Here is a 545,370-nt window from a genome sequence, read left to right as displayed (position 1 = left end):
CCGCAAAATATTGCAAAAAAAAAAGCTTATGTGTAAATTACAGATATACAGTATTGGAGGCTCATGTACCTCCGTGACCACCTTAAAATGCATTAATGTGCCAGGGTTTGTGGCTTTATAAAGTTTGCCAAATCTCTGAGTTTAGGCCACAATTTTATGAGTAATCAGCAGGGAGGCGTTACACAATGGTGAGGCGCCTAAAGATGAAACTAGCAAGTCACAAAAAAATCAAACACTGGGTCCAACATTTTGTAGCTGGGCTGTCGCATTTTTTTGCCACATTCACACATCTGATTTTTTTTCTCGTATGAGAAATTTGGACCAATTATTCTGATCAGAGTTCGATCAGAGTGTGGGTGATTGTCATCTGATTTTCTCGTATGTGGAGAAATATTAAAAAACACCATTTCTCCACCTTCTCCCTTCCGTGAAAATAGGACTGTGCTTGGATGTCATTCGAGTGCAGTCCTTTTTTTTTTTTTTTTTACGGACCCGTTGACTTGCATTGACGATTTTGATCCGACCCTCGGATCAAAATTGGACATGACTCCGATATTTGTTGCTGACCTCTCTGTCGGACATGTGAATGGATCCATAGAATATCATGGGTATGAGTTCTGTCCGTGAAAAACCCGGATAGTGCTCATATGCAAAAATCGGATCTGTGAATGAGGTCTCAATGCTCCATTTAGTTGCACTTTGCTGCAATGTAGAGGTGGCACACAGCGTTTTTTTTGGGTGCACAATGTATGCGCCACCTCACAGCGGTCAGTGTGCGCCGTTTTCACCTCCATTCCCATTTCACCATTTTTTTTTGCTTTCCTGCAGAGTTCATATGCGCCTTTGAGCAATCTCTCTAGAAATGAGAATTATGTTTAACATTTTCTTCGCTCGGGGGGGAAATGATGCCGCTGTCAGAGCGGTCAATCACTGATAGACATCGCAGCTCGGTGCATGAGAGTCCCTCCATACTGCGGCGGCCGGCGCTCAGGACTGTCTCGCACCTCTTCTCACCGCTCCTAATTCCATGAGAAGGGTCATCCCCGTGTCAGCATCTACCTCCTGGATAAATGGCTTGGACATGATATAGGTTGTCAGCACATATGTAAATCATTGTCAGCTGTGTCCACATTTCACTGAGATTTGGGATCTCATAGGGGTGTTCAGATCTTAACCAAAAGGGACAGTTGGCGGCATCTGGTTTTAATGCTTTAAGGAGATTGTTGTAAGCGGTTAGAGGATTAGGATGACGCTTCTGTGTTATGGAGACGATATGGGATGAGGAAAGATGAAAACAAAAATGAATATAGCAAATCTAGTATAGCGGAGTCTGGATACAGCAAACTCCAAGCTGTGAGATTTCCATTCACTGAAAAGTTATGGGTATGTTCACACAGGTCAGATTTGCAGTGGATTTCCGGATGTAAAGTTTGCTGTGTGTTTCAGTATTTTATCTGTAGGTAAGATTTTTTTTTTGAAACGCTCCGGAGAAAACATGAAGCTTAAAAGTATTCCACAGATTCACTGCGGATTGCAACGGGTGAAGATGGCGGTAAATCCGCAGCGGAAACCACTGAAAAATCTGCACAGTTTAGAATTCTGGCGCTACGGAAGTTTTTCAGCAAATATGTACCCTGAGGCCGGCCATGCAGGGGGGACAGCGATCTCTCTCCAACCCCCCCATACACACGAGTGCTCGGCTGAGTCAAGTGTTCAAGTCTTTTCAATGGGGAGAGCTTGGAGACCCCCAATACACGTCCAACCATGTGCACTTTCACCTTAGGGGTATATACACACAAAACGGAAAAAAAAAAAACCTATGCATTGAACTTTTTACCGCAAAGTGAAAATAAATCTCATGTAAATGTGCTCATGAGATCCCACTTGGCTTTGGAGGACTATACTAAGTCCTAGTGCACGTACAGACGTACCGCATGTGCAACCCGCCCTGGTCTGGATCTGTCATTACGGCAGTTGCTTCTTCACTTTTGGTGACTTAGGTTCATAGATCTCCCCTTCAAGATGAGTCTTAAATGTTCTTTTTTTATCTCTCAGTAATAAGCGTCCAGGCTCAAAGACTCTGCTCCACTCTGATTTCAGCTCTGAAGTCCCATCTACTTTGTCTAGACCACTGATTTTGGAGCCGCATCTCTTTTTCTCTGTAGAAATAACCTGCCCGTATTGTGACTTCTATCCCATGTGTAGGACCCGCCTGGGATATTTTGGGCTGCTTTGTAGTGACTCACACGTCATGCTGTGTTAGTGTTATGTCTGCGGCACGGTATAGCACATGTGTAGGGCGTGATAGTGTCCTATAGTTTATTACAAGGTGTGCTACTATAATCGTTTGTAGTTTATTACAATATAAATATTTACGAGCTCGTCCGATAGAGCGGCTGATGTCATGTTTATATTACCGTCTACCACAACAAGGGAACCACCGAGCGCAGCCTGTCCCCAGGAGCAAAGCAAAACCACACCGTACTGTTTTCCATTGTATGGCGGTATTATTTCGGTATTGCTTTGTGGTTTTAAGTGGGTACATATTGTTTGGACACTGCATTTTATTTGGGCACTTTATGGTACTGTCATGTGAGCTATGTTCAGCATTGTCTAGGCAATTACTGGCACTATTATGTGGTTTATAATTGCTAGAAAAACTATGTAATGCGAGAGCAGCCTGATGTAGGGACAGAGAGCCTGATTCCAGCGATGTGTCACTTACTGGGCTTCATAGAATTCCTGTTTTCTCTGTTGTATATGTATACTGAGCTGTGTATAACCCCACCCATACCCCTGATTGGCAGCTTCCTGTGTACACTGTGAGTTGTCATCAATCTGCCAATCATAGGTGGGGGCGGAGTTTCATAAACTAGCTGGACTGGTCTGCACCTGAGACTTAGTCAGGCTGTGATGATCTCCTGCTGATAAAACACTGATTGTATTGAAACTACAGCACAGAGCCTAAAAAGTGACTCGTCCCTGGAATTAGGCTCTCTGAAATAGCAAGAAGCCAAATTTTTGACATATATCACCTTATGGGGTAACAGCTTGTGACACATTGTGCTTTATATTAGTAGTAAATTTAAGTGGTTTTTGTTTTACCTTTATTTACGAAAATCTTAGAGGTTTTGACAAATATATTGGAAATTGCAATTTTTGAACTTTGAATGTTTATACAAAAATGTCCTTTTATTTTTTTTAGGATGCTAAAAGATTTAAAAGTTTAGCAGCAACTTTTTTTTTTTTTTTTTTTTTTTATTAGGGTATGAATCTATAATCACTTTCGAGAGAAGATTTGGTAGTCAGGATATGTGGGAATCTGGGAAAAATCCCCAATAGGAGCCGAAAACTGCTGATCAGTATCACCCACTGGTGAGATATCACAGGATCTGGAGAGTCTGTCTACAATGAGGATTTCAGGGATTTACGGAAGTGCATCCATCTAGTAATGCAATACATGATGATGGTTGTAGAGGCCACCTCTGCAGTAGCTCCAATAACATCCAGGCTCATATTTCCCCACAGCAGATATAGATTAAAAAAGTAAGAAAAACTTGATAAACAGCGTTTCCTCTAAAAAAGAGTTTTAAGATGTCTGCCCGCTTTGAACAATCATTAGAAGAGTCCCCTGATGGCAAATTGATCACAGGAACTCACATGAATCAATTGTAATCTGTAGGGAAATCCACCAACAAGTGTGTGATTCTGCTGCAGCACCCCCGCAGGAGGGGTGAAGCATTACAGTCTCCCATTATAATCAATGGGCAATGCATAGTACAGGTGCTCAATACCTGCCCATCATACGTGTAGCCCGGCAAGTACTAATAGGGCGACATGATCGGTGCCGCATCGGGAGGTGAGCAGCGCCTGAAAAACCTCTTTAATTCAGAGCATACTGATAAGTTATATAAAAAAAAAAGTGGAACTTCCCTTTGAATATAAATATTTTTACGATTGGACTGATCTACGGAGATGACCTTTACAATTTTGGTGTCTGCTAAGAGCACATTAAGGGTTCATAAATCCTGGCAGAAAAATTATTTCATAATCTACGCCCAGTGGAGGGTCATCCGGTGGGCCAGTCCGACCAGGAGTCCATTCTCATGTGGTGCTCCAGCATTTATCGAAGGTGGCCACCATTTGGCCAACAGCTATCCCTCCTCACTCCCCCATACACATGCACAAGTTTTTTTCCGGTAGGCGGGGGCGTAACTATAGTGGGTGCAGGGGTTGCAGTCGCATCTGTACTCTGGAGCATGGGGGTCCCTATGGCCCATGAGAAAAGACCAATACTATTAAAGACCTGTGATAGGGGAGTTGTTGGAGATTTTGCATTGGGGCCCCCCCATTGCAATAGGGATAGTGGGACAGTCACTTATCTCCTGCAGGACACTGAAATCCAATGTGCCCTATATTTCTACCTCCAACATATGCTGTCGGGGGGAGTCGGACACCCCCATGCACATCAAATAGTTGGCCCGTAATGGCAGAAAGTGTATCACGAGTCCTGGCGGTCAGACCGAAGCACCTAGTATTGTTAGCTCCTTTAGTAGCAGCCGCCTGACATTTCTCCTAGGTCTTGTTCTCACCTTTTGCGCGTGTAGTTCAAATGTGCTGACACTTTTATTATTGCAGATTACGGGGTTTTACTTCTGCATTTATATTTGGAAAACCAATTATTAAATTACCAAACAACTGCCAGGAATATCATGATCACATGATTGAGCGATTTGATTTTATGACCAGATATGGTGGCATTGTCCAAGTAATACTGATTTATTTTTTTTTTAAGTGTTTTTATTCTGGATGTGATTATAATTAAAGGCATTGGTTTATGGAAGGTGAAAATGATGGAAAGATTTATGTAAAGGTCTCCAATGTCGGAAGCAAAAAGTCAACCAATCGCATGTTTTAACCACTATTTTCTTATATGGATGAACTTTTGGGCGGAAATAGTTTTGATGCTATTGTGCCCCCAAACACATTGGACTAATGTTGGCCAATCTGTATGGGGTCCTCCGACATACAAATGTGTATGGCAGCACTGGCCAAATGATCGTCAGGGAAGATGTAAATTTCGCATGTCCGATTTCGGAGTGCTGATCACATTGGGGGCAAAGATGCCTATCAGCAGCTTCCACATAGAGAACATGGGAGCGCTCCCTTATGGGATAGACCTCCCGACTCCCCAATACATGGGAATATACATACATGTTAGACTGTCGGTCAATCCTGATGATATCGGCGGATTCAGCAGATCCTAGGACCAGTTAGATATTCTTTACAATGTCTGGGAAAAGGGACACCACTTCCCAGAGTTCAAGCTCCGTGCAGACCCTGAACCAGCAGAGGATGCACAGTCACAGGTGCTAAAAACACATAGACACAATAATGGCACAAACTATTTATTTTTTTGGCCAACTCAACGGTCTAAACAACTTACAAGTAGCTTTTTTATGACCTTATTCACACTTATTCACCCCCAGGTCTACTGTACACAGATGTGTGAAGGAGCAGAGGGGAGGCAGCTGTGATCTGGGTCTCTAGATGTGACATGTTGTACACTTAGTATTGATGAGGTGCTAGATCCAAAATTAAGGGGATGTCCATGTTTAGAAAAATATAACTGCTTTCTTCCGCAAACAGCACCACCCCTGTCCATGGGTTGTATCTGGTATTAATGGTCCGCTCTGTTGAGATGTTGACCGGGGCGGTGCTGTTTTTGGACTGAAGCAACCACGTAAAACCCCTTTTAACTTCAGGTTTCAAAAAAACCTTATGAACTGTTCTCCTGAAAGACTGGACTGAAAGTGGTCTGGAAATATTAAAGCTCATATGCCCAACAATAGCCTGGCATACCAAGCATGAGACCTCTACCTATAAGACATCTCAATCCAACCTGGGAAGAACCTAAACACTGCAGATTTTCCTAGTCAGTTTTTGACCTAGGACCCCGGAGCTACAAGACAACAATGCTGCCCACTCAGGCGTCTGTTTCCAAACTCTACTCCTGGTGTGCAACTATTTACGCCCCACACACACACTTCTTTACCCCCTCACAGTCTAATATATTCTTAAAAATCAGAAATAAGCTTCTATGCTCCCATCTGTTTTGGCAATCCTCCCCTCTATTAATGGGGGCTCTCTTGTGTAGGTGGGCTGGTCTCTTCTACCCGGGATGCACCTCAGCTTCTACAGATTTAGCGGAATTGAGTAAGGATAATCCACCACTCATGAGTCCTCTGATACTGTCCTAATCTCCGAATGGTTAGTCCACCTGTACCTTGTGTTTATGCTGCTATTGGACCTTGAGTAGGACCATGGACGGTCATGCAATAACTGAGTACATGTATCTTGTCTTGCACTGAAGAGTCCACATAAGGCTGAAACAGGTCTGTCCGTATCACGGACAATGAACCCAACCGGTCAGATATTATGAAACTTGCAATTTCAGAAGCCTGTGGAGCCTGACTACGTGCAATTTTATGAGACATATTCTGGTTTATATAATTATTGGCATATTGAAGAATATCATTGCCAAGTCATAAGTAATTTACAACTTTTTAATTCCCTATGATTAATTATTAATTAGATTCAATTTGTAGGCAATGGTTTCTGGGGAAGCAAATCATAACAGTCCAAGAAGGAGTGCCAAGATAGCTTGCAGGTCATAAGGTAAAGCTTACCGCATGGAAAAAGTTGGGCTGGGATATGGATCTTAGGTTCAAGAAATAATCCACCAAAAGGTATAAATTAAAAAAAATCTGATTAATAATTACACTTCAAACAGTCAGGGATTCAAAAATGATTTGGTTATAAGGCAGGGGATTCCAAGTAACTAGTAGTATATTTCTCAGGAGTGATCAAGAAAGAATTGACACTAAGCTGAGGGCAAGAAGTCTTAGGAGTACCATCATTTTTACTGCCTCTAGTAATCAGATTTTTGGGTGGAAAACCTTTTCAAGTCTCCGAGAAAGACCATGAGACTCTCATGCAATTCCTGTTTGCTACGGGCGAGATGTGTTAACGTGTGTATCTCCTGGCCGCGTGCACCACGGCTCACGTGGACCATTGGGCTCACTCGGTTCATGTCACAAGGTCATCATGCGGACATCATATGGTGGGCTCTGCTCATCAGGAAAATAACAACTGCACAGGCATCAGGATGACGCGTGATAGGAAAAATATCAGCATCGTCCTCGCCGCTTCCTACCGGCAACTGTAATTGATTGGAATTCTGTAGAGGAATTTCCATAATACAATTAAAGTGACAGAAGCTCTCGACGTCATTGCTGAAACTTGTGATTCATGGTTGTTGTGTGTCCCCCGCAGTGTTGTCAGCCGCGATGCATATTGTCTGGTCTCTGAGATATTAGAAGTATTAACCAAAAATTGTCCAAACATTTAGGAGGGTGATGTGCATCGCACCCCACAAGCCATCCTGGGGCCTAGTGTACGGAAGATCCAACCGCCTGGAATGAAGATAAAATAGCCATGGAGAGCGGAGTATGTAGGTTTGTTTTTTTTTCCATCCATTTCTAATTTAATTGATGCAAATTGACTATTCTCCCAGAATTGACCAAATCTGCCCAGATCCAATTTCTGGAGATATGCTCAACTCTCTTCTATGGAGCAAGGAATTTTCACATTTTCCCATCTTCTGACTTGACATTACACTGGTTACAAAGAGTACCTGTCTGTGGAGGACCCAACTCGTCCATACATTGCTCACGTAGCCCATTGATTTAATTAAGAACTGTTGTAATACTTAATTTCACCTGCGGGGGTGTTGTAGGGAAATGGAGCTCTTCCTGAAAGGTTCCACCATTAATTACAACTCCACTCCTAGGATCAGGAAACCTTGTGACCATCTTCCTTCAACGGATCTGCTTCAAAAAAACTAATTTTGTAATCTCTAATGTTGTGAAAATGCCAATTATTCTATTGATTTGAACAGATTCTTTTTTTTTTTTTAAAGGGGAAGATCCTCTGCACGAGAGAATTGCTTTAATTAAAAAATCTGCTTGCAGTGTGAATTTTTAATTACAAATAAGTCATTTATTAACCATCCAACGCCTGATCCTAAAGTGACCTTCATGACCTTTCCCTTGATCTCAAGTGAACTGCTGATCGCAAGTCGTTCCCCCAAAAAAAACAAAATCACCATCGCTCTCCTCTCAGTGTTATTCTAGAGTTATTTAGTAATCAGCATAATTCACAAAGTTCAAGTCTTATGGTACCCGTGTGCCAAGTCATGGCACCTGAGAAGGTGCTGACACCGTGGAGCGCGTGGTCTCGGCGCAGCCGTTACACAGTTACAGTGTCTCCAAGGGGCGAGAGCTCAGGTGCTATATATTCATGATTAGCTCTTTAATAATTTCTTAGAAGGCCGCATTCCCCGGAGAGGACAAAGGCCACAGGGCTCAGCAATTATATCCCATGTTCAATCGACATCTCGGCCTATCAATCACGCAGCTGACATTAGGCCTTTTAAATGGAGAATTTCAGGTTTCAATAGCTTTCCTGCTTAAGGTGTATACGGCGTGCGCTGTGTATTTAGGGAAAACCGAGCGTGTAACTGTGACACTGCATTTTCTTTGACATAATGGGATGAGAAACCTCAGAGACCTTCATATATTACACAAGTTACAGAAAAAGCTGTCTCTTATTCACTGTGAGAACTTGGTTAAAGAGGTTTTTCCTGGTTCGATGGGTGACCACAAATTTCTATGAAGGTCACTGTGTACATACATTACATTACTGATACTTTACTGATCCTGAGTTACATCCTGTATTATACTCCAGAGCTGCACTCACTATTCTGCTGGTGCAGTCACTGTGTACATACATTACATTACTGATCCTAAGTTATATGCTGTATTATACTCCAGAGCTGCACTCACTATTCTGCTGGTGCAGTCACTATGTACATACATTACATTACTGATACTTTACTGATCCTGAGTTAAATCCTGTATTATACTCCAGAGCTGCACTCACTATTCTGCTGGTGCAGTCACTGTGTATACACATTACATTACTGATCCTGTGTTACATCCTGTATTATACTCCAGAGCTGCACTCACTATTCTGCTGGTGCAGTGACTGTGTACACACATTACATTACTGATCCTGCGTTACATCCTGTATTATACTCCAGAGCTGCACTCACTATTCTGCTGGTGCGGTCACTGTGTACATACATTACATTACTGATCCTGCGTTACATCCTGTATTATACTCCAGAGCTGCACTCACTATTCTGATGGTGCAGTCACTGTGTACATACATTACATTACTGATCCTGAGTTACATCCTGTATTATACCCCAGAGCTGCACTCATTATTCTGCTGGTGCAGTCACTGTGTACATACATTACATTACTTATCCTGTACTGATCCTGAGTTACATCCTGTATTATACTCCAGAGCTGCACTCACTATTCTGCTGGTGCAGTCACTGTGTACACACATTACTGATCCTGAGTTACATCCTGTATTATACCCCAGAGCTGCACTCACTATTCTGCTGGTGCAGTCACTGTGTACATACATTACATTACTGATACTGTACTGATCCTGAGTTACCTCCTGTACTATACTCCAGAGCTGCACTCACTATTCTGATGGTGCAGTCACTGTGTACATACATTACATTACTGATCCTGTACTGATCCTGAGTTACATCCTGTATTATACCCCAGAACTGCACTCATTATTCTGCTGGTGCAGTCACTGTGTACATACATTACATTACTGATCCTGAGTTACATCCTGTATTATACTCCAGAGCTGCACTCACTATTCTGCTGGAGCAGTCACTGTGTACATACATTACATTACTGATCCTGTACTGATCCTGAGTTGCATCCTGTATTATACTCCAGTGCTACACTCACTATTCTGCTAGTGCAGTCACTGTGTACATACATTACATTACTGATCCTGAGTTACATCCTGTATTATACTCCAGAGCTGCACTCACTATTCTGCTGGTGCAGTCACTGTGTACATACATTACATTACTGATCCTGAGTTACATCCTGTATTATACCCCAGAGCTTCACTCTCTATTCTGCTGGTGCAGTCACTGTGTACACACATTACATTACTGATCCTGAGTTACATCCTGTATTATACTCCAGAGCTACACTCACTATTCTGCTAGTGCAGTCACTGTGTACATACATTACGTTACTAATCCTGTACTGATCCTGAGTTACATCCTGTATTATACTCCAGAGCTGCACTCACTATTCTGCTGGTGCAGTCACTGTGTACACACATTACATTACTGATCCTGAGTTACCTCCTGTATTATACCCCAGAGCTTCACTCTCTATTCTGCTGGTGCAGTCACTTTGTACATACATTATATTACTCATTCTGAGTTACATCCTGTATTATATTCCAGAGCTGCCCTCACTATTCTGCTGGTGCAGTCACTGTGTACACACATTACATTACTGATCCTGAGTTACATCCTGTATTTTACTCCAGAGCTGCACTCACTATTCTGCTGGTGCAGTCACTGTGTACACACATTACTAATCCTGTCTTACAGCCTGTATTATACCCCAGAGCTGCACTCACTATTCTGCTGGTGTAGTCACTATGTACATACATTACATTACTGATCCTGTACTGATCCTGAGTTACATCCTGTATTATACCCCAGAGCTGCACTTATTATTCTGCTGGTGCAGTCACTGTGTACATATGTGGTGCCCCTTAGGGTTCAGTCGCCACAGAGGTACTGCACATCACCCAGAGGTGTGGTGTCTCCCTTCTCTCAGGTAAGATGGGAGTACTGCACGGAACCCCAAACACCTGCATCCAACACTACACTGCTCCAGGCCGGCTGGAGGGGCAACATGCAGAGCGCAGCTGCTGAGCCCTGACCCTGGCTGGAGTGGGGGGAACCCAAAGGTAGGGGGAAACTGTAGTGGGTGTGGGTGGAGGAAGTAGTTAGAGGGAGCTCTTTAGTAGGAGTATAAATAGGGAAGCCATCTTAGGGGGTGGTGGTTCAGTTCAGTAGTAGTGTGAGTTCTAGGGAGCTGTACAGAAGAACAGTCCGGGAGCAGAGTCTCCTTAGGAGATCTGCTCCACCAGTAGGGCCAGGTCAGAAGGCCCCGGAGGGGAGCAGGAAGTAGGCTCCGTTCTACAAAAAGGAACCCAGGGGGTACGGCGCGTGCAGGACGGCACCCGTACGACCCGCATCTGTCAGAAGACAGAGGGATCGCTGCGGCATTCTAATCCCCAGGAGGGTCAAGCAGGTCCCAGATCCGACGTACAGGAGGGACTTCAGAGCACCCGAGCAGGATTGAGAGTGGGCAGCGCAGAGCAGGAGGGAGAAGGACCAGAGTAAAGACTGTCAAAATAGGAACACGAGAAAGTGGGGTTCTGCCAGGTGTTCCCAAGTCGCCTGAGGAAGGATTGAACCTCTGCCCAGTGAACACAGCGCGACGCGGGAGGCCTTTACCTTCCCCTTTTTAATGACCGCCCTGAGTCACGTACCGGGCCAGCCACCGTGATATCCCCCGGCAACCGGAGGCCCGGCTGCCGAGTACCCCACGACCCTGGGGGCGCGTCACATACATTACATTATGCGTGATGAAGAGACCTGAGTAGTCTCGAAAGCTTGCAATTTGTTACCATCTTTTCAGTTAGCCATTAAAAGGTATCAACCACTGAGGACTCTCAAATCTAAATATTTTTCTATCTACTGGCTAACACGGTACAAGAATATGTATTTTCCCTATATCATTACTGATCCTGAGTTGCATCCTGTATTATACCCCAGAGCTGCACTCACTATTCTGCTGGTGCAGTCACTGTGTACACACATTACATTACTGATCCTGAGTTACATCCTGTATTATACCTCAGAGCTGCACTCACTATTCTGCTGGTGCAGTCACTGTGTACACACATTACATTACTGATTCTGAGTTACATCCTGTATTATACTCCAGAGCTGCACTCACTATTCTGCTGGTGCAGTCACTGTGTACATACATTACATTACTGATCCTGAGTTACATCCTGTATTATACTCCAGAGCTGCACTCACTATTCTGCTAGTGCAGTCACTGTGTACATACATTACTTTACTGATCCTGTACTGATCCTGAGTTACATCCTGTATTATACCCCAGAGCTGCACTCACTATTCTGCTGGTGCAGTCACTGTGTACATACATTACATTACTGATCCTGTACTGATCCTGAGTTACATCCTGTATTATACTCCAGAGCTGCACTCACTATTCTGCTGGTGCAGTCACTGTGTACACACATTACATTACTGATCCTGAGTTACATCCTATATTATACCCCAGAGCTACACTCACTATTCTGCTGGTGCAGTCACTGTGTACACACATTACATTACTGATCCTGCGTTACATCCTGTATTATACCTCAGAGCTGCACTCACTATTCTGCTGGTGCAGTCACTTTGTACATACATTACATTACTGATTCTGAGTTACATGCTGTATTATACCCCAGAGCTACACTCACTATTCTGCTGGTGCAGTCACTGTGTACATACATTACATTACTGATTCTGAGTTACATGCTGTATTATACCCCAGAGCTACACTCACTATTCTGCTGGTGCAGTCACTGTGTACACACATTACATTACTGATTCTGAGTTACATCCTGTATTATACTCCAGAGCTGCACTCACTATTCTGCTGGTGCAGTCACTGTGTACATACATTACATTACTGATTCTGAGTTACATGCTGTATTATACCCCAGAGCTACACTCACTATTCTGCTGGTGCAGTCACTGTGTACACACATTACATTACTGATCCTGAGTTACATCCTGTATTATACTCCAGAGCTGAACTTACTATTCTGCTGGTGCAGTCACTGTGTACATACAGTGGGTACGGAAAGTATTTAGACTCCTTTTAAATTTTTTACTCTTTGTTTCATTGCAGCCATTTGGTAAATTCTATAAAGTTCATTTTTTTGTCTCATTAATGTACACTCTGCACCCCATCTTGACTGAAAAAAAACAGAAATGAAGACATTTTTGCAAATTTATTAAAAAAGAAAAAATGGTCATAAGTATTCAGACCCTTTGCTCAGACACTCATATTTAAGTCCCATGCTGTCCATTTCCTTGTGATCCTCCTTGAGATGGTTCTACTCCTTCATTGGAGTCCAGCTGTGTTTAATTGAACTGATAGGACTTGATTTGAAAAGGCACACACCTGTCTATTTAAGACCTCACAGCTCACAGTGCATGTCAGACCAAATGAGAATCATGAGCTCAAAGGAACTGCCCAAGGAGCTCAGAGACAGAATTGTGGCAAGGCACAGATCTGCCTAAGGTTACAAAAGAATTTTTGCATTACTCAAGGTTCCTAAGAGCACAGTGGCCTCCATAATCCTTAAATGGAAGAAGTTTGGGACCAACAGAAGTCTTCCTAGACCTGGCTGTCCAGCCAAACTGAGCAATCATGGGAGAAGAGCCTTGGTGAGAGAGGTAAAGAAGAACCCCAAGATCACTGTGGCTGAGCTCCAGAGATGCAGTAGGGAAATGCAGCCATCCGCCAGTCGGGCGTTTATGGCTGAGTGGCCCGACGGAAGCCTCTCCTCAGTGCAAGACATATGAAAGCCTGCATAGAGTTTGCTCAAAAACACATGAAGGACTCCCAGACTATGAGAAATAAGATTCTCAGGTCTGATGAGACGAAGATAGAACTTTTTGGTGATAATTCTAAGCGGTATGTGTGGAGAAAACCAGGCACTGCTCATCACCTGCCCAAAACAATCCCAACAGTGAAACATGGTGGTGGCAGCATCATGCTATGGGGGTGTTTTTCAGCTGCAGGGACAGGACGACTGGTTGCAATTGAAAGAAACATGAATGCGGCCAAGTACAGAGATATCCTGGATGAAAACCTCTTCCAGAGTGCTCTGGACTTCAGACTTGGCCGAAGGTTCACCTTCCAACAAGACAATGACCCTAAGCACACAGCTAAAATAACAAAGGAGTGGCTTCAGAGCAACTCTGTGACCATTCTTGACTGGTCCAGCCAGAGCCCTGACCTAAACCCAATTGAGCATCTCTGGAGAGACCTGAAAATGTCTGTCCACCAATGTTCACCATCCAACCTGATGGAACTGGAGAGGATCTGCAAGGAAGAATGGCAGAGGATCCCCAAATCCAGGGGTGAAAAACTTGTTGCATCATTCCCAAGAAGACTCGTGGCTGTACTAGCTCAAAAGGGGGCTTCTACTCAATAGTGAGCAAAGGGTCTGAATACTTATGACCATGTGATATTTCAGTTTTTCTTTTTTAATAAATTTGCAAAAATTTCTACATTTCTGTTTTTTTTTCAGTCAAGATGGGGTGCAGAGTGTACTTTAATGAAAAAAAAAATTAACTTTTTAGAATTTACCAAATGGCTGCAATGAAACAGAGTGAAAAAATTTAAAGGGGTCTGAAGACTTTCCCTACCCACTGTACATCACTGATCCTCTTGCAGGCCAGGCCCACAGTATTTCAGGGTCGGGTATATCCGTACATTTCACTATGGGAAGATCTGGATCATCTGGAGAATGCTTTGTTCATTCTTCCTTGTTTCCTCTGCCAAGAAGTGATGGGAAAAATGTAATCAATGAAATTAAGACCAGGAGCTGGGGAGGCGGTTAGCTACGCTTCACTGCTGAAGGAAGAGGAAGTAGAAGAAGTAAAAAGGGAATGAAAGAGATGAAAAGTTCAGCTGCCGGAGACCCAGGAACTCTGCGAATGACTCCATTATTGGCCCAGTAATGATAGGATGGCTATGGAGGTTCTCAGACTTCCATCCCATCATCGTCCCTTCCTTTGCATATCATTATTTTCTTTCTTGCATTACAGATAGTTAGCATTTACCATTAAAATATAAAGTTTCCCCTTTTCTGTTTTTGGGAATTCTGTGTAGCAACCAATATGGCTGCCATTATAGCCACCAGCAAATTTGCAGCCCCAGTTCCATTCATAGTGCCAATCTTGAAGACCTGGATTCTGTTCCTTTCCTTAGTCTATTTGTTGGGCAGTATTATATGGGCACAATATGGTAGACCCTGAGGCTTTAGGGTCAGTAGAAGGTCCTGCCCAGGGCACATCAAAACTTATTACACTGCTTGTCCAGGATTAGAAAAACACAGGTTGTGATTGGTATTGTACTTTATGGACTTGAATAGGGCAAAGTTGCAATACCACTCAGAAACTGAAGACTGGGATGGTGCTGTTTTGGATGAAAGAAGACATTTTTTAATCCTGGAGAGCTGCTTTAAGTTCCTTCAGAGCTGTCATCCTGTCTTGTCAAATCTGGGCATTTATGCTGGGGATGGGTCCCAGTATTAAGCATCTTTACCCTTCAGCACCTGGGGCATCCTGGATGGCAAACACTTTGTTTAGATACAGGGCCAGAGCATCAAACCTAAAACCTGCCCCCATGTGAACGGATGCCTAGCTTTCCCTCTCCCATGGGTCCCCAGTTGGAGTGGACACTGGTAATAGAATTTTCTGACATCGGTGAACTTTTGGAAGACGTCCCCTTCTAAACATCTGGATGTGATCTCTCCAGTGTATCTGCTTCACATGTATTATTGTAAGCGTCTGCCGTGGGGAACACGGAGCCACCGAATTTTTGGGTGTGTAATTATAATTAAATCTCTTGACTTCTTAGCAGTTTCGGTCTTTATTCGAGTGACAATGAATCTTAAGTGTCAGATGGTTGATGCACAATTTGCATTCAATTTCTGCATGTTGGGGGGTATCACAGTGAATCGGTCGCGTCATGTGGTCGGATTTTAGAGTGGTATCAGCAACACACATGAGGAAAAAAGGAAACAATCAGCGTGATCAGAATCGCGTGAAATCCGGCGGTAGATTGACCTGATGAGACACAGTTGAGTGAATCACATTCTCCTCGTGGCAGTACTAAATTATGGGGAATGCAAATAGCAAATATCCTTGGGTCTCCACCATCTCTCGTTTTCTCCTTCGAATTAAAACTTTACTACTATATGGTGATATTACTTAGGCACTGTGTTTCGGTATTTCGGTACGGTGATATTTGTTACGGATCCGGGCGGTGGAACCTCTGTGCTGCGGTGCAATGAGGCACCAGAGGGGCGTGACTAAGTACCTACTCGGCCTGACCAAGGTCGCACGGCGGCTCAATCGACTCCGTGAACCAGGGAAGGACCGAGCAGAGGGACCAGGTGCCACTCTGTGACCGACCTTGTATGAGAGCAGGTGACTCCCACGGGTCAGATGGCAGGAACTGACCGGTACAGCGGATGGGCACAGCAAGCAGGCTGACGGGTGGTCCGGGTAGACAAGCAGGCTGATTCGGCTGATAGCCAGACGGGTGCTCCAGGTAGGCAGGCTGCAGGCACAACGGGTACCTGGCCGGAGCTTCCAGGTAAGCAGGCTGGTGGGCACCGCAGGTAACAAGCAGGTTCTTCCAGGTAAGCAGGCTGGCGGGCACGGCAGGTAACAGGCAGGTGCTTCCAGGTAAGCAGGCTGGTGGGCACGGCAGGTACCAAGCAGGTTCTTCCAGGTAAGCAGGCTGGCGGGCACGGCAGGTAACAGGCAGGTGCTTCCAGGTAAGCAGGCGGCCAGAGCCCATAGACAGACTGGCAGACTGGACTGTAGACAGACTGTCACGCTGGATAGTAGTCAGACTGGCGGACTGGACTGAAGAACAGACTGGCGGACAGGACTGACTAGCAGAGGGACCTGAGGGCTGAAGCAACAGTAAGAATCACAGAGCAACAACCTTGCACGGGCACCTCCATATTGGAGGAGATGCTTCAAATGGGGAAAGTCCTCCGGCCATTGGCCGGGGACTTTTTAGGATGGCGCGCGGACCCTTTAAGAGGGAGGGAGCGCACGCGCCCTAAGCACAGTGCCCGGGAAGCTGCGTGCAGCAGCAGCAGCAGCAGTAGTAGGGAGGCCGGAAGACGCCGGACCAGGAGCGCGGCGGTAAGGGGGACGGTGTCTCTCGCCGATGCTATAATATTACTTAGGCACTGTGTTTTGGTATCGTGATATTATTTAGGCACTGTGTTACAGTATTTCTGTATTGTGGTATTATTTAGGCACTGTGGTACGGTATTTCTGTATGATGATATTATTTCAGCACTGTGGTACGGTATTTCTGTATGGTGATATTATTTAGGCACTGTTACAGTATTTCTGTATGGTGATATTATATAGGCACTGTGTTACAGTATTTCTTTGTGGTATTATTTAGGCACTGTGTTACGGTATTTCTGTATGGTGATATTATAATGACACAGTGCCTAAGTAATATATGACACCTCCCCTTGAGAAATCTGACCTCGAAACGCGTGTTGGGGTAGTGCTGACAGTACTCCATCTGATCTCTCCTCTCTCCACTATGGGTAATCATACTTCTTTTTCACACTGATCCTTTGCCTCTACTTACTGGTGGTCACTTCACCTTATATACTTTAAGGTAATTTGGGCATATTGATTCAAGGTATTTCATAAACGTTGTGGTTATAGCAGATTGGATTGATTCAGTGGGTCCATGTGTTTTCCTTATTTATGACGCATTGACACTTCTATTGATTGATTATTGTTTGTTTTTTTAATATAATTGTTAAATAAAAATTTGTACATTTTATTATTCACTATTGGTGGTTTATGGTTACTCCATTTCTTGCTTTTTTATAAATATATGAGAACGGTATAGCGATATTTTTTTAATCTATGTCAAGGTATTGTTTAAGCACTGTATGGTTAATTGGAGCACTATGTGGTGGTATTATTTTAACACTATTATTACTATTTAAGCATTACATTATGGTATTATTTAATCACTATGTTGGAATTGTTTGAGCACTGTTGGGTAGTAATTTTTAAGCACTATATTTTGGAAATATTTGACACTGTCTTATGGCATTATTTGAACACTTGTTTTCACACTGTGTGGCGGCATTATCTGACCACTGTATAATAATCCATTACTCAAGTACTGTATTATTTATCTTGTACCTATGTAGCATCCATATATTCCACAGCACAGACTGCAGACATCATATATCCTCTTTCTCTGCCTTTAAACACACATACTCAGTACTGCCAATATCATATATTATTATTTGAGCACTTAATGGTGGTTTTATTTGAGTGCCATCAGTCATAATTTTTTTGACTATGTTAATTATGTGTGCAGACTTTTTAAATATTATTTGTGTTGTACTTTTTTGCACTGTTGTATTATTTTCTAGCTTTATTGTCATCACCGACCCAAACATTGCACCCTTCCATAGACAATGAGTGATGTCACCATACCTACACGATGACATCACTAGTCCGCTGTGGTGAAATCTAATGACTCGCTATTTACAATGAAGGTATTAACAGAGCAATTGGGCCGGGACAGACACTGAATAGATCTTTCTAACACCCTATCCTCATCACACCTAGCAAAGGCATCAAAGATATGAAGAAAACATGGCTGCAGCTTCCTTGTAACTGTTGGATATTTGACCCATTATTATCTATTTGTTGAATCCAAAGAGAGCATTAAAAAAATTTGGGGGAATTCGGACAATATGAAATATACTTTCTGCTGTTCTCTCTCTCCTCCCTGCTGTTCTCTCTCTCCTCCCTGCTGTTCTCTCTCTCCTCCCTGCTGTTCTCTCTCTCCTCCCTGCTGTACACTGCAGCTCTGCTTGTTTGTACTGGCTACTGTTTGAGCATAAGCCCTTCCAAAATTCAGTGCATGGCTTTAGGTGTGGTGTTTCTTTAATCCCATTTACGGAAAATAATAATGACACCGCTATAGACGCCTACTTTCCAGGTAGTGCTAAAGTTGTAAGGTTGGCATCTCGTCAATGACCTTTTGTATCTGTCCTTACGGCACAGTGTCAGATCACAGCTGTTAATGAATGGCTCAGGTATTTCGAGACACCTGTAATTATATAACTTCTAGGTAGCTGCAAATACTATTTATAAGTCCCTATATGATACAGCGCTATTCTTAGGTGTGAACAGCTCCACCTGTATTTATGGGACGGGACCTAATTCAGTGAGAATAGATCGGAAACGGTCGAATTTTTTTGCATTTCAGTTGTGAACAAACCGGTCGGGAAAATAGTTTTCTTTGACTGCAAGTAAATAATGGCTAGGAACATAAAGGATTTACTGCTTCCTTTGTCTGTAATCGGTTGTCTCTTCCGGTTTCTGTCAAGATGTTTTTAACTATGTGAGATGATAAATGTTTCATGTTGCATCGCTCCAATCTATTTACTATAGTATTATAGACCACAGAGCAAAACATCACCCCTGTTGGTAGTGTTAATTCAGCTAAAGGTCCACAATTGCTCCTCGGGGGCGGTCCTAATCAAGTCTGGGCGTGGCCACTTGTTTTTCTGTTCCAAGTTACTGTTATGTGCGGACCAGAAACAGAAATGAGCTTATAGTGTAATTGAAGTTCAGATTTGGAATGTCACCCCTATGTCATATATGTTTTTTTATATATTATAGGGGCCACATATTTATATTTAATAATTATTAATATTATAAAACCTGTATAACATTTGGATTCTAAATGTACTATAGCTGCTTGCAGGAGAGGCGCATAGTTATTGAATGTCTGTATATTATATAGGCTCCAGCCCTTAAGCATCATATAATAGGAGTCCCAAATCTATATCTATATATATAATCGTCTTATCCCGTCTGTCTGTCTGTCTGTCCAGGAAATCCCGCGTCGCTGATTGGTCCGGCCGCGGCCAATCAGCGACGCGGGATTTCAGAATTAGATGGCGGCCGTTAGCGGCTCATCTGCTGCACGGAGGTCAGCGGCGATGCAGCAGGGAGATGACCGGCGCTCATCTCCCGGCCGCTAGCAGCAGAAGGACCCCGACCGGCGGCAAGTGTCAAGGGAGGACCTGGGAGCGGCGCTGCCAGTCGGGATACTTCAGCTGCGAGCAGCCGCTCATCTCCCGCAGCGCCGCTCCCCAGTCCTCACTAATACAATTCGCTGATTGGTCGCGGCCTCCTCCTGCGACCAATCAGTGATCTTGGCGCAAAATTTAAACACCGCTGTGCTGATTGGTCGCTGCCCGCGACCAATCAGCGATCTTGGCGCCACATTTAAACACTGCTGTGCTGATCGGTCGCGGTTGCCGGCCGCGACCAATCAGCGATTTTACCGAAAAATTTAAACAGCGGCCGCGACCAATCAGCGATCATGGCGCCACATTTAAACATAGAATCATAGAATCATAGAATGGTAGAGTTGGAAGGGACCTCCTGGGTCATCTGGTCCAACCCCTTGCTCGAAGCAGGATTCACTAAATCATCTCAGACAGATGTCTGTCCAGCCTTTGTTTGAAGACGTCCATTGAAGGAGAACTCACCACCTCTCGTGGCAGCCTGTTCCACTCATTAATCACCCTAACTGTCAAAAAGTTTTTTCTAATATCTAATCTGTGTCTCTTCCCGTTCAGTTTCATCCCATTGCTTCTAGTCTTTCCTTGTGCAAATGAGAATAAAGATGATCCTTCTACAATGTGACAGCCCTTGAGATATTTGTAGACAGCTATTAAGTCTCCTCTCAGTCTTCTTTTTTGCAAGCTAAACATTCCCAAATCCTGCAACCGTTCCTCATAGGATATGGTTTGCAGACCGGTCACCATTCTGGTCTCTCTTCTCTGAACTTGCTCCAGTTTGTCTATGTCTTTTTTAAAATGTGGTGCCCAAAACTGTACACAGTATTCCAGATGAGGTCTGACCAAAGAGGAGTAAAGACCGATAATGACTTCACGTGATCTAGACTGTATGCTCTGCTGATTGGTCGCGGTTGCCGGCCACGACCAATCAGCGATTTTGGTGCCAAATTGAAACCCCGCTCTGCTAATTGGTCGCGGACGGCAACCGAGAGCAATCAGCAGTATTGGCGCCAAATTTAAACCTCGCTCTGCTGATTGGTCGCGGTTGCCGGCCGCGACTAATGAGCATTATTGGTGCCAAATTTAAACCCCGCTCTGCTGATTGGTCGCGGTTGCCGGCCGCGAACAATCATCAGTATTGGCGCCAAATTTAAACACCGCTCTGCTGATTGGTCGCGGTCGCCGGCCGCGACCAATCAGCGATTTTGGTGCCAAATTTAAACCCCGCTGTGCTGATTGGTCGCGACCGCCGGCCGCGACCACTCAGCATTATTGGCGTCAAATTTAAACCCCACTCTGCTAATTAGTCGCGACCACCGGCTGTGACCAATCAGCGATATAGGCGCCAAATTTTAACATCGCTTTGCTGATTGGTCGCAGCCGGCAACCGCGACCAATCAGCGATTTTGGCGCCAAATTTAAACACCGCTCTGCTGATTGCGCCCGGTCGGCCGCATACATATTCTAGAATACCCGATGCGTTAGAATCGGGCCACCATCTAGTCTACTATATAATCGGCTTATCCCGTCTGTCTGTCCGTCCAGGAAATCCCGCGTCGCTGATTGGTTCGGCCGCGGCCAATCAGCGGCGCGGGATTTCAGAACAAGATGGCTTCCGTTAGCGACTCATCTGCCGCACGGAGGTCAGCGGCAATGCAGCCGGGAGATGACCGGCGCTAGCCCCGGCTGCTCGCAGCAGATGTACCCCGACCGGCGGCCTAGGCGGCGCCGCTCCCCGGTTCTCCCTTCACACTTGCCGTGTGGTCAGCGATGTTGTCACAAGCAGTATTGACAACATGACGTAATTACAAAATTCATTAGGGGCCCCGGGGGGATACATTGGGGGGTTAATTTAAAGTAGTGCACAACCCATTTAAACACTGCTTCGCTGATTAGTCGCGCCCGGTCGGCCGCATACATATTCTAGAATACCCGATGCGTTAGAATCGGGCCACCACTCGTAATTTATAATAACACCCGCCGTGTCTTATTTACACACCAATATCGACTGCTGTAAATTATATAGGCCTGCAGTTGTAAAGCATCTTCTCCTATATAGTATATAAAATCCTCTTTTAAAATATCACGTACTGTATATGGCATCTGACTGCTCTTTCCCTCCTCATGCTTTACACTGCAGCTTTGACTTATTACTGTAACTTGCTGTGTATAAGCACAAACTGAGCAGAAAGGTAGAACAAACAACCGATCCAATAGTGAGAAGGGAGATGTATAATGATTTAATAGAAGGTCTGCTCCACAAGGGGAGGAGCCTGAAGGTTTGCTCCACAAGGGGAGGAGCCTGAAGGTTTGCTCCACAATGGGAGGAGCCTGAAGGTCTGCTCCACAATGGGAGGAGCCTGAAGGTCTGCTCCACAAGGGGAGGAGCATGAAGGTCTGCTCCACAAGGGGAAGAGGGTGAAGGTTTGCTCCACAAGGCGAGGAGCATGAAGGTTTGCTCCACAAGGGGAGGAGCATGAAGGTTTGCTCCACAAGGGGAGGAGCATGAAGGTTTGCTCCACAAGGGGAGGAGCATGAAGGTTTGCTCCACAAGGGGAGGAGCATGAAGGTTTGCTCCACAAGGGGAGGAGCCTGAAGGTTTGCTCCACAAGGGGAGGAGCCTGAAGGTTTGCTCCACAAGGGGAAGAGCCTGAAGGTTTGCTCCACAAGTGGAGGAGCATGAAGGTCTGCTCCACAAGGGGAAGAGCCTGAAGGTTTGCTCCACAAGGGGAGGAGCATGAAGGTCTGCTCCACAAGGGGAGGAGCCTGAAGGTCTGCTCCACAAGGGGAGGAGCCTGAAGGTTTGCTCCACAAGGGGAGGAGCCTGAAGGTTTGCTCCACAAGGGGAGGAGCATGAAGGTCTGCTCCACAAGGGGAGGAGCCTGAAGGTCTGCTCCACAAGGGGAGGAGCCTGAAGGTTTGCTCCACAAGGGGAGGGGCCTGAAGGTCTGCTCCACAAGGGGAAGAGCCTGAAGGTCTGCTCCACAAGGGGAAGAGCCTGAAGGTTTGCTCCACAAGGGGAGGAGCCTGAAGGTTTGCTCCACAAGGGGAGGAGCCTGAAGGTCTGCTCCACAAGGGGAGGAGCCTGAAGGTCTGCTCCACAAGGGGAGGAGCCTGAAGGTCTGCTCCACAAGGGGAGGAGCCTGAAGGTCTGCTCCACAAGGGGAGGAGCCTGAAGGTCTGCTCCTCAAGGGGAGGAGCCTGAAGGTCCGCTCCACAAGGGGAGGAGCCTGAAGGTCCGCTCCACAAGGGGAGGAGCCTGAAGGTCCGCTCCACAAGGGGAGGAGCTTGAAGGTCCGCTCCACAAGGGGAGGGTTCTGCCTAAAGGTCCCCTCCACAAGGGGAGGGTTCTGCCTAAAGGTCCCCTCCATAAGGGGAGAGGTTTGAAGTTCTTCTTTAATGTTCAGATTATGAGTAATATGACTTTTATGTAATATAAGTTTAAAAAAATTAATGGTCAGCGTCTAACATTGTGCTGCTACAGAACAATATCCGAGGTCTGACGTCACCTTAAAATGCCTTTTTACAGAAGGGAATAAACTCCAGTTGGTTGTAACTCAATGCTGGTAAAAGGGGCATACCTATGGTCATACTGGTGTCATACGGAGCCAACTGGTCCTATCCCTGGTAATATTAATTTACACAAGTCTCAGACCCTCTATGAATCTTTTGGGGATGATGGCAGGTGGCAGCTGTCAAAAATGTATTTATCCACCTGGTCAGGATAGCTAGTACCAGAAGGGGCTCTAACCTCAATTTGTTTTCTGAAACCATAAATATGATCTATCACTCTATATGGGCATGGATTTTACAGCTGTTTTTTTTCTTTCAAATTACCAAACAAGCCTTGACCGGGGTATTTGGAGTATGGGATAGGACAGCAAAGTGAATATTCACCCTCTGTGAAGGAAATTTACAGTCCGCTGGATGGTGAGGAAGATGCCCCTGTCCACTAATCACTCTGCGTTTTGCCCGCCTTTCTTGATGAACAGTGCGCTGAAGTAGGATGCGCCAAATTCATTGAGAGGGTTAATTAATTTAGGGCATCTTTCAGTTCTCATGCTCCACTCCAGGAACTTTTCTAAAAGTTGTTGGACCAGGCTGGGCTAGTGTAAAAGCACCAAAAATTGCAACATTTTTGCACAACGACACAAAGGTTTGCAGCATTTCAAACCGTTTTAGGCCAGAATTCTTGCAAAAAATGATTCAGGTGTACTATTGATATGTATTCAGAACCATTATGATGGCAGGTACGGAAGATACAGCGACAACTTATATGTGATTCTTGCACATATTCGTTCCTGCGTCCATCTTTGATCTGACGTTCGCTGGAATATATTTTTACCATGCTGCTATTTCATTTTATAGTGGGTTTGTCACGTAGGTGTAACTTGGTAGAATGAGTCATTGTGGTATTTACTGGCAGGATCGATGGGCAGAGAAAAATGGAGATTTGCCTTGATTTTATGCCAGGGTGAGGCCGCTTTTAACTACTACTCCTATCATTGTGTGCTAGTCCCCATCCAATCAGATCCTTTGTAGGAGGGGAATGCTCGGACATTAGTGTGAGTAAAGAGTTGACTCCCTTTCTTTGGATTTCTCAGTAAAAAAGAAAAAAAAAATCTGACACTGCCATTTTTATATCGCCCCCCTGAGTGAAGATCTCCTAGGCACAGATGGCCAGATACCGCACCACTTGGAAACTGTGAGTTGGCTTGTCCTGCACACAGTGTTACTGTTACCTTCCCAGCCAAGAGGAGTAGACTCTGCCCAAAAGGAATCCCGCTCTGTCTACAATGGTTTAATTTGTCCCTGCAGAGCCTCCATGTATTATTATTAACCCTCCACATGCCCGGAAGAGATTGATTCCTGCAACAGCATTACACCTGAGGGAAGCAGTAGGCAGCAGAGGCAGCTGCCTAAGGTGCAGCATGTAAGAGGGGGTAAGAGTACAAATGATTCCAGTTCTTTTCTTGAATAACCTCTTTTAAGTAACTCTTCATAAATTTCTGTTATATTCCCCCATTTTTTTTTTACATATTATTTAAAAGGAGATAAATGGCTGCCAGATACCTCTGGAGAACTAATGGTCAGTCAGGTACAGGTTTAACCTGTCGTATCCATTTTCCCCAACAGGAAACATCATGAGATTGTTGGAAGATTCTATGGAAGTCAGAGGGTTCTATTTGTAAACATTTCTTCTTAAAGAGGTAGTCTACTTTTGAAATACTTGTCACTTCTTCCGAGAGGCTCCTGGAAGAAAGAAAGAGACTTCCCAGACTGATGGAAAAGTTGGAAAATCTCCTGGTTTCCTCCAAAGAGTTTCCAGAAGGTTATTTGTGCGTGACATGAGACAGAGGATAAGGGGGCGTGATGGAAGCATCGGAGCATGGTTTTGGAAAAGGCCCCATAACTATCAGGAAACATTTCAACAACCGAAACTGATCTCCCGCCCTGAAACTTCCCAAAAAACTGCAGAGTCTAGAGGTCCAAATGCACATTCAGGTTGGAAACTACTGGGTCATACAGGGGGTGTTCAATTGTTGCAGAAGGAGCATGGTTTGGTAAATGGGCCATGGTTTTGGTAACCTTGCAAATTTTGAAGTTTGCTGGTTTGACTTCTAGGTCTTTCATCCATCCAATGCCCTTGTAGTGATTGGTTACTTAATGGGGTAGAGGTTTCCAAAATCCTCATCAACCTGTGGATCTCCAGCTGTTGCACAACTACTATTACCAGCATTCCAGTCAGGGTGGCTCAGTGGTTAGCAATGTTGCTTTTCAGTGCTGGAGTCCTGGGTAAAAATTCCACCAAGGACAACATCTGCAAGGAGTTTGTATGTTCTCCCCGTGTTTGCGTGGGTTTTCTCTGGGTTCTCTGGTTTCCTCCCACACTCCAAAGACATACTGATAGGGAATTTGGATTGTGAGCCCTGATGGGGACAGTGACGACGTCTGTAAAGTGCTGCAGAATATATAGTGCTATATAAGCAACGCATAATAATAACCCACAGGTTGCAGCGCGCTCATTTGGAGCCCATGGAAACAATAATGTTCCTTTGTTTTGCGTTAATCTTACATATGGGGTGGGGTTCATTTATATTTTCACGCTCTGTATGCATGATCGCTCTGGATAAAGGCTGAACTTAGACCTTGATCAGTAGAAGCAAAAATGAAACCTACTTCTCTGTCAGTGAATAGAAACTATAGACTGTTTGTTTTTCTCTGTGGGCGGCGAGTATAAAAAAAAAAAGGTCTTAATGAGTGAAACCATCATGTTCCCCTTTCCTGGAAAATAAAGCTGAAGTGCAGTGTGTGGTTACTACATCCTAAAATTCCTGTCAAAGAAAAAGTGCTTCAAAAGTGAAAGATGAAACTGAGCTGCAGTACCGGACACAACCTGTGGACAGATGTGGCGCTGTTTTTAGAATAAAGTAAGCAGGGCAATTATCATCTGCCGCATGGGGTAATTCGATCCGGAATATCAAATACATAGGGGGCCCATCCAGTCGCTTCTCCAGGTGCTGAGACCCCTGTTATCCTCATGAGTGAGGGTCTCAGAGGTTATCTATGTCTTTCATAGGAATAGATTTTCTGATTTTATGTAACTAGAGAAACATTGCAACTTAGTTTTAATTCATTTACATCCAGACAAAAAACAGTTTTATTAGGTCCAAATAACAGGTAGAGGCATAGATTGGTGTTGGTAATGGTAGTCGGGGGCATGTGCCCTGAATGTTGGGTGCCAGCTCAAGCAAAGTGACTATTTGAAGGGACACAGAGAGCGATTGTACAATACGATGAGCCCCGGCAGGACATTTTTCAGTCTCCGAATAGCAATAAGAATGTTTTCACCCGCTGACAGCAAGCAGAGATCTTGAAACCTTTGAGGAATGACTGTAAATAGATGCAAAGCTTTTATGAGCAGACTGGGTGGAAATCCCACCGTGACCAGTAACGGCAGCCATATTGGTTGCCATTTAGCTTTTCAGTTTTCTTAAAGGGGGAAATGCTCTTTACCACTTGTCTCTTCTGTCAGGTTTATTCCATTCACTGACAGTTCGTCTCTGTGCTTTGTCCGGCTGCTGACGCACACAAGCACTTTCCGAAGAATTGAAACCACAGGCCCTTGAATCCGAGATAAAACTCGAAAGGAGAAATGCTCTGCAGCTGCAGCCCGTCTTCCACGTAACTCGAATGAGGAAGACTAAGACACCACTCATCATGCAACTATTTCTCAGAAACTGGCCTTCTGTGGAAATGCGCAGATCTCATCTCCCGCTGCAGCTGTGACTCTGCAAGAAGTGGAGAGCGCCGTACCGCCATTTGTGCAAGAGGACGACCCAAAATTACTCTGCAGCCATTAGGGGAATGCATGGACTATTAATGTTCTTTATTAAAGGGACACTCCACATAAAATGCATCAACTGTTACCTCAACCTCAGGGATGCATCTAATAATTCTGCAGCTTTATCATATACTTTGTTTCAATTCTTGTATATAAAAAAAAATTCTGCTTGTTGCCAATGAATGGGGACATTTTTGTTTGCAACCAGGGGCTAAAAACCCCATACAGATCCGGTAGGTCTTGAAGCTGAGTCTAAAGGCCCCGTCACACTTGGCGACGCTGCAGCGATCCTGTCAACGATACGACCTGTCAGGGATCGTTGCTGTGTCGCCATGTGGTCACTAGTGAGCTGTCAAACAGGCAGGCTCACCAACGATCAGGGGAGCAGCGACATCGTGGAATCTTTCCACGATGTCCTGCTCCTGGTTACCAGCCTGCTGAAGCAGGAGCAGGCTGGTAACCATGATAAACATCGGGTTACTAGGGGCACACGAGCACCTAGTAACCCGTTGTTTATCATGGTTACCACTCTGCTACGGTGAGCTGGAGGTTACCGCTCACTTTAGCAGGCTCGTAACCATGATAAACAGTGGGTTACTAGGTGCGCGTGTGCCCCTAGTAACCCGATGTTTATCATGGTTACCAGCCTGATCGCTGCTCCCGCTGGTCACACACAGCGATGTGTGCTGACCAGCGGGAGGGCAATGACCTAAAAAAGGTCCAGGACACTTTGCAGCGATCAGCGACCTCACAGCAGGGGCCTGATCGCTGCAAAGTGTCACACATAGCGACATCGCTGGTGAGGTCGCTGTTGCGTCACCAAAACCTTGACACAGCAGCGATCTCGCTATGTGAGACGGGGGGCTTTAGTCTATTAGCAGATTATCCTATTATTGGAGGGGAGAGGGGAGGACATAAATGAGGGGAGAGGGGAGGACATAAATGTCCCGGCAGCTGCTTCCTGTATGAGCCTCAATACAAAAAAATTATTAATGCCACTACGACACCTCTGTTCTCTTGCTAATGTGGTACCCTATGTCATGCATGTGGCGGCATTGTAGATCACCCCCTTGGGATTATATGGGGCCAGCACTGAACTTGTCTGTGTTTCCGATAGGCCATGCTCATTTACTTTTCATATTTTGGAGATCCTTTTTCCTATAGCATTGATTCTATGAAAAGGCACCATTTGGCCGGCACACACTATGGACCATGGGCACATTTAGTAATCCTGTCCAAAATTTAGACAGTGCAAACTTATGCTGGGCAGTCTATAAATGCTCCAAAAATGATAAAACTCTCTCAATCTGGATAAGAATTTTGGTTCATCATTGGACATTTTTTATTTTATATCTTTTTAAACCACCCCTTGTCTCATTTTTTTTTGCACCAAAATTTTGGTGTGATATGGTGCACATTATTGCATTTTAAACCACACCCAATTTTTCTTTAAACCACACCCCTTCCCTCCAAGCCACTCACAATCCCCCTTTTAAACACACCTTCCCTTCTAAGCTGCATTCCATTTCCCTTTAAACCACGCCTTTCCTTCTAAGCCGCATCCCATTTCCCTTTAAACCACACCTTTCCTTCTAAGCCACATCCCATTTCCCTTTAAACCACACCTTTCCTTATAAGCCGCATCCCATTTCCCTTTAAACTACGCCTTTCCTTCTAAGCCGCATCCCATTTCCCTTTAAACCACACCTTCCCTTTCCTTCTAAACCGCATCCCATTTCCCTTTACACCACACCTTTCCTTCTAAGCCGCATCCCATTTCCCTTTAAACCACACCTTTCCTTCTAAGCCACATCCCATTTCCCTTTAAACCACACCTTTCCTTATAAGCCGCATCCCATTTCCCTTTAAACCACGCCTTTCCTTCTAAGCCGCATCCCATTTCCCTTTAAACCACACCTTCCCTTTCCTTCTAAACCGCATCCCATTTCCCTTTAAACCACACCTTTCCTTCTAAGCCGCATCTCATTTTCCTTTAGACTACCCCTTTTCTCTGAACCATGTTCTACCACACCCCTCCCTGTTAACTAATTCTTTCCCTCTAAGCCACATCCTATTTTCCTTTAACCCACACCCTTTCCCTTTAACCCACACCCTTTCCCTTTAAACCACACCCTTTCACTATAAGCCACACTTCCAGGCAGATAAGACTCAAAAAGCATCTAAAACATGATGACTATGTCTAAAACTTTTATGCGACATTTTACACCAAAATGTGACAAATTTTGTGCGCTTTTCCTCAAGGTCGGTGTGCAGGCACATTAGTAAATCTGATGATGGTCTGTGCAAGAGACCTAAGTTTTCATAGCTGACAACCATCTCAGATTTGTATGGGCTATCCCAATTTTTCACTAACAATCCTTGCAAATTTGGGGCTTTCTGGGGCTAGAAAAAGGGAGATGATTACATAAACGCCACCTGAAAGTGGGAGTTCATAGATGGGTCAGGATCGGTCTGGCCCAGGACTTTACCAGATACTTGTAAACTTTCCAAACTACCCAAATACTCTGAGGGTTGGTAATTTTCCTGATTGCCACTGAAGCCTCCTAGAAAGCTGAGCTCTTGGACGTTTTCTGTGCTGGATGGCAAGATACTATATCATCTAAATGTGCATTTAGGGGGCACAGAAGTGGCAATGGGGTGTGATTTGTAAAAAGGGGCATGGCTTTAGGGAAAGCAATTTTCAAAAACTGTCTCTGCCCTCCTATAGTTACTTTGCTGGAAGTCTGCACATGTGGCTTGGACCTGTAATTTATTCCAATGGTGAGGAACCACAGGTATCACTAGTACAGCCGTGTGAGTTTGTTACCCCAAAGCTCTAGATGGAGGTTCCTTTCTTGCACTCCTCAGATTGTAGAAATGCATTACTGAGCATGGAATACTGGGAATCCGACATCATGGACATCAACGATGTTTACCTTTAAAAATTTGGTGCATTACATTATTTGGTGCCAACTACTTGGTTATTATGGGTCATGATCTCCGTTTACACATAAGAGAAGTGACTATAAGGAAAGTGAGAGGAGAAAGTGACATGAATCATCACTGCTGAGGCCGTTACATGAAGACATTTCCCCCCTCCGAGGGAGGAATGAGATTACAATGGAGACAGATTGTTCCAGGACAATATTTGCTGTTGAGAAAATTCTTCTGTCGAGGGGATGATCGGAAATTCCACTTCCCAGAACACAACTTACTTGTTGGGCAACTTTCTGCTGTCCTGTACATAGTTTCCGATGTAAATTCAGATGCAATCTAAAAAATGTGATAGGAGGAAATAACCGGCAATGTTTGCCATATTGATTCGAACATTCCGGAATCTGCAGATACATGCAAATCAGCTCTAATCTTATATAAACAGGAACTCCGAGGCATGGATACGGGGGAACCACAACAAGCCAATGGGCTGACAGACGACGTGCAGACGTTCTGAAAACACTGAACGAGAAGGTGTCAGTGCGCCAAACTAATGGCCTCTCATGTGCCTGCCCCTTGTGAACTCTCAGCCAATCAGCAAAGCCAGTAGGGGGCACGTGACATTTTTTCCTCATGACCCTGACTCCGGAAAAAACCAAAAGAGTCAGATGGGTGGAGCTCATTTTTTATTCCACCCCCACCCCTATATGTAGGCTACCTAGTAGGTAAAATAGTGGCCATTAACTTGTAATCACTGAAGAATTTGACTTACATTGTCTACCAAATATGGCCGCTTACTCAGGAAGTTTTTCAGCAGTTGCCCAGAAATGAAGGTTAAAGATTGCAAATGAATATATTAAAAGGGACGGTACTATGTAAATAATCTGTCCTTAGGACATATTTGAGGTAAATATCTATATTGATCAGATTTCTCCTTTAAGCTCTTTTAAAAGTGAATATACAGTGCTGCTCACCATTATTGGCATCCCTTCATTTTTTTCATAGACTATACAATATCTTCAGAAATAAATGGAAATGTATTAAAGTTATATCCTCAGGATTTTTTAATTCGTGGTCCAAAGTAATACAACAATAAAACATTGTTTTTCAACTTCCATGTTGCAATTTCAAAGAAGAAACAGAATAAACAGCATGTGTAGCAATAAAGGCACCCCTAATTAATACTTGGTTGCCCCCCTAATTAATACTTGGTTGCACACCCTTTGGCATTGCTGACAGCTTCCAAAAGTTTCTTGTAGACATCTATAAGCTTCTTGCACTTCTCAGCTGGATTTTCTGCCACTTTTCCTTTGCAGTTTGTTCGAGCTCTTGAATGTTTGCAGGGTTCTTTTTCCCAATGGCAGATTTCAGCTCACCCCAAAGATTTTCAATGGGATTCAGGTCAGGGCTCATTGCTGGCCATTTTAAAAAAGTCCAGTTTTTCCTTTTGAACCATACCTGTGTACTTTGGATCATTGTCTGCTGGAGGGCCTATGATCTTCGACTCAAACCAAGTTTTCTTACACTGGGTAGGACATTTCGCTCTAAAATCTCTTGATAATTCTCTAATTTCATGATTCCTGTGATACAGTCAAGACCTCCAGTACCAGATGCACCAAAGCAACTGTGGTGCCCCTGCAGGTCCAGTTGCCACAGAGGTATTGCATCTCAGCCAGAGGTGTGGTACCCCACTCTCAGGTAAGGAGAGAGCACTACCCAGAACCCACACACTCACATCCAACACCACACCACTCCATTAGGGAAGGTCCAGATTGCTCCTAAGGGAGAGCACAGACCCGGTCCCTGTTTGGAACATGGAACTAGGTAGAGGAGGTGGGTGGAGGAAGTAGTTTAGGGGAGCACTGACTGAAGGTAGAGGACACTTGGTGATGTGGGTCACATGACAGAGTATAAAAGGAAGGGTAGAAACGTCTAGAAGGGCTCTTCAGTAAGTGAGGACCGTGCAGGAGTAGGGTCCAGACTGAGTGGGGGCCCAGTAGGAGAGTGAGGAGAGAAGATCGGAGCAGTCAGAAATGCTCCATGGAGAGAGAGGATCCTAGGGGCACGGGAAGTGCGGAGTCCACCTGTTAGCCCGAGTTCACGCCGACCGTGAAGGGATCAGGTCGCAGTTGGGGACCGGCCCCAGACTAGTGAAGGACTGCAAGACTCAGCTAGCAAACTGGAGGTTGCGATATCTTCAAGTGCCGTAGCCAAAAACCACACACATTCACTGAAAAGGTGCCATATAGGACAAAGGGGACAGAAAGGACGTCGTCCAATAAGGCCTGCGGCCACTGGCTCGGGACACTGTGTGTGAGGCGCAGGGTAGGAGGGCGAGAGCCAGCGCAGAGAGACGATCCGGGAAGGTACACAAGAAGGGGTCCTGTTCAAGTGCACCCAAGTTATCTGAGAGTTGGCTGGATCACTTCCCCGGAGGACACAGGACTCGGTGGGCTGTTATAATCTGGCAGTTGTAACCTGGAACACCATAAGAACTGTGAGTAAAAAAAAAACAACTTGAAGACTGCACCCCGTTGTGTCCTTTACTTAATTGCTGCGTCACCTGCCTTGCAATACAACACCAACATCCTAAATCTCTTAATTAACTGCCCTGAGGCCTAGCTCTACCCGTGGAGAGCTGAACCACCTTTGCTGCGTCACCAACAGCCCCAGTGGATCTAAACAGCAGTGGCGGCCACCTATAGCCGCATACCATGGGTGGCGTCACGAAACATTATCCCCAAAACGTTATCCTCCAATTGACTTTTCTTCTTGACAGTCCTGGGCCACGGACCGGGTTACTGCCACCGTGACTACCCCAAAAAAGGACCGGCCCGGTTTCCGAGTACCCCACGGCCCCAGGGGGCGCGTCACATCCCTACAGCATTATGGATCCTCCACCATGCTTAACTGTTGGTAAGGTGTTCTTTTCCTTATGAGCTTCATTGTGCCATATGTAAACAAACTGTTGCTTTGCATTGCCAAAAAGCTCTATTTTTGTTTCATCTGTCCACAGAACATTTTCCCAGAAGGATTGTGGTTTGTCAAGGTACTCTTTGGCAAGGATCAGTTGTTCCTTTTTATGTCTTTTCTTCAGCAATGCTTTCTTCCTTGGACTTTACTCATAAAGTTCTGCTTGGTTTAGTGTGCGGTGTATGGTACTTGTTGAAACCATGACTCCAGACTGTTCCAGGTTGTGTTTCAGGTCTTTTGGATGTTTGACATGGTGTTTTTTTCCACCATTCGCACCAACCTTCGACGACGTCTCTTGTCAAATTTCCTCTTTCCCCCACGTACAGGGAGGTTCTTGACGGTTCTATGCTTGGCAAACTTCTTAATAACATTGCACATTGTTGAAACTGGGATACCAATGTCTTTGGAGATGACCTTATACCATTTGGAAGTCTTGTGTTTGCTAATAATAGCAGTTCTTATGTCCTCAGTCAGCTCCTTTGTCTTCACTATTGTGACAAAGGAACAGGGCCTACCATGTGGTTAATTCATGTCACATGGGCACCGACAATTAATCACAGGTGAATCTCTTTTGTGATTTACCACAGGCGAGTCAAAATGTATTTCCATACTTAATTAATGTAAAGGGTGCCAATACCAGTGACACAGCAAGCTTTAGGTTTTTCCATTTTTCCCTCCCATTGTTTTTTGTTTTACATTATTGTTTCTTTTGTATTTAACACGAGAGCTCTATACAAAAAATCTGTTTTACTTGATTCATTTTTTTCAGGAGTTTATCCACATTATGTACTTTAACTTCATGGGTGCGAATAACGATGAACAGGACTGTATGAATGCTGTCCACTGACAGCATACAAGCTGCCATTAACAGCAGTCAGTACTCTGCTGATGGATATAAAGCTTATACACAGATGAGATAACTGTTAACCACATGTTGGTTTGGCAGACATCTATATCTCTCGACCCCCATCCTCCATACACGAGTGCTCAGCTCAGCACAGTAATCATGTTTTCAATGGGGAGAGAGGAGAAAGCTGCTTACAGGCATCTTTGATAGTCACTTATCTCCCCTGTAAACAAAGGGTTAGAGCGCTGAAATTCCAGCTGCCCTATCCTTCTCCCCCGAGAACATCGGGAGGCCCCCATACCCATCAGATGGTCAACCGGTCCCAACAAAATTGTCAGGTTCAGACAACTTTTATCCAAAAGGGGAAATGCCCTTTTGTGTTTTAATAGTTCAATTAAATGAGAGGCAAGAGCGGCCTTTGTTGTCCCGGAGCTATTGGAAGTAACTATGCTTCCCAAAAATCCCATGGGCAAAATTGTGGCCTGGGCAGAACACTGAACCTCTGCCTTAAAGGGGCCTATCAATTAGGCAGGGTCAACTCTACACAAGTTCTTAGAGTGCACCTCTACCAGTCTGTGCCAATAACATGTCCAATGGCCATGGGAAATCTCCGCAGCAGTGGAAGCTGACACGTACTCAGGCAACTGTAGTCACATTTATTCATGTGGCGGACGCTCTGATGTCAGGGCAAAGACGTCATTCTGGTGACCAAGTCTCCTTGAGCTGTCTGGGTGGCAGTGATCTATGTTAAAAGCGTCACTTGGGAATGACGGAGACGCCCGCTGGACGGCACCATTGTCTCGGAGCCTTTGATGTTCCTAATTGCTCTGTCGTGCCATCGGGGACCCGTGCCACTTTGTCACGTAGCACAGAACTGTAGAATAACTCAGGGATGAATGAGTGGAACTGGTGGCTTTCCTAAAGGGTGATTTAATGGACAGGAGGGCGATCACAGCTCATCACCCCGCGTCGTCTTCTTCTGGCTTTATTCCATCATCTACTGCTGCTATTTTTGACGATTCCTTTAATAACTTCCTGAGGATTTACGGCGGCGTGTAGGCTCATTGTAAACATTTTACTTATTCTGATGCCGATAGAAACGTGAAATTGGCGCTGAAACTGTTTTTTTTTTTTTATTTGCTCTTGTATCACATTGAGATAGAGGAGATGTGCTCTGGTTGATGTAGGGCAGGGATGTCCAACTCCAATACACAGAGGGCAAAAATTAAAAGCTTGGACAAAAACACGGGCCAAACTTAATATTTATATTAAAAATAAAAAAAAGGTCTACAATTAAGAGAGTTTTTCCTTATCAAATATAACGATGAACCTTTTCATAGGAAAACAAATTTAAAGGGTTTTTCCCATGAACAAAGTACATTTTATTAATGGATCTTGGAATAAAATTAGCACATAATCACAAATGGGGAATACTGGAATAATATATGTTTAAGAGCAATAAAAAGCATATGGCCCAATTACCTAATTTCAATATGTAATAACAAAGAATAAAAAACCTTCAATTAATAAATACAGATAATAAAGTATGATGCCTACAAAAGTGCCACCCAAACACCGTATGATAACCCTACAGTGAATTCCTCCACAGTACCCCCTATATGCACTGTACGATGACCTTACTGTACCCCCTAGCAAAATATGGTGACCCATCACAGTATGATGCCCCAACTACAATCCCCACACAAACCAACACAAAGTTTAATGGACCCCACAAGAGACGGAGGCCTCCCATATGATGAGAGGTTGAAAAAGTTGAGCTTGTTTAGCTTAGAAAAACGACGCCTTAGAGGAGATCTCATTTACATGTATAAATATGTGTGTGGTCAGTAGAAAGGACGGCACATGACTTATTCCTTCCAAAGACCATACTAAGGACCAGGGGGCGCTCATTACTGGTGGAAGAAAGGTGATTCCGGCACTTAAACAGGAAAGGGTTCTTTACAGTCAGAGCAGTCGGACTGTGGAATACCGACCACAAGAGGTAGTGGTGATTGACACTATAACAGCTTTACACGAGGGCTGGATGATTTCCTCGATACACATAACATTGTGGGCTACAGTTAAATTAGACAACATGTTCCACCTATAGTAGTATTTTTGATCCAGGGTTCTAGGGCTGATCGCTTTTCTCGGGGTCAAGAAGGAATTTTTCCCCGTGATGTAAATTGGCTGAATGTGTCCTGGGGTTTTTGCCTTCTTCTGGAAGAAAATTATAAACTGGTTTATTTGTAATTGTAATAGTGCAGTAATGCTAAAAATGGTAATTCAATTGTGAGGCCTAGTTCCAGTAAGTTAGTGTAGTGTTGGAATGGGGAGTACAATTGGGGGAGAAACGTTGAACTTGATGGACCTAGGTCTTTATTCAAACTACGTTACTATGTTACATAGTCCTCCATACAGAATATTGGGTCCCACATTGTCCTCCATACAGTACAATGGGCTCCACACAGTCCTCCATACAAAATAATTGGCTTGGCCCCACATAGTCCTCCATACAGTATAATGGGCTCCACGCATTTTAATGGGTCCCACATAATACTCCATACAGTATAATGGGCCCAACATAGTCCTCCATACAGAATAATAGATTCCACATTGTCATCCATACAGTATAATGGGCTCCACACAGTCCCCCATACCAAATAATGGGCCCCACATACTGTAGTTCTCCATACAGTATAATGGGCTCCACACAGACCTCCACATAGTTTAATGGGTCCCACATAATTCTCCATACAGTATAATGGGCCCCACATAGTCCTCCATACAGAATAATGGGTCCCACATTGTCCTCCATACAGTATAATGGGCTCCACACAGTCCTCCATACAGAATAATGGGCTGCACATCGTCCTCCATACAGAATAATGGGCCTCACATAGTCCTCCATACAGAATAATGGGCTCCACATAGTCCTCCATACAGAATAATGGGCCTCACATAGTCCTCCATATAGTATAATGAGCCCCACATAGTCCTCCATATAGTATAATGGGACCCACATAGTCCTCCATACAGTATAATGGGACCCACATAGTCCTCCATACAGTATAATGGGACCCACATAGTCCTCCATACAGAATAATGGGCCTCACATAGTCCTCCATACAGAATAATGGGCCTCACATAGTTCTCCATACAGTATAATGGGCCTCACATAGTCCTCCATACAGAATAATGGGCTCCACATAGTCCTCCATACAGTATAATGGGACCCACATAGTCCTCCATACAGTATAATGGGACCCACATAGTCCTCCATACAGTATAATGGGACCCACATAGTCCTCCATACAGTATAATGGGCCCCACATAGTCCTTCATACAGAATAATGGCCCACATAGTCCTCCATACAGTATAATGGGACCCACATAGTCCTCCATACAGTATAATGGGACCCACATAGTCCTCCATACAGTATAATGGGACCCACATAGTCCTCCATACAGAATAATGGGACCCACATAGTCCTCCATTCAGAATAATGGGACCCACATAGTCCTCCATACAGTATAATGGGACCCACATAGTCCTCCATACAGTATAATGGGACCCACATAGTCCTCCATACAGTATAATGGGCCCCACATAGTCCTCCATACAGAATAATGGGACCCACATAGTCCTCCATTCAGAATAATGGGACCCACATAGTCCTCCATACAGAATAATGGGCTCCACATAGTCCTCCATACAGTATAATGGGACCCACATAGTCCTCCATACAGTATAATGGGACCCACATAGTCCTCCATACAGTATAATGGGACCCACATAGTCCTCCATACAGAATAATGGGACCCACATAGTCCTCCATACAGAATAATGGGCTCCACATAGTCCTCCATACAGAATAATGGGCCTCACATAGTCCTCCATACAGAATAATGGGCTCCACATAGTCCTCCATACAGTATAATGGGACCCACATAGTCCTCCATACATTATAATGGGACCCACAGTCCTCCATACAGTATAATGGGACCCACATAGTCCTCCATACAGTATAATGGGCCCCACATAGTCCTCCATACAGAATAATGGCCCCACATAGTCCTCCATACAGTATAATGGGACCCACATAGTCCTCCATACAGTATAATGGGACCCACATAGTCCTCCATACAGTATAATGGGACCCACATAGTCCTCCATACAGAATAATGGGACCCACATAGTCCTCCATACAGCATAATGGGACCCACATAGTCCTCCATACAGCATAATGGGACCCACATAGTCCTCCATACAGCATAATGGGACCCACATAGTCCTCCATACAGAATAATGGGACCCACATAGTCCTCCATTCAGAATAATGGGACCCACATAGTCCTCCATACAGTTTACTATGCCCCACAAATTCTCCCTACCGAATAAATTTGCCCCGCATAGACCCCAGCGGTTTGAGATGTGTGATGTAGGGCATGAGAGACGCTGCAACACTAAAATCATCAGGTTTATAGGGGGCCATAAAACGCTTCTGGTGGTGGATTCTTAACTCTGGAGGAACCAAAAGGTTCGGTGGTCTATGGGTGGGATTATTTACTGCACATTGTCTTTTCTGCATTGTGAGATATGACATCAACGGCTTGTAAATGAACCCCAGAATAACACTGAATGCTGGGGATGAGAGGAAGCCAGGCGACTGTCCGAGGATGGGTCCCAATTTCATTGCTCCCCCCCCCCCCCCCCCGGTGCAGTTTCCCCTATATCTTTTAAAATAAGGAGTCACAGATGAAAAACAGGAAACCCCTGAACTTCCTGTTGGTGAGAGATGACCTTCTGAAACGCTTCCTCTTGGATGCCCGCCATGCTCACCGCAGGCCTTCTTTACTGGAAGGGCTGCACAACGAGCCGTAAACTGGTCGGTGTTGAAACCGTCCGATCGCTCTATTTAGATTAGAAAGAGAGAAGTGTCACCACGAGCCGCAAGAAAGTCGAAACTTCTCAGAAATGTGTTAGCGGGAATCCTTACACAAGCTCGGGGCGTTTCATCAGCGTGTAGCATGGAAGTGACGGTCCGGAGCATGTGAAAAACAAAAATATTGACACAAAGATTGCAACAATGTATATGATTGGGAGGAGATGTAGAGATGGTCAGGGAGATGGAGAACAATCATATATGAAAACAATCACCAAGTTCATGACCCTACACCGCCAAGTAGTCTGAACCCAGGGGCCGCAAAGGAGCATTTAAGCAAAGGCAAATATTTGGAGCGGCTCTGTGGATGGAGGAGTGCGGCAGGCAGAGGCATTACTGTATAGTGGGTGTAGGGGTTGCAATTGTAACTGGGCCCTAGAGCTTACATTTGCCCAAAAGGTTCCTTTGTCTCATATGACAGAACCAATAATATGAAAGACCCTAGAAAGCTGGGGGCCTTGTTGGAAATTTTGCATTATGGCCTCAAAACATCAAATTACGCTACTGATGGTGGGGGGTCTGTGAGAGGGCAGGAAATATAGGACATCAGGGCTATTTTTAATGACTGGAGACTAAAGTAGGTGGCATGGGCATCTTTTGGGGTTCTGAAGATGCTGGGGTCTCGGGGGCAGAGGATACAAAACGTGGCAGAGGCTGTGTTGAATGGGTACTGAATGTAGTAAGGAAACTGTCAGGAAGCAGGGGACAAGGGTAACCGAAAGTGGCAGGGGCTCCATACGGGACAGAGGACTGGAGGACAAAAGGTGGCAAGGGGGTCTTTTGCAGCAGGGGCACAGCAAGTGGCCGAGGCTCTTTGTGGGGGCACAGAATATGACAGGGAGCAAATAAAAAAGAGGCGGGTGGTAGGCACGGGCAAAATGATTATTGGTCATTTTTAGGATGCGGTTGTTTTGATCAGCCATTGTGCCAGCAGATAACTGGGCGAGGATGATTCAGTCTCCGTGTTACATGGAGAAAAACAAAAACACAGAAACAATCACACAGAAGCGCTGCAGCGGCGGCCGGCGTCACAAGTGTTGTCAGTACATTAGTTCAAAAGTGGTCGCCTGGCTGCCGTCCCAGAGTATTATTATAATAAGTGATGAGTAATCCATCGTGATAAGAAAGAACAGAAAACCACACGAATCACAGGCTGGAAATACCGGGTGCAACAAGTAGCATCTATCTATCTATCTATCTATCTATCTATCTATCTATCTATCTATCTATCTATCTATCTATCTATCTATCTATCTATCTACCTATCTATCTATCTATCCCTCTATCTATCTATCTATCTATCTATCTATCTATCTATCTATCTATCTATCTATCTATCTACCTATCTATCCCTCTATCTATCTATCCCTCTATCTATCTATCTACCTATCTATCTATCTATCTATCTATCTATCTATCTATCTATCTACCTATCTATCTATCTATATATCTATCTATCCCTCTATCTATCTATCTATTATATATCTATCTATCTATCCCTCTATCTATCTATCTATCTATCCCTCTATCTATATATTATCTATCTATCTATCCCTCTATCTATCTATCTATCTATCTATCTATCTATCTATCTATCTATCTATCCCTCTATCTATATATTTATCTATCTATTATATATCTTATCTATCTATCCATCTATCCCTCTATCTATATATTATCTATCCCTCTATCTATCTATTATCTATCTATCTATCCCTCTATCTATCTATCTATCTATCATCTATCTATCCCTCTATCTATATATTATCTATCTATCTATCCCTCTATCTATCTATCTATCTATCTATCTATCTATCTATCCCTCTATCTATATATTTATCTATCTATTATATATCTTATCTATCTATCCATCTATCCCTCTATCTATATATTATCTATCCCTCTATCTATCTATTATCTATCCCTCTATCTATCTATTATCTATCTATCATCTATCTATTATCTATCTACTATCTGTTATCTATCTATTATATATCTTATCTATCTCATACGAGATGTCGTATCTACCCTATGAATTGATCTGATCAGACCTGCGTCCCTCGCTGGCACAGTCCGTTCCTTGGGTGGTCAGATGTCTCTCCGACCATCACGATATCTCTGTCCGTCTTTCTGTCTTGGTTTAGGCCTCTCCATCTTTCCTGGTTTCTTCTTTGGACTTTGTTCTGTTCCGCGCATTAAATCTCTGAGGAAAACAAGCTGGTAATCAGCGTCTCCTATTGTCTATCCGCAGTGACCTACTATACGAGGCCTGTCCATAGCTCCTCGATAATGGCCCGTTCCCCTCCATCACTTATCTCGGTCTCATGCGTGACACATGAATGTCTGCGGCTAATTACCCCTCGCTCACTGCTTCTAAACCCTCAATAATATTTGCTCAGGATCACAATGTGCTGCTCGGACTTTTCCTTTTCCGTGTTTTTTGTTTTTTTTTTAATTTGCTTTGTATGAAAATGATCTATATTTATACTGAGCGGGAGGAAGGACGGAATTAGTATCAGTGATATCCAGGACTGGAGAAGTGCGGCCACCTAGCCGGAGAGAAGCGATCCTGCGCGCTGCTGTTTAGATCCACGCGGGCTTTGTAATTATTACAGAACGTCCTGTTCTCGAACAGCACATCATCTGATGAGCAGGAGAGGTCGTAAAAATGGGGCCTTAAAGGGGAATTCTACCGAGATGTAAAAATTGGCCATATGTTAGTAGAGCAGAAGTTAAGGCAGTAGCCAAAATTTTTCCTTTATATTTAACTTATTTATGAAGATAATGACACTACATTTTGAAAAAAACAATAACAGGAAGTGCAGCCATATTGGTGGTCATTTCTTAATTAGGTTTTTAGAAACATGAAGTCATCTTTTGATTTAGACAATCCCTTGTAAATATGTTTGAGACCGTTTTAGGTCACGTGTCTGACAAAAGAGTGGGGCTAAAAAATTGTTTCTAATGGCGACCAGCGGAAGCTTGAAAGCCGCTATATATATTAAGAGAACGATATAAAAAGTTAAAATTGCTCATCAGAAATGAAGCAAAATATTTACAGACTTACTGGCAGTGCAAAAAGGAAACAGCGCCACCCTTGTCTTCAGGATATATCTGGTATGGCAGCTTAACCCCTTAATGACACTGCCAATTTTTAATTTTTGCACTGATATTTTTTCTTCCCCTTCTTCCAAAAGTTATAACTTTTAAATTTTTTTTCCATCCACATATTTTTTTCCTTTTTTTTAATCGGTTGAATTGTAGTTTTGAAATGGTGAAAAATAAACAAAACGCCCTTCATTGTTTTTTTTTTTTTTGTATTATTTTTACAGCATTCATTGTGCAGTAAAGATGACTTGGGGGAAATAATCATGAAGATACCAAACGTGTGTAGTGTTTTTTAATAATTTATTGACTTAAAAAAAATATGAATTTTATAAAAATAAATAATAATTATAATAGTTTCTATCGTCATTTTCCTATACCCGCAACTTGTTTTAATTTTCAGTTGAGCTTTTCTATGGAGCCTTGTTTTTTTGCATCCTGTGCTGTAACTTGTCTTGATACCATTTTGGAGTATATACGATATTGTTATTGCTTTTTATTGCATATTTTGGGGCAGGTGTGTGACCAAAGTATAGCATTTCTGACATTGTTATTTTTCATTTCTGCCATTCTCCATTTACAGATGCAGCATAATTAATGTTGTTGTTTTTTGCTTTTCAATGGGGAAAAATGGGGGGGGGGGTGATTTAAACTTATATATATGCATATATATTCAAACAGGAGAACAACTTGCAAGTGGCCACTTTAAGTAGCTTTTCTCATGATTGCATACACCTGGCTCTGAAGTTCAGAGCTCAATGAGGTTACAAAACCAAAAAAAGGGCTTTAGTAAGTCAGTAAAAAGTAGGTAGGAGTATTTAAAACAAGAGAATGATAAGGGTGCCTATACTTATGCACCTGTCACATTTTGTTTGAATGCAGATTGCAGATTTTCTGTTAGTACAATAAACCTCATTTCAAGGCAGAAACATTACTGTGTCCAAAAGTTATTACATATATCAAACTGAAATAGCTGTTGCAAAAACACCAATTTTTATAAAACAATAAGCTTAAGATTAATAGGGGTGCCCAAACTTTTTCATATAACTGTATATATATATATATATATATATATATATATATACAGTACAGACCAAAAGTTTGGACACACCTTCTCATTTAAAGATTTTTCTCTATTTTCATGACTATGAAAATTGTACATTCACTCTGAAGGCATCAAAACTATGAATTAACACATGTGGAATTATATACTTAACAAAAAAGTGTGAAACAACTGAAAATATGTCTTATATTCTAGGTTCTTCAAAGTAGCCACCTTTTGCTTTGATGACTGCTTTGCACACTCTTGGCATTCTCTTGATGAGCTTCAAGAGGTAGTCACCGGAAATGGTCTTCCAACAATCTTGAAGGAGTTCCCAGAGATGCTTAGCACTTGTTGGCCCTTTTGCCTTCACTCTGCGGTCCAGCTCACCCCAAACCATCTCGATTGGGTTCAGGTCTGGTGACTGTGGAGGCCAGGTCATCTGGCGTAGCACCCCATCACTCTCCTTCTTGGTCAAATAGCCCTTACACAGCCTGGAGGTGTGTTTGGTGTCATTGTCCTGTTGAAAAATAAATGATGGTCCAACTAAACGCAAACCGGATGGAATAGCATGCCGCTGCAAGATGCTGTGGTAGCCATGCTGGTTCAGTATGCCTTCAATTTTGAATAAATCCCCAACAGTGTCACCAGCAAAGCACCTCCACACCATCACACCTCCTCCTCCATGCTTCACGGTGGGAACCAGGCATGTAGAGTCCATCCGTTCACCTTTTCTGCGTCGCACAAAGACACGGTGGTTGGAACCAAAGATCTCAAATTTGGACTCATCAGACCAAAGCACAGATTTCCACTGGTCTAATGTCCATTCCTTGTGTTCTTTAGCCCAAACCAGTCTCTTCTGCTTGTTGCCTGTCCTTAGCAGTGGTTTCCTAGCAGCTATTTTACCATGAAGGCCTGCTGCACAAAGTTTCCTCTTAACAGTTGTTGAAGAGATGTGTCTGCTGCTAGAACTCTGTGTGGCATTGACCTGGTCTCTAATCTGAGCTGCTGTTAACCTGCGATTTCTGAGGCTGGTGACTCGGATAAACTTATCCTCAGAAGCAGAGGTGACTCTTGGTCTTCCTTTCCTGGGGCGGTCCTCGTGTGAGCCAGTTTCTTTGTAGCGCTTGATGGTTTTTGCAACTGCACTTGGGGACACTTTCAGAGTTTTCCCAATTTTTCGCACTGACTGACCTTCATTTCTTAAAGTAATGATGGCCACTCGTTTTTCTTTACTTAGCTTACACCAGACTTCTGCACAACACAACTGATGGTCCCAACCCCATTTATAAGGCAAGAAATCCCACTTATTAAACCTGACAGGGCACACCTGTGAAGTGATGACCATTTCCGGTGACTACCTCTTGAAGCTCATCTAGAGAATGCCAAGAGTGTGCAAAACTGTCATCAAAGCAAAAGGTGGCTACTTTGAAGAACCTAGAATATAAGACATATTTTCAGTTGTTTCACACTTTTTTGTTAAGTATATAATTCCACATGTGTTAATTTATAGTTTTGATGCCTTCAGTGTGAATGTACAATTTTCACAGTCATGAAAATACAGAAAAATCTTTAAATGAGAAGGTGTGTCCAAACTTTTAACTTTTTAAGTTTAATTTATTACTTTTCACTTTTTTTTTATGTCCCCTTAGGGGACTTGAACTTGTGATGCATTGTTTCCCATTGCTTTGCCAGGGGGATATGCACCACCATGGAAACTCCACCCAGAATTATGCAACTTGAATTTTGCTGTCAAGAGATTTACAGCGGCATTTAAGTGGTTAAACAGCAGTGTTAGGCTATGTGCCCACGTTGCATTTATGAAGCAGAAAATTTCTGCTGCATAAATGCAAGTCCTCTCCCGGAAAAACGCATGCGGAATTCCGCACGCGTTTATCGCGCATTTTTCGCGCGTTTATCACGCGTTTTCCACATGCGGAATTGCCTTGCGTTTTTTATGCATTGGACAAAGGCAATTCCGCTTGCGGAAACGCAAAATTAAATGACATGCTGCGGATTTTTGAACGCGGCATAAACGCTGCGGAAAAATCCGCAGCATGTGCATAGAACTTGTGGAATCCCATTGGGGACCATGGGGTGCGGATATACATGCGTTTTTCAAGCGTTTACGCTGCGGAAATTCCGCAGCATATACGCTTGAAAAATGCTACGTGGGCACACAGCCTTAGGGGCAGATCCTGGCTGTATAACATAGCTGGCATCTGCCCTGCATGGATTGGGCTCATGTCCCGGCTCCGCTCCATATACCTGCACCTGCTTCTGCTCCATGACTTACCATTATATTGTGAGTAAGAAATGTGGGGGTCCAACTATTGAAACACTGCAAAATCAGGGAGTTTTTATCCCAGCAAAATGGCCAGCGGTTTTCATTCAACCTCCTATGGGACAAGCTGATCACTGCTCCATTTACATGGGTGCAGAAATCCCTTGTTCTGGCGATCAGTTGAGGTCCCCACAGAGTTGGTAGTTATTATTTATCCTGTGATAGATGATCACTTGTTATACCTAGAATACTCCCTTAATCTCATTTACTTGAATGATGATGAGCTGCAATACCAGACACAGACACGACTCAGTGTGGCGCTGTTTCCCAGAACTATTTCTACAGAGAACAGTGCTGCACAATCACCCAGGTTCCAGATCCGTCCATCGATGCTGCTACATTAGGTTGCATTGATGTAATCAGTATCTACGTCTTCCTCCACCTCGGTAATACATATGTAACGGGAGGAGAGTGGGAATATGATCTGTGCATGGTTGTGCGCGTATCATCCCTGACTCATTGAGATGCGGCGTATTATGTGGAATATGAATGCAGCAGACCCCGATTGTACGTGCGGCATCCGCTGCTGATGTCAGATGTGATGAGCAAGCACGTGAGATAAGCAGGCGAGGGGCGGCCTGACGTCAGCGCTGTGTATCTCATAGGCACAGGAGACGAGTGGCATCTCATCTCCGCAGCCCCCCCCCCCCCTGTCATTGTAAGACATGTCAATCACGAGGTTAGTCACTCAGCATGAGTCAGCGCTCTACGCTGCTGACTCACGCTTTATTGTTTTGGATTTCTTTTCTTTTTTTTTTTTTTTTTTTTGCGAATGGTCAGTGAAAGGCTTCACCGATCGGGATGAAATGATATGCAAGAATCCCGAGCCACTGAATGTTCAAAGTCATGCTGGATCCGAAAATGGTTTACTGCATCATTCATTTGCACGGACATCGTCTCAGTGGGTTGTTTGTTAAAGGGGAACCCTGCTGTTGTCATCAGTGGTGGTTTACGATCTGGGAAGTGGAAGTCGTCTGTACAAAGGTTTTTAAACTCATCATTAGAGCGGATGTCTCTTTAAAAAGGTGGTTAGAAAAACATGGCTGCCTTCTTCCTACGAGTGCGTTTCTTTTCCATGAGTTGTCAGGTTTGACAGCTTTTGCTCCATTGAAGTGAATGCTGTGAGTAGTTTAGAGGACTTGTCACTCACCATAAATATGTCATTTTTGTTTTACCTGGTGTAAATGCCGCTGTTCTCCTGATTCTGGCGATATTTATCTTTTATTCCTGCTCCTCTCCATTCCTGAGATATGGCCTCCTCTTCCCTGTATGTAAATCTAGTTTTCATTAGAGTGGCACTAAACATCAAGTACACGCCCACTTGGATAACAAGACCTGATTTATATACAGAGAAGAAAGGGCCATATCTCAGGAAAGGAGAGGGTCAGAGACAAAAGAAAAACATCTCCGGATTCAGGAGAACAGCGGCATTTACACCAGGTCAAGCAAAAACACATTTATTGCAAGTAACATGTCCTCTTTAATGATGTTCTTCATCATTTAAAAAAGTTGAAAAAAACCCCAATTTGAATTTCATTGCCAGTGTTGACGCAATTCTGCAAGAAAATCTGTATGATTTTCATGCAGATCTTGTCTCGGATTTCACCACATGCAAGAAAGAACTGACTGTCATAGGTTTAAAATTTGTACCGCACATCAATTTGCCCTCCAGTATTTTTTCGGAGCAGATTTTCCACCTGCAGATCTTCATGAAAAATCTGGAACGTTTCCGCAATCTTAATCTCGCTGCTGATTTTTATTTGTAGGGAAAAAAAGGAAATCAGATTTATTTAGCAATTTTTTTCTTAAGTTCTGAAATGTGAAACACTTCCATCCGCTTGAACTATTAACACCATTTAACTGAGAAATTCTGCACATAGTGTCCACCCTGTTACCCGGCCTATATCTTCAGATCCCTCCAGTTCCTCCAAATATTTAACTTGTCTGAAGAATGTGTCCTTTGGCAAAGTGTCTACAGCGCTCCTAACGCCGTCCCCTGCCAGGATGAATTCTTCACCACCGTCACATCTCGAGCGCTGCCCGTATGTTTGACATCTGAGCGATATCTCACTGATCGGTTCACTAAGTGGGATCTAAACAGCGGCAATCAAAGCCATGCAGAGCGCTGCGCGAGGTGTGGGATTTTTTTTTTCCGCCTTTGTCCTCATTTGGCCTCCTCTCAGAAGAAACGTATTTCACTCCAGCTCTCGAGGATCTTCTTTTTATACATTGCCAGATGAGACAGAGTTTAAAAGTCCACAGTATGGAGGGCGGATATCTGAATCTGGGAGCCGGGTTAACTGTGTAATTTCTAGGTGTTTGCTAAAATGAGAATATTTATTTAGGTACGGATAGGAGCCACAATCCCCTAGAAATTGCCCCAACCCTTCTGCTCACATCAGCCTTCCACGTGGCCTATAGAAGACATTATAGTCCGAGAAACAGAGAGAGGCCCAAAGTGATGATGGGCATGTCAGCACATGGACCAATATTTAATAAGTCCCTCTGTTATAAGTTCACTGATATTTGGGGTAATTGTCAACCTTTTCCTTTACCAAAGTGGACAGTAGAAGGCTGTGTCTTATTAAGCCACTTATGAAAAGTTGCATGTGACTTATGTTGCGTTACGTAATAAATTGATAAAATTTTACCTGCCTGCAGCCACCACTAGGGGGAACTAATTGAAGACATTTTTTTTTTTTTTTTTTTTTTTAAGGGGTTTTCCACTTTTAGGTAAGTGGTCCACAAATGATCAGGTAGTAGTAGTAAGAAAACAAATACCGATAGTGCTTTCCCTTCCCGGTTTTAGTGACTGCTCTCCTCCTCTGCTCCCAGCTGAGTGATTGGCTGCAGTGGTGACATCACGTTGACAGCACACATTACTGAGCTCAGCAGCTGAGTGATTGGCTGCATCAGGAATATGAGCTGTCGACGTGATGTCACCGCTGCAGCTAAAACACACGGCTCTCCTCCTCTGCTCCCAGCTGAGTGATTGGCTGCAGTGGTGACATCACGTTGACAGCACACATTGCTGAGTGATTGGCTGCAATCCCTTTAAGTTCAATGAGTGCTGCATAGTGGTGATTGGAGGTATGCTCGGGGTCCGGCTGCTGTGACCCCCATCTATCACAAGAACACCTATTTGTATGGAGAAGTAGTGAGCATATGCGACCACTGCTGCAATCAGGCGTGGTGGTCACACACGCTCACACCAGCTCCATTCACACAGTGGACTTTGTGCCCATGTTCTCATGATTGATGAGGGTCTCAGTAGCCGGACCCTTGTGGATCGTACATTTAGCATCTATCTTGTGTTTATGGGACTGTCATTTTAACCCTATGACTGTAGGAAAGCAGTAAGTTTGGAGCTCTTTGTTTTTATTCTCGAAATCGATGAAAATCGGGGTGTTCATGATGTCACTGTAGAGCCTAGGGGTCTATGGATGATTTTAGACTCATTTCGCCTCCAAATCTACAGCAGCCGCTCACTATAAAGTGAAACGCACAGATCCGGTTGGCTTATCTCCAAGCCTCAGATAGTATACAGGGAGCCAGTCAATGCCCTGCTGTCCAGCAGCTGACAGACAGGTAAGGGGTCTTGCTGCAGCAACTGTGCCTCTGCTCACGTCCCACCCGGACCATCACCACACCCTCTTATTGTTATTATCTGGCCAGGCATCATCCGAATCCCAGTGCCAACCTTCGTAGGGCAGAAAGCCAAATCGCACTATTGTCCTCGCTGGTGTCACGTCCTAAGTGTGTGACCTCAATGCATTGGCACCAAGAGGAGTGCCAAGAAAAATCTACTTCAGTGGTTAATGATAATTTCTCACTGATGAGCTGCCAAGTGTATGGGCAATGCCAACTCAGAGGAGAGCAAAGAGAAAAAGAATAACCGCGGCTAATGGAGGCAAAGTGACCATAATGAACCATGATTGATTGGCACAACTATAGTGCCATAGAGTGAGAAGCATAGGGGAGGCAGAAATTTAGCATATCGTGCCCACCCTATCATCCTGTTGAGATGTGGGTGTAATAGACATTAACTTCACCCTGCCGAAATTAAGAGTTGTATTTTTGGGGGTAATACAGGAAAGGACAGGTCCTCCAAGGTGAGAGACGCTCTTTGTAAGGATCCTGAACGGAAGAAAATGGGTTTTCTAAGCAGTTGGAGTGATTCGATCAATTTCAAGGGAATTACTCCTTAAGCAATTTCTTGATATATTCTGTATTCTGGGATGTATGTGAGGCTACTCTGTGCCCCGGTGACCCTGCCGGGATTAGGTACACGCTGTGCATGGCATTGCACCTTTAGCACACATAACTGTGCAGGATTAGCGCTCATCTCATTAACCCAATCCCCTGACTGTCCCTTTCATGGTTTACGACTAACGCCTCCGCACCTAATGTTTGTGTGACCTTTCTCCTATGATAGTGGGTAAAGTGCAAATTCCTGTAAATAAGTGTGTAAAAACTGCAGAGTTTGTCCTGTTTTTGTGTTTGTCACCCACATATCTGATCTGCTATTCATTTACCTGCCAGTATCTGTTCCTGAGAAAGTTGGGAGGGAAGCAATATGGCTGCTGTTATTGCTCCCATTAGCTAGTCCATGAGGCCTGAAACCAAATCTGCCCTTTTGCTGGCTTCTGTTTCAGTTCCAAACTAGACAGATTTCCCATTCTGGGCTGTAGGAAAGCTGGGTGCTAGCCAATAGCACCTATTTTTTTTCCAGAGATGTAGAAATGTGCGATTGTAGCAATGATCCAAGTTGTATTAGTGGTATTATAACATATACATGGTGCTCTTCCATATTAGTGGTAGTATAAAGTATAAGTGGTGCTCTTCCGTATTAGTGGTAGTGTAAAGTATACATGGTGCTCTTCCATATTAGTTGTAGTATAAAGAATAAGTGGTGCTATTCTGTATTAGTGGTAGTGTAAAGTATACATGGTGCTCTTCCATATTAGTGGTAGTATAAAGTATAAGTGGTGCTATTCTGTATTAGTGGTAGTGTAAAGTATACATGGTGCTCTTCCATATTAGTGGTAGTGACTCGCCCCCTGGGCCCTGCGTACACGTGTAGTGGGTTACCCGGAACCAGGTCTCTGGGGGATGCTGGGGTTTGTAGTCTCCGTGGCGGCGACCCGGTCCCGTGGCTCAGGGTGGTCAAACCAGTGGCAGTCTATTTTGTGGGGGTTTTAGGTTAATTGTCCGACTACGCCACTCGTGGATTGCGGTCAGCGCGGACCGCCGCTGCAAGGCAGACCGCTGGGGCTGATGGTGTGTGCAGCTGAGGTAGTGTGACTCCCCACGGGAAGAGTGGAGCCCCAGGGCAGTGTAGTTGATGGTGAGGGTGATAGTGCACGGGAGTCCCAGCACTAGTAGTGCTGGTGCGGCGATGAAGCAGGAACGACTCAGAGTCTTTGCAGTGCAGTTCAGGGTCTTTACTGGTGGTATTAAGGCAGACCCTCCCGGAAGTACTGGCTAACATAAGGGGCCTGGTCAGTCTGCGAGCAAACAGGAGTTCCCCTGGCCAGGTGGAGTTGTAGGCCTCCCCGTCTATCTGCACTCTTCCTGGCTACCTTGCTGTAAGCGGGTAGAAGTAGCCCACGTCCCTGAGTATACCGTGTGGTGCTCACCCGTATGGCTGGTGACTTGGGGTCTTCTGTTAGCCTCCGCTCCTGGACGGCGGTGCTTGTCCCTTCCTTGTGACTGAGCCTCCGGGCTTCTATGGCCAGAGGACCTGGAATCCCCTGCCGGCTGGTTTCTGCTGCTGGGTGAATATCAGTCCCCACAGCCTCGGACTCCTGTGTCCGGTTCCTAGATTCTTCTGCCAGGGCGAGCTATATCTCTGCTTAGCTTCCAGCCCCTGGTCTTCTGCTCCTAGCTCCTACAGAGCTCCTTGCTGACACTTTCCCTCTTCAGGCTCTGACTCTACTAATCCCGCCCCAGACCCAGTTTATAAGGGCAGATTCCTCCCCTCCCAGGTCTGGGCGGGCGGTGTTGCATTCTTAGGGCTTCTGACCAGAGAAACCTCCCACTTGCTCTCAGACGTAATATTCCTATTACTGTGGCAACCAGACCCCTGGGGTGCCACAGTAGTATAAAGAATAAGTGGTGCTATTCTGTATTAGTGGTAGTGTAAAGTATACATGGTGCTATTTCATATTAGTGGTAGTATAAAGAATAAGTGGTTCTATTCTGTATTAGTGGTAGTGTAAAGTATACATGGTGCTCTTCCATATTAGTGGTAGCATAAAGTATAAGTGGTGCTATTCTGTATTAGTGGTAGTGTAAAGTATACATGGTGCTCTTCCATATTAGTGGTAGCATAAAGTATAAGTGGTGCTATTCTGTATTAGTGGTAGTGTAAAGTATACATGGTGCTCTTCCATATTAGTGGTAGTGTAAAATAAAAGTGGTGCTTTTCTGTATTACTGGTAGTATAAAGTATTAGTGGTAGTATAACGTATGCATGGTGCTCTTCCATATTAGTGGTAGTATAAAGTTTAAGTGGTGCTATTCTGTATTAGTGGTAGTGTAAAGTATACATGGTGCTCTTCCATATTAGTGGTAGTATAAAGTATAAGTGGTGCTCTTCCGTATTAGTGGTAGTGTGAAGTATACATGGTGCTCTTCCATATTAGTGGTAGTATAAAGTATAAGTGGTGCTATTCTGTATTAGTGGTAATGTAACATATACATGGTGCTCTTCCATATTAGTGGTAGTGTAAAGTATACATGGTGCTCTTCTGTATTAGTGGTAGTATAAAGTATTAGTGGTAGTATAACGTATACATGGTGCTCTTCCATATTAGTGGTAGTATAAAGAATAAGTGGTGCTATTCTGTATTAGTGGTAGTGTAAAGTATACATGGTGCTCTTCCGTATTAATGGTTGTGTAAAGTATAAGTGGTGCTATTCTGTATTAGTCATCTGCACAACACAACTGATGGTCCCAACCCCATTTATAAGGCAAGAAATCCCACTTATTAATCCTGACAGGGCCCACCTGTGAAGTGAAGACCATTTTCGGTGACTACCTCTTGAAGATCATCAAGAGAATGCCAAGAGTGTGCAAAGCAGTCATCAAAGCAAAAGGTGGCTACTTTCAAGAACCTAGAATATAAGACATATATTTTCAGTTGTTTCACACTTTTTTGTTAAGTATGTAATTCCACATGTGTTAATTCATAGTTTTGATGCCTTCAGTGTGAATGTACAATTTTCATAGTCATGAAAATACAGAAAAATCTTTAAATGAGAAGGTGTGTCCAAACTTTTGGTCTGTACTGTATATGTATGTATGCATGTGTGTATGTATGTATGTATGTATATATATATATATGTGTGTATATATATATATATATATATATATATATATATATATATATATATATATATACACAGTACAGACCAAAAGTTTGGACACACCTTCTCATTTAAAGATTTTTCTGTATTTTCATGACTATGAAAATTGTACATTCACACTGAAGGCATCAAAACTATGAATTAACACATGTGGAATTATATACTTAACAAAAAAGTGTGAAACAACTGAAAATATATGTCTTATATTCTAGGTTCTTGAAAGTAGCCACCTTTTGCTTTGATGACTGCTTTGCACACTCTTGGCATTCTCTTGATGAGCTTCAAGAGGTAGTGACCGGAAATGGTCTTCCAACAATCTTGAAGGAGTTCCCAGAGATGCTTAGCACTTGTTGGCCCTTTTGCCTTCACTCTGCGGTCCAGCTCACCCCAACCATCTCGATTGGGTTCAGGTCTGGTGACTGTGGAGGCCAGGTCATCTGGTGTATCACCCCATCACTCTCCTTCTTGGTCAAATAGCCCTTACACAGCCTGGAGGTGTGTTTGGGATCATTATCCTGTTGAAAAATAAATGATGGTCCAACTAAACACAAACCAGATGGAATAGCATGCCGCTGCAAGATGCTGTGGTAGCCATGCTGGTTCAGTATGCCTTCAATTTTGAATAAATCCGCAATAGTGTCACCAGCAAAGCACCCCCACACCATCACACCTCCTCCTCCATGCTTCATGGTGGGAACCAGGCAAGTAGAGTCCATCCGTTCACCTTTTCTGCGTCGCACAAAGACACGGTGGTTGGAACCAAAGATCTCAAATTTGGACTCATCAGACCAAAGCACAGATTTCCACTGGTCTAATGTCCATTCCTTGTGTTCTTTAGCCCAAATAAGTCTCTTCTGCTTGTTGCCTGTCCTTAGCAGTGGTTTCCTAGCAGCTATTTTACCATGAAGGCCTGCTGCACAAAGTCTCCTCTTAACAGTTGTTGTAGAGATGTGTCTGCTGCTAGAACTCTGTGTGGCATTGACCTGGTCTCTAATCTGAGCTGCTGTTAACCTGCAATTTCTGTGGCTGGTGACTCGTATAAACTTATCCTCAGAAGCAGAGGTGACTCTTGGTCTTCCTTTCCTGGGGCGGTCCTCATGTGTGCCAGTTTCTTTGTAGCGCTTGATGGTTTTTGCAACTGCACTTGGGGACACTTTCAAATTTTTGCCAATTTTTTGCACTGACTGACCTTCATTTCTTAAAGTAATGATGGCCACTTGTTTTTCTTTACTTAGCTGCTTTTTTCTTGCCATAATACAAATTCTAAAAGTCTATACAGTAGGACTATCAGCTGTGTATCCACCTGACTTCTGCACAACACAACTGATGGTCCCAACCCCATTTATAAGGCAAGAAATCCCACTTATTAAACCTGACAGGGCACGCCTGTGAAGTGAAAACCATTTCCGGTGACTACCTCTTGAAGCTCATCAAGAGAATGCCAAGAATGTGCAAAGCAGTCATCAAAGCAAAAGGTGGCTACTTTGAAGAACCTAGAATATAAGACATATTTTCAGTTGTTTCACACTTTTTTGTTAAGTATATAATTCCACATGTGTTAATTCATAGTTTTGATGCCTTCAGTGTGAATGTACAATTTTCATAGTCATGAAAATACAGAAAAATCTTTAAATGAGAAGGTGTGTCCAAACTTTTGGTCTGTACTGTATGTATATATATATATATATATATATATATATATATATATATATATATATGTAGTGGTCCAAAAGTAGGTGGACAGAAAGTGTAATAAGGTTATTAAGGGGGAGATTTATCAAACAAAATCCAGTAATTTTAGATAACATTATGTGGAGTGATGAAGCTTCTTTCAAATTATCCGGCCATATTAACAGACATAATTATATTTACTGGTATAATGAGAACATGCATTTAACATTAGAGCAACAACTAAATGAGCCTGGTGTCAATGTTTGGGGTGGTATTTCAAGTTTTGGTGTGTTAGGATCAATATTTTTTGATGGAACAGTCACAGGAGATAAGTATCTCGAAATTCTAATGAATCAAGTTGTTCCCCAGTTACAGCAACAGCCTAATTCAAATGACCTTTATTTCCAACAAGATGGGGCCCCTCCACACTATTCAAGAGTGGTCCGCGAGTATCTTGATGAAACATTTTCTAATAAATGGATTGACCGAAGCGGCCCAATTGATTGGCCGGCGCGTTCATCAGACTTGACCCCAATGGATTTTTTCTTTTGGGGAGCACTCAAGGACAAAGTTTATAGTCGAAAACCAAAAAGTGTCAGTGATTTGAAAAATTACATAAGAGATGCATTTCAAGAAATTAATACCCAAAGAGACTTGTGCAAAAAAGTTTGTCGAAGCGTAAGAGGCCGACTTCAAAGCTGTGCAAATTGTACTGGAAAACAGTTTGATCACCGGCGCTGATAAAAATTTAAGGGCTTTTGTATTATTTTTCAGAATAAAATTTAATTGTCAATGTTATGCTTGTGTTAGTAAATATAATTTTATATATAAATCAAAATAAATGTTATTATTTTCTGGCCACCTACTTTTGGACCACCATATATATACAGTACAGACCAAAAGTTTGGACACACCTTCTCATTTAAAGATTTTTCTTTATTTTCTTGACTGTGAAAATTGTACATTCACACTGAAGGCATCAAAACTATGAATTAACACATGTGGAATTATATACTTAACAAAAAAGTGTGAAACAACTGAAAATATGTCTTATATTCTAGGTTCTTCAAAGTAGCCACCTTTTGCTTTGATGACTGCTTTGCACACTCTTGGCATTCTCTTGATGAGCTTCCAGAGGTAGTCACCGGAAATGGTTTTCACTTCACAGGTGTGCCCTGTCAGGTTTAATAAGTGGGATTTCTTGCCTTATAAATGAGGTTGGGACCATCAGTTGTGTTGTGCAGAAGTCTGGTGGATACACAGCTGATAGTCCTACTGAATAGACTGTTAGATTTTGTATTATGGCAAGAAAAAAAGCAGCTAAGTAAAGAAAAACGAGTGGCCATCATTACTTTAAGAAATGAAGGTCAGTCAGTGCGAAAAATTGGGCAAACTTTGAAAGTGTCCCCAAGTGCAGTTGCAAAAACCATCAAGCGCTACAAAGAAACTGGCTCACATGAGGACCGCCCCAGGAAAGGAAGACCAAGAGTCACCTCTGCTTCTGAGGATAAGTTTATCCGAGTCACCAGCCTCAGAAATCGCAGGTTAACAGCAGCTCAGATTAGAGACCAGGTCAATGCCACACAGAGTTCTAGCAGCAGACACATCTCTACAACAACTGTTAAGAGGAGACTTTGTGCAGCAGGCCTTCATGGTAAAATAGCTGCTAGGAAACCACTGCTAAGGACAGGCAACAAGCAGAAGAGACTTGTTTGGGCTAAAGAACAAAAGGAATGGACATTAGACCAGTGGAAATCTGTGCTTTGGTCTGATGAGTCCAAATTTGAGATCTTTGGTTCCAACCACGGTGTCTTTGTGCGACGCAGAAAAGGTGAACGGATGGACTCTACATGCCTGGTTCCCACCGTGAAGCATGGAGGAGGAGGTGTGATGGTGTGGGGGTGCTTTGCTGGTGACACTGTTGGGGATTTATTCAAAATTGAAGGCATACTGAACCAGCATGGCTACCACAGCATTTTGCAGCAGCATGCTATTCCATCCGGTTTCCATTTAGTTGGACCATCATTTATTTTTCAACAGGACAATGACCCCAAACACACCTCCAGGCTGTGTAAGGGCTATTTGACCAAGAAGGAGAGTGATGGGGTGCTACGCCAGATGACCTGGCCTCCACAGTCACCAGACCTGAACCCAATCGAGATGGTTTGGGGTGAGCTGGACCGCAGAGTGAAGGCAAAAGGGCCAACAAGTGCTAAGCATCTCTGGGAACTCCTTCAAGATTGTTGGAAGACCATTTCCGGTGACTACCTCTTGAAGCTCATCAAGAGAATGCCAAGAGTGTGCAAAGCAGTCATCAAAGCAAAAGGTGGCTACTTTGAAGAACCTAGAATATAAGACATATTTTCAGTTGTTTCACACTTTTTTGTTAAGTATATAATTCCACATGTGTTAATTCATAGTTTTGATGCCTTCAGTGTGAATGTACAATTTTCTTAGTCATGAAAATACAGAAAAATCTTTAAATGAGAAGGTGTGTCCAAACTTTTGGTCTTGTACCGTATATGAGAACTGTATAGCGATATTTTTTAAATTTATGTCAAGGTATTGTTTACGCACTGTATGGTTAATTGGAGCACTATGTGGTGGTATTATTTTAACACTTTTGGTCTGTACTGTATATATACATACATACATATATACATATAAAATGTGTATATAGATAGATGTTTAGTGGTGTAGCTATAATCATTCAAGCCTAAGGCTATGTTTACACACGTTGGCTTTTGCAGCATATTTTGCTGCAGATTTTTATGTAAATTTTCAGCTGCGTTTTGCAGTACTAGTAAAGTCTATGAGAAACCCGAATTCTCTGTTCACGCATGTTGTTGTTTTTTTGTTGTTTTTTTTTTGCGTATTTTGTGATTTGGTTGTGTTTTAGAAAATAGAGTATGTCACTTCTTTCAGCGTTTTTGCAGCAGAAAATGCACTTGCGTTTTTGCAGCGTTTTTTCACCCATAGTAAGTATTGGGTTGTCAAAAAAACGCAACAAAAACGCTTTAAAGATGCACCAAAACCTGCGTTTTTAACGCAGCCGTTTTCCTGCAAGAGAAAAGTTAGCAGCAGAAAAAAAAACAACGTGTGTGAACATAGCCTTATGCTTATAATTGGAGCCGAGACTTTGCTACATTGTATCAAGCCTCTTGTATCTAGCCTCCCTGGGCTAAACAACCTGGAATCATCCAGATTGATACATTGTAACAAACTCTCATGACAGGAGGGGCAGGACTGCTGCTGCTGCTGCTGACCTGTTTAGCTCATTTCCTAGACTGGATACAATTGTAAGAAACTCTAATCTGTCAAAAGTATTATGACTCTGCAGGTAGACAAGAATGATATTGATCACTGACAGCATACGGAGGTCTTGAAAATGGTGAAAAATTGGAAGACCAGGATCCCAGCATTCTCCCCTCCTCTTGGTAAAAGTTGCAGCTCCGTCCCATTAAAATGGTATTCCACCTGTCCACTAAGTGATCCGAACATGCACTCATCAGATATTGGTGGACTAGCCTAAGGATAGTATTAAACCCTCTATAATTTTGTGCCCCCACACCCCTTATGAGCAGAGATGACTCCTACCATCCACAGATAGTCTTTCCACTGTCTGCATTCCTTTGAAGTGACTTTATAGAAGTAGATTTTCTAACCATGGAGGAAGCTAAAGAATGGGGAGTGTGAGGGATTTGTCCAGCGGCATGTAAACCACTTTATCACCCGGGATGATGAGCTCAGGTACGGCGATTTTTTTTTCCATGCCTACAGTCCCAGACATCAATAGTAGCAGCTGTTGCTCTCTTTATTCTGCCACGCAGTGTCTTTCCCATAAAGCCGATGATATCATCACACAGGCCGTGCCCCTTCATGTTGGGGAACGAGGAGAACATCTGGACTTGGATCAAATAAAGGGGGAACCTCAGGTGACATCAGAGAGACCTCTTGTGATTTCAGCTCTACTTTCTGGCCGTAAATTTCTCCTGACAGGTGAGTTGATGAATCCACGGAGTGCACTCACACGGTGGAACTGTCCCGAATAATATACATGCCCGTCATGTCTGCTACATTTGTCAGCTGGAATCTCGTGTGTTGCTAAACAGAAGCCTGAGGGCCTTCGACAGCTGTTAGTCACCAGGTTGACCTTGCTTTGTTGTTTTTGCATCTTCCCAGCTGTTTCGGAAACTACAAGTGTCAGCATGCCCTACAGTTATGAGAGTCAAAACCATAAACGGGTCCTCAATGGTTGATGTTCTGACTCTATAGGGCCTCCTAAGTCTAAACCCTCAAAGCCATGCCTTCTATATATGCCTTCTGGCCGCGAGGAACGATTAGCGCGCCACCAGAAATGTCCTCCATAATCACTCCTTTATTCAGGTCACACCCCTCCATGTTCATTCCACGTCCCCACAGTATTGCTGTTGTTGCTCCATCTAATAACATTGATTTCCAGGGGTTTAGAAATTTGCCAACTCCCTGAAAAAAAAGAAGAGACTTCCTGAACTCCCAGAAGTTGTCAAGTATGGGTAATGTGAATGGGTCACCCTAAATTCTGAATCGTTTGGTCATTCATTCCATGGTACATTCTGGTCACGTGACCAAATTTGCCCTGCAAAGACTAAATATCTCCATTGTTGGTAGAAATGATAAAAAATGATGAGCTAGTACTGCCAAGCCTCATTACCCCTTCTCTTTCCCCATTGTTTCTTGCTTGGTGTAAATGCCGCTGTTCTCCTGAATCCGGCGATCTTTTTCTTTTGTTCATGCGCTTCTCCGTTCCTGAGTTATGGCCCCTTCCTCCCTATATATAAATCTAGTCTTTTTAGCCAAGTGGGCGTGGTCCTCAGTTATTGTGTGCTTCTTTTTAAGGTCACACCCACTTGGACGACAAGACTAGATTTGGATACAAGAAAGAGAGGGCCATATCTCAGGAACGGAGAGGCGCAGAAACAAAAGGGAAACATCGCTGAATTCAGGAGAACAGCGGCATTTACACCAGGTAAAAAATGTCCTATCTAAGGCAACCAAGAGGTCCTGATTAAGTTCTGGGAAGTACTTCATGTCCCCGTGTATTTCATTTGTAACCAAGGACAATCAAGGTTGATTCTGTAATCTGGGATTTTGGCCAAGAAATAATATGAGATTTTCTTCGAGGACCTATTATGCTCATAATGAGTCTAATAACATTTTGGTCCAGGTCTTATAAGACAGGAAACCTCCTAACCTCCCGGCCTGTCTATGGCTTGGGTAGTTTGACGTATTTCATTTGAAAGGTTATGGCCATACCCAAACAATGACTTCAGTCTGGTGACTTTCCTAAATGTTTAGTCTCTTGCGTTTTTCCTATGTAAATAGCTACAATCTGACAAGACGCGGACTGTAGACATCACCAGGACCTGTGTTTTGTCCACAGCAGACTGATCGTTTATTTACTATTTCTCTGGATTCCTTAAACTCCTTTTTTTTGGGTTAAATGTAGAGAATCTCCCATTTGTGATGTAAATTTTTTGGCATCTCAATCTCTGGAGATCTCGGTACATCTGTGCAATAGCAATATATACGGCACTTGCTGCCCATTGCTTTCAATAAGATCCGTCTATTATTTCATATAAGCTGTGGTGGTGCTGCAGAAGAATTGACCACTACTGGTGGCATTTACAAGGAGACCTCCAAAGACTGGGTAGCAAGGAGCAACTTAAAGTGCACCTGTCAGCAAGATTGTGCGCAGTAAACCACATACACTGTCAGGTGGGTGTCGTTACACTGAGGAAAATGATACCTTTGTTGATGAAATCCGTCCTGTGGTTCTTTTATAATCTTTATTTTCATTTCTGACATAATGATATGCTCGTGCTCTGGGGCGGCCCTTGGGGGGAGGGGCTTTATCTGTTGCTCTGCTTATGTATTCCTATCTCTGCCTTCTGACAGGTCACTGTGCCTTCAGTGACCTGCCTCCTATTTTACATACTGCCTGTGTAATTATGTTCCAAACCTGAAATTTGCCTCCACCAAAATGGCCCCGCCGCCCGCGCATGCGCAGTAGCATCTCTCGGTTGCCCGTAGATGCTACTGCGCAAGCGTGGCTGACGGTGCCATATTGCTGCAGGCAAGTTCTTTTTCCTCCAGCAAAATGGTGCCGCTAGCAGCGCATGCACACTAGCATCTATCGGCAACCGAGAGATGCTACTGCGCATGCGTGGGTGGCGGGGGCCATTTTGGTGCAGGCAAATTTCAGGTCTGGAACCCAATTACACAGGCAGTATGTAAAATAGGAGGCAGGTCGCTGAAGGCACAGTGACCTGTCAGAAGCCAGAGATAGGAATACATAAGCAGAGCACCAGATAAAGCCCCTCCCCAAATGCCGCCCCAAAGCACAAGCATATCATTATGACAGAAATGAAAATGAAGATTATAAAAGAACCACAGGATCGATTTCATCAACAAAGGTATCATTTTACTCAGTATAACGGCACCCACCTGACAGTGTATGTGGTTTACTGCGCCCAATCCTTCTGACAGGTGCGCTTTAAGTTATGGACATGAACCTTAAAAGAATTGTCTGACACCAATCACTTCTGCAACTGGAGGTGAGCAGTACTGATGACGTTGCGTCTGCACATACCAGTGTGAATACGTCCTGGCAAATATGTGCAGATGCAACGTCCTCAGTGCTGCTCACCTCCTTATGCGGAAGTGAGCAGCACCAGTTACAACTCACTTCCGCATTGGGAGGTGAGCCACAACCCCTTCTACGCCTTAACCTCTTCACTTTCCTGGACCAATATTTATGACTGGTCTTCATAAATAAGCGATGACCTACACCCAACCGATTTAGCACACATTAACCCTGCCCTCTTCTAGTCATCACCCATCAGAACATTATGATGCTATATTAATGCACCGTTTTTCCAAGTAACATCTCCACAAGGCTTTTCCTGTGGAGAAGACCCTGTGTGTAACCAGGTTCCTACAAAATGATGGGGCATGGCGGTCTGTCATAGAAGAGACGGTGGAGGGGTCATGTGTTTCTCCTTTTTGTTTCTGGAAAATGGTTGTGATGTCATGAATGAGCATCATCTGGGATGTAACATCATGATGACATCACATCACCATCCGGGGAGTATAGTTGGTCACAATTGCACCCAGTTCCTGGTCTCTGGGGGGTCCACAAGGTCTCTTTAGGCCATACGAGAAGACCAAAACTATTGAAAACATGATAGTTGGGGCCCAGTTGGAGATTTTGCATTGGGGCCTATGTTCTACGCCACTGATCGCCATGTATATATTCATTTAGTTTTAGTTTTTGGTAGGGTTTTCCAAGTTATGGCCGAAGTTAACACCAAGTTCTCCCTCCACATTTATATATCCTTGGGGACAATAGTTACGTCTTCGGATCCCCACATTTACCGCATCATATTTCTCCATATTTCTTCTCCAGCTTTTGATGTAGAAAAGAAATAATAAGATAATAATAAACGATGTTGTGAAAGAGGCGACTGTGATAATGTAAAGCAGGTGGCGGGTGTGTATGACGTCCTATACATCACCATGTGTGAACGGTGAAAATCCAAATATTAGTTCTGTATTGTACTGACCAGGAATAATGATTAACATTCCTGAGCATCAAGATGTTGGGAGTGTCCAGAAAACTGGGAGATACAAGGAGAAAACACGTTCCCAGCGGTGATCACAGGGGCTACGAGTTCAGCTCCCAACCAGTAACATCTGCGTGAAGGTCGAATGTTGTCCCAGTGCAGGGGTTTCCTCCCATAAACCCCAAACACACTGCTAACCAATGGCCTTTCCATGGAAAGTGACCACATAGTGTAGGATTCTCAGCTTGGGCAGGGCCGAAAAAAAAAAATCATTCCAGTCCTGGGAATATTCTTTATCGCTTTGTAACAAGGGTGCCAACGCAAACAGAGCTCGCCTTTTAAAGGAGATATGCAAAATTAGCAAAAATAATTGCTTTCTTTCAAAAACAGCGCCACTCCTGTCGACAGGCTGGGTTCGATATTGCAGCTAAGTCCTATTGACTTTAAGGGAGCTGAACTACAATACCAGATATGGCCTAATGACCAGTGTGGTGATGTTTTAGGAAGAAAGTAGCCATTTTTGCTAATCTTGGAAACTCCTATAAGTGGTTGCTGCCAATCCCACAATCTTGAACTTATTAAAAGTCTCTCTTCCTCCCAGAAGGAGTAATCAGAATATACCTACTCGGCTTTGCTGCTAGTGCTGATTACCGTTATATTCTGTGCTTGTAACATAGGGGGCGCCATACTGTGGACGGGCGGACACCTGAGGATCTCGTCACCCTCAGGTGTCAGGCCATCCTCAGTACCCACCCGACAACCAGCTAGCTGGACGAATGAAGCAGCCGTGTCATACGGGCTGATGCCATCAGTTCCTATGCAGATGGCAGCAGTCGAGTTTCTCGGGTAGCAACCAAGATAACGCTCGCCTCTCAGTATAATTAAGTGAGCTTTGTCATCTTAATCGCTTGCTATGCAGAGTGCAGCAGCCGATAACCAACATAGCTACACTGCTGCGCTCTGCATAGGCGGTGACCAACATGAGAGAGGCTGAACAGCTACTAGGGTTATAAAATAGTTAAAAAAAAAATAAAAAAAAATCTAAAAATGTAGTAAAAAGCAAAAAATAAAAGAAAATAATGTATATTTTGTTATTTTTACATTTTATATTGGATTTTAGCATAAGGCAGAAAAATAATGAAAGGGACAAATGGAAAAGTATATGGTAATTACATCAGTATTGTCTTAAAATAAAATACATTTTCCTGGGGATAAGAGGTTCAATATTGGATTGGCGGAAGGGACATGGGGAGTGCTAACGGCCCACAGATTAGTGGGACCCAAGATGCTGGCAATACATGCTATACCACTGACTTAGCGACTGTATAATAGTGTTATATGGACATTATACTACCTAGTGCCTAGAATCAAGCACTGTCTGGTAGGGTATTTTATGTACTATATGACTGCACTTTATGGAGCAGTTGGTGCACATGGCACCATCCAGTATATGGAAGGCACTGGAAGCAATAAAGGGGTTGTGCCAGAAACTACATAAATCACCGCACCACAAGGTGGTAATATAGGATCTCTAGAGGTCTAACCCCTAGGACCCACACTGGGTCTAACCTCCAGGACCCACACTGGGTCTAACCTCTAGGACCCACACTGGGTCTAACCTCTAGGACCCACACTGGGTCTAACCTCTAGGACCCACACTGGGTCTAACCTCTAGGACCAACACTGGGTCTAACCTCTAGGACCCACACTGGGTCTAACCTCTAGGACCCACACTGGGTCTAACCTCTAGGACCCACATTGTACATGGGGTCATATTGTCCCCTGTGTGAATGTAGCAATAGTTAGCATGTAGCATATGTGACCACCGCGCTCATCACTTCTCCAATCTCAGAGAAGACTTTGGGTGGGATCAAATGGGGTATCTGTAGGCAGTCGGACCCATTGTGATCATACAGTTATCATTTGTCCTGTGGATAAGTAATACATGTTTATGGGACAATCCATTAAGGATTTTTTGAAGCAGAAACTCGCTAAATCTCAAAAACATTTGCTTCAAAAACTCAGCAATAAAACTCCGTGAGCACAAAGCCTCACAAATAATAATGATCAGCCCTAGGAAAGTTTGCAAAGATGCTCGTTCCTGACCAATGGCTAGTGCAAACATGGCAGCGATCAGCCACCTGGTGATCAACTGATCGCAATGTTTATGTGATCTCAACATCATTGCAGGATTAAATTACTCGCCAATAAACGTGCGCTAATCAACTTGTTGTGATGCCGATCCGCGCTCGTTATGGGCAGAAATCCATTGGTCTTTAGTCTAATTACCATCTTGGAGAACAAAGGGGAAAGATGATTCCAGATGAAACCTAAATTTTGGGCCCCGTCCTTTTCTCCCCGGTACGGTCACACTGTTGCACTTTGGGAACCTTTCCTTGGAGATCTGCTGATTGATCTCGGTGCCAGAAAGATGCAGCTGTGGTTGCATCCCCGGCTCCTTGTAATTGAACGTTCCTCCCGATCACAAGGCCTTTCACTCCCTCTCACCCTGATAAGCAGGTGTAAGCTTCCCCCATGCAGCCGTGTCGGTGTCACCCTGTGAGAAGATGGGCCGCCACCTCGCCTCTCACAATGCAACAGTTTCCTCACTATTTACATGTTGTGACCTCACGTTTGTTTTGTAGCCTGGTGGATGGAGGGTTTGAGGTAAAGATGGGGGCAGCTGGATCCAAATCTTTGCACATCACATCAGGCCTGTTTTGTATTTGTAGTCGAACCCTGTTGCCCTTTGGTATCAGCAGCCGAAACAGGTGTTTATCAGCACCAGCTGCGATGCGAGACACGTCCAGATGTCAGCGTGCCAAGGGTCTGAGGGTGATGAAAGTCTATGCAAACGGCCCTGATTGTGGCGTCATCATCGGCTGCGAAAATACCAAATATTGAAAGTTCAACAAAAATAACAATAGCATCAAAAATAATCTGTAACCGAGTCAAGATTGTGAGAGGGGCAAATTGGCCCAGAGCATTCACCATCCAGAGGCCCCACCACAATGGCTTCTCTACATGCAGCCTGCACACCGGGTATCTAATTGTTTAAGGGCACCAAAGAATTAGTGCAAGAGGGTCGTTGTGGACTATCATGTAGTCTACAGTCCCTATGCTATAGCCTACGGCTCCTGTGGGCTATGTTATATTTTACAGCCCCTATGGGCTATGTTACATTCTACGGCCCCTATGGGCTATGTTATATTTTACATCCCCTATGGGCTATGTTACATTCTACGGCCCCTATGGGCTATGTTATATTTTACATCCCCTATGGGCTATGTTACATTCTACGGCCCCTATGGGCTATGTTATATTTTACATCCCCTATGGGCTATGTTACATTCTACGGCCCCTATGGGCTATGTTATATTTTACAGCCCCTATGGGCTATGTTACATTCTACAGCCCCTATGGGCTATGTTATATTTTACAGCCCCTATGGGCTATGTTACATTCTACGGCACCTATGGGTTATGTTAGATTTTACAGCCCCTATGGGCTATGTTATATTCCACGGCCCCTATGGGCTATGTTAAATTTTACAGACCTTATGGGCTATGTTATATTCTACGGCCTCTATGGGTTATGTTACATTTTACAGCCCACATGGGCTATGTTACAATCTACGCCCTCTATGGACTGTGTTACATTTTACGGCCCCTATGGGCTATGTTACATTCTACTGCCCCTATAGGCTATGGTACAGTCTACGGCCCCTATGGGCTATGTAATATTCTACGGCCCCTATGGGCTATGTAATATTCTACGGCCCCTATGGGCTATGTAATATTCTACGGCACCTATGGGCTATGTTATATTCTGCAGCCCCTATGGGCTATGTTATATTCTACAGCCCCTATGGGCTATGTTATGTTCTGCTGCCCCTATGGGCTATGTTATATTCTGCTGCCCCTATGGTCTATGTTATATTCTACAGCCCCTATGGGATATGTTATATTCTGCTGCCCCTATGGGCTATGTTATATTCTGCTGCCCCTATGGGCTATGTTATATTCTGCTGCCCCTAGGGGCTATGTTATATTCTGCTGCCCCTATGGGCTATGTTATATTCTGCTGCCCCTATGGGCTATGTTATATTCTGCAGCCCCTATGGGCTATGTTATATTCTGCAGCCCCTATGGGCTATGTAATATTCTACGGCACCTATGGGCTATGTTATATTCTTCTGCCCCTATGGGCTATGTTACATTCTACGGCCCCTATGGGCTATGTTATATTTTACATCCCCTATGGGCTATGTTACATTCTACGGCCCCTATGGGCTATGTTATATTTTACATCCCCTATGGGCTATGTTACATTCTACGGCCCCTATGGGCTATGTTATATTTTACAGCCCCTATGGGCTATGTTATATTCCACGGCCCCTATGGGCTATGTTAAATTTTACAGACCTTATGGGCTATGTTATATTCTACGGCCTCTATGGGTTATGTTACATTTTACAGCCCACATGGGCTATGTTACAATCTACGCCCTCTATGGACTGTGTTACATTTTACGGCCCCTATGGGCTATGTTACATTCTACTGCCCCTATAGGCTATGGTACAGTCTACGGCCCCTATGGGCTATGTTATATTCTGCTGCCCCTATGGGCTATGTTATATTCTGCTGCCCCTATGGGCTATGTTATATTCTGCTGCCCCTATGGGCTATGTTATATTCTGCTGCCCCTATGGGCTATGTTATATTCTGCTGCCCCTATGGGCTATGTTATATTCTGCGGCCCCTATGGGCTATGTAATATTCTACGGCACCTATGGGCTATGTTATATTCTGCTGCCCCTATGGGCTGTGTTACATTCTACTGCCCCTATGGGCTATGTTACATTCTGCTGCCCCTATGGGCTATGTTATATTCTGCAGCCCCTATGGGCTATGTTATATTCTACAGCCCCTATGGGCTATGTTATGTTCTGCTGCCCCTATGGGCTATGTTATATTCTGCTGCCCCTATGGGCTATGTTATATTCTGCTGCCCCTATGGCCTATGTTATATTCTGCTGCCCCTATGGGCTATGTTATATTCTGCTGCCCCTATGGGCTATGTTATATTCTACGGCACCTATGGGCTATGTAATATTCTACGGCACCTATGGGCTATGTTATATTCTGCTGCCCCTATGGGCTGTGTTACATTCTACTGCCCCTATGGGCTATGTTATATTCTGCTGCCCCTATGGGCTATGTTATATTCTGCAGCCCCTATGGGCTATGTTATATTCTACAGCCCCTATGGGCTATGTTATGTTCTGCTGCCCCTATGGGCTATGTTATATTCTGCTGCCCCTATGGGCTATGTTATATTCTGCTGCCCCTATGGGCTATGTTATATTCTGCTGCCCCTATGGGCTATGTTATATTCTGCTGCCCCTATGGGCTATGTTATATTCTGCTGCCCCTATTGGCTATGTTATATTCTGCTGCCCCTATGGGCTATGTTATATTCTGCTGCCCCTATGGGCTATGTTATATTCTGCTGCCCCTATGGGCTATGTAATATTGTACAGCCCCTACGGGCTATGTAATATTGTACAGCCCCTATGGGCTATGTTATATTCTGCTGCCCCTATGGGCTATGTTATATTCTGCTGCCCCTATGGGCTATGTTATATTCTGCTGCCCCTATGGGCTATGTTATATTGTACAGCCCCTATGGCTATGTTACATTCTATGGCCGCCCCTGGGTGTTATGTTGCAGTGTACAGTCAATATGAAACATATATTCCTCCTACACCTGGGATATATATTTATGTTGTGACGCGCCGCCCTCTGTCTCTGACTGGGTCCAGAGGTTTTGGGTGTTCGCTGGCACAGGCCTGTGTGCCCCTCTCTGTCTCTGTGTGGTCTATAGGAATAAATGCTGGCCGTTCTCCTGCAGGACGTGGTCCCCTCAGGAGAGCGGATTCGGCCATGCCTGCACACTGTGCTCTTTGATGGGTTGCTTCATGTCCTGAGAAGAACACTCTGCGGGCGAGGGACATACTGAGTGATATTTCACTGGCGGGGGCCATATCTGAAGAGTCAGGGCTGCTCCCGGGGGTGATTGTTTGGAACGAGTACAGAAGCGATGATCATCCAGTGACATTCTGTTCTGTGGCTACAACCTGGGTATATACATAGCCGTGTGGCACTGCCCAATACTTTCCATGGCCTGATCGCCTGCCCTTACTTAAAGGGGATGGCCCTTTTGGAAAATCAGTTTTTTTATTTTTAAAGGGCTCCTGTAAACCAGGCTCATCACAGGGTGTTCTGCTGCAGTGACCTCTGCGATCAGCTCTGGAGGAACCTGGTAACAAGTGCTCAGGCAATCTTCAGCGCCGCCACAGGTGTGATGAAGTATTACACAGTGCACTATTAAATTCCGATGGTCTGTCTGTTGTGCATGGCTGTGCCAAGTCCTCCAGGGAGAGACCCACTTTCTGTAGTAAGCCTTCATTTCTTTCATTAATATTTTGGTTTATTTTTTACTCCTGACAATATAGAGATGGGAAAATGTCAATTTGACACTTGGAAACTGTCAACAAGATGCTGTTGATGGATCTGATAGTCATAGTTTGTGTCTATTTGATAAATGGGGTATATAATGGTGCTCTGCAGTGATTGAGCTACAACCCCCTCTCCCCCCCATACAGATACACATAACACAGATACACACTTTGAATGCTGATTGTTTCCATCTAGTACAATGCAGGTATGCGGTTTGCAGATCTCAAATTGTTTGGATCTTTTTGTATCTATGAAATCAGATGTCCGAGTGATTAAACAAAAACCCACTAGAATGAAAGTAAATTCCTACCAAAGTAGATCAAGAGCATCTAACCTCCCTGCTTGTTTATGGTTTCCATATAATGCAGTGCAGAGGTTAGTTTTGCAGATCTTTAGTTTAGGTCTGTGTTTATGAGCTCAGATGGCCTAGTTTATTTAAACAAACACTACCTACCATAAAAATACATCCATATTGGATCGCTCAAGAGCATCTAACCTGCTTGTTGACTGGTGCCATGTAATATAATGCAGATATTAAGTTTAGATCTTCTTGAATTTGAGCTCAGATGTCTTAGTTATACAAAAAAAAAAACATTTACTATAATAAAAATAAATCCTTAGCAAGTAGTTCAAGAGCATCTAGCCTACTTGTTCATGGTTTCCATACAATGTCGTTAAGGTATTAGATTTGCATATATTGGGTTTAGATCATCTGGTGTTTGAGAGTAGATACTTCTTTAAGAAAACGCCAGAATGAAAAAAAATAAAATTCAAAGCAAAATGGCTCAAGTCTAGCCTTCTTATTGATGGTTTCCATGTAATTTAATGAAAATATTAGCTTTGCAGATCTCATTTACATTTTCTGGATCTTCTTGGGGTTTTTTTGTTTTTTTTTACGAGATCAGATGTTCTGCTTTAGTGATCAGCAATCTGGGTCATTCCAGCAGTTGTGAAACTATAACTCTCAACATTTCCTTACAGCCAAGGCATGCTGGGAGTTGTAGTTTCAAAACAGCTATTGACTCCCAGGCTGTTTATCTCTTTGCTTGTTTATTTACTAAAAAAGCACTAATTTGAAAAAAATGAACTCATGACAATATCAGCCAGAGCCTGCTTACTGATGGTTTCCATATCTAAAACTTTAAGAGTTTTTTTTTCTTCTATTAAATAATGTCATTTCCTCTTTAGTTTTCCAGCTGGTATTACCTGTTTTATATGATTGTAGGATAAGAGAAGGGCATTGACCGCTTTCGGCACGCCCCATCTTTTCTTTTCACGGTCTTTTATTCTTTCACGCTTCTGCAGAATGCAAGTTTTATATTCCTTTCTGTAATATAAAGCATAACATCCGCATTACAACCTTGCCATGATTTGCATAGGCGATCACACACGCAGGAGCTGATTGGTCTGGATCTGTTTCCCCTTTGACATTGCGGAGAGCTGAAGCCTATAGATAAGGTATCAGAGCGGCTTATGGTTACGACATCAATAATTCTTAGGAATGCAGCAGATCAGTTCACAGACACGAATATATACCTTTCACCTAGTTTTATGTCACATCAATGATTCTCCCCTCTACTTCTATGCTGATACTAGTACTAGGTCAGACCCCAAAGAAGGGTTGTTTTGGGTGGAGTTCCCCTTTAAAATTAAAGGGGTTGTCTGATAGAATCTTTTGCTACGCTCAGGAATCTCCTCTGGTAGAGAGGAGCCACAAGCAGCATCTTTTTCTCTGCGTGGATCCAGCATGTCCATGTATTACATAGCCAGCCCATTCATTTTTATGAAAACAGTGCAATACTCCATTCACCCTGTGGTGGCGCTGCAGGGAATTTGAACACTTTCTACTATGTTCCTGTGTCGATCACAGCTGATCTATAAGGATCAGACTAATCAGCTTCACATGGGGAACCATACAAACAAAAAGGCATCATCCCAAGAGGGACCGATCTTCAAAGTGGGTAAAGACATTTGTTTTGTTTTTTTAGCTTTCCATTAAAGAAGGTAATGCTAAAATCTCGACTGTAGGTGACAGTGATAAAAGCCCCCTGCGGGCCACCTGGGGCCCCTCATTTAGAGAGACAAAAAATATCTATGTGGAAATATCCTGAGACCCCGGGATGAGATTTTGGGCCCCCACAGATTGGAGGCATTTTATGGTCTTTAGATTTTATCTTACTTCCTAAATGCCCAGTTAGGCTATGTTCGCACAAAGCATATTTGTAACCTGCATTTTTAGCTGCTTTTTTTTTTTGGTGTGGATTACACGTGTGATTTATCTACAGGATAATAAAGTTAGTTTTAGGGTATGTGCACACGATGCAGAAATGCTCAGGATTTTTTCCTGAGAGTTTCTGCATCTCCCTGGCAGGAAAAAACACATGCGGATTGTACATGCGGATTGTACATGCGGATTGTACATGCGGATTGTACATGCAGATTGTACATGCGGATTGTACATGCGTTTTTCCTGCCAGGGACATGCGGATGTGAAGCGGTCTTCACATGCATTTCCGCAAGCGGGTTGACAAGCGCTTCCCAAGCGATTTTAGCATCACTTGGAAAGTGCTTGTCAACTTGGTCACACTATATAAATCCATGCAACCGGCATGGATTTATATAGTGTGTGAATATCAAAAAATAAAAAAATAAATATATACTTTACCCTCCGATGGCCCTCGGTGTCCTGCTTCCCTCCGTCCCGGCTGCCGGCAGTGGTACATTGGGGACCTGCCGACGTCAGTGTCACGTGACTCTGACGTCAGCGTAGGTCCTTCATTCAACCGCGAAGTGCCCGGGAAGCCAGGAGGACGCAGCGCGGGATGCCAGAAGGTGAGTGTATATATTTTTTTTATTTTATTCTTTTTTTTTTAATGGTACCTGGGTCTGGATGAGACTCTCCTCCACACCCGGGTACCATCCGCACATTAGAACGCATGGAATGTGCATCTACATATACAGTGATGCGGAATCCATGCGGTCTAATGCAAGTCAATGGCGGCGAAAAAGCAGCGTTTCCACAAAATTAATGGACATGCTGCGGAAAAATCCGCATCATGGGCACAGCACATGCGGATTTCCATTGGGGAACATTGCTGCCCTTCTACCATGCGTTTTTAATGCGTTTCTGCAGCTTTTCCGCAGCTGCAAAAATGCAGCGGAAACGCATTAAAACCGCATCGTGTGCACACAGCCTAATTCACTGAAATCGCTGCAAAAAACACTGAAAGGCTGTGTGCACACGATGCGGTTTTTATGCGTTTCCGCAGCGTTTCTGCAGCTGCGGAAAAGCTGCAGAAACGCATTAAAAACGCATGGTAGAAGGGCAGCAATGTTCCCCAATGATAATCCGCATGTGCTGTGCCCATGCTGCGGATTTTTCCTCAGCGTTTATGCTGCGCTCAAAAATCCGCAGCATGTCCATTAATTTTGCGGAAACGCGGCGTTTTCGCCGCCATTGACTTGCATTAGAACGCGCCAATTCCGCAAGACTGCATCTGTACTTGGGTAATTGGCGCGTTCTAATGTGCGGATGGTACCCGGGTGTAGAAGAGAGGAGAGTCTCTTCCACACCCAGGTACCATTAAAAAGCTGTAAAAAAAGAATAAAATAAAAAATAAATGTATACTTACCTTCTGTCGGCCCGCGCACCGCTCCTGCTTGGTTCCCGGCACTTTGCAGTGAGTTGAAGGACCTGCGCTGACGTCAGTCATGTGACGGGTCACGTGACGCTGACGTCGGCAGGTCTTTCAATTCAATGTTGCCGGCGAGGGAGAACTGAGTGAGCAGGACAGCGCGGGCCATCGGAGGGTAAAGTATACATTTATTTTTTATTTTTACCATTCTTTCGGTCACACTATATAAATCCATGCCGGTTGCATGGATTTATATAGTGTGACCTAGTTGTCAAGCACTTTCCAAGTGATGCTAAAATAGCCTGGAAACGCATGTGAATCCGCATGTATTCTGCAGGAAAAACGCATGTACAATCCGCATGCTTTTTTCTGCCAGGGAGATGCAGAAATTTTCTGCTTCATTTCTGCATCGTGTACTCAAAGAGTTCACATTATTCAGTTTTAAAAAAAGGCTGCAGTTCTCAAATGTGCATGAGATCTCTGAAATCTCAAATCTTTTGCTGGTGCTGTAAAACGCAGCTTCTTTTCTGCAGAAAAAAAATGCTTTGTGTGAACAGATCCTTATACCCCTGCAGCACCTCCGCAGGAGAAATGAAGCATTACACCTCCTGTCATTGTGTCTATATAATGCATGTATGAAGAGCCGGTTGTTTGGAAAACCTTTGGGCTCTTCCAGGTTTGGGTGTGGCTGCTATCTGCACCTGCTGGTGTTACTGCAGAGCTCCGCCGGTATGCCTGCGCAATCCTGCTATCTGAAGACCACTACAAAGCTCCATTCATTTGTAGCTACAATATTTCTTAACGATGAAGGACAGTTCTAAAAATGGCTGAGATCGTTATTCAGAATGTAAGGCAAAGAAACAAAATGATTACATTGTGCAGAATAGGAATTGTTAATAGAAAGGGCAAGTACTTTTCCAAAATTGTTTCTTAAAGGGCAACTCCAACCTTTAAGAATTTGCACTGTCTAATTTGCAAGACAATTTGACGTCTTGCAGATAGAGTAAGGTTGTCATTGTACTCTGAAAAGATGAGTAACTTTCTTATCATTTTCTGCTTGCTGTCAGTAAATGGGAAGATTCTTAGGCCACCGCCCCACTATCAGTATTTGGTCAGTGTTCGGTCAGTATTTTTTCTCAGGAATGGGAGCCAAAACCAGGTGAGGAACAAACAGAGAAAAGGTATAATAGAAACAAGTCACAAATTCTGTATTTATCACCCACTCCTGATTTTGGCTCCCACTCCTGAGAAAAAGTACTGACAGAATGCTGACCAAATACTGATAGTGAAAATGGAAATATCATCCTTCAAATAAATGGAAATTTTAATTACACCACATCGCTGGAGTCTCCTCACTCCCTGGATTTTGGTCTGAAGTTGTGTTAAATACTGATAGTGGGGCCGTGGGCCTAAGACTGACACTTAAAGGGGTTGTCCTAACATCAATAATGGTTAAAATTGCAAGTTGCTTGTAAAACTCAGCAACTCTGCAATTGCAATCTTACTAAAAATGTTCTCCGTTTCCAGTTTGTTTAATGCTTGTTGTCTTGGTTACCGGCCACCTCCACAGTCTGGTCGAGCATGCACAGTGCTTACAAGGTCTTTATGATAGTTTGTAAGCGCTGATCTGAATCTGGCCGGATCGCTGGAGCACATGATGTGACCAGCTTTAGTTTCCCTGTGCTCCCCTGATGCTGTTGTAGTATCGGAGAGTGCAAATTTAAGACCAATGACGCAACTATACCGCTGGTCTTCAGCACAGTGCACTCCTAAAAACAAAACTTTAGAAAAACTCTTTTAAAACTTTTTATAGCTGAGTGTTTGCTACAATTGTATCCAGCCTAAACAATCCTCTATGAGTAAAATGGATTCTTTCTCCTTTTCTGATATTTTGTTTCAATGCATCAGTGCAGGCAAGTGTAGCAAACCCTCAGCTGTGGGATTTTTTTAAACGCGTGGAGCCATTGACAACATTTATTACCAATTGCAGAACGATCATGAGAATGGATTTAAACACAAACTCTATCAGAGAGGTTTTGTTTTTTTTATATATTCTACAGTCATTCATTGGTATTTGCAAGATTTAACCCTTTAGCCACCAATCCTTCATTTGCAATAACGTGTACTCGCCGAGGTAATGTGACCTATTTTGAGTTTTTGCTGCACCGATCACATCTTCACGTTTTTTTTTGCAGCCTGGCTAAGATGAAACCAGCTTCATGTTTCAGTTCTGGAGCCAAATTACAGTTTACAGTAGTGTCAGCCGCTGCAAACGTCAGAATTTACAGCATGGCTTTGTTTTGGATATTGTAGCACAACCTAGTGGTCATTACTGGCAGTTGCAATCTGGTGTAGGACAGTAGCTTTTTTTTTTTTTTTTTTTTTTTTTTTTTTGACTTTCAAGGAAAAAAATTAAACACTAAAACATGCAGAATTTAACCCTTAGTGGGAACATGCCAAACTGTGTGTTTGTTGGGGTAGTGCTGCCATCAGGGTAGTAAAATTGGTACTTTAGTAAGGTGTCCAGGCCCCAATGACCATTCTGTCCACTTTGTGCCCACTAAATATAAATTATGGCCCTGAGATGCTACATACAGGTTACATTACTCCACTTTATTGTATACTACAGGCCCTATACGGTCCATTTTTTTTTGGGGGGGGGATGGAGGGGTGTTGTTTGTTATATGACTGCTTATTACTTTATACTTATTAAAGCTAGTCATATACTACAAGCCCAGAACTCAGAATATTGTCACATTGGTTCTCATGTCTACTCCACCCTTGGTTGGGTAAGGGGATATAGTATGTGCCCCCCAGTCCAGTGGATGCTGGTATTTGCTCAGATTTGCCTGGTGCAGATACGGACCCCTTAGTACTCATCTGGACAATTGTATAGCTGAAAGCGATTATGAAACCAATCTGGCGCCGCTTATCTCCAGCAGAAAAAAAAATAATTTTAACAAGTGCGGCAACAGCGCCCGCCAAACCACATAGACATGTCTGTAACCAGATTTTTTTTTTTTATAAACAGACTGATTATAAAATTATATTTAAAGCTCACTTTCCATAAATATGCACATTCTTCACCTGGTGTAAATGCCGCTGTTCTCCTGAATCCGGCGATGTTTTCCTTTTCTTCCTGCGCCTCTCCGTTCCTGAGATATGGCCCCCTTTTCTCTATATATCAATCTAGGCAGTCAAGTGGGCGTGATCCTTAACTCTTCTCCGTGGGCATCGTCATCGTGACTACACCCACTTGGCTAAAAAGCATAGATTTATATACAGGGAACATGGGGCCATATCTCAGGAACGGTGAGGCTCAGGACGAAAAGGAAAACATCACCGGATTCAGGAGAACAGCGGCATTACAGAAAAGAATGACATATTTATGGCAAGTGCAAGTTCCTCTTTAATATCCCAGATTAAAAGGTTGGAGCCGTCTGTCTGACAAGCGCAGCATTTTCCCGTGTCGTATCAACAGCACAATAGAAGGACGGACATTTCTGGATCAGTAGGATATAATGAGGGTTATGGTCAATGTGTACATAGACGTGTGGCACAATAGTGGTGGCGGCTCTGCGAGGTGTCAGGGCGGGCGCTCCTCATTTTTTTGGCTGATATGTTTTTTCCTTCCTCGCTCTCTTTTTTTGGCATATTTCAGTCTCCCGGGGGATTAACATCCTGAAGCTGTGGCGCCCCATATTCTGGCTTCTACGACAGTCACTTCCCAAAAACAACTCTCCTTTTTCCTTTGTTGTAGTGGATGGAGAGCAGAGATCCAGCTGCCAAAACATCTCGTCCTGCATTGTGCGAGGGGCGACGTATTGTCAGGGATGACTATGAAAACATTGGGGTCTGGAGTAACAAAGGCGGATTGTGTGGAGCGGAGTCTGACCACAGACATCGTAAAAATCAATGTCTGTGGCACTCAAACGGTTAAGTCCACGAAGCACTGGCACACTTTGGGCCTTATTCAGGGAAATTTGCCTTTGTCCTTAGCAACCAATCAGAGCACAGCTTTCATTTCAAATTCTGCTCTGAAAATATGAAACCTGCTCTGTGACTGGTTGCTATGGGCAACGTCGACAGATATTTCTTTTAAACTGTTTTGATAAACCTACCCTAATGTTTTTATGAAAAATGCCAGGTTTTTCATAGAATTGTTTGTACGACTGGATCTTTTAGGCAAATATAATTACACAATGCAATCGGTGTCGGTGTTGCACCTAGCAACCAATGATAGTGCAGCTTTCATTTTACCAGAGTGATATGCGAAAAGAAAGCTACTCTGTGATTGGTTGTTGGGGATGAAAAATATTTTTTTTCTCTAACTTCTGAAATCGCTCCGCTAAGGTTTTTTATGCCTCATTTAGTTGGCTATATAAATATATATGTATATATGTGTGCGTGTATGTACAGTGAAGGAAATAATTATTTGATCCCTTGCTGTTTGCCCACTGACAAAGACATGAACAGTCTATAATTTTAAGGGTAGGTTAATTTTAACATTGAGAGATAGAATATCCCAAAAAATCAAGAAAATCACATTGTATAAATTAGATAAATTTATTTGCATTTTGCAGTGAGAAATAAGTATTTGATCCCTCTGGCAAACAACACTTAATACTTGGTGACAAAACCCTTGTTGGCCGCCCAGCAGTCAGACATTTTTTGTAGCTGATGATGAGGTTTGCGCACATGTCGGGAGGAGTTTTGGTCCACTCCTCTTTGCAGATCATCTCTAAATCATTAAGATTTTGAGGCTGTCGCTTGGCAACTTGGAGCTTCAACTCTCTCCATAAGTTTTCTATGGGATTACGGTCTGGAGACTGGCTAGGCCACTCCATGACCTTAATGTGCTTCTTTTTGAGCCGCTCCTTTGTTGCCTTGGTTCTATGTTTTAGGTCATTGTCTTGCTTGAAGACACAGCCATGACCCATTTTTAATGTCCTGGTGGAGAGAAGGAGGTTGTCACTCAGGATTTTACGGTACATGGCTCCATCCATTCTCCCATTGATGTGGTGAAGTAGTCCTGTGCCCTTAGCAAAGAAACACCCCCAAATCATAATGTTTCCACCTCCATGCTTGACAGTGGGGATGGTGTTATTTGGCTCATGGGCAGCATTTCTCTTCCTCCAAACACGGCGAGTTGAGTTAATGCCAAAGAGCTCATTTTTTGTCTCATCTGACCACATCACCTTGCCCCAAAATCTCACAGAATCATCCAGGTGTTTATTGGCACACTTCAGACGGGCCTGCACATGTGCCTTCTTGAGCAGGGGGACCTTGCGGGCAATGCAGGATTTTAAACCTTTAAGGTGTATTGTGTTACCAATGGTTTTCTTGGTGACTGTGGTCCCAGCTGTCTTGAGATCATTAACAAGTTCCCCCCCGTATAGTTTTAGGCTGATCTCTCACCTTCCTCATGATCAAGGATACCCCACGAGGTGAGATTTTGCATGGTGCCCCAGATCGATGTCCATTGACAGTCATTTTGTATTTCTTTCATTTTCTTACTATTGCACCAACAGTTGTCTCCTTCTCACCCAGCGTCTTACTTATGGTTTTGTAGCCCATTCCAGCTTTGTGAAATTGTGCAGGTCTATGACATCCTTAGAAAGCTCTTTGGTCTTGCCCATGTTGTAGAGGTTAGAGTCTGACTGAGTCTGTGGACAGGAGTCTTTTATACAGGTGACAATGTAAGACAGCTGTCTTTAATCAGGTAGGGAGTTTATTAGGAGCGACTAACTGGTCTGTAGGAGCCAGAACTCATAATGGTTTGTAGGGGATCAAATACATTTATTTGCATTTTGCAGTGAGAAATAAGTATCTCATTTGTACAATGTGATTTTCTTGATCTTTTTTTTGATATTCTATCTCTCAATGTTAAAATTAACCTACCCTTAAAATTATAGACTGTTCATGTCTTTGTCAGTGGGCAAACTTAGAAAATCAGCAAGGGATCAAATAATTATTTCCTTCACTATCTATATCTATATCATTAACTTAGTAATCATGGCAGATTTTACCACTTTTATTTTCCCACCAGTAAAATCAGTGCAGAATCTGCGGGCTGGTCTGCAGCAAAATTTGCATGTAACGATCAGGTTTCGCTGCGGATTTACAGAGGTTCTCCTTTAATTTTCACAGTATCATTCATTATTTCATGACTCTCCCAGAGAAGGTCTGCAGCCGCTTATCTCCGCTGCTCCCATAGGAAATACAATACTTCTATACGGGGTAGAAAAATTTACTGCCAATCTGCTTCAAAATCCATATAATCTGCAGATTTCACCCCTCTATAGTGAACGCCAGGGTGATTATTAGATAATTTACATATACATAGCAGGTATCTATATATATATGCCTCACACCCGTACATAACCTTCCGGTTACACATCCCGGCACTTAGTCACACACGTGTTTGGATGCATTGTGTAAGCATCATGGGGTTATGTGGCTGCAAGTTTCTGACTTCAATAAACCTACGTATGGACGACTGCCCTCAAAATCAATGCAGCTCTACGTTCACTTTCCGCTGCCTTCTCCATCTGGATCGCTTCCGCTTGTAAAACAAGCAAATCCAATAATAGAAGTATATTGGAGAATTGCTATATATGCGACTGCCCAATGTGTAAGATAAAGTGGAATCTGCAACTTTAAGAAGCAGCAAGGGAAGAGTTAATTTAGCGGCTGTAACGGTGAAGAAAAGCTTTAATGACGGCATCTTCCAGGAGTGGCGCCTACGTTAAGTGTCACAATATCTGGGTGCGGAGCAGCGGCGGCCGCTCCCCTGCTCCTCCCCGGCCTGGATCTTCTGCCAACGAAGACGAAGCAGCTATTCCTGTAACAAAGGAAACAAGATAATTGTTTGGCTCGGTGAATCTTTGAACCCGACATTATTTTTAGATTTCTTTTCATGGTTTATTTTTTTTTCTCTCCTAGAAATAACTTTACTCGTGTATATTTAACCCTTTACACACCAGCCATATATAAAGAAGCCTGACCCAGCCAACCCACAACATGGGCATTCCAGTGTCACAGCCGAGGTCTGGTGAGACCGTACAATGCCATAAATGTAAGATATAACCGTATGGAGACGAATTATATGCAATATCTCGAGGTTCTGGTAATCGTCTACCAGCAGTGCCACACCTCTATACAAGGGCTGTCATAAATGCCGCCCTGTGTCGACTGACACAGGTGCCCAATATAGTGATTATTTACAGATGTTCTCATACATTGTGTGCCTTAGATGCCATCATATGTTGTATGCTAAAATTTCTCCATAATTTGACTGTCACAGATGCAACCACACCTTCCTTTCCAAAGATGCCCCTATGCATTGCCAAGTGTAGATGCCATGATGCATTACCTGCTAGAGACGCTACCAGGTATTGTATGTCAGAGATGCCATCATACAGTGGGTGCAGAAAGTATTCAGACCCCTTTAAAGTTTTCACTCTTTGTTTCATTGCAGCCATTTGGTAAATTCTAAAAAGTTAATTTTTTTTCTCATTAAAGTCCACTCTGCACCCCATCTTGACTGAAAAAAAATTGAAATGTAGAAATTTTTGCAAATTTATTTAAAAGGAAAACTGAAATATCACATGGTCATATGGGGGTGTTTTCAGCTGCAGGGACAGGACCACTGGTTGCAATTGAAGGAAATGTGAATACAGCCAAGTACAGAGATATCCTGGATGAAAACCTCTTCCAGAGTGCTCTGGACCTCAGACTTGGCTGAAGGTTCACCTTCCAACAAGACAATGACCCTAAGCACACAGCTAAAATAACAAAGGAGTGGCTTCAGAACAACTCTGTGACCATTCTTGACCGGCCCAGCCAGAGCCCTGACCTAAACCCAATTGAGCATCTCTGGAGAGACCTGAAAATGGCTGTCCACCAACGTTCACCATCCAACCTGACGGAACTGGAGAGGATCTGCAAGGAAGAATGGCAGAGGATCCCCAAATCCAGGTGTGAAAAACTTGTTGCATCATTCCCAAGAAGACTCATGGCTGTACTAGCTCAAAAGGGGGCTTCTACTCAATACTGAGCAAAGGGTCTGAATACTTATGACCATGTGATATTTCCAATTTTTTCTTTTTTAATAAATTTGCAAAAATTTCTACACTCGTTTTTTTTCAGTCAAGATGGGGTGCAGAGTGTACTTTAATGAGAAAAAAATGAACTTTTTAGAATTTACCAAATGGCTGCAATGAAACAGAGTGAAAAATTTAAAGGGGTCTGAAGACTTTCCGTACCCACTGTATATGATCTGACACATGTGCCTAATAAAGTGACTAGCACAAATGCCACCATACTTTGCCTGCCACAAATACTGTATATAGTGACTGCCATAGAAGCCCCTATACATTGCCTACTCTAGATAATACCAGTTATTGCCAATCAGAGATGCCAGCATACATCATTTATATAAAAAGTGCCCCATATAGTGACTATCACAGATATCCCCATTGCCACCAATGACCCCATGGATTGTTTGTCACAAGTGCCTCATATAGTGACTTGTACGTTTGCCCTAATACATTGAGTGCCATAGATGCCACCATGTTCTGCTTACCATGAGAGAGAGTACTGTACCATATGTTGCATGCTACATGTGCCCTACATTGTGACTTTCACAAATGCCTTTATACATTGCCTATCACAAATGCCACCGTGCATTGCCTCCAAGTACTCTATAGAGTGTCTGCCACAGATGTCACTATGCACTGTCTGCTAGAGATGCCACCATACATTGCCCGTCATTGATCCCACTATGGACTGTCTGCTAGAGATGCCACCATACATCGCCCATCATAGATCCCAATATGGACTGTCTGCTAGAGGTGCCACCATACATCGCCTTTCATAGATGCCACCATGGACTGTCTGCTAGAGATGCCCATATACATTGCCTGTCCTAGATGCCACTATGGACTGTCTGCTAGAGATGCCACCATACATCGCCTTTCATAGATGCCACCATGGACTGTCTGCTACAGATGCCCATATACATTGCCTGTCCTTGATGCCACTATGGACTGTCTGCTAGAGATGCCACCATACATCGCCTTTCATAGATGCCACCATGGACTGTCTGCTAGAGATGCCCATATACATTGCCTGTCCTAGATGCCACTATGGACTGTCTGCTAGAGATGCCACCATACATCGCCTTTCATAGATGCCACCATGGACTGTCTGCTAGAGATGCCAATATACATTGCCTGTCCTAGATGCCACTATGGACTGTCTGCTAGAGATGCCACCATACATCGCCCTTCATAGATGCCACCATGTACTATCTGCTACAGATGCCACCATATAGTGCCTGTCCGATACACCAGTATGCATTTTCCGTCTGCGCCTATACACTGTGCCATACATCGGCTGCAACAAATGTCCCATAAAGTGACTTCCACAGATGTCGCCTTACATTGTGTCCAAAAGGTGCTACATATAGTGATTGGCACAGATGCCACAACCTTGCCTGCAACAAGTGCTCCATATTGTGACTGGCATAGATGCCAAAATATCAGAGATGCCACCATGCATTACCTTCCATCGACGATGCCCTAGGATGTGTCCCCTCCAACCACTGACCTCAGCCTTGCACCCGCCAACCTATTATATAAATGGGCTTTGCGTCCTTTAAATTCTGCGCTTCCCTCTGTCTTTTTGTATCAGGATTGGAATTAACGGGTCCAAATATTTTTGTTTAGTTTCAGTTGAGCAGCGCTGCTCCCGCCCTTCGCCGTTACTCCAGTCTGCTGCTTTTTACCGCGCTTTGCGACCGGAGATGACCCCGTTCCTTTGTTCCATGAAATCCCGCCACATAAAAACATGTTATTTAAATTCTTGGCAGCGGATCACACATTCCTGTGCAGTGGGCTCATGCTTATCTTTACTTTATTTTCCCTATTCTTCCTCAGTCTGTGTTTTCTGTAGCCGGCATCCTGTGGAAAGAGAAAGATTATAGTGTAACGCTGTTAACCCCTCGTGCGCAAAAAAACTACGGCGCACTTCGTGGTGGGACTAGCAGCGATTCTGAGAATGTTTTGTCGTGACATATTGTACTTCATGACGGTGGTAAAATTTCTTCGATATGACTGGCGTTTATTTGTGAAAAAAATGGAAATTTGGAGAAAAATGTTTAAAATGTAGCAATTTTCAAACTTTGAATTCTTATGCCCTTAAATCAGAGAGATATGTCACAAAATTAGTTCATAAATAACATTTCCCACATGTCTACTTTACATCAGCACAATTTTTGCAACAACATTTTTTTTTTCTTAGGAAGTTAAAAGGGTTTAAAGTTGACGAGCGATTTCTAATTTTTCCAATAAAATTTACAAAACCATTTTTTTTTTTTTTAGGGACCACATCACAATTCAAGTGACTTTGAGGGGTGACAGAAAATGCACCCCTCAAGGTGCTCAAAATCACATTCAAGAAGTTTATTTACCCTTCACAAGAACTGAAGCAACGTGGAAGGAAAAAATTAACATTTAACTTTTTTCACTAAAAGTTTACTTCAGACCCCAATTTTTTTTATTTTCACAAGTGTAAGAGAAGAAAATGGACCCCAAAAATTGTTGTGCAATTTCTTCAGAGTACGCCGATAACCCATATGTGGGGAAAAACCACTGTTTGGGTGCACGGCATGGCTCAGAAGGAGCATGCGCAAAGCGCCGGTCACATAGAGCGCACTTTGGTTCCTCCCGGCCCATCTTTCAGTGCACTGCACTGCAGGAATCTAATGCGCAGGCGCCGGGAAGTGACAGTGACTCCCGAGCGCCTGCGCAATAGAACACTGCGGCACAGTGCACGGAGAGACGGGGCCGGGATGATGCAAAGCGCTCTCTATGTGAGCTCTATGTGACCGGCGCTTTGCGCGTGACCGGCGCTTTGCGCATGCCCGGTAAGTCAGGGCGCACAATGCACGTCACAGGGCCATGTGACGTGCAGGGGAGGGGGGGGAATAGGGTAACTAAGCATATAGGCGGGGATTTCGGGAATAATAAGCATATAGGCTTATTAAACATTTCGGGAATAATAAACAGATAGGATTTCTTCGCATCCACCGGACGCCAAGCCTGTACATAACGGAGTTTATAAAAACATTTTTCTCTACAATCAAACCTCTACTATGGGCATACAGGTAAGTATAGATTTACTTTTCTATCACCTGTATGCCCATAGTAGAGGTCTGATATCGCCCAGGGGGGTGACAGATTCCCTTTAATAATTTAAATTAACCAATATACTCACCCTAGATCCGACAATCCAAGGGTTAAAGCGATTTCCCACGTTTCTTTTTTCAAATATCTTTATTTAGCTCCAAAAAGCATTCATTGCTGTGCAAAAAACGCTTCAAAAACGCACCAACATCGCGGCAAAATGTGCGTTTTTGCCGCCAAGAGATGCAGAAATTTCTACAATCAAATACTGAACGTGCGCACATAGCCTAAACCTTCCCAGCATAATGTAGTGCTGGATTTAGAAAACTCCTGCACCATATTAAAATGGGTCTCAAGTGTCCACACAAGACCATCCAAGTCTCCTGCTAACCTCAGTCCACTGACTGATATGGATGACGCTTTGACGCTTCTTTTTTTCATCCAGTCCTGTATATGCCCCGATTCTCTTCTGCACTACTGAGGCTTTATTGCAAATTGGTGATGATGTAGAAAGCGGGAAGGGACTGGGGGCTCACGTGGATAATTGGGACCTAGTTTGCATATGGCACATGTGTTTTTGCTGAAGGTGTTTAAAGGAGTTTAAATTAAAGAAATACTTTAAATTAAAGAAATACTGATAGATCTGGAGGAAATGTAGCCCTAATACTGAATAGCTTTTTTGCATGGCCTGGTATTAAAACAACCACCACTAGAGGGAGCTCACCGCAAACAGTGCTTCAAGTATATTTAAAGGGATTGTCCAGAAGTTAGGCTATGTGCGCATGTTCAGGATTTGAAGCAGAAATTTCTGCAGCATTTCTGCATCATCTTGGCAGGAAAAACGCTGTGGAAAAAAATTGCGTTTTGCCTCGATTTTGATGTGGTTTTTAATGCTTTTTTTAAAGCATTTTTGTACATCAATGAATGCTTTTTGGAGCTAAATAAAGTTATTTGAAAAAAGAAATGTGGGACATTGCATAACCCTTGGATTACCATCAGACCTGGAGTGAGTATATTGGTTCATTTAAATGATTAAAGAAAGTGTCTGTTGTATTTCAGATAAAGTGTTTGCTCTGTGTGTTTATTTAACACTTTACTTTACTTTAATTAGGTGTAGTAATGAAAGGGTCTGATTGACACCTTGTCATCACCACACAAAAGGGCTAGGTGTCAGCTAATCCCATAAACCCAATCTTTATTAGCATTTCCATTCATGTAATTTCTGTGGCAGCTGAGAGCTGCTATTTTTAGCCTAGGAAGGTGCCATTAGGCAAACATTTTCCCTGGCTATTAATAACAACTCACAGCTGTTTCGTTAGCTGCTACATTCCCCCGATCAGCACTCAGCAGCGCTTTGGACGCAGCATATTTTTGCTGCGTCCAAAACGCTGTGTTCTAATGCCGCACTTTTGTTGTCAATACTTGCAGATCCACCGTATATAATGACACTTCAATCGGTCAAAATCTGCAGCCAGATGACGCCGTTCTGACGCCAGTCTTCGCTACAGAAATTGACATGCTGCGGGTGAGTTTGGGTATGTGGCCATGGTCAGGAGCTGCTGCTGGTTTTAAGCTGTGTATTTATGCAGCGTCCCATCCGCAGCATCCAGATGTTACAGCATAGTGAATGGGATTTCTAGAAATCCCATGTCCACTATGCGTGCATCTGAGGCTGCCGCACGTCTTTCAGGACTGCAGCATGTCAAATTCTCTTGTGGAGTCGCTAGTCTCCACAACAGAAATTTGACCACTAGAATGTATTGAATGCTGTCACTGCCGTAGAAGACAACAATGTACGCTGACAGGAGTGTAATCACTCCTGTCAGTGTACATGGCTCTGCTGCAGGAGGTCACATGGGTTCATCAGCTGAAGATCAGCTGATTAGCCCCGGTGACCTCAGCATCAGTGGTACATGGGAACATTCTCACGAATGTTCCCACCAGCACTGGCATAGAGTGAGGTCCCGAGCTCATCAGCTGATCTCCAGCTGTGAACTCGCGTGTCACGTCAGGTGTGGTGAAGACTTAGTACAACAGAAAGGGAAAGGGAGCCCAGACACTAGGGAAAGGGGGGAAGTGGAGACCTCCTAGTCTGGTCTAGCGTGACCCTGTCTCAACTATCGTCCCTATATTTTTTCCTCAGCAATCGCCGCACGCGTGCCTCGGCCTACTCTACCTGGCGTATGGCTAGGGAAGGAAGGAGATGAGCACTAGTCAACCTCCACTAAACTCTATAGACAACAAGGGTAGACAAAACAGGGGGAATGGCTTAGCTTTAGATGAACTCCAAATAAGCACATGGCCTCAAGCTCCAGAGAGGACAAAGTACTGCTCCTGCTAAGCTTCACAAGTTGAAATGGATATAGCCGGCCATTCCCTCTCAGACACACCAGGTATATATATACCCAGGCCAAAGAGCTAATTAGCAAGAGAGAGGTAGCCGCTCGGTCCTATAGACTGCCTCTTATCTAAGAAACTGTTTGCAATGCCAAACTTAGAGATCTCCTGCAACCCACTGCAGGGCGACTGTCTGTCACCTCTGACACACCCTTGACAGTACCTCCCCCTCTACGAGTGGCCTCTGGACACTCAGGACCAGGTTTCTCAGGAAAAGAGGTGTGGAATGAGCGAACCAGTCTGGGAGCGTTCACCTCTGACACTGAAACCCACATCTTCTCCTCTGGACCATAGCCTTTCCAGTGCATCAAGTATTGTAGAGAACGAGAATCTACAATCCTCGAAATCTGGAACTCCAGATTACCATCAACCATTACTGGGGGCGGTGATAGAGGTGAGGGCTCAAGAGGTTCTACATACCTTTTGAGTAAGGACCTGTGGAACACATTGTGGACCTTAAGGTTAATGACGGCGGTTATTTTATAGGGACCAATAAACCTAGGTCCCAGCTTCCAAGAAGGAACTTTCAATTTTATATTCCTGGTACACAACCACACAAAGTCATTCACAGTCAGGTCCGGACCTGGCAAGCCTTTTCTGTCAGCCATATGTTTATAGCTGTCTCACATGGTCTTTAAATTACACAGAAAACGCTGCCATACCGAGGAGAGCAACGAAGCAAACCGTTCCTCCTCAGGAACTCCTGAAGCTCCTCCCCCACTGAAGGTACCAAACTGTGGATGATAACTGTATGCACCAAAGAACGGTGACCTTCCGGTGGATTCTTGATGGCAAATTCTGCCAGCAGTAAGTAGGATGCCCAATCCTCCTGATTTTCGGAGACGAAACACCCTGAGGTATGTCTCCAAGTTCTGATTGACACGCTCAGTCTGACCATTCTACTGAGGGTGGAACGCCGAGGAAAAGGACAGCTGCACCCCCCAGTCGACAACAGAATGCCTTCCAGAACTTGGAAACAAACTGGGTCCCCCGATCAGACAGCACATTGGAGGTAACCCTGTGAAGCTTCGCAATCTCATTTATGAACACCTGAGCAAGTGTCTTGGCATTGGAAAGTGCAGGTAATGCGACAAAGTGAACCATTTTACTGAATCTACCTACTACGACCAAAACCACCGTTTTGCCTGCAGAAACCCGTAGGTCAGTAATAAAATCCATGGACAAGTGTGTCCATGTCCTAGTAGGGATAGGTAGCGGAAGAAGAGTACCAGACAGACGGGTATGCGAAACCTTAAAACGTGCGTAAATACTACAAGCAGCTCCATTTTCAATTACATCCCGATGCAACCACGGCCACCAAAAATGACGAGAGAGGAGGTCCGCGGTTGCCTTACCACCTGGATACCCAGCAAGCACAGAGTTATGATGTTCCTTAATTACTTTGCGGCGTAGATCAGATGGTACAAATAACTTTCCTGAAGGGCAGGAGGCAGGGGTGTCCCCCTGAGCCTCCAACACCTCACCCTCCAGTTCAGGATAAAGAGCCGAAATGACTACCCCTTTCTATAGTATCGGGGAAGGGTTCTCATGGTCACCACCACCAGGGAAGCTCCGGGACAAAGCATCAGTCTTGACATTTTTGACCCCTGGACGAAAAGTGACAACAAAATTGAACCTGGTAAAAAAAACAGGGACCATCTGGCTTGCCTAGGGTTGAGACGTTTAGCTGACTGGAGATATGACAGGTTCTTATGGTCAGTAATAACAGTAATAGGATGGACTGCCCCTCCAAGCAATGTTGCCATTCCTCGAACGCCAATTTGATCGCCAAAAGTTCGCTATTACCCACGTCATAATTTCTCTCAGCCGAAGACAATTTTTTAGAAAAGAAGGTGCATGGACGCCATTTACCAGGGAACGAACCGTGAGACAACACAACCCTAACCCCGACATCCGAAGCATCGACCTCCACAATAAAGGGTTGAGAAACATCAGGTTGACTGAGTATAGATGCAGTGGCAAAATGATTCTTTAAAGAAGGAAAAAGCCTGGAGGGAAGCATCCGACCATTTGGAAAAATCAGACCCCTTCTTAGTCGTGTCAGTAAGGGGTTTCACTATAACAGAATAATTTTGGATAAATTTCCTATAAAAATTAGTAAAACCCAGAAAACTTTGTAGAGCCTTCAGGTTCTCGGGACATTCCCAGTCAAGAACTGCACGGATCTTCTCCGAAAACCCAAGGATGACAACAAGTACCCCAAAAACTGTACCTCCTGAACAGCGAAAACACATTTTTCCAGTTTGGCATAAAGTTTGTTATCCCTTAATATCTGGAGCACCTGCTTAACATGCCCCTGATGTGTTTCCAAATCAGTTGAGTAAACCAAAATATCATCCAGATAAACCACCACAAACTTCTCCGCCAAATGATGGAAAATATAATTTATGAAATGCTGGAATACCGCAGGTGCATTGGTCAAACCGAAAAGCATAACCAGACTCTCAAAATGCCCTTCAGGGGTATTGAATTCTGTTTTCCATTCGTCCCCTTCTCTGATTCAAACCAGATTGTAGGCTCCCCTTAAATCCAACATGGAGAATACCTTACCTCCTACAACCTGGCTGAACAAATCAGGAATCAGAGGAAGAGGGTATGGATCATGGATGGTAATTTGATTTTTAATTCCCGGAAATCTAAACAGGAACGTAGACCCCCATCTTTTTTCATCACAAAGAAGAACCCTGCCGCAACGGGCGAAGATGAGGGTCTGATATGTCCCTTCTCCAGACTTTCCACAATGAAATCCTTCATGGCTTGTCTATCAGGGTCAGAAAGATTATATAGTCTGGACTTCGGTAGTTTAGCTCCGGGGGTCAGGTTAATACGACAGTCATATGCACGATGAGGAGGCAAATCCTGACACCCCCTCTCAGAAAAAACGTCCCCAAAACCAGACAGAAAAGCAGGTAATATTTCCGTAGAGACAGTAGCAAGAGAAATATCTAAACAGTTCTCATGGCAGTAATCTCCCCATTCAATAATCTCCCTGGTTTGCCAATCCACCAATGGATTATGTTTAACAAGCCAAGGAATACCCAAAACAATAGGTGTGGGAAGATTGTCAAGGACATAGCAAGGGATTATTTCACAATGAACTGACCCCACCCTAAGTTTTGCATTATGTACAATCTGAGTAAATGCTTTCTGTGCAAGTGGTGCCGAGTCGATGGCAAAGATGGAAATAGGTTTAGCTAAAGTACAGCAAGCAAGACCATGAGTTTTCACAAACTCCGCATCAACCATGCTGCCTCCGGCACAGAAATTAGCACCACCTCTGCTGTCAGGACAAACCGGGAACTGCAGGTTGGCAACAAATGCACCCCTTGTTTATCCAACTCCAGACTGCCAAGAGTTAATAGAGTCTCCTTTTGTTTAGGAATTGAAGGACAGGTCCCAACAAAATGTCCATTTTTCCCACAAAGAAAACATATGCCTTTTTTCTTGCGAATCTCCTGGGAAATGTATGATGCAGAGACACCCCCCCCCCCCCAACTGCATGGGTTCCTCCACCTCCCCGAGTACTGGTTCACCCCCACCCCAGACCACTCCCCCGGCAGAGGTACATAACCCCGATAAGAAGGCCCCGGAGAAGGTGGTCTCACCTGAAGGCGTCTACCGAGACGTATGGCCAATGACATGGCAGCCTCCAAGGACTGAAGGGTTTCGTGTACTGCCAAGGCATCTTTCAACCTTTCAGAAAGACCCTCACAAAATTGTCTTCTAAGGGCTGAGTCATTCCATTTAGAATCCGTTGCCCATCTACGGAATTCCGAACTGTATGTCTCCACTGACCCATTCCCCTGTTGAAGGCGACGTAGCCTAGACTCAGCCAAGGCGACTTGGTCAGGGTCATCATAGATAAGGGCCAGAGCCCCGAAAAAAAACCTTCCACAGACTGGAGAGAAACAGAGTCCTACAGTAAAGAAAATGCTCACGACTGAGGATCTCCCTGCAGTAGAGAGATCAAAATTCCAACCCGTTGCTCCTCAGTTTGCAGGCTTCCTTGAATACAAAAAACTTGTCCCTACCTCCTGAAAACCTGTCCCGGAGGGCAACCTTGGATTCAGGCTGGACAGGCCTACCTGCAGAGACCCCCACATTGGCAACCTGTAGCTGCTGATGCTGCTGCTGTACCTCACTGCGGAGGTCATTCACCTCCTGAGACAGACGGCGGAACTGCTCTGCAACTGAACCCATACCAAGGAGAAAGGGGGAAAAAAACAACCACGTCCAAAAAACACACACACAAAAAAGAAACCAAAGTCTCAGTTTTTTTTTTTTTTTTTCCTTTTCAAAATGTGCTCGGCCGGCTATAATGTCACTCCAAGGTGTTGGAAAGACTTCCTGCAACACAAAGGGAAGAGCGAAAGGGGGAGTGGAGACCTCCTAGGCTGGTCTAGTGTCACCCTTTCTCCACGAACGTCCCTAAATTGGCTCTTCACCAATTTCTGCACGCGAATCTCGCTCTGTCTTTCCTTGGTGTTGGGCCCTGGCTATTGAAGGGAGGCGGATGAGCGCTAGTCGATCCCCACTGACCACTAAAGACAACAAGGGGGAACAATCCAGAGAAAATAGCTTGGCTTTTAATCGACTTCAGAGAGATTAACACCCGTCTTCATAGCTCCAGAGAGGCTGAAGTGATGCACTTGCTCCAAGCCTTCACAAAGGGTAATGTGAGTATCGCCAGCACTTCCCCCCCCCCCCCCCCCAGCAGACAGTGGGTATTTGTACACCCAGGCCAGGGTGTTAATTAGCAAGAGGAAGGTAGCAGCTGGGTCTTAGAGAGACAGCCTCTAAGAAGGTGTCTGCAATGCCAAATATAGAGATCTCCTGCAACCAACTTCAGGGCAACTGTCTGTCACTTCTGACACCCACAATATGTTGTCATTAGTGTTGAGCGCAAGTGCTTGCTACTTGAGTTTGCATCGGGTACTCGGTATGCACCAAGTATCGCCGGTGCTCGAGTGACATGCTCGAGGCCCCGCATGTTTCGCAGCTGTTTGAGACCCCCAAAAAAACATGCCGGGATTGCCCGTGTATGGCAGGCAATCCCCCCGTGTTTTTTATTTATGGCTGCATAACAGCCGCGAAACATGAGGCGGAGACTCGAGCATGTCACTCAAGCACCCGCGATCAGGGCTGTCACCAGGAATTTTGGGGCCCCATACTAGCAAAATTTTCGGGCCTCCTTGAGACTCAGCCCAGGCTCTGCCTCCATCCTTCGAACCTTCTACAGTCCCACTGCCCACTCTTGAAAAAACTCCACTTCTGCACCCCGTCCTCAACAATCACACATTACCAGTTCACAGTGAACACCAGATCACACACATAGCCAGCAGCTTTTGTTTTTGCCAAAAGATTCTTAAAGCCGCCACCACGATAAGGTATACTCTTCTGTCCAGGCCCTACTCTAACCTATTAAAATTTTCTTAAAATATCCAATACTCTTTTTAGGTATATTTTTATTTATTTTTCTTTAAGGGAATGTGTTATATAATTTTTTTTTTAAATGACCACAAATACCACATACAAGGAATACTGCCACACCATGACCAGACCACATATTACCACTACAAAGTGACCGAATAATATTACACAGAAGGGACAAAAACAGCCACACCATGACCAGACCACCCATCACCACCACATTGTCACCGAATACTACAAACTGATCATTAATAAAAGAACACAATACTAATATTACCATAAGTGCCATTATACACGGGAGCTCTGTACGTGGTATACAGTGTATAATGTAAGTGTACAGGTAATCTAGTGATCACCAGTTACGTTATACACAGGAGCTCTGTATATAGTGTACAGGTAATACAGTGATCACCAGTGACATTATACACAGGAGCTCTGTATAGAGTGGACAGGAAATACAGTGATCACCAGTGACATTATACACAGGAGCTCTGTATAGAGTGGACAGGAAATACAGTGATCACCAGTGACATTATGCACAGGAGCCCTGTACATAATATATAGTGTATAGTGTCAGTGTACAGATAACACACTGACTCACCGGTGACGTCTCTAGGTGAAGTCCTTCATCTTCGCTTTTCTTCTTCATCCAGCACAGACCGCCACCACTTCTTCCAGCCAGGACTCGTCTCTGCATAAAATAAGACACAGTTATCTAGAGCACAATCCCCAACTTCTACATTACACAGCTGAATACCGACGTGCACCCACCATTAATATATAATTAGTTATTATGCAACCCACCATTCCAAATATAAATTGTAATCCACCACTGTGCACCCACTAACTGTAAATAGCCACTTTCCCCACCTAATAAATATATAAATTAATTAGAACCTGTATTCTTTCCCCCCAATTTATTACCAGACACACTCCTGCATCCGCAACGCCCCCTACTCTGTACCTCCTGCTCCCCAGATTCATTATATTTACATGCACCCTCTGCCCCAATTCATTATGTCATGTCCGTGGTCTCCCCCACTCCCATCTCCCAATTAACCATGCGTTTATCCTCCCCCCACTCCCAATTCCCCATGTGCAGCTCATTCTCCCCCCCCCCACTCCCAATTCCCCATGTGCAGCTCATTCTCCCCCTCACTCCCAATTCCCCATATGCAGCTCATTCTTTCCCCCCCCACTCCCAATTCCCCATGTGCAGCTCATTCTCCCCCCTACTCCCAATTCCCCATTTGCAGCTCATTCCCCCCCCCCACTCCCAATTCCCCATGTGCAGCTCATTCTCCCCCTCACTCCCAATTCCCCATGTGCAGCTCATTCCCCCCCTACTCCCAATTCCCCATGTGCAGCTCATTCTCCCCCCTACTCCCAATTCCCCTTGTGCAGCTCATTCCCCCCCACTCCAAATTCCCCATGTGCAGCTCATTTTCCCCCCTACTCCCAATTCCCCATGTGTAGCTCATTCTCCCCCCCCACTCCCAATTCCCCATGTGTAGCTCATTCTCCCCCCCAACTCCCAATTCCCCATGTGTAGCTCATACCCCCGCACTTCCAATTCCCCACGTGTAGCTCATTCCCCCCATTCTCCATGTGCAGCTCATTTCCCCCCCATTCCTCATATGCAGCTCATTTCCCCCCATTACCCATGTGCAGCTCATTTCCTCCCCCATTCCCCATGTGCAGCTCCTCCCCCCCCAATTCCCCATGTGCAGCTCATTCTCCCCCCCACTCCCAATTCCCCATGTGTAGCTCATACCCCCGCACTTCCAATTCCCCATGTGTAGCTCATTCCCCCCCATTCTCCATGTGCAGCTCATTTCCCCCCCATTCCTCATATGCAGCTCCTCCCCCCCATTCCCCATGTGCAACTCATTCTCCCCCCCCTCTTCAAATTCCCCATGTGCAGCTCATTTTCCCCCCTACTCCAAATTCCCCATGTGCAGCTTATTTTCCCCCCTACTCCAAATTCCCCATGTGCAGCTCATTCTCCCCCCAACTCCCAATTCCCCATGTGTAGCTCATACCCCCGCACTTCCAATTCCCCATGTGTAGCTCATACCCCCGCACTTCCAATTCCCCATGTGTAGCTCATCCCCCCCATTCTCCATGTGCAGCTCATTTCCCCCCCCATTCCCCATGTGTAGCTCATCCCCCCCCACTCCCAATTCCCCATGTGCAGCTCATTCTCCCCCCAACTCCCAATTCCCCATGTGTAGCTCATACCCCCGCACTTCCAATTCCCCATGTGTAGCTCATTCCCCCCCATTCTCCATGTGCAGCTCATTTCCCCCCCATTCCTCATATGCAGCTCATTTCCCCCCATTACCCATGTGCAGCTCATTTCCCCCCCCATTCCCCATGTGTAGCTCATTCTCCCCCCCCACTCCCAATTCCCCATGTGTAGCTCATTCTCCCCCCAACTCCCAATTCCCCATGTGTAGCTCATACCCCCGCACTTCCAATTCCCCATGTGTAGCTCATTCCCCCCCATTCTCCATGTGCAGCTCATTTCCCCCCCATTCCTCATATGCAGCTCATTTCCCCCCATTACCCATGTGCAGCTCATCCCCCCCCCATTCCCCATGTGTAGCTCATTCTCCCCCCAACTCCCAATTCCCCATGTGTAGCTCATTCTCCCCCCAACTCCCAATTCCCCATGTGTAGCTCATTCTCCCCCCCCACTCCCAATTCCCCATGTGTAGCTCATTCTCCCCCCAACTCCCAATTCCCCATGTGTAGCTCATACCCCCGCACTTCCAATTCCCCACGTGCAGCTCATTTCCCCCCCATTCTCCATGTGCAGCTCATTTCCCCCATTACCCATGTGCAGCTCATTTCCCCCCATTCCCCATGTGCAGCTCCCCCCCCCAATTCCCCATTCTCCCCCCCACTCCAAATTCCCCATGTGCAGCTCATTCTCCCCCCTACTCCCAATTCCCCATGTGTAGCTCATTCCCCCCCCCACTCCCAATTCCCCATGTGTAGCTCATCCCCCCCACTCCCAATTCCCCATGTGTAGCTCATCCCCCCCCACTCCCAATTCCCCATGTGTAGCTCACCCCCCCCCCCCACTCCCAATTCCCCATGTGTAGCTCATCCGCCCCCCACTCCCAATTCCCCACGTGTAGCTCATCCCCCCCCATTCTCCATGTGCAGCTCATTTCCCCCCCATTCCTCATGTGCAGCTCATTTCCCCCCCATTCTCCATGTGCAGCTCATTTCCCCCCATTCCCCATGTGCAGCTCCCCCCCCCATTCCCCATTCTCCCCCCCACTCCAAATTCCCCATGTGCAGCTCATTCTCCCCCCTACTCCCAATTCCCCATGTGTAGCTCATCCCCCCCCACTCCCAATTCCCCATGTGTAGCTCATTCCCCCCCCCCACTCCCAATTCCCCATGTGTAGCTCATCCCCCCCACTCCCAATTCCCCATGTGTAGCTCATCCCCCCCCACTCCCAATTCCCCATGTGTAGCTCATCCGCCCCCCACTCCCAATTCCCCACGTGTAGCTCATCCCCCCCCCATTCTCCATGTGCAGCTCATTTCCCCCCCATTCCTCATATGCAGCTCATTTCCCCCCATTACCCATGTGCAGCTCATTCCCCCCCATTCCCCATGTGCAGCTCCCCCCCCCAATTCCCCATGTGCAGCTCATTCTCCCCCCACTCCCAATTCCCCATGTGTAGCTCATTCCCCCCCCCCACTCCCCCATGTGTAGCTCATACCCCCCCACTACCAATTCACCATGTGTAGCTCACTCCCCCCATTCCCCATGTGCAGCTCCCCCCCATTCCTCATATGCAGCTCCCCCCCCCATTCCCCATGTGTAGCTCATTCTCCCCCCCCACTCCCAATTCCCCATGTGTAGCTCATTCTCCCCCCAACTCCCAATTCCCCATGTGTAGCTCATACCCCCGCACTTCCAATTCCCCATGTGTAGCTCATTCCCCCCCATTCTCCATGTGCAGCTCATTTCCCCCCCATTCCTCATATGCAGCTCATTTCCCCCCATTACCCATGTGCAGCTCATCCCCCCCCCATTCCCCATGTGTAGCTCATTCTCCCCCCAACTCCCAATTCCCCATGTGTAGCTCATTCTCCCCCCAACTCCCAATTCCCCATGTGTAGCTCATTCTCCCCCCCCACTCCCAATTCCCCATGTGTAGCTCATTCTCCCCCCAACTCCCAATTCCCCATGTGTAGCTCATACCCCCGCACTTCCAATTCCCCACGTGCAGCTCATTTCCCCCCCATTCTCCATGTGCAGCTCATTTCCCCCATTACCCATGTGCAGCTCATTTCCCCCCATTCCCCATGTGCAGCTCCCCCCCCCAATTCCCCATTCTCCCCCCCACTCCAAATTCCCCATGTGCAGCTCATTCTCCCCCCTACTCCCAATTCCCCATGTGTAGCTCATTCCCCCCCCCACTCCCAATTCCCCATGTGTAGCTCATCCCCCCCACTCCCAATTCCCCATGTGTAGCTCATCCCCCCCCACTCCCAATTCCCCATGTGTAGCTCACCCCCCCCCCCCACTCCCAATTCCCCATGTGTAGCTCATCCGCCCCCCACTCCCAATTCCCCACGTGTAGCTCATCCCCCCCCATTCTCCATGTGCAGCTCATTTCCCCCCCATTCCTCATGTGCAGCTCATTTCCCCCCCATTCTCCATGTGCAGCTCATTTCCCCCCATTCCCCATGTGCAGCTCCCCCCCCCATTCCCCATTCTCCCCCCCACTCCAAATTCCCCATGTGCAGCTCATTCTCCCCCCTACTCCCAATTCCCCATGTGTAGCTCATCCCCCCCACTCCCAATTCCCCATGTGTAGCTCATCCCCCCCCACTCCCAATTCCCCATGTGTAGCTCATCCGCCCCCCACTCCCAATTCCCCACGTGTAGCTCATCCCCCCCCATTCTCCATGTGCAGCTCATTTCCCCCCCATTCCTCATATGCAGCTCATTTCCCCCCATTACCCATGTGCAGCTCATTCCCCCCCATTCCCCATGTGCAGCTCCCCCCCCCAATTCCCCATGTGCAGCTCATTCTCCCCCCACTCCCAATTCCCCATGTGTAGCTCATTCCCCCCCCCCACTCCCCCATGTGTAGCTCATACCCCCCCACTACCAATTCACCATGTGTAGCTCACTCCCCCCATTCCCCATGTGCAGCTCCCCCCCATTCCTCATATGCAGCTCCCCCCCCCATTCCCCATGTGCAGCTCCCCCCCCATTCCCCATGTGCAGCTCCCCCCCATTCCCCATGTGCAGCTCCCCCCCCCCCATTCCCCATGTGCAGCTCATTCTCCCCCCCCATTCCCCATGTACAGCTTATTTCCCCCCCCCCCCCCCCGCTTATAAGGCGGCGCACACCCCTGCACTCGGCACTTTATTACAGAATGGGGCCACGTGAGCTGAAGCACAAGAGGGGGGGACCCAACTGGGCCCGGGTTCCTCTCTGTACAGCTGCTCACGGGGCCCCATACAGCAGTAAGTGCAGTAATGCTCTGATGGCGGCCTTGCCCGCGATACTCGGTGCATACCCGATGCAAACTCAAGAAGCGAGCACTTGCACTCAACACAAGTCGTCATATCGTCAACCTTTTTTTTTTCTTTACTTTTCAAAAAATCCTAACCCTAACACAACTCTACCCTAACGCTAATCCTAACCTAACCCTAACACAATCCTGACTGCAAAGAATGGGAAAAAATATGTATTTTTTATTTTAGAATTTTTATCCAACTAAGGGGAGGACAAAGGGGGATTTGATTTACTATTTTTTTGCTTTTCATCACTGTGATAGGGTTAATCACTGTGATCAAAAGAAACCAATAGGGAAAATTCCCTGTAGGTTTTTAAAACTTTTGATTTTTATTATTTTTTTTCTTTATTTCTTAGGTCCTTCCATCTATATAGCATCTATAGTCAGGGCCCCCGTCCTGCTCTGCCCTTATTTACATTGAGGTCGGCTGACACAAGGTAACATTTTAATGCTCGGCAGGATAAGACCGTCCCGATGGCGGCACCTTGTCGCAGTGGGATGGTTTTACACTTTTTTGATCAAAATAGTGGTAACTAAGTCCCCTATGTTATTTGTATATACTATTACTGTTTACTTAATACAGGGTATATGCTCATTTTGTTTTTTTTTCTAGGGTTTTGGGCTTTACAGAAATAAAAAGATGGTAGTGATGGAGCCGCCAGCTCCAATGGCAATGACTGGCACCCAGAATGGAGCCGGTACTCCTGAAAGTAGTGGTCTCAGCACCTGAGCCTGCTCCATACTTCTGCACTGTCAGTTGTACAGATTGCATCCTAGAGTGTTAAGGTATTACAGATGATGTCTACCCTAATATTTCTGTATAGAGGGCTTTGTTTTTCCGACTCAATAAATAATATTTTTTTTTTTTCAAACTGCAATCACCACTAGGGGGAGCTACTTGCATATGGATTTATGTAGGTAGCAATAAATGGGTTGTCTGGGACTTTTATACTGATGGCTTATCCTTGGGATAAGCCATCACTATCTGATCAGTGGAGCGCCCACGCTGATCAGCTGTCCTTGTTGCCAGCGGTGGCCAGATGTGTTGAATTGTGGAGCTACATCTGCGCTGCCGGGTATTGTACATTCGAATCAATAAGGGCGGATGTGCAGTACCTGGTCACGGCCACTATGCAGTTGACGTTGCAGCTCACAACTCAGTACATACGGCCGCCACCTCTGGGAACAGATGATTAGCGGGGGTGCCAGGTGTCGCACCCCCACTGATCAGATATTAATGACCTATTCCAGGGATAAGCCATCAATATAAGGTTAAGTGCACACTGTGTGTTTTCGAGGCGTTTTTCCGCGCGGAAATGCCTCAAAAACGCTATGTAATCTGTCTGCCAGCTAATGCAATGACAATCGTGCTGTGCTGTGCACATGATGCGGAAATTTCCGCTCAGGATTGTTATTGCGTTTAAATATGCAGCATGTCTATTCTATGTAGCGTTTCTGCAGCGTTTCCGCCCATTGACTTTAATTGAGCAAACCCGCATGTATAAATATATTTGTGGATTTGCTGAAGTTGTTTGCTGTATAATTGACTAGTCAAAGAATCAAATACGCTGCAAAAATGCACATAGAGTGGTACCCGGGTCAGCTGGGGAAGACTATTTATCCCATCATCCGACCACTGCTCTGGCTGATAACAGTGAGAGCGGCACGGCTGAGGGTCTGAGGTCACGCGAGTTCGCAGCTGGAGATCAGCTGATGAGCTCGGGACCTCACTCTATGCCGGTGCTGCATTCTCACGAATGTTCCCACGTACCACTGATGCTGAGGTCACCGGGGCTGATCAGCTGATCTTCAGCTGATGAACCCATGTGACCTCACTCCTGCAGCAGAGCCATGTACACTAACAGGAGTGATTACACTCCTGTCAGTGTACTTTGCTATCTTCTACAGCAGTGACATCAGTCATTGATATGACTGCTGTAGAAGTAACCCGGATCACCGAGGGACAATCTGGATTACGTCGTGACGGCAGACAGGTGAGCGATATGGTTGTTTTTGATTTTATTATTTTTTTACATAAGATCGAGAGCTTTGGGGACTGGGCGTACAATAAAAAAAAATATTAAAACCGTGTGTCATTTTATTTAAATAAAATACTTTATTCTGGCCGTGTATTTATTGAAAAAGCGTCAATACCCTTTATTACGGGGTTAGTAATGGGGGTGTCTTATAGATGCCTCTCCATTACTAACCTGGGCTTCATTTCAGCCACCAATACAAGGCTGACATGAACCCCAACCCCATTACCCCACTCGTCACCGCTACAGAGCAGTGGGAAGAGCGGAGGCCAAGCGCCAGATTTGAAGCATCTTATGGATGCGCCATTTCTGGAACTGCTCAGGGGTGATATTATTAGCCGTAGAGGGGGCTAGTATCCATGACCCCTTCCCTGGCTATTAATATCATCTCGCAGCTGTCTGTTTAGCCTTTTCTGATTAGATTTTATAGGGGGACCCTACGTCAATTTTTTTCTGAGGTCCCACTGTAATCTAGCCAGTAAAGGCTAAGCAAACAGCTGTAGGCTGTTATTAATAGCCAGGGAACATTGTTGGCTAATGGCCCCTTCGCCGGCTACTAATATCAGCTCCCAGCTGTCGGCTTTCCCTCTGCTGGTTATAAAAATGACACTGGAGCCTACGCCATTTTTTTCCTAATTTTTTAGGCTCTACCCACGATCCGGACGTAACAGAGCTTTGAACACGGCATATTTTTGTAGCGTCCAAAACGCTGCGTTCTATTGAACGCAGGTAAATCCACATGTGTTTGCTGAACCCTGCGGATTTACCACATTCAATACATTCTAGTGGTCAAATTTCTGTTGCGAAGACTAGCGACTCCGTAAGAGAATGTGACATGCTGCGGTCGGTCCTGAAAGACGTGCAGCATGTCAGTGTCTGCGGGTGATCCACAGTCTCAGATGCACGCATAGTGGACATGGGATTTCTAGAAATCCCATCCACTATGCTGTAACATCTGGATGCTGTGGATTGGACGCTGCATAAATACACAGCTTCAAACCAGCAGCGGCTCCTGACCCTGACAACGTGCCCAAACTCACCCGCAGCATGTCAATTTCTGTAGCCCGTCTCCGAAGCAGATTATGACCGATTGAAGTGTCATATGTGGTGGATCCGCAAGTATTGACAACAAAAGTGCGGCATTAGAACACAGAGTTTTGGACTCAGCAAAAATATGCTGTGTCCAAAGCGCTGCTGAGTGCTGATCGGGGGGGATGTAGCGGTTAGTGAAACAGCTGTGAGCTGTTATTACTAGTCAGGGAAAATGTTTGCCTAGTGGCACCTTCCTAGGCTAAAAATAGCAGCTCTCAGCTGCCACAGAAATTACATGAATGGAAATGCTAATAAAGATTGGGTTTATGGGATTAGCTGCCACTTACTGCACCAGTGTTGCGTGTGAAAATTCTCACGCAGCGGTGCAGTAAGTGAGGTCACTGGAGCTCCTCAGCTGATAATCACCTGATTGAACTCCAGTGACCTCACACCCGGCAGCTCAGCGCTATACACTGCCGGGAGTGATCGCGATCCCGATCCCGTCAGTGTATAGAGTACTGCCGGGTTGTCGGATCGCCGTGGCACACTCATGATGACGGTGGTAGGTGAGTATAAGGTGTTTTTTATTTTAATAGCAATTTATTTTATTTATTATTTTTACACGGAGCACAGACGTCAGCTGAAGAGACTACTTCTCCCAACAGCGGGAGCGGCCGTAGGCTGATGGGAGGAGTAGTCTTCTGCGGGCAATTCTTTGTGCGCTTTTGCCACGTTTTTTGACTCATTGACTTGAATTGAGTCAGTCAAATCCACAGCAAAAATCCATAGCAATTGAAGTTAATGGGTGAAAAATGCGGCAGAAATCCACAAAAAATTGACATGCTGCAGATTTAAATGCAATGACAATCCTGTCAGGAAAATTCCTGATCATGTGCACAGCACTTCAGGATTGTCATTGCATTAGCTGGCACAAGGTTTCCCTAGCATTTTTAGCCCATTTCCGCACGGAAAAAGTGCCTTAAAATGCACAGTGTGCACATAGCCTTTATAAGAGTAAAATCTGATGAGAAGTTTGGTTTGGGAATGGGCAACATGGGTTAAATTTTCTGCAGCCTTATCTCCCGGTGTATTACATCTTCATTGACCCTGCGTTCAGACCCTGGTCTGTCAAAAGAGACATCCGAGCAGGCGAGATGGCGATGTGATATAGTAAGAAGGTCCTGGCAGGGCAATACCTAGATATTTCTTATATCTGTAGAAATTATCAGAGTAATGTTCTACCATGGAAATCCTAAAATGCCCAACCCTTCTGCATCTCTGATATCATCTATTGTTGGAAAGTCTGGAAACCTTAACACTAATTTAATAGCAACCAAAGAAAATCCTGAAAAATCACTACATAATTTATACTGTAAAACCACTCTATTGTTCATACGTTCAGTCTTTTAAGGGTTTTTCTCTGTTTTAGGTTGTGGTGGGGAAAAAAGAAAGCGCAGGTCATGTCTATGAAGTGTCTCCTGATAGAAAGTGCTCCAAACAAATCTGCACAATACGCTGCAGAAAAAAAATTCTTTCAAAACCCATGCAGGAAGCGAAAAACTGCTCCAAAAACTCCACAAAGAAGGATCGTTTCCTGAATGGGTTTCCACTGAAAACTTTTCTGAGTTCCTTAAAAAACAACCCAAAACTGTGTGTGTGCATCGCCTGAGACTTCTGATCGCTCTCCATAACTGCTCATTAAAGCAGCAATTTTATCTCTAGAATCCATAGTTTATTGGGTGATTGTTATTTATGCAATTCCCTCCTAAACATGAATACATTCATATATAGTAAACCCTGGGTGAGCGTCTGCCTGGAGAAATAGCACAGGCTCCTCCAGGACTCTGATTTGTGAATTCCCCTCTTAGTCTGTCACTGATTTATGAGGAATTTTTAAGTCCTGACCTGAGTTGACTGTTTTTTTATTTGCACTTTTCAGTTTACTAAGACTGGAGGTAAAATCACTGGAGGTAAAATCACTTAGTCTTTGTAGTCGGGAGATGAGCGGTTGCATCGAATCCCTTCTGTGGCCTCGGACGTCACTTGTTCCACAATCAGATGCTTTATTAAAAAGCTGAATATTCATCTACTTGTCAGCCAATATATGGAGTGTATATAGGTGTGTGTGTACACATATACATATACACATATATATATATATATATATATACAGTACAGACCAAAAGTTTGGACACACCTTCTCATTTAAAGATTTTTCTGTATTTTCATGACTTTGAAAATTGTACATTCACACTGAAGGCATCAAAACTATGAATTAACACATGTGGAATTATATACTTAACAAAAAAGTGTGAAACAACTGAAAATATGTCTTATATTCTAGGTTCTTCAAAGTAGCCACCTTTTGCTTTGATGAATGCTTTGCACACTCTTGGCATTCTCTTGATGAGCTTCAAGAGGTAGTCACCGGAAATGGTTTTCACTTCACAGGTGTGCTCTGTCAGGTTTAATAAGTGGGATTTCTTGCCTTATAAATGGGGTTGGGACCATCAGTTGTGTTGTGCAGAAGTTTGGTGGATACACAGCTGATAGTCCTACTGAATAGACTGTTATAATTTGTATTATGGCAAGAAAAAAGCAGCTAAGTAAAGAAAAACGAGTGGCCATCATTACTTTAAGAAATGAAGGTCAGTCAGTCCGAAAAATTGGGCAAACTTTGAAAGTGTCCCCAAGTGCAGTTGCAAAAACCATCAAGCGCTACAAAGAAACTGGCTCACATGAGGACCGCCCCAGGAAAGGAAGACCAAGAGTCACCTCTGCTTCTGAGGATAAGTTTATACGAGTCACCAGCCTCAGAAATCGCAAGTTAACAGCAACTCAGATTAGAGACCAGGTCAATGCCACACAGAGCTCTAGCAGCAGACACATCTCTACAACAACTGTTAAGAGGAGACTTTGTGCAGCAGGCCTTCATGGTAAAATAGCTGCTAGGAAACCACGGCTAAGGACAGGCAACAAGCAGAAGAGACTTGTTTGGGCTAAAGAACACAAGGAATGGACATTAGACCAGTGGAAATCTGTGCTTTGGTCTGATGAGTCCAAATTTGAGATCTTTGGTTCCAACCACCATGTCTTTGTGCGACGCAGAAAAGGTGAACGGATGGACTCTACATGCCTGGTTCCCACCGTGAAGCATGGTGGAGGAGGTGTGATGGTGTGGAGGTGCTTTACTGGTGACACTGTTGGGGATTTATTCAAAATTGAAGGCATACTGAACCAGCATGGCTACCACAGCATCTTGCAGCGGCATGCTATTCCATCCGGTTTGCGTTTAGTTGGACCATCATTTATTTTTCAACAGGACAATGACCCCAAACACACCTCCAGGCTGTGTAAGGGCTATTTGACCAAGAAGGAGAGTGATGGGGTGCTATGCCAGATGAGCTGGCCTCCACAGTCACCAGACCTGAACCCAATCGAGATGGTTTGGGGTGAGCTGGACCGCAGAGTGAAGGCAAGAGGGCCAACAAGTGCTAAGCATCTCTGGGAACTCCTTCAAGATTGTTGGAAGACCATTTCCGGTGACTACCTCTTGAAGCTCATCAAGAGAATGCCAAGAGTGTGCAAAGCAGTCATCAAAGCAAAAGGTGGCTACTTTGAAGAACCTAGAATATAAGACATATTTTCAGTTGTTTCACACTTTTTTGTTAAGTATATAATTCCACATGTGGTAATTCATAGTTTTGATGCCTTCAGTGTGAATGTACAATTTTCAAAGTCATGAAAATACAGAAAAATCTTTAACCGGTTCAGGACCGCCCACTGTACATAAACGTCGGCGCTACCTGGGCTCTGTGCAGCGCCGACGTTTAAAAACGGTGGGTGGTCCCGCAGCGCTCAGGACCCCCAGGGTCCTGCTAGCGCTGCGGTACCGGTTCAGAGCGATAGCTCTGACATGTGGCATCATGGGGACCTGATTGGATCAGGTCCCCATGATGTTAACCTGTTCCTATCTTCTAGATGCCGCGATCCATAGCGATCGCGGCATTTAAAAGATAGGGACAGCCGGTGGTCGGCGATCGGGACCCCCCACATACCTGTCAGCGGCGGGGATCCCGGTGCTGTGACCTCTGACATCATCGAGACCTGATTGGCTCAGGTCTCGATGATGTCAGCGTCACACCAGCCAATCAGAGAGATCACCAGGGAAGTTTGTTTTAGCAACAAACTTTCCCGGGCGATCTGCCTGATAAATGCAGTTTCTCCTCCGATCTCAGTGAGAGAGCAGAGGAGAAACAGTGTGACAAGAGCTGTCAGCCTTGCCACTGTGAAAGTAAAAAAAAAAAATAATAAAAAAGAAAGTAAGAGTTAGGGTTAGTGAGTCTGTCAGATCAGTCAGTCCTGTCAGATCAGTCCAGTCAGATCTGTCAGTCAGTCAGTCCTGTCAGATCAGTCCAGTCAGATCTGTCAGTCAGTCAGTCCTGTCAGTCAGTCCTGTCAGTCAGTCAGTCCTGTCAGATCAGTCAGTCAGTCCTGTCAGATCTGTCAGTCAGTCCTGTCAGATCTGTCAGTCCTGTCAGATCTGTCAGATCTGTCAGTCCTGTCAGATCAGTCAGTCAGTCCTGTCAGTCAGTCAGTCCTGTCAGTCAGTCAGTCCTGTCAGTCAGTCAGTCCTGTCAGTCCTGTCAGATCTGTCAGTCAGTCAGATCTGTCAGTCAGTCAGATCTGTCAGTCAGTCAGATCTGTCAGTCAGTCAGTCCTGTCAGTCAGTCAGTCCTGTCAGATCTGTCAGTCAGTCAGTCCTGTCAGATCTGTCAGTCAGTCAGTCCTGTCAGTCCTGTCAGATCTGTCAGTCTGTCAGATCTGTCAGTCCTGTCAGTCCTGTCAGATCTGTCAGTCCTGTCAGATCAGTCAGTCAGTCCTGTCAGTCAGTCAGTCCTGTCAGTCAGTCAGTCCTGTCAGATCTGTCAGTCAGTCAGTCCTGTCAGATCTGTCAGTCCTGTCAGATCAGTCAGTCAGTCCTGTCAGTCAGTCAGTCCTGTCAGTCAGTCAGTCCTGTCAGATCTGTCAGTCAGTCAGTCCTGTCAGTCCTGTCAGATCTGTCAGTCCTGTCAGATCTGTCAGTCCTGTCAGATCTGTCAGTCCTGTCAGATCAGTCAGTCAGTCCTGTCAGTCAGTCAGTCCTGTCAGTCAGTCAGTCCTGTCAGTCAGTCAGTCCTGTCAGTCCTGTCAGATCTGTCAGTCAGTCAGATCTGTCAGTCAGTCAGATCTGTCAGTCAGTCAGTCCTGTCAGTCAGTCAGTCCTGTCAGATCTGTCAGTCAGTCAGTCCTGTCAGATCTGTCAGTCAGTCAGTCCTGTCAGTCCTGTCAGATCTGTCAGTCTGTCAGATCTGTCAGTCCTGTCAGATCTGTCAGTCCTGTCAGATCTGTCAGTCCTGTCAGATCTGTCAGATCTGTCAGTCAGTCAGATCTGTCAGTCAGTCAGTCCTGTCAGATCTGTCAGTCAGTCAGTCCTGTCAGATCTGTCAGTCAGTCAGTCCTGTCAGATCTGTCAGATCTGTCAGTCCTGTCAGATCTGTCAGATCTGTCAGTCAGTCAGTCCTGTCAGATCTGTCAGTCAGTCAGTCCTGTCAGATCTGTCAGTCAGTCAGTCCTGTCAGATCTGTCAGTCAGTCCTGTCAGATCTGTCAGTCAGTCAGTCCTGTCAGATCAGTCAGTCAGTCCTGTCAGATCTGTCAGTCAGTCAGTCCTGTCAGATCTGTCAGTCAGTCAGATCTGTCAGTCAGTCCTGTCAGATCTGTCAGTCAGTCAGTCCTGTCAGATCTGTCAGTCAGTCAGTCCTGTCAGATCTGTCAGTCAGTCAGTCCTGTCAGATCTGTCAGTCAGTCAGATCTGTCAGTCAGTCCTGTCAGTCAGTCAGTCCTGTCAGTCAGTCAGTACTGTCAGATCTGTCAGTCCTGTCAGATCTGTCAGTCAGTCAGTCCTGTCAGATCTGTCAGTCAGTCAGTCCTGTCAGATCTGTCAGTCAGTCAGTCCTGTCAGATCTGTCAGTCAGTCAGTCCTGTCAGATCTGTCAGTCCTGTCAGATCTGTCAGTCCTGTCAGATCTGTCAGTCCTGTCAGATCTGTCAGTCCTGTCAGATCTGTCAGTCAGATCTGTCAGTAAGTCAGTCCTGTCAGATCAGTCAGTCAGTCCTGTCACATCAGTCAGTCAGTCCTGTCAGATCAGTCCGGTCCCGTCCTTTTAGTCCGGTCCGTTCAGTCCAGTCAAAAAATATAAAAATAAAATGGCCCGTCAGACTTATACCGCAGAGGAGGTGTATGCCCTGCTGTGTTCTGATAGTGATGACAGTGCAATCTCAGATGGAGATGTGGATTTTGAGGGCTTTAGTAGCGGCGACACTGAGAGCTCAGAAATGAGCAGTGATTCTGTTCCATCCTCAAGCCCAAGGACCAGTACAGCAATAGGGGCAAATAGCGCTACTGGAGAAACGTCTCCAAATCAGGGAACACTGCCCAGTACAAGCGCTGTCCCTGCTACTAGTGAATTGGCGCACGCCAGTGTACAAGGGGCGTTGCCACATGATCTAGCATTTCCCAGATGGGAGGCTTCGGATTCGGCTGCTCCATTCAGCCCTGATTTCAACGCCATTCCTGGTATAAATGTGGAGGTGGAAGATTTTGGACCAATTCATTTTTTTAATTTGTTTTTTACAGACAGCTTGCTAGAGCATATTGTCGTGCAAACAAATTTATACGCGTCCCAATTCATAAGCCAGAATCCCCGATCTTACTATGCTAGGGCAAATTTATGGACACCAACTAATGTCCCGGAAATAAAAAAATTTTTAGGACTTACATTTGCCATGGGGCTTGTTAAAAAACCGAGCATTCGATCCTACTGGTCCAACCACCCTGTTCAAGCCACCCCTATGTTTTCAGTCATTCTGCCTAGGACCCGTTATGAAATGCTCATGCGGTTTTGCCATTTTAACGACAATAGTCAATGCCTGCCCAGAAATGCCCCAGAACATGACAGGTTATATAAAATTAGACCCATCATTGAAAATTTGTCAGAAAAATTCTTAAGCCTCTACACCCCAACACAAAATATTTCTATAGATGAGTCCCTTGTAAAATTCAAAGGAAGACTGCACCTCAAGCAATTTATCCCATCTAAAAGGGCAAGGTTTGGAATAAAGCTCTATAAAATGTGCGAAAGTTCAACCGGATACACATCCGCTTTTCGCATATATGAGGGGAAAGATAGCCAACTAAACCCACCAGGATGCCCTACTTATCTGGGGACATCTGGAAAAATTGTTTGGGAGCTGATAAGTCCATTTTTTCAAAAAGGCTACAATCTATATGTGGACAATTATTACACCAGCATACCCCTATTTAAAAGTCTGGTTGAACACAACATCGGGGCTTGTGGGACCATCCGTAAAAACCGTCAGGGGTTTCCACAACCATTGGTCAACCAAAAGTTTCAAAAGGGGCAGTCAGGGGCTGTACGCAACGGAGAGCTGCTTGCCCTGAAATATAGGGATAAGAGGGATATTTTTGTCCTCAGCTCGATCCACACAGATGCCACAAGGGCCACTGTAGAACTAGGATCCACCACTCCGAAGCAAAAACCTGTGTCAGTCATTGACTACAACAAACACATGGGGGGTGTGGACCTTGCAGACCAGGTTCTACAGCCATACCAGGTATCAAGAAAGTCCTATACCTGGTATAAAAAGTTGGTTATTTATTTGTTTCAGGTGGCCACATACAATTCTTTTGTGTTGTACAAAAAAGCAGGAAATTCAGATCCTTTTCTTGATTATCAAGAAAAGGTAATTGAAAATCTTGTCTTTCAAAGTGTTAGCCCCGCTCATCCATTAGAATCTGAGGATGTGAAAAGACTCACTGAGCGACATTTTATTGCACTTATTCCAGCAACGGAAACAAGAAGGAACCCCCAGAAAAGATGTCGTGTATGTACTAAGAGAGGAATGAGGCGTGATACCCGCTACTATTGCCCACAATGCCCATCATTGCCAGCCTTATGCGTCACTGACTGCTTTAAAATCTTCCACACAGAACCACGTTTTTAAACTGTAAAAATGTATCCCAATTTGTCATTCAAACATTTGGTTCATTTAGTGAATGACACATTCGAGTAGAGCTCACTTAATTTCCAGGGGGGGTTCTCCAGAATCTAAACCTTCCATTGCGTGCTTGTTTCTGGAAATCATCCATTGAGTTAAAATGGTCACTAAACCCATAGATGAATTCCCAGAGGGGTTTCATTTCCAAAATGGGGTCACTTCAGGGGGGATTCTTTAGCTCTGGTACTCTGAAAAGTGCCAGAACAGCATAATCCCCCCTGAAGTGACCCCATTATAGAAATGACACCTCTGTGGGAATTCATCTATGGGTTTAGTGACCATTTACCTATCTACTTATTTTCCCACCACTAGATTAATTTATACAGAGGAGTAGATTGTAAAATTCGGTCACTTGTTGTGGGTTTCCTCTGTTTAGGCACCTCAGGGGCTCTCCAAATGCAACATGGCGTCCGCTATCCATTCCAGTCAAATTTCCATTCCAAAAGTCAAATGGCGCTCCTTACCTTCCAAGCCATGCCGTGCGCCCAAACAGTGGCTTTGCACCACATATGGGGTATCAGCGTGCTCAGGAGAAATTGCACAACACATTTTGGGGTCCATTTTTTCTGGCTGCCCTTGTGAAAATTAAAAATTTGAGGCTAAAGTAGCAGTTTTGTGTTAAAAATGTGTTTTTTTATTTTCACACTTCAACATTATAAAATTCTGTGAAGCCCCTGGGGGTTCAAGGTGCTCACCACACATCTAGATAAGTTCCTTGAGGGGTCTAGTTTCCAAAATGGGGTCACTTGTTGGGGGTTTCCTCTGTTTAGGCACCTCAGGGGCTCTCCAAATGCAACATGGCGTCCGCTATCCATTCCAGTCAAATTTCCATTCCAAAAGTCAAATGGCGCTCCTTACCTTCCAAGCCATGCCGTGCGCCCAAACAGTGGCTTTGCACCACATATGGGGTATCAGCGTGCTCAGGAGAAATTGCACAACACATTTTGGGGTCCATTTTTTCTGGCTGCCCTTGTGAAAATTAAAAATTTGAGGCTAAAGTAGCAGTTTTGGGTTAAAAATGTGTTTTTTTATTTTCACACTTCAACATTATAAAATTCTGTGAAGCCCCTGGGGGTTCAAGGTGCTCACCACACATCTAGATAAGTTCCTTGAGGGGTCTAGTTTCCAAAATAGGGTCACTTGTTGGGGGTTTCCTCTGTTTAGGCACCTCAGGGGCTCTCCAAATGCAACATGGCGTCCGCTATCCATTCCAGTCAAATTTCCATTCCAAAAGTCAAATGGCGCTCCTTACCTTCCAAGCCATGCCGTGCGCCCAAACAGTGGCTTTGCACCACATATGGGGTATCAGCGTGCTCAGGAGAAATTGCACAACACATTTTGGGGTCCATTTTTTCTGGCTGCCCTTGTGAAAATTAAAAATTTGAGGCTAAAGTAGCAGTTTTGTGTTAAAAATGTGTTTTTTTTATTTTCACACTTCAACATTATAAAATTGTGTGAAGCCCCTGGGGGTTCAAGGTGCTCACCACACATCTAGATAAGTTCCTTGAGGGGTCTAGTTTCCAAAATGGGGTCACTTGTTGGGGGTTTCCTCTGTTTAGGCACCTCAGGGGCTCTCCAAATGCAACATGGCGTCCGCTATCCATTCCAGTCAAATTTCCATTCCAAAAGTCAAATGGCGCTCCTTACCTTCCAAGCCATGCCGTGCGCCCAAACAGTGGCTTTGCACCACATATGGGGTATCAGCGTGCTCAGGAGAAATTACACAACACATTTTGGGGTCCATTTTTTTCTGGCTGCCCTTGTGAAAATTAAAAATTTGAGGTTAAAGTAGCAGTTTTGTGAAAAAAAGTTAAATGTTCATTGTTTTCTTCCACATTCCAAAAATTCCTGTGAAGCACCTGAAGGGTTAATAAACTTCTTGAATGTGGTTTTGAGCACCTTGAGGGGTGCAGTTTTTAGAATGGTATCACTTTTGGGTATTTTCTGTCATAAAGGCTCCTCAAAGTCACTTCAAATAAGATGTGGTCCCTAAAAAAAATGTTTTTGTAAATTTTGTTGTAAAAATGAGAAATCGCTGGTCAACTTTTAACCCTTATAGCTTCCTAACAAAAAAAAATTTTGGTTCCAAAATTGTGCTGATGTGAAGTAGACATGTGGGCAATGTTATTTATTAACTATTTTGTGTGACATATCTCTCTGATTAAAGGGCATGAAAATTCAAAGTTTGAAAATTGCAAAATTTTCAAAATTTTCGCCAAGTTTCCGATTTTTTCACAATCAAACGCAAGTGATATCAAAGAAATTTTACCACTATCATGAAGTACAATATGTCACAAAAAAACAATCTCAGAATCAGGGGGATCCGTTGAAGCGTTCCAGAGTAATTACCTCATAAAGTGACAGTGGTCAGAATTGAAAAAATTGGCCCGGTCACGAAGGCAAAAACAGGCTCTGGCGCGAAGTGGTTAAATGAGAAGGTGTGTCCAAACTTTTGGTCTGTACTGTGTATATATGTGTATATATATATATATATATATATATATATATATATATATATATACACACTTACATATGCTTAAATGACGTAGGTACAGATAGTACTGCTTCCCTGTCTCTTTGTAAATTGTGTAAGTACAGATAGTATTGACTCCCTATCGCTTTCTGTAAATTATGTAGGTAAAGATAGTACTGCCTTCTTGTCTCTCTCTATAATGCAGGTACAGATAGTGCTGCCTTCCTGTCTCTCTGTAAATGATGAAGGTACAGATAGAATTGACTCCCTATCACTTTCTGTATTTTATGTATGTACAGATAGTGCTGCCTGACTCTCTCTGTAAATGATGTGGGTTACAGATATCATGGACTCCCTATTGCTTTCTGTAAATTATGTAGGTAAAGATAGTACTGCCTTCTTGTCTCTCTCTCTATATATAATGTGAGTACAGATAGTGCTGCCTGACTCTATTTTTCTTTGTTTCTCTGTAAATGATGTTTGTACAGATACAGTAGCATTGACTTCCTATTGCTTTCTGTAAATAACATAGGTCCTGATAGTACTGCCTCTTTGTGCCCCCCATAAACGATGTAGGTACATTTATTACTGTCTCTTTGTAAATTATGTAGGTACAGATAGTACTGCCTTCCTGTCTCTCTCTGTAAATTATGTAGGTACAGACATTGCTGTCGGCATCTTTCTGTGGATGATGTAAGTACAGATAGTGCTGCCTGACCCTCTCTGTACATGATTTGGGTACAGATAGTACTGCCTTCCAGTGTGTCTCTGTAAATCATGTAGGTACAGATAGCATTGACTCCCTATCACTTTCTGTAAATAGCATATTACTGCCTCTCTGAGTCCTCCCTGCCCATCCCTGTAAACGATGTTGGTTCAGATAGTACTGCCTCCCTGTCTCTATATCTGTAAATTATGTAAATACAGATAGCATTGACTCCCTATTTTCTCTGTTAATGATGTAGGTGCTGATAGTGCTGTCTCCCATAAATATATACAGTTGTATTATCTTTCATTAACGGTGTTCATGATGTCCATTTTATTATTATTATTATTATTATTATTATTATTATTTATATGGCGCCATTGATTCCATGGCGCTGTACATAAGAAGGGGTTACATACAAAATACAGATAATCCTTACAGTAAACAAACTAACAATGATAGACGGGTACAGGGGGAAGAGGACCCTGCCCTTGTGGGCTTACATTTTACAGGAACGGGGACGGAGACAGTAGGTTGGGGGGGTTGCTGTAGTTCCGGTGTTGTTGAGGAGGCAGCGGGGTCATGGCTGGCTGTAAGCTTGTTTGAAGAGATGGGTTTTCAAGTTCCGTTTGAAGGATCCAGGTGTGGTGGATAATCGGACGTGTTGGGGCACAGAATTCCATAGAGCGGGGGATATTCGGGAGAAATCTTGGAGGCGATTGCGAGAGGAGCAAATAAGTGTGGAGGAGAGAAGGAGGTCTTGGGAGGACCAGAGGGTACGTGAGGGAATGTATCGGGAGATTAGTTCAGAGATGTACGGAGGAGAGAGGTTATGGATGGCTTTGTAGGTCAGTGTTAGTAGTTTGAACTGGATACGCTGGGCAATTGGGAGCCAGTGAAGGGATTTGCAAAAGGGGTTAGCAGAGGAGTAGCGAGGCGAGAGATGGACCAGTCGTGCAGCAGAGTTGAGGATGGACTGGAGGGGTGCGAGAGTGTTAGCAGGTAGGCCACAGAGGAGGATGTTGCAATAGTCGAGGCGGGAGATGATGAGGGCATGCACAAGCAGTTTAGTAGATTGAGGGTTGAGGAAAGGACGGATTCTGGAAATATTTTTGAGGTGGAGGTGTCGAGAGCTTGGATGTGGGGTTTGAAGGACAGGGCAGAGTCAAGGGTTACTCCGAGGCAGCGGATTGCCGGCACAGGGGAAAGTGTGATGTAATTTATTGTGATAGAAAGATCAGGTGGGGAAAGATGAGGAGTTCAGTTTTGTCCACATTGAGCTTGAGGAAGCCGGAGGAGAAGGAGGATATGGCTGCTAGACATGCTGGGATTCTGGACAGCAGAGAGGTGACATCTGGGCCAGAGAGGTAGATCTGGGTGTCGTCAGCGTACAGATGGTACTGGAAGCCATGGGATTTTATGAGTTGTCCCAGGCCAAGGGTATAGATTGAGAAGAGTAGGGAGTCCTAGGACAGAGCCTTGAGGGACTCCAACAGAGAGGGGGTGAGGTGAGGAGGTAGTGTGGGAGTGGGAGATGCTAAATGTGCGGTTAGGAAGGTATGAGGAGATCCATTATAGGGCAAGGTCTTTGACGCCAAAGGAAGAGAGGATCTGTAGTAGGAGGCAGTGGTCAACTGTATTGAAAGCAGAGGACAAGTCAAGAAGGAGTACAGAGAATTGTCTGTTAGCTTTGGCTGTAAGTAAGTCATTGGTGATTTTGGTAAGGGCAGTTTCGGTAAAATGGTGGGGGTGGAAACCGGATTGTCGGTTCTCGAAGAGAGAGTTAGATGAGAAGTGAGAGGAAAGTTCAGTGTGGACGTGTTGTTCAAGGAGTTTGGAGGCAAATGGGAGCAGCGATATGGGACGATAGCTGGACAAGGCGGTTGGGTCGAGGGATGGCTTTTTGAGAATGGGCGTGATTGTGGCATGTTTGAAGGCAGCGGGGAAAGTACCAGAAGTTAGTGATAGGTTGAAGAGATGGGTTAGGGATGGGATGAGTGTGGGGGTGAGGTTGGAGAGGAGGTGGGATGGGATGGGGTCGAGTACACATGTTGTGAGGTGTGATTTGGAGAGGAGACGAGTAAGGTCTCTTTCCCTGATGTTGGGAAGGGAGGTTATGGGGGTAGGGAAATGGTGTGGAAAACAAAGGGGTTGTGGTGGTGGGACAGTAAAGACTTGCCGTGTTTGGTCAATCTTGTTTTTGAAGTGTGTGGCAAACTCCTCAGCAGAGATGATGGAGGTCGGAGGGGTCAGTGGAGGGCGGAGGAGAGAGTTAAGATAAGATAAGATAAGATATACTTTATTTTATCCCGGAGGAAATTGCGGTATCACAGCAGCAGAACACAGATCTCGAACATGACACATATAATAACAAAACATTTGGAATGCTTTAGACATTGCTTTTCAGACATTTGTTAAACACCCCCATAGCTGTTGGAACAAACGATCTCCTGTATTTTTCCTTTTTACACCTTAGTTGTATTAGGCGATTGCTGAATGTGCTCTTCTGTTTCGCAAACAGTTCATAAAGCGGGTGTGTGTTATTGCCCATTATAGCTCTGCACTTCTTCTTAATCCTTTCCTCTACCACCTCTTCAAAAGTCCCAAGCTGTAGGCCCACCGTCGCGCTAGCCTTCTTTATAAGTTTGTTGAGCTTGTTGGCGTCAGCAACACGCACACTGTTACCCCAGCAAATTATTGCCGCAAAGGTGGCACTAGCCACAATGGATTGGTAGAACACCTCAAGCATTTTGCCACACACATTAAAAGACCTTAACTTCCTTAGGAAGTACAATCTACTCATCCCCTTCTTGTAGACCTTCTCCATGTGGCACTTCCAGTCTAGCTTGCTATCCAGGTAAACCCCCAAATATTTGAAACTGTCCACCATCTCCACATCCTGACCGTCAATGGTAACAGGTAGGCATACCTTCTTGCACCTTCCATAGCTCATCACCAACTCCCTGGTTTTCTTAACATTTAGTTCTAGATGGTTAGCCTGGCACCATACTACAAAGTCCGCAACCACCCTTCTATATTCCTCTTCGTCCTGGTCCTTCCCAATACCGCCAACTATCACAGAGTCATCCGAGTACTTCTGGAGGTGACAACGGTCTGATTTATACTGAAAGTCAGCTGTGTACAATGTAAAGAGGAATGGCGACAGCACTGTTCCCTGCGGGGCTCCGACACTGCTCAGTACACTATCTGATGTAGCCGTCCCCCACCTAACAAACTGTGGCCTATCCGACAGGTAGTCAATTATCCAATTCACAAGTCCCTCATCCACCGCCATTTTAATCAACTTTCCTCGCAGTAAGAGTGGCTGTAATGTGTTGAACGCACTAGAGAAATCAAAGAACAAAGCACGCACTGTGGTTCCATCATTGTCCAAAAAGGAATGTACTGTTTGTAGCAGAGACGCTACAGCATCGTCCACACCCAGTCCCTGCCGGTACGCAAACTGAAGAGCATCAGTATGCGCCATCACCCTCGGACACAAGTGAGCAAGTACTATTCTCTCCAAGGACTTCATCGCATGCGATGTTAAGGCCACCGGTCTATAGTCCCCCGGGGAAGCCGGGAAGGTAGTCTTGGGAATCGGCACCAGGCAGGAAGTCTTCCATAGCACTGGTACTCTCTTTGATTGTAAGCTCTGGTTAAAGAGATGCTGGAAGACAGTACATAACTCATTTGCACACACTCTGAGGACACGTGGACTGAGACCGTCAGGCCCTGCTGCTTTGCCAATGGCCAGCTTACTAAACTGGTCCCTCACGTCATTTTTGGAGACCGAGAAATGATCTATTTCACCCCCTGTTAATTTAGCTAGTTGTTCCCCGGCCTCCTCCCCCTTCCCTGCTGCTACCGCACCTTTATTGCTGAATCTATTGAAGAACTGATTCATTTCATTAGCCATTGTAAGTCCACCACCCCCCTGCTCCGACCTTGCCTTAAACCCAGTCACTAGCTTCATTCCAGCCCACACCTCTCTGGAGCTTTTTTGTGCAAATTGATTTTCTAATTTAACTCTGAATGCCTCACGGGCAATCTTAATTTTCCCCTTTAGGTCTCGCTGTATAATTTTCAATGCCTCCTTGTCCTTCCTTTTAAAAGCCAGTTTTTTCATGTTTAGTAAATGTTTCAACTCTTTTGTAATCCATGGCTTATTGTTTGCATAACACCGAATCTCTTGAACAGGTACTACAATGTCCATACAGAAGTTGATGTAATCAGTAACTCTGCCAGTAATCTCATTAACATTACATTTCTCTTTCATGGTACACAACACCTCCCAGTCTGTACAGTCAAAGCAGTCTTGTAACGCCTCCTCTGCTGCTGGACACCACTTCCTTATCTTTTTAATTGTCACTGGTTGTTTGCGGACGTCTGGTTGGTAAGCAGGAGACAATAGTATGAGGTTGTGGTCAGATTTCCCCAGGGGGGGTAATGCAGCCGATGAATAAGCATTCTTAACATTAGCAAAGAGGAGATCCAGTGTGATGTTGTCCCGTGTAGGACATTTGACATATTGATAGAACTTTGGTATTGCAGATGAGATCTTTACTCGATTGAAATCCCCAGAAATTACAGTTAGAGAGTTTGGGTGTTTAGTCTGAAGCCGGGCCATCACCCCTGACAACACATCCCCAGCAGCCTCTGGGTTCGCAGATGGTGGTATATACATCACAACTACAATAACAAGAGTGAATTCTCTAGGCAGATAGTAAGGCCTGAGGCCCACTGCTAACAGTTCAATATTTGGACAGCAATGTTTCTCCTTAACAGTTACATGCCCCTGATTGCACCATCTGTTGTTAATGTAGAGTATCACTCCTCCACCTTTTTTCTTGCCGCATCTAACTCTCTATCAGCCCGAACCATTTGAAACCCTGGTACCGAGACACATGAATCTGGGACCTCCTCATGCAGCCAGGTTTCTGTAAAGCACATGAGACTGCATTCCCTAAACTCCTTCTGGGTCTTACTCAGAGCCAGCAGTTCATCCGACTTATTTCCCAGCGATCGTACGTTACCCATGATAATGGATGGGACCACTGGTTTAAACCTTCTCCTCCAGGACTTGATCTTCTTGCCTGCTCTGCAGCCTCTGAAAGGTCTCCTTATTTCCCGTGGAACATTCAGTATTGCCACTGCTGGAGAAGACTTTATCCTGCGCAGTTCCAGAAGACGATCCCTAGAATACACTGCTCGTTTAGCAACAGACCTAGGGTCCACCATCCCGTCATTATTCCCACCCGTCACACCAGTCCTCTCCATGGCAAATCGTATACAGTGACCTCCACCGCTCACATATGGCTGTATCCCTGTCACAGGCTGTGGGTAGCAGCATGCATCCTTCAGTAGCATTAGCTGAGCTGGTCCGTATTGCTTGCCCCAGAGTGTCTGTACCTGCAGGAGACTTGTAAGTGGTGGAAGAAGATCCAGGTGCAGATCTCGTGCTGTGTGCCCAGCAGCAGTTGATAGTGTGGGAAGTGTTGTATCTTCCATCCCCAATAGACGAGTATACAGGAACGTTGCAATCCAGAGAAGGTAATAAAATAAAATAAAATAACTGTAACAAAACTGTAACTAAAATAAAGTAGAAGCTTCTGCTGCTGCAATGGGCTGCCAGTAGTCCGGCGCCGTATTGTCTCCACGTTAAGTGTTGAATAGCTGTTTTGGGATGTAGGATAGGGAGGATATGAAGGTTGTGAAGTAGGCCTGTTTAGCAGAGGTGAGGGCTGATTTGAATGCGAGTGTTGCTTGTTTGAATGCAGTGAAGTCATCTTGAGTATGAGTTTTCTTCCAACGCTGCTCTGCAACCCTTTTATAAAACATATATTATGCCCGGTATCTTCCTTCGCCTATTGTCAGCAGCCATAGAGAAACCAGTGACAGCAGCTTGGTAATAAAGATCTATAATAGACCAGGACCAGGTCAGTGGGCAAATTCCCAGGGAGAATGGACAGCAAAACACCCAGGGAGACACCTGACGTCAGCGCTGACCCTGTATATCATTGGCCCACATTGTTGAATGCACCTTCTGGCCTAGGCTTATATAACATCAAGCGGGACATTATGGGGCGGGGGCATTGCCCTGAATTTGTTTATAACTTATTCTATACTGTAACAAAGACAACACATAGATATGATTATATATATTTACTTCTGATTAGTTGCCAGGAGCAAATAAACAAGTCACTTAGAGCTATATAACCATTAATTTTGAAGTCAGATGTCACTCAATGACCTACTTTATGATAACTTAAATCCATTGATCTAACCGAAGAGTAGCATCAAGCTGAGTGATTAATTGCAGAAATAATGCCACCATTAACGTCACTATTCCTTGCCCAGGGCTCGCCAAGTTATGGCCTCAGGCAAGATATTTTGATTATAAGGCAGTACTCTTTTGTTACCACTTGAGGGCAGCAGAGTTCCATAGTCTCCATTGTGTGCAGCAGTGCTTGCGTTTAGTAGATGACACAAGAAAGCAATTGCACACTATGAATTGAAATTATTCACTTTCTACATAGGAATGGCTGCTTTTTTTAATCCAAAGGACCCTGCAAAGAACATGGAGCGTGCAGACTATTTTGACTATGCTATGTAACATAGGGGAGCCATACTGTAGAAGACCCATAGCAAGGATTAAAGGACAGAAGGACCTGACAATTGCTTCTCTCTCCTTGTCCTTCAGTTCCCCACCTCCAGAGTTACTAACAATAATAAGGAGTCCTACAGAGGTTCTTACCATCCAAAGCCGGTAGGAGCAGCCAGGGATCGACCTCTTCTCTCCAAGGGCCTCATAGCAAATATATCATCTGCACAGCAAGGTTAGCAAGAAGAAAAAGGGGACTGATGGGAGAAACTGTAGGATCAGACTAAGTGGGGTTTGTTTGTAGTCTGTAGCCATGGAAACACATTAGTTTGCATATGAACTGTATACTCAAAACGAGCAGTAAACAACTAGCTGTACTGTTATGTCATGGTCTGGGTGTATGGAGCTGGCTTAGGAGGCAGATGCTGGATGTAAAACTCAGCCTATCAGGCCACACCCGATTGCAAGTTAAAATCCCCAATGGAGACGTAAAAAAATACAATGAAAAGTAGGAAAAAAAAGTTATTTCAAATGTTAGAATTTTTTTTTTTTTTTATTTAATTTTCAACTATATCAACCTTTTCCCCATTAAAAAATAAAAAAAAATCTAAAAAATAAGCATATTCAGTATTGTCGTGTTCGTAAAAGTCCAAGCTATGAAAATAAGATTATTTCACAAATTAGATAAATATCGTAAAGAAAAGAAAAATCAAAATGCCAATACTAAGGTTTATTTGTCGCTTTTACCTCTGTAAAAAAAAAAAAAGTGATCAAAATGTTCTATATATCCCAAATTCAAGTATCATTAAAAACTACAGCTCCGCACGCAAACAACAAAAAAACACACTTTGTGGATTTTGAAAAATGTCAATATAAATCCTAATTATTTTTTTTATCTTACAAAGTTTTGGTTTCTTTAAGCTATTAGAATAATAATAATAATAATAATAATAAAAACTATACAAATTTGATATGGCAATATTTGTACTAACCTAGAGAATACCAGATTATTTTCACCGCATAACAAATGCTGAGAAAACTAAACCACAAAAACGATGGCAGAATTGCTGCTTTTTTAAATTTTTTTTTTTTTAAACAAAATTGGATTTTTTTTCCTGTTTTTCAGCTTATTATATGCTAACATAAGCAGTGTAATTCAAAACTACAACTCGTCCGGCAAAACTAAAAGCCCTCGCCTGTCTATGTCAGCAGAAAAAAAATAGAATAAAAAGCTGTGGTTCTTGGAAGATAAGGAGTTAAGAACAAAACTGCAAAAACAAAAGTTGACCAAAAGTGATATTTTTTCGCCATTATGTAACATTTAATCAATGTATAATAATTCTGCATCTTCCCAATATACTTTAGTTCTTTTTTTCTTCATCATTATAATAGCTCTGCTTGTTGTCAGTGAATTACAATGTAGCACCCCGAGGACTCGGCTGCTACAGGGGTATTGCACCTCAAACCAGAGGTGTGGTATTCCACTCCCGGGTAAGGATGGAGTGTGGGACAGAGCTCAGATAGCTGCATGCACTACACTCACCCCATTTCCGGGGGACAGAACAACGGTACTCCCACCAGATAGATGTGCAGGTACGACAGCGTCTGTCCCTGGCTGGAGTGGGGGGGGGGAGGAACATCCCAGTAGTGTAGGAGCAGATAGGGGAGGGACTCTGGGCAGAGGTAGGAGCCCATTGGGTGCTAGTCACCTGGGCTCGGGTGTCAGAGGGAGTATATAAGGTGGGCACCATCTTTAGACAGGGTCTGTTCAGCCTGGAGGAGTGGAGAGAGGAGCTCAGCCAGAGAGGGCTGAGGGGGAGCTGTGGCTCCGTCTGGGCCCAGCTCCAGAGCCAGGCCTGAAGCAAAGAGAGGGAAGGGAGAAGAGGAACACTAGGAAAGGCCCAGAGACGCAAGCAGAAGGAACCCTGAGATCCCACGAGTGAACTAAAACGGGTGAAGGGTTGGCAGAGAAGGGTACCGGATCCCAAACTGGTGGAGGTCAATCATCCTTAGCCAGGAACCGGAGGTCGTGGTCAAGCTTTGGCACGACCCCTCGCCACATCCACCAGGAAGGCACGCCACATAGGGTCAGGAAAGCCGGAGAGAGGTTTTGCCCCATAAGGCCCGAGGAAGCCGGACATAGGTGGGTCCCTGGTGAGGACGGCCAGTAGGAAGGAAGAGAGGGGAGCTCTGGACCACGCTCTGGAATCGCCTGGGAGTTGGCCGAGTCCCTGACCTGGTGGACGCAGCACGGCTCGGGTGGTCCTACTGTGCACAAGGATCTGATAAAGAACTGTGAGTAAAGCTTTTGAAACTGCACTTCCCGCCTCTGTGTTCCTGCCGTCACACCTGCACCCTCAGCACTGGGACACCCGCACCATCACTCCCATCATCATCTCTAACAGATCTGCCCTGAGGCCATACTCCTCCCGTGGGGAGTCATCTCATTCTCAGCTGCACAAACAACACCGGCCTCAGCGGACTGCCGTGCAGCGGCGGTTCCGTGACCGCAATCCACGGGTGGCGTAGTCGAACATTCTAACATCTACTGCTAAACACTGCCGCTCAGTTTGACACCCTGGGCACGGACCGGGTCAGTGCCACGAGACTACTACCCCCATCTGATCCGGCTCCGGGTAAGCCCCCGTGCGCGCGATGCCGCACGACACAGCAGGCCCAGGGGCGCGTCAACAACATTTTCATTTTACATCCAGATGCTGAACCCTCTCCAGCTGACGTTTTGTTACAATTTCAACCAAATCATCCACCAGTAACAAACCTCTCTCATGGCTAGTTATTCTGCTACAGTGTATCAGCGCAGGAAATATATCAACGTGGACTATTTAACTCACCGGCTGCTCTGCTTTTTTGTGATAGATCTAGTTCTTTACTTTTTCAGTATTTTATATGTGTTTTATAAATATATTAGATGACATTTCTTTTAAAATGCTCCCACGTTTTGTATGTTTCTCCAAGCCTTGATGTATTCTATTGTCCTCTTTTGTCAGCCAGAACAATTTCCATCCAATTTTCCCTGTTATCTCTTCCCCAGTGATGAGAATCTTCTTATTGTTTGCTTTTATGAGAAACCTGAATGAATTGCCGCAGATTTATAGAAGAATCTCCATTTCGATAAGTGGCAGAATGCTAATCCGAGCGTCAACCGCGAAAACCATTTACATGGAAAATAGCCGCAAGGCTTCGATTATAGAATGGAAATTGTAACTTCCTTTGAACAGAAAGGTAAGAAAATGTGGTGTTAACACTTTATATTCCTTATAAGTGAGTGTTCAGTAATTCTCATAATCCAGCACATGTCGAAATAAAAGAAACTAACTGCACGTCGTTTTGTCTTCTGAGTGGCAATTAATTTTGCGGCCATTGGAGCTTTAACCTTTTCACATTGTCGAAAGGTGTGCAGGATGGACCGGGTGCGTAGATGTTGCGAGATGAACTGGTAGAAATAACAGAGGAATGGACCCTGTAGTGGATGGACCACAGGGAAGCTACAGACTCAGAAAAGAAGCAAAGGTTGTATTATGTAACCAAATCCTGCTGAACAACAGAGCTGGATAATAGGGGACTCACTGGTAACGATGTAGCAGAGCTTGGTATATCAAGGGACTCACAAGTGGTGATGCAGCAGAGCCCAGCAACACAACAGAGTTGGATATGCCAGAAGACTCAGAAATAATGATGCATCAGAGCCAGCAAAGTTCTAGAATACAATAGTTGTGACATGCACGACAATTACCTGAATACTCAGGTGGCGTACAACCACCTTAACCGGCCTATAAAGCCTTAGAGTGTGACCATAGTATCAGCAGAAAGAAGGGCCGACTGGAGCAGATGGAGGACAAAGATTTTTGTTGGAACAGGAACCGATGAGCAACACTTTATTTGACTCCTGGATGATAACAAAAGAGGTAGATGTTATGGTTCAAGTTAACCCTTCTCATGTCTGTAATGGCGACCATATTGCTTGTTGTCCAGATTTCCCAGGATATATACCAATGGTCCGCTTAAAAAAGAAGAAAAATAAAACCAAAGACATCCTACTCTCATCTTTTTTTTCTGAACTCACCCATTCAAGTGAATGAATCATTAAATGGAACCTAGCACCAGGTTTTCCCAATATACAGTGAGTGCTGCCACCACCTTTTTACAGTATTCTAGGAAGATGTATGTGAGTCTGCAACCCCCAAAAATATCTTTTATAATGCCACCATATGGCGTGGTCCGGTCCGATGGGCGTCTCTGGTCTTGATGCGGTGCCCTCTCACTGGTGGCAAACGCTGTCCTCCACCTTGCTTCATGCGGATAACGCCGCATCCTATGACATCAACAAAGTGTCCATCAATCGCGCTCTGCATAGGCATATATCGCTCTACCATCAGGAGGGCATAGCAAAGAACTGTACTGAATCGGGAGAGGATAAAGAGCGCTGATGCCCTGGAGGTAAAGCCGGCGCATGCGCATTACAGCACTTTGCTCTGACGCGTCATCTACATGAAGCAAGGAATGAGGACAGGGTTTGCAACTAGAGAGGAGGTGCCGGGTCAAGACCAGAAACCAGACCGCGCCATATGGGAGCATTATAAAAGATATTCTGGGGGCTATGTAGAGGGGGTTGGTGGAGACTCAAATATATTTTCTGAGAATACTGTAAAACAGGATATAGCACTGGTGGAAGTACTTTATATTGAGAAAACTTGGGGACAGGTTCCCTATAAGAAAAGAAATCACTAGAAAAAGCTTCTCTTCTGACATTTTTTTCATACACATACAACCTGGGAACAGGTGAGGTACACATGTAGAGGAGAGCAGATGTTTTTTTCTAAACTAGAATCAGCCGATCATTGATAATCAAGGATCAGGATCAGAATTCTACACTTTTTTTTAATTATGCTAATATCCTCAGAGAAAGTGGAGAAAGTCATAATCTGTGTTTGAAGTTATTGTATTTTTATTCTCATATATTTGGTTTTTTTTTAATCCTCAGTATTTTCACAGACTGCAGAGTTAGGCAGCAGAAGAACTGTCCAGATTTCAAAGCCAAACTCTCAAAATGTCTTCTCTGAAAAAAAATGAACACGGAACATACAATGGTTTATACTAGCCAATCAAATAATAGATCATTACCAGTGATCTGGAACGCCTACATAATGCTCCAGTATGTGGACAGGTAACATTTCAAAACCAGAATATTTCTTTAAAAAAAAAAATCCAATTTACCACCATGTTTGTGCATGGAAGTGCACGTTGGCCTTTGTATTCGTAGCGTATAACAGAACTTATTTCCATCTCTACTTAGAAAACTGATATTTACATATGTACAGTATAAGGAATGCTCATTCTCCATCCCCTCAATAGTGAGTTTGTCACATTGAACACGATTCATTTCATGTTACCGAGCAAAAACTGCCGAGCATATTGATGTGTAATTATTTGAGAAATGATTACTGTAGCTTGTCCTATATCAGTTTAAATGGCTGCTTACTGCTGGCTTATAAGTCCAGGGGGCGGTGCTATGGCTGCTTACTGCTGGCTTATAAGTCCAGGGGGCGGTGCTACGAAATGTTAGTGTATCCGTCAGACCGCCCACTGGACTCATAAGCCCAAAGGGTACAGGGAATTTTTATATCGATTATATGACGAGTTATATATCAAACTGCTCAGCCTCTCCTGCTCTACAACATACTGTGAATGGTTCCCTTTAGGAATAGAATTCTCAAATGTTCTTTCCATTAACAGCAAAGTAATGAGTTATTTACAATAGTTGAGATTTATATATTTTTTTTTATTTCTATGGGTCTTCTCACACTTGGCTGTTTGTAATGACCTTTAAGGCCCCCCAAAAATATGGTTTAAAAGGGTTGTACAGTAAAGATTGGTGTGGGTCCTAGCGGTTATCACCTATCAGCTCCAATCGACAGAACAGGCCATTTTAATCCCGCTAGAATGGAGTAGGAGTGCCTATATGAATTGACTAAATGGAAAAAAATTGTAAAAGCCCACCAGCTCATTCAATGGGTTGACCAGCGCTAAGCTACAGTACCAGGCGAGCGCAGCTGACCCTCTATTCTACTGATCAGTGAGTTCTTGAGGTGCCACCCTTGTGGACCTGGTGCAATCTTATTTTACATGGTTTATATATACTGTTTATAACCTGCTCCCGAAAAGGCAAACAGTGGTGGGTCGGACTCCCACCAATCAGATACTGATGACGTCTCCCAAGGATAGTTCATATCTAAGGGCTCCACAACCTTTTTAATTTACTGAAACTAAATTTTATGGTCGAAAACGTAACATTTGAAATCAAAACCCAACGATCAGGAATGATGTATACAATGCCTTGTGTATTTGAGATTGCACAGGAAAAAAAATCTCTCTTTTTATTAATCTCATTTGCATTTGAATACATATGTGCTTATGAGAAAAATACAGAGTTGTACCACATTATATATATCCCTTTTACAGTCATCATCAGTAAAAGCATCAATCACTGTCTGTATTTTTCCCTATGGCTTTTACCCAATAATTTCATAACTAAAGAAACATCCTTATAGTTAAAGGGGTTGAAAACAGAAAAATTGTGTGTGTGTATTGGGCCAGATTGTGTTTTTCGCAGCTCTCTCTCCATCTATCTCAGCGGGAAGTCCCAGCACAAGCTCAAATATTACAGTGATGATAGGAAAGTAAGCTGCGATTTGGATTGACAGCGGGGTTATATTTCCAAAACACGATCTTGTCCTTTTATATCCAGATATTGGATATTGTCAATTTGCTGTTGACAACCCCTTTAAAAGTATCCCACATCTGCTCCGAGGTGCTGTGATACTGTGTGCAGAAAGGACAGACCTACTCGCTGCCTAGGACGTGCCTTTGATGCATTTTGCTGACATAAAACACACTGGATAAAATAAATAATAAAGCTTTATTTATTTATTTATTTTTTTTCATCACTTGGTTTTAGCTAAGAAATGATTTAGATGGAAACTGTAAATGCTCTATAAAATATGTGCAACCTATGACAGCTGCATAAGTGACAAAAACACTTTACAATTCAGTAATGATAGAGATACCAATAAAAAAAATCCCCGAAAACCCAACTTAGATACAGAGGACCAATGGTTGCTATGGACTCTGCACCTGGTTGCTAGGTTGGCCTTAAATTAAAAGGGCAGGTCCATATTGGGGATAGGTACTCTTTAAAGATCTTCTGTTACCTAGACAGAGGAGACTTCTCTATACCACTGGTTGCTATGGACTCTCCGCATCTGGTTACTAGCTAGGTCTTAAAGAGGACCTCTTACTTAGACACACATCAGACTGTTCTGCACCAATAGTTGCTATGGACTGGTTGCATCTGGTTACTAGGTAGGCTCCTGTTACTTCGACACAGGGGACTGATTTTAACTAGGCAGGCCTTAAAAACATCATTACTTGGACACGGGACTGATCTGAATTAATGGTTTCTGTGCAGTCTCTATCTGGTTACTATACAGGCCTTAAAGATCTCCTGTTGCTTTGACAGAGCAGAGTGATCTAAACCAATGGTTGCTATGGACTCTCTGCATATGGTTACTATAGAGGCCTTAAAGATATCCTGCTACTTAGACAACAATAGCTTGACCTATAAGATTGGTTGCTATGGAGTCTCTGCATTGGTTACTAGGTAGTCCTTGATGAGCTCATGTTACTAAGACACATAGGGTTGCTATGCACACTCTACATCTGGCAAATAGGGAGGCCTTAAACTACTTGTTGCTTAGACACAGCAGACAATCTACGCTAATGGTTGCTATGGACCGTCTGCATCCGGTTACTAAGTAAACCTTAAAAAGCTTCTGTGACATAGACACGGGACTTCTCTAAACCAATTGATTCTGTGGACGTTGCATCTGAAGGTTTGTCCTAAGGAACACACAATGGTGGCAGCCATTTTGTGATCTGAAAAAAAAAGTGACATTACTGAGGCACTCTATGGCAAATATTCACTAGGCTTGACTATTAACACAACACTGGTTACTGATGAGAGGCTGCACCTCCATGGTGACTTTTGGTCTAGCTCATAAAATGGCCGTCCCCGCTGTGCGTGGTGAGACGTCCGCTCAGTATTGAAAATGTCAGAGTCTGAAGCCTTCATCCCCATCAGCTCAAGACTTCGCATTGTTTTGTTTTTTTGCGTTAACTACGATAATCTATTGGCAAAAAAGAAAATCCAATTGTGCTTTAATGATCTGACGAGCCGGACAAACCACATGAATGCAACAGACAGTACCAGCAAACCAAAACCATTCACAATTTTAGAATTTTGCACCTATCGTCCAATTTTTTTCAATGCCTTTATAAAAATGGAAGGTTACGCACATTTATTTTTTGTAAATTTTAGATTTTTTTTTTTTTTTTTTTAAGAAACGTGGAAGAATACATTTTAGTATTTTCTGTGGAGTTAAAACTTGTGCAAACTAACGCACGTCTACTAAAGTGTCCCGAAAGTTTTTTTTGTTTTTGTTTTTTATAGACTGAAATTGTACACCACATCCTACGATTTTTTTTTGAAATCTCAACTTAAAAAAACAACTTTTTTGATTTCTTTTTTTTTTTTTTTTTTATACAATTCTAAAATTTACAATTCATGGCTGTGGTTTATAATGAGTTAAAACCAATAATATTATTATTATTTGTATAAAAATACAGCGTTTTTTTCTCCCTTTTAGATATTTCTATTTTTTTTGTTGTCCTTTATCCATATGGTATAATAGAGCGACTGATAGATATCCGGTAGGATTTATGGAAGGTCAATGCATGCGATGCTACTCACTATCCTCATAAAAACAGTAAGTGGTCCCATTAATGTCATGAAGACCAATGCTAGAATGATGGGAAACTTGCTGTTCCTTGCACCGTCTATAAGGAACAGCTTCACCTGGATTAATCCATCCTGGAACTGGATGGCCTGAATAGACTTGTGGCGAGTCAGCCACCGAGGTAAGATGGCAGTGCTTATATTGGATATAATCAAGGGCGATATTGAATGTGGCTCCAGACAGGCCCTTTTGAGTATATTTTAGAAGTCAATGAAATGCATGTGCTAATATCCCACTGCCATAAGATCCGTCCATATTTGACCAACTCTGATACAAGACGTCAGATCACTCCTTCACAGCGTCAGTCAGACATCGGTCAGTGCCGTCGCTGCACTCTAACTTTGCTTTCCTAGCTTTCTTGGGCTCAATCCAAGAATTATGTATAACAGTCCCACCCGGAGCTGGGTCAACTTGCAACACTGAAACAACCCTCTTCTTCATCTTATTCTTCAAGACATTGCGGAACTTCTGCCGGGTGAAAGCGTACAAGAGAGGATGAAAAATGGTTGTGCCATAGGCCATGGTGATGAAACAGATTCGTAACTTCACCAGTAGGTCACTGGGCCCCACACAGAGGATAAGAAGGTTCACAATAGAAATTGGTGCCCAACAGAGTAAGAAGGTTGTGATGATGATAAGTGACATTCTGAAGACACGCTTTTGGCGTTCTCTGCGGTCCCGGTGTCGTTTAACTGCCCGTCTCAAGGCAATGATGACAGAGACGGACGCCTGGACCCTCATGGGTGGGTTCTGTATCACCGGTGGAGGGGCCAGTCTCTTGGTTTCCGCAATGGTGCTTTGATCCGACGATTTCCTCTTCTTTCTCTTTTTGGTTTTTCGACGTTGGCTTCTCTTAAAATGGTTTCCGATCCTAATGTTGAGGGCTTGGAGGATTTTGGAGTAGGTGACAAGCATAACAGCCACTGCTGCGAAAAAGATGGGAATCTGAATGACCAAGTGATAGTACATGCCCAACTCCGTGTGGTACTCGTTGACGCTGACGCAGAGCAAAGTCCGGTTCTGCCATGTCGCCATGTGATCTGGGTCACCAAAAAATTCCACTTCAAAGAAAGGAATAAAGAAAACCATGAGGGACACAAACCAGACGCAAGAGAGGAGCAGCACCATTCGACTTGGAGTAAGGACCCGGTTTGCTGGTCTCACTGAAATGTCATACCTGTCCAAACTGATCACCAAGACATTGATGGCTGTAGCTATGCTACTAAAAGTGACGCATGCCTCATGGAAGCAACATACCAGAGCAATGTTCTGCTCCAGTGGGATCAGGATGATGACTATAGTCAGCGGGACACAGATTACACAGATGATAATGTCCAGGACATGGAGGTTCATGGTCACCATGTTGCTGACAGAGTCCACCAGGTTTGACTGCATGCAGTAAAGGACAAGTACTGTCAAGTTGCTGCTAAAACCCAACACAATCTCCAGCATGAGGAAGCTGGTAAGGGAAACCTGGAAGCCCAGTGGGTAAGGGAAGTACCATCCGGCATCTGAGCTGGATCCATCGTTAGTTTCCAAGATGGCGTCGTACATATCTGTCTCCTTGGATGACACCATTCTGTTCTCTGCATAGTCCTAGAAATGGGGAATTTCTTCTGTGCTTCTCCCTGCGGAGCAAACAAAAACAAGAGCATATTAAGTCACTACAACACTATAATTCTCACTTATATTTCTACTGAATGGTATCCCTGAACCTGAACATGAGGCGGCCATTTTGTGTTCTGGAGCCTACTAGTTACATTGAACTTATGGATATTAGTAAAGCATGAGACAGCCGTTTCTTGTTCTGGACCACACTCTTTGGTGATAGAACTGATTCCATCAAAACTGTGGATACCAGTTAACCATGAGACAGCCATTTTATGTTCTAGGCTGACCACTCTATATGGTGATGGTGCCTATTAGTTCCATGAAAGCTATGAATATCGGTGAATAATGAGGCCGCCATTTTGTGTACTAGACCCCTTTGGTGATGAATATGGATGAGCCGACCTGTGGAAGTTTGGGTTCTGGTATCCAACCCAAACTTTATTCCAAAGTTCAGTTCAGGTACCAGAACTTCAACCAGAATCCAAACCCCATTGGAAACCATTGTGCCCGAACTTTTGAGCTGCAAAATTTCTCTCCCCCTCGGACTTTCCCCGGAACTCCAAACATTGCAACGGACTTCCGGGAGAAATCCGTGTTCAGCGATTAGCATCGGGCACTCACTGTACGGTACAAGCCCCAAACTTTTACATTCGGGTTTGCTCATCTCTAGTGATAAAGTCTATAAGTGCTATAGTAATTACTGATACCACTGAAGCATGTGGCAGCCATTTGAAAAACAGAACCTAAAAACACCATAAATCTGAAAAAATACTTCAGAAATTCTTTTGATTTGTCCTCCTTTAATCCAGTTAATCTGATAATCTTGCATTTATCAAATAGGATATCCTCTAATAAATGAAACCCCAAAATACAGAATTATAATGAGATCACCCGTAAACTGTTCTTTATGTGACAGTTCAATTATACAGAATTTTTAATGCCAGATTAAGGAAATTTTAATGTATTTTTCATGTCTTAACTAGACGGTGTCTCTGGCGACCTGTTCGGTGACTCTTCAACGGTCGTAAGGGGGGTGATCACAAGTAATGCGCATAAACAATTCACGGAGGGTCTGGAGCCGCGTGTGTGCACACTGGATGTCTTCATTAACAGGGGCCACTTTGGATTCAGGACACGACTGGAGAACTTTGCATCAATATGAGATGAATAGTCAGTAATCCCGGCTCTGACACTGAGTGAATCATCCCACTCTGCCAGTGACTGGCGTGATCCAACCCGCTGTGTGCATTAATGATGGAGCACAAGGGACAAGAGGCCGGCCATGGGCTGGGGACATCAAGCTAAACACCTGCACCCTAAAAGGGACCCTGCAGTCATCACTTATACAGCAAAATACAATAAAACGCCCAATACAACACCATTGCTAATGCTAATAAAGCATATTCATTGTACAATGAAACTTTGCAATAGACATGCTGTTGCACTTATTTCATTTTTTTTAAAACTACTTGCTGTCAGTGAAGAAAAACATTCTTTGATTATAAGACAAGGATGGACAATCCCAATAAAACCACATATGCAAGTGTTAACAGCTCCATGAAATATCCAGTTCTCCTAAGCAGCCGCCATATTCCTCAGCTGTCCCTGTGGTTGCTCTCTGGGGCTTCCAGAACTACATTATTATCCTACTCCAGATCCAGGGTTAGGCGACATCTATAGAATTTGGTAATTAATTTATGAGATAGATTTTCTTTACTAACCTTTGTGCTGTCAGGGGAATTCCTGCTAAATCTGCTTCAATTCACATAATACACGTACCTATGAAAGTGCACAGAGAGGACAATCTAAATATCTATCTAATAACCATCCCTCTATCTACATATTTATTTTTCTATCTGTAGTAATGTCCCCTTTTTGGCAACCACACACATTCTCTGTCTCCTCCATAGCAGTTTCAACCGGGCCCCAGACATTTGCCTTCCTTTCCCGTCCAGGTGGACTCCTCTTTATCCAGGAGTCTTCTGGTCTTCTATCTATCTAAAAAAAAAAAAAATTTCTATGTACTGTAGGTTTTTGGGTTACAACTTGCAGGCTAATAGCAACATATTTTTTCTGAGCAAAAACTGCTTCATTTTTTTCCTATCAAACTAATTGTAATCCTCTGCAGCTCCATCTTCTGCTTTGTGGGCAGCCATCACAGCATTGCAGGTCAGTGGTAGTGTCTATGTAAGGAGATAGACAAGTGAGAAGACACAGTTAATGCCTAACAAGAGTGTCTGCAAGCGAACACCGCTATCTGCTCGTCAAAGATGATAGAGAAAGTGAAAGCAGAAAGAATTGCATTAGCAGGAACTCAAGAGTGAAGTGCATGTTCCCTTGGGGAAGAGATTGGGAGAGACACCAGGTCAGGTGATAGCTGTGGTGCAGTTAGTAATTATAAAAGGCCCAGGAGGGTAGTGAAAGAGAGGAGATGGCACCCAAACCTGTAGCAGGATGGACAAGCGGTACAGCGAGGTGAATTATAGCCACCATTATAAGAGAGCAGCTGCAATTAAAGTATCCGAGAGACCAGATCCGATTAAAGAAGCCGAGAGACCAGATCAGAGTAAAGAAACAGAGAGACCGGATTCGAGTAAAGGAGCACGGAGTGCCTGTACTACCCTCTTCTATTCCCCAGATGGATGGACCCCTCTAAGTTATCCTTACCTAGCCAGGTCATGCCGTCATATGCTGCATTTCAGTGTTCAGATATACTGCGATCTTGTGATAAAGACCCGTGATCGGTCGAAACATCCTTTATTTTTGTCGCTAACCTGTATCAACTGATTCATGCCTTTTTGATGTGTACCAATAAATAAAGTATCTTGAATATATTGATTTTGAGCGCAGTGAATATTCCTTCCTATACACCGGGTCTACGACCCACTCCTCCAACAACTCCATTTTATTTTGAGTGCAGACCAATTATTAACTTTGATTACTACGCTTAGAGAGTGATGACGGTGGCCCCCTTTAAGCTGGGGTATTTGGACTAAGACATCACTGACCATAACAGTTATGTAATGGTAATAATAGAACGATAGTGTGGAAATAGTGTTGTCAGTATCTTGTTTATCTGAAATACTGCATTCTTGTAACATAACTAGTTTAATTTTCACCGTTTGCGCTATCCCCTGATATTGTGCCAAAAGCACCCCTTTGAATGTGTTAATCAAATAAATATTGTTGGTTTAAGTACCTCTGTCTCCTCCTACCTGTTAACATTTGGCGTAGTCGGCAGGATGCAACATTCAAGCGCAGAAATGACGGATCAATCAGTAACACGGGCAGCCTTCCCCTCGGAGCTATGCTCAGCAACATACCTAAAATTACTGGTGACAACTTACAGATGTGTGACTGCGTTGAACGTCTAAAGAGCATACTACGAATGCACCCTATGACACCTGTGTTGCAGGCAGAGATACCGTTGTTGACATTAGACGGAATGGCCCCACAGACGGTCATGTTCAGGCAGCCACGAGACTGTGATACTGTAGATAAGGTGATCAAGATTCTAGTGACGAGACAGATTTAGGTAATTTGCGCATTCGCCTCTTTCGTCTGGTCCAGTAGGAGGACGAGACTGTGGCCCAATATGTGAACGCTCTACAGGAAGTGACGGCTCACATTACGAAGAAAACCAAAAGGTGAATATAGGGGATTAGGCCCCTTGGACGAAGTATTAAGCGACCAGCTGGTTGCAAGCCTAAGAGACTCTTATCTGACACAGGACCTGAAAGAACAACTGCGTTATGACCCCAACATGAGCTTCGTCGAAGCAGAAGCGAGAACAAGTATCCCCGACTGTGGTGGGTATGGTCCAAAGTCATGAAGTAACCGCCTCGGGAGCGTGCAATGTTGAGCCAGACTGGGCCCGTGAGTTATGGCAGGAAATGAGAGAGATCAGGGGGAGGGCTACGGAGCATAAGAAAATCCCATGCAGCCATCCCGAAATCAAATCCTGAACCCCAGTATGAAGACTGACTAGAGAGGGAGTATTCCCCTCCCGGAGAACAGCGATACAAACCTAAGTACCAACCAGACGAGTGCAGAATTGATTGTTGGACTTGTGGCGAGACAGCCAACAACGGGGTCAGCTGTGAAACTAAAGCGGCCCGTGGTCAGGGAGCATACCGCGGGGCTAAGTCCCTCTGTAAGGGGGATTGAAGGATCCAAAGAAGTTATTTCCGAGAGTCCCACTACATGGACTGAGTTGAATGGGCAACTGATTCGTTGCTTAATGGATATGGGGTCTCAGGTGACCACAATGCCAGAAGTATATTTCCAGCAGCGCTTTCCAAACTTTGCCCGGTCAAGAGGGGATCCGACAATTCGACTGATGGCTGCAAATCAGTTACCCATCATAGTAGCGGGGGTGGTATGTATTGAGATATATGTTTGTGAATGGAACCTAGGAAAGAAGGAAATCGTGCTAGTGAAAGGTCCCATCGGGAATGGACCCATCGTGACATTGGGGATGAATTTCCTGAAGGAAGAAAGACAGTTCCTGGCGGGCGGCCGACGAAGTGGCTGGAGGCTCACGACAGTGCACCACCCAAAGAGAAGAATATTCCAAAAGCTAATCCGGGATAGTCAAATCCAGAAGTCACCAGGGGCCTCCCAGGCATTGGAAAAAGTGGTGGTACCCACTACAACTTCCCTGACTTTGCCACACGGTCAGACAGTATTCACTATGCCGGTCTAGGCATATGGAAGCAGATCTATCTCAGTTTTTCTGCAGACAAGTGGAAGATCTGTTGGGGCAATATCAGGAGGCATTCTCCCGGCACGGCGATGACTTTGGGTGTACAGAGGCCATCCAGCATGAAATCCCTATGGCAAATACAACCCCCATACAAGAAAAAAATTGTCAGATTCCACCCCAGATATATCAAGAAGTGAAGGATCTGCTGGCTCACATGCTATAAAACAGCATGTGTTGGTTCGAAAGAAGGACGGGACTCCGAGGTTCTGTGTGGACTATTGGCGGTTGAATGCCTGCATGGTCCGAGATTTGTACCCTCTGCCGAGGATAGAATACTTTTCCTCTCTCTATTTGGTCAGTGGCAAGTCCCCATGGGCGAGCGAGATCGGCCGAAGACTGCTTTCGTCGTCGCTATGGGACTGTTCAAGTTTAATTGAATGCCATTCGAGCTAACTAAGGCCCCTGGGACTTTCAGCAATTGATGGAAAGGTGTCTTAGAGACTTTTAACTTTGAGGCAACGTTTATATACCTTGACAACATTATAATATACTTCACCATGTTTGAGGAGCATCTTGCTAGGCTTGGGCAGGTGCTAGAGCAGCTTCAGAAGCATGGACTGAAGATAAAGCCTCTAAAGCGTCATCTGTTCTAGGAGGAAATAGAATACCTAGGGCATACAATCTCCAGTGAAGGAGTGTACCAGATGAAGGAGAAAGTAGCTGCCGTGCAGAAGTGCCTTACATCCATGATGTTGAGATAATTAAGAGCATTCTTCGGTCTATTGGTTTATTATAGAATATTAATCAAGGATTTCACGAAGACGGCGGCCCCACTGCACGAATTGCTAAGGGGGGGGCGGAAGGAGGTCCCAAGAGTTGGCCGATTCAATGGGGCCCTAGGTAAGAAGAAGCCTTCCAGGCACTAAAGCTCGTCTTGACGAATGCTCCTATCTTTGCCTACATAGACGTCTGTCGACCATTTGTGTTATACACGGACGGGAGTCTCTACGGTCTGGGAGCGGTGCTTGCCCAGGTCCAGGAAGTGAAAGGAGAAAGAATTGCATTAGCAGGAACTCAAGAGCGAAGTGCATGTTCCCTCGGGGAAGAGATTGGGGGAGACACCAGGTCAGGTGATAGCTGTGGCGCAGTTAGTAATTATAAAAGGCCCAGGAGGCAGTGAAGGGAAAGAGTTGGTGCCCGAACCTGTAGCAGGACGGATGTGCGGTACAGCAAGCTGGCTTTCAGCCGCCATTATGAGAGGCAAGCTCCTAGTAAAGGAGTGAAGAGGCCAGATCTGAGTAAAGGAGTGAAGCGACCAGATCCGAGTAAAGGAGCAGAGAGACCAGATCCGAGTAAAGACCTGAGAGAGAACAGAGTCAGGAGAGCTGAGCCAAGTGAGCAGAACCAGGGCAGAGAGAGAGCCGACTAAGCTGCAGGGGTGGGACATTCTTGAGAGCCTTCGCTTCCATTGTAGACATATGGTACAAAATGGGGACCGGGGCCGAGCTTCAGGGAACGAAGGCGGCCAGTGTGACGAGTGTACCAGGTAACAGCTTCGCCCCTCGTTAGGGACTGTGTGACATTTTGTGTTGCCTACAGAGTGATGACTGTGACGAGCCCAGTAGTGACAGTGACGCCCTTTAGGTTGGGGTATTTGGACTAAGACATCACTGACTGTAAGTTATTTAATGGTATTAATAGAACAATAGTGTATAAATAGCATTGTGTCAATATCCTGTACATCTGAAGTGCTGTATTCTTATTGTACCATAACTTGTTTAATTTTCACAGTCTGCGCTATCTCCTGATATTGTGCCGAAGGCACCCCCCCCTTTGATTGTGTTAATCGTATAAACAGTTATTAAGGTTTAAGAACCACTGTCTCCTCATAGGTATGCGGATGCAACAGCGCAGACGGTTAACAGCTATATTTCAAGAAAGACTTGATGAATAACCTCACTGGGCTGAGTAAAGAAATGAGGTTCCGCATGGGAGGGGAGACAGGTTCTCACTGCATGATCCAATTCGCCCCTTTCACTTTGTGAAGTCTCACTGGTCGCGTGTCCCTAGGACAAGCCCCATGTGCACTATTTTTCTTCATTCCTTTTTTACAATAAACATATTTTCTTCATTTTGTAGTATTTTCATAGGGTTTGTTCTGTTTTCATGCTCCAATAAGCACATGCTAGACCTTCTGTGTCCAGCAGATGGCAGTATGCGTCAGGCTCCAGTGAAGCCGTCTATTTCCAGTTCCTAAATCATCTCTAGTGTAAGAAATCTTTGTTCCTGCAGCCTCTGAAAACACTGCAGAAATAAACAATTGGCTCATAATACATTCTGTGGTGGTCCACAGAAATATTGCCCCCATGCATTGGACTCGTCAAGTGCATTATAAATAGGGCACTAGTCTGGGGTTTTCCACCATTAATCCTGAGCTCCGCTCCTTTGCATCAAGGCAATTTCACAATTTACCCCCTCGGGCCTGTCCATATCTAATGCGAGGAAATCCAGCAGGTCTGGAGCAGGCAGTCCTGATAATGACATGAAGGAGAGGAACATCTGCAAAAACCTTCAGCTCATCCCTGAGGCGACTGGAAGTGACAGATGGAGTGGCCTTTATTTCAGCAAAAGAACATGAAGTGGGGCATCCTGGATAAGAGCAGCGACTGCATCCGATCACTATCACTGCATAACGTGACCCCATTACTCCCATCCCAGTAAAAGGATTTCATCGAATGCATGCACTGATATGGACGCCGAGCCTGCCCCCAGTGTACAACGTCCGCCTCCACTGCCCCCAGTGTACAACGTCCGCCCCCACTGCACAACGCCTGCCCCCAGTGTACAACGTCCGCCCCCACTGCACAACGTCCGCCCCCACTGCCCCCAGTGTATAACGTCTGCCACACTGCCCCCAGTGTACAACGTCCTGCCCCAGTATATAACGTCTGCCCCACTGCCCCCAGTGTACAACGTCCGCCCCCAGTGTACAACGTCCGCCCCCACTGCCCCCAGTGTACAACGCCTGCCCCCAGTGTACAACGTCCGCCCCCACTGCCCCCAGTGTACAACGTCCGCCCCCACTGCCCCCAGTGTACAACGTCCGCCCCCACTGCCCCCAGTGTACAACGTCCGCCCCCAGTGTACAACGTCCGCCCCCACTGCCCCCAGTGTACAACGCCTGCCCCCACTGCCCCCAGTGTACAACGCCTGCCCCCACTGCCCCCAGTGTACAACGTCTGCCACACTGCCCCCAGTGTACAACGTCCTGCCCCAGTATATAACGTCTGCCCCACTGCCCCCAGTGTACAACGTCCGCCCCCAGTGCACAACGTCCGCCCCCACTGCCCCCAGTGTACAACGCCTGCCCCCAGTGTACAACGTCCGCCCCCACTGCCCCCAGTGTACAACGTCCGGCCCCAGTATATAATGTCTGGCCCCACTGCCCCCAGTGTATAATGTCTGGCCCCAGTGTATAACGTCTGCCCCAGTGTACAACGTCCGGCCCCAGTGTACAACGTCTGCCCCACTGCCCCCAGTGTACAACGTCCGGCCCCACTGCCCCCAGTGTACAACGTCCGCCCCCACTGCCCCCAGTGTACAACGTCCGCCCCCACTGCCCCCAGTGTACAACGTCCGCCCCCACTGCCCCCAGTGTACAACCTCCGGCTCCACTGCCCCCAGTGTACAACGTCCGGCCCCACTGCCCCCAGTGTACAACGTCCGGCCCCACTGCCCCCAGTGTACAACGTCCGGCCCCACTGCCCCCAGTGAATAACGTCCGGCCCCACTGCCCCCAGTGTACAACCTCCGGCTCCACTGCCCCCAGTGTACAACCTCCGGCCCCACTGCCCCCAGTGTACAACGTCCGGCCCCACTGCCCCCAGTGTACAACGTCCGGCCCCACTGCCCCCAGTGTACAACGTCCGGCCCCACTGCCCCCAGTGTACAACGTCCGCCCCCACTGCCCCCAGTGTATAACGTCCGGCCCCACTGCCCCCAGTGTACAACGTCTGGCCCCAGTGTACAACGTCCGCCCCCACTGCCCCCAGTGTACAACGTCCGCCCCCACTGCCCCCAGTGTATAACGTCCGGCCCCACTGCCCCCAGTGTATAACGTCCGGCCCCACTGCCCCCAGTGTACAACGTCCGGCCCCACTGCCCCCAGTGTATAACGTCCGGCCCCACTGCCCCCAGTGTACAACGTCCGGCCCCACTGCCCCCAGTGAATAACGTCCGGCCCCACTGCCCCCAGTGTATAACCTCCGGCTCCACTGCCCCCAGTGTACAACCTCCGGCCCCACTGCCCCCAGTGTACAACGTCCGGCCCCACTGCCCCCAGTGTACAACGTCCGGCCCCACTGCCCCCAGTGTACAACGTCTGGCCCCAGTGTACAACGTCCGCCCCCACTGCCCCCAGTGTATAACGTCCGCCCCCACTGCCCCCAGTGTATAACGTCCGGCCCCACTGCCCCCAGTGTATAACGTCCGGCCCCACTGCCCCCAGTGTACAACGTCTGGCCCCAGTGTACAACGTCCGCCCCCACTGCCCCCAGTGTATAACGTCCGGCCCCACTGCCCCCAGTGTATAACGTTCGGCCCCACTGCCCCCAGTGTACAACGTCCGGCCCCAGTGTACAAAGTCCGGCCCCAGTGTACAAAGTCCGGCCCCACTGCCCCCAGTGTATAACCTCCGGCCCCACTGCCCCCAGTGTACAACGTCCGCCCCCACTGCCCCCAGTGTACAACGTCCGCTCCCACTGCCCCCAGTGTACAACGTCCGCCACCACTGCCCCCAGTGTACAATGTCCGCCCCCAGTGTACAACGTCCGCCCCCACTGCCCCAGTGTATAACGTCCTGCCCCACTGCCCCCAGTGTACAACGTCCGGCCCCAGTATATAATGTCTGGCCCCACTGCCCCCAGTGTATAATGTCTGGCCCCACTGCCTCCAATGTACAACGTACGGCCCCAGTGTATAACGTCCGGCCCCACTGCCCCCAGTGTATAACGTCCGGCCCCACTGCCCCCAGTGTATAACATCTGCCCCCACTGCCCCCAGTGTATAACATCTGCCCCACTGCCCCCAGTGTACAACGTCCGCCCCCAGTGTACAACGTCCGCCCCCAGTGTACAACGTCCGCCCCCAGTGTACAACGTCCGCCCCCACTGACCCCAGTATACAACGTCCGCCTCCAGTGTACAACGTCCGGCCCCAGTGTACAACGTCCGGCCCCACTGCCCCCAGTGTACAACGTCCACCCCCACTGCCCCCAGTGTACAACGTCCGGCCCCACTGCCCCCAGTGTACAACGTCCGGCCCCACTGCCCCCAGTGTACAACGTCCGCCCCCACTGCCCCCAGTGTACAACGTCCGCCCCCAGTGTACAACGTCCGCCCCCACTGCCCCCAGTGTACAACGTCCGCCCCCACTGCCCCCAGTGTACAACGTCCGCCCCCAGTGTACAACGTCCGGCCCCACTGCCCCCAGTATACAACGTCCGGCCCCAGTGTACAACGTATGCCCCACTGCCCCCAGTGTACAACGTCCTGCCCCACTGCCCCCAGTGTACAACGTCCGGCCCCACTGCCCCCAGTGTACAACGTCCGGCCCCACTGCCCCCAGTGTACAACGTCCGGCCCCACTGCCCCCAGTGTACAACGTCCGGCCCCACTGCCCCCAGTGTATAACGTCCGGCCCCACTGCCCCCAGTGTACAGCATCCGGCCCCAGTGTACAACGTCCGCCCCCACTGCCCCCAGTGTACAACGTCCGCTCCCACTGCCCCCAGTGTACAACGTCCGCCACCACTGCCCCCAGTGTACAACGTCCGCCCCCAGTGTACAACGTCCGCCCCCAGTGTACAACGTCTGCCCCCAGTGTACAACGTCCGGCCCCACTGCCCCCAGTATACAACGTCCGGCCCCACTGCCCCCAGTGTACAACGTCCTGCCCCAGTATATAACGTCTGCCCCACTGCCCCCAGTGTACAACGTCCGGCCCCAGTATATAATGTCTGGCCCCACTGCCCCCAGTGTATAACGTCTGCCCCACTGCCCCCAGTGTACAACGTCCGGCCCCAGTGTATAACCTCCGGCCCCACTGCCCCCAGTGTATAACCTCCGGCCCCACTGCCCCCAGTGTATAACCTCCGGCCCCACTGCCCCCAGTGTACAACGTCCGGCCCCACTGCCCCCAGTGTACAACATCCGGCCCCAGTGTACAACGTCCGCTCCCACTGCCCCCAGTGTACAACATCCGCAACCACTGCCCCCAGTGTACAATGTCCGCCCCCAGTGTACAACGTCCGGCCCCACTGCCCCCAGTGTATAACGTCTGCCCCACTGTACAACGTCCTGCCTCAGTATATAACGACTGCCCCCAGTGTACAACGTCCGGCCCCAGTATATAATGTCTGGCCCCACTGCCCCCAGTGTATAATGTCTGGCCCCAGTGTATAACGTCTGCCCCACTGCCCCCAGTGTACAACGTCTGGCCCCAGTGTACAACGTCCGCCCCCACTGCCCCCAGTGTATAACGTCTGCCACACTGCCCCCAGTGTACAACGTCCTGCCCCAGTATATAACGTCTGCCCCACTGCCCCCAGTGTACAACGTCCGGCCCCAGTATATAATGTCTGGCCCCACTGCCCCCAGTGTATAATGTCTGGCCCCAGTGTATAACGTCTGCCCCAGTGTACAATGTCCGGCCCCAGTGTACAACGTCTGCCCCACTGCCCCCAGTGTACAACGTCTGCCCCACTGCCCCCAGTGTACAACGTCCGGCCCCAGTGTACAACGTCCGGCCCCACTGCCCCCAGTGTACAACGTCCGGCCCCACTGCCCCCAGTGTACAACGTCCGCCCCCACTGCCCCCAGTGTACAACGTCCGGCCCCGCTGCCCCCAGTGTACAACGTCCGGCCCCACTGCCCCCAGTGTACAACGTCAGGCCCCGCTGCCCCCAGTGTACAACGTCCGGCCCCGCTGCCCCCAGTGTATAACCTCCGGCTCCACTGCCCCCAGTGTACAACCTCCGGCCCCACTGCCCCCAGTGTACAACGTCCGGCCCCACTGCCCCCAGTGTACAACGTCTGGCCCCAGTGTACAACGTCCGCCCCCACTGCCCCCAGTGTACAACGTCCGCCCCCACTGCCCCCAGTGTATAACGTCCGGCCCCACTGCCCCCAGTGTATAACGTCCGGCCCCACTGCCCCCAGTGTATAACGTTCGGCCCCACTGCCCCCAGTGTACAACGTCTGGCCCCAGTGTACAACGTCCGCCCCCACTGCCCCCAGTGTACAACGTCCGGCCCCACTGCCCCCAGTGTATAACGTCCGGCCCCACTGCCCCCAGTGTACAACGTCCGGCCCCACTGCCCCCAGTGTACAACGTCCGGCCCCACTGCCCCCAGTGTACAACGTCCGGCCCCACTGCCCCCAGTGTATAACGTCCGGCCCCACTGCCCCCAGTGTATAACGTCCGGCCCCACTGCCCCCAGTGTATAACGTCCGGCCCCACTGCCCCCAGTGTACAACGTCCGGCCCCACTGCCCCCAGTGTACAACGTCCGGCCCCACTGCCCCCAGTGTATAACGTCCGGCCCCACTGCCCCCAGTGTACAACCTCCGGCCCCAGTGTACAACGTCCGGCCCCACTGCCCCCAGTGTACAACGTCTGGCCCCAGTGTACAACGTCCGCCCCCACTGCCCCCAGTGTACAACGTCCGCCCCCACTGCCCCCAGTGTATAACGTCCGGCCCCACTGCCCCCAGTGTATAATGTCCGGCCCCACTGCCCCCAGTGTACAACGTCTGGCCCCAGTGTACAACGTCCGTCCCCACTGCCCCCAGTGTATAACGTTCGGCCCCACTGCCCCCAGTGTACAACGTCCGGCCCCACTGCCCCCAGTGTACAACGTCCGGCCCCAGTGTATAACCTCCGGCCCCACTGCCCCCAGTGTATAACCTCCGGCCCCACTGCCCCCAGTGTATAACCTCCGGCCCCACTGTCCCCAGTGTACAACGTCCGGCCCCAGTGTACAACGTCCGCCCCCACTGCCCCCAGTGTACAACGTCCGCCCCCACTGCCCCCAGTGTACAACGTCCGCTCCCACTGCCCCCAGTGTACAACGTCCGCTCCCACTGCCCCCAGTGTACAACGTCCGCTCCCACTGCCCCCAGTGTACAACGTCCGCCACCACTGCCCCCAGTGTACAATGTCCGCCCCCAGTGTACAACGTCCGCCCCCACTGCCCCCAGTGTATAACGTCCTGCCCCACTGCCCCCAGTGTACAACGTCCGGCCCCAGTATATAATGTCTGGCCCCACTGCCCCCAGTGTATAATGTCTGGCCCCACTGCCTCCAGTGTATAACATCTGCCCCACTGCCCCCAATGTACAACGTACGGCCCCAGTGTATAACGTCTGGCCCCACTGCCCCCAGTGTATAACGTCCGGCCCCACTGCCCCCAGTGTATAACGTCCGGCCCCACTGCCCCCAGTGTACAACGTCCGCCCCCACTGCCCCCAGTATACAACGTCCGCCCCCAGTGTACAACGTCCGGCCCCAGTGTACAACGTCCGGCCCCACTGCCCCCAGTGTACAACGTCCACCCCCACTGCCCCCAGTGTACAACATCCGGCCCCACTGCCCCCAGTGTACAACGTCCGGCCCCACTGCCCCCAGTGTACAACGTCCGGCCCCACTGCCCCCAGTGTACAACGTCCGCCCCCAGTGTATAACGTCCGCCCCCACTGCCCCCAGTGTACAACGTCCGCCCCCACTGCCCCCAGTGTACAACGTCCGCCCCCAGTGTACAACGTCCGCCCCCAGTGTACAACGTCCGGCCCCACTGCCCCCAGTATACAACGTCTGGCCCCAGTGTATAACGTATGCCCCACTGCCCCCAGTGTACAACGTCCTGCCCCACTGCCCCCAGTGTACAACGTCCTGCCCCACTGCCCCCAGTGTACAACATCCGGCCCCACTGCCCCCAGTGTACAACATCCGGCCCCACTGCCCCCAGTGTACAACGTCCGGCCCCACTGCCCCCAGTGTACAACGTCCGGCCCCACTGCCCCCAGTGTATAACGTCCGGCCCCACTGCCCCCAGTGTATAACGTCCGGCCCCACTGCCCCCAGTGTACAGCATCCGGCCCCAGTGTACAACGTCCGCCCCCACTGCCCCCAGTGTACAACGTCCGCTCCCACTGCCCCCAGTGTACAACGTCCGCCACCACTGCCCCCAGTGTACAACGTCCGCCCCCAGTGTACAACGTCTGCCCCCAGTATACAACGTCCGGCCCCACTGCCCCCAGTGTACAACGTCCTGCCCCAGTATATAACGTCTGCCCCACTGCCCCCAGTGTACAACGTCCGGCCCCAGTATATGATGTCTGGCCCCACTGCCCCCAGTGTATAATGTCTGGCCCCACTGCCCCCAGTGTATAATGTCTGGCCCCAGTGTATAACGTCTGCCCCACTGCCCCCAGTGTACAACGTCCGCCCCCAGTGTATAACCTCCGGCCCCACTGCCCCCAGTGTATAACCTCCGGCCCCACTGCCCCCAGTGTATAACCTCCGGCCCCACTGCCCCCAGTGTATAACCTCCGGCCCCACTGCCCCCAGTGTACAACGTCCGGCCCCACTGCCCCCAGTGTACAACATCCGGCCCCAGTGTACAACGTCCGCCCTCACTGCCCCCAGTGTACAACGTCCGCTCCCACTGCCCCCAGTGTACAACATCTGCCACCACTGCCTCCAGTGTACAACGTCCGCCCCCAGTGTACAACGTCCGGCCCCACTGCCCCCAGTGTATAACGTCTGCCCCACTGTACAACGTCCTGCCTCAGTATATAACGTCTGCCCCACTGCCCCCAGTGTACAACGTCCGGCCCCAGTATATAATGTCTGGCCCCACTGCCCCCAGTGTATAATGTCTGGCCCCAGTGTATAACGTCTGCCCCACTGCCCCCAGTGTACAACGTCTGGCCCCAGTGTATAACGTCCGCCCCCACTGCCCCCAGTGTACAACGTCCGCCCCCACTGCCCCCAGTGTATAACATCCAGCCCCACTGCCCCCAGTGTATAACGTCCGGCCCCACTGCCCCCAGTGTATAACCCCATGCAGTCCGCCTTTACTAACGTGTCACAGATCAGCTGGTGATGCAGAGCTCACTGATACCAGAGAGATCCTGTAATAGGAGCCACCAGGATAACAAGTTCGTTCATGACATTTCTTCCTTCCTAAATCTTCCTCCACACCTGTGAGTGATATTATTGAGAAGTGGAAGGAACCGTAGCAACTCAGCCACGAAGTGGAGACCCCGTAACTTTACAGAGCGGGGGGCCGAGTGCTGAGGAGCAGAAGGCAGAAAAGTCACCACTGCTCTGCTGACTCCATAACTGCAGAGTCCAGACCTCCTCTGGTATTAACATAAGCACAAACATTGGGCCCCCGCCAGGAGCTTCATAGCCGAGCAGCTGCATACAGCCTTACATCACCAAGCACAATGGCGAGCGTCGGAGTCAGTGGTGTAAAGCCGCCACCACTGGTCTCTGGAGGAGACATGCTCTGTGCAGTGACGGATCGCACTTCTCTATCTTCGTCTGATGGAGAAGTCTGGGTTTGGTGATTCCAGGAGAGTGTTACCCCCTGACTGCATTGTGTCCCCTGTACAGATGGAGGAGGATAATGCCATGGGCTGTTATCAGGGGTTGGCCACTGCTTCTTAGTTCCAGTGAACGGAAATCTTAATGCTTTAGCACAAGACATTGTGGACAATTTTAGCTCTCAGCTTTGTGGGAACAGTTTGGGGTTCCCCTTTTCGGTTCTCCATGACTGTTTCCAGTGCACAAGGTCCACACAGACACGGAGGGGGAGTTTGGTGGAATCTTTCGCACAGAACCCGGACCCCAAACTCATTCTACAACTAGGGGATAAAGTAGAACCAAGGTTGTGATCCCGGCCTCTCCCAACATCAGTGTCAGACCTCACAAATGCTCTCTTAATGTCTATGTAGGATGGGAAGTCAGAAAACATCCTGTAGGGGACACAATACTGCAGCAGAAAGGGCCACGCACCTGTATGACCTCTCCTATATATGGTAAATTGGTCAGGTGGTCTTCCGGTCCCAGAAGTAGCATGGGGACCCCCACCAACCTTGACTCAGCTCTGGATTTTTATGGCCCTGGTATACTTATAGTTCGAGGGTTCTGAAGCTTCAGATACTCCGCTGGATGTGATCCCGAGCCTTTCTCCATGCACCTTGGCCCCGTTCCTGTATTTTGTGTACAGATAAGCAGAACACGGCCTTTTTACCGTCTGGACTCGGCAGCGGAGGGGTCTGTGGGGATATCAGCTCGATTTCAGACTCCGCTTGTGCTTACAATATGGAAATGTTCGCTGTTTTCACGGTGTCTAAATCTCACGTTGTCAACGACTTGATATTTTCTCTGACAGCCTTTATTACACGCAGGGTTTTTTGGAGACTTGACTAGCCTAAGGCTACCGAAATGAGAGACTCGGCTTCTGAACGGCTTTGTGTCTTGGTGATTATTGATGTCTTCGTATTAAGAAGCCTTGTCTTTTGGCTACAGACTATTCCCCACCAGTTCTGTTATTGAAACCTGTCCTTTGGGCAGCTAGTGAGTCAACGTCTGGGACGAGAGGCCGAACGCATGACAAGGGGAGTGGAGGGGAATCTATGTTTTTTGTCACTTAAAAGGAATTGTCTCATCTTGTTAAATGGGTACATTTGCAAAGTGCTTGTAAAAATTAGCACTTTTGCAATCTACTTCTTATTAAAAATATTTTCCATTTTCAGAAAAATTGAGTGATTTTTATTTCTACAGTTTACAGTTCGTTCCTTAGGTTACCTGCCTCCTCTTCAGACTATTAGCGGTGGCTAGGTTCATAAGCAAGGAATGCAGCACTTACAAGTTCCTTGCTTTAGAGGCTGATGGATCTGGTCAATGTCAGTACCACTGCGCTCCTCCATGGCTGTCAAGGCAAAGCTGTTTCTGTTTGCTACCTGAGAGAGCGCACAGTTCAGACAAGCAGTGCGACCATTCCGCTGATCCAAAAGGTAAATGTTTTGGAAAGCTCCATGCACTGGTAACCAGCAAACTGCGAGGCAAAGGAGCTGTGTGCTCCTGAAGAAACAACTTAAGGATAGCCCTTGAAACGGAGCTCTAAATGGAAATTACAAGTGCATCTCACTAAATTAGAATATCAAAAAGTTAATTTATTTCAGTTCTTCAAAACAAAAAGTGAAACTCCTATATTATATAGAGTCATTACACACAGAGTGATCTATTTCAAGTCTTTATTGCTGTTAATGTTGATGATTATGGCTTACAGCCAATGAAAACACAAAAGTCATTATCTCAGTAAATGAAAATAATTAACAAAAAAACACCTGCAAAGGCTTCCTAAGAGTTTAAAAAGGTCCCTCAGTCTGTTTCAGTAGGCTCCACAATCACGGGGAAGACTGCTGACTTGACAGATGTCCAGAAGGCAGTCATTGACACACTCCACAAGGTCCCAGAGTCCGGAGGAAGAGTGGAGAGGCCACAATCCAAGCTGCTTGAGGTCTAGTGTGAAGTTTCCAGAATCAGTGATGGTTTGGGGAGCCATGTCATCTGCTGGTGTAGGTCCACTGGGTTTTATCAAGACCAAAGTCAGCGCAGCAGTCTACCAGGACATTTTAGAGCACTTCATGCTTCCCTCTGCCGACAAGCTTTTTGGAGATGGAAATGTCATTCTCCAGCAGGACTTGGCCCCTGTCCACACTGCCAAAAGTACCAATACCTGGTTTACACACAACAGTATCACTGTGCTTGATTGGCAGCAAACTCGCCTGACCTTAACCCCATAGAGAATCTATTATAGAGAATCTATGGGGTATTGTCAGGGGGGAGATGAGAGACCCCAGACCCAACAATGCAGACGAGCTGAAGGCTGCTATCAAAGCCACCTGGGCTTCCATAACACCTCAGCAGTGCCACAGGCTGATCCCTCCATGCCACATTGCCGCATTGACGCAGTAATTGATGCAAAAGGAGCCCGACCAAGTATTGAGGGCATTTACTGAACAGACATTGCAGTAGGACAACATTTCGGATTTTAAAAACAGTGAGATGCACCTGTATATGAACCACTTAAAGGAACTATTTTTTTAGTTTAAAGCCTGTATTTTGGATAAAAAAACATTTTTGCAGTTGGGTTTTACTAAATACTTTGCAAAGTTTTGGCTTTTTCTTCCTTTTTCTGGCAGCAGAACAAGTTAACTGAGAATCCGTCTGTGAGCTTTTTCTGACGGTGAGTTTCCTTTATAGAGGCTTCGGGCTGATTTATGGACACATCAAGTTCAACTAAACTTTCATGTGGTCTGTGGCTACAAATCATTACAGAGGAGTTCAGAAAATTATGCAGCCAGCAATGTGCAGGGAAACAAACAGTTTGTAAAGGCCAAACGGTAGCAGTGAGCAAAAAGATTCTAGCATCCGCTCCGGTCCTCAGTGGCAGCTGGACCAGGTTGATCTTCACTTCTGCAGCCGCCATTATAGGATCTTGCGATGTGTTTATGCCAGAGGGTCCATCTGAAAAAGTGATGCCTGCCCTGGCCTGACTGCCACAGAGGACCCGATTAGATGTAGGACCAGGGCAATGCAAATCCTTTAGTTCAATCCTACCAGACTTTGCAACACTGTCTCTTCTCCTCCTCACTGCTGACAATATCTCCCCAAATCCTGTTCATCCTCACCACATCCCCACAGACACTTCTACCTCTCATCCACGATCTATCACAAATTTCCGCAACTTTTATAACCTCATACCCATCCGCCCAGCCCCCGCTTCCCCAATCACTCTATCAGAAGCTTTATGGAAAGCTCGCTCTGTCTGCAACAAACTTTCCTACATCCATGATCTTTTCGTTATTAACAAAATTTTCTTTCCTCGCCATCACTGAAACCTGACTCACCCCCTCAGACACGGCCTCTCCAGCTGCACTTTCGTATGGTGGATTCCACCTCTCCCACACACCTTACCCAAGCGGCAAGCAAGGTGGAGGAGTTGGTTTTCTCCTGTCATATAACTGCTCCATCACCCAAACCCCACTGCCACCCTCTGTTACTCTCCCTTCTTTTGAGGTGCACTGTGTGCGCATCTACTCCCCCTAGAACTGGCTGCCATTTATCGCCCCTCAGGGACAGCCACCACCATCTTCGATGACAACCACCTGGGTGCTTCATTTCCTTTCCAGTGAGATCCCCACTATCATAAGGTGTGACTTCAACATCCCCATTGACACTACCCACTCAGCTGTCTCTAAGCTTCTATCCCTCACTTCCTCCTTCGGCCTCACTCAATGGTCTTCCGCAGCCACTGACAAAGACAGCCACATAGTGGACCTCATCTTCATCCGCTTCTGTTCCCTATCTAACTTCTCTAACTCACCCCTCCGTCTTGCTGAACCCAACTTACTTACATTCTCTTCCCTTTCCTCTCCAGGTCCACAATCCCCACTCCACAAACTGCACACCCTTGCAGAAATCTCAAACAACTTTATCTACATTCACTCTTTGAATCAGTTCTCCCTCTTACAGACATAAGTTTCTTACACAATAAAGATTCTGCTGCCGCTTTATATAACACCACAACAGCTGCAGCTCTCAAATCGGACACCCCCCTTACACATACCAAAGCTCGCACAATCAACACGCAACCCTGACACACCAGCCTGACTAAAGAACTAAGACATGCTTCCAGGGTTGCTGAGTGGAGCTGGAAAAGGTACCATTCCAACGAGCATTTCACCGCATTCAAACAGTCCCTCACTACTTTCAAGTCCACACTCTCTGCAGCAAAGCAAACCTACTTCTCATCTCTCATATCCTCCCTGTCTCACAATCCTAAACAGCTATTCAACACTTTCAATGCACTCCTCCATCCCCCAGCGCCTCCTCCCTCTCCTCATCTCATCTGAAGACTTTGCCTCATTCTTCAAGCAGAAGATTGGCAACATGAGGCAAAGCTTTTGCCTGAAGTCCTCACAGCCCCTCCTCATAACTACTCAATCTTTCTCCTTTAAAATCAGCTTCTCCGCCATTACAGAATATCAACTTTCCTCTTTACTCTCCAAATCGCATCTCGCCACCTGTGAACTTGACCCAATCCCGTCCCACTTCATCCCAAACCTTACCACAGTCTTCATCCCAACCCTAACCCATCTCTTCAACCTGTCACAAACAACTGGTGTCTTCCCCTCAAGCTTCAAAAATGCCTCGGTCACACCATCCTCAAAAAGCCCTCCCTTGACCCATCTTCTCTGTCTAGCTATCGCCCCATATTCCTTTTCCCCTATGCCTCAAAACTACTGGAACAAGACCTTCATCTTGAACTGTCCTCCCACCTCCCCTCATGCTCTCTCTTTGACCACTTACAATTTAGCTTCCGACCGCACCATTCCACTGAAACTGCCATGACTAAAGTCACCAATGACCTACTAACTGCCAAATCCAAGCGACATTACTCTGTCCTCCTTTTCCTGGACCTGTCATCTGCCTTCGACACAGTGGACCATTCCCTCTTATTACAGACTCTCTCATCTCTTGGCATCACAGACTTGACCCTATCTTGGATCTCCTCATACCTAACAGACCGGCATTCAGCATCTGCCACTCACACACCACCTCCTCATCTCGCCCCCTTTCTGTTGGTGTCCCCCAAGGTTCAGTCCTAGGACCCCTGTTCTCCATCTACACGTTTGGCCTGGGACAGCTCATAGAGTCTCATGGCTTTCAGTGTCATCTCTATGCTGATGACACACAGATCTACCTCTCTGGACCTGGTATCACCTCCCTACTAACCAGAATCCCACAACATCTGTCTGCTATTTCATCTTTCTTCTCTGCTAGATTTCTAAAACTTAATATGGACAAAACAGTTTTCATCATCTTTCCACCATCTCACTCAACCCCCCCTTCCAACAGGCCTATCTATCAAAGTCAATGGCTGCCTACTCTCCACTGCCGCGCAAGCTCGCTGCCTTGGGGTAACCCTTGACTCTGATCTCTCCTTCAAACCAAACATCCAAGCCCTTTCCACTTCTTGCCGACTCCAACTTAAATATATCTCTGGGATCCGCACATTCCTCAACCAAGAATATGCAAAAACACTAGTGCATGCCCTCATCATCTCCCGCCTCGACTACTGCAATCTCCTGCTCTGTGACCTCCCTTCTACCACTCTTACACCCTTCCAATCTATCCTAAACTTTGCTGCCCGACTAATCCACCTATCCCTCGGCCTCTCCCCTCTGTCAATCCCTTCACTGACTTCCCATTGTCCAGAGACTCCAGTTCAAAACCCTAACCTTGGCATGCAAAGCCATCAACAACCTGCTTCCTCCATACATCTGTGACCTAGTCTCCCGGTACTTTCCTGCACGCAACCTCCGATTCTCACTGTCAAAGAGAAAAGAAAAAATGCTTCCAGAGATTAGAGAGAAGAGCTTGCACTCTCCTGTGTGCAGCTGACCCTCTCCTTTGGAATTAGCTAACCATAGATACAACAATGGCTAAACAGATGTGAGGTCCTGCTTCAGGAATGTGGAGCAGATTTACGATCGAGTTAAGAGATTTAGAAGCGTAAAGATTTGGGATTTTCTTTGCTGTCTCACCAGAAAAGTAAGAAGGGAGGTTTGCATTCACGGTGTTGATCCAATAGATAGGAAAATCAAATTTTCGGAAACGTGATGAAGTGGCGAATGCAAAGCATAGTTTCAAGTGGCTGCACGATGACCAGAATCATGTCAATTGAATACGAACCTCATAGAAGAGGCTACACCTGGCGTATTTGGTCTCTATGTAAAGATAAAATCATGATACAAAATATGACGTCAATATCGAGCACATGCGACTCTCCAAAGCAAAGATATAGTCAATTTAGGGAATCTCATAATTTTCTCAAACGTCCAGCCCTGTAGGAGTAATGATGGGAGGGGGTGTGGGTGTAACTGAGGAGCTAATCAAAGGCAACTGCCAACTTTTGGGCGTGTCAGTACTTGGAGGCACAGTTCAATGTAGGAGCTGTCCGTTTTTCTGAAGTGCCTCCCTCCATATACCTGAAGCCAGTGCTATGACGACAGGTCTAGTAAGTTTTCTTGTTTTATCATTTTATTTTATGTAACTGTATATTCTGTATTGTTTTGTCCTCTTTGTAAAATCTTTTGTATCTTTTTATAAACACTGCCTATCGTTCTGGATTAAATATAAAATGTAATAGTTCTGTTCCTTTTGTTCTGTAAACTGCGTCTGAAGCCATACACTACCAGAACCAGGCGTCTTGTCAGCCTGTATAAAACCCGACTGGTGGTGGCAGCTAATAATCTTTCTTGGGTTATCGTGAAGTTAGCAGTAATCGTACGGGGTGTGACAAAGTCACTAGCAAAGTACTGGAGGGAAGATGTGTAGCACTGAGATTGTTAGACCCAGTAATATAAAATGGAAAAAGTGTTCCTGCACACGAAGTATAGAAAGGGGTTAATCAGCCATCTTTAGTGCTACGGTGATTAAACACCTGTAGGAAGGGAAGAACTCTGAGGATAAATTCACAACCTTTTAGAGAATTTGGTGTGGGGTGGGCCCCCTTTGTAAAATCTTTTGTATATATTTATAAACACTGCCTATCGTTCTGTTTTTTGTACCTGAAGCAGGCGGCTACCCGTAGAAATAAGGACTGTGCCATGCGTTATGTTTTGTTTTTCCTGTTAGGCTGGGAAGACCATGCTTGTTTTTTCTAAAGTTGCCCTGGTTTTATGCAGTACTTTTAATAAAGCCAGCGGAAGATTTAAAGAGACAGTGTTCCTGTGTCTACCTCTATGTGCAGCCGAGTGACCCGATCTACCACAGGGGGTATATACATATATTCCATGTGTTAGAATCTGGAGGTGTATATATCATACGCGCACTGTTAGTTTTCCAATAACTGGCAGCAGAGAGCTGTTCGCTCAAGAGACCACAGCGGGTGGTTCGGCATGACCTTCCCGGACTGCGATAATCTTGACACTCACAAGATCTTGTTTTCTACTCCCCTCTTATCTTCTCTTCCCACAATCGCATACAAGATTTCTTCCGTGCATCCCCCCCTACTCTGGAATTCTCTACCCCAACATATCAGACTCTCGCCTACCGTGGACATCTTCAAAACGAACCTGAAGGCCTACTTCTTCCGACAAGCCTACAACCTACAGTAACCCTCGTTACTTGTTTTTTGTATGTATACCCGTTTCCACATGCAAAGCGCCATGAAATAAATGGCGCTATAATAATAAATAATAATTGTAAAAATAATTTTTAGCTCAAAAAAATAGTTCCGAAACGCGTTAATATCCTTTCAAGGATTTGTCAAATTAAAAGAACTCATAATGTTACAGAGCATCTAACGCTAGAGGCCCTGCCTAGAATAAAAACAAATCTTAATGTGATATAGTAGGAAATCATTAGATGCGATACTGCGATATAGTCGTACGATATATCGCCTTATAGCCCTGATTACAGATTAATACTTTTTTATGTCATTCTTTGCCACTCAGGTTTTATAATAACTATTGGAGATAATAATAATAGGGATAATCCTTAGACTGTGGCGTAACATTTTCCATTTTGTGATCTCCGTTCTCCGGAGACCTCGTTCTGGTTGCGATACAGTCTCAGCAGACCTCTTGGAGAGTCTTCCAGGAACAGACTGTAACGTTATATCTTAAACATTATAGGATTTCATAAAGCTTTTTCCAGCATTTACAGGAGATTATTTTTGTAGAAGTGAATCAATCTCCGTCATCTCAGACTCCATTCCAGGGTCTGTCATCCATCGAGCGTCACTTTGGAATAAAACTTAATATCATGCTTGCCTTAACGACAGAAATACTCACCCCCCCAATCATTTATCCATGTCTCGTAAGACATGGAGATAATATTACTAACAAGCATTTAAATCACCAAATTATGGCCAATTAAAGAGTTATTCCCAAAATTTTAAGTTGTGCAGAATCGCTGGGAGTCCGACAGAGGCCAGCATTGCCAGTGGTCAGACCGCCTGCGATCAGTAAGCTACCCATTATCCTATGGTTAGGGGAATAAACCTTTAAACCTTCCCCAGAACTTCTCATCAACTCTCTAAAATGTCCTAATTGGGCATGATTTTTTTGCTAATCCTCTACCTTTTTTGCTGTCCAATTTGCAGCAATGCCCCTGTAGAAACTGGGACCGTGGGGAAGTTTATTACCCAATCAATGTGTGCTCCTGGAAAATACCAGACGGTCCATATCCGCCCATAAATATTGGGATACGCCAGTATACCCCCCATCTGAGGAAGACAAGGTGTCATTTGTTCTACTTTCCCACAGTCCCAATTTTGCCTGGATAATTCAGGAACCTGATCAAAAAAGAGCCATACCGAGTCCAACAGTGGGATTGTTTGAGAGGTTAAAGCCATAAATGTCCCAATTTTTGGCTATAAAATATTGGTAAGTATGCCCTCCTCCCTTTTTTTTTTGCAATGGTACAGTTACCAAAAAGGCAGGAAAAGCAACTACTGAATTATCCATGGTGTGAGAGAATCTGGCACTGAACCATGACACTACCTGCAGCCACCACTAGGGAGAGCTCACTATATGCGGATTCATACAGCTCCTATCAAGGTCAATGCAAGCTGTATAAATCTATATGTATCCAGCGCCACCTAGTGGAGGCTGCATTAAGCCAAAATTTTATTATTTATCGAGTAAAAAAATGTATCAGTACAGCAGAATCGGCAAAGGAGAAATACATTTTTTTTTTAGTTCTCAATGGGGGGGAGGGGGGGGGGCTGCACCTCAGAGATTGCTGTGGGCCACTAGGATTCCTGTGTTGGCTAACATTGGGGTACCCACGTGTTAGAAGAGCCCTGTGCAAGTTCATGCCAGTGATGGAAACGGCAATAGTTGCTGCCCATTTCCTTTTTGTAGGTTGATCAGATAAAACTCCATGCATAATTCAGAACGTGCAATGCAATGAATTTACAATGAGAGCGGTGACCCTGAAAATAAACACGGCTCTAATGTTCTGGATTTTCCCTGAGTTACATCACTCTAAAAAAAAAATAAAAAATGTGCAAACCAATGAAAAAAAAAATGTAACACTTGATCTTAGACCCGAGACAGCAGATAGGTCCTTACACATGAAATTTCATTAGTGCAAACATTGGCATGCAGCAGCCGCCATCACGCTGCCATTGAGCAGCACAGTCAATGGAAATAGATGCAGCCATGGAAGTCGAGTTGTGGTCATTGGCTTTTCAGTTGACCTCTATGGAGAGAAAAAGAAAGTCGTATAACCTAAAAATCTCAATGCTGTCACAAAAAGTTGCATCATGTCTCCTTGAGTTGCATTGGTCCATTAGCCTAAAAATGTTTCCCAGTTTTCCCAGAGACATCTATGGAAATGGCGCGGTGGTCTGAAACGTGGTGTGCCCCTCCATTGATTCTAATAGGAGTGCCGAAGATCAGCCGACTGCTGCGCTCCTCAATCTCCGGCGCTCACACTAAACATGAATGGGGCAGCAGTGCACATGATCAACCTTTGCACCTATTAGTTGGGCTCGTTCTCGGGACAGCGGTCGGACTCCAACACCCGAAAGAATATTCCCTATCCATTGTATAGGGGATAACTTTTAAACTTGAGAACACCCCTTTAAATAAGTTTCCTCCCCGAAAATAAACAATTTTCACAAGTTTTTTAACATATCCTTATAATGCTCCAGATCGCCTGCATAGATATAATATTAAAGGGAACCTGTCAAACCTCAAGCAACATGAATCAGTCGGACTTGTCTTGTTTCTAGCTGGATTTTCTAACTATATCTTCTTTGAAACGCCGGAGCATCTCGAAGAGGAATATGCCTGGCTGCAATATCTTGCTATGTTCCCTTTAAATGATATTACGCTTCCTACCTGCAATCACCACTGGAGGGAGCTCACTGCACACTATTCTGTGCCTTAAGCTCTTTAGCCCCCTCTAGTGTCAGCTTCAGGTAGAAAGAATTGTATCATTTAACGTAATATCTTTGAAGGGGATTTGGAGCTGTGTATCAGAAAAACAGAGCATCACCCAATATAAATTATGCGGAACCAAATGGATCACCATCATTCCAGACAATTTCATTTCCATGGACGATGCTTCGTCACGCCTCTGTCTACAGGTCTTCTGTACATATTTGCTTTGTATTAATTTGCAAATGCCTCTACAGTGAGAATATTGGTTCGGCAGCCTGGCTGATTGGTATTCACATGCACAATTCCAGTCTCCGCAGGCTGCCGAGCAGACATTGTGCGCCATGCTAGTAATTTCATTTTTGATGACTTATCCAACAGGATGTCATTGTTGAGAAACTTTTGTTCAGCTACAACTCATAAATCAGTTGCACATGATGTAGCCAAAATAATTGGCATCCTATAGAGCAAATATAATCAGCAAACCGCTGTGCACGTGGGTCAACTGGACATTTGGCTTTTTGATCATAAGGAAGACTGTCGGGGTCACTATGAATGCTTAGCAAGCTACCGGATGGCCTGATATTGGTACCGAACCTAAGGAACTCCATGGATGATCATTTGGTTGTCAACAAGGATGGCTGGTCCCAGGGTCGGCATCACCACCCGGTGTACCCAGGAAAGTGCCAGGGCCCAGAGCAAGCGGAGGGCCCCACCAGCACACTCTAAGGCCCATAAGTCAGGGGGGGCCTGGTGCCAGTGCCCACCAGTGGGCCCCCCGTTTGCTCGGGGCCCCGGCACTTTCAATACTTATCTCTCCACGTTCTTCCTCAGCTCCTGCGTCTTCCGCGTCTTCTGACTCTGACGTCTGAGGGCAGAAGGCAAGATGACATCACTACAGTGCGCCATCTGTACTAAGCAGTCACAGTGCAGAGAGCCGGAAGACACCGAGGAGTCTGGAGCAGCGGGGAACGAGGAGAGGTGAGTATTTGATTATTTTTTTATGTATGGAGCATTATATGGGGCCCATACTGTATGGAGCATTATATGGGGCCCATACTGTATGGAGCATTATATAGAGCCCATTATTCTGTAGGAAGCAATACATGGGGCTCATTATACTGTATGGAGGACTATGTGGTTCCCATAATACTGTATGGAGCACTATACTATCCGGTCTGCACTGTGCGCTGCGAGGATTCGCCGATTTCTGAGCTGTTGTAGGATTTACAATAGATATCACTCATGTAATGTAAGAAGTTAAATCTTTGCATTGTACTATATATATTTCTCTGCCGTATCTGAGCATCATGAATTGTGGTATGTGTTAAACCCGGGGCCCACGAAAACCTGGAGCCGGCCCTGACTGGTCCACTTTATTCATGGTGATACAGTCATGGCCGAAAGTGTTGGCACACTTGAAATTGCTCTAGAAAATAAAGTATTTCTCCCAGTATTTATTGCAATTACACATTGTTATACACATGTTTATTTCCTTTGTGGGTATTGGAACAACACAAAAAAAAATTGAGAAAAAAGGCAAATTGGACATAATTTCACACAAAACCCCAAAAAAAGGCTGGACACAATTGTTGAAACCCTCAACTTAACATTGGGTTGCCCTTTACAATAAATACAGTGGGTACGGAAAGTATTCAGACCCCTTAACTGCTCCAGGTCTCTCATATGTGAAGACGTCTCCTCCCAATAGCAATTTTAAGATCTCTCCACAGGTGTCAATGGGATTTAGATCCGGACTCATTGCAGCCACTTCAAAACTCTCCAGCTCTTTGTTTCCAGCCATTTCTGGGGGCTTCTTGAAGTTTGTTTGGGGTCATTGTCCTGCTGGAAGACTCATGACCTAGGACACAAAACAAGCTTTCTGACACTGGGCAACACATTGCGACCTAATATCTGTTGGTAATCTTCAGATTTCATGATGCCTTGCCCACAGTCAAGGCACCCAGTGCCAGCAGCAGCAAAACAACCCCAAAACATCTTTGAACCTCCACCATATTTGACTGGAGGTACTGTGTTCTTTTCTTTGTAGGCCTCATTCCGTTTTCAGTAAACAGTAGAATGATGTGCTTTACCAAAAATCTATAACTTGGTCTCATCAGTCCACAAGACACTTTCCCTGAAGGATTTTGGCTTACTCATGTACATTTTTGCAAACTGCAGTCTAGCTTTTTTATGTCTTTGTGTCAGCAGTGGGGTCCTCCTGGGTGTCCTGCCATAGTGTTTTATTTAATTCAAATGTCGACGGATAGTTCGTGCCGACACTGATGCACCCTGAGCCTGCAGGACAGCTTGAATTTCTTTGAAACTTGATTGGGGCTGCTTATCCACCAACCTTTCATCAATTTTTCTCTGCCGTCCACGTCCAGGGAGATTAGCTACAGTGCCATGGGTTGTAAACTTCTTGATTATGTTGCGCACCATGGACAAATGAACATCAAGATCTCTGGAGATGGACTTGCAATCTTGAGATTGTTGATATTGTTAAACAATTTTGTTTCTCAAGTCCTCAGACAGTTCTCTTCTCCTCTTTCTGTTCTCCATGCTGACACACACAATGCAAAGACTGAGTCAACTTCTCCACTTTTTATCTGCTTTCAGGTGTGATTTTCATATCACCCACACCTGTTACTTGCCACAGGTGAGTTTGAACAAGCATCACATGCTTGAAACAAAGTTGCTTACCCACAATTTTGGAAAAGTGCCAACAATTTTGTCCAGTCCATTTTGGGGGTTTTGCGTGAAATGATGTCCAATTTGCCTTTTTTTCTCTTTTTTGTGTTTGTTCCAATACACATAAAGGAAATAAGCATTTGTATAACACAACATGTGAAATTGCAATAATTTTCTGGCAGAAATGCTTCATTTTCTGGAAAAAATTGTAAGGGTGCCAAAACCTTCGGCCATGCCTATATAATTGCATATCCCAAGTTTTAATCATTGGATTATGAACCAGTAGACTACCAGAGATGGTTACTTTACCTCTTTATAATTTGAGATATCTAGTAGATCATCAGAAATGGCCAATATGCAATTACGTGACCAAGGGTTGCTATTAAGCTCATTAGATCAGTTTTGATTCCCTAACCACTAGACTACCTGTGTATCACTGGGTCGCTAATTTGGAACAGGGACTTCACCTTGTAATGGTCTTTGGATTATACAGAGACATCGTGTGAGATATTGGGAGTTGTAGTTTTGCACCCGCAGGTGTGTCACAGATGGGAGGCCGCTCGCGTATCCTAATCTGGGTCATTTTACGAGCTCAATGTACAAAGACTTAAAGAGGAAAGTCTGGCAAGTGAAGATAATCAGCGTACATGGTCTCTAGGGAGGAGTGCTAGCTCTTGGGCCCAGTGTGTATTGATTGAATGTGATATTAACCCTATAAAATGTGAAGCAGGCAGCAGTCAGTGATTTTGTAGAAATACCCGGGCATGGAGGATGAATGCCTTCTGTGAACAGGATCAGAAAATAGGTCATCGGATGGCAGCAGCCTTCTAGCTGTTGAGTGTCTGGAATCTGAAGAGCAAGTTAGGACATTTGACAGATCCATTCTGCTCGACCTCTCTCGCAGTTCAGATCCGCATCCTGCTCGGCTTTCTTCAGCATTTCAGGCCGGTTCACTGCTCCGAGATGGATAAACACGATGTCCAACATCACTCAGCAAACACAACTGTAGAAAAGGGGGGAAAACATCCATATACAGTGGTGGTCCTGACCTCAGAGACTCTCACATGTATCCAAGTGATATGTCAGGAGATGATTTCACATCATATAGAATTTATCTGCAACCAAAGCTGGAAACTGCAGAACTGAAATCTCACAGTATCCCCTGCTTTTTTGTGTCTGCACAGAATTTAATGTAGAAATTACCAATCTAATATAGTAATATTTACAAGAATATAACTACTATAATACTGCCCCTATGTACAAGAATATAACTACTATAAGACTGCCCCTATGTACAAGAATATAGCTGCTATAATACTGCTCCTATGTACAAGAATATAACTACTATAATACTGCCCCTATCTACAAGAATATAACTACTATAATACTGCCCCTATCTACAAGAATATAACTACTATAATACTGCTCCTATGTACAAGAATATAACTACTATAATACTGCCCCCTATGTACAAGAATATAACTACTATAATACTGCCCCCTATGTACAAGAATATAACTACTATAATACTGCCCCCTATGTACAAGAATATAACTACTATAATACTGCCCCTATGTACAAGAATATAACTACTATAATACTGCCCCTATCTACAAGAATATAACTACTATAATACTGCCCCTATATACAAGAATATAACTACTATAATACTGCCCCTATATACAAGAATATAACTACTATAATACTGCTCCTATGTACAAGAATATAACTACTATAATACTGCTCCTATGTACAAGAATATAACTACTATAATACTGCTCCTATGTACAAGAATATAACTACTATAATACTGCTCCTATGTATAAGAATATAACTACTATAATACTGCCCCTATCTACAAGAATATAACTACTATAATACTGCCCCTATCTACAAGAATATAACTACTATAATACTGCCCCCTATGTACAAGAGTATAACTACTATAATACTGCCCCTATCTACAAGAATATAACTACTATAATACTGCTCCCTATGTACAAGAATATAACTACTATAATACTGCCCCTATCTACAAGAATATAACTACTATAATACTGCTCCCTATGTACAAGAATATAACTACTATAATACTGCCCCTATCTACAAGAATATAGCTACTATAATACTGCTCCTATGTACAAGAATATAACTACTATAATACTGCTCCTATGTACAAGAATATAACTACTATAATACTGCTCCTATGTACAAGAATATAACTACTATAATACTGCCCCTATCTACAAGAATATAACTACTATAATACTGCTCCCTATGTACAAGAATATAACTACTATAATACTGCCCCTATCTACAAGAATATAGCTACTATAATACTGCCCCTATCTACAAGAATATAACTACTATAATACTGCCCCTATGTACAAGAATATAACTACTATAATACTGCCCCTATCTACAAGAATATAGCTACTATAATACTGCTCCTATGTACAAGAATATAACTACTATAATACTGCCCCTATGTACAAGAATATAACTACTATAATACTGCTCCTATGTACAAGAATATAACTACTATAATACTGCCCCCTATGTATAAGAATTTAACTACTATAATGATCTTTTTATTTAAAACGTACAACCAAATATTACAGAATAATTACATTAAAATCACAAAATAATAAATATTAAAGAAAATAAATACTGTGTTGTTACATCACTTACACAATAATATTAGATAACATTGATAAATCCCGCCACATGAATGTTCCTCCAGTTCACATTACCTGAGTTAATCTTTATGTCCTTCTTATACACTGACTTGAGACTTTCCAGGATCTTATACCTGACACTATCACAGGACAGGACCTCCTTATTGATGAGCAGGCAGCACCGTGCACACCACAGATGATAGATGGTCACCACATTTATTACATACAGTGAGCTTCGGTTATACGCCCTGAGCTCAGGCTGGAAGTCTCCGTACAGCAGCTGACCATACGACTGTCCCACCAGGTGCGGTAACTTTAGGGACAAGAACACACACTCCCATACCTGCATACTGAAGGGACACTCTAGAAGCAGATGCTCCATGGTCTCCTGTATACGGGGACACTCTTCTCTAGGACAGGATCTGTCTGATACATTCCTTCACTTTAGGTTGTCTCTGACGTACATCTTACCATGGAGCCCCAGCCACGCCACATCTCTCATATGAGGGGGAATTCTGGGATCTAGTACGTTTTTTGCAGCCTGTTTTACATCTAGACTTGGGGCGCCCCTCAATTGAACATGGACACTAAAGTGAGATGACAGCACGTTCTTATACAGCTCCTTCCTACTGAACTGCCTGACGTCCTCATACAGGATCCTCCATCTAATAACCTTACTTATTACATGGACACCATACCAAGAAACATTATTCTTTAGTCGGCCTGAGATTCTCTTGATGGGGTCCCCTACCGACCACACGGACACAAACTGCTGGATCTGGCCCTTAAACAAACAAGACCATGGCGTCTTCTCTGAATTCTTACAAAAAGAGAAATTCTTCATAAGAAACATGAGATTAAAGAAGAGCTCAGGACAGGGCATGGAGAGACCACCTTCCTTATGGGGGGAGATAGACAATGTTTCTCCTGACCACATTCACTCTGTTACCCCACAAGAAGTGAAAGAAGACATTGGTAAGTCTGGGGAGTAACACATCGGGCACCGGGAACACCACACTGATATAGAGGAAGAGCGGGAGCAGGAAGGTCTTCAGCAGGCGGACCTTCTCCAGATACGTCAGCTTCCAGTGTCTCCAGCTCTGCACCTTCTGCTCACACACCACCAGCTTCTCCTCCCAGTTCACCTTCCCATCATCTACAGCTCCAAACACTACTCCCAAAATCTTTATCTGATCCTGAACTGTTCTGAAGGGCACAGAGAAGACATCACTCTCACCCCCCAACCACAATGCCTCGCTCTTCTCCATGTTCACAGAGGAGTTAGACACATTGGAGAAGGCTGTCATCTCCTGCTGTAGAGCCGTACAGTCTTCTCTAGAAGACACCACCACCGACACGTCATCCGCATAGGCGCAGAACTTTACATCCTCTACTGTACTCTGCAGGCAACACCTCAGCCCTGTGAAACCTCTATGATCCTGCACTTTTCTGAGGAAAGGATCCAGACTAAAGACATACAACAATGGGCTGAGAGGACAGCCCTGCCTCACCCCTGACATGATCCTGAAGGGCTCAGCCAAGTGACCATTAATCAGCGGCAGGCTTACAGCCTCCTTATACACAACCTGTAGCCACTGCACAAACCGCACCGGGAGGCCATAGTGTAACAACACCTGGTACAAGTAGTCATGATGGACTCTATCAAAGGCTTTACTCTGGTCTAAGCCCACAATATACGCCCCCACATTGTGCTGCTTAATGTACGTCACAGCTTCTCTCACCAGCAGCAATGAGTCCTCTATCGTCCGACCCTTCACACCACACGTCTGGTTGGCGATGATCAGCTCACCCGCCACCTCACTCAGCCGATAATACAAGATCTTGGCCAGGATTTTATAGTCAGTGTTTAGCAAAGACAGTGGACGCCAGTTCTTTACATCTTTTAGATTTCCCTTCTTTGCTAAGAGAACCAGAACAGATCTATACTGGGACTGTAGGAGCTTCCCTGCAGAGAGGCAATCATTATAGACCTGCACCAGGTCCGGAGCCAACAAGTCCCTGAACTCTTTGTAAAACTCGCTGGTCAGGCCGTCCAGTCCTGGGCTCTTGTTGGCCTTTAAGGAGTCAATGCTCCTCTTCACCTCATCCTCAGTTATGGGATCGGCCATACTATCTGCCTGCACCAGGTCTAACGTTGGTAGGGACACCCCCTTCAGATAAGCTTTAATGTCATCCTTATTAATATGAGCCCCTTTATACAGATCTCTATAATAATCCCCAATGATCCTGTGGACTTTCTCCGGCTCTGACTGCTCCACCCCATTCTCATCTAACAAGCCAGTGATCAGCTTCTTACTAACCCTGTTCTTACAGGCAATAAAGGGATCTGGGTTATGGACGCCCCAACTATCAAACTGTCCCTCCGCCTTGAGAGACTTGAGGCGATCGTACTGCAGCTCCCTCATCCGCTGCTTTATATGGCTGACGCTCCGTCCGTCCACCTCCTCACCACCATTCATCCTGCTGTATAGCCGGCTGAGGTGCAGTCTCAGGGCTGTGTATCTCATATAATCCATATTACTACGTCTCCTGGCTGCTCGTATAATAAACTGCTTGATGTCACTCTTCATGATCTCCCACCACTCAGCTGTGTCATCACACATACACTGGGTGGTCCTACGTTCATTATAGAATGTGGTGAAGGCCTCTCTGAACCGAGGATCTTGGACCACGGAGCTGTTCACCTTCCAGTACCCCTTTCCACAGACCACGGCTTGGGCCAGATCCAGCGTCACACTCACCATACAATGGTCCGAATACTCCAGGGGGCTGATCCTGTACTGAGAGCATCTCACCTCCCTCTTTATATACACCCGGTCTATCCTACTGGCATTACCACCCTTATGGTAAGTGTACGTCTTACTGGTATGATGAGACCCATAGGGGTCTACTAGGTGGGCCTGCTGGACTATATTATTAAGGAACGTCTCATCATATCTTAGTTGCTTATGACTGCTGGATCTGTCCACATTACAGGACACATTATTAAAGTCCCCACACAATATAAATACTTTAGATGTAAAGCAATATGGTTTCATGTGGTCAAATAGTTCCCTCCGCTCTTTCCTGGTCTGCGGAGCATAAATGTTTATCGCTCTATAATGGATGGAGTCCAATGTAAAGTCCAGCATCAGACAGCGACCCGGACAGATCTCCAGGACTCTGTCCACCTGGACATTCATGGTATTAAAGAGGACCCCCACACCGTCATTTCTCTCCAGGCCGAAGGACCAGTATGACGGCCCAAGTCTCCAGTCTCTCTTGGCTGCATACACATGAGCATTGCTCTTCAAATACGTCTCCTGCAAGAAGAAGACGTCAGATCTCTCGTCAGACAGACGCTGGTAAATCGCCTGCCGCCGGCTCGCAGTCCTCACACTGTTCACATTAATGGAGTTTATTCTCAGCCGCATCCTGATCACTTAGACTTTTTGGTCTTCTTCCTCCTTCCACTGCTGTCACCTGTAGTGCCCCATCTCTTTGTGGACACGGGAGGGTCAGGATCCCCCTCATCAGAGACGTTTTCGAGGACGCATGAAGGACTTTGCTCCATTTGTGACTCTTCATCTTGGTCTTCTCCCAGCACATTGTAACGTCCAGGACTTATCGCCAGCACTGGAGGCTCAGAGGTTTTCTGTACTGTTGTGACTTTTCTGGTGGGATCCACAGATGCATTTTTTCCCTTCCTCATCCACACTGGACAGTGCAGGCGGACTAACTGCTTCCACAGATGTACTGGGCTGATGTTTGGATGGTTTGGTGGCAGGCTTTCTGGACACCTTAGGCCTCTCTTTAACAACTGGCGTTTTAGGCCCTACTTTAGTGGCTGATCGAAGCTTAGGTCTTATTATATTGGCTGATGGCGGTTTAGGTCTTTCTTTAGTGGCTGGTGGGCCTTTAGGTGGTTCTTCAGTGGCTGGTGGTCCTAGTAGTGCAGCATCCGTTAGTACCTCAGACTCTGGAGCAGGTTCACTGATACTGTGACTTCTGTCCTCATCCATACCAGCTTCTGGGACATCAGAACCTCTGGTGACATCTTCCTGAATAACTTCTGAGGAGGTCTGGCCATTATATTTATTATGTTCTGCATGCCGGCAATCCCGGAACGTATGCCCTGGTTCTGAGCACAGATTACAGATGACGGGTCCTGTGCATTTGTCCTTTGTATGACCTGACTGTCCACATAATGAGCATGTGATACGAGAGCAGTTTATGGCGAGATGCCGGCCCCCACATCTATGGCACAGACGTGGCTGACCAGGGTAGTAGCAGATCCCCCTCTCTGAGCCCAGGTAGAAGGAGTGCGGCAGATGTCTGGTCACACCGCTCTCTTGTATCAGCTGGATTTTCACTGTATATCCTCCATTCCATATCTGCTCCTCATCATAGATCTTGTCAGGATGACTTCTCACTATGCACTGCCGGTTCAGCCAGTGCTGCAGATCCGCCACCGCCACCACCTCAGACTGGAACAGGACAGTGGCCGTTATCTCCTGCGGCTTAGACAGCTGGATACAATGGAGGTGATCCCAGATCTCATCTTCTCTGGTGTCATTATAGATGTTCCAGAACAAATCCAGATCGCACTGGAGCTTAAAGCTGATGTCATAGATCCTGCTGGATGGGATATGGATCAGAGCGTAGACCTCAGACGCATTGAACTTCATGAAGTCTTTTAGGAGAACTTTCCCAATGTAAATTCTGGATGGGATGTTCTCCTCTGGTCCTGTGTATTTTATCCTGACTGCGTTTCTCCTCTGAGGCGGGGGGTTCACTGGTCTGGTGACATTAGAGAACAGTCTCCTGAACTGATGGTCAGCAGATGGGTCAGTGCCGGAGCTTTCACCAGCCGCAGATGGGTCAGTGCCGGAGCTTTCACCAGCCGCAGGTGGATCAGTGCTGGAGATCTCCACCGCTGCTGGAGGATTAGTGCTGGAGATCTCCCTAGCTCCATGATTACTGACACCTGACTGTGCTGCAACAACACCCAGATCTACTACTGATGGTTGCACAGTATTGTCTCTATTCACTGACATGGAGGGTTGAGAGTCCATTACCACTGCAGTGTGGTCTCCATCCGCTGACATACATGACATAGAGTCCATCACCACTGATTGCTGCACAGTATTGTCTCCATTCACTGACATGGAGGGTTCAGAGTCCATTATAATATTTGTATTATCTGTTGCAGACAGACATTCACTAGCACCAGTGAGCGGGGTCTCACTCACAGCGCTGAGGGGGGTCTCACTCACAGTATCAGTACAGGGTGCACTTTCTTTCTCACTCTCAGCAGCTGAGCTCACTTCATTGCTGCATAGAGAGGTCACTGCAGTTAACCCCTCGTTTGCTGGCACACTTTCCTCTGCAGCACTTTCTGGTGTCTCGGACCCCTCACATTGTGCCCCTGATATCAGTGCTGCACTTCTCACTGGGCTTCCTTGCTCCACAATGCTGTACACAGTTTTATATTTAATGTCCTTATTCCCAATAAAGCGTTTTCTGCTCACAGTCTGCGCTCTGGATTCTTTTTCTTTCTCTTTAGCCCAAGTCTCCTTTCTGGACACAGAGTTTAAACCTTTCTCCAGTTTTTCTTTCCTGATCAGCAGCTCTCGGCTGCAATCATCCAGACACTCGCACTTCATCAGCTTTACCTTAGGATCAGTCTCTTTCTTAATTTCTTCTTTTAGTTTGCTGATATGCAATTCCAGCTTAAATATACTCTGCCTTGTAACTTTAGGATTTAATCCTCCAACATAACAAGCAGGTTTAGAAGAGTCACCAGCCACCATCTCCAGCTTTCCATTACCATCAGGTGCATGCTGCAGGCCAGACTCCAGACCAGGGGCTTTCCCTGGATCATCAGCCCAGCTCCCCTCCCCTCCACCTGGGTCAGAAGCCTCCGCCATGCTGAGAGCTCTCAAGCACACGTCTATCCTCTCCTATGGACAAGAATATAACTACTATAATACTGCCCCTATCTACAAGAATATAGCTACTATAATACTGCCCCTATCTACAAGAATATAACTACTATAATACTGCCCCTATCTACAAGAATATAACTACTATAATACTGCCCCCTGTGTACAAGGATATAACTACTATAATACTGCCCCCTATGTACAAGAATATAACTACTATAATACTGCCCCCTATGTACAAGAATATAACTACTATAATACTGCCCCCTATGTACAAGAATATAACTACTATAATACTGCCCCCTATGTACAAGAATATAACTACTATAATACTGCCCCCTATGTACAAGAATATAACTACTATAATACTGCCCCCTATGTACAATAATATAACTACTATAATACTGCCCCTGTGTGCAAGAATATAACTACTATAATACTGCTCCCTATGTACAAGAATATAACTACTATAATACTGCCCCCTATGTACAAGAATATAACTACTATAATACTGCCCCTATCTACAAGAATATAACTACTATAATACTGCCCCAATCTACAAGAATATAACTACTATAATACTGCCCCCTATGTACAAGAATATAGCTACTATAATACTGCCCCTATATACAAGAATATAGCTACTATAATACTGCTCCTAGGTACAGCTCCCATTAACCCCTAGTCCGTCATTGGGGATGTGCTTTTTATCAGCAGATGCCCCCTGAGCACAGCAGGAAAGCTTTACTATTACATAAGGCTTTATGTGCAGCATAGGGCTGTGTATCAAACTGTAAAATATGAACGCTGCAGGCAAGAGTAACATTCTCTGTCTTTGGATGATTTCCATAGAAAGAAAAAGAAAGAAAAAGAATGTAAGTGCTTACAGAAAGAGGACATCGGGGAGCAGCAATGCTCTTCACATCCATTGCAAGGTAAGGAGAGCATTCCGCTCATACACTAAAAGGCAATTTATAAGCGCATCATACAGAAGAGTGGACTAGTAGATGTCTGTATATTGAAAGCTTGTCCTAAGCACCTGAGCCCCAGAATGGTGCCACCTAGTGGTGAAAAATGTTTGTAAATCAATCTGTTTCTTACTCCAAGGACACAGCTACTCAGGACATTGAGGACAGGGTGATTCATTTATTTTAATAACTGCGCAAAAAACTAAAAATCACGTGTTTTATTAAGCCATAATTATTAATTTTTCAGACAACAGAGCTGTATGATGACTCACGATGGGTACACCTTGTTGCGGTGTGATGGTTTTTATGCTTTTTTTTTTTTAAATCAAAATAGCGTTAACTAAATACCCTATGTTATTTACGTGAGCTATTACTATTTAACTGCTGTAGGGTATATGCTCATTTTTGTTTTTTTTTCTTGAGTTTTGTCTGTGAAATGTGAACACGCTCGTATACTTTGCATGTATGCCAGCTTATAGTCTGGCTCATTTATTTGTTTTTTTTTGTAGCAAGGTGGGCTTTTTATTGGTGCCTTTGTGGGGTACATAGAACCTTACTTTTTATTCCTTTGTTTGGGAGCAAAGGTGAGTAACAGCAGGTATTCTTGCATGTTACATAGCTTGTCTTCTTGACGTCTTTTACCTTGCAGGACAAATAATTAGCTGGCTTTATAGAATGATTTTTTTATAGTTGTGGAGATGTCAATCATGCAGACTTTTTATGTAATGAAGCACTTTGTACAGAAAACTGAAGATTTTTTTTTCTTTTTTTCTTTACTTTATTTTTCTATACTTTGAAAAAGATAGTTTAAATGAAGATTATATAATTTTCAAGTCTCAATCAGGGACGTGACCATGTGATTGGTGGTATGACAGATCGCAATATTGTGCATTGCCGCATGCTACATCTATCAATAAGAAGCTGATGAGGCCAGGCCATAAAGATAAAAAAGTAAAAAAACAAAACCTTCAAGCCTTTATTAGGCCCCCCCAGTTCTATTAAAACATAACCTTCAAGCCTTTATTAGGCCCCCCCTCTTCTATCAAACCTATAGGCACCTCATGATTTTAACACCGCAGTGCTTGTGTGGTGGCACAAGGGTTGCCCACCTGCTCAGATGCCATAGGCACTTTAAGGATTGATAGTTATCCCCTATTCCTAGCCTTGGAGACCTCACCAGTCATTGCTGACATTCCAGCTACAGTCAGGTGATCGGCTGCAGCCTCAGCAGTGACGTGCCACCCCTGCTGCCGATCATCAGCTCTGAGGTCACTGATTGGCTTTATCTTTTGCTGTTTAATGCATCTCCTACTTTTTGGACATTTCTTAAAAAAAATTATTGGACAAATCTTTTAATAGCTAAAACTAGGAAATTGCTTTTCATAACATATATATATATAATAAACCTACGTGGATTGACTGCTGTCCTATGGGACCGCTCTTCAGGTGTCACATTTACCTCCGTGCTTTATATTCCGTGTCTCACATCTCACCGTCCTTGTCACTCAGACAAATGAATACTATTTATAGTCCTGCACCAGTAACTGCAGGAGACATGTGTCACTCCAACATGACAAGGTAATAGTTATAACTCTCCTGATCCTTCTCAACCCAATCCATATTTATTGCTAGACAGCAGCAATATACCACCTGATAATCTACACGAGGGATAGGAATATCCATAGTCCTATGGAAGGCAGTGTGAGAATTTGCTATGGCAAAACATTAATCTTTTCTGTACATTATTTTTCTTTTCTCAACGACTGCTTGTGGCAACGAGGAGTCTAACCTACATGTATCATAATAGACAAGGTCGTCTTTAACTACATAATACTGCCCCCTATGTACAAGACTATAACTACTATAATACTGCCCCCTATGTACAAGAATATAACTACTATAATACTGCCCCTATGTACAAGAATATAACTACTATAATACTGCCCCCTATGTGCAAGAATATAACTACTATAATACTGCCCCCTATGTACAAGAATATAACTACTATAATACTGCTCATATGTACAAGAATATAACTACTATAATACTGCCCCCTATGCACAAGAATATAACTACTATAATACTGCTCATATGTACAAGAATATAACTACTATAATACTGCCCCTATGTACAAGACTATAACTACTATAATGCTGCCCCCTATGTACAAGAATATAACTACTATAATACTGCCCCTATGTACAAGAATATAACTACTATAATACTGCTCCTATGTACAAGAATATAACTACTATAATACTGCCCCCTATGTACAAGAATATAACTACTATAATACTGCTCATATGTACAAGAATATAACTACTATAATACTGCCCCCTATGCACAAGAATATAACTACTATAATACTGCCCCCTATGTACAAGAATATAACTACTATAATACTGCTCCTATGTACAAGAATATAACTACTATAATACTGCTCCTATGTACAAGAATATAACTACTATAATACTGCCCCCTATGTACAAGAATATAACTACTATAATACTGCCCCCTATGCACAAGAATATAACTACTATAATACTGCCCCCTATGTACAATAATATAGCTACTATAATACTGCTCCTATGTACAAGAATATAACCACTATAATACTGCCCCCTATGTACAAGAATATAACTACTATAATACTGCCCCCTATGTACAAGAATAAAACTACTCTAATACTGCCCCCTATGTACAATAATATAACTACTATAATACTGTCCACTATGTACAAGAATATAACTACTATAATACTGCCCCCTATGTACAAGAATAAAACTACTCTAATACTGCCCCCTATGTACAATAATATAACTACTATAATACTGTCCACTATGTACAAGAATATAACTACTATAATACTGCCCTCTATGTAACAGCATTAGTGATGAGCGAGCATACTCGCAAGTACTCGGTACTCGCCCGATCATCTTAGTACTCGAGATGTTCAGCGCTCGCCGAGTACTTGCGAGATGCTCAGGCGGGTGCTCGGGTCTCCTCCCTGCATGTTTGGTGCTCTTTAGAGCGCCAATCAACATGCAGGGATTGCCTGCCACTCATTGTAATGTCGCAGCCATGTTGGTTGTGGCATTACAGTGATTGGCTGGCCGCACAGCGTCATCGGGTCTATATCAGACCTGGTGCCGCCATGCTCGTCACAGTCACTCCGGAATCAGACAGTGTAGGGAGAGGTGCTGCTGAGCTAGGGAGAGATTTGCTTGTGTATTAGGTAGTGTAGGGAGAAAACAAGCACATTACACATATCCATCTCAACAAACAGTCCTTCTGAGGACTAATCCGTCTGCAGAGATATCAGACAGGCAGTGTATATAGCAGACTGCAGTGCATATAGCACAAGAGGCTCCATTCCAGTTCTGCCTTCTGCTGCTGTTAGATATTTCTAGAAATAGGCCCAGGTCTCAGGGGTCAAGAATAATTTTTTTGGGATCTTAATCATTATTTGCTTAAAAAGCAATCCAGAGAACACCGTTTTTCTGCGCCATTTGCTTGTTGGCACTGCAGAATACAGCCAGGTCCTTTCCATATTACAGCGCTAAAAATCCAGCTATTTAAAACTGTGGTTTGTCCGTTACATGGATCACATATACTTGCGCTGAAAATACTGCCATTTTTGGCCTCCATTCAAATTTTTTTTCACTGTGTCAGCAAAGTTTTTGACACCGGTTTGCTATTCAAAATAGTTACCTACACGCCAGGTATTTAAAACTCTGTTTTCTCCATCACACGGATCACATATACGTTTTCAGAAAATACTGCCATTTCTGACCTCCATTAAAAATTTGTTGCATTGTGTCAGTGAAGCAATTGACACCAGTTTGCTGTTAAAAATAGTTACCTACAGGCCAGGTATTTAAAACTGTGGTTTCTCCATCACACGGATTACATACAACTTCACTCCAAATTCAGTCATTTGTAGTGAGCGTGGAAGATATTGTCCTCCATTTAAAATGGGCAAGGCGTGTGGCAGGGGATGGGGAACTGTACGTGATGGTGATGGTGCATGCAGAGGCTGAGGCCAAGGCCGTGGGCAAGCTGAAATTGTGCCACAAAAAACACCCACATCTTCTCACCCAACCTTCCTGTCCCAATTCCTAGGGGACCGCAGCACACCACTATTAAACCCAGAGCAGTGTCAAAAGGTTGTTGGCTGGATAGAGGATAATGCTTCCAGTCACTTAGTCACCACCACCACCACCCTGTCTTCCACACGTTCAAGTCTCAGTAGCCGTGAGTCTGGACCACATATTCCTCACCCTGATCCTCCTTCTTCCCACCATGCCGAGTACCCAGAGACAACTGATCCCACACTTGGACACTCTGAAGAGCTGTTCACTTTTCCATTTATAGATTCGGGCCTCTCGCCCGGTTCACTTGAAGCATCGCATAGCGATGCCCAAATATTTGAGCAGCAACGGTCACACGAAGGCAACGGTGGGAAAGTGTCATAAGAGGTGGACGATGATGAGACACAATTGCCAGAAAGTCAGGAGGAGGACCAGGGTGCGGAAGTGGAAGACGAGGCGGTGGATGATATAGTAACTGACCCAACCTGGCCCGAGGACATGCAGAGCGAGGACAGCAGCACACAGGGGGAGGGAGGCAGAGCGCCCCAACAGGCAGGAAGAAGCAGTGTGGTGGCCACAGACAGAAGGCAGGCAACTGTTCCCCGTAACACCAACACGAAGCAAGTTGCCAGAACAACTGTTAGGTCTTCCGGAGTTTGGTTGTTTTTTAAAGACTCTGCCGTTAACCCCAAAAAGGCCATTTGCACCACCTGCCAGGCCAGCATTAGCAGGAGTGGCAAAACTAGCAGCCTGACAACCACCAGCATGATCAGGCACATGGCAGCAAAGCACCCGACTTTGTGGGCCGAACCCCAGGGTCCAGGAACAGTGTCTGAGGGTGGCACCATTGCTTCTTCCGCTGTTTGCATGCAAGCCAATCCCCTGTCCATGGTGCATGCGAAGATGCCTCCTGCCCTGCACCTGTCGTTGCACACTCTCAAGTAGCAGCATCAGGTAGCATGTCCACGTCCTTGTCCCAGTGCAGCGTTCAGTTGTCCATACCCCAGTCCTTGGAACGCAAGCGCAAATATGCAGCCAACGCCCCACAGGCCACACTACTAAATTCTCACAATTCACGACTGCTTGCGCTCGAAATGTTGCCTTTTAGGCTCGTGGCGAGGGAAGCATTCCGCAACCTGATGGCGGCGGCCGTCCCTCGGTACTCTGTCCCCAGCCGCCACTATTTCTCCCGGTGTGCCGTTCCCGCATTATACAAGCACGTGTCTTAAAACATTAGCCGTGCCCTCAACAACGCAGTTAGCGGGAAAGTCCACCTAACCGCGACACGTGGACAAGTGCTTGTGGGCAGGGATGGTACATCTCGCTGACGGCACACTGGGTTAACATAGTGGAAGCCGGGACCCAGTCGGACCTTGGGACGGAACACGTCCCCACGACGCCAAGGATTGTGGGCCCTAGGTCAATCAGGGTTGCCCCCATGGTCTACAGCTCCTGCACCTCATCCTCCTCAGCATCCTCCCCCTCTTCAGCCTCCATCTCCGAAATGACCACATCAGTCACAAGCTGGAAGCACTGCAGCACTGCCTCGGCCAAGCGGCAACAGGCTGTGCTGAAGCGAATATGCTTAGGTGACAAACCACACAATGCTGAAGAGTTGTGGACAGCTCTGAAAGAGCAGGCAGAGATGTGGCTCACACCGCTGAACCTACAGCCAGGCATGGCCGTGTGTGACAATGGCCGGAACCTGGTGGCAGCTCTGAGGTGAGGCGAGCTCGCACACGTACCATGCCTGGCCCATGTGCTTAACCTTGTGGTTCAGCGGTTTCTCAAATCCTACCCGGAGCTGCCGGATCTGCTTGTTAAAGTACGCCGCCTGTGTGCCCATTTTAGAAAGTCAGCTACAGCTTCCGCCGCCCTTGCAATGTTTCAGCAGCGTTTGCAGCTTCGGGCGCACAGACTGGTGTGTGATGTCCCCACGCGTTGGAACTCTACACTGCAGATGTTGGGAAGGATTTGTGAGCAGAAGAGGGCAGTTGTTGAGTACCAGCATCAACAAGGCCATCGGTATTCAGTTCAGACTCCACACATAAGACCTCAGGAGTGGACATGGATGTCAGACATATGTACCATCCTCCAAAACTTTGAGGACTCCACCTAGATGGTGAGCGGCGATGACGCCATAATTATCCCACTTCTCTGTCTTCTGAAATGCTCTCTGCTCACAATCAAAGAGGATGCATTGCAGGCGGAGCACGATGAGATGGAGCAAGGAACCATACAGGGTGATTACACACAGCCAAGCCTCATCTCATCCCAACGTGGATTGGGTGACAATGAGGAAGTGGAGAAGGAGGAGGAAGAACAGGAGCTAATTTCATGCGCTATAGACCGTATTACCTGCACAGCTGTCATACCGTCTGTTCAGCGTGGATGGCCAGCAGACAGAGGAGGAGAGCGTGGTCAGTCATCCTCTCGGTGAGGACACGGAATTCTTGCCTGTTAGCAGTCTGGCACGCATGGCTGAGTTTATGTTACGCTGCCTTTCCCATGACCCTCGCATTCTCAAAATTTTGTGTGACAGTCATTACTGGTTGGTGACACTTCTAGACCCACGCTACAACGAGAACTTTATATCTCTTATTCCCGAGGTGGACAGGTCTACAAAAATCGAGCTGTACCAGAAGGCCCTTGTTGCGGAACTATTAAAAAAAATTCCCATCTGAAAACGCTGTCGGCAGAGGTCAAAGTTCATTGGACAACCAAGGAGTACAGGCGAGAGAGACACAACTTCAATCCAGCAGAGGCAGGAGAACACTGTCAAAGTTCTGGGAGAATTTTCTCAGTCCCTCCCATTGCACAGGCCCTGAGGCGCGGGGTACTCTCACAAGGAGTGCAAAGTTTGGGAAGATGGTGAGGGAGTACCTTGCCGACCGTACCAACGTCCTCCGTGATTCCTCTGTGCCTTATAATTATTGGGTATCCAAGCTGGATACATGGAATGAACTGGCTTTCTATGCCTTGGAGGTCCTGGCCTGACCTGCCGCCAGCGTTTTATCAGAGCGGGTTTTTAGTGCCGCTGGTGGAATTATAACTGATAAGCGCATCCGCCTGTCAACTGAAAATGCTGACCGGCTGACTCTTATAAAAATGAACAAGGGCTGGATTGGGCCGGACTTCTCAACACCACCGAATGATAGCAGCGTAACAAACTCAAATCCAGTGTCTTTTTTTGGGAGGTGTATTCCCATGCACCACCTCACACCCACACATGGGTATACGCTTCCTGATTTTGGCTATTTGCTCTTGTCCTCCTCCTTCTCTTCATCCTCCACCACCATATCACCAGGGTGACCGTGGTCGTGATGCAACACCCACATAATTTTTTTAAAGGGTGTTTATGATGCCCGTAAAAAAAAGAATTATACAGTATGTTCATGTATAACCCCCCCAGGGGTAAATGTTTGTCAGCCCATACACTTAGTGCATGGCCATTACAAGTATAGGAGGCCCGCTCCTTTCTAATGGGAACATTTTTTTATGAGGCCCTCCTCCACGTCTCTTCCAAGGGGCAGTGGAGTGCCTCCCAATTTTTGGCGGCCCTTGCATTCACTGCATAGGCAAGCACAAAGGGAGACCCGCTTCCTAATAATGGGAACATTTTTTTTCAGGAGGCCCTCCTCTACTTCTCTTCCAAGGGGCATTGGAGTGCCTCCAAATTTTTGGCAACCCTTGTATTCACTGCATAGGCAAACACAATGGGAGACCCACTTCCTAATAATGGGAACATTGTTTTCTGGAGGCCCTCTGTCCTCCACGTCTCTTCCAAGGGGCATTGGAGTGCCTCCAAATTTTTCGCAACCCTTGCAGTCACTGCATAGGCAAACACAATGGGAGACCCACTTCCTAATAATGGGAACATTGTTTTCAGGAGGCCCTCCTCTAAGTCTCTTCAATTAGAGGGGTATTGGGGTGCATCCAAATTTTCAAAGTGGTATTGGGGTGCGTCCAAATTTTGGGCAGCCCTGCCACTCACTGCATACGCAATAACAGTATAGGAGACCCACTCTTCAGTAATGGGAACAATAAAACATAGCTGGCTGATGGCTCTCTAAGAAAAGTGAGGGCCGACTGCTGGTCCTTTAAGAATAGTAAAGGCCGCCTGATGGCCCTATAAAAATAGGCTTTGAGACTTTCAGAGTCCCTCCTTCATAAATGAAACACGATGTGCCTGATGATATCTCACACACCACATGGCCAGATAAGGTTGTAAAATGTTAAAATGACATTTCCTGGTGAATGCATTTGTCACGGTTGAAAGCAATGCAAAAGTGGTAAAACGCATCAAAAACGCTACGTGTGAACATAGCCCAAGGTGTGGACGAGCATTTTTGTTTTTGGTTATTTATTTTGCTTTATATACAAGTCATTACCCTGGAAAGGATGTTCCTTAACATATTTCCCAGGAAAATCCTTTTTGGTTTCGTTTTTGTATGTTTTATTGTGAGTCCGTAAAAGTGGCGTAATACTTCTGACAACGTTGTTGACAGAAGTGACCTGCGAGTCAGAAATGCTTCCACGGGTCTTCCCCATGCTGTCCCCATGTCATTTGAGCACTGTTTCCATCGATTTGGGCAACTTTTAGGCCCTCCGCAGACCACCGGGGAGAGCTGCCTGAAAAATGCTCGAGTTTCCCATAGACTTACATTGGGCTTGTTGCTCGGGTTGAGCACCGAGTATTCCAATGTGCTCGACCCGAGCAACGAGCACCCAAGCATTTTAGTGCTCGCTCATCACTAAACAGCATATAACTACTGTAATACTGGTCCTATGTACAAGAATATAACTACTATAATATTGCTCCTATGTACAATAATATAACTACTATAATACTGCCCCCTATGTACAAGAATATAACTACTATAATATTGCCTCCTAGGTATAAGAATATAACTACTATAATACTGGCCCCTATGTACAGGAATATAACTACTATAATACTGCCCCATGTATAAAAATATAACTACTATAATACTGCCCCTATGTACAAGAATATAACTAGTATAATACTGCCCCTATGTACAAGAATATAACTACTATAATACTGCCCCTATGTACAAGAATACAACTACTATAATATTGCCCCCTATGTACAAGAATACAACTACTATAATACTGCCCCTGTATGTACAAGAATACAACTACTATAATATTGCCCCTATGTACAAGAATACTACTATTATAATACTGCCTACTGCTCCCTACTTATAAGAATATAACTACTATAATACTGTTCCTATGTACAAGAATATAACTACTATAATACTGCCCCTGTATGTACGAGAATATAAATACTATAATACTGCCCCTATGTACAAGAATGCAATTACTATAATACTGTCCCTATGTACAAGAATACAACTACTATAACACTGCCCCTATGTACAAGAATACAACTACTATAATACTGCCCCTATGTACAAGAATACAACTACTATAATACTGTCCCTATGTACAAGAATACAACTACTATAATACTGTCCCTATGTACAAGAATACAACTACTATAATACTGCCCCTATGTACAAGAATACAACTTCTATAATACTGCCCCTATGTAGAAGAATACAACTTCTATAATACTGCCCCTATGTACAAGAATACAACTTCTATAATACTGCTCCTATGTACAAGAATATAACTACTATAATACTGCCCCTGTATGTACGAGAATATAAATACTATAATACTGCCCCTATGTACAAGAATGCAATTACTATAATACTGTCCCTATGTACAAGAATACAACTACTATAACACTGCCCCTATGTACAAGAATACAACTACTATAATACTGCCCCTATGTACAAGAATACAACTACTATAATACTGCCCCTATGTACAAGAATACAACTTCTATAATACTGCCCCTATGTAGAAGAATACAACTTCTATATACTGCCCCTATGTACAAGAATACAACTTCTATAATACTGCTCCTATGTACAAGAATACAACTACTATCATACTGCCCCTATGTACAAGAATATAACTACTATCATACTGCTCCTATGTACAAGAATATAACTACTATAATACTGCTCCTATGTACAAGAATATAACTACTATAATACTGCCCTCTATGTACAAGAATATAACTACTATAATACTGCTCCTATGTACAAGAATATAAATACTATAATACTGCTACTATGTACAAGAATATAAACTACTATAATACTGCCCCTATGTACAAGAATATAACTACTATAATACTGCCCCCTATGTATAAGAATATAACTACTATAATACTGCCCCTATGTACAAGAATACAACTACTATAATACTGCCCCCTATGTACAAGAATATAACTACTATCATACTGCTCCTATGTACAAGAATATAACTACTATAATACTGCTCCCTGTGCACAAGAATATAACTACCAGGGGTGGACATGCAGCTGGTATAACTGCACTGGGGCCCGGAGGTGGAGAGGGGCCCTTGCAGGCAGGCGCATACTACATATAGCAGCCGCCCACACAGCCGCTGTGGAGACACTCAGTCAACATTACAGGTGGAAGTGAAAGGGGCCCGGTGTCAAGCAGCACGGGGCCCCTCTCACTCCCACCCGTAATCATTGTGATACCCATTACCTAGAATCGGGGAGAGAGCAGTGCACAGAGTTCAGGTCGTCAAAAAGGGGGGATGTCATGCAGGGAGAGAGACGCTGGCCAATGAACGCTTTTCCCCACCAGACTGGTAAGAGCGCTCACTAGCTGCAGCCTCTGTCACCCTGCATGGCACGTCCCAATGGTTAGTGTTAGGGGGCAGGCCGCACAGCACACAGGGGACAATAGTGGAGGAAGAGCAGGAATTACAGCTCCTCTTCTGCTCCCTCCACTGTTCCTTCCAGCAGCAACTTCTCACAGAGAAGAGTTGGGGGAGGAGGCTCACTGCAGCATGGCTGCAGCAGGGGCTAATATCAGTCCTGTCTGATGTGTCCCCCTCCCCCACAGTGGTTTCTGTAGCCCTCTCCAGCTGATCTCTGCACTATGTGGCCAACCTACTACACAGCTCATCTGAATGCTTGATATAGAAGAGTTGTATTTGTGTATGTATATATGTGTGTTTATGTATGTGTGTGTTTGTGCTTGTATATGTTTTTGTGTGTGTATGTATGTGTGTGTGTGTATCTGTGTATGTATGGTATATGTATGTGTATGTATGGTGTGTGTGTATTTATGTGTATATGTGTGTGTGTATGTATGGTATACAGTTGTGCTCAAAAGTTTACATACCCCGGCAGAATTTTTCCTTTCTTGGCCTTGTTTCAGAGAATATGAACGATAACAAAAAACCTTTTTCTCCACTCATGGTTATTGGTTGGGTGAAGTCATTTATTGTCAAACTCCTGTGTTTTCTCTTTTTAAATTTTAGTATATGTGTGTATGTACGGTATATGTGTGTGTGGCACCCCAGGGGTCTGGTTTTCCACAGTAATGTAATGTTATGTCTGAGAGCAGGTGGGAGGTCCTTTGGTCAGGGATCCTGTGCATGCCACACCTCCTGCCCAGTCTTGGGAGGGGAAGAACTTCCCCTGTATAAACCCGGGGCTGAGGCAGGGTGAGTCAGACAAGGAGAGTGGAGACAAGAAGCAGCATAGGAAACAGCAGAGTTACAAGGAGTCAGGGGCTGGCAGCTGCAGAGCTCGCCCTGACTAAGAAGATTCTTTACCGGACCCGGAGTCCGAGGCTGTGGGGACTAACTCCTACCCAGCAGCAGAATCCGTCAGGCAGGGGATTTCAGGTCCTCTGGCCCAGAAGCCCGAAGGCACGGTCACACGCGTGGGACCAGCACCGCCATCGTGGAGCGGAAGCCATTAGAAGGCCCCGAGTCACCGGCCATACGGGTGAGCACCACACGGTACACTCAGGGACGTGGGCTACTTACATCAGCTTCTAGCAAGGTAGCCAGAAGAGTACAGTCAGTTGGGGAGGCCTACAACTACGCCTGGCCAGGGGAGATCCCATCTGCTCAAAGACTGACCAGGCCCCGTTTGCTAGCAAGTACTCCGGGAGGGTCTGTCGTTGTTACCAGTAAAGACCCTGAACTACACCGTACCGTCTCTGAGTGGTTCCTGCTACCCCCATCATCCACGTCGGCTGCCCTGAGGCCATACCCCTCCCGTTGGGGGTTATACTATCACGCTGCACAATCCTACCACCGGCCTCAGCGGTCTGCCCTGCAGCAGCAGCTTCCTGGCTGCACTCAACGGGTGGCGTAGTCATCAACTATTTACTACTAATAGACTGCCGTCTAGTTTGACTCCCTGGGCACGGACCGGGTCACCGCCACGAGACTACAACCCTCCACTGATCCGGCTCCGGGTAGGCTCCCGCGTGCGCAACGCAGCGCGACACAGGCCCAGGGGCGCGTCAACTTTGGCGTAGTCGGCAGGATTTCGTGCCCGCAACCACCGGGTACTGCGTGCCTGAAAAGCAAAGACTGTTCAAACTTACCAGTGGTGAAGGTTTCCCGCCATCCGGCGCCATCTTCTACCTTCTTCCCGCCATCCGCGAAGTTTTCCCGCCATCTTCGACCTTCTTCCCGCCATCCGTGGAGTTTTCCCGCCATTGGACGCCATCTTGAGGACGCCGCGCGGGAAGAAGAGGGGCGTGGACTCCGAAAGCGCGCGAGAACTGAAGCCCCGCCTCACGTCCGGACGTTGCGTAAGGTCCTGGAAGGAGCCCAGCAGACGCCGACGTCACAGGAGCGCGACGGAAGGTCCTCAACCCTGACGATCCACTGCGGAGCCGCGGCCTACGGAAGAGGATCATCGCAAGGTAGGCCACGGTCCACTAGGGGGGAGGAAGATGTCGGATACGGAAGAGAGCTTCGCTGCCTCAACCCCCGCCAGCGCCACCGCTGCTGCAGTTATGCCCTTCACCATGCCCTATATCCCGGGAGCAGCTTGGCTACCCCAGTACTCAGGGGAGTCACATACCCTGCATGACTTTAGAGAAAAGCTGGATAGCCTCTTCCAGGTGTACCCCCTCACAGAAGAGCAAAAAGTGAGCATCCTGGTGGCCCAACTAACTGGGGCAGCCAAAAGGGAAGTAAAATCCTGGCCACCTGGGAGGAAGACTGTCGCAGGGATACTAACCCGGCTGAAGGACACCTTTGATACCCGCACCTCAGCCGAGATTAAGCTTAGATTCTACGGGTGCAAGCAGCGAGCGCATGAGAGTATAAGGGACTATGCACTAAACCTACAAGAGGCCCTGAGGGCCATTAAGCAGACCGACCCTGATGGGGTGGGAAACGAGGACAGGCTGTTGACTGAACAATTTATAGAGGGTTTATATTGCAATGCCCACCGAACCCAGTTGCGGGCAATGGCCTTACAGGATCCCCATCTGGACTTTGCACAGTTCAAGGACAGAGCCATCCGGGTGCTCCGAGAACCGGCACCAGGTGGCGTTGTGACCCACAGACGCCCCACTACCACTTACTACCAGGAGGCGGCGCCCTTGTCAGCAGGGCCTGTGGGAGCTGATGCGCAGGCTCTGGACAATGACCCGGCTCCAGACCTACACCATCAGGTCCAAGAGCTAGCTAAGAGCGTTGCTGCGTTAACCCGAACTGTGCAGTCTTTACAGGTTTCCACCCCAGGGAAGATCCAGCTGGCATCCGGACCGGAGGACATCCCGTGGCGTCGACCAAGGAGGACCCCACCGGCCAGAGGAAGACCCAGTGACCGATACAGTGAGGACGGACGACCCATCTGCCGCCGCTGCAATCAACCCGGACATGTGGCAAGGTACTGTTCTTTAAACGGGCACAACCTGGGGTAGAGGGCCAACCCCCAGGAAAAAGATCACCAGGCCCATCGAACTGGCGCGACAGATATGTGGGAGGACGTCCAGTCTTGCCTGTGGTACTGGATGGCATTCCCATGAGTGCCCTACTGGACACCGGGTCACAGGTCACCACCATCCCGTACGTGCTCTTCAAGCAGTACTGGAATGACTCGGATATTACCCGCTACCCCGACGACGACTTGAGTATCATCGCCAGCAATGGTCAGCCCGTGCCACAGATCGGATTTAAAGAGGTGACCATCAAAATTGGTAGGGTCGAACTGGCCGCACAGGGACTGATCATTGTAGATATTGATAAACATGAGAGTCACCCAAAAATAACTCTAGGAACTAACGTAATTGAAAATTGTCTTGCAGAGGTGACTTTCCTTTTACAGCAGGTTGCCAAGAACGCCAGCTCCGGCGAGCAGCGGGTGCTCCAGAAAGAGATCCGGGCACTGATGCAACGGCAACAAGTGGAACTCTCCGGCGGTGAGATTGGTAGCGTAAGAATGTGTGACCCTTTTCCTATTGCCATGCCCCCAAAAAGTGAAATGATGATTTGGTGCCGGGCAGCTATTGGTCTGAGAGGTAGAGATTACCAGGCAATGGTAGAACCAGTTTACTCAGACAGTAGGCCCACCATTTTGACAGCACGGGGGGTGGTCAATGTACGCCATGGGAGGGTGCCCATTCGCATAATAAATATCGGGGAGAGGGAAGTGTACCTGCCCCGGTATGCCACGCTAGCCAAATTATATACCACTAATCAAAATTCTATACAATCTGTGGAACCCTTGCCTCCATCTCACCCGGAGGAAGGTAACGGCTCTAAGAAAGACATGGAGGACTGGTGTCAGCAACTACATTTGGGTACTGATTCCACTCCCTCACATCAGAAACAAGGAGTCTATCGGGTGGTTCAAGAGTATGAGAGAGTGTTTAGTAAACACCCGTTAGACTTCGGGCGAGTCAAGGGGGTAGAACACTGCATCCCCACGGGAGATCATCCTCCCATAAAAGAGAGGTATCGACCCGTACCCCCTGCACATTACCAACACGCCAAGGGGATGCTTAGAGACATGAAGGAGGCTGGGGTAATCCGGGATAGCTGTAGCCCCTGGGCAGCCCCACTAGTTTTAGTCAAAAAGAAAGACAACACCATGAGGATGTGTGTAGATTACCGGAAAATCAACCGTATCACACACAAGGATGCGTACCCCTTACCAAGGATAGAGGAGTCATTGGCTGCTTTAAGATCTGCTAACTTCTTCTCTACCTTGGATCTCACTAGCGGGTACTGGCAGGTTCCTGTAGCAGAGGCGGACCGGGAGAAGACCGCATTCACCACCCCGATGGGACTTAGCGAGTTCACCTGCATGCCGTTCGGACTCTGCAACGCCCCAGGAACCTTCCAACGATTAATGGAGTGCTGTCTGGGCCACAGAAACTTCGAGACGGTCCTGTTGTACCTGGACGATGTCATCGTATACTCCAAAACTTATGAGGACCACCTGAAACACCTGGCGGAGGTGTTCGAAGCTCTGGCGAGTTATGGCCTAAAGGTGAAACCCTCCAAGTGTCACCTCCTGAAACCAAAGGTGCAATACCTGGGACACGTGGTGAGCGCTGACGGAGTGGCTCCCGACCCCGATAAGATCACCGCAATTAAGGGATGGCCAAGCCCCTCCAGCGTAAAAGAAGTGCGGCAGTTCCTAGGGTTGGTAGGCTACTACCGAAGGTTTATTCCCGGTTTCACCAAAAAGGCAGCGCCTATGCAGGACCTCCTGATAGGCCAGTCCCGAAAGGCCAAGAACCAGAAGCCGCCCTTCAAATGGGAAGAGCTAGAAGAAGAGTCCTTCCGCCAGCTGAAGATGGCCCTCACGGGGGATGAAATCTTGGCGTACCCGGACTATAGCCAGCCCTTCATCCTCTACACCGACGCCAGTAACATCGGGCTAGGAGCCGTACTGTCCCAGATTCAGCAGGGGAGAGAACGAGTAATCTCCTATGCCAGCCGAAAACTGCGACCCACCGAAAGGAACCCCGAGAATTACAGCTCATTTAAGCTAGAGTTCCTGGCCGTGGTATGGGCAGTCACCGAGCGCTTTAGGCATTACCTCGCTTCTTCCCGGTTCACCATATACACGGATAACAACCCGTTGACACACCTGGACACGGCAAGACTCGGTGCCCTGGAGCAGAGGTGGATGGCCCGTCTGTCCAACTACGAGTTCACAATCAAATACCGGGCAGGACGCTCCAATACTAACGCGGATGCCCTGTCCAGGATGCCCAACCTGCCGGACGAAGGAGAAGATCCGGAGGGACTGGAAGAAGTTGAACTCCCTGCGTTCCACCGTCATGGGACTATCCAGTATTCCCACCGGGTAAGGGGTAAGCAGGCTGCTACGTTGAACCCCTTACCCCACTACAACTGGGCGGAAACGCAAGACAGCGACCCTGCCGTCCGACTGGTGAAGGAGATGCTGACTCGGCCGGAGGCTCGCCTTGAACCAGACGCTCCGGAGGAAGCCAAACAACTATGGGCGGAGAAGAGTCGACTATTCCTTTACAAGGGGAAGTTGTGCCGCAGAATGGTCAACTCCCGGACGCATGAACTACTCTGGCAAGTAGTGGTGCCACGAAGAGACGCAGCCATGGTGATGGAGGCATACCACGACGGAGCTGGACACTTCGGGTGGAAAAAGCTGGAGTTCCTGCTGCGCGAGCGGTTCCACTGGGTAGGCATGAGGGGAACCATCGAGAAGTGGTGCAGAGACTGTGGCCCGTGCAATCTGAGAAGGAAGGACCGGGCCAGCCAGAAGACTCCCCTGCAGTCCATCGTCACCCGGCAACCATTGGAACTGGTAGCCTTGGATCATGTAAAACTGACCCCAAGCAGAAGTGGCTACGTCTACGCGTTAACCATCGTGGATCATTACTCCCGGTTCTTGGTTGTCGTCCCCGTCAAGGACTTAACGGCTCAAACAGCAGCTAGAGCCTTCCAGCAGCACTTCTGCCGTCCACACGGGTACCCGGACCAAGTGCTGACGGACCAGGGACCTGCCTTTGAAGCGGAGGTCTTCCAGGAATTCTGCAATCTGTATGGCTGCCGGAAGATAAGGACGACACCCTACCATCCGCAAACTAATGGACTTTGTGAAAAAATGAACCAGGTGGTAATGGATCTTCTAAAAACATTGCCCCTGGAAGAACGCAGTCTGTGGCCTGAGAAGTTGCCCGATCTGGTGGACCTATACAATCACATCCCGGTAGGTTCCACCAACTGTACCCCGGCTTACCTAATGAGGGCGAGACCTGGTAAGTTACCTGTTGACCTGGAAATGGGAGTCCTGACACCTGAGGACACTTCACCAGAAACAGACTGGGACACAGAGAGGCAGCAGCAGTACCGGAGAGTACAAGAGAGCGTGGAGCGAAGTCTCTGTCAGGCTAGGGAAAGACAAGAGAAGACTTACAACCAGTATGCTCCCGCTGTTCCCCTGGTACCCGGAGAGCAGGTCTTGAAGAGGAAAAGACGGCTCCACAAGTTGGATGACCAGTGGGAGAAGGACCCGTACACCGTACTGCCCTCAAGCCACGAGAACCCGAAGGTCTGTACCATCAGTAAAGACGGAGGGGAAACCACAGCCATTGTATCCCGGGACCACCTGAAGAAGTGTCCCGAACAACTGAGGAACCCTGAAGAGGAACAAGAAGACCATCGACCCGTGGGAGAAAGGGAAGATATGGTTAGTACCGTGCTCGGGGACTTCCCTCGGTCTTGGACTCAAGTCAATGGTGCAGTTGTGGTACCCGTACTCACCTTCCTCCAACCATCATCCCAAGAACCTACGGAGCAACAGGTAGAGCTGGAAGAACAGCCGGTCCAGGAGGCAGAAGACTCCACACGAGTAGAACAGGAGAATCAACCCTCTGCTTATAGTGAGCCTGCCGTACCCCTAGTGAGACAAAGAGCCGGTAGACAGCTGCCCAGTTTACCCTTGACAGTTCCTACACCCTGTAGTTCAGGGCCAGACAGTCAGCTCCGTAGGTCCACTAGGGCCACTAGAGGCCAGTTACCCGCACGCTGGAGGATTTGAAGTGTATAAATTGTTTTATTTATGTTTATCTGTGTATTGTTGCTTGTGTATAATTTTGTGTTTCCAGTTGTTTTTAGGAAACCTTGGTGGATTTACCGGGAATCCTTGTATATAGTTGGAGCGTAACCCAGGATGGACTAGAGACTGTTAAGGACTCGGGGTAGGACAGACCCCTACCTGGTTACGTCTCCCTGTGTTGGTGAAATGGACACCTTTGCTTTTCTTCAAAGACTGCATCCTGTTGCGGACACGCCGTAACCATCTTATGTGTTTTTCTTATAGTATTGGTATTGTTATACTTTGTTATGTTTTTCTAAATGTGTTTAGTCCCGGAGTACTAAATTTCACTAGGGGGGAATGTGGCACCCCAGGGGTCTGGTTTTCCACAGTAATGTAATGTTATGTCTGAGAGCAGGTGGGAGGTCCTTTGGTCAGGGATCCTGTGCATGCCACACCTCCTGCCCAGTCTTGGGAGGGGAAGAACTTCCCCTGTATAAACCCGGGGCTGAGGCAGGGTGAGTCAGACAAGGAGAGTGGAGACAAGAAGCAGCATAGGAAACAGCAGAGTTACAAGGAGTCAGGGGCTGGCAGCTGCAGAGCTCGCCCTGACTAAGAAGATTCTTTACCGGACCCGGAGTCCGAGGCTGTGGGGACTAACTCCTACCCAGCAGCAGAATCCGTCAGGCAGGGGATTTCAGGTCCTCTGGCCCAGAAGCCCGAAGGCACGGTCACACGCGTGGGACCAGCACCGCCATCGTGGAGCGGAAGCCATTAGAAGGCCCCGAGTCACCGGCCATACGGGTGAGCACCACACGGTACACTCAGGGACGTGGGCTACTTACATCAGCTTCTAGCAAGGTAGCCAGAAGAGTACAGTCAGTTGGGGAGGCCTACAACTACGCCTGGCCAGGGGAGATCCCATCTGCTCAAAGACTGACCAGGCCCCGTTTGCTAGCAAGTACTCCGGGAGGGTCTGTCGTTGTTACCAGTAAAGACCCTGAACTACACCGTACCGTCTCTGAGTGGTTCCTGCTACCCCCATCATCCACGTCGGCTGCCCTGAGGCCATACCCCTCCCGTTGGGGGTTATACTATCACGCTGCACAATCCTACCACCGGCCTCAGCGGTCTGCCCTGCAGCAGCAGCTTCCTGGCTGCACTCAATGGGTGGCGTAGTCATCAACTATTTACTACTAATAGACTGCCGTCTAGTTTGACTCCCTGGGCACGGACCGGGTCACCGCCACGAGACTACAACCCTCCACTGATCCGGCTCCGGGTAGGCTCCCGCGTGCGCAACGCAGCGCGACACAGGCCCAGGGGCGCGTCATGTGTATGTACGGTATATGTGTGTATGTACAGTATATGTGTAAGTATGTGAATGTATGTACGGTATATGTGTGTATGTACAGTATGTGTATGTACGGTATGTGTGTATGTACAGTATATGTGTGTATGTACGGTATATGTGTACGTATGTGAATGTATGTACGGTATGTGTGTGTATGTACAGTATGTGTGTATGTACGGTATGTGTGTATGTACGGTATATGTGTACGTATGTGAATGTATGTACGGTATATGTGTGTACCGTAAAGGGCAGGGGAGGAGGGGAATATGGTAATTTAGCACAGAGGCAGCGATTTAGAGGAATAGTAAACAGATAGGAGGGGTTTGCTTGGTGTCTCCGGGACGCCAAGCCTCTGGAAAACAGACTTTATAAAACTAGATTTCTCTGCGATCATACCTCTGCTATGGGCCATACAGGTAAGTATAGATTTACTTTTCTATATGCTGTATGGCCATAGTAGAGGTCTGATATCACCCAGGGGGGTGACAGATTCCCTTTAAAGGGTTATTCACAAAATAATCAAGTTATCCCTGATCCTTCGGCTCATGGATAAGTTGCTGATCATGGGGAATTTGACCACTTGCCCCACTCATGGATTCTGAGAACACGGCTCTGCGGTCTGGTCCTGAATGGAGCAGAGTTGTGCCTGCTTGGCCTCTGCTCTATTCATTATCTATGAGCTGCTGAGCGCGGCGCTCGGCTATTTCCATCAGTTCCACAGACAATGAATAAAGTAGATACCAGATGATACAGATACCAGACATACACACGTGGTCAAAATTGTTGGTACCCCTCGTTTAATGAAAGAAAAACCCACAATGGTCACAGAAATAACTTGAATCTAACAAAAGTAATAATAAATTAAAAATCTATGAAAATGAACAAATGAAAGTCAGACATTGCTTTTCTGCTTCCACGGAATTTTTTTTAAAATTAAACTCATGAAATAGGCCTGGACAGAAATGATGGTACCCCTGAAAATAATGTGACAAAAGGGACATGTTAAATCAAGTTGTGTCCACTGATTAGCATCACAGGTGTCTACAATCTTGTAATCAGTCAGTGGGCCTGTATATAGGGCTACAGATACTCACTGTGCTGTTTGGTGACATGGTGTGTACCACACTCAACATGGACCAGAGGAAGCAAAGGAAAGAGTTGTCTCAGGAGATTAGAAAGAAAATTATAGACAAGCATGTTAAAGGTAAAGGTTATAAGACCATCTCCAAGCAGCTTGATGTTCCTGTGACTACAGTTGCACATATTATTCAGAAATCTAAGATCCATGGGACTGTAGCCAACCTCCCTGGACGTGGCCGCTTGAGGAAAATTGATGACAAATCAAAGAGACGGATAATACGAATGGTAACAAAAGAGCCCAGGATAACTTCTAAAGAGATTAAAGGTGAACTTCAAGCTCAAGGAACATCAGTGTCAGATCGCACCATCCATCGTTGTTTCATCCAAAGTGGACTTCATGGGAGACAATGAAGAAGAACACCATTGTTGAAAAAAAATCATAAAAAAGCCAGACTGGAATTTGCATGTCCTATGGACAGATGAGATAAAAATTGAAGTTTTTGGCAAGGCACATCAGCTCTATGTTCACAGACGGAAAAATGAAGCATATCAAGAAAAGAACATTGTCCCTACTGTGAAACATGGAGGAGGCTCTGTTATGTTCTGGGACTACTTTAATGCGTCTGGCACAGGGTGTCTTGAATCTGTGCAGGGTACAATGAAATCTCAAGACTATCAAGGGATTCTAGAGAGAAATGTGCTGCCCAGTGTCAGAAAGCTTGGTCTCATTCGCAGGTCTTGGGTCTTGCAACAGGATAATGACCCAAAACACACAGCTAAAAACACCCAAGAATGGCGAAGAGGAAAACATTGGACTATTCTGAAGTGGCTTCTATGAGCCCTGACCTAAATCCTATGGAGCATCTTTGGAAAGAGCTGAAACGTCTGGAAAAGGCAACCTTCAACCACGAGACAACTGGAGCAGTTTGCTCATGAGGAGTCGGCCAAAATACCTGAAGAGAGGTGCAGAAGTCTCATTGACAGTTACAGGAATCGTTTGATTGCAGTGATTGCCTCAAAAGGTCGTTCAACAAAATATTAAGTTAAGAAGATCCATTATTTCTGTCCAGGCCGATTTCATGAGGTTAATCTTTTTTAAATTCTGTGGAAGCAGAAAAGCAATGTCTGACTTTCATTTGTTCATTTTCATAGATTTTTAATTTATTATTACTTTTGTCAGATTCAAGTTATTTCTGTGACCATTGTGGGTTTTTCTTTCATTAAATGAGGGGGACCAACAATTTTGACCACGTGTGTATAATGTAATAATAAATATACATGTTTGGGCTCTGCTTGCTGTCGTGCGCCAACTAGAGTGTCTACCACGTCTTGCAGTGTTCTATTCACTGACGTAGCTGACACTCCAGTTGTCACTTGACTGCAAGTATGGCTGCGCTGGAACCAATTCCTAACGGATTTATATTACCGTATTTTTTGGACTATAAGACACACCGGATCATAAGACGCACCTAGGTTTTAGAGGAGGAAAATAGAAATAAAAAAATTTAAGCAAAAAATGTGGTCATGATGCCCCGTTAAGGGGGAGGGGGTCTGCTGCTGACACTGTTATAGGGGTAATGTCCCCTAATTCTGTTAATATTCCCCATCCTGGTATATTTGGCCCCCTCCTTCCTGTTATACGTGGCCCTCATCCCTATCCTGATATGTATGGCCCCCATCCCTATCCTGATATGTATGGCCCCCTCATCCCTCTTCCTGGTATGCATGACCCCCTTCATCCCTGTATGTATGGTATCCTTCATCCTGTTATGTATGGCCCCCATCACACCCATCCTGGTATGTATGGCACCTTCACCCCTCTTCCTGGTATGTATGTCCCCCTTCATCCCTGTATATATGACCCCCTCATCCCTGTATGTATAGCCCCCCTTCATCCTTGTATGCATGGCCCCCTTCATTCCTGTATGTATGCCCCCTCATCCTGGTATGCTTGGCACCCCCTGATCCCCATCACGCTGCACAGAAAAAAAATAAACACTCATACTCACCTCCTCTCTCCTCCAGCGCTGTGTCACGCTCTGTGCCGGAGTAGTCACTGCTCCCCATGCCGGGACTGCGTGCGAGGGGAGCAGTAACCATTCATTCTCCCTAATAGCGTGCACACTTTAGCCGCAGCATGGTTCCTGCTGCGCTCGGCGGTCAGCGTGCCCGCTATTAAAGGCCATGAATATTCACCACACCCATGAGAGTGGTGAATATTCATGGCCTTTAATAGCGGGCACGCTGACCGCCGAGCGCAGCAGGAGCCGCGCTGCGGCTAAAGTGTGCACGCCATTAGGGATAATGAATGGTCACTGCTCCCCACGCACGCAGTACCGGCATGGGGAGCAGTGACTTCCGGCACAGAGCTTGACACAGCGCTGGAGGAGAGAGGAGGTGAGTATGAGTGTTTATTTTTTTTCTGTGCAGCGTGATCGGGATCAGGGGGTGCCAAGCATACCAGGATGAGGGGGCCATACATACAGGGATGAGGGGGGCCATACATACAGGGTGCCATACTTACCAGGAGCCGCGCTGCAGGCACAGTGTGCCTTTTATTAAGGAAAATTAATATTCAGTGCTCCCCACGCCCATGGCCATGGGGAGCAGTGAATATTAATTTTCTTTAGTAGCGGGCAAGTGTTTTCTGCAGCAGGCGGCTGCTGCCTCCTGTGCACCTCTACTTCGCCACTGTCGCTTCCCCCACCACCCACAGCCACAGTATTTTATGTATATCGGACTATAAGACACAACCCCAACTTTCCTCCCAAATTTTGGAGGAAAAAAGTGCATCTTATAGTCCGAAAAATACGGTGTATATATATATACACACAGTATATGTATCGCTGTGTTAGAGAAAAAATACAAATATTTTTTAGAGGTGTGGGGAGGCCCAAATAGAAATTTGCTATGGGGCCTGTGATTTCTATGTTCGCCCCTGCTTGCAGGGCGGTAATAATGAGGGCAACCTGGCCTGTTGCACGTAGCCCAAGGCTCCAGGGGTCCCATTGCTAAATTGCCCTAATCATAAGCGGCGTGCCGGGTAGGGAGTGGGGCCCAGACACATTTCTTGCACAGGGACCCCAAACTGTCAGTGTCCGCCCCTGATAACTACTATAATACTGCTCCTATGTACAAGTATAGACTATGAAAAAATTATACTACTACTAATAATAATACTATTTCCTATAATCTAACACATTACATTTTGCATACCGTGATTTATTTTATGTACGGTAAGTCCTCAGCCCACAGGTTTACTAATATATTCTGATGCTAATAGGTTTATACTGGATTTACGCGCCCGCTCACTCATGTAATCACTTGGGAAATAACCTCTTGTACAGATTATTAGCTCTTTACTTGTCTACATTAAATGAAGGAGAACGCACTTCATGAATGGACCTTGTCTTGTCGGACGGCTTTAAAATATATGGATCCTCTGTGCATGTTAAGTCACATGGGGATAAAGAACTAGTAAAGAGTCGGGGGCCGCTAACCACTCTCTTGGTGCGTCATGTACCTTTCCTATATACCGTCAACAAATCTACTTTGAATTTATATTTCAAGTCTGGATTAGGGCTGACCTACATTTTCCTGGTGTACAAAAATGCAAGGTAAAGACCTGAGTGCATTAGATGGTCTGCACCCCTAGTGTCCCTCCTATGCCTTGCATCTCATACATAAAGCGTCAGCTCACTTCAAAATTGGAGGTGGTTTGCCTCGGTGTCTCAGTGTCATCTGTGGGTGATCATTGGTTTGCTGGAGTTTTTCCATCGAAAGAATCCAAGATTCGTTCTGCACAATATAGTTCCTTCAAGATAAAGACCGTCTCCAAAGGCGCTCAAACATGGTTTACTCATTGGAAATTATTTGAGAGAGAAAAATTTGCAGGGGGCGATAGAAAAGCAATTTAATCTGGAAATGCTGGAGCATTGAAAGGAAACTGCAATCACCATCTATGTAACAATTGCTGCTATGTTTCTGCTTCATTAATGTCACTACAGACAAATCTGTAATGTAGGAGTTAGTGACATCACTGAAGCAGAGTCACATCACTAACTTAGTACCTAGTGAAATTACTGGGGAAAAGTTACTGATTTCTCTCTTTGTGGTGTCACTAACTACTAAGTTATTGATCTGACTCTGCCTCAGTGATGTAATTCGCAACTAATTTATTGATTTCTCTCTGTGATGTCATTAGCTACTAAGTCACTGATTTCTCTGTCTCAGGGAAGTCACACGCTACTAAGTTACTGATTTTTCTCTCTGTTAATGATGTCACCCATTACTAAAATTACTGATTTTGCTTGAACTGATGTTGCCCTCTACTAAGTTACTGATTTCTCTGTCTGTGATGTCTCCCTCTACTAAGTTACTGATTTCTCTGTGAGATCTCCCGCTACTAAGTCACTGATTTCTGTCTGTGATGTCACCCACTACTAAGTCACTGATTTCACTGTCTGTGAGGTCACCCGCTACTAAGTCACTGATTTCTCTGTCTGTGAGGTCACCCGCTACTAAGTTAGTTATTGATTTCTCTGTCTGTGAGGTCACCCGCTACTAAGTTACTGATTTCTCTGTCTGTGATGTCACCCGCTACTAAGTCACTGATTTCTCTGTCTGTGAGGTCACCCGCTACTAAGTCACTGATTTCTCTGTCTGTGAGGTCACCCGCTACTAAGTTACTGATTTCTCTGTCTATGAGGTCACCCGCTACTAAGTTACTGATTTCTCTGTCTATGAGGTCACCCGCTACTAAGTCACTGATTTCTCTGTCTATTAGGTCACCCACTACTAAGTTACTGATTTCTCTGTCTGTGATGTCACTCGCTACTAAGTTACTGATTACTCTGTCTGTGATGTCACTCGCTACTAAGTTAAGGATTTCTCTGTCTGTGATGTCACTCGCTACTAAGTTACTGGTTTCTCTGTCTGTGATGTCACCCGCTACTAAGTTACTGATTTCTCTGTCTGTGATGTCACTCGCTACTAAGTCACTGATTTCTCTGTCTGTGATGTCACCCGCTACTAAGTTACTGATTTCTCTGTCTGTGATGTCACTCGCTACTAAGTTACTGGTTTCTCTGTCTGTGATGTCACCCGCTACTAAGTTACTGATTTCTCTGTCTGTGATGTCACTCGCTACTAAGTCACTGATTTCTCTGTCTGTGATGTCACCCGCTACTCAGTTACTGATTTTGCTCTGTGATATCATTAACTACTAAGTTATTGATTTCTTTCTCTGTCATTTCACTAGCTACTGAGTTATTGATCTGACTCTGCCTCAGTGATGTCACCCACTACCAAGTTACTGATTTCTCTTTGAGGTCACCCGCTGCTAAGTTACTGATTTCTCTGTGAGGTCACCCGCTACTAAGTCACTGATTTCTCTGTCTGTGATGTCACCCGCTACTAAGTTACTGATTTTTCTGTCTGTGAGGTCACCCGCTACTAAGTTACTGATTTCTCTGTGAGGTCACCCGCTACTAAGTTACTGATTTCTCTGTGAGGTCACCCGCGACTAAGCCACTGATTTCTCTGTCTGTGATGTCACCCGCTACTAAGCCACTGATTTCTCTGTCTGTGAGGTCACCCGCTACTAAGTTACTGATTTCTCTGTCTGTGAGGTCACTCGCTACTAACTTACTGATTTCTCTGTCTGTGATGTCACCCACTACTAAGTCACTGATTTCTCTGTCTGTGAGGTCACTCGCTACTCAGTTACTGATTTCTCTGTCTGTGAGGTCACCCGCTACTAAGTTATTGATTTCTCTGTCTGTGATGTCACCAGCTACTAAGTCACTGATTTCTCTGTCTGTGAGGTCACTCGCTACTCAGTTACTGATTTCTCTGTCTGTGAGGTCACCCGCTACTAAGTTATTGATTTCTCTGTCTGTGATTTCACCCGCTACTAAGCTATTGATTTCTCTGTCTGTGAGGTCACCCGCTACTCAGTTACTGATTTCTCTGTCTGTGATGTCACCCGCTACTAAGTCACTGATTTCTCTGTCTGTGATGTCACCCGCTACTAAGTCACTGATTTCTCTGTCTGTGAGGTCACCCGCTACTCAGTTACTGATTTCTCTGTCTGTGATGTCACCCGCTACTAAGTCACTGATTTCTCTGTCTGTGAGGTCACCCGCTATTAAGTTACTGATTTCTCTGTCTGTGATGTCACCCGCTGCTAAGTCACTGATTTCTCTGTCTGTGAGGTCACCCGCTACTAAGTCACTGATTTCTGTCTGTGATGTCACCCGCTACTAAGTCACTGATTTCTCTGTCTGTGAGGTCACCCACTACTAAGTCACTGATTTCTCTGTCTGTGATGTCACCCGCTACTAAGTCACTGATTTCTCTGTCTGTGATGTCACCCGCTACTAAGTTACTGATTTCTCTGTCTGTGAGGTCACCCGCTACTCAGTTACTGATTTCTCTGTCTGTGATGTCACCTGCTACTAAGTCACTGATTTCTCTGTCTGTGATGTCACCCGCTACTAAGTCACTGACTTCTCTGTCTGTGAGGTCACCCGCTATTAAGTTACTGATTTCTCTGTCTGTGATGTCACCCGCTACTAAGTCACTGGTTTCTCTGTCTGTGATGTCACCGGCTACTAAGTCACTGATTTCTCTGTCTGTGATGTCACCGGCTACTCAGTTACTGATTTCTCTGTCTGTGATGTCACCGGCTACTAAGTCACTGATTTCTCTGTCTGTGATGTCACCGGCTACTCAGTTACTGATTTCTCTGTCTGTGATGTCACCGGCTACTAAGTCACTGATTTCTCTGTCTGTGATGTCACCGGCTACTCAGTTACTGATTTCTCTGTCTGTGATGTCACCGGCTACTCAGTTACTGATTTCTCTGTCTGTGATGTCACCAGCTACTAAGTCACTGATTTCTCTGTCTGTGATGTCACCGGCTACTCAGTTACTGATTTCTCTGTCTGTGAGGTCACCCGCTATTAAGTTACTGATTTCTCTGTCTGTGATGTCACCCGCTACTAAGTCACTGATTTCTCTGTCTGTGATGTCACCGGCTACTCAGTTACTGATTTTGCTCTGTGATATCATTAACTACTAAGTTCTTGATTTCTTTCTCTGTGATGTCACTAGCTACTGAGTTATTGATCTAACTCTGCCTCAGTGATGTCACCCACTACCAAGTTACTGATTTCGCTCTCAGTGATGTCACTACTACTAGGTTACTGATGTATCTCAGTCTCACAGAGAAAACTGGTTGTTAGGGAACGGAAAGGACATTTGACTCAGTGATGTCACAAACTGCCTCAGTGACATCACTAGTTCTAGGGGGTATCATCGTGTACCCGCTTGATGTGTGAGCTTGAAAGATATTAACTGTGAATAAAGAAAAATAAAATGTTGCTCAATTTATGGAACATATAAACGCTAACAACTGCAATCTCTTTTTACTTACAAGTGTAGTAAGACAGAGATTAGTTTTTTGGACTTAAAAATTTCCGCAAGTGTATCTGATGGTAAAGTAAAAACATCGACTGTCCGCAAGGAAACCATGGGAAATACGACCCTTAGAGTTGATTCTTGCCATCCAAGGCACGTAAGGGTTAACATTCCAAGAGGTGAGATGTATAGATCTAAAAGAAACTGCAGTGACCAGGAGTGCTATGTCCAGGAGAGAAAGGATATTTGCAATAGACTGAGAGAAAGAGACTATCAGGATTGGTCTCTTATTAGGGCAATCAAATCAGTGGAAAAAATCCCCCGGTCAGATATGATGGGCAAGTGCAAAAAACAGCAGAAACAGAAAAATAAAAAAACAGTATTTGTAGCAACATACAGCAAGGAATATAGTCAGATTGAGTCAATTGTTAAAAAATACTTGCCAATGTTAAAAAGCGACCCAATCCTAGACAATATTCTGAAGGAATGTTGTCTATTTTCAACTAGGAAAGCTCCAATCTTGTCCAATCCTTTATCACCAAGTTTGGTGATGACAGGTTTGGGAAATAGAACATGGCTATCAACAAGGGTTTTTTTAAGTGTGGTAATAATAAGTGTGGAACATGTAGATATGCAGTGAACACTAAACAGTTCCAAAAGGTAGCGAAACCAGAAATGGTTAAAATTCAAAACTTTATTAACGGCAATAGTTCACATTTTATATATATAATTACCTGCAATGTCTGTAATCTCTCATACATAGGCTGCACTACGAGGAAATTGTGACAGCGTATCAATGCGCATCTGCGGGATTCAGTGAACGGTGAAGCCTCTAATCCATCCAATGTATCCAAGCATTTTTTTCAAGTACAGTACAGACCAAAAGTTTGGACACACCTTCTCATTTAAAGATTTTTCTGTATTTTCATGACTATGAAAATTGTACATTCACACTGAAGGCATCAAAACTATGAATTAACACATGTGGAATTATATACTTAACAAAAAAAGTGTGAAACAACTGAAAATATGTCTTATATTCTAGGTTCTTCAAAGTAGCCACCTTTTGCTTTGATGACTGCTTTGCACACTCTTGGCATTCACTTGATGAGTTTCAAGAGGTTGTCACTGGAAATGGTCTTCCAACAATCTTGAAGGAGTTCCCAGAGATGCTTAGCACTTGTTGGCCCTTTTGCCTTCACTCTGCGGTCCAGCTCACCCCAAACCATCTCGATTGGGTTCAGGTCTGGTGACTGTGGAGGCCAGGTCATCTGGCGTAGCACCCCACCACTCTCCTTCTTGGTCAAATAGCCCTTACACAGCCTGGAGGTGTGTTTGGGGTCATTGTCCTATTGAAAAATAAATGATGGTCCAACTAAACGCAAACCGGATGGAATAGCATGCCGATGCAAGATGCTGTGGTAGCCATGCTGGTTCAGTATGCCTTCAATTTTGAATAAATCCCTAACAGTGTCACAAGCAAAGCTCCCCCACACCATCACACCTCCTCCTCCATGCTTCACGGTGGGAACCAGGCAAGTAGAGTCCATCCGTTCACCTTTTCTGCGTCGCACAAAGACACGGTGGTTGGAACCAAAGATCTCAAATTTGGACTCATCAGACCAAAGCACAGATTTCCACTGGTCTAATGTCCATTCCTTGTGTTCTTTAGCCCAAACAAGTCTCTTCTGCTTGTTGCCTGTCCTTAGCAGTGGTTTCCTAGCAGCTATTTTACCATGAAGGCCTGCTGCACAAAGTCTCCTCTTAACAGTTGTTGAAGAGATGTGTCTGCTGCTAGAACTCTGTGTGGCATTGACCTGGTCTCTAATCTCAGCTGCTGTTAACCTGCGATTTCTGAGGCTGGTGACTCGGATAAACTTATCCTCAGAAGCAGAGGTGACTCTTGGTCTTCCTTTCCTGGGGCGGTCCTCATGTGAGCCAGTTTCTTTGTAGCGCTTGATGGTTTTTGCAACTGCACTTGGGGACACTTTCAAAGTTTGCCCAATTTTTCGCACTGACTGACCTTCATTTCTTAAAGTAATGATGGCCAATCGTTTTTCTTTACTTAGAATTTGTATTATGGCAAGAAAAAAGCAGCTAACAGTCTATTCAGTAGGACTATCAGCTGTGTATCCACCAGACTTCTGCACAACACAACTGATGGTCCAAACCCCATTTATAAGGCAAGAAATCCCACTTATTAAACCTGACAGGGCACACCTGTGAAGTGATGACCATTTCCGGTGACTACCTCTTGAAGCTCATCAAGAGAATGCCAAGAGTGTGCAAAGCAGTCATCAAAGCAAAAGGTGGCTACTTTGAAGAACCTAGAATATAAGACATATTTTCAGTTGTTTCACACTTTTTTGTTAAGTATATAATTCCACATGTGTTAATTCATAGTTTTGATGCCTTCAGTGTGAATGTACAATTTTCATAGTCATGAAAATACAGAAAAATCTTTAAATGAGAAGGTGTTTCCAAACTTTTGGTCTGTACTGTACCTGGAGGAGATCTGAGGGTTTTCCAATTCTTTGAGATGGAAAGAGTCAACAAGCCTAGGAGAGGTGGGGCCTGGAGACAGAAACTCCTGAGTGGGGAAACCCACTGGATCCTGATGATGCAGACCGCCCACTCCATCGGCCTAAATAAACGTTCGGACTTGATTCTATTCTATTAGAACCGTTCACTAATCACATTTAGAGCACCTTGTTACAATATTGTAATCTGTTTTTAAACCTGTATATGTGTTTTGTATTGGCATTTTAAAATGTGTTTGATACAGAAGTTTTGTAAGTCATGTGACAAGGGAGGCGAGACATATTTGCCCGACTAGGTTAAATTCCCCATGCCACAGCCATAAAGCTAGGTTATGATTAAGGGGCACATATAGCCCTGAAACGCGTAAACCAGTGTCCGGGGACCTTGCTGTATCAAGCCCTCCACCTCCAAAATGTTTGCCTGTGTTTTTACATCTAAGATTTTTTTGGGAATAAAGCTTTGTAACATATCGCTTTGGTGCCGGATTTTTTCGTATTGAATTGGACTCTTTGGGATTGTGGCCAGGCACAAAGGGACCGGTGAGAGGAGAAAAAAAAACTTTTTTCTTTATTTATGAAAGAAAAGTAAAGTTACATTGTAGTAAATTAAAACCTGGTTGTCACAGGAGAAAAACATTGGCCATGGAAATAACTAGTTCTGTATCTGAGACCTAAACGGAGAACTCGTACGGTGGATCACAGCAAGCCCACCCTATCCGTGACCTGTACCCCTTCATCTTTTCTTGGCAGATTCAATGCCGCAAAGCTGAGGGGGGAGGTATGGAGTGATCTCGTCATAGTTGGAAAATATCCTCTCTTCCTCTCAGCAGGATTTTTTTTAATATAAGGCACCTTGGAAAGTGTCCAGTTCAGCAATATTTGCTATTGAATGTACACGTATATTAGCGGTGGGCAATTATTTTTCCCCGAGAGGCCACATGTGAGACCGTGACCGGAGGGCCAAACCAATACTCTGAAATTAATTTTGTTCAATATTAATATGCAAATTGCCTCTTCGGAGAAAAAGAGGACTTGAACTCTATAGCGCCACCTATTGGAAGTAGGAGAAACGCTACCCCTTAGACCTCAGTCCAGAGCCTCTCACCTAGCCAAATCAGTTCTCGTACTTTGCACTGACGAGGGCCAACAGCCCGAAACGCCGTGTCTGCAAATTGAGATTCTGATTTGGCTTTTATCCTAAGTCATATTGCACGACTCGTTAAAGGGTTGATTGTGACTTGTAGGATTGGCGATATAGAGTACAAGTCCTCTTTTTCTCTGAAGAGGCAATTTGCATATTAATATTAATAATGTTAACATATTACTTTATATTATTATTATCATTAATTTTGAAGCTTCTATTGAGCAGATAAACCCCCCATAATTTACTGATTTTTATGATCTTTATACCGCTACTTTTATTCAGCCCTTGTACTGTGAACAAGAGCTCCCTCAAAAACAGTGTGATGTCCCCACAGGCCCCACACACTGTATGATGCCCCCACAGGCCCCACACACTGTATGATGCCCCCACACACAGTATGATGGACCCACACACAGTATGATGGACCCACAGCCTCCCACACAGTATGCTGGACCCCACAGTCTCTCACACAGTATGCTGGACCCCACAACCTACCACACAGTATGCTGGACCCCACAGCCTCCGACACAGTATGCTGGACCCCACAACACCCCCCCACACACACACATACACACAGTATGATCTCACATAGTTTCCCCACACAGTATGATGGCACCCAAAGCTCCCCAACACTGTACGATTACCCCCTTCACAGCCCCCAAACACAAAATGATGCCCCCCACATTATGATCTCCAACAACCTACCACAGTAAGATCTCGCATAGTTTCCCTACACAGTATGAGGGCACCAAAAGCTCCTCAGCACTGTACAGTTACCCGCTCAGAGCCCCCAAACACAGAATGATGCCCCCCACATTATGATCTTCCACAACCCCCAAACACAGAATGCTGTCCCCATAGCACGCACACACAGCATGCTGGACCACACAGCCCCCTTCCACAGAGTTTGATGGACACCACAGCCCTACACACAGTACGATGGCCCCACAAGTGAATCACAATAAAAAAAATTGACAAACCATATTCCCCTCACCCCCATTACCCCGGTGCGATCTAGTGCTGTCGTTACTCCTGCGGCACCCTCAATCGTACAAGCTAAAAATGGTGGAAGAAGGAGCCGACAGCTCCCTCCGCCACCATTATATCCACCAGTATCTGCATCCTGATGATCTGGATAGCAGTGACATTGAGACAGAGGCAGGGAGGGCAGCCACGGTGTGTGGCCACGGATCCCTATTTCCAGTCCTTTTGTGTCTCAGTCCGCGGGCCGGATGTGGCTTGAAGGCCAATCTATATGATACTTTTAAAAGCAACATTTACCATTTTAAATATTGAGTAACGGTAAGTTCTTTGCTTTCTATATCCATCTATATCTCATGTCTATATATCATCTATGTACAGTATATCTACATACCAAAAATCAAAGCATTACCCTGTATGCACCAAGATATGTACAAACACTGAATACATGAAACAAAAACTGCATTACTGCCATTTAGACTACACTTATAAAACTGATGAACAAATTTGATCAATTTGAGTGTGCCCACCAGCCACAAAAATGCGACCTTTCTGTGATGGGACCCTATGCTTTTGTGTCAGATAAACCTTTTAACAAATTAAAAGGTCAGTTAGGATCAAGCACTAACTAAAAACAGCCAAATATAGAGGCAGTCACCACCTCCAAATGTATGCTACAAAAAAAATCCATACATCCATCTAATACCTCTTTGGCAGAACTTCCCCCCAATTTCCCCTATACTGGAGCTTTGTGTTGACAGTAGTGCATTAAGAAAGGCCGGGAGGGGGGAGGCAGCTGCTGCAGATCCTGGTATCCGGTGAAATACGTTTTCATCACATCACTAGGGATTCCTCCGGCTTTCATGTTCAGATAAAAGGAAGAAAACTGAACCGTTATTAAGCACTAAATCCAGGCGGAGTTGTCCTTTAGGCTACGGTAACAACAGCTTGTAATTAACTCTTTCAATCACCTATGCGTACTTTTATGCAAAACTTATTTAAAAAGGTACTTACTGTATCTGCTGTGGAATTCTTACAGGGGATATTCTACAGCAAATCTTGCACTAATTTACCTCCGTTTTACTGCAGATTTCATTGTTGAAATACAATTTTTCTGGGTTGCTTTGATTTTTCTTAAAGAATTTTTAAACTGGATTTTCATTGTAAACTGAACTTTTCAGAAAAAGTTGTTTTGTGTGTACTTGAGGAATGATGTCATCTCTGCCCTTCATATGACTTGTATCCTGCAATTTTACCAGTTTTCTCCTCTGCGGGCTCTCTCTCTAAATTGCTATCTACTCTGGGCTGAACAAGGGAGGAGACAAGCTGCTTTGATGTCTCCTATACACAGCGATGGATTCTCACTCGTAATTTGTATTTATGTAAGCAGCAGGTTGGAGGAAATTACCTAGCAGTAGTGGTCAGTGTAGATGTGAATCCAGCTCTGCAGTGAGGTGAAAGACTTGTTAGAGAGCTCAGCACCATATTTGTGTGTCTCCTCTGCTTGTTTCCTCACTCTGCTGCTCTCTCCTCCTCTCCATAGAATATAAAGGGCAATCAGTCTTCTCTGAGTAAGATGGATCTGAGATTTCACGCTTCCCCTCCAGAGTGGATGATGAGTTCAGGAGGCAGAGGAGAAGGAAAGAAGTGTCTCATAAGTGGAGAAGGAAGCAGATTTATCTCATAAGATATAGTACATTGTTTAAATTAATATTCCAGGCGAATATAAAAGCTAAGTTTGTTGAACATGCTGCTGCCAAGAGGGTTGCAAAGTAACTCATTCACCTTAGACCTGACAACTGAGCAGAGTATCTGCATCAGCACAGTACCGCCCCCAAGGAACAAAATTATACATCTGCATAAATGTAAGTGTTTATATTTAGCATGAACAGACCTTTCATTACGCTTTGCCTGTGTCTGAGAACCTACCTGAAATATTAGACACATTCATATGAATGAATGCAAAATTCCAGGGAGGAAGATGATGATTGGTGGGATCGGCCATGCAGTTGTAATTGGGTCACACATTGACGGTGCCACTTCCACTAGTACTGTCACCCCACGGGAGAAACATGGAGACAAAAAAGGGGTAATTCCCAAGCGAAACACTAGGGGGACCTGCAAGACACAAAAAAAGATATTGGTTTTATTATTTTCATTTTTCAGGACTTAAAGGGAAAGTCCATCTCTATTGGATATATAGACTGGCACCTATATATATATATATATATATATATATATATATATATATATATATATATATCTATCACGTTTGCCCATAATTACATTCAAATTCAGGAACCTATGGAGCCCGTGATTACTAAAATGCTGCTGTCTTATTGCAGAGAGTGTGTCTGCTATTGCAACTCCGCACCCAACGAGAGGACAGTGGTGGCACCGTTTTTTGGAAAAAAGCAGCCATGTTTTTCTTCTTCTGAACAACCCCCTTTAACGCTGACGAATACCCGTTTATTGGTGTAAACTCTCCCTTTGCTTGTTACAAGAGTGTAACTTTTCCAAATACGCGCCAACTTTGATAAGTGAGCGTAGTTTTACGTTTTAAACTTAATAAGTGGAAAATAGCGCAACTTTTGTTGTAAATCTAGACAATCCCCAACGTGCCAAATTTATTAAGAGGTTGTGCGGCTTTTAATATATTTGGAGCAAAACACTTGATAACTGTCTTAATATTAAGTGTTCTGTATCGGAAAAACTGAACTCCAGTCATATATATCAAGATATTAATCAGCGCAGAATTTCCACCCGTCAAAACGACGGCGCTGAAGTCGGAGTTGTACTTAATGTCCTTTATTTGTGTCAACATCCAGCCGCGCTGCTACAATCCAGCCGTCAGCGTGGGAACCTCTCCGAACCCGGGCTCGATGGAGCAGATTGTTTGATGCATATTGAATTGTAATTAGTAAAGTCTTGGAAGCATTTCCCTAGATAGAAGTACAGAATGAGGCGTTCTTATCTGCGGTTCCCACATTAACCCAGATATCTGTTCCAATTCTGCACTCCCTGTATTGATCCTGCTCCAGCCAGCACTGCTATATCCGCTGTACACAGCCTTCCCTGATGCCAATGCGCTGGGTGATTAATAGATATAACACTTTATTGTCCATCTAGTTTATATAAATCTCTTTCTTCTATCATTTTGGTGCAATATTCTGTGCTGATTAATTTCTTAATATATCTTTATAATGGACAGAGTTCTGTTTTTTTTTCAAAGATAGAACCCCAAATCCCTTGCATTCACATGGAATTAGATTATGAAATCTTGTATACCTACAGCCACCACTACAAGGCGCTCAAGAGCGAGCTGCATACCGTTTTAATATGGAGTGCAATATATAAACTGTATGAAGTCAGCTCCTGAGCTCCCTCTTGTGGTGGCTGCAGGCAAACTGAATTTGAAGTTTTTTTTGCAGGCAATTTGGATCTCTGTATAAGAAAAATGAAGCTGTGATCACTTTAAGAAAAAGATTACCAATCTGAAGGGAGTTTAAGAGCCTAAAAAACGTAAAACTTGTTGTTTTTTGCAAAAGTTTAGTCTTTAAAGCACACCTGTCGTTTCAAGTGACTTTTCAGAATAAGCCGTCATGTGGACTAACGCTATTTCTGGCCATTATATCACTTGTGTCCAGTATTTTTCACCAATTTTCCTCTCTGCTGGTTCTGTTTTTACTTTTCACTTGTCTCTGAGCTAGTGGGTAGAGACTAGCTGCTCTGATGTACAGAGATATGAGGAATTCCTAGTCGTTTGTCTATGCAGCACATAATTCTAGCTATGGGGTGAAATAAAACACTTACTATAATGCAGCTTTCTTACTCTGCTCCTCTCCTACCCCCCCCCACCGGCTGGGGGGGTGAAAGAATGAGAGGATGTGGCTCATAATTGAAGATGTTTCTGATAAGATCTGATGGATTGGACCTGAAAAGCCGAAGTTATGTGTGGATATTGCTGGAAACAGTTATTTAGATTCATACATTGCTGATAGTGCTGAACTCACATGGGGCATGAGAGGAAGTGTTGTCATGGGGACACAGTAACAGAAATCCTGTAAAAATTGGAGCTGTAAACTCCAAAACTTTTTTTCAGCTGTTTCATAAGTACGAAAGTTGCTTCCCTATCATTGCTGCCTCTAGCTATAGTGCTATAGGTCAGACTGGAGGGAAGTAATATATCTTATATTGCGCTGTCCCATCTTCTATAATCATTTCATCTTTATTTTTTTGCGCGCTGAACGCCGGGTCTGCCTCAGTGCACCAGTAACAGAGAGAGATGTCAGGGTAATTCAATTACTAACCAAAATATAACAAATAGAAAAAGCGGAATGAAACCGTTCCACTGGATAATTCCTGCCGGGAACAAATCTCCCATATTAATCAGCCCGAGAGGTGAACGAGGCTTAATACAGACGCCGACGAATATCTGTTTCCATCAATGATATATTATTCAGCCTGTAAAATTATGTATTAAGGAGTATGGCTGGGTCATTGTGCTGGACCTGGTGCCTCAGGGGCCCAAAGATCCCCTCTACCTGTATTATAAATGGCGCATGGCAGGTGGGGCCGGGGGCTGTTTCTGATTTTGAATTGAGGACTAAAAGCTATGATACGTTATCAACATCAGATCAATGGAGGCCCGATACTCGGTGTCAGCACTGGTCGGCGAATACCTGGAGCCGTGAATGCAGCTCAGTCCACATTCAATTCAATGGCAGCTGTGCTGCAGTACCCGAGAACGGCCACTACATACAGTGTGGCACTCTGGTGTTTCCGCTGTGACACCAGGTATCAGCTGATCAGTGGGGGCAACTGTTGTCTTCAATAGCTCAGTCCTGGAAAACCCCTTAACGCAGAAGCGTAGGTCGAAATACAGTGGCCCGAATTGGTGCCGTTAAGTAACCCATTAGGTTCCCTCAATGTTGCCCAATGGAGATGACAGAAGACTCCTCCCATCTAACAACTTGAATGCTGTTTTGAAAAGCGACCACGGCAACTAAGGAGTTAAACTACCATGATCAGAGCTAGCTATAATCACAGCAGTTTCCGGCAGGTATCGGCTGTGTGAAACAGCCATCACCTATCGCAAAGTGAGCCTGTGCCATACATATACAGCGGATGTTGTAATAAGCGGATGCCAGCCAGGCTGCAGGGCTGCTCGTCTATAGCAGATGTGTGCCCTGCCACCATTCGTGGTACTGCATAATATGGAAAGACTGATTAGTTCCTTAAAATGCTACATAACCATACTTAAAGGCAATCTCCCAGCATGACCTGCTTGTTCAGTGTCTGCACCATACTTGACCTAGTGATTTATTCCAGGCATTGGACAGTAATAAGATATCGGTAGAATTACTCTGTAGATCAGTTATTACTAACAGCATTGCTGACTGTTTCTGGTAGCAACCAGCAGAATTGTAAATAGGGCAGCACGGTGGCTCAGTGGTTAGCACTGCAGCCTGGCAGCAATGGGGTCCTGGGTTCAAATCCCACCAAGGACAACATCTGCAAGGAGTTTGTATCTTCTCCCCGTGTTTGCGTGGGTTTCCTCCGGGTTCTCCGGTTTTCTCCCACACTCCAAAGACATACTGATAGGGAATCTAGATTATGAGCCCCAATGGGGACAGCGCCCATAATGCCTGTAAATTGTCAGGATTGCAAAGCGCTGCGGAATATGTTGGCGCTATATAAATTAAATGTAGCTTAAAAATGTTATTTTATTTTATTTTTTTTTAGCACCCAGTTCTCTATTTTTATGTGCGAGGGCTCCAATTCCCCTAATGAATGATAAACTAGCTTCCACTAGAGGGAGCACACTGCATACTTACACACATTAAGCTGTATAATCCCTCTGTATGTGCGGCGCCCCTGAGGGTTCAGTCGCCACAGAGGTACTGCACCTCATAAATGAGGTGTGGTATTTCCTCTCCGAGGTAAGGATGGAGCACCACACAGGACCCCACTACACACTCAACACCACACTACTCCCATTCTGAAGGGGGTGTAAAGCATTATGTGCTGCCCCGGTCCTGAATGGAGGAGTAAGGGGGGAACCAAAGAAAGGGGGAATCTTATACTGAGTGAGGGTGGAGGAAGCACTTTACTAAGCACTTAATAGATTCATATAAATTTGGAGGCCATTTTAATAACTGGGTCTTTGGTCGCAGTTCCCTGGAGTGGTTAGTCAGTACAAGCTGCAGCTGTTCTAGGATTCTGTGATTCCCAGTCTCAGGCCTCGAGACTGGGGATTGGGGCAGAGTTGAGTTATAGCCAGCTCTGTTCTAAATCTTAGTCCATTTCAGAAGGCCCAGGAGGGGAGCAGAGGAGAGAAGCTCCACAGGCGAAAGGATCTCAAGGTGTGCGGACGGAGCGGAGTCGCCACCCGCTACCCTAATTCTGGCCCAGCCAGAGAGCCCCTGCCGCAAGAGGGGGTACCGGTCCCCGATTATCTGACTTCGCACTTCACGTCCCTGTCAGAAAAGTCCGGAGGCTGAAGTGGATCCCAGGGGGATACGGACGGAGCGGCGGTTGTGACGCCTCTACTCAGAAAGCCCGTGTTTTACCCTGGGTGTTGGGGGACTCGGTGTCGGGCCCTGTGTTGAAGAGATGGGATGCAGCCGTGGCCCGGGCCCGACCTGTGCTCAGGGCCGTCACATTAGAAAGAGATGGTGTGGGCTTATCCAGGTTGAGTGGCTGATTAACGACTACGCCACCTGTGGTGCCTGGTGAAGGGTCACCAGCGCCGCTAGCAGTCCGCTGAGGCCCGATGTCATGGCGGCTAAAGTTCTTACTGCTCCCCACAGGCAGAGCAAGGCCTCAGGGCAGGCAAACAGGATGAAGCGGGGTAGCAGTAGCGTGGGAGAGTACGGGCACCGCGTCGTGTGGTATGGCGTGAAATGAACAGTCCGGAGGCCTTAGGGGTGAACTTCCAAAGCTTTACTCACTCAGAGATGTTAGCGGGAAGGCGACTCCCTGCTCCCCGCGGAGTCCTGCGGCCACCAAGGACGGGCGTCCGACTACCTCCGAGGAAGTCCAGTGTTTGGTAGCGACCCTGCACCAGAGTGTTCCTGCACTACAGACTTCACCCTTTCCCATCTGTGCGTGTGTGGATAGGCCGGGTCTCCCTCTGAGCTCCTCTCAGGTGTAGGGCTCGAGTGTCAATTCCTCTCCATCCGAGGCCCGGCTGGATCCTCAGGGCCTAACCGGGCTTTCCCGTCCTGGACGTAGAGTACGAGGTCGGGTGTCGGGGGCCGGTACCCCTCTTGCAGCTGGAATCCCTCTGAATAGATCAGGTAGGCGAGGACAGGTGGCGTACTCCGCTCCGTCTGCATCCTCCCCGGGACCCATTTGCTAGGGAGCCACACTCTAAAGCTCCCGGGCCTTCTTGATCCTGGTCCTCGGCCAGGTTGAGACATTCCTTGTCTGCAACCTCCCTCTCGTCCCGAGTATCGGGGTACGAGGGCTGTGTCCCATGCCGGTGCAGGCCCACACAGGATCTGCGCTCCCGGAGGGAAGTCACTTTACACACAGTATTTTGACAGCACAGTGCAGCCGACTGACTAGCAAAGGCTAGACTGATGAACCAGAGAAGACAGGACAGAAGGACCAGCAGAAGACCAAGATCCAAGATGGCATTCTATTAAATATGAAATCTAAAGTGTCACTATCTAATTGTTCCTCCACCCACACCCACTAACTGGTTCCTACCACTTTGTGTTCCCCAGTCTCCCTGTAACCAGGGGAGCAGCACCTAGTGCATACTAGCTCCCTCTGGTGGAAATGTGGTGTTGGATGCAAAAGGCTAGATCACTACCATCACACTGGCCTTACCTCAGAGGAGGAACACCACACTCCATTGGAGAAGTGCAGCATTCCTGTGGCGGCCGAACCCTCAGGGGCGCCACACATACGCCACCTGTATCTCCTAATCTGCGTTTATCCAGAGGGACCCGGCCTAACGCCAAGTTCACACTACAGTCACCAATAAGGGACCCAGTCGGTCCGGGAGCTACAAGCTATCCTTATAGGACATCGCAGTACCCGTACTGGACTCAGTGGGGGACACAAGGCGGTTCAAGTACAGCTAGAGAGAGGAACACTCTGGTGCGGGGGGTCCTGTCAAGTGCACCTGAACTACCCGGAGTGTGCTGAACCCCTGCCTGGTGGCCGCAGCGCGCTGTGAGAAGCGGAGGGAAGCTTTGCACCTGCTACTACACTACCATGAGTAAAGCTTGGAAGACTGCACCCTTGTCTCTGTAATTCCTTCCTGCGCGGCACTGCACACACTACAAACCTCCAGAATCCTACCCTCTCTCACTGCCCTGAGGCCTGCTCCGCGTGCTGGGAGCCGTCCCATCTTAGCTGTCTGTAACACCGGCCTCAGTGGACTGAAGCAGCGCTGGTGCTCATCACCGGAAACCGTAGGTGGCGTAGTCGGAAAATACCACTCAACCCTGAAAGCCCAATACTTTTATGTGACGGCCCTGGGCACGGACCGGGTCTGGGCCACGACTGCCTCCCCCCACCCCCCTACAACTGATCCGGCTCCGAGTAACCCCATCTCCCAGGGAGGGCTGAGAGCGTCACATATGCAGTGTGCTCCTCCTAGTGGTGGCTGAAGGAAGCTGGAATTCTATTATATACATAACTGGCTTCATCTATGGATCGGCTCATGCGCCACGGATAGGTTTGACTTTTCTTCTTTGGCATCCGTCGCTCATTCTGTACATTCGGACAAAAATACGTAAATGAACAAATATGTGTTAAACGATTAGTGCATGAAAATTCCACATGGCGAGAATCGATCCGGCAGTGTTTTTGGGATACACACCTTGCACATCCCTATAAATGGTTTCCATGCTGCACACATGAAAGCATTTAACAAAACAACCGAGTGACAGGTCTTGTGTATCCATAGCAACCAACGCTATTACCCCTGGCCTTATACTAGCAGAGTCGGCGCGCCGCTGTCAGAAGATGCGCTCCTGCTGGACGTTTGTGGGGTCCAGCTGTGCCGCATTGAAGAGGAGCCCTCATTTCACCACTCTGGTTTCGATTTTGTTTTCTCTCCTCCGCTGCCCTGATCGTTTGGGAAAATGTTCATTTTATTTCTACGTATTGGGGTTGAGTATACAAAATTATTTTTTATTTTTGCTCAAGTTAAAAATTTTTGAGTGACAAAATTGCCGTCATTACCGCTCCCGCAGAGCTAGTCAGTTGGCTTTCCCAGCTTTTGTTAAGTGAACAATCATGGCTGCCATATTAGGGTTTTGGTTTTTTTTGTTTAGAGGCCTCAGCGAGACTTCAGCTGATGACACCTTGTTTATAATGGCTGCCATATTAGTTACACTGAAATGCCGGCCATGTTCGCTTTCACAGACTTTGGTTCCTCTGAAGACCCATCTGCCACTAGTTGACTGGTGACCGATATTATGCGATTCCATTGGTGACCTATTCATCACAAACTAAGTGGGAATCTATCCTCACGGACTTCATATTTAATGGTTAGACCGTAGTCCTTTCCTTCCGGATTCCACTGGTGACCTATCTTCTGTGGTTTCTCTTCAGATCAATCATTCGTTGACGGAGGACTTATTTTTCACATTGCCACTGGAGACCAGTCCTCTATGGTGCAACTGGCAACCTGTCAAAACTTGGCTGGGGACCTATCCTACTAAATTCCACTGGGAACCTTTCATCTGAAGCTCCACTTGGGATCTATCTGATGTGGTTCCTTTGGAGACTGTTCTGTTTGCTGCGGGATGTGCTTGCTGCGTTTCCACTGGTGACCTATCCGCCCCTAACTGACTGGGGATCCATCTTCCATAGTTCCACAAAGGACTTATCCTCCATGGTTTCACCAGAGACCTTTCCTTCCCGATTTCACTAGGGACCTAACTGCTTTGGCTCCACTCAAGGCCCATCCATCAATAATGGGGGAGCTCTTCTTCGCAATACCACTAGTGACAATTCCTCTGATTGCTTATCCATTAAAAACTGACTGGGGATGTATCCTCACTAATGCTGCTGGAAGCCTATCCACCATGGTTTCCCTGAGGACATATCCTCCATGGTTCTATCAGAAACCTTTTCTTCCCAATTCCACTGGCCTCCTATCTGCTGTAGTTCCACATAAGAGTCATCCATCACTAGTTGAATGAGGAGCTGAGCAATGCTGCTCGGGACCATTCCTCTGAGGGTTAATTGGGGACCTGCAGGACTATAAGTAGAACTGTGGAGGGCAGAGTGGTGCAGACAATTTAAGGGGTTGTCAGGTTTAGAAATGCTTTTTGCCAAATACCCCACTTTGAAATTATGAATATATATGGGGTGCGGTACCATTTAAGACCCTTAATCATCACCTAGAGAAACCAGAAAGAACGTCTCTTGCTCTGGAGGACCCAATTCTTCATTTCCTCCATAGTCGGCGCTCCAGGAGGATAGAGCACTTGCTGGTATGTTTTCTGACAGATTACAATTTATGGTTAATGCTTATCAAATTGAGGGGATGGCCCTTGAAGAAACAGATCGTCTCCGTTACATGTCTTCACAACACAGGGAAAGCTTGTGATACGTAAGTGTGAAGTGTGAGATGCATTTCCCTAATCATCCATATCAGAAATAGAAATGTGAAGTAATTAAAGAGGAGATTCCCTCCAAGTAGAAACCGCTACAATGGGGCATAAAACAGCACAGACGTTCTGTATACAGTCGTGAAGTCGCTAATTACTGGGAGATTCCCCCGTGTCGCCCTTCGTCGCAGTGTTACTCTTCCATCTTCTCTGAGATATGAAATCAAGCACTGGGGGAAAACGGGAAATGACTGATGTTCACACCCGTGACTGGGAGGATTTGTGCCAGGGTCGGTTGTCATCTGTGCCGCGGTTTCCATTTATAACAGAACCCAACAGGCGTGGCCAGATCTGTCCATAATATAATGGGGCCTCACTGACTTATAATGGGCCCTAGACAATGAATGGAGCGGTAATGTGCATGTGCGGCCATCCCTCCATTCAAATGGGGAACATGGAACCCTCCTTCTCAGGATCGGAGGGATCCCGGGCGTCGGACCACTAGCGATCATACATATACCACCAATTCTGTAAATGGGGCATAAATGTTTCCTGTGGGCCAACTACTTTCCATTTATATATGTAGGTCAAGGATGGTGCTATTAATGTCTCCAGCACTAACCAACTTGGACGAACCCTCTGACAGTCTAATGTATAGGGGCCTCCTGACTCAGACATTTGGTGCCGGATAAGAGAAGGATATGGCCATTCGTCGATTTTCTTGTTTTCGAGGAAATTAGCCCCCACCAGAAGAGCTGGATCTGTCATAGAGAACAGAGTGTTCCTGTTTATGGATTGAGCGCTGTTGGCCCCAATGGACCGTTCCACTGACAACTGTCTAATGTGTATGGGGCCTTCGTGCTCATGTGGCCGGGCACTGGAGAGATCGTCCGATCCAGGACCAGTATTAGATGATAAATGTATCATCGCTAAGGGTCCGGCTTCTTAGACCCTCACCGATCACCAGGACAGGAACCCAATGTTAATGAAATAATAGGAATCTTGTATGATCGCTAGGTCCCCCCTCCTCCCCGAATTTGAGGGGCCAAATGTGAATGAAGGAATAGGGAGAATAAACTATTTGAGGGATTCATGACTGGGACCCCCAGCAATTATAAGAATGAAGGGCGCTGTGTAAATGGAGAAGCCGTGACCATGTGCAACCCACTACTATATTCACAGTCTATAGTAGTGGTGGTCACACATGGTTATTACCACTCCATTCTCACAGGAGATTTTTGGCCCCTGGGGTCTCAGCAGCCAAACCCCACTTCTGCATCCAGAGTCGCAGCCAGACGATCACTGGGGGCACAGGTTCTGTTTGCTGCCCATGACCTTGTCTCCAATTACTTTGGCTAATGCAAAGGGTCATGATAACTTGATATTCAGCACCTCAGCTGCACCCCAGCCTACCTGTATGGATGCCAAAAATTGTTTCGAATTTCCCATATATTTTTATTTTAATTTGAGGCTCATGGCCAGTGTTAGTTTTTAGCATTACAAAACAAGGTCATCATTATAGAGCAACCAAACACCCCGGCTCAAAAACATCAAAAAGTCCTAAAAATGCAGGTATTATAAGCAAAAAATAATATGTCAATTTGCATAAACCCTGCGCCGCAGTCACTCATGCAGACAGAGGAGAGCGCCTGTGCCGGCTCCCACCCATAATTCATTGCTCACTAATTATACCTCGGCCTGGTTTCATCAGGCCGTGTTCATTAATTTGTTTCCGAATGTCGGCGCGGAGAAGCCAAGGTCAGCGGCTGGAGCGAGGGACTGATTTCGCAGTTTAACACACAAGATGCTAAGTACTGGCCTTTTGTTTCTCGTGATGTTGAGCAGATAAATTATGCAGGAATTGCTGTGATTAGGTTTGTGGAAAAGCTCTGATTAATAGGAATTCTGTCCTTAAAACCAGCGATTAATTCTCCTATTCTTTGCCTTGAAGTAACCTTGTCATTGCCGGAGGAGCGCGGTGTCCACCTTGAGTCTGCGGTAAATCCACAACAGCCCTAGGCCGTACATAAAAAATGGCAACTTTGGCCACAGTCTCTTTTAGTAAAGCCAGTGGTGTATTGTTGGGAGGCCACACGGGTGGTAGCCCTGGGTACCAAATTTTATAGGGGTGCAAAATTTCTCCCTTAGGGTTAGTGTTGGATCTGTGGTGACATCATGGTCACATGCTCGTGGTGTCACCAAAGGTCCTGAAGCAGTCTCCACATTGGAAGCTACACTGATCAAGCTATTATCAGTGTAAAACTTTTTCATGTTTCCTTCAGCACTTCCTGCCGGACTAAGCTCCCAGTCTGGGGAGAGACCGGCTGTGCCACCACCCTGGAGTTCTGGGTGGTAGACTATAGCCTGGAGAGATAGGGTGCCGTAATGTATAGTTGAGGGCTAGGGTTTACATTTTATAATAAAGCTTGTGACCAGTTCTGAATGAGTTTGGAGTAAAAAAAAATTCTTCTGCTAACAATAAAAGCTCCACATTTGGTGGAGGATGCAGGCACAAAATGGGACAACAGCTTATGAACAGGTGACGTTACCCTTTAAAAACTACTTAGCAATATAAAAAAAGTGGAGAAATCTGGGCACATTTATTTATTTTGTAGAAAATTCCTGAATGTGTCAAAGTTCTCTCCTGGCGCTTTTCTTTTGTATATTCTATGACATTCGTCAGCTTTTGTGTGCTCCATTGTACTTCGTTTTCTATGGACTGCTTGACGGAGCGGAGGATCCTATGGGAGCAGGTATACATTCGCGCAGTCCCACAACGCAGCATTAATGCAAAGAGCGGTGACGAGAGCAAAACTGTGGTTAATTAAATTAGCTCATGACTTGCTCCTCTCATCTCACGTGCGATATCCAGACATCTGCAGCTCGAAACTGAAGGATTTCTGCAGAATAATGAACCACAATACTTGAAAAAAGCAGGTGACGGCTCTAACATCAACATCCGTACAGTCTCAGCTTCAATAACAGCCGGAGGAGCCACACTCAATGACCAAACCAACACTTGATCATATAGGGAGATTCAGTATATAAGGATAGTACTAGAACAAAAATCCTAACATGTTAGAGTTGGAAGGGGCCTCCAGGGTCATCTGGTCCATCCCCCTGCTCAATGCAGGATTCACTAAACCATCTCAGACAGATATCTGTCCAGCCTCTGAAGACTTCCATTGAAGGAGAACTCACCACCTCTCGTGGTCGCCTGTTCCACTCATTGATCAGCATCACTGTCAAAAAGTGTCTTCTAATATCTAATATGTATCTTCTCCCTGTCAGTTTCATCCCATTGCTTCTGGTCTTTCTTTGTGCAAATGAGAATAAAGATGATCCCTCTACAATGTGACAGCTCTTCAGATAGTTGTAGACTGCTATTAAGTCTCCTCTCAGTCTTCTTTTTTTGTAAGCTAAAAATTCACAGATCCTTTTACCGTTCCTCGTAATACATAGTTTGCAGTCCGCTCACCATCCTGGTCGCTCTTCTCTCAACTTGCTCAAGTTTTTCTATGTCTTTTTTTAAAATGTGGTGCCCAGAACTGGACACAGTATTCCAGATGAGGTCTGACCAAAGAGGAGTAGAGGGGGATAATTACTTCACGTGATCTAGACTCTATGCTTCTAATACCATCCCAGAACTGTGTGGGTTTGGACCCCCCCCCACCTCTAAAATACATATGTTAAGGCAAGTGAAAAGTGGTCAGTTTTTGCTCTTATATGCTCCCCGGAGTATTCCAATTGTGGTTCTAGAGATATGGATCTTTTACTTAGTTCGCTCAATATACTAATTTCTATGGTCTTTACCAAGGGGGTGTCTCTCACAGGATTCTTTGGAAGTGTGTCTTTAGGCCATCTTGCATAATTTCCCCTTGAGCAATACATCTTTGGTGGAAACCATAAAAAAAACATTAGCACTACATAAAAAGCCCCATATCTTTGGAACTGTACAGTGGATAAAAAAAAATCCTGCTCTTTAAATCAAGAGCTGTACTCCAATCACATACAAAGCTTCAATTAGAATCTTTCTAGTTATTACATCCAATAGTCATGTTGCTTTTACTGTCTGAAATTGTGGAGGTTTTGCCTTTTTCTTTTTTTTTTTGTAATAAAAATTGCTGTAATGACGTGACTGTGATAGACCCAAAATTGAAATCCTATAAGGGAAATTTTAGTGTATGTACACAGAGGTTTATTCTTTTGGAACGGGTCTGTTTCAAAAAAACGCTTTTGGAAATAAAAAAAAAAAAAACTCCTCCAAAAACTCCCCAAAGAAGGAGAGTTTCCTGAAGTGGTTTGCACTTGAAAACTGGTCGGTTTTGATCGCCTCCATTTAAAGTCCTTGTGCACATAACCTTACGGGATCCGTATTTGTACAGGTGAACTCCGTATCAAATTATACCAGGAGGGTTTTGTGGAAATTTTGCATACTAAAACACCAGGGTCACAAAGAGATTTGAATGGAAAGTAGATGAATTTTGAAGGCTGCTCTGGATGTGATAGATGATCCCTGAAACATCAAGGCAGAATTTCCTCTTGTTTGCGCCGAGACTTTGAAGACAAATGTACCAAGATTTGGTGCATTTTGGCACAAAGCACTGATTCCTCATTGCTTTTGCACCTTTTTTTTTTGTAGAGTAAAAAGAGTTCTGGTTGTGACTTTTTTTTAATGTTTACTTGCTTTTGTCTGTGTTGCTTTTTTCGTTCAGCATTATGGACATAGTTTTGTTGTCCAGATGTTTTAGCCATTTACGACTATTTGAAAACAAACCATAAAATGTTGGCACAATTATATTCCAAATAAAGATAATATTTTTTATTTCTATAGCACCAACATATTCCGCAGCACTTTACATTTTAGATCCAAAACACTAGTGGAGTTCAAAATCTGTCTAATATTTTTTTTCATTCAGCTGAAGAATGACGTGCGACATTTTAAAGATTATCGAAAGGATCGAGTGACATTTTAATCTAAAAAGAGTAAGAAAAAAAATATTTTGAATTTGCGTCGTCGTCTAAACTTTTTTGCTCATTTTAATCTGCCAGCCACAAACAGAGAAGATGAAAAAATGACTTAAAGGGACAGTCCCCCCCAAAAATTCAAGGTATGCCCTTATCTGCAGGATAAAAATTAACTTACTGATCGCTGGGGGTCCGACCGCTGGCATCAGGATTCTGCAGCCACATCCTAAATGGCAGAGAAGTGTGCATGTTCCGCCTCCACGCCATTCACTGTCTATAGGAGTGCTCTCATTGCACTCTGCTATTTCTGGCAATCCCATAGACAATGAGTGGAGTGGAGGCCGAATATGGGCACCTCTGCTCCATCCATGACGGGGCTGCAGAGATCCATTCTCGGGGTTCCAAAGATCCGAGTGCGGAATTGTTGGGGGTCACAGCGGTCAGACCTCCAGAGATCTGCAAGTTTACCCTTGATTTTTTTTTTAATTGATCTAACAAAAAAAAACACACACACATGATGCATGTTACATTAAGTATTAGACAATATTGTCTTTCATTTAACAAAAGTGTACAGCTTAGAAAAAAATAAAGACTTGACTCAAAGGGAGGGGTATATGGCTTAAAATGTGACATCCTGCGGTAAAACTTAAGCTGAAAAAGTGCCGCATATTAAGCCGACCAAAAGGTGCTGTAAAAGTAGATAAAAGTGTTGAAAAATGTACCAAATTTACCACCCAGCATGAGCAACTGTGATACATTTGGAGCATATTCGGACTGTCTAGTCTAATTTTGCATTTTCTATATATTGGACAGGATTAGTAAAATTTCCCAACTCTGTTAGGGTGACTGAGTAGCAGAGTTAAAAAGAACCTGTCACTCACAATAAATATGTAATTTTTATTATCCGATGTAAATGTCGCTGTTCTCCTGAATCCGGCGTTGTTTTTCTTTTGTTTCTGCGCCTCTCCGTTCCCGAGATATGACCCCCTCTTCACTGTGTATTAATGTAATCTTTATCAGCCAATTGGGTGTTGCCCCACAAGAACACGCCCATGGAGAAGTGATGAGGACCACGCCCACTCTGATTTACATACAGGGAAGAAGGGGCCATATCTCAGGAATGGAGAGGCCCAGGAACAAAAGAAAAACATCGCCGGATTCAGGAGAACAGAGGCGTTTACACTAGGGGAAAAATATACATATTTACAGCAAGTGACAGGTCCCCTTTAAGTATGGCTACAAGCTGCAGTAATAAAATGAATGAAGTGCATTACAGTAAGGTCGGGGTATTGATTTGCCTATATACTCATGTCTGCTTTATGAAGGACATCGGCTGTAGTCTTAATTATCTAATAATATCCAGTGCTTGACTAAACGAAGCCATAGGATGTGAGCCATAGGATTTCATCTGTACATACGGTATTTAACTCTGCCCAAAGTTCTTAGACCCAATGACATCAATGGGGTCACATACTTATACTGAGAGTAATTGACGTTCGTTGGCCTGGTAATCGTGTGCAGTCAGAACGGATCAATAATGACAATAAATCAAACTAAACTGCATCTCTGAATGTAGAGGCAGCAGTCAGACATGGGCCCTGGTGCTTAATAGGGCCCCCGATGCCGCTCTGCCATAGTCGAAGGCCCAGGATGTGATCATGAGGCACGTTCAGCTCTACTGACATCCTATATTGTTGTATTTCCTGCAAAATAATAATGGAGAGTAAAAAGATGCTGCGGAATTTTTCAGTTCCTCCCTTGTTCCTCTTGGAAATGCATGAATACATTGACAATTGGGCGTTACCATTTCCCTTGTGAATGGGTTGCACCCATACAAAGACTCAAGTGTCAGACATAGCTCTGTGACCTGAGGAATGATGACACCCACTTGTCAATTTATTTATACCTTTCCAGGAGGAATAACAGAGGAGAATAACTAAAATACCTTCTTTACAATTAAAAGTGATGGAAAAATAATCGTATAATCTGCTATAATCTTTGTCGTTGTTTTTTATTAACTTTGTGACTGCAGCTTGAAGAGTTAATAGCAAGCCCTTTCTCGTCAAAGGGTTAAAAATGAACCTCTCTGGTTCCTGATGGTTGTGTAGTTTATAGCATTACTTTCTATTAGCTCAGCTGCTGAGACCCCCACCATGCTTCATGGGGGATGTGAATATATCAGCGCTATATGACAAGGAGTAATAGCACCAAACCGATCCTCTCGGCAGGTGTCGTCACATATGTGAGAAGCGCTCATGAGTGTAACCAGGGTGATGCGGGCGCAGCCGTGAGTCACAGAGATCCTGAGCGGCAGAGGTTAAATATACCTATACATTAGATGAAATTAAAGGGGATGGCCCTTTAACATTTATAATTTTTTCCTGGATAGAAAAACATCTTCCAAAAACAGCGCCACCCCTATCCACAGTTTGTATGCAGTATTGCAATCAACCCCATTCATTTCAATGCAGCTGAGCTGTCATACCACACGCGGCCAGCGACCAGGTGTGGCATGGTTTTTTTTATCAAAGAAAGCAGCCATGTTCTGAACAAGGGTAAGTTCATACAATTTTTGGTGATGATTCCTTGCAAAAAAACCTACAGAAAAAAAAATGCTTCAAATTTGAACTGGGAAATGCATGTCGCTTTTTTCCCGCATTTTAGAAAAAACATCATGTCGATTTTTTTATGCATTTTGCTTCTTTGGATGTGTTGGGTTTTTATTGCAGTGGAAACGCACCAAAAAACAAAACAAAAAAAACACTCAACTGAATCAAAACCTTATTGAGAAAATTCGGTCATTCACACGTCAGTGATTTTTTTTGCAAGCAAATACAAAAAAAAAATAAAAAAATTAATTATCTTCAGTGTTTGGTCCGTGTGTCAGTTTTTACCTTCAGTGATTTTCAGAGTGAACGCAGCCTAAAGAGCTCAGAGTTAAACCTCCCATTGAGCCTATTTTTTCCCCTTTGTTCCTAATGTGGGAGAGTTAGAAATCACTGATTATATAACAGTTTCTGGCTCAGTGGAAAGTGGAGCTGCGAGGAAACAACAATGAAAAGATCGCTGTGATTTGCATCCATTTGTGTTGCTCTCTCGAACGCTCGGCGCTCTATAAAAGACACTTCTCCATTACGGTAAATTGTCAGTCGCTCATGAGCACTTCAGCAATGTAAAGATCCGCGGCCCCCCGTTCTGTGACCCCCTCCCGCCGCACTACACGGGGAATGTTTGTCAATAGCGAGGACGGTGTTGCCACAACGCAATCCTGCGTTTCTGAGCTCTGCAATCACGGCTCTTAGTCTTTATGCAACGCTCCGTTGGCGGTAGATGTGTGTGGGAAGAGGCTGCTGCGGTGTCGTGTCTGATATGTATGCAGACGTCAACTCAAAAGTGTGTGTTATACTAAAGCCGCTTCATCTGTGGTCTAAAGAATCAACAAAATCATCAAAAACACATAAAAAATGCAGTTCAGATCTTTAGGATCAATTAGAGGTCAAGAATCTGCTAACTTTCCTGGAGCCCTGAATGGCAAATCTGGCTATAACTAGTCCAGTGAGGAGGAAGTAGCTAACTTCTTCACCTACTTGAATTAAATATAGTTGGAAAGGCTAAAATGTAGAAATATCCAATAAAGCAGGGATGTTAAACTCAAACACACAGAGAGTCAAAATGAAAAACTTGGGCAAAGTCATGGGCAAACCAGCATACAGTATAATGGGCCCCACAAAGTCCTCCATATAGAATAATGGGCCCCACATAGTCCTCCATACTGAATAATGGGCCCCACATAGTCCTCCATACAGAATAATGGCCCCACATAGTTCTCTATACAGTATAATGGGCCCCACATAGTTCTCTATACAGTATAATGGGCCCCACATAGTCCTCCATACAGAATAATGGGCCCCACATAGTCCTACATGCAGAATAATGGTCCCACATAGTCCTACATGCAGAATAATGGCCCCACATAGTCCTCCATACAGTATAATGGGCCCCACATAGTCCTCCATACAGTATAATGGGCCCCACATAGTCCTCCATACAGTATAATGGGCCCCATATAGTCCTCCATACAGTATAATGGGCCCCACATAGTCCTCCATACAGTATAATGGCCCCACATAGTCCTACATGCAGAATAATGGGCCACACATAGTCCTCCATACAGAATATTTGCCCCACATAGTCCTATATGCAGAATAATGGGCCCCACATAGTCCTCCATGCAGAATAAAGGGCCCCACATAGTCCTCCATGCAGAATAATGGCCCCACATAGTCCTACATGCAGAATACTGGTCCCACATAGTACTCCATACAGTATAATGGGCCCCACATACTCCTCCATACAGTATAATAGTCCCACATAGTCCTCCATACAGTATAATGGGCCCCACATAGTCCTCCATACAGTATAATGGGCCCCACATAGTCCTCCATACAGTATAATGGGCCCCACATAGTCCTCCATACAGTATAATGGGCCCCACATAGTCTTCCATACAGTATAATGGTCCCACATAGTACTCTATACAGAATAATGGCCCCACATAGTCCTCCATACAGAATAATGGGCCCCACATAGTCCTCCATACAGTATAATGGTCCCACATAGTCTTACATGCAGAATAATGGCCCCACATAGTCCTCCATACAGTATAATAGGCCCCACATAGTCCTCCATACAGTATAATGGGCCCCACATAGTACTCCATACAGTATAATGGTCCCACATAGTCCTCCATACAGAATAATGGGCCCCACATAGTCTTCCATGCAGAATAATTGCCCCACATAGTCCTCCATACAGTATAATGGGCTCCACATCTTCCTCCATACAGTATAATGGGCCCCACATAGTCCTCCATACAGTATAATGGGCTCCACATAGTCCTCCATACAGTATAATGGCCCCACATAGTGCTCCATACAGAATAATGGCCCCACATAGTCCTCCATACAGAATAATGGGCCCCACAAGGTCCTCCATACAGAATAATGGGCCTCACATAGTCCTCCATACAGAATAATGGGCCACATATAGTCCTCCATACAGAATAATGGGCCCCACATAGTCCTCCATACAGAATAATGGGCCTCACATAGTCCTCCATACAGAATAATGGGCCTCACATAGTTCTCCATACAGTATAATGGCCCCACATAGCGTCCATACAGTATAATGGCCCCACATAGTCCTCCATACAGTATAATGGCCCCACATAGTCCTCCATACAGAATAATGGCTCCACATAGTCCTCCATACAGAATAATGGGCCTCACATAGTCCTCCATACAGAATAATGGGCCTCACATAGTTCTCCATACAGTATAATGGCCCCACATAGCCCTCCATATAGAATAATGGCTCCACATAGTCCTCCATACAGAATAATGGGCCTCACATAGTTCTCCATACAGAATAATGGGCCCCACATAGTTCTCCATACAGAATAATGGGCCCCACATAGTCCTCCATACAGAATAATGGGCCTCACATAGTTCTCCATACAGTATAATGGCCCCACATAGCCCTCCATATAGAATAATGGCTCCAGATAGTCCTCCATACAGAATAATGGGCCTCACATAGTTCTCCATACAGTATAATGGCCCCACATAGCCCTCCATATAGAATAATGGCTCCACATAGTCCTCCATACAGAATAATGGGCCCCACATAGTCCTCCATACAGGATAATGGGCCTCACATAGTTCTCCATACAGTATAATGGCCCCACATAGCCCTCCATATAGAATAATGGCTCCACATAGTCCTCCATACAGAATAATGGGCCTCACATAGTTCTCCATACAGAATAATGGGCCCCACATAGTTCTCCATACAGAATAATGGGCCCCACATAGTCCTCCATACAGAATAATGGGCCTCACATAGTTCTCCATACAGTATAATGGCCCCACATAGCCCTCCATATAGAATAATGGCTCCAGATAGTCCTCCATACAGAATAATGGGCCTCACATAGTTCTCCATACAGTATAATGGCCCCACATAGCCCTCCATATAGAATAATGGCTCCACATAGTCCTCCATACAGAATAATGGGCCTCACATAGTTCTCCATACAGTATAATGGCCCCACATAGGGGTAGTGGTTCTGGTGTTGCAGGCCAAATAAAACCACCCTGCGGGCAGGATTTCGCCCACGGGTCAGAGTTTGACATGTATGCACTAAAGAGTTTCTCTCATGAAGATAGCCCCTCTTCAGATACTATTGGTGCTAAGGTCTCTCACAGAGCGATATCCTAAAAGCAGTCATGTTTTTTCTTAATCCTCTACAATTCCTTAAATTGTCTTGTAGTTTTCATTAACTGGGATTCATCTTGTAACCATCACAAATATTTCCTTCATCCTTTTTTGTCGCAAAGGGCAAATTTATTTCTGGTGGATTCCCATGACAACAGTTTGTTCTCTTTCCTAATTGTTCCACAGGAAGACGCTGTCCAAATAATCCCTGATATTACTAAGAAATCAGTTCCAAGTATCAGGCTGAGTTCACATTAGTCCTGTAAGTAGATCATACCCATTTAGACGGGCTGACTACTGCCCAGAAACAAGCATTGGTCGCCTATATACAAGATGAATGGTGTTCATTTATGGAACCGTTCACCTGGGCCGACAAAACAGATTAGTGGTCACATAAATAGGCCTTTACCTGTTTATCAGCTAGATGCTTGTGTGGCCAAAAACTATTCCTCGCGACCCTCCCATACACATGCACGTTGGCTTGGTCAGGTATGTCTGTGTTCTCAGTAAGAAAAGGGGAATAAGCTGCTAACAGAGTCCCCTGGGAGCGGCTTATCTTCCTTGAGAACAAAGGATCAGGCATATCAGAATCCAATATGCCCAATCCTTCTTTTCGCCCTTACACATGCTGTTGGTTGTGTGGAGAGGGTTAGTAGTGCTCTCCAAACTTGGACGATATGGCGGACGTCATAACCCAATTCTAAATCTAAGGTGTCTTGGCACATTACTTGTACATGCACAGCTTATAATTGGAGGGTGTAAGTAAGTCTAAGTTCTGACCTCCTCTGTATTCAGGACCCCAATAATGACCACCACTGTCCTTCAGGGGAATTATATATAGCCTTATCTTCCTGTCAAGGAGATACCTGCTATTAAGGGGGTGGCCTTCTATTTAAAATAAGACAACACCTTTAAAGAATTTCTGTGGACTTTAATAAAGACCAAACGAAGAGACGCAGTATCAAAAACTCAGCTAAATAGTGTTACCTTCTCAGCACCAATCCGGCTGCAGGCACACACTATAGGTTCATTATAAATAGATATCTCATATGTGTGTATATATAGATAGATATATAATATATGGTGTGTATTTATGTATCACTAGATCAATTTACTTCCTTAATAATGAAGAAGTGCTTTGATCCTTCCTGCTCAGCATCTTCCTGCATTGTCCTCATGACCTTGCAGTGATGCGATACTCCATGCAAAGCCGCACTCTTCATATAGCAATGCACTTTCCATATTAATCATCCGGTTCCTGGAAATGACCCATCACAAGGCACAAGGCTGAGATTTCATCCTTCATATAGAATTCATAGGGTTGGTAGCCAACCTGTTAGCTGTGTAAGTCAATGAGCTCAAATTACTGTAAAATATAACTTTATATCCTCATTTTCTTCATGCAAATAGTTGATTCTCTGGACTATAGGGCTTCTTATGTACAAGAATATAACTACTATAATACTGCCCCCTATGTACAAGAATATAACTACTATAATACTGCCCCCTATGTACAAGAATATAACTACTATAATACTGCCCCTATCTACAAGAATATTTCTACTATAATACTGCCCCTATGTACAAGAATATAACTACTATAATACTACCCCCTATGTACAAGAATATAACTACTATAATACTGCTCCTATGTACATGAATATAACTACTATAATACTGCCCCCTATGTACAAGAATATAACTACTATAATACTGCCCCTATGTACAAGAATATAACTACTATAATACTACCCCCTATGTACAAGAATATAACTACTATAATACTGCCCCTATGTACAAGAATATTTCTACTATAATACTGCCCCTATGTACAAGAATATAACTACTATAATACTACCCCCTATGTACAAGAATATAACTACTATAATACTGCTCTTATGTACAATAATATAACTACTATAATACTGCCCCTATGTACAAGAATATAACTACTATAATACTGCTCCTATGTACAAGAATATAACTACCATAATACTGCTCCTATGTACAAGAATATAACTGCTATAATACTGCTCCCTATGTACAAGAATAGAACTGCTATAATACTGCTCCCTATGTACAAGAATATATCTACTATAATACTGCCCCCTTTGTACATGAATATAACTACTATAATACTGCCCCCTATGTACAAGAATATAACTGCTATAATACTGCTTCCAATGTACAAAAATATAACTGCTATAATACTGCCCCCTATGTACAAGAATACAGTGCCTACAAGTAGTATTCAACCCCCTGCAGATTTAGCTGGTTTGATAAGATGCAAATAAGTTAGAGCCTTCAAACTGCAAACGAGAGTAGGTTTTATGAACAGAAGCATAAATCTTACAAACCAAAAAGTTATGTTGCTCAGTTGAATTTTATTAAATTTTAAACATAAAAGTGTGGGTCAATTATTATACAACCCCTATGTTTAATATTTTGTGGAATAACCCTTGTTTGCAATTACAGCCAATAATCGTCTTTTATAAGACCTGATCAGGCCGGCACAGGTCTGTGGAGTTATCTTGGCCCACTGCTCCATGCAGATCTTCTCCAAGTTATCTAGGTTCTTTGGGTGTCTCATGTGGACTTTATTCTTGAGCTCCTTCCACAAGTTTTCAATTGGGTTAAGGTCAGGAGACTGACTAGGCCACTCCAACACCTTGACTTTTTCCCTCTTGAACCAGGCCTTGGTTTTCTTGGCTGTGTGCTTTGGGTCGTTGTCTTGTTGGAAGATAAAATTACGACCCATCTTAAGATCCTTGATGGAGGAGCGGAGGTTCTTGGCCAAAATCTCCAGGTAGGCCGTGCTATCCATCTTCCCATGGATGCGGACCAGATGGCCAGACCCCCTTGGCTGAGAAACAGCCCCACAGCATGATGCTGCCACCACCATGCTTGACTGTAGGGATGGTATTCTTGGGGTCGTATGCAGTGCCATCCAGTCTCCAAACGTCACGTGTGTGGTTGGCACCAAAGATCTCGATCTTGGTCTCATCAGACCATAGAACCTTGAACCAGTCTGTCTCAGAGTCCTCCAAGTGATCATGAGCAAACTGTAGACGAGCCTTGACATGACACTTTGAAAGTAAAGGTACCTTACGGGCTCGTCTGGAACGGAGACCATTGCGGTGGAGTACGTTACTTATGGTATTGACTGAAAACAATGTCCCCACTGCCATGAGATCTTCCCGGAGCTCCTTCCTTGTTGTCCTTGGGTTAGCCTTGACTCTTCGGACAAGCCTGGCCTCGGCACGGGAGGACACTTTCAAAGGCTGTCCAGGCCGTGGAAGGCTAACAGTAGTTCCATAAGCCTTCCACTTACGGATGATGCTCCCAACAGTGGAGACAGGTAGGCCCAACTCCTTGGAAAGGATTTTGTACCCCTTGCCAGCCTTGTGACCCTCCACGATCTTGTCTCTGATGGCCTTGGAATGCTCCTTTGTCTTTCCCATGATGACCATGTCTGAGTGCTGTTCACAAGTTTGGGGAGGGTCTTAAATAGTCAGAAAAGGCTGGCAAAAGAGATCTTTAATCCACACATGTGAAGCTCATTATTCTAGGTGCCTGAACTACTTCTTAATACTTTAGGGGGACCAAACAGAATTCTTGTGGTTTGAGAGGTTGAATAATAACTGACACTCTGAATTAACTTTTAACGTTTTAAAAAAAAAAAAAATAAATAAATAATTTTTGCTGCAGTGCATTTCCCACTTCCAGGCTGATCTACAGTACAAATGTCACAATGCGAAGTTAATTCCGCATGTGTCAACCAGCTAAATCTGCAGGGGGTTGGATACTACTTGTAGGCACTGTATAACTGCTATAATACTGCCCCCTATGTACAATAATATAATTACTATAATACTGCCCCTATGTACAAGAATATAACTAGTATAATACTGCTCCTATGTACAAGAATATAACTACTATAATAGTTCCCCCTATGTACAAGAATATAACTACTATAATACTGCCCCCTATGTAAAAGAATATAGCTACTATAATACTGCTCCTATGTACAAGAATATAACTACTATAATACTGCTCCTATGTACAAAAATATAACTGCTATAATAGTGCCCCCTATGTACAAGAATATAACTACTATAATACTGCTCCTATGTACAAGAATATAGCTACTATAGTACTGCTCCTGTATACAAGAATATAACTACTATAATACTGCCACTATGTACAAGAATATAACTACTATAAAGGTGCTTTCACATTGCGTTCTGTGTTCCCATCGGGGCATACGTCCTAGCATTCCCCCTCAAAACGGGGTCTGGATGTATGCGCTGACAGGGGCAATAGACCACAATGTTGATGGCAGAGCAAACGTGAGCTCTGACGCGCACTTTTTTTGGGAGTGTATGCCCACAGGAGGCGGACACTCAAACGTAGGCTGCTGCGTCTGAGTGTCCGCCTTCTGTGGGCATACACTCCCGAAAAAAGTGCACGGCAGAGCGTACATCCGCTGTGCCTTCACCATTGCGGTCTATGGATCCCATTGCAGCATACATCCGGACCCCATTTTGCGGGGAATTTTAGGACTTATTCCCCGATGGGGACACAGAACGCAATGTGAAAGCACGCTAATACTGCCCCCTATGTACAAGATTATAACTACTATAATACTGCTCCTGTGTACAAGAATATAACTACTATAATACAGCCCCTATGTACAAGACTATAACTACTATAATACTGCCCCTATGTACAAGAATATAACTACTATAATACTGCTCCAATGTACAAGGATATAACTACTATAATACTGTCTCCTATGTACAGGAATATCACTACTATAATACTGCTCCTATGTACAAGAATATAACTACTATGACACTGCTCCTATGTACAAGAATATAACTGCTATAATACTGCCCCCTATGTACAATAATATAACTACTATAATACTGCACCCTGTGTCCAAGAATATAACTACTATGATACTGCTCCTATGTACAAGAATATAACTACTATAATACTGCTCCTATTTACAAGAATATAACTACTATGATACTGCTCTTATGTACAAGAATATAACTACTATGATACTGCTCCTATGTACAAGAATATAACTACTATAATACTGCTCCTATGTACAAGAATATAACTACTATAATACTGCACCCTGTGTACAAGAATATAACTACTATAATACTGTCCCCTATGTACAAGAATATAACTACTATAATACTGCTCCTATGTACAAGAATATAACTACTATAATACTGCTCCTATGTACAAGAATATAACTGCTATAATACTGCCCCCATGTACAAGAATATAACTACTATAATACTGCCCCCTATGTTCAGGAATATAACTACTATAATACTGCTCCAATGTACAAGGATATAACTACTATAATACTGTCTCCTATGTACAGGAATATCACTACTATGACACTGCTCCTATGTACAAGAATATAACTACTATAATACTGCCCCCTATGTACAATAATATAACTACTATAATACTGCACCCTGTGTCCAAGAATATAACTACTATTATATTGCTCCTATGCCCAAGAATATTACTATAATACTGCCCCTAAGCCATTCACTTTAGAAATAGGACTAATAGAAAATGAATCCACTTTTAAGGACTTATTTATTATGACGAACACTTGACATCATTTTTCGTTCTCACTGTGCCGCTGGGTTGTTGTGACCAATACAGGAATTTAATTATTATGGCGTTTTGTATGATGTAAATGTTGTGTCATTTCCGCTGTGTGTATTGCGCCTTCCCTGCAGGCCCCATGACATTACATTTAGGATAAGGAGCATTTAGCTGGAAATAGAACAGGTCTATAACTCAGTAACGTACACGAGCGCGATTATTAAGCGGTGTCATACAATGAGCACGACATTCAAATGCCGGGAAATGAATGTCTAATGTGCCGTTTAGCTGGTTGAGCGGCTTCAGCGACAATTGTTGAGCCATTTCAGAAGTATTAATTAATAGACCTAATGGCAGCTAATTACTTATAGCGCGGCGGCGGCGTGCGCTGACAGGGCGCCTGGTGTTCCAGCCCTGACAGATGTAACCCAAGACAGACATTAGTGGTTAGATGAAAGCACCTACTCATGTACGTAATACAACAGATCGAACCCCGGAGACAGACCTGGTCCCATATGTCCTTAAAGCCACAGGTCCTACACTACTAGTCACTGACAGCAGGCGCTAAGCTATAGGGGAGCATAGGTAGCAGCCACATCCGGGCCCCTGAGGGAACTTTTCCATAAGGAGATATCCTGACGTAGCCTCCATGAGGAGGGAGGACTGTAGGCTTCAGGAATAGGGGGATGTAATGTGTAGTGTTTGGACAGGGGGTCTTTTTTTTACTTTTGGGTCTGCACACTATGTATTTAGTATGTGCCGTTCAGACTTGTTATAAGTTTAAGGCATCTAATCTTAAGAATGTATCTATTGAGAGGGGTCTGGTCTGGTTTTACTTTAGGGGGTCTAGTCTGGTTTCTGTATTAGTGTTGTGGGTTGTTAGGGCCTGGTCTGTAGTATTTAGCAATTTACTGGGTCTGGTCTGAGGTCTAAAATGGTTTAGGGTTCTGGTCTGGGAACGGTATTTGTTTAGTGGTCTGTTTTTTTGTATGTATCAGTTACGAAGGCTGTATCTATCTATAGGGTCTGGTATCCGTCTTTATTTTTTTCAAGGGTCTAGTTTGAGGGTCTGTATTTGTTTACAGGGTCCTTTCTAGGGATCTGTATTTAATTAGGGGTCAGGTTTGGGGTCTGTATTAGTTTAGAGGTCTAGTCCTGGGGTCTGTATTAGTTTAGGGGATCTAGTCTAGGTTCTGTATTTAGTGGGTCAGGTTTTGTATTTGTTCATGTAGTCTGGTCTGGTGGTCGTTATTGTTTAGGGTTCTAGTCTGGGGTCTGGTCTGTAGTACGTATCTGTTTAAGTGATCTTTATTATTTTAGTTTACTTGATCTGGTCTCGGGTCTTTAGTTTTGGGGGGTCTAGTCTGGGGTTTGTACTTAGTGGGTCAGGTTTTGTATTTGTTCATGTAGTCTGGTCTGGTGGTCGTTATTGTTTAAGGTTCTAGTCTGGGGCTTGTATTAAGTTATGGGGTCTGGGGTCTGTATTAGTTTGGATGGGTCTAGTCTGGGGTCTGTACTTAGGGGGTCAGGTATTGTATTTGTTTATGTAGTCTGGTCTGGTGGTCGTTATTTGTTTAGGGTTCTAGTCTGGGGTCTGGTCTGTAGTACGTATCTGTTTAAGTGATCTTTATTAGTTTAGTTTACGTGATTTGGTCTGGGGTCAATGTTAGTTTAGTTAATTATTTAGAGGGTCTGGTCCAGAGTCTCCATTTAATCAGGTTTGTATTTTATTAAGGGATCTGGTCTGGGGTCTGTATATAGGGGGTTGGTTTTCAGTATTTGTTTAGGCGGACTCAGGGTTTTTAATTATTACTATTTTAGGGGGTCTTTATGTGGCGCCCAGCTGCGCTTGGTGCCACAGATCCTAGAGGGGTGCATTACCAGATTTCTCCACAAGAGGCCCCCACAGCATACACACACCTCCACCTTCCACCTCAGACCACCAGAGGGAGCCCGATAGGGATATAAATAGGGAAGGTGGAGCTAGGCAGCTCAGTGATTCAGCAGTTCCTGCTCAGACACAGAAGGAGTCAGTGCAGTCGAGCCAGAGCCTAGCAGTTCCTGCAGAAAGAGTTCAGTATAGTCTGTAGAGTGAGTCCAGACTAGAACTCACAGAGCTCAAGATAGAGAGCTAGGAGTGTGCCGACACTCTGAGAGCGGCGAAGAAGAGCAGCGTTCCGGCTGCAGTGTGTGTAGCCTAGTGAGGGCCCGAGCAGGGCCGAAGGCAAGTGGAAGAGAGTAACATAGGGGGCAGAGGAGCTTTACAAGCTCACCCCAGAAGCATATACCGGACACCGGGTCCGAGTCTACGTGGATCTTCATGACCAGTAGAAAACAATCGGAACCCCTGGCGAACTACATGTTCCAGGATCACCAAAAGCTGATACGTACCAGGGTCAGGAATCACACATACCCCAGAAAATAGGGAGAGTGATCTCCAACAGAAGGCCCTATCACCAAGTCAGCAGGTGCAGAACAGAAACCAAGTTAGGCCTAGCTCCAGGCATGTCAGAAACTTACTACAGAGAGGCAAGAAACAGGAGGCCCTACACCCGCTCACTGGGGAGAATCCCGACGTGCACCCCTCACCCTACAGTGCTCCGGGATGTGCCTGAATTTCCATCAGTAAAAGGTACTGAAGTGACTTTCGTGTGTGCTCCTATTCTTGCTATGACCCGGCTGGGTCCCCTCTGTCCTGCATCCCCCCTCCTACGCTGCCCTGAGGCCCTGCTCCACCTGTGGGGAGCGATACCATCTAAGCTGCCACAACACCGGCCTCAGTGGACTGCTGCAGCGCTGGTGATCCTCACCAGACACCACAGGTGGCGTCATGAACATTTACAAACCTATTATTCCAATATACATTCCCCTCTTTTCAGTTGTCCGCCCTGGGCCACGACCGGGCCAGCCACCATGATATCCCCCAAGCATCTGAGGGCCTAGCTGCCGAGTACCCCACGGCCTCGGGGGCACGACATTTACTATTTTAGTGGATCTTAGTATCTTGTTTAGGAGGCCAGTTTAAGCATTTATATTCGTTTAGAGGGTCTGTACATAGGGAGTTGGTTTTCTATTTTTGTTTAGGCGGTCTTGGGGTTTTCAATTAATATTACTATTTTGGGGGTCTTTACTAATTTAGTGGATCTTAGCATTTTGCTTAGGAGGCCAGTTTGGGGGTTTTATTAGTTTAGAGGGTCTGAGGTCTATATTAGTGTAGCTTAGGAAATGTGTATTTATTTGGGAGGTGTCTGGGCAAGAATACCACTGTAATACAACACACAAGAGGACATGAATCCTATATGAATGTGTTAGAAAAAAAACATTTGTGTGTCCCTGTATGAAACTGTAGAGAACCGAGTAACAGTGTGGGCCCAGAGAATTATTTGGGGGCCACAATACCCATGTCTATAATGTCATACAGTAAGGCCTTTGAGTGTAAACTGTAGCAGACATAGAAAGGAGCCGTTGTCCATGGCAACCAATCAGATTCCAGCTTTCCGGTTTTCAATACCAGATAGAGAATGTAAGAGCTGATCTGATTGGTTGCTATGAGCAACCCCCTCCACTTGATATGAGGCCTGTAAAAATCACATAAAAAATAAATTTATAATAAGGTAGAATTGTTCCTACGGAAAAAAAACAACAACTCAAAATATGACTAATATTTATTGGTAACTTGTGATGACGGCTTTACATAATAAGGCGACATCCACCATGTACAAAAGGATTAAAAGCAAGATAACAAACTAATATTTTTCTCATTAGCATGTGATGGCCCTGTAAGAAACTCCCCCACTGAATGTGTAGCAGGCGGGGATCTTGTCTGTCGGGGGTCCTGGATGAACTTGTAATGAGAAACAGTAGGGTCCAAATGTAGCAATTAAACTCTGCAGCAGTGAATTCTTATGGTGGTGCGCACAGCACTGCGTCTCGTTTACAAGCCGGCGGACCGCGACTCACACTGGAGGTACACCGCCGAGCCCAGGGAATTGGGTTAACTAAGTGTCATGGTGGCAATTCTCAGTGAAGATCCAGAACTGCATATCATCCAGCTTTTCTACACCCCTGAAAGGCAGAACTGTGATCATCAAGTCATCGAGCTTTTCTACACCCCTGAAAGGCAGAACTGTGATCATCAAGTCATCGCACTGTGTCACTAAGCAAATTTCTGAAATCGCGGTCATAGCTTTAGGGAAGGGGGGGGCAGAGTCAGAAGCCGCACCCAGGACATGGTGGACATAGGACCTAAGGGCTCCTCTGCAGTAAAAAGAAACACCAATGTTATATGAGCCATATTTAGGAAGGTTTCACACATACGTATATCACATTCTGAGTACGGACCAGACGAGGGCCTTATATATGCCCGAGAGGCCGAGTTCGGGTCAGAGGATGTATGAAACTGTCCAAAAATGTGAGACGTGTTACAGATTTCGCATTGCTTCACAGAATCTTAAAGTTAAGAAATGTTTTACAGTACGTATAAGTTCACAGCTAGGCTGTGTTCACACACGTTGTGTTTTTTTCTGCAGCTAAGTCTGCTGCAAATCTGCTGACAACTTTTCTCTGGCAGGAAAACAGTTGCGTCAAAAAGCAGGTTTTCCTGCGTTTTTTGCAGCATTTTTTTCACTGTCCTTCTGTCTCTACTTAGACACGTACATAAAGATCTGTGAAAAAAAGAATCCCATTCTATTTTGCCATCAAAAACGCTGCAAACACGCAGCAAAAACACAGATGCGTTTTTTGGTGCGTTTTTGCAGCATTTTTTTCACCACCCATTACTTCCTATGGGTGAAGAAACACTGCAAAAACGCTGAAAGAAGTGACATGCTCTATTTTCCAAATACGCAAGCAAGGTAGAAAATACGCTAGAAGCAACATGTGTGAACACAGAATTCTGGATTCTCATACAGTTTGCTGGTACTGCCAGATGCAGCTGAAAATTAGCATAAAAATCTGCTGCAAAACACAACGTGTGTGAACTTAGCCTTAGAACTCACTCAGACTTCTGTTTTTTCACGTATGTATTTTTCCTGCATAGAACATTACTCATTATACTCTAAGTCCTCAGGTCAGCATCTTTTTGTGGATCCAACGTCCCCAAAATAAAAACAGACGTCCTGTTTTGGATCAAACAAACCAATACAAATCAATGGGTTTGTGGGAAAAAAAAGAAAAGTAAAAAGCACACGAATGCCATCCCTGTGTCATTCGAGCGCTGTTTTCTCTTTATTTTTACTATTCAAATGAATAGGAGAAGCTTGGACATATCCGCTCTTTCTCATTTACAAAAAGAGAAAAAAAGACTGCTATGATTTAAATGGAAAATAATAATGTGGCGCCCCTGAGGGTTCAGTCGCCACAGAGGTACTGCACCTCACCCAGAGGTGTGGTGTCTCCTCCTCTCAGGTAAGGATAGAGTGCTGCCCGGAACCCCAACACTCACATTCAACACTACACTGCTCCAGGCCGGCTGGAAGGGCAAGATGCAATGTGTTTTCCTGCTGAGCCCTGTCCCTGGCTGGAGTGGAGGGAACCCAAAGGTAGGGGGGAACCAGTAGTGGGTGTGGGTGGAGGAAGCAGTTTAGAGGAGCACTTTGACAGTAGATATATAAAGGGAAGCCATCTTAGGGTGGTGAAGTGGAGTAAGAGGAGTGAGTGAGTGAGGACAGTCTGGGAGCAGAGTCTCGTTAGGAGCTCTGCTCCACAAGTAGGGCCCAGTCTTAGAGGCCCAGGAGGGGAGCAGAGGAGTAGGCTCCGTTCTAGTAAAGGGATCCCAGGGGGTACGGCGAGTGCGGGATGGCACCCGTACGCCCTGAATCTGTCAGAAGACAGAGGGATCGTAGGCCGCAAGAAGGGGACCGGCCCCTGGACCAGTCGTGTAACTCCAAGTCTCGGCTGGAAAAACCGGAGGCTTCTGGCTTTCATAGTCCAGTTGCCGAAGCCTTATTCTAATCTCCGTGAGGGTCAAGCAGGTCTGGGAACTCCAGTTAGACAGGAGGGACTTCAGAGCACCCGAGCAGGATTGAGAGTGAGGAAGCGCAGGGCAGGAGGGAGAAGACCCAGTGTGAAGACGGTCTAGCAAGAAACACAAGAAAGCGGGGTTCCGTCAGGTGCTCCTAATTTGCCTGAGGAAGAGCTGAACCCCTGCCTGGTGAACGCAGCGCGACATGGGAGGCTGACACCCGTACAGTGCACCAATGGAACTGTCATAAGAACTGTGAGTAAAGACTCGGATGACTGCACCGTACTGCCTCCGTCCATTCTTTCATCTGCGCCATCTTTCCCCCTGCACTACAACGCCCAGCGCAACCATTACCTACACTGCCCTGGAGCTAGCTCTACCTGTGGAGAGCCACACCATCCCTGCTGCAGTAACATCAGCTTCAGAGGACTGCTCCGCAGCGGCGGCTCCCTTTAGCCGCATTCCACAGGTGGCGTCACGAACACTATTACAAAATCCCCTATAAATAATATTCCCCTTTTTGTTGACCGCCCTGGGCCACGGACCGGGCCAGCCACCGTGATATCCCCCACCAGCATCTATAGGCCCGGCTGCCGAGTACCCCACGGCCATGGGGGCGCGTCAATAACATTATCTCATGCTCCATAGATGGCTGAAAATCAGATCTTACAGACAGATGAACAATGGTCCTTTTTTTACTTCTAAATGGTGCCTAATCAACATTTGTATTGGTAATTTAGGATGTTTTATTACAGACCACCAGCTCTGGTCCAAGGCGGCAAAAGGCCACAACTTCAGAAAACTCCTTTCAAAAACCGCAACGTTATCGATATCAAAGTGTTAATGAACACTAAAGGCCTCTTCTGCTCTTCCAATGCCTCCATTTTTATATGAAGGCTTATTCTGTCGGATTCCATATAAATCTGAATAAATAATAAAATCTTGATGTGCCTACTTGGGATCGGTCCGTACAGAGGCCGAATTCAGATGTGCGTAAAACACAGCCCAAGTATGGACCTTTTTGTCCAAACCAGCCACAGGTCTCCTGATCCAAACTATAGACATATGTGGCTGTTGAGTTTGGGGCCAGGAGACCCGAGGCCAGTTCAGACATTGGGGTCCGTACTTAGGCATTTGTGAAACACGGTCCAAGTCTTCCCATCCCTTTCGCACAAGCACACTACTGATTCCTGTCCGTATGCAGCCCTCATCCTTTTACCTCTGTTGGGGTAATGTCTCTTTTCATCAGTCTGCACAATCAATATAATCAATCTCCGAAATCAGCGTGCATCCGAAGAAATTATACATACACTATGGGGACATTTACTGGATTCCCGGTGAGCGGCAGTGATGTGGAAATGTGATGAGCGGGAGATGAAGCGCCTGTGCAGGCCTCATGCTACATCCCCAATATAAATCTTACACGCTCAGGTTTTGCACAATCAATCTTCATTAAGGCGCAAAGTTGCTTTTCTTTCACCCCATGCATCCATACTTGTAAATAGGATGTACATGCCATATAGTCACTCGTGGATCTGTGCCGCTGCTACAGCTAACACAGTCTGAAAGATGTCCAATTAAAGGGGACAGCCAGGTGAAAAAAAAACAGTCAAATCAATGGACATTTGTGTGTTCGGTCATCTCCTCCTTTGAGAAGTGGTGGTGGTCCATGCCCAGTTACTCTTCGAACATGAAGTTCTGACATGAGTAAAATTAGACATACCCTTTAAAAAGTACATCACATATTATGAATGGTGGATCTTGTGTTATCAACCGTTTATAGAGGTGTATTCTGCCATTGTACAGAGGAGGTGGAGGTGAGCTGTGACATCACTTATTGAGAATAGGGGATCCTGTGTCATCTTCTGTATGTAGAGGTGAAATCAGCCATTGTATAGGAGAAGGTGAGCTGTGACATTATGTATTGAGAGTGGTGGATCCTTTATTATCGACTGTACAGTGGTGTGATCCACCATTCACAATAGGTGATGTCACAGCTCACCTCCTCCTCCTCCTATACAATGACTAATAACACCTATACATACAGTGGTGTGAAAAAGTGTTTGCCGCCTTCCTGATTTCATTTGTATGTTTGCCACACTTAAATGTTTCAGATCACAAAACAAATTAAAATATTAGACAACGATACCACAAGTAAAAACAAAATGTGCCCCATAGGTTTGAATTTCTTTTTTCCTTAATAATAAAGACCTTCATTTAAAAACTGCATTTTGTGGTTTCCTGTGTTATCTTTGTCTAATATTTACATTTGTTTTGTGATCGGAAAGTTTAAGTGTGACAAACATGCAAAAGAATAAGAAATCAGGAAGGGGGCAAACACTTTTTCACACCACTGTATATAGAGGTGTCATCAGTTATTGTACAGGAGGAGGAGGTGCGCTGTGCCATCTATTGTGAATGGTGGATCTGTGTTATCTATTCTATATAGAGGTGTTATCAGTCATTGTAATTCTCTGTCTGTGAAAATGAGACTGTAAAAAGGCATCTGTACAGAGCAGTATGAGTCTAGTATTAGTAGCCAGTGTGGAAATTGCAAAAATTCAGATTTATTTTTAAATATAGCGATATGAAAGGTTCCAATTATAAAAAAACAAAACATAATTATGTATAGGGTGTATATATACTCACAGACATACACATACAGTATATACAATTTTTATAATTTTGTTTTATATAAATATATAAACAAACTGGTGGTGCATTACTTTCTGTCGTATCCCTCATTAGGTTCTTCGCCCTGTATATATTAACCAGACAGTTTCTGAAGGACACTGCAGCAAAAATCTGCTGCTTCTGAGGACCCTTTGAATCTTTCTTCGTATTTAATCAATCCTCGGCTAATCTCATTTCTGTGTTGCATTGTCTTATGTTCTAAATTTAGGTCACTGATGTCATGAATTACTTTTCTATTATATCTCTCCAATTACTTTAACAATAAAGGGATTTTGGGGAAAGAAGTGAGGAGATGAAGAAAGTTTTACTCATGAGGGAAATCTCACAGTGAAGAAAAGCACTTTCTTAGTACAAAATGTGGGCTGATTAATTTTTCAATATACAATCCCTGGTTAGGAGCTCCATTTTTCTGATATAGAACTACTGTATTTATGAACTGGGTGTTTCCATCCCCCCCCTTGTTAAAGGGTGTGTTCCTAAAGAAGCAGCACTGATTGGACAAGGCGAGAGTGTGCAGGGACATACCTCCAACGAGTAACACCTATTTGTCAATTTATTCATATATTTCCAAGAAGAATAATAGACGAAAGGCACAATGTTGAGTTCTCTGAAAAGATGTTCCATAATTGTGATTTTAATAGGAATACAAATACTTACCAAAATAGGAATTTCAGGGAAACAGACATGTTCTCTTAAAGGGTTATTCCTGCTCCGCTCACTTCTACATTGGGAGGTGTGCGTAGGGCAGGTGACGTCAAGTCTACCGATACCTGTCAGGATGCAAGGTATTAGAAGACGTGATCTACACCTACCCAACTCACCTCTCGATGTGCAACTGAGCAAAAGAGGACTACCCCTTTGAATTTTGTCTTATGCTTTATGAAGGGGAATGGGAGATATGGACCTCTGTATTAAAAACTAAAAAGCATAACTAGACTATATTATAATGGGCACCTTATAGCCCTCCATACAGTATACTGCACTCCCCGTAGTCCTCCATGGAGTATACTGCACTCCCCGTAGTCCTCCATGGAGTATACTGCACTCCCCGTAGTCCTCCATGGAGTATACTGCACTCCCCATAGTCCTCCATGGAGTATACTGCACTCCCCATAGTCCTCCATAGAGTATTCTGCACTTCCCATAGTCCTCCATACAGTATACTGCACTCCCCGTAGTCCTCCATGGAGTATACTGCACTCCCCGTAGTCCTCCATGGAGTATACTGCACTCCCCGTAGTCCTCCATGGAGTATACTGCACTCCCCGTAGTCCTCCATGGAGTATACTGCACTCCCCGTAGTCCTCCATGGAGTATACTGCACTCCCCATAGTCCTCCATGGAGTATACTGCACTCCCCGTAGTCCTCCATAGAGTATTCTGCACTTCCCATAGTCCTCCATACAGTATACTGCACTCCCCATAGTCCTCCATAGAGTATACTGCACTCCCCATAGTCCTTCATACTGTATACTACACTCCCCATAGTCCTCCATGGAGTATACTGCACTCCCCATAGTCCTCCATAGAGTATACTGCTCTTCCCGTCGTCCTCCATACAGTATACTGCACTTCCCGTCGTCCTCCATACAGTATACTGCACTCCCCATAATCCTCCATACAGTATACTGCACTCCCCATAATCCTCCATACAGTATACTGCACTCCCCATAATCCTCAATAGAGTATACTGCACTTCCCGCAGTCCTCCATAGAGTATACTGCACTTCCCGCAGTCCTCCATAGAGTATACTGCACTTCCCGCAGTCCTCCATAGAGTATACTGCACTTCCCGCAGTCCTCCATAGAGTATACTGCACTTCCCGCAGTCCTCCATAGAGTATACTGCACTTCCCGCAGTCCTCCATAGAGTATACTGCACTTCCCGCAGTCCTCCATAGAGTATACTGCACTTCCCGCAGTCCTCCATAGAGTATACTGCACTTCCCGTCGTCCTCGATACAGTATACTGCACTCCACATAGTCCTCCATACAGTATACTGCACTCCCCATAGTCCTCCATACAGTATACTGCACTCCCCATAGTCCTCCATACAGTATACTGCACTCCCCATAGTCCTCCATATAGAATACTGCACTCCCCGTAGTCCTTCATACAGTATACTGCGCTCACTGTAGTCCTCCATACAGTATACTGCGTTCACTGTAGTCCTCCATACAGTATACTGCACTCCCCATAGTCCTCCATACAGTATACTGCACTCCCCATAGTCCTTTATACAGTATACTGCACTCCCCATAGTCCTCCATACAGTATACTGCACTCCCCATAGTCCTCCATACAGTATACTGAACTCCCCGTAGTCCTCCCTAGAGTATACTGCACTTCCCATAGTCCTCCATAGAGTATTCTGAGCTTCCCATAGTCATCCATAGAGTATACTGCACTTCCCGCAGTCCTCCATACAGTATACTGCACTCCCCCATAGTCCTCCATACAGTATACTGCACTCCCCCATAGTCCTCCATACAGTATACTGCACTCCCCATAGTTCTTCATACAGAATACTGCACTCCCCATAGTTCTTCATACAGAATACTGCATTCCCCATAGTCCTCCATACAGAATACTGCACTCCCCATAGTCCTCCATACAGTATACTGCACTCCCCATAGTCCTCCATACAGTATACTGCACTCCCCATAGTCCTCCATACAGTATACTGCACTCCCCATAGTCCTCCATACAGTATACTGCACTCCCCATAGTCCTCCATACAGTATACTGCACTCCCCCATAGTCCTCCATACAGTATACTGCACTCCCCCATAGTCCTCCATACAGTATACTGCACTCCCCCATAGTCCTCCATACAGTATACTGCACTCCCCCATAGTCCTCCATACAGTATACTGCACTCCCCCATAGTCCTCCATACAGTATACTGCACTCCCCATAGTCCTCCATACAGTATACTGCGCTCACTGTAGTCCTCCATACAGTATTCTCCTCTTCCCATAGTCCTCCATACAGTATACTGCACTTCCCGTAGTCCTCCATTGAGTATTCTGCACTTCCCATAGTCCTCCATACAGTATACTGCGCTCACCGTAGTCCTCCATACAGTATACTGCACTCCCCGTAGTCCTCCATACAGTATACTGCACTCCCCATTGTCCTCCATACAGTATATTGCACTTCCCGTAGTTCTCCATACAGTATACTGCGCTCACTGTAGTCCTTCATACAGTATTCTGCTCTTCCCATAGTCCTCCATACACTATGCTGCACTCCCCGTAGTCCTCCATAGAGTATACTGCACTTCCCGTAATCCTCCATACAGTATACTGCACACCCCGTAGTCCTCCATACAGTATACTGTACTTCCAATAGTTCTCCATACAGTATACTGCACTCCCCATAGTCCTCCATACAGTATACTGCGCTCACTGTAGTCCTCCATACAGTATTCTGCGCTTCCCATAGTCCTCCATACAGTACACTGCACTCCCCGTAGTCCTTCATACAGTATACTGCACTACCCATAGTCCTCCATACAGTATACTGCACTCCACATAGTCCTCCATACAGTATACTGCACTCTCCGTAGTCCTCCATACAGTATACTGCACTCTCCGTAGTCCTCCATACAGTATACTGCACTCCCCATAGTCCTCCATACAGTATACTGCACTCCACCATAGTCCTCCACACAGTATACTGCACTCCACCATAGTCCTCCACACAGTATACTGCACTCCCCCATAGTCCTCCATACAGTATACTGCACTCCCCCATAGTCCTCCATACAGTATACTGCACTCCCCCATAGTCCTCCATACAGTATACTGCACTCCCCCATAGTCCTCCATACAGTATACTGCACTCCACCATAGTCCTCCACACAGTATACTGCACTCCACCATAGTCCTCCATACAGTATACTGCACTCCCCATAGTCCTCCATACAGTATACTGCACTCCCCATAGTCCTCCATACAGTTTACTGCACTCCCCCATAGTCCTCTAGTAGTATAGCCACCAAATTAAAAAAAAAAAATGCCAGGATGCGGATACAGTTGAACGTGCGAAGACGGCTGCGTGGCCTGCCGCCATTGGCGATACGCCACCGACTAGAATATTGATGACATGTCTATCAATATTAGATAGGTGGGAGCCAGTCACAGGCACCCCCACCAGTCAGCCACCTGATATGAACATTGTACAGAGCCAGAAAACCACAGCGCCATACACCGGGTAGTGGCCATTCTCAGTTACTGCAGCTTAGCTGCTATTGAAGTGAATGTAATCTGACCTGCAGTACCCTAGAATGACCACTACACGGTGTACGGAGCATCAAAACACCAAGAAATATTTTTTTTTTTGAATTTGCAAAATGTGACAAATCAGCTTTTTTTTTTTCTTCTAATCCCATATCATCCTAAGTAATTCAAGGAGTTCTCTTAACCTATGAGCAGGACTCTAATCACTCTCGGGATCAGTGGGGATCCCATCAAAAGGTGATAAATTGTTGAGTTGGGACAATGCCTTTAACTAATAACTAACAATTAGGGGTCAGGAAATTAAGTTTGAGCTTCCTCTTATAAGACCTCATTCATCAATAGCTCTAAACAATTAAATAAAGGGATTCTCTTCTGGCCCTTGGATAACGTATTGGGTTTTTAAGCCATTTCGGTAAGGAATTCCTTTAAGAAATTTTAATAATCCTCAGAAACGTTGTAAATTTCCGCTTTATAATTTAATGCCTTACGGTTCTTTTCAGCCATGTCTATTCTCCCAAAATGCCTACACAACATCTTATCAAAGAATATAAAATATATCAAGTTTTAGAGCATGAAATTGTTAAAAAAAAACTCATTTTGGAAGTAATTGCTGCACCTTGGGCCCATTGTTCTCAATCCCTTTTTTTGTGCTACAGAAAATTGGAGGTCTGAACTAGGACACGGCTCGTCTAAATAACAAAAAATATCCATTCAAGCAACGTCTTAGCATTGATTAATGACTTTCTCACAATTCATTCACAATGTTGGAGAAATGCTGAAGCTGAGGCAACTACACCACTGAGCGACAAAATGTGTTCTGCTACATCCATTATATCTGAGATGTAGTACTCATTAAAGGGCAACTCCGCCAGTTATATTCATATACATAGAGGCAGTATTATAGTAGTTATATTCTTGTACATAGTGGGCAGTATTATAGTAGATATATTCTTGTACATAGGAGCAGTATTATAGCAGTTATATTCTTGTACATAGGGGCAGTATTATAGTACAGTAGTTACATTCTTGTACATAGGAGCAGTGTTATAGTAGTTATATTCTTGTACATAGGGGCAGTATTATAGTAGTTATATTCTTGTACATAGGAGCAGTATTATAGTAGTTATATTCTTGTACATAGGAGCAGTATTATAGTAGTTATATTCTTGTGCATAGGGGGCAGTATTATAGTAGTTATATTCTTGTGCATAGGGGGCGGTATTATAGTAGTTATATTCTTATACATAGGGGCAGTATTATAGTAGTTCTATTCTTGTACATAGGGGGCAGTATTATAGTACTTATATCCTTGTACATAGGAGCAGTATTATAGTAGTTATATTCTTGTACATAGGAGCAGTACTATAGTACAGTAGTTATATCCTTGTACATAGGAGCAGTATTATAGTAGTTATATTCTTGTACATAGGGTGCAGTATTATAGTAGTTATATCCTTGTACATAGGGGACAGTATTATAGTAGTTATATTCTTGTACATAGGAGCAGTATTATAGTACAGTAGTTATATTCTTGTACATAGGGGCGGTATTATAGTAGTTATATCATTGTACATAGGAGCAGTATTATAGTAGTTATATTCTTGTACATAGGAGCAGTATTATAGTACAGTAGTTATATTCTTGTGCATAGGGGGCAGTATTATAGTAGGTATATTCTTGTACATAGGAGCAGTATTATAGTAGTTATATTCTTGTACATAGGCGGCAGTATTATAGTAGTTATATTCTTGTACATAGGAGCAGTATTATAGTAGTTATATTCTTGAACATAGGAACAGAATTATTGTAGTTATATTCTTGTATATAGGAGAAGTATTATTGTAGTTATATTCTTGTACATAGGGGGCAGTATTATAGTAGTTATATTCTTGTACATAGGAGCAGTATTATAGTAGTTATATTCTTGTACATAGGGAGCAGTATTATAGTAGTTATATTCTTGTACATAGGGGGCAGTATTATAGTAGTTATATTCTTGTACATAGAGGCAGTATTATAGTAGTTATATTCTTGTACATAGGAGCAGTATTATAGTAGTTATATTATTGTACATAGGGGCAGTATTATAGTAGTTATATTCTTGTACATAGGAGCAGTATTATAGTAGTTATATTCTTGTACATAGGGGGCAGTATTATAGTAGTTATATTATTGTACATAGGAGCAGTATTATAGTAGTTATATTCTTGTACACAGGGGCAGTATTATAGTAGTTATATTCTTGTACATAGGAGCAGTATTATAGTAGTTATATTCTTATACATAGGATATGAATGATATAATAAAAACATTTCTCTTCACCCTAAGAAAAAAGTCTTATGGCTTCCTCGCCTGTCCTGTATAGGCAACATTATATAAAACCCGCTCAGCTTAAGTTCATCACCCTGATGTATGTTGTAGGTGGATAGAGGGAGGGGGCGGTGAATGGTGAACTGTCCACACTCGTCTGCCAAGTAACAGTAAGACTCTGTAGGGGAATCGAGAAAGATTTATTGGCTTCTCCTGGACATTTCACTGTTGGCTTTTCTTCCATGTCCTCCTCACGGGCCGGACAACTAACCTTATCCATCATGTGGTGACAGCTCCTCTAATAAACACACTTCATTCCTGCTGCTACCTATTGATCAAACTTGTCTCTTAAGAGGCGCAGACAGACCCAAACCTATAAACAGTAAATGGATGGTCAGGAAAAGTCCTTTCTTGTATTTAAAATCATCTGTAAATGAGCTGGGTTGGTAGATGCCAGTGCTACAATGATATGATATTCGAGATACAGTACAGACCAAAAGTTTGGACACACCTTCTCATTTAAAGATTTTTCTGTATTTTCTTGACTATGAAAATTGTACATTCACACTGAAGGCATCAAAACTATGAATTAACACATGTGGAATTATATACTTAACAAAAAAGTGTGAAACAACTGAAAATATGTCTTATATTCTAGGTTCTTCAAAGTAGCCACCTTTTGCTTTGACGACTGCTTTGCACACTCTTGGCATTCTCTTGATGAGCTTCAAGAGGTAGTCACCGGAAATGGTCTTCCAACAATCTTGAAGGAGTTCCCAGAGATGCTTAGCACTTGTTGGCTCTTTTGCCTTCACTCCGCAGTCCAGCTCACCCCAAACCATCTCGATTGGGTTCAGGTCTGGTGACTGTGGAGGCCAGGTCATCTGGCGTAGCCCCCCATCACTTTCCTACTTGGTCAAATAGCCCTTACACAGCCTGGAGGTGTGTTTGGGGTCATTGTCCTGTTGAAAAATAAATGATGGTCCAACTAAACGCAAACCAGATGGAATAGCATGCTGCTGCAAGATGCTGTGGTAGCCATGCTGGTTCAGTATGCCTTCAATTTCGAATAAATCCCCAACAGTGTCACCAGCAAAGCACCCCCACACCATCACACCTCCTCCTCCATGCTTCACGATGGGAACCAGGCATGTAGAGTCCATCCGTTCACCTTTTCTGCGGCTCACAAAGACACAGTGGTTGGAACCAAAGATCTCACATTTGGACTCATCAGACCAAAGCACAGATTTCCACTGGTCTGATGTCCATTCCTTGTGTTCTTTAGCCCAAACAAGTCTCTTCTGCTTGTTGCCTGTCCTTAGCAGTGGTTTCCTAGCAGCTATTTTACCATGAAGGCCTGCTGCACAAAGTCTCCTCTTAACAGTTGTTGAAGAGATGTGTCTGCTGCTAGAACTCTGTGTGGCATTGACCTGGTCTCTAATCTGAGCTGCTGTTAACCTGCGATTTCTGAGGCTGGTGACTCAGATAAACTTATCCTCAGAAGCAGAGGTGACTCTTGGTCTTCCTTTCCTGGGACGGTCCTCATATGAGCCAGTTTCTTTGTAGCGCTTGATGGTTTTTGCAACTGCACTTGGGGACACTTTCAAAGTTTTCCCAATTTTTCGGACTGACTGACCTTCATTTCTTAAAGTAATGATGGCCACTCGTTTTTCTTTACTTAGCTGCTTTTTTCTTGCCATAATACAAATTCTAACAGTCTATTCAGTAGGACTATCAGCTGTGTATCCACCTGACTTCTGCACAACACAACTGATGGTCCCAACCCCATTTATAAGGCAAGAAATCCCACTTATTAAACCTGACAGGGCACACCTGTGAAGTGAAGACCATTTCCGGTGACTACCTAATGAAGCTCATCAAGAGAATGCCAAGAGTGTGCAAAGCTGTCATCAAAGCAAAAGGTGGCTACTTTGAAGAACCTAGAATATAAGACATATTTTCAGTTGTTTCACACTTTTTTGTTAAGGATATAATTCCACATGTGTTAATTCATAGTTTTGATGCCTTCAGTGTGAATGTACAATTTTCATAGTCATGAAAATACAGAAAAATCTTTAAATGAGAAGGTGTGTCCAAACTTTTGGTCTGTACTGTAGATAGACTGATAGATCTTGTAGTCACACCCAGGCCTTGGTGTCCAAAAGGTTTCTCGTCTTCATAAAGAACGAAAAAATAAAGAATGAAATATGGTAGTTGGGGCCCCAAAAAGGCCTAGGACCTCTGTTCATACAACATAGGAATATGGATAGTCAGATGGTCGCTGTCATTTCAACAAAGTTTCCATAAATCAATAGTACAAGTGAATATATGAAAGTTTGTAATAAATTTTATGAGAAAAATCTGCTTCTTTCTCCATTTTTTCTACGCCCTTGTCTTCTGAAATCGTCATGCACTTTGGGGAAAAACAGTAGTTTAAAACCATCTTTAATATGACAAAATGGGCTCACAGAGATCAAATTACAGCTGCCTATTAAAAGTCTATGGAGAAGGGAGCAAGTGGGAAGAAGGCTGCTAAGTGTGTATCTCAGCCAGAGCTGGATTCACAGCTACACGGCTCAGTTTAGCTTTAGAATGTCCTGCATGCTGCTGCTACTTCTGGACATCGTGACAGGAGAGCAGGAATCCTTCATGTGTGTGCTGTGTATGGGAGACATGATAGCAGCTACTCTCCACTCACTAGCCCAGAGACAACTGAAAATAAGAGATAAAGCCACCAGAAGTTAAAACTTGTCAAAAATGCAGGATATATATCACATAATGGCCAAAAATAGTGTTATTCCTCATGTATACACACAGCACGCCTTATTCTGAAAAGTTGCCTAACACAACTGATACACTTTAAGCATAGCTGTTTGCAATGGGTACTGCACTGATACACTGTAACAAACTATCAAGAGAGAAGATTTTGTTGTTGATGTAGGATATCTACACTTGTAATTACTTAGTGTGTTTCTATTTACTGACATAAGACAGACATCTTGAAAACTGAAGAATTGAAAACACAAAACCCCCGAGCAGCGCTCTTAGTGGTCCAGAAATTCGGATTCATATGGTCTTTCTTGTGATCCCCCCCTTCCCACTAGCCCCCGCTGGACGCTCAGCATCAAAGATGTTGTTTATTATTATGGCAAATCCAGGAAGTTATTGTTTAGGCAAAGAATGAAAACTTCTTGCAATTCCCTCTCTCTGTTTACACCGCGGCCGTTCGCCGCCTCGGAGGACGCGATCCCCTCTTCATGCAGCAAACAGCGGCAACAATTACTTCATTGAATTCATTGTTTTAAAAGGGAAAACATGTAACACAAAGCTTGTATTCTGCAGACGCCGAATGCATTTCATCCATTGTTTCGCCTGTCAAACCCTCCCAGACGCACATTGTAAGGAAATGAAGAAAATTAGGGAATAAAAACACTGTTTCCTATTATTAAAGCCGAATGTGGTTGGTAAATAGATCTCAGGAGATGGAAGGAGCTTAATTAATTTCCGATTGATGACTTTGTTCTAGGAATATTATCACAAGCGTAAATCATTTCAGCCAATCACTCATTTCTCCTGGTAATATACAGATGCATTACACTCCAAATACTGGGGTACAAAACAGCAAATAGGGCCAAGTTGTGGGTGGATAGTTGAGGGTCCATATCAAAAATTCAAAGCTGATTAATTCAATAATGATTTGTAAAGAGAAGTTCCGATTTTCTAATTCTGAGTTGGGTCCTTCACCAAATTCTATATCCTGGCTTCCATTTATGAGATTTTGACATGGTTGCTGCAGCCAATAATTGACCTAAGTGGCATTTGCTGCAGCCAATGATTGGCTGAAGTGGTCACCTTTCCATGTCATAATAGGATCACTGGAAACTTCTTTAATTCAAGAATGTATAGATCTGTCAAGAGTAAGATCCCCCTAGGGTAGCATATGTTTTTATTTTATAGGACACAAACCATATGACATTTTTTTTTTTAATAAGGATGAAACACACACAATTTTTGCTTCTACTTACTAAGTGTAAGTAAGTGTTTATCTCACCCCAGAGATGGATTCACGGCTACACTGCTCAGTACTTATGTATTCTGCAGCTTTTGAACATGTGCTACAAAGAAACAGGAGTCCCTCATTTCTCTGTATCGCAACTAGACCAGAGATAAATGGACGAAATGACTGATTTTGATTATTTAGGTCGATGAAACGGTAGACAGTAGTAGTACAGAAAGTGACTTGTAGATTGTTTTGGCTGCCAGAAAATTAAATTGGATGTACATGGCATGATCAGCTAATTACAACCAATTTCCCATTCTGATGTTTTATATACTTTTTCTTTACCCCTGACATGTTGTCTGTACGCATGATCCGACTTATGGATGTTTGGCGGCATGCTGGCCGATCCGAATCTACATGTTTGGCCAACTATATACTGTATATACACACACTGGGCATATTCGTAGTCACGTAGTGGCTGAAATGCTGATTAAAAGCACCTACTAAAGATAAAAGGAAAAAGTCTGAGATTACCTCCTGGAAGAATTTCCATCCACAGGGTCAGACTGAACTCTTGTCTGCAAAGCTCCTTGCAGAAGAAGAGTGTGAGCCACGTGAAGGATCCTGCGACTGTCGTCTTCATAACAAGGGTCGCTGACACTCGCTCTTTTCAAAAGCTCTTTGATACAATTGCCACCGCCGCACTTCAAAAACTCAACCGGCTTTTTGATGCCGTGAAAAAAAAAAAAATAGCCATAAAAAATTGAGCACAGGATGAAAGATGTCTCTGAGCTCCAGAAACGCATCAGCCGTGGCACTCCAAGGAGACTCGCATCCACCCCGTATGGATGCTATACCGCACCAAGAAGACAAGTGCTTGTAATACCAGGAGAATGGTAACCCAAGGCTCATGCATGAGCATGAAGAGGGGAAAGAGCCTATCAAAACCTCAAAGTGGGGCAAAATGATGGACTCCAGAAAATGTCTTCATGCCAAGATCTAGGTATAGTGCAAATTTAAGAAAAGTGAGTGCCACATGTGCAAAAGACCAAAAGCCAATTTGGAATAATTTACCAGAAAATGTGGTCTGACACAGTCTCCTCTGACACTCGTGGAGTAATGTTTAACTGCCTTCGACTCAAACTTGTGCCATGGTGACTTGATGGATGTAGGAAGATCGATCTTGTGCAGCCTAGATAGGTCCACCAGGGTCTTCAGTGCTGTTATCATGATTGTATCAAGCCATTAGCTTGCTGGTGTTCCTCTTTGCCTTGTTCTTTTTATTCTTCCGACCATGATGTTCTGCATTTAAATCCCCAAAACCGGGGAATGGCCCAAAAGTGGACACTTTGACTCAAAACGCGTGGGAGTTATGAAACTTTACAGAGACCTGCCACTCCTATATTAATGCTCATCCTGATCTTCAGGATGACCAAGCCACTTACACAGAAAGAACCAGTGTTGGTCTGGGGCTCCTCAGTTTCTCCCTTCTGTAATCTGTGGGGAAACAGAGTTGTAAAATGTTCATTTTTTTCTGCAGCACTTCCACAGTGGAAATGAAGCATTACACAGCAATTACTTATCTGTGTCATGCAGGACGGGTTCCCCAGAGCGAGAAACACTCATTGTAATTATTCCTGAATCCTGCCATGGGATGAGGGTCCTCAACAGAGGACCCCCTTTATTAAAGGGAATGTGTCATCAGAAAAATGACCTACAGTTTAAATAATTTTTTTTTTCTGTTAAATTTATTTAGCAATTTTTTTCCATAACTCAATCTGTATTTAAGAAAAAAAAAATAGTAATCTTGCAATTTTTACACTGAGGCTATTTTTGACTTATAATTGCTGTAGTAGAAGACTTTTCAGTAATCTCACTATCTACACAGGCAGCATTACAATAACCAGTAACACTTATTTCCAGTGGGTAACTTGGGGTCTATCATGCACAAAAAGAGTTTTCATAAAGGGATTATCTCACCAGAGATGCATGTTCCTAATGTCTGGTTAGTAGGGGTCCTTTAGCTTGGTCCTCGATCGCTAGAACAAAGTGGAACAGTGATCCCCTTCATTTAGGCTATGTGCACACTGTGCGTTTTTGATGCGTTTTTTCCTCGCGGAAATGCACCAAAAACGCTAGGTAATCCGTGTGCCAGCTAATGCAATGACAATCCTGAAGTGCTGTGCGCATGATCAGGGATTTTCCTGATAGGATTGTCATTGCGTTTAAATCCACAGCATGTCCATTCTTTTTAGCGTTTCTGCAGTGTTTTCCGCCCATTAAGTTCAACTGCAGTTATAAATATATTTGCAGATTTGCTGTGGATGTTTGCTGCGCATTTGACTGACTCAATTATGCTGCAAAAACACCCCAAAAATGCACAAAGAATGGTACCCGGCCCGGGGAAGAAGACTACTCCTCCCATCATTGATGTGGCTGCTCAGTGATTGATGAGGCTGCTGTAGAAGTGACCCGGATCGCAGTGGGACACTGGGATTATGTCATGACAGCGGACAGGTGAGGGATATGATTGCTTTTTATTTATTTATTTTTTACAGGAGACGAGGGATTCGAGGATTGGGTGTTAGGTGAGTATACAGTGTTTTTTATTTTTAAATAAATTATTAAAACTGTGTGGAATTTTATTTAAATAAACTACGTTATTCTGTCCGTGTCTTTATTGCAAAGCTGTCAAAAACCTTACTACCGGGTTAGTAATGGGGGCGTCTTATAGACGCCCCTCAATTACTTACCTGGGCTTCATGTCAGCTGCCAATACAAGGCTGACATGAACCCCAACCTTATTACCCCACTGGCCACCGCTACACGGCAGTGGGAAGAGCGGAGGTTAAGCGCCAGACTTGGCGCATCTTATGGATACGCCATTTCTGGGGCTGCTGAGAGCTGATATTAATTAGCCTCGGAGGGGGCTAGTATCCATGGCCCCTTCCCTGGCTATTAATGTCAGCTTGCAACTGTCTGTTTAGCTTTTTTCTGGTTAGATTTTGTAGGGGGACCCTATGTCAATTTTTTTCTGGGGTTCCCCTGTAATCTAGCCAGTAAAGGCTAAGCAAACAGCTGTGGGCTGTTATTAATAATCAGGGAACATTTTTGGCTAATGGCCCCTTCCCCGGCTACTAATATCAGTTCCCAGCAGTCGGCTTTCCCTCTGCTGCTTTTGAAAATGAAGCGGGAGCCCACGCCATTTTTTTTATTTTAGGCTATGTGCCCACGATCCGGACGTAGCAGTGCTTTGGACACAGCATATTTTTGCTGTGTCCAAAATGCTGCGTTCTATTGAACGCAGGTAAATCCACATGTGTTCACTGAACCATGCGGATTTACCACATTCAATACATTCTAGTGGTCAAATTTCTGTTGCAGAGACTAGCGACTCCGTAAGAGAATTTGACATGCTGCAGTCCTGAAATGTGCGCCGCATGTCAGTGTACGCGGGTGATTCGCAGCCTCAGATGCACGCATAGTGGACACGGGATTTCTAGAAATACAATCCACTATGCTGTAACATCTTGGCGCTGCGGGTTTGACACTGCATAAATAAACCCTCAGCGGCTCCTGATCGTGGGTACATACCCAAACTCACCCACAGCATGTCACTTTCTGTAGCGGAGGCTACAGATTTTGACCGATTGAAATGTCATTATATGCGGTGGATCCCCAAGCATTGACAACAAAAGTGCTGCATGTTTTGGACACAGCTAAAATACGCTGCATCCAAAGCGCTGCTGAGTGCTGATCGGGGGGGATGTAGTGGCAAAACAAACAGCTGTGAGCTGTTATTAATAGCCAAGGAACAAGTTTGCCTAATGGCACCTTCCTAGGCTAAAAATAGTAGCAGCTCACAGCTGCCCTAGAAATGACATGAATGGGAATGCTAGTGACATTGGGTTTATAGGATTAGCTGACACCTAGCCCCCTTTTGTTTGGTGATGAAAAGGTGTCAATCAGACCCTTTCATTACTAACCCTAAGCAAAGTAAAGTGAATAGTTAAATAAATACACACACAGAGTAAAACACTTTATTTGAAATACAACAGACACATTCTTTAATCATTTAAATTAACCAATATACTCACCCCAGGTCTGAGGGTAATCCAAAGGTTAAAGTGATGTCCCACATTTCTTTTTTTAAATATATTTATTTAGCTCCAAAAAGCATTCATTGATGTACTAAAACTCATCAAAAACGCATCAAAATCACGGCAAAATGCGCACTTTTATGCAGCGTTTTCCCTGCCAAGAGATGCAGAAACCTTAAGGAATTTTCTGTATTCAAATCCTGAAGGTGCGCACATAGCCTAAGACTCTGGTGCCCTATCCCTTAAAAAAAAAAAGATCCAAGTGGTCTCCATGAACTTCCCCAAAATAATTGATGACCTGTTACTTTTCCAATGTTGTGGACTCTTGAGTGGACAATTTAAAACATTATAGTTTGATTTCTACCCGACATGTTTTTTCCTCTCAATGATATTAAAAGATATTAAAGTGTTGAGACAAAATGTTCTCCGGTGCAAATTCAAGATTTATAAATGTAGAAATGTTCCCTTTTTATTTCGCTGCAATCACAAGCAGGTACCCCTCCCCACCCCCAAAAATAAAGAACCAAGTTATAGAAATTCCTGGTAATACCAGCTAATTAACCAGTTTGGAAGTGCAGTCTAATACCGAGCAGCAGCTGAGCCATTTCACATGAAAAGATACCATTTTTATCCATTGAATGGAGGAGGATTAGGTCTTTTCAAGTAGATATTGGAGTCTGAACAGAGGGGAAAAAATATAATATTGGAGCCAAATCCTTGGGCGGCAGTAATGTCTGCAAAGAAGTGAATGACCTCATTAAGTGTCGGTATCTGCCAGATCTCGGTGCAATAAATAAGTCTGGCGCGAGAAGTATAAACGTGGAAGATGCAGCCATTAGGAGGACAAACGCTTTTCATTCCAGCCTCCGATGCCTTCTCCATTGCTATTTTCGGCCTCCCGTGACTATATTTATTTTTTATTACATCTCTTACATTGTAAAAGTAACTAATTGATCCTTACATTCAGTTCTGCGCTGAAGATTCAGACAACATCAACTACGAGGCACTAACGCGTTTCAATCCGTGTTTTTCTGTTCTCTAGTGATCCTGCTTAATAAGCATCTTTATACTCTGTAAAGAATCAGGAAAAAGTTTTATATACAATTGTGGATAACAGAATGTCTGAAGCAGGAGAGACATGGTGTGGTTTTTTGGCTTGATATCAGGTTACAGGGCTTCTCTGCTTTTAAACGGGTTAGAATGAGTTAAAAAAAAACAAAAAAAACCCGCCTTCTCTACTTTTTGATCTTTTTTAAATAAGGTAAGTGCTCAGCCAATCACTGACTGGCTGAGGCAGGTCACCTCTGTAGTGATTGGATGTCGTATCCACACATGTCCCTGTGATAGGCCGACCATCATAAATGAAGCAGGGTGTAAGGTCCGGTGGGCCACGGGGCGGTGTTGAATATTGTTTTTTTCGTTTTTTATCTATTTTTAGCCTTTTTCTAATAAAAAAAATATTGAAAATATTGAGGTGAACAATCCCTTTAAGGTCATGACCTTGATATCAATAGTTTCTATCGGAAGCTTTTTTATCTTATCATACAAGGTGATTTTCCCACATTAGTTATCATTTGATTCTAAAGGGGTTTGTCAACCCTTGTCCACGAGCCCTAGCAAGACATACACTATAAGGAGAAAAGTATGGGGTCTCTCATGTCATAAAGAAGCACTCCTCCCATCAAAATTTTTATCCTCTTAATATTTTGCAGTCATCATATTGTACAGAATGGTGTACTTACAATTGCTCATTTTCCCTTCTACCCAGCTAATTCTTCTCTTTTCTCTGCATGAGTCATTCCCCTCTTCAACTCCTGAACCAGCTGCTCTATTCTCCTCCTGGCAGGGACTTTTGCAGAGACTTATGATTCATACAGGGAAAATTGACCTCCTGTTTCTACATAGCGCTTAGAAGGATTCAGTTAGTCAGGTTTTAATTATGTGACGTCATAGACCTAATGGAAAAGAGAAGCATTATCTGGGTAAAAGGGAAAAATGAGCAATTGTAAGTGCACAGTGCTATATAATATGATAACTGCAATATATTAAGAAGATAAAAAAAATTGATGGGAGGAGGAGGAGGAGGAGTGCTTCTTTAATCACTAAATTCAGATTTCTCATTTGGTTCCATTGTCCCCAGTATATAACATCTGGCCCCTTGACCCCTGGTATATAACATCCATCCCCTCGCTCCCCGTGTGAATAATATCTGGCTCCTCACCCCCCGGTATATAACATCCAGCTCCTCGGTGTGCAACCTCCGGCCCCCCGCCATGCCATCTGCCTTCACTACCATGTGACAGATCGGCCGGTGGTGCAGGAATCACTGATAGCAGCGCGGTCCTGTAATGGGACCCACGGGGGTAACAAGTCCGATCATGACATTTCTTCCTTCCTGAATCTTCCTCCATCACCTGTGAGTGATATTACTGAGAGGTGGAAGAAACCGCAGCAACTCAGCCCTGAAGTGGAGACCCCGTAACGCTACATAGCGGGGGACCGAGTGCTGAGTAGAGGAGGGATGAAAAGTCACCGCCGCTCTGCTGACCCCATAACGTATTAGAGCAGATACTGGACTCAGCATGTATTATATGTCAATGTTCCATGAGTTTCTTATATAGTATCAAAATTGGAGCAACATATAACATATACACGCCTGGACTATAAGAATGGCAGAAGACCATTCAGAAAATTAGTATAAACCCAGAGAGAAGAAAACCGAACACATTGGTCATAAAGCGGTATCAAAATAGTGTGTTAATTAAAAAACCTTTATTCACAGTCAAGGGTTCATGGTGGCACTGTAAACCAGTGGTGCACACACACTTATAAAAACATATTCAAGAACATATTGCTCAGGATACTATGGTAATTTCGGTGTGATGCCATACCCTTACTGCACAGGTGCTGAGCAATATGTGGCATGAATAGGTGTCAGTCGTACACCTGGCTTGACCATACACATCTTACTACTGTGCACCAATTAGATTAGCCTAGGTAACAATACCCTATGAGATGTATATATGTGTATATACCGGGTCACATTTGTGCCACTAACATCTCGAGGATGTCCCTCTGCAATTTGTCATGGTAATATAGGCTATATTAGCAAAGACTGACAGCGATGATCATTATGTGAACTATATCCTTATAGAGACGTATCTATCGTTGTGTGGTCAGGTTTTTTATGGATAATTTCCACTTATGTCTTATACATATGTATGAATGGTGTTTTTAAATGTTCTTATAAGTGTGTGTGCACTGCTGGTTTACAGTGCCACCATGAACCATTGACTGTGAATAACGGTTTAGACTGAGTTTTGATATCCATTTCTGATCAATGTGTTCGGTTTTCTTCTCTCTGGGTTTTGACCCCATAACTGCAAAGTCCAGACCTGCTGTTGTATAACATCAGCACAAACACTGCGCCCCCGCCTGGAGCTTCATGGCCGAGTAGCGGCATGCAGCCGTACATCACCAAGCACAATGTCAAGCATCGGATGGAGTGGTGTAAAGCCGCCACCACTGGACTCTGGAGGAGACGTGTTCTGTGCAGTGACGGATCACACATCTCTATCTGGCGTCTGATGGAGGAGTCTGGGTTTGGTGATTCCAGGAGAACGTTACCCCCTGACTGCATTGTACCTGCTGTACAGATGGTAGAGGAGGATAACGCTCTGGGTTTGTTTTCAGGGGTCGGCATTGGGCCCTTAGTTTCAGTGAAGACATTGCGCACAATTGTAGCTTCCAGCTTTGTGGGAGCCCTTTTCTGTTCCCCATGACTGTTTGCAGTTCACAAGGTCCGTACAGACATGGAGGGGGGAGAACATGAGCGAACGCACAGAGCCCAGACCTCAACCCCATCCAAGAATGGAGACTGTGAGCCTGGCCTCCCCCCAACATCAGGGTCTGACCTCACAAATGCTCTTCTTGATGAAGTGGCAAAAATTCCCACAGACAGCTCCAAAATCTGGTAGAAATCCTTACCAGAAGAACGGGAGCCGTTATATCTACAGAAGGGCGACTCCATATTAATGCCTATAAATGAAGGACGGGAGGTCTGAAAAGTTCCTGGAGGGGGAATGTAGAGGAGTACCTTTGCGAGTGGGAATGAATGAAAATCCTGGACTTGTGATTAAGAAGTGTGTCCCAATAGTTTTCTCCATATAGTGTATAGATGTCACAGTAGGATTGCATCGTAGCCCCCATATGAGCCAGAAAGAAGAGCCAAGGAGCCACTTCGCAATGATGGCTTCAACTCTGGTCAATGCAAGCCATCCATGTACTTCATGGTCAGCATGTAACTGCAGCCATTTCTTTGAAAGAGAACTTGAAATCTGTGCTCCTCCTGAGACATTATGGGAGTGATTTGCAGAATAAAATATATATATATAGGAAACTGTATTTTATAGTGATCACTCACGATATAACTTAGGAAATTTCTCTTTAAGGTGCAATGAAAAAACAAACAAACCACAAACTGATTGTGTATTCTGATTGTGGTGTGTGGAGGCCGGTGCGTCCCGGAACCTCATAATAGACTCACTATCATCTTCAACATGATGCAAATGTCCTTCCTGAGGAAGGCCGCACAGCCCGGGGGCCGCCATGTGTAATGCAGTCCGCAATGTCTTTATTGCTTTGCTATAGATTTAGTCTTGTGATGAGTAAAGGCGGGAAGGTCACGGCATACATAAAACATCACACTCAGTACTACGCCATGTAATATGCATTTCCCATAACTGACGGGGAATCTGCTTCAATAGATGGAGGTAAACCGGGCTCCGAGAGGCAAGCGCTAGACTGCCAGAACCATTCACATTTCCATTGTAGACCGCTGCTTGTGACCAAGGCCAAAATCTAGAGTCCTCATAATGCCATGTCTAACCCGTCCATAACCATGATTACCACCCACATCAGTGACTAGACATAGTGGAGTGTAAATGTGGACAGGGCTGGATTTACTGACCTGTAAGCTGGGCAGATGCAAGGGTCCACAGATGACCAACAGTACTGTGGAAGCATAGCCCAAACAGAACATGGACCATGATCCATGTAGAGAATGGTGGGGGGTAGGCAGCACAATGTAAAAGGCCACTGCCCACTTTGGATTGAAAGGGGTTTACAAAATCCAAGGACAAACACAGATCTGTATCTAACCGTCCACAGGTTGCAACTTGTTACACAGCTGTCCCAGTTCCAAGCTATGCTCCCTACACCCCGATCTGCTGAACTATCTTGTGCTCCACGTAAGGCTTTGCAAGTTGCTCGGCGTGATCCCATGTGTTAAGTTTCCTAGGTTTATATAAGGCTCACCAAGACACACTTCTGTGTCTTGGTATTAAGACTTTTAGTTTTTCTGTGCACAGTTCCCTATCTGCAGTCTCCAGGACGTCTCCTGCCTGCATGCGGTTTCCAGTATCTCAGCTACCTGTCTGCAGTCTCTTGCCTGCATGCAGTTTCCAGTATCTCAGCTACCTGTCTGCAGTCTCCAGGACGTCTCCTGCCTGCATGCGGTTTCCAGTAGCTCAGCTACCTGTCTGCAGTCTCTTGCCTGCATGCAGTTTCCAGTATCTCAGCTACCTGTCTGCAGTCTCCAGGACATCTCCTGCCTGCAATTTCTAGTATCTAGGCTACATGTCTGCGGTATCCCAGATGTCTGCCTGCTTGCAGTTTCCAGTATGGCAGCTGTCTATGCTCTTCTTGACATCTGTCTGCAGCTTCCAGTACCTCAACTACCTGTCTACAGTCTTCCAGGACCTTTGCTACATATCCACCTGTGGCTTACAGGTCGTCTCCTGTCCGCCTGCAGCTTCCAGGATGTCTCCTGTCTGCCTGCGGCTTCTAGTACCTCTGTTGCTTGTCTGTGGTCTCCAGGACATCTCCTGTTTGCCTGTGGCTTCTAGTACCTCTGTTACTTGTCTGCAGTCTCCAGGATGTCTCCTGTCTGGAGGATTCCAGAACCTCAGCTACCTGTCGGCAGTCTTCCAGGACCTTTGCTATGTGACCGCCTACGGCTTCTAGGACGTCCCGTCTACCTGCGGCTTCCAGTACCTCAGCAACTTGTCTGCAGTCTCCAGGACGTCTCCTGTCCGCCTGCAGCTTCCAGTACCTCTGCTAACGATCTTCTCTCGGCTATGTGTTCTGTGTGCCTCACTCGTCTCCTGCACAGACACCAGTGGCTCATGTGCCCTCTTGGACCATAGGCGTAGAGAATCCACCTCACCTACTGAGCCCTTGACAGGTTGTCTGGTGAAAACAGTGGGAATCCGATCCCGCCAGTGCAATTTTATCCCAGGTCGAATGCTCACCCACAGCTGATCTCATTCTCTATACCAGAAAATGACAAGCGCTGTGCTCAGCAGCTCCATAGGGAATTGAGCAGGTGCTAAGCATGCAAAGCGTAGCTCAATTCTAGCAGGAATAAGAGTGTCCCTTTCTGCCAATCAGTGCAAGCTCCAGAAGTCGGACCCCCACCAATCTATACATTATCACCTATCCTTTAGATAACTAGCAACAGGGAGACCTCCTTAATCTGGGAAGTGCTGGTTTTCACAGAACAGATCCAGCTGGTGAATGAAGTGAAATGCTCCATGGGAAATATTATGCAAATTAGCATTCCTCCAGAAAGCAGAAAACGCTCTCACAAAATCTTGTCAAACCAGACATCATTCTGAAGTCCTGCTACCTCTGATGTCAAGCATTAACTACTTTGCAATGTACAGCTAATTATAATATTCTGTTTGCCTGTAGTCACCACTAGAGAGAGCTCAAGAGATTACTGTATACAGTTTAGAAAATGGCTGTGCAATAAGCGACCTCTAGTGGTGGATTCAGGAAGACAGAATTCTATAAATAAAAGTTATGACTTTGCAGGGTATTTGGAGCTCTGTGTCAGGCAAAAAAAACCTCTGACTTCATAAAGAGGAAAGCTATAGCAAGACCCAACTACTGTATGGAAATGAAGCAAGCAAGAACCTCAACTAACAATTATGCAGAATGCACCATACTTATGATATTGCAGGAATAAAACTGCTGCTCTGGCAAAATCATGTTACCAAATCCTGATGAATGAAATGGTGTAAATGGGGCAGCAGCAAAGGAAGAATTAAAGACGTGCCGCTTGTTAAGTGGGAAAGGGTACAGTACAAACGTCTTCTATATGATCAATAAGAGGACGGGAACAAGAATTGATTACTTGACTGATGTATCTGCTGCCTAGATAATGTGATCCTGCCTACATGTCCTTCATTAACTAAATGGGTTTGCATAGAGCGGCACGTTCGGTTTCTCTCATGGGCGTCTCATGTAGGAAGGTGTCCGGTGCTGTGGTCTAAATAGTCCAAAAATAAATTACCATTCTCATTATCCGTCCATTATAATGTTAGACTATAGACTTGTTATTCAAAGTATTGAATGATCAATCGGATCCACAATCATTTGCATCATAATTATGTCAGATATGCATTTTTAAATATTTTTGATGTTCTCTTCAAATTTTTATATCACTGTCTACAAAAAAAGAATCTGAAATCTTGCAATTTTTACATTGATCACAAGGCCCAATACTAGACTCATATTTCTTGATCTGTACAGATGACGTTTCAGCAGTCTCAACATAATCACAGACAGGATTACCCCAGGAACGGTAACGTCTTTATTTACAGTGGATAACACATGATCCACCCTTCACAATAAATGTCACAGCTCACCTCCTCCTCCTGTACAATGACTGATAACACCTCTATATACTGTAGATAAAATAGGATCCACCATTCACAATAGGTGAGGTCACAGCTCACCTCCTTCTCCTGTACAATGACTGATAACACCTCTATATACAGTAGATAACACAGGATCCACCATTCACAATAGATGAGGTCACAGCTCACCTCCTCCTCCTGTACAATGACTGATAATACCTCTATATACTGTAGATAACACAGGATCCACCATTCACAATAGATGAGGTCACAGCTCACCTCCTCCTCCTACTGTACAGTGACTGATAATACCTCTATATACTGTAGATAACACAGGATCCACCATTCACAATAGGTGATGTCACAGCTCTCCTCCTCCTTCTGTACAATGACTGATAACACTTCTATATACAGTAGATAACACAGGATCCACCATTCACAATAGGTGATGTCACAGCTCACCTCCTTCTCCTGTACAATGACTGATAACACCTCTATATACAGTAGATAAAATAGGATCCACCATTCACAATAGGTGATGTCACAGCTCACCTCCCCCTCCTGTACAATGACTGATAATACCTCTATATACAGTAGATAAAACAGGATCCACCATTCACAATAGGTGAGGTCACAGCTCACTTCCTCCTCCTGTACAATGACTGATAACACCTCTATATACAGTAGATAACACAGGATCCACCATTCACAATAGGTGATGTCACAGCTCACCTCCTCCCCCTTAATAATGTTCTTAGCCAATAATATGCCTGGTGGCCGGTGTGAAAATTGCAAGGCACATTAGTTTTAAGACTTCCATCCATAAATCTCAGGCTTTCTCTTCTACGTCTTCTCTGCAGTCCATATGGTAGATACATTGGATAAGATGCAGAGAGACACAATCAGGGTCAGGTGTAAGCTATTATGTTACTCCCATTCCTAATTGTCTCTGTACGTTTATACGATGCCCATAGGCCACAAAGTTTCTTTTTCTCCAGTCGGATAGTCAGTGGCAGGTCTATAAGACACCAGTGAGATAAATGGTAGATGAGGGTCATGCAGCGATTTGGGGCTCAGTGACGTCTCCAGGGATGGGGGTGACTCCTGTCCCTTTTTATTGGCCATTTCTATCCAGCCGGAGAAAAGCAGTTTGGATTTCCCCATTGAATAAAACTTCTATGGCCAAATGTGTCTATATGTTAATTTCTCCAGTCCAGATCCAGACTCTGCCGCCAGGTCCTGGTACCGCTCTCTCCTCCTCACAGTCTTTGCTGAGGATCAGAGCAGCTTGGCCGGCTCGCCAATCACATTAGCAGTTGGCACCAGGCGCAAGGCAGGGATTAAGGCTGCAGTATCTGTGGCCGGAGGCATCAGAGCAGATATTGCAGAGGGCTGTTATCTGATGAATAATTTACGTGTACTGCAGGTGGGACGCAATGATATGCAATGGCGGTAAGAGGAACAGTAGCAACCAAAAGTTTTGCTTTTTTTTTTTTAAAGTGTGATTACTTCTGTCTGGTTGTTGTGACGCCATTTCCCTGGTGGAACGTGCATGAAGTTGTCATCATACAAGACCTTAATTTTAACCAAAATGCTTTTGAATATAGGTCTGGTCATTTAATTAAAGAAAACTGACGGCCAAAAGTTTTGCATCTACTATTTATTGAGAGCGTAATTCATTGCTTACAATGCCATAACTTTTTTTTTTTTAGCATAACCTTTTGCTTTAATTACTGCACCACACCGACGGGGCATTGAAGCCACCAGGGAATTCAAGACATCTTGAGGGATCTTGCTCCAATCCATTTGTAAAGCTGCAAACAATTCATCTTTATTGCTTTTGGTGCGGGCCCCAACTTGTTGTCCTAACTCATCCCAAAGGTGCTCTATAGGGTTTACATCAGGTGATTGTTTTGGCCATTGCAACAGGCGAACATTTTTCTTTGCTAACCAATTTTTGACTAAATTGGATGTGTGCTTAGGATCATTGTCTTGCTGCAATTTCCATTCCCTGCCTACTTTGGTTTCACCATATAGCAGCATTACATTCTCCTGTATATCCTTGTACATGGTAGCATTCATATTTCCATCAATTCTGTGCAGAGGGCCAATGGCAGATGCAGAATAGCAGCCCCAAATCATGACAATGCCACCACCATGTTTTACTGTAGGTGTTTGGTTCCTTACATCATTACGTTTTCCAGTTGGGCGGTATATATAGTGCTGCCATCACTACCAAACAGATTGAACTTGAATTCATCCGACCACAACACCTTAGACCAATCTGTCTCTTTCCATTGTTCTTTGGCAAACTCAAGTCGGACCTTCCGGTTCTTGCAGAGATGAAAGGCTTTTTGTCTGGACCTCGTGCATTCAGCCCTCCTGCTCTTAGCCGTCGCACCAGTTTGGCGACTCACTTTGACCGCATATTCTTCATTCATGGTGTGTGAAATCTGTACAACACTTTTATGGACATCGGATACTGACTTTTTCTTAATAATGTGATCAACTTTGGAAGAAGCTTTCCGTGGTCGTTCACTTCTAGGTTTGTCAGCTGTTCCGTAACCTTCTTTTTCTTTCTTAAATATACAATGCACTTGACTCTGAGAACAGGTGAATCCATAGCTCCTCTTTTTAGCGTTTGCCTGACTTCACTCTCAGAATAATAAGCTTCCCAACATCTGGTGATAAATTTGGCTTTGTCTTTGCCATTTTTTAAACCTAAAAAATGCACCAAAACAAAAAAAAAAAATTAGGCAAAATTCGACTACCCATGACAAAACATGCCAAACATTTGCCCAGCAAATGTTGAAAACACACACATAAAGGGATAAAACAATGTTAAACACAATTACTTCCTTATAGCTGACAACTATTTGCTTCCGGTTTACTAAAATCACCAGGAAAATGGCATCACAACAACCAGACAGAAGTAATCACACTTTTTTTAAAAAAAAGCAAAACCTTAGGTTGCTACTGTGTATCTGAGCGCTGTGCTTGTATAAATACAATACAAAGGGAATATTCATATCGTTGGTCACACAGCGAAATGACTGGATCGGTTGGCAATGTGGCACCTGCCCAAACAGATCTGCACCAAAGCCGCCACTCATCCTCTTCTCAATAAAACAGGAGGAATTATACATAGGACAGTGGCACTTCTCAACCTGCGGCTCTCAGATGGGTTTGGTTGTAGTTTTGCAACAGCTGGAGAAACGCAGGTTGGGGACAACGGTGAGATTTGGAAAAGTCACCAAGGGTCTGCCTCTCAAGTCCACCAGGATCTTCTGGGACTCTTTCTGCAGACATAGATGCCCAATCAGATATTCTGCCCCTTAGTAATATACTTTCTGTGCCATTTTGGGTTGGATTTGGCAGTTCCGCATATCGTCATGTGCCGCTTAGCTCCTCTTCCGGGTGCACATTCCGTGCGATTTTCCTTTGCCGACATCATAGTTGATGTCATGTACACGGGTCGGGTCTAGTGTCAACTCTCACAGTTCATCTATTTAAAAACTCCATCTGCGCCTGTGAAGCCAGAAAACTGGTCTTGGAGGGTGTAACTCAACAGTCAGTCCATAGACCGAGGCAGTGTACTGGGCAGGTCTACACCAGCAAAGTCCCAGGGCTCTGGGAAAAAGGGACTCCTGGAAGAGTTGGCACAACTCTCGGAAAGCAACCAAGCCCCAAGGTTTTCTTTGGCTTCAGCAGGCATCCGGAATGGGGCATGGAATTCAGGAAGGAGTGTCATGATGTGATCTCCGGAAAAAGGATTTAAAAAGTTGGCAAGTTTGGACTGCACAAAGCTGGGATCGCACGTCCAACACTGGAACAAGTGACAGGCAGTGGGTGTGACGCGCCCCCCGGGCCGTGTGTGTAGGGGAATACCCGGAGCCGGGTCTCTGTGTAATGCTAGGGGTTGTAGTCTCCGTGGCGGTGACCCGGTCCCGTGGCTCAGGGTGGTCAAACCAGTGGCGGATCTGTTTCTTTGGTTTTCAATGTTTAAATGTCCGACTACGCCACCCGTGGATTGCGGTCACTGAAAACCACCGCTGCGGGGCAGACCGCTGAGGCTGATGTGGTGTGCGCAGCAGAGGGTAGTATAACTCCCCACGGGAGGAGTATAGCCTCAGGGCAGTGAGTGCAGATGGTGGGGGTGATGGTGCGCGGGAGCAACAGTAATGACTCAGAGTCCAGTGATGCAGTCCAGGGTCTTTACTCACAGTTTTACACTCCAAACCACTTCTGCAGGTAATGGCTGCCCACGTCGTGCTGTGCTCACCAGGTGAGGGGCTCAGCCAACTCCCAGGTACCTTTGGAATGCTTTTCAGGACCCCCTTCATGTGTCCTCTCTCTGGCCTGTCGTACCCCACAATTGACCACGTTTCTGTCCAGCTGCCTCGGGCCTTGGCGGGCAAACGTATGTTCCGTTCCCTGGGTCCTATATGGTGCCTTCCTAATGGGTGTAGTGAGGGGCCGTGCACGTACAATGCCACGGCCTCCGGTTACTAGCTGAGGGTAGTTGCTCTCTTCCACTAGATGAGGGATCCGGTTCCCTTTCTTGGCCTGACCCCCCTACTCTGGTAGCGGCGGGCGTGCGGTGGTGGCTGGCCGGTCCGCACCCCTGGGGTCCCTTCACTCCACTCCTGGAGCCTCCTCCGTTCCTCTCCTTTCCTTTCTTCTCCTCCAGGCCCAGGCCTTGAGACTTGGCCTGCCTGCGGAGCAGAGCCCAGGCAGAGCCTCTGCTCCCAGCCTCCTTCTCTCTCTGCTCTCTCCCACTTTCTACTCTCACTCTAAGATGGTGCCCGCCATATATACTCCGCTATACTGTGCACCCTGGATCTACTCTCCCCACCCACACACTACCGGGTTCCCCCTTTCTAGGTGTTCCCTCCCCCCACTCCAGCCAGGGACAGGGCCAGTTGTGCTCACCCTTGGGAGCATTGTCGCCCTGTCCCCCGGAAATGTGGTGTAGTGCATGTGGGTGTTAGGGTCCTGAGCAACACTCCATCCTTACCTGGAAGTGAGATATCACACCTCTGGGTGAGATGCAATACCTCTGTAGCGACCGAACCCTCGGGGCGCTACATTCCCCCCTGGTAAATCACAGCACGTCAGCGGGCTGGAACAGAGCAAAAGACAATTGATTTCAAGACATGCAGAATTAAAGTTTTTTTTTGTTTTTTTTTTTAAACGTTACTTGTCATAAAACTTTTCTCTTTTCAAAAATACTGTATTATAATACTTTCTTCATATACATAAGACATTATAAAACTCTTTTCACTTGCATCAACCCCTCTGTCACATATAAAACATTTTTCTTGATAAACATTCTTTTAAGTAGAAATTATAAAACATTATCAGCAATATTTCAACGACGAAGTCTCTTTAACAGGCCACAGTCCTTGCCGCGACCAGGTGTCCATGTCACGCAACAAGGTGCAATTTTTCTAAGTGCAACAAACACCTTCAGGTATTTTTTGAGGTAGGTGTTTATAAAACCAATAGAGGGCACTTTAAGAAGTGCAACTATTTACAAATTTTGGCTGCTCCCAGTCCTCAGCCGGATATAAAGGGTTGGCTGCTTCCAGTCCTCAGCCGGATAGTTCACAGACCCTTTTCGGGTAACTTTTAACAAAACTGCCAACAACCCCGAATCGGGTGAACTTTTTGTAATCCGCAAACGGCGTGTCTCTTACTCTTTCACCCTGACGGGTAACTATATACAGTCTCTATTGCTGCGCTTTAGTAGCGGTATCCCTGCACCTCATCCTCTTCAGGCTCATCCGGGTCCTCCACGTAGCGGGATTCAGGGTATCGGTGCTCCTCCACCCTCCGGACGTTGAGGGCGTACCACCCTCGCAGACCTCGGTGTCTGGTGTATGATACCTGATCCCCCGAGAACAGATCCCGTTTCGGGTGACCCGCGGGCAGGCGACTCTCCACAACCCTCCTGTTGACGAAGAGGTCTGTGTCGGTTGTCGGGTCCCTAATGATCCCCCACCCCTTCTCCTGGTGGAACCTGACCACGATCCCGGTGACTGTGGGACCGCGTGCAGCCTGGGGGTCTCTGCGGGTCCGGGTCTTTTCTTCTACGCTCCGGGCCTGCAGCTGTTCTTGCCTCTGGCGCCGCGCCTGCTTCTCCTTCTCCAACTGGGCTATTTCCCGGCGGCAGAACTCCCACCTGCGAGCTGCGTCCACCCGCGTCTCCTGTGAGAACCCCATCAAGTCCTCCCCGGTCTGGTCCCACTCTAATTGGGCCTCCTCATCGGGGAGCTGGGGAATGATGACTGGCTGCAGAGCGGAGGAAGCAGGGCTTTGGCCCCTGCGGACAGGTCCCTCCGGTGGCAAGGGTGAACCCATCCGTGTGGCAGGGGAACCAGCTCTCCATCAGGACCAGCTAGCTGGCTATATAGGTCGGTCCCCAGGGGTGGTAGTGTTGGGACCGGGGGCGCTCATTGTTGGAAGGCGCCTGGGGGCATCAGGCCTTGCAACCGGGCCTGGAGGGGGCAGCTTCCGGCCGCACCCGGGATCAAGGGGCACGGCGTGCGTCGTAGTCCGGTGGCTGCGCTCGGGGATTGGGGCCTAGGTGCAGGCGGCGGGAGCGGTGGAGGTGCAGCGACTTCCGGGGTGATTGGCTCCGCGACGGGGTCTAGGGGCAGGTTAGTGGCATCTGGGCAGGTATCGGGGGCGTCCCCCTTACCTGCTCCCTTCGCAGCGCTGCTCTCAGCATCCGATGGTCCTCCTCTGTCCTCAGGGGCAGGCACGCTGTCGGGTGCTTGCAGCGCCACTTGCTGCCAGGCCGCGACCCGCTGGTCCATCTCCTCCTTCCATCCCGCTATGGCCTCCTGCTGCGCCTGGACCATCCTCCGGTCCAAATCCTCCAGTCCAGCCCGGAGGAATTCAGGGTCCTCTCCGGGGAGCTGGGCCATCAGCTCCGCGAGACTGCACGGAGCCGCTTCGGCCTACAACTGGCCACTGGTAAGGGTACCGGGGCTGGCGCTCCTCGCCATCTCCGGGTGTGGTCCGCCAAGACTGATCCAAACCACACCCTGCCCTTCGGTTTTCTTTCCTTTCCGCCCCTGTTAGGGGTGGTCCCGGGGCAACCTGCTGGCAATCACTCTCAGGGGCAGCCCCCCCACGTTGATGGACATCTCTACAGCCGCACTCATGGCTGTTGGGGGTGGGCTCCGTCTTTGGCGCCATTCTGGGACCTGGCCCACGATGGGAGGTGGCTTCTTGCTGTCTTTTGGCGCGCACATAATGGCGTCCGTTCTTCTGGGGCGGGCGCCACATTCAATACAGTGAAACAGTCTCTAGGCACACAATACCCGATGATAACGGGTTGGTTTCGATCCTGCCGACTACGCCAAAGTTGACGCGCCCCTGGGCCATGTGTGTGGGGGAATACCCAGAGCCGGGTCTCTGTGTAATGCTAGGGGTTGTAGTTGTTAGAACCTTGCTCTTAGTTTTTTTTTTCCTTTGCTGGTCACATGACCTTGTTGGCCTATTTAATCCTGCTCCGCCCTTCTGGCTTTGCTGGACTTCATTGTATATCTACTTTCTAGCTAGCCTGTGCTCTGTGTCTTGCTCTGTTAGTTTGCTTGGTCTACTGACCTCTATGTTCTATATATTTTGTTTGTTCGTCTGTCTGCTACTATTTCTGTTAGGAGGTGTCCCATATTCCTCCCAGTCCTTAGTACTTGTAGGGATTCCTTCCCCACATCTATAGGTCTCCGTACAGACTAGCTTAGGACTTTAGCAGGTCTGATCGCAGGATCAGGTTCCCTGTTACATCGTAGGGATTAAGCTGAGTTCTATCGTAGGGACAGATCTCCTCTCTTTCCTTAGCTCTGGTAGCAGAACATAACAGTAGTCTCCGTGGCGGCGACCAGGTCCCGCGGCTCAGGGTGGTGAAACCAGTGGCGGATCTGTTTCTTTGGTTTTGTAATGTTTAAATGTCCGACTATGCCGCCCGTGGATTGCGGTCACTGAGAACCACCGCTGCGGGGCAGACCGCTGAGGCTGATGTGGTGTGCGCAGCAGAGGGTAGTATAACTCCCCACGGGAGGAGTATAGCCTCAGGGCAGTGAGTGCAGATGGTGGGGGTGATGGTGCGCGGGAGCAACAGTAATGACTCAGAGTCCAGTGATGCAGTCCAGGGTCTTTACTCACAGTTTTACACTCCAAACCACTTCTGCAGGTAATGGCTGCCCACGTCGTGCTGTGCTCACCAGGTGAGGGGCTCGGCCAACTCCCAGGTACCTTTGGAATGCTTTTCAGGACCCCCTTCGTGTGTCCTTTCTCTGGCCTGTCGTACCCCACAATTGACCACGTTTCTGTCCAGCTGCCTCGGGCCTTGGCGGGCAAACGTATGTTCCATTTCCCTGGGTCCTATGTGGTGCCTTCCTAACGGGTGTAGTGAGGGGCCGTGCACGTACAATGCCACGGCCTCCGGTTACTAGCTGAGGGTAGTTGCTCTCCTCCACTAGATGATGTTAGAACTCTCCTGTTAGTTTTTTTTTAGTTTGCTGGTCACATGACCATTTTTGCCTATTTAATCCGGCTCTGCCCTCCTGGTCTTGCTGGACTTCATTGTATTTACTACTCTTGAGCTAGCTTGGTGCTCTGTTGCTGTTCTCTGTTAGTTTTGCTAGGTCTTCTGACCTCTATGCTTTTTGTTGTGTGTTTGTCTTTGACTGCTACTATTTCTGCTAGGAGGTGTCCAACTTATCCCAGTCCCTAGTTCTTGTAGGGATCCCTCCCTCACATCTATAGGTCTTCGTTCAGACTAGCCGAGGACTTTAGCGGGTCTGATCGCAGGATCAGGTTCCCCGTTACATCGTAGGGATCTAGTTTAGTTCTATTGTAGGGACAGTTCTTCTGTCTTTCCTTAGTCCCTGTAGCAGATCATAACAGTAAGTCCAGCCCTAAAAGAAAAAAAAAAAAAAAAAAATTTTTTCTAAGGAAAGACCTCCAGTTTTCCATCATGGTCTCGGTTCAAGATTTGTCTCAACGCTTGCAGGGACTCTCTCTGGAGGTGGCCAAGCTCCAACAACACGTGAGTAGCTGTTCTGGAGCACATTTTGTGGAACCAAAGGTACGTCTTCCTGATTTATTTTTTGGCGAACAACAAGATTTTTTTTCTTTTAAAAATGCTTGTTTATTGTATTTTCGTTTGAGACCCGGATCCTCTGGTGATGAATCACAGCGCATAGGGTTCATAATGTCACTTTTGCGCAAAGATCCTCAGGGATGGGCCTTCTCTCTCCAACCTAGTGATCCGTGCTTTAGATCAGTGGATAGTTTTTTTTCTGCTTTGGGTTTGTTGTATGATGATCCTGATCGTGACCTCATCTGCTGAGTCTGAATTGAGACGTTTGAGGCAGGGATCAGGTGATGTGGAAAAATATTGTTCTCACTTCCGTCGGTGGTCTGCCCAGGTGGGGTGGAACGATTCAGCTTTGAAAAGCTTGTTTCTTGCAGGGCTAGGTGAAAGGGTTAAGGATTACGGATTGCTTATCCCATACCTGGAAACTTGCAGGAGGCAATGCAATTAGCTATACGGGTGGACAGGAGACTGCGTGCAAGGGTTAATGAGAGCAAATCCTCTGCTATGTCAGCTCCGAGTCTTGAGAGGGTCTGTGCTGACAATGGAGAGCCGATGGAGATTGGGGCGATGGCACCCCGCTCTCAGGAAAAAGATCGCAGGCTTTCTGAAGGCTTGTGCTTCTATTGCGGAAATTCTGGTCATTTTATTAAGAATTGTGTGCTTCGTATGAAGAAAGAAAAAAAATGGTCAGTTATGCCCGTATTGCCTGTTTAAATTCTAAGGGAGTATTCCTATCTGCCACTACTGCTGCTCAGGATGAATTAATTGAATTTCGGGTATTTGTGGATTGTGGTTCTACTCTGAATGTGATTGATGGGGGATTCTTGGAAAAACTTAGATTAGAACCTAAAACTTTGTCATCCCCTATTGCTGTGGTTTCTGTTGATGGCTCTCCCTTGAAGAGTGTTACTCATAAGGTCTGTGAATTTCCCCTCACTATTAATGGTATTCACCAAGAAAATTTGGATTTGGTGGTATTGGATAATTTGCCTTCTCCAGTAATATTGGGGTTACCCTGGTTAAAATTGCACAATCCTGTACTGGATTGGTCTACCAATGAAATTAAGTCCTGGAGCCCTAAGTGTTATGACAAGTGTTGTAACGGACGTATTGCTGCTGTGGATAAAGGGGAATTACCTGTACCTATTCAGGATTTTTGGAGAGTTTTTTCTGAGGAGTCACAAATTTTGCCTCCCCATAGAGACTATGATTGTACCATTGAATTTGTCCCTGGAGCGACTCTTCCTAAAAGTCGTTTATTTAATCTTACTATTCCTGAGAGAAAGGCTTTGGAGGAATGCATACAGACAAGCTTGGCCGCCGGTCACATTAGGCCTTCCAAGTCTCCTGTGGCTGTTGTATTTTTTTTTGTAAAAAAAAAAAGATGGCGGTTTACGTCCTTGTCTGGACTTTCGTGAGATTAATAAAATTACTGTACGCAATCCTTACCCACTGCCATTGATTCCTGATTTATTTAACCAGTTAGTGGGGGCCAAGTGGTTCTCTAAAATTGATTTCCGGGGGGCATACAATTTGTTGCGCATGAAGGAGGGTGATGAATGGAAGACTGCTTTTAACACTCCTGTGGGTCATTTTGAGAACCTGGTTATGCCTTTTGGTCTTACCAATGCTCCAGCATTTTTTCAGAATCTTATTAATGACATCCTTAGACCTTTAATCGGCAAAAATGTGGTTGTGTATTTGGATGACATTCTGATTTATTCGCCTGATCTGGAGTCTCATTGGCGGAGCGTACGTGAGGTATTACAGTTATTAATGGACAATTCGCTTTTTGCTAAGCTGGAGAAATGTGAGTTCGCTGTACAGAGAATTAGTTTTTTGGGCTACATTGTCTCCAGTGAAGGTTTTGAGATGGACCCGGTTAAAGTTCAAGCTGTGCAGGAATGGCCTAGGCCTATTGGTTTGAAATCGATACAGAGGTTTTTGGGTTTCGCCAATTATTACAGAAAATTCATAAAAAAAATTTCTATTATTGTCAAACCGCTGACCGATCTCACCAGGAAAGGTGCTAATGCGGTTCAGTGGACTTCTGAGGCCATTGAAGCTTTTGTGTTTCTAAAGGAGAGGTTCACCTCTGCTCCCATCCTTATGCAGCCTGATGTGACTAAGCCGTTTTTGGTTGAGGTTGATGCTTCTTCGGTGGGGGTCGGTGCGGTGTTGTCTCAGGAAAACAAGGATGGAGTACATCCCTGTGCCTTTTTTTCAAAAAAATTTTCTGAGACTGAACTTAATTACGATATTGGTAATCGGGAATTGCTGGCGATTAAACTCGCATTTGAACACTGGCGTCACCTCTTGGAAGGTGCTGAATTTCCCATTCAGGTTTTCACTGATCATAAAAATCTGATCTATCTTGATGCTGCCAAGTGCTTGAATGCCCGTCAGGCTAGGTGGGCACTTTTTTTCTCGCGGTTTAATTTTTCCGTTACTTACATCCCGGGTACCAAGAATGTTAAAGCGGATGCTTTGTCTCGCAGCTTTTCTCCCATGGTCGGTGTTGAGGAGGAAGAGGAGAGCATTTTACAAGAAGGTGTTGTGATTGCTGCTTTGGACTCCGTTTTGGAGGATGAGATTCTTAAAGCTCAGGAGAATGCCCCATCTAACACTCCCCATGGGAGGTTGTTTGTGCCTAGGACCTTTAGGAGAGATTTGTTTGTTGAGTGTCATGAGTCTCGGTTGGCAGGTCATCCAGGAATTTCTGAGACCAAGAGACTTGTGGGTCGCAGTTTTTGGTGGCCTGGATGGCAGAAGGAAGTCATTAAGTGGGTGCGCCAATGTACTGTGTGTGCTAGATCCAAGTCTTCGCATGCTCCTGCTGCGGGGTTGCTTTGCCCTCTGGAGGTTCCTAGTGCACCTTGGACACATCTGGCTATGGACTTTATTACTGACCTTCCCCCCTCTGAAGGTTTCACGGTCATCTGGGTGGTCGTGGACCGTTTTAGCAAGATGTGTCACTTGGTTCCCTTCATCAAACTGCCTTGCGCTAAGACACTCGCTAAGGCCTTTGTCAAGGAAATTGTCAGACTACATGGTGTTCCTACTGACATTGTTTCTGATAGGGGACCTCAGTTCGTGGCTCGTTTTTGGCGTGCCTTTTGTGACAGGTTGGGAGTTCATTTGTCGTTTTCATCTGGATATCATCCTGAGCCTAATGGCCAGACAGAAAGGAAGAACCAGGATGTTGAGCAGTTCTTGCGTTGTTTTGTGGCAGACAATCAAGAGGGGTGGTCTGAGTTTCTGCCACTTGCTGAATTTGCTCTTAACAACCATACATCCTTTTCTGCTGGGTGTTCGCCTTTTTTTTGTTGTTCTGGGAGACATCCGTCTTTTGGGTCATTCTCCAAATTGGTTTTGGCTGTGCCTGAGGAGGAGAGTTTTTCTGGTGATTTGGAGAGAGTTTGGACGGATGTGCGTGGTAATCTTCAGGAGGCTAACAAAAAATCTAAGAGGTACTTTGATAGGAAACGGCAAGAGGTTTTGTTTGCTGTTGGTGACATGGTTTGGTTGTCCTCTAAGAATCTGCGATTGAGGATTCCTTCTAAAAAATTGGGTCCCAAGTTCGTAGGGCCCTTTAAGGTGCTTCAGATAGTTAACCAATCTGCTGTTAGGTTGGAGGTTCCTACATCCTGGAAGATTAACCCGGTGTTTCATGTTTCTCTGTTGAAAAAAGCTGATGTGTCTGATGGTGACGCCTCTGCCACTGTTCCTCCGGTGGTGGAGGACGGTGAATATGAAATTTCCCGCATCCTAAATTCTAGACGGTATAGAGGGAGTTTGCAGTATCTCGTCGCTTGGAAGGGTTTCGGACCTGAGGATAACTCATGGGTGAGGGCGGATGATGTTTCTGCTTCCAGACTTGTCAGAGCGTTTCACAGGAGGTTTCCTGGGAAGCCTGGGCCTAGGGGATCCGGAGGATCCTCTTAGAAGAGGGGGTACTGTTAGAACTCTCCTGTTAGTTTTTTTTTAGTTTGCTGGTCACATGACCATTTTTGCCTATTTAATCCGGCTCCGCCCGCCTGGTCTTGCTGGACTTCATTGTATTTACTACTCTTGAGCTAGCTTGGTGCTCTGTTGCTGTTCTCTGTTAGTTTTGCTAGGTCTTCTGACCTCTATGCTTTTTGTTGTGTGTTTGTCTTTGACTGCTACTATTTCTGCTAGGAGGTGTCCAACTTATCCCAGTCCCTAGTTCTTGTAGGGATCCCTCCCTCACATCTATAGGTCTTCGTTCAGACTAGCCGAGGACTTTAGCGGGTCTGATCGCAGGATCAGGTTCCCCGTTACATCGTAGGGATCTAGTTTAGTTCTATTGTAGGGACAGTTCTCCTGTCTTTCCTTAGTCCCTGTAGCAGATCATAACAGATGAGGGATCCGGTTCCCTTTCTTGGCCCGACCCCCCTACTCTGGTAGCGGCGGGCGTGCTGTGGTGGCTGGCCGGTCCGCACCCCTGGGGTCCCTTCACTCCACTCCTGGAGCTTCCTCCGTTCCTCTCCTTTCCTTTCTTCTCCTCCAGGCCCAGGCCTTGAGACTTGGCCTGCCTGCGGAGCAGAGCTCAGGCAGAACCTCTGCTCCCAGCCTCCTTCTCTCTCTGCTCTCTCCCACTTTCTACTCTCACTCTAATATGGTGCCCACCATATATACTCCGCTATACTGTGCACCCTGGATCTACTCTCCCCACCCACACACTACCGGGTTCCCCCTTTCTAGGTGTTCCCTCCCCCCACTCCAACCAGGGACAGGGCCAGTTGTGCTCACCCTTGGGAGCATTGTCTCCCTGTCCCCCGGAAATGTGGTGTAGTGCATGTGGGTGTCAGGGTCCTGAGCCACACTCCATCCTTACCTGGAAGTGAGATATCACACCTCTGGGTGAGATGCAATACCTCTGTAGCGACCGAACCCTCGGGGCGCTACAGGTGCATCTGGGGGATGGAGGTGGCAATTTTTTTTTAGAACTATCATGATTCTCTCTTTTTTTTTTAAAGGAATTTCATAACTTCCATAAAACTTTTCAAAGGGGTTTTCTAGGAGCGTAATAATGATGGCGCCATACGCTAGGTTTTGGCTGGACCAGATGTTTGGTGCTGTGCCTGATAATCAGGACAGTGGGTATGACGATTAGCCCCTTGTCAGTCAGACCCCACCAATCAGATATTGACGGTCTTAAGGAGAGGTCATCAAAAGTACAGTAGCAGAAAACTCTTTAATTTTGGCTGCTGTGCAAAGTGTATGAAGGAATCCTCCATTATTTTTGAGATTTTTGGAACATCCCTCATAAACTATAATGCAGTGTCCCCCATACTGACCCCATAAGACCTCGGGTCCAGATGCCAACTCATCTGGTGCCAAATCCAAAACATATCTTCCTTCCCTGGCTTCCTCCGGGCGACATAAGTGTTATAAATGGATTCATTATTAAGGCTCCACGGATCTTGGGGGTGGGTGAAGACACATGCTTGATCAGAAACATGCCCAAACCCCGGATTATTGATAAGTTGGGTCCTCCTCATCCATCTTCGTTCTGCCTTACAGAAGAATGAGCAATGTATAAACCAATGCTTAGATGAATCACGAAGCATCTGCGGGAGCCGCCTTCAGTACACATCCACTGACAACTCACTCCCTTTAAATAACTTTTGCATATTTAGCATAATGAAACATGGAGTTTCTAAAATCTGTTACCCTATAACAATTAGACGATATCATCGCAGGCGTCATCGCAGCTAATCACTGCACATTATGTGAGGTAATTACGCTCTGCTCCAGTTAACATCTTGTTGAACAGCCCCGGGTGCTGGGACTGTGGCACTAGGCGCGCGCAGGCTCTTCTAGGGGTTAATGACATAAATGTCATTTTTTTCTGCCTGATTAAGCCCACTGTCTTTTATAGAGACATATGTTCTCAGTCTGTGACATTTGTAATAGAGCAAACAGAGAGTCAGATCCTGAAGTGATATCCATACAGATGAGACACCCGAAGGAAGTCCTGTCTGCTTAAGGCCCAAGCTATTAGGTTGTGACACACCTCAGAAAGCGGCTCATCGAACAAGCTGCTGCTCCCACCGTACCCCATACACATGCACGCTCAGTAAGGTAGCAGATCTTCCAACTAGTTGGAGAAGAATACACCATGGCCACCTCTGTCCCCTTCAGAGGCCCCTGTCCTCCTCCATTTCAGTACATTCAGATATCGGTCTCCTTCAGACTCCTCCGTGCCCTCAAGACACCTGTCCACCTCCTCCAAAAACCTGTCCTTTTCCTAGAGACACCCCTGTCCACCTCCTCCACGCACCCGTTTTTACTCCCTTACACACCCATCCTCCTCCACCAGACACACCTGTCCTCAAGATGTTCGTCTCCTTCAGACTCCTCGTACCCTCAAGACACCTGTCCGCCTCCACCACACACCCGTTTGCCTCCCCTACACACCCGGCCTTCTCCACCAGACACACCTGTCCTCAAGCTATTCGTCTCCTTCAGACTCCTCCGTGCCCTCAAGACATCTGTCCACCTCCTCCACACACCCGTTTGCCTCCCCTACACACCAGTCCTCCTTCACCAGACACACCTGTCCTCAAGATATTCGTCTCCTTCAGACTCCTCAGTGCCCTCAAAACACCTGTCCGCCTCCTCCAGACACCCCTGTCCAATTCCTGTCCCAATTCCTCCAGACAACTCTGGTGGTAGTTTGTATCCTGTGCAAACAAAGGATCGGACAAGTTGAAAAGTAACACGCAATGACACGCAAATATGCAAAACAGTTATAAAATAAAAAAGGAGAAAAAACGAATACCTAAACGTTTCCATCTACAGTTATCTTCTGTTTCCTTGAGGGAAGGAGAAATGATTTATGGATCACACCAGCATAGGCAACTCAGCTTTTATATGCTTGTTCCTGGGCTCCATGATGACCAGGATTGGACTATTTAAAAATTGCTGTTTGCTACTGGATGGTGGGCTTTGCATTTCAAATATCCTGTGTCTAACCACTCCTCTCTATACAATAAATGGGAAATATTCTGCCTAGTTACAGACCATTTGTTTCTCTTTGAAGCTTTGGGTCCAGGAGCTGAGATGCCATGTTTGACACCTCCAGCGAAAGCCCCTTTGTGCTTGCAATACTGGTAAATCAAGTTTCTCCTTTCGTCAACTAAATGTAACTCTACTACTGTTCTACTTTTCCCTTATTGTTTATATATTTCCTTCACATAAGGTATGTACACAGTGACTTTACTATCCAAATAGTGAGCGAGTGTAGCACTGGAGTAAAATACAGGATGTAATTCAGGATCAGTAATGTATGTACACAGTGACTCCACCAGCAGAATAGTGAATGCAGCTCTGGAGTATAATACAGGATGTAACTCAGGATCAGCACAGGATCAGTAATGTAATGTATGTACACAGTGACTCCACCAGCAGAATAGTGAGTGCAGCTCTGGAGTATAATATAGGATGTAACTCAGGATCATTACAGGATCAGTAATGTAATGTATGTACACAGTGACTGCACCAGCAGAATAGTGAGTGCAGCTCTGGGGTATAATACAGGATGTAACTCAGGATCAGTAATGTAATGTATCTACACAGTGACTGCACCAGCAGAATAGTGAGTGCAGCTCTGGAGTATAATACAGGAGGTAACTCAGGATCAGTACAGGATCAGTAATGTAATGTATGTACACAGTGACTGCACCAGCAGAATAGTGAGTGCAGCTCTGGAGTATAATACAGGATGTAACGCGGGATCAGGACAAAATAAGTCATTTAATGAATCTGCAATATACCCATCTTTTTCTGTAGATTATTCTTATAGGATCACAGTAAATAAAAAATGGGCTTGCAGAAATGTGCGGATGAGCGGAGGATGAAGGCATTCTCCCGGGTGACTGATCTATTCTTCGTATTGTGGGTTTTGGATCATTAATTCATATTGTGCAGAAGTTCACAGCACAATATTCGATGCAAACCACAAGAGTGACCTTGCTGCCCGCCCAATCATCACTTTCATGTGGATAATTCATTGGCTCCTCACCTGCATTTGTGCGAGAAGAGATAATACTGGAAATGATCAGACTTGTGTATGAGACGAGGACCAGGAATAGAACGATTGTGATTGTTCAGGTTCATGGATTTTATATTGGAATTTGTAATTTTCAGGGGGAAAAAATGCCTTCTAGGATTATTTTCTCTCTCTCTCTCTCCATCTTCCTTTATCAGATCTCCCTGAAGGGCATTTCAAGGACAATTTCTCTGGCTGTCCTTTCACTCTTTGCCCACGTTACTGTAATCATTAGGATGCAATGCAACACAGCCATCAATGTGGGAGCACTTTACTTCTGATTCTCAGTTCTAACGAATGCACAGATGTGAAGCGACTAGGAATGAACCTGGGAGAAAAAAAATAAAAACAGCAGAGAGAATCGTCTCCAGATTGTTACTAAGAAGCAGCAATAATCTGAAACTTTTTATCAGTTATACATTAGTCTACAACCATAGAAGTAACGATTGCGGTTCCTTTGTCCAGGACGAATACAGTATACATTTCCCAAATCAATGGAGCAAAATTCTCATTCATTTTGCACCAGATTTTGAGCATTATTTGCACTTTTTTCATTATATCTTTGCGTGGTATATTGATTATTATTTTGCACTTTTTATGGTTTCGGTTCACTTGCACCATTGTGTGATAAAGTTCTCCAAAATGGGCATTTCATCTTTGGCCCCACATTTATGAGCTGCGACTTTTTAAAAACTGGTGCAAAAAAAAACCACTTCACAAAAAAATTGATATTGTGTCGAATCTTAATTTGTGTTGAATTTATCAGAGGAAGGGCAACATTTTGATAGATTTGGTGCAATCAAGCCGCCAAACAACAAGCAAAAAAAAAGACAGGGCACCAATGTGGCATTATTGGTAAATCTGCCTCAAGGTATTTCTTGTATTGGTCCAGCGCATCTATAGTTAAAACAGTGAACTCATTTTACTAATAGACTTACTTGAAAATCTAAAATTCACTGTATTGTGTATACAGTAACTACAGGGGGGAAAATAAGTATTTGATCCCCTGTCGATTTTGCAAGTTTTCCCACCTACAAAGAATGGAGAGGTCTGTAATTTTTATCGTAGGTCACTTCACCTGTGAGAGACAGAATCAAAAACGAAAAACCAGAAAATCACATTGTATGATTTTTACATATTTCATGCAATAAAATGCAAATGAATTAAGTATTTGATCACCGACCAACCAGCAAGAATTCTGGCTCTCACAGATCTGTTTGTTTTTCTTTAAGAAGCCCTCCTACTCTGCACTCATTACCTGTATTAATTACACCTGTGTGAACTCGTTACCTGTATAAAAGACACCTGTCCACACACTCAATCACACTCCAACCTCTCCACCACGGCCAAGACCAAAGAGCTATCTAAGGACACCAGGGACAAAATTGTAGTCCTGCACAAGGCTGGGATTGGCTACAGGACAATAGGCAAGCAGCTTGGTGAGAAGGCAACAACTGTTAGTGCAATTATTAGAAAACGGAAGAAACACAAGATGACTGTCAACCTTCCTATGTCTGAGGCTCCATGCAAGATCTCGCCTCGTGGGGTAAGGATGATTCTGAGAAAGGTCAAGAATCAGCCCAAAACTACACGGGAGGACCTGGTCAATGACCTGAGGAGAGCTGGGACCACAGTCTCAAACATTACCGTTAGTAACACACAACAATGTTATGGATTAAAATCCTGCAGGGCACACAAGGTCCCCCCTGCTCACACCAACACATGTCCAGGTCTATTTGAAGTTCGCCAATGACCATCTGGATGATCCAGAGGAGGCATGGGAGAAGGTCATGTGGTCAGATGAGACCAAAACAGAACTTTTTGGTATCAACTCCACTCGCCGTGTTTGGAGGAAGAAGAAGGATAAGTACAACCCCAAGAACACCATCACAATGTGAAGCATGGTGGGGGAAACATAATACTTTGGGGGTGCTTTGCTGCAAAGTGGACAGGAGGACTGCACCGTATTGATGGCAGAATGGATGGGATCATGTATCGGAAGATTTTGGCCAACAACCTCCTTCCCTCAGTAACAGCATTGAAGATGGGTCGTAGCTGGGTCTTCCAATATGACAATGACCTGAAACACACAGCTAGGGCAACTAAGGAGTGTCTCCGTAAGAAGCATTTCAAGGTCCTGGAGTGGGCTAGCCAGGCTCCAGACCTGAACCAATAAAAAATCTTTGGAGGAGCTGAAATTCAATGTTGCCCAGCGACAGCCCCGAAACCTGAAAGATCTGGAGAAGATCTGTATGGCGGAGGGGGCCAAAATCCCTGCTGCAGTGTGTGCAAACCTGGTCAAGAACTACAGGAAACGTCTGACCTCTGTAATTGCAAACAAAGATTTCTGGACCAAATATTAAGTTCTGTTTTTCTGTAGTATCAAATACTTATTTCATGCAATAAATGCAAATTATATATGTAAAAAATCCTACAATGTGATTTTCTGATTTTTATTTTTAGATTCTGTCTCTCACAGGTGAAGTGACCTACGATAAAAATGACAGACCTCTCCATTCTTTGTAGGTGGGAAAACTTGCAAAATCGGCAGAGTATCAAATACTGATTTTCCCCTCTGTATATGTCTCCATGGTTACAAACAAATCTCATTCGCTTTCTCTGATCCCTTTTTTTTTTCTTTTTATCTTCAGATAGCAGAAGAAGAGGCAGCGAGAAAATGGAGTAACACATGACAGTTTGTGAAAATGTAAGCAATGATTTCAACAAGTTTTTTTTTTTTTAATGTTTTGTTTGGGATTAATGAGTAAAAGAATTTTCCGAAAAGTTTCGAAATACTGCAAGAGGGAAAAGTTTATTGTAAAATAAAAAATAGTTTCACTTACCCCTCCGAATCCACACGGCTTCAGCATTGCTCCACTGGGGTAGAAAATGAGTGATATCTCATCCATCAGCCACCTTAGCCTGCAGTCAATCAGTGGCTGAATGGGCTGCACGTAATCACTTCCGATCTTGGCGAAAACCACTGGATCAGAGAAGGTTCAAAGTGATACTTCTTTCTTTATTTTATAAGCATCACTTGCCACTGTTTGGTTTTTAAAATTGGTGAAAACCCCCTTTAATTGAAAGCGACCCTCATCCATTAGCTAGAAAGGCCGTCTCTTCTTCTGGAGGATCTGGCATGTCCATTCAATAAATGAATGATTTCAGTGTAATACTTCATTCTCCCTGCGGAGGCACTGCAGAGAAATTGAACACTTGCTGCCAAGTTTATCCACTGATCACTGGGATCTCCAGCAGTAGGACATCCTGCTGTCTGATTATAATCAATGTCCGGTACTTAAAAAATAATCTATATATGAATTTTGGGGAATTTCAAACAATTTTTGAAACTATGAATTAATGGTATGAATTGAATTGAGCCATATAAATTCCTATTTCTAGTAACAATATCAGAGGAACTGTCCTGTATGGCCGTTACCTGGAGGGATTTGCCAGGAGGATGATGGCAGAGCGTCACAAAGATGCCCTATTAGTTGCAGTTGGTTCACTTATCCCAAAACTTAAAAAGTCCATCCATGGGCTACGAGGATCTACCGCATCCCTGATAATTAGGTTCCTGTAAATGAAAGAACGGCCTGACCTTTAAAATACTGTAAAATGGCTCTTTAGAAAATGTGTCGCTGGCAGGCACATCATATTTGGAGGAAGGGGGGGCGGCTTTATTATGGGAGAGGGCTTTGCTCCATTGCAAATGTCAGACTTGGGTTCTGCTGCCTTCTCGGGATTGTAATGCAAACAGTAGGATTTGTATCTATAGACTTAATACATGGGAAATAATAACTGTTACCAGGATCTGTACATGGCTCTATGGCCGGCGTGAAGTTGTCACATCTCGAGTACGACGGCACACTGTAATGTATAATGCTGGGTTATCAATGGCAGGGTATCCGTCACAGATCTCTTTAAAGGATTCCTAGTAAAGTTTTATTAAAGGGGATCTCCTACTAAGCTAGGCCTAATAATAAGAGCATCTAATAAGAGGTGAGTGTATATCACACAGGGGATAATAGAGATCTGCCGACTCTTCTGGGAATCTGGGAAATCTCCTCTTTTCCCTCTAGTTTCCTGGACATTCTGGGAATCTACGCTTCAAAAAAATATGCTAATCAGCAGGTCACATACTGTCTAACATATAGCAAAAGCACTGTCCCCTGCTCTCTTACTAAAGAACATTTCAGAACTTCCAGCAGTATAGGTCTTAAGGAATGGACCCCTCCCCCCCAACCAGACACAATCTGTATTATACTCCAGAGCTGCACTCACTATTCTGCTGGGGCAATCACTGTGTACATACATTACATTACTGATCCTGTACTGATCCTGAGTTACATCCTGTATTATACTCCAGAGCTGCACTCACTATTCTGCTGGTTCAGTCACTGTGTACATACATTACATTACTGATCCTGTACTGATCCTGAGTTACATCCTGTATTATACTCCAGAGCTGCACTCACTATTCTGCTGGTGGAGTCACTGTGTACATACATTACATTACTGATCCTGCACTGATCCCGAGTTACCTCCTGTATTATACTCCAGAGCTGCACTCACTATTCTGCTGGTGGAGTCATTGTGTACATACATTACATTACTGATCCTGTACTGATCCTGAGTTACATCCTGTATTATGCTCCAGAGCTGCACTCACTATTCTGCTGGTGGAGTCACTGTGTACATACATTACATTACTGATCCTGCACTGATCCTGAGTTACCTCCTGTATTATACTCCAGAGCTGCACTCACTATTCTGCTGGTGGAGTCATTGTGTACATACATTACATTACTGATCCTGAGTTACATCCTGTATTATACTCCAGAGCTGCACTCACTATTCTGCTGGTGCAGTCACTGTGTACATACATTACATTACTGATCCTGCACTGATCCTGAGTTACCTCCTGTATTATACTCCAGAGCTGCACTCACTATTCTGCTGGTGGAGTCATTGTGTACATACATTACATTACTGATCCTGTACTGATCCTGAGTTACCTCCTGTATTATACTCCAGAGCTGCACTCACTATTCTGCTGGTGGAGTCACTGTGTACATACATTACATTACTGATCCTGAGTTACCTCCTGTATTATACTCCAGAGCTGCACTCACTATTCTGCTGGTGGAGTCATTGTGTACATACATTACATTACTGATCCGGAGTTACATCCTGTATTATACTCCAGAGCTGCACTCACTATTCTGCTGGTGCAGTCACTGTGTACATACATTACATTACTGATCCTGTACTGATCCTGAGTTACATCCTGTATTATGCTCCAGAGCTGCACTCACTATTCTGCTGGTGGAGTCACTGTGTACATACATTACATTACTGATCCTGCACTGATCCTGAGTTACATCCTGTATTATACTCCAGAGCTGCACTCACTATTCTGCTGGAGCAGTCACTGTGTACATACATTACATTACTGATCCGGAGTTACATCCTGTATTATACTCCAGAGCAGCACTCACTATTCTGCTGGTGCAGTCACTGTGTACATGCATTACATTACTAATCCTGTACTGATCCTGAGTTACCTCCTGTATTATACTCCAGAGCGGCACTCACTATTCTGCTGGTGCAGTCACTGTGTACATACATTACATTACTGATACTGAGTTACATCCTGTATTATACTCCAGAGCTGCACTCACTATTCTGCTGGTGCAGTCACTGTGTACATATATTACATTACTGATCCTGTACTGATCCTGAGTTACATCCTGTATTATACTCCAGAGCTGCACTCACTATTCAGCTGGTTCAGTCACTGTGTACAGTCATGGCCAAAAGTTTTGAGAATGACACCAAAATTATATTTTCACATGATCTGCTGGCCTCTGGTTTTTATTAGTGTTTGTCTGATGTTTATATCACATACAGAAATATAATTGCAATCATATTATGAGGACCAATAGGTTATATTGACAGTTAGAATGAGTTAATGCAACAAGTCAATATTTGCAGTGTTGCCCCTTCTTCTTCAAGACCTCTGTAATTCTCCCTGGCATGCTCTCAATCAACTTTTGGACCAAATCCTGACTGATAGCAGTCCATTCTTGCATAATCAATGCTTGCATTTTGCCAGAATTTGTTGTTTTTTGTTTGTCCACCCGTCTCTTGATGATTGACCACAAGTTCTCAATGGGATTAAGATCTGGGGAGTTTCCAGGCCATGGACCCAAAATCTCTATGTTTTGTTCCATGAGCCATTTAGTTATCACCTTTGCTTTATGGCAAGGTGCTCCATCATGCTGGAAAAGGCATTGTTGGGCGCCAAACTGCTCTTGGGCGGTTGGGAGAAGTTGCTCTTGGAGGACATTCTGGTACCATTCTTTATTCATGGCTGTGTTTTTAGGCAAGACTGTGAGTGAGCCGATTCCCTTGGCTGAGAAGCAACCCCACACATGAATGGTTTCAGGATGCTTTACAGTTGGCATGAGACAAGACTGGTGGTAGCGCTCACCTCTTCTTCTCCGAATAAGCTGTTTTCCAGATGTCCCAAACAATCGAAAAGGGGATTCATCAGAGAAAATGACTTTGCCCCAGTCCTCAGCAGTCCACTCCCTGTACCTTTTGCAGAATATCAGTCGGTCCCTGATGTTTTTTCTGGAGAGAAGTGGCTTCTTTGCTGCCCTCCTTGAAACCAGCCCTTGCTCAAAGAGTCTCCGCCTCACAGTGCGTGCAGAAGCACTCACACCAGCCTGCTGCCATTCCTGAGCAAGCTCGGCACTGCTGGTAGTCCGATCCCGCAGCTGAAACAGTTTCAAGATACAGTCCTGGCGCTTGCTGGTCTGTCTTGGGCGCCCTGGAGCCTTTTTGACAACAATGGAAGCTCTCTCCTTGAAGTTCTTGATGATGCGATAGATTGTTGACTGAGGTGCAATCTTTGTAGCTGCGATACTCTTCCCTGTTAGGCCATTTTTGTGCAGTGCAATGATGGCTGCACGTGTTTCTTTAGAGATAACCATGGTTAACTAAAGAGAAACAATGATACCAAGAACCAGCCTCCTTTTAAAGTGTCCAGTGATGTCATTCTTACTTAATCATGACTGATTGATCGCCAGCCCTGTCCTCATCAACACCCACACCTGTGTTAATGGATCAATCACTAAAACGATGTTAGCTGCTCCTTTTAAGGCAGGACTGCAATGATGTTGAAATGTGTTTTGGGGGTTAAAGTTCATTTTCTGGGCAAATATTGACTTTGCAAGTACAGTAATTGCTGTTAAGCTGATCACTCTTTGACATTCAGGAGTATATGCAAATTGGCATTACAAAAAATGAAGCAGTAAACTTTGGAAAAATTACTATTTGTCTCATTCTCAATACTTTTGGCCATGACTGTACATACATTACATTACTGATCCTGTACTGATCCTGAGTTACATCCTGTATTATACTCCAGAGCTGCACTCACTATTCTGCTGGTGGAGTCACTGTGTACATACATTACATTACTGATCCTGTACTGATCCTGAGTTACATCCTGTATTATGCTCCAGAGCTGCACTCACTATTCTGCTGGTGGAGTCACTGTCTATATACATTACATTACTGATCCTGCACTGATCCTGAGTTACATCCTGTATTATACTCCAGAGCTGCACTCACTATTCTGCTAGAGCAGTCACTGTGTACATACATTACATTACTGATCCGGAGTTACATCCTGTATTATACTCCAGAGCTGCACTCGCTATTCTGCTGGTGCAGTCACTGTGTACATTACATTACTGATCCTGAGTTACATCCTGTATTATACTCCAGAGCTGCACTCACTATTCTGCTGGTGCAGTCACTGTGTACATATATTACATTACTGATCCTGTACTGATCCTGAGTTACATCCTGTATTATGCTCCAGAGCTGCACTCACTATTCTGCTGGTGGAGTCACTGTGTACATACATTACATTACTGATCCTGAGTTACATCCTGTATTATACTCCAGAGCTGCGCTCACTATTCTGCTGGTGGAGTCACTGTGTACATACATTACATTACTGATCCTGAGTTACATCCTGTATTATGCTCCAGAGCTGCACTCACTATTCTGCTGGTGGAGTCACTGTGTACATACATTACATTACTGATCCTGAGTTACATCCTGTATTATACTCCAGAGCAGCACTCACTATTCTGCTGGTGCAGTCACTGTGTACATGCATTACATTACTAATCCTGTACTGATCCTGAGTTATATCCTGTATTATACTCCAGAGCGGCACTCACTATTCTGCTGGTGCAGTCACTGTGTACATACATTACATTACTGATACTGAGTTACATCCTGTATTATACTTCAGAGCTGCACTCACTATTCTGCTGCTGCAGTCACTGTGTACATATATTACATTACTGATCCTGTACTGATCCTGAGTTACATCCTGTATTATACTCCAGAGCTGCACTCACTATTCTGCTGGTGCAGTCACTGTGTGCATACATTACATTACTGATCCGGAGTTACATCCTGTATTATACTCCAGAGCTGCACTCAGTATTCTGCTGGTGCAGTCACTGTGTACATACATTACATTACTGATCTTGTACTGATCCTGGGTTACATCCTGTATTATACTCCGGAGCTGCACTCACTATTCTGCTGGTGCAGTCACTGTGTACATACATTACATTACTGATCCTGTTCTGATCCTGAGTTACATCCTGTATTATACTCCAGAGCAGCACTCACTATTCTGCTGGTGCAGTCACTGTGTACATGCATTACATTACTTATCCTGTACTGATCCTGAGTTATATCCTGTATTATACTCCAGAGCGGCACTCACTATTCTGCTGGTGCAGTCACTGTGTACATACATTACATTACTGATACTGAGTTACATCCTGTATTATACTTCAGAGCTGCACTCACTATTCTGCTGCTGCAGTCACTGTGTACATATATTACATTACTGATCCTGTACTGATCCTGAGTTACATCCTGTATTATACTCCAGAGCTGCACTCACTATTCTGCTGGTGCAGTCACTGTGTGCATACATTACATTACTGATCCGGAGTTACATCCTGTATTATACTCCAGAGCTGCACTCAGTATTCTGCTGGTGCAGTCACTGTGTACATACATTACATTACTGATCTTGTACTGATCCTGGGTTACATCCTGTATTATACTCCGGAGCTGCACTCACTATTCTGCTGGTGCAGTCACTGTGTACATACATTACATTACTGATCCTGTTCTGATCCTGAGTTACATCCTGTATTATACTCCAGAGCTGCACTCACTATTCTGCTTGTGGTGTTGTGCACATACATTACTTATCTGCATTACAAACTGTTCTGGTAGATGGTAGAGTGTAAGATATAAACAGTTAGGTACTAGTCCGGGAAACAGCAGAACCGCGATTGCAGCTCTGGATGATATGGAAGCAGATGAGTTAATGATCCAGGTTCCGCATCCTCTGTCTATAAAACACAATGTTGGCCATAAATATCAGCTATTTCCATCCAAACCGGATTCTCAGCGTTCAGAGTGGCTTACGTCAAACTGCGTCCCGTGCTGTGTGAACTGCCCCGAGGCAGATTTCTAAATCCATACCAATGTCCCACTAGTGACACTTCCTGCAGATTCTCCGAGCTGACTGACATTTTTCAATTTTTTGTGCAGCTGCAGCCCAAAACGCGATGTCAGAAAGTGGGGCACAGTGTAAACCGCTGACAAGGGAAAGGATGGTTATGACTCTATCATTAGCAAATTCCCATTTCCCCCATCCCCTTTATATTCTGGTACATTGTGGGGGGTGGGGGAGGGTCATATACCCAGAGGCATCCATTAAGGCATTTTAGTTTTATGGACAGTCCTGCTATTTCCCTCCTGATAGCTGACACCGGAGATGTCTGTCTTCATTATTATACACATTGCTATACGTATTCATGGGAAGATCTGCGGAGGAAAGTGATCTGGTTGGTAGTGGATTGATGAAGTAGCAGACATGCTTGTGGCCACCACTAGAGGGAGCTTACAGCAATCCTGTTGAAGTCAATGTATAAACAGTATGCAGTAAGCTCATTAGCTCCCCCTAGTGGTGACCATAGGTAGACACAATTTTATCAATCCATGTAAAAGGATATGGAGCCTTGGGAAAACTCTAAGGGAGTCCAAACACCTTCAATAGCGGTCAGTCGTATGGCCTAAAGCAATTCTCCAGGAACTTATCCCTATGCATAGTAATGGGGAATAAGCTGCTGTCAGACACCACTGAAAGCAGATCATCTCCTGGATTGGGCATGTTGTAATCCAACTGACTGATCCTTCATTCATTGTTATTGGGGAGAGTCAGCAGCACACGCTATACACATAAGATAGGTCAGCCTGACACGCCATATGGCTTTCTCTGATGTGTACGGCACAATTTTTATTTTAGGGAATTAGGGGACTTGGTAGGGTTATGGTTGCACATAATTAAAAGGGACCTCTACCACTAGATAAAGATTGGCTGATTGAAGGGTCTGTGTAAAATCTCCATTATCTTTTACTCAAATCTTTTAGTAGTGGCTGTGACTGGTATTGCAGCTCAGTCCAACTCACTTGCATGAGTGTTGTAATACCAGTCACAGCCACTACTAATGGGATGGAGCAGTGCCTAGTAAGTGCCGAAGGGTACATGGCACTTCATATAGCTTAACAGTCCTGTTAAGAAACTGTTTGGTGCTGACAGTCTGTTTTCTAGATCTGCAGAACCCCTTTAACCTCTTCCTGACATCTGCTGCACATTTAATGCTTTTGTTGGGTTTGGGTGCATGGAGCATGCTCAGGATTGGAGAAGGCTCAGGATTGGAGCAGGCTCAGGAGTGGAGAAGGCTCAGGAGCGGGGTAGGCTCAGGAGTGGGGTAGGCTCAGGAGCGGGGCAGGCTCAGGAGCAGGGCACGCTCAGGAGCAGAGAAGGCTCAGGAGTGGGGCAGGCTCAGGAGAGGAGAAGGCTCAGGAGTGAAGCTGGCTCAGGGCTGGAGAAGGCTCAGGAGTGAAGCAGGCTCAGGAGTGGGGCAGGCTCAGGAGAGGAGAAGGCTCAGGATTGGAGCAGGCTCAGGAGTGGAGCAGGCTCAGGAGTGGAGAAGGCTCAGGAGCGGGGTAGGCTCAGGAGCGGGGTAGGCTCAGGAGCGGGGTAGGCTCAGGAGCGGGGCAGGCTCAGGAGCGGGGCACGCTCAGGAGCGGGGCACGCTCAGGAGCAGAGAAGGCTCAGGAGCGGGGCACGCTCAGGAGCAGAGAAGGCTCAGGAGTGGGGCAGGCTCAGGAGAGGAGAAGGCTCAGGAGTGAAGCTGGCTCAGGGCTGGAGAAGGCTCAGGAGTGAAGCAGGCTCAGGAGTGAAGCAGGCTCAGGAGTGGAGCAGGCTCAGGAGTGGGGCAGGCTCAGGAGAGGAGAAGGCTCAGGATTGGAGCAGGCTCAGGAGTGGAGCAGGCTCAGGAGTGGAGCAGGCTCAGGAGTGGAGAAGGCTCAGGAGCGGGGTAGGCTCAGGAGCGGGGTAGGCTCAGGAGCGGGGCACGCTCAGGAGCGGGGCACGCTCAGGAGCAGAGAAGGCTCAGGAGCGAAGCAGGCTCAGGAGTGAGGCAGGCTCAGGAGTGGGGCAGGCTCAGGAGTGGGGCAGGCTCAGGAGTGGGGCAGGCTCAGGAGTGGGGCAGGCTCAGGAGTGGAGAAGGCTCAGGAGTGGAGAAGGCTCAGGAGTGGAGAAGGCTCAGGAGTGGGCAGGCTCAGGAGTGGGGCAGGCTCAGGAGTGGGGCAGGCTCAGGAGTGGGGCAGGCTCAGGAGTGGGGCAGGCTCAGGAGTGGGGCAGGCTCAGGAGTGGGGCAGGCTCAGGAATGGGGCAGGCTCACAAGTGATGCCGGCTCACAAGTAGAGTAGGCTCACGAGTGGAACCCTCTCCATACCTGGCAGGTGTTGGCTGTTTTACATAGCCAGTACCTGGCTAAAACAGCAGCAACTAGAGCTAGCTCTGATTGCTGCTGTTCAAACCCTTAAATGCAGGTGTTAATCACTGACAGCGGCATTTAAGTTTTGCTATTCCCATGGATCTCTGATTTGGGCACCCATAAGTCCTCTGTCACGCAGTCGCTGGGATTGCCTGGCAGTCGGGGGACTTCTCTAAAGGACCCTGTTGCTGTCTTCCTTGTGCTCCTATCTGGCTGGGCTTCACAGGAGTTAGTTAAATTCATTATAAAGCGCAATGCTGTAGTATAGCAGAATACAGTGCGCTGTGGGATTGACCGCCTAATCAATAGAAGAGCCACAGATGCCGCCAGGTAAGAGGTGGTGCTCCCTCTCCCCTCCAGCAGCCATAGACCACTATCGGCCGATGGAATAGGACATCTGAATATATTCACACCAACTCTAGTTGTATCTGGCATTGCACTCCATTGAAATGAACAGAGCTGACCTGCAATACCAATCACAACCTATGGACAAGAGTGGCGCTGTTTTTCTAATCTAAATCTACAACCTCTTTAATTGCGGCTTGTATAGGAGGGAACACTTGAATGCCAGGTCTCCAGTTGGCACCGACTTCCTCTTGTTAATGTTTTATTCCTTTATTTAAACACACATTTACTCCGCCGCTCACCGATACCCGCGGGTGGCGTTCTCACCATGCCGAGAAAATGTTTGGGTAGCGCAGAAAAAAGATTACTTTGCACAAATGAGTGCTGCACACGTGGTGACGTTTCGTACAAATCACCTTCTGTGTAATTTTATGGAAATGCCGCCCTGCATTGTTCAGACGATAGATTCTCCGCAGGAGACGCTATTGAGGAGCGCGAATACGAGGATGGGTGAATGGCGGCTTTTGTGAGGCCGGGGCTTAGCATGCAATCTTTCCCAGCAGTCAGTCCCTGGCAGATACATTGTGATCTCATTGGCACGGGGGAAAAATACGCCGACCGTCTGTGAATGACTCTGGATGGAGCACAGGCGGCTGCACAGTCACGGGGGCCACCCGAATGATCAACTTCATCTTTTCAGCTGCGGTTGGCATCCTCTGCCGATGTGCACACTTCTGTGACAATCTGTGTGCGGCCAGGACCCCGGTCTGCATTGTTTGGCCTCTCACGTCAGACCACGGGAACATCACCCACTTGAGACCTACTCCGTTTTTTGGATCCGTGTCCTCATTACAATGCTGTTGGCTCCCAAACCAGTGCAGCGTCCCAGAACTTTAATTTATGGGGTCTCATTTCACCTCCTACATAGTTTTGCTACTCAGTGAAGCAAATTCTCTCTCTGATGAATGAATATCCAATGACCATACATTGTATTTTTTTCTGTATTGGTGCGATGGTAATAGGACGGTGCAGCAAATTTGTAAATAAATGCAATATTTTTTTTTTTTGCAATTTTACATAGAATTTTCCTAAAATGTTTTGACTTATTGTAACGCGCGTTTGGAGGGCAAATAACTTGGCAACCATTATATAAGAAAAGAAAATAACCCAAAAGGGGCTGAATTGGAATGAATGAGAGCGCTGCATGCACCGTCTCCTCTGCAGCGCTGATAGGTTTTCCGCTAATGTTATCAGTTACACGGTTAAATAGTTAATTTATCTACTCAGTGATTTGTGTAGCGCCTGCAGCAGCTGTCTGATTCTCTAGCCCGCCAGCTAAACATAGGGGACCTGCTGCATGGTAATCCACGTACATAGCAACATTTAAAGGCATTCTCTGAATCAATTGGGGTCCCAGAGCTCAACTTCCCACCGACTTGCAAGTTATAAATTATCCTGGATAGGTGATAACTTAGGAATTGCCCTTAAAGGGATTACTCCCACTCCCACAGATGGACGTGGTCGGATAGATCTTGTAAAAACAAGCACTTTTGCAATTTACTGCTTCTTAAAATTTGTAGCCGTTCTTGAGATATTAACACTTTTCTTTTGTTTACAGCTCGTTGCCTAGGAGACCGACCACCGCTGCTGTCTCTATAGTAACCACTGTGCTGAAGCTGGCTGGGATTGGGAGGTAATGGCGCACTCCAGAGATTCTCGCTAGCCTTAAAACAGTCCTTACAAGCTCAATAAAAAAAAAAAACCTGTGAGAGCACTGTTTATGTTTTGCTGTCTAGCAACGGTGGTCGGTCTCCAAGGCAACGAGCTGCAAACAAAAGAAAAGTGTTAATATCTCAAGAACGGCTCAAAATTTTAATAAGCAGTAAATTGCAAATTTACTTGTATGTACAAGCACTATCCAACTATATCATCTGTGAAGGTGGAAGTAACCCCTTTACGGGCAATTCCCAAGTTATCACCTATCCAGGTGGATGGAAGATAGAAATAGCCCTTTCATAGTGACTGTACAACGTGGGGTGAATATTGGGTCAGTCATTGGGTACAAGGGGTCCATATACTGTCAATAATGATTTATAATCTTTGGCATGAAACGCGTTTCATGAACCATTTACAGTTCTATTATCGCTCCATCTGGGTTCCGCCATAACTATGGAAAGCATTGTACACAAGACGTAACACTTGATGGAGATTAGAACAATCCCGGAGACACGAGAAATGGCGCTGAAGATGCCCCGACTGTATAAGTATTACAACGGGCGGAAAACCTGATAAGAAGGGTCTTGGACGTATGAAATGAATCAATCTTATCTGAAGATTTCTATTCCCAGGTTCCCACCGTGTTACAGCAGAGAAATCAGGTTCAGCCCTCAGACTGTGCGTTCCCCGCTTCGAGCCAATCGCAGGTAGAGAGAACATGAAGGCGGCACGTGTCCAACGCGTTTTACACCTAATAAAGCCATAAAGGATCCCCTGTGGGGTTACACAGCAATTTCCATGGCCGTATAAAGCTCCAACTTGGGCTTTCTGGCCGATTGGCAAAGAATAAACGTTGTAAAAGGCAGAATAATTGTCTCATAGTTTTCTATTCATTCTACACCATGAAAGCAAACTCCAAAAGTATAGAGAAAAACACGGCATTCTTCCAGAAACAGCACCACTTTTGTTTCTAGGCTGTATGTAGTATTGCAGCTCATCTCTATAGAAGTGAATGGGATGGAGATGTAATAACACAGACAACCTGTGCTCAATGGTGGCACTGTTTTGTGGGAGGAAAAAAAAAAAAAAAAAGAGAAACACAGACCTCCTTTAATCTCCTGCAATCTGATTATGGTGCATATGATCAGCACAGAGGTTTCCTCTTTTTTTTTTTTTTTTAAACAATCACCACCAACTTGGCCGAATGTGAATGTTGCCTATGGGGAGAGAGGATAGGTCATTGCCGGACGCTGGAAATCAGGTGAACAGTTGTAATCCACCATGCCCGGCCCGTCTTTCATTTGCCGCTGTGGAGAGAGCTAAGACTTTTCCATATACAAGAGATGGTCAGCTGCCAAATTCAGAACAATGTTCAAAGAGCAAGTGAGCAATCAGAACCGTCTGATGGAAATGGAAATCTTGTAATTTCCACAGTAGCCACAGGGGCTATTTTGAACCCATACTCCCTGAAGACTTTTCAGACGTTGCATTATCATTACAGACTGAACTACAATGACTGATAACACCTTTATATACAGTAGATAACACAGGATCCACCATTCACAATACGGGATGTCACAGCTCACCTCCTCCTCCTGTACAGTGACTGATAACACCTCTATATACAGTAGAAAATACAGGATCCACCATTCACAATATGGGATGTCACAGCTCACCTCCTCCTCCTGTACAGTGACTGATAACACCTCTATATACAGTAGATAATACAGGATCCACCATTCACAATACGGGATGTCACAGCTCACCTCCTCCTCCTGTACAGTGACTGATAACACCTATATACAGTAGATAATACAGGATCCACCATTCACAATACGGGATGTCACAGCTCACCTCCTCCTGTACAATGACTGATAACACCTCTATATACAGTAGATGACACAGGATCCACCATTCACAATACGGGATGTCACAGCTCACCTCCTCCTCCTGTACAATGACTGATAACACCTCTATATACAGTAGATAACACAGGATCCACCATTCACAATATGTGATGTCACAGCTCACCTTCTCCTCGTCCTGTACGATTGATATCACGTCTATATACAGCTTATAACTCAGAGTTCACCATTCACTATAGAGGTCACAGCACACCTCCTCCCCTTCCTGTAAAATGACGTCTATATACTGTAGATAAAGCTGTATTCACATTCACAATAGCTGATATTACTGCTCACCTCCTCCTCCTCCTGTGCAATGACTGATATCACTTTTATATAGAGTAGATAGCATAGGACCCACCAGTTGCAATAGGGGATGTCACAGCTCACCTCCTCCTCCTCCTGTACAATGACTGATAACACCTCTGTATACAGCTGATAACACAGGATCCACCATTCACAATGGGTGATATCACAGCTCACCTCCTCCTCCTCTTGTACAATGATCTTTTCATAAACTCATTAGATTCTTTAATACAAAAGTGAGGGTCTGAGTCAGTCTGTTGCTGCTAATATAAATGTGAATTTAATTTGGTCCCTTTTTTTTCTTTTCTTTAAATACAGATTAGGATATTAAAAATATAAATTACCAAAATTAAAAAAAATCCATTGAACATAAAAACATGAACTAAACAGCAGTGATTTTCTGAGGACACTTTCCCTTTATAAGCAGAGTATTTTTGCCAGGTTCAGCACCGTGGACAGCACTAGACGCAGACTTGTAAGGACGGCTTTGTACTTTGTATTTCGGGCAATCAGGTTTTAGACTTTTGAGAGAAAACAATTAGAGAATAAAAAAAAATGAGATAATTATTTAATAGAACTTCAAAAATAATGACTCCCCGGAGCAATTCTCATCCGAGAGAAATCTGCGATATTAAAAATGTGCAATAATTGTCTCGTATATTAAAATGTGGTGCGCTTCAGATATCAAATCTGACAAAGGAAAATCATTATCCCAACCCATCTCTGCACATTTAAAGTCTTATTCCCAACTTGACAAGTTATCACCTACAGTGACTTCAGAAAATATTCAACCCCTTGGTATTTTTCGTGTTTTGCTACCTCACAACCTGGAACCTGTTTTTTTTTTTTTTGTTTTTTTTTGAGGGTTTGCATCAGTTCATGAAAAGAACATGCCGACAACTGTGAACATTTGGTTTTCTCTTGTGTAGCAAACAAATAGGACAAAATAACTGAACTTCAGCGTGCAGAACTATTCACCCCCCTAAAGTCAGTACTTTGTAGAGCCTCCTTTTGCAGCAATTACAGCTGCAAGTCGCTTTGGATAAGTCTCTATGAGTTTTCAACATCTTGACGCTCGTTCCTCAAGGCAAAACTGCTTCAGCTCCTTCATGCGAGTTGGTTTCCTCTGGTGAACAGCAATCTCCAAGTCTGACCACAGATTCTCCGTTGGATTAAGGTCTGGGCTTTGACTCGGCCACTACAAAACATTTACAAATTTCTCCTTAAATCACTTGAGTGTTGCTTTAGCAGTATGCTTTAGGTCATTATCTTGGAGGGTGAACCTCCATCTCAGTCTCAAATCACTGACAGACTGAAAAAAGTTTTGCTCAAGAATATCCCTGTATTTCTCACCATCCATCTTCCCCTCGACTCGGAACATTTTCCCTGTCCCTGCTGCCAAAAAACATCCCCACAGCATGATGATGCCACCACCACGTTTCACTATGGGGATGGTGTTCTTGGGGTGATGAGCTGTGTTGGTTTGGTGCCAGATATAGCGTTTACCTTGATGGCCAAAAAGTTCAATTTTGGTCTCATCTGACTACAGCACCTTCCTCCATACATTTAAGAAGTCTCCCATATGTCTTTTGGCAAATTCAAAACGAGCCTTACAATTTTTGTGTGTTAGTAAAGACTTTTTTCTGCCCACTCTTCCATAAAAGCCACCTCTATGGAGCATACGGCTTATTGTTGTCATATGGACAGATACTCCAGTCTCTGCTTGGGAACTCTGCAGCTCCTTCAGGGTTACCTTTGGTCTCTGTATTTCCTCTCTGATTAATGCCCTCCTTTCCTAGGCTGAGAGTTTTGGTGGGCGGCCCTCTCTTAGCAGATTTGTTGTGGTACCATGTTCTTTCCATTTGATGATAATGGATTTGATGGTGCTCTGGGGAATCAGCAGAGATTGGGATATTTTTTTAATTTTTTTGTATAACCCAACCCTGACTTGTACTTCTCAACAACTTTATCCCTTACTTGTTTGGAGATCTCCTTGGTCTTCATGGTGTTGTTTGGAGATCTCCTTGGTCTTCATGGTGTTGTTTGGAGATCTCCTTGGTCTTCATGGTGTTGTTTGGAGATCTCCTTGGTCTTCATGGTGTTGTTTGGAGATCTCCTTGGTCTTCATGGTGTTGTTTGGAGATCTCCTTGGTCTTCATGGTGTTGTTTGGAGATCTCCTTGGTCTTCATGGTGTTGTTTGGAGATCTCCTTGATCTTCATGGTGTTGTTTGGAGATCTCCTTGGTCTTCATGGTGTTGTTTGGAGATCTCCTTGGTCTTCATGGTGTTGTTTGGAGATCTCCTTGGTCTTCATGGTGTTGTTTGGAGATCTCCTTGGTCTTCATGGTGTTGTTTGGAGATCTCCTTGGTCTTCATGGTGTTGTTTGGAGATCTCCTTGTTCTTCATGGTGTTGTTTGGAGATCTCCTTGGTCTTCATGGTGTTGTTTGGAGATCACCTTGGTCTTCATGGTGTTGTTTGGAGATCACCTTGGTCTTCATGGTGTTGTTTGGAGATCACCTTGGTCTTCATGGTGTTGTTTGGAGATCACCTTGGTCTTCATGGTGTTGTTTGGAGATCTCCTTAGTCTTCATGGTGTTGTTTGGTTAGTGGTGACTCTTGCTAATGGTGTTGCAGCCTCTGTAGCCTTTCAGAAAAGGTAAAGTGTATATAGTGACAGACATGTGACACTTACATTGCACACAGGGGGACGTCCTGTCACTATGCATGGGACTTATGAAGGCAATTTTTAGGGGCTTCATAGCAAAAGGGGTGAATACATATGCACATGCCAATTTTTAGTTATTTGATCCCATAAATTTAATTTCTGCCTATATTTTTCTAATTTCACCAACTTAGACTATTTAGTGCTGATGCGTCACACAGAAATCAGATGACAAAAATATTTACACACATGTATGAGAGGAAGCAAACTGAATGGTGAAACCTTTGCTGATCGTTGGGGGTCTGACTGCTGGGTCCACCACCAATCACAAGAACAGGGCTCTTAAATGTCTTATTGGAAAGAAGCTGTGGCCGGATCTGTGCCCAACTGCTCCATTCATTGTCTATGGGACTGTGGGGTATAGCAGAGTACATCGCATGCGCGGCCTCTACTCCATTTATTGTCTATGGGACTGTGGGTACAGGACGCATGAGTGAATCTACTCGACTGGGCGGGGATCTGTGACGGCAGGACACGTGAGTATAATGTTTTATCATAGTTTAATCCCTTCCGGTTCTGCAGCTGTACATGCAATGTGCACATTGTAGATACAGACTGACGGCAGCAAAACCATAAAGGAAAGAAAACACATGGAAACGAGGAGTAAAGAAACACGTATGAAACAAAGCAGAATATGTGTTAAACCTTAGATTCCTCAAGGTAGCCCCTCATTTACTCTGATGACAGCTTTTTACACCCCCTCGGCATGCTCTTCAGCAGCTACATCATGTGGTTAACTGGAATGACTTCAAATGAACAACTATGCCTCATTTAGTGGAATACTGCACTTCCTGAAGGTCATTTGTGGAATCAACGACCTTCAGGAGGAGTTTGCATTGGCACCTGGTGATTGCAGTATTGCTGCACAGCTCCATACAGTGTTGAGTCCTATTGCACAACTGTTCCAAGACAGAATATGGCAAGAAATACTCAACTGAATAAAGATTATTACTTTTTAGACATGAAGGTCTCTCATTCCAGAAAATTTCTAGAACCTTGAAGGTAACCTCAAGTGTAGCCATGAAAACCACCAATTGCTATGATGAAACTGGCTCTCTTGAGGACTGCCCCTGGAAAGGAAGACCAAGAATTACCTCTGCTGCAGAGGATAAGTTCATCAGAGTTACCAGCCTTAGAAACAGCAAACAGACAGCTCCTCCGATACCAGCCCTTATAAATGAGAACATCAAGTAGCAGACACATCAACATCAACGTCAGGTAGTGAGAGAAGGACTTTATAATCGAATTGCTGCAACGTAGCTACTACTGAGGACCGCAAACAAGAAGAAACTTAAATGGGCCAAGCAACACAAGGACTGGCCAGTAGATCAGTGGAATCAGTCAGAACGTAAGATTTTTGGTACCAACCAACTTGTGTTTGTGAGATGCAGAAAAGGTGAGCGGATATCTCCTATATCTGTGGTGCCCACCGTAAAGCATAGAGGGGCAGTGTGATGGTGGGGGGAATTTTTGCTAGTGACACTGTTGGGGATTTCTTTCAAATTCAAGGCACATTACCCAGCATGGCCACCACAGTATTCTTCATCGACATATCATCCCATCTGGTCTGCACTTAGTGGGAACAAGATTTGTGCTACAACAGGACAATGACCCAAAACACTTCCAGGCTATGTAACGAAGGAGAGGGATAGAGGCTACATTAGAGGACATGGCCTCCACATTCGCCTGACTTCAACTCAACTGAGATGCTTTGGGATGAGTTGGATGGAGAGTGCTCAGCACCTCCAGGGCTTCTTCAGGACGGAGAATGAGAGAATGACAAGGGGGTGTAATGCTGTCATCAGGGGAGGGACCATGAGAAATCTAAGGTGTAACACATATTCTGGTCAGTTTTGCATGTGTTTCTTTAAGCCTAGTTTCCATCTTTTTCCTTCCTTGGCCGTTTTGCTGCCTTCAGTCTGAATCACAATGTGCAGATTCGAATAAAAACAAAGAGAACCACTACATGGACAGGTGTGTCCGGACTTCTGACTGGTACTGTATACATGAGCAATAAGATTTAAACTACCCGGCATCCAGTTGGTTCTTCCGGGTCCGCTGGAACAGGGCGGCCTCTGCCGCTCATTGGGCCCCAGTCTAGTTTGTAGGTCTTAGGTGATATCATATCGCAACGTTGCTGGGGCATAAAATTTCCAAGATGTCAGGCAGACCATTGCCGGCGCTGAAACAAAGACTTTCCGGATCTGACTATCAGGGAGGACTGAGCTGAATGCCGGACCAGGGTAGTTCAATCGTTTTGCTCATCCATACATGTGAGACATTTAATCTAACCCTGGATAAAGCTCTTTCATGCCTCGGTTGGGGGTATACTTCCATATGATGCCCCCGATGGGTGCAACCGTATAGGCACACAGTGGCCTCCATCGCCAATATATATGGTGCACATAGACCTTTATTACTGGATGCCCCTATATGGAGTAGTGCAGCAGAGTGGGGTGTATCATACAGCAAAATGAGGGTATCCTGGACATATACCTGCCCAATGCAGCCCAGGAAGACCACCGCTTAGTCCACATTGGGTGCGCCAGGTCCTATTAGATCATTGCTCATGCAAAAGGCCATAATAAATGCAGCCTGAATCCACCCTAAGACGAGTATGTCTTCCCCGCCTGGCGAAATAAGAACAGCTGATGAGGGACGGTAAGAAAATGACACGAGAATTCAATTACATGGAGCTGTCAGCGAACGGGGTAACAATAAAAAATGAAGGCATAATGAGATCCTTATTGGAGCATAACTCAGCTTTACTCTGCACCCGGGGTTGGTGCCGAGCTCCATTGATAATAATTATTCCTCTTTAAGAAAACAACTTCTGGGTCTGCGCAGATCTCCCCGAGAAGGGGCCGCTACGTGGAGACAATGGCTCCGTGTGACGGATGGAGGCAAGTGAGCGCTAATAGACAGTGATTGAGAGCTCACAGGCTGACAGATAAGTGCCGGCTCCTTCCCACGCGCTCGTTCTGCCGATTCCTACCCCTCTTCTCCATAGTCTGTCACTCTCCTACTTCTTTGTCTCTGGTTTGCAGGTGACATTCTGCCTGTCTACATACATTTATATGTTTGACATATTGGGGCTGATTAAAATGCCTGCCTGCTCCCAATGACGGCCAACGCGTAGGAAAAAGGGTCAACGAAACGGGTCTCGCTGTTTTATGAAAGCCCTTAACTCACCGGCGGCTTTTTCCTCTCCAATTAGAGCCAATCCATTAATAATTGCTCATTTCATCTTATCCTGGATGCTGGGGGAGTTTGCAAGACAAGTATATGTAGAGGGCTTAAAGTGAACGTCCTTATTAGATCTAAGTTTTAGGTAAATAATTTCCTAATGTCTTTTTACAGGATAGGATTTTTTTTTTCCACTTATTTAACAGAGCACCAAAGAGAAATAATAATAATGAAAGAATTCTCTCTTCTTGCAGTCACCACTAGGGGGAGCTCTAGAGCAAACTGCATACAGGTGTATTTATTGATATATGGGTGATGGCAGAATAGACGATATAAGTAAGTCTGAACGAATTGGATAAAACTGACTTAACTAATCTTTATGGGGAACCTGTCAGCAGGTGTGACCCATGAAAACCATTGCCACCATCTATTAAAGGGGTTTCCATGTTTTTCACAAAAGTTTGCAGTCACTCTTTGTGGCTGCAGACTCATGAATCCCCACATTGCGCGCAGAGAGCTCTGTGTGGATTCTCCAGTGGCAGCGGCGAGACCAAGTGGCCATGTGTCAAGCCTGGACAACCCCTTTAAGTCTCTTTACCTACTTCCATATATCTCCTTTCCTTCCCCCTCCTGTAAGACTGTCCTTTACTGTATAATAACCGATGCTGAGTGGACTGATGGCAGTCTTTGGACCATGTTAGGCGACAATGCTGTGTCCGCAAGCAGTGCATACCGCCTATAATTGATGTGGATTACGGCTGCACATGAGCAATTCCTTCTACCCTGTTGATGGCAATGTGAGGAGCTTTTCTGCACATGTGTAGTCCCCTTGCTTCATATTTCAGGTGTAAGACTTGATTGGCTTCACTATACCCCTTTTATACATCCATTAACATACAAGATACAAAAATAGTATGCACTATGCTGTAAAGCTCCACCTAGTGGTGGCTGTAAGCAGATTTTTTTTTATTACCAGTTATCTTCTTGGTTATGCAGGGGTTTTTGAGCTCTGTACAAGAAGAATGGGAAATCCTGATGATAGGCTCCGTTTAAACAAACTGTTTATTTTTTTCTTTATTTTGTTTATAGATTTTTTTATTTAATGAATTTTTTTTTTTGTTTATAGTGTTTATGTTATTATGTTATTTATATTAATTTAGTCATTTTGTTTCATTTAGTTCATTATTCTTATTTTTAATTCTTTAGATTATTTACAGTTATATTATTTATATTCTAGTTTTATTATTTAGAATTGATTTTGTGCATTTACTTATTTATTTTTAGCATTTCTTTTTTTTATTTTGTTAAGTCTAACTCTCTCTTTTTAACTCTTATTACTAATTTTAGAAAGTAATGTGTTTAGGATTTTGGCTAATAGTGCAATTTGTTTCATGAAGGATAAATGCTTCTAAAATGTAAAATGCTCATCCGTTTATGATACTGTACATAGTGGGATATATATGTAACCAATCCTGGGTTATTTTTATATTTAAACATTTATTTTGGTGCATTTATATGTAGAATATTTATCATGGAGATTAATATATACAGAGTATGCAGTCAGCTCATAAGCTCCCTCTAGTGGTGGCAGAAAAAAAATTGATTTTTGTGCATATGGAGGAGATTTGGATCTATGTTTTACAGAAAAAAAAGAAGCTCCAAACTATGTGAGATGTTTAGATGATCCTACTTTCTTGGCAACATGGGCTCTTACCTTTAACATGAGCTTAACCCACCAAAGATAAACTTGCAAAGCTCTTAAGATTAGAAACATTGCCTTGCAGCTCTCAGGCCATGCATTCAAAGCCTCAAGAGCAGCATTCACAATTCTGCTTGTTATTGGAAACAGTCAACAAGCTTGCTGAAACACTTGGAGGAAGCACTAAGAGGTTTTCCCTTAGTTCTTCGGCCTTCATAGTAATTACTATATTTCCTACCCCGGTGAATATGCCCAGGAGGTACATCCAGATCCATTTAATGACCCATGTGCATTAAGGGGTCATAGGAATTTTGGAGAACATGTATATGCTGGTGAAGCTCAGGGCATTCACTGGAATTCTGATATAATTGAAGTCGGACACTGCTGACCAATGTCTCATTTGAGGCTGTTGCTGTATTTTCCCCCATGCTTTATACTGCAGCTCTGCCTGTTGATTGAATGACATGGATAAGCATAAGATCCCTGGGAATTCAGGACATAATAACAGTGGTAGCTAAGCTTTCCATGAATCTGTTCTACACTAGTAATTTTTTGCAGCCTGTAGCTCTCCAAATCCTGAAATGCGTTTGCTGGGAGTTGTAGTTTCACAAAAGCTGGAAACCATTGACACCCGGGCTAGAAATGTGCAATACTCAGCTGCCATTTTTCATTCTTTTTCTCTCCTCTCCATCTTTGTCGGTTTTTACTTTCCGCTTTCAGGGGTTAAGCGAGACTCCGCACCTTATCTGTAAATGAGCACAATGACAGACAGGAGATGGGATCTCTCACAAATCGCAAACCGGCTAATGAAGAATCTTACAACGCAAACTTTGCAGGGAAGGAACACGCTGCGCACCCAAAGTAGGTCATCTCTAATTCCTGAAAGATCAAAAGATATTTCTCAAGACCGAATACACAAAACAAGAACATGACGTCTCCGTTTACCTCCTCTTCACGGCCAAGTGGAGGGGTCCGCTTTTATTTTAACACCATTTGTTTTTCCCCCATAAACACAAGAAAATTATAAAAAAAAAAAAAAAAAAAAAGTACAAAAACAACAAAAAAAAAACCCAATAAAATATAATGCAATCCTGCCCCGGGAGTCCTAGGATAGTACAGCGATCAGGATACCTCTATCCAGGACTTTATATACAGATCACTGAGCCCCAACCCACCCCCTAAATCTTCTTATAGGGTCTTTCTAGGAGGAGAAAAGGTCGGCACATCCATTAGCCCACCCTTCCCCACATTTTGTAGCAAAGGAACCCTATAATCGCTTACATAGCCCATTATTAGGGCCTCACTTAGGACACCCCATTTCTAAAGGACGGGGTTGCTAGGAGTAATCTATAACCATCCAGTATTAGAATAGCAGTGTACGGTGGCTTTATTTAGGAATTAAAGGAGGATTCCCATCTCCAAGATCCTATCCCTATATGTAGTAGGTGTAGTAATAATAATATTAGCAAATACCTCCAATTAGAAATGTAGTATAGTTCTTCTGATTCGCCATATCTCTTTCCTCCTGTGCAGGCATTGCAGGACCTTAGGTATCCATGGTTACGACCACGACCAACTAGCTATCGCTATATCAGTGGTTGTACCCATGGATACCTAAGGTCCTGCAATGCCTGCACATGAGGAAAGAGAAATGTAGTATAGTTCTTCTGATTCGCCATGATCTATATGGCAGTATTGTGTTGGCTCTTTAAAGAGGACCTGTATTTTGCCATAAATGTTTTTTTTTTTAACCCCAGGTATAAATGCCGCTGTTCTCCTGAATCAGGTGTTGTTGTTTTTTTTGTTCTTGTTCCTCTCCGTTCCCGAAATATGGCCTCCTCTTCCATGAATATAAATCCAGTCTTTTTTTAAGCCAAGTAGGTATGGTCCTCATGAAGACGCCCACAGAAGAGCTGATGATCACTCCCCCTTGGCTAAAAAGACCAGATTTATATGCAAGGAATAAGAGGCCATATCTCAGAATCGGAGAGGCGCAGAAACAAAAGAAAAATAACGTCGGATTCAAGAGAACAGCGGCATTTACACCAGGGGGGAAAAATTACAATTATGGCAAGTGATGGGTCCTCTTTAAAGGGGTATTATTTGAATACTGCTTATTATTACAGCACTATATGAGCTGGATATGCAGTATTTTAGCACTATATGAAAATATTTCTGTATTATGTGGGATAGGCTATGTTCACACGATCAGGATTTGGTCAGTATTTTCTCTCAGTATTTGTAAGCCAAAACCAGAAGTAGTGATGTGTTTCTATTAGACTTTTTCCTCTGATTGTTCCACTCCTAGTTTGGGCTTACAAATACTGGAGAGAATATACTGACCGAATACTGATAGTGTGACCGCAGTCTTATAATGAGAATAATTAAAAATGTCAACCATAGGAGAGAGGCTCCACGGTCATTCATTGCAATGGCTGTGGGGTCACATTGATGTAATAGTACTGACTCAGCCTTAAAGGGATCTCCCTTTTTAGAAGGGGTAAATAGCTGATGTTGGTAGAGAAAGCTTCCGCCATTTCTCCTATAGCGGCCTCTGCAGGAGAAATGTGGTATTGCATGGCGGACATGTATTACGTCACTCTGAATGGAGGACCTTCTCAATGATGTTTATAGGGTGTACGGACTAGGAATGTCTAAAAGCTGCAGTCGCACCCAGACGAAGGAGCCAGAGGGAGCCCAAAAATTCCCTTTGTGCCATATCAGGACAGTAGAACAATGTGTGACACTTCTAAGTGACATTTTGCACTGCGGCTTTTTGGCGATTCCCCTCCAGGAGTGCAGGTAATTTTTTTTTTAGAGATGAGCGATTTCCTCCGGCTTTTCTTCCAATCTTTAGGTGAGATATCATCGTTGCATTGGGCTCATCAGAAGAGGTGCCTCGGCTCCGGCAGGTCGGAGGTGATTCGCATGGCTCCCATCTGGCGGCCATTGACCATTGACGTAGTCCTGGACCAAAATATGGCAAATCGATTTGCTCATCTCCAGTAATTATCGAAAATTCCCACAACAGTCCGGCATTGGCGGTAGCACTGTATTTACATGGCGCTGGCCGCTCACTGATGATTTACGAGTTCTGCGTCCGGACGCCCCGCGCGGATCACAACCTTTGCATTTTTAATCAGCTCCTGTAGAGGAACACGACTTCCTCCTGTAGCGGCGCCGAGTCTTCCCAGCACCTGCACCCGGGCTACAAGCGATAACATTTAGAACCTGGGAATTATCAGTGTCTCATGCTCCGTTCCCAACACATCTCTCTTTTCTCTTTTTTTTTCTTCCCCGAGACAGGGTAAGACGACGAGTGTCAAGTCCTTATTATCAGCAGCCGCAAAGGGAATCTGTAACCATGGAGCCTGGTTAGTGATTCTTCCATTGAAACAGGCAGAAATCCCAACATCCCTGATGAGATTTCATTCCACAATCTGAGGAATGGATTTCTCTTACTGTTCGATAGGAAATGAATAATAATCCCAGAAGTTTTGTAAAAGGTTGTAGTGTAATAATTGGGGCACCCGTTATTGCATCTTATACCCAGAGATGTAACTTATGGCAGGTTCACTTGCCATAAATTAGATTTTTTTCCCCCTGGTGTAAATGTCACTGTTCTCCCGAATCCGGCGATGTTTTCCTTTTATTCCTGTGCCTCTCCGTTCCTGAGATACAGTGGGTACGGAAAGTATTCAGACCCCTTTACATTTTTCACTCTTATTAAAAAAGACAAACTGAACTATCACATGGTCATAAGTATTCAGACCCTTTGCTCAGACACTCATATTTAAGTCACATGCTGTCCATTTCCTTGTGATCCTCCTTGAGATGGTTCTACTCCTTCATTGGAGTCCGGCTGTGTTTAATTAAACTGATAGGACTTGATTTGAAAAGGCACACACCTGTCTATATAAGACCTCACAGCTCACAGTGCATGTCAGACCAAATGAGAATCATGAGCTCAAAGGAACTGCCCAAGGAGCTCAGAGACAGAATTGTGGCAAGGCACAGATCTGGCTAAGGTTACAAAAGAATTTCTGCATAAGCACAGTAGCCTCCATAATCCTTAAATGGAAGAAGTTTGGGACCACCAGAAGTCTTCCTAGACCTGGCTGTCCAGCCAAACTGAGCAATCGTGGGAGAAGAGCCTTGGTGAGAGAGGTAAAGAAGAACCCCAAGATCACTGTGGCTGAGCTCCAGAGATGCAGTAGGGAGATGGGAGAAAGTTCCACAAAGTCAACTATCACTGCAGCCCTCCACCAGTCGGGCGTTTATGGCAGAGTGGCCCGAAGGAAGCTTCTCCTCAGTGCACGACATATGAAAGCCCGCATAGAGTTTGCTCAAAAACACATGAAGGACTCCCAGACTATGAGAAATAAGATTCTCTGGTCTGATGAGATGAGGATAGAACTTTTTGGTGATAATTCTAAGCGGTAAGTGTGGAAAAAAACAGGCACTGCTCATCACCTGCCCAATACAATCCCAACAGTGAAACATGGTGGTGGCAGTATCATGCTATGGGTGTGTTTTTCAGCTGCAGGGACAGGACAACTGGTTGCAATTGAAGGAAACATGAATGCGGCAAAGTACAGAGATATCCTGGATGAAAATCTCTTCCAGAGTGCTCTGGACCTCAGACTTGGCCGAAGGTTCACCTTCCAACAAGACAATGACCCTAAGCACACAGCTAAAATAACAAAGGAGTGGCTTCAGAACAACTCTGTGACCATTCTTGACCGGCCCAGCCAGAGCCCTGACCTAAACCCAATTGAGCGTCTCTGGAGAGACCTGAAAATGGCTGTCCACCAACGTTCACCATCCAACCTGACGGAACTGGAGAGGATCTGCAAGGAAGAATGGCGGAGGATCCCCAAATCCAGGTGTGAAAAACTTGTTGCATCTTTCCCAAGAAGACTCATGGCTGTACTAGCTCAAAAGGGTGCTTCTACTCAATACTGAGCAAAGGGTCTGAATACTTATGACCATGTGATATTTCAGTTTTTCTGTTTTAATGAACTTGCAAAAATTTCTACATTTCTGTTTTTTTTCAGTCCAGATGGGGTGCAGAGTGTACATTAATGAGAAAAAAATGAACTTTTTAGAATTTACCAAATGGCTGCAATGAAAAGTGAAAAATTTAAAGGGGTCTGAAGACTTTCCGTACCCACTGTATGACTCCTCATCTCTGACGATAAATCTAGGGTTTTTTAAGGCAAAGAGGGCGTGGTCATCAACGCTTTGTGGGCGTCTTCTTGAAGATCATGCCCACTTGGCTAAAAAGACAAGATTTCTATGCAAGTAAGAAGGAGCCATATCTCAGGGACGGAGAAGAGCAGGAAGAAAAGAAAATCATCTCCGGATTCAGGAGAACAGTGACATTTACACCTGGGGAAAAAAAATTACATATTTATGGCGAGTGACAGGTTCGCCTAGGATGGGTGAAGATAATCTTTTTTTTTTTTTTAACTCCTTCCTTCTCATCCATTAATTAATGTGCTTGGGAGCCTGGTGAGACCTCAGAGGACAAACAACTTTTTGTGACCATTTCAATTTGTGATGAATCGATTTGTTTAATCTGAAAAATTCAATTTGAATCATATGAAAAATTGTTCAGGAATTCTCCAAATATAATTCGACTATGATGTTTTCTCTAATGAGGGCCGCCGCAGACTCGAACAACTGGTGCAAATTACGGTCAATGGTGCAACCTCTCAGTGAGCATCGCTGCCGGTGACAGCTGTGACAAGTGACAGATGAAGCTTTCATCTCGTCATCTCTGCTCAAATCTCCATTTATTTATAGGAATTCCGCTACGGGTAAAAGTGACCAAAGACAAACAGGAATTTCCATAGTAACTGCACCCGGTGAGAGAGAGGCAACTATCATTTCCATCACATAAATAAGAAAAAATATATATAATTTACATTGAAAAGTGCAGAAATAACAAAAGATCTAAAGGATAAATATGACAGTCGATGGTTTTTTATGTCAATATTTTGTACGTACTGTTCCTTTAAATGCTTACTCCCGCCTTAGTTCGGCACGAACAATGGAAGTAATTTTATTGTGGTTTGAGGCATTATTTCCTAAAAAATAAATAAATATAAACAGCTGGACAATGAAAGTTGCAGCTCTTTCTCTCTCCTTCACAGCGGGAAATCCCAGCACCATCTGAAAACACCATTGCACTACTAGAAATGGCCTATGTACAAGAGTGGCGCTGTTTTTGAACAAGAGCAGAACCTTTATTCTTATCCTTGACAATCCCTTTAACACACGCAGAATAGCATAGAGCATTAGCAAGTTTCTTGACTGCATTCCTGGCACACACTGACTGTAATGCCAACAGCCCTCGTCCGGCACATATGGGCGCAGTGCCAGCTTTTTTTTTCTTTATTTGCAGTGTTGACCAAGCAGATCGACAGCTTGTTACAGGCTCAGTCCTCTGACAACAGAGGTGACCTGCTGGGGAAAGAAACGGTGACATTTTCACTTTTAACTAGGATTTAATGAGCTCTTTGTTTTCCCTTCTCAGCAGTTAAAGGGGATTGTCCACTTTTACTTAAATTCATATTTTTTAGGCTGAAATTCATTTTTATATTTTGCACCATTTGCCTTCTTTAACCTCTGCTTTGCCGCTATTACTGGCTGCAGAATGAGTTAACTGAGAATCTGTCAGTGAGCTTATCTTCCTGCTAAGCTCAAAGGAGAATTTTTAACCCTATTTTTCTGAGCTTCTTCCAGATGATTCACAGATCAAATAATAATCAAATGTGTAGAGAAACAAAGAGCCTGATTAAAAAAAACGGTGCAAAACTGTTAATCAAACCCAATTGCAAAAATGATTTTTAGCCCAAAATACATGCTTTCAAAAGAAAAAAAAAAAAAAGTTCCCAAAAGTGGACAGCCCCTTTAAGCCTTTTATATTAATCAGGGCTGGAATATAAAAATACTTTACAAAACATTTTCTACTTTGTGCTGTGCGTTTCCCAGTAAACGTCTCAAAAATGTACTAAAAAAGGGGTATTCCAACCTACAAAAATTAATATCCAGCTGATATGTGATATTTGTTAGCTGGGACCCCCAGGGATAGCCAGAACGAGGGGTTTCTTACCCGTTTTTCCCATGGCCACAGGACTGTGGCCACCAGATGAACGTTCCCGGCAGCTCCATTTATTATTGCCGAAGTAATCAGAATTTTGTAAAATGTCATTTACAGAAAACGTTATGAATAATTGACGCAACTGGAAACTAATTAGCATATTGCTGGTAATGAAGGGTTAATGCCAATGGAACAGGTACACGGAGATTGCAATTTACCAGGGTTTTTTTCTTCTAGGAAAGACATGTTATCCTTCTGAGCCTAATTAATGCCGGTGTTTTAGCTCTTTGTGGCCTCCAGGGAGTGAAGTGGGAAGAGCAGAAGTTATCTCATCTTCAAAGGAGGATTTTTTTTTTTGTGTCTACCTTGAGATTTCAACTTAAAAAGGGTCCGGAATCAATAGTCTAATCGGAAATGTGAGAGCAGAGGTTTAACCTGAGCGTCTGGGCCCCAGAGCAAAACTTATAATAGGGCCCCCACCTACCATGTGCTAGTAAGAAGACAGGAACACTGCAACCTCAGGACCCCCGTATATCTTACAAAGGTTACAGTGTAACAGCCTCATTCACAGTATACGTTACTTCTTCATAAGGATTATATAATAGCAAACCAAACGCAGGATGGAATTTCTGATATTTATATAATAATGCCACTTTCTAGATATTTACCTATGTTTGGATATGTTTTATTTTATTTCTATTTAATACTGCCCCCTATGTACAAGAATATAACTACTATAATACTACCCCTATGTACAAGAATATAACTGCTATAATACTGCCCCTATGTACAAGAATATAACTACTATAATACTGCCCCCTATGTACAAGAATATAACTACTATAATACTGCTCCTATGTACAAAAATATAACTACTATAATACTGCTCCCTATGTACAAGAATATAACTACTATAATACTGCCCCTATGTACAAGAATATAACTACTATAATACTGCTCCCTATGTACAAGTATATAACTACTATAATACTGCTCCTATGTACAAGAATATAACTACTATAATACTGCACCCTGTGTACAGGAATATAACTACTATAATACTGCCCCTATGTACAAAAATATAACTACTATAATACTGCTCCTATGTACAAGAATATAACTACTATAATACTGCTCCCTATGTACAAGAATATAACTACTATAATACTGCTCCCTATGTACAAGAATATAACTACTATAATACTGCTCCTATATACAAGAATATAACTACTATAATACTGCCCCCTATGTACGAGACTATAACTACTATAATACTGCCCCCTATGTACAGGAATATAACTACTATAATACTGCTCCTATGTTCAAGAATATATCTACTATAATAGTGCCCCTATGTACAAGAATATAACTACTCTAATACTGCCCCTATGTACAAGAATATAACTACTATAATACTGCTCCTATGTACAAGGATATAACTACTATAATACTGCTCCTATGTACAAGAATATATCTACTATAATACTGCCCCCTATGTACAAGAATATAACTACTATAATACTGCTCCTATGTACAAGGATATAACTACTATAATACTGCTCCTATGTTCAAGAATATATCTACTATAATAGTGCCCCTATGTACAAGAATATAACTACTATAATACTGCTGCTATGTACAAGGATATAACTACTATAATACTGCTCCCTATGTACAAGGATATAACTACTATAATACTGCTCCTATGTACAAGAATATATCTACTATAATACTGCCCCCTATGTACAAGAATATAACTACTATAATACTGCTCCTATGTACAAGGATATAACTACTATAATACTGCTCCTATGTTCAAGAATATATCTACTATAATAGTGCCCCTATGTACAAGAATATAACTACTATAATACTGCTGCTATGTACAAGGATATAACTACTATAATACTGCTCCTATGTACAAGGATATAACTACTATAATACTGCCCCTATGCACAAGAATATAACTACTATAATACTGCTCCTATGTACAAGAATATCTCTACTATGATACTGACCCCAATGTACAAGAATATAACTACTATAATACTGCTCCTATGTACAAGGATATAACTACTATAATACTGCTCCTATGTACAAGGATATAACTACTATAATACTGCTCCTATGTACAAGGATATAACTACTATAATACTGCTCCTATGTACAAGAATATATCTACTATAATACTGCCCCCTATGTACAAGAATATAACTACTATAATACTGCTCCTATGTACAAGGATATAACTACTATAATACTGCTCCTATGTACAAGGATATAACTACTATAATACTGTCCCTATGAACAAGAATATAACTACTATAATACTGCCCCTATGCACAAGAATATAACTACTATAATACTGCTCCTATGTACAAGAATATATCTACTATAATACTGCCCCCTATGTACAAGAATATAACTACTAGAATACTGCCCCCTATGTACAAGAATATAACTACTATAATACTGACCCCTATGTACAAGAATGTAACTACTATAATACTGCCCCTATGTACAAGAATATAACTACTATAATACTGCCCCCTATGTAAAACAATATAACTGCTATAATACTACCTCCTATGTACAAGAATATAACTACTATAATACTGCTCCTATGTACAAGAATATAACTACTATAATACTGTCCCTATGTACAAGAATATAACTACTATAATACTGCCCCTATGTACAAGAATATAACTACTATAATACTGCCCCTATGTACAAGAATATAACTACTATAATACTGCCCCTATGTACAAGAATATAACTACTATAATACTGCTCCTATGTACAAGGATATAACTACTATAATACTGCTCCTATGTACAAGAATATATCTACTATAATACTGCCCCCTATGTACAAGAATATAACTACTATAATACTGCTCCTATGTACAAGAATATAACTACTATAATACTGTCCCTATGTACAAGGATATAACTACTATAATACTGCCCCTATGTACAAGAATATAACTACTATAATACTGCCCCTATGTACAAGAATATAACTACTATAATACTGCCCCTATGTACAAGAATATAACTACTATAATACTGCTCCTATGTACAAGGATATAACTACTATAATACTGCTCCTATGTACAAGAATATATCTACTATAATACTGCCCCCTATGTACAAGAATATAACTACTATAATACTGCTCCTATGTACAGGGATATAACTACTATAATACTGCTCCTATGTACAAGAATATATCTACTATAATACTGCCCCCTATGTACAAGAATATAACTACTATAATACTGCTCCTATGTACAAGGATATAACTACTATAATACTGCTCCTATGTACAAGAATATAACTACTATAACACTGCCCCCTATGCACAAGAATATAACTACTATAACACTGCCCCCTATTGTCAACCACACTGTAAATGGTCATTATAGCATTACATCATACATGTTAAACTCTGGCCCATGGGCCAAATCGGGCCCGCAGGGTGATTACATTTGGCCTGCGACAGTAGAACCACCACCCCTTTGTGAGGACATTATTCTGTATGGAGGACTATGCGGGGCCCATTATACTGTATGGAGGACTATGCGGGGCCCATTATTCTGTATGGAGGACTATGTGGGACCCATTATTCTGTATGGAGGACTATGTGCGGCCCATTATTCTGTATGGAGGACTATGTGGGACCATTATACTGTATGGAGGACTATGTGGGGCCATTATACTGAATGGAGGACTATGTGGGGCCCATTATTCTGTATGGAGGACTATGTGGGGCCCATTATTCTGTATGGAGGACTATGTGGGACCATTATACTGTATGGAGGACTATGTGGGGCCATTATACTGAATGGAGGACTATGTGGGGCCCATTATACTGTATGGAGGACTATGTGGGGCCATTATTCTGTATGGAGGACTATGTGGGGCCCATTATTCTGTATGGAGGACTATGTGGGGCCCATTATTCTGTATGGAGGACTATGTGGGGCCCATTATTCTGTATGGAGGACTATGTGGGGCCCATTATTCTGTATGGAGGACTATGTGGGGCCCATTATACTGTATACTGGTTGGCCGGTGACTTTGTTCAAGTTTTTCATTTTGGCCCTGTGTGTGTTTGAGTTTGCCATCCCTGCGTTACAGTTTATTGCTGGAAGTGATGGTGGCGCACACTTCTCTTCCCGCTCTCTGTGTTTGGTAACACTACCGCATTGTTTGGCAGCCGTCAATGTGTTGGGGATGGACCTCACGGATTTGATGAACACAAGACTATTTAGATGAGTAACTATTTTAAAGTCTGTAATTAGGACGCGCACCTGTGCCCTGCGCAGATGGGATCATGTATGAGAATCTGGGTGATGGGTAGAGGCTCGTTCACTTCTGAAGTGGCACTCGCTGGTTTATAAGCCGGAGCTACAGGCAGAAACACACGTTCTATTCGGAGCTCGGAAGAAACAAGTCCACTTCAATGACAAGAGCGATATTTAATGCTCCTCAGTATCCAAAAACAAATCTTACTTGTAATCAATGTTTGTGTCTTCTTATTATGAATAGTGTTACACTTGCTGGAGCAGAAGTATGTGCTTCAGAGCTGCTCTGCCTCTTGTAACTGGGAACGGAGAGTTGCAAACACACAGCTACGGCCGGTCATTTTGGAGAAACTTTTATAGTATACATCCTTCACATCTCTTTGTATATAGTGATCTGGTACAGCTGGTATAACCTGTGCATCTTCTGTGCATAATACTATATGTACAGCTGGTATAACCTGGGCATCGTCTGTATATAATTATACATGTACAGCTGGTATAACAGGGTATCTCCTGTATATAATTCTATATGTACAGCTGGTATAACCTGGTATCTTCTGTATAGAATTATATATGTACAGCCGGTATAACCTGTGCATCTTCTGTGCATAATACTATATGTACAGCTGGTATAACCTGGGTATCTCCTGTATATAATTATATATGTACAGCTAGTATAACCTGGGCATCGTCTGTATATAATTATACATGTACAGCTGGTATAACCTGGGCATCTCCTGTATATAATTCTATATGTACAGCTGGTATAACCTGGGCATCTTCTTTATATAATTCTATATGTACAGCCGGTATAACCTGTGCATCTTCTGTGCATAATACTATATGTACAGCTGGTATAACCTGGGCATCGTCTGTATATAATTATACATGTACAGCTGGTATAACCAGGGTATCTCCTGTATATAATTATATATGTACAGCTGGTATAACCTGAGCATCTCCTGTATATAATTATGTATGTACAGCTGGTATAACCTGGGTATATCCTGTATATAATTATATATGTACAGCTGGTATAACCTGTGCATCTTCTGTGCATAATACTTTACGCACAGCTGGTATAACCTGGGCATCGTCTGTATATAATTATACATGTACAGCAGGTATAACCTGGGTATCCTCTGTATATAATTCTATATGTGTAGCTGGTATAACCTGGGTATCTCCTGTATATAATGTACAGCTGGTATAACTTAGGTATCTCCTGTATATGATATACAGCTGGTATAACCTGGGCATCTTCTGTATAAAATTATATATGTACAGCTGGTATAACCTGGGTACTTTGTGTTTATAATTTTGTATGTGCAGCTGGTATAACTTGGGTACTTTCTGTATATAATTTTATATGTACAGCTGGTATAGTATTATATACAAAAGACGCCAAGGTTATACCAGCTGTACATATATAATTATATACAGAAGATGCCCAGGTTATACCAGCTGTACATATAGTATTATATACAAAAGATGCCAAGGTTATACCGGCTGTACATATAAAATTATAAACACAAAGTACTCAGGTTATACCAGCTGTACATATATAATTATATACAGAAGATGCCCAGGTTATACCAGCTGTACATATAGTATTATATACAAAAGATGCCAAGGTTATACCGGCTGTACATATAAAATTATAAACACAAAGTACCCAGGTTATACCAGCTGTACATATATAATTATATACAGAAGATGCTCAGGTTATACCAGCTGTACATATAGTATTATATACAAAAGATGCCAAGGTTATATGTACAGCTGGTATAACCTGGGCATCTCCTGTATATAATACTATATGTACAACTGGTATAACCTGGGTAATGTCTGTATATAACTTTTTTACATACAGCTGGTATAACGTGGGCATCTTTTATATACTGATATGGACCATGCTGATATAACCTGGGCATCTGACCTGGTGAGGACCCTCGAAGGCTGTACTGTTGGCCTAGATCAGCTATGAGTATGGAGTCATCGGAGAAATCCAATCAAGCAAGTTGCCGATCTAGTTAATCAGACTCCAGTTAAGAGTGAAAAACAGCGTTCTAGAACGCGACAACTTATCAAGGACCTTGTATATGTCTTATATTCAAAGGGAACCCCCTCGTCTTATACGGTAGAGCACTTGGTCTCTGTGGAGTTGGTTGAGGTATGAGGAGTAGGGATTTACATTTATAGTGACTGCACCTCTTTTGCTGATACAGAGCTCCAAATCCTCAGCATAGACGTAAAGTCATGCAATCACCACTAGGAGGAGCTTACTGTATACTGTGCTATTAAGTCATACTCCCTTTACTCCCTTCCCGGTCATCATTAATCTGCTCATTATGCAAGAACCTCACACAAACCACTGCAGTTAATCTCTGACTGGCTGCAGAGGTCACGATTATTTGGCACAAGATGAGCTGCAGCCAATCAGCTGCTATAAAAGCTCATTAGGATCCCAGCAGTTGTGTTGTAGAGGTTACAGTTTTTCTTTTAAACCCCTTAGATGCCTCAGGTGCCATTGGCCGTAATGGGGTTAAATGCCCAGATGATTGAAACAACCTATAAGAATTGATGCTTTCCCAAAGATCACATCAAACATTGATGCGATTTTACATCAGCATTTTTTCCACATCTGCCTAAAACTTTTGCACACTTCTGTATATATGTATATAGAAGTTTTTTAAATATATGTATTCATTTTCCATTTAAAGGGCATCGGGGGGTTTAGGAACCGGCTATTAGATATGAAAACACTACTAATTATTTTCACGATGATCATTAATTACCCGCAGGTTTTAATTGCGGAGATAATCAGACGGTGGCGCAGGGTGCAGGGCGCTGGGCCCGTGCTCCCATATTACTCGCTCTGTAATGCAGATTTTTTTTTCTTCTTTTTTTACCACGGCAACCGCAAGCGAAGTCATTATAAGCACAGAGAGAGTTCATGTAAGGACAGGCATTAGCCTATATCTACCAGCCGTCACCTCTTAAAGGTAAAGAACTTAAGAAGGCAACAGGAGAGCCTACAATACACTAGGCACATTAGTACAGCTATTAAGGCAAAGATCTACCCTTAAAGGGGTCTTCCTGTGTGTTAGATTAATCACCAAGACTGGTCGATTGTCGCAGGTTTAGTTCCTTTAGCCTCTTGGGAGGTTATAAGAGGTGCTCATCAGTGACCACTGCAGGTGAAATGCCGTATTACATGGCACCCAGTGAAAAGAATAGCTGACTTGTATGAGAATGTTGCTTTAAAGAGTGTCTGTCAATGAGTGAAAAGTTGCTAAGTCTTGCTCTTATATTATTCCCACGGCTCCCCTGAGTATTCTCTTTTTTATTTTTTTACAATCCGCCTTACGGTTCCAGAGATATGGGCTTCTTTATGTTCCTTTTAGGGGGCGTGGCTCACAAGGTAATTATGCAAAGCAGCCAAGAGACACGCCCAAGAGGATCCAGTGAGCCACACCCACTTCACAGAGACAATAGAATGATCACTAAATAGAAAGGCCTATATCTTTGGAACCGTATGGCGGATTTAAGAAAAACAAAAAGCGGCATGTTCAAGGGAGCAGCGAGAATAAAATAAAAGAAAAAACTGGACAATTTTCACATGATGACAGATCCTCTTTAAGTTCACTTGGTAATTTGAGAGTGGGTCCTAAGCGGCAATCCTTTTCCCTGAATAAAATTTACATCCCCTAGTGATAATATTCAACCAATGAACTAAGAAAGGAAATAGCAGGGGGTACTTTAGAGGAAGCATTATTTAGTTTTGGGACTACGACGGACTCTTGTGGACTCATTGGGGCTGGTGGGTACAGATTGTTTATTGAGAATGACAAAGGGGATATGTGGTAACTAGTGTGTAGGGGTACAAGTTCTGACTAGCATTCATACATACAACTAACTAGTATAGTTTGCCAGACCAAAAATATGGAAGATAACACTAGAAAAATCCCAACCCTGTAAATATAAAAACAAGTGTTATTCTACTCTAACAAGTGTTTATAATAAAAAAAAAAGAGCCTATTGCACAAATACAGATCACATATATTATACACACTGACAAGTACCAGGAATAGTATACTAATAGGTAACAGATTAATGCACTGAGCGTAATGATAAATCACAAGATAGTGTTGTCTAAGAGACATGATAGTACTTAGAGGCTAAACTAGCAGCATATACAGCGATATCCCAGCCAGCCATTAATAAACTGATGTAGGAGAGCAACAATACATCCAAAAGCAGCAACAGTGCACCCGAAAGCAGCAACAGTGCACCCAAAAGCAGCAACAGTGCACCCAAAGGCAGCAACAGTGCACCCAAAGGCAGCAACAGTGCACCCAAAAGCAGCAACAGTGCACCCAAAAGCAGCAACAGGACAGCCGAAAGCAGCAACAGGACAGCCGAAAGCAGCAACAGGACAGCCGATAACAGCAACAGGACAGCCGATAGCAGCAACAGGACAGCCGATAGCAGCAACAGGACAGCCGATAGCAGCAACAGGACAGCCGATAGCAGCAAAAGGACAGCCGAAAGCAGCAAAAGGACAGCCGAAAGCAGCAATACACCCGAAAACAACAACAGGACAGGCAGCAACAGTAACAGTAACCCCAAATCAACAATAGTACACCCGTAAGCAGCAACAGTACACCTGATTGCTGCAATAATACACGAGTAGTAGGACTTAGCACCACATATTGTGATATTCCAGCAGTCAGAGTAGCAACTATAAATCACACAGCTACATTATCCCGAAAAAAATAATACTTAGAGGTGTTCTAGTATTCCAGCAGTCAGTGTATCCCAAATTTTTTTGGGGTGCTGGTTATGAACCTTTAGCACTATAGGCGATTGACTGGTGATGGACACTTGTTAGTTCTTTCACTGATCCACACCTCTACACTCCTGACCCTTCCTAACCACAGAGGTAGGTTGGCACCCTGATAATTCACTGTGGTGCCCCCTCTCCCTGATGGCTCTCTCTAAAACACGCCTAGAATATCCCTGTTATAAACATACAAAATATACTAACCTGACCGCTGTATACCACGGTACTAAACACCATGGACGATGAGGTCCGCCATCATCGCTCCACTGATCGCTGTTGGGAAGTGAAGATAGGCTACATAGGATACTCCTCTAGAAATGTCGGCTCTGCAGTTCACAGATGCCCTCATCTAGTCTGACAAATTTTCCCCCCCTCTATATATATCTGGTCTTCATAGCCAACTGGGCATTGTTCTTCTGAATACGCCCACGAAAAGAGATTGGGACTATGCCCACTTGGCTAACCCCAAGGAGGTCATATCTCAGGAACGGCGAGGAGCAGGAACAACAGGAAGAGATTGGAGAACAGCGGCATCAACACCAGGTAAAAAATATACTTATGGCAAGTGACAGGTCCTGTTTAAAGGTGTGTATGACTGTTAGTCAGCGCATGCCCCCATAGTATGGCAGCTCCCACACCATACATAATGACAGCTGTCGCTCGTCCTTTAGCGTGGATTCTCTGCTTCGTCTCCTTCCATTTACATGTCCATGTGTCTTATGAAGATCCTCTACTGTATTATCCGAAACATCACAGTATATTATTTTGATTTGCTAAAAAAAAATAAAAACCTTTCAGCACAACAATTTGGATTCTCAATTTTGTAATATCCAGGGCAAGGGTTATTGGGGCACAAGTAAAATAGCTTTAAGGAAGCGCAGAAGTAGCTGGTGTACCTGTGCCCAGGTACATGAGGGGACCTGAAAGCCGTTGCACCACATAAGACATCATGGTTGGGGCCCATTTACTGATTTTGTCTTGGGGTCTAGGTTATACCTAAGGTGCAGAAATTATGCAACCACCACCCAAAATAGTGGGTGGTACTGGGCATTTCGATCATGCGGAGCTTGAATGTCCCGTTGTTGGTAAATATGGACTATATGCTTCCCGTTAGGCCTCCATGGGGGGCTATAATGTTTTTCAAGGGTGAATTAGAAAGGGAACCCACTCTTATGTCCCTCATGGGACGGCCAAATATCCCGCATATTTCCTATTATGTTATTTAAAAAATATATATAATTTTTCGATAAATCTTCATTAGGTCTTCACAGACACTTGGTCTCGGCCCAGCCGGAGGATACAAAGTGATCACTATGACAAAGGCACAACCAGAGACATCAGCGAGTATATAAATCCCATAAATGTGCAAACTGTTAATCAGGTTCCCGTGTCAGGTCTCATCTGAACACTTCCATAATGAGTTCATTATGAAATTCCCAAGGCAAGGCGAACAGAAGATGATCCACTGGAAACTTCCTCCTTATCTCATGCAAGACGTCCTTAGTAACAGCAACCAAGGCAGACACAGAGACTGGGAACCGGCGTGTGACTAACGGCAAAACAAATATCTGCACCATGGAGGCAGGCAGCATCTTGTATCTGTGCCGTCCTAACATGATATATCTTCTCCGATCAGATGAACTGGCAGGAGACCCAAGAAGATGGGAAAAAAAAAGCAAAAAGTCAAAATCCCATAACCAAAAGAAAATCCTAGACTGATGGTGGTCTGAATTAAAAGATAAATTATAAATATAGGAAATATATTGAAATGAGTGACCAGATCTTTACAAAGGTCAAGTCCTCAACAGTAACCCCCGCCATGTTCCATGGTTGAGGCTCCTCAGGGGAGGAAGGAGAAGCTCAGGTTAAACTTACCATTGTTCGTCATGGTTCCTCATGGGCGGTGACAACCACTAATGGACCACCCCAAGGGTCCCCTTCAATCTCATGTAAGATAGAAGGTTATTGGATGACTAAGTGATGGGGTATTTTGAACCATCACCAAAGAAAATGGGTCTAATATGAAATCTCCAATACGGCCTCATATTAAGGGCTATTATTGTTTGATCAGATTTGTTCTTTGCTCTTGACCCTGAGATATCCTACGATGAATGGTGTGATGAAAAAATGTTTTGCTGGAGAAATGGTCTTTCCTAGTCATTGGGGGGAATCTCATTAATAGTCATGCGGATATCAAGAAGTGTTTTTGTTCATTAATGAAATCCTCCAATGTCTACGAATGTTTTTGGCCCCATGAATGAAATCCTGCAACGTCTAGGAGTGTTTTTAACCCCATTAATGAGATGCCCCAATGTCTAGTAATGTTTTAATCCTACTAATGAACCCTCCCCAATATCTAAAAGAGTTTTTTGGCTCCACGGATGAAATCCCCCCAATGTCTAGAAATGTTTTTGGCCCCATGAATGAAATCCTTCCAATGTCTAGAATTTTTGGCCCCATGAATGAAATACCCTCAATGTCTAGAAGAATTTTTGGCCCCACGAATGAAATCCCCCTAATGTCTAGAAATGTTTTTGGCCCCATTAATGGAATCCCCCAATATCTATGAGTATTTTTGGATCAGATGCTTTAGCAATGGAATCGTTCCCATTTCAAAGAAAAAAAAACCCTCTTTCTTCCTTTCTTTTCTTTCTTTCACCACCCGTAAGATCGTTCACCTGAGACAGGAATATTTCCATTTCCCTTCTATAATAAGACTAAACCGATAAGAATTAATCGAATGCACCATTTAAGTGAAGCATGAAAGAAGCCAGCATTAGGCAGATAGGGCTTAGAAATTGCCAAATTCAAGATACCACGGTGGAGTTTTTCTCTTGCAGGAAGGGTCAATCACCTATAGCGAAGCAATTTATAAAATGTTAACTACAATTCTCCGGAGAAGAGTTTTAATCGTGTGTCGTAGACTGCCAGACCCCCGACCCAGTCCTTCCTGGTGTCCCAAGGGTACAAATTAACTTGTCAGCATCAAAATGACAGGAAGAAAATAACATCTTTCCTGCCATGTGTGGATAAATATTGGAGGACAAAATGGCAGAAAAATGCATCACATAGTCCCACCATCATACCATGCATGGTGCTTGATGGAAGCCTTCACTCCGCTCTTCTGGGCAGAATGACCACTGGTCGAGCTGAAGGGTCAAATGCAAAATGTGTAACAATGACAATTAGGGATTGTCCATAGAGAACAAATTAAAATTACTGGAGCCCCTAAATGCATCGATCCACTATCCCCCAGGATAGTCGTGTGACGTAAACTGTAAAAGAGGCCAAAAGTTGGCGATTCTGGGAGGTTCCGCAAGAGTTTCTGGGCTCATTAGTGATGAGGATTAATAGTGGCCTACAAATAAGATGGTTGGGAAGTATGGCTATAGGCATCCCTGACTACTTTGGAGAAAATTTGCATAAATCCTCCTCCTTTAACCCCTTCATGACATGGCCCCAATCTTTTTTTTTTTTTTTTCTGTTTTCCTCCCATTCTTCCAAGAGTCATAACTTTTTTTTATTTTTCCATCCATATAGCCATAAGAGGGCTTGTTTTTCGAGGGACAAGTTGTACTTTTGAATGACACATTGTGTACTAGAAAACGGGAAAAAAGTTCCAAGTGCGTTGAAATTGCAAAACAATGGCAATTTCACAATTGTTTTTTTTTTTTATTATTATTATTTTTTTTTTATTTACCATGCTTACTATATGGTAAAACTGACTTGGCGATATGATTCCCCAGGTCAGTGAAAGTACACAAATACCAAACATGTACAGTTTTTTTTATTTTTTATTTAAATGGTGTAAAAAAAATCAGATATTTGTAAGAAAAATAAAAATGTTGCTTTTGTTGCCATTTTTCGAGAGGTTTTCATTTTTCAGAATCTGAGGGCTTCTTTTTGTGCCCTGAGCTGACATTTTTACGGTTACTATTTTGGGGTAGATACAATGTTTTGATCGCCTCTTATTGCATTTTATTACAATGTGGCTGAGGCCAAAAAACCATCATTTTGACATTTAGATGGTTTTTTTTCCGTTATGCTGTTTACTGATCGGATTAATTTATTTTATGTTTTGATAGACCGGACATTTTTGAATGCAATGATACTAAATATGCGTATTGTTTATATATATATATATATATATATATATATATATATATATGTATATATATATATATATATATATATATTTAATTGTTTTATTTTTAATGGGGCAAAAAGGGTGGTGATCTGAACTTGCGTTATTTGTGTTTTTTTTTTTTTTTTACTTTTTCACTTTTTACTGTATTTAATAGTCCCTTTAAGGGACTTGAAGCTGCGATTGTCTTCAGCACTGCAATGTTTAGAGAAAACCACCATCTCCTATGAATGCCAGCCACGGGCCGGCATTCACAGGAGGATCGTAATGACAGGCGCGGGGGTCTTCAGCAGACTCCCAGCTGTCATGACCATCCATTGGCGCCCCGCAATCACGTCACAGGTGTGCTGATTGGATCATTGAATAATGCGTTCCCCTGCCAGCGGATGTTAAGAGATTGACAGTGGCATTTAATAGGTTAAGAGCTCCACTCCATCCACAGCTGTTAAAAGCAGATGATGGCTGATTAAAACAGCCATCATGTGCTGGGAAAGATGCAGTTTACGTCGTATGTGTTGAAGGGGTTAAAGAGTAACCGTCGTTTTAATTTTTATTACATAAATCAATAGTACACTTGAAAATAAGCAACTTTGTAATATCTCTTATAAGAGAAATCTGCTTCTTTCTCCCTTTCCGGGTAGAATCTGTCTTCATTGAAAACACATTTTATCCTTGAATCGAGAGTGAAAGTTCAGTCTGGGAGGAGAAAAAAAAGCAGATTTCTTTGATAAGATATATTGCAAAGTTGCTTATTTTCCCGTGTACTATAGCTTTATGTAATAAAAAGTAAAACCATGGTTCCACTTTAAGATCTGTTTTGTAGGGCTGGCGTAAAATATGGTGTACTTGGAACATTCAGGTTGCTGGAAAAAGTAGAGAATTCCCAAACTCCTGGAAAACTTGACATGTTGTGGGTGTTGACAATTCCTCCCTGAAAGCAGCGCGGTGCCCTCCCGGGAGGGGTTTACCGACAAGTTGGCAATTCTGATTACAGGGGGTGCAGAGGTAGGCGTTGCACCAGAGCTCTGCCACATAACAGGACACTGGTGTTATAGGGTCCACAAGGCAAGTAGGGGCTGTTACAGATTTCGCATTGGCATCCAGGAGCTTCATCACAATCCATGGCCCGATATGATCGCTAGACTCCGGCTTGACCTTCAAGAAGACAAAATGCACTTTCAAGTTCATCAGGCTGCATCCACGAAGACCAGACATTCCCCCAATACTGTGAAGGACACGGCAGAGGGTATAACGTTACACAACCCGCAATACAACTGGGCAACGAAATTATAGAGGGCGACATTGTAACACAAATTCTGACATTATCAGGTATCAAATCAATTACACGACTTGTCATTCTCCGAGGAGCCACAGTCCTCCGCAGCCCGACTACTTGCCAGAATGTCATGTGTCCAATTAGTGTCAATGAGCACCCGGCAGCCGGGGGTCTGATGTCCATATTGGACCTGATTAAAATGCGGCATAGAAGTGTATTATTACGGCTCCTGAGAGGGGGGAGGGGGAAGCGCCTGTCACTTAATGCTGCTAATTGCACTGCAATCCCAATTAGCTGCCAGAACAGAACCGGAGCCGCAGAGCGTTCGCCGTATAGCGCTCAGCGGCCGCGCTGTCTCACTTCTTTCTCCCGGCAATGGCTAATCTGCTTCCTCTACAATAAAGAAAAAAATAAGGATCTGATGCGGCGCCCCCTTCCCAGTCTAAATAATCCATCCCAGAGAGAGATAAGGATCCGTTATCTCCGCTCTCAAAGGAAGGACAATTACTACACAAGCCCTCAGGTCCGACAGAAGCACGAGACTCTGCAGATTTACTAGATCGTTGAAGAGAATGTTTCCCCTGAAAGTCCTTGACTTGACGCCTTCTGTTCACCGTTTTTTTTTTGAGTGACAACCAAGATAGGAAAGTCGCCTTGAAGGGATTGACCACCATTTAGGACTTTGTTGTTTGTTTGTTTTTTTTACTTAAATGCATGTATTTTGGGCTAAAAAAATCTTTTTTTGCAATTGGGTTTTATTAAAAAAAATTGGCATTTGAATGTACAAGGAAACAACAAGTCTGTAAAGGTCAATTATGATCTAGACTGTGGTCATAAATCAGATGAGAGGAGCTCAGAAATAAAGGAGAGTTACAAATTCAATGTCATACCAGCATAGCGAGCTCACTGACGGATTGTCAGTTAACTCGTTCTGCACCCAGCAATAGATAGTGCGGCACAGAGGCTATAGAAGGTGAACGGTCCAATATTATTAATGGAACCCAATTGCAAAAAAATGACTTTTAGCCCAAATTGCATCCATTTAACGTGAGTGCAATCTTGTGCAAGATCATATTCCGAGACATGACAAGTCATAAGTTGCTATGGAGCTTGAATAGTAATGCAATCGCTTATATCACTGCATAATCAAGCCGCTCAGGGCTCCGGGAGAGCTGGGTGATAATCAATATGACTGCTGTTATTATAGAACTCTATAGGGATCTAGGCACAACTTAATGGAACCCCACTGGGTTCAGATATTGCTCCCTAAAAGGCGACTGTATTACAAGAAAGTAAACTGACCATTGACTTGAAACGGCAGCTGTACTGAACGTCACCCAGCTTTCCCAGATTCGGATAAAACTGGGTTTGTTAGAGCTCTTAAGGGTTAATCCAATTCCCCGTGGCCCAGAGATCAAGAGGCAATGATCATCTGCGATTCCATCAATTAAAGTTTAACCCTCGAGGGTCTGGATAATCTGCCCCGGTGGGATCTTGGCCATTGTAAGTACAAGGCAGGCAGGATGGAAATGTGTGCAGCATGATGTGGGGTGGGCAGGAGTAAAACGCAAACTGTAGTGGACACGAAGCACGTGCGTATCCCGTGCTCATGTTCAGCGCTGACTACCATCTGGCTGGCATTGCTCATATGAATGTTTAAAATTCTCTGCCCTGAATATAAAGATGCCACCGCACTGAATCGCAGGCGGCGCTTTCCTTGGCTCGTGCAGTCGCTTGTGTTCCTCGTGAACTGCTGCTTAACGCAAACAAATAAGAATGTTTCTACTCTTCCCGGCCAATATAAACGGCACGTACGGTCCCTGGCTGATCGAAGGAGTAAGATTATGTATACACCACATCGATACTACACAGAACAGGAAAAAAAAGACACATAGAAACTACCAACAAGCTGCTGTTGACAGATCTGTCATTACTAAACTGTGTTTGACTGCCAAACTACAGCCCACACTTTGCTCATATGAACGGTTAAGATTCTCTGCCCTGAATATAGAAAGGTAATGTCACCGTGTGTTAAAAGAAAAAAAAAAAGTCCGGCTACAATCAGCAAGCTGCTGTTGACAGATCTGAATCTGCTATTCTGATATACTTGCTTAGATGACAAATGTAATGTTCATTGCAAAGAATATGTAATATGGCATATCTGGATTATAGTGAGGATAGCAGATAAAGGTTTTATTACTCACTTCTCTCTAATGTGCCGTAAGAAAGACTCCTATTAAGGAAACTATTAACAAGCTACTGTTGATGGATCTGATTTGATAAACACAAACAATATGAAGATTGCAGATATTCACTGCAAGATATTATGGAGTGGATATTATCAGATTATGTACACATTTCACAAATGCTCCAAATTTGCAGGAAAAAAAATCCTGTTGCTGCCAAGAACCTATTAGCAAGCTACTGTTGATGGATCTGGTTTGTGCAACACAAGCAATATGAAGGTTGTAATATATTGGAGGCAATATATGCAGAGTGTGCATAATCTTGATTACAGAATGTGCACAAGATGAAGGTTATATACAAACTTTACAAGTACTGTAATGTGCAGAAGAAAATCCTCTTGCTGCCAGGAAACTATTAACAAGCTACTGTTGGTGGATCCAATTTATTGTACACAAACAATATGAAGTTTGCAGATAGTCGCTGCAAGATATTATGAGTGGACATTGTCAGATTATGTACACACTTCACAAATTCTCCAAATCTTCAGAGAAAAAAAATCCGGTTGCTGCCAGGAAATAAAAGCAAGCTACTGTTGATGGATCTTACACATTCAATGCAACTAATATAAGGTGTGTAATATCTTGTGTGAATATCTACAGGGGTAGAAAATAAAGAGTATGCACACGTCACCTGTATTCTAATGTACAGAAAAAAAATCATGCTGCTGCCAGGAAACTACTAGCAAGCTACTGTTGATGGATCTAACATGTTCAGTGCAGTTTGTAATATCTTACAGCCAAGTGTTGCAATATACATAGTATCAGATAAAGGTTATGTACATATTTCACAAATTCTCTAAACTGCAGGATAAAATTCTGTTGCTGCCAGGAAACTATAAGCAAGCTACTGTTGATGGATCCGGTTTGTGCAAGACAAAAAAAATTACATTATCTTGATTATAGCATGGTTAGCAGATGAAGGTTGTGCACAAACTTTACAAGAGCTTTAATGTGCAGACAGAAGAAAATGCTATTGCTGCCAGAAAACCATTAGCAAGTTGCTGTTGATGGAGCTGACTTTTTTTAATGTGTCTACATATAGTACCTCGGGTGCAAAATGGGACTAAGCAGCTTTAAATTGAATTGATAGTTGATCTGACCGAGTTATGATCAATAAGGTCTATCAGCAGAACCTGACATACTTGTTGATGGTTTCCATGTAGAGATAATTTTTTAATGCTGCAAGGAATGCACTGAACTCATTTTCAGCAAATAGATGGAAATCAATGGGAGAATTTGACACATTATAGACAGATCGTTCTAAACTCCATTGCATGCTTTATTATGACGGTATAATAAAGGCACCCTATGGCGGTACATGGGTCCATAATAAAACCAATGCACATTCGATTTTCTAACATAAAGGGTCAGTAGACTTCACAACATCATCTACATGAACCCGAAGGACAATTAGTAATTAATTGTCAATTATGATTTGGAAAAAACATGTCCATCTCAATAGATTGACAATATTTCTGAAAAATGGCGCGCTGCCACCAAGGCTGCGGCTAAGACGGTGGTGGCCAATCTCCGGAGCCCAGAGCTTGTTAGGGTCATGATTGCATTATCTGAGCAGACAGAAGCAATGGTAAGTGAGCGCTTGCTAACTCCGGTGTGCACATTTTAAAATGGCACTTTAAGGCTTTAAACTGACAAGCAGCGAAACACGATATAAATTATACATACCGTCATATACATATAAATTATGCAGATAAATTACATAACGATAAATGTGTCTGTGCTGAAAAGCCGTGTGCCTGACAGAGAGCGGAGGGGGATTGGAATTCAACACACATACGGCCTCATTGATTCACCAGGAGGTTGTATTGTAATAGTCCATGGCTGTGTCCATTAATAAGGTGGTGGGGAGAGGGATGGAAATTAAAGAGCAATTCCAGTTACATTAGATATTTACATCACGTGCGCAATAAATATCTCTAAGGTACAAGGAAACGAAAGACATTTACATATTTCCTCTAATAATGCTGCTCTCCATGAACAATTACATACTTACTGTAATCATGCCCCCTATGTACAAGAATATAACTACTATAATACTGCCCCCTATGTACAAGAATATAACTACTATAATACTGCTCCTATGTACAAGAATATAACTACTATAATACTGCCCCCTATGTACAAGAATATAACTACTATAATACTGCCCCCTATGTACAAGAATATAACTACTATAATACTGCTCCTATGTACAAGAATATAACTACTATAATACTGCTCCCTATGTACAAGAATATAACTACTATAATACTGCTCCTATGTACAAGAATATAACTACTATAATACTGCCCCCTATGTACAAGAATATAACTACTATAATACTGCTCCTATGTACAAGAATATAACTACTATAATACTGCTCCCTATGTACAAGAATATAACTACTATAATACTGCCCCCTGTGTACAAGAATATAACTACTATAATACTGCCCCCTATGTACAAGAATATAACTACTATAATACTGCTCCTATGTACAAGAATATAACTACTATAATACTGCTCCCTATGTACAAGAATATAACTACTATAATACTGCTCCTATGTACAAGAATATAACTACTATAATACTGCTCCCTATGTACAAGAATATAACTACTATAATACTGCCACCTATGTACAAGAAATCTGTGCTTTGGTCTGATGAGTCCAAATTTGAGATCTTTGGTTCCAACCACCGTGTCTTTGTGCGACGCAGAAAAGGTGAACGGATGGACTCTACATGCCTGGTTCCCACCGTGAAGCATGGAGGAGGAGGTGTGATGGTGTGGGGGTGCTTTGCTGGTGACACTGTTGGGGATTTATTCAAAATTGAAGGCATACTGAACCAGCATGGCTACCACAGCATCTTGCAGCGGCATGCTATTCCATCCGGTTTGCGTTTAGTTGGACCATCATTTATTTTTCAACAGGACAATGACCCCAAACACACCTCCAGGCTGTGTAAGGGCTATTTGACCAAGAAGGAGAGTGATGGGGGGCTACGCCAGATGACCTGGCCTCCACAGTCACCAGACCTGAACCCAATCGAGATGGTTTGGGGTGAGCTGGACCGCAGAGTGAAGGCAAAAGGGCCAACAAGTGCTAAGCATCTCTGGGAACTCCTTCAAGATTGTTGGAAGACCATTTCCGGTGACTACCTCTTGAAGCTCATCAAGAGAATGCCAAGAGTGTGCAAAGCAGTCATCAAAGCAAAAGGTGGCTACTTTGAAGAACCTAGAATATAAGACATTTTCAGTTGTTTCACACTTTTTTGTTAAGTATATAATTCCACATGTGTTAATTCATAGTTTTGATGCCTTCAGTGTGAATGTACAATTTTCATAGTCAAGAAAATACAAAAAAAATCTTTAAATGAGAAGGTGTGTCCAAACTTTTGGTCTGTACTGTACAAGAATATAACTACTATAATACTGTCCCCTATGTACAAGAATATAACTAATATAATACTGCTCCTATATACAAGAATATAACTACTATAATACTGCTCCTATGTACAAGAATATAACTACTATAATACTACCCCTATGTACAAGAATATAACTACTATAATACTGCTCCTATGTACAAGAATATAACTACTATAATACTACCCCTATGTACAAGAATATAACTACTATAATACTGCTCCTATGTACAAGAATATAAGTACTATAATACTACCCCTATGTACAAGAATATAACTACTATAATACTGCTCCTATGTACAAGAATATAACTACTATAATACTACCCCTATGAACAAGAATATAACTACTATAATACTACCCCTATATACAAGAATATAACTACTATAATACTGCTCCTATGTACAAGAATATAACTACTATAATACTGCCCCCTATGTACAAGAATATAACTACTATAATACTGCCCCCTATGTACAAGAATATAACTACTATAATACTGCTCCTATATACAAGAATATAACTACTATAATACTGTCCCCTATGTAAAAAAAATATAACTACTATAATACTGCTCCTATGTTCAAGAATATAACTACTATAATACTGCCCCTATATACAAGAATATAACTACTATAATACGGCCCCATATGTACAAGAATATAACTACTATAATACTGCTCCTATGTACAAGAATACAACTACTATAATACTGCTCCAATGTACAAGAATATAACTATTATAATACTGCTCCCTAAGTACAAGAATATAACTACTATAATACTGTCCCCTATGTACAAGAATATAACTACTATAATACTGCTCCTATATACAAGAATATAACTACTATAATACTGCTACTATGTACAAGAATATAACTACTATAATACTACCCCTATGTACAAGAATATAACTACTATAATACTGCTCCCTATGTACAAGAATATAACTACTATAATACTGCCCCTATGTACAAGAATATAACTACAATAATACTGCCCCTATGTACAAGAATATAACTACTATAATACTGCCCCTATGTACAGGAATATAACTACTATAATACTGCCCCCTATGTACAAGAATATAACCACTATAATACTGCCGCTATGTACAAGAATATAACTACTATAATACTGCTCCTATGTACAAGAATATAACTACTATAATACTGCCCCTATGTACAAGAATATAACTACTATAATACTGCTCCTATGTACAAGAATATAACTACTATAATACTGCTCCTATGTACAAGAATATAACTACTATAATACTGCTCCCTATGTACAAGAATATAACTACTATAATACTACCCCTATGTACAAGAATATAACTACTATAATACTGCTCCCTATGTACAAGAATATAACTACTATAATACTGCTCCCTATGTACAAGAATATAACTACTATAATACTGCCCCTATGTACAAGAATATAACTACTATAATACTGCCCCTATGTACAAGAATATAACTACTATAATACTGCCCCTATGTACAGGAATATAACTACTATAATACTGCCCCCTATGTACAAGAATATAACTACTATAATACTGCCCCTATGTACAAGAATATATCTACTATAATACTGTCTCCTATGTACAAGAATATAACTACCATAATACTGCTCCTATGTACAAGAATATAACTACTATAATACTGCTCCTATGTACAGGAATATAACTACTATAATACTGCCCCCTATGTACAAGAATATAACTACTATAATACTGCCCCTATGTATAAGAATATAACTACTATAATACTGCCCCTGTGTACAAGAATATAACTACTATAATACTGCTCATATGTACAAGAATATAACTACTATAATACTGCTCCTATCTACAAGAATATAACTACTATAATACTGCCCCTATGTATAAGAATATAACTACTATAATACTGCCCCTGTGTACAAGAATATAACTACCATAATACTGCCCCTATGTACAAGAATATAACTACTATAATACTGCCCCCTATGTACCAGTATATAAGAGATTCACCAGCCCTCAGTAATGTGCCCCTTCTGGTTTATGCGGATGAGATAATGGCGGTATACATCACTACACGGTTGACGACTTCCAAAAAAAAATGTTTGATTGAATGTGTGAGTGTTAGAAGTGGCTGCTGTGACGTCACGGTGTTCGGCAGCACAGCGCTCCTGATGAGCAGACAGACTATTGCCGCTTGCAGATGTTCATCGCTTCTTCTGAGCACAGAAAAGGCTTGAAAGCGGGAACGAACAAACATTAAAAGGGCCGGCGTCCAATTAAAACTGGAGAGGCAATTAGATGAAATGGAATGGCATTATTAATCGCAGGGTTACAGCAGGTCAAGGGGCAGCATTAAGAGGGGCCATTATAGAAAGGGTCCATGCTGCAGTGGGGGGGGGGGAGCTTAGTGGCTCCTGGTTGTGGGTTGCTTTAATTGCAAAATTAGGGCATTTAATACCCACCCTTTTGACACCCTCAATGACAGCGAAGGTCTCCAAAATACCCACTTTGGGGCGGAGTATAAATGAACCCCAGCCCTTTTTATAGCACAGCTCGCAGATTTTTTGTTAATGCAGAGAATCTGATGTGATGTCATCATGGATGACGCGCCATCACGCTGAGATTATACAGGGTGTATATACTAATTGCAAACATAAAAAAAAAAAAAAAAAGGCTACCGTTTTGTGTCTGCAGCTTCAATGCAAGTTTATGTGTTGACTCGGTTACAGACTACAATTCCTAATGTCCCTCTTCCCCTCCTTCTAGATAACCCAGAGACATTACAAATGGAGAGGAGATGGATGAGGTGAAGTAACGCGCGGCTGCAAGATCTGACTACATTCAGGGTTTGTTTGAAGTCTGTTACCGTGGAGACGCATCGTTCGGCAGGAGATCTTCGTTACGCTGTTGGAATACCGCCATATTGTAGCATCCCAATGCTGGCGTCTGTACCGTCATCGCCCTGATAGTTATTCACGTGCCGTCACAGACTTGTCATGATTTCTGTTTCTCAAACACGTCACCATTTACATTAATCATAGTGAGATTTACACAACACTCCGCGCGCTGGAGGTGTAAAAACCAGGAAAATCTCATCCACCTGAGTGACCGGCGCCTACAAACAGAATAGTGGAAATACACAATCGTCTATATGAGCAGGATAGATCGCACTGCTCAAGGTTCATGAATATAAAGCCAGAATGCAGTGAAGACCGACACAAGAGTAGCAGAAAGATGGGAGACTGGGCACTGAAAGAAATGTAATACTGTACAACAACGCAGAAAAGAACAACTCAAGGACACCGTCTTCATGGTTTCCGAGACCCTCATACACCAATATCTATTGTTTACCTCCTCCCCCCATATACGGTTGGTGAGAGGTGATCCTCATCCAGGGCTTCTCCCCCTTATGAGGACATTATTGATAGTGTGTTCCCTGTGAACATCTCTCTCTGGAGGACCCAAGACATTGAATTCAATTTGCTTCATGTAATACCGTGTTTCCCCTGCGGAGGCGCAGCAGAGCAAGAGAATGCTAGTTTTTCATGCAAACTATAGCTGTGATTGGCTTATTTTGGGTAGGCCTTTATGGTGGAGAGAGATAAGCCCTTTAAGATTGCCACAGTGAGAGCCCAGTCCTGTGCACAATTAGAGTGGTGCTGCTGTGTAACTACAACTCCCAGCATGCTCTGACATCCGCAGGCAATTACGTCATTGCATACAGTGGCCAGTGGTGGCCTCGTCTGCGGGGCAGGTGCCTTGTACCAGTCTGCACCGCTCAGGACACGCCGCATTTCAGATGCAATTAAACAGTGATTAACATTTACGAATCGCCCTCTCCGGATCTCCACATTTGTGAAGTGTCGCGACCGGAGCGCGGCTGCCAGTCTACCGTCATTAGCCACTCAACGACCGCCAAGGACAGGCGTGCAGAAGCTTTACTACCTGCCACTGTATTCTCCTTCTCGAGACTTGTGCCCACAATATACACCGCAAAGATGGATACATCCTCGTCTGAAGAGCTGACAATCAAACCGACAGCTAAGAAATGTGATAAAACCAAAGAAGGATGGAAAATAGATAGAAATGGGATAGAAAGAAGGGAGAGACGCAGATAATAGGACTGATGGAAGATGGAGAGATATGGGATATATTCACAGAAAGATGGAGAGATGATCGATAGATAGAAAGATAGAAAGATAGATAGATAGATAGATAGATAGATAGAGGGATAGATAATAGAGGGATAGATAGAGGGATAGATAGAGGGATAGATAGAGGGATAGATAGAGGGATATATAATAGATAGATAGAGGGATAGATAGATAGATAGATAGATAGATAGATAGATAGATAGATAGATAGATAGATAGGAGAAAAAGAGGTCGCACTCAAAGCATAGTAAAGAAAATGAAAACAATTTATTCCATGCTAAAGGAGCACAATGTTTCGGCCCAAAGTGTGAGCCTTTCTCAAGTCGATAGATGATAGAAATAAAGATAGAAAGATGATGGATAGAAAGATAGATGGATAGAGAGATAGATGGATAGAGAGATAGATGGATAGAGAGATAGATGGATAGAGAGATAGATGGATAGAGAGATAGATGGATAGAAAGAGAGATAGATGGAAAGATAGAGAGATAGATGGAAAGATAGAGAGATAGATGGAAAGATAGAGAGATGGATAAAGGGATAGAAAGATAGATGGATAGATAAATGTATAGGAGAAAAAGAGGTCACACTCAAAACAGAAAAAAACATGAAAATGTATTCCATGCTAAAGGTGCACAATGTTTCGGCTCAAAGTGTGAGCCTTTCTTAAGTGGATAGATGATAGATAGATAGATAATGATAAATGATAGATTGATAATGATAGATGATATATATATTATATAGATAAATGATAGATTTGGCAGGTCCTCTTCTGGAGCCGCTTTCTCCTCTTCCTCCTTTGCAGATGACACTGGAGAAGGTTCCTGCGGAGGATTTATCTCTGGGATCTCCTGCATCATTCTCCTCTGTCCTGTTTTAGCCATTACATGGCACTGTCCATGCTGCCCCCCAGGTGAGCGGGGGATGTGGGGGGCTTGCAGTCAGGTTTTGGTGGTGGCCCCCATTTCCAGCCTCCCTGCAGTCTGACCGTCCTGTGATCTGTATTCTGGGCACAGCTCTTCTGCCCAGGTGGTCGCATCCATGCAGATGCCACTTCTGCCCCCTCTCCTCTCACCCATCAATAACCAGTAATCCCAGTGTCATTCTGCAGCCCAATCTCCTGCACTCACTAGCATACAGACAGCACTGACTGACTCCACTGCTCCCCAGCAGTCACTGCAGAGCCCGGGGGCATACTGACAGCCGGGGGGCTCCAGGGCAATGCCGACCCCTGCAGAGGCAGGGTAACAAGGTGCACACAGTCACACCATCAGACCAGCAAACCAGCACTTAGGGGGTTAATGCTCCAGGGAAGGAAAAAATAAAGAAAGCTGAGCTGCAGACCTGAATTTGTCATTTAACTCTTTAGTGGGTGCACGGTTTGTGCCCCCTGATAACTTTGGGAGTCCAGATAAGACAGGTGATTTACCTGCAGTCATATGTAAATCAACAATGTGTCGTGATATGATCATGAGTGGTGGCCAATAACCAACTCAGCTCTGCTACATCTCTCCCAGCAGGAGGTGAGGGGTAAAGTAGCATATCAGGACATCAATCACTTACCCTGGAGGTGCAGACCCTGCTGTGGTCCTGACAGGGAGCTGTGGGTGAAGTTTGGGGGGCCAAGCTGTTCCCCAGGGATGGCAGGTGTCTATAGTAGTGGGGGCTTTAATGCCATGATGCAGGGGTCTCCTCCTTCACCCCAGGCTGTGGTGGGACTGGAGTAGGAGGTGGCAGCTCTGCACTGATGCTGGAGGCAGCTCTGCTCCTGCTGCTCCCGGGCTGGGGATGTGCTGCAGGTGTGTGTGTCCTGTGTGTGCACTGCAGCTCTGCAATCCCTCCTCCTCTCCTTCCTCTGTTCTTCCCACTACAGCCCTCCCTCTCTCCCTATTCCTCTCCATCTATTCCCTCAACTCCCTCCACTTACTACACTGCATCACTCCCTCCCCACACTAACTCACATGCATGCTCAAAAACACACACGTATATATACATACACACACACACACACACACACACATATATATGTATATATACATACATACATACATACACACACATATAGCCACACACACACCCATACAAAACACATATATACACACAGTGTCTTACAAAGCATACATATATCACACATACACCTAAACACACACACACAAACAGTCTTATAAAACACACATATATCACACACACACACACACACACACACACACACACACACACACATACATACACAGAAAACACATTCACATATATATTTACACACACCCTCAGAAGTATAGCCATATATACAGTACAGACCAAAAGTTTGGACACACCTTCTCATGTAAAGATTTTTCTGTATTTTCATGACTATGGAAATTGTACAGTCACACTGAAGGCATCAAAACTATGAATTAACACATGTGGAATTATATACTTAACAAAAACGTGTGAAACAACTGAAAATATGTCTTATATTCTAGGTTCTTCAAAGTAGCCACCTTTAGCTTTGATGACTGCTTTGTACACTCTTGGCATTCTCTTGATGAGCTTCAAGAGGTAGTCACCGGAAATGGTCTTCCAACAATCTTGAAGGAGTTCCCAGAGATGCTTAGCACTTGTTGGCCCTTTTGCCTTCACTCTGTGGTCCAGCTCACCCCAAACCATCTCGATTGGGTTCAGGTCTGGTGACTGTGGAGGCCAGGTCATCTGGCGTAGCACCCCATCACTCTCCTTCTTGGTCAAATAGCCCTTACACAGCCTGGAGGTGTGTTTGGGGTCATTGTCCTGTTGAAAAATAAATGATGGTCCAACTAAACGCAAACCGGATGGAATAGCATGCCGCTGCAAGATGCTGTGGTAGCCATGCTGGTTCAGTATGCCTTCAATTTTGAATAAAGCCCCAACAGTGTCACCAGCAAAGCACCCCCACACCATCACACCTCCTCCTCTATGCTTCACGGTGGGAACCAGGCATGTAGAGTCCATCCGTTCACCTTTTCTGCGTCGCACAAAGACACGGTGGTTGGAACCAAAGATCTCAAATTTGGACTCATCAGACCAAAGCACAGATTTCCACTGGTCTAATGTCCATTCCTTGTGTTCTTTAGCCCAAACAAGTCTCTTCTGCTTGTTGCCTGTCCTTAGCAGTGGTTTCCTAGCAGCTATTTTACCATGAAGGCCTGCTGCACAAAGTCTCCTCTTAACAGTTGTTGTAGAGATGTCTGCTGCTACAACTCTGTGTGGCATTGACCTGGTCTCTAATCTGAGCTGCTGTTAACCTGCGATTTCTGAGGCTGGTGACTCGGATAAACTTATCCTCAGAAGCAGAGGTGACTCTTGGTCTTCCTTTCCTGGGGCGGTCCTCATGTGAGCCAGTTTCTTTGTATCGCTTGATGGTTTTTGCAACTGCACTTGGGGACACCTTCGAAGTTTTCCCAATCTTTCGGACTGACTGACCTTCATTTCTTAAAGTAATGATGGCCACTCGTTTTTCTTTACTTAGCTGCTTTTTTCTTGCCATAATACAAATTCTAACAGTCTATTCAGTAGGACTATCAGCTGTGTATCCACCTGACTTCTGCACAACACAGCTGATGGTCCCAACCCCATTTATAAGGCAAGAAATCCACTTATTAGACCTGACAGGGCACACCTGTGAAGTGAAAACCATTTCCGGTGACTACCTCTTGAAGCTCATCAAGAGAATGCCAAGAGTGTGCAAAGCAGTCATCAAAGCAAAAGGTGGCTACTTTGAAGAACCTAGAATATAAGACATATTTTCATTTGTTTCACACTTTTTTGTTAAGTATATAATTCCACATGTGTTAATTCATAGTTTTGATGCCTTCAGTGTGAATGTACAATTTTCAGTCATGAAAATACAGAAAAATCTTTAAATGAGAAGGTGTGTCCAAACTTTTGGTCTGTACTGTACATACACATGCACATATAACCCCCCTCATTAGCCATATATACACACATGTATACATACACAGCCATACAAAGCACAAATAGCCATATATACACACCTAAAGTGGGGAAGATAAGTATTTGATACACTGCAGATTTTGCAAGTTTTCCCACCTACAAAGAATGGGGAGGTCTGTAATTTTTATCGTAGGTCACTTCGCCTGTGAGAGACAGAATCAAAAACGAAAAACAGAAAATCACATTGTATGATTTTTACATACTTTGCATTTTTTTGCATGAAATAAGTATTTGATCACCTACCAACCAGTAAGAATTCTGGCTCTCACAGACCTGTTAGTTTTTCTCTAAGAAGCCCTCCTACTCTGCACTCATTACCTGTATTATTTGCACCTGTGTGAACTCATTACCTGTATAAAAAACCCCTGTCCACACAATCAATCACACTCCAACCGCTCCACCATGGCCAAGAACAAAGAGCTGTCTAAGGACACCAGGGACAAAATTGTAGACCTGCACAAGGCTGAGATGGTCTACAGGACAATAGGCAAGCAGCTTGGTGAGAAGGCAACAACTGTTGGCACAATTATTAGAAAATGGAAGAAACACAAGATGACTGTCAATCTTCCCCGGTCTGGAGCTCCATGCAAGATCTCGCCTCGTGGGGTAAGGATGATTCTGAGAAAGGTCAAGAATCAGCCCAGCCCTACATGGGAGGACCTGGTCAATGACCTGAAGAGAGCTGGGACCACAGTCTCAAACATTACCATTAGTAACACACTACGCCGTCATGGATTAAAATCCTGCAGGGCACGCAAGGTCCCCCTGCTCACACCAGCACATGTCCAGGCCCGTTTGAAGTTCGCCAGTGACCATCTGGATGATCCTTAGGAGGCATGGGAAAAGGTCATGTGGTCAGAGGAGACCATAATAGAACATTTTGGCATCAACTCCACTCGCCGTGTTTGGAGGAAGAAGAAGAATGAGTACAACCCCATTAATACCGTCCCAACTGTGAAGCATGATGGAGGAAACATCATACTTTGGGGGTGCTTTTCTGCAAAGGGGACAGGACGACTGCACCGTATTGATGGCAGCATGGATGGAGTCATTTATCGCGAGATTTTGGCCAACAACCTCCTTCCCTCAGTAAGAGCATTGAAGATGGGTCGTAGCTGGGTCTTCCATCATGACAATGACCCGAAACACACAGCCAGGGCAGCTAAGGAATGGCTCCGTAAGAAGAATTTCAAGGTCCTGGAGTGGCCTAGCCAGTCTCCAGACCTGAACCCAATAGAAAATCTTTGGAGGAGCTGAAACTCAATGTTGCCCAGCGACAGCCCCGAAACCTGAAAGATCAGGAGAAGATCTGTATGGAGGAGGGGGCCAAAATCCCTGCTGCAGTGTGTGCAAACCTGGTCAAGAACTACAGGAAACGTCTGACCTCTCTAACTGCAAACAAAGGTTTCTGGACCAAATATTATGTTCTGTTTTTCTATTGTATCAAATACTTATTTCATGCAATTAAATGTAAATTAATTATGTAAAAATCATACAATGGGATTTTCTGCTTTTTCTTTTTAGATTCTGTCTTTCACAGGTGAAGTGACCTACGATAGAAATTACAGACCTCTCCATTCTTTGTAGGGGGGAAAACTTGCAAAAATCGGCAGAGTATCAAATACTTATTTTCCCCACTGTATATATGCACATAGAGTTATATACACACACTTACATATATTTAGCTCATACTCACACATACATACACAGCCATTAAAAAACACATGTATATATATATTTACACACACAGCCATAGATACACAGGTAAAATATACACATCTACATATGCACATATAGTTACATGCACATACATATGGTATATTCACATGTTTGAAAGACTCCTATACACACAGACCAATCTACATATACTCACATATGCAAAAAGTGAATTAAAAAAAAAAAAGGAAATTTTTTTCACTTTGATGATGTTGGAGTGCAGCCATTTTTCCTTACATTTGATAGCTCTATAGATGACACCGACTTCAGCAGCTTTATACATGAGTTATTAGGACAATATAACATTGTATCTATGGTAAGAGAGACAGAAACAGACACAGACCGGTAGCCCGGCGTATACCGGACACATTGGGTCACTCACACCTCTGGCTGCTTTCTCTGCTCTGTTCACATCTGATAAGCAAAATGTGCAAATTTCACTCCACAATATTCTCTCACCTCATGGTGCCCCTTGTGGTCATGTATGGTATTGCATATGATTATTATTTCCTTAGATCTGTGTTGTTCTATGAGGCGCCACAATCCCCTCCACACTGTATTAGTAACCATCTTATAAAATAAATTATTGCTCTATGTCTAATCTCTGCCATGATGAAGTCAGTCTGGTCATAGGTGCAGAGCCCATAGTACCAGCAACAGTGCCCCCACAATTATGTCAGCTGAGGGTCCCAAGAACATGGCCGTCCATCTACAGATCGACAACGACAGTGCCAGTCATAGTGCCTCCATAACAGCACCAGCTTAGATTACCTACAGTATAACAGTGCCATACAACCATAACACACCAAATGTAGTGGCTGCTTAACAGTACCCGCTAGAGGCCCCTTAATAGTGACGGCGGAGTGTCCTTATAACAGGACCATCCAACCTGTGTCGCAATAATAGTGCCAGTCACATGTCCTCATTACTCTGCCATCCAACTTCAGTGCTCTGATAATAGTGCCAAACTAGTGTCACTACAGCAGTGCCCCAATAATAGGGTCAACCAGGTGTTCACATAACAGCCAGTGCCTCCATATTATTGTCTGTTGAGTATCTCCATTATAGTGCCAAACACAGTATAACAGCACAAACAATGCCAAGCACAGTACCCCCTAATGATTCCAGCCCAGTGTCCGTATACAGCCCAATGACAGTGCCCCAATAATAGTGCCAGTCAAGTGTTCTTATTACCATGCCATTCAACCTCAGTGCCCTCATAATAGTGCCAGTCAAGTGTTCTCATTACCATGCCATTCAACCTCAGTGCCCCAATAATAGGGTCCGCCAAGTGTTCACATAACAGTTCCATCCAAAGTGCCCTCATATCAGTACCAATCAGAGTGCCTCTATTGTAATGCCAGCCAGCGCCTCCATATTGTTGTCTGCTCAGTATCTCCATTATAGTGCCATATACAATGCCAACCACAGTGCCCGCTAGTAGTTTCAGCCCATTGTCCGTATAATGCCATTCAACTACAATGCCCTCATAATGGCGCCAACCAACTGTCCACACTCAACAAGAGTACCCTGCAATAACGCTAACCACGGTGCCCTAATACTAGGGCCCAGCAAGTGATTCTGAAACAGTTTCATTTAACCACCATGCAACAATAATAAGGCCAGCCGCAGTACCCCCATGTCAGAGGAAATCAGCAATCTATAATTGATAGCCCCTTCCAGGATACGGCTGTGGTGCCCTAGGACAGGAGGGCAAGCCATTCTCAGTCTGTGGCACTGGAGAGACATGACTATACCATTTATGTAATATTTTGCCAACTCACCATAATATCGCTGTTCTCGATATATAATGTACTGCCCCTTTAAGAGCAGCTATTTAGAGGGTATCTACGATAACACAAACAGGAGAGGACATATGAATTCTCTTTTTAGGATAAGACAGAAGACGTTCATTATAACCTTCATCAATTAGACAAAATTGGATAAAACTGACATAAACTGGGAGACGAGACAAATGCACAGAGCAATCTGGGGATGCCTGTACAGAGCGAGAGAGAAAGAGACAGATCTGTAAAATGGCTCGTCTCTATAATACCACAGCCGAGACCGCTCCATGTGTTACATGGTCTGAAGGTTTACCAGACCACAAACTCTAAATGATGGAAATCCTGTCACTTTCCGAAAACTTCTGGACCCGACTGGTCGGCAGTGATATTAATATTTACCGCCGAGAAAGTTTTGTGATAATTATTGACGAAGGATCAAAATGACAAATCTCACAAGACGATCAATGAAGACTTGTCTGATCTGCCCATTGCCGGAGGATGCGATCAGCCGGACGTCGCGTCTCCGCTGCCCCTCGAGCCGTCAATCACCATCACCGACAGCCGCTCTGCAATACGGGGTCTCCACTTGACGGACGGATTATCCCGCTAGGTGACACTTCAGACTTCCTGAGCGTCACTTTACTACACTTATTCTCTATAAGATCTCAGTATCTGATGAAGTCGTCTTCTCTATCGCTCTAATATACATTTTATTATAACCAGTTACATAAAATGCAAGAGGGTCCCAACAACTCAGGGGCCCATAATGGTCACAGAAGCCATAGAGCCTAACCTGAACCATGAAAAATCACCACAGACATCCCATAACCAAACTTTCCAGCATTGCTTTAGAATTGAGCAATGAAGGCTTTACACTATTCCTGCCGCCACCTGGCATTGAGCTGAATGATCTTCCCGTCATATATAACCCTTTTGCCTTGGAAACCGAATCGAAAAAGGGCCGAGCTAATTGTCTGCGCAGTGGAGCTCATTGGTGTAGCAGGGGCTTCCAGCGGAAAGTCTAACCCAGGAAGAGTTAACGCTTCTGGAGTATTTTCCATCAGTCCAGTATGGACCCCTTTATTCCCCCCCCCCCCCCCCCCCCAAGCACAGGGATTATAATTTGAGGAAAAATTGGGTAACTTATATTTTGCGTTTTGGCCTTTTAGTTTATTTTCTATGTTTTGATAAAATCTTAAGAATAAAAACATACATTTTAAAAAGTAGAAAATAGAAAAAAAGTAACAATTTTATATCCCTGTAACTAAATCTAATCTTAACCCTAGCCGTAACCCCAATCCCTAGTACCAAGACTAAACCTAGCCCAATCCCTAGCACCAAGACTAACCCCAGCCCTAAATCTAACCCTAACCCTATCCCAATCCCTAGCACCTGGACTAACCCTAGCTCTAACCCAATCCCTAGTTCCTGGACTAACCCTAGCTCTAACCCAATCCCTAGCACCAATACTAACCCTGACCCTCACCTAATCCCTAGCACCAAGACTAACCCCAGCCCTAAATCTAACCTTAACCCAATCCCTAGCACCAATATTTACCCTGGCCCTCACCCTATCCCTAGCACCAAGACTAAATCTATCCCTAACCCAATTCCTAGCACCAAAACGAACCCTGGCCCTCACCCAATCTCTAGCACTAAGACTAACCCCAGCCCTAAATATAATGTTAACCCAATCCCTAGCATCAAGACTAACCCAAGCCCTAAATTTAACCCTATCCCAATTCCTAGCACCAAGATTAACCATAGCCCTAAGTCTAACCCTAAGGCTAACCCTAGCTCTAACCCAATCCTAGCACCAAGACGCAACCCTAGCCCTAAGTCTAACCTGACATCCTTAACCCTACTAATGCTTAGAAAAAGTGGAGAAATATGAAAGAAGCTCTTGAAGACAATATTGGATCCATGTGCACTGCATGCATTATGTTCAAAGCACGTGATTCAATACGCTCTTCAACCTTGTGCTCATTTTTTGTCATCTCCATCGCTGCTTATGCAGAGCGCAGCAGTGGTGACAAGTTTGTCATCAGCTGCTGCGCTCTGCATGGGCAGCGACCAAGATGATAAAGCTCACTTTGTCATAGTTCAGCTTTGTAATTTCAGTTGCTGCCTATGCAGAGTGCAGCAGCCAAGGATAAACTCATCTCACCTGTTGTGCTCTGCATAAGCAGCTCCAGCAGGACAGTCACCGTGTGCTTGCAGGTGCCAATCACATCACATTGCAGGTGGTGCGGGGGAGGAGAATGGGTGGGCACAGAGGCAACCATCCCTCCACACTACCCTGCTTGTGGGGTTTGCCTGCTGACAGGTCACTGTCTTCCTACCCCAGGGATAGATTTAACCCTAACTAAACCTGGCTAAACAATGTACAGCTTTCATGTATAAATGGTTACATGTAATACTACATTTCCCCTGTAGTGGGCGCTGTTACTGGAGGTCTTGCAGGCAGAACCGCCATCAATCAGCCGATTTCTACACCATTGCTCAAAAATAAAGGGGTTAAACAGTTCCATAAGGTGGGAATTTGCCCCTTAAGCCCCCCTTTTTTTTTTTTTTATACCCCCACTCTGAACTACCATTAATTCTTATTTAGAAATTTCTGTCACTTTAAATCCTCAGTTCCACTATAGTTTACGTCTGTAAGGAAATTTCACGTCACTGCTGACCCCGGAGCGACGACGTGCAGAGACTGAGGTCACGGATCAGGATGGAAGGGGGGGGGGGGGGGAGTAAGGGAGAGGATGAGACCCCTCGTATTTGGCTACATTGTGTAAACAGGGTCACAGCCGCAGAAAATCCTTTATGTAGAAAGCCGCCATATGTAGTGACGTTTCCTCCGGCGCTGAAGTTATGAATTATTTGTAGGTCCCTTTAACTCCGGGGCCGCCTATAGGTTTCTTCATACGTGTCCTTCTGAAGTTTACGCCATCCGTGCTGGTAAATGACGTATATGACATGCTGTCTACAGCCGTAACATCCGCCACTTTCGCACCTTGGTGATTGTACGCGTTTGCCGTCTTCTCCCAATTCCGCTATAATATGTTTGTGCACTAACGGAATAATAAGGAGCCTTTATAGATCTCTCTGTCGGCAGCAATCACTTGGTTCATCTACTTTATCATTTTTTCCATTTCTTCCAGTAAACGCCAACATCTCATATTAACGGGAGAACAGGCGCTCACTGCACCGCCTAGAGGCCTCCACATGTACTGCACCCGTCTGACAAATCACAGAAAAATAAATAAATCTGATTTATTCGATATTTTTGGTCTATTTTTTATGTGATAATTGGCGTTGACATCTTAAATCTTTGTTATAGAACTGCAGTTCCAGACATCTGCGCTACAGCATAAGGAACTCAGCCAGGAAATGATCTATTGACTTCTATGGGAGAGAGTTGAGGTTGTGGGCATGCTCAGTGGGAGAATTTGGGAGGAGCTGAGCTCCCCATTACGGATTGTGATTGGTGCAATCCTGTGCCATCTTAACCCCTCCCTATAGAATAGATCTATGGCCACCATGACCTTCGAGGATACTGCCCCCTAGTGTACACAGCACACGCTGAACAGTGATAGGAAATGTCAGTACATTGTGAGAGCTTTATAATGAATGTAAAACCAGATTAAATTTGTGATTCCCTTTAAAAAAAAAAAAAGTAACATTTATCATAGCAGAGCTCTGATAAAGCAAGACAGCAGTGTAAAGCATGGGGGATAAAGCAGTAAGCTGCGCCTCTACTGAGACAAGAGATGGAGTTTGAGGGGGCACAGTTTACTGCTCAGTCCTACATGCTTTACACTGCTGTTCTGCTTTATCAGGACACTGCTATGACTCTCTGAAAAAGCAGAGCAGCAGTGTCAAGCATGGGGAACAGAGCAACCACATGAGCACTTGATTAGATAGAAGGTAGATATCAGACAACGCATTTAAGTTGGAACCAATGATCACAACTGTGACCTGATAGAGCAGTGAAGAAGTGTAAAGCATGGGGGTATCGATCCCCAAAATCTTCTTGTCTGAGTACATGCTGGATCCTTGGTTTTCTATAGGAGCGCATCACCTCGTGTATGGCTTCCATATATCTGATTAGTCCTGGGGGCCGGTGGCGGAGAATGATTTCATGCTGTATTAATCTTTCATACAAATGAATTAATATCCAGGACTGCGATAGACTCACATTACCGCCTCCTCCAGGAAAGCGTGACCTTAAGGGAAAACTCAGAGCCCAGAATTGTGCCGGACAAATCAAATTAGTCATCAAGGTGACATTAGTCCCACGACCGGGACCAGGACGGCTATAGACTCTCCGATGCTGCAGATGTCAGCCACAGCTTTATACAGGGGCACTTACTTTCAGGGGTTAAATTGGCTGCAGATGGAACAATCGGTCCCAAATTAGACCGAAAATATCACATTTATCATTTTGTCCATGGCGAGGATTTAGCCAACGATGTCCCTATGGAGCCCTGCATACAATATGATGGCCCTACATAGTGTATGTCCCCTCAGTGCCCCAAAAACACAGTATCGTAGCCTCACGGTGCCCCTCACAAACTATGGTGCCCACAAAGTGGCACACACACTTTATGGTTATTTATGGTTCCCTCACAGTGGCACAAACACTTTATGGTGTTCTCACACATTATTTTGCCTCCTAGTGCACCTAGTTTATCATGGTGCCCCCACAATACTGCTCACACCATATGGTGTTTCTACAGTGGTACACACACCTTATGGTGCTCACACAGGGCCCACTCACACATATGGTGCTCACACAGGGCCCACTCACACATATGGTGCTCACACAGGGCCCACTCACACATATGGTGCCCACACAGGGCTCACTCACACATATGGTGCCCACACAGGGCCCACTCACACATATGGTGCCCACACAGGGCCCACTCACACATATGGTGCTCACACAGGGCCCACTCACACATATGGTGCTCACACAGGGCCCACTCACACATCTGGTGCTCACACAGGGCCCACTCACACATATGGTGCTCACACAGGGCACACTCACACATATGGTGCTCACACAGGGCACACTCACACATATGGTGCTCACACAGGGCACACTCACACATATGGTGCTCACACAGGGCACACTCACACATATGGTGCTCACACAGGGCACACTCACACATATGGTGCTCACACAGGGCACACTCACACATATGGTGCTCACACAGGGCACACTCACACATATGGTGCTCACACAGGGTCCACTCACACATATGGTGCTCACACAGGGCCCACTCACACATATGGTGCTCACATTGGGCCCACTCACACATATGGTGCTCACACAGGGCACACTCACACATATGGTGCCCACACAGGGCCCACTCACACATATGGTGCTCACACAGGGCCCACTCACACATATGGTACTCACACAGGGCACACTCACACATATGGTGCCTCCTAGTTCACCTAGCTTATCATGGTGCCCCCACAATACTGCTCACACCATATGGTGTTCCTACAGTGGCACACATACCTTATGGTGCCATCACACATTATGGTTCCACCACAGGGCCCCTCACACAATTTGATGCCCCCACATTGCCCTCTACACATTTTGGGTGCTTCTCCTCCCCTACACATTTACATTTTAAGTGTGCCATGATGCCCCCACCTCAACGCCTGCAGACATTTGCCCATTGTAGCACCCCGAGGACTCGGCTGCTACAGGGGTATTGCACCTCAGACCAGAGGTGTGGTATTCCACTCCCGGGTAAGGATGGAGTGTGGAACTGGGCTCAGTTAGCTGCATGCACTACACTCACCCCATTTCCGGGGGACAGATCAACGGTACTCCCACCAGATAGATGTGCAGGTACGACAGCTTCTGTCCCTGGCTGGAGTGGGGGGGGGGAGGAACATCCCAGTGGTGTAGGAGCAGACAGGGGAGGGACTCTGGGCATAGGTAGGAGCCCATTGGTTGCTCGTCACCTGGGCTCGGGTGTCAGAGGGAGTATATAAGGTGGGCACCATCTTAGGACAGGGTCTTTTTGGTCTGTTCTGTGCAGAGAGGAGCTCAGCCAGAGAGGGCTGACAGGGAGCTGTGGCTCAGTCTGGGCCCAGCTCCAGAGTCAGGCCTGGAGTGGAGGCCTGAAGCCGAGAGAGGGAGAGAGAGAGAAGTCAGAGGAAGAAGGAACAGAAACACCAGGAAAGGCCCAGAGACGCAAGAGAGAGGGAACCCTGAGATCCCACGAAATAACGGGTGAAGGGTTGGCAGAACAGGGTGCCGGATCCCAAACTGGTGAAGGCCAATTATCCTTAGCCAGGAACCGGAGGTCGTGGACAAGTTTTGGCGCGACCCCTCGCCATATCTACCAGGAAGGCATACCATATAGGGTCAGGGAAACCGGGAAAGGTTTCACCACCAGAAGGCCCGAGGGAGCTGGACAAAGGTGGATCCCTGGTGGGGACGGCCAGTAGAAAGGAAGAGAGGGGAGCTCAGGACCACGCTCTGGAACTGCCTGGGAGTTGGAGGAGTCCTGCACCTGGTGGACGCAGCACGGCTCGGGTGGTCCTAGCTGTACACAAGGGACCTGATAAAGAACTGTGAGTAAAGCTGTGAAAACTGCAATTGCACGTCTCTGAGCTTCCTTGTCACACCACCACTACCACTATCATCTTTTCCTGCTTCATCAGCTGCCCTGAGGCTATACCCCTCCCGTTGGGGGTTATACCATCCACGCTGCACATCCGTACCACCGGCCTCAGCGGACTGCCCTGCAGCGGCGGCTTCATAGCCGCATTCAACGGGTGGCGTAGTCGGACACTAATACCATCATATCAATAACGCCACTTAGTTTGACCACCCTGGGCACGGACCGGATCACCGCCACAAGGACTACTACCCCTATCGGATCCGGCTCCGGGTATTCCCCGCGTGCGCAACGCAGCACGATATGGCCCAGGGGGCGAGTCAACTTTGGCGTAGTCGGCAGGATTACGTGCCCACAACCACCGGGTACTGCGTGCCTGAAGAAAAGTTCACATTTACCGCAAAAAGGAGTCTCCCGCCAATTCCAGAGGGTTCCCGCCATCGGACGCCATCTGGGGTCGTTTCCCGCCGTTTGCCCGCCATCTGCAGTCCTTGCCCGCCATCTGCGAAGTTTCCCGCCATCGGGAGACGATTCCCGCCATCTGAGACGATTTCCCGCCCTGGCAGAGCGGACGCCATTATGGGCGTGCCAGAGGGTGGCAAGAGACCACCTCCCATCGTGGGTGCGGTCCCAGAAGGGCGCCAAAAGCGGAGACCGCCCCCACCAGCCGAGACTACCACCATGGAAATGTCCATCAAAGTGGGGGGTTTGCCCCTGAAACTGACTGTCACTAAGTTGCCCCGGGACCACTCCCAAGGGGGGCGGATAGAGAACAAAACGGAGAAGATGGGTGCAGCCTGGAGAAGTCTGGACAGATCGCACTCGGGGATGGAGGAAGAGACAAGCAGTACCGACCCCGTGGTCCGGGGCCTGCTGCAGGCCGCCACCCCAGAAGGCCTGGTGGAAATCCTGGCACAGCTCCCCAGAGATCGGGAGCGTGCACAGACTGCGCTGGAGGCCTTGGCCCGGAAGATGGCCCGAGTACAGCAGGAAGCACTGGCCGAATGGGGAAGGGAGATGGCCCAGCAGGCTGGAACCCGCCAGCAGAGGACGCCACCCGCAACGTGGAGCATGTCTGCCCCTGAGGATGGTGCAGGAGGGACGAAGGCCGGAGACGACGCCGCGGAGGGAGCCGCAGGGATGGAAGCAGGTAATGGGGACGTCACCACCCCGAGCCCAGTAGCCGAAAGCCTGCCCCAGCTCCCCGTCGCAGAGCCCGAAGTCCCACTCACCGCGCCCGTTGCCGCACCGCCACTGCTCCCAACTAGGCCTCAAGCGGCCGGAGCCGCGGTCACGCCCCCTTCCGCGCCACGCCCCCTGACCCGGAGCGCGGCAAAACAGGAGGTGCCCCCGGCCTGGTCGCAAGGCCGAGTGCCTCCGGGCGCCGCGGTCTCCACGGCGTCCTCTACCTCCACAGTGCCATCGGCCTGGTCGCAAGGCCGAGTACCTCCAGGCGCCGCGGCCCCCACAGCGCCCTCCCCCCGGGAGGTGCCATACTTGGACCCAGGTAGGATGCCTCCGGCCTGGACGCAAGGCCGAATACCCCCGGGCGCTGCCGCCCTTACGGCGCCCTCAACCTCCACAGTGCCACCCCTGGGCGCCGATCTGTTTGCACAACATACCAGCCCGGACGGGCTGCCCTTCGTGTGGCCACCGGAGTACGTCAACCCCCGACTCCGGAAGGAACGGCCCCTGTGCGAGCCTCTGATCCCGGCTCCAGCGCCCGTCAAAATTGTCCCGCTCTCGTTGGAGGACGCCCAATTTGTATGGGATCCGACCGGTGAGGACCTCATGGGGTTCACCAAGGAAACCCGGGCGGCCGCAGCCCGGCGTGAGGAGTGCTGCCGTCAACAGCTAGAGGTCTTTGGGAGAGAACGGCGAGAGAGGCGGATCCGCGAGGAACAGCTGCAGGTCCAAAGCGCGGAGCAGAAACGCCGGGCCCGACGAAACCCCCGTGCGGCCCACGGTCCCCGCGCCAACGGGACCGTAATAAAGTTCCAGTTGGAGCATGGCTGGGGCTTTATCCGGGATCACCGAACCCCCGGCGACGTCTTTGTCACCCGCAGGGATGTCGAGAGCCACCTGCCGGAGGGACACCGCGGACGTGACCTCTACCCGGGTGATGAGGTCACCTTCACCCGGCATCAATGTGCCAAAGGACCGTACGCCCTTCACGTACACCGGCTGACTGAGGAGGAGATACAGTATGAGGAAAGCCAAGAGGACCCGGACGGGTCTGAAGACTACCCTCAGGAAGGAGCACGAAGAGGACACCATTATTAGAGAGTGGTAAAGAAGGACTGTATATAGTTACCCGTCGGGGTACAAGAACTGTCGTAAAATTGGTGTTTGTGTGAACTGTTACCAGTGTGCCCTTAATCCCTTAGCAGGCTGAGGACTGTGAGCAGCCATTCCCCTATTCCCACTGGCCGAGGACTGAGAGCGGCCATACCCTGTAAATAGTTGCGCTTCCCTAAGGCGCCCCCTATTGGTTTTATAGAAGAACTGTTTTCCTACTACAGAATTAGTGACTGTTGCACTTTACCTGGTCACAAGTTGCACGGTGACCAGAGATCAAGAACGTGTTGATCAAGAATGTTTTAAATGAAAAAGTTTTTATGATGCTAAAAGAGTTAATGGCATTTTCTGATAATGTTTTCGTAATGTTTTATACCTGTAAAGTTAAAAGAGAAAAGTACCTCCCATAAAGGGATGAGTTCATAAGTTAATAACTTATATATGAGTGCACTTTAAAAATTTTGTATGTTGTAATTTGCTTTTACTCTATTCCAGCCCGAGGACGTGCTGTGGTTTACCAGGGGGGAATGTAGCACCCCGAGGACTCGGCTGCTACAGGGGTATTGCACCTCAGACCAGGGGTGTGGTATTCCACTCCCGGGTAAGGATGGAGTGTGGAACTGGGCTCAGTTAGCTGCATGCACTACACTCACCCCATTTCCGGGGGACAGATCAACGGTACTCCCACCAGATAGATGTGCAGGTACGACAGCTTCTGTCCCTGGCTGGAGTGGGGGGGGGAGGAACATCCCAGTGGTGTAGGAGCAGACAGGGGAGGGACTCTGGGCATAGGTAGGAGCCCATTGGTTGCTCGTCACCTGGGCTCGGGTGTCAGAGGGAGTATATAAGGTGGGCACCATCTTAGGACAGGGTCTTTTTGGTCTGTTCTGTGCAGAGAGGAGCTCAGCCAGAGAGGGCTGACAGGGAGCTGTGGCTCAGTCTGGGCCCAGCTCCAGAGTCAGGCCTGGAGTGGAGGCCTGAAGCTGAGAGAGGGAGAGAGAGAGAAGTCAGAGGAAGAAGGAACAGAAACACCAGGAAAGGCCCAGAGACGCAAGAGAGAGGGAACCCTGAGATCCCACGAAATAACGGGTGAAGGGTTGGCAGAACAGGGTGCCGGATCCCAAACTGGTGAAGGCCAATTATCCTTAGCCAGGAACCGGAGGTCGTGGACAAGTTTTGGCGCGACCCCTCGCCATATCTACCAGGAAGGCATACCATATAGGGTCAGGGAAACCGGGAAAGGTTTCACCACCAGAAGGCCCGAGGGAGCTGGACAAAGGTGGATCCCTGGTGGGGACGGCCAGTAGAAAGGAAGAGAGGGGAGCTCAGGACCACGCTCTGGAACTGCCTGGGAGTTGGAGGAGTCCTGCACCTGGTGGACGCAGCACGGCTCGGGTGGTCCTAGCTGTACACAAGGGACCTGATAAAGAACTGTGAGTAAAGCTGTGAAAACTGCAATTGCACGTCTCTGAGCTTCCTTGTCACACCACCACTACCACTATCATCTTTTCCTGCTTCATCAGCTGCCCTGAGGCTATACCCCTCCCGTTGGGGGTTATACCATCCACGCTGCACATCCGTACCACCGGCCTCAGCGGACTGCCCTGCAGCGGCGGCTTCATAGCCGCATTCAACGGGTGGCGTAGTCGGACACTAATACCATCATATCAATAACGCCACTTAGTTTGACCACCCTGGGCACGGACCGGATCACCGCCACAAGGACTACTACCCCTATCGGATCCGGCTCCGGGTATTCCCCGCGTGCGCAACGCAGCACAATATGGCCCAGGGGGCGAGTCACCATCATTTGTAGAAAACCCTAATAAAATAAGGGACAAGAGGCGGCCATAACCCTGAATATATAATGTAATCACTAATGCGCTGGAGTTAATATGTAAAACCAGGAAGATCGCGAGTGGGCACCTCTAGTTCTGGGCATCGGCTGGATGGCGGCTCGGTGCTTGTGGAAATGAACAATCAGGACTTTTACAAATCAGTTTCACTTTGCGGCGCGGCCGTGTGGCGATTCCTCTAGAAGTGACCTTGTTACTAAATCCTCTGTTGCCAAAACAAAGTGCAATAAATGGAAAAAAGGATTTATATGTCCTGATGGGTCAGTGGTAAGTGGTGGCGCACAATGGTCGTGTTCACATAACACATAGCAGTGATCACTGCTGTAAACAGAGCAGGGTCGACAGATGTCTGAGCGCAGGGTAATGTTGACCCTTTGCAAACCGGCCCTGGTGCTATTGGGGGCTCAAAGACCCCACAGGACAGCAGCACCTTACATGCAAAGAAAAAAGGCAAGATCACACAATGTAGCATCCTCAGATGTCTCACTACCTAAATTCTTGTTCCACTGATACAAAGCTCCAAACCCCCTGCATAAACAGAGGGAAATGTGTGCTCCATCCCTTTCGTCTACTTTGTCACCTATATGGCGGTGATATGTGGATGTCATATGGCCGTATTATGTAGACATCGTATGGCGCTTTTTAATCACTGAATGTCAGTTTTATTTTGGCATAGAATAGAAGTATTGTAAGGCAGTGTTATGTGGGCCCTAAATGGCGGTATTATTTGATATTGTATGAAGGTGTTAAATAAGATATTGTATGGCAGTGTTAATCGAGTACTGAATGGCAGTTGTATAAAGGGACTGAGTAGAAGTATTGCATGGGCAATATATGTCGGTGTGATGTGGGCAGTGGGCACTATAGGAAGATATTATTTTAATACTGTATGACGGTATTAATTGGACAATTTATAGCAGTATTATTTAATCAGTGAATGTCATGTTTCTTTTGGTATTGAATATAAGTAATAACTGCTGCAGAATATGTTGGTGCTATGGAAATAAAAATTATTATAAGTATTTAATCAGCAATATGTTAGTCTTTTGTGGGCACTAAATGGCGGTATCATTTTGATACTGCATGAAGGTATTAATAGGATATCGTATGGTGATATTATTTGAGTGCTAAATATCAGTTGTATTAGAGCACTAAATAGAAGTATTAGATGGCAATCATATGTGAGCATTATATGGCGGTATTATGCTGATAATGTAGGAAGGTATTAATAAGGCATTGTTTGACAGTATTTGATTTACTGAATATCAGTTGTATCTGCGCATTGAATAAAATTATTTCATGCGCAATTTATAGCAGTGCTATGTGAGCATTATATGGCGGTATTATGCTGATAATGTAGGAAGGTATTAATAAGGCATTGTTTGCCAGTATTTGATTACTTAATATCAGTTGTATCTGGGTATTGAATAAAACTATTTGATGCGCAATACATAGCAGCGCTATGTGAGCACTCTAGGGCAGTTTTATCTTGATACTGTATGACGGTATGTAGTAAATAGGATATTGAATTGTGGTATTATATGATCAGTGAATTTGGACATTGAATAGATGTTAGAACCCTCCTGTTTGTTTTTTCCATCTTGTGTTTTGCGGTCACGTGACCATCTGCCTTTATATTCCAGCTCCGCCCTTTTGGCTGTGCTGGACTTCAGTGTTTGACTGTTTCTCTAGCCAGGTGCTTCTGTGCCTTTCTCTGGCAGCTCGCTTGGTCCTTCTGGGACCTCTTGTACCTTTTTGTCTGTTTGTATTTTTGTGTTCTGCAACAACTTCTCTGTTTAGGAGATGTCCCATTTTTGTTCCAGTCCTTAGTTCTTTTAGGGACCCCTCTCCTTTATGCTATAGGTCTTCGTTCAGACTAGCCGAGGACTAAGGCGGGTCTGTTCGCTAGGAACAGGCAGCCCGCTACATCGTAGGGATTCAGCTTAGTCTTACTGTAGGGACAGCTTTCCCCTAGCTTTCCTTAGTACATGTTGCAGATCATAACAATAGAAGTATTGGAGGGGCATTATATGGTAGTGTTATGTGCACACTATGAGGTGGAAATACTTTGAAACCATATGGCGGTATTATTTTTTACGTATGCAGCTTTTGAACTCACGAAAAGTTTCAAGGGGAGGAGTTGCCGTTTTTTTCTGGAATTAGACAGTAAACTTTTCCTAAAACGACAGGCTGAACTTCTCACAAATATGGGGGAGGTACAAGTCCCGTCTTGGGGGTACAGCGCTCAGGGTCTAGCTGTAAGGGAAGGAAGCATTTCTTAAATTCACATAGGACCATTGGCTGCTTTCTAGTGGGTGAAGGGAAGGGCGGTGACTTATTTTGCATTTCGAAGGTCGTAGTGTTAAAAACTTTTCCAGCAATTTCGGGAAGACTGTGTGCAGCGAGACGACAGCTGGAGGGTTCTCACTTATAATAGCAGGGAATGATGATGTAAATGGCGGTCGTTAGGGAAAGAATTTTTCCCCTTCCTTTTCCTTCCCACTTAGTACAATTCTCCGTGCTGGCGAGGAAATTTCCAGCCGTGGTTGAATATTTCATGATATGAGCATGACTTTAATGCACCGCGGAATAACTAACCGTGCCGTATGGCCATGAACATTTGCAGATATGGTCATTTTTGGCGCGGTTTCCATACTGTCATACTTGGCACACAGGCCTCTCCGGCTTTCCAAGATTTTTCGTGCCTTTTTTCCAGTGGAGTTCTGGAGCGCATCACAACTAAGAGAAAATTGAAAAAAGAAGAAAGAAACGACTTTTCTTGATTAGAGACACGGCGGGATCATTAATTCCAGACCACCATAATCTCCTGCAATCTGTCTGGGATGAGCCAAATGTCACAGACAGAAATACATGAAATAGTCATGGTATAGGGCTAGGAAACATGGCGCCAGGACTTCCCGATATCACTGGATTTCTATAAACTGTTCAGGAAGTCACAAATGTTTGTGAAAGAAAGACATTATCATCACAACCGGTTTGACTCATACATAAAAAAATCTGCAATTCCCATAGTGTCCACTAGAGGTCAGCATTAAGTTCACTTCTGACATTCCTCGCTGTGCAGCGTGCTGCAAACAAGAAGTGTACATTCTCATTTAGTCAAAACTGGGCCTGCACAGTTTCTCTGCAGCGCCACCACAATGGACTATCCCAGTAAAAAAAAAGAATAATATATTATATATAAATAAATTTTTTTTTATATATTTGTGGACAGAATTTTTTTTTTTTTTTACCCATAGGTCAGCAAAAACTTACTGGGGCACCTATCTCAATATCTAACAATAGGGGGCGACCAAGAAAACAATATATATTCCAAATATTATAGGTACCCCATTATTGTATTTTTGCTTATTAATTAAAGCCTTTGTTCAGCCATTTCTAATGTGGAGATCAAATAATAGAACTAGAGATGTCGCGTCGGCTGCAGATATAAGGTGCGTCCTGGTCACATTTCTCCTTGCTGTTACCAGAAAGTAAATTGTAACGTCTGAAAGGTGAGATTTGCAATTTCTCCATCCATTCAAGGCGTTAGAACCTCAGGAGATGAAGGAGCTCGAGTCTTAAATCGAAGGCAAATTCTGCACATTTTTGGCCAGCTGGGTAGAAGGAGGAGCCCTGACTTCAGCCCTCCATTGTTCTCCACCCCAATAACAATTATGGAGCAAAATTTTGTGCGGATTAATTTTTTAATGTATCTTCAGGCTTCAGTTTCTGATACCGAAACGTCAAATCTTCATCATAGACTTAAAGGGAAAATATAAAATACTAACTACCTGCAGCCACCACTAGAGGGAGCTCAGGAGCCAACTATATTAATATTCAGTTGCATGCATGATCTGTATGCACTTAGATCTTGAGCTCCCTCTAGTGGTAGCTGCAGGAAGCTAGAATTGTATTATTTTTCTTTATGTTTATGCAGAGGATTTGGAGCTCTGTATCAGAATAACAGCTCAGAACACATGATTATATCCTATGCCATTCAGCGTGTGTGAAAATCGGGGCAATGCCCCCATGATTGGCAGCCGAATAGTTACAGGTGAGCTCTGAAAAGAACTGACAGCCATTTATCAGAGGCGGGTGGCTTGTGAGATGTTCTGGCTCTTGTGTGTTTTCTCGGTGTTGTGAGGTTCTCATGGAGCTAACTGAGTGCTGTTCAGGTGACGTCTATAATGACAGGAGCCTAATGTTTTTGCCTTGATTGCGGGATTTGTTTTTGACGATTTTCTCTCTTTTTTTTTTTATTTTTTAAACTTCTCGTAATGACGGACAAAGCGTCTGTGCGAACAGAAAAGATCTGCACTATGGAGAATAGACGGATATTTCACTGCCCTCATAAGAGCAGCACACTCTTATCCTGAAATGCTCTGTGCTGCTGGTAGAGTCTGCTCTCCAATATTACTGAACAGGTCACCGCCTCCTGCAACATCAGCACAATCCTCTTCTGAAATACTCTGTGCTGCTTCTAGACTCTTCTTCTACATCTATCTCTTGCCCGTGCCCTTATTACTCCTCCTGGCATTATATCTTTCTATGTATCACTGCTATCGTATATATTACTGTACACGTCAATGCCTTTCAAAAGACTTTCCCGTTCCTCTCCTGAAATGCTCTGTGCTGCTGGTGATCCTGTTTCTGCCTCTTTCTCGTGCTTCTGACCCCATCAGTCCATTTAGCATTGTTCCTGTTTATGCATCCCTATCCTCACTAATATTACTGAGCAATGCCTGCAACAACACCGTCACACGCCTCTCCTGAAATACTCTGTGCTGCCGGCAAACTCTGTTTTATTCCTCTACCTTTCACCTACCATTGTTCCTTTATTTGCAGCCCTGCCCTCACTAATATATATATGGAACGCTTCACTGCCTGCCCATACACCATAGATTACCGTTACTCCTCCATACACTGGAGCACTAAATTCCTGAATTTAGGACTAAAAGTCATTTTTGCAAGTGGATTCCATTAAAAAAAAAATGTTGCACCATTTGGCTTTTACGGGTTCTTTGTTTCCCTGCATGATGAGTTAACTGAGAATCTATCAGTGAGCTCCTTCTGATGGGGCGTTTGTCACACTTGTATCTGTCTTCTTCTGATCTCTTCAGTGCTGATTTATGGCCACAGATCACATCAAAGTTGAGCTGAACTTCAATGTGGTCAGAAATCAGCTGAAGAGCTCAGAAACACAATGATAAAAGAGTTACTTATGTAGAACGAGCTCACTAACAGATTCCCAGTTCACTCATTCTGCAGCCAACAATGTATGGAAACAAAGACAATGTAGAAGGCAAACTGTGCAAAGTTTTTAATGAAACCAAATTGTAAAAGTTATTTGTAGCGCCATTACTGTGGGAATATTGTCCTTCCGATGCTGTAAACCTGCTAATCCGCACCTCGGTACAGAACGGGCAGCGTACAGCGGTGTGTGTGCCCGTGCCCTTGTCTGTGTGTCTGACACCAAGGAACTGCACTCTCCCTAATTACTGAAGTCAAATCCACAGTGGGGCCGGGAGGTTCACAGCTTCTCTGTAGATTATCAGCGGCTGCAGCTTGTAGACCTCGGAGCATCAATCCGAAGATTCAATAAAATTTGGAGTATTTAGTGAAGATGCGGAATCCGGCACGAAGGACCCAGCTGCTTCACCTCCAACCCCCATCATTGTGCTCCTAACTCCAGAAATGTTTACAGGAGCCGAAATCCGTCATCAACTTCCTGCTGCTCTACAGCTGTTACTGACCCTTGCCTGTGAGACACAAGGAAGACAGGAGAGTGCAGCTCTGGAGTATAATGCAGAATCAGTACAGGATAAGTAGCGTAATGTATATACACAGTGACTGCACCAGCAGAATATTGAGTGCAGCTCTGGAGTATAATACAGGATGTAACTCAGGATCAGTAATGTAATGTATGTACACAGTGACTGCACCAGCAGAATAGTGAGTGCAGCTCTGGAGTATAATACAGGATGTAACTCAGGATCAGTAATGTATGTACACAGTGACTCCACCAGCAGAATAGTGAGTGCAGCTCTGGAGTATAATACAGGATGTAACTCAGGATCAGTAATGTATGTACACAGTGACTGCACCAGCAGAATAGTGAGTGCAGCTCTGGAGTATAATACAGGATGTAACTCAGGATCAGTAATGTAATGTATGTACACAGTGACTGCACCAGCAGAATAGTGAGTGCAGCTCTGGAGTATAATACAGGATGTAACTCAGGATAAGTAATGTATGTACACAGTGACTGCACCAGCAGAATAGTGAGTGCAGCTCTGGAGTATAATACAGGATGTAACTCAGGATCAGTACAGGATCAGTAATGTAATGTATGTACACAGTGACTGCACCAGCAGAATAGTGAGTGCAGCTCTGGAGTATAATACAGGATGTAACTCAGGATCAGTACAGGATCAGTAATGTAATGTATGTACACAGTGACTGCACCAGCAGAATAGTGAGTGCAGCTCTGGAGTATAATACAGGATGTAACTCAGGATAAGTAATGTAATGTATGTACACAGTGACTGCACCAGCAGAATAGTGAGTGCAGCTCTGGAGTATAATACAGGATGTAAATCAGGATAAGTAATGTAATGTATGTACACAGTGACTGCACCAGCAGAATAGTGAGTGCAGCTCTGGAGTATAATACAGGATGTAACTCAGGATAAGTAATGTATGTACACAGTGACTGCACCAGCAGAATAGTGAGTGCAGCTCTGTAGGATAATACAGGATGTAACTCAGGATCAGGACAGGATCAGTAATGTAATGTATGTACACAGTGACTGCACCAGCAGAATAGTGAGTGCAGCTCTGTAGGATAATACAGGATGTAACTCAGGATCAGGACAGGATCTGTAATGTAATGTATGTACACAGTGACTGCACCAGCAGAATAGTGAGTGCAGCTCTGGAGTATAATACAGGAGGTAACTCAGCATCAGTAATGTAATGTATGTACACAGTGACTGCACCAGCAGAATAGTGAGTGCAGCTCTGGAGTATAATACAGGATGTAACTCAGGATCAGTAATGTAATGTATGTACACAGTGACTGCACCAGCAGAATAGTGAGTGCAGCTCTGGAGGATAATACAGGATGTAACTCAGGATCAGTACAGGATCTGTAATGTAATGTATGTACACAGTGACTGCACCAGCAGAATAGTGAGTGCAGCTCTGGAGTATAATATAGGATGTAACTCAGGATCATTACAGGATCAGTAATGTAATGTATGTACACAGTGACTGCACCAGCAGAATAGTGAGTTCATCTCTGGAGTATAATACAGGAGGTAACTCAGGATCAGTAATGTAATGTATGTACACAGTGACGGCACCAGCAGAATAGTTAGCGCAGCTCTGGAGTATAATACAGGATGTAACTCAGGATCAGCACAGGATCAGTAATGTAATGTATGTACACAGTGACTCCACCAGCAGAATAGTGAGTGCAGCTCTGGAGTATAATATAGGATGTAACTCAGGATCATTACAGGATCAGTAATGTAATGTATGTACACAGTGACTGCACCAGCAGAATAGTGAGTGCAGCTCTGGAGTATAATACAGGAGGTAACTCAGGATCAGTACAGGATCAGTAATGTAATGTATGTACACAGTGACTGCACCAGCAGAATAGTGAGTGCAGCTCTGGAGTATAATATAGGATGTAACTCAGGATCATTACAGGATCAGTAATGTAATGTATGTACATAGTGACTGCACCAGCAGAATAGTGAGTCCAGCTCTGGAGTATAATACAGGAGGTAACTCAGGATCAGTACAGGATCAGTAATGTAATGTATGTACATAGTGACTTCTCCAGCAGAATAGTAAGTGCAGCTCTGAAGTACAATACAGGGTGTAATTTAGAATTTATTGATGTATTATAAAACGTTTTGATTTTCACAATTGATTTTACGGACAGCTTCCTGCTACTTTTTTGATTATGAGCTTTGTTGATGATGAGTAACCTGTGCGTTCCCCGTGAATCTTCCGTTCCGTCCAGTTCTGCGTGTTCCATGAATATATCAGGGATGTGACTTGCAGCGGAGGACGCGGCGTCTAGACGCATCTCTTACTTACCGGGGAGGACACGATTACGGAGACGATCAGAGTGATGCTCTGCAGTATAATAATGTAACACACGGAGCCGACACCAGATAAACTCTATAAACTCCGTCTGTCTTATTATTGCCAGGTCCATTTTTGTTGCCAGATTTTTCAGGATTGTGTCTAAAAAAATGAGTACAGTCCCAACAAATTCTGAGCTTGTCCGCTATGGGCGTCCATAGTTAATATCGGGGGTCTGATCAGGACCGCTATGTATTTAGCAGATCTAGGAGCAGCTACAAAGAACATCTCTCGCTCTGTAGGACTCCGTTTGTCCGAGTGTTACATACAGTCCATTGTTTTCAGTGGAAAATGTGTAATACCTCAGTTCTCCTGCGGTGGCGCTGCTGGGAAATTAAACACTTTTTTCAAGCTTCCCCCCACTACATCTGATCGCTGCCGACCTCAGTAGTGGGGGACCTCACAATCAGCCTATCCCACTAATTAAAGGGAATAATCTACACTAGAAAATCCCTTTAAACACTTTATTTAGAAAACAATATCCGCATATAATTATACATAATAAATAAATAGTTTTAAATCACAAATTTGGCCTCTTAAGAGGCCAAAAATCAGAGTTACACGGTAGAAGTTACCTTTTTTTTTGATGGGGAAACACAATGATATGCTGTGATCGATACTTATTTTCTGAAATACTCTACAATGCTACAATGGATTTAGTCACCAGATTACTTAATCTCCCAAAATTGTTTTCTGTAACAAAAGAATAGAAGGCTTTCTGTACCAAGCGCTGATTTTTCATGTATTATTATTTAATAAGATTATTATAAATTTAAAGAATGGAAATTGGCTCAGATTAATAAAAAAAAACAAGAAGATGGGGGCGCTATTGCATAGATGTCTATAGGAAATATTTACAGCAAACAGTGGTGGAAAGTGGTACTGCAAGACAAGAGTCCAATGTAAATTTCAATGCAATATGAACTTCCTAGAAACATCCTAACTTCTAATCCATTCATTATGACAAGTGCAAAACTATTATATTATATCAACAAGTCATTTTCATAAGGGATGAGGCTTCCCCTTTAAATTCAATGTAATATATTATCACCTCTGTAGATGCAGAAAGTCTGGGACTAAAGTTCATCAAGTGTCGCTGCACCAAGTACACGGCCCCCGTGGAGCCGAGATATGGATTTTATCAATAAGCGGTAACAAGTCAACATCTCGACTCCGCAGGATCTCCCAACGGGGGGCACGTCTGGCGATAGAAAGCTCCCGGAGCCGTCTCATTCTCGGGATGAAATCTGTAAGCCGGGAATGTAGATATTCTCCACCAAGAATTAATATACAGGTCCGTATTTATATTTACTTTGCAAATAGCCTTGATTAAAAATGTAGCGTTTTCGGTATGCAGCTACAGCGATGCGTCTCCATGGTTACAGACTACAAGAAAGCTCACGTAGTCGGATTCTGCAGTCCGGTGTAACAAACTTAAATGTTCATTCACTTCAACGAGAAAAACTTGTCCAAAATGAGAGTCCCTTTAAATGATCTGGGTTTAGTGACACCGGCATATGGGGCCATTATCAATGATGCAATGACCTCCCCCTGGTGGTCGGGGGGGGGGGTAAGATGAAAGGATATAGGTTCTGACAGCTGCATGGGTTTTCTGAGCCATTGTTTGCGGACTAGAATGATGAGAGTTGTCATCCAATATGTGACACTAGACCAAACGACATGTTAGGAGCAGCATGTGGCGGCTGTGCACGATACCAGTGGCATCATCTCTACCCAGGCACCCACTCAGCGCCTTCTGCACCGCCGCACAATATAATCACAGGGCGCTGGGTGAATAAATCAGGAGGCAGCAGATAAAAGACCTCAGTTACTAAACACACAGCAAAATGCATGGCCTGATAATGTGGACACAACGCGCTAATGCTGCGCCATTAAATAAAGACGTAAAACTGTGAGAGATACATTAAAAAAAACTCTTACATTTATAAAGAACTTATAGTAAAAGTGCATCAAATTAGCTCCCACTGGTGGCCAAGTGGAGTACTGCACTCACGATAGAAATTGGAAGTAGCTACAGCGACAGATTCTTCAGACATATCATCTATAGAGACGAATATACTGTATACACCATTAAAATAAAATCATCCAAGATCCAACCACAATACAATTCGACGACACCATTTCTACTTACTCTTACAAATCACTTACTACAAGTCTTGCGAGGGGTGGAAATTTTTTTCGCCTGCCAAAAAAAAACAAAAAAAAACCAGCCAGGTCCATACCCGCTGCCAAAGAAAACACTACATTTTTAAAGGTTAAGCTCCATGGCAGAGGTATGTTCTTTCCTCCATGATCAACACACTTTTATGCTGAAATACTCTGCACTGCTGTGCTGAATTTGGCATGTAAATAAAATATTTTCTCTAATGTATATATAGTTGGGATTCACATGCTCTCAGGTAGGTAATAGGTAGTGTTCACACAGGCAATGCGGTTTGGTCCAAACAGGAACAGTTTTATTGCTTTCATAAAACTCCAAGAGATTCAAAACCAGAACCAGCCTCTTCTGGGCACAAAGGTATCACAGCAACTAAACAGTCCTTTTAGCAGGCACATATATGTCAGTGTGGGCTCAGACGAACAGATTACCGTCCTTTGTCAAAGAGCAACTTTATACCCAGAAGAGGTATTGATCCCACCAGTCTCTGTATCACCTTCAGCCCGAACTTCAGCTTCCATCACCAAACAGAAGTGTTCAACTCCAAGCATGGTTCACACTCAACAAGCTGCAGCTTCCACACGTTACTATGCAGCTCCAACACACAGACTGCTCAGCTTTCCTAGCTGTCCCATGCAGTCTCCATTCAGAGAGAGACCCTGGTTTGTCTCTCTCCCAGCTACAGCTCACATTTTGGTTGGTCACTCACCAGCTTCAGCACACTCAACATCCAGCAGACTAACACAAGGTAAACCCATTTCTTGGTTCTTAGTCAAAGTTAGCCATGAGCATCCAATTAAGACCTGCAGTGCTAGGATTTAAACCAGTCCTACCTGCAGTGTCAGACTGAAGAACATTGTGCCCACCAGACGATTTGATTCTGAGGGCCCACCTTTCTCCCCCGCTCAAGAGCCCCATAGCAGCTGCAAAGTTTACATCTCCTGAAGGAGAAGCCAGGGCCCACCGGAGGATTCTCTGATGGGCCAGCCTGACCCTGCCTACCTGGCTTTGCTACAATATATGTTATTTACTTAATATCTATTCTTGCTTAAAAGAAAATTCCTATCTCTCTTGGCTTTTTTTGTATTTTTCACATAATGATCTTATGGGAAAAAATACATAATTTATCATTATTACAGTAGCTCTGATTACCAGTGCTAGCACAGTACTTCACTTACAGACTGAAAAGTTTGCCTTTCTTGCAACAGCCACAAGAGGGAGCTCACCACATTCCTAGAGAAGTCACTGAGTTCAATATAGATACACGTGCAACAAGCTCCCTCTAGTGGGCACTTCTCTAGTTCAGGTAACTTTGTGGATGAATTTGCTTTTAGAGTTTGTTCTGAAACCATTGATAGATCTTTCTGATAGTTTTGCAGCCAGTTTTTGATGAGCCACAATGACACTTACCATGGTTTCAGGTCATCCACACCCATGGGAACAACATTATGCGTCATGTGTTCTTATTCTTACAAGGGGCAAATGAAGGAACAAATAGATGTGGACAGGGGCCATAAACCATAGGACCCCTCAGCCTCAGTAAGACTCAAACATTGCAATACTTTATTATAAAAGTTAATGTCCGCCATCACTTTGTAACATAGCCTTGGTCTGTTTTGTGAACTAAGGCTTCCAGAAGCCACCACTAGGGGGAGCTCAGTGCACATGATTTTTCACATTAGGCAATTATATTTTTATCTGTCAAAGGTGAAAAAAGTTGTCATGACAGGAATTTGTGCAAAAACTTTGAAACTTTTTGTCGGTTAGCGCCAAACCCATCACTTTTCTAAAAAGTATGTGGGGCTTTGCAAAATGGACGCTGAACTTGTTAATGTAACATATATCAGAAAATTGGTGAAAATAATAATAAAATAAAATCTACAGGAATTTACATTGGCTTGTACAGTCCTAGGCTCCCGTCACACGTCCGCTTTAAAAAAACGTAGGCATGAGATGGTCTCTTTTTACTATCAGCGCGTGGTTTTCTGTTGACCACAGAGAATAGAATGCAGAATAGAAATTACAGATTTTTCTGTGTTAAAGATGTGCTAAGATAGATAGATAACCATAACATATATAATTTGTGCCTTGTATGTGTAACTTACTGTACATCTTTTCACCTAATAAATAAATTAATAAAAAAAATGACATGGGTTCCCTCCCAGCAAAGGTAGAGCAGACAGCTGAGAGTTGATATTATCAGGCTGGGAAGGTCCTTGGTTTTGGGCCCTTCTCGGCCTTAAATTTCCAGCCCTCAGCTGCCCCAGAAGTGGCGCATCACATGAGATGTTCCAATTCTGGTACTTTTAGGCTGGGAAGGGCCCAATAACCAAGGACCTTCCCAGCCTGATAATATCAGCTCACAGCTGTGTACTTTACCTTTGCTGGTTACAAAAAAATGGAGGGGACCCCACGTCCTTTTTTTCATTTATTTGGTGAAAGATGTACAGTAAGCTACACACACAAGGCACATAGGGTATAATGGGTACATGTGGATACGTCTCTCTGGTAAGCGTGAAAATGGATGCTACACGTACATGTGAATGGGTCTTATATTAGTCGTATGCTCGGCCTCCAGGGAAGCGAGAGCGGATGTGCGGCTTGTTCTTAAAGTAAAATACTAATCCCCCTTTATGTCACATGAAGGATTTCCGAGGCCATTAATCTGTATTTATTGCAAGAAGTGATTGTATCTGAGCAGTCGGTAACATCAATCCCCAGACATCTGATGGTATCAAGATCCCTGGATCCCGGCCGGTGACAATTTATGCCTTTTTTGCGGGATTTTTTTTTTTTTTTTTTTTTTTGCAATTTAAGACAAATCGCTCTCTTTTATCAGCTCTTTTTTTTTATCTCAGCATTTCAGCCCGGCTTTGATGGGATGTTATACACCGAAAGGTAAGACGTACGAGCAGCAAAAACTATTCATAAGCTTCACACCACGTTTATGAAGATTTCCTTAAAACCGTCTGCGGCTGCCAAATGCACGAGAAATATATTGATCTTATTGCTAGCATACGTCCGCTCATAAACGCATTTACTCCAGCGCCCCCTATAGATATAAAAGCTTTGCAATGTTCATCCAGAGCCCCCTGGTTTATGAAAAATTATAAAACCTCCAGGTGAAAAACAATGAAGATTTATATGACAGTCAGGATCTATAAAAAGCTGGGTAACACTCTGTATCAATACAGGGGTCACTAGGGGCTGTAACTTTTGGAAATTGTTCACCCAGAGACAATGCACCTGAGGACTTCACATTTTTCAATATTTACATGCTAAATACGTCAACATTTTTTTAGATACAATCTGATTTAATGACATTGCTACGTTATATATGAAAAAATAAATAAATTATGAGTTTTTACGCTATAATTAGAAGAATTCTGTTATGGTAAATATTTATACTATGCTTTATTATTTAGACAATTCATATAACTAATTGATAATTTTGTATTTTAATATTCGCTTTATAAGTGTTATTCATAAATAACAGTGTTGTCTCTGATATACAGATGTATTAAAGCCTTCCTTTGTTTCTGAACATATAGTAAACTAGATATAGCCAGATCCCAAGGAATGCAGCAGAATACATCATTTATGACTTTGTTTTTCCCAACATATCTTCCTTTTTAGGTAATGTAATGTAAGCCATTCCCACTTTCCTTATCTTTTGTGGTTTGGAATAAAAACTTGTAACCAGGCATCTGAGGTCAGACGAGTCTGAGACACAGACAGAATTGGTTGTGTTTCTCTTGTCTCTGATCGATCGACTCCCTGATTTGATCAAAACTGGCAAACGTGTGAAACCTCTTGAGTTACTCCTAAAACTTTCCATATAGGTTTCTCCATCTATTCCAAATATTAAAACCTATTGATGTAGAAACTTGTAATAATAATAAAAAGTGATCCCATTCCCATAAAACAAGATATATAAATACAAGTAACCTAATAGTAGGTGCAGAAATGCTGAAAAAAATCTGCAACATCAGAACCACGAATACTCATGTGAACACAGCCTAAGAAATGGGTGAAGTTTCAATCACATAGGGTTGCGGATGTCGCTCTTACCGTTCGCTTCAATCCCAGTCCTGCTCCTTCTGGGGTCGTCCGTGGTTCTGTGCGCTGGAGGATAATCCTCACTAGTATTGTTACATCCATATCTGAACTCACACCGACTGCCTCTGCCACCGGGTGGCGCAATACTTGCATGGTGGACATTGCTGTTTGATGCAAGCACAGTCCAGCTAAACATTAGTATAGCTGGGACTTGTGGTGTTTCCCGGCCTGGGAGTCTGTGTGTTACTGCAGAGTGCTGATCATCAATAGTCATTAGCGCTCTGCTGGGAGCTATGGGCAGAGTCTCATCTGAATTAACCACCATGGGTGCGGCTAGGTTAAAATTATGAGTGTATACTGTAAGGTCACGTTGACACGTTCAGTATTTGGTCAGTATTTTACATCAGTGTTTGTAAGCCAAAATCAGTAGTGGAACAATCAGAGGAAAAGTATAATAGAAACACGTCACCACTTCTGTATCTATCACCCACTCCTGGTTTTGGCTTACTGATACTGATGTAAAATACTGACCAAATACTGAACGTGTGAACATGGCCTAAGGCTTAACCATGGATCTCAGGTTAGTGTCCGTCTCCTTTATTAAATAAAACACAAAATATTTTATGGGTCAGGTGGGACGAAAAACCAGCAAGGTAACTCTAGTATCCTGTGACCAATATGAATCAGTACAGGCTCAGATAAAAACCCGCCACACTGTAACCACACTCTGAAAAGCCGCAGCGCCAGTGCAGACTGGCATGGTATTACTGGGCAGCACCCACAATACAAAGAAGGTAAGGTGGGTGTTCCTCTCTCCAAGATGACAGAAAACAAGCGGCACATGTCCCTTCACTGTTTATAAACCCTCATCTCACTCCAGTGCACCCAGATCATGGAGTGCACGCAGATCACTAATTAGGACTAAATTAAAACTGTCCCAATTTTTTAACCTTTGCAGTCACTGCAACTTTCAATAGGCACTCTGGACCCGTACAGGTCTGCTGCTCAGGGCATCCCTGTGGCTTACTGCATTCCTCACAGTTTAGTTAATCTCCGAGAGTTAGTACATCCCCCGAGGTTTAGTTCTTCCCCCGAGGTTTAGGTTTTCCCCCGAGAGTTAGTGCATTCTCTGTAGTTTAGCCAATCCCCCGAGGTTTAGTTCTTCCCCCAAGGTTTAGTTCTTCCCCCAAGAGTTAGTACATCCTACGAGGTTTAGTGCATTCTCTGTAGTTTAGCTCATCCCCCGATGTTTAGTTCTTCCCCCAAGGTTTAGTTCTTCCTCCGAGAGTTAGTGCATCCTCCGAGGTTTAGTTCTTCCCCCAAGAGTTAGTGCATCCTCCGAGGTTTAGTGCATTCTCTGTAGTTTAGTTCTTCCCCCGAGAGTTAGTGCATTCTCCGAGGTTTAGCGCATCCCCCGAGGTTTAGTTCTTCCTGGAGGGTTAGTGCATTCTCTGTAGTTTAGCTCTTCCCCCAAGGTTTAGTGCATCCCCCACCTCCTGATTCCTCTGTTGCTTCTGGTGTCTGACTTTGGACTGTTTTGACTTTCCGCCTTCCTTATGATTCTGACTCCGTCCTTCTGATATTGATCTTGGCTTCCTCCTGACTACGTCCCTGACTTCAGATTCTGTCTTGACTCAGCTCTCCATAGTTCTAATCCGGCACGTTGACTATTCTCTGCCACTGGGCCAGGATGATCATCTAGCAATTATGGCAAATGCCAGATGAGCCGATCTGGCAATGTACCACATCAGCCTGCAACACTTTCAATAGTATCTTGATCCTAAGGACGGCAATAATAACTTTAGGAACTGCAAGGACGAGTTAGAGATGGAAGTAGTAGTCATGGAGGTCCGGGCCGAATGGCAATAAAAAGGAAAAGTGAACAACTATGATCATTGAGAACATCACCGGTGAGAACCTGCTCAGTACACACATATATGGTCTGCAGAGCATTGGTGGAGGACTGATATTACCACTATATGGCCACACCATAAATGCCGCTCAGAGATTGACAGGGTAATTTAAGGGGTTAACAAGAGAAATCGGAGCTCAGCTGAGCAAATATATTGATCCAAGCCGCCACGTTAGTAATCTGTGGCTGCGGGATGTGGGGGGTCCTGCGAATCGGTTCCCTCATCTCTAATCATCTATAGATTCGTCTATTCCGGATTTACCATAAATGAAACTTTTCTAATTTTTTGTTCCAGTCTTGTACTTCGGCTTCTGCGCTCAGTTAATTGATGTTTCTGCTTTTCTCCAGATCTGATTTTTTTTTTTTTTTTTTGCAATCTAAAAAAATTTTTTGTTGCAGTTTCTGTTCTTTTGTCAATTAATTTAGTAATAAGATGTCAGGACCTGACAGGGGGGGCAGATATTGGTCATAGTAAAAGGAAAAAAGAAGCCTAAAATAAATGTGCACAAACTCCTATACAGTGCCTCTATCTGGACCATCCTAGGACGTGTTTCCTCCATAGATCTGGGCTCAGCCGATCAATGCCTGATGTAGTGAGAACGATGTGGTCACTATTTATCCGGACATTATATGTGACTGTTATACATTATGGCAGCAGGGGCATAATTGTGCCCTATTTATCTGGGAACCTTATAGCATTATCTTATCTAATGTCATCTCTCTCAAAAAGTATTGGGACACACGTCTTAATCATTCCATTACCCCCAGTGTATATCCTCCGGCCCCCCGCCATGCCATCTGCCTTTACTACCATGTGACAGAGCGGCCGGTGGTGCAGGAATCACTGATAGCAGCGCAGTTCTGTAATAGTATCCACCGGGATAACAAGTCCGATCATGACATTTCTTCCTCCTGAATCTTCCTCCATCACCTGTGAGTGATATTATTGAGAAGTGGAAGGAAACGCAGCAACTCAGCCACAAAGTGGAGACCCCGTAACATTACAGAGCGGGGGGCGAGTGCTGAGGAGCAGAGGGCAGAAAAGTCACCAACGCTCTACTGACCCCATAACTGCAGAGTCCAGACCACCTTTGGTATAACATCAGCACAAACACTGCTCCCCCGCCAGGAGCTTCATGGCCGAGCAGCTGCATGCAGCCGTACATCACCAAGCACAATGCCGAGTGTCGGATAGAGTGGAGTAAAGCCGCCACAACTGGACTCTGGAGGAGACGTGTTCTGTGCAGTGATGGATCACATTTCTCTATCAGGTGTCTGGTGGAGGAGTCTGGGTTTGGTGAATGCCAGGAGAACGTTACCCCCTGACTGCATTGAGTCCGCTGTACAGTTTGGTAGAGAAGGATAATGCTATGGACTTGTTATCAGGGGTCAGCCTTGGGCCCTTCTCTTCAGTGATAAGAAGTCTTAATACTTCAGCATAAGACATTGTGGACAATTGCATCTTCCAGCTTTGTGGGAACAGTTTGGGGAAGACCTTTTTCTGTTCCCCATGACTGTGCCCAAAGCACAAGCTCCATACAGACACGGAGGGGGGAGAACATGAGCGGCCGCACAGAGCCCGAATCTCAGCCCCATCCTAGATCGGAGATTGTGAGCCTGCCCCCCCCCCCCCAAGATCAGGGTCCGACCTTATAAATCCTCTTCTGGATGACAAATTCCCATAGACGCCACCAAAATCTTGTAGAGACCCTTCCCAGAAGAGCGGGAGAGGTTATATCTGTAGAGGGGCGACTCCATATTAATGTTTATGGATGTTGAATGGGAGGTGAGAAAAGCTCTTAATGCAGTAATGTGGAGGGGGCACATGCTTTTCTCTATATAGTGTATCTCATATCCATCCATTTTTTCCTGGGGCTCTAGCTCATTAGGTGGTATAAGGTCATCAATGTTAAAATCCTGGTACAAAGCAGTGTACTCATGACCTCTCACGGGAAAGTGTCACTTTTTATGGTGACTAAGTTTCCCTTAAAGGGGTCGTCCACCTTCAAATACCTTCTATAAGCTGCGATACTCACAGAGTATCACTGCAATCCGCGGATCCAGTGCAGAGTCTCTTCCGCCGCCTCGGTAACTGTCGTTTGACTGCAGAGCTAACGTCACTCACGGTGAAAGCGCTGCAGCCAATCATCTCGTTCCTTCCACATAAGAGCTGTGGTGGGGGGATAAGTAATACTTTGCTGTTGTTTTTATAAATAGCAGAAAGTTTTTGAGAGGGGACAAGCACTTTAAAAATTTACCCTCTCCCAAAAAAAAAATACCTTTGCAGACTTACATAAATCCGGGTGCATTTTTTTTTTTTTTTTTTCGAGCTGCTATCAATTCATTAGAAACGCTCTGGCAATGCAGAATAATTGGCTGCCACATCCCTAATTATACAAGAAGCAATAAGAGAACGTCCCCAGGTGCCTTTGAATTAAACATTCGGTCGCTGCAGGCAGCCGCAGTCGCGAGTCCTTTGAAAGAGCCGGCAGCCGCGGCGGCTTCTGAGAACAGATCGGCGCTGCCGTCCTTCTGCTCCTCGTTAGCTTTCACGGCGGCGGCGGCCGGCAATCACAGCGAGCGGCACAAAGACTAGAAAGCTTGTCACAACACAAGAGGAGCCTTTTGTTGTTCGTCTTGTCGGGGTGCAGCGGGATAATTGCAGATTTTCTCCTCCGTCTTCTGTATTTATTTTATCATGTCAGGCAGAGGAGATTTCATTAATAGAAGGAAGAAATAATAAAAACATTTGCAGAATTTAATGGCGGCGCCGGGCGCTGCGCGTACAATGGCTCCGTATCTGTGCCGCATCTGACGATTTAACCCCTTCTCCGACTTTACCATCGGCGCTATAAATTTTGACAATTAAGATATTCCACTTGCCATGATTTAAAGGGGAACCCCGCCATCCACAGTCCAGTTGCTTCCTAATAATTTATTTCCCTCAATGATGGATTCTTTTAATCTTCTTGCTGGGATGGATAGAAGAATTCAATGCATGGATTTTTTTTTTGATTTTTTTTTTAACAGGCTTCTGCTTTTAAAAACAGCAGCTGCTCTATCTAAACAGAGCTGCAGTGTAAAGCATGGTGGAGAGACCAACATTTTTTTAGTTGTGCTTCCAGCAAGAAAAAAAATATGGATTTCAGGCATTAGATAATGCATCCAAGCAGGGCCCTTCTTCTCGTTTCCTCCTCGCCTTCCAAAAGATATAACGTTAATTTCATTTTTTGCTCGATAGAGTTGCATCTGGACTTGCTGATCTCCTTTGAAGACCAGCCACAATAGCCCACCCCCATAACGGCTGACGTGAAAAAGCCATTGACACCCTGCAATGGTGATTTTGCATCTAATGGCTGATCACTAGGATCCACAAAATCTAAAGACGTCCAAAATTCTGTACTGTTTGATGACTTCCTATATCTATAGCCATCAAAGCGCCATGTGTCTAATACAGAGCTCCAAAAGTCCCTGCTAATACAGGCTAAATGGTAGCGTTTGGTGTACCTGCAGCTGCCACTAGAGGGCCCTTAGGAGCTTACTGAATAACTTTGTATGCAGTGAGCTCCCTCTAGTGGTTGATTGCAGCTCAGCCAGTTATTTCAATGGTGCTGAGCTGCAATACCAGACACAACCCAAAGACAGATGTGGCGCTGTATCTGGAAGAAAAAAAAAAAAAAGACATATTTCTCTCATCCTGCAATGAATGTCTCTATAATTTGTAGAAATAATAAAGTCTCTTCCCCAACATTTTGGTTTTCTCGTTCTTCTAAGCATCTCCGGAGCGCTGCCTGTTATCTTCCGTGAGTCATTACTTTAAATGCCACATTACCATTTCATTCACTGGACGACCATCGTCATTTCTTCTTTTTCTGATCCATCTGTAGCCACAACGGCGACTCGTGCGCCACGTGGTGCTGGGAAACATTTGTTTGGACCAGAATGAATTATACAGAATGTATAGGTGCACGGCCGTAATTAGGTGGGGGCGGGGAGAGTCATTTGTTTTTCTATTTTTAGTGCATATTTACAACCAATATTCAATTAATTAAAAATCTATGCAAAAAGCTAAATAAATTAATCAGATCTTGAGGGTACATGTAGGAACATACACTGATCATTACAGGATTCAGAATGGCCCTTTAACCCAAAATGTCTGCACTTACTCTTAAAAGTTTCACCCAACCTTATTTTTGCTTTTTTTTTTTTAAAATCCAAACTTCTGTATTTATTTTACATTTGTATAAGCGACCATAAATCAGACTTAAAAATTGATAGAATTCTTGCTGCCTGCAGTCACCACTAGGGGGAGCTCATTGCATATGGAGATTTGTGCTTAAAGGGAACCGACTAAATCTGTGGGCACAGAGCTCCCCCTAGTGGAGGTTGCTGGTAGCAGCTATGACAGCTTCAAATAAAAGGGTAGCGTTTCACCATTAACTCCCATAGCACTCTGAGCACAAAAACCCAGACCACCATCTGTAGAATGCAAGTATAATTGCAACCCTTTTATTTTCTATGTATGTGTAAGGCTACAAAGGTATCCCTTTATACACTGCTCAAAAAATAAAGGGAACACCCAAATAACACATCCTAGATCTGAATGAATGAAATATTCTCATTGAATACTTTGTTCTGTACAAAGTTGAATGTGCTGACAACAAAATCACACAAAAATCATCAATGGAAATCACATTTATTAACCAATGGAAGCCTGGACTTGGAGTCACCCCCAAAATTAAAGTGGAAAAACACACTACAGGCTGATCCAACTTTGATGTAATGTCCTTAAAACAAGTCACAATGAGGCTCGGTATTGTGTGTGGCCTCCACGTGCCTGTATGACCTCCCTACAACGCCTGGGCATGCTCCTGATGAGGCGGAGTATTGTGTGTGGCCTCCACGTGCCTGTATGACCTCCCTACAACGCCTGGGCATGCTCCTGATGAGGCTGAGTATTGTGTGTGGCCTCCACGTGCCTGTATGACAACCCTACAACGCCTGGGTATGCTCCTGATGAGGCTGAGTATTGTGTGTGGCCTCCACGTGCCTGTATGACCTCCCTACAACGCCTGGGCATGCTCCTGATGAGGCTGAGTATTGTGTGTGGCCTCCACGTGCCTGTATGACCTCCCTACAACGCCTGGGCATGCTCCTGATGAGGCTGAGTATTGTGTGTGGCCTCCACGTGCCTGTATGACCTCCCTACAACGCCTGGGCATGCTCCTGATGAGGCTCAGTATTGTGTGTGGCCTCCACCTGCCTGTATGACCTCCCTACAACGCCTGGGCATGCTCCTGATGAGGCTGAGTATTGTGTGTGGCCTCCACGTGCCTGTATGACCTCCCTACAACGCCTGGGCATGCTCCTGATGAGGCTCAGTATTGTGTGTGGCCTCCACGTGCCTGTATGACCTCCCTACAACGCCTGGGCATGCTCCTGATGAGGCTCAGTATTGTGTGTGGCCTCCACGTGCCTGTATGACCTCCCTACAATGCCTGGGCATGCTCCTGATGAGGCTCAGTATTGTGTGTGGCCTCCACGTGCCTGTATGACCTCCCTACAACGCCTGGGCATGCTCCTGATGAGGTTGTGGATGGTCTCCAGTGGGATCTCCTCCCAGACCTGGACTAAAGCATCCGCCAACTCCTGGACAGTCTGTGGTGCAACGTGACGTTGGTGGATAGAGCGAGACATGATGTCCCAGATGTGCTCAATCGGATTCAGGTCTGGGGAACGGGCGGCCAGTCCATAGCTTCAATGCCTTCATCTTGCAGGAACTGCTGACACACTCCAGCCACATGAGGTCTGGCATTGTCCTGCATTAGGAGGAACCCAGGGCCAACCGCACCAGCATATGGTCTCACAAGGGGTCGGAGGATCTCATCTCGGTACCTAATGGCAGTCAGGCTACCTCCGGCGAGCACATGGAGGGCTTTGCGGCCCTCCAAAGAAATGCCAATCCACACCATTACTGACCCACTGCCACACCGGTCATGCTGAAGGATGTTGCAGGCAGCAGATCACTCTCCACGGCGTCTCCAGACTCTGTCACGTCTGTCACATGTGCTCAGTGTGAACCTGCTGTCATCTGTGAAGAGCACAGGGCGCCAGTGGCGACTTTGCCAATCCTGCTGTTCTGTGGCAAATGCCAAGCGTCCTGCACGGTGTTGGGCTGTGAGCACAACGCCCATCTGTGGACGTCGGGCCCTCATACCACCCTCATGGAGTCGGTTTCTAACCGTTTGTGCAGACACATGCACATTTGTGGCCAGCTGGAGGTCATTTTGCAGGGCTCTGGCAGTGCTCCTCCTGTTCCTCCTCGCACAAAGGCGGAGGTAGTGGTCCAGCTGCTGGGTTGTTGCCCTCCTACGGCCCCCTCCACGTCTCCTGGTAGCACCTCCAGACTCTGGCCACTACGCTGACAGACAGCAAACCTTCTTGCCACAGCACTACCTGAGCAACTTCTGTGGGTTGTAGAGTCCGTCTCATGCTACCACGAGTGTGAAGGCACAACCAACATTCAAAAGTGACCAAAACATCAGCCAGAAAGCATTGGTACTGAGATGTGGTCTGTGGTCCCCACCTGCAGAACCACTCCTTTATTGAAGGTGTCTTGATAATTGCCAATAATTTCCATCTATTGTCTATACCAGGGTTCCCCAACTCCAGTCCTCAAGGCCCACCAACAGGTCATGTTTTCAGGATTTCCTTAGTATTGCACAGGTGATAATTACATCACCTGCACAGGCAATAGTTACATCACCTGTGCAATACTAAGGAAATCCTGAAAACATGACCTGTTGGTGGGCCTTGAGGACTGGAGTTGGGGAACCCTGGTCTATACCATTTGCACAACAGCATGTGAAATTGATTGTCAATCTGTGTTGCTTCCTAAGTGAACAGTTTGATTTCACAGAAGTTTGATTTACTTGGAGTTATATTCTGTTTAAGTGTTCCCTTTATTTTTTGTTCAGCAGGGTATACACACATGTGTACACACAGTAGTGTTCAAAATAATAGCAGTGTCTTTAAAAACAGTTTAAAACTAGTATAAAGATCTTGTGCTTATTTCCATGTATTGGGAACACTGCACACTGTTTTCTAATTCAAAACATGAAGAGAAATGTAGATAATTTTTAACTACTTTACAGAAAATAACAAAAACTGAACATTGTTCTGTTCTAAAAAAAAAATAGTGTCTGCATTTATCTTTACAAACTCACAATATGTCTCTTTTTTTTGAGGATTTAGCATTCCTGCGAATCACTAACCTAATATTTAGTTTGTACCCAATTTTTTAGAGCTGCTTCACATCTATGTTGCATAGAGTCAAGCAACTTCTGGCATCTGTCAACTGTTGTTCCAGCCCAGGATGCTGTAACTCAATCCCACAATTTTTTGGCATCTGTTGGCTTTGCCTCAGAAATGGCATTTTTGATGTTACCCCACAAATGTTCTATCGGATTAAGGTCTGGGGATTGGGCTGGCCGCTCCATAACCTCAATTTTGTTGGACTGGAACCAAGATTTTGCTCGTTTACTGGTGTGTTTAGGGCAGTTGTCTTGTTGAAACATCCATTTCAAGGGCATATCCTCTTCAGCGTAAGACAACATGACCTCTTCAAGTATTTTAATATATGCAAACTGGTCCATGATCCCTGGTATGCGGTAAATAGGTCCGGCACCATAGTAAGAGAAACGTGCCCATATCATGATGCTTGCTCCACCATGCTTCACTGTCTTCAGAGTGTAATGTGGCTGAATGCAGAGTTTGGGGTTTCTCTTATGAACTGTCTGTGGCCCTTGGACCCAAAAAAAAACAACAATTTTACTTTCATCAGTCCACAAAATGTTTCTCCACTTTTCTTTAGGCCAGTTGATGTGTTTTTTGGCAAATTGTATCCGCTTCAGTACATGTCTTTTTTTCTAACAGTGGGACTTTGCGGGGACTTCTTGCTAAGAGATTAGCTTCACACAGGCGTCTAACTGTCCCAGTCCTCACAGGTAATTGAGACTGTCTTTGATCATCCTGGAGCTGATCATTGGCTGAGTCTTTGCCATTCTGGCTATTCTTCGATACATTTGAATGGTCTTCCATTTCTTTCCACGTTTCTCAGGTTTTTCTTTCCATTATAAAGCATTGGAGATCGTTTGAGCTGAACAGCCTATCATAGTCTGCACTTCTTTATAAGTTTTACCCTCTCCAACCAACTTTTTAATCAAAGTACGCTGTTCTTCTGAACAATGTCTTGAACGACCCATATTTCTCAGGCTTTCAAGGAGAAATGCATGTACAACATGTGCTGGCTTCATCCTTACATAAGGGCCACCTGATTCACACCTGTTTCTTCACAGAATGATTGACCTCACTATTGAACTCCACACTGCTATTATTTTGATCTCACCCCGTACCATTAATTATTCAAATACACAGACTCAAAAACCTGCAGATCATGATTGCGGAGTCTGGTGGTTTTCTTAGAATATACTGCCCCAACTGGAAAAATTGTTTGACATGTGGTGATAAAATCTATACCAAAAACAGGGATTTATCTGGTTAGTCATATGGGACTGCTGTTAATTTGAACACTACTGTAAAAAATAGGAAAGACAATGGGATGTGGACGGGTCGCCCTATTGTTCGGCCTCTACTCCAGACCTCAGAGACTCAACTAGGTGATGCAGTCAAACCCAAAAATACTAATGAAGCCCCTCTGCCCCATAAGAAGACTGCAGCACAGTAAAGGTGATGCATTTTTAATTTATGGGGTCTTATTACATCTGAAAAGGTCCCAGAGCTGAAAATCTCTCCTCTGGTCTGGAAGACTCACCTCTTGCACATTGCGGGAAGATTTTACACTTACTGTCCTTAAAAAGGGGCACTAAACAGAAAATGCACAAACAAATAAAAGCATTAATCTCCCTGCTGCAGCAGGAGCCTCTCCCCATTCTGTCTACAGCAGGACCAAAAACAACAAGTCCCGCCCCCTTGACTGAGGAGGCATGGCTTCATCTGGCCACCAATCAAAAATAGGGACTGATCAGCAGGAAATTGTCCCCCAGAACCAGAAATTTGGTGCCTTTTACTTAGGAAAATATAAAAATTTACTAAATGATTATTCCCCTTCTCAAAAGATAAGAGTCATCAATATGGCTGGAAGCCGCGGATCTTTCCGGGATGATATTTTGTGTTTTTAAAAGACAGAAATAACCACCACTCGCGCTGCGTTACTATTTTATTTTGCTTTTATTGCAATGTTTTCTAGTTTTATTCATACAGTTGATGTCTACTCATAAAAATAAGACCTATAGAAATACTCTTAGATCGGCGTTAAAATAAGGAGGTGTGAACACTGCGCTGGCAAAAGTGAAAAAAGGAGGAGGGGGGTGGGAGACATAGGCAACTTTACTCCCCTGTTTGCTGGGACTTCTAGTCCCCCTTGTAGCAGAAAAAGCAAAAAAAACATGTCGCCTACTGCTTTTACACAACAGTTTTAAAGGGATTTTGGCACACAAGTAACACGATTACAAGCAACATCTGTGGCACACGGCAAAGCCAGGATGATCTACCCATGCCACATATTACCGTACACAAGAAAATGGCATAAGGATGGCACTTTGTGCAAGTGGTCTCCAACTGGCAGCTCTTTAGCTCTTGCAGAGCAATAACTCAGCATGTGCTGGAAGCAAGGGGATGCTGGGTAATGTAGTTTTGCAATAGTTAAAGGGCGACCAAATGGACACCACGTCCCTATTAAATTTCTTTAAATTAAAACAATTCATTTTTAGGTTCTCTGTTGCCACCTACAGTGCCAGGACACAACTGCACAATGGACGGTATATCGATGATGTTTATTATTTTTTCATGGTTTTTGGGGGGCCTGAACTCGTAGACTAAACACAGATAGCCCCGCCCAGATATCATTCATGAAGATTTTTTAAAGGGGTTGCCTAAAATTAGGAAAAAATAGTATCCCCCCCTTTTTTCAGCTCAACTAAGCTGTAATACCAGACACCGCCTGTAGACAGCAAAGGCGCTGTTTCCTAGAAAACTTTTTTTTTCTTCATGATTTTAGAAATGTTTTTATTTAATTGTAAAGGATAGGATAATGATGAATGTGAACATCACAATATATAATGGCCATCAGGAGACACCGAGCATCAACGGGGCAGAAACCAGAAGGGCAAGAGGACGTGCAGGATCAGGGCTGGGTACAATGGAACATGGGTTTTCCAGACGAGGGGCACAAACATGCAGCGCCTCCCCCATGATCCTGAAATTTATGGGCTATAATAGGATGAATATACGTCTGTCCAGTGTATACGGTATATACTGTAGATGGTTATATATCCATACCTATAAAAATACTGTTCTGCTCCTTTAAAAAATAAATGATTTCTCTGCATTGAGTTAACCCTTTTCCTAATGCAATAAAAAAATAATAAAATTCTGGGATATTATATATATCTGGACCCATTATCTCAAAGATGTGAGATACTACATTAAAATATTTTATTTTTTAATGGCTCTTCTGGATAAGAAAGATAAAAACCATGGATGACAAAAGTGTCACTTCTAACAATGCAACCTTGTGTATATATATTTTTTTTTAATTGCAAGATAAGCGGCGCCCAATGTAGTGATATTTTTTTTTTCACCCTTCCTTAAGATAGTGTTCAAATGATCCGTAGTGAGTCTGGGACCCCCTGATAATGCACAAGGTTTTGCTGTCACAATGACCTAGATCTATAAAAAAAAAAACTCATCAAGTATCATATCGCTTCTTTGGTGGCAAATAAAAGCTCTTTAAAAGGCAACCGCCATAAATAATATGGCACTACTGCCCACTTCGTGCCCTTTTATTGCAATCTACATTATCATTTATCAGTTAAGGATATTTAAGGGTTTTGATCTTAAAGACGGGATCGCTCATTACGCCAACGCTTTTCCTTTAAGACACCAGCCAATAAAACTCTGTCTGAAGTCACGACCCCCGATTATGGGCAAGAGGCACGTGCGGGTACCAAAGTGGCACAAACAGCTAAAAATATTGATGTTTGAGCAAAAGAATACAGTAAATACCATGATATGTTATCTATAATGTGTCCCTACTCACTGATCCTGGTCATACGTCTGATGAAAAAGTTTGTTACTTCCCATAAATAAGTATTTTTTTTACCTGATGTAAACGCCGCTGTTCTCCTGAATCCGGAGAGGTTTTTCTTTTGTTCCTGCGCCTCTCCGTTCCTGAGATATGGCCACTTAATTAAGGTATATAAATCTAGTCTTGTTAGCCAACTGGGCGTGATTCACAAGAACACGCCCACAAAGAGCTTAAGAACACTTAGCCAAAGTCTAGCTTTATATACATGGAATAGGCCGTATCTCCGGGACGGAGGGACGCAGGAACAAAAGAAAAACAGCGCCGGATTCAGGAGAACAGCGGCATTTACACCAGGGGAAAAAAAATTACATATTTATGTGAAGTGATGGGACCCCTTTAAGGACAGACTTTAAGTGTAAAACTAACAAACATATTTAAACAAAGTAACATTCAAGTGTATGTGATAGATCAAAGCTCAAAAGCACCTCACCCCACTCCCTTGTAATTTCTAATATCTGAGGACAGCAGCCCATGAGTGGGCAAATTACTATGTAAGACTTTATATCCATCATATTTGTAGTGTATTATACATATCCTATCATTGTGTGGGTAAAAATAAATGTACTGGCATTCTGGTGATCATTCAAGAAGTAGCCCTTGAACCAAAAACCAAGAGCTAACCCCAACACCCACCCCTGTGTAGTCATATACGTGATGAAGTCACAAAAAAAGGTTCTCATACCAGGTATAAGACTTTTGTGTAATGTAGATTTATATTTTACCAGTAGATGGTAGAAATGTCTAGTTAGTGTGAGATATGCACAGTGTCAGGAATTCACAAGTAAGCCTAGTGATAGTGGGTGGACACGTGACCACAACCATGCGATTTCCACATTTACGGCCACATTCCGACTAGACATGCTCGACCTCTCTCAACACAAGTGAATTGAAAGAAGCTGAGCACGTCTAGTTGGCATGTGATCACATGTATGCAAATTGTATACTTGCGGTCACATGGCTGCTCGCTCTGACCAGCAATACCGGTGAATCCTGACAGAGTGCGCACCACATGCTATCAGGATTCAGAAATTTTATCAGAAGACCGGACAACCCCTTTAAAGGGTTTATGTTTCAAAATAACTCCTAAAGTGAATAGGAGAGAGCTTGCAGTACTATTCACAGCCTCCGCACTATAAAGGGCGCTGTGCCACTTCCAGTCTACTGCAGCACTCAATCAGCTGATTGATGGGGGTTCCAGATATCGGCCCCTTTAATGTAAAGACCCCATTATAAGCTCAGGGAACCTTACGTTCTGACTTCCTCAAATATCCTGGAGTAGGGACGTAGCTATAGGGTGTAAAGAATCTGCAATCCTAGGTAGGTAATGGAGCTGGAGGCCCAAACGGTCCCTCTAGCACATAGATTGGACATCAATGGGTTGAACCCCATCCTGCTCTCTACATCACCAATAACCCCCCCCACACACACTCTATACATTCCTGGGACCCTGAATCTCACTGCACTCATCTCTATGTTACCAAGGCCCTTAAAGGGGTTGATTAGTGCTAAGAAATTATGGCGGCTCCACATCTGGCCGTGGGTTTTACCAGCTCCATTGAAGTGAATAGGGCTGAACTGCAATACCACACACAACCTGAGGACAGGAGTGGCGCTGTTTTTTTTTTTTATTTGTTTTTTTTAAGGATGGAAATCAGTAATTAACAGCCCTACCTGCTCTGTCCATTACACGTCTACCGTGCTCTATATATTATCATGGCCCCTGAATCCTCTTGTATCTGGCCTTGGGTTGAAGCAGTAATTTGCATGCCTCCTTTGCCGTACACCCTGGGTCAGAACTTTCTAATAATATTCATCATGATTGGCACTGATCAACCATGGAGCTTTTAGACCAGGTTCTGTATGGATGGAGGATGGGACCCCAGAATCATTTCCTCCTCCCTGGGCCCCTCCTAACACTGATTGTTTTATAGACGACGGAACCAATTTATTCGGATGTAATTATATTTCCCTTTTTTTCTGGTGGAAAAAGTATTCTGCACCATAGGGGATGAGGGCACCCGGCAAATATCTCCAACAGTCCAAATAAATTGTCCTATTTCTACTAATTAAATTAGTAAGGAATGACTGTAAAATGCTACATACTGAGGATGTGAAGGGTCAGTACATAGAGGAGGGGTCCTACAGCTCACTGGGGCCCCCGATCAGGTTTCCTACCCCCAAATCTTCCTCTTCCCCCAGTCGTGGAGACAAGAAATGCATCCTGAGAATCAGGTATGCAAATGAACTCTCCTCCAGGAGGAAGAAGGGCGTCTCTGGTGACACCTACTGGAGGCAGATCAGAACACACTCCAGAAAAAAGGATCATGTAAGAGGGAAAACATGCCCTTGCATCCTGGGTGACAAAACCCAGCCCAATATGATCTATAGGACCCCTCTATCGTTTGATCAGGGTGACGGGGAGGCCTCATGTATAGGTCCAGTGGTCTACAGATGAGCTACATAGCCCCTCATTATCCAGAATCAGGGGGTACAAGCCAAGACTATTCTATGTATCCTACCCAGGACTGGGCATAGTCTAATACTGGCATGGAGCAGGCGATATATACGGTGATATGTCCCCGGCGAGATATTACAGGGTAGATGCTGATATGATATATATGGGGGGGGATGGGTGATATAATGGAGTACTGCCCCCCACAGCGGCTCTGCCACGTCACGGACAGCAGCACAGAGGATTAAGGACAGATGGACGGATTGGCACAACACGTTACGACACACGATAAGCGGCGCCTGCTCGCATAGGCGGCTTCTTAGATGACGGTTTCGAACAAAGTGGCTTTGTCTTTGCTGAGCGTGACCAGCGAGTCGGGAGGGAGCAGTTTGGTTTCTGCCTCAGGGGTAAGATATTCAAGATGGTGGTGACCCCACACCGGGGTGGTGAGGTGGTGCCAGCGCTGCAAGAAATAAAAAATCTTAGATTAGACAAACCTTATAATGGCTAATCCCTTGCCAGAAATACAAGTTTTGGCTGCATAGCCTCTGGGAAAATTATTAGGGATATAATATAATTAAATAATATGATTTCAGCTATTTAATTGTAATATTTATTAGTAACTGAAATCCTATTGTTTGTTAATTGTTGTAATATTTAATAATTAAATAATTGCTATTTAATGTTAATATATTATATTTATTAATATAAATATTTGATAGTATTAATATAATTGACTAGTATATATTAAATATATAATTATATTTAATAAAAATCATTAAAATATATTAATATAATTAAATTAGATAATTATCTTATATTATTTAATAATATATGATAGAATTTAACATGATCTAATATACGATTACAAAAATTGGTATGCATCCCACAATGGGAAAAAAAAATAATTTTTTTTTTTTTTTTTTTTAATTTGCATCAAAAGTTACTGTACACAATATGACAAACTTTATTCTTTTAATTTTGGAGAAACTGGTAAAAACAACAAACATTTAATTTGGCATCGCCATAACTATAGATTTACTCAAAAATCAGACAATAATTTGATTGTCGAATTTATTTGCTCCCAATTGAATTGCTGGTAAACAGCATTTATTTTAATTGAAATCACATTTTGATGAACACAAGTATTTTTGGGACACTGACCTCCCGTAGAGACCCTTTGGATGTTAGCAGCTTGCATACAACAGTGAGCGGGATGCAGAGCATAGAAGCCAAGGCCAGACCCCAGCCGATCGCTTCACCCCACCAGGGATACACATAGGTTTTGTTGTAAGTCAGAGGCTTGTAATTAACCACATGAAAGACGAAAATACCCTAAAATCAAAGGACAAAAAAGGGATTAGCACTGAAATATGTAGTACTGATCATCACCAGTAGGTGGCACTGTGATACCATCCATAAGACACCACAGTCCTCATCTCTCCGCAGACAGTGTTTGATACAGGGGCGGAAATATCATTGGTGCAACCGCACAGGGGTCTAAGAGGTCAGGGGCCACTACCACCTCCGAAACAGGCGGAATGGTGCATTATGCTGAATTATTGGACTGCAAAGAGCCGATATACACTGCTCAAAAAATAAAGGGAACACTTAAACAACAGAATATAACAAAGTAAATCAAACTGTCCACTTAGGAAGCAACGCTGATTGACAATCAATTTCACATGCTGTTGTGCAAATGGAATAGGCAATAGAAGGAAATTATTGGCAATTATCAAGACACACTCAATAAAGGAGTGGTTCTGCAGGTGGGGACCACAGACCACATCTCAGTACCAATGCTTTCTGGCTGATATTTTGGTCACTTTTGAATGTTGGTTGTGCTTTCACACTTGTGGTAGCATGAGATAGACTCTACAACCCACAGAAGTTGCTCAGGTAGTGCAGCTCATCCAGGATGGCACATCAATGCGAGCTGTGGCAAGAAGGTTTGCTGTGTCTGTCAGCGTAGTGTCCAGAGGCTGGAGGCGCTACCAGGAGACAGGCCAGTACACCAGGAGACAGGCCAGTACACCAGGAGACAGGCCAGTACACCAGGAGACGTGGAGGGGGCCGTAGGAGGGTAACAACCCAGCAGCAGGACCGCTACCTCCGCCTTTGTGCAAGGAGGAATAGGAGGAGCACTGCTAGAGCCCTGCAAAATGACCTCCAGCAGGCCACAAATGTGCATGTGTCTGCACAAACGGTTAGAAACTGACTCCATGAGGGTGGTATGAGGGCCCGACGTCCACAGATGGGGGTTGTGCTCACAGCCCAACACCGTATAGGACGCTTGGCATTTGCCACAGAACACCAGGATTGGCAAAGTAGTCACTGGCGCCCTGTGCTCTTCACAGATGAAAGCAGCTTCACACTGGGCACATGTGACAGACGTGACAGAGTCTGGAGACGCCGTGGAGAGTGATCTGCTGTCTGCAACATTCTTCAGCATGACCGGTTTGGCAGTGGGTCAGTAATGGTGTGGGTTGGCATTTCTTTAGAGGGCCGCACAGCCCTCCATGTGCTCGCCAGAGGTAGCCTGACTGCCATTAGGCACTGAGATGAGATCCTCCGACCCCTTGTGAGACCATATGCTGGTGCGGTTGGCCCTGGGTTCCTCCTAATGCAGGACAATGCCAGACCTCATGTGGCTGGAGTGTGTCAGCAGTTTCTGCAAGATGAAGGCATTGAAGCTATGGACTGGCCCTCCCGTTCCCCAGACCTGAATCCGATTGAGCACATCTGGGACATCATGTCTCGCTCCATCCACCAACGTCACGTTGCACCACAGACTGTCCAGGAGTTGGCGGATGCTTTAGTCCAGGTCTGGGAGGAGATTCCATAGGAGACCATCCGTAACCTCATCAGGAGCATGCCCAGGCGTTGTAGGGAGGTCATACAGGCACGTGGAGGCCACACACAATACTCAGCCTCATCAGGAGCATGCCCAGGCGTTGTAGGGAGGTCACACAGGCACGTGGAGGCCACACACAATACTCAGCCTCATCAGGAGCATGCCCAGGCATTGTAGGGAGGTCATACAGGCACGTGGAGGCCACACACAATACTCAGCCTCATCAGGAGCATGCCCAGGCGTTGTAGGGAGGTCATACAGGCACGTGGAGGCCACACACAATACTGAGCCTCATTTTGACTTGTTTTAAGGACATTACATCAAAGTTGGATCAGCCTGTAGTGTGTTTTTCCACTTTAATTTTGGCGGTGACTCCAAATTCAGGCCTCCATTGGTTAATAAATGTGATTTCCATTGATTATTTTTGTGTGATTTTGTTGTCAGCACATTCAACTTTGTACAGAACAAAGTATTCAATGAGAATATTTCATTCAGATCTAGGATATGTTATTTGAGTGTTCCCTTTATTTTTTTTGAGCTGTGTACATTCTTCTTGCACGGGGGCCCTCTGCGTCTGCCAGTGGTTTGATAGGTTTCACTAGTTTTGCCATAGTGACTTCTAATCTTCATCATAACTCACCACGCAGACAAGAGGAGTAATCGCAGACCAGCACCACTTCATGTAAGGGAGAGGCCGGTAACCAATCATCCGAGCAATGTCATCCATAAACCGGTCCGCACCTAAAGAGAACGAAAGCCACAATCAACACAAGGTCACATAGGAGGAGACTGGCCAAACATGCAAGGGGCATGGCTTTTACATTATTTTGATCAAAATTATGTTAACTAAATACCCTTTATTATTTATCATATTTTTTTTGCACTGTGCGATTTATCCATTTACTTCCAGTTATTTGGGTATTTTGCTTGTCTTTGGTTTTTCAATGTTGTATAGTAGCGGTACAGTAATATAGAAGAGGAGAGAACTTAAGACGCCAATAATATGCAGATTCTTATACCCCGGACATTACCAATTAGTTTCATGAACCAAATAACGGTCACAAATATCAGATTAATTCATAGAGAATTATAGTCTAACGCTGCTCATTTTCCACTGTGGGACAATAAGTTAATGGCCTGTGAATCTATGATCGTAGTTTACGGTGTGTGATAAGACAGTAATCAATTGGTAGTAAGTAGATACGACCATATGGCCTTATTTTCATTATCTGGGTTTACGAAAAAAGCTATAGAGTCGATAAAACTGAAAAACTGAGAACCTTTGTATAATTAATAAATTAGATTTATGCTACTTTTTAAAAAAAAAAAAAAAATCTGTTAAATTCACTTCCCAATTTGTCTTTTGTTATAAGGAAACCATCAGCAAGTAGCTCAGATGCTACTGAAAATTTTTACATTGATTGGTGTGGTCCAGGGGAGAATAAAGTTTTTTTTTCCAAAATTAGAGAAAAAATAAATAAAAAATTCTGCCTTTTATGGAATCAGCGCCATTGTTGATTTGGTCAGTGCCTGGTATTGGGGGATTCAAGTGAATAGGGCTGACCTGAAATATGGGACATGGCCCATAGACAACCCCATTAAATATCAGACCCCCAGCCCATAGACTATAGGGCTATAGGGCGATATTATACAAAGTACTACCGTATTTTTTGGACTATAAGACGCACTTTTTTCCTCCAAAAGTTTGGAGGAAAATGGGGGTGTGTCTTCTAGTCCGAATGTTGCTTGGGACGTATAGAAGTATATACATATATACACAGTATATACTGTGCTGGGGGGGGGGGGGGGAGCGGTTGCGGCGGCGGAGGGGGCAAAGGAGGCAGCAGCCGCCTGCTGCAGCCTACACTGTCCCCGCTGCTAAAGAAAATGAATATTCACTGCTAAGCACACCCATAGGCTTGGGGAGCAATGAATATTCATGCTCCTTAATAGCGGCACACAGTGTATCAGCAGCGCGGCTCCTGCTGCTGCCGGGCGATTGCATGTGCCTGCTATTAAAGGGCATGAATATTCACCCCCTCCCCACGCCCATGCCGGGGCTCACATGGCGAGATCAGTGCGGGTAGACAGGTCGCAGCGCTGGAGGAGAGAAGAAAGGCGAGTAGGAGTGTTTATTTATTTATTTTTTTATGTGCAGCCTGATGGGGATGAGGGGTGCCATGCATACCAGGCTGAGGGATGAGGGGTGCCATGCATACCAGGCTGAGGGATGAGGGGTGCCATGCATACCAGGCTGAGGGATGAGGGGTGCCATGCATACCAGGCTGAGGGATGCCATGCATACCAGGATGGGGATGGGAGCCACGTATAATAGGAAGGGGGGGCATATCTACCAGGATGGGGGATATTATCAGAATTGGGGGACATTACCCCTATTCAAGTGTCAGCAGCAGACCCCCTCCCCCTTAACAGTGCATTGTGACCACATTTTTTGCTTAATTTTTTTTTCTATTTTCCTCCTCTAAAACCTAGGTGCTTCTTATGGTCCAGTGCGTCTTATAGTTAGAAAAATGCGGTAAATAGAGAGGCATAACAAAATAGCAGGTTCATTAGCAGTTTGATGATGGTTTCCCTTATTAAAATCACTTCTATAGACTGATAAAGTAAAAAGTACTTGCAGCAAATATATAATTAATAATTGCTTACCATAAACCCATGCAATAACCACACACTCCCAGAAAGCTTGCCACAGCAACGTGATGCCACTCGCGGAATAGTAGTCGAAAAGTTGGAAGACGTACATCCCGCCCTAAAGGGTTAAACCACATGGAGTTTTTACGGCAACTCTTCTACATTCCCCAGAAGGGACTTTCTAGATCCTGGTCAATGATTAAGATAAAAAAAGTTGTCATAACCAAGACCACAGAACATCTAATAGAGGATCATAGCAGAATTTTGATTCCTTGTGGTTCCTCAGGGGCGGGCTTTCCACTTAGTCCAGCCCCTGCAGAACCGAAGAATGCAGGAAGTGTGTGGGGCTAAGTAAATTTACATCATTTTACACCTGGAATAAAGCAGTCTTCATTATTTCTTACCTCGGTCACCATAGAGAGGTCAATTATGAAGCACAGAAGGCAGCAGAGTGCAGCTGTGACCTCCCTGCGCACAAAGCCATTAATTGGTTGAGGAAATAAATCCAGGATCCCGGTAATGAATCCCTCGACCCCCACAAACTGTTCAGAAACAGAACAGGAATAAGCAAGTAAGATGAGGTGCAAGATGCATGCCAAGACAAAGCTGAACATACTAAGGTCATCTGACACCCCTTTGCCCATACCCTGCACACCATTGGCCAACTCGGCTTCCTCCCGTTTTCACCTCCACCTCTGCCCTGTTTGCCTCTGCCCTGAAGGTGCCAGTGTCCAACCTGTTCCCTGTCTCAGGCCCAAGTAAGAGAAGAGGAAGGTGATGACGAGGGGACAGCTGTCCTGTTGGGACTGGAGGGCAGGTCCTGCTTTGCACTTGGAGATATCACGACAAAAACAAGACATTGCTCCTGGGTGCCAAAATACGACCAGAGCATCCCAATAATAAAGACATCGAATTATTACGGCTAGTAAAAAAGGATCAGGGCCGGATTTCCCATCTAATGGCCGTTGACCCTGCGAGACAAGGTCAACATAGGTAGATATTGCAACAATTAAATGCAATGGTGGCTCCCAAGGACCCAAAATTAGATATTGAGAAGCCAAAAGAGAAATTTGGTGGGAAAGTTACATTTGGGGATTTTGTTTGGCGCAATTGGCCACGTGGGCAATAACCTCCGGATGGGTCAGTTCCAATGTTGGACAAATTAGCTTTCTGTGGGAAATCCGGCCCCAAACCAAAACAACATTTTACGATTTTTTTAAAGATGATGTGTTACCTTAACTACATCCCTTTAAGACATTTACCTAGAATCCTTTGGGATTACCTGACTGTCAAGACCAAGGACCAGAAGCATAAAGAAGAACAGGGCTGCCCAGATCGGAGCAAATGGCATCAAAGTCACGGCCTTTGGATATGCAATAAAGGCCAGTCCGGGACCTGTATGCGACAATTCAGACAAAGCGTCAGCACATTGGAGGGCACAGCGAGACGCAACCGGTCAGGGAAGAGCTCTCCGCAACGCACAATGGTCGCAAGAAGCCAACAGAATCCTGACTGTCTGGTGTGAATGGAACATTCAAGAGAAGCAAAAGAAAAGGAAAGAAAAAGAATCTCTCTGCTCACAATATACAAATCACTGAACTTCTACATGAGAGGTCCACAAGAGATCAGACCACCCTCTACTCACCAGACTCTGCAACCTTCGATATGTCCACTCCCTGCTCTGATGCCATGAACCCCAGGACAGAGAAAACCACAAAGCCAGCAAAGAAACTCGTAGTGCTGTTTATAGCAGCCAGAATATAAGCGTCCCTGAAGGAAGACACATCAGAAACCAGAATCAGGACACGCAGTATTATAGTAGCTATATTCTTATACATAGGGTGCAGTATTATAGTAGTTATATTCTTGTACATAAGGGACAGTATTATAGTAGTTATATTCTTGTACATAGGAGCAGTATTATAGTAGTTCTATTCTTGTACATAGGGGGCAGTATTATAGTAGTTCTATTCTTGTACATAGGGGGCAGCATTATAGTAGTTTTATTCCTGTACATAAGAAGCAGTATTATAGTAGTTCTATTCTTGTACATAGGGGGCAGTATTATAGTAGTTCTATTCTTGTACATAGGGGGCAGTATTATAGTAGTTCTATTCTTGTACATAGGGGGCAGCATTATAGTAGTTCTATTCTTGTACATAGGGGGCAGCATTATAGTAGTTCTATTCCTGTACATAAGAAGCAGTATTATAGTAGTTCTATTCTTGTACATAAGGGACAGTATTATAGTAGTTCTATTCTTGTACATAGGGGGCAGTATTATAGTAGTTCTATTCTTGTACATAGGGGGCAGTATTATAGTAGTTCTATTCTTGTACATAGGGGGCAGTATTATAGTAGTTATATTCTTGTACATAGGGGGCAGTATTATAGTAGTTATATTCTTGTACATAGGGGGCAGTATTATAGTAGTTATATTCTTGTACATAGGGGGCAGTATTATAGTAGTTATATTCTTGTACATAGGGGGCAGTATTATAGTAGTTATATTCTTGTACATAGGGGGCAGTATTATAGTAGTTATATTTTTGTGTATAGCAGCAAGGATATAGCAGTTGTCTGGGCTACGTATAAGCTCAGAGCATTTGTCCCCTTCAATTTTATAGACATGTGAAATTTATGGCCTAGATGAGTGGAGAGAGGATGCAGTTTATCCCCACAGTATTATACCTATAGGGTGAGAGACGTACAGGGAATGTGTCTATGAAGGTCATTGTGTCCTGAAGAATAAGCTCCATATATAGAGGCCGCTATGTGTCTGGTCAGTGGTGACTTGTCACATAAGATACTCCCCTATAGGAAAACCCTGAATGTGACGTATCCTCCATGTTGGGGGCATTGCTCACCTGTAGCAGTTATTGTGAAATCTGTTGTAGCTGCCTAGAGCCGTTAATGCCCCTAAACCGATAGCGTAAGAGAAGAAGATCTGTGTTCCAGCATCAATCCATACCTGGAGGAAAAGACAGCGAGTCTGCGGTGAATCTGGATAAATTGGAGCAGACATGAGCCGGCGGCAGAGAATGCAGCAGACACAAGGTACGCAGGATTTCTCTGCAGTGTAACTACAGCTCCCATTTTGACCAAAACAAAAAAAAAAACTCCCGGTTCTACATTTGCGGAGCCTGTTTTTCATTAAAATTGGCTAAAAGCAAATTTAGCCTGCCAGTGCCCAAATAATACCACCATAGAGTCACCAAAAAATATCATACAGTATCCAATAAATACATTTCTTAACCAGTCCTTGATGGCCTAAGAGATGGGAGCATTGTGCTTAGTGCCCAGCTTGCCATGCTCCAAAACTGGCCCTGCTGTGCCAAAACATCCTGTAGTATCCTCCAGAGCTGTACTCGCTATTCTGCTGGTGCAGTCACTGTGTACATACATTACATTACTGATCCTGAGTTACAGCCTGTATTATACCCCAGAGCTGCACTCACTATTCTGCTGGTGGAGTCAGTATTTCTCACCTGAGCTTCCGCAAGCTTAGACCAGTTAGGTTTTAGATAGTAGACAATGCCGTCCAGCGCCCCCGGCAGAGTGACTCCATGAGCCAAGAGAACAATCAGCACTACGTACGGAAAGAGAGCGGTGAAGTAGACCACCTGCAACATAAGGGAATGATGCATTAAAGATTATATGTATGTGCAACTTTGTGCCAAGCAAAGAAAGGGCAATTGAATTTCTGACCCTGTGGTTGGCATGTGCCACAATCAGGTGATTGATTCAGGCAACGACCATTTGGGTTGTCCCTTATTTTTAATGGCAATACACCCACTATGGCAAAGCCCAGAGCGTGTACCCTGCTCGGCAGCACATGTGCTACAGACCAATAGACACTCCATTATGGCACCATGTGACGACTTCTTGGGGCGTCTTATTTTACAAAATGGCATTGTTTCTAGGAAAGAATATAGTGCTTTAAGTTGGCACCGCATGCAGTTTTTCACAACTCTGTACCTCTAGGGGAGAGTATAAGAGGATGCCCAAAGAGGCACATGAAGTGCCCGAGGGTCAAATCCCTAGGGATGGCGTCTCTGCAGATGACATTTCTACGTGCATGAGCCCTTAAAGGGATTGTGCAGCGCCTGGCCTGACATCAGGCACCCATACCATCCAGGTGTCATTGGCCTTTAAAAAGCACCTGTTGCAGCCTTATACATTACACCATGTTGTCCTATTGATGCCAGTCTCCACTTCTACGTTTGCCGCCCTATTCTTGGTCCTTTTCCTAAACCCATTAGTATTGGAGGGCGGCTGCAGAGATTACACTGACGCTTTCTGATTAATCCTCCTGTCCTGTGCAATCAGCCGTGTGGGAAGGAGAAGAGGAAGACTCGTGACCCACATGACAATCAGCACCAAGAGCCGCGAATCGTCCCCTCGGGGACAAGAGGGAGCAGTGAGGGAGGGGACTTCATTAGGGGGCGATTGCTTATCAGGCTGTACCCGTCATGATGATGAGGTGCCAGCCTGATATCACTCCAAAACAGGGAGCAGCAAAAAACATCCATTAAACAATCATATATTAAAAGCAGCTCAGAGTCGTTTGTGCCCTTTCCCCATCGCCACAGCTTTTTGCCGTTTTTCTATAGGATGTCACAAGAAAAAAAAAAAAAAATCTGAATTTCTCACCCATAAATACTGCCCTTATTGTATTAACAGCTAATTTCTGCAGTTTTATAATATACAGTACAGACCAAAAGTTTGGACACACCTCCTCATTTAAAGATTTTGCTGTATTTTCATGACTATGAAAATTGTACATTCACACTGAAGGCATCAAAACTATGAATTACCACATGTGGAATTATATACTTAACAAAAAAGTGTGAAACTACTGAAAATATGTCTTATATTCTAGGTTCTTCAAAGTAGCCACCTTTTGCTTTGATGACTGCTTTGCACACTCTTGGCATTCTCTTGATGAGCTTCAAGAGGTAGTCACCGGAAATGGTCTTCCAACAATCTTGAAGGAGTTCCCAGAGATGCTTAGCACTTGTTGGCCCTTTTGCCTTCACTCTGTGGTCCAGCTCACCCCAAACCATCTCGATTGGGTTCAGGTCGGGTGACTGTGGAGGCCAGGTCATCTGGCGTAGCACCCCACCACTCTCCCTCTTGGTCAAATAGCCCTTACACAGCCTGGAGGTGTGTTTGGGGTCATTGTCCTGTTGAAAAATAAATGATGGTCCAACTAAACGCAAACCGGATGGCATAGCATGCCGCTGCAAGATGCTGTGGTAGCCATGCTGTATCAGTATGCCTTCAATTTTGAATAAATCCCCAACAGTGTCACCAGCAAAAGCACCCCCACACCATCACACCTCCTCCTCCATGCTTCACGGTGGGAACCAGGCATGTAGAGTCCATCCGTTCACCTTTTCTGCGTCGCACAAAGACACGGTGGTTGGAACCAAAAATCTCAAATTTGGACTCATCAGACCAAAGCACAGATTTCCACTGGTCTAATGTCCATTCCTTGTGTTCTTTAGCCCAAACAAGTCTCTTCTGCTTGTTGCTTGTCCTTAGCAGTGGTTTCCTAGCAGCTATTTTACCATGAAGGCCTGCTGCACAAAGTCTCCTCTTAACAGTTGTTGTAGAGATGTGTCTGCTGCTAGAACTCTGTTTGGCATTGACCTGGTCTCTAATCTGAGCTGCTGTTAACCTGCGATTTCTGAGGCTGGTGACTCGGATAAACTTATCCTCAGAAGCAGAGGTGACTCTTGGTCTTCCTTTCCTGGGGCGGTCCTCATGTGAGCCAGTTTCTTTGTAGCGCTTGATGGTTTTTGCAACTGCACTTGGGGACACTTTCAAAGTTTGCCCAATTTTACAGACTGACTGACCTTCATTTCTTAAAGTAATGGTGGCCACTCGTTTTTCTTTACTTAGAATTTGTATTATGGCAAGAAAAAAGCAGCTAACAGTCTATTCAGTAGGACTATCAGCTGTGTACCCACCTGACTTCTGCACAACACAACTGATGGTCCCAACCCCATTTATAAGGCAAGAAATCCCACTTATTAAACCTGACAGGGCACACCTGTGAAGTGAAAACCATTTCCGGTGACTACCTCTTGAAGCTCATCAAGAGAATGCCAAGAGTGTGTAAAGCAGTCATCAAAGCAAAAGGTGGCTACTTTGAAGAACCTAGAATATAAGACATATTTTCAGTTGTTTCACACTTTTTTGTTAAGTATATAATTCCACATGTGATAATTCATAGTTATGATGCCTTCAGTGTGAATGTACAATTTTCAAAGTCATGAAAATACAGAAAAATCTTTAAATGAGAAGGTGTGTCCAAACTTTTGGTCTGTACTGTACTTTGTTTCAAGATCTCTGCTTAAGTAAATAGAATGTTTAAAATCGATGGTGTGATGGTGCTCCTATAGAGGCGCAAGAAACTTCCATTGTACTTACATACAGGGGATGTACAGATGATTTTTTTGTCCGATTGCACATGGATTTTTTCTAGGTGAGAACACCGTTTGGCACATGGAGGGGGTTGTATTTGACCCTTCATCACCCTCCAGTCTGCAGTTTACACACCCGAGACTTTACAGGGGCATCCCTGTGATCATCACCCGCTCCTTACCTTTCCTGTGGATTTTACTCCCTTCCAGATGCAGAAATAGACAATGATCCAGGTGGCCAGTAGGCATAGTATCATCTGCCAGTTTAACTGCCCCGGCTTATCGAGACCACTGGAGATCTGCAGCACCTTATTCCTGCCAAAGAGACCAGCGTATAAGACTGATGAGAGACGAGCTCCATGATTATAATGTAATACAAGTAAAAAGAAGCAGCAGAGACAAATTTGGGCTATACATATCAGTCAACACTTTAATACCATGTGTAGGGGCGGGTCTATGTCATTAGCTACAGGCAGCAGGGGTGGGTACATTTCAGTCTCCATTATTGAATAGGAGCAATGCATGCTGGGAAGTGAGGAAAAGGAATTTCTAACTCCGACAGTGCTGGCAGAATGTTAATGAAGAACCGCCCACTTGAAGAGAGCAGACAGCAAGCTGGAGAGCATAAGAAATGGGGCACTTTACTGTATATTAGGTTGGTGTTTAAAGGACAGGTGTTCTTTAAAGGGATTGCCAATTCCATTTTTTATTTGCTATATACCATGCGGTAGATAACTTTATTTTACAAGTTGTAAATATGGCGATACAAAATAGCCAGGTGGTGGTTTATGGTTTAGTACTTTGGTGCCATTGAAACATTTTATAGTAAAAAGAGCCCCTATGTGCAAGACTAACTACTATAATACTGCCCCTATGTACAAGAATATAACTACTATAATACTGCCCCTATGTACAAGAATATAACTACTATAATACTGCCCCCTATGTACAAGAATATAACTACTATAATACTGCTCCCTATATACAAGAATATAACTACTATAATACTGCCCCCTATGTACTAGAATATAACTACTATAATACTGCCCCCTATGTACAAGAATATAACTACTATAATACTGCTCCCTATATACAAGAATATAACTACTATAATACTGCCCCCTATGTACAAGAATATAACTACTATAATACTGCCCCTATGTACAAGAATATAACTACTATAATACTGCTCCTATGTACAAGAATATAACTACTATAATACTGCTCCCTATATACAAGAATATAACTACTATAATACTGCCCCTATGTACAAGAATATAACTACTATAATACTGCCCCTATGTACAAGAATATAACTGCTATTATACTGCTCCTATGTACAAGAATATAACTACTATAATACTGCTCCCTATATACAAGAATATAACTACTATAATACTGCCCCTATGTACAAGAATATAACTACTATAATACTGCTCCTATGTACAAGAATATAACTACTATAATACTGCTCCCTATATACAAGAATATAACTACTATAATACTGCCCCCTATGTACAAGAATATAACTACTATAATACTGCCCCTATGTACAAGAATATAACTGCTATTATACTGCTCCTATGTACAAGAGTATAACTATTATAATACTGTCCCACATGTACAAGAATACAACCGCTGCCATACTTACTCCCAGAACTCAATGACAGGAGAGCGCTTGTTCAGGAGAGCATCACAGCTGATGTTGTACATGATGCTGAAATTGGTGCCATTTGTTGTGGTCTCGTTGGAGCATTGATCTATAAGGAAGACTTCAGTACACTCCTTTGTATTCCACGGATTTCCACAGGTGGCCCAGGGCAAGGTGTTGGTGAATGAGTGCACTAGATAGTAGAGGCCCCAGACCAGGATCATAATATAGTAGGTGTTACAGAAGAACACGATCACCATCGAAGCAAAACCAAGACCTGCAGAAAGTAGAGAACATTAGAGAATTTTGGCCCCCTCTGCCCCCATATGACTTTGCTCCTTAGAGTGTGAGGACCCATTTTCTTCTTGCCTATGGTATAGATAACCGGCCATCTGTTCTCTCCAGTTTTTTGGTTACCTTTAAAAAGCGGGGCGATGTTCCACGCTGCGATTCCTCCCTGCTTCATGAACTGACCCAAAGCGATTTCCAAAAAGAACACTGGAATGCCTCCGACAAAAACGATCAGCAAGTACGGAATAAGAAACACACCTGTGAAGACAACATGCACCAGTGAGCAGGACCCCTCCAGGCAGCTCCCAAAATTATGGACATTTTAAACTTTGTCCTTGTTTTCTGGATTTGCCTTAAAAAAAAAAATAAAAAAAAGTGCCACAAAATGCCCATTTTGAGCCAATCCACACAGGTTACCAACTACTGAGAGACAGCCCAGACTTCTGAAGGCGTCTGCCCTAGGCACTGCCGACCCTTGGTGAAACCTCCAGCTGTTCCAGGAGGTTTCGTTTTTTTGGGACAAGGAGAAAAGGTCAGGGAAATTTGGGAAAGGACTTCATAAAAAGGGGTATTGCCAGAGGGGCCACAAATGGGAGCTCCTCCTGGGTAAGGCTGGTCAAAAGTTGTCCCTTATGCCTATGTATGAGAGGCCAGACCAGATGCCAGCGCCCTCCGCAGTGTGAACGGAGAATACGCTGCCTCCCTGACAAACCAAAATGATAAATAAAACCACATTGGGCTGTTTCTATTTATGGTCACTTTGCATTTTTTTCGGTTAATTGCTAAAAATAAAGTATCAACATTTGTATTTTATCAAACCATTCTTCCCTTGCAGCATTTTTTCTACATTTTTTCTAGGAATTCGCACGCTCAGGCATTAGGTAGCGTTCACACAGGTAATGTGGTTAGGTCCAAACAGATGCAGTTTTATTGATTTCATAAAACTCCACGGGATTAAAAAAAGAAGCAAAAAACAGCCTCTTCTGGGCACAAAAGTATCACAACAAATAAACCGTTCATTCAGCAGGCACATGTGTCAGTGCGGCTCATCCGGACAGAATACAGTCCTTTCTCCTAGAGCAAACTTCATACACAGAAAAGGCAGGATCCTACCAGTCTCTGTATCCCTTTCACCCTGAGCTCCAGCAGCTTTCAGCACCAAACAGAAGTATTCAACTCTGTGCAGAGTTCACACTAAACAGGCTGCAGCTTCCACACTGTTCTCTGCACACACAGACTGCTTAGCTTTCCTAGCTACCCTATGCAGTCTCCATTCAGACAGACTCTGGCATGTCTCCCTCCCAGCTAAGGCTCACATTTTGGCTTGTCATTCTCCAGCAGCACACTACTCTGCTCAACATCCAGCAGACTGACATACCTAGCGACCACAGGCACTGGTTCTTAGTCAAAGCTAATCAGGTGCATCTAAGACCTGCAGTGCTAGGATTTAACCTACCTGGCTTTGCTACACCGCCTAAAAGTTGTGCACAGTATATGTACATACATGATGTCTCTGGTCTCCCCACCTTACCATGGTGCATCTGAAGCACCAGCATTTTCAACTCCTTTAAACCAGTCACAGCAACACCAAGCTGATAGCCGTAACCTCCTGAACACCTGGGCTGTTTCATCCACCAGTCTTTGGCCCACTGACTACTTTGGGTGAAGCTCTCTGCTCCTTACTGGCTCCATCAATGCGGTTGTAACAGCCATTACCGACAGCATGCAGTCACCCTCCTTACCTGGCTCCTATTGCCCCTCAGGGGTGGCGCCCTCTATCAGGGCATACTGTTTCTCCTCTCCTTTACACCCGGCCAGTGTCCACTGTTATCTGGTGCAGCACACCGTTCTAGATATTTCCTCTAATCATTTCCCAGCCACTACTCAACATTGATTTTGCTCACTACACCGGTCCGCTGCATCTGACACAAAGGAGGAACATTGGCCCCTAAATAACCCATGTCTGTCACTCACACACACACCATCTCTTGGATAACAGAATTTTAACGCGTAACCTGCAGCAATAGCAGGTCTCAGTCTCACAGGCCACATTGCTGGAAAATAACAGAACATTAAAAACAGACAAGTGCACTGAACATAAATCAGTGTGATTGCTGCTTTAAAGGTCCAAGAGCCAGGAAGAAACCGTATCAGAGCGCCTAATACTGTATAGTGGTTGCTTTTGGTACTGCAGTTTAATTCCTATTAAAGGAAATGGGATCTTGGCTGCAGTACCCTAGAATGGCCACTATACAGTGTGTGGCGCTGTGCTGTTCTGGCTTTATACACGGTGTACTTACAGCAGCCGTGGGACCCCAAAACAGCTGATCAGTGGGGTGACGTGTGTGCGACTCCCCAATGATCTGATATTGATGACCTAGATCATTCAATTTGATATTATGAATTGTTTCTATCCTGGTTAGATGGAATTGGTATCATATTCCTTGAGGTGGTATCTAAGCATTTTACACTTATTTTTAAGTTTTGGGTGTATTCCTAACCAAAATGCAATCTGCCCACAAACCACATCCCATAAATTTTCATGTTCCACGTTGCCACGTAAATTGTTCAATTTTCTGCATCATGATAACCTGTAATTTTTTTTATTCAGATTACAATTTATCCATTGAACTATAAAAGCTAAAATCCACAGAAATCAAGAAAATCCTCAGGAAAATTCCATGCTGATTTTTTGCCGCCAGTTTTCTGCAGCAGAATTCGCTGCCTCGTTGACACGGCTTTATTCTGACATTGATTGGAGTTTTCCTATAGGGCAGGTTGGGTGAATAGAGGCCTAGGGATGCATATGGCGTATACCCCAGGTGCCATCCTGGTATTTGCGGCAAATAGGCGCTGCAAAACACAACGTAAATTCAGCCTGACCTCCGCTGAGCCCTGAATGTTATATAAAGGGATCGGCGTCCCTCTATCAAACCATGGAGGAACACATACTGTGGCAGATGTATAATTCATCGCCGCGCTTCTTCCACCTCGCAGCGATATCTACAAATGGCATTTTTCTCCCCTCCCCCGCCGCAGCAGATTTCCATTTTTAGAGTGTATGACTGGAGCGGTGGATGCGGAAGGAGGGGGAAAGTCGCTCTGATTACTCATTGCAGTTTTTATATAGGTCACTCGGCATTACGAAAGTGACATAAGGAGCAATTATTATGTGGAGAGATGGAGGCAGGTCACAGAGCGGGGAGGCAGACATTATGGGCTGTGCTAATCTAATTCAATGGTTATGACCGGTGTAATGATATGAATATTTAAAGGAGTACAAACATCGCTATATAACATGAGCTTATAACACGTGACAATAACGCAGATACATTGGACAAAAAAAACACAAAAAGGTGCATAGCTTTTTTCTCCCCCCATACGTAGAGGTCTATCCTAAAACCCCGATATGCCAATGCAAAGTATGTCATTGGGCCACCTGCTATTAACACTGAGGTCCTCCTATACGGGCTTTGGCTTTTTTTTTTTTAAACTGCTTCGCTTTACCTGCAGCCACCACTAGATGGAGCTCACTACATTCAGATTTATAGGACCTGTACAAATACACATACTGTGAGCTCCCCCTAGTGGTGGCTGCAGGCGGATAAAATTATTTCCTTCTAGGTCTGTGCGGAGAATTTTGAAAAAAAAAGCCGCCCAGCGTACACAAGTTGTAAGGTAATCTGCACAGATTTACTTGCAATATATCCATTTTTTGCTCACACAGCCCTCTTTTAGGGGTCTGTCATCTTCTTGTACACCCCTATTGCTGGGGAGTCACTTGTGAGAGTAATAGTTACAAGATTTTAAAAAAGGGGGGAGAGGGGGTCACCCAGGGACCACCCGGAGAAACCGCCACTCAAACGGTATTGGCTGTTGCATTTTGTGGGAGAACAGCGAGCCCCTCTCTATTATGTAGGCTACACTGTTGCTTATAGAACGGCAAGGGCACATACTACACATCAGCATCCCCGTAGAGGTCACAAGGGGTGCGTTAATGCTATTTAAGGGGCACTGTTACTGCGCAACAGATAAAGTAATAGGGTCAAATATGGCAGCAATAGTGTCAGCATTGGGGTATCAGCAGGATAGGGAGCTTGTGCATGTTGGGAATAAGTGGAAACACGAGAAGAGAAACGTGTCTTTGGTGTAATCCCTACAGATGAGTCGTGGATGGAAGAAGTGGTCATGGTGGTCTGGGCCAGGTGAAAAAGACGGAAAAAGTGAACGGCTCCATCAGAAAGAACGTCAGCTGTACGTCACTGTATAACACTGTACTGTGATTGAGTATATTGGTCTGCAGACCTGGTATCTATATACAGTCACCATATGGCGGTATTATCAGTCTTCATTGAACTGATTTTTATTCAGTAACTTTTTGCATTTGTAAATGCCATCATCGGGTTAGGGGCTCATTCGGATGAGATTTGTCTGGCACGTTGCTGAGCCCCAAGCATCTCCTCTAAGAGGAAGCACAGCTCTGAAGTACAGACTGCTGCTCTCCTCAGTGAATACTGTGCTGGATCATGTGTTTTATATGACACCAAAGTGAACAGAGACAATTTACAAGTCCGTTTATTATTAGATGTCATTGACTACACGGGAGCCGCGTCACGTGCCCCTTTATAGCGGCTGTTGGCTCTGCCAGTCTCTAGGCAATTTAGAGTATGGCCATTAATAGCTAATGGGACGCCTGGAGGACTGCGGAGAGGAGGCGTCATTTTGCTATGAGATCAGCCTAGTAGAGTGCCGCAGTTATTTAAGGACATCACGTCGTAGCACGCTGCTGGTAATGGAAAGTCCAGGAAGAAGCCCAGAAATGGCTCCATAACAGCAGCGCTCTCTCAAAACGTGAGAGCGTTCAGGGGGCAACGGGTCTGAGAGCAAAGCCTGCCCAAAACGAGGCAGAAAACCCAAATCCTCCATCTGTTGCCCATAGCAACCAATCACAGTGCAGCTGTCATCTCACCAGAGCTCTTCAAGAAATGAAAGCTGCCCTCTGATTGAGCAAATCCCCGTAGCAACCAATGAGGCCCAATGTTGTCACCCGATACATAAATGAATTCCATGTGTGTAACATCCCTTCCTGCAAATGGCGGCACAGAGAGCGAAGGGGTCTACTGAGGGCAATCCATGTAGATTCCTAAGGCCCGGCAGACACAAGGAACGTCTTCACATTTAATTATGGTGTCAGAAATATGTTCCGGAACATTCTCTACAACATTTACAAGGCCAAAAAAAAACTGATAAGGGGGAAATGCTGACGAGATTAGCAATAGCAACATTGTAAAAGTCTGAAGATAACAAAATGTCACATAAAAAAAGGAAGAAAAAAAAAAAAAAGCAATAAAAAAAAATAATGAGAATAATGTTGAGAACTAATAACTTACTGATCTAGATAATTTCAAAGGAGATAGATAGTAATAATTATAGTTATAGATGGAAGGTAGATGATAAATAAAGATATAGGATAGAGTAACAATATCTATCTACAGTGCCTACAAGTAGTATTCAACCCCCTGCAGATTTAGCTGGTTGACACATGCGGAATTAACTTGGCATTGTGACATTTGTACTGTAGATCAGCCTGGAAGTGGGAAATGCTCTGCAGCAAATTTTTTTTTTTTTAAACGTTAAAAGTTAATTCAGAGTGTCATTTATTATTCAACCCCTCAAACCACAAGAATTCTGTTTGGTCCCCCTAAAGTATTAAGAAGTAGTTCAGGCACCAAGAATAATGAGCTTCACATGTGTGGATTAAAGATCTCTTTTGCCAGCCTTTTCTGACAATTTAAGACCCTCCCCAAACTTGTGAACAGCACTCAGACATGGTCATCATGGGAAAGACAAAGGAGCATTCCAAGGCCATCAGAGACAAGATCGTGGAGGGTCACAAGGCTGGCAAGGGGTACAAAACCCTTTCCAAGGAGTTGGGCCTACCTGTCTCCACTGTTGGGAGCATCATCCGTAAGTGGAAGGCTTATGGAACTACTGTTAGCCTTCCATGGCCTGGACAGCCTTTGAAAGTGTCCTCCCGTGCCGAGGCCAGGCTTGTCCGAAGAGTCAAGGCTAACCCAAGGACAACAAGGAAGGAGCTCCGGGAAGATCTCATGGCAGTGGGGACATTGGTTTCAGTCAATACCATAAGTAACGTACTCCACCGCAATGGTCTCCATTCCAGACGAGCCTGTATGGTACCTTTACTTTCAAAGCGTCATGTCAAGGCTCGTCTACAGTTTGCTCATGATCACTTGGAGGACTCTGAGACAGACTGGTTCAAGGTTCTATGGTCTGATGAGACCAAGATCGAGATCTTTGGTGCCAACCACACACGTGACGTTTGGAGACTGGATGGCACTGCATACGACCCCAAGAATACCATCCCTACAGTCAAGCATGGTGGTGGCAGCATCATGCTGTGGGGATGTTTCTCAGCCAAGGGGGTCTGGCCATCTGGTCCGCATCCATGGGAAGATGGATAGCACGGCCTACCTGGAGATTTTGGCCAAGAACCTCCGCTCCTCCATCAAGGATCTTAAGATGGGTCGTAATTTCATCTTCCAACAAGACAATGACCCAAAGCACACAGCCAAGAAAACCAAGGCCTGGTTCAAGAGGGAAAAAGTCAAGGTGTTGGAGTGGCCTAGTCAGTCTCCTGACCTTAACCCAATTGAAAACTTGTGGAAGGAGCTCAAGAATAAAGTCCACATGAGACACCCAAAGAACCTAGATAACTTGGAGAAGATCTGCATGGAGGAGTGGGCCAAGATAACTCCACAGAGCTGTGCCGGCCTGATCAGGTCTTATAAAAGACGATTATTAGCTGTAATTGCAAACAAGGGTTATTCCACAAAATATTAAACATAGGGGTTGTATAATAATTGAGCCACACTTATGTTTAAAATTTAATAAAATTCAACTGAGCAACATAACTTTTTGGTTTGTAAGATTTATGCTTCTGTTCATAAAACCTACTCTCGTTTGCAGTTTGAAGGCTCTAACTTATTTGCATCTTATCAAACCAGCTAAATCTGCAGGGGGTTGACTACTACTTGTAGGCACTGTATATCGTCGTAGAGAGAAACTTAAATCCATAAAGACATCTCCGGAAAAGCGACATATCACCCTCACATTGAACATATGGGATTAATTATAATTGGGGAAGTGAGAAACTGATTATAACTGGGGAAGTTAAAGAGCCGAGAACCTCGATTGAAACAGGGACCTCCTGGAGTGACCAGGTAATTACAACAGGGAATCTGCTCTGAGAACCAGCCACCCAGACTGGGATTTGTTTATTCAGAGGCGGAGAAGTACACTTCCGGGGAAAGAGTTTTCCCTGTTCAAAGCACTGGTTTTCAGACTTTTTGGAGCCAGTGATGAACATTGGAGTTAGCATTGATCCGATATTTATGGGAGATATATTTTTGGCATTGTAGCAAAGGGACAAACATAATGCATTCACTCACATCACTGTAAGGCTATTCTAACCCCTCAAACTTAATATTAGTCCAATGGATGACGCCATCCATATCATGTTCCATCTCTATAGAAAAGGTAAAAATCGCTATAGGAAACAGGACTACAATATCTACTACCTGGGACCTCCAGGGGCAAACATATCCTGAAAGTTGGGGATTTCATAAACTTCTAAGACCCAACGCATCCCACAACCAGGCCTCACATGAGCTCACCAAGCGGGGGGTATGGGAGCGTAACCTTGAACTAATAAAAAGCAGAATTTGGGCTGTTGTATTTTGTCAGTCCTGGAAGGTACAGCTTGCTGTAGGTTCTGTCCGTTTTCCTAAGGAGTACCTCCCTCCGCTAAGCTCTGATCCATGTCTGTGACAGCATACATACATACATACATACATACATACATAGCACTCCAAAAATCAGTGCCACACCAGATGGGCTAATTAAGCCACTTTCTTCACGGATTTTTGGAGTGCTGCATGCTCTTCTTTTTACATGTATATGACAGAGGCATAGTTGTTTGGAGGCCTTGCACCACTGTTTGCTTTTATGGTGCTATTCCAGTTTTTTACTACATCTATATTTCTATCCAAGGAAATTTGAACATATATATTTTTGGTTTTTCCCATTTTTCTTTTTGCTCTCATTTGAGAACCATGAAAACAACTGCCATGGAACCTGGTGTGTTCACTTACACTTTATATAAATAAATATAAACACTGCCTACCTTTCCGGATTAAATATATAAAATTTAATAGCGCTATTCCTCTTGCTCTGCAAACAGCACCCCTGAAGCTATACGCCACCTGTAATGGGTGTCCAATCGGCCTGTATAAACGATTGATGGTGGCAGCTAGTAGTTAATTTTCTTGTTGTGGAGTTTGCAGGGACCGTACCTGGGTATATATGTATATTCCATGAGTTGGAATCTGAGGTGTATATGCCATACGCTGACAGTTCCCAAATATCCGGCCTAGTAGTGGAAGTAGCTGCGGCCTCTTCCATCACTCGTCAGTCAATTGCGTAATTGCCCTGACTATTAGAGGCAGCGGAGGTGCGTCCCCTTACAAACAGGTGGCAGTGGTGGGATATCACAGATCATTGGTGATCTGGTTTGAGAAATCATTCCGGTCACTAAAAACCTTGCACGGTCCCTGCGAGGATTCTGTGCAGTTTTGAGGATTGGAACCAGTGTTTATTTATACCTGGGACAATACTGTACATGTAGCAATTACATCCCTCCCCCACAAGGAAAGTGGAGGTGTCAGAACCTCCCCACAAATGTATTATTGGGAACTGATCTGGGACGGTAAATACACTCAGGACAACCCTCCCAGATATCGTAATGCATGCGATTCAAATGTTAATAATCTGAATGTCAATGTCATGCATGATTATCATGTGTTTCGTTGTATAGGAAAACTCAGCCTGGTCACGTTGTGGGGTGATGTTGCTGAGGATCCCCTAAAAGAAGAGAGCATCAGTGATACGGGCGATGGGGGCAGACACTGGGATCATAAAGGAGGTGGGCCCGTGCAGGCAACCAGTGTCACGACGAACTGTGACATGGCCGGTGGTAGCTCCCACATAATTAGCATTGCTGCTGAGGTATCAGGGCATGCGGGGAAAGTTTTATCCCCAACCTGTCAGGATGGTGGGAAAGTGTCCCACAACCTGTCAGGGTGAGGGGGAAAGTGTTGTTATCCCCCAGGGAGACCGCCTGCATAGCTGCTGTCACCCGCAGTCAGAGTGCCCAGAATGCAGGCAACATGCTGCCTTCTGGACCCTCTTCAACCAACTAGCAGGGTAACAGGACCAGTTACTGACTCAGAGGGTTTCTGGGAGGTTGGGGCCTTAACGATGCTTCTGGATACCTCTAGCCAGTAGTTTCAGACTGTACAACCCATAGATGCCATATTTTTTTGGAGTTGTAGCAAAAAGGGACAAACATAGCGCATTCACTCACATCACCGTAAGGCTATTCTAACCCCTCCAATGTAATACTGGTCCAATGGATTATGCCATCCATACCGTGTTTTATCTCTATAGTAAGACAAAATCAAATAGAAAACATGACCACAATATCTCCCTCCTGGGACCAGCAGGGGTGAAGATATCCTGAAAGTTGGAGGGGGGATATCAAACTTCTAAAAGACCTACCACATCCCACAACCAGCCCCCATATGAGCTCACCAAAAGGAGGTATGTGGGCATAACCTTCATCTAATAAAATGCAGCACATGGGTTCTTGTATTTTTTCAGTCCTGGAAGGTACAGCTTGTAGTAGGTTCTGTCTGCTTTCCTAAGGAGTACCTCCCTCAGTCAAGCTCTGGGCCATTTCCATGACAGTTTTAGAAAATTTCTTCTGTTATCCTTTTTATCCTATGTATGTGTATATACCGTATTGTTTTGATACAGTGTGTGTGTGTGTGTGTGTGTGTGTGTGTGTGTGTGTGTGTGTGTGTGTGTGTGTGTGTGTGTGTGTGTGTAATATATATCTCAACTTGCTCTGTTAACCGCACCTCTGAAGCCATACACTACCTGTAAAAGGTGTCCAATCAACCTGTATAAGCGACTGGTGGAGGCAGTAGTTTCTTTTGCTTTTGTGGAGGTGGCAGTGACTGTACTGGGTATATATGTACTGTATATTTCCATGCATTGGAATCTGAAGTGTATATACCATACGCTCACTGTGAGTTGCCCAATAACCGGCCTAATAGTGGAAGCAGCCGAGGCCTCGTCCATCACTCGTCAGTCAGTTGCGTAATTGTCCTGACTATTAGAGGCAGCAAAGATGTGTCCCCCGACACTGGTGGCATCTGCACGACTCCTCCTTTTTCATCCTTGCAACACACACACACACACACACACTACTACAACCGGATTGTTTGGGAGGCTTTGCGCCTACTATTTTTCTATTATTCCATTACTATTTTTGGCAGATATAACAGTTAGATATGCTAGACTTGTAGATAGAAGATAAATATTTTTAGCCCTTACCTCCACCATTCTTGTAGCAGAGGTATGGAAATCTCCATACGTTTCCCAAACCAACAGCGAAACCCACACAGGACATGATGAAATCCATCTGACGAGTCCATGTCTCTCTCTCTGGGATGGGTATTTTCACTGGGCCCATAGCGGACAGCACCAGAGGAGCGATCACCGCCTTCTCTTCTGGGACGGTTTCCCCCCCGCCTCCTGTCTCTGATCCCTCTATTTCTGGGGCACTGGAGCTCCCATCTTTCTCTGCAGAAATACAAAAACAAATCATTTGCCTATGCTATGGTTATAATCATCACATAGGCTTTAAAAATTAAAATTGCTTCTAATCAGGAGCTTCCCTTTAACCCCGTAATGTATGTCAGTCAGGGTTGGGTGTATGGAGCAAAGTATCTGACGTCCACCTCTGACAGCAACGACCGGAGTTCGCTCTGATGGCTGCTCTTTAACCATTTAGATGTAGCTATTAATCACTGACGGGGTATTTAAATGGTCTGGTTGCCAATGTGAGAGCCCACCAGCTACAAGTAGTCCCTCTGTGGTGTGATTGGAGGGACACTGAGGGGCCATGGCCTCTGAAAGACCACTGAAGGCCCCATAGCTGCCATTTTGTCCTTCTGAATGTCAGTATAACTAAAAACAAAACTATGGTATGGCATAGTAAAAGCGATCGCAGGCTCATGTCCTGTAATAATAATAATAAATAATAACATTATTATTATTATTAAGTCCCCTTTGTTCAAATTATTATATTAAAAAATATTTGGTATTTCTATGTTTGGAAAAGTCCAATCTATCAAAATATAAATAAACCAACCTGTACAATATAAGGTGTAAAAAAAAACAAACAAACAAAAAAAAACACTATAAACTTTTTTTGGGTTAATGCACTTCCAACCACCAAAAATGGAAATAAAATTAATCAAAACATCATGTGTGCTACAATATGGTACCAATAAAAACCACAGCTCGTCACAAAAAAACAAGCCCTCACAGCCATCAACGGAAACAAAATTACGGATTTCAAAAAAAGGCGAAAAAAAAACCCCAAAACTTTTTACTTACAAAGTTTTGATTTGAGAATATATTAGTATACACATATACATGTTTTTCTCAATATCTGACATGAAATCAGAATAAACCTTTCCCATTTTAGGACAATTAGGATTACCATCATTTTTAATATTTGCCAAATGACAGAATGAGAGAGAGAATGTTTTAAGGCATTTTTATTACTTACTGCAAAGTCAAAAGTTTACATACACTGAGATTACTATGCCTTTAAACAATTCTGGACCGCCCATATGATGATGTCATGTGTTTGGAAGCTTCTGGCTTTTAAGCAACATCTGAGTTAGAGACATCTGTGGATGTACTTTAATGCACACCTGAAACACACTGCTTCTTTGTGTAGCATCATGGGAAAGTCTAAAACAATCAGCCAAGATACCTGTCACGGGTGTGTCGCCACGAAGATAGTCACGATTACACAGCCTGACTTCTCGCAGCTGACTTTTTGGTGCTTTGTGTTTTTCGGCAGTGAGGGAGTTAATTCTCTCTCTCTCTGTGCTAGACGAGGTCCAGCCTCGCCCAGCTGCAATCAATGCTGCTGTAGTGAGACTCCTTCAAATGCCTGCTGGTCTGTTAGGGAAGTGTCGGTGAAAGCATTTCATGCAGACAAACAGAGCGGATCGTGGTATTTGGAGTTTCAGAGATAAGTGTATTCGGAGAGTTTTTTCTCTTCCTCGCTTTATCATTTATCTCCTTTCCCGTTGGTGTTTCCTCTGTTGTAGTTGTGTAGTTTTTGTATGCAAGGTGGTTTTGGTTTTTCCCTTGTACTGTCTCGTTCGTCTAAGTACTGTGTGTGGGCATATTATTACTTGTCCCCTTTTGTTGTGATCGGGGTCCTTCTCAGGACTAGATTACTTAGGTGCAGGGATCCTCAGGAGGTAGGGGTTACGCTGGCGGCCTGGACCTCTGTACCTTTAACAGTACCTCCAGGTTGAGGGATTAGTCAGGGCCCCAGCTTAGGGTCAGCTTAGGCCCCCTACCTCCAGTATACAGAGACAGCGTGACATTTTCACCGACCACTTAGTTTTTCTCCAGCTACCATGGATCCAGTAGCCGGTCTAGCTCGGCAGTTGCAGAGTTTGTCCATGGAGCTGGCGGACGTTAGGTCCAAGGTTTTGCATCCTCAGGAGCAAGCCGGACCAGAACTTAAAGTAGCTCTCCCTGACAGGTTCACTGGGGGGCGGGACAAGTTTTTTGTTTTCCGGGAGGCATGCAAGTTGTACTTTCGGCTGCGGCCTCGGTCATCGGGGAGTGAAGAACAAAGGGTGGGAATTGTCATCTCGCTCCTACAAGGGGACCCACAATCTTGGGCGTTCTCTCTTCCCCCGGGCTCCCCGGCTCTCCAGTCAGTGGATAGGTTTTTCGCTGCTCTGGGACTTGTATATGATGACCCAGATCGGATCTCCCTTGCTGAGTCTAAGTTACGTAGGATCCAGCAGGGAGATCGTCCGGCGGAGGAATTCTGTTCGGAGTTCCGTAGGTGGGCCACGGACACCCAGTGGAATGACCCGGCTCTTAGGAGCCAGTTTTGTCAAGGTTTATCCGACAAATTACAGGATGTGTTGGCACAGTATGACTCTCCCGCGTCACTGGAAGCCGCTATGGCCCTTGCTATTCGCGTTGACAGACGGCTTCGGGAGAGGTGCGGGATAACTCTACCCCCTGTGATGACTCCACCTCCTACAAGGTCCCCTCATATGGTGGTTCCCCTGGTCAGTCCAGAGGAGCCTATGCAATTAGGAGGGACATCATTTCGGGGGAGGGGACCGGTGGTGCGCCATAAGACAGGAAGGTGTTTCTTCTGCGGGAGAAAGGGACATTTTATTGGAGGGTGTCCATCCCGTCCCTTGCAGAGTGAAGAGTCGTCGGAAAACTGTTGATCCCAGGTTGTGTGGTGGACGGCAATCTGGGAGTAGGTATTTCGTCCCTAGGTTCGTCTCAGTTTCTCGTACCGGCGGAGGTGGTGGTGGGTACGAGAACTGAGAGGATATCTGTTCTTCTGGATAGTGGGGCCGGGGCTAATCTGGTTGATGCTCGGTTTGCCCGGGTTCAAGGTATGCGATTGAGTGAGTTGGCTAAACCCATCCCCATATTCTCGATCGATGCCAGGCCTCTCGGTCAGGGAAGTTTTTTGCAAGCTGTGCATGACGTAAAACTTCAAGTGGGGGCGATACATAAAGAACTGTTGTCTTGCTACGTGTTGGAGGGTCTTCCCACTCCTATAGTGTTGGGCCTTCCTTGGTTAACTAAGCATAACCCGGTTATTAATTGGCAAACCAGAGAGATAAGCCAATGGAGTAAATTCTGTAATAAAAACTGCATGAACACGGTCATCGGTGCGGTTACTCCTTGGGTCTTACCTTCATTTCTGGCGGACTTTGAGGATGTATTCTCGGAGAAAGGGTGTCAGGAACTACCTCCTCATCGCGAGTATGACTGTTCTGTAAAACTGCTCCCTGAGGCCAAGTTACCTAAAGCTAGGTTGTATAACCTTTCTGGTCCTGAGAGGCAGGTCATGAAGGATTATATTTCAGAAAGTCTGGCTAAGGGGCATATTAGACCTTCATCTTCACCGGTGGCTGCGGGGTTCTTCTTTGTTAAGAAGAAAGATGGAGGCCTACGCCCTTGCCTGGATTTCCGTGAACTTAATCGGATTACGGTCCGAGATCCGTATCCGCTCCCACTTATTCCCGATCTCTTTAATCAGATCGTGGGCGCCAAATGGTTCTCTAAGTTGGATCTCAGGGGGGCGTACAATCTGATTAGGATGAAGGAGGGGGATGAGTGGAAGACGGCGTTTAACACTCCGGAGGGGCATTATGAGAACCTTATCATGCCATTCGGTCTGACTAATGCCCCGGCGGTGTTCCAACACTTTGTTAATGACATTTTTCGCCGCCTGGTGGGACAGTTTGTTGTCATATATCTGGATGATATCTTAATTTACTCGCCGGATCTGGTGTCTCATCAGGAGCACGTTAGGCAGGTGTTACAGATCTTGCGGGATAATAAACTGTATGCCAAATGGGAAAAGTGTGTGTTCGCCGTACAGGAACTCCAGTTTTTAGGCTTCCTGGTTTCAGCGTCCGGTTTTCGTATGGACCCTGGGAAAGTGCGGGCAGTTCTTGAGTGGGATCGGCCAGAGAATCTTAAGGCACTACAACGTTTCCTGGGGTTTGCTAATTATTACCGGAAGTCCATTCGTAATTTCTCGTCCATGGTTAAGCCTCTCACAGACATGACTAAAAAGGGGATGGATTTTTCTAGGTGGTCTGACAAGGCTTGTCAAGCATTCTCCTCCTTGAAAAAAATGTTTTGCCTCGGCACCCATACTCATTCAACCTGATGCGTCACAGCCATTCATTGTAGAGGTAGACGCTTCCGAGGTAGGGGTGGGAGCAGTATTGTCACAAGGTTCGTCCCCTGGTAAGTGGCATCCGTGCGCCTTTTTCTCTAAAAAATTGTCGTCCGCTGAGAGGAATTACGATGTCGGCAATAGGGAACTCTTGGCCATTAAGTTAGCTTTTGAGGAGTGGCGCCATTTTTTGGAGGGGGCAGTCCATCCAGTCACCGTCATCACCGATCACAAGAACCTGCTATATCTGGAGTCCGCGAAACGTCTGAATCCCAGACAAGCTAGGTGGTCATTGTTTTTTACCAGGTTTAATTTTGTCGTTACATATCGTCCTGGGTCAAAAAATGTAAAGGCGGATGCCTTATCTCGTAGTTTCCCTGGGGCCGGGAATACGGACGACCCGATTCCTATCCTTCAGGAGGGGGTGGTGGTTTCGGCAGTATGCTCCGAGCTGGAGGAGGAGGTATTGGAGGCTCAGGGGGACGCCCCTGTTGGACCTCCGGGGAGACTGTTTGTTCCAGATCAGTTGCGACAAAAGGTGATCGAGGCACACCATAACTCAGTTTTTGCAGGACACCCGGGGAGTAGAGCAACTGTGGATCTCCTCTCGCGTCGGTTTTGGTGGCCTAACTTACATAAGGAGGTGGTAACTTTTGTCGCGTCCTGTGGGGTTTGTGCGCGCTCTAAGACCTCACATACCCGTCCGTCTGGGGCCCTCTTACCTTTGAAGATCCCGGAGCGTCCTTGGACTCATCTGTCTATGGACTTTATTACGGACCTCCCTCCGTCTTCGGGTAAAACGGTCATACTCGTTGTAGTGGACAGGTTCAGCAAGATGGCACATTTTATCGCTCTTCCGGCTCTCCCTAATGCTAAAACTCTTGCGCAGGTGTTCATTGGGGAGATTATGAGGCTTCACGGGGTACCCTCCGAGGTGGTGTCTGATCGGGGGTCTCAGTTTGTGTCCAAGTTCTGGAAGGCGTTTTGTGCACGGCGGGGGATGCATTTGTCGTTCTCATCGGCTTTTCATCCTCAGACCAATGGTCAGACGGAACGTATGAACCAGAGCTTGGAGACATATCTCCGGTGTTTTGTGTCAGAGAACCAGGAGGACTGGGCTTCTTTCTTACCTCTGGCAGAGTTTGCTCTTAATAATAGGCGGAGCGAGTCCACTGGTAAGTCCCCGTTTTTTGGGGCATATGGTTTTCACCCCCAGTTTTGTACTTTCAGTAGGGGGGGCTCTTCGGGGGTTCCTGAGGAGGAACGATTTTCCTCATCACTCGCTTCAGTATGGAGAGGGGTGCTGAAGAATCTGAATACTATGGGGAACCGATACAAACGTATGGCTGATAGGAGGAGAGTGTCTGGTCCGGACCTAAGTGTGAACGATCGGGTATGGTTGTCTACCAGGAATATAAAACTTAAGGTTCCCTCCTGGAAACTGGGTCCCAGGTTCATCGGGCCATACAGAATCAGTTCTATTATTAATCCGGTGGCATTCCGTCTTGACCTCCCCCCTACGTTTAAAATTCACAACGTGTTCCACAGATCGTTGCTTAAGAGGTATGTGGCGCCGGTGATACCGTCACCTTTACCTCATCCTCCAGTGGTGGTCAATGGTAACTTGGAGTTCCAGGTATCGAGGGTCATCGATTCACGCTTTAATCGCCGGTCCCTTCAGTACCTGGTTCATTGGAAGGGGTATGGTCCTGAGGAGAGGATGTGGGTTCCTGCGTCGGATATTAACGCAGACCGATTAGTTCGGGCCTTCCACACGACTCACCCGGATAAACCTGGCCCTGAGGGTCCGGAGGCCCCTCGTAGAAGGGGGGGTACTGTCACGGGTGTGTCGCCACGAAGATAGTCACGATTACACAGCCTGACTTCTCGCAGCTGACTTTTTGGTGCTTTGTGTTTTTCGGCAGTGAGGGAGTTAATTCTCTCTCTCTCTGTGCTAGACGAGGTCCAGCCTCGCCCAGCTGCAATCAATGCTGCTGTAGTGAGACTCCTTCAAATGCCTGCTGGTCTGTTAGGGAAGTGTCGGTGAAAGCATTTCATGCAGAGAAACAGAGCGGATCGTGGTATTTGGAGTTTCAGAGATAAGTGTATTCGGAGAGTTTTTTCTCTTCCTCGCTTTATCATTTATCTCCTTTCCCGTTGGTGTTCCCTCTGTTGTAGTTGTGTAGTTTTTGTATGCAAGGTGGTTTTGGTTTTTCCCTTGTACTGTCTCGTTCGTCTAAGTACTGTGTGTGGGCATATTATTACTTGTCCCCTTTTGTTGTGATCGGGGTCCTTCTCAGGACTAGATTACTTAGGTGCAGGGATCCTCAGGAGGTAGGGGTTACGCTGGCGGCCTGGACCTCTGTACCTTTAACAGTACCTCCAGGTTGAGGGATTAGTCAGGGCCCCAGCTTAGGGTCAGCTTAGGCCCCCTACCTCCAGTATACAGAGACAGCGTGACAATACCAGGAAGAGAATTGTGGACTTGCACAAGTCTGGCACATCCTTGGGTACAATTTCAAGATACCTGAAGGTGCCTCGTTCATCTGTACAAACAATAATACGCAAGTACAAACAAGATGGGAATGTCCAGCCATCATACCGCTCAGGAAGGAGACGGGTTCTGTGTCCCAGAGATGAACGTGCTTTGTTCTGACATGTGCATATCAACCCAAGGACAAAAGCAAAAGACCTTGTGAAGATGATGGCAGAAGCTGGTAAGATTGTGTCAATGTCCAGAGTGAAACGAGTTCTGTAACATGGACTGAAAGGCCACTCTGCCAGGAAGAAGCCATTACTCCTAAAGAAACATAAAGCCAGATTAATGTTTGCAAATGCACACAGGAACAAAGACCTTAATTTTTGGAGACATGTCCTGTGATCTGATGAAACTAAAATTGAACTTTTTGGGCATAATGACCATCGTTACGTTTGTAGGAAAAAGGGAGAAGCTTGGAAGCCTAAAAACACCATCCCAACTGTGAAACACGGGGGTGGCAGCATCATGTTGTGGGGTTGTTTTGCTGCAGGAGGGACTGGTGCACGTCACAAAATAGATGGTATCATGAGAAAAGAAGATTATGTGACAATACTGAAGCAACATCTCAAGACATCAGCCAGGAAGGTAAAGCTTGAGCGGAAATGGGTCTTCCAAATGGACAATGCCCTAAAGCATACTGCCAAAATGGTAACAAAGTAGCTGAAGGATAACAAAGTCCATGTTTTGGAGTGGCCATCACAAAGCCCTGATCTCAATCCTATTGAAAATTTATGGGCAAAGCTGAAAAGGCTGCGAGCAAGACGACCTACAAACCTGGATCAGTGACACCAGTTTTGTCAGGAGGAATCGGCCCAAATTCTGACCAACTATTGTGAGAAGCTTGTGGAAGGAGATCCCAAACGTGTGACCCAAGTCATTCAGTGTAAGGGCAATGGTACCAAATACTAATGAGATGGATGGAAACTTTTGACTTTGCAGTAAGTAATAAAAATGCCTTAAAACATTCTCTCTCTCTCATTATTCTGGCATTTGGCAAATACTAAAAATGATGATAATCCTAATTCACCTAAAAAGGGAAAGGTTTATTCTGATATCATGTCAGAGCTTGAGAAAAACATGCAGATGTGTCTTTTTATATAGTGGACGGAAACTTCTGGTTTCAGATAATCTGTTGTAACCTGTGGTCATTATTCTGCCCCATGCAGAACACAAATTATGTAAACTTTGTAATTGCACCCTGATTGGTTAACGATTATCTCCTAATTAGCCCTTAAAATTAATCAGATTTGTCTGAGAGGTTGAGAGCGGCATAAAGAGATCAGACAGGTCTCTGCGATGGCAGACAACGCCGATGCAGAAATCACATGTAATTTCATACAATGCCTATAAATTAACATCAGAAGAAATAAGATTAGATATTATGCCGGGGGCGCTGCCAAGATTGAAAGGGAGGTAATGGTGGCTTGTGTAATCAGAGATTGGGCCACCACGTGCAATGCAAAGATCACATATGATGAGTAAAACCCAATAATTTTGGGCTTGTCTAATGAAGACAGCCTTGGCTCCCCCTAGTGGTGGGTGCAAAAAACATGAGCAGTCAAGTCTGTGTGCATGCAGGGATTTGGATATTTGTATCAGTGAAAATCTCTTTCGATATGGAAGGATGGATATTCCTTTTAAAGAAACCTCTGACGTAGAAGATATTTCTCAGTCCATAGATCAAAGAATCACAGCAATGGCCGCTTTACTGCGACCTAACAGAAGAAAAGTGGTGTCCATAAGGCAAGGTGGGGGAGGGGGCAGAATGAACGAGAGCATAACCAATTCACAGGAAGGTCATTGGGTTATTTCCATGGGTCTTGTCCTTGGGGTGAATGCAGAATAGAACTGATCAATACTCCTTTTGTGTCATCTACAAGGACTTATCTTCCGTCTCCAGATGGGCGTCTTATTGGATTTCCTCACACAGAGCTTCACATATTTTATCCACTATATATTGATCAATTGTAATTACATTAAGATATACATTTAGCTTTAAATGTTTATAGCAGATTATATATAACAGCAAATGCATAGAATATCCAGTCATTATATAGATCAGACAGAGGATGAGAGTGATTGTTATCCAAGCAGTCACGAGCATTACTGTGTCACTTCACTATAACTACTATAATAGTGCCCCCTATGTACAAGAATATAACTACTATAATACTGCCCCCTATGTACAAGAATATAACAAATATAATACTGCCCCCTATGTACAAGAATATAACTACTATAATACTGCTCCTATGTACAAGAATATAACTACTATAGTACTTCCCCTATGTACTAGAATATAACTCCTATAATACTGCTCCTATGTACAAGAATATACCTACTATAATACTGCTCCTATGTACAAGAATATAACTACTATAATACTGACTCCTATGTACAAGAATATAACTACTATAATACTGCTCCTATGTACAAGAATATAACTACTATAATACTGCCCCCTATGTACAAGAATATAACTACTATAATACTGCTCCTATGTACAAGAATATAACTACAATAATACTGCTCCTATGTACAAGAATATAACAACTATAATACTGCTCCTATGTACAAGAATATAACAACTATAATACTGCTCCTATGTACAAGAATATACCTACTATAATACTGCTCCTATGTACAAGAATATACCTACTATAATACTGCCCCCTATGTACAAGAATATAACAACTATAATACTGCTCCTATGTACAAGAATATAACTACTATAATACTTCCCCTATGTACTAGAATATAACAACTATAATACTGCTCCTATGTACAAGAATATAACTACTATAATACTGCCCCCTATATACAAGAATATAACTACTATAATACTGCCCCCTATATGCAGGAATATAACTACTATAATACTGCCCCTATGTACAAGAATATAACTACTATAATACCGCTCCTATGTACAAGAATATAACTACTATAAAACTGCTCCCTATGTACAAGAATATAACTACTATAATACTGCTCCTATGTACAAGAATATAACTACTATAATACTGCTCCCTATGTACAAGAATATAACTACTATAATACTGTTGGCAGCAGCTCTTCAGCAGTTATCACTCCCCCATTAGATCACCCACAGGACATGTTGGGATCAGGCAGCTTAATGCTTCATAAGTCACACAAGCCATGCTGTACGGCTGACAGTGATGTAACTATGGGCTGTGCAGAGACTGGACTTCTATAGTCACAGAATATATAATGTTCATATTGTTTGATTAAACATCTTGTACCGTTTTGTGTTTATAACCCTATGTGGCTCCATTGGTACAAACTCCAAACAATCCCTGTATAATCTGACCCTGCAGTCATGTTTACTTCACTCTCCCCCGGCCCCGTGACAGGACCAGACTACACAGGGACTGTTGTAGTCTGTAACCATAGAGACACATAGGTGCTGTGTACGCAAACCGGTAGGACATTTTTTTACCTAGATAACTATTTGCAAAATCTCTTTAATTTAAATTATTACTGCAATGGAAAAAAATAAAACAAACAAAAAAGTTGCAAAAGTCAACACACCCTTTTAGTAACAAGAAAAAAAAAAAAAAAGGTGAAATCAGCACAGACTTCTATCCTGTGCAAAAAGCAAACTCAGCTCTGCTGCACCAGCCGCCTTTTTAATTAGCAGACAGTCAATATTAACCTCTGCCTTCCAGGTAACGTGCGGCTGTGCGGTCTCTATGGACAGGACAATGGCGCAGCTTCTCTTGGCCCCGCGTTACTAGGAGGAACATTTCGGCAAATTATTGTTATCACGTAGGGTCCAGACAAAACATTCGCTCCGTGTAATCCCGGCCATCTGCCACCTCCGCCACGCTTGTCGTAACCTCTTCCTTAATTAAAAATGGGAGCAGATATTCAGTCACCACCATCCTCTTCCTCCAGCCTCTGATGTAAGGAGGCACTGACCATCACACCGGAGGACACCAAGGCGTCAATGACTAATGGCCAACTAATGACGCCCGTGCTGTCAAGGGTCCAACGATCTGCGCAGCAGACCTTGCAATTGCTTTGGCAGCCCCCACCCCAATATCTAAGCCCAGCCAGATTCATTGTCTGGAAAGCCCCCAAAATCTTTCAGAAATGCACATTTCGAGGCATAAGCACAGCAGCATGTATGTTCTTGATGGCCAAAAGGCACGAATATGTGATTCCTAGCTCCAAATTCTGCGCATAGACCTATAGCTAAATGACAACATTCTGACTTCCTGCAGACACCACTAGAGGGAGCCGACTGCATACTGATTATACATTGAACTCAACCATAGAGCAGTATACAGTCAGCTCCTGAGCTCCCCCTAGTGGTGACTGATAACCAGAAGAATCCAGATCTGAGACTCCCGCTGTCTCTGCAGACCTAAAATGCATAGGCATGGCACTGCACTCAACTTCTTCATCAAAACGTCATGTGGTGGCAGTAAGGAAATATTTTTCTTTATCCTGACTGGTCGAGGGTCAGAATAATTTTAGAGACTCGTCTGAGGTTTAATTAGTTATAAGGACCTGGTCTGGGATTTGATTAATTGCAGGGTTCTGAGTCATTATAGGGCGTCTCATCAATTATAAGGATTGGGTCTTGGGGTCTGCAAATATAGAGGTCTGATTAATTTTAAGGGTCTGATGTCTGTTCAATTACAGAGGTCTTAATTGGGGTCTAACCAATTATAGGGAGTCTCGGCTGCACTCTAATTCATGAGAAGTTTAGGGGTCTGCTCAATTATAGATGTGTTATTTGGGGTCTGATCAATTATAGGGGGTCTCCGCTGAAGTTTAATGACAGATTTAGGGGTCTGGTCTGGAGTGCGATTTATTTTGGTGGTCTGATTGAGTTTAGGGGTCTGGCTTGGCGTCTGGTTTTCCCTCTAATATTAATAAATCTTGGTGTAAAGTTCTGCAAACTCCACAAGCGTCAACCAGACGTCAGGATTAATGCTGATCCACAACTCTAGCTTTTTAGCAGTTTGCAGTCCCAGGTAAGGACCATTATTCGTACTTGCCCACGATTACGATTTTGCTGGGACTGTTCAGTGAATCTGGGTGTAACAAATCAGTGTCCAAATTGGGCCCATTTTTTTGGGTGTTCTTGGACATTTTTGGCGACTTCCCAAAATCCTGGGAACTCTAACAGCAGATTACAACAGCTCCTTTGCTCTAGAGCTGTCGGCACCTGAGCTGTGTTCTGCTGATGGAGCCAGGACACAAACAGCGGAGGATACAATCTCAGCTTTACCCCTCCCCCCAACCACTACAATACCCAACATCTCATCACGTGTAGTCATCATGTAGTGTACGCAGTCGCCCAGTTATTGCTCTCCAGCATTCAGGTTTAATACAGAAAATCCTGTAATCTGCTAAGAAGCGAACATACATAATCTCAGCGTAACTATGGCAACGTCATACTCCGCATTCATTCACTACACATCACCTAGTTGGCAGTTTTTCCATCTTCCGCTTCCCCAGAATCAGAAGCTGTAGATCACCTACAGAATCTCAAAGAGGCGGAGCTTAAACATTTACATAAAGAGGCGTGTCTTGCATTTTTTTTTTTGTAGTGACAAGGGGGTGGGGCCTAAATGGACACAGATTTAGGATTCTGTGACTGGGAGGAATGGTGGCACTGGGTGTTTTTTTTTTTTTTTTTTTTTTAATGGTGGCAAGTTAGAATCCATCATGTTAAAGAAGATCTATTACTACAACTCCTGACGCCGTTAAAGGGGTTCTGTCACTCGGCATAAATATGTAATATGTTTATCTGGTATAGATGCCGCTGTTCTCCTGAATCCGGCAAATTCAGGAGATGATTGATGATGGTTACTGGCCGGATGCTTTTGTAGGCAAACTTGTAACACCGCACAGCCATTACCATTCAATCACTCTTTAGAAAGCTGATTGAAAACTGCACCAGACTCATGTCCACAGGGGTTTTCTAATGCTGCGTATCTGCAGCCTCTCAGCGGCCTGGTGTCTGCCTGCTATGCCCGACACTTGTATGATCATCTAGCGACATGTCCTGTGCTTGTGTGACGTGAGCGCTACACTTGTCTGATGGGTGCGCTTTGCTTGACTGATGCATGCGCTTGCCTGATGTGGGCACTACGCTTGCATAATGCGTTCTTGTCTGATGTCTCTTGCATGCGTGTTCTGCTTGTGTGGAGTGTGCACGGTTCTTGTCGGATGTGTGCCCTGTGATTGTGCCTCATGCACTCAGCTTCTTCAATGTGCGAAGAGTGTGTAATGTGTGCGCTGCCCTTCCTTTGTCGTCTGAGCTGTTCGTGTGACGCAAGCATGCTTGTGTGACATGTGTGCGGTGTTTGTGTGACGCATGCATTGTGCCTCTGTATTATGTGTGCCGTTCTTCTGACGCATGCGCAGTGCCTGTGCGACGCCTACAGAACGCTTCTCTGATGTGCGTGCTTGTGCGACACCTACAGAACGCTTCTCTGATGTGCGCGCTTGTGCGACACCTACAGAACGCTTCTCTGATGTGCGCGCTTGTGCGACACCTACAGAACGCTTCTCTGATGTGCGCGCTGTGTCTGTGTGACGTGTACATGATGCTTCTCTGATGTGCGCGCTGTGCAACGCGTGCGCTGTGCTTGGGTGACGTGTACACTAACGCATGCGCTGTGCCTGTGGATGTGTACATAATGCTTCTCTGATATGCACGCTGTGCAACGCATGCACTGTACCTGTGGACGTGTACATAATGCTTCTCTGATGTGTGTGCTGTGCCTGTGCGACGTGTACATAATGCTTTTCTGATTGTGCGCTGTGCCTGTGCGACATGTACATAATGCTTTTCTGATGTGTGCGCTGTGCCTGTGCGACGTGTACATAATGCTTTTCTGATTGTGCGCTGTGCCTGTGCGACGTGTACATAATGCTTTTCTGATGTGTGCGCTGTGCCTGTGCGACGTGTACATAATGCTTTTCTGATGTGTGCGCTGTGCCTGTGCGACGTGTACATAATGCTTTTCTGATGTGTGCGCTGTGCCTGTGCGACGTGTACATAATGCTTTTCTGATGTGTGCGCTGTGCCTGTGCGACGTGTACATAATGCTTTTCTGATTGTGCGCTGTGCCTGTGCGACGTGTACATAATGCTTTTCTGATGTGTGCGCTGTGCCTGTGCGACGTGTACATAATGCTTTTCTGATGTGTGCGCTGCCAAGAGGCAATTTCCTGAGTGTTGCAGCATCTTTTCACTGTATCATTAGAAATTAATTGCTAAACCCTCATTTACCGTCCTGCGGAACCATGCGGCAATTAACAATTGATAAAATACTGGCAATCTGCAGCCACCACTAGGGGGAGCTAACTGCAGACATGAATCATTTCGAAAGACACATATTGGGGAAGGCTGATAGAACTAGTAAACACTGTAGAGGATTTTCAGAGGATGGGGCCACAAGAACACCTTCATCTAGGAGGCAAGTGTCTGAGCGCTGGGTCCCCCACCGATGTCAAGAGTGGGATCCATTTGCAAAACTGCTCCATTCACCGTTGATGGGACTAACGGAGATGATTATGATGGCAGAGGAGCTTGTGTCCCCCCCCCCTTCGGCACCAGGAGCCGGCGGTGCCTGCGCCCCCTATAGCTGCCCCTCCGCGTGCAGCAGGAAGCGAGAGTCCTTGCTATTACTTCTGCTAGGATCCGGCCAGGTGTCTGCTTATCTATTCTCAGCCTGTGCCGGGGACCAGTGACATCACAATGCAGAGCAGCGAGTCACTCACCGCGTCCGTAATTCATTGTGCCGTAGTCGACAAACACCTACACACATCAGCGGGAGCGCTGGCACTGCTGCAGAGACGGCGGCACAAGCCATGTGCATCTTTATCACCGTCTCAAGGACACGGCTCATTATCTGGCCTCATTGCTGCAGAGCGCCGTCCTTGGAACATGCACGTGCAGTAATGATCTCAGAGCAGCGTATACGGTAGAGATGATGTGCAGGGTATGGCGGCGTGAAGTGAGCGGGAAGGACAGGAATCTTGTCCTTACTGCACTGGCAGACAGACAGAAAAGTGCCCCTGTGCAAGAATAATATATGGGCCCTTTGCAGCCCAAGAGCATCTAAAAATGCAACATTGCACCTGCTTTGGAGGTAGAAATGGGCCCCCTTACCTCTTGGGGCCCTGTGCGGCGGCACATGTTGCACCAATGATATGTCCGCCCCTGCCTTACTGTGATCATGGAGCCAGACTGAGAACGATTTGGCTCTACTATATAATGTGTGCTGTATGACAAGCACAGTATGGCGGTAATATATAGGTCCGGGGAGCCGACTACATTTATACACATCAGTATATAGGGGACATAGGAATTACTTTGTGAAACAAGTCAGTCTTCTCTAGTTGGGCAAAGTGGGCACAATATGGCGCTATACAACATTCTAGGCACTGTGTGCCGCCATCATGTAAGCATTGTATGGTGATCGAACAGACTGTACTGTGGGATTATTGACTCACCATATGACTAATAAGTGGGTACTATATGGCACCATGTCATAATATACAATATAGGCACTATATAGAACTAAAGGCACTATGGCTCTACTATGTAGAAACCGTATGATGACGTCAAAAAACGAAAAAAAGGACCCTTTACACGCATGTATAAACAAATATTTATTGTAAAACCATTAAAACATGGAGATAATAGCAATACAAAGGACAGAAATAGAAGACTGACGAGTATCCAGTACACCCAGGGTTACACCATAGGACTACCAGCAAGAGATGACTGCTAAGCCCTTACTTCATACATGTCAAACGCTGGCCCATGGGTGGTTATATTTGGCCCGCGACACCAGAACCACCACCACTGTGTGGGGCCCATTACTCTGCACGGAGGCCTGTGAAGGGGCCCCATTACTCTGCACGGAGGCCTGTGAAGGGGCCCATTATTCTGTATGGAGGACTATGTGGGACCCATTATTCTGTATGGAGGACTATGTGGGGCCATTATACTGTATGGAGGACTATGTGGGGCCATTATACCGTATGGAGGACTATGTGGGGCCATTATACCGTATGGAGGACTATGTGGGGCCATTATACCGTATGGAGGACTATGTGGGGCCATTATACTGTATGGAGGACTATGTGGGGCCATTATACCGTATGGAGGACTATGTGGGGCCATTATACTGTATGGAGGACTATGTGGGGCCATTATACTGTATGGAGGACTATGTGGGGCCATTATACCGTATGGAGGACTATGTGGGGCCATTATACTGTATGGAGGACTATGTGGGGCCATTATACCGTATGGAGGACTATGTGGGGCCATTATACCGTATACTGGTTGGCCCGCAACGGTCCAAGTTTTTCATTTTGTCCCTCTGTTTCAGTTTGACATCCATGGCATACACTCGTCAGTTTTCTATTTTTGTCCTTTGTATTGACATTATCTCCATGTTTTACAGTAAATATTTGTTCACTAAAAGCTATTTATATGTTTGGAAAGGTCCTTTTTTCTATTTTTTTTTTGGTGTGTTATTATGGGCCTATATATTATTGTTTAGGGCCTCATAGGTTTTATGGTGACATCATTAGAGCCTGTATTGTGGTATTATTTACTAACCAGGTGGCGGTATTATTTAGGAATTACATTCAACATTTACACGGGCTTTAATCACATCTCCAACCATCCTGGATCCAGCAGGACAGTCTCTAATGTGAGGAGTTGTCCCACTGTCCCGGAAGGTTGTGGGTATATCCCAATTTCCACGGTGTCTGTATCCTCAAACCGCAGATATAGCTGAACACAATAATGGGGTAGGAGTCCACAGGTCTCAGTACAGACTGAGGACCCTGCAAGGACCTTCCGATCATGTGACTGGCAGCAGACAGCAGAGAAGCAGGACACGGGCAAGTGGGATAATCATACTGCATGTGGGGATCTGTGGGGCCATCATACTGTGTGTGGGGTAATTTTACTGTGCGGTGGGCTGCAGTGGCATCTTACCGTGAGTTTGGGGGACTGTGGGCATCATACTGTTTATTAGAGACTGAGTATCATACTGTATGTGGGGGCATTGTACATGTACTATGGAGACAACACCCTGTCTGTGTGGAAAGGAGGGGGGGGGGGGGGTACTATGGGGGCATCATACTGTATAAAGGAGCACTTTTGGGGCCCATGAGAGGATACTATCCTGAGTGGGAACATTAGTGGATTTCACTAGCAGTGATATTTGTGTGGGCGCTTATGAAGGACTGGGTGAGGTTAGGGTACTGGCTTAGTGAGAAGTTTCCGTGGGGTGCGCGGGGGTCTCCTCTTTCTGCCCTACACGATGTGATCCAGCCCTGGAGTCATGTACAGTGCACAGACCGTACTCATGTAGGCAGGCGCTGGACACCGCCCAGAAAAAGCAAAAAACCAAACACCTATGTCCTCTTTTCAGAAAATGATTTTCACTGGACCTTTAAAGTTCTTATTAACCCTTTCCTCTGTGGTGTTTATTACAGTTTAGTGGCTTATAGGAGGTGAACCCCCACATCCACCTAAATTGAATGTCTTTTCTCCAGACACAGAGAGCAATCCCCAGCTTACAGTAATGTCAGCAACGCAGAGAACATTCAGTCTGGCAGCCGGTCAGTGTGAAATGAATAAAAGATTACAGCTAAACCGCAGCCGTCGTTTACACGGCATATTATATTATTACCATGAATATTTAAGGAGCGACAAAATGCAGCTGAAAGCTGAAGACAACAGCTCTGAAACAAAGCTGCAAAGACGTAGAGAGCAATAATACAAACCTAGCTGCCTGCAGCCACCACTAGAGGGAGCACAGGAGCTCAATGCATACATCCAGCTCCCCCTAGTGGCAGCTGCAGATATCTAGAATGTTATTATTTAAAGGGAGTCTCATCAGATCTCATCCTAACAAATACCTGTACAAGGCAGCACGCATAGTAATTAGGTAGCAAGTGAACTGTGGGCGGTCCAAACCCAGGCAAGCGCTCGGGCTTACCTCATTAAACCCTCCCTACTTGTGCTGATTGTTGGCTCCAAAATCCAGGGGATAAGCATGCGCGATAGAGTATGCCCATGTGTATTTAAGCCACACCCCCATTTTTGGGGAGAGGTTTATACTAACCCCACCCCCTGTTGGCCTCAAACAGCCCAAACTGAGAAATTCACAACAAATTTGGTACTGTTGGTCACTATGGGTCAATGCTACTGGGTGGAGAGTACTGTACATGCGCCACTCCTGAAATAAGGGGCCAAACACTATTTCAGAGCCCCGCAACCCCCTGCTGTCCATTAAGGGAAACTCCACTGAAAAGTGTCCACATATGTAGTCACTGGAGCTTCCCAAGGTAAAAGGACACCATCCAGTGGCCCGGAGGGGTAATGGCAGGAGCTTTTTTTTGCCGTAGAAGCCAAACAAAGAAGAACAGGGCCTAAATAGGAAGCCGGGTGACATGAGCCTTAGGTTTCAGCTGAGGAGTATCTCATATAGTGACTTGTTGGTGTGGAGGCTCGCTGACACGTGGCGCGGTGTGTACTCCTCCACTATTGGCAAAACAGAAATATTTTATGTTCACAGAGAGGAAGAAAACAGCTTTGTTCAGAAATGAAAGAGCTGACGTCTGCTGGCACCTCCTATGCCCTGCAACGTGTGGGCACAATGAAGACATTTACAGGCGCTCACATGTAGACTCCTCCGAACAGACAAATATTGTGTCCGCATCCGCCGCCTCGTCCTGACACCGGCACCTGAAGCTCCGATAACGGATGGGGAAGTCACAAGTGACGCTGCACCTTTAAATTGCCTCATCTGTAATCACCCAAAAGTTTAGAAATTTGCATAAACAGTAATTCTATAATATAGTCATTACTACAACCACCACCACCAACACCACCACTGACTGTATATACAGAGACCCGCAGTGTCCTGCCGTGCAAGAGCTCTGCCAAGATCATAGTGGGACAGCAGCCTGCCAGCTTGCTGATAGTTTCCATTGCTCACAGCTCTGGAGTACAGTAACTCAGGATCAGTAATGTAATGTATGTACACCATGACTGCACCAGCAGAATAGTGAGTGCAGCTCTGGAGTATAATACAGGATGTAACTCAGGATCAGTACAGGATCAGTAATGTAATGTATGTACACAGTGACTGCACCAGCAGAATAGTGAGTGCAGCTCTGGAGTATAATACAGGGTGTAACTCAGGATCAGTAATGTAATGTATGTACACAGTGACTGCACGAGCAGAATAGTGAGTGCAGCTCTGGAGTATAATACAGGATGTAACTCAGGATCGGTACAGGATCAGTAATGTAATGTATGTACACAGTGACTGCACCAGCTGAATAGTGAGTGCAGCTCTGGAGTATAATACAGGATGTAACTCAGGATCAGTACAGGATCAGTAATGTAATGTATGTACACAGTGACTGCACCAGCAGAATAGTGAGTGCAGCTCTGGAGTATAATACAGGGTGTAACTCAGGATCAGTACAGGATCAGTAATGTAATGTATGTACACAGTGACTGCACCAGCAGAATAGTGAGTGCAGCTCTGGAGTATAATACAGGGTGTAACTCAGGATCAGTACAGGATCAGTAATGTAATGTATGTACACAGTGACTGCACCAGCAGAATAGTGAGTGCAGCTCTGGAGTATAATACAGGATGTAACTCAGGATCAGTAATGTAATGTATGTACACAGCGACTCCACCAGCAGAATAGTGAGTGCAGCTCTGGAGTATAATACAGGATGTAACTCAGGATCAGTAATGTAATGTATGTACACAGCGACTGCACCAGCAGAATAGTGAGTGCAGCTCTAGAGGATAATATAGGATGTAACTCAGGATCGGTACAGGATCAGTAATGTAATGTATGTACACAGTGACTGCACCAGCTGAATAGTGAGTGCAGCTCTGGAGTATAATACAGGATGCAATGTATGTATACAGTCACTACATTCTTGTAATGTAATATTATGGGTTTACTATTTGTGGTTTCGTTCCGGCTATCAGCCAAATTAAACTTTGAATTTCTAATCAGAAGCCGAACACCCTGATTGAGAACATTCGAGCTCCGGGCCGTTGCGGTGCCGCTGGATCCAGTGATGTAGGGCAGCGGTGCCAACCACTGAGCCGTCCTGCCGCCCCCGTCTTGTACAATTAAATGCATTCGGCCGTACACGACACTTGTCAGCCCTAGATGACACTCCGGACGCGCTCGCTTTTTTCACATCACAAGACCTGCAGAAAAGCCGCCGCGAGCCACTCGACTTCACCGAATTACAGATTTGTGTTCTATAATGCACAGACCTATAGGGCCGTACTATACCGCCATAAGTCTCCTATGGCAGCTTCCATCATATGTCGGGTAACGGAATCATTACCATAGGGCTATAAGGAGTAGATGTGAACCTGTAGGGTCTCTGTGCCACTTAGTTACTGCAGGATTTTAGGTTCTTTGGTATAAACACAAAATAGGAGATCTGGTTACACAAGGGCAATAAGAGCCTGAAAGATATGCCGCCATATACTGCTACGAAAATGTACCGTACAATGCCATTCAGTGCTGGAACAATGCTGACAACTAGAGAGCGAACAACAGCAACGTGTAAAAAAAAAAAAAAAACGGGAGGCGTCCCCATGACAGAACCCCAACAATCGGCCCTGGACCCCCATCAGTGAGGCGAGCAGTTACAGTGGATACTACATAGTTGCCTGTACACAATGGCTGGCACGGCCACTCTCCACATACAATGGGCTTCTTGTTCGGAAATTCACAAGTATAAATATTATGGTTTACTCGGCTCGATCACCGGATCACGGAGGTGAAGCCCCTAATCCAGAACCACGGATGTCACATGATACAAGCTGGGGACAATGGTACAGTCGGTGTCCGATTATTTCTGAAGGCTCAATGGGCAGAGACGCAGCGCCCCCGCTCCTCCGCTCCCTGGCTGCAGACACGTCATTTATCTTGTTACCATGGGGATGAATTGCCAGAGACGCAGATTCTTACAATTATTTCACTCAGTTTCCTCTCAATGAATAAAACAAAATTCGCGCAACGCTCCGAGCGAGAAGAAAGACCGCCCTCCCCCTTCCTCCTCCTACATACACCCCCATCCCCGGCCTTTAAAATCCCTCTCTCCCCCCCCCCCCCTCCCCATTACGCCAGCCCCACTGACCCCCCCCCCCCTCCGGGGATGGGGAGCCGCCGGACCCCCACACACACACACACACACCCTGGGGACCGGAGCCGCTGAACCCCCCCTCACCCCCCCCCCCCACGAGAGCCGCCGGACCCCCACACACATACATATACACACCCCGGGGACCGCCAGACGGACACACACACACACACACACTGGAGACCGAGAGCCGCCGGACCCCCAAAGGGACCAGACCCCTAGCCAACCAGGGACTAGGAGAAACCAGACCCCTAGCCAACCAGGGACTAGGAGAAACCAGACCCCTAGCCAACCAGGGACGAGGAGAAACCAGACCCCTAGCCAACCAGGGACGAGGAGAAACCAGACCCCTAGCCAACCAGGGAAGAGGAGAAACCAGACCCCTAGCCAACCAGGGAAGAGGAGAAACCAGACCCCTAGCCAACCAGGGAAGAGGAGAAACCAGACCCCTAGCCAACCAGGGAAGAGGAGAAACCAGACCCCTAGCCAACCAGGGAAGAGGAGAAACCAGACCCCTACCCAACCAGGGAAGAGGAGAAACCAGACCCCTACCCAACCAGGGAAGAGGAGAAACTAGACCCCTACCCAACCAGGGAAGAGGAGAAACCAGACACCTACACACCAAACTTCCCACCCATCCAGATCCAGCAGGACTGTCTTGAATATGCACCAAGGTCACAGACACGGCTGAGTAGAATGGTGGAGCCAGAGCCAACTGATCCCTCACTGTTCAGTCTATGTAAATGTCCCGCCAGGACCACTGGGTCACTTGATCGTCTCAGGCCATGTGACAAAGAGGTGGTGAAGAGGAGGAGGAGCAGAGTTGAGTGTGTTTACACTGTAGGGGGACATAACAGAATGTGGTGGGCACTTTGGGGGCATCTTACTATATTGGCTCACTGTATGTGCTCCTTTTATTTCTAAAAGTTGGGATGTTTTGGTAACACCAAACCACTGCCCACCAGGGACTGGGACACCCCCCCCACCCCCTGCCCACCAGGGACTGGGACACACCCCACCAGGAACTGGGACACTAAACCACTGCCCACCAGGGACTGGGACACCCCCCCCCCCCTGCGCCCCGTGACCCACTAGTCAGCGGACAATATATACCTGTAAACTTGTATTGCTGCCATTTAGGCTTTGGTCCCAGTCAGGAGCCCCCCCCCTCTCCCTCACCTGCGGCGGCAGCCGCCATATTTGCGGTCACCCAGCTTTTCCAGGATCAGACATATCGACTTCATGTCTGCACACGTGGATCACCCTCATATCACAGGCGCTTCAGCTGGGATTAACTCTTTCCCATCAGTCTGTGCATTAAGCCTGGCGTCACGGCCTGGTCCGAGCTCCACGTCCCCCCTCACCAGTGCCCTGTGCTAGTCTTCCTGGCTCTGGGGGGGGGGGGCAGCCCTTTCTCTTTGGGATTTGCCTTCTTCTCATTTCCTTTCATGGAAATCAATGAATATCTGATGTTGGCAGAGTTACAAATGTTTTGCTGGTGCCTTGTGCCCGCTGCTGTCATGCTGAAAGCATTGGCACTGCCCCCCGCCACTAGTCCCAGCAGTCCTGGCCCGAAGAGCTGACACTCAAAGGAGGAAGGGGCAGAGCACAGAGATATTGTACGAACGTCATTAAACGCTCCCGAAACCTTACAGATTATAGACATATGGGGCAAGAATAACTGGAGGGCATGTGCCAGGAAGCAGGGGACCCGGGGAAGGGGGTGACAACACAACAAGCCCCCCCAGGCAGCAAACTGGAAATGCCACTGGGAAAGAAACTCTACTGTGACTGAGCAGAGCTTGTTGGATGTAGTAACAATGAGGATGTCAGATGTAGCAGAGCAGAGTTTGTCAGATGTAGTAACAATGAGGATGTCAGATGTAGTAGAGCCGAATTTGTTAGATGTAATAACACTGAGCATGTCAGATGTAGCAGAGCAGAGTTTATCGGATGTAGTAACAATGAAGATGTCAGATGTAGCAGAGCAGAGTTTATCGGATGTAGTAACAATGAGCATGTCAGATGTAGCAGAGGAGAGTTTGTCGGATGTAGTAACAATGAGCATGTCAGATGTAGCAGAGGAGATTTTGTCGGATGTAGTAACAATGAGGATGTCAGATGTAGCAGAGTTTATCGGATGTAGTAACAATGAGGATGTCAGATGTAGTAGAGCCGAATTTGTTAGATGTAATAACACTGAGCATGTCAGATGTAGCAGAGGAGAGTTTGTCACACATCATCATGTCGTCATACATTGCTACCGACAGACGTTCTAATCATCACCGTTACAACCGCACACAGTCCATTCACAGCTTCCGCTCTGCTACGTCTGTACCTGTAAGCAAACCCTTCCAGTGTACAGATGGAGCAGAGCTACTATTGTTATTTGGGGGCAGCATTGTCTGCATTGAGACCTAAATAGTTTATCCTGCATTCAGGGATGTGTCTATAGTGGTCCCTGGACTCCTAAGCATCAGAAGGCATTAGAAATGGCAGATGGGGGCTTCATGTGACAACTCAGATATAAAATACATTGTGCCATGCGACAGACTCAGCTCTACAACATCCGTGCATTTACACTGTTTATATGACCGGTGTTTCCCTCCATCCGCACGGCTCCGTTATATGGATGTCGTACGGAGCCATTCAAAGATGGTGCAGAGCGGCGGGGGATGGGAGCTCTATTGTGCGGCACGTACCATGACAGCCAGAGACCACCGCCGGCCGGGAAGGCTGTGCCGCTGTCACCGCTACAACTCCCTCCACAATAAGGAGGAAGGTGTAAGGCATATGGGGTCCTCAATGGAGCGTGGTGGGGGGTCTGCGCTGACGCGCGCTTTTATAGCGCCATCTGACGCACGCTTTTATAGCACCACCGCTATAATGTACGCAGGGTGGACGGATGGTGGACGGATGGAGGACGGAAGCAGAGTTCACCCCTGACAGGAGGAACTATAGAGGACACATGATGAATGGACGGATGCAGTGAAGGGAGCGCCGCCACGTTACTATATCAGACCCCCTCTCCATTGCACCTAGGGGAGCACTATAGATTATGGGGTCTTCTCTGTGCAGGGTGGACTGGGGAGGTGACCGGCGGCTGGCCAGGCCGGGGGTCTCCCGGGAGCCCCCTCTATGACATTGGCAGGGGGAGGGGGTGCTGACGTCACGTACCTGCGCTCTTCTCTTTCGTCGTTCCACTTCTCATTGTCAGCGGAGGTCTCGTCTCGATTTTTAGTTTTTGTTTTTTTTTCTTTTTTTTTTTTCCTCAGTAAATAAAAAATATATTCAGTCTTTTTTTTTTGCAAAAAAAAAGAAAATTATGATTAAAAAAAAAAAAAAAAAAAAAAGACAGAGAGAACCTCGGGGAGCGGGGGAGGGGGTTCAGAAACAATCCACAAAGCACTTGAAGGTGAGTCGGAAGAACCGCATTGATGAAGATTCGGAACGTGTGAATGAAGTGTCAGCAAGCGGCCAGCTGCCCGGGAGAGCGGAGTCACGGGTGGGAAGAGCGGCAGAGTGTGCGAGGGATCTCCATCACACGGCGGCTCACAGCGGACTGAGCGCCGGCTCCGCAGACAGAGAAGAAATACAGGAGGCGACGCCCCGCCCACAACGCCTGGGATTGGCTGCAGCCTCAGCGGCGGCTGGAGAAGCATCAACACATGCACCTGCTGAGCCGACACTGGGGGATACTGACACTGGAGACACTGCACTGACACTGGGGGACTGCACTGACACTGGGGCACTGCACTGACACTGGGGGACTGCACTGACACTGGGGCACTGCACTGACACTGGGGATACTGACACTGGGGGATACTGACACTGGGGGACTGCACTGACACTGGGGGACTGCACTGACACTGGAGATACTGACACTGGGGGATACTGACACTGGGGGACTGCACTGACACTGGGGCACTGCACTGACACTGGGGATACTGCACTGACACTGGGGATACTGACTCTGGGGGATACTGACACTGGAGACACTGCACTGACACTGGGGGACTGCACCGACACTGGGGGACTGCACTGACACTGGGGCACTGCACTGACACTGGGGGACTGCACTGACACTGGGGATACTGACACTGGGGGACTGCACCGACACTGGGGCACTGCACTGACACTGGGGATACTGACACTGGGGGACTGCACTGACACTGGAGATACTGACACTGGGGGATACTGACACTGGGGGACTGCACTGACACCGGAGATACTGACACTGGGGGACTGCACTGACACTGGAGATACTAACACTGGGGTACTGCACTGACACTGGGGACACTGCACTGACACTGGAGATACTGACACTGGGGACACTGCACTGACACTAGGGATACTGACGTTGGGGGCACTGCACTGACACTGGAGGACCACTGACACTGGGGGCTCCACACTGAGGATACTGCACTGACACCGGGGGGCTCCGCACTGATACTGGGGATACTGCCCTGCACGGAGGCCGCTGTACTGACACTGGGGACACTGCATTCATACTGGGGGCTCCACACTGACACTGAGGATAGTGCAGCTCTGGAGAATAATACAGGAAGAGCAACGTCATGTGTGTAAACAGTGAACGCACCAGCAGAATAGTGAGTGCAGCTCTGGAGGATGATACAGGATATCATAAGATAGCAGAGCTGGGTATGGCAGGTGGCACTGTAGTGGAGTGGAGCTGTACTGGTTATCACCTAAGCTGGTCTACAAGGCCATGATATGAGAGATATAAGCAGGGGCAAGAGGAGGAAGCATCTTTTAATGTTGGGTCCAGAAAGGAATGAGAATTGGTTTTAAATGTTTATTGAGTAAATATTCTATATTTTTGCAAAATAGTTTTGAGGGTCAAAAAAAATTGTTCTTTCCCTGTGAAAAGCTACAGAAACAAGTGGTCCGGCTGGATGGGTCGTAGTGAAACAACAAAAATGATATCGGACTTGTAGTGATCTGACGTGGCAGCGCTGAGAAGCCGAGCGTTGACACCACATGCAGATTAGCCTGGTAGTGCACTGGGGGCGTGTCAAAGCACTGAATGTATGGACACTCCCCAATGCACTTCCAGGTTAGTTACATCAGATTACTACAAGACGGGCATGGTTTTTATTGCTGTACTACAACCTATGCAGCCAAGGGCAAGGAAAGTATCCTGTGCCCACCCCCCAAACTCCCACCCTCAGATGCAATAAAGTGAAAGGAGAAAAGCTGCAATAAAAACACCCAATTTATTACAGTTGTTGGAAGAAAGCCGCCATGTTTTTCCAATCTTCTTTTGAGTTGACTCCATTTTTAAAGGGGAAGCGTTCTTTAAAACAAGGACTATTATGATTGAGAGAAGGTAATATTTGCTGTTCCCAGATCCCCGATGTTCCGTGTATATTTGGAATGGACGGATATTTCTTTCATAGTATTCGGAGGATAATATTTACGCGACTGTTCGGTCTCGTCCGTCCAGGGATGTTGGGAACTTCGAACGCTCTCCCCTTGCTGGTATTTGGCTCGTCTCCAGCGTGAAGTATGAGCCGTATAAATAAAGTCTAAGCTTCTTACTGTGGATTGGACACCAAAATTCACTTGCTCCAAATATCTGTGTAGGGGGATATTGACTCCTTCATGTCAGAATGGGGCGGCAGCATTTTATTTCCACACTTTTTGGGGAGCAAAAGCGGCAACCTGTGCAGTGCCGAGCGGTCATCATGCTCAGAGTAGCGTCGCTTACACGGATTAATCCCTTGGTGTGAGCGTAGACCAAGTTCTGGAGCAATTTCTGCCGCCCTGAGCTGCAGCCGTGCCGGCATCTTTATCAGCAGCTGCCAACCTGCTACAACAGCCAGGATTGGAGCGACCGCTGATCCCAGACGTGTAGACCTTTTCATACCATGAGCAGTAGAGACCATAGAATTTTGGAAATCTCTCGTGTCTGCAGTGCATATGGGCGTTTTTAACCTGCTCCTAGTTTCAGATTTTTCCCATGAGGACATGTCCTTTCCAGTAATACATGCTGTATATATGTGTGTGCCTGGGATGCTGCGTTCCTCACTAGCTCTCGTGGATCAGCAGTTTCATTCCTGTTCAGCTCCACTCACCCTGCTGTGACTTTCCCTTCCTCCCCCTACAGGGTCTGCTGTTAATGCTCAGGCAGATCAGCCTGTGATCACCTTCTCTGCAGGTTGCCTTGTGCTTTCCTCCCTATCTACACAGCCTTTATGATCTGCCCTCCTGGATACCTTGGATGCTTTCCCCCTCATCTGCTATGTGCATCCTTTTCATTCCACCGTTTTAACTGCAACACAGAGAAGAGGAAAGCGGAGAGAGCTACAGCCTGATACCATGTACTGTAAGATCTGAGCCAAATTCTATGGAAAGATGGTTTTACAATAGTGTTAAGGCTCCTGCCTGTGAAGCTAGGCTACTGAAGGTAATTAGAGGATGGGCCTCAATCTAGGCCTCTCTTCCTAATATACAGTAGCAGGATTAGGGCATTACAAAAGGAGCGTGATGATTTACACTACATGAAGTGCAAGACTTCCATTTTTCCTTACTTAAGAAATCTCCATCCTGTATCCAGAACATCCTCATGACAGGCCGAGTGGCTTGTTGGGGGGCATAACTAATAATAATAATAATAATAATAATAAAAAAAAAAGATACAAATTGCTTAAATAGCAGAAAGTTGAGTGAAATTCTGGCCTATGGCTGGAATCCAACTGGAAAGGCCAATGGGAGGAGCAATGAGGGGGCGGAGCTAGTTATCACACAGCTGTCCTTTTCAGCTGATGTCCAATGCAGTATAGACCCGAAGCTTCTTCCAGGACTAGAAAAAACTGTTCTTTTCAAGAACAGAAAAAACATGGCTGTTCCTTTACAACTTACCTTTGTCTGAAAGTGCATTCATCTCCTAATAGCAGACCGGGAAAAAGAAAGCCGTAAAAGATATAAAATGCACGAGTGTGCACAGACTCCGACAGAATATGTAAGTGCCCAGAAGAATGAAAATATCCGCAGATAACACGACCGGATCCCATCTGAGGCCGAGCGCAGATAAGAGGCTAATCTTCCTTTTCTTGCTGCCGGGCAGATTTTCCCATTTATTCGACAGTCGTGTTTCTCGTTACGAGACCGCAGAAACACAAAAGCCATTTACAAATCAGATTCTACAGGAATAGACGGGATTATACAATCACATCCCCCATAGAGGATAAGAGGAGCCATTCTGTCATCTTTAGCCACATATTCCGACCGACCACTAGCGCCACCCCTGTCCTCAGGTTGTGTCTGGTATTGCAGCTCAGCTCCAATGATGTAAATGAGTCTAAGTTGCAATACCCCACAAAACCTGTGGAGAGGGTCTGGCGCTGTTTCAACCCCTTCGTGACCTATAGGTACATCAAAAAGTCGTATCTACCCCAAAAATCATATAAAAAAAAAATAAAAATCAGCGCGCAAAAAATAAACCCTCACCCAGCCCCAGAAAAATGGCGACAGACACTTGTTTGGTATCTGTGAACTTATAATGACCTGGAGAATAATAATGGCCGGTCAGTTTTAGCATTTAGTGAACATGGTAAGTAAAAAAAAAAAAACAATAGTGGAATTTCACTTTTTTTTTTGCACTTGGAATTTCTTTTACCATTTTCCAGTACACGATATGGTAAAATCAATGGTGTCGTTCAAAAGTACAACTCGTCCCGCAAAAAACAAGCCAGATTGACAGAAAAATAATTAAAAAAAAAAATGTTATGGCCCTGGGAAGAAGAGGAGGGGAAAAAACAAAAAATCCCAAGGTCGTGAAGGGGTTAAGGAATGCGGCCATGTTTTTTCTAAATATGGACAATCCCTCTAAAACAGGGGAAACTTCCAATTCTGCTCCTTACCCACAAAATCGCGTGAACGTTAAGGGAGAGATTTAGAACTGATCGCATTTCTACGGAAATGTCACAAAGCCAAGAGGCAATTATCAGTTTGCTGTGGACGTATTTTCCCAGGTGACCGATATATGACAGACAGCATCCAGGCCGCCTGAAAAGGAGCAGACATCGGTATCAAAGACGTGACGGACTTTTCACAAAAAAAAAAAAAAAAATCAGACATAACGGGTGGATTTTCTCATTTAATAATATGATACAAATGAATAAAGTAAAATGCAGCGACACCACAGAGAGCGGAGGATGGGATCCACGCGACGGAGGCGAATGCTGCGGTCAGGGAGGTTACTCCTAAATCACACAACCATTGCAGGAAGCTGTACATATTGCAAGCGGAACGCCCACCCCCCCCCCCATGCCAAAAAAAAGGCCAACAAACCTCAGGGAGAAGGAGGAAAGGTAACAAAAAGGGGCTCCTGGGTGCACGTCCCCCACGTAGCGGCACAGGACCAACTCGAGCTTCTGACACTGAAGGTTCCAAGAACTCAAGAGAATAATCTGACATGGGAAATACTTACATGGACGCCAAAAAAGAAACCACAGCAACGCCTCAATCACCCCCCACCCAAAGAAACCCCCCCCCCCCCAAACAATAAAAATATTCAACAGCTATGTACAATCAGCGAAGAGGAGAATCTTCTTCCTTTGTCGTTTAAAACTTCCTTTAGTCAACGTCTTCCATGTTACTGTACGACGGGGCAGGCTCCGACGGGCGGGGGAAGAGGTCGGAAACGGCCGCGGCTGCCACCTGCGCGTTGTCCTCCGCGTTTAGGTTTGGCCCGTATGCCATTTGGCTGACCCCCTATGGAAAAAAAAAAATAAGAACAAGGAGGTTAAAAACAGACCGGTTTATGGCAATGCAGAGGCGTACAGTGGCCTGAGGGTGGCGCTGCATGACACAAGTACTCACCAACTACCCAGGAAGTACTTTGTGTGTCACGCTCTGCCCCCTGGTCGGCATTACACTATCAGTTTTGGAGTGTCCTGCAACTTTTACAAAAGTTTATAAAATCAGAGGGTTTGGGTGCAAAAATGAAGGAGCAGAAGAGTTCAGCCGAGCGCTGCTCCCCCCTCCGACAACGCTGACGGACTTCATAGACATCAGTGTCTGACGTAAGCCACTCTGGGAAGAACACGTCTACTCCTTTTTAGGGATTATGCAGGTTTCACAAACTTGACCACTACTTCTAAACTTTTTTTTAAAACTTTTTACAAAAGTTTAGTAAAGTTCAGGAACACTTCCGCACCGCTCTAGGATTTTATCATCATAAATTAAAAGTTCTACAACTCTCTAATAAATGTTATAAAACTTTTTTTTTCCAACATCTCTGTTTGCTGGCAAAGAATAGGAGCATTCGGAGGCGGAGAACCCATTGCAAACAAGACAAGTAAAAAGATGCGCAGGACGTCAGGCCATGTTGGCAAGTCCATGGACCAGACCAGAGTCCTGCAATAATCAGAAGCAGCACCGAGGATTCTGCCAGCGGCGGCAGGAGGAGGTTCACAGGGCTCTGGTCTGGTGGCCATGGACTACCGATGTGCTGGACCAACGTCTTGTGCATCTTTTTGCTCAACTCGTTTGTTAGATAGTAGTCAGAGGGTCCTTCTGATCCCCCCTATACATGCAGGCTTGGTTCTGCCAAACGTGCATGTGTTCTCCATAATTAAAGAATAATCTGCTGTTGCAATGGCTTATCTGTTGAAAGAAGAAAAAGGTCAGGCATATTGAAATGCGACATGCCCAATCATTCATTCCTCCTTACTCTTGACAGTGGGGGAGAGAAGGGAAGTTGGACAATGTCACAAGATAGTCGGCCAGTCCTGCAAAATGGGTGCGTTCAGCTGACGTTCATTGGACACATACGATCACCAGTCATTCCAATGAGCGTGAGGAGGTATTTTAGGTACAGGATTAGCTCATAGAATGGCACAGTGTAACGACACAGCTGCTGAGTGAGCGTCCAAAGAGGAAAGAAAACATGGAGTATGTACAGTATATGCACTTGGGCACGCCACAGATACGCTCCTACTGGGAAGTGAAGCTACAGGGGGTCGTCTGTCTCTGAACAGATGTATACAGGTCCTCTCCAGGCCAGCTAGACCATCCATGATCGGGACAATAGTCCGCTCACATTCCCCAAAACTAAAGGAATTCTTACAGTTTTACGTGAAAATGAAAAAAAAAAAAAAAGTTTTACAACTTTCTGATATAGTTGTTTCATTTCAAGATAACACTTTTTTTTTTGGGAGGAATCTTATATAAAAGTCTCAGAGAGTTGTACAAGTTCCAGCTCTATAGCAAAGAAGTTGTAAGCGCTGCGCTCCTTGCCTAGGACCAGCCACCGCTGATAGACTGCAGAGGTGGCCTGTAACCTAGCCTCCCACCTTTAAGTTTGATAGACAAAAATAAAATCCCCTTTAAAAAAATAAAAGTATCTAAAATTAAACAAAGACGACACAAAGAACATTTAATATAAGGAAGTGAAAAAGTTACAATCACAGATAAAAATTAAAAGAAAAAAAAATAATAAAGAAATCTACATTTTAAATAGCTCAGAATTATTTATTGATTACACAGGTAGAAATGATAGATTTATTTTTAAATATATTTTTTATTTGATTGACAGCGCCCACAACATCGACCTCGCATTCTTCTGCATTCATAATGAAAACATTGCAAACCAAGCTCCTCGTCACCATCTGATCGCAGGATTAAGCAGAGCTCGTAAAAAATCTCGAGTATAAATACACGTCATATTAAAGTTACGGCTGCGCAGACGTCAGTCTGAAATGAAGTACAAAAATACACATCTGAGTATTGCACCAATCCTAATGCCCTGCGAGGATTAATAAGATTATTGCAAATGCCATGTAGTGACCGTGCCGGGTCCGTACGCACTACCTAAATCTCTTAACCGTCTGAAGACCAGAGTGTATTCACTTCTGCGTCTTACTGGGAACGCTGGGTGCCAACCAATATGGCCGCCATTACAGCTCCCACAGGTCCTGTTCACTTTGAATGGAGCCAAGCTGCAGTTCCCTGCACAGCCAGGAGGTGGTGCTGTGCAGTAAAACTCACTCAACCAATGCTGTAGTTCCTCTTTCCCAGGATAGGTGGAGATCGCAGAGATCGGACCCCCTCCATCATAACATGATGACCCTGGGAGTTGTAGTTGCGGACTACTGCTCTAGTTCTGGATCAGTCCTGTTAAACGATGGGAGTAATTCTACTACTTAAAGGGATATTCCGCAAGGACCAATCCACAGGGGAGATGATAGCTGCTAGATTGGTGGTGGTCCGACCGCAAGGACAGGAGAGTTGAGTCTTCCTTTTGAATGGAGCAGTGGTGCGCTCTCATTTTATTCAATTTACATGGGACTGCCGAGAGGCAATAAGCGGTCGGACCAAGCACCGATCACCTACCCAGTGAAGTAATGGCATACACATTAGACAATACCCTTTTATAAGGAGGGTCCCCAACTTTAGTCTACTTCGTCCCCAGAAAAATCAGCCATGATCGGCAGTAACCTGGTATCAATATCAAGCGTTTAATTTCCCTGCAGCGCCACCATTGGGGAAAAGAAGTATTACACCATTCACACTGAAATCAAAGGGTGTTCTGTGTAACGTGGACACGTCAGGTCCTCCAGGGAGGGAGACGCTCTTGGTAGCCGCCCTTCACTCCTGGACAGAAGACCCCCGACTATCACAAAGTCCCCCGATGGGGGTGGAAATCCATTAGCTCTTCTGGTAAAGACACCGCGAGTCTCCGGCCGTCGTCTCCAGATCTCGCCGCATTCTTCACCCCGACGGTCACGAATTGCTTAGCGCATTTATTTGGGATTTTAGTGGATTATCGGACGTCAAATCCAAGTATTTAGGAGGGGAGGGGGGAATAAGATCAAAGCCCGGCTTATTTCTGTAAACCGCACTCTGAGAAAATTTTCACTTAAAGGAAAATTACTTATTAAATGCTCAGATATACAGCGAGACGATTCGCTGTTTGTTAGAAGCCGATCGCAGGGTCGCACCTCCAGTCCGCTTAGTTTCCCTACAGCGCCACCACAGGGGGAATGAAGCATTGCACAGTTCTGTAATCCAGAGAGACGCTCTTTGCAGCCGCCGTCTCCTCTGGCTACTAGAGGACGATGCTGAACGCGCGGTGGGGGGGGGGCCCCTCTGTTAACGATTTAACTGCCCATCTGAGAATGGATTTTTCACACCACGCAAAAACTTTAATCCGAAGCTTATGGGATTAGGATTTATTCAATTTCTTCGGGTATATTGCAAAGAAAAATCCTTTGTGAGTGGTGGAGGGACGGCGGAGGAATGTCAAATTTTCCCGCGGCTTAAATACGACTTAATGCCCCCGAAACGCACTGGCTAAAAGTCGTACGACCCCGATGAGGTCGATGGAAGCAAGGATCACTTGTAAAGTGCCCGATCTTTGCGTTTTCAGCAGAACACAGGACGGATGTCTTTAAAAAAAAAAAACAGCTAAATTAAATTATAAACAGCGCCTCTCTTGTCCACGGGCAGCATCTGGTATTGCAGATTGGCAACATTCACTGGAAAACAGCAGATCTAATACCAGACATGTCGGCGCCATTTCCAATATCAGACCGCCCCTTTAAGGAACCTCAGTGCAATTACCTATTATGTGCTCTTAAAGTGCCCAGGTATCCTTTAAAGGGGTAGACTCAAGATCATTATTCATGAGCGCGCCCGCTCCCCGGCGCCCAGGCTTCCTGCATGATTGACAGCTCGGACTAGCGGCATGGTCCAAACGGTGGCCCTCTACCATGATGCAGGAGTGCAGCACAAACTCCATCTTCAAGGCAATACTTGCAAGCAAAGAGCTTGAAAGTGTTGCGCTCATAGCCTAGGAAACCGTCCGCTGCTGAGAGACTGAAGCGGTGGCCGGTAACGAGCTGTAAACTATACAACTAAAAATCCTTCCGTTTTCGGAGAACGGAGAGGATTTTTGACAACGAGTAACTTGCAAAATTGCCTGTTTTAACAAGCGCTTTGCAATTTTACCCATTTATGATGTTGAGGAAAATCCCTTTTAAGTCCTTAAAATCTTCCTTCGTGAATCCCAGGAAGCAAAGAACATAATCTGCTCCCGGCAAAACCTGGCGGCCCATAGGGGCATGGTCCCAATTCGGCCCCCGGAAGTCTCAATATAGCGATAAATATGGCCGCGGGCCCAGAATCACTACATCCCCCATCGTAGCACGCTCCGGGAACCGGCGATTGCTTGGTCACACTTTCAGCATGCCTAGTAATATCTACAGGGTTAATGAGGCTAATTTTGGGGGTCTCATCCTGCGACGTGCCCACCCAACATAACTCACCCTGGCAGGAATCCGCCTTATACTAATACCACATCTTAGCGTCACCTAGTGGACACACCGGCAAATACAGGGGAGAAATTATAAAAATAAAAATAGGTGAAGAATTTCCATAAACGGAGGACGGAGATATTTTACCAGCAGGCGTTTTGTTTCTAAAAGCTCATGTTATCCTGGCGGACACATGAGAATATTATTCCAATGCATTATCTATCCTTACTATTTCTCCTGGCTGGGGTGCGTATTTTCCCATATTTCCCCCGTGGTGCCATCTTAGTCTTTGTTTTCACTACATTCGTGTGAATGGATTGAACTTTGAATGATTGCACATAACCAGTAACATTCGGGGTCCGGCCGTCGCCCCCCCATAGACAACAGCGGACGTGGTGTCGGACAGTTCTATCTTCCCTGGGACATAAAGGGATAGAAAATATTCAGGAAGAAGGCAACAATGGCTGCCACGGTGCCGAGGACAAGGTAACGGATGCGGGCTTCGTCAGGGTACTCCGAGAGCTGGAGGTGGGCAGGCTCGTGAGTGGTGGGGGTCGCCCGGCGGTGGTGGTGATGGTGGTGGCGTCGCCGTAAGTCCGCATCATGGTGGAGTTCCTCCTCTTCGGCCTCCAGTGCCTGCCAGATCAGAGAAGCCTGCGGTGTGCGGAAACCCGTGTCAGAGCTGGGGGGACGACATATAGGAACACAAAGCGTCTAGAGACACTATCTACACAGCGAGTGGGCGAGCGAGCGGGGGGCCGGCCCAGACACAGCGAGCGAGCGGGGGGCCGGCCCAGACACAGCGAGCGAGCGGGGGCCACACAGACACAGCGAGCGAGCGGGGGCCACACAGACACAGCGAGCGAGCGGGGGCCACACAGACACAGCGAGCGAGCGGGGGCCACACAGACACAGCGAGCGAGCGGGGGCCACACAGACACAGCGAGCGAGCGGGGGCCACACAGACACAGCGAGCGAGCGGGGGCCACACAGACACAGCGAGCGAGCGGGGGCCACACAGACACAGCGAGCGAGCGGGCCACACAGACACAGCGAGCGAGCGGGCCACACAGACACAGCGAGCGAGCGGGCCACACAGACACAGCGAGCGAGCGGGCCACACAGACACAGCGAGCGGGCGGGCCACACAGACACAGCGAGCGGGCGGGCCACACAGACACAGCGAGCGGGCGGGCCACACAGACACAGCGAGCGAGCGGGCCACACAGACACAGCGAGCGAGCGGGCCACACAGACACAGCGAGCGAGCGGGCCACACAGACACAGCGAGCGAGCGGGCCACACAGACACAGCGAGCGAGCGAGCAGGCCACACAGACACAGCGAGCGAGCGGGCCACACAGACACAGCGAGCGGGCAACACAGACACAGCAAGCGAGCGGGCGGGCCACACAGACACAGCAAGCGAGCGGGCGGGCCACAGAGACACAGCAAGCGAGCGGGCGGGCCACAGAGACACAGCAAGCGAGCGGGCGGGCCACAGAGACACAGCAAGCGAGCGGGCGGGCCACAGAGACACAGCAAGCGAGCGGGCGGGCCACAGAGACACAGCAAGCGAGCGGGCGGGCCACAGAGACCGGGCAGCACAGACACCGCGAGTGAGCGGGCGGCACAACATAGTGGGCAGCAGAGACACAGCGAGCGAGAGGGCGGCACAACAGAGCGGACGGCACAGACACACCGAGCGGGCGGCACAACATAGCGGGCAGCACAGACAGTGAGCGAGTGGGCGGCACAGACACACCGAGCAGGCGGCACAACATAGCCGGCAGCACAGACACAGCGAGCGAGCCGCACAGAGCAGGCAGCAGACACCGCAAGTGAGCGAGCTGCACAACAGATCAGCTGTATATGGGTCAACAGTATAAATATATATATAAGCCCTGAGAGCATATAAGACTCCAAGAGTCCGACTGTGGGCGGCCATACCTTCCCCCTAAAAGGAAGCCATGCAATCAATGACGCCAATGCAATTACACGGCTGCGCCAAGTCCTGCCACGATGGATAACTACAGGGGGGCCACAAAGAAAAGCCACATACTTACCTTCCAGACCCCAAGGTCAACATCAGGTGACCGCTGCAGCCAGAATATACCGTCTCTTCGCTATAAGTGGCAGCTGACTGGCTGCAGTGGTCACCTGTAGTCCAGTAGGTATGCGTTTTTTTTTTTTTTTTCCTTTATGTTCAGACCATCATGAGCTTATATGTAGTGGAAGAGATACAGATGGGGAATTTTATTTTATTTTTTTTGTGGTCCGCCAGTAAATGTAGTTGAGCACCCCTTTAAAAGTGATAGGGAAAGGGCATTATATCGTTGGGATTCTGACAATGCAGGGGCTGCAGCATTGCCTGCGCCTATAATTTTTCCCTGCATGGTGGTCACCCGGGCCACCTGGGAAAAGTTAGAAGGGAAGGGATGTACGTCAGACCCCACGGATACCCTATCACTTTACAAGATGGGGCTTCCACATCCAGAGGCTGAAAACGTCCCATAGAGTGCGCGGCGGCAGAAGCAGATTGTAGAGGGAACAGGTGAAGTTCGGAAGAGGAGGAATATTGTCCCTGACGAACAATCATTGAAGGGGTCGTCCACTGATCCTTAGGACAGGACATCAATATCAGATGGGGACTGTTGCCGGCTGTAAGACCCCAATGATCTGATGCTGGCGTCCTGTCCTAGGGATCGGTCATTCATATCATTTTACATTTTACGTCCCCCCCCCAGACGTACGATGCCGAGGACGAAAGCTAAAGCTACTAGAATAAATTCAGTATTTCCTGAGCAGGCGCTGTTATAAAATCGCTCACTCACTACAGCCATTGACCCATTTTCAGCAGCAGCAGACATGTCCGTCTGCCTCACATACAGCGCACGCGTGCGGTATTATAACGTTTGACCCGGCACATTGGCAGCTTGCACCATACGTAAAGCATTGCACCTGAGTGATGGTTGGAAAAAAAAACACCCCAAAAATTAAGATAACCTGTCGCAGATGGAGAGTTGTAATACGACGTGGATTGGTCTATTTTGGCGTCATTCGCTTTATTGGCAGGGGGGGCGCATTTACACATTTCAGTACGTATGTTGCTTGCTGGGGGTCCCAATTTTGCACCCCCTCTCAGCCTAGATCCATTTTATCCATGGCTCATGAGACATTATGTAGTAAGGCCACAATTACGTTGCGTTTGCAGCAATAAAAACACGGTGCAGAAGTAAAACGTATCCATAAATCTCAGATCATAAGACAGCAGGCAAAGGAAATCGTACGTTGCCAACGTAATACGGGGGACGGATGCGCCATCTGTCTATATGGCATCAGTCAGAACACGTCTTCTAGCGCCGCTGAAGGAAGCGAATGTACGCTGACCCCCTGGACTGGCCACACAGATCTGATAAAGTCTCCCAGTAATGGTAGCAAAGCACTAGTCGTCCTTACAATGACTAGCCGCCATTAGTAGCCCTCACAGGTATAGTGTATGCGCAGTTCGCAGCTCTCACCTGACTAGCAGCCCCTTCCGCAGATGCTCCGGTTTCAGGCCTGTGATCGGCCGGATGTCCCCGCACCGGTCTCTCCACAGGAGAGTTACGCCGTCGGTAGAAGAGCACGTACGCGTATCTGGTCACCACTTGGCTCTCGTCCACTGTTGTCACAGTGCTGTCATCAAACAGTCTCCAGCCTAAGCATAAAAGGAAGGACGTCAGAACGATGACCTGAATGAAGACCCCAAAAAAGAACACGACAAGATGCCGGAACCGACACTCACCCACGTCACTCCGCTGACTGTTCTTCTCATTGGGAAGCCTGGCGTACGCCGTGTAGTGGCCTCCGATCATGCCCCCATAATGGTTTATCACTGCATACAGGTCGTAAATCGGCCTCTGGTGGTCCTCCTTCTGACCGATGCAGAACGTGGTGAGATCTAGACCCCTATGGAGGGAAAAAACCCACCGACGACGCAATGTTAGAGTTTTGCACAGGGTTTTTACTTTTAACTCTAATGTTTATGACAACCTTCGGCACATCAGCTGCTGTGAAACTACAACTCTCAGCACTGCCACAGGCTATCAGCGCATGTTGGGAATTGTAGTTTCACAGCAGCTGGAGAGGCGGAGGTTGATGATCCCTGATCTATATTGCACCACATGCAAACATTTTTTTGTGTGGGAAATTTCCAAATTTTATCACCACAACCGTCTCCTTCGCTGGTGGAAGGAGGACGTTACCTGACGGGGAAGTCCACCAGGTCATTTATTTTGTCTCTCCAGATAAATGTGCGGAAGGAGAAACGTTTCAGCTGGATGATCAGGATGTTCGGCAGCCTCCATAGCATCAGCTGCTTGGACGCCTCTCGGTGCTGGTTACACTTGGGGCAGTACCTGCAGGGAGTGAAAGAGAAAGCTGCCGAGTGATCGTAACATCAATGATGTAAAAGGATTCATCGCAGGACCCCCCCGAGTGATGACTCACAGATTAGGGGTCTCCAACGTGTGGCTGTCCGGCTGCTTCAGCACTACAACTTTCAGCATGGTGGGAGTTGTAGTGTTGTAAGGAGCAGGACAGGCACAGGATGGTGGCCATTGCCCCAGATGTTTGCATTGCCCTCACCATGCTTCTTCAGGTGCCAGGACCTCAGGCTTGGTGAAGAGATTGAGACATTGCTCCAGGGTGAAGAGGCCGACCCTCGCAGCTTCGCTCGCAGACCCCGGATCCTCTTCGCACTCCAGCTCTTTGGATTCGACCAACACGAACTCCTTCATCCGCTCATTATTCTTCCAGACCAGAGCAAGCGAGCAGTCGTCAGACAGGTCCAGCACCGAGTCCCCTGCGGAGTGCAAAAAAGGGGTAAAGACGCGAGGATGAAACCATACTGACCTTACACCAGATAGTCGGGGGTCCACGCATCGTTTCTACTGCATTTTTTGCATTATTCCCCCCCAACGGCAACCAGAAGAACGCTATTAACCGCTTAACGACTGGCCGATTTTTTATTTTGTGTGCATTTGCTTTTTTTTTTTCCCCCCTCTCTTCTTTCAAGAGTCGTAACGTACTGATCCATCCACATAGCTTGTTTTTTTTTGCGGGGCGAGTTGTAGTTTTTGATGACCCCATTTATTATAGTAAAAAACAAAATTGTTTCTTGGGCTTTGTTTTTTTACTTTGATCAGAGTGCGGGCATGACTTTCCAGATCAGTACAAATATGGTGATGCCAAACGTGTATAGTTTTTAGTTTTTCATATTGTACATATGATGTTTTGACTTTTTTTTGTGGGGGGTGGGCATAATGTGCCAAACACAAAAGGCAAATTTGGGAATTGTGATTTTTTTTTTCTTCATTATTTATTACTGCATTTATCTTTTGGAATATTTTTAGATCTTCTTGGTTCAGGTTAATATGATCACAGCAATGCAAAGTATATTCATTTTTCTTCTGTTAACATTTTGCTCCTAACATTTAGGGATGATATATTGTCTCTTTAAAAAATATTTATTAATCTTATGTTACATTTTTAACTAGTCCCCCTTAGAGGACTTGATCCTCCGATCTCTTTATTATATTTTTATTATAATAACATAATATACATATTATATTATACTGTAAATTTGCAGTGTATTGTGAAATTGACAATCTAAGAAGTCCAGCCACAAGCAGAACATATAATATTGCAGACATTGGGGTCTTCTGTAGGACCCCAGCTCCCATAGCGATCCATCGGCACACCGTAATCCCCTCGCAAAGGGGGCCAATAGCCCCCAGAAATTATGGCAGCCATGTTGGAAACCTTTTAAATGCAAGATCGTGCTTGATAGTTGCATTTAGGAGGTTGTAATTTTGTGATCGGAGGATCGGCTGATTATCAGAGCCGGGCTACATGGAGCAATGGCCGTGTGCGCTCAACATAACTTTTTTTTTTTGGGAGGGGGGAGGCGTTCTAACTATCTCCCAGGAGCATAAAACAAACCTTTATCTTCCAGCTTCACTTCTCTACCGGAGGAATCAATGAGGTTGATATAAAATAGGGCAGCGTGGGAACTTGAGGACTCCACCGACTGTTGGTAACCGGCGACGGCAGCTACGATAAAAAGAGAAAAAATTCTGGATTTAGACAAGAGCTCACCATGGAAAAACCGCACGGTGGGATTTCTGGAGACACTTTTCATAGTTGTGATCCCCCACTGCATCACTAATACCTTCGGGTTTCACTGATTTTTCATAAGACGTCTCTTTCTCGCCCCCAGAATCTGACTCTCTTAAGGAATCAAATGATTGCTCCGAGAAACCAGAGTCCGTGCCGACTGATGAATGCCGGTCCGCGGAGGTCTTTCCCTGCGCTTTAGAGTCTCCCGTCTCCGGCTGTAGTGAAGGACACGGAGGAGGTCCGAGGGGCCCCGGCTGTGCAGGATGAGAGTCTCTGACATCCTCAAAAGCTTCTTCTGCCGATGTGCAGCCGGGCTGAGGCGGCATGTCTGGCTTCTCTGGACTTAATGGTTGTAGGGGCTGCTCCGGGGAAGTCCTTCCGGGTAAGAAGGGAGGCTGGAAAACATTTACCGAATACCTGGAGGAAGAAATAAACATTATACAATCACCAAAAGTCATTCACCTAAAGAAAACTCACATCATAAATAAAAATTATTACTTTAGGCTGAAATAAGCAATAAAAGTTATTTGCTGACTTCCCATACATTGAAGAGTGAAAGTCTAAGATGGGGAAAAACAGCTGATCAGTGGGGCCACCCAGCACCCCCACAATCTGATTTTAATTACCTATATTTAGGATCGGTCATCTATATCACAGTTATGGACAACCCCTTTAATGCTCAGGCACATTATAGTCTGATTTCTGCAGTAAAGCCATCAGCTTAAAAGGGGTTGTCAGGCTAAAACAAGTTCTGCCCTATCCATAACTTGGTGATTGGTGGGGGTCTGACCGTTGGGACCGCCACTGATAGGCAGATGGAGCAGCAGTACACATGCCAGACCACTGCTTCATTCATTCCCTATGGGGAAATAAAAAAAAAAAAAAAATCTCCTCTAAGGCCACCGTAGACAGTAACCCATCTATACAGGATTATGATGGGTAACACTTGGTGTATCACTTACCTTGCATAACCTTCCAACAACTGTGCGAGGCGCGAGTACGTCAAGCGTGACTCTGGGACGCTAATTAAGAAGGGATACCCGATATTTTCAGGCCGGCAGGATACTTTGTGTTCAGGCCAGTGTGTTTTCTGGCAAACCCTAAGGAGCAGAAGAAATAATTTAGTAGAAAATAAACACAAACTAGGATGTATCCGATACTAGAATGTAAGAGAAACGCGTGAGACACGGGATGTGTAATACACTGCCCAGTCAGCACCGAGACCCCTTCATTTTGAGGATCGATGACTGACAATCACTTTACACCCCCTATAAATCTCCCATATTAAATGGCAGCCTACACCGCACACGACCGGTGCACTTTAGACAAATACTCACTGGTTGCAATATCCGGCGCGATAGCACCTGGTGCACCGCTTCAACTTCTCCTCCTCGGAAAGCTGCTTCTTCTGACAGGCGGAGCATTTGGTAACGGGGATGCTTGGTACTTGGGGACGCTGTGCGGAAAGAGCGAGAACAATCATTTATGGAGACGTGCAAACTTACACAAAGACGGATATTTTCCACATTCTCAATAGGAGACATGGAAAAAGCCGAAATTAAATACTTGGTGGTTTCAACATCTCGAGTTTGTATCTCCAGGTCATGAATGTGCGAGGTGGCACCGAGGATGCACGTGCACGGCCGGGGTCCCAGGGTGAGACCCTACTCATCATTTATGGCATATTAAAGCTCTCTAGCATACAATCTGTGATCTCAGGGGCTTTCGACGGCTTAACAATGAAGAGGATCACCTTCATTCACACATTGTGACTTTTGTAAAATGCAGAAAAGGAGAACATCATCTGCTATTTAGATAAGAAAAAAGAAAGTTTTGCACTACTTTAAGTCATTTTATTGATAAACCCAGGGGTCATCAAAAGAGGATATATACCTACAGGAAGAGCAGCAAACACTGGGCGCAGCGGCCCCCTGACCACACCAGGAGCAGGCAGCTGGACCACCCTGGGCTCATTAATAATGACAAAGTAGTGGAGAAGCCCCTTTAAAAAAGCTGAAGAATGGCAGATTACCTGCTGGACTTGTAATACGACAACATGCTCCTTAGCGAGTTCAGGAGACAAAACTTCAAAGCAAAACAGCTGGTCGGTAGGAGAGACCGAATCCACCGAACACGAGGGGTTAAACGTGCGGTTCAGGCGATTTTTCACCACCTAGGAGAAGAACGTAAAGAAATTTTTAAATGCCCAAAATGGAATCAGAATCGTCATATTGACAGGAGGCTGGACGCTGATGTCCTCCCTGCCCAGATCACACAGGGAGAGAGGGGACTGTGCAGCTATATACCAGTATGGCTGCACAGTTCTCTCCATGATCAGGCAGAGCAATTCAGGAGATCTCTGCCTGATCACTAATGAGCTCAGACTAAAAGGCGGCGGCAGAGTCTGTCCCCGGCGCTATATGGACTAGTATTCTGCACATCACATTGAACGATTGCTGATAAATAAAAAGAGAAACCAGTGATTTAATATAAGTCATGGATACCTCCGCTAGCCGAAGATTTTCGGTTTTCACTCGAACGCTCTGAGAAATGGACTCGAGGACATCGGCCGCACTGGAGTTTTCCTTCCCGATACTGACCAAGAACTAGAAGGGAGAAATAGTTCTATAAGTAGATATATATATAATAATTGTATATTTACAGTACATGTTTCCTGGAGCAAAGTCCTGATAATACATATAACTACACGCAGGAGAGAGGCATTGCCATTACCGCCTGCCCCACCATGACACACCGCCACTGACGGCGCGGGTCTGCCTCACCTTTATGGGTTTCTTATGCGGCTCCTTTGCGAAGTAAAACACAGTCAGGACCTTCTGCTTCTGCGGCAAAGGGACCGGTAAATACAGGAACGGATCAAACGTAATCGAAACCTGCGAGAAGGAAATGAGAAGATTATAAGGAGCCTCGGAGAATCCAGGGGAAAAACAAGCAACTCAATTAATAAATGTAAAATGACCGGCAAGGTAAGAAGGGGAACATAAAGATACTGGACAACGACGTGAAGGGGCCATGGCATTAAAGGGGTATTCCCATCTTAATATGTATCAAGTGTAATAATAATAATAATAATAATAATAGCAAATACCTTTAATTAGAAATGTAGTATAGTTCTTCTGATAAGCTATGTCGGTTACTCCATGTGCAGGGCATTGCAGTAGCTTAGGTATCCATGGTTACAACCAGAAACAAATGTCAACATGTTAGGCTATGGGTTGAACTAGATGGACTTAAATCTTCCTTCAACCTTAAAAACTATTACTATGTATATATCAGTGGTCGTAACCATGGATACCTAAGCTACTGCAATGCCCTGCACATGGGGTAAGTAACATAGCTAATCAGAAGAACTATACTACATTTATAAAATGGCGGTATTTGCTAAAATTATTATTATAAATAGACCTACTTCCTATTGGGATAGGATCTTGGAGTTGGGAATACCCCTTTAAAACAAAACCTGCAAAACTATGGCAGAAATAGAGGATATTTTTTTTCCATCTTTCAGCACATTATATGGTAAAGTGAATGGTGTATATAAAAAAAATAAAAAAAAAAATCAGAAAAAAGGCATTATATTATTGACAACAGGAGAAAAAAAAAGTTATAGGTCTTGGAAGAAGAAGACAAAAAAAAAATAAAAAGGGGGTAAAAATGAAGATCGACTGGTCATGTAAGGGTTACAAAAGGTGGTGGTTATAAAGTACATTATGGGGTCCCAGACCCCAATGCTACGACATCAGTGATGGCCTTATAGTGGTCAGACATGACCCCCCACATGCCGGCCGTCTGGTCCTGGTCTATGTGACGGTATCATGGATATTGTGTCTGATAACTGAAGCCCTGGTGGGTTTTGGCCTTTCCGGATGGAGAAGGTTTAGGTTGGCGCATAACATAAGACACAGGGAGACATAACAATACACCCAAGAAATATAAAGATCCTGGCTCTGCATGTAGATACAAGAAATGAGCCGTGAAAGGCGGAATAACCTCAACCTAAAATCAATATTTTAGTACAGATATCGTCTAGTACAATATTATGTGTGGGAAGAAAGCACAAGAGGTCAGATCCCATCCGCGTACAATGGGCGCCGGAACGCATCACAAAAATAACAGATCACCAGCTATTATATTACTAGAACATAAGTGTAAGAAAAAAATTATACATATATTTATTAAGAGGTAAATGACACAAATTCTATACATATTCCAACTGCAAGGTTCAGGGAGTTACATGGAAAGTATTATTTCCTGGCTTTGTGTGTGACATTGTCAAGAAGGACCCCGGATGTGTCACGCTCATCTCTTCTGCTGCAGGAACTTTTCTTCTAGTTATCGCCCCTCTCAATAGTCACAGACTATACAGACTGCAGTGATTCTAGGGAGGATGAATCAGGAACTTTCCCTTATGTTATCACCCATCTTACTAATTACCGCTTCTTATGGTAGTCATCTCACCCAAAAATCATTAATTCCATTACAAATTCAGGTATAAAACAGGAACATTTCCTCATGTTATCACCCTTCTTGGTAATCACAGCCTGTAAATGTCATCTCTATCCCTCTAGAACCTCGAGTGATCTCAGGTACAGAGAATTTTAGGACTTTTCTTCAGTTTATCACCACTTTTACTAATCCGTGTGTGTTACGGCTTTCTTTTACCCGTGCAGGAACTTTTCTCCATGTCATCACCCCTCTTACAGTCATGCCTCTAGAAGGGGATACAAGAGCTTTTACTTATCACCCCATTTACTAATAACCGACTTCTCTCCCAATAACAGCTTTCAGTGACCCCAGGAAGAGAATGAGTGTTGGGGAAAAGCATTACTGAAAAAAAGTACAGGAGCTTTTCTTCGTGTTATCAACCTCCCTTGTGCTGTTTGGTCGGTCACATTTAGGACGGGGCTTCCTAAAGGTTTCAGCTTGATGCAAAACTGCATGAAGGCGTATAGAATTGTAAAAAAACTGGGTGTAATAAACATTTTTTTTTATCCTGTGGGGGAAAAAAGTTAAAACAAGTGAACACGGTACAAGTCATCACCTACAGCTCGACAGGAAGGGTTAATCGATGTCATAACATCTAAACATGTCACTGTGGACTCTATAGGAGATCTATACCTTAGCACAGACTGGGCAAACCAACTTGGATTTGTATTGGCCCTGGAATAAATCGACCACAAAGGAGTCATTCCTCATCTTGTGCCGCAGCCATGCTTCATCGGCAACTTCCTGTAAGAAAAGGCGAAAATAAAAATAAAATAGACCTTTAATGTCCTCTCTGGCCTGAGGGAGCGGAGAGCAATTTAGTGTCTATCGGCTTCTTTCTTGCAAACATCCCCCGACCATTGTCTGCAACATTAATTATTAATGTTATACTTGTAATTATCCTTCCTGATCCAGTACTGACGCAAAAGTAGAGAAGTATCTGGATCACTTTCAGCTTAGGTATATAAAGGGCAGCTCAGGACGGATCCCTGTACCTCATCCGGCCGTCCGTCCGAATCCACGGTCTCCGTGTATGGCTTATTCTGAATCCGGTTCAGATCTTCGTGGAGTCCGTCCAGCAGGAAAGCCATGAACTCCTGGGCATCGTGCTGAGCGTAGCCGGTGAACTGACTCGCTTTGCTAGCGACGATCGCCTGGGAAATATTAAAGGGGAGATTCCATGTTAGAGATGAGAAGTTTCTGGGTTTTTTTTGTTTTTTTTTATTCCAGATACTGCACTGCTCGTCCAAGGTATTGCACCTAAACCCCATTCAGTCAAATACAGACGTCCATGATGCAAGGACTGGCCGCAGGCCATGAAGTTTGGGTCTGGAGACCCGCGGACTGATTGTTCATCATGGATGTCTGAATGAGCCTTTAAGGCAAATGTGGTGCAAACCCCAGCACTTTATGGGCAGATGTTTAGCAATGAATGCTGGTAAATTGTCATGGACGTTGTACTGGAAGGAAATTCCTCACAACAACTAGTACCTAAAAAATTTGCACCTTCAAGAAATTGCATTTTCAAGAGCGCAGAAGTCTCTTATGTGCAAGACTGGAAGAAATTAAATAACTATTCCAATGTTGTAAAGCGGTGGCGTAGCCTAGCCATCAGATGGATGGGGGTCCGACCTCAGGGACCCCAACTATCCTGTGAATGAACAGCAGTGGCTTAGTCTCGCATTCCCTTCCCTGTTTTTCTTAGTCCCGGACCCCACTGTGCGAGGGGGCCCCATGTCAGCGAACAGGACTGGTTGGAGGTCTTCACACAACATGTGGCCAGGAGCGAAGTCGTTCAATGAAAACAGTGCAAGACCTACAGAGAAGTGGGGGTCCCAAAGGTCCCGCCAATCAAAGTAATGGCATGTGCTAGCGATATAATAATACCCCTTTTAAAAGGGATTGTCTCATCTTGTTACATGAGTAAAACTGAAAAGTTTTTGCAAGTTACCTATTATTAAAAATACTTTTTGTCCGAATAATCTTTTTTTTTTTTTTTTTTTTTTCAGCAGAGCTTCACACACATTATTATCCCTGTCCCCATTGGGGCTCACAATCTACATTTCCTATCAGTATGTCTTTGGAGTGTGGGTGGAAACCAGAGAACCTGGAGGAAACCCACGTAAACACGGGGAGAACATACAAACTCCTTGCAGATGTTATCTTTGGTTGTCCTCAAGAACGGAAAGATTTTTAATTCTGTAGTTTACAGCTCATTGCCTTTGTTACCGTCTACCTCTGCGGGTATCAGAGGATTCCTAATGAAGACGTGCTCTTGCAAGTTCTTTGCTTGTGAGCACTGCTGTGAAGATGAACCCCCCCCCCCCCCATCTTCAGTCCCTCTGCGCCCCTCCAGAAGAGGTAAAACAGAGCAGCGGCTTGGCCGTGCCTCTGAACCATGCTGCCAGTAAGTCGAGAGGCAGAGGAACATGCAAAGCCCCCTGTACGTAACCCCCTGTACGTAGCCGTTGTAGGTTTCGCTCACCTTGAGTTTTGATGGCTGGAAGGCGTGATGAGTCCCTTTCCAAAGAGCCCTTAACAAGACAGCAAAACTGACCGCAAGACGTCCTCCGGTGCCCAAGGGATTGTTGCAATTGATCTCAGATTCAAACGAATGATCTATTGAGTAACAAAGGATCAAAAAAAAAAAAAAAACCCCACTAAGAAAAGATCACGCATCCTCCTACACTACTGCGCTCTTCTGCTGAAGTCATGAATGCAACATAAAGCCGCAAACCTTGGAAATAATCCCTCAGCTCTCTGGTGTTCGACAAGGACTGGATGACGCTGTTCATGAAGCAGGTGTTTCCCAGATTGACCAGACCGGTGAAGCCCGGCAGACACACTCGCTTCTCCTCTTCCTCCTGAGCACTGTCGCTGCTCATGGCGCTGTGGGTCATCGGGGGAACCATGCACGTTGGCTTAGGCTACGAAGAAAAAGAAACATACAAAACTGAGGTCGCACGGTGTGGAAAAGGGGGGGGGGAGGTCGCACGGTGTGGAAAAGGGGGGGGGGAGGTCGCACGGTGTGGAAAAGGGGGGGGGGGGGGTCGCACGGTGTGGAAAAGGGGGGGGGAGGTCGCACGGTGGGGAAAAGGGGGGGGGGGTCGCACGGTGGGGAAAAGGGGGGAGGTCGCACGGTGGGGAAAAGGGGGGAGGTCGCACGGTGGGGAAAAGGGGGGAGGTCGCACGGTGGGGAAAAGGGGGGAGGTCGCACGGTGGGGAAAAGGGGGGAGGTCGCACGGTGGGGAAAAGGGGGGAGGTCGCACGGTGGGGAAAAGGGGGGAGGTCGCACGGTGGGGAAAAGGGGGGAGGTCGCACGGTGGGGAAAAGGGGGGAGGACGCACGGTGGGGAAAAGGGGGGAGGTCGCACGGTGGGGAAAAGGGGGGAGGACGCACGGTGGGGAAAAGGGGGGAGGACGCACGGTGGGGAAAAGGGGGGAGGTCGCACGGTGGGGAAAAGGGGGGAGGTCGCACGGTGGGAAAAGGGGGGAGGTCGCACGGTGGGAAAAGGGGGGAGGTCGCACGGTGGGAAAAGGGGGGGAGGTCGCACGGTGGGAAAAGGGGGGAGGTCGCACGGTGGGAAAAGGGGAGAGGTCGCACGGTGTGAAAAGGGGGGGGGGGTCGCACGGTGTGAAAAGGGGGGAGGTCGCACGGTGTGAAAAGGGGGGGGGGTCGCACGGTGTGAAAAGGGGGGAAGTCGCAAGGTGTAGTATACACCTTCTTTATAATAAGAGGCTAATAAAAAAAACAAAAATTACAGTGATCTACAATAATTTAGCATTTTTACAAAATGCACATTTGCATTTACTCAATCCTGTACATCTAGGCTGATCTATTGAACTGTCCCCGGATAAGGTACCAGGCATTTGTTTTTAGCCATAAGCTAGCAGCTGTAAAAAGAAACAACAAAAAGCAGCAACACTCCCCCTCCCTGGGTCCAGCAGGTGCAATTCTGCCACTGCTCCGGTCCTTTGACAGGCTACAGTGATGACATCACGACTACAGTGCACATGACCACTGCAGGCAATCACTGGCCTCAGAAGCCTGATGGTCACACGTGAGCTGTAGTAGTAACGTCATCATTGCAGCCTGGGAAAGATCGGCGTAGGCATCGCTGGACCTGAGGAGGGCAAGTATTACTTTGTTACTTTCTACAACCAGAACTCTGTGGACAAAAAAAAAAAAAAAAATCTTGGACAATAACTGATACCTTAAAATGAAAAATGTACATAATGTGGTGAGGTGGCAATCGACTGAAGGATGAGGCCCATTGGTGGCCCAGTGGTATCCTAACAATAGGCCAAGAATGTCTTATGAGAACTACTTTAAAATGAGTTTTCCAGGAGTATAAGATTAGAGGGTTTGTCCATTTCTGAATCTGTTTTCGCCCAGTAAAATAACACCAATACTCCTGCAGTGTCAACACTGGCTCTCTCAGGACTTGCGTAACTTCATGTCATGCAATCCCTGTAACCAATGTTATGTGAGCCCTGGGAGAGCCACAGTCGACACTGCTGGAACAGTGCAGGCACTGGAGATAAGTATAGCTGTTATTTTACTGGGAGGAAATACAGGGATTCAGAAGGGAAGGGGTCGTCCGAGTAATGGAGAAGCCCTTTAATTAGCAACCCACTCTCGAGACCCAAAGAAGCCAATACCAACCGAAGTCATGAGCGGCTCTGGCTTTACAGGGACGTGGTCAGCGGCCGCTCTGGACGACACTTTATCCAGGCCCGCGTCCTCGGCTCGCGGCTTCTCCTTTTCCACGGCTCTGGGTTCCTCTTTGCTGGAGAGCGAGTGCTGGTTACTTCCAGGCTGCGCCTTGTCGAGGGGGGCAGGACTTGCAGGCATTGCCACCTTCGCACCACCCACTGCACCTTAAAAAGGGGGGAAAGTAGGGCTTTGTTTAGCAGCAAATATGTAGTGATAAATAATGAAAAATACAATTCTATTAGGACCACAGAAAAGGGCACTGGCATGGACAACGGAAGAGGTTATCCAACATTAAAACCTCCATACTGTGGTAACAAGGACCCCCGGGATGAGACCAAAGGTGGGATTCAGGGTACAGACCTTGTGCGGCGGGGGCCTCCAGTCCACCCCACCTTTGACACTGCTTCTTCTGGAGGGAGATACCAATGCGGATCCCAGTGAAGCTGTATTTGCACAGATCCGGCTCTATAAGGTTCCTGCAGAGAAAGCGAATGTGACCAAGGCAGCACGTGACACTTCACACCGTATATCTGCACGTGGCGAGTCTCACCTGAGCTTTACCTGCCACCTGAACACCGTGTCAGGGCCACAGCCAGGATGGAGCCGGAGGAAATTTAGGTCTCTGAAGATGGAAAAAAAAAAAATGACTGGTATATAACAAGTGTTAAACACATTGGGAAGAGCTCCGGGTGTGGCCATAAGGGGCCAGAACACTCCCTTTTTGCCTCTGTTGGGCCAATATACATGGCTATAACTAGTCATAGAAGAACAATCCTGGTCTTTACCTTGTCTGAAAAATCAGCGTGAAATCCTGCTCCCGAAACAACACCCGGGACGTCTGCTGGCAGACCTCCTTCACGTACACGTGTACGACCACCACGTCGTTCCCACTCTCATAATGGTCGTTCTTCACAAAGGTGAGATTCACATATGGCTCCACGTCTACAAGGGGGGAAAAGACGAGATGGTTTGTAATAAATAAAAAAAAAAAAGGAAAAACCCCTAAAACGTATATTTCTAATAGAAAAACTTTCCATTTACGTGTAAATGTGGAAAAACTCCCTCTCTACCCCCAATCATACAGAGAATGTGAATCTATCATCATCACTCACTTTATAAAAGGCTCCATAAACGCCACCACCCCAGGAGCGGCGTTGCCTCCATACACAACACTAAGTTACTGCAGAACTTCTGTAAAGTTTTTTTTTCTGTTTTATTAATAGGACGAGGGGCAGTAATCTTCCCTTACTTTGTAAAACGGGGCTCTGCAGGAGCGGAGGAATAATGGCCGCTCTACCATAACGTTATAGGAATACTGTAGAGTTGGGTGAAGGGAGCCCATGTACGGGGTCACCGTTATCCTGGGTGAATTTTTATATTACTTGTATAAATCGGCCATAAATTAATAAAGCAGATGGCAGAGCAGCGGCCAGAGTTGGGAAACTCGTTGCCATTTCCTTATAGATATTTTCCTGTTCTTTTCAGCACCGGATGGTAAATCCGACACTTTATCATCACTGGAACATGCTGACAAAATGACAGCCGGTTATCAGCTGCTGCAAAGATCGGGGTAACCCCCCAAAAAACTGCAGCGTGACCGGCAGCTGCGCCCTTAGAACAATCCATGCTCTCTGTATACTCGTGCGCAGTATCCCTTTAAATGCCACCTTTAGCACATGGCACCGGGGTGCCGCTCACACCGCAGCCATGCACGTCGCCCGTTACCTGTGAAATGATTGCTGGAGACCCGAGACATGATATCCCGGAGGCGCAGATGTATACGGTGGAGGTCGAGCCGGTGACCCCCAGACCCGATTACTAGGAAGGAACCCGGGGGACAGCAGAATCTTCCTTCCCGTCTTCCAAGAAAACTACGTAGCCGGTAACATAATCTAGAAGGAGGATGACTGCTGGGGGCTGGGATAACGTAACCTTTCCGCACGAGCCAAGAAGTGTGTCATGACTGGGAGCAGAGGCGTCCATATCGGCTGCAGGCGGCCTTAGTCTCCTTCTTGCATTTGCAGATCAGAGGTGGTCGGTCTCCGAGGTGTGAAGGGGCCGTGACTCTCTCGCCGATGCTGCGACCTCCAGCTTTGCTTTTCTGGCGCATCTTGTAGCTGCTGTGCACGGCAGTACTATACACTTCAATTGTCGAGCTGTAGTACCAGTCACTGCCACTAATAATCATAGGGCGCTGTGCATGGTAAACTGTGCCAGAAAGCCAGTGCCGAAAAAGAGCGCCAGAAAGCAACAGCTCCATTGCAAACACACATTTTTTTTACCCTGTACATTATAATGAATATAAAAATTCTAAACACCCGATAAAATAAAAGGGTTTTTGTCATGTAAAAATAGAAAAAAAATACTACCAAGAAGAATCATTTCAGAACTTTTCCCACCTTTAATGTCACCCATAATCAGTAGAAATCCTCTGAAATCATTTTGATGGGGAAAATAAGAACAAAACTAAATTAATGTTGTTGCATAAGCGTGAACACCCTCTTATAATTGGTGACGGGGTTGTGCTCAGATTAAGCCAATCACATTTACCCTCATGTTACATAATAGTCAGTGCACGGCCGCCATCATTTTTTGCTCCGTAAAATCCTGACAACACAGCAAAAGGATGTCATTGTGGAAAGTTATCGATCAGGAGAAGCGAACAAAAAAAAATTCCCAGGCATTTGATATAACAAGGACACTATGAAGAACTCATCAAGAAGTGGCTTAAATTTGGCAAAACAGTGACATTACCTAGAACTGGTCATCTGTCAAAAACTGATGAAAAGAAAAGAAAAAAAAATTGCTCTAGGAGGCCAACAAAAATGTTAAAAGAGCTAGAGGAAGTTTTGGCAAGTGCTGGTTGTGTACTGCATGTGACAGCGATCTCCTGTATTTCTTCACATGTTTGGCCTGTGGGGTAGGACGGCAAGATGGAAGCTTTTCCTGATGAAGAAAAACATCCAAGTCCGGCTACATTTTGACAAAACTTACATCAAGTCTGAAAAGTAGGTGGGACACGTGTAATGGTCTGATGAAACTAAGGTGGAACTTTCTGGCCATAATCCAAAACAAGTTGCAAAGTCGACACCGTGTATCACCAGAAGAGTACCATACCAACTTGGAGACATAGTGGAGGCAGCAGTATGAGACATACTACTCTCCTCCCTCACTATAACATCCAAGTGGCAAAATATTTGAGACAACCCCTCTAATGCAAACTTGGCTAACAAACAATATTCAAGCAAGTAAAGATTAACATTCCTTAAAGTAGTTGCCCTTTTAGGAAAACTTTTCCGAGCCATCAAGGGTGCTATAAAATAATAGAAGCAGAGTATATCCACCTTACAGAGCCTTTGCCCCCCCCACCTCCCCAACCAGCGGTCTCCATGCCTTCTCTTCTAGAAGGACAGACATTTGCCTGCTGCAGCCAATCAGGTCATTGCTGCTGGGGTCAAATGTTCATATAGCAGGCAGAGGAAGTAAAGAGCAAGTCTGACCGCTGCAGTCAATCATGGGCTGCATCTGTCATATGCTCATCCGGCCAGAAGAGAGTTATACCCAACACCAGACATTTGTTCGGCTGACCGCCATCTCTCCTGCCTCCTCTCGTACACAGGAACGCACAGCTCTACAAGAGAGCAGACTCCTCTGCCGGCGACTAAACGGCAGCTCGAAACCCATCAGGCTGGATCCGTCCCTTCCTACACACCGTCTGTTCCTGGGACCCCGGTAATTACCTTCTGATGTGTCGTCCACACCGACGTCTGGTTTTCCAGCCGCTGTGGCTTCTTCTTGGGCGTCTTCTTTGTGCGATGACCCAGCGATCGCCTCGCAATCACCCGGCACGACTGAAAGATCCTCCTGACAACCCGCAGCTCGTTCAGAAGGAAGTAGTGACATCTCTTCAGACGGCATCAGCAGATCCAAACTTGCATCCCCTTGCGGGCCGGGAACCCGAATATTACAGCATACGGGCTGTACGGCTGGCGCTGCAGGCTGGTGCTCCGCCACGGGAAGATGCGTCTTCTCTGCGTCAGCAATTACAACCTGCAATAAAAAGTAAAAAAAAAACAAGGAGGTCAATATATACTGCTGTACTGTGATAAAGCCTCTACACCAAGGGATTACAATGGTTTGTAACTAGGCGGCGATACCACTTACAGCCTGCAGACGGGAGTGGCGCTGTTTCAGGAAGGAAGCAGCCATGGGTTTTTGTTAACACCTTTGCGCCAATTATGTATTTTATGTGACGTTGATAAGAAATGCACAGTGCATTACTACGGATATCAGTTACTGTGTACGAGCCGGGATGACTGTTCATTTCTAAAATTGTACCTCTGCAGGCCGCGTGCTGGGTCGGGTTACCAAATGTAGAGAGGAGCAGGGTCTAAGAATAGAGACCGTCCGTGCCAATGTAAAAAGAGGAGGAAGGGGCCTTGTGGCTGAGCGGCATCGGATATATGTCCCATCCTTCACTCAGGGGATTTTGGGATCGCTGACGTTCCCCGAGGTAGGACCCAAGAGATTAATCATTTATCACTCGATAATGATGATCATGATAAATTCAGGGGATTGAAATATGAGCATTTTGCAGATAAAGACCATCTTGGGAAAACCAAAAAGAAAAATTATCATACACGCAACACTGAAATTGCAACAAGAAGGAAAAGTCGTGGAATTCTGGAAATCACAAGACGGAGACGTCACTGATCCGCAAACTACGAAAGAACGGAAAGAAAACTTCCAGTAGTGAGCGACATACGGCCTTGTGCTCCCGTGGCTGCAGCGTCTCCGGTCTTGTCTCCCATCGAGCACATCATTGGTCGGTGATTACACAGCAGCTGCCGGCATCGGATCTTGATGATTTTCTCGAGTGCATTCAGGAGCAGAACCTTCCTCAGAAGACCATTAATAACCTCGGTGATGGCAGCCGAGGCTGGAAGTGCCGGGATTTCTGCACGAGGCTCATACTCCAGACTGAATAAATCGAAATGTTAGGACATCATTTTTTCGATTTCTCCATCATTTGCAGATCGGTAACGTCTCCATCCTGTGATTTCCAGAATTCCACCATTTTTCCATCTTGGCATTGCAATTTCAGCATTAAAGGGGTTGTCTACTACTTTGACAGTGATGCCCTATCCTTAGGATAGGAAATCAATGTATGATCGGCCAGGGTTCCACACGCGGCACCCCCGCCGATTAAGCTATCGGTGCCGGCGGCGGGTCCCCGGCCGGAAGTCCTTACCTGCGGTTCCTGGCCGTCAAGTTGTAGTGGCCACAGCTAATAGCTGCCCATCCGCCTCCCATTCAATTGAATAGGAAGAGGATGTGCAGTAACAAGCGCCGGCCACTGCAACTTGATGGCCAGGCGCCGAAGATAAGGACTTCCGGCCGTCGGCCACCGCCGGCACCAATAACAGTTGATCGGCGGGGATGCCGCGTGTGGGACCCCGGCAGATCATACATTGATGCTCTATCCTAAGGATAGGGCATCAATGTCAAAGTAGTGGACAACCCCTTTAAAGACTGTATATAAATTCTTACCTTGTCTTCTCGGACACCCTGTGGCTCCATCTTGGGACTTGCAAGTTTGTGGGTCGTTGGACAATCCTTGGCTTGGGTACTGTCAGGACATTTGTTTTGCTCTTTACCGCTGGGACTCTTATGGGAGTCTTCAGAGTTGGCGATTTTCTGGCTCCTTGGACTGACGCCGCGTGGGGAGCCAAGCTTATGTGCGGAGCCCTTCTTCACCTGTGTTCCAGCTTGTGTGCCGGAACTGGGGGCAGATTTCCTTGTGAGGGGACTCCTCGCCCTCGGCTCGGCGGCGGCTTCCTGTCCCTGATTGACGTTTCTCAGTTCAGGTTTCATCTTTTTAATCTCCGAATTCCCGACGGGTTGAGATTGATTGGGATCGGGGGCGGGCGGTTTCAAAGGGGCTTTTGCCTTTCCGTTTTCTTTTGCGGTGAGCGGCTTCGCCGGTTCCTTCGTGAGGTCTTTCTTCTTCTTCTGCTCAGAAACAAGAGAAATTATTATTAATTCATTTCATTTATTTGAACGTCTAATCAGTGACATCAGCGCCTCACTGAGAAAGAAAGAGAAAAGTGGGGAGTTGTGGAAATCGGCGGGTGTATTATACCACTGCCGTGATCGGAGCTGTTTAACTCCTTAGGCACTACAGCATCTATGCAGCTGGACCGCCGCTCCCTTCAAGCATGGGACCCTTGTGATTGGGGGTCCCCGTAACCTTTCAGAGACTGGTGTATTGGTGAGCAAACAGTTTCCTTTGTTGTAGAACCGCGACAATCAAGTTATATGCAAATTAGCTGCAAGTGCTAAGGGGCGGGGCGAAGCACTTCCAGCTCTCCGACCTCCTGCGTTTGACTGACAGGTTAGTGCAGCCTGTGCTATCTGCCGCAAGATCGTGCAGATGACAGAGGCCAGACTGACCTGTCAATCAAGTGCGGGACATAAGCAGCGAGGGCTGGAGACCTGGAAGTGCTCTGACATACCCAAAGCACTTGGAGCCAATTTGCCTGTAACTTCAGGGGAGGATGTTTACCACAAAGGTATCGATTTCCCCTGGGTGACAGAAGCGCACACAGCCGTACCTCAAGTGTTGGGTAGAAATTCCTCCTAAAAATAAAGTAAGAGTGGACGACACTGCGACGTTTACCTGGAGACTCGGCCATTTGTTCATTGGGATTTTCTTCTGTAGGATGAGCTGCAGGAAGTTCCCTTTCTCCTTATATTGGATTTTACTGCACGATCCTTCTATTTCTTCATGGAAATGGCAGCTCCACCGATCGCCCTCTGTGAAAAATGGGGAACAAAAAAAGCACAAATAAAATACTGGTATCAGCAAATGACCAGGTGTGGAGACCCCAAGACAATGGGGCAATGTTACAGAGAGTGGGGATAATGCAGCCGGTGGGGGCCGCTCCCAGGGTTGTCGCCATCTCTGGATACCTGGGAAGTGGATGACGCAGTCCGTGTCTGTGAACTCCGACTTCAGCTCGTCCACGCTCACCGCTCCGGCCCCGGGGTGCAGCTTCACAATCACTTCCCCTGAATTCTGCTTCCAGTCGATCATCATGTCTGAAATCAGAAATGACAAAAAGAGTCTCAAAACCCGCCCTGAGCTTGTGTATGATATTGTTACAGCAAGCCCCCCCCCCCAAGAACAGGGCCAAGAGGGGTGGTCCGCACAGATACCCCCTCCCGAAACTCAGCACAGATCTCTCCTGCAACATGGCTGTTATCTGAATGTACAACTATAAAGGAACGATGGGTGTATATGGCTGCCGAAACGATACAGATAGTGCGGCATCCTAGTCTCTCTCTGGAATTGAATTAAGTACGGATAGCACTGCCGCCCTGTAATGATGTAGGCACAGATATTACTGCTTCCTTGCCTCTCTCTATAAATGATGGGGGCCTATATAGTACCATTTCCTTACATTGCTCTGTAAATGATGAAAGCTCAGATAGTACTGCTTCCTTGTCTCTCTATAAATGAAGGAGGCTCAGGTAGTATCACTTCATTGCCTCTCTGTGAATGATGTAGGCTCAGGTAGTACTGCTTCCTTGACTCGCTCTGTAAATGGAGGATCAGGTAGTACTGCTTCTTTGCAACTCTCTGTAAATGATGTAGGCTCAGATAGTACCGCTTCCTTGTTTCTCACTGTAAATGAAGGTGGCTTAGATTGTACAGATTCCATGTCTTTCTGTAAATGTTGCTACAGTTCCATCTCCTTCTGTTAATGTGGGCAGATAGTACTCGCTCCTTGTCTCTCCCCATAAACTAGGCACAGACAGTATCATATCCCTGACTCTTCCTGCTAATGAAGGAGGCACAGATAGTACTGTCTATGTCCGTTAATAAACAGAAGCGAAGATAAAAAAAACAAAATGAGTGAATACCTGTAGGGAGTAAATAGTAATACTGCCTGTGAATAACAAGGGGGACATTTGTTAACTTTGTTTTGATCAAAAATAGGTAAAAGCCGTCCCACAAGGATGGTACCGAACTCATAGGTCACCTCACTGTCAGCAGACGTAAAAATAGATCAGGGCATTATAATTCTCACTGTAATTTCCAATCTGACACATCGTCCGATATAATGGTGATTGGATCTGTACAGATCCAGGGCGTCTGCTGGTGATTACAGCTCTGTAGAGACAGACGTGGCGGAGTCTCACTACCACGGCAGCAACTTTACTCCGAAGATGACAACTCATCTCAAACATCTCCAAATGGCAATGTTCACATGTGCATCCCCTGCAGAAAACCAGAGCGCTGCTCCTGCAAACCACCCACATGTGCAACGAAGGGGGAGACATGTACTAAACCTACTGAACAGTCCTGACTGCCGACACCGCTCTATAGAGGAGGTGATAAGAGGCAGAGACCCAGGGTGACATAACAAGTGACCGCACTAGCAGAATAGTGAGTGAAGCTCTGGAGTATAATATATGATGTAACTCAGGATCAGTAATGTAATGTATATACACAGTGTCTGCACCAGCAGAATAGTGAGTGCAGCTCTGGAGTATAATACAGGATGTAACTCAGGATCAGTAATGTAATGTATGTACACAGTGACTGCACCAGCAGAATAGTGAGTACAGCTCTGGAGTATAATACAGGATGTAACTGAGGATCAGTAATGTATGTACACTGTGACTGCACCAGCAGAGTAGTGAGTGCAGCTCTGGAGTATAATACAGGATGTAACTGAGGATCAGTACAGGATCAGTAATGTAATGTATGTACACAGTGACTGCACCAGCAGAATAGTGAGTGCAGCTCTGGAGTATAATACAGGATGTAACTGAGGATCAGTACAGGATCAGTAATGTAATGTATGTACACAGTGACTGCACCAGCAGAATAGTGAGTGCAGCTCTGGAGTATAATGCAGGATGTAACTCTGGATCAGTAATTTATGTATATCCTTTACCTCAGGAGTGGATATAATGATGTACTTCCTTTAATAAAGCCTCTTCTCCAATCTTCGCCCCATGAGGTGTCTGTTCTGTGATTGCTCAGTCACCAGCTTTCTGCTGCTCCATTATTACCTTGCTCACTGACGGCCTAGAACTTCTTTATCACTTTGTATATTATACAACCATTTTTCCTGCTCCTCCATTCGCTCACAAGCTTTAGAGTGAAGATCTACAAAAGTTGTGAGTGAGCGCAGGTGATGAGCGATTACCGGAGCGATGCTGCAGGTAATTCGCAGGCTAATCGGAGGTGCCGCCATCTGCTATGTCAGTGTGTGATCAGAGTAAGACGCTTGAGCTCCAAGAGCCAAATCCCCTTTACAGTAATGAAGCAGACTTGACTTTTCTAACAAGACGTCGGCATTTGCTCGTTATCGCCATCTGAATAAGTTGCACAGACGTGCGCAGATTTCGCTATAGAACAGGTATATTGGCCTGAATATCCTTGTACAGTGACATCTTATATAACTGTCTATACCCAAAGTCCTACAATGCTGCTAATGAGCGTCTTAACTGCTGTGGACGCCTCCAACATGGAAAAATGGATTATTACTTACGTTCATTGTTACCTTTAGTCAATAAAATTGAACCAAGTTTCTATATGTAATCTTAATTTATTCATATATGCAGAATGTTGTCTGATCCAAATTTCAGATTTTTCTCTTGAGGGAGTGTCTCTCCCTCCCAGTAACATAGGCCGGGTGCGAGCCGAGCTCGCCTCTCCCTCCCAGTAACATAGGCCGGGTGCGAGCCGAGCTCGCCTCTCCCTCCCAGTAACATAGGCCGGGTGCGAGCCGAGCTCGCCTCTCCCTCCCAGTAACATAGGCCGGGTGCGAGCCGAGCTCGCCTCTCCCTCCCAGTAATATAGGCTGGGTGTGAGCTGTGCGTGTCCTTTCCTTCCAGTAATATAGGCTGAGTGTGAGCTGTGTGTGTCCTTTCCTTCCAGTAATATAGGCTGAGTGTGAGCTGTGCGTGTCCTTTCCTTCCAGTAATATAGGCTGAGTGTGAGCTGTGTGTGTCCCTCCCAGTAATATAGGCTGGGTGCAAGCTGTGCGTATCCCTCCCTCCCAGTAATATAGGCTGGGTGCGAGCTGTGCGTATCCCTCCCTCCCTCCCAGTAATATAGGCTGGGTGCGAGTTGTGCGTGTCCCTCCCTCCCAGTAATATAGGCTGAGTGTGAGCTGTGTGTGTCCCTCCCAGTAATATAGGTTGGGAGCAAGCTGTGCGTATCCCTTCCTCCCAGTAATATAGTCTGGGTGCGAGCTGTGCGTATCCCTCCCTCCCTCCCAGTAATATAGGCTGGGTGTGAGTTCTATGTGTATCCAGGTTGTCACAGTCTTCAAAAGCTCATATCAGTACAGCTTCTATTCCGCCCCTATTTCCTCTTCATGCGCTTTCCCTCCTCATCTGTAGCCTGTTTTCTCTGCCCTCCCAGAGACTGTAGATGCTTTTCGGCTGATTTTTCAGAATCAGTCTCCTTCCCTCTCTAGTAGTTTACAATAAAGTGTTCACCCACAGATGTAGCCTTTCCAGCTCTGCCGCCATACTACTGCTTCTCTGACAAGCAGGGTACAGCCATTTCTATTTGCTGCTCTGCAATTAAGAATCACTATGCAGAGAGCTGGTTGTGGGGTGAGTGACTGAGCGTGTGTCCGGCTGCACTCCGCTCAATAGATAGACATGTACATTGCTATATATTGGAGGCCAACCACCTAAAACCTGCGAGGTATCAGACACTGAACACTAGAATGAAGTGCAACTGGTTGGTGAAGAAAACGGAAAAAAAAAAACACAATACCGACCTTTCCTTGGCTCGGTGCCAGACACCATCTTGCCTTCCTTGCTTTCCTGGTTGACTCGATCTTTCTGCTTCTTTTTATTGATGGCATCTTCGGTCCCTCGAGTCGCCCTCCTCTGCCCCGCGCCCTCGGCAGGATGAGACATCTTCTGCCGCTTGGTGGAAACAGATGGGCCCCCGGGGTCTGTAACGGAGTCTCGGTCAGGGGTTCGACGCTTTCTACCTGGGCCAGCTATCTTGGCGACTCTCTGTGGTTAAACTCTCCGTCAAGGAAGAAATGATCTGCAATTAAGAGCAGGAATCGGCCGGAAGTCAATTATTTAAACCATTTTTTCTTGAGCCTGAAAAAAGATAAAATTACTGCAATTATAAATCCAAATAAAATCTTAAGCCTACAAGGACCCTTCCTTAAAGGGTTATTTCCAGGATTTACCCTTCCTTTGTACCACGACGCTCAATAATTAACTACTTGGAATCATTTTCTGATCGGAAAGGTGACACCACTGATTTGTGGCTCTGAAAAGCTCCAAAGTAGAGCGGTGGCTGCGCCTCATCCATTCTTTGTGGACACTGACCACAGGGCTCTGCTTTTTCCAGCAGTCCCCCTCCAAAAAATGGTGAGGCCGCACAGCCCCCAGTTGAGTTTCAGAGCCCTGAAGGCCAGATCCATACGGCCTTGGTGGTCAGACAAACACAAAAACAGAAAAACATCAGCTGTCCTGTTGTGAATAACCCTTTAAGAGAGTCTGTGTGGAGGTTGATGGCACCACCTTACTGCAACGTTACGGCCTTCAGAGCTGAAATCTTGCGCATGCTTCTCGGGTCGGTGCATGAACAGTACCCAACGAGGCTGACTGCCCGCTGCAGGGCGCATACTGCTCATGTACTCGACCGGGAAGGCATAACACAAGAACCAGTTTTGACGACATTACAGCAGGATGGAACTGTCAATCAAAGGAAGGATCATGGCGTACGGCAGGGATTGCAGCGGAGATCTGGAAACCGCACAGGGACTGGGATTGTCCTCAAAACACTTGCAAGATGCTGCGTATAGCAAAAAAGATTTGCATGATCCTGGTCCACATCTGAAGTCCATGGATGCAGGACCGGAGCCCTGTGCACCTCCTCCTGCCCACCAGGACCCCCAGCTCCTCTTATGACAAGTTGGACCACTGTGACGTTTTGCTGCCCTCAGTGGGAGGTGCAGGCGGAAGGAGAAACTTAGATCCTGGATCATCTGTTCAGGAAATCCCACACCTTAAGATTTTCGGACCATGTCTGTTTCCTCACGCGCAGTTATAAAATTTCAAATGCAATTTCATTCATAAGAATCTGCAGCGAATTTCCTGAATAGTTGATTTTCCTGGCCGGCTGACTAATCAGAGGAGGAGCAGGAGATGCCGGCAGGTAGAAGGTCCGGCGGCCATGGACAACCGACGTGGCCACTAATGACATCCTGCAAATCTTTTTGCCCCAACCCGTTTTCTCTGGACTGGCCAAACTGTTATGCGTCCGTGTGGATCTGTCCGCCTCCCCCCGGCTCTGCTGACCCCAAGACCCCCATGAATTAAAGCCTGTATTAAAATCAGAGGAAGATAGAAAAACGTAGGACGGCCTGGAAGAAGAACAATCAAAGTGTCATATACAGTCTATGACCGGTCTGCAGATGAGCGGCACACACAAGAGGAGACTTTTTCTTCCCAATTATTTGCAAAGTTGCATTACTTTTATTTTAGATACAGGTTGCACCTATTAACCCAATATGTAAGAACACGATGGCCGTACAATGATATCATGCGTACGCCCAACCTCCCGATGGATAAACTTTGCCCATAGTGAAGACAACGCAGTGACGGGAACCACTGGTATTAATATGGCCTCTAATCGTGAGAGGCGCAGATGTGGGCTGGAGGATTACCCGGGCACCATCTGTGCCGAGAAATAAGAAGGAGCGTCGGCTGCTGTCTGTGCACTGAAAGAGAATTCAATTACAGCCGAATAAAAGCCCGCACAATGCAAGGAACGCCCGGTGCGATGAGCTGCGGCTGCAGACTGAGGACACAGTGCACATGCCGCACGGTGCCAGATTACAGAGTGACAACCCGTAATGGAAGCCACTGATGTATTCAAGGTGGTTGTCAGCCAATAACCCTTCCTCCTCCACATGCTCCTTCTCTTTTACTGCCTTGTCATGAAACAGAAGGCTCAGGATGGAAATGTGTATCGGCGTAATCGATAGGAAATGCAAAAGTAATGAAGTTCCAGAACATGTTAGAAATATTATATTTAAGACTTGACTTGTTCAAAATGCAGTCACCGGGGCAGACGAAAAAAAAAAAAAGCTCATTGGTGGATGGAGGGGATGGGGTCAGGGATAGGACCCACAAAGATCAGAGCCTAACAGTGGTGTTCCTGGACATAAGACAGGGTTGTCACAGCCTACGCACAATATGTTATGCAAAAGGTTTAAAAAATATTGTATAACATCTGAAAGGTCTTTTATGGTAGCCAAATATTACTCTGCCCTAAGGGTGTGTTCACACAGTGCATTTACGTTACAGGTGTGCTGCAGATTCTCAGTGCTCAGTTTAAAGGGAAAGTCTGGTGCAAGAAAATGCATTTGTTGCAGATGATACAAATCTGCGGCAAAAAAAAATGGCAAAGTTAAAAAGAAAAGAAAAATATGGTATAATCTCCTCCACTGACACTGATGTCATCACATGAACCAGAGACCCGAGCACGGAACCAGCACGGAACCAGCACGGAACCAGCACGGAACCAGCACGGAACCAGCACGGAACCAGCACGGAATCAGCACGGAATCAGCACGGAATCAGCACGGAATCAGCACGGAATCAGCACGGAATCAGCACGGAATCAGCACTTTGCAGTAAATTCTCCGGCAATTCTGTGCGATTCGCTGCAATTCTCATCTGTAAATGTCCCTATGGTTGACAGAATATTTGCCCCTGTGTGGACGATCCTTTAAATGTAAATTGATTTGGTAATTAATTTTTTTTTTTTTATCAAGGCTTTTACTGAAGCGGCGCCGGCTTATTTGTAGGATTATGTAACGCTGTTTACTCTTCTTGGTTTGGGTGATCACACACTTTGGCCGCAATCATCACTGGAAACATCTAGAAATCGGCTCCGAGCCAAAAACGCACTAAATATAGAACTGAACGAGTCTATAACAATAAAAAGAAGCAATTAAAATGGGAGTTTCTATTTCTTACTAATAACAGATTAAATTATACTCCAGAGCTGCATTTGAAGTTCTACAAATTTCAAAAATCCCACTAATCCCTACACATAATTGGCACCTAATATGCACTATGGAAGCATCATATATACCAGGCACAGCACAACAATCTGATATCAGAAGCCCCCACACCCTCCATTACAGGTGCTCAGCTGAGCGGTTAATCTAAATCCCCAGTGCAATGAACAGAATAGTGAGTGCAGCTCTGGAGTATAATACAGGATATAACTCAGGATCAGTAATGTATGTACACAGTGACTCCACCAGCAGAATAGTGAGTGCAGCTCTGGAGTATAATACAGGAGGTAACTCAGGATCAGTAATGTAATGTATGTACACAGTGACTGCACCAGCAGAATAGTGAGTGCAGCTCTGGAGTTTAATACAGGATGTAACACAGGATCAGTAATGTACTGTATGTACACAGTGACTGCACCAGCAGAATAGTGAGTGCAGCTCTGGGGTAGAATACAGGAGGTAACTCAGGATCAGTAATGTATGTACACAGTGACTCCACCAGCAGAATAGTGAGTGCAGCTCCGAAGATAATACAGGATGTAACTCAGGATCAGTACAGGATCAGTAATGTATGTACACAGTGACCGCACCAGCAGAATAGTGAGTGCAGCTCTGGAGTATAATACAGGAGGCAACTCAGGATCAGTAATGTAATGTATGTACACAGTGACTGCACCAGCAGAATAGTGAGTGCAGCTCTGGAGTAGAATACAGGATGTAACTCAGGATCAGTAATGTAATGTATGTACACAGTGACTGCACCTGCAGAATAGTGAGTGCAGCTCTGGAGTATAAACATCAGTACATGAATAGTCATCCTATGGCAGATATAAGCACTTGCTCCAGAATAGGATGTGATTATTATTACTGATCTTCTGTCTGGTTTCTCATTTATATTTACATAACAAAAAATCTTGATATCAGAATATACTGAGCGGGTAAAGTGATCAGCAGCGCTGTATACAATATCTATAGACATATAATTATCACACTATATATATATATATATATATATATACACAGGCCGGTAATCCCACTATATACACACACTGCAGCCTCTCGCTCCCCCGCAGTCCCGTCCGTCCCCGGCGCTGACTCACCCTGAGCCTCCTCCAGTCCCGGCAGATGGGAGGCGGTAAGGCCGCAGGAGGCCTCTCCCGGTGACGCGCTCGGTCCCCGCCGCCGTTGCCCCTGGGCCGCTCGCTGTGGCACCATAGGCCGAGTCCCGGCCGCTCGTCGCCGCACAGCGCCCCCTCCGGAGCCTGACAACCATCCGCAGCCTCCGCCGCCCGCACTTCCTGAAGCAGAGCACAATCCTCCCACGTGACCGGGGTTCTCCTGGGGTCATGTGACGCGGCCACCGCAAAAAAAAGGGGGAGGAGCGGAGGCGTTAGGGCGAAGTCATGTGATCAGAAGGGTTGGTGACGTCACCTCGGGCTGTGATCACATGACCGAGTCCTGCTGGAGATGGATGTGAGGAGGGCGGAGCCTTACTTCAAGGGCTTCTCCAGATTTATGCAGTTCTGTCACCTTTGTCAGGATCTCTGCTTGCTGTCAGTGAATTCAGTGAATGGGAACTTTTTTTTTCTGTCTCTTTCAGTCCAGACACTGAAAACCTTCAGCTGAGGACTTGTTACCATAGTAACCAAAGTCAGCAACTGGGCTGCAGAATAAAATAGACCCTGGACGCCAGGCGGTCACCTGTGAGCTTGGCTGGAGTGGTTGGACCGTCATCTGAGGACTGCGGGCGCCGACCAGGTGATAATCTGCCGTACTGCCCCCTACAGGCCGGGCCCCCGGTGTATACAGGTGTATGCGGAGCCCCAGGGGCCGCTCCTCTGTAATTCTCCACTTTCCGGGGAAAAGAACCTGCGATTTGCTGTAATATCACAACATGTAAAATGACCCTTCATCTATGAAGCCGATGACAGGTGTACAAACATGGCTGCCACAGGGGCCCTCAGGAGAAGCCACAGAGGCCCTCAAGAGAAGCCACAGAGGCCCCCAGGAGAAGCCACAGAGGCCCCGAGGAGAAGCCATGAGGCCCCCAGGAGAAGCCACAGAGGCCCCCAGGAGAAGCCACAGGGGCCCCCAGGAGAAGCCACAGAGGCCCCCAGGAGAAGCCACAGAGACCCTCAGGAGAAGCCACAGAGGCCCTCAAGAAAAGCCACAGAGGCCCTCTGGAGAGGCCACAGGGGCCCCCAGGAGAAGCCACAGAGGCCCTCAGGAGAAGCCACAGAGGCCCCCAAGAGAAGCCACAGGCCCTCAGGAGAAGCCACAGAGGCCCCCAGGAGAAGCCACAGAGGCCCTCAGGAGAAGCCACAGAGGCCCCCAGGAGAAGCCACAGAGGCCCTCAGGAGAAGCCACAGGGGGCACCAGGAGAAGCCACAGAGGCCCCCAGGAGAAGCCACAGAGGCCCTCAGGAGAAGCCACAGGGGGCACCAGAAGAAGCCACAGAGGCCCTCAGAAGAGAAGCCACAGAGGCCCTCAGGAGAAGCCACAGGGGGCACCAGAAGAAGCCACAGAGGCCCTCAGAAGAGAAGCCACAGAGGCCCTCAGGAGAAGCCACAGGGGGCACCAGAAGAAGCCACAGAGGCCCTCAGGAGAAGCCACAGAGGCCCCCAGGAGAAGCCACAGAGACCCTCAGGAGAAGCCACAGAGGCCCTCAAGAAAAGCCACAGAGGCCCTCTGGAGAGGCCACAGGGGCCCCCAGGAGAAGCCACAGAGGCCCTCAGGAGAAGCCACAGAGGCCCCCAAGAGAAGCCACAGGCCCTCAGGAGAAGCCACAGAGGCCCCCAGGAGAAGCCACAGAGGCCCTCAGGAGAAGCCACAGAGGCCCCCAGGAGAAGCCACAGAGGCCCTCAGGAGAAGCCACAGGGGGCACCAGGAGAAGCCACAGAGGCCCCCAGGAGAAGCCACAGAGGCCCTCAGGAGAAGCCACAGGGGGCACCAGAAGAAGCCACAGAGGCCCTCAGAAGAGAAGCCACAGAGGCCCTCAGGAGAAGCCACAGGGGGCACCAGAAGAAGCCACAGAGGCCCTCAGAAGAGAAGCCACAGAGGCCCTCAGGAGAAGCCACAGGGGGCACCAGAAGAAGCCACAGAGGCCCTCAGGAGAAGCCACAGAGGCCCCCAGGAGAAGCCACAGGGGGCACCAGAAGAAGCCACAGAGGCCCCCAGGAGAAGCCACAGAGGCCCTCAGAAGAAGCCACAGAGGCCCTCAGGAGAAGCCACAGGGGGCACCAGAAGAAGCCACAGAGGCCCTCAGGAGAAGCCACAGAGGCCCCCAGGACAAGCCACAGAGGCCCTCAGGAGAAGACACAGGGGGCACCAGAAGAAGCCACAGAGGCCCTCTGGAGAGGCCACAGGGGCCCCCAGGAGAAGCCACAGAGGCCCTCAGGAGAAGCCACAGAGGCCCCCAAGAGAAGCCACAGAGGCCCTCAGGAGAAGCCACAGAGGCCCCCAGGAGAAGCCACAGAGGCCCTCAGGAGAAGCCACAGAGGCCCCCAGGAGAAGCCACAGAGGCCCTCAGGAGAAGCCACAGGGGGCACCAGAAGAAGCCACAGAGGCCCTCAGGAGAAGCCACAGAGGCCCTCAAGAGAAGCCACAGGGGGCACCAGAAGAAGCCACAGAGGCCCCCAGGAGAAGCCACAGAGGCCCTCAGAAGAAGCCACAGAGGCCCTCAGGAGAAGCCACAGGGGGCACCAGAAGAAGCCACAGAGGCCCTCAGGAGAAGCCACAGAGGCCCCCAGGACAAGCCACAGAGGCCCTCAGGAGAAGACACAGGGGGCACCAGAAGAAGCCACAGGGGGCCCCAGGACAAGCCACAGGGGCCCTCAGGAGAGGCCACAGGGGCCCCCAGGAGAAGCCACAGGGGGCACCAGGAGAAGCCACAGAGACCCTCAGGAGAAGTCACAGGGGGCCCCAGGAGAAGCCACAGGGGGCCCCGGAGTAGCTGCAGGGGCCCCCAGGACAGGCCCCAGACGCCCTCAGGAGAAGCCCCAGGGGGTCCCAGGAGAAGCCACAGGAGACCCCAGGACAAGCCACAGGGGCCCTCAGGACAAGCCACAGCTGCCATGACAGCACCATGGTCACGGGGAGGTACTGGGTGCCAGAAGGGTCATCTTCCCCCATATTCAACCTCTAAAACGCTGCTGTCACGATTAGCAGCAGCATCTAAGGGGTTAACCTGCTGTGATCGGCCTCGCCCCATATCTGCAGTGTGCACAGTAGCCGATGTCACAAACTGCAGGGTGGTCCCCCCAGTACTGAATATTTAGCACGTTGTAATCGTCAGTGAATTCGCTTTCTTCTACTCCCAGTAGGTGCCGGACTGTGAGACGTTCTGGATTATCAGACTGTCATAGAGAAGCTTGTAGAAGTCTCTTGTAAGGGAAGCAAACACAACATAAGGCCGGGTGCACACAGGCCGCAAAAATCGTGTTGATTCCAAAAGGCGATCATGTAAAACGCTAAATCCATGAGATCCCCACTGATCCCGTGCCGATGCCTCCTCACGTCCTGCACCCGATCTCTCTTCACCTTGCGATGATCTGTGATTGGTGCAGCCTATAATTGGCTGCAGTGGTCATGTGGAGTTTGATACTTCATCACTTGGTAGACAGAGACCATCAGGCGACCAGGGAACAGTTGGCAGAGGGGCGGCGGTTGTTTGGGAAAGTGGGTTTTTTTTTTGCACATTACAGGACTCCTGTTATTAATTTGGTCACCGGTCCGAGGCAAGAATGTAGCTACGGGGGCACTCAGGGGGCATTATTAATTATTATGGGGCACTCAGGGGGCATTATTAATTATTATGGGGCACTCAAGGGACATTATTAATTGTTAAGGGGCATTATTAAGTATTATGGGGCACTCAGGGAACATTATTAATTGATAAGGGGCATTATTAATTGTTAAGGGGCATTATTAATTGTTGAGGGGCACTCAGGGAACATTATTAATTGTTATGGGATACTCAAGGGGCATTATGAATTGATAAGGGGCACTATCAATTGTGGGGCACTCAGGGGACATTATTAATTGTTATTGGGCACTCAAGGGGCATTATTAATTATGGGGCAATTGAGGCATTATTAATTATTATAGGGCACTAAGCGGACATTATTAATTATTATGGGGCACTCAGGGGGCAATATTAATTATTATGGGGCATTATTAATTATTATGGGTCAGTTGTGGCATTATTAATTATTATAGGGCACTAAGGGGCATTATTAATTATTATGGGGCAATTGAGGCATTATTAATTATAGGGCACTAAGGGGACATTATTAATTATTATGGGGTATTATTAATATGGGGCACTAAGGGGCATTATTAATTATGGGGCAATTGGGGCTTTATTAATTATTATGGGGCACTAAGGAGCATTATTAATTATCATGGGGCATTAACTGTTAGGGGGCACTCGGGTTACTATTAATTGTTAAGGGGCATTATTAATTGTAAAGGGGCACACATGCAGCGTTATTGCCTTTTATGGGGCAGTCGTGACAATATTGCTTGATAAGGGGGACTCTGGGTATTATTAGTTTATAACAGGGCACTTGCATGATTATAGTTTACATGGGGCATTATTACTGTCTAGGAGGCATAAAGGGCACATTACAACAACCCCTTTATTCGTAAGGTTCAGTATTTAGGGTACTATATAACGCATCAGGGGCTGCAATAGACACAGAATTGGGGGTGTCAGCCGGGTGGGGAGATTGTGCAGGTTAGGAATAGGTCGGGGTTACCCGAAATGTGAGAAGTGAAACGTGTCTGAGTTGCAAACTCTGTAGGGGAGTCGTGGCTGGATGAAGTTGTCATGGCGGTCTGGACCTGATGGAACGGGGGAGCTCCAACGGTGAACAGAACCGTAACAGCAAGGCTTCATACATGGGTTAGTGGCCGCTGTCGGTACTGCAGCTCCGATCACATTCACTTCAATAGAAGCTGCAGTACTGAGAACGGCTGCAGGTGCCTTTAAAGACCATTTCCGTCTCTCCAACCACATTTTAGTGTCCCAGTGCATCTAAAATAAAAAAAGAAATGAAGCAACTATTCGACAGGTCATCGATAATCAATTCCTATTTTGTGTCCACAGCTCCCATGCAGACCAATGTGTCTTCGTGGTAACAACAAAGGTTTCGGTTGTTGTTGGTCAACATACAGACATATAGGGTCTGATTAATCAATTTCGGGAGGGGGAGGGTAAGTGATTTTTCTTTATTTTGCCTCGTTACCATTGCTGTTTTTCTTCTCCAAAGTCTTCAAAATGAGGCCGTCAGTCAATTTCGCTGTTCTTTATTTTTGTCTTTTACCTTATTTGCGCCTCTTTAGAGCAAAAATTCGCATCATCCACTAAAATGTTTGCCCAAAAATTCCAGCCGAAGATAAAATTACTCCGAGGTGGGCTGGCCGGAGTATAATTGCACAAACAAAAAGGAGGGGCTTATAAAAAAAAAAGTCACAATTGATGATTTTGCGGCAAATATCTGAAAAACAAAAACCACGCCCGCAATGTCGAACACATACAAATTGGGTTTAAAAAAGGTGCAAATTAATAGAAGAATCTAGAAAAAAATCAAAAATGTCCAAAAAAAAGGCAAAACAATTAATCAGACCCATAGTCTGCATAGGAGCTGTGGACTCAAAACGGTAGAGAATGTTTAATCGAAACCTGTTGCAATATTGTTTTTTTTTTTTCTCTGACATAATAAATACAATTCAGGTGGTGAAGGTGGACGCAGCCTTAAAGGGATTTGTCCCAAGATTTCAAGAAACTTCCTAAAAATGTAATAAAATAATAAATAAAATAAATTCCCCACTAAGTGAGCGCTGGTGGTCTCTGCCGTTCGTGCAGCGATGACATCACGTCTGTGGTACCCCCTGGACAATCCCTTTAAATATTATAAAACACAAATGCAGTTTAGATATGACGGGGAAACTCCGGTCAGTTTTTACTACAAGTCGACCACGAGGAGCTGAACATCAAAAAGAGTCTTGTGTTACGAAATGTGAAATCGGTGACAAGTCCGGACAGCACAGGATGATGATTTAAAGGGATATTAAACTCCACCGCCGCCTCACACCAACTACATGGCTGCTTTGTTCTAGAAACAGCTCCCCCCACCGTCCGCAGGTTGTGTCCGGTATTGCAGCTTGTTTCTATAAAAGTCAATGAGACTAAACGGCAATACCGGACACAACCTGCGGGCGAGGGTGGCGCTGTTTCTTGAGAGAAAGCTGCCATGTTTTTCTAACCCCTTTTCCTTTTTTTTGTATAACACCCCTTTAAGTAATCAGACTTTGCGTGGTGGAGCCGGTTCTTGGTGTTTGGTCCTTCACGTGTGATTCTTCTTTATTGACACGTGTTGTATATCTGGATCTGGTGGTTTATGGCCTCGAGGATGGTCTTCATCTTGTCTTCCAGGCCGTCCAGCTGCTTGGCCTTTTCTTGGAGGATAACCTCATTCTTCTCGTACGACGCCTCCAATTCTGTAATCAGTAACAGCGACGTTAGTGAATTTCACGTTTTTCTTACGCAACGACAAAATTCTGTGTAATAAACTCTGTCCATCGACATAAAATGGAAAATAAAGCAACTTTGCGATTCGTCTTCATTAAAACTGTCCTACCATTTTGCTTCTGCAGCTTATACGCGGAGCAATGTGTCTCCGTGGTAACTTACAACAAACCCTGCGTAGTCATAGCCCGTCCTCTACTTCTGACTAACCTCCATTTCTCCTCTACTTTGTACTGACGTTGCAGGATCAGACTACACAGCGTTTGTTTGTTGTCTGTTACCATGGAGACGCATTGCTCTTCATAGGAGCTGTAGGCACAAAACGATAGGACATTTTTAAATCAAGATGTGTTGCAAAGTTGCTTCATTTTTTATTTCAGGTATGTTGGGATTAAATCAAAATTAATCTGGTAGTATGGAATTTCCAATAATCCGGCATTTTCAGCCTCATGCCGTAAGATTTTACCTTGAAGCCTTTTCAGCTTATCCTGCGCGTTCTCCAGCAACTGCTTCGCTTCGTCCCGTAGCTGATCCGCTTTATTCTTTGCGTCCTTTATGTTTTTCGCTTTGTGCTCTACAAAGTTCTGTACGGTTTTATACCGATCTTCCAGCTGTCCGTCCAGCACCTGAGAAGAGATATATATTCACTTGTGAGAGGGTATGTAGACTTTTATAGCCACGTTATATTGCGCCATATTTGTTTTGTTTTTTTAAAGCAAATAAGTTTGCAAATCTTTTTTTTGTTTAGTGTCTGCAGCTCCTATGCAGGTCTATGTGTCTCCATGGTTACAGACTACAAACAAACCCTGCGTAGTCTGATCCTGCAGTCGCGCGTTACTCTCATTGGTCCCCACTGTCTGTAGGTTACAAAGGAGCAGAAAGAAGTAAGAAAGGATGGCAGGATCAGACTACGCAGGGTTTGTTTGCAGTCTGTTACCATGGAGACACATAGGGCTGTATAGGAGCTGTGTACATAAAAAAAATGTAGATTTTTAGATGCTCTTGAGCATCAGAAAACTTGACCGATTTAAGGGGTAGATATTTATGATGTCTATAGAATTTGGCAAAAAATGTATATTGGACTTGCATCAATCTCCAAAGTGGGGGTCTCCAGACCCCCGTCCACCCTGGGAGGTAGCCATCCACACATATATGACTATTTCTGTGACTCCCATAGAAGTGAATGGAGAGAGACACAGATATGCATGCTCCTTCTGGATCTGTTTTTCAGGACGGGGATCGGCGGACCCCCATCTTGTTGATAGATTCGGACCCCACCTTTGAAACCTACATTATTTGTCATGTCCTCTGTCATAAAGTAAACGTCTAAGATGGGAACCCCCTGTAAGGTAAAGACTCCCCTCATAGTACCTTCTTTGCATCGTTGGCCTTGTCCAGGGCGGCACCGGCCGACTCCTCCGCCCGCGTCGCTGCCAGGCTGTTCCCGGCTCGCTTCACTTTCAGCGCATCGATTTGCTTATCCAGGTGACCGACTCGATCCATGGCGTCATTGAGCCGACTCTCGGCGTTAGAGGTTTCTGATTGTATCTGGACGGCAGAAGATGGAAAGAGATCACAGGCGGCAGCGGGACCAGACTACAAGAGGCTTGTTTGTAGTCTATAACCATGGAGACTCATGAACCTGGATACCGCTCATTATCTTACCGCAGTTAGCTTCATCTCTGTATCTAATAAGTCGTTGTTGGCACTTAGGATGGCGCCTTCTGCGGCGTTCTGTGCCCTCTTGGCATCGTCCAAAGCTTTCTTCACTGACTCCGCCGCGTTCTTCACATTCTCCGCTCGGTTCCTGAATAAAGAAGAACATGAAGAAGACGAGGTTCTAAGTTTAAAGGGAAATTCCATCAAAGTTATACTTTCCATAAAGAGTTTTACAATCCAAGTTAAAGGATGGCCGTCATTATAAAAAAAGATGTGATCGGTTGGGGGATCCGGGTGTTGAGCCCCCCCCAATAATTGGTTAAATGATTGTTGTGCTGATCTATACAAGTAAATGAATCTGTTCATCACAGGTTGGTCTGTTTTATAAAGTTTTAAAAAGTTGGACAACTCCTTTAAAAATTTGTCAGATTTTCAGCGGCCTGTGACCACCACAAGGGGGAGCTAAACGGATGTGGAGCTGTACAGGATCTGCTCTGTGAGCTCCCTCTTGTGGCAGCTGCAGGTATATGCCATGAAATGGCCCCAAATTAGGTTCCTATCAGAGTCTCCCAGGCTTCATTTTTTTTCTTTGAGGGATATGGAGACAAAAGAACATTGTCATATAACAAAAGAATAAAAAATCAACCAGAAAACACGAATCATACTTTGCTTTCTTGGCCTCATTCAGCAACTGTTCGGCTCTGCGGACGTCGGCCGCCGTGTGGTCCAGAATGGCGTCTACGTTGGAAAGGGCGCTCACTCGGTCTTTGATTTCCTCCGCGAGGCGTTGGATCTGTTGCGGAGTTGCAGGAATGGAAAGGTCCAGGACACGGCTCGCCAACCGCTCTATGCTGTCTGGGTCTGCTCCCTCCTCTGCTCGATCAATACAGAATATGACAGTAATCAATATCCGGAGTGAACATAAAAACATCATAAGAAAAAAAAAAATCATTCTTTTATGAAAATTCGTAAGGAGACCACCAGCAAGGAGACATGCTGATGGTTTCCCTTTATGATTTTATTAAAAAAATGGGTCTTCTTCTCTAAGGAAATGTGTCGCTTACGGTTCAGGAAGTCTTTGATCTGCTGGATGAGCAGCTGAAGTTCTTTATTGGATTGTTCTACCCTTCCCTTCGTCTCACTGGCTCGATCCAGTGTCGCCTGCGCCCTCTGTTTCGCTCTGTCAGCATTTGCCTTCGCCTCCGCCACCTGCATTGTGAATAGAGAAACAAAAATTATAAAGTAACTACACTTTTAAAAAACTTTTGATTTCCAAAAAAAGAGCAGAAAAGCTCATCCGAGCGCCGCCCTCCTTTGCTATCTGAGACAGACCCGTAAACTTTCTACTGAGCCCGTCCGCCCCTTCCTTTTAAAGTTTGATCAGGGGCTTCCCACTGAACGGATGCATGCGAAGATCTAATGTCTGTTTCAGTAAATATCAAATGGTAGTTGTTTTGTAAAAGCAAGCATATTTCCCTTTAAGAGTTGTGGGCATGCTCTGTGACATGCGTATTCCCTTTAAGAGTAGTGGGAATGCTTGGTGACATGCATATTTCCCTTTAAGGGTTGTGCGCATGCTCGGTGACATGCATATTTCCCTTTAAGAGTTGTGGGCGTGCTCGGTGACATGCATAATTCCCTTTAAGAGTGGTGGGCATGCTCGATGACATGCATAATCCCCTTTAAAAGTTGTGGGCATGCTCGATGACATGCATATTTGCCTTTAAGAGTTATGCGCATGCTCGGTGACATGCATATTTCCCTTTAAGAGTTGTGGGCATGCTTGGTGATATGCATAATTCTCTTTAAGAGTTGTGGGTGTGCTCGGTGACAAAGCTTGTGGGCATCCATATTGAAATATTAAAACCGAGCAGAGTGCACTATGTAATAATGGCGGGTTTATACCTTCTGGAAAAGGACGTCCACCTCTCTCAGCGCCTTCTGCAGCTCATCCTCCGCATGCTTGGCCCGATCCAGCGCATTATCAGCAGTGGCCACAGCGCCATTACAGCTCAGGCCACCACAGTGCCTGTTACCTTCATCATCCCGGCAGCCGGCGCCCCCACAAGGGCTCTCTTCGCAGGGGACATCTCCAGGGGCCCCACAAACCTGTAAAATAGAAATATTTATAATGATTTCCCCTTTAATCCATTCCATTTCATAGATTTTTGCAGCAGCTCTCTTTCTGGCTTAAAGAGATAGAACTGATCTAGGACCCCTATTCCTTCCGCGTGCCCACATGGCTATGTCGTACCTTCTCGTTGATGTTCTTCAGGTCTAATGTGGCGTCGGTTTTGGCCTTGAGGTCGTTTAGCGCCCGGCGGTTGGCCGCGTTCTTCCGGTTGAATTCGTCTCTTTTGTGAGCCATGAGCTGCTCCGTTTTGACTCTGGTTTTGGCGGAATCGCTGACGGGGCTGGGGAAGCCTATCACGGAGGCGTTTACGAGCTGCTCAGCCCCTCTGGACTGCTCGTAGGACTGGTGGATATTGTCATACGCTCCTGGGTTACAAGAACAGATTTTCTCGTTTTAGCTGCAGTGTCGCCCCCTTGTGTGCGTTTTTTTTATTTAAGCGTTGAAATATGGAAAATACGGGAATGGAACGCAAAGGGAAAGACGAACCATGTGCCATGTCTGGCAAAATATTTACATATGCAAATACCTAAAAAGTTTGAGTTCTTCAGGACGTCCAGCTGATGAGCCCTCTCCTTGGCCGTCGCGTTTAGGCTCCGGACCTCCCTTTCCAGCTCGGCCAGGTCATGGTTGGCATCAAAGTTTTCATCCTGCACGTTGGTCAGTTCACCCTCCAGTTGGGTGAGGGTCTCGGTCAAGTCATTAATTTTATTCCTAAATGGAAAAGAATCTCAATATTTCTTTATATAACATATATATATATAGTTTATTTTTTTTAACCCTTTCCCAGCCGCGTTGTTTTTTAATTTTTCATCCTCTTTTTCCAGGAGGCATAATTTTGGCTGTCTGGGTTGCGGTTTTGAACGGCTCTGACCATATAGTGTACTTAAAAACGGGAAGGGGGGGGGATTTCCAAGTGTGGCGAAATGGTTAAAAAAAAAAAAACGCCATTCTGCCATTTCTTTAAAAAAAAAATTTCAATAATTTTTGTTATGTTTTTACGGCGTTTCAGGTCAGTGCGATTATGGCGATTCCAAACCTGTATATTATTATTATTTTTATTTTTTTTTACATATTTTATTGGTTAAAATAAAAAAATTCAGCACTTTGTTAAAAAGAAAATTTGCCAACATTTTCTGAGATTTTTTATTTTATTTTTCTATCACTGGAGCTGTTTTGGGGTACATATAATGTTTGATCTGTTTTTTTTTTTTTTTTTTTTTTTAAGAAGTGTGGAGACCAAAAAACAACAATTTTTTTTTTACTTTTCAATATTTTAATAGATCAAACTCTTCGGGATATGACGATACCAAATGTGTTTTATTTCTTTTATTTCTTTTTTTTTACATTCCTTTATGTTTGGTTGGGAATATAAACTTTTATAAAAATAAAAAATGTAAGAAAATATATGAATTTTTACCTTTCTTTTTTAGTCCCCCTAGGGGACTTGAACCTATGATCGGCGATTTATTTCTTCTATGTTTTGTAAAACCTCAGTATTGCCCTAGATAGGAAAAAATACTGATCTCTTATGAAGCCTAAGATGGCGGCAAAGAGAGCCGTCAGTAGGCCCCCGGCTGCCATGGCAACCATAGTCTCCCTGCTGGGGGTAAAGAAGGTGATGGAGGCCGAAATGATATTGACAGCCATATTTAAGTGGTTAAACCACAGCGTTCAGGGCGATCGCCGATCACTGACTGTATAACTCAGAAGGGAAGGGGTTAAACAGCTCTGGTAAAATGAAAGCTGCTCTGAAATGGTCTTTGTTGCTCATAACAACCAATTTTGATCAATCTACCAAAAAACGTTTTGGTTTGTGGCGTTTTTGTGACATTTTTTTGTGTGTAAAAAACACAGTGCAGTAAATTTATCATCACTGTCTCTACAATTCTTTGTGTTGCCCCTAACAACCAATCACAGTGCAGCTTTCATTTAGCAACAGCCGTTTAAGAAATGAAAGCTGCACTCTGATTGGTTGCTATGGGCGACAGAGGCCATTTTATTGAGGCCTAGAAGGATAAAGCGATTTTCTGAGTTGTATTACGATACACTAACCGTAAGTCGTCCATGATCTTCATCAGTCTGGTCACCGACGCCACCGTGACGTTGCGGGCATTTACGATTTTGCGCGCCCTGGAGAGTTTCTCTTCAATCTCCTTAAAGTTCTTCTTGTAGGTCCCGGCGACGCCCATCAGGTGGACGTCCTTGGCGCGACGTACCAAGTCTCGGCTCTGGGTCGCCAAGTCCTGGACTATTCGGTCCCAGTCGCCGAAGCACTCGTGACATGGCTGGCAGTCGGGGAAGTGTCCAGCAAACCCCCGGGCGCACTGATCGCAGCGCACGCCCGATACTCCCTGCCGACAGGTGCAGTGCCCAGTGGCCCGGTTACATTGCGGTGATTGGATTCCTCGACGGTCGCAGTCGCAAGCTGTCAAGTTAATAGAGAGTGACATGGTGGACGCTGTATTTAAAGGGTTAGGAAAACATGGCTGCCATCTTCCAGGAACAGCGCCACACCTGTCCTTGGGTTGTCTCTGGTATTACAGCTCAGCTCTATGGAAGTAAATGAGGTTGAGATGCAATACCACATACAACCTGTGGACAGTAGTGGCACTGTTTATCGGCCATATTTTTCCAATCCTGTACGTCCCCTACGCAATGTTAGATAAGGGAGGGTCTCCATCCCAAGCCCCACAAACAGGGTGACCATGTCAAAGAGGGGCTTGTATGAAGCAACAGTCGAGAAGATGTATGTCGCTCCTCCTAAAAGCTGGTTGAGTTGGGTTTCCAGAGTGAGCAAAAAAGAACATTTCCATTAATGTCCATTGATAGTCAGTTCTTAAAGGGGTATTCCAGTTATAACAAGTTGTCACCAATCCACAGGACAGATGATAACTGAGATTGTGGGGGGTCTGACCGCTGGACCCCCTCTAGATCACCAGAACGGGGGTCATTAGTCCAACATTCAAATGGGCAGTGACTTCCCCAGTCAGAGTGTATGGGGCTAATGGCAGCACACATAGGCAACAGCTGCTCCATCCCCGTGGGGGCACAGGAGTCCCCCATATGGTGATCGGTGGGGGGGCCAAGTTTCCAGATTTTCACTGATCCAGCAACGTCATCTGTCCTGTGCCCGGAACTGCAACTCGGCCTCATTAAAGTGAAACATGTCACCCAATAGAACCGAAGGGTAAAATGAGCCCAAAGGCTTGCAATCTAAAGGAAATGGGGCGGGGGGATCCCATAAGTATTAGTACGATATGCGGAAGGGAACGTTACCTCTGCACTGAACGCTCGGGTTCCCCCAATAATTCTCCTGACACTCAGTACATGTGGAGCCACCAAATCCCGGTCTGCACTGACACCGTCCCGTGAACTGAAGGACATAAAGGAGAAAATTAATATTAATGTATCCAGACTTTTTCTCAAAGGGGTTGTCCACAAAGGACCTCCACCGATCAGATTGACAGAAATATAATTCCTTTTTATAGCACTGGAAAAAAATGTCTGCTTTCTTCCAGCACAGCGCCTCTCCTGTCTACAGGTTGTGTGCGGTAATGCAGCTCAGCCCCATTCATTTTAAAGGGATTGTCCACTATTGGAGAACCTCTTAGTAACGGGACCAGGGAGGCGATAACAATAAAAAAAAAAAACGATACTCGCCTGCCGACCGGTGGTGTTCCTCAATTATCACCTCTGCGTCCCAGGCTAGCATCCAGTTGGTGCGGCACGTGAGCGCTGCAGCTGATCAGTGGCCACTAATCAATTCACATATTGCCCGAACCTGTTTCTTCCACTCAGATGAAATGTGAATGCTGCAGTCGATCAGCAGCACTTGATTGGCTGCAGTGTTGACATAATGCCAGGAGACCATCTGAAGATGCATTGCTAAGAATGGAGGCGCAGAGCTAGTCCGGGAGGGTAGTGTTGTTGTTTCTCCCCCTCCTGGCCTAGTAATAAGGGATGGTCCGGTTGTGGACATCCCCTTTGATAGAACTGAGCTGCAATACCAGACACAACCCATGGTCAGGTGTGGCGCTGTTTCTAGAGGGACTCAGACATCTTTTCTCTAATTCTGTACATCTATATCTGTCAGTCTGATGGGTGGAGATCCCGGCCTTCGCAATCATTTTCCATGGAAAGGTATGCAAGGTGCAGTAATTTGGTAAATTCGACTCACCTCATTACAACTAAGGCTAAAAGAGTTGTGGGGGTCACAGTTGCAAGGGATGCACCCCTTTCCACTTGCCAGGTTCCAAAAGTTGAGGCTACAGCGGTCGCAGCTTTGACCCTTGACGTTAGGAAGACACTGGCACTGCCCGCTTGTCCTATCGCACATGCAATCATTCCTGGAGGTGCACTGGCTGCGGTCTGTCCCCAGGTTATTACAGACACACTCTAACATAACAGGGAGAATAAAGAGAGTCAGGATGTTATAATGTCTCTTTATAGAGATTGTAGCTGTTTTTCTAGTACACAGCTCCAAATCCTCTGCAGAAACCAAGACATTACAAGATGCAATTATCTGTGCCTACAGCCACCACTAAGGGGAGCTCAAGTGCTTGCTGCATACTGTTAATACATTGACTTCAATAATAAATCTGTATGCAGTCATATCCTGAGCTCCCCCTAGTGTTGGCTGCAGTAAGACGACATCTTGTCTTTTAATGGTGGAGAATTTGGATCAGAAAAACGAATCTTAATTAGATTTGGTTTCCATGTGTTGTCCGGAGGATACATATATTTTCTAATACTTTGTCACTCACTGTTACAGTTGCGTCTCGAGGCGTCTCCGTAGTAGCCGACCCGGCACTGCTCGCAGAACCTGCCCTCTGTATTATACTTGCACTTGAGGCATTGTCCGCTGCGGCGGTCGCAGGAGTCGATATCTGACATATCAATGTTGTTGTTGCACTGGCAGGGAAGGCAGCGGCCTCCAACCTGAAAGGGATTCCCGTAGAAGCCGGGAGCGCACTCCTCACATCGAGAACCTGGAGGTGAGAACTTCATGTTATTGACAATTCGGAGGCAAAGCGGACACACAAGTCCAGGGCTGCAGTCACGCAACCATTAAACTTGTACGATCTGCCTGCGATTTGCTGCCGTTTCGACTACTTGAGAGTTTCTTTTCGATTTCCTTCGAGGCCTGTGATGAATACGTCTCGTGCTACTCGGGGGGGCCGACGATTAAAGCTTCGTCAAGTTTTGATTTTTTGGCCACAGTCACAGCCGCATTGTGCCGCAGCGCAACCATGCTGACATCATTAGATGCAATTTTGCAATGTGACAGCACGATTTCCATGTCACGTGACCAAAGTTGGTGCATAACATATGTGAGGGCGACTACTTGAGAGTTTCTTTTCGATTTTCCTCAAGGCCTGTGATGGAAACGTCTCGGACTACTTGGGGGCTGACGATAAAAGTTTCATTAAGTTTGGATTTTTTGGCCACAGTCACTGCCGCTTTGTGCCGCAGCGCAACCATGCTGACATCATTAGATGCAATTTTGCAATGTGACAGCACGATTTTCATGTCACGTGACCAAAGTTGGTGCATAACATATGTGAGGGACACTGCCAAGATGCTAAAACAATCCTTATTATATGGGGTGGGCACAAATCACAGGTGCAGACGGGCATTTTGCTTTGTCGGTGCCCATCTCTAACTTGCCATTCAGTCTTGCTAAGCTTCACCAAGAATGATGACACTCTAGATTATTAGGCCGTATTTCACAATGATGTATTTTATTTAATGTATGTTCAGGGCTCAGTTCATAAAATCCATCCCAAATAATTTTCTTTTACATAAATGCATGTATTTTGGGACTAAAAAAAAAAAAATAATTTTGCCGTTGAGATTTTTTTTAAATTTTGCACCGTTTCCCTTCTATATCCTCCGTGTTGCACTGTCTATTGCTGACCACAAAATGAGTTAACTGAGAATCTGTCAGCGTGTTCCTTCTGACTTGGAACTCTTTTGTCTTTTTTATGAGCCCCCTACCCCAGCTGATTTATGACCGTAGACCACACCAAAGTTGTGCAGGAAATAAAGAGCCTATCAAACTCAATTGCAAAAATTGTTAACCCTGAAAAACATGCATTTAGGTAAAAAAATCTGTCTGTCTTTATAATATGTGATAGAGATATATATATATATATATATATATATATATATATATATATATATATATATATATATATATATAATTATTCTTTTTTTATTTATTTATTTTTTTCCAGTGGTGAGAGGGTGGTGTGGTGCAATATTAATTTTCAACTCACTCAGGAAAAATGGTAGAATGGTAATACCACCCCAGTGTTTTGGCCGAGCACATAGGCAGTGGCCTGTGAGATGGGGGTTAAAGGGTCAAGCTTCACCCCATGGACGTTCCTAAAATTCTCCACCACCTGTGTTCTGATTTCTCCGCCATGTCACCATCACAGGCAGCTCTACTCGGGAGGTCTTGAGATACAAACCCTTGAGAATATCTTGTGTATGTGACCGGAAGTGAGATCCTTGTCCATGAGGGCACATATCCTGGGACAACTAGCCCAAAACTCTTACTTCCACCCATCTCAAACCTCCTAGTGTCCTGGTCCTACGAATCAGTGTGGTGACGGTATATAGACGACATCCATTACTATATACCAACAGGTTCGTCACAACTGTGGGTGCACGGCTTATTTTCACAAATAGGGCTGCTGGGACAAGAATAAGGCCTGTACAATACTATGCCCCATAATAAGTGTCACTCCTGTAGCCAAGGAAAATTGCTTTCTGTAAATTGTGCAACATGTTTTATGCAAAATGTGACTCAAGCCTCATAGCTGTGCTGATGGGCTTCACCGGTGGGCATAATACGGCATAGGTAGAGATATTGGAGCAATAATATCAGCTTCTGGACATTCCCCAGGACCCCTAGATATGTACCTCTTATGGTCCACGGGACCTGTCTGCATATTGGCCTAGTCTGGCAGCATTTGGGTCCAGTAGTTACTAGGAATAAAACACGTCTCAGGTGGCGGTGATTTATATTATAGCTGGAGGAGTGTGATATAGTTCAGCCAGATGGGACATATAATCGGTGACATGTGTACGGTCCTCAGCCAAATTGTGATCTGTGGCGTTAAAAGATCGGAAGTGCGTATCGTTCAGCCAAACGTGATTTGTGGGCGCGTAATCGGAAGAGCGACGCTGCTTATATCAGCCGGGAAGGCTTCTTCTTGTTGATGGGTCTATAGGACGTATGGAGATTTGTCACACAGCCACTCGGGCTTCTTACATTTGCACAGTCCCTGCTCTCTCCTCTCATTTTTTTTTGGGCTTTCTGTTTATAACTATTGAGTCGAATTTCAATTTTTGTTTGTATTCAATGCCGACATCTTGTAGCAAAGGGGATCGGACAATTCAGGGCTCAGTCTCTTCTGACCAAGGGTCTTATAGCAGCCACCAGAAGATCCCTTTTACATGTGGATCAATTCTCCATGTGCATTATTGGGCACCACTGCCTTTGTTAAATTAGCGTCAATAGGGCATCTGTAGGACGTGTCATCAGAAAACAAACTTTGTTTATACCAGATTTTTCTATCAAATGTATTTTCTAATAAATATTGATTTTTTTTTTTTCCATATCACTAAGCCTAGTTTTAGACTCTTGATTCCTGTTCTGTACAGAAGACTTTTCAGCAGTCTCATTATCATTACAGACAGGAAAACCTTAACTGATGAAACCTCTTTATACAGGATCCACCAGTCACAACCAGACACAGCTCACCTCCTCCTCATCCTGTACAATAACTCTATATACTGTAGATAAGACAGGATCCACCATTCACAATAGGTGATGTCACAGCTCACCTCCTCCTCCGCCTGTACAATGACTGATAACACCTCTATATACAATAGATAACACAGGATCCTTCATTCACAATAGGTGATGTCACAGCTCACCTCCTCCTGTACAATGACTGATAACACCTCTATATACAGTAGATAACACAGGATCCACCATTCACAATAGGTGATGTCACAGCTCACCTCCTCCCCTCCCTGCACAATGACTGATAACACCTTAATATACAGCTGATAACACAGGATCCACCATTCACAATAGGAGATGTCACAGCTCACCTCCTCCTCCCTTCTAATGACAGCATGCTCAGATAATGCTTCTATACAAACTAATAGAGTCTGGTCAGTCTATTGCTGCCAATGTTCATCTGAAGAACAGGAGATCGGAGTCTAATGTTCGGCCTAATAACTTGATATAACCCATAGGCCATTTTCTGATGATAATCTCTTATCTACAGGGGCGTGAGATGCACTTGGTGTTTTTGGACGTTATTCGACCTCTGGAAGATAAACCCCATTGATTAGGTATTTGCGCCATGTGACTGTAAAGCTTTAGTACAGCGGTTACTGCACAACCATTACTATTTAGTGAATGGGTAACTCCAGATGAAGAAGCAGGTTGGGTTATACCAAGCCAGTGACGGAACGTACTGCCCAAGTGTCGCAACAACACGGCCCACCCAAATCCACCATTACTTTGGTTTAGGTTCCAGTAGTGGGGCCATTGCTGGACCCCATAGCAGCAGCGTTTCAGTCAATATTTGCACTGGGTTGTTGTGGTCGATGGTGAGTTATGGTCGATGGTGACCCCCATCGCACCAGTGGTTGGAAGCCCAAATGTTTTTTAGTTTTTGACCCTACATACAGTAGATCTACTAAGCGTAGGGGATCTAATTAGGTGTCTGATCTATTATCTGTGCTTGTAGCCGAGACCACTGTCTCCCCCCTAGCAGGTGTGAAGGAAAGCCATGCATCAGGGTGGGTGACAAGGCAGGGAAGCCATTTACTCACGCCGGGCCCCTCCTGACCTCTTTACCAGTCCTGAGAAGAGAAATGATAAGAAATGCTGCACAATACATCCACAGATGATGAATCCCGCAAAACACACTCGGTGGGGCATTAATTCATTGGGAGCGACAAGAGAAACCTTGTAAAGCTCTTTTCACATTTATGGAAATGACGGAGAGCTGGATCTGTCTCATGACAAACACCGATGGCGGACATTTATACTGTACCGGATGGGAGCCTTAGATTCCTCCAACGACATTAAAATGGCCTTGACTTTCCTCAACGCTTCCCTCTTGGGGTTCATTTAATTAAAAAAAAAATGGGGCCCTGATCATCTTTAGACCTTTTTTATCTTAATTTTAGATATATAAAATAATACTGCCATGCTGTGCCTAAATAATACTCCTATAAAGTCTCCATGTAATACCGCCATATACAGCCCTCATAATACCACTATATAGTGCCCAAACAAACAATATATTACTCACATTTTACTGCCATGTAGTTCTCAAATAACAACATAGTGTCTAAATAATACTCCTATACAGTGTCCATGTAATATTTCCATATACAGCCCTCATAATACTACTGTACAGTGCCCAAACAATCAATATATTACTCACTATACAGCTCATATTTTACTGACATGTAGTTCCCTAATAATTCCAACATACAGTGTCTAAATAATACTCCTATACAGTCTATATGTAATACTGCCATAAAGAGCCCACATAATACCACCATATAGTGTCCAATTAATACATTAATCACTACAGAGCTCACATTTTACTGCCATATAGTTCTCAAATAATAACACACAGTGCCTAAATAATACTCCCTTACAGCGTCCATGTAATACTGCCATATACTGCTCACATTGTACCACAGTATAGCGCCCAAATAATATATTACTACAGAGCTCACATTATTCTGCCTTATAATTCCCAAATAATACCAACAGACAATACCTGGTGGTTTGAGGGTTCATTTTAGTCTACGGTGGTCCTAGGGGGCCCTGGGCACTTCCCCAGTTTGAGGTGTGACTGGGTGAATTGGGCACACCAGGGTGATTTGCCGATGTGAAGGGCTGTTAGCGCGGCCCACCTGGAACCTCCCCGTGATGGGGGACTCACCTGTATAGCCTTGGTTACAGTTACAGATGACCTGTCGTGATCGGGGGTCTTGATGACAGGATACTGCAAAGTGTCTCCCACTATTGGGACCTTCTGGGCAAGGGCATGGCCGGCAGTGATCACCCGATCCTAGCACAGGATTTCCAAAGAAGCCGCCTGAACATCTGGAAGGAAAGAGACACAAAGATACCTGGAATTATGGACTTTTTATGCCTGCATTGTTCCATTCCTCTGTTATTCCGCCTGAATAAAATAACAACTGGGCGTTACTATTCCCCTTGTCAGTATTTTTTTGTGCTAAACAGGCGGCACTAATTGGTTACTCCCCATTACCAATTAATGCATACATTTCCAGGAGTAATAACAGAGGAACACAGTGTTCAAAGAAAAGATGTTCCTGCCTGATTTCATGAGAAATAAAAAACTCTTTCTGACATCCGCCAGACATGTACATAAGCCCTCTGTGTACGCGGTGAGTGTTATACAGCCGGCACCTGCCACTAACAGCAAGCCAGCTCTGATCTCTGCTGGTTAACCATTTATATGCTGCAAGTGAATCTCTCATATCGGCATTTAAGTGATGCAGTCTGGGATGGAGACCCCTCCAATGCCCATTGGCCTCTATGTGACGCAGGGGTGGGATACCGATGTGTTGCACTGGTAGTCAGGGGTCTCCTCGGCCCTCTGTGAAGCTCAGCACATGGACGCCACTATAGAAGATCGTTACTTCCAGTATATACTGCAATGCTAATACTAAGGTATCGCAGTGAGTAATGTAAATGATCAAACTGGTTCTAGGAGCACAGGACTTAAAAAAATAAAATAAAAACAATTGAATTTAAAGAATGTTTTAAAATAAATAATAATAAAATTACAAATGAAAATAAAGAAATTATAAAATAAAAAAAAAAACATAGTATCGATGCATCCATAAAAGCCAGTGAATGAAAATGTAAATGTATTTTGCATATATAGTAAACTCCCAGAAAGAAAAATCAAAGGACTGCTATTTTTCGGTCATTACACCTCGAAAAGAAAAAATAAAAATCAGTAAAAGTGATCAGAACACAGCGAGGACCCCAAATTGGTACCGTGGAAATCTGCAGCTTAGCACGCAAAAAAAACCAAGCCCTCACCCAGCTCCATCAATGGAAAAATAAAAAAAAGGTACAGGTCTCGGAAAGTGGCGACACAAACTAAAAGTTTTGAAAAATTTTAATTTTTTGTAAAATACTAATATAAGTTTATTATTTTTTTAATTTTATATATATAAAAAAAAAACATACAAGTCTGTTGTCGCCGTAATCGTACTGACCTGGAGAATCATTCTGACAGGTCAATTTTATTGCACAATGAATATCGTAGGAGAGAAACTCAAAAACAGTTTAGAAATAGAAGTTTTTTCATCATTTTGCAGCACTTGGAATTTTTCTCTCCTGTTTTTCAGTACATTAGGATTATTATTATTTGTTCCTGCAAAAAAAATCAAGTCCTTGTACGACTGTATAAAAAGTTATGGCACTTGGAAGAAGAGGAAAAAAAAAAAAACGAAAGCGCAAAAAATTAAATTAGTCCCTAATTCCTTGTAGTCACCTCTGGCAGCGGTCTCCGGTGGTGCTGTCCCGGCAGTTCAGGCAGGCCCCCGTCTTCTGGTCGCACTCCTCTGAATGGCCGTTACACAGGCATTTCCTGCAGTTAGGGAAGCCCCAGTGACCCGGTTGGCATCGGTCGCACTTTGGCCCGTAGGCCCCAGTCCGACAAGGACACTGCCCGTTGTACTGATCGCAGAAGTTGTGGCTGGATCCCTCCAGGTGACAGTCGCAGCCTGCGGCGGATTATAAAGACGAGACGTAACATACAGCACAGACACGGCGCGCACTATTAGCTTCCTCACTTAGGGTTTGATTACTTTTGCAGCCGGCCGATCCGAATCCATGAGTCCCAGGGGCGCATCGGTCACAGCGGCGTCCGATTACGTTGGGTTTACACCTGCATTGTCCGCCTTGGGGGTCACATTCTGAACTCAGAGATCCTTGAGGGTCACAGTTGCAGGCTGGAGAAGGGAGTACGAATATTTAGTAACAATTACAAAAAAAATGGCTGCTGGCTTCCAGAAACAGCGCCACACCTGTCCACGGGTTGCGTCTGGTATTACACCGTATCTCCAGGACTGGAGATAAATCCATTCCCTTTAGATGCAGTGGTCAATGCTGACCACAGCTTCAGAAGAATGGGTCTACCTCTATGTCCAGTGCTGGTGTAGGGATCTGGCTCCTTACAGGGCAGACGCCAGCTGTGTCATACAGCCGGCATCTGCCTCTAGCACAGCGACTGGAGCTAGCTCTGATCGCTGCTGTTTAACCATTTAGAAGCCGCTGTTAAAGTGTGGCACTGGCATGGAAATGGTTCTAAACGGTAGGGGGGTCCGTTCGGGTGCCTTCATCTTACCCTCCTCCCCCCTTCAAGGACCTGATGCCAATAGGTTGACCTTATTATATACTACAATATAAAGTATCACAGTATATAGCACAAGCAATCATACATTCAAGTCCCCTAGGGAAGCTAAAAAAAAAAAATATGTAAAAAGCAGTAAAAAAAAAATCTTGTTAAAAAAATAGACAATAAATAAAGTATAAATCAGCCCCTTTTCCCAATCCAAAAAAATAAAGATATTAAATTCTAAATATATTATATATTATATTGTAATGTTATAAAATTAATTAACCAATAATAATAAATGCTGTAATGGAAAAAAATTGCTATTTTTTTTGATCACCGCAACCCCTCCCTCAAATCAATAAGAAGTGATCAAAATGCACATTATATGGTAAAATGAAGGTGACATTCAAATCTACAACTCGTCTTGCAAAAAACAAATCCCCGCACGTTTATGTCGACGGAGAAATAGGAGAGTTATGGCTTGGGAAAAAAGAAGAAACAAAAACGGGAAAATGGCTCCAATGGGAAATAGACGGAGTCTTTCTGTGATTAAAGGGGTTTTGTAGACAGTTGTTGAATTAGCAAACTACACTCAAGTTACACCACTTTATTTTCTACCACTAGGGGGCAGTGAGAGTCTCTGTCCAGCAGCAAAAGCGCAGCAATTGTGAGCCGACTGTCTGTCGGGACTGTTACTCACCCAGGGCTCCATCATGAAGAACGGCCGACATGCTGGTGATCAGTTTGGAGCAAACCTCATTGGTCTGTGATTTTATGACGCTGCCGCTGGTACTGTGGCAACGGAATCTTTCGAAAGCATCCTTACGTTGAATGGAAGCCGGGTCCCCACCGATAAACATCTCCAGAGAGGAGTAACGTGGAACAAGAACCAACTAGGGGCAAAAGATCAATATGACAAAGACTTTCACACTCAGTCATATATAGAAGAAGGGACCCCAAAGCAATGCGCTCCCTCATCATAGGGCTGGGATGTTGCACCTAGGACAGGAGGGTCTGGTGTTTGTTTGCCCCTCTGTTCTCTTTTCAGTAATCTTAATGATGCAATTCCTCAGAGGAGGGGCATCCTTCACAGGTACTGGCAAAGTGATAGGACCAGGGCTTTCCAAGCTCAGCCTAGGACAGAAGGGTCTGGTGTTTGTTTGCCCCTCTGTTCTCTTTTCAGTAATCTTAATGATGCAATTCCTCAGGGGAGGGGCATCCTGCACAGGTACTGGCAAAGTGATAGGACCAGGGCTTTCCAAGCTCAGCCTAGGACAGAAGGGTCTGGTGTTTGTTTGCCCCTCTGTTCTCTTTTCAGGACACTTGGTGGAATCCCCAATATCTGTTATTGTTAGCGATATTGTTCCTCAGGGGAGGGGCATCCTGCACAGGTACTGGCAAAGTGATAGGACCAGGGCTTTCCAAGCTCAGCCTAGGACAGAAGGGTCTGGTGTTTGTTTGCCCCTCTGTTCTCTTTTCAGGACACTTGGTGGAATCCCCAATATCTGTTATTGTTAGCGATATTGTTCCTCAGGGGAGGGGCATCCTGCACAGGTTCTAACAAAGTGATAGGACCAGGGCTTTCCAAGCTCCGCCTTTATGATATGTTCACCCTTGGGTCACACTATAGAAAGGGTTATACTGTATATACCTCCAGTCATACTCACCGAATCTATCAGTATAATGGCTCCTTGCACTCTCTCCCGAGAGCTGTATCGGGTGAATTCAAGGCGGACAGTGTAACTGACCCCACGCTCCAGGCAAACCGGCTGAGGCAGGACGACATGTCTGGAAAAGTAAATCATAACCACCTGTGAAGTAGTACACCTGTCATGTAAGGGGGACTCACTCTGCAGGTGTACTACCCCTATAAACCCATGACTGGGGGATGAATATTTTTTGACACTGGGGCGGAGTTAATCCTGCCAAGTACAGTTTCTAAGGGAATAGCCCCTTAATATAGAGGATCTGGGCTCTGAGTTCATTTTGGAGCCCCCTAGTCTGCGGTTGGATATTAATATAGTAATCAGGGGTCTGATAGTAGTGTAGGGCGTCAGGATATAATTAGGGGATCTGATAGTAATAAAGGGGCCAGGCCGTGGGTCTGATATGATGATATGGTTCTGAATATATTTGGGGGCTCTGGCCCGGTCATGGCGCTGTTTCCATATGAAAGCCGCCATGTTTTTGTGGATAACCTGTTCTTTAAACTCACCTGGTAGTGGTAGGAAGAGAGGTAGTCATCAGGTCATCGGAGGGAATGGTGTTACCGCAGGGGCTGCTGGAAGGAATAGGGCCGGGTCTGATAATGGAAATCTTCACTTGTTGCCACCTCTCAGGAAACTGCCCATAAATCAATAAAGAAGGGTAAATGAGAACCCCTCCGTGGCAGGACGACCATACACAGTATATCGGGTTTATACGCCTGGTGGATTGTATCTACACCCGATCCCTAATGTCCTAGGGGGCTTTTGCCAAATAAAAAGATGGTAGGTTTTTTTAATTGCACAACAGTATTGATAAAAATCCTACATGAGGCCCAGATAAGCAGCTGTAGTGGGTGCTGAGGTAGCAGACTCACCCCGGCCCTGGTGTCCTAGGGGGCCCCTCTGCTACATGAGGAGATGGCAGTATTATTTATGATATTGGTAGAAATCCTACATCAGGGGCAAAGATATAACTGTACAGGGTGCTGATATCACAGTCTCACCCTGGCCCTGGTGTCCTGGGGGTTTTTTGCCAGATAAGAAGATGGCTGTATTATTAACGCCATGTAACAGTGTTGGTAACAATCATACTTCAGGCCTGAGATGTAGCTGTAGGGGGTGCAGATGTAGCAGTCTCACCCCTACCCTGGTGTCCTAGGGGCCTCTATGCCACACAAGAGACGGCAGTGTCATTAATGGTCTGTAAAGTATCGGGCCAAAGGTGTAACTGTATAGGGTACAGAAATCAGTGTTACCTCGGCCCTGATGTCCTAGGGGACTTTTAGCAGATAAGAAGATAGGGCTATTATTAATGATATATAACAGTATTAGGAGAAATCTTATATCAATCCAAGAGATATAGCTGTAAGGGGTCTCTCCCCGGCCCTACTATGCTAGGGGACCCTATGCCACAAAAGAAGATGGGAGAGTTCTTAATGGAATATAACAGTATTGGTGGAAATCATACTTCAAACCAGAGATGTCTCACCCTGGCCCTGGTGGCCTAGGCGCCCTTCTGCCACATAAGAAGATGCAGTATTATTAATGGCACGTAGTATAGGTAGGGATCTTGCATTAGGGCTAGAGATGTAGCTGTAGGGAGTGCAGAGGTAGCAGTTTCACACTGGCCCTGGTGTCCTAGGGGCTTGTCTGCCACATAAGGAGATGGCAGTATTATTAATGGCACGTAGTATAGGTAGGGATCTTACATTAGGGCTAGAGATGTAGCTGTAGGGGGTGCAGAGGTAGCAGTTTCACACTGGCCCTGGTGGCCTAGAGGCTCGTCTGCCACATAAGGAGATGGCAGTATTATTAATGGCACGTAGTATAGGTAGGGATCTTACATTAGGGCTAGAGATGTAGCTGTAGGGGGTGCAGAGGTAGCAGTTTCACACTGGCCCTGGTGGCCTAATACACTGGCCCTGGTGGCCTAAGGGCTCGTCTGCCACATAAGGAGATGGCAGTATTATTAATGGCACATAGTATAGGTAGGGATCTTACATTAGGGCTAGAGATGTAGCTGTAGGGAGTGCAGAGGTAGCAGTTTCACACTGGCCCTGGTGTCCTAGGGGTTTGTCTGCCACATAAGGAGATGGCAGTATTATTAATGGCACGTAGTATAGGTAGGGATCTTACATTAGGGCTAGAGATGTAGCTGTAGGGAGTGCAGAGGTAGCAGTTTCACACTGGCCCTGGTGTCCTAGGGGCTTGTCTGCCACATAAGGAGATGGCAGTATTATTAATGGCACGTAGTATAGGTAGGGATCTTACATTAGGGCTAGAGATGTAGCTGTAGGGGGAGCAGAGGTAGCAGTTTCACACTGGCCCTGGTGTCCTAGGGGCTTGTCTGCCACATAAGGAGATGGCAGTATTATTAATGGCACGCAGTATAGGTAGGGATCTTACATTAGGGCTAGAGATGTAGCTGTAGGGGGTGCAGAGGTAGCAGTTTCACACTGGCCCTGGTGGCCTAGAGGCTCGTCTGCCACATAAGGAGATGGCAGTATTATTAATGGCACGTAGTATAGGTAGGGATCTTACATTAGGGCTAGAGATGTAGCTGTAGGGGGTGCAGAGGTAGCAGTTTCACACTGGCCCTGGTGGCCTAGGGGCTTGTCTGCCATATAAGGAGATGGCAGTATTATTAATGGCGTGTAGCAGTATAGGTGGAGATGTAGCTATAGTGAGAGCAGAGGTTGCAATCCCACCTAATGCTGGGTTTGTAGGGGGGTCAATAGCACATGGCAGGCGGCGGCCTCGTCACAGACTTCATTATGACCTGTGTGTAGGAATGTTTTACCTTGGGCTCGTACCGGATGATGGCCTCATACTCCACGGAGTACGGGATATTGCTGATCTGAAACTCCACGACTCCACCCTCAGGAACCAGAGCGAATCCTGGGCCCGTCCACGTGGCAGGGCGACCCGCTGGGCGTTCACGCTCAGACACTGAGGAGCCCTATGTAAGAAACGAGGAGCAGAGTTATCGAAAAGAAGAGTGGTCTCCACCCTGCAGCTGTCAGGGCATGCTGGGAGTTGTAGTTTGGCCATAGCTGACCACAGCTCGGGCTGCAAATACTCGGATCTTCAGGGCTTTGTTACCTGTCGGAGCAGAGCGGATTCAGCCTCATAGGTGTAGTGGTCCAAGTCGATTCGGTAGTACCCGGATTTGACCAGGTTGCACTGCCTGCTCACCATGTTGTTTCTGCAGCGGCACTGGCCCGTCTCAGCCGCACAGCTAGCGAAAAAAATCACAAGAGGTTACAAAATCCGTCCCATGGGTCACACCTTACTCCTACACCACGTTACAGAGAACTTCTGAGAACTTCTTTGGTTGCGTCCCAATGACAAAACTTCTTGCCTTTGTGCCCCGGAGGCTCAGTTTTATCATAGGGACCACTCGGCCTCATACAAAATTAACAGATCGATTTCAAAACGAAAGCTGGAATCATATTATTAACTCACTATCATAAGACTGATCCGGGAGATAAGTGTTGTCATAGGGACTAAAGCACTTTCCACAACTTCAACCACCGATTAGCTGTCTTAGGCTCTTCTCTGCTCCTGTCCACACAACAGCGCTTCCTCAACTCATCATCTTTAATTTTCCACCCATTGGTAAAAAAAAATGTGAGTTGGAGACTCAGTGTCTCTGCCAGAGGACAGGAGAGTAAGTGTTGTCATAGGGACGAAAAAGCACTTTTCAGCTTCTAATAACTTGGCATAGAAATTTGATACGGAAAAAAAATTGACATTTTAAAATAAAGTCTTTTCCCGTCTTTGTGATCAGTGCGAGACAAACCTCGGGGGCCCCAGCGACCCAGAGAATGAAGGGGACGCAGCTCTGGTCATCATACAACTGTGCAGGGAACTGCAGCCAGCCCCCTTCACTAGAATAGGGCCTTGGGTGCGCTGCAGTTCCCTGCACAACCCTAGAAATCACAGGTGTATTCCTTTAAGAAGGTCCGCAAAGGCGGGATGTGTGCAAATTTGCATAAAACAACCCATATTTTTGCATTTGGGAGAGAAACAGGACAGGACCTAAAATGTGTGGAGGGATTCATCACCTCGTCCTCCTAGACTTACTGATTGTCCCATGCGCCTCCAACGTCACAGTCACAGGCCCGGCATCCATGGAGGTCGTGACTGAGAGCCCAGTATTCCGGCTGGAGGAATCGAAGATGGAAAAAAAATGGAAAAATTAAATCAGAATTCCTCACATACAACTCTTAGGAGGTCCGTATCATAGGTGGTCTTTATCACGGGTGATCCTTAACATAAGTGGTCTTTATCATGGATGGTCCTTTTATAGGTGGTCTTTATCACAGGTGGTCCTTATCATGGGTGGTCATTATCATGGGTGGTCATTATCATGCGTGGTACTTTCCATAGGTGGTCCTTTCCATAGGTGGAGCTTACCATAGATAGGTTTTTATAAGTGGTCCTTACTATAGGTGGTACTAACCATAGGTGCTCCTTACCATAGATGGTTCTTAGCATAGATGGACCTTACCATAGATGGTTCTTAGCATAGATGGACCTTACCATAGATGGTCCTTATTGTAGGTGGACCTTACCATAGGTGGGCCTTACCATAGGTGGACCTTACCATAGATAGTCCTTATTATAGGTGGTCCTTACCATAGGTGGTCCTTATCATAGGTGGTCCTTATCATAGGTGGACCTTACCATAGGTGGACCTTATTATAGGTGGTCCTTACCATAGGTGGTCCTTATCATAGGTGGTCCTTACCATAGGTGGACCTTACCATAGGTGGACCTTATCATAGGTGGTCCTTACCATGGGTGGACCTTACCATAGGTGGACCTTACCATAGGTGGACCTTACCATAGATAGTCCTTATTATAGGTGGTCCTTATTATAGGTGGACCTTACCATAGGTGGACCTTACCATAGGTGGACCTTACCATAGGTGGACCTTACCATAGATAGTCCTTATTATAGGTGGTCCTTACCATAGGTGGTCCTTATCATAGGTGGACCTTACCATAGGTGGACCTTACCATAGGTGGACCTTATCATAGGTGGTCCTTACCATGGGTGGACCTTACCATAGGTGGACCTTATCATAGGTGGTCCTTACCATGGGTGGACCTTACCATAGGTGGACCTTACCATAGATAGTCCTTATTATAGGTGGTCCTTACCATAGGTGGTCCTTATCATAGGTGGACCTTACCATAGGTGGACCTTATCATAGGTGGTCCTTACCATGGGTGGACCTTACCATAGGTGGTCCTTACCATAGGTGGACCTTACCATAGGTGGACCTTACCATAGGTGGACCTTACCATAGATAGTCCTTATTATAGGTGGTCCTTACCATAGGTGGTCCTTATCATAGGTGGACCTTACCATAGATAGTCCTTATTATAGGTGGTCCTTACCATAGGTGGTCCTTATCATAGGTGGTCCTTACCATAGGTGGACCTTACCATAGGTGGACCTTATCATGGGTGGTCCTTACCATGGGTGGACCTTACCATAGGTGGTCCTTACCATAGGTGGACCTTACCATAGGTGGACCTTACCATAGGTGGTCCTTACCATAGGTGGTCCTTACCATAGATTCTCCTTACCATATCTTATCATATGTGGAGGTTACCATAGATGGTCCTTATTATAAGTGGACCTTACCATAGATGGTCCTTATTATAGATGGTTCTTACCATAAGTGAACCTTATCATAGATGGTCCTTACCATAGATTGTCTTTACCATAGGTGGTCCTTATAATTGCTTAATGGTATTTCTCCTTTTTGGCCTTCAAAATGGTGATTGATCGAATTCCTGGAGATCCTTTCAGGGTGGATCTGCAGCTATGAAGGGCCATTTAGGCCCATTTTAGGTGTCCCTAAACTCTTTCCTCATAAAGATTAGGAACCTTAATCCACCTTCTCCCCCATCCCAGCCGACATCTTTTTTTTTTTTACATGGGCCTAAAGAACGTTAACGACAGGTGGGCATGGCGTTATCATGCAGCTACAAAGAAGGTTCCCTAATTTTGGTATTGGATCCTACATCCTCCAGATGCCCCAGGGTGACCTGTCTCCATTAATTAAGCCAATATATATATATATATATATAATTCGATTTTGGGGAAATGCCTTATAAATATACAGTAATATCCGGTTATGAGGATAATCAGGGTCCAGCCTCATTTCTCTGATCTGCGTGTCGGGTGGACGGGGGGGCTTTCCATCAGCACATTGCCATGGACGTCCCTGCTTGCGGGGGATCCAGTTACCGGCAGCTGCGGGCTGGAATGTATCGGAGGATATGAACCTCACACATTGGGAAATGTTATTTCCTGTGGTGGCTTGTATGTAGGGAAAGGATTATAGCAATTTATTATACACCGGATCGGCGGACCACCCTCTTTCAGAATAAACACTTTGCACAGGAAAAACCCCCAAGAGGCGGAACTATAAGGTTTTGGGGCATCGGGCGTCACCTCTCACCAGTCTGCACTGGTTCTATCGTTACTTACCAGACACTGGTTACAGGTTCTTCCAGTTACAAAGCGCTTACAGAAGCAGTCCCCGCCGCTGCGGTCACAGTGGGAGCCATCGGAGACTGTGCCCCTGGGGTCACACTGGCACCCTAGGAAGACATCCCCCGCTCTGGTTACTGCTTACTTGTATCAATGAGAAATCATCAATATTAGTTGTAAAGTTGGTCCTGACTGGCCCCGGTGCAGGAACATTATAAGGGTGATAAGGCTATAAATGTGTATTAGTATGGCGGAGTTACATGGAAAGCACAAGGGGCTAATGGCTGGAGGCCTCCATGAGTTACTAAGATCCACCACCATCATCAGGATGAGCACTGTATGAGGGTAAATTATCTGCACTGTATAGTGGTATTATTGAGGAACTGTATGGTAGTTGTATTTAGGCACTGTATGGGTGTACAACTTAGGCATTGTATGGTAGTAAGACTTAGGTACTATATGGTGGTATAATTTAGGCACTGTATGGAGGTATTATTTGGGGCCTGTATGGTGGTATAATTTAGGGCTGTATAGTGCCATAATTTAGGGGCTATGTGGTGGTATAATTTAGGCATTGTATGGTGGTATTTTTAAACACTCTGTAGCTAGAAAGAGAATAGGGAAAGCAGCACTACAAGGTATAATTTAGGCACAGTATTGAGGTATAATTATGCAGTGTATGGTGGTATGATGTAGGCAGTGTATGGTGGTATAATGTAGGCACTGTATCGTGGTATAATGTAGGCAGTGTATGGTGGTTTAATGTAGGCACAGTATGGTGGTATAACATAGGCACAGTATGGTGGTATAACGTAGCCACAGTATGGTGGTATAATGTAGGCAGTGTATGGTGGTATAACGTAGGCACTGTATGGTGGTATAATGTAGGCAGTGTATGGTGGTATAACGTAGGCACAGTATGGTGGTATAATGTAGGCACAGTATGGTGGTATAACATAGAAAACCTACAAAAGACAAAAAATATATCACATACCCTACCATCATTATATATAAATGTAAAGCAAAGTTGCATATTAAATATAGGGTACTTAGTGAACTATTTTTGAACAAAAAAAGTATACAAGCCGTCCCACCAGCGACAAGGTGACCCTAATTGGGACGGTCCTACACTGTCTATATTAAAAACCTTACTGTATATCAGAGTTTAAGTAATGCATATAAAAGGGTAGACAAATAGAACCGGGTCCCAATATCAGACCACCTAAGCCCGTGGTAAGCGACATATATACTAACCAGCTCAACAAGGGGCATGCCACACCCCTAATTTGCACAGAATGCAAACAAAACAAAAAACCAAGCAATGTGAACTGAGGTCTAAGATGGTACACATGCAAGAAATAAGAGCATGTTCACACTAGCAAAAAGATACAAAACCTACAAAAGACAAAAAATATATCACATACCCTACCATCATTATATATAAATTGTAACATACCTGGCGGCGTCCTTGCATGGTGGTCCATCTCCCACTGTGCAAGAGAGCGCACTTGATCTCCTGTCCAGAGTGTCTCTCTGGCTTCCCTCCATGCTGTCTGTTTGTGTCTGTCTCTGCTGCTTAAGGGCGGCGCCCGATCACTTCCTGCTTTTTGTACCTGCTGTGGGTCACACCCCTTGTGCGTCCTCAGCCTATTGCTGTCTGACACTTGGTATATAGCTCAGCAGCTCCCTTCTATCCCGGCCTGAGCATAGTGTTTCCTTCAGTGTGTGCTTGCATTCTGAAGGTGCCAGGTCCCGTCTTTGTTTCCTTGTCTGCCTTTCCTGGAGGCTGTATTTCCAGGCCTGTCTGAACTTAGTCCTGTATGTCTCCTGCTTTGCGGTATCAGCTCCCGTGTCTGAACTGTGTCCTGTATGTCTCCTGCTTTGCGGTATCAGCTCCCGTGTCTGAACTGAGTCCTGTATGTCTCCTGCTTTGCGGTATTAGTTCCCGTGTCTGAACTGAGTCCTTTCTGTGTATCTTGTCTGTCCTGTCTGAACACGCTCCTAGCCTGTTCCTCCCGCCTTCTAGGGGCCGATTACCTAGACCCGCTCCTGTATCTTGTCTGTCCTGTCTGAACACGCTCCTTGCCTGTTCGTCCCGCCTCTCTGGGGGCAGTATTCCCAGACCCGCTCCTGTATCCCGCTGCAGTGTCGGTCTCCTCCGTACACTCAGTTCCAGTCTGAACTCTCTCCTATGCTTTACCTGTTTTGCCTCTATGTCCGTTCCCTTCCTTTTTCTGCAGAGTCTGAACTCGTACCTAACTCCTGCCTGTTGTCTCTGTACTCCCGTTTGTGAGTTTGTGGTCCACTCGCTACTTCACTGCAAGTACCCTGTGGGTGTCTGGCTCTGTCTTTCCCTTCCTGTCTGTTCCGTGTGAACAGAGTCCTGTCCTGCCCTGCTTCTGCCCGCTGCTCTGGCAGTCCTGTCCTGCCCTGCTTCTGCCCGCTGCTCCGGCAGTCCTGTCCTGCCCTGCTTCTGCCCGCTGCTCCGGCAGTCCTGTCCTGCCCTGCTCAGCCTTGTCTGCACTCTAGCTGTGCTTGCCTGTAACCCTCTGCCTGTATTGTTCCTGAGTCCCGGTGTGTACTGGGTCCTATCCCGCCTGTGTTCCTACCTGCTAGTGCCTCCCTGTCTGCACTCTAGCTGTGCTTGCCTTTACCCCCCTGCCTGCATACCCGCCTGCCTGCATACCAGTCGTGCCTGCCTATACCCACCAGTCTGTGTGCCAGCCTACCAGCCTGTTCCTGTATTCCCCTGTGTGGGTCAACAGCCGTGTCCGGGGTCTGTCCTGGAGTAGCACCTGGTCCCTCTGCTCGGTTCCTCCTTGGTGCACTGGCGTCGTATGCCGTCGTGCGACCCTGGTCGGATCGGGTGAATACTTAGTCACGCCCCTCCAGGCATTCACTCTCCGGCACGGTCCAGTGGAATCACTACAATCACACGCACACGCCGCTTAGCCCGGGCGTGTGCATAACAGCATGCTCAGGCCATGGTTCCCGTTGAGCCCCACGGCCTTCGCCCTCTGAGAAGTTTTCCAGCGAATATATGCATTAAAATAAATAAATAAATTTTTTTTCCCTTAGCTGAGTTCCAGGCGAATTACGCACCGTCCAGATGGATCTATCAGCTCTCGTTCCTGCGGATCCGCCACGTTACTATGGGGATCCAAGACAGTGTCGTGCATTTGTGGAGCAATGCATGCTACACTTTAAGGCCTACCCTCTTTATTTTCCTTCCGATTGGGCTAAAGTGGCCTTTATGATGTCTTACCTGGCGGGTGATGCCTTGGAATGGATCAACCCCCTATATGAAACACAGGATCCGATCCTCCGGGACCTAATGGCCTTCCTGGTGGCCTTTCTAATGGTCTTCGATGATCCTAACCCGGAGGCTCCTGCTGAAGCTTCACTTCCCAATATCCCGGAGCAGCCCCAATGGGTAATGTGTGTGGGTAGCGCAATAGTCCTCCAGCCCAATGAGACTACTGCCCACCCAGAATCCTCTCAGGGTGACTACGCTTTCCGGAATACTTCTCTCAACCTCAAGAGGCAGTCCAGACGTGCTAGACTTAGAGGCAAGCCGTCACGCCAGGGCCTGTCCTCCCTGAGACCTCCTGACCCCAACCTTGAAGTCCCTACTGAAGCTTCATCTCCCTGTATCCCGGAGAAACCCCAATGGGTAGTGTGCGTGGGTAGTGCACCAGTTCTCCTGCCCGAAGAGACTTCTGCCCATCCAGACTCCACACAGGAGAACTTCCTGCACCCGGCATCAGATGCTTCTCTCTCTTTAACCGGTGTGCATGTCCAAGGATGCTCCAAAGCTGTGGTTACCTCTGAGTCTGTGCACCTCTACTACCTGGCGGAGGATCCCCTGTTGCCTCCTGAATCCTCCGGGATACCACCCGATGTCAAATGGAGAGAGACTTCTCTACACCCGGTACTCAATACTTTGTCCGCTTCGTCCTGTGAGCCTGACAATGGGTACCCCAAAGTGGTAGTTACCTCCGAGTCTCTACACCCCTCCGACCAGGCGGAGGATCTCCAGTTGTCTCCTGAACCCTTCGGGGTGCTACCTGGTAGCGAAAGGACAGAGACTCTCCTATACTCTGTACCTGATACCTCGCTCGCTTCGTCCAGTGAGTCCAACCTAGTGTACTCCGAAGCAGAGGTTACTCCTGAGTCTCTACACCCCTCCGACCAGGCGGAGGACCTCCAGTTGTGTTCAGAATCCTTCGGGGTGCCACCTGGTGGTGAATGGACAGAGACTTTCCTATATCCTGTACCTGATACCTCGCTCGCTTCGTCCAGTGAGTCCAACCTAGTGTACTCCGAAGCAGAGGTTACTCCCGAGTCTCTACACCCCTCCGACCAGGCGGAGGACCTCCAGTTGTGTTCAGAACCCTTCGGGGTGCCACCTGGTGGTGAATGGACAGAGACTTTCCTATACTCGGTACCCGATACCTCGCCTGCTTCCTCCAGTGAGTCCGACCTAGTGTACTCTGAAGCAGTTGTTTTCTCTGAGCCTCTGCACTCTTCTGACCCGGCGGAGGACCTCCAGTTGTTTCCTGAATCCTCCGGGGTACCACCAGATAACAAAGAGACAGTGACTTTTCCTCATTATGTACCTGATAACCCGTCTATTTTTTCCTGTGAGCTTGACAAGATGTACCTCGAAGCAGAGATTACCCTCAAGTCTCTGTCCCCCTCCAACCCAGTGAACAACTGGTCCTCGAATTCCCTGCGGAAGATTCTGGCAGGCCTGAAGAAGAGGGGGCGTAAGGGGGGAGGTACTGTAACATACCTGGCGGCGTCCTTGCATGGTGGTCCATCTCCCACTGTGCAAGAGAGCGCACTTGATCTCCTGTCCAGAGTGTCTCTCTGGCTTCCCTCCATGCTGTCTGTTTGTGTCTGTCTCTGCTGCTTAAGGGCGGCGCCCGATCACTTCCTGCTTTTTGTACCTGCTGTGGGTCACACCCCTTGTGCGTCCTCAGCCTATTGCTGTCTGACACTTGGTATATAGCTCAGCAGCTCCCTTCTATCCCGGCCTGAGCATAGTGTTTCCTTCAGTGTGTGCTTGCATTCTGAAGGTGCCAGGTCCCGTCTTTGTTTCCTTGTCTGCCTTTCCTGGAGGCTGTATTTCCAGGCCTGTCTGAACTTAGTCCTGTATGTCTCCTGCTTTGCGGTATCAGCTCCCGTGTCTGAACTGTGTCCTGTATGTCTCCTGCTTTGCGGTATCAGCTCCCGTGTCTGAACTGAGTCCTGTATGTCTCCTGCTTTGCGGTATTAGTTCCCGTGTCTGAACTGAGTCCTTTCTGTGTATCTTGTCTGTCCTGTCTGAACACGCTCCTAGCCTGTTCCTCCCGCCTTCTAGGGGCCGATTACCTAGACCCGCTCCTGTATCTTGTCTGTCCTGTCTGAACACACTCCTTGCCTGTTCGTCCCGCCTCTCTGGGGGCAGTATTCCCAGACCCGCTCCTGTATCCCGCTGCAGTGTCGGTCTCCTCCGTACACTCAGTTCCAGTCTGAACTCTCTCCTATGCTTTACCTGTTTTGCCTCTATGTCCGTTCCCTTCCTTTTTCTGCAGAGTCTGAACTCGTACCTAACTCCTGCCTGTTGTCTCTGTACTCCCGTTTGTGAGTTTGTGGTCCACTCGCTACTTCACTGCAAGTACCCTGTGGGTGTCTGGCTCTGTCTTTCCCTTCCTGTCTGTTCCGTGTGAACAGAGTCCTGTCCTGCCCTGCTTCTGCCCGCTGCTCTGGCAGTCCTGTCCTGCCCTGCTTCTGCCCGCTGCTCCGGCAGTCCTGTCCTGCCCTGCTTCTGCCCGCTGCTCCGGCAGTCCTGTCCTGCCCTGCTCAGCCTTGTCTGCACTCTAGCTGTGCTTGCCTGTAACCCTCTGCCTGTATTGTTCCTGAGTCCCGGTGTGTACTGGGTCCTATCCCGCCTGTGTTCCTACCTGCTAGTGCCTCCCTGTCTGCACTCTAGCTGTGCTTGCCTTTACCCCCCTGCCTGCATATCCGCCTGCCTGCATACCAGTCGTGCCTGCCTATACCCACCAGTCTGTGTGCCAGCCTACCAGCCTGTTCCTGTATTCCCCTGTGTGGGTCAACAGCCGTGTCCGGGGTCTGTCCTGGAGTAGCACCTGGTCCCTCTGCTCGGTTCCTCCTTGGTGCACTGGCGTCGTATGCCGTCGTGCGACCCTGGTCGGATCGGGTGAATACTTAGTCACGCCCCTCCAGGCATTCACTCTCCGGCACGGTCCAGTGGAATCACTACAATCACACGCACACGCCGCTTAGCCCGGGCGTGTGCATAACATAAATGTAAAGCAAAGTTGCATATGAAATATAGGGTACTTAGTGAACTATTTTTGATCAAAAAAAGTATACAAGCCGTCCCACCAGCGACAAGGTGACCCTAATTGGGACGGTCCTACACCTTTTTTTGATCAAAAATAGTTCACTAAGTACCCTATATTTCATATGCAACTTTGCTTTACATTTATATATAATGATGGTAGGGTATGAGATATTTTTTGTCTTTTGTAGGTTTTGTATCTTTTTGCTAGTGTGAACATGCTCTTATTTCTTGCATGTGTACCATCTTAGACCTCAGTTCACATTGCTTGGTATAACATAGGCACAGTATGGTGGTATAATGTAGGCAGTGTATGGTGGTATAATGTAGGCAGTGTATGGTGGTATAACGTAGGCACAGTATGGTGGTATAACGTAGGCACAGTATGGTGGTATAATGTAGGCAGTGTATGGTGGTATAACGTAGGCACAGTATGGTGGTATAATGTAGGCACTGTATGGTGGTATAATGTAGGCACTGTATGGTGGTATGATGCAGGCAGTCTATGGTGGTATATCGTAGGCAGTGTATGGTGGTATAATGTAGACAGTGTATGGTGGTATAATGTAGACAATGTATGGTGGTATAATGTAGGCAGTATATGGTGGTATAATGTAGACAGTGTATGGTGGTATAATGCAGGCAGTCTATGGTGGTATATCGTAGGCTATGTATGGTGGTATAATGTAGACAGTGTATGGTGGTATAATGTAGACAGTGTATGGTGGTATAATGTAGGCAGTATATGGTGGTATAATGTAGACAGTGTATGGTGGTATAATGCAGGCAGTCTATGGTGGTATATCGTAGGCAGTCTATGGTGGTATAATGTAGACAGTGTATGGTGGTATAATGTAGACAGTATATGGTGGTATAATTTAGGCACTGTATGGTGGTATAATGTAGACAGTTTTAATCACACTGTAGCCAGAAAGAGAAGAGGGGGAGCAGCACTACTAGAAGTCCTACATGGATGGGCACAAGCCTCAGCAGGGCCGGCGCAAATCAAGAGATATCACAAAGTATTATGAGATTTGGTACTATTACTTAGTAACTGTATGGTATTATTTATGCTCTGTATAGTGGCGTAATTAAGTTACATATGAACTGTATTGGGGTACTTTTATAGCACGGTTTGGTGGTATTACTTAGGCATTATATTTTTTTTATATTATATATTTAAACACTGGTGGTGATTTTTGAACACTGGTGGTATTAGGCTCTGTGCGATGGTATAATATGAACACTGTATGGTGATAATATTGAGGAACTGTATGGATTATGGTGGATAACGTCAGGCACATTATATTGGTATTGTTACAGCTCTGTATGGTGGTATTATATCGGCTCTGTACGGTAATATTTAGGCACTGTGTGGTATTAATTGAGGCCCATATATAATGTATGAACATTGGCTTTCGCTGTACCTGTTCTTTTGTGTATTTATGGTCATTGAAACCCAACCGCATTTATATTAATAAATAATAATCTTTACAGATTCTCACTTTTGCATCCTTGGACGATGTCTGCGTTGAGGCCATAAAATCCTGACTTGCAGCGATCACATCTGGGGCCTTCCACAAAGTCTTTGCAGCGGCACTGACCGGCGATGAGCCCGAGAGACGGGTCATCCTGAGAATCGCAGAGTCCTCCGTCCAGAGAGCCGTCCGGGTCACAGTCACAGGCTGCGGGTACATCATGACACAGGCTGACATTACATTAGGAGGATGGTTGTGATACACGGGAGGGTAGAGGTGAATTTGTCATTGAACTGTTTATTTTATGCCATGATTATCCTCAGAGATCGGCTCTGCTACATCTGCACTTCACTGGATCGTTTGCCTCATTTTCCTCGCAATTTGTCTTTGTTTAAAGGGGACGTAAACTTTTGCAACCATTGCACAACCAGAAAAATAAACCAACTTTGCAAATAGTCTTGCTTAAAAAAAACACTCTCACCGTTTTGTGTATGCAGCTCCTATAATGAGCTATGTGTCTCCATGGCTACAGACTACAAGCAAAGACTGTGTGCAGTCCGATCCTGCAGTCAGCGATTACTCCCCCTATTCTTGATTGAAGTAAGGGGTAAAATAGAAGAAAGCAACTACAAAAGGGGTTGTATATAGTCACGCATGGGAGCTGTATACAGGAAACGGCACTTGTAATGGAGAGAGCAGATTACCCCCGTTCCCAGCTACCTTTGCAGACATTGCTGTCTCGAATATCTTTGGTGGGGTCTTTGTAGTAGAAGGGCTTGCAGAGCTCACAGTGTCGCCCCATGGTGTTGTGCTGACAGTCGTCGCAGACGCCACCGCTCGTGTTTCGGGTGGACAGGTACACCGCCATGTCAAAGTGACACTTCCGGGAATGATTGTTGCAGTTGCACTCTGAAAATCAAAGAAGAAACACATTTTTAAGATCAGACACTGCCCTGGTGTCCTGGAGGGGAGAGGAGGGACTGTGCAGGTCTACAAAGCCCGGGTGACCCGGTGACAAAACGATAGGTCCGTCGCTGTGAAAAATGGTGCTAAGAGGTCGACACAGGGAAAAGAAGCCATAAAATATTGGCTCACTTTTACAAGCGTTGGTGCTGCGCCCCTCTGCCGGTCTCCAGGGAATCTCATTGAAGAAACTGTCGCACTGTTCGCAGTTCAGTCCCTTGGTGTTGTGTTTGCAGACACATCTCCCATGCACCTGAGGACCGGAAAACACCCAAAATTAGGCGATCAGCGGCAATCGGCGAAGCAACGTGGCAGGAAGTGTTCAGCGTCCCTGCAGCGCCACCACAGGTGAAATAAAGTATTGCACAGCTGATATTCATGGCAGGACAACGGAGAGATAAGGCTCACCTCTATCAGCTCAGAATTTACTTTGAGGGTATATGAACTTGGGTGACCCTTTAAAAATGTATTTAAAGGGAATCTGTCGGCAGGATTTCAACGCCCCCACCCCAAATTATTTATATGTACATGTAGCTCTTTCAAAGACAAGTCCAGCAATACCTTTAAATTGACTGTCCGTTCCTCCGTTACCGAGAAAAGAGTGTTTAAATTGATATGCAAATAAGGCTGAAAAGCTATGGTAAATCTGAAGCCTCTGTCACTCCAGCTCTATCTCCACTATGGTAGATCTGAAGCCTCTGTCACTCTAGCTCTATCTCCACTATGGTATAGATGAAGCATCTGTCACTCCAGCTCTATCTCTGCTATGGTAGATCTGAAGCCTCTGTCACTCCAGCTCTATCTCCGCTATGGTAGATCTGAAGCCTCTGTCACTCAAGCTCTATCTCTGCTATGGTAGATCTGAAGCATCTGTCACTCCAGCTCTATCTCCGTTATGGTAGATCTGAAGCCTTTGTCACTCCAGCTCTATCTCCGCTATGGTAGATGTGAAGACTCTGTCACTCCAGCTTTATCTCCTTTATGGTAGATCTGAAGCCTCTATCACTCCAGCTCTATCTCCGCTATGGTAGATCTGAAGCCTCTGTCACTCAAGCTCTATCTCTGCTATGGTAGCCTCTGTCACTGAAGCTCTATCTCTGCTATGGTAGATCTGAAGCCTCTGTCACTCCAGCTCTATCTCCACTATGGTAGATCTGAAGCCTCTGTCACTCAAGCTCTATCTCTGCTATGGTAGCCTCTGTCACTGAAGCTCTATCTCTGCTATGGTAGATCTGAAGCCTCTGTCACTCCAGCTCTATCTCCACTATGGTATATCTGAAGCCTCTGTCACTCCAGCTCTATCTCCGCTATGGTAGAGATAAAGCATCAGTCACTCAAGCTCTATCTCTGCTATGGTAGATCTGAAGCCTCTGTCACTCCAGCTCTATCTCCGCTATGGTTGATCTGAAGCCTCAGTCACTTCAGCTCTATCTCCACTATGGTTGATCTGAAGCCTCTGTCACTCCAGCTCTATCTCCGCTATGGTAGATCTGAAGCCTCTGTCACTTCAGCCTCTGCCTGCTTCTTGACTGATGGCTCCTTTGCCTGAAGTCACACAGCATAGAGGCTGTCAGTCAAGCAGGAGGAGGCGGCACTGGGCAGGAAATAAAGCTGGAGTGACAGAGGCTTCAGATTTACAAAAAAAAAACTAATTGAAACACGAAGTAAAGCATAACCCGCCCCCCCCCCCCCATTACCATTCCATCCACGTCTTTGGAGACCCCTTCAATGGGAGCGCACTCGGAGGCATGGCCGTAACAGAAGCAGTTGCCGCGCACCACCAGCTCGTACAGGGCGTAGTAATACTTCTCCTTTATTTCCAGGCGGGAATCTAGTAAATTATCACCCAGCGTGTGCAGCCGGGTGAAATTAATCCTGATGTTTGTGATCTTCAGAAGATCTAACAGAAAAGAGAGAAGGCTGAGGAAGGCATGTGGATGGTCATGTGGACATAGTGTCTATATAACAAGCCGCATGTCCCAGTTCTATAGGTGCTGGAAATATACACGACAACCCCAATGTTCATTTTTGCGTATTTTTCCTCTCCTTCCAAAAGCTATAGCTTTTTTTTTATTCCTCCATCAACGTACTATACGAAGGCTTGTTTTTTGCAGAACAAATTGTACTTTTAACAATACCATTCATTTTATCATATAATGAACAGGAAAAAAAATTCCAAGTAGGTAGAATTAAAAAAAAAAAGCAATTCTGCCGTTGTTTCTGGTTTTTGTTTTTACAACATTAATTAATCACCTGGGAATGTGATTCGCCAGGCTGCTACGACTACGACGATACCAAAATTATAAGTGTTTTTTAATTGTTTTAGTGGTTTAGAAAAAAAAAAAATTTGTAAAAAAAAATTGGATCGATATGTTACAAAAGTTGTAAAAGTTTTGATTAAGTTTTTCTTCTGGTGGTCAGTGCCCGATGCTGAGCCCCCCGATAATATCGCTTCCCGCACTTGTTATCCCGCCTCTGACACCTCCACTTATTCTACCAGCTGGGACTTGTCAGGACCCTACAATAATCTGCTCTATAAACTCCACACAAGGCTGGTGACTGGAGAGAAGCCAAGAGCAGCAGCCAGTGTCATCCGCTGTACGGGAGTCTGCCATGTATGGAAGTGCAGCAAAGCACCGAGCTAAATCAGTAACAGCCCCAGACATCTTCCCCCGGCGCACAAATAACTCTGCTGCATTCAGAAGGGACACAGACGTCCCCGCAACTGCTAGGAAATAACTCAACAATGATCTGTTAATTCTGCTGTAAAACTCCTGCATCAGTCTGCACCGATCTACTGGGGGTGGAAAATGGTATCCAAATCTGCTGGAAATCATCAAAGAGAATGTCCCCCCTGTACTGATCCTGAGTTACATCCTGTATTATACTCCAGAGCTGCACTCACTATTCTGCTGGTGCAGTCACTGTGTACATACATTACATTACTGATCCTGAGTTACATCCTGTATTATACTCCAGAGCTGCACTCATTATTCTGCTGGTGCAGTCACTGTGTACATACATTACATTACTGATCCTGAGTTACATCCTGTATTATACTCCATAGCTGCACTCACTATTCTGCTGGTGCAATCACTGTATACATGCATTACATTACTGATCCTGAGTTACATCCTGTATTATACTCCAGAGCTGCACTCACTATTCTGCTGGTGCAGTCACTGTGTACATACATTACATTACTGATCCTGTACTGATCCTGAGTTACATCCTTTATTATACTCCAGAGCTGCACTCACTATTCTGCTGGTGCAGTCACTCTGTACATACATTACATTACTGATCCTGTACTGATCCTGAGTTACATCCTGTATTATACTCCAGAGCTGCACTCACTATTCTGCTGGTGCAGTCACTGTGTACATACATTACATTACTGATCCTGAGTTACATCCTGTATTATACTCCAGAGCTGCACTCACTATTCTGCTGGTACAGTCACTGTGTACATACATTACATTACTGATCCTGTACTGATCCTGAGTTACATCCTTTATTATACTCCAGAGCTGCACTCACTATTCTGCTGGTGCAGTCACTCTGTACATACATTACATTACTGATCCTGTACTGATCCTGAGTTACATCCTGTATTATACTCCATAGCTGCACTCACTATTCTGCTGGTGCAATCACTGTATACATGCATTACATTACTGATCCTGAGTTACATCCTGTATTATACTCCAGAGCTGCACTCACTATTCTGCTGGTGCAGTCACGGTGTACATACATTACATTACTGATCCTGTACTGATCCTGAGTTACATCCTTTATTATACTCCAGAGCTGCACTCACTATTCTGCTGGTGCAGTCACTCTGTACATACATTACATTACTGATCCTGTACTGATCCTGAGTTACATCCTGTATTATACTCCAGAGCTGCACTCACTATTCTGCTGGTGCAGTCACTGTGTACATACATTACATTACTGATCCTGAGTTACATCCTGTATTATACTCCAGAGCTGCACTCACTATTCTGCTGGTACAGTCACTGTGTACATACATTACATTACTGATCCTGTACTGATCCTGAGTTACATCCTGTATTATACTCCAGAATAGTGAGTGCAGCTCTGATGGTGCAGTCACTGTGTACATGCATTACATTACTGATCCTGAGTTACATCCTGTATTATACCCCAGAGCTGCACTCACTATTCTGCTGGTACAGTCACTGTGTACATACATTACATTACTGATCCTGTACTGATCCTGAGTTACATCCTGTATTATACTCCAGAGCTGCACTCACTATTCTGCTGGTGCAGTCACTGTGTACATACATTACATTACTGATCCTGTACTGATCCTGAGTTACATCCTTTATTATACTCCAGAGCTGCACTCACTATTCTGCTGGTGCAGTCACTCTGTACATACATTACATTACTGATCCTGTACTGATCCTGAGTTACATCCTGTATTATACTCCAGAGCTGCACTCACTATTCTGCTGGTGCAGTCACTGTGTACATACATTACATTACTGATCCTGAGTTACATCCTGTATTATACTCCAGAGCTGCACTCACTATTCTGATGGTGCAGTCACTGTGTACATACATTACATTACTGATCCTGAGTTACATCCTGTATTATACCCCAGAGCTGCACTCACTATTCTGCTGGTACAGTCACTGTGTACATACATTACATTACTGATCCTGTACTGATCCTGAGTTACATCCTGTATTATACTCCAGAGCTGCACTCACTATTCTGATGGTGCAGTCACTGTATACATGCATTACATTACTGATCCTGAGTTACATCCTGTATTATAATCCAGAGCTGCACTCACTATTCTGCTGGTGCAGTCACTGTGTACATACATTACATTACTAATCCTGTACTGATCCTGAGTTACATCCTGTATTATACTCCAGAGCTGCACTCACTATTCTGCTGGTGCAGTCACTGTGTACATACGTTACATTACTGATCCTGAGTTACATCCTGAATTATACTCCAGAGCTGCACTCACTATTCTGCTGTTGCAGTCACTGTGTACATACATTACATTACTGATCCTGAGTTACATCCTGTATTATACTCCAGAGCTGCACTCACTATTCTGCTGGGGCAGTCACTGTGTACATACATTACATTACTGATCCTGAGTTACATCCTGAATTATACTCCAGAGCTGCACTCACTATTCCGCTGGTGCAGTCACTGTGTACATACATTACATTACTGATCCTGAGTTACATCCTGAATTATACTCCAGAGCTGCACTCACTATTCTGCCGGTGCAGTCACACTGTAAATACATTACATTACTGATCCTGAGTTACATCCTGTATTATACTCCAGAGCTGCGCTCACTATTCTGCTGGTGCAGTCACTTTGTACATACATTACATTACTAATCCTGTACTGATCCTGAGTTACATCCTGATTTATACTCCAGAGCTGCACTCACTATTCTGCTGGTGCAGTCACTGTGTACATACATTACATTACTGATCCTGGGTTACATCCTGTTTTATACCCTTCAGGTGTTTCACAATTCTGCAGGCTTCAAAGCTGGAATCTCCCAGCATGCCCTTCTGGTTTATTGTCTAAGCAGTGTAGGAAAATCTAACCTTCCTCTTGTACTATAGGACCTCAGCTCAAGGGTTGAATCTGACATGTTCTGCTCACAAGCAGAATTGTAAATTCAGCTCTGGTATATAATACAGAGTGCAAGTGTGGATCAGTACAAGATGAATAATGCAAGTGATTCCAACAGCAGACTTGTGAGTGCAGCTCTGAAGCATAATACAGTATAAGTAATATCCCATCCCATGTTTACAATGTATATTGTGCAAAATTACTTGCAGGTCCCTGGTGTAACAGCCATGTTAGTAGTCGGTGGCTCACACATGATGTTGCGCCAGGACTACTGATCAGAGGATGCACTGGGAGTAGGAGGAGATTCGCAGGGCTCTGGTCCGGGGGCTACAGACCACCGACGTGGCTGCTGGATTAGGATCCTGAAATCTTTTTGCTCACCTCTAATAACGGCCCCTAATGGCTCTGAAATATTAGAATCACTTTGCACCTTGACATGAAATCAGAGGTACAGTAGGGCCCTATAGGAGTGTGGGGGCCCCATAGGAGTGTATAGGGGCGGTATTATGGCTCTGCACATACAGCAGTAATACGATATTGTACTTAATCCCTTATTAATTAACTTACTCTGAATACGAGGACTGTACGGGTCCCTGATGTGAATGGCTGGATCCAGAACTCTGAATATCACCTACAGACAGAGAGAGGGGGGGGATTATATGCCGAAACTAGACTAGAGAGTATACGGTATATACTGCACTCTGTAACAAAATATCCGCACATAGCTCCTAAAGGGAAGTTACAGAGGCACGGAGCGTCCGTGATGTGACTGATGGTGTAAAGGTGTAGAGTCGGATGATGGGAGTGAGGGGGTGCACTACAGAGCCATAGGTACGGTGTGTGCCGCCATATGGTGCACCATAAGAAACCCTACTAAGAAATGATTAGTAATGCGGAAGTACAGTAGAGCCCCATAGAAGTCTATGAGTGTGGGAGTATAACTCTAGGGGTTTATGGAGTTATTATACCGTCATACGCATGAGGCTGAATACTAATACGTTCTACAGCACCAACATAGGCAGTAGCGCTTCACTCGCCTTCAGTCCTCACCTCTCCTTCCGTAGAAGGCTCAATTTCAGAATATCGAGCCTCGCAGATCACATCGTCCACTTTTCTTTGGATGTTTCGTGAAATATTCGGGAAGACGGCGGCGCAGTCATAGGCAAAGTATCTGTAAACCTGCCAGCTCCGTCCAAAGTCAGCCGATCGCTCCACTAACATGGCCGCCGGTCTGAACGTCTACAAAGAGAAATCACAGATGTGACAGCGAATTTATGCAACGTTCATCAAGGCTAATTGGACATGAGCGTTCCCATTCACTGACAGCAAGCAGCGTTCCCATTCACTGACAGCAAGCACGGCCGCCATCATACTGACCTTGAACGTCATGATGAGATGAGTGAAGTGGAACTCGGCCTCCAGGTCCAACTGAATGCTGACGTCAGAGACCCCTGTGTTGGAGGAAGACCACAGAATGGCGTTTACTTCTGAATGACATGAAGATGGCGCACGGTCCTGCTTATAAAAATGGCCGGGATCGGAGCGTCTCTGATCCAGGGCATTGCTGCTGGTGAGAATGTCACACTGGCAGCCAGCACCATCACCAGGACATGTCCGTATGCCCAGCTGGGCCCATTACTTCTACATATATACACTATTGTATATCTTACATCTAGGAGTATGAAGGGCTTTAAAGGGCATCTCCATTTTTCAAATGTACCCCAGTTATGGGACAATTTAGACCCTCAAAGCACAGAATTGCCCCGTCTGAGTCCAAATACTTAGATTCAGCCCTTTTTATGGTTCTGCTTTTGGCCCTGTTCACGAAAATACCTAAAAGAACAGCTGGAGACGACTCCTGTGGGATCATAGCGGCCATATTGGTTGTCACACAGTTTTGAGAATTCAGGTAATCGGTTTTCCCGCCTCTACACTGTACCACCATTGCAAACTCAACTCTGCTATTTCGTGGATCCAGCACTGCTACATCAAGCCCTGTTGTATAACTCTGCTATTTCATTGTTCAATCTCTGATACATCAAGCACTGCTCTTCATCTCTGCTATTCCATAGCTCCAGCACTGCCACAACAAGCCCGGCTCTACATCTCTGCTATTCCATAGCTCCAGCACTGCCACAACAAGCCCGGCTCTACATCCCTGCTATTCCATAGCTCCAGCACTGCTGCAACAAGTCCCACCTCTACATCTCTGCTTCTCCATAGCTCCAGCACCTCTACAACAAGCCCGGCTCTACATCTCTGCTATTCCATAGCTCCAGCACTGCTACAACAAGCCCGGCTCTACATCCCTGCTATTCCATAGCTCCAGCACTGCTGCAACAAGCCCCACCTCTACATCTCTGCTTCTCCATAGCTCCAGCACTTCTACAACAAGCCCGGCTCTACATCTCTGCTATTCCATAGCTCCAGCACTGCCACAACAAGCCCGGCTCTACATCCCTGCTATTCCATAGCTCCAGCACTGCCACAACAAGCCCGGCTCTACATCCCTGCTATTCCATAGCTCCAGCACTGCTGCAACAAGCCCCACCTCTACATCTCTGCTTCTCCATAGCTCCAGCACTTCTACAACAAGCCCGGCTTTACATCTCTGCTATTCCATAGCTCCAGCACTGCTACAACAAGCCTGGCTCTACATCTCTGCTATTCCATAGCTCCAGCACTGCTACAACAAGCCCGGCTCTACATCCCTGCTATTCCATAGCTCCAGCACTGCTGCAACAAGCCCGGCTCTACATCCCTGCTATTCCATAGCTCCAGCACTGCCACAACAAGCCCGGCTCTACATCCCTGCTATTCCACAAGCCTGGCTCTACATCTCTGCTAATCCGTATCTATGGCACTGCTACATCAAGCACCGCTGTAGATATCTGCTATTCCGTGGATCCAGCACTGATACATCATGCCCTGTTGTATAACTGCTATTTCATTGTTCAATCTCTGCTACAACAAGCCCGGCTCTACATCTCTGCTATTCAATAACTCCAGCACTGCTACAACAAGCCCGCCTCTACATCTCTGCAATTACACAAGCCTGGCTCTACATCTCTACTAATCCATATCTATGGCACTGCTACATCAAGCACCTCTCTACATCTATGCTATTCCATAGCTCCGGCATTGCTACATTAAGCACCACTCTACATCTCCGCTATTCCATAGCTCCAGCACTGCTACAACAAGCCCTGCTCTACATCTCTGCTATTTTGTGGTTACAAATCTACCATTTTGTGGTTCCGGCTTTGCTACCTTGAGCCTCTGTTGCAAATACAGCTATGCTACACCGCCTCCTCTTCTCTGAATTAACTCTGCTACATCACTGTGCCATCTCTGCCGCATTGAGCCGCTGTTGAAAACTCATCTTTGTAACATTGGTTCATCATCACTAGGTCAACTCTGCTATACCACTGTTCCAGCTCTGCTGCCGTTGGTCCAATTTAACTACTCCAGTTGCTGCTGCTCCAGCTCTGCCACTTATGCCACCACTGTGCCCACTTGATTGCCCTGCTGCACCAGCGCCACCTGTCCGTGCTGCATTAGAAATGCTTATCCGGACCACGGACTTCGAGGATCCACCTCAGCAGACGAGACGCAACATTGAGCAGCCACCTAATAGAATAACATGGGTTGATTCTTGTATTTTTTCTTATTATTTTTGGGGGGCAATATTAGAGACAGACCATGCACCTGCTGCGAGACCCTTGAAGAGAGGGACCTGGCCCTGATTTGCCCTTAGGAACTGCAAAGAGGAAGAGAAATCAGCACTAGTGTGAAGAGGAAAACAAACATATCATGGGTGGCTAAATCCTATGCTAGAATGGGTGGTCTGATTTAATCTATGGACCCCCTCTCTTTTCATTCACTCCATCTATTAGCCATGGGTTGGCACATGTCTCTGCCCCATGTTAGTGCCCAGATCTCTCCGCTGGAAATCACAAATACATCAAAGGATTCGGTCTTTGAAGCTGAAATGATAATAATGAAGGAATGAAAACTGCAGATTAAGTGTCGGCGATCTCCATATTCTCCTGGACAGACTTCAATAGATTCCGGGGCGGACTAAACCCTCGCAGGACATTAACGGGTCCGGACTCGGAAGACAAAAAACACAAACTCTGGATCTTTATAATTACAGTTGGCCGGGGAAGAAGAGTGGTGGACATGGAAGGATCGAACTGGCCCCCCATTATGCTGCACCTAGGACAGAGGGCTTGTTGTTTTTACCCCCTATCATAACCCCTATACCCTGGTTTTCTAGTAATGAAGCTTCCTTTGTAGAGGTCGGTCCAGCACAAGGTTCCCAAACAGTAGCAAAAGAGACGAGACTAACAAGGGATGGTTCCCCTCTCTCTGGGATACCCATAGCAGCCGCAAGGTCTACCTTTATTGTATAAATTCACTCTTATTCTCTCTTTGGTCTACCTTTATTATATAAATTCACTGTTATTCTCTCTTTGGTCTACCTTTATTGTATAAATTCACTCTTATTCTCTCTTTGGTCTACCTTTATTATATAAATTCACTCTTATTCTCTCTTTGGTCTACCTTTATTGTATAAATTCACTCTTATTCTCTCTTTTGTTAAAGGGGTTTTATGAGATCACACTATAGACGTCATGTCCTTAGGAAAGGACCTGTGATCGGTGTGGGGCCAAACTCTCGGGAGCTGTTTAAAGGGGCCGTAAAGCTTGAGGTTTACCACTTGACCTTACCACTTTAAGGGGATCCCCAAGCACATAATAGGCCGAGTTATACTAGGGGTATATACTGTTTATCTTTCTGCATTAATACAAGCGGCCATCAGATGCCGAGCATTTACCAGCCTGCTCCTTACATCCGATCCGGGGCGGCAGCTGCACATACAGTAGAGGCGTGCTGTACCGCTAATGTGCTGGCAGCGGATCCTGGGCAGGAATGTCCCGTTATCTTCCACCTGTTCCCCCCACACTTGTAATAACAAGATTTTTTCTGCCTGAACTTTCTACTTGGTAAAAAGCCAAACACAAGTGTTATATCCACCCGGACACATCATAGGGGCAGAAGAGTGAAAGAAAGGCGCTGAGACCTGGGCTATAAAGTAGTCAGGGTCAATGGATTATTCACGTATACTACATACTGTTTAAGGGGCCTATTTTGGAGTCATTCCGCCACTTTCTCTTTTTATCTGTCTAGGGCATTGTTCAGATCTCTGTTGCTAGGTCTAGGAGTACTTTGGCACTGATAATAGGGGTAATAGGGGTAACTGATAATAGGTCTTCCTGAGTTACTGCTTATTCCAACACTTTTTGTAGGGGCACTAATTAAATTAACAAGGTGACCGGCACTGTTTCTGAGGCTACTTTGATATAATTTAAGAGACATTGTAGGGGGTCTCTTTTGCACCGTTCAGTGGGCATTTGGCACTGGTTATGGGGACACACTCTTCCTAGGGCACTGCTTATGGCATCACTATTCATAAGGGTACTTATTATTGTCATTTAGGGGGCTTTTTTGTCCATTTTTTAGAGATGTTTTGAACTCTTTAGAGGGTACTTTGTCATTGTGTTTAAGAATGTTTAAGAGGGACGCCGGCACTGGTAATGGGGGCAGACTCCATGAGTCCCCATTGTGGTAAAATGGTGTATAGACACTGATCATGGAGCACTTTTTTAGATACTCACTCTGGCACTGTTTAGGAGATGCCTTGGCACTGTTTATGGGGGTATTTTGATACCATATATGGAGATGCCCTGTTTAGGCATAGGGTACTCTGGCACTGGTTATGGGGGCAGACTCTTTCTGGGGCACTGCTATTTATGAGTGTGCATGGTGAGGAGATGGGTTAAAGGTACTGTGTAGGGGGCACTTTTTTGGGACTCACTCTGGCTCTGTTGATGAGGCATCCTGGCAAAGGAAATGGGGGCTGTTAGGTTGTAGTGGGGTAGTCTTTTACATAAGAAATGTTTGGCTTTTAGTGGTGGTCCTATGACAAAGCATGAGAGGTGAGGGGTGAACAAGGGTCCGACTTTCCTGCCCCTTGATTTGGTAGAACGACCAGCATCAGAGTTTTTGGGGGCCATTTTTCTTCTATTTGTGGCCCTGAAACAAGACCATCCCCCTTGCAGATCAGCCACTCAGGATTCTAGGTAAGCTGGGTAAAAATTATCATGGTGGTCATAGTCACCCAGCTTTCCCAGAATCAGATATAACCAAAAAACAGGATTTTTAAGAATGAGCCGTGCGGGTCCAATCCCATTTTGGACGTGGAGAACGGAGATCTGAGTCAGGATTTCCTGTGGAAAGATTGATATATTCTTCCAAAATCCTGGCCGTGACCCCTCCCATGAGCTCCGGGGGAATGGAAACGGTTCGGAATAAAATACAGGAATTTTAATAGGGCGGCAGATAAAAAGCTGTTGGGATTAGCTGGAGAAATCCTCAAAGCCTTCGCCTCCTTTTTCTTTTTTTACCTCTTTTACGGCTTTAATCCCAGAGAAGAATATATGTAATTAAATTAAAGGACTTTAATGAGGAAAAGGAAGGAAAGAAGAAGTAGACGGGAGCTTAGCGGGGTTGTTGGGTGGCCAATTTACAGGCCGTCTGAAGCAAAGCATGGCGGGTACGTCCCCAACAGATGCCACACACAGGTTTTCGGACCCTGTATGAGGCTCCTGTATGAGGGGAGGAAAAGTCCTGGAAGAAATCTCCCAGGCGCTGCCAAAACTTTCTGTAAAAATAGCGCTTCCGGGAGGTTTCTTGTGCGTGACGCCGGGATTCTCCAACATCACACAGAGCTCTGGTGTCCAAAAGCACATTCAGGTGTAGTTGGCAACAGTCCTGAATTTCCAGGACTGTCCCGATTTTTCGGATAAAATCCTGGAAAACTTGAGCCTGTCCGGGCAAAAAAGGGATAGAGTCTATGCAAAAGTGGTCACACCCGCTCCAGATCTGGTATGGAAAGTTATAGAACTTTGCAAATCACTTTTTTTTGGAGGATTTATCTTCATTTCTGTAAACCAAAATTGCAAAAAAGTTGCTTGCAAACCCCGACTTTTCCCCATGGGAGTACAGATGATGGCAGTGATAGGTCAGCTCACCAGTCACTAACTCTGGGGAGAAGCTGCTGCAGGAGCTGTTCCTGATAAGCACAACACTCAGAGGAGGAGGCCGGGGCTGACTCATCACTGCCATCATCTGTACTCCATTATCAATGCAGCTGAAGGCAGGCAATAGATCGGTGAAAAGCCGAGGTTTAGAAGCCACTTAAATGCAGGTTTTTCAATTTTTACAGGAATGAAGAAAAATCCTCCAATTAAGTAATTTTTAAAGTTTCATAACTTTTATTAAATTGTTAAAAAAATTAAAGTTTAGTTACGCCTTAAAGGGACCGAAAAGTGGGTGTTTTTTTGGGATGTTCTGGACAGCACGGGGGCCGGGTGCAAATGTCATTGCTGTTATGTATACAAATGGAAGGTGCCAAGAGTGGAAGGGGTACAGAGTGCAGCACAGAGTATTTCAGCAGAGGAGTGGATTGTGTTGGAGGAGTGCGCCGGTCAGATTACCGTTCTCAGATTGCCACCAGGCCTTCTTCCTGTCTTCGGCAAACGTGGTAACGACGTTTTGGATGCGATGACTGATGGGATTGGTCAGTCGGTTGTAAGGTCGCCGCGAGTCACAGACAAAACACTTCTTCTCGTCCTGGGGAATACAGTGGAAATTGACTTATATGCGTGGCAAGTTATTAAATATCATGATGAAATTATTGTGATTGTCCACTAAAACTTGATCAGGCAGAGTGCTCAGGAAGTGCTCTACCCCGTCATCAGGAGAACTGTACTGATTCTGACAAAACACAGGAGAAATTGCTTCTACCGGAAAAGAAAAGTAAACCACTAGACACCAGGAATCTATTTCTTCCCTACACTAGACCACCATGGAAGCAGATATTAATACATCCACTATTACAGAGAATAACGGGAAGACATATTTACTCATCCTCTAAGACCCACAAGGACGCTTATATTATACATCCACTACCCTAGACCGCCAGGGAAAGAGACTCTGCTCTAGACCGCCAGGGGAATAGACTCTGCTCTAGACCGCCAGGGAAAGAGACTCTGCTCTAGACCGCCAGGGAAAGAGACTCTGCTCTAGACTGCCAGGGGAATAGACTCTGCTCTAGACCGCCAGGGAAAGAGACTCTGCTCTAGACCGCCAGGGAAAGAGACTCTGCTCTAGACCGCCAGGGAAAGAGACTCTGCTCTAGACCGCCAGGGAAATTGCCATTAACTTGTCCACTATCATTGAAGGCCAGGAAAGGTGGCAACGACCTGTATGAGTATGAACAACCAGGAAAGCTTTCATTAATTCTTTCATTAATTCTTCCCATACTCTAGCCCACCAAGGAACCGGGCAAGAAACCGTCCACTACACTAGACCACCAGGAAATAAATGTTATCCACTCCTCTATACTAGAAAGCTGAGTGAATCCATTCACTATCCTAAACCACCAGGAAAGGTTATATGAACCTATGGTCTCCTTACTGTAGACCATCAGGGAAATTACCATTAAGCTGTCCACTACCAGGAAACGGGGCAATAATACGTCCACCATTCTGCACAATCATGTAGGCTGGCATGAACTTATCCACTGCCATAAATCTCCAGGAAAGCTTTCATGATCCTTTCCTTTACTCTAGACCACCAGGAAAGCTTTCATGATCCTCTCCTTTACTCTAGACCTCCAGGGAAGATTACATTAATCCATTCACTACCCTAAACCATGAGGGAAGTTTACATGACACCTTCTCTAGACCACCAGGAAATCTGGCAAGAATCCATTCTCTACCCTAAACTACTGGGGAAGATTAAATGAACCCGTCCTTCACTCTTGTCCACCAGGGAAGGTGATTTTAGTGGCTCCACTGGGTCACATAGGAACCAATTGGAAGACTACCATTTAAAGCATAGCGATAGCGCCCCTGGAATCTTATAGACGTGTTACATGGTTTCTACAACAATCAATATTTTTGGTTTTCTTCTCTCTAAATGAATCACATATTCTGTTTTCTCGGCCTTCTGGCATCACCCACCTGAAGATGACTCACGATACAATAGGGTTGTGCTCGGTGCAGTCCACAGGTTGACGTAGCCTTCAGTTTATCCGCCCGGCCAACGAGAAGGTCCCCGGTGGCCGGATAGCAGCTGCCTTGAGAACAGCCATGTGGCTGCTCGGGAATCTGGGAAAGTACGCCAACCGCCAGCGCTGCAGGGAAATGCAACCGTCGTGTTAATATTCAGGATATCGGTCTTACAACACACTATGCAATATGCATAATATACATTGTGTAATTGTAGGGTTGTCCGGGATCATCAATCCTTAAAAAAGTGAGAAAGTAACGAACCTTCAGCTGTGAGAAGTGTTAGTTTTTCATCCTATTAATCTAAACTATTTTCCTATTTACTGACAGAAAATGGTGCAGAATTAACATCGACATTCGTGCCGCTTCTCCTTACCTTTGACCACATACAGGAGAAAAGCTGCAGCTGCATCTCCCTCCTCCTCCTCCTCCCTGATTTTTATTTATGGTTTTAGACTAGAAGGATTTTTTTTTAGATTCTAAGAAGGTTTCTTAAAATTTACAGAGACCCTATAGGCAGGAAAATGAGAACGTCACAGAATAAAAGAAAGAAACTGCAGCTGCATCTCCCTCCTCCCTAGTTTTTATTTATGGTTTTATATTAGAAGGATTTTTTGGAGACTGAGGAGGTTTCTGAAAAATTGCAGAGACCGCATAGGCAGGAAAATGGGGAAATCAAAGAATATAGAAGAGAAACTGCAGCTGCATCTCCCTCCTCCCTGATTTCTACTTATGGTTTTATGCAAGAAGGATTTTTTAGATACTAAAAGGGTTTCTGAAAATTTGCAGATGGAAATGCGAACAACACTTCATAGGGAAAAGAAACTGCAGCTGCATCTCCCTCCTCCCTGATTTATATTTATGGTTTTAGACTAGAAAGATTTTTTTAGATTCTAAGAAGGTTTCTTAAAATTTTCAGAGACCCTATAAGCAGGAAAATGAGAACATCACAGAATAAAAGAGAGAAACTGCAGCTGCATCTCCCTCCTCCCTGATTTTTATTAATGGTTTTATACTAGAAGGATTTTTTGGAGACTGTGGAGGCTTCTGAAAATTAAATGGGAACGACATGCCGCCCGGAAGGTGGCGCCGTTTCTTATATTTGGGAATTATAAACAGCAATCCTGATTTTTTTTTTTCTCATTATCAGAGTCATTCCTACAGGAAAGTTTGTGCCCCCCTCCACCGCACACCTGCTCCGGCCCGTTATAGAATCAGCCATGACGCGTCCTGAAAACATCTGAATATGTTCTAAAACCGTCTCATAAAAGTAAAAACGAACCATGGTCATTCCTGTCTGTCCCAAAATACACCCCTAGAGAGACCCAGCGACACCTCTGCAGAATGTGGGTATATTTATCCCCCAGGCCGGGCCCCTGGGTCACCGGCCCCTTAGCTCTCCCATGTCAAATTCCTCTGCCACCTCCCCGCCAGGACAACTTGCTTTTTGTTACAATTCCCATCTAATCATTTCAGAGGAAGAATTTTGATCCCGTCAGTTATTGTACTTTCCATAGTCGTCACTCCCACATTCCAGCTGGAAAATCCCCCTGAGCGGAGATGGTGCTCCCACGATCTGACTCAGAGGACAGGTTTGATGGCGCTGCCCTGTAACCCTTTATGGGGGGGACGTTATTAGCTGCCGCATTATGCACCCTAACTGGTAACCTGCTAGTGGTACTTCTAGTTCTCATCATTTTCCAATGAAAATTAAAGGGTTTTTTTGAACCTGTCTATGGAATAGATCATCAATATGAGATCGGTGGAGCCAGGACTGCCACGATCAGCTGATCGAAGAGGCCGCTGAGAGCGCTGCGGGTACAGCTTCATACATTTTGTGGTAACCATGACTGGTCCTGCAGCTTGGCCCTTTATAAGCGAATGGGATCGAGCTGCAGTACCAGGTACAACCACTACAAAACGTGCGGCGCCAGAGAGCCCCGTCCTTCCAAACAGTTGATTTATGGGAGTGTCAGAAATCTGACCCCCACCATCAGATTGATCCTGGAGGTTTGCTTTATTTGTGAGAGCTCCAATTCTTCTGGTCCTGAAAAAGTGGAGATTGCAAGAATATTGTTGAGGCTCCGATTTCCCTTAAAGGGGGTGTGTCACCAGGTCAAAAGTGTCCAGTTTTTTTCTCCTATCTTATTCTCCTTGCTCTTCTGACTTTGCCGCTTTTTGCTTTATTTCAATCCGCCATACGGTTCCAGAGATATCGACCTTTTTATCCAGGGATAATTTTTAATGATCTTTTCAAAGGGGCGTGGCTCACAGGATCCTCTTGGGCGTGCCTTTTGTCAGCACTGCAGCCACGCCCCTTTGTAAAGACCATATTGTGCACTAAACAAAAAGGCCCATATCTTTGGAACCATATGGCAGATTTACAGAAAACAAAAACTGAAATAATCAGGGGAACAAGGGAAATAAAATGAAAGCTAAATGTAGACATGTTTGACCTGGTGACAGATCCTCTTTAAAGGGGAGATTCATTTTAGTAAAATATTTTTAAATTCTAAGTACTTTCAACCGCAAACATGTGTAATGCGCCTTTCTCCTAAGGGACTGATGGCTGCCTTCACCAATCTGCTGCTACTAAGAGTCTGACTCCGGAGGGCCCAACATCTCCATGCAGTCCATTGATTTTATAGGACACTTTGCAATGCTACATTTCCCCAGTGGTGGCGCTGCAGGGAGTTTAAACACTTGCTCTAGGCCCCCTGCAGATTACAGGTAATTGGCAGAAAACCCAATTATAAGAAATTACAAAAAAACGGATGTCTGAGCTCCAATTTTATTTTACAGAGCTGATCATTTTCTGATACAAATTCTGGCTCATTTGGCGGATTGTTGCCCAAGCTGCGACTTGCCGTTCAGTACTTGACCTTGAAGGCAGTTAAAGGGTTAATGTTTCGCTCGTAAAACTCCCATTTCCTCCACCAGTAGCTCTGGCATCGGTCCCTGTGTCTTTCGACTGACGGCGCAGCGCTACGGGAAACACAATGCAGGTCTGCAGCGTATCCCCGCCTCGTCCCGCTTATCTTCTAATAACATCTTTTGTTACTATTATTATGTGAAATAATGAGCATGAATGGCGATTTCCTGCCGGCTTCATCTGCGCTTTCACTAGACCTACGATTCCTGAATATGGCGACTTTTAGAGCATTTCACATCTGTCCCTTGCGGTTGGGGGTTGTGCGCTTTTACTACAAAAAACATATTTTGATTCATATTTATGTATACTAATTAAAAATTAAATAAATATACTGTATATGAATTAATTAATTTTATATATATATATATACAGACCAAAAGTTTGGACACACCTTCTCATTTAAAGATTTTTCTGTATTTTCATAACTATGAAAATTGTACATTCACACTGAAGGCATCAAAACTATGAATTAACACATGTGGAATTATATACTTAACAAAAAAGTGTGAAACAACTGAAAATATGTCTTATATTCTAGGTTCTTCAAAGTAGCCACCTTTTGCTTTGATGACTGCTTTGCACACTCTTGGCATTCTCTTGATGAGCTTCAAGAGGTAGTCACCTGAAATGGTTTTCACTTCACAGGTGTGCCCTGTCAGGTTTAATAAGTGGGATTTCTTGCCTTATAAATGGGGTTGGGACCATCAGTTGTGTTGTGCAGAAGTCTGGTGGATGCACAGCTGATAGTCCTACTGAATAGACTGTTAGAATTTCTATTATGGCAAGAAAAAAGCAGCTAAGTAAAGAAAAACAAGTGGCCATCATTACTTTAAGAAATGAAGGTCAGTCAGTGCGAAAAATTGGGAAAACTTTGAAAGTGTCCCCAAGTGCAGTTGCAAAGAAACTGGCTCACATGAGGACCGCCCCAGGAAAGGAAGACCAAGAGTCACCTCTACTTCTGAGGATAAGTTTATCCGAGTCACCAGCCTCAGAAATCGCAGGTTAACAGCAGCTCAGATTAGAGACCAGGTCAATGCCACACAGAGTTCTAGCAGCAGACACATCTCTTCAACAACTGTTAAGAGGAGACTTTGTGCAGCAGGCCTTCATGGTAAAGTAGCTGCTAGGAAACCACTGCTAAGGACAGGCAACAAGCAGAAGAGACTTGTTTGGGCTAAAGAACACAAGGAATGGACATTAGACCAGTGGAAATCTGTGCTTTGGTCTGATGAATCCAAATTTGAGATCTTTGGTTCCAACCACCGTGTCTTTGTGGGACGCAGAAAAGGTGAACGGATGGACTCTACATGCCTGGTTCCCACCGTGAAGCATGGAGGAGGAGGTGTGATGGTGTGGGGGTGCTTTGCTGGTGACACTGTTGGGAATTTATTCAAAATTGAAGGCATACTGAACCAGCATGGCTACCACAGCATCTTGCAGCGGCATGCTATTCCATCCGGTTTGCGTTTAGTTGGACCATCATTTATTTTTCAATAGGACAATGACCCCAAACACACCTCCAGGCTGTGTAAGGGCTATTTGACCAAGAAGGAGAGTGATGGGGTGCTACGCCAGATGACCTGGCCTCCACAGTCACCAGACCTGAACCCAATTGAGATGGTTTGGGGTGAGCTGGACCGCAGAGTGAAGGCAAAAGGGCCAACAAGTGCTAAGCATCTCTGGGAACTCCTTCAAGATTGTTGGAAGACCATTTCCGGTGACTACCTCTTGAAGCTCATCAAGAGAATGCCAAGAGTGTGCAAAGCAGTCATCAAAGCAAAAGGTGGCTACTTTGAAGAACCTAGAATATAAGACATATTTTCAGTTGTTTCACACTTTTTTGTTAAGTATATAATTCCACATGTGGTAATTCATAGTTTTGATGCCTTCAGTGTGAATGTACAATTTTCATAGTTATGAAAATACAGAAAAATCTTTAAATGAGAAGGTGTGTCCAAACTTTTGGTCTGTACTGTCTATATATATATATACTGCTCCAAAAAATAAAGGGAACACTTAAACAACACAATGTAACTCCAAGTCAATAACACTTCTGTGAAATCTACCTGTCCAGTTATGAAGCAACACTGATTGTGAATCAATTTCTCCTGCTGTTGTGCAAATGGATTAGACTACTGGTAGAAATGATCGGCAATTATCAAGATACCCCCTATAAAGGAGTGGTTCTGCAGGTGGTGACCACAGACCATTTCTCTGTTCTCATCCTTTTTGACTGTTGTTTGGGATGTGGAGGGGGCCATAGGAGGGCAACAACCCAGCAGCAGGACCGCTACATCCGCCTTTGTGCAAGGAGGAACAGGAGGGGCACTGCCAGAGCCCTGCAAAATGACCTCCAGCAGGCCACAAATGTGCATGTGTCTGCACAAACGGTTAGAAACTGACCCCATGAGGGTGGTATGAGGGCCTGACGTCCACAGATGGGGGTTGTGCTCACAGCCCAACACTGTACAGGACGCTTGGCATTTGCCACAGAACACCAGGATTGGCAAAGTGGCCACTGGCGCCCTGTGCTCTTCACAGATGAAAGCAGGTTCACACTGAGCACATGTGACAGACGTGACAGAGTCTGGAGACGCCGTGGAGAGCGATCTGCTGCCGCAACATCCTTCAGCATGACCGGTTTGGCAGTGGGTCAGTAATGGTGTGGGGTGGCATTTCTTTGGAGGGCCTCACAGCCCTCCATGTGCTCGCCAGAGGTAGCCTGACTGCCATTAGGTACCGAGATGAGATCCTCAGACCCCTTGTGAGACCATATGCTGGTGCGGTTGGCCCTGGGTTCCTCCTAATGCAGGACAATGTCAGACCTCATGTGGCTGGAGTGTGTCAGCAGTTCCTGCAAGATGAAGGCATTGAAGCTATGGACTGGCCGCCCGTTCCCCAGACCTGAATCCGATTGAGCACATCTGGGACATCATGTCTCGCTCCATCCACCAACGTCACGTTGCACCACAGACTGTCCAGGAGTTGGCGGTTGCTTTAGTCCAGGTCTGGAAGGAGATCCCATAGGAGACCATCCGTAACCTCATCAGGAGCATGCCCAGGCATTGTAGGGAGGTCATACAGGCACGTGGAGGCCACACACAATACTGAGTGTAACATACCTGGCGGCGTCCTTGCATAGTGGTCCATCTCCCACTGTGCAAGAGCGCGCACTTGATCTCCTGTCCAGAATGTCTCTCTGGCTTCCCTCCTTGCTGTCTGTTTGTCTGTTTTGGCTGCATAGGGCGACGCCCGCTGAACTTCCTGTTTCTTGTACCTGCTGCGGACACGCCCCTGTTGCACCTTCAGCCTATTGCTGTCCATCTTTGGGTATTTATACCACCTTCTTCCTCAAGATGGCGCCTGAGCATTGTTTCTTGTCAGTTGGCTTTTTTGTCTCTGACATGCCAGGTCCTATCCTGTTTTCCTGCCTGTTTTCCAGTTCTGTGTCTGAACTGTGGTCTGTTCTTGTGAACACGCTTCTTGCATGTTCTTTCGCCTTCTAGGGGCCGTATTCCTAGATCTGCCTGTCTGTGCCTTGCGGTATCTGTTCCCGTCTGAACAGAGTCCTGTTTGTGTCTCTGCCTTGCGGTATCTGTTCCCGTCTGAACAGAGTCCTGTTTGTGTCCCTGCCTTGCGGTATCTGTTCCCGTCTGAACAGAGTCCTGTTTGTGTCTCTGCCTTGCGGTATCTGTTCCTGTCTGAACAGAGTCCTGTTTGTGTCCCTGCCTTGCGGTATCTGTTCCCGTCTGAACAGAGTCCTGTTTGTGTTCCTGCCTTGCGGTATCTGTTCCCGTCTGAACAGAGTCCTGTTTGTGTTCCTGCCTTGCTGTCTCTGTTCCCGTTCCTCTGTTCCCTGTTGTCTGTGCCTCGTTTCTACTTTAACCTTGTCTCCCTTTTCCCTCTATGTCTGTTTTCTGCGTCTTTCTGCAGAGTCTGAACCCGCTCCTAAATTCCTTCTCGTCGTCTCTGTACCTCTGTTGTGAATTTAGTGTACGCTCGCTACTTCTATGTAAGTACTGTGCGTGCTTCTGGTTCTGCCTTTCCTTCTCCGTCTGTTCTTTGTGAACAGAGTCCTATCCCCTTGCCTTGTTTACCGCTCTGCGGTGTCCGCTCTGCTCCTGCTTAGCTTGCCGCTCTTGCGGTTTCTGCTCTGCTCCTGCCTTGTTTACCGCTCTGCGGTGTCCGCTCTGCTCCTGCTTAGCTTGCCGCTCTTGCGGTTTCTGCTCTGCTCCTGCCTTGTTTACTGCTCTGCGGTGTCCGCTCTGCTCCTGCTTAGCTTGCCGCTCTTGCGGTTTCTGCTCTGCTCCTGCCTTGTTTACCGCTCTGCGGTGTCCGCTCTGCTCCTGCTTAGCTTGCCGCTCTTGCGGTTTCTGCTCTGCTCCTGCCTTGTTTACCGCTCTGCGGTGTCCGCTCTGCTCCTGCTTAGCTTGCCGCTCTTGCGGTTTCTGCTCTGCTCCTGCCTTGTTTACCGCTCTGCGGTGTCCGCTCTGCTCCTGCTTAGCTTGCCGCTCTTGCGGTTTCTGCTCTGCTCCTGCCTTGTTTACCGCTCTTGCGGTGTCCGCTCTGCTCCTGCTTAGCTTGCCGCTCTTGCGGTTTTCACTCTGCTCTTGCCTTGCTTGCCGCTCCTGCGGTTTCTGCTCTGCTCTTATCTTGCTTACTGCTTCTGCGGTTTCCGCCCTGCCCTGCTTCTGCCCGCTGCTCCGGCAGTCCTGTCCTGCCCTGCTTGTGCTCGCTGCTCCTGCAGCCCCGTCCTGCTCTGTTCTTGCCCACCGCTTCGGGCGTTCCCTCTCTGCTGTGGTTGTCTACCGCATCTGCGGTTCTGTGACCCAGTCTGTACTGGGTCTTAACCTCTCTGTGCTCCAGCCCGTCCTTTCGGCCAGTACCTCCCTGCCTGCATACTCACCTGTATCCACCCATCTGCATACCTGCCGTGTTTGCTTACATCCACCAGTCTGTGCCAGCCTAACCTGCCGGTTCCAGTAATCCCAGTGTGGGTCAACCCCCGTGTCCGGAGTTTGACCTGGAGTAGCACCTGGTCCCTCTGCCCGGTTTCTCCCTGGTGCACTGGCGTCGTATGCCGTCGTGCCACCTTGGTCGGATCGGCCAGATACTTAGTCACGCCCCTCCAGGCACTCTCCGGTCCATGGTCCAGTGGAACCACAACACCCGCACACGCCAGTCAGTCCGGGCATGTGCATAACAGCATGCTCAGGCCATGGTTCCCGTTGAGCCCCACGGCCTTCGCTCTCTGAGAAGTTTTCCAGCGAAAACATGCATTAAAATAAATAAATAATTTTTTTTTTTTCCCTTTAGCTGAGTTCCAGGCGAATTACGCACCCGTCCAGATGGATCTATCTGCTCTCGTTCCTGCGGATCCGCTACATTATTATGGGGATCCAAGACAAAGTCGTGCATTTGTGGAGCAATGCATGCTACACTTCAAGTTCTACCCTCTATGTTTTCCCACCGATCGGGTTAAGGTGGCATTCATTATGTCTTACCTGGCGGGTGATGCCTTGGAATGGATCAACCCCCTATATGAAACACAGGATCCGATCCTCCTGGACCTAATGGCCTTCCTGGTGGCCTTTCTAATGGTCTTCGATGATCCTAACCCGGAGGCTCCTGCTGAAGCTTCACTTCCCAATATCCCGGAGCAGCCCCAATGGGTAATGTGTGTGGGTAGCGCAATAGTCCTCCAGCCCAATGAGACTACTGCCCACCCAGAATCCTCACAGGGTGACTACGCTTTCCGGAATACTTCTCTCAACCTCAAGAGGCAGTCCAGACGTGCTAGACGTAGAGGCAAGCCGTCACGCCAGGGTCTGTCCTCCCTGAGACCTCCTGACCCCAACCTTGAAGTCCCTACTGAAGCTTCATCTCCCTGTATCCCGGAGAAGCCCCAACGGGTAATGTGCGTGGGTAGTGCACCAGTTCTCCTGCCCGAAGAGACTTCTGCCCTTCCAGACTCCACACAGGAGAACTTCCTGCACCCGGCATCAGATGCTACACCCACTTTAACCGGTGTGCATGTCCAAGGATGCTCCAAAGCTGTGGTTACCTCAGAGTCTGTGCACCTCTACTACCTGGCGGAGGACCCCCTGTTGCCTCCTGAATCCTCCGGGATACCACTCGATGACAAATGGAGAGAGACTTCTCTACACCCGGTACTCGATACTTTGTCCGCTTCGTCCTGTGAGCCTGACAATGGGTACCCCAAAGTGGTAGTTACCCCCGAGTCTCTACACCCCTCCGACCAGGCGGAGGACCTCCAGTTGTCTCCTGAACCCTTCGGGGTGCTACCTGGTAGCGAAAGGACAGAGACTCTCCTATACTCTGTACCTGATACCTCGCTCGCTTCGTCCAGTGAGTCCAACCTAGTGTACTCCGAAGCAGAGGTTACTCCCGAGTCTCTACACCCCTCCGACCAGGCGGAGGACCTCCAGTTGTCTCCAGAACCCTTCGGGGTGCCACCTGGTGGTGAATGGACAGAGACTTTCCTGTTATGTTCTGCTACCAGAGCTAAGGAAAGAGAGGAGATCTGTCCCTACGATAGAACTCAGCTTAATCCCTACGATGTAACAGGGGACCTGATCCTGCGATCAGACCTGCTAAAGTCCTAAGCTAGTCTGTACGGAGACCTATAGATGTGGGGAAGGAATCCCTACAAGTACTAAGGACTGGGAGGAATATGGGACACCTCCTAACAGAAATAGTAGCAGACAGACGAACAAACAAGATATATAGAACATAGAGGTCAGTAGACCAAGCAAACTAACAGAGCAAGACACAGAGCACAGGCTAGCTAGAAAGTAGATATACAATGAAGTCCAGCAAAGCCAGAAGGGCGGAGCAGGCTTAAATAGGCCAACAAGGTCATGTGACCAGCAAAGGAAAAAAAACCTAAGAGCAAGGTTCTAACAGTACCCCCCCTTCTAAGAGGATCCTCCGGATCCCCTAGGACCAGGCTTATCAGGAAATCTCCTGTGAAACGCTCTGATAAGTCTGGACACGGAAACATCATCCGACCTCACCCAAGAGTTATCCTCGGGTCCGAAACCTTTCCAGGCCACAAGATACTGCAAACTACCTCTATACAGTCTAGAGTTAAGGATGCGAGAAATTTCATATTCCCCGTCCTCCACCACCGGAGGAACAGAGGCAGAGGCGTCACAATCCGATACAACAGCTTTTTTCAACAGAGAGACATGAAATACCGGATTAATTCTCCAGGAGGTAGGAACCTCCAACCTAACAGCAGATTGGTTGACAACCTGAAGCACCTTAAAGGGCCCTACAAACTTGGGACCCAATTTCTTAGAAGGAATCCTCAACCGCAGATTCCTAGAGGACAACCAAACCATGTCACCAACAGCGAACAAAACCTCCTGTCGTTTCCTATCAAAGTAGTCCTTAGATTTTCTGTTGGCCTCCTGAAGATTACCACGCACATCCGTCCAAACTCTCTCCAAATCACCGGAAAAATTCTCCTCCTCAGGCACGGCAGATCCCAACTTGGAGAACGACCCAAACGACGGATGTCTCCCAGAACAACAAAAAAAAGGCGAACAACCAGCAGAAGAAGATGTATGATTGTTCAGAGCAAATTCAGCAAGTGGCAGAAACTCAGACCACCCCTCTTGATTGTCTGCCACAAAACAACGCAAGAACTGCTCAACATCCTGGTTTTTCCTTTCTGTCTGGCCATTAGATTCAGGATGATATCCGGACGAGAACGATAAATGAACTCCCAACCTGTCACAAAAGGCACGCCAAAAACGAGCCACGAACTGAGGACCCCTATCAGAAACAATGTCAGTAGGAACGCCATGAAGTCTGACAATTTCCTTGACAAAGGCCTTAGCGAGAGTTTTAGCGCAGGGCAGTTTGACGAAAGGAACCAAGTGACACATCTTGCTAAAACGGTCCACGACCACCCAGATGACAGTAAAACCCTCAGAGGGGGGAAGGTCAGTTATAAAGTCCATAGCCAAATGTGTCCAAGGAGCACTGGGAACCTCCAAAGGACAAAGCAACCCCGCAGCAGGAGTATGTGAGGACTTAGATCTAGCACATATAGTACATTGACGCACCCACTTAATGACTTCCTTCTGCCATCCAGGCCACCAAAAACTGCGACCCACCAGTCTCTTGGTCTCAGAGATTCCGGGATGACCTGCCAACCGAGATTCGTGACACTCAACAAACAAATCTCTCCTAAAGGTCCCAGGCACAAACAACCTCCCATGAGGAGTGTTAGAAGGGGCATTCTCCTGTGCTTTAAGAATCTCATTTTCCAAAACGGAGTCCAAAGCAGCTATCACAACACCTTCTTGTAAAATGTTCTCCTCTTTCTCAGCACCGACTATGGGAGAAAAACTGCGAGACAAGGCATCCGCCTTAACATTCTTAGTACCAGGGATGTAAGTAACGGAGAAATTAAACCGCGAGAAAAACAGTGCCCACCTAGCCTGACGGGCATTCAGGCGCTTGGCAGCATCAAGATATATCAGATTTTTATGATCCGTAAGAACCTGAACGGGAAATTCCGCACCTTCCAAGAAGTGGTACCAGTGTTCAAATGCGAGTTTAATAGCCAATAATTCCCGATTACCAATATCGTAATTCAGTTCAGTCTCCGAAAAATTTTTTGAAAAAAAGGCACAGGGATGTAATCCATCCCCGTTATCCTGAGACAATACTGCGCCAACCCCCACAGAGGAAGCATCAACCTCAACCAAAAACGGCCTAGTAACATCAGGCTGCATAAGGATGGGAGCAGAGGTGAACCTCTCCTTGAGATACACAAAAGCTTCAATGGCCTCAGAAGACCACTGAACCGCATCAGCACCTTTCCTGGTGAGATCAGTCAGAGGTTTGACAATACTAGAAAATTTTTTTATGAATTTTCTGTAGTAATTGGCGAAACCCAAAAACCTCTGTATCGATTTCAAACCAATAGGCCTAGGCCATTCCTGCACAGCCTGAACCTTAACCGGATCCATCTCAAAACCTTTGCTGGAGATAATGTAGCCCAAAAAACTAATTCTCTGTACAGCGAACTCACATTTCTCCAGCTTAGCAAAAAGCGAATTGTCCATTAATAACTGTAATACCTCACGCACGCTCCGCCAATGAGACTCCAGATCCGGCGAATAAATCAAAATGTCATCCAAATACACAACCACATTTTTACCGATCAAAGGTCTAAGGATGTCATTAATCAGATTCTGAAAAAATGCAGGAGCATTAGTAAGACCAAAAGGCATGACCAGATTCTCAAAATGACCCACAGGAGTGTTAAAAGCAGTCTTCCATTCGTCACCCTCCTTCATGCGCAACAGATTGTATGCCCCCTTAAGGTCAATTTTAGAGAACCACTTGGCCCCCATTAACTGGTTAAACAGATCAGGAATCAATGGCAGTGGGTAAGGATTGCGTACAGTAATTTTGTTAATCTCACGAAAATCCAGACAAGGACGTAAACCGCCGTCCTTTTTTTTTACAAAAAAAAATCCAACCGCCACAGGAGACTTAGAGGGCCTAATGTGACCGGCGGCCAAACTTGTCTGTATGTATTCCTCCAAAGCCTTCCTCTCAGGAATAGTAAGGTTAAATAAACGACTTTTAGGAAGAGTCGCTCCAGGGACAAATTCAATAGAACAATCATAGTCTCTATGGGGAGGCAAAACCTGCGATTCCTTCTCAGAAAAAACTCTCCAAAAATCCTGAATAGGAACAGGCAATTCTCCCCTATCCAAAGCTGCAATACGCCCGTTACAACACTTGTCATAACATTTATGGCTCCAGGATTTAATTTCACTGGTAGACCAATCCAGTACAGGATTGTGAAATTTTAACCAGGGCAATCCCAATATTACTGGAGAAGGCAAGTTATTCAACACTACCAAATCCAATTTCTCATGGTGAACACCATTAATAGTGAGAGGAAATTCACAGACCTTGAGAGTAATATTCTTCAAAGGGGAACCATCCACAGAAACCACAGCAATGGGGGATGATAAAGGTTCAGGTTTTAAATTGAGTCTTTCCACGAATCCCCCATCAATTACATTCAGAGTAGACCCGCAATCAACAAACACCCGAAATTCCATTAATTTTTTCTGAGCAATCGTGGAAGCAGCTAAAAATATGCCCTTGGAATTTAAACAGGCAATACGGGCGTGACTGACCTTTTTTTTTTCTTTCTTCATACGAAGCTCACAGCCTTTAATCAAATGACCAGATTTTCCGCAATAGAAACACAAGCCTTCAGAAAATCGACGGTCTTTTTCTTGAGAGCGAGGTGCCACCGATCCAATCTCCATCGGTTCACCACTGTTAGTACACACATTCTCATAACCAGAAACTGACATAGCAGAGGATTTGCTCTCATTAACCCTTGCACGCAGTCTTCTATCCACCCGTATAGCTAATTGCATAGCCTGTTGCAAATCTTCAGGTGTAGGATAAGCAATTAGCAGGTCTTTAACCCTTTCACTGAGCCCAGCAAGAAATAGACTTTTCAGAGCAGAATCGTTCCACCCTGTTTGAGTAGACCAACGACGGAAATGAGTACAATATTTTTCCACATTACCTGATCCCTGTTTTAAACGTCTCAATTCAGTCTCAGCTGATGCGACACGGTCAGGATCATCATATAATAGTCCCAAAGCAGAAAAAAAACTATCCACTGATCTGAAGCATGTATCACTAGGTTGCAAAGAAAAGGCCCACTCCTGAGGCTCTTTGCGCAAAAGTGACATTATGAACCCTACGCGCTGGGATTCATCCCCAGAGGACTTAGGTCTCAAACGAAAATACAATAAGCAAGCATTTTTAAATGAAAAAAATTCTCGGTGTTCACCAAAAAATAAATCCGGCAAACATACCTTAGGCTCCAAGAAATGTGCTCCAGGACAGCTACTCACGTGCTGACGGAGCTCGGCCACCTCCAGAGAGAGTCCCTGCAGGCGATGAGCCAAATCCTGAACCGACACCATGATGGAACAGAAAAATCTTTCCTTAGAGAATTTGCAGGCTGGACTTACTGTTATGTTCTGCTACCAGAGCTAAGGAAAGAGAGGAGATCTGTCCCTACGATAGAACTCAACTGAATCCCTACGATGTAACAGGGGACCTGATCCTGCGATCAGACCTGCTAAAGTCCTAAGCTAGTCTGTACGGAGACCTATAGATGTGGGGAAGGAATCCCTACAAGTACTAAGGACTGGGAGGAATATGGGACACCTCCTAACAGAAATAGTAGCAGACAGACGAACAAACAAGATATATAGAACATAGAGGTCAGTAGACCAAGCAAACTAACAGAGCAAGACACAGAGCACAGGCTAGCTAGAAAGTAGATATACAATGAAGTCCAGCAAAGCCAGAAGGGCGGAGCAGGCTTAAATAGGCCAACAAGGTCATGTGACCAGCAAAGGAAAAAAAACCTAAGAGCAAGGTTCTAACATTTCCTATATTCGGTACCCGATACCTCGCCTGCTTCGTCCAGTGAGTCCGACCTAGTGTACTCTGAAGCAGATGTTTTCTCTGAGCCTCTGCACTCTTCTGACCAGGCGGAGGACCTCCAGTTGTTTCCTGAATCCTCCGGGGTACCACCAGATAACAAAGAGACAGTGACTTTTCCTCATTATGTACCTGATAACCCGTCTATTTCTTCCTGTGAGCTTGACAAGATGTACCTCGAAGCAGAGATTACCCCCAAGTCTCTGTCCCCCTCCAACCCGGTGGAGGACTTCCAGTTGTCTCCTGTACCCTCTGGGGTGCCACCTGAAAATATGTGGAGAGAGACTTCCTTGTGTGCTGTTCCTGGTACTCCACCCGTTTCGTCTGTTGCTAAGGGTGGCTGGATAGGAGGTAGCATCCTAGCTACCCAGAGGAGACCAGTTTTTCCGGTGGACAGTGGAAGTAATCTCTTCGAAGTGAAGAATTGGCCCTCGAATTCCCTGCGGAAGATTCTGGCAGGCCTGAAGAAGAGGGGGCGTAAGGGGGGGGGGTACTGTAACATACCTGGCGGCGTCCTTGCATAGTGGTCCATCTCCCACTGTGCAAGAGCGCGCACTTGATCTCCTGTCCAGAATGTCTCTCTGGCTTCCCTCCTTGCTGTCTGTTTGTCTGTTTTGGCTGCATAGGGCGACGCCCGCTGAACTTCCTGTTTCTTGTACCTGCTGCGGACACGCCCCTGTTGCACCTTCAGCCTATTGCTGTCCATCTTTGGGTATTTATACCACCTTCTTCCTCAAGATGGCGCCTGAGCATTGTTTCTTGTCAGTTGGCTTTTTTGTCTCTGACATGCCAGGTCCTATCCTGTTTTCCTGCCTGTTTTCCAGTTCTGTGTCTGAACTGTGGTCTGTTCTTGTGAACATGCTTCTTGCCTGTTCTTTCGCCTTCTAGGGGCCGTATTCCTAGATCTGCCTGTCTGTGCCTTGCGGTATCTGTTCCCGTCTGAACAGAGTCCTGTTTGTGTCTCTGCCTTGCGGTATCTGTTCCCGTCTGAACAGAGTCCTGTTTGTGTCCCTGCCTTGCGGTATCTGTTCCCGTCTGAACAGAGTCCTGTTTGTGTCTCTGCCTTGCGGTATCTGTTCCTGTCTGAACAGAGTCCTGTTTGTGTCCCTGCCTTGCGGTATCTGTTCCCGTCTGAACAGAGTCCTGTTTGTGTTCCTGCCTTGCGGTATCTGTTCCCGTCTGAACAGAGTCCTGTTTGTGTTCCTGCCTTGCTGTCTCTGTTCCCGTTCCTCTGTTCCCTGTTGTCTGTGCCTCGTTTCTACTTTAACCTTGTCTCCCTTTTCCCTCTATGTCTGTTTTCTGCGTCTTTCTGCAGAGTCTGAACCCGCTCCTAAATTCCTTCTCGTCGTCTCTGTACCTCTGTTGTGAATTTAGTGTACGCTCGCTACTTCTATGTAAGTACTGTGCGTGCTTCTGGTTCTGCCTTTCCTTCTCCGTCTGTTCTTTGTGAACAGAGTCCTATCCCCTTGCCTTGTTTACCGCTCTGCGGTGTCCGCTCTGCTCCTGCTTAGCTTGCCGCTCTTGCGGTTTCTGCTCTGCTCCTGCCTTGTTTACCGCTCTGCGGTGTCCGCTCTGCTCCTGCTTAGCTTGCCGCTCTTGCGGTTTCTGCTCTGCTCCTGCCTTGTTTACCGCTCTTGCGGTGTCCGCTCTGCTCCTGCTTAGCTTGCCGCTCTTGCGGTTTTCACTCTGCTCTTGCCTTGCTTGCCGCTCCTGCGGTTTCTGCTCTGCTGTTATCTTGCTTACTGCTTCTGCGGTTTCCGCCCTGCCCTGCTTCTGCCCGCTGCTCCGGCAGTCCTGTCCTGCCCTGCTTGTGCTCGCTGCTCCTGCAGCCCCGTCCTGCTCTGTTCTTGCCCACCGCTTCGGGCGTTCCCTCTCTGCTGTGGTTGTCTACCGCATCTGCGGTTCTGTGACCCAGTCTGTACTGGGTCTTAACCTCTCTGTGCTCCAGCCCGTCCTTTCGGCCAGTACCTCCCTGCCTGCATACTCACCTGTATCCACCCATCTGCATACCTGCCGTGTTTGCTTACATCCACCAGTCTGTGCCAGCCTAACCTGCCGGTTCCAGTAATCCCAGTGTGGGTCAACCCCCGTGTCCGGAGTTTGACCTGGAGTAGCACCTGGTCCCTCTGCCCGGTTTCTCCCTGGTGCACTGGCGTCGTATGCCGTCGTGCCACCTTGGTCGGATCGGCCAGATACTTAGTCACGCCCCTCCAGGCACTCTCCGGTCCATGGTCCAGTGGAACCACAACACCCGCACACGCCAGTCAGTCCGGGCATGTGCATAACACTGAGACTCATTTTGACTTGTTTTAAGGACATTACATCAAAGTTGGATCAGCCTGTAGTGTGTTTTTCCACTTTAATTTTGAGGGTGACTCCAAATCCAGGCCTCCATTGGTTAATAAATGTGATTTCCATTGATGATTTTTGTGTGATTTTGTTGTCAGCACATTCAACTTTGTACAGAACAAAGTATTCAATGAGAATATTTCAGTCATTCAGATCTAGGATGTGTTATTTCAGTGTTCCCTTTATTTTTTTGAGCGGTGTATATATATGTATATATATATATATATATATATATATATATATATATATATATATACAGTGCTGGCCAAAAGTATTGGCACCCCTGCAATTCTGTCAGATAATACTCAGTTTCTTCCTGAAAATGATTGCAATCACAAATTCTTTGGTATTATTCTCTTCATTTAATTTGTCTTCAATGAAAAAAAGACAAAAAGAATTGTCCTAAAGCCAAATTGGATATAATTCCACACCAAACCTAAAAAAGAGGGTGGACAAAAGTATTAGCACCCTCCCTTTGAAAAATCATGTGATGCTTCTCTAATTCGTGTAATTAACAGCACCTGTAACTTACCTGTGGCACCTAACAGGTGTTGGCAATAACTAAATCACACTTGCAGCCAGTTAACATGGATTAAAGTTGACTCAACCTCTGTCCTGTGTCCTTGTGTGTACCACATTGAGCATGGAGAAAAGAAAGAAGACCAAAGAACTGTCTGAGGACTTGAGAAACCAAATTGTGAGGAAGCATGAGCAATCTCAAGGCTACAAGTCCATCTCCAAAGACCTGAATGTTCCTGTGTCTTCCGTGCGCAGTGTCATCAAGAAGTGTAAAGCCCATGGCACTGTGGCTAACCTCCCTAGATGTGGACGGAAAAGAAAAATTGACGAGAGATTTCAATGCAAGATTGTGCGGATGGTGGATAAAGAACCTCGACTAACATCCAAACAAGTTCAAGCTGCCCTGCAGTCCGAGGGTACAACAGTGTCAACCTGTACTATCCGTCGGCGTCTGAATGAAAAGGGACTGTACGGTAGGATACCCAGGAAGACCCCACTTCTTACCCCGAGACATAAAAAAGCCAGGCTGGAGTTTGCCAAAACTTACCTGAGAAAGCCTAAAACGTTTTGGAAGAATGTTCTCTGGTCAGATGAGACAAAAGTAGAGCTTTTTGGGAAAAAGCATCAACATAGAGTGTACAGGAAAAAAAAAGAGGCATTCAAAGAAAAGAACACGGTCCCTACAGTCAAACATGGCGGAGGTTCCCTGATGTTTTGGGGTTGCTTTGCTGCCTCTGGCACTGGACTGCTTGACCGTGTGCATGGCATTATGAAGTCTGAAGACTACCAAGAAATTTTGCAGCATAATGTAGGGCCCAGTGTGAGAAAGCTGGGTCTTCCTCAGAGGTCATGGGTCTTCCAGCAGGACAATGACCCAAAACACACTTCCAAAAGCACTATAAAATGGTTTGAGAGAAAGCACTGGAGACTTCTCAGGTGGCCAGCAATGAGTCCAGACCTGAATCCCATAGAACACCTGTGGAGAGATCTCAAAATGGCAGCTTGGAGAAGGCACCCTTCAAATATCAGGGACCTGGAGCAGTTTGCCAAAGAAGAATGGTCTACAATTCCAGCTGAGCATTGTAAGAAACTCATTGATGGTTACCGGAAGCGGTTGTTCGCAGTTATTTTGGCTAAAGGTTGTGCAACCAAGTATTAGGCTGAGGGTGCCAATACTTTTGTCTGACCTTTTTTTGGAGTTTTGTGTGAAATGATCAATGATTTGATTTTTGCTTCATTCTCTTTTGTGTTTTTTCCTTGCAAGCAAATTAAATGAGGATAATAAGACCAAAGAATTTGTGATTGCAATCATTTTCAGGAAGAAACTGAGTATTATCTGACAGAATTGCAGGGGTGCCAATACTTTTCGCCAGCACTGTATATATATTTATTTTTTTTTTTTTTACTATAAAAAATATTTTAATTAATATTTACTAATTTTAAAAAAATAATTATATAAAATGAAATCAGGCCATTGTGCCTCCTCCAATGGACTTCATTTTTCGCTTTCCATTAAGATGTATGGTTCACAGTTACAATGACAAATGGAAATTCTAGTTAAAGGGAACCTGCTGTCACCGTGAATCTGCTTCCTGATCTATTACAGTGCAGGAGAAGCTGAGCAGAATTATATATAGTTTTGTGTAAAAAGATTCAGTAGAACTTGTAATATAATAATTGAAATAAAATCTGTCCCCATCCTGAGTTTAGGGGTCCAGTGGGTGGTCTTAATCCCACTGGACTCTTTAAACCCAAAACGAATACACAGAATAGTGAGAAAGAAGAGAGGGACATGGCAGAGCTCCTGGGACACAGAAAAGGTTATTTTATAGATGGGTGATATAACACAGATCCATACAAGACATTGATTTGTGAATATAGTCCTTTACATCTCCTTGAGAATGACCGGGGTTAACTCGGGTCGCGCCAAGGTCCAATCCAGCAAAGCGACACAGGTATAACTTGGGCCGATGCCATCTTTCCATAGAGCTGTCACTACGGCCATGTGAAGCAGGAAATGATAGAGAAAGGCTGGACATAATAAATGATGACTGATCTGTACACAGCGTGTCCTCGTCTATGGAGTTGCTTTAAAGGGAACCTTTTACTACAGAAATCAACGGCACAGCTGTATGAGTCCTCGTACAATAATAAAAATGATACTCGTCTTGTATTAATCAGATGTGGCAGCGCTGAGAAATCAAGCTTTGAAGTCAGATGCAGATTACTCTGGTGGTGCATTGGGGGCGTGTCGTTGTACTCTGAGTGCACAGACACGCCCCCAGTGCACTTCCTAGATGTAGTTTTAAAGCTCGGTTTCTCAGCGCTGGCACATCGGATTAATACAAGAGAGGTGACGTTTTTATTGTTACATCAGATATTACATAAAGTAATTGCTTAACTAAAAATTTCCAAATATTATTTGCTGTTATTACATAGTTATTACATAGTTTATAAGGCCGAAAGAAGACAAGCGTCCATCCAGTTCAGCCTGTTATTATAATAACTTTGTCACTGCAACGCCAGAGTCCTCTGTCACTTGGCAAATTTTCTGAACCTCCATAAATCAGCCCTTGTGTGTTACTAAGGATTACTCCATAATTAGATGGCACCCTGATGTCCAAATATACTGTCAGTAGGCAGGAAACGGGCAGGGAGGGGGGTGGCCTAAAAGTGGGTACGGCTATGGGGACATTGTTTTACTTTGACATCCCAAAAATTGGCACAAAAACCACAGACTGTCCTGATACCTTGCAGAACTATGGCAGAGAACCTGAAATTGTAATGTTTCATTGGATGGTGTCCCGTGTGGGGGGAGCCTCCGCCATATAATGTACCGCCATACACTCTACAAATAACCATACCGTACGGTGCATAATTATCACTTGTCCAGATAACATTTACATTCAATTGCTTCAATAATGCTATTTGGTTCCACCACTATAAACTGCAATACCGCCATACAGTGCTCAAATAATACCAACAAGTGGTGCAAAAAGATTAAATGCAATGTGTGGTTCTCTGTTATCAGCCATATCCAGCTGGGCAGTCGTCTATAATGTTTTGACAGACAGCAAGTCCACAAAAATGTCCGGCCCCCATGATAAGTGCTGCATGCCTCATGTTCAGTGCTGTACAATTATAAGTTGTGCCCCTTTAACCGTCCCTCTGCATGTGGGAGACGGACGGAGGCTAGTTCCTATCCAAACCTAGCACATTCCTCCCAACTAAACCCGATGGGGTCGTAATAACATTATAATGCGGTAATATCAGGAAAATGATGTTACAGCACAAATATGTAGCCTGGCTCCGCGATACTACAGCTGCGATGGCCGCAGAACAGGGATACAATTGTCTCATGGCAGCCGTACGATGGGGAGTAGAAGCCGCTCCCGGGAACTTGCTCGCTCAGTGCCAGCGCGTTCTGTAATGTTATCGCAGAGCTTAATCTGTCAGACCCTCAGAACAATGTGTCCTTATCGTGCACCATGTATATACCGCCACTCATTATTACCGCGGGACCCATTATTCTGTATGGAGGACTATGTGGGCCCATTATCCTGTATGGAGGACTATGTGAGGTCCATTATACTGTATGGAGGACTATGTGGGTCCCATTATACTGTATGGAGGACTATGTGGGGCCCATTATCCTGCATGGAGGACTATGTGGGGCCATTATACTGTATGGAGGACTATGTGGGGCTCATTATACTGTATGGAGGAATATGTGGAGCCCATTATTCTGTATGGAGGACAATGTGAGGTTCATTATACTGTATGGAGGACTATGTGGGTCCCATTATACTGTATGGAGGACTATGTGGGGCCCATTATCCTGCATGGAGGACTATGTGGGGCCATTATACTGTATGGAGGACTATGTGGGGCTCATTATACTGTATGGAGGAATATGTGGAGCCCATTATTCTGTATGGAGGACAATGTGAGGTTCATTATACTGTATGGAGGACTATGTGGGGCCATTATCCTGTATGGAGGACTATGTGGACCCATTATACGGTATGGAGGACTATGTGGGGTCCATTATACTGTATGGAGGACTATGTGAGACCCATTATTCTGTATGGAGGACTATGTGGGGCCCGTTATAGTGTATGGAGAACTATGTGCGCCCATTATACAGTATGGAGGACTATGTGAGGTCCATTATACTGTATGGAGGACTGTGTGGGGCCATTATTCTATATGGAGGACTATGTGAGGTCCATTATACTGTATGGAGGACTATGTGGGGCCATTATTCTGTATGGAGGACTATGTGTACCCATTATACTGTATGGAGGACTATGTGGGCCCATTATATAGTATGGAGTACTATGTGGGCCCGTTATACGCTATGGAGCACTATGTGGGGCTCATTATACGGTATGGAGGACTATGTGGGGCCCACTCTACTGTATGGAGAACTATGTGGGGCTCATTATACTGTATGGAGGACTATGTGGTCCAATTATCCTGTATGGAGGACTATGTGGGCCCATTATCCTGTATGGAGGACTATGTGGGGCCCATTATACTTTATGGAGGACTATGTGGGGCTCATTATATGGTATGGAGGACTAGGTGGGCTCATTATACGGAATGGAGGACTATGTGGGGTCCATTATACTGTATGGAGGACTATGTGGGACCCATTATTCTGTATGGAGGACTATGTGAGGCCCATTATTCTGTATGGAGGACTATGTGGGGCCCATTATTCTGCATGGAGGACTATGTGGGGCCCATTATGCTGTATGGAGGACTTTGTGGGGTCCATTATACTGTATTGAGGATTATGTGGGCCCATTATCCTGTATGGAGGACTATGTGGGGCCATTATACTGTATGGAGGACTATGTGGGGCTCATTATACTGTATGGAGGACTATGTGGAGCCCATTATTCTGTATGGAGGACTATGTGAGGTTCATTATACTGTATGGAGGACTATGTGGGGCCATTATTCTGTATGGAGGACTATGTGGGGTCATTATTCTGAATGGAGGACTATGGGTGGCCATTATTCTGTATGGAGGACTATGTGGAACCATTATACGGTATGGAAGACTATGTGGGGTCCATTATACAGTATGGAGGACTATGTGGGTCCATTATACTTTATGGAGGACTATGTGAGACTCATTATTCTGTATGGAGGACTATGGGTGGCCATTATTCTGTATGGAGGACTATGTGTGCCCACTATACAGTATGGAGGACTATGTGGGGTCCATTATACTGTATGGAGGACTATGTGGAACCCATTATTCTGTATGGAGGACTATGTGGGGCCCATTATTCTGTATGGAGGACTATGTGGGGCCCATTATAATGTATGGAGGACTATGTGGGGCCCATTATACTGTATGGAGGACTATGTGGGACCCATTATTCTGTATGGAGAACTATGTGGGGCCCATTATACTGTATGGATGACTATGTGGGGCCCATTCTGCTCTATGGAGGACTATGTGGGGCTCATTATACTGTATGGAGGACTATGTGGGCCCATTATCCTGTATGGAGGACTATGTGGGGCCCATTATACTGTATTGAGGACTATGTGGGCCCATTATCCTGTATGGAGGACTATGTGGGGCCATTATACTGTATGGAGGACTATGTGGAGCTCATTATACTGTATGGAGGACTATGTGGAGCCCATTATTCTGTATGGAGGACTATGTGAGGTTCATTATACTGTATGGAGGACTATGTGGGGCCATTATTCTGTATGGAGGACTATGTGGGTCCCATTATACTGTATGGAGGACTATGTGGGGCCCATTATCCTGCATGGAGGACTATGTGGGGCCATTATACTGTATGGAGGACTATGTGGGGCTCATTATACTGTATGGAGGAATATGTGGAGCCCATTATTCTGTATGGAGGACAATGTGAGGTTCATTATACTGTATGGAGGACTATGTGGGGCCATTATCCTGTATGTAGGACTATGTGGACCCATTATACGGTATGGAGGACTATGTGGGGTCCATTATACTGTATGGAGGACTATGTGAGACCCATTATTCTGTATGGAGGACTATGTGGGGCCCGTTA

The 545,370-nt window shown here is 45.1% G+C and overlaps 4 protein-coding genes and 1 long non-coding RNA gene across 18 annotated transcripts in view; 1 reads left to right on the top strand and 4 right to left on the bottom strand.

Annotated features, from left to right (window-relative positions):
* The first annotated feature begins 58,263 nt into the window (after positions 1-58,263).
* On the top strand, positions 58,264-329,109 carry LOC141157497 (uncharacterized). Of its 5 annotated transcripts, XR_012247802.1 has the most exons (7): positions 58,264-58,533; positions 59,413-59,542; positions 120,913-121,103; positions 122,863-123,045; positions 166,248-166,330; positions 277,218-277,273; positions 289,226-289,322. It is a non-coding gene; the product is annotated as an uncharacterized lncRNA (long non-coding RNA). The 5 variants fall into 5 exon arrangements; XR_012247799.1 differs by lacking the exons at positions 59,413-59,542; positions 289,226-289,322 and adding an exon at positions 328,545-329,109; XR_012247798.1 differs by lacking the exon at positions 59,413-59,542.
* Positions 124,200-331,791, bottom strand: LOC141157496 (G-protein coupled receptor 22-like). Of its 4 annotated transcripts, XM_073644866.1 has the most exons (3): positions 331,496-331,791; positions 200,829-201,017; positions 124,200-128,361 (listed from the first exon to the last, which is right to left on the bottom strand). In XM_073644866.1, the coding sequence occupies exon 3, from the start codon at positions 128,309-128,311 to the stop codon at positions 127,019-127,021; it is 1,293 nt and encodes a 430-aa protein (XP_073500967.1). In that variant the 5' UTR covers positions 128,312-128,361; positions 200,829-201,017; positions 331,496-331,791; the 3' UTR covers positions 124,200-127,018. The 4 variants fall into 4 exon arrangements, with proteins under 4 accessions (XP_073500967.1, XP_073500969.1, XP_073500970.1 ...); XM_073644868.1 differs by lacking the exon at positions 200,829-201,017; XM_073644869.1 differs by lacking the exons at positions 200,829-201,017; positions 331,496-331,791 and adding an exon at positions 200,308-200,432.
* Positions 331,792-373,745: 41,954 nt separating this feature from the next.
* Positions 373,746-427,244, bottom strand: LOC141157495 (sodium- and chloride-dependent creatine transporter 1-like). 2 transcript variants are annotated; one of them, XM_073644864.1, is made up of 14 exons: positions 426,843-427,244; positions 402,490-402,738; positions 392,140-392,271; positions 391,723-391,999; positions 390,254-390,386; positions 387,129-387,263; positions 386,508-386,611; positions 385,286-385,410; positions 384,923-385,035; positions 384,045-384,182; positions 383,656-383,758; positions 381,629-381,729; positions 379,299-379,469; positions 373,746-378,597 (listed from the first exon to the last, which is right to left on the bottom strand). In XM_073644864.1, the coding sequence occupies exons 1-14, from the start codon at positions 426,874-426,876 to the stop codon at positions 378,454-378,456; spliced, it is 1,959 nt and encodes a 652-aa protein (XP_073500965.1). In that variant the 5' UTR covers positions 426,877-427,244; the 3' UTR covers positions 373,746-378,453. The 2 variants fall into 2 exon arrangements, with proteins under 2 accessions (XP_073500965.1, XP_073500966.1); XM_073644865.1 differs by lacking the exon at positions 402,490-402,738.
* Positions 427,245-432,184: 4,940 nt separating this feature from the next.
* Positions 432,185-467,813, bottom strand: USP19 (ubiquitin specific peptidase 19). 3 transcript variants are annotated; one of them, XM_073644863.1, is made up of 26 exons: positions 467,519-467,811; positions 463,143-463,420; positions 459,304-459,432; positions 459,011-459,147; positions 457,882-458,343; positions 456,072-456,381; positions 453,117-453,273; positions 452,882-452,953; positions 452,692-452,807; positions 452,281-452,495; positions 450,353-450,542; positions 450,101-450,234; positions 448,611-448,769; positions 448,249-448,359; positions 445,893-446,003; positions 445,614-445,715; positions 445,142-445,282; positions 444,447-444,565; positions 444,072-444,209; positions 443,162-443,526; positions 442,933-443,043; positions 441,577-441,793; positions 441,195-441,347; positions 440,735-440,898; positions 440,469-440,647; positions 432,185-432,404 (listed from the first exon to the last, which is right to left on the bottom strand). In XM_073644863.1, exons 2-26 carry the CDS (start codon positions 463,282-463,284, stop codon positions 432,267-432,269), a joined length of 4,272 nt encoding a protein of 1,423 aa, XP_073500964.1. In that variant the 5' UTR covers positions 463,285-463,420; positions 467,519-467,811; the 3' UTR covers positions 432,185-432,266. The 3 variants fall into 3 exon arrangements, with proteins under 3 accessions (XP_073500964.1, XP_073500962.1, XP_073500963.1); XM_073644861.1 differs by lacking the exon at positions 432,185-432,404 and adding an exon at positions 434,045-437,602 and having other exon boundaries at positions 467,519-467,813; XM_073644862.1 differs by lacking the exon at positions 432,185-432,404 and adding an exon at positions 434,045-437,602 and having other exon boundaries at positions 452,281-452,489; positions 467,519-467,813.
* A 4,683-nt stretch (positions 467,814-472,496) lies between these two features.
* Positions 472,497-545,370, bottom strand: part of LAMB2 (laminin subunit beta 2) — a 112,291-nt gene continuing 39,417 nt past the window's right edge. Inside the window, exons 1-35 of one of the 4 annotated variants that reach the window (XM_073644856.1) lie at positions 528,022-528,261; positions 521,920-522,092; positions 520,390-520,525; positions 514,205-514,278; positions 513,878-514,066; positions 513,395-513,458; positions 508,878-509,080; positions 507,313-507,433; positions 506,938-507,126; positions 506,245-506,424; positions 498,388-498,500; positions 495,963-496,042; positions 494,979-495,114; positions 494,677-494,835; positions 492,386-492,513; positions 491,838-491,958; positions 490,871-491,063; positions 489,641-489,784; positions 489,325-489,556; positions 487,732-487,895; positions 486,602-486,631; positions 484,670-484,735; positions 482,506-482,730; positions 481,920-482,137; positions 481,019-481,115; positions 479,795-480,167; positions 478,269-478,453; positions 477,863-478,107; positions 477,514-477,717; positions 476,673-476,817; positions 476,274-476,481; positions 475,615-475,756; positions 475,321-475,497; positions 474,416-474,575; positions 472,497-473,921 (exon numbers count right to left, since the gene is read on the bottom strand). In XM_073644856.1, the coding sequence (XP_073500957.1) occupies positions 473,785-473,921; positions 474,416-474,575; positions 475,321-475,497; positions 475,615-475,756; positions 476,274-476,481; positions 476,673-476,817; positions 477,514-477,717; positions 477,863-478,107; positions 478,269-478,453; positions 479,795-480,167; positions 481,019-481,115; positions 481,920-482,137; positions 482,506-482,730; positions 484,670-484,735; positions 486,602-486,631; positions 487,732-487,895; positions 489,325-489,556; positions 489,641-489,784; positions 490,871-491,063; positions 491,838-491,958; positions 492,386-492,513; positions 494,677-494,835; positions 494,979-495,114; positions 495,963-496,042; positions 498,388-498,500; positions 506,245-506,424; positions 506,938-507,126; positions 507,313-507,433; positions 508,878-509,080; positions 513,395-513,458; positions 513,878-514,066; positions 514,205-514,278; positions 520,390-520,525; positions 521,920-522,092; positions 528,022-528,223 (5,613 nt within the window). In that variant the 5' untranslated portion in view covers positions 528,224-528,261 and the 3' untranslated portion in view covers positions 472,497-473,784. Of the gene's footprint in view, positions 473,922-474,415; positions 474,576-475,320; positions 475,498-475,614; positions 475,757-476,273; positions 476,482-476,672; positions 476,818-477,513; positions 477,718-477,862; positions 478,108-478,268; positions 478,454-479,794; positions 480,168-481,018; positions 481,116-481,919; positions 482,138-482,505; positions 482,731-484,669; positions 484,736-486,601; positions 486,632-487,731; positions 487,896-489,324; positions 489,557-489,640; positions 489,785-490,870; positions 491,064-491,837; positions 491,959-492,385; positions 492,514-494,676; positions 494,836-494,978; positions 495,115-495,962; positions 496,043-498,387; positions 498,501-506,244; positions 506,425-506,937; positions 507,127-507,312; positions 507,434-508,877; positions 509,081-513,394; positions 513,459-513,877; positions 514,067-514,204; positions 514,279-520,389; positions 520,526-521,919; positions 522,093-528,021; positions 528,262-545,370 lie in introns of those variants that run through there. The other 3 variants (XM_073644859.1, XM_073644857.1, XM_073644858.1) reach the window with 3 other exon arrangements.

This window comes from Phyllobates terribilis, unplaced genomic scaffold (genome assembly GCF_046119375.1).
Source record: "Phyllobates terribilis strain yellow unplaced genomic scaffold, ASM4611937v1 Scaffold_8__6_contigs__length_399053987, whole genome shotgun sequence".
Lineage (NCBI taxonomy): Eukaryota > Metazoa > Chordata > Amphibia > Anura > Dendrobatidae > Phyllobates > Phyllobates terribilis.
Note: the sequence above shows the minus strand (reverse complement) of the source record. Positions and strands in the feature narration are given on the sequence as shown.

Coding starts and splice junctions, on each gene's coding strand:
- LOC141157496 (XM_073644866.1), bottom strand. CDS start 128,311: ATGGTGTCATCCAAGGAGACAGATATGTACGACGCCATCTTGGAAACT.
- LOC141157495 (XM_073644864.1), bottom strand. CDS start 426,876: ATGAGAAGTGGAACGACGAAAGAGAAGAGCGCAG. Junction 402,739..426,842: donor GACGAAAGAGAAGAGCGCAG/GTACGTGACGTC, acceptor GTATTTCTGCAG/AGAAAGATGGGAGCTCCAGT. Junction 383,759..384,044: donor ACCTCTCTATGGTGACCGAG/GTAAGAAATAAT, acceptor TTAACCCTTTAG/GGCGGGATGTACGTCTTCCA.
- USP19 (XM_073644861.1), bottom strand. CDS start 463,284: ATGTCTCATCCTGCCGAGGGCGCGGGGCAGAGGAGGGCGACTCGAGGG. Junction 444,210..444,446: donor CGCGCCGGATATTGCAACCA/GTGAGTATTTGT, acceptor TCTGCTCCTTAG/GGTTTGCCAGAAAACACACT. Junction 437,603..440,468: donor CGGAAGGGGCTGCTAGTCAG/GTGAGAGCTGCG, acceptor CGCACACCGCAG/GCTTCTCTGATCTGGCAGGC.